The sequence below is a fragment of the Carettochelys insculpta genome, chromosome 11, assembly GCF_033958435.1.
Source record: "Carettochelys insculpta isolate YL-2023 chromosome 11, ASM3395843v1, whole genome shotgun sequence".
Classification (NCBI taxonomy): Eukaryota; Metazoa; Chordata; order Testudines; family Carettochelyidae; genus Carettochelys; species Carettochelys insculpta.
Window position 1 is genome coordinate 19,209,244 of NC_134147.1, and position 410,441 is coordinate 19,619,684.

Here is a 410,441-nt window from a genome sequence, read left to right on the forward strand (position 1 = left end):
AGAAGCCAGTGGAAGGAGTGGGGAGGAGCCTGGACAGAGACAGGACTCAGTGCTGCAGAATTACACTTGCAGGGGCCCAGTCTGGGAATCCAAAACTAGCCAAGGGGCCAGCTGCATCCAGCCCTTATGAGAAGACCTCGTAGGGGACGGCAGGAAAGCCTCTCCCTCTCTAGAAGGGAGGGAAGCAGATGATTCCCCGCCAGGGTACCCCTGATTCAGCACCATTGTGAGAGGCAGGTACAGAACAGCCAGGATGGGGTCTCCATCAAGCCTGATCTGCAGCCCTTAGGGCTCCCCATCAGAGGTGAAAGTAGACACTGGGCCTGTGTCCCTAGCAGGGTATGGGTAGAGGGGTGGCTCTGGGTTCCCAGAAGGGATGTGGCCTTGGGCAGAAAGGGCAGGGCTGGGGACAGACCTCTCTCTCAGCCAGTCTGTCATGGCTGGGAGCCCTGGGGCTGCAGCAGTGGAAGCTGGGGGCTCCAGTGTTGACTTGAGGGGCCTGGCCACTGCCTGAAAGCCCCAGGCCCTTTTCAATTGCTGGACCCCCAGGGCAGCTGCCCCCTTTGCTCCCGCTGTTGGTGACCCTGCTGGCAGGTTCTGGCAGCACTTCAGCATCCCTGCCCCTTTTGGGCCACGGTGTGAAATGCTGCAGCAGTCTAGTGCAGAATGAGGGAGTGGCATGGCAGAGTAGGAAGCCCCGTGGCACCTGTCAGATTAGGATGGGGAGACAAGGGCAGTGTCCTGGGGACTCATTGGGTGTGGAGAATCTCCCAGTATTGTGAGGTGGTGCTATGCTATGAGGGGCTGCCCCAGGCGGCCCATATTGGGCATAGGGTTGTGCCACCACTGTGATGGGCAGGTTGTGGGGTGGAACAGGGTTAGCCAGGGCTCCATGTTGGTGTGGGGCCCCCAGCACTGGGTTAGGGGAGTGTGCAGTGGGGCCCTGCCACTGGAATAGGGAGCCCGTGCAGTGGGGCCCGACACTGGAATACGGGGCTGTGCAGTGGGGCCCGGTGCTGGGACAGGGAGGCTGTGCAGTGGGGCCCTGGCACTGGGTTAGGGGCTGTGCAGTGGGGCCCTGGCACTGGGATAGGGGGCTGTGCAGTGGGGCCCGGCGCTGTCACGGAGCGGGGACCGGCTCTCTACCATTTCAGGCCGGGCAGTCCCCTGCCCAACTTCCCATCAGCGCTGCGGGTGGAACCATGAGCGCAACTGCCCTGACCCCCACTGGTTTGAGCGGTGTACGGGGGGTCGCCACAGCCGGGGCTGACGGGGGTGGGGGGCGGGCGGGCGGACACACAACCCAGCTTCCCCGCCCCCCACGGTGTGAACCTCGGCGTGCAGCCGGCAGCGCCTCCAATGCTTGGGCGGAGCAAATCAGCCCGTCACTCCGCCCACCGGAGTGACGTTCGGCACACGCGACCACCCCCAAGCCGCGCCCACTCAGACCACTTCCGGTCCGCGCCTTTTTCCGCCGTCACTTCCGATCCAGCCGCCATCTCGCCCGTGGAGGACCCGCTGTTGCCATGGCCGTGGCCCCGCTCTTCCGCGCGCTGCTCCGCCCGCGCCTCGCGCCGCCCGCGCGCGCCGTGCACTCGCACCCGCCCGAGAGCCCTGTGGGGCCGCTGGTGAGCGGGGCGGGAGGCCGAGCCGGGAGGGGGCGGCCGGGAGGGGGGAATCACGGGGTGGGGGGCGGGGCTCAGCTGTTGTAGCCTCACCCCGAGCTCTGCCTCCTCCCCCCGCCCCGCGCAGGAGACCGTCGTCAGCCTGGGCATCTTCTTCGTAGCCCTGCTGGGCCCGGCGGGCTGGATCGTGGCCCACCTGGATAGCTACAAGAAGCGCGACTGAGCGGCAGGATCCGATCCGCGCCCGGACCCCGCCCGGCTGGACTCCCCCTCTGCGGCCCTGGCGGGACCCGGCCCTACATTCCACTGTCGGCCCCCTGCTGGGCTGCTGACTTACTCCATGGCCCCAGGTGGAGCAGCCCCCTGGCTGCCACCTCGGGGTGACTTACAGCTGTTACAATAAACCCTGTTACAGACACGTAGCTTGTTTGAATCGCTGCCTCTTCTTCCCCAGGCCCTGAGCCTCTCCTGGGGTGTAGGCCCTGTGCCAGCCCTGCACATTTCCATTTGCTGTGCCCCCTTCTCTGGGAGAGCAGGATTGTACCCTTTGGTCTGTGCCTTACCAGTGCTTTACACCTAGGTGGAAAGGGGGAGTGGGGCAGTTGCCCCAGGATGTGCCTTGATTTTCGACTCCTGGTCCCTGTAGTGTTCTGCTGGGGCTTGTGCTGTCCTCTCTGGGTTAGGAGCCTTAAATCCAAAGTACCACCAGTGCTTTCTGGAGAAAGGCCAGGGTTTGCTATGAAAGTAGCCCTGAAACAGATCACAGGCTCCCTGGTGTGGAGCGAAGCCACCTGCCTGTTACAGACAGCAGCAGAATTCCAAGTAGTATGTGCTGCTGTGTGGTTAAAGGGTGGGCTTTGTGGCCTTCTTGGCTAGTGCTGCCCTTGGAATAGTCCTGTCCCCTGTATTTGCAATGTTGATGGTTTGGGGTGGTGGTTGGAGTCGGGAGTCAGACACACTATAGCTCCTATCTTCCCCTCTCTAGCTGGCTGAGAACAATGGTGGCTAGCAGCCTTCTTCAGCATCAAGCTGACTGCAATGACCTCTTTTAGTAGCAAATCCAAGGAGGAAAGGTGCAGATCAGATGAAAAGGGTTAGAAGTGAGGAATCCAGTGCCTGCAGCCCCAAGAAATGAGAAGGGTTTGGAGGAAAGATCCCCCTGACACTGCTTAGTTCTTCCAGGGCTGCTCTGCTTTGTTGCATGCCCCCCTTCTTCAGTCTGGGGCTAAGCATGTAGGGCTGTCATTTTAGGAAGCCCCAGGTTGGGGTACATTGGAATTATGGGACCTCCCAGCCTCTGCTATGGAGGCAATAGCAGTTTTACCATACCCTTCTTAGCCCCATTAGCAGAGACTCAACCTGAGGGCAAAATTTCTTTCCCTGATGCTGTTTCACTTGCATTCAGAGGATTTCCCTTTTGTGTGGAAGGGCAGCTCCTTGGCTCGTACACTGTGCTGTCAGAATGGCCCAGCAGTAACAAGGGTGGTACTGCTCAGCTAGGTGTCATGGCTTCCTAACACATGGGACTCCTGACTGGCAGGGAAGCTAAACATGCAGGAGCTCATGGGGTTGTCTGTTAATATAGGAGGCAGCAGCAGCTTTTCCTTCCACCTCTAGCTAAACAGGGCATTAGGCTGGGAAAGGCAGAAGTGCCAGCTGAGAACAGAGCTTGACTTCCAAACACCTAGCTCCCTGCAGGGGGTATGCCCAAGCCCTCTGTTATAGTACCTTCTCATGGGGAATGCACCCTGTTTGAATGCAGGAGGCCAGAATGCACTTACCTAGGTGCATGTGTGATTGTGTTTATAGGTTGCTATTGCAGTTGCACTGGCTAAGGGAAACATTTAACTTGCCTGGTAGGGAGTGCTGTGCTAGCTGTCCTTTTCCCATCAAGGAGAGATGGAGACTTTGAATGTAGTTCAGATTCCCATGATGGCAGGTTTCTTTGTTCTGTTCTTGAAGCCAGGCCCCACACCCCAGTGTTGCAACACTCCATCTCTCTGCAGCAGCTGTTTGCAATCATTGCAGCACTGACTCAGCTAGAATTGCCTTAGATGCAGGCAGTGTTCCTCTGTGCCTGGCAAAGGCTGTTAGAGGAGAACAGCCCAGAGATGATTGAAGGGCTGGAAACAGGGTAGATGAGACCCTGTAACTTGCAGCAGTGGGAAAGATTAAGTATTCAAATGGGGTGGTGCAATAGCTTCATCTTGCTCAGGACTACTTAGGGTGTACACTTGATTAGTGGCATGATGTGGGGCACATTCATCCTCGTGAGATGGGAGCCTATGTATTTGGGATCCTATGCACCTGGACCTGCCAGAGCAAACCTAATAGCCTTCATGTGGTTTTAATTTGAAGTCCCTCACACTGGGTCAGTTCTCACTGTTGTAACATAGGAAGCTGAGGCACATCACTGCTGCTCGCACAGGGGTGTTGAGTAGAGCAGAGCCAGAATTTGAATCCTGGAGCTAGAACTGCTTCACGCCTATTTTGCAGCTACTTGTATTTGGAGGCTGCAGTATTTGCTGATCAAGGCTTTCCACCTTGCTAAAGATCTCTCTCAAACATGCAGTCTGGGGCGAGGAGGTGGGACTGTTCACTTAGCTAGTGGATTTTACTTTCTACAGTGGAACCTGGAACAATTAATCAAGATCAAGGCCCCATTGTGTCCACAGCAATTGGCACACCGTGAAAGACAGTCCCTGTCCCAGTAAAAGGAGTGAGGGGGGAAGGGCCACCCAGCAGCTCAGTGGCGGAGCTGGGAATACAGCACACTTGTGTGAGTCCCTTTCCAACATCCTACTCACTAGAAGAGCAACAGAAACTCATCCAAAACTCAAACCATTTGGAAGAAGGTGACCTTGAGAGTCTGTGGGTTAATTTAAGAGGGATAAAAAACAAGGGTGATGTCCTGTTCGGAGTCTACTACACGCCACCTAACCAGGTGGAAGAGGTGGATGATGCTTTTTTTAAGCAACTAACAAAATCATCCAGAGCCCAGGATTTGGTGGTGATGGGGGACTTTAACTATCCAGATATATGCTGGGACACTAATACAGTGGGGCACAGACTATCCAATAAGTTCTTAGACTGCATTGGAGACAATTTTCTGTTCCAAAAAGTTGAAAAAGCCACCAGGGGAGAAACTGTTCTGGATTTGATTTTGACAAATAAGGAGGACTTGGTCGAGAATTTAAAGGTGGGAGGCTGCTTGGGTGAAAGTGATCATGAAATCATAGAATTCACAATTCTAAGGACTGGTAGGAGAGAAAATAGCAAAATAGAGATGATGGATTTCAGGAAGGCAGATTTTGGTAAACTCAGAGAGCTGGTAGGTAAGATCCCATGGGAGGAAAAACTGAGGGGAAAAACAACTGAGGAGAGTTGGCAGTTTTTCAGAGAGACGTTATTAAGGGCCCAAAAACAAGCTATTCCCCTATGTAGGAAAGATAGTAAATATGGGCAAAGACCGCCTTGGCTTAACAAGGAGATCCTGCATGATCTCAAACTAAAAAAGGAATCCTATAAAAAATGGAAACTGGGACAAATTACAAAGAATGAACACAGGCAAATAACACAGGAATGCAGGAGTAAAATTAGAAGGGCTAAGGCACAAAATGAGCTCCAACTAGCTACAGGCATAAAGGGTAACAAGAAGGCCTTTTACAAATATATTAGAAACAAGAGGAAGACCAAGGACAGGGTAGGGCCATTGCTCAGTGAGGAGGGAGAAACAGTAACGGGGAACTTGGAAATGGCAGAGATGCTTAATGACTTCTTTGTTTCGGTCTTCACAGAAGTCTGAAGGAATGCCTGACATAGAGAATGCTGGTGGAAAAGGGGTAGAGTTAGTTTTTGAAATAAAAAAAGAACAAGTTAAAAACCATTTGGAAAAATTAGATGTCTGCAAGTCACCAGGGCCTGATGAAATGCATCCTAGAATCCTCAAGGAGCTGATAGAAGAGGTAGCTGAGCCGTTAGCTCTCATTTTTGGAAAGTCATGGGAGACAGGAGAGATTCCAGAAGACTGGAAGAGGGCAAATATAGTGCCCATCTACAAAAAGGGGAATAAGAACAACCCAGGAAATTACAGGCCAGTCAGCTTAACTTCTGTGCCAGGAAAGATAATGGAGCAGGTAGTTAAGGAAGTCATCTGTAAGCACTTGGAAGGTAGTAAAGTGATAGGGAACAGCCAGCATGGTTTTGTAAAAAACAAATCATGTCAAACCAACCTGATAGCTTTTTTTGACACGATAACGAGACTCGTAGATGAGGGAGAAGCAGTGGATGTGGTATACCTAGACTTTAGTAAAGCATTTGATACGGTCTCGCATATCCTTATCCTTATCCTTATCGACAAACTAGGCAAGTCCAACTTAAATGGGGCTGCAATAAGGTGGGTGCATAGCTGGCTGGCTAATCGCACCCAGAGAGTAGTTGTTAATGGTGCTCAATCCTGCTGGAAAAGCATAATAAGTGGGGTTCCGCAGGGGTCTGTTTTGGGAGCAGTTCTGTTGAATATCTTCATTAATGATTTGGATATTGGCATAGAAAGTACGCTTATTAAGTTTGCAGATGATACCAAGCTGGGAGGGGTTGCAACTACCTTGGAGGATAGGGTCATAATTCAGAATGATCTAGATAAATTAGAGAAATGGTCTGAAGTAAACAGGATGAAGTTTAATAAAGATAAATGTAAGGTGCTGCACTTAGGAAGGAATCATCTGTTTCACACATACAGAATGGGAAAAGACTGACTAGGAAGGAGTACAGCAGAAAGGGACCTAGGGATTCTAGTAGATCACAAGTTAAATATGAGTCAACAGTGTGATGCTGTTGCAAAAAAAGCAAACATGATTCTGGGATGCATTAGCAGGTGTGTTGTGAACAAGACACGAGAAATCATTCTACCGCTCTACTCTGCGCTGGTTAGACCTCAGGTGGAATATTGTGTCCAGTTCTGGGCACCCCAATTCAAGAAAGATGTGGAGAAATTAGAGAAGGTCCAGAGAAGAGCAACTAGAATGATAAAAGGTCTGGAGAACATGACTTATGAAGAAAGGCTGAAAGAAATGGGCTTGTTTAGCTTGGAAAAAAGAAGATTGAGGGGGGACATGATAGTGGTTTTCAGATACCTTAAAGGGTGTCATAAGGAGGAGGGAGAAAACTTGTTCTTCTTGGCCTCTGAGGAGAGAACAAGAGGCAATGGACTTAAACTGCAGCAAGGGAAGTTTAGGTTGGACATTAGGAAAAAGCTCCTAACTGTCAGGGTGGTCAAGTACTGGAATAAGTTGCCAAGGGAGGTTGTGGAATCTCCCTCGCTGGAGATATTTAAGAACAGATTAGATAGATATCTATCAGGGATGGTGTAGATAGTGGTCGGTCCTGCCGTCGGGGGAGGGGACTGGACTCGATGGCCTCTCAAGGCCCCTTCCGGTCCTAGTGTTCTATGATTCTATGACCACCTGGCCCATGGTCTACACTGAGACCTAGGGATGTTCTAAATCCCGGATGTCCTCCATCTGCTTCCCCTGGAGGTGGAGTGAGAACTGAGCTAGGGGTCAACTGGGTGCATGGGCCTGTGGCCCCATAGGAAGCTTGTCCACTCCTATGTTAGGTTAGTGAGAGCAGCATTTCACTTCTGTGAAGCCCTAGCTATATTCCCCAGAAAACCAGGATTACTCCAAGCATCCCCCAGGGAAATCGGCATGAAATCACTTCATGCCCCCATTATCTATCTAATGTGGAATTGCCCTGCCAGACCCCTCCCTCCTGGGGGGCAGACCTAGTTGCCCGGTCAATGCTGTGTTGGGATAGCTGAGTGGCTCCTCAAATCCCTATTGACCAAAGGATGCCATCCTGACACTGATTGGCTGTATGGTTAGAGATATATAGGGGTGTGGTGGCAATGGGAGTTCGGAGGCTGACAAGAGGTAGGAAAGAGTCTGGTGCTTGTAAGGGGCTAGTAGTAAGTATGGTAGCACAGTGTTTCTCAAACTTAAAAGATTTCTGTACCTGTTTCAGGACTTTGGCCTTATCAGTGTGCCCCAGTCCAAGTGCTTGTCTCCTTTTCTTTCCACCATGTATCTCTTGAAATCCTTTTACATACCGCAAGTTGGGGAAACACTGCTGCAGCATATTGATTATGGGGCTTAGTGGGTTATTTGCACTTGTCTGTGGTAATTTGGTTTTGCAGCTCTCATTCAATGCAAGGAGGGGAATGTGTTTGTTGAAGTTTATTCACCAGCTCCTTGGTCTGCTTTGCAGGTACCCTGCTACTGCAAAAAGAGAGCCTAGCTAGCTTGGGGTGTAACACAGCCTCTCTTAAGGGCGAGCTAACAAAGCATTAGAAATGGCCTTACTTTGGGTTTTCTGTGCCACTGAAGGCTAGTCCCCTTTCCTTTCTGCATCATGTAGGATGCTCTGTGCCTGCTTAATGAAGTGCTTGGTGCTTCCATTCTGTGTGCTAGAGGAAGGTTCGGCTTGGGTGGCCTCACCTGCAAAGGGAGTGAGGAAGGCTGCACGCCCTGAGCTGTTTGTGCATGTGTGCTGTGCTCATGCTGTGTTGGTGGATTGGTGGGGAGCTATTCTGAAATCTCCTGGGTGGGCACCTTGTGGGCAGCTTGCAGTGCGTCTTGGCATAGCCTTTTGTGCCAGCTGGGTTGGCAGAACACAAGTGTGAGCTAAAGCCTCCTAGAGGACTCAAGGAGAGCAGTTTGGGGACTGTCTGACCACCTGCAAACCCTGATTCCCCTGTGTTCTCCTGGCCTAGCCTGTGCACTCCCACCAGCCTCCTGAGAAGCTTGATTCTCTTCCACAGCCTGTGTATCACTTTGCAAAGTTTGATACATTGGTGCTTGCTAATCAAGGCCTAGGACAGAGGTATCTCCTGCCCCAGTCTCCTCCTCCAACTTCTGAAAGTCAGTAGCTGCCCACCTTTGTGGTTCCTGGTATATGGGCTCCTAAAGCAAGGGCTCATATGCATTGTCTCAGGCCCAATGTACCACTGCAAGTGCTCAGTGGCTTGTGATAATTGGGTGGTGGTGGGTGTACGGTAGCCAACAGTCCCCACAGGCACACAGCTGGGCATGAGGTCATGGTGTTGTTCTAAACCCCATGTTGTATTCCAGTGGCTGGAGCTGCAGGGTTGTGACATAAGCTAACGTGGTGTTTCTCTTCCTAAAGCCAGTGGCAGCAACTGGGCAGAGGCTGCCAGCCAGGGGTCTTGGCTGCTGTGGGGAAATGGTAAGTTGCCCAGGGGGCTGTCCCTGGTGGGAGAGGCGGCTGATGGGTTGGTTGGTAAGCATGCTGGGACGGACAGTTGAGCTGGGCTGGTCCATGCAGTTCGCTACCCAAATGTGCAGCTGGGCTTTAGGAGTCTTGCAGGACAGCCCCCCCAGCAGGAGTGAGAGGAAATTGCTCTCCTTAATGCACAGCTGACCCAAGGTCACCAGAAATTCCATGAGCCTCCCTCTGAGTATCTCTGTTCCAGAACCAAGGCTCTGGGTTCTATCCCTGTACCTGATGCACTGCCTCAGGCTGTCCCATCGTGGCTGGCCCTGCACATGAATGGCTGGGCTCTGTGAACTGGGTCCCCTCTTGTTTTCCAGACCCACAGAGATGCTGCAACTCGCTGCAGCTTCCCCCTTTCCAGGATCTCGCTGCCGAAGGCCATGGCTGGCACTGGCAGCTTGTGGGATGATCCCGCCATCCCCATGGGAGCTGGCAAGCCAGGGGATGGGCCAGCGTCTCCCCAGAAGCCCCTGAGGAGCCAGGCAGAAAAGCAGAGCATTGCTGAGCGGCTGAGTCTCGGATTCATCTTGGTGCCCAGGAAATCTCCCCTGGGCTACTACATGGGTCAGCTTGTGCCCTCCAAGACCTCTTCCTTCCGCAGGAGCCAGCCCACAGAGGTCCACCCGGGTGCTGCCTGGCAGCTTGCAACGCACTCTCCCAGCACCATCCTCTCCCACAGGGCTCCTTTAGGGGCCTGGCTGGCAAGAGCCAGCCCCAACACTATCCCGAGAACAGGCCGTGCCACGGATCGGAACCAGCTTAGGGCAAACAAGATCCTCCTGCTGCCCCCCACCAGGCCAGCCCTTGATAGATGGAGACCAGTCTCCTTGCCTAGGGTGGTCAGGCTGTTCAAGCCACCCAGTCCTGCTTCCCAGGAGCCCAAACCCACCAGCAGGAGCAAGCTTGCTCCGAAAAAAGCGACCATCGATGCCAGGAGGTGAGTGGGGCTCTGCTTGTTTTGTACTCCCATGGTGCCAAGGCCCTTCATCTCAGCTCTGGTGGTGGGGTAACGCAGGGGAAGCAGGGTTCCACTTAGCAGCAGTCATGAGCGTTTTCCCCTGGGTCCTGGCCAGGGAAGCAGGTTTAGCAGCAAAGGGAACCCCTGGTATTTGCCCCAGCAGTGATGGCTTTGTCTTCCCATCTGCGCCCACTTTCTCCAAGAGCAGAGGAGTTCAGAGGGCCCCTGTAGACCTCCAACTTGCATAAGGGGAGCAGGTGCTGTTGGGAGCAGTCTAGAGCTTCAGCCTGTGTGGCAAAACCAGGGCTGCTGCAGGCCTCTCCAAAGCCATTTTGTGGTGCCATCAGCGAGATATTGGGGGTGGTGTTTTGCAGGGTGGTGTGTGTTGCTTAGCCTTGTGCTCTCTTCTTGAGGGTTGTTCCTCAAAAGGGAGTGGGGCTGGGGAGAGGTTTCACCATAACCATGTCCTTCCTGGATGCTGGGGAGCATCACAGGTGGCTACTCACCCATGGGCCTGTTCTGCCCCCAGGGCCCAGCGGGCAGACTGGCAAGCTGCCAAGGGCAAGGCAGTGAAGAAACACATTTTCGAAGAGCCCCCTGTCCCGTCTGAGACCACCATCCTGGACGAGAAGGAGGTGAGATCGGAGCTGGACTAAGCCAGTTTAGCAGTTCCAGAGCACCCCAGCCAAGCTGAGAGGGTAGCAGTTCCCTGCGTGGTTGGATGCCACTGGGGAGGAGCACCCTACAGGGGGATTTGGGGAGCAGTGGGGACCCAGGTGTCTGACTGCAGGATATACTGGAGCGCATTGGCGGGCTAGTCTCTGGCCGGAGAGTGTGTGTGCGCGCGCGTGCTAGATAGGGTGAGTGTAATGGTGGTCGTGAGCTGCCATGTGGGGTGCCATGTGTGCAGGGAGTGTACTAGGAGGAGGGCTGGGCTGTGCAAGGTCGGGGTGGGGCCTGTACTGTGCAGCTGGAGCTGTGGAGCGAGAGCTCTAAGGGGGCGAGAACCTGTGGCTGCTGGTGAGATGCCAGGGTGACACTAACCCTGCTCCCATCTCCCTTTATTCCCAAGGTGCCCCCAGGGCAGTGGCCCCAAGGTACCTGGTAACTCCAGGAGCCCAGAACTTGGCAGAGAACTGGGACCATCTCCAACAGCCTGGAGGGACTGCTGGCAACACCCCCTTGCTGGATGAGGGACTCCAGTGAGGCTCCTCTGGCTGCCACAGAACCCACCCCCTTAAAAAGCCCAACAATGCTGTGATCAGCTTGAAATTTGCAGCGCTGGTACGGAGTCCAAAGTAGACCCTGTGTCATGACTCTGGGCCGGCCTCTTGCTCATGGTGTTCCAGAGAATGGCTTAACCCCTGGACCCATGTCCATCTTTTCCTGTTCTGGAAGCTCTGGGCAACCACTGGGGGCTGAGTTTCCACCCAGCTTAACGCAGCCACTTCTCAGAGCCCACAGAAGAGGGTGGGAAATGCTATGAGACTCTATGGTTGTCCTGCCTAAACCTCTGAACCCACCCTCTCAATCTCTTCATCAGTAGATCTCAAAGCACTTCACAATGGCAATCATGGTCTTCTCCCCGCAAAAAGCCGTACAAATGGGGAGACTGAGGCATCAGAAGGCAAAGTTACAGGCGAAAGTTCCCTCAGCTACAGCAGAGCCATCGATACGTCCTGGGTTTCAGTCCAGTGCTCTAGCCACGAGGCTTCCCCCAGTATGGATGTAGAGTACACCTGCCAGGCAGTATAGCTGACTGTGTATAACTTACTACCATCCAGGAAGGGAAACAAGCACTGTATCCTGAATTAGCTGCATCTACTCTAGGAGTTGTCCCAGTACAATTATATTGGCTTTTTCTAAAACCTGCTACCTGAGCTGACAGCTGGCATAGAGCAGGCTGAAGCCAAGGGTTTTCCCCGTAAGTTCAGTGAAGGGTGGGCCTAACGTGTGTCCTTTCTCTCTCCAGCATCTGGCAGATAAGCAGGGTGGGTTGGTGAGCTCTGTGGGTAATGGCAAGAGGCTCCTGTAGATCTCTGGTAAGTGAGCCCGTGGCTGAGCTGGGGCCCGGGAGTGGGGCGTACTGAGTAGATCTGGGTTCTTCTGCCTCAGGGTCTGTGTTCCATTGTGGGTCTAGGTGTTGCTGCCTTATAATGCCTCACTGGGCTGAGGTGACTCACAGCCCCTTCCGGCCTGGGGATCTATGCTGTGGCTCCTGGCAAAGCCCGGAGGCCAAAGGAGGGTTGTGATGGGTTGGCTTTTGAGTAAGTGACTGGCCAAGCCAGGCCTGACCCATGTGCCTGGGTGGTGCCTTGGAATCAGTGGTGACCCCAGTGTGCCACTAAGTGGTTCTGTGCTGTAGGGAGCAGGCTGGGGGCTCACCCTGTAGGTGGGGGTGGGGGGATTCCTTGGCGGGGAATTGGTGAATGGATTCCTGGCATGCCCAGCGAGCTAGGTCTGGCTATAGTAAGGCCCAGCTCACTGTGGTGGGTCCCTCGTCAACATGGTCCATCTCTGAATAGGCTAAGGAGGCACCCTGAGGTTTTCTGGCAAGTGGTGAAGGCCGGCTGGGGTGTCAGGGGGCAGGGTGTAGGGTGACATGGCATCGTATTATAGTGACCATGCCAATAGTTGGGGCTTACTTGTGTATACCACTAATCTTCCCACCTCCCCAAGGGAAAGTGTCTCCCATTTTTCAAACCTTAATAGCTGGCCACCTAGCAGAGAGGGTCAGCACCTTGTCTCGTATGGGCTGCACATCTTGATGCTGGGAGGGGGGAGCAGTATATATAGGAGGCCCAGCCTGAGGGGTGGCTGCACCAGGCTTGGTGCAGGCTGAATTGATACCCTGATGGTGAAATTGTTCCTTTGTCTCTAGCACTGCAGGTCTGTGTGCGGAAGAGACCACCTCAAGCTGCCCTGCTCTGCCCTGCACTCTTCTTCCCTCACTGCAGATTGCAGATGCCATGGCCTGGGTATATCCTTTCCTGGCCTATATCCCTTGCCATCTTTGCTGATCTTTTCCTTCCCAAATGCTTGTCAGAAGACATCTCCATCCCGTCTGCCTTCATTAGCTTTCTGAGCTGTGTCTTGAGCCTCTCAGCTGTGTACAATCCCCAGCAAAGCACCACCTGATGTGGGCTATTTCCGATCCTAGCTCTTAAAGACCTTGTAGGGAATTCAAAACACTGGAACCCTAAAGAGATGTTCATGCCAGGGTAGGGGAGTGTAACTGAACTAGGATAGGCCCCAACCTCCAAAAGATCCATGGGTCTAAATGTCTATCGTCTCTTACATTTGGATCAGGGCTACAATCTTCCAGAGCCATCATTGTTGCTCCCTTCTAGCTTTTATATCTATTGTCTGTCACCATCGTGTCTGCAAATGCATGTTTTGTGTAACCTGCACTGAACTCCTAATAAAAGTCTTGATTAAAGGTGCTACTTTATGGTAGAACGTGTGCTAAGCTGGACTGGAGACGCATGATGTATTTAGCTCCGGAAAGAGGAGGCAAAGGCATGATTTGATAGAATCATAGAACACTAGAACTGAAAGGGACCTCAAGAGGCCAACAAGTCCAGTTGCCTGCCCTCACCACAGGACCAAGCACAATCAGACCATCCCTCATAGATGTCTGTCTAACCTGCTCTTAACTATCTCCATTGAGGGAGATTTGATCAGTCTAAAAGTACATCTTCTTGGGGAAGCAATGTAGAACTGAGCAAAATGTCCCAAATGAGGCCAAAAGGAAAAAAAATGGAATTTTTTTTTTAGGAAATACTTAAATGATCTTGTTGAATAGCTTCCTTTCGTCTTACAGGCAGTGTTTCTTAAAACTATTACAGTGTGGTGTTCCATGGTCTCAAAATTTATGTGGAACGCCTTTGAAAATTTTCTTTAAAAAAAACTTGTCAAAGAAACAAAAACAAACCAAACAGCACTATATACAGTACTGTACAGCAAAACCCAAATCAAGGAATTTAATCCAGTATGATACCACTGAGGGAGTAACATTGAATCTGGTTTTAATAACAGACAATATATATAATCTGTGTATGATATCAAAAAAGATGTCAGGTGCTCCTGGCATACCTCGAAGTTGTTCAGAGAATACCAGTGTTCTGCATAACATCATTTAAGAAACACTGTTATAAATAAGTTATATGATAGAGCCTCAGTTACACAAATGGTGGGAATGGCAGTTGTTCATAACACTGAACAAATGGTATGGTGCTTATTGCAAAAGTTCATTGACTTAATGCACCTTTGATGCTTTAAAAGGCAAGAGAAAAAGGCTGCATGTAATCGTCTTAATTTAAATGAAACCAGCACCAAACAGTTTCCTCGCTTCATGAGAAGCTTAAACTTTATCTAGCACCGTACTGGTTTTTGTGTCTGCTGCCTCGTTGTGTATTTTCTGGTTCCAAATGAGATGGGTGGTGAGGAGGGCAGAGAAGGTGGCTGCCGTGGGGCCTGGTGATTTAAAGAGCAGCAATGAGATCAGGCAGACCCCTGGGCCCTTTAAATTGCCATGAGCCCCAGGTGATACTGAAGGGTAGGTGGGTGAAGCTAACCCCCAGGCCTGCCCCTTTTACCTGAGTCCTTTTCCCTTTCCAGGGGCCTGGAGCTGCTAATGCCCCCTGCCCACCCTCTTGCCCAGGGCCTGGTGAAGTCAGTCAGACACCAGATGTCTGATCAGATTGTAACTCTGAGGTTCTGCTCTGTTTTCTAGGTCTAATACAAATTGATGTGACTGAAATTCTTCATTTTGGCCATTATCTGTTAGAGAAACTGGCGATATGTTAAGTGATTGGTGTCAGATTTTGTCAAATCAGTATTTTCCAGCAAAATAGTCCTTTGTTGGAGAACTTTTGGCCAGCCATGTTGCCAGATAGAGGTCTAACAACATCCAATGGTTGGAAGATGGAATATTTGTAGTGTGGCCAATTCAGACTGAAACAGAAGATGAAGATTTTAAAGAAGAAGGTAAATAACTGTTGAAACAGATCCCCAAAAGTGACTTCTCCATTAGAGGAAATGTGTGGATCTTTCTGAAAAGTCCTGTCCAGTTTAAGTAGGAATTAATTCAGATAAGTTGTATGGACTGTTATGGGGAGGTCAGACAACACGAGCAGTGGTCCCCTGCGGCCTTAAAGTCTTAGACCTGCAGTAGAGAAGAGGGGTGTGGAGAGCTGCATTGTCCCAGTTTGAAGTGAAAACTGACTAGTTGCTCATCGCTAGACCTGCTCTGAAGCCTGAAAATGCCATTTAACCAGAACTCCAACTCAAAGTGCAATTTCTTAATGCTTTGTTGATGGAGAACTATTGTTTTCTGGCAGATGGTGTCTTGGTTGGGGGTTGGGTAGCAATAGTTTGATCCTAGCCATAATCTTTTAGGAGAAAAGGGGTGGGGACTTAAATAATGAGCCTTTCGAAAAGGGTAAACCCCAAGAAGAGTTGTTTATAGTGGGTTTGAGTCCCTGTGCAGCCTCTTGTCCACAGCCATGCTGTCTAGAATCTTTGTTTTCATTTTTTAAAAATGGTAACAGACTCCCATGCAGCTGGGACATTAAGAAATAGCATGAGGATTTGGGCCACTGCAGTGATATTGTGGCACCTGGTTTTTATGGTGTGGTGGATTTTTTTTTTTCTTGGCTGGTAATACAAAAATTGTGACAGACTATGGTTTCCCCTTCTCCTCCCACAAGATCTACTCTAGTTGAACCAGAAGCTAATTTAAGGAGGTACTCTGGGCTGTACCTGGACCAGCCCAGGGTTGGCACTCATTGATGATAAGGTCTCTTCAGTCTGATAGATGAAGGTCTAACATGATTCTGGCAGGTGGAAGTCGAAGCTAGACAAATGCAGGCTGGCAATAAGGTGTTCATTTTTAATTGTCTAACTACTGCAATGACTTCTCAATGCCTTTGATGGCTTCTTCAACACTGGCAACTCTGAAATCCTGGTTGGATCTTTTCTAACCTGGAAGCAATTGTACACTGAGGACAATGCTTGTAGCCAATCCTATTATAAATTACCCAAAGATTTATTATACAGGAAGAGAAAATGAGAGTTATTTGCAAGGTTAAAGGAGCAAACCATAGACACACACAAGTGAGTTCCAGTCTTAAGGTTAAAAGAGGAAATATAAATGTCTACAATAAACAAGCTCTGTATGACCTTTAGGGCTAATCCAAGCTAAGCATTTGGCACCTTTTGCTTATGCTTAGTAATCCTTGCCCCTCAGAGTCCAGACACCATGAAAATCCAGTGCCCCCTTGCTAGGGTTTTATATTCTCCTCCCCCTCACCCCACCTGATTTAAGTTTTACACTCAGCTGATGGGAAGAATTTACTTGAAAGTCTCATCTTTGGGGGGAGGTGTGGGCAGGAGGGGATGAGAGTAAACACAAAGTCTGTGATCCCCTTTAATGATCCACTCTAGTTCAGCTGGTGTAGACAGGCTTTCCTTGTCAGACACTTTCTGTGGCTACCAGCATTTCACACTGGTTGATTAAATGTCTCTCTCCTCTCTGGTGATTTACACCATTACAGGGGCTTAAAATACAGATGTTTAAAGATTAGTTTACAGCGTGTGATACCGTAGCTCCCGGTGAGATTAATGCAAGCAGACCCTCACAAGCTTTCAGTGAAACCTAAACAGTCTTATAATTCTAATACCTATTTTAGCAGTGCTAACATACAGGGAGCCAGACCGATTCCAGCTATGTATTTCTCAGCGTTCGCTAGGGACCTGAGCTCTTAGCATGAGTTGGCACCTGGTCTGCCAGTGTCAGGGGTGTCATTTAGTCTTCCCTTTCCTTGAAGTTTGTATCCTGGCACCAGATAGAGCCTTTAACTGTAACACTGTAAATGTGTGTGGTATGTGATGAATTTGGAAGCTTGGAGCAGCACAGCTTTTACAGCAGGGAGTTTGTTTAGAAAGAGAGGCAGGTGACTGAGGCCGTGTCTCTATTACCCAGAAGATTGACTCACTCAGGGTCGATCTTCTGGGGTTTGATTTCATGTACAAGGTGGAGATGTGTGCAATTGACCTATCAGGAGTTGGCAGTTGACTCCCATAATCCTCACTATTGCGAGGAGTAAGGGAGGTTAATGAGAGAAAGTCTCCCATTGATCTTCCTTAGTGAGGATGGCTACATAAGTCGGTTGCAGATAAGTCGATTTGAACTGCACAATTGCTGTAGCTAGAATTGTGTATCTGCAATTGACTTACCTGCCTAGTGTGGACCAAGCATAAGATGATAAAAGTCTTGTCAATAAAGTAAACTAAGGATCACTAGATCCTTTCTTTAGGTGATCCTGACAGTATGGTCAGGTACTCCAGTCAAAAGATAGGAAACCAAGGGTGAGAATAAAGGGTGAAAAGAGATAGAAGTAACTAGTGAAGTCCCTCAGGGGTGTGATCTGGCACCAGGGCTGCTCAACATATTCATAAATGTTCAAGAAAAAAAGTAGGAAACAGTGAGTTGGTAAAATTTGCAGATGATAAGAAACTTACTCAAGACAGTTAAGTCCAAGGCGGACTGCAAAGAGTTATAAAGGGATTTCACAAAACTGGGAGACTGGGAAACACAGTGGCAGATGAAATTCAGTGTTGATAAATGCAAAATAATGTGCAATGGAAAACATAATCCCAAATATACATATGCAATGATGAGATCTCAATTAGCTGAACCCATCAGTTAGGAGCTCTTGGAGTCATTGTGGATTGTTGTCTGAAAATATCTGCTCCATGTCTAGTGGCAATCACAAAACCAAGAGCATATTGTGATTTGCTAGCAAAGAGATAGATAATAAGACAGAAAATATCATATTGCCTCTATGTAAAGCCATAGTATGCCCACAGATGGAGTACTGTGTGCAGATTTGGTTACTCTGTCTCAAAAGCATACAGTATATTGAATTTGGAAAATGTCCAGAGTAGGGCAACAGAAATTATTAGGAGTGCTGACTGCATTTCAGGTGAGGAGAAATTGAGTCAACTTTTCGGTTTGCAAAATAGATGATTAAGGGGGAGATATGACAGAGGTCTATAAAATCATGAAGGGTGTGGAAAAAATTGAATAAGAAAGTGCTGTTTACTCCTTCTCATAACACATGAACTAGGAGTAGCTGGGTTGTACATGTTAATTGTGGGTGATGACAGTGCTGGCATTTGTTCAGCTGGTGCTCATGGAATTGTCTCACTGGTTGGATCATTAGTTTCCCTGACTGCTCTCAGGTACTGATGGATGTCCTGATGAGAAGGCTGGTCTTTTGCCCTAACGAGGGTGAAGGGATGTCACACAGTGATGGAATGATGGGCTGATGGGAGAAGGATCTGATGTCACAAGGGCAGCGGGAGCTGGGGCTGGGTGACAGCATTCCCTTTAATATTTTCCATCCAGGGTAGAATAACTTCTGTTGTGTGCATCAAGCCATGTGTGGATGTGCCCCACCAATAGAAACACAGGCTGCTCCCTGTGTGTGGCTGTGGATGCTCTGCTAATCATCTGGGCAGCACATGAATCTCTCCTGAGCAGCTGTTCAAGGGCTCAGCTTACAGGGAACACTGCTGGGTGAGTCCATGACCTCATCGCATGCAATGACATCACAATGAGATGTGACAGGTCACGGGAGCCTGTTGTGATGCTGCAAAATGATGTGATGGGGGGTTGAAGCTAGACAGTCATGATGTCACATGATGATGGCCTGGCGAAGTTACAGAGTAAGGGTAGTGGATGCAAGGTGCTGTGGTGTCACACGATGTTATGGCCACACAGCCTGTTGAAGGTGGGTTTGTATTAAGCTATTGTAATGTTGAATGATGATGTCACAACGATGCAGGAATGGTGTTTTGATGCCAGGGTCCTTTAATGGCGTGAGGGTGGGCTGTCATAAGGTCCCTTATTATGATAGCATGTGATGCTATCACAAGGGCACAAGAATGGGGGAAGCAAAGTTACCGTTGTGTCACTTGAGGGTGTCATTGTGATGTGACATGTTTGATGGGGTGGATGTGCAGCTGCTGTGATGACATGGGAGGGTGTCATAGTACCAGGGGATGGAGGATTTGAGGTCCGCCGCCTGATGCTATATGATAATATCACAGGGTCACAGGAGTGAGAAGTTGCATGAGGTTGTTCTGGTGTCATGAGGATGACCAAATGCAACAGAAAAGTGGATTGAGCAGGGTGCTGTGATGTCACACAATGACATCACCAGCCATGCCTATGTTGCATGGGGTGGCAACTTGTTATCACCGTGTGCTCCGCCTCCTGCCATCCCCAACAGTGCGGCTCAGCCAGGTCCTCCGTTGCTGGGGGAGGGGCTAGTTGCCAAGGGGGGACGTTGCTAGGGGCGGTTGCTAGGGCTGGGAGGAAGAGCTTCCGTCCTGGGCCCTAAGTGCCCCGGAAGCGCTTGCTGGGTGCAGGCTGCAGCTCAAAGATGGCGGCGGAGGAGCCTCTGCAGAAGCCGGAGCCGCTGGGGGGGGACACGGATGGTAATGGCGGGAGGGGCAGCCGGGGAGCCCCACATAAGGCACTGCGGGGAGGGACGCCCCCCCGGAACCGGCAGTGCCCCAGCCAGCGACGAGGTCCTGCCGCGCCCTCCCGGGGAGGGACAGGGCCCCCGGCCGAATGCGCAGGGCAGGATGGTGCGGGGACCCCCTGTAGCGAGACCCCCGCCTCTGACTCCCTTCCCCCCCGAGAGACAAGTGCCTCGGCTCCACCTCTCCCCCGGGATCGGCTTCCCCTACCCAGGGTCAGGATCCCCCGGTCCCAGCCCCCCTCCACTGCAGTGACAAGGTTTGCCCCGATTCGGGCAGACTTCTGTCCCCAGAGCCCAGCCCCTTCCAGAAAAATCCTTCCTGCCCCCCGCTCCTGGCTCTGCCTTCCTTCCCCGGCTCCCAGCCCCGCTCTCCCCTCCCCAGAACTGCTTCCCCCTGGTTGCAGAGAAAAGGCTTCTTCCCCACACTCCCTCCTCTGCCCACTTCCCCTTCTCTTCTGCAGGAACCACATCTTCCCTCCCCCCATAGTTTTCCCCAAAGGACAGGACCCACCCCCACAGGAGCTGCTCCAAATCCCACACGTTCTTTTCCCCCGGGAGAGGATTGCGCTACTCCAAACTACAGATGTGCCTCCTCTTAGCAACTGCATGACCCAGTTCTCCAGATCTCACTCCTCCACTTACTCAGCATCTCAGAACTTTCACACACACATAGGATCTGCCTCCCCTCATCTCTATGGGCCATGATTCCCCTTCACCCCCAGGAAAGTGCTCTCTTCACCCCAAATGTGAGGCAATTTCCCCCTCCCGCAAGATCTGTTTCCTCTCTCGAAAGCTGCTTTCTGTCCCCATCCACCATCAGTAGGGACAGCAAAATCCTTCCCCAGATACCTGCTTCCCCCTCCTCTACATAATCCTCATGGAAAAATGTCATCCCCTTGCTTCCAACTTCCTTCCTCCTCTTCCAAGAATGCAGGGATTCCCTTACATCCCAAAGGGAGGATTCTCCAGAAAGTGCTGAGAGGCCTAATGGCCCCCTCCTCTCCCAACAAGCACCAGCCAATTCTGTCCTGCTCCTACAATGGTAGCAGTCAGCCTGCCCTACCACCCTGGGGAAGGATCCAGTCCCATATGTGCTTTATGGCCTAGAAGTGTGTTTGTCCAGGTGATGCAGGATTCCCCAGTCTCATTGCAATGCATGCCATAGTCTGGCCTGCACCATGCTTCTCCATCAGCAGGGGCCCTGGGGATAGGTTTCCTTGACAACCCTGTCCATGGGAGTCCCCGCCTCTCTCTTTTACACTTTAATATACCTGTTATATACATCCTACTCTTGTCATTCACTGACTGTATGCACCCCACCTCCTGCAGCACCTCTCTGAGAAACAGGACCTCCATCCTCACCACCACCCCTATTGCCCTACTGGGGACAATTCCCACCATCCATGCCTTGAAGCCCAGAGGGGTGGCCCTTCCACTCCAGCCTTGATGGAGTTCATGTCAATCCACCCCTCCTCTCCCCCATTGGCAGAGTTCGTGCCTGTCCCAGCCTTGACTTCCTGGGAGGCAGATTCCACCCTTTTCCCCCGACTACATTCCCTCTCCTTGCTTACACATCTCTTACTACCATGTAACAAGACTTTGGAAGCTGGAACAGCCAATTCACCTGTTGCAAGGGAGTCCTCAAACTCCCATTGCACGCTCTCCCCTTACCTAGCTCCCAGTGTCTTCCAGTTATTCCCCTCCCTTCTTGAAACCTAGCACCCTACATTCCCCCGCTCCTGTCAAGCATTCTAGCCAGTCTGGCTTAAAACCCTGCTTGGACCATCCCTGCCAGCAATACATAATGTATTATTTTAAAAGTGAAAGGGGGACTGTTAGAGAAAGTGATGTCTGCATAACAAGGGGCATCTAAGTTGCCTAGAAGTGAAACAAACAGATTGACCTCCTCCACAGCTGTGCCTCTTTTAAGTGCAGGCCCTGCCCCGGAGCGTTACCGACAGACACAGTTTAAATTCCATTTGTGTTGCAGCATAAAAGCTATTTTAGTTGAGGTGTCCCCAGTAGAGTCAGTCCTGGTTCACATCAGTAAGAAAAGTTGTAGACTTTGCTCCAGATGATTCTGTTGATAAAACAGGGCTCCGGTCTGGCTGGATCTGTTCTGGAGAAGATTCTAGTTGTGGTCTATCTATTCTGGTGGTTCTTCAGTGGGCTGAGGAAAATGGGTGTGCACACACCTCACATGGCTCTTTCCACCTTGTGTTATATGGCCTCTGCAGAGCAAGATGAAGAATCTGTACGGCCTTAGCAGGGATGCATGCCATGGGGCTGGGAGTCCCCGTGGATGCCTGTCTGCCGGTGATGTATGTAATGGAAGAGGTCCAGATTGCTTTCTCTTCTTCCTGCCAAGCTGGCAAAGCTCCTCTCTGTGTTTAAGCTAAGCTAAGCAACACTGAGAGGTGGACAGGAAGCAGTGATAACTTTGAGTGCTTAACATTCATTGGGAGACTTATTTGAGCTGATGCTCAGTAGGGTTCTTGAGTTCCAGCCTGGCTCAAAATTATGACCCCTCAGTTTCCCCATCTGTAAAGAAGGGGATGAAGTGTGCATTGCCGGATACACAGGTGGTTGAGGGAAGACAGGAGAAAAGGTTGAGTGGGCCAGATCCAGCTGGGCTACATTGTGATAGTGCTGGGGACTCAGGCTAAGCTAGGACCATTAACACAAGTTAAGTATCTGGCTCATTGAATTGATGTAATTTCAGCTATCATACTGCTGGTGTTTATTATTTGTAGACTTTCCAGGCCAGGAGAAGGGATCATTCACTTAAGACCCAGGGGCTTTAACCAACTTGGCCCCTGAATCCTCCTGCAGTGCCTATGATTTTTATAGTTACAATGTTTAGTCTGGCCACACAAGTAAGGGAGGACCTGGCTGCGCTCCATATATACACCGGGAGGTTAACCTCAGGGAGGGAGCAAAGTTGCTGAAGATAAAGGAAAGTGTTGGCACAGAATCAATGGGGTGAACTGGCCAGGAGTCAATGAAGGCTGGCAATGAGAACATTTTTGGCCCATCACGGGAAGGCGGGTCTGGAACAACCTCCCCATAGAAGTTGTGGGTGCCAAACAATCCAACTAGTTTGAAGATAGAGCTGGATAATTTTTCTGAATTGGATGGTGGGATGAGGCTGTGTGCGCTAGCACCGCCTGGACACCATGACCCAAGAAGTCCCTTTGAGTTCTCTGTCCAGGAATACATTATTCCAGCGTAAAGCACCTGTACACTAATTTAGCTGTCTCTATGCTTAGGGTTGTGCTGCTCTAGCTATACCGATGTGTTTAGTGATTCCATGCAAGACCTGAAGGGACCATGAGATCCTCTGGTGTGAACTCCTGTCTAGGAGGGGCCAAGACATTTCACCCACATTTTCCTGTATGGAGCTCAGTTTCTTATATTGGACTCAAGCCTCTTCCAGAAAGGCCTCCAGTTTATAGCTAACATGAATAATCCACCTTTGCTGGGGACTTTGTACCAATGGTTAATTACTGGGGCTTTTAAAAATTGGTGACTTTAGTTAAAGTGACACTGCTCTTGTGTGTCAAGACTGTTGGGAATCTTGGCTGTTACTTGTGCGAAACTCTTTTAGGCAGTAGCATGGCCATTTAAAGGCTGATGTTGCCACCTTAATATCGGTAATGCAGCGTGGATCACCTGGCGGCAAAAGAGCCACTTTATGTCCGTAGTGAGTTGTGCTCATAAGGACGTATTTTGACCTCTGTAGAGGCTATTTGCCAGAGTTGCGCACAGAGAGCTCCATTGCTTAGTTATGGCTCTGCATCTTACTGAATAAAAAGACTGTTATTTTGCAGAAGGAGTTTGTAAAGAAAGCCCTGTTTGACGTCCCGACTTCTGGGTCAGCACCGGCTTCCTTGCACTGGGGTGATTCTGTTTGCTCTACTGGGAGAATACTTGCTGTCAGAAATGTAAAATTAACCCTCAGAAGGAAATGGGTCATTTTGGCGATGCAGTGGACAAATTGATCTCTGACTTAGATCGAGGGCCCAGTTGTGCTGAGTGTTCACAGGCATCCCTGATCGAGACTAGGGGAGAAGCTCCTGCTGAACCTGGAGCTGGACAGAATCCCACCTTCACTTGTGACTGAGATCAGGGAAACCATCATGCCAGCTGCTGCAGATTTACCTTGTATGAGACAATCCCCAAAGAGCTCTCAGCCTACATAGCAAAGGAAGGCTCATTAGGTTGCTTTGCAGCCGGGGAAGATGCAGGCCCAGAGAGATTAACAGACTTGCTCGAAAGCTGTGTCAGAGCTGCAGGCTGAACCCACAGCTCCTGAGCCTCAGCCTGGTGATCTGATTTGAAGGACCAGCCTTCCCTCTCCAGCCATGCAGATGGAGTCCTGTCTTGATAATCTTTGGCAGTGTCTGTACCCCCAGCCAGGGAGAAGTGTGGCAGGAAAAATTAAAGCAAACATTAGTTGACTGGACCTTGGGGAGCCATCTTGATGGCAGGATGGTGCTCCTTAAGGTGTGTAGGGAGGGTGATGTTTGAGACTAGAACTCATGGGAGTAGATTGGAGGAGATATACTGATCTGGTGTGGCTGCGGCTGGCATGGGGTAAGCACAAAGAACTCATTCCATCTCTTCTTCTCTTCCAGGAGTTAACTGTCTGGCGTATGATGAAGCCATCATGGCTCAGCAGGATCGCATCCAGCAGGAGGTGAGGCTCCAGCTGGCCACTGTGTGCAGGGCAGTGTTCCCTCTTCAGTTTTTCTGTCTAATGGCTTTCGTTATCTGCATCAGTATGGAGGAGAGAGATCACGTAACGAAAGTCATTTTGCAGCTGCACAGTGCGTCGGGTGGCACTGAGGGGGCAGGGTGTGGCAAGGGGCTCATGCCTGGGCATAGGATCGGGTTGCAGGCTTCGTCTGGGGATGCAGGCTCTGAGGTGAGGCTGCCTTAGGGAGAGGGGACTACCCAGCCCCTCTCTCATTGCAGCAGCTTGGGATCAGCTGAGGCGCTTCTCCACAGCTGCCATAACTTTAGTGGGCGTAGCCGGGGGAGGGGTGTCTGTCCTTCAACTGGGACAGATCCAGGCTAGGCTGAGTGGGGGACACAGGGATGGGACATTTGTCCCCCAGGGGCAGCAGCCCTGGGTTGGATGCAGTGGCTGGGGAAGAGATGTGCTCTTCTGGCGCCAGCATGGAGCAGCCATGGCTGGGGAGAGGCGATCTCTCCCCCAGCCTCTGCACAGAGCAGCCACAGCTAGGAGGGAGAGGCTTCTCCCCACCAGCATGGAGCTGCTGCAGGCTTATTAGGCAGGTGGCCATGCAGCTCTGAGAGAGCCGTCCCCAGGAGGGGTCAGTGGGTGGCTCTCAGGGGCTTTTGTGTCCCTGGTTGCCCCCTTGTTCTTCACAGTTTCTGACAGTTTAACTTTCCATTTCCAGCCTCTGAGAGTCTGGGGTTTTGGTACCTGGCTGCTGCCCTCCCTGTGCTCATCGCTCAGATCTCTGCCACAGGGGTTGCATGTAGCCTTAGTCATGTTTCCCCTAACACACAGCTGCTCATCTGAGAGTAAACTGCTCCCACTACTAACCCATGAGATGTGAGAGCCGCTCTTCATCCCCAGCTCCATCCTTTGCCTCTGGAGGAAGCTGAGAGCATGGCTACAGGTGTCAGGGATCCAGACCAGTGGGAGGGCAGTAGGGGCTGGCTGGGACTCCAGAGGCAAACTTTGGCTTAGTGGGTTGTGGAGTAGATGAGGCTGAGGGTTGTCAGGGCCCAAAGGGGCAGAGAAGTGAGGAGGAGATGGGCCTGGAGGATAGTGGGCCCTAGGGGCTAGGAGACTCCTAGTCCAGGGCTGTTAGACAGCCTGGGGGTGTTGTGCACTGGGGTGAGGGTCGCATGAGCACTGATTGAAAAATTTTCATCAAAACTCTCCCACAAAAAATTGGGCTTCTGACAAAGCAGATTTTTCGGCAAAAAGCCTCAGCCGCTGCTTGGAGAGTCGGTCCCTGTTGCATTGCTTTGAGGGTTTACGCGCGTGCCCCACGCCCGGAGGTTTTGAAAGCAGTCGTGTCTATGGGTCTGTGCATGCACTCTGGCTTCACCGCAGGGTTCTGCCCCATGCAGTGAAGACCGCGGCAGACTGGTTGCATCTCAGGTTCCTTCTCATGATATAAGTCAGAGCTGCTAGTGTTCTGTTATTTCTGACACATGTAGAATTATATATAGTAACAGTGAGATAGCTGTGCTAGTCTATATACTATGAAAAAAAAAAGCAGTCCAGTAGCACTGTAAAGACTAACAAAATAATCACGGGCACATTCTCATGTTCCTCAACTAACATCATATATCCCATCATGTGCCAGCAATGCCCAGATGCTCTGTATATTGGACAGACTTCAAACTCTCTCAGACAAAGAATTAATGGCATAAAACAGACATAAAAACACTCCTGATTCACAAACCTGTCAGCCAGCACTTTAATGGAGTGGGTCATTCTGTTAATGGCCTGAAAGTCTGTGTTTTACTGAAAAGGAATTTTCACAGCCGTTTGGAAGGAGAGGCTGCTGAACTCTTTTATATTCAAATTCGACACATTAACACGTGGTTTGAACCGGAATGACAATTTTCTAGCTCATTATAGGGGCTCTTTTACATACTTTGTTTTATCTAATTCTTGATCCCCCTCCCTCTTCTGCCCCTCTGCTCTCTGATTTGCTCACCTTGATAATATTTTTCTGATTTGTCAACCTTGATTACTATTTTTGGTTCTCTGTGCCTTAAATATTGAGTCTGTTCTGGTCTGGCTATGGGCTGAAGAAGTGAGTCTGTCCACGAAAGCTCATCACCTAATAAATTATTTTGTTAGCCTTTAAGGTGCTACTGGATTGCTTTTTTGTTTTCAGAATTATACATAGTTTTATTACTGCTTTTGTTTTGTAGTTAAGTATTTAGTAGTAGTTTTTAGGAGATAACAGACTTTGGGGAGTCTGTTTATTAGGGAAGCTGAAGGTTAATTGGGGAGCATACTGGTAAGCATGAGGCCTACCAGGCTGCTTACAGTATGACCAGTTAACCAGCCCTGTTAACTCTGGCCGCGGCCAGCTGTGCTGGAGCTGTCTTGGCTGCAGAGGGACTGGATGCCACAGCTGCCGCAGGACCCCATGGCCGTGGAGGGGCCAGCAATGGAACTCGCAACTGCAGCACTGAATCCTTTTATCATTTCGGGTGAAACCATGAGGCGAAGGAAGGGTGAACATGTGAACCCACAGACATAAGTACTTTCAAAATCTCCAGCTCCAGACGAGTGATGCATGCAAAAACACTTGGTGGAATATAGATAGGGACCAGACTTCTCAGAGAACTTGCAGTGACACGTAAGTAACCTCCTCTTCTCTGGGAAAAACATGGGGGTGTTTTTTTTTTCCTCATGACAAAAATCCAAAGCTGAGTGTCTATAAACTGAAAGGTAACAGAGAGTAAGCCGTGCTAGTCTATACACTATCAAAACAAAAAGCAGTCAAGTAGCACTTTAAAGACTAGCAAAAATAGTTTATTAGGTGAGCTTTCGTGGGACAGACCCACTTCTTTAGACCATAGTCAGACCAGAACAGACTCAATATTTAAGACACAGAGAACCAAAAACAGTAAGCAAGGAGGACAAATCAGAAAAAGATAATCAAGGTGAGCAAATCAGAGAGTGGAGGGGTGGGGGGGGAAGGTCAAGAATTAGATTGAGTCAAGTATGCAGACGAGCCCCTATAGTGACTCAGAAATTTCCCATCACGATTTAAACCATGTGTTAATGTTCCGAATTTGAACATAAATGTCAGTTTGTCCACTTCTCTTTCTAAAACAGTGCGATAATTTCTCTTCAGTAACACACATACCTTGAGGTCATTGACAGAATGGCCCATTCCATTAAAATGTTGACTAACTGGTTTGTGGATCTGGAGTGTTTTGATGTCTGTTTTGTGCCCGTTGACCCTTTGTCTAAGGGAGTTAGAAGTCTGTCCAATATACAAAGCATCTGGGCATTGTTGGCACATGATGGCATATATGATGTTAGTAGAGGAGCAAGAGAAGGTGCCCGTGATTCTGTGAGTAACCTGGTTAGGTCCAGTGTTGGTATTTCCAGAGAAGATATGTGGACAAAGCTGGCAGCGGGCTTTGTTGCAGGGAAAGGTTCCAGGACTGGTGTTCCTGGGGTATAGGCTGTGGCTGTTAGTAAGGATCCTCATGAAGTTGGGAGGTTGTCTGTAGGAGAGAACAGGCATGTCACCCAGGGCCTTCTGGAGTGTAGCATCCTGATTAAGAATAGGTTGTAGGTCTTTAATAATTCGTTGCAGTGGTCTGAGTTGGGGGCTGTAAGTGATGACCAGTGGTGTTTTGTTCTTGGCTTTTTGGGCTGATCTTGGAGTAGCTGGTTTCTGGGTATGCGTCTGGCCCTGTCGATTTGTTTTTACTTCTCCTGGTGGGTAATTCAGGTTTATGAATATTTGGTAAAGTTCTTGTAGTTTTTGGTCTCTGTCAGTTGGATCAGAGCAAATGTGATTATACCTAAGAGCTTGACTGTAAACAATGGATCTAGTCACGTGTGCAGGATGGAAACTAGAAGGGTGTAGATAAGTATAGCGATCAGTAAGTTTTCGGTACAGTGTGGTACTGATCAGGCCATCCTTGATTAGTACTGTAGTGTCCAGGAAATGTATCTCTTGTATGTTGTAATCGAGGCATAAGTTGATGGTGGGGTGTAGATTGTTAAAGTCTCTGTGGAATTCTTCTAGAGCCTCTGTACCATGGGTCCAAATCATAAAGATGTCATCAATGTATCTTAAGTAGAGGAGTGGTAATAGGGGACGAGAGCTGAGGAATCGTTGTTCCAGGTCAGCCATACATATATTAGCATATTGTGGGGCCATGCGGGTGCCCATAGCAGTTCCACTAATCTGGAGGTATATGGAGGTATTTGGTGGTCCTTCATGAGGTGTGTGCGCCAACCAATCAGCCTGGCCTATATAGTGGAGGACAGGGGCACGAGGGAGAACGCAGTGCAGTGGTAGGAGGTGTAGTTCAGCAGGGCCTCTTGGCCTGGGAAGGAGAGCGGAGGCCTCTCGTGAGGCTCTGCAGTCAGCGCTAGGTCTCCGGGGCCTGCCGCAGGGTTTCTTTTAGCTCTGGGTGCCTCTGTAGTGAGATTGAGAAGCCCCAGCTGCTGCTTCTCCCACTCTAATCTCACAGTGCCTCTTGTCCTTCCAGATCGCCGTCCAGAACCCCCTAGTGTCAGACAGACTGGAGCTGTCGGTTCTGTACAAGGAGTACGCGGAGGACGATCACATCTATCAACAGAAGATCAAGGTAGGGCAGCCAGACACCCTCTCCTCTAGGACCTCCTCCCCCCTCCCATCTTAGCTCCTCCTTAGCCCCTCCGCCTGACACCCCAAGATCCCGTTCCTCCTGGCTCTCCCATCTCTTAATTCCAGGTGTCAACTTGCCTCCCCCGACAGACACTTGAATCCCAGCGCTTTCTCACATCATAATCCCCCAGCCGCCCCTTCAGCTCCTCCTCCCACACCCTCAGTCTCAGCCTCCCCACTTACCTGTTTCTTACTAGCTTCACCTCCCACTGAAAACCCTGGCCTTCCCTGCCAGTGTTCCCTGTTAGCTGAGCACTTGGGCGACCAACCAGAAGAGATTTGGGTGCCGCTCAGCTGACAGCAGGGCACCACAGCCTGTGTTTCTACTGCTGGCCCGCATTTGCACATGCCTCGGTGTACATATTATTCCACCCAGGGATGTTAAAAATTGGAGGGAACATTGTTCCCTGCGCATGCTGTCCTCCCTTCCCCACCTGTTAAACCCTGCCCCTTCTCAGAACCGTCCCTCAGACTTCCCTCCCTAAATTGCCATTTCCCACCCTCAGCCTTCTGGGCCTTCACCCCATGCATCCCCTCGGTCCCGCCAGGCTTTTGCAGGCACAACAGGTAAAACAGCGATTAGTATTTATGTGCTCGGTCGGCTGCTAACCTGTCAGCCCCTTTGCCTATGAGGGAATGATAGTGTCACCCTCTCGCTCTGCTCAGGACCTGCTGAAAAAGTACTCGTATATCCGGAAGACGCGGCCTGATGGCAACTGCTTCTACCGGGCATTTGGCTTCTCGCACCTGGAGGCCCTGCTGGAGGACAGCAAGGAGCTGCAACGGTAAGCTAGGCCCTGTGGGAGACCAGAGTTATACCCTCCCCCTAACGGGGGCAGTTTTGTGGGAGGGCAGCAGGGAGACACCGGCCTGCCTGTGATGGGGAAGCGGTGTGGCTTGGTGAGGGGAGAGGGCCTGATGGTGGAGACCTTCAGTTTATTTCCAGCTCTGGGGCTGGACGCCAGTGTGACCTTGGACAAATCCCTTCCCCGCCCTAGGCCTCAGTGTACCCCTCTGTAAAATGGGGATGATGATACAACCTTTGTAAAGCTCTGGGAGATTGACAGGGGACAGCGCCGTAGAAGACCTGGGGGGATTATTAGCTCAGCCTGCGCTGATCACTGCTTCTATCCTGGAGGCCAGGCTGGAAATTGGAAAGGTCCCAGCATGTGACTCCTGCCAAGTCTGAGGTCCAGCCACGTAGCATCTTCCTCAACTCAAGGATGCTCCTTACGGTGCGCCAATAGCTCGTCTGCCCATCCGAACTGTGGGGTTTGGAACGAGTGCTGATTGGTCAGCACTTAGTTACGGCACGGGGTTGGCACTCTCGGGTTTAGCTCCCAGTTCTTGGCATGATGCTCCCTGTAGGGGTCCCTGTCATGGGTGTGGATGTGCACCGCGTGCTCGAGCTGGGATTTCAGGGTGGGGTCCAGTGACCCCTGCCTGCATGGTGTGATGACCGTGTAGCAGGTTCAAGGCTTTAAGTGGCGGTGCAAGTTGATGGTGCCCCAGTTCCTTCTTATTGCTGCGCACCCAGATGGCAACCAACCCCTGTTCGTTGGTGCTCTTTGCTCCCAGAAAGAGCTGCTTCCTGTTTGTTGTATAGTACAAAGCTGTTACCTGGCACCAGCCTTTTAGTGCCATGAGCTGAAATTTCCAATCCTTCCCAATGCAAATTGTCGGTTGAGCAGCCGGGACTGGTACGCTGCCCAGGTTATGCAGTTCCACATTCTATGCTCGACTTTTATGGAGAAGAGGCAGAAGACAAATAAGCAAGCTGATATCGGGGATCTCTACAGACAACCAGCTTCCCGGGTGTGTCCTAGGATTGCTGGGGTGGGCAGTGGGGTCTGCTTCACCACTCAGTGTGTTCATCACACAGCTCCACTGCCACCCGCGTACATGTATCCATCAGCGGCTCTCCTTTGTGCGTGGCCTGCACTGCGGTTACGTTGTATGCCCCCTTCCTTCAAACTGGGTCCACTTCCATAGCTGGAATCTAGGCATTAGTCCGACAGCACCTTGATGACTGCCGGCAGTGGCAGGGGCTGGCTTGCTGACCCCAAGGGTCCCTTCCGCTTTGCGTCTTAAGTTCTTAAATCTCATGCTTCAGGGATTCCGCTGGGCTCCTCTAGGCGTCGGGAAGGGAATATTTTTTCACTTGCACATTCTGTTTCAGTTTGGTTTCATTTTGACTTTTTCCTCTGAAGCGCCAGAGGTGGCCTGAGCTGCAGGTAGGACACCTGGCAGTGCTGAGACTCTTCTTGAACTGCCTGGCTGCCACGGTCCAGCCACTGATTGGATTGTGGATCGGGAAGGGTTTTTCCTCAGGCCTGATAGGGCGCTGGGAGTTTTCACCCTCTTCTGCAACATCAGGGGTCACCTGGACTCATCAGAACAACCATACAGGGTCAGATCAAAGGTACATCTAGCCCAGTATCCTATTTTCCAGCAGTGCCCAATGCCAGGTGGGTGAGAACAGATAATCATCAAGCGATCCATCCTGGTGCTTATTCCCAGCTTCTCGCAAACACAGGCTAGGGATGGCATCCCTGCCTGTCTTGGTTAGTAGCCATGGATGAACCTATCCTCCAGGAATTTATCTACCTTTTTTACTCCTATTATACTCTTGACCTTCATGGCATCCTGTGACAAGAAATTCCACAGGCTGAGTGGGCATCATATAAAGAAATACTTCCTGTTGTTTGTTTTAAATCTATCAATTTCATTGTGTGACCCATAGTTCTTGTGTTATGAGGAGTAAATAACACGTGCTTATTTATTTTCTCCACACCATCACGATTTTATAGTCCTCTATGTTGTTCTATTTAGTCTTCTCTCTTCTGAGCCAAAAAGTCTCCATTTTATCAATCTCTCCTGCTATGGAAGCCGCTCTGTACCCCTAATAATTTTTGTTGCCCTGATCTGAACCTTTTCCATTTCCAATATATCCTTTTTGAGATGGGCAGACCACACCCGCGTGCAATATTGAAGATGCGGACGTATCATAGATTTTTGTAACAGCAATATGGCATTTTGTAATCTTAATATTTATTCCTTTCTTAATGAGTCCCTAAAATCTCTGTGTGTTTTTACTGTTGCTGCACATTGAGTGGATGTTTTCAGAGCACTATCCCCAATGACTCCAAGGTCTCTCTCTTGAGTGGTAACAGCTAATTTAGACCCAATCATTTTGTGGGGATTGTAGCGATTATATTTTCCAAAGTGCATTACTTTGCATGTATCAGCATTGGATTACAACTTCCATTTTGTTGACCCAGTCGCCTAGTTTTGTCAGATCCCTTTGTAATCCTGACGCCTGCTTTGGATTTAACTATTCTGAGTAATTTTGTATCATCGGCAAACTTTGCCACCTCACAGTTTACTTTTTTAGGTCATTTATGAATATGGGGAATTGGACTGGTCCCAGTACAGACCCCTGGGGGACACCACTATTTATATCTCTCCGTTCTGAAAACGGACTGTTCCTACCCTTTGTTTCCCATCTTTTAACCAGTTAACGGTCCATGAGTGGACCTTCCTTTCATCCCATGACAGTTTACTTTGCTTAAGAACCTTAGGAGGGGGACCTCGTCAAAGACTTTCTGAAAATATGAGTATACTGTATCTGCTGGATCTTCATTGCCCACATGCTTGGGTGACCCTCCTCAAATGATTCTAGTAGGTCGGTGAGGCATGATTTCCCTTTACAGAAACCACGTTGTCTCTTCCCCAGCAAATCATGTTCGTCCAAGTGTCTGACAGTTCTGTTCTGTACTACAGCTTCAACCATTTTTCCGAGTTCTGAAGTCAGGCTTATCAGCCTGTAATTCCACTGGAGCCTTTGTAAAAAATTGGCGTCACATTAGCTATCCTCCAGTCATCTGGCATAGAAGTTGATTTAAATGGTTACAAACTAGTGAGTAGTTCTGCAGTTTCACATATGAGTTCCTTCAGAACTCTTGGGTGAATGCCGTCTGGACCTGATGATGTATTACAGTTCAGTTTATCAATTTGTTTCCAAACCTCCTCTAATGAGATCTTAATCTGGGACAGTTCCTCAGTTTTGTCACTGAAGAAGGATGGCTCAGGTTTGGGGATTTTCATCACATCCTCAGCCGTGTGAAGACTGATGCAAAGAAATAATTTACTTTCTCTGCAATGGCTTTATTGTCTTTGAGTTCTCATTTAGAATCTCAATCATCCAGAGACCCCAGTGGTTGTTTTGCAGGCTTCTTGCTTCTGATGTGCTTAATTTTTTTCGTTATTACTTTTTGGCTGGCTACTCTTCAGATTCTTTCTGGCCTTCATACTGACAGTTTTACACTTCATTTGCCAGAGTTTGCACTTCTTTCTATGTTCCTCAGTAGGATTTAACGTCCAGGTTTTTAAAAATGGCTTTTTGCCTCTCTCTGGTTCTTTGACTTGGTTGTTTGCCCATAGTAGCATGTTTTTGGTTCTTTTACTGTATTTTTTAATTCAGGATATATGTTTGTTGAGCTTCTGTTAGGGTGTCTGCAGAAAGTTTCCTTTTTGGCCCTGGATATTTTCATTTCTCTTTAATTAGCTTTCTCGTTTTGTGGTGTTTCCTTTTGTGAAATTAAAAGACATGTTTCACTGCCTCAATTTTCTGCCATCCCAGAGGCCCATCAGTTTCTCTTGTTCTTTGCTTGGAGCTCATGACAGGTTAGACTCCTGAGGGGTGAAATTCTTTCCTCTTAATATTGGTGGTTGGGTTTAGCGTATGGGTGCCAGGTGGGGTTGATGGCCTGTGAAACAGAGGGGGTCTGATGAGATGGTCCCTTCTGGTCCTAAACTCTAGGACAGTGTTTCTTGCACTTTTTGGAACACCAAACAGTAATATTTTTGTGCAGAACACCTATGAAAATTTTCTTCAAAAAAACAAAACACACAAACAGCAACATATACAGCAAAAACAAAATGAAGGAATTTAATCAGGTATGGTACCAATGAAGAAGTAACATTGTATCTGGTTTTAGTAACAGAAAATATCTCCCATCATTGTATTTTTCCAAACACCGGTACACCTGCAAGTTGTTCATGGAACATCAGTGTTCTGCAGAACTTAGTTTAAGAAACACCATGCTAGGACTTTCCTCCCTGCCACCTATATCGTCTCATCTTGTCCTACCTCACACAGGTTCAAGGAGATCTCTGCCAAAAGCAAGGAGGACCTGGTATCCCAGGGCTTCACAGAGTTCACAATTGAGGATTTCCATAACACGGTGAGTGCCGTCCCCTCTGGGAGGGGATGGTTGGAGCAGATCGGGAGTTGTGATTCTTGAGTTTGATCCTTGGAGGCTTTGCAAGCTCCCCCACTGGCTTCCCTCGCGGCTCCCAAATTAGACCCTTAGTTTCCCTAGACTAAGGACACCAGCTCAACCACACACGCATGCTAGTGTAACTGGCCCAAGTCCGACCATTTATTCCGACTCTGAGAGTTTGCGCGTTGGGACGTGGAGCAAGGGGGCTGTCCCTGACACCCTCCCTCACGTGGCCTGCAGTTCATGGACCTGATAGAGCAAGTGGAAAAGCAGACCACCGTGTCTGAGCTCCTGGCCTCCTTCAACGACCAGAGCACCTCTGACTATCTGGTGGTGTACCTGCGACTGCTGACCTCCGGCTACCTGCAGCGGGAGAGCAAGTTCTTTGAGCACTTCATTGAGGGAGGCCGTAGCATCAAGGAATTCTGCCAGCAGGTAAGGACAGCTCGGAGGACCGTGGGGGTAGCAGGTTCCAATGGTAGAATTTGACCTCCCTGCCGTCTCTCAAACCTGTGTCGACGTGACACAGAAAAGTACGGAGGATCCATGGCATGGCTTTGTCCTGCCCTCCCCCGCGACTGATTTGGAGTGGGAGCTAGAGCCCAACTCCACCCTGTGTGGAGGGCATTGCTGAGTAGTGAGGCCGAGACCTGGCCGAACTGTGATCTGAGGAGATTTGATCGGGTGCTCAAACCCAGCTGCCTCATGAGCTCAGTAGTGTGCTCGGTTGGCTCCTGGGGCAGGAGATGGGCCAAGCCCTCTGTGCCCTGCCCTGGCACAGACCAGTGTGCAATCTCAGTAGGATTCATTGCTTGTTCCCTGGAGGGGGCAGAGGTGGGGAGTCCCCTGTCCAGAGGGAGAGGGCGCTGACACTCAGCTGCCTTGTGATCTCGGTCATATCTCCAGCTAGTTTCCCTGGGGCACCCCCAAAAAAGTGGGAGGTGGTGCAGAGCCCTGGCCAGCTGGTGTCTGCATAGGCAGCTGGATGTGGGGAGGTTTGTGACCCAGCCTAGGAGGGGCGGGCAGCCTGTTGAGCTCCGGCTGAGGCGGGATGTCATTAGTATCCATAGGGGAGTCCCAGGCTGTGTAGGGCTGGGAGAGGAACACAGAGCCTTCAGCCAGCACTGGGACTCCTTAACCCTCCCTGGGCTTGTTTTGCCTCCCCTTCGATCCCTTCCAGGAGGTGGAACCCATGTGCAAAGAGAGCGACCACATCCACATCATTGCCCTGGCTCAGGCCCTGAACGTCTCTATCCTGGTGGAGTACATGGACCGGGGCGAGGGCGGAGGCACCAACCCCCACGTCTTCCCAGAGGGCTCGGAGCCTAAGGTGTATCTACTGTACAGACCGGGACACTATGACATCCTGTATAAATAGGTGCCGGCCAGCTGCCTCCGCTCCCTCCCTGGTGATGTCCCACGGCCCCCTGCCGCACCGGCAGTCTCTGTGGTTGTAAATGGTAATCGCTCGTGCTGATCTCGCTCTCTTTGGTTTCCGTTGTTCCACGCGCCCTGCTGTGTTTTATTAAAGGGGATGCTGGTGACTGGAGCCCGCTTGTCTGGTGGATTTGTGCAGGTTGCAGTTGTCCCCTCTGCCCTGTCTACAGACCCCTGTGCTCTGTTGCCTTGTTTGCTCCGTGTCAGTGCCCATCATGAGCCCTTTCGGGGGACGGTGCCTGAGAACCCAGCTAAGAAGGTGCCAGCGGGACCCTGAGCCGAGGTGCAGCCCGACCGCAGCTGTGGCTGTTGCTCACCCAGGTTGCGTCTAGTCCTCTCTGAACACACCCCGGCTGGTTTTGCCTCTTGCCTGGGATCTTGTCAGCGGGCCCCAGAGGCTGAGTCAGCTCTGAAAAGGCCGCCTGAAGGAACCACCTTGTGAGTGCAAAGCTGAGTGCGTGGAAGTTAGCGGGTGCCAGCCATGCTACTGTCTTCTTCCTCCTCCTGTGGCGGTAGCGCCCAGGGTGGAGGGGGTGTGCTGGCTGGGGAGCTAGTCAGTCTGTTTGTCCTTTTCCGACCTGGGCCACCGGGATATTTGCTGCCCTTTCCTGACCCTGCAGCAGAGCTCTGGAGAAGTTGTGCTTAGGGTTTGAGAAGGTGCGATATACCTATTGGACAAGTGGAGAGAGGGGCTAGCTAGCCCGGGACCCAGAGGCCCAAGTTGGGTGGAGGCTCTTTGCTCAGCTTGACCAAGGCAGGGATGAAGCATCCCTGCATCCTGCCTGCAGAGCGCTGGTATGGAGGCAGGTGTGTCAGTGCAGACTGCCTGGGTTTGAATTGCCCTGTGGAAAGCCCTGATTGCAAATCAGTGATTTGCTATCAGCATTTCCAGGTGGACATCAGGTAGGGCAGAGCAGAGCCTTTGTGTGGGGCAGCATACGGCTCAGCAGAGGCGGTGTGCTCAGGGGCGAGGCTCAGGATTCAGATTTGTTTTAGGTTAGAAAACAGCAAAGGCTCAAGCAGCTTGAGGATGGTCCTTAGGGCAGAGCAAAGCCACCGGATGAAGCTTGACTTCAGAGTGTTGGGGTAAGGTTCCTGCAGTGTTATTTCTATGTGCCCCAGCTGTAGGCGTCAATGTGTGATGGCCTATCAATAAGGAATGCATGGGTTTGTGTGTCCCGGGGCGGAGGCTGGTCCCTTCTCCCCCCGGTGGAGCTCAGCAGGAATTTGCTCTCCCACAGGAGCAGCTGAGCCCACTCTACAATCGAGAATTGGAGGATCTACCCCTTCCTCATTCCTGTGCACCTGGGCAGAAGCCCCTCCCCTCATCAGTGAGTGACAGAAATAGCCAGGAGAGTTTCCTTTGTTCAGAAAAGGACAATTGCAGGAGCCCAGCTAGAAGGCCAAGCCGGACACAGTGAACGAGCAGAGCACGTCACACCACGATTTACCTAGAGACTGCCCCCACTGGACATGGGCTGCCCCATGCTGAGCCCAGCTGTTCCTGCTCCCTTAGGGATCCGTCTGAACAGCTGGGAAATGCTTTGGAACCTGCGAGCTGACACCAAACAGAGCTGCAAAGCTAGGCCCCCATTTAGCCCCGGGGCGCTAAAAAGGCCCTGCCCCACACACCTTATATTAAGGCCCTGTCAGCTCCGTGGCAGAAACCTCCAGTGCTTGGCTATATCGTCCCTTCTCTGCCGTATCTGCCAGGTTGCCAACTTCCCCCCACAGGCCCCAAAATCAAGCTGCTCCTGTTCCACAACAAGCCAATCCCTAAAAGAATCTGTGTGGCACCTTCTAGACTAACATATTTTGGAGCATGAGGATTCGTGGGCAAAGATCCACATCTGACGAAGCGGGTCTTTGCCCACAAGAGCCTATGTGCCAAAGTCTCTGTTAGCCTAGAAGGTGCCACAGGACTTCTTGGTGTGTTTTGAAGATACAGACTGACTCGGCTGCCCCTCTGAGAAAAGAAGCTCAGCACCCTGTGACTCATGCCCTCCTGCTCCCCTGTGCAATCTGGGATTGTGGTGGGCCTGCTGTGCCATCCTGAACTCAGCTCTTCCGCCACAGCCTGGTGTCCAGCTGCAGTGGCTCAGGCCTGGCTCCTCCACAGAGCCTGAGGGCCAAGCGTGAGAACACACCAGTCGCTCGCCTGAAGCCCACACGCTGCGAGGGAACGTGGTTTAACAGCCCTCGTTGGCTGCAGGGGGTCACGTGGGCTGTGAGCAGCACTTTTGTGTTTAATCCTGCTCCCGTCCCACCCCACTTCTACTTCTTGCACTTGCAGCCCCCTCCAACCTGCCACAGTTCCCCCAGATTGTTAAAACAATCCATTTATCGGCACAGAAATGGAGATCAGGTCATTGTTTTGTTATGCGTAGCTGACGAGGGTTTAGATTTCCTTGCTGTCACATCACGATGGGTCTTGGCCATGCATTTTTCTGTCAACTCCCACAGCACGCCTTTTGGGGGAGGAGGGGTAGGCTGCTGTCCTGGTCCATTCACAAGCTAGACTAGGTGATAACATCCAGGTCCTGGCAGGGGACATGTATGGCTGCTCAGCTCAGGTCCAGCCGTGGAGATCATAGGGGACTTCACTTTGAGTAAGGCGCACTTGAGTTCTCACACTGCTGGTACTAAAATATCCTTCATGCCTCTTAACAGTAGAAGATAAATTCCTAATGCCTTTAAAAAAAAGTGTTGCAGCTAGTAGGGGGTGGAATTCTTTATTACACCTTGTCCTAACAGAACAGAACAGAACAGAACAGCTACAGAACAATTAATTATTGGTAGTTTATACACAAGTGCTCCTAACTTGATCACATTTACAACATGCATGCGCACAGCAGGCCAGTTTCACAAAGCTGAGAATAATTTTAATTAAATCAGCTGGAAGGAAAGATTTCATCAGAAAGATATTAATTGGGAAAAAAACCTTATGAGATGCCCAGAGAGCCACAATACGCTACGTGTGGAAGACAGCTGGGTAGGCCCAGAGCATTTAGAGGAGGCAGTAATCAATAGATCATAACTGATGGAAGAAAGAGCAATATGATAGTAATGAAGGCAAGTGCAAAGTTAGGCAGTGTAGGAAGCTGATCAGGGAAGCCACAGGGAGAAAGCTACAGCTAACTGCTTGAAGGTGGTGTGTTAAAGCTCTCCCAGGAACAAAGAACCTTAAGGGTGTTGGTCCATTATTAGATGGACATGGCAGAATTTCCAATTGCGTATGAACAGTGGTGGTTCTGTTTGAGGGAGACGTGGGTGATTCGTCTCCTTAAGGTGAGAACACTTCCCTTGCACCTGAGATCTCTGGAGGTTGTTCAGACACTGCTGAAGTCAGACAGTTTTAAAAATCAGCAGATCCAGATCTCTTGGATGCAAGGGTTAGAACAGAGCTGGGTGAGGAGCTCTGGCAGTGTTAACTAAGCCTTGGAGCACGGGGGAAGTTTCAGGAGATTGGAAGAAAGCTAACGATGGGCCAGCTTTTAAAAAGGGTAGATGGGATGACAGGTGAATTATAGGCTTACCATTGATCCTGGACAAGGTAACAGAGCAGCTGAAAGGTGACTTGATTGATCAAGAGCTAAAGGAGGATAATGTAAATCAATATGGGTTCCTGGAAAATAGCTCCTGCCTCATTCCCTTTTCTCGAGAAGTTTGGTTGGTAAAGGGAACAGCATTGAGGTAGATGTCCTGGACGTATTTGCATCTATTCAAATGCAAACCATCTAGAGAGAGCATGGCACACATGCCGTAAATTAAAAACTAGCTCACCATGCAACACACTGACACGATCAGCAAATGAGTCTGTTTCCAGGGCAGGGTCTTGCAGGAATTGGTTCTTGGGCCTATGCTAACATTTTTATCCATGACATGGAAGAAAATCAGGAGTCAACCAAAGTCAGCTGTGACAAAGAAGGGGGAGTGGTAAAGAAGGGTCACACGTTCAGACCTAGTTGGATAATTTGATAACCTGCCCACAACCCAACTATGTAAACGAATACAACTAGAAGCGAAGAATATAGGCCACGCACACACAGCAGGGCACTCTCTCCTGGGAAGCAGTCACTGACAGGCTTGTGGGTCGCTGTCTGTAATCAACAGAACCCAAGCGCATTGTGGCCAAACGAGCTCATGTGATCCTGGGATGCTCAAAGTGGGGACTCCAGCGCAGGGCCATCCTTTACCTCTGCACTTGGCACAATGTCCTGGCATCCTGCCGTCTGCTCTACAGCCTACAATTGACGAAGGGTGTTTAGAAACTGGCTGGGTTCTGAGTAGAGTACCCAGAACAATGGCAGGATAGCAAAACAGGCCTGATGGTGAGAAGTATCAGAGAGGCAGTTGAGTTAGTCTTTTATCTTCAAAAACAACAAGAAGTCTTGTGGCACCTTATAGACTAACAGATATTTTGGAGCATAAGTTTTCATGGGCAAAGACCCGCTTCACCAGATGGATGAGTGGGGGGAGTTTCAGAGGAGGATTTAAAGAGTGAGTGTCAGTCAGTCAAGGGGAGGGACAGAGAGGCAAGGTCTATTCAGTCAGGGTGGATGTGGCCCATTATTGGCAGTTAATGTGGAGTTGTGCACATCAAGAGAGGAGAAATCAAGTCAGTTCAGTCAGGGGGGATGTGGCCCATTGTCGGTTGCTAATGTGATGTTGTGAACTTCAAGAGCAGAGAAACTGCTTTTGTAATGGGCCAGCCACTCCCAGTCTTTTGGTGAGAGACTCTAGCTGTTTAACTTTGCAAAGGAAAGGCTAAGGGGTGACTTGAACACAGGCGGTAAGTAGCTACAAGGGGAACAAATATTTAATGGGCACGACAGGCTAGGGCAGAAAGGTCCAACAATCCAAGGGCTGGTAAGTGAAGCTAGACGGACGGGCAGTAGTACACTTTGCCTTAGAGCGTGCACCTGAGTAGTTAACCAGGGGGACACTTTACTGAGATGAGGGTGACGTCTCCCTGGCTGACCACTCTCAAATCCCGGTTGGACAGATTTCTAAGGCGACATGCTCCGGAGTTACATTCAGGCAGTTCTCTGGTGCACCGTCATACTGGATGACAGGCAACAGGATTCTAAGGGTGCCTTTGTGCCATAGAATCTAGAACCTGTAAAATAGATGTCATAAAGGAGTTTTTAGAGTAAGGGCCAGGGAGAGCCAATGGGTGTGGAGGAGTGCGGGAGTCAGTTGGAGACATCCCCCCGGGGAGGCATTGTGAGGGGGGGGAAATTTGCTCTAGGAAAGAAGAGAGATGTTGATAAAATATAGGTAGGACTGAAAGCGAAATGGTCAAATAAAAGTTTCCTTGTACATCACGTGAAAGCTGATAGTAAATAGTGACCAATTTTGTAAGCAACAAGAAGTCCTGTGGCACCTTATAGACTAACATGTTTTGGAGCATGAGCTTTCGTGGGCAAAGACCCTGTTCATGAGATGCATGTCTTGTGAAGGTACAGACTACCTTGGCTACCCCTCTGATACTTGATTTTGTAAGTGCATCTATAAAGAGTCAGATGGCTGATATCCAGGATGGGAGAACTACAGCGCCTCATATGAAGTGAGGATCCAGCTGTAACAGACGTCACAGCAATGTGGAGAAAAGATAATTACTGGGACACTACTGCTAGAGTGGGAAAGTGACCCAGTAGGTTGTGCCAGTGAGGGAGTAGCATCGTGTTAATCAGCCTGACAAGGTGGTGGTCTTCAATCAAGCTGACCAGGGAATCGCTGTGTGTGGGATGTCCATGTTTGAAATACAAGAGTAAGAATCTAATCCTGTCCAGGAGGGCGAGGGGGTTGCATAATGCTTAGGCAAACGGGAGGCTTTACAAAATGGGACTTCAGCGGTCTTCCTACTGACTGCAAACACATCACCTTGGCATGGGAGACAGCAAGCCAATTTCTAGCTGCCATTTATGGCTGCTTCTTGCAACACCTTGTCTGGTGCCCCACAAGGGAAGAGGCAATTCTTGGTCCAATCCTGAATAGTGCATGGGCTCTGGTCCAAGAGATGACTACAGCTGACCTGCTTGGTACTCCTGAGCATGAGGTGATTGAATTAACATGGGAGTTGATTTTTTTGCTCTAAGAATCCCACCCCAGAAGCATCGAATGTCAGAAAAGGGGGCCCCTCACCAGTAAGCTAGTCAAATAGCAATTAAAAGGAACAGTCTCACAAACAGTGTCTGCAAACTGCATGGAATCTACTTAGAAACACCATCACAGAAGCTCAAACTGTAAGTGTCATCGTGGCCACCCAAAGCTGAACTCAGTAAGGTGTTAAAGCACAAGACTTTTCTGAGTTTAGGCGGCTAACATTCAGCTGTATTGCGTTCAATAAGGCAACAGATCAGCCAAGTGGACACGAGTAAAACCAGGTCCAGCAAGGCTGCTTGATGCAGCTAACTCTAGTTAATTTTATACCCTTACACAAACAAGCCCAGTGTCAGAGGCAATTAGTTAGAGAATCGTAAGTTGTTTCCAACGAGAAACCGTTATCAGCACGGATAAAACAGGTACAAGGGAGCTGGATCCCCAACTCCAAACAGTTCATTAACGCATTCCATAGAGCTCATCCTCCCCACCAGTCCCAAACAGGTCAAGGGAAGGACAGGCTCCCGGGTGCGTGCAGAAGTAAGGGGTGTGAAATGGGTTCTATACAAGATGGGCTTCCACCAAGGGATTCAAAAACGCCACCCTAGCGAAACAGCAGCGTAGGAGGCAGTTAGAGGAAAGAAGCTGCCTTTGAAAACTGGAAGTCAAAGCCAAGTGAGGAAAATAGAAAGGAACAAACTCTGGCAGGTCAAGAGTAAAAGTGTAATTCGGCAGGAGAGCGGCTAGGAAACGACCCAGCCAACAAATGCTAAAAAAGTTTTAAGCACCTCAGAAGCCGGAAGCCCGCCAACCCGCGAGGGCCTTGGAGGATCACGTTGCTAAAGGAGCCCGTGATGAAAATGAAGCTGTTGCGGAGAAGCTTAATGATGTCTTTGCTGCAGAGGATCTGAAGGACATTCCTACACCTGAGGCGTTCTGTTTCAGTAGCAAATAGGCAGACCTGCCCCACGTGGAGGTTTTTGATAGCTGCAAAGGAATGAACGTTGGAAAACAGCACCCCCAAGGAGACGTACAAAACGATGGCGTTGAAATTAGGTGTTACCACCCCAGAGATCTTGGTGATGTTTTTAAGAACAAGTCACAGCTGGTCAATGTGCAACAGTGGTAAAGAATGCTAATAATGTTAGGAACTGTTCCAAAAGAGACTGACGGTAAAAGTGTCATAGGCCGCCTACATAAATCCACACCTTGGACACTGCTAGCAGGTCTGGTCGCTCCAGCTCAAAAAGATATTAGAATTGGAACCAGTACGGAGAAAAGCAACAAAAGTTATCTGGGGCTGGAACGACTTCCATGGGAGGAGAAATCAAAAGACTGATGGTTCAGCTTAAAAAAATGACACCAAGGTGGATAGGCTGGAGGTCTGTAAACATCACAAGTGGTGCAGAGAAAGGGAAGAGGGGAACGCACTGGCTCAACCCTGGGCCAGCCAATTCCTCCCTTGGTAGACACTTCACTGGGCAGAAAAGGCTTTTACAGCTGGTCTCTGCCCCCGCCCCCACCTTCCCCTAGCCACTGGATCCCCCATTTCCAGAGTGTGCCGCTAGCTGGCTCCCTGCTGCAGGGAGCCCCACATCCAGACACCACTCCATCCCTACAGGTTTACTCTCACTCCTCGCTCAACCCACTGGTCCAACACAAGCTCCCCCCAATTTCACTGGTGTTCCTCACTCATTTCCAGTAGACCCTGCTTGGCCTCTACAGCACTGTCATGCCGCTCACGCCGAACCCACAGCTGCGCCCCTTCCTCCCTACTGTTCTCTCCTGACCCACAGCGCCCCCTCCCCTAGCTCAGCCCAGTCCAGGCATCTGTGATTGCTAACCGGGCTAATCTGTATGCTACCCAACAGCCTGCGCTGCTGCCTTTGTCTCCTGCTCCAGCCAGGTGTGACAGAGCAATGGGGCTGCAACCCCCCCCCCCCGCCCCAGGGAGCATGAAGGAAATTAATTAAAACAGCTGCACCACCAGCCTTGTGCCAGAGACAGTCATTTACCCCCCCCCCCACTGCCCTGAGAGCATGTCAGCACATCGGCTGCCGCCACCCCCGTCCACCCAGCGGGGGCACAGCTACACCTGGGGCAGCATTTAAGGGGAGCTGTGGGCTTTTACCAGGCCATGCAAGCCCCAGTGTAACACCCCCGCCCCCCTGCCCCGCTGGTGTCCAGCCAGGAATCCTGGTTTCCAGCCCACCATCCCCAGCTGCTAGATCCAGAACCCAGGCGTCCCGGTTGCTAACCAGGCTCCAGCCCCCTCTGAATTCCAGCCAACTGCCCCAGCAGTGAGACAGGCCCGCCGGGGTGGGGGTGGGGGTAAATACACCCACTGAGGAGGGACCAGCCAGCCCCTTCCTGGGCCGCTGGCGTCTTGGGGCCAGCTGGGCCCAGACCTGGTTCTAGCTGGCGACAAAGGGCTGGTGATTGGACCAGCAGGACGGACTCCTGTGGTCTGGGAACCCGGCATTACCAGCTAGCCACTTGCCAGCCCTTCCTAGCAGCCCAGCTCCCCGCGTCCCCCCGACCCCCGTCACGTCCTGCAGCCACAGCCTGTCAGCCTGCCTGGAGAAGCCTTTCAAAGACACCTGCTTCCCCCCCGCCCCCAATCTTCCACACCTGTGTGGCTGCATCTCACCTACCCGGGGTTGCGGGGGGGCTGGAAGTGGGGCCCAAGGACCCTGCCCCTCTAAACACCAAATGGTGCTGGTGCGAGGGCATTTAGTGCACACACCCCCCCCACACAAAACGAGGTGTTTTTGGGCTTGGGGGGGGGGAAGGCGTGTGCCCCTGAACTGTCCAACCCCTTCCCCCATGTTGTGGCTGACTCTGCTGCCCCCTGCTGGAGAGAACGAGCCTAGCTCTGCCCCTACGCCCCCTGCTGGACAGCATCAGAACCACCCATCCTGCTCCCCACTCCCTGGATGCACCCAGCCAGGGGCCATGGAACAGCCCCCCCCCCCGCCCCCACTACCCCACAAGGAAGCAGCAGCCATAGGGCAATTCAAATCTAAGGACTTTATTAGCTGGCAGGAGGTGAAGGGCAGTTCACATGGGCAGCCGGGGGCGGGGGGGGGCGTGGGGATTAAGGTACTTGTGTGTGTGTGTGTGCGCGCGCGCGCAGGGGAGGGTGTCTTTTGGCCCCCCATAGCCAATAATGTGGGGGTTGGGGGCAAATCAGCAGCGACGGGGGGGGGGGGCAGGCAGCATCTCTGGCCTCCTCCTTGCCTGGCAGGGCCACCTCAGGGCTGGGCTGCCAGCCCCTTGGCATCGTCTGTGGGGAAGAAAGATGCAGGGTCAGAGCAGTGCAGCCAGGGGTGTCGGGGCAACAGGCCAGGCGCAGGCATGCCGGAGGGCTAGCGCATGGGGGGGGCAGTACTTAAACCCCACCCCCACTGGCCATAGGACCAGTGCCTCAATTCCTCCAACCTGCAGCCCCCCCCCCCACTAGTCTGGCCCTGAGCGTCCTGTCCCAGCTCTGCTGGTGTCCCTCAGTCCCAACCCCAGCTTTGCTGCTGGCCCGCCCCTTATCACAGCTCTTCCTGTGCACCTTCCCCCCCCGCCCCCGTTATACTATCTCTGCCAGTACCCCCTCCCCCAATCCTGACCCATGCCGCCCCACCTTTTCCAGCTTGGTTAATGCCCCCGCCCCAGTCTCAAGGCATGGCCTCCCTACTAGCCCAGCTGTTGTGCTGGGGTTAGTGAGTGGGAGGGTCTGGGCTTAGAAGCGGCCCCTCTGCATCACGCAGGGCCTGCCCCCCCCCCACTGCACACGGTGCTGAGCTGTGCTTACCCATCAGGTCAGGATCACGCTAGAAAGGAGAAAAGGGAGAGGGTGAATCCAGGGCATTCCCCCCCCGCCTCCCAAATACATTCACTGCCCAGTGGGGTTGGGGGGAGAAAGGAGATCCTGGTCCCTGGGCAATGTGTGGGAGATGGGGCTGCACCCCAGGTATGGGCAGAGCATCAGGCAGAAGGGGGCGGGGCTGAGGGCAGCCAGTCCTCCATGCTGCCCCGATTGGGCTACAATGCCCCTCCTCAGCCCATACTGCTGCCTGGCACATTCTGATGGTGACTTAAGTGGCCAGGGGCTCCAGCTGCAACCTCTGCGGTGAGAGTGACCAGGAGCCCTGGGCCCCTTGCAATCACCAGGCCCCAGGGACAACTGACCTCTTTGTCCCATTTCCCGCCCCCCCCATTGGTGGTCTGCGCCCAGGATCCATCACTGTCTGTGAAGGGCAGGGGGCTGTTCCCATGGGAAGGGAAGGGCTCTGAGGCGGGGGTGGGGGGGGGGGCCTAGGGAAGAGCTTTGGGCTTGGGAGGGTGTTGGGGGGACTGAGGGGGCAGGCTCAGGAAAGGGGTTTGGGGCCCTGGGCAGCCAGGCGCAGGGTCCCTTGTGGGGGGGGGGGGCAGTGGTAAGCATGCAGGGCATAAACAGGAAGGGCCCCTGGTAACATGGAGATATAGAGCTGGAAGGGACCTTGAGCAGGCATCAGGTCACGTCTCCTGCCCTCATGGCAGGCCCTATCACCAGCCAGGAGAGACCTTTTTTTTTTTTTTTTTTCCCCCCCCCATCTCACCTGCCCCAGACCCTTGACAGCCCCTCCCCCCCCCTGCCCCAAAGGACTGAGCTCACAACCCTGGGGGTTACAAAGTCAATGCACTGAGGGAACAGTAACTGATTATAAGCTGGGACGCAATGGGCAGGAATCATTGATCACTTTTCACACCAGAGAGAGGAAATAGCAGGTTCCTGCCAGAGTCTGTGCGGGGACCAGGTTGGTCAGCACATTCCTGAATGATTAGGAGAAAGGGGTGACCAGTGAGGTGGCAAAAGCTGCAGGTGTCACAAAACGCCTCCAGACAGTTATGTCTCAAGCAGATGGTGAAGAGGTACAAAGGGAGCTGTCTCCCCTGCCCCCGCCAAAAGCCAGGCGCCTGGGTCACTCCGCCACAGGTGAAGGTCAGTGTTGACAAATGCAAAACAAGGCACATTGGAAACCATAATCCCCACACCCTGACGGGATCTAAAGAAACTGTCTGCACTCATTGTGGCTCGTTCCCTGGGTTCAGCTGCAGCAGCAGTCAAAGCGTGAACAGCATGCTGGGACTCGACAGGGAAGGGACAGAAGATAAGACAGAGAATATCACACAGAAGCGTAAGTGCTGTGTGCAGATCCAGCTGCCCCTGCTCCAAAAAGATACACGGGAATTGGAGAAAGCACAGAGAAGGGCAACAAAAATGATTGGGGGGGGCGGGGGGCGGGAACGGCTTCTGTATGAGACTAACAAGTCTGGGAATGTGCAGCTTGGAGAAGAGCTGAGCAAGGATGGGAAAGGACCAAGGTCTATAAAATCATGATGGAGGTAGAGAAACTGCATAAGGCAGGGTTATTTATCCCTCCCATTACACAACCACCAGGGCCCCTGGCGGAACAAACAGGCAGCTGGTTTAGAAGAAACCTTAGGAAGGGTTGCTTCACACCACACACAGTTGGCCTGAGGCAGGCGTTGCCAGGGGATGTTATGAAAGCCAAAAATCTCCCCGGGTTCCAAAAGAATGAGGTAAATCCACGTAGGACAGGCCCACCACTGGCTATTAGCCAAGCTGGTCCGTAACACGACCCCAGGCTCCGCCAGTCTTAAACCTTGCACTGTCAGAAGCTGGGCCTGGCCGACGGGAGGGAATCACTTGATCAATTACCTTGTTCTGTTCAGTCCCTCTGGACACCTGGCATTGGACACTGTCCCAGACAGGATCTGGTGCTAGATGGACCATTGCTCACTTAGCATGGCTGCCTTATGGGCTTAAGCTGGCTGAGAGGGGCCTGCAGGCTAAGGGGAGCCAAAGGAGAGCCCCAAAGGACTGGTGAGAAGACTGGGGGCAAGTGGGGGCAACTCTGGGGCAGAGGAGCTGCACCAATGGGGAGTAGAGAAGTGGGAGACTGGAGAGAGGCCTAGGGGTCAGAATCAGAGGGGTGAACCAATGGTGAAGTTGATGGGTTGGAGGCCAGGGGCTGGTAGGACTAAAGCAGGGAGGGTCTATGGGGAACATACAATGAGGATGTAGACAGGCGAGAGTTTTGGAGCGGGGATGGGGAAGCAGATGGACGGAAGTCTGCAGGCCTATACTAATGGGGAAGTGGGGGGGGTGGGGACCTGGGGGGGGGACCATACCAATGGGGAAGTAGAGGGGTGGGGATCTGGGGGTCCGTACCAATGGGGAAGGAGAGGGGTGGAGGTCTGGAGGGCCCTACCAAAGGGGAAGTAGAAGGGCAGCTTCTCCTTGTAAATCTCCTCATCCTTCTCCTGGAAGACACAGATCACCAGCCGGTCCACCTGCGGGTGTGAGCAGGGATGGGGGTCAGTGTGGGGGATGGACCCTGGCGTCTGGGGGCACGCGGGGGGAGCTCAAGGGTTGCAGAGTTGAGAACTGCAGGTCTGGGCACTTGGCTTAAAGAGCCAACTCTCCCTGTCATCACCCGCCCCCCCCCCCCCCCCCCCGCAGGTCACAATGGTGTGAGCACGGCCATGGCCATGCTCACAAACACCCACATGCACACTCACACACCCCGGTGTGACTGCTCCCACCCGTGCACAATGCGTCCGTGCCTTCACACCCACGTGGGCATAGAGCTGTTCCCCCCCCCGCGCCCCCCCCCCCCGTGCTCCCACCGGCAGCGAGGTGCTCGTGAACCTGCCCCACGCAGCAGGGGTGTCCAGGCATCCCCTCACCTTCTCCTTGTTCACCTCCAGCCACTCCCGCAGCGTCCTCAGGACAACCTCAGCCGCAGCATCGCTGGGGTAGCCTGGGGCAGAGCAGCAGGGATCAGAGCCAGGGCCTGGAGCCAGCCGGGCAGGCAGAGGGGCTCAGGGCCCAGCCCAGCCCCCATACTCACCGAACACACCCGTGGAGAGACAGGGAAAGGCCTGGGAAGAGAAATGGGGTGAGAGCGACGGCTGCCCCCACCCCCAGACCCTGTCCCCCATAGCAGCCCCCCCCCCCCACTGCCCGACCCACACAGCCCCCTCCCAACCTGCATCACCGCTCCCTGCCCCCTCTTCCCTTTTTGCAAACACCGCCTGTCCCTGCAGCAGCGCGACCCCCCCCCCACCGCCCCAGCAAACCCCGGCCCCGCTGAGCCCCCCCCCCCGGGGTCTCACCACTGTGCGGAGTTTGTTCTCCACGGCCAGTTTCAGGCTGTTCTTGTAGCAGTTCTCCAGCTCCTTCTCCTGGGCGGCGCTGGGCTCCCCCCGGGCAATGGGGCCCACGGTGTGAATGACGTCTGCGGGGGGGGGGGCCGGGATGAGAGCTGGCAAGGCCCCCTCGCCCTGCTCTGCGGCACAGCGCCCCCTAGAGCTGGACTGGGGGGGTGGACCAAGAGCGCCCCCTGTTGAGCCCTCTCCCTGCAGTACAGCACCGCCGAGGGCCCCACCGCTTGGGAGGGGAGAGGCCCCTGCTGAGCCCCGCAGCGCCTGGACGTTTTCCAGTCAGCCGCTGCCCTGGTGGCGGCTTTTGGGACTGAGCCCGATGCCCTGGAGCCAAGGGGCAGGGAGACCAGTGTGGAGACAGTGAAATCTGGGCCAGGCAAGGGATGGTTGTAAGGGGCTTTTCCAGGCTCCTCCCTGCATCCCGCCCCAGATGCCCCTCTATCCCTCCATCCCCATACAACCCCATCCTTCCCTCCTGCCATCCCTCTCTCCCCTCCTGCTTTCCCTACACCCCCCCGCCATTGATCCCTCCCTTCCTCCATCTCCGGCACCCTATCAATCCCTTCCTTCTTCTACATCCCCAACACCCCTATCTACCCTTTCCACCCCTCACGCCTCTCTGTCTGACCCGCTCTCTCTCTCTCCCCTATATGTCCCAGGTGTCTGGTTTTGGGGTGACCCCTCAGTCCCGGCCCCTTCTCCACCCGCCCTCAGCGAGCACCCAGTGTCACAGAGCTCCCTGGTCTCACACACAGCTGCCCAGTACCCCACCAGGGCAGACGTGAGCGCTGGGAGGAATGCTTCCTGCTGCTGGAAAGGCAGGTTTGGGAAGAGGGAATGGCCCCCCGAGCTCGTGGGGCTCTTGCCAGGCCCCGATGAAGCTGCGAGACCTGGGACTGCACTGCCTGGGGCCTTGGCAGCAGATGGCCCTTTCCAAGCAGTCGCACATGCAGGGCCAGATTCAGAAAGGTGCTGCTGCGTGGGATCCCCTGAGCCTGGGGTGCTGGGCTGCAGCCCCTACAGCCCCTGTGTGACGTGTTCCTGGCTGCCCCAGCCAACCTCCTGCCCTGAGCCTCCTCCCACACGCCAAATCCCTTGGCCCAGCCTGGAGCCTCCTGCACCCCAAATGCCTCATCTCCAGCCGCACCCCAGAGCCTGCATCTCCAGTCAGAGCCCTCACCCCCCAACACTCACTCACCCTCCAGCCCCCTCCCACACACTGGTTCCTTAAATTTTGACACCCCCCCCCCCCCAAGCCACGAAATCTCATGGCCCCCCAGAAGAGTTAATCAGGCCTGCGGATATGCTGCCACATGACGCCCCCGCTCAGCACTGCCAAGCGCCAGAGGGGAGAGGAACAAACCAGTTCCCCATTGGCTGAAATTTCCGCCAGTTTCAACTTCAGTTCAACCCAAAGCGCACATGAAGACTTTCTGGAACCGTCAGCAAAGCCTCTGCCGAGCTGCACCCCCCCCCCCCCAAACCGCCGCTGCCCTGTTCCCCCCAAGGGCAGGGCCCCACAGCTGCCGGCAGCCCTGCTGCACCCGCAGCCGTCCGGCCAGCCCATGCTGCCTGGCTTGGGGCAGGGGCGGTGGTCATTAATGACTCCCTTCAGGGGAACCTCCCAGGCCCGTCACATGCCTGTCACCTACTTCCACGGAGGACAAGGGTGGTGGGGCGCTGTTTGGGGCCGAGGGCAGGATCGGGACATTCACACACACTGCACTGCACACTGGGCATCAAGGCGCCGTCTCCCCACAGCCCAGCTGCTTCCGTCACTGATCACCCAGAGAGCCCTTCCCTGCAGCTAGCCCAGCCCTGGGCTCCCCCAGCTCTGTCACTGCCCCTCAGTCCCCACTCGCTAGGCCAGCCCTGAACGCTGACGACCAACCAACTGAACTGAACTACAACGCTGACAACAGGGCCCTGGCAGCGCAGTGCGTAAGTGCTGGGGGGGGGCTGGTTTGTTGCTGGGGTGCAGGAGGTGCTGGGGACTGGACCCCCCCCCCATTCTGTTTTATATTCATGACACATATGTTGCGACTACCGAGCCGGAACTCAGCAAAGGTCAGAGCTGTCCGTTCTCCCGCCGCGCTGCGCCCACCTGGCCCCCCGGATTCTTCAGCTCCGGGCTGGGTCCGGAAAGGGTTTGACAAGATTCCCCCTCCCCCACACTGCCAGACCCAGGCCAGAGCAATGACCCCCACCCGTTTCCCCCGCCGCTGCCTGCCCCAGGCTGGCTCTGCTCTCCTGGGTGTGGCAAGGGATGCAGGGCCCTGCCGAACATTTGCCCAGTCTGGGCAGAAGCCAGGAGTCCTGAATCCCAAACCCCCCCCCCCCAACTCTAACCATGAGACCCCCAATTCCCTCCTGCAGCCAGGCACAGAAGCCAGGAGTCCTGGCTCCCAGCCTCCCTCCCTGACAGGCCGCAGCACTTGTGAGCACTGGCGGTGACTCATATCTCATAGTGAGGGGCTGGCTCTGGTCTCAGCCCAGGCTGCCCAGTGGCTGGTCTCCTGCTGTGGCTCTGGGGCAGCAGACGAGGGGCCCAGTCCTGCTGCTTCGTAAACGCCAGTTGTTCCAATGCAAGTGCAGCCCCGTTGTGTGGGTGCTGCCCAGACCGTGACCGAGATCAGACCCCCTGTTGTGGCAGGTGCTGCCCAGACCCTGACCGAGCTCAGGGCCCCGTTATGCCGGGCACTGCCCAGACCCTGACAGTCCAGGGCCCCCTGGCAGCAGGGTTTATTGGGAGCTCTGCGGCTCAGCTGTTTTGCTATTGCAGGGTCTTTTGGGAACATGCTGCTGCGTCGGCTGTCCGAACCCCCCTGAAGTACGGCTCCTGCCCAGCCCAGCGCACTCAGGTAGGGAGTGAGGGTCACTCTGGGGTGAGGCATGGTGGCTGTTTGGCTGGGGATCCAGTCACCTGCAGCACAGCGCCCCCTAGTGTTGTGAGGCTGCAGCCAGCTCTGCAGCAAAGCCCCGGTCCCTGTCCTGGGCCCCACTGCCCCGTGGGCACAAAGCAAGGGCTCCTGGCTGTAGGCAGAGCCGGGCTGTGTGGGACATTCCATCCCATCCCATTCCAGGGAGAGGCTCGCCAGGCGGGCATTGCTAAGGGCTGTGAGGAGGGGGAGGTGCAGGGGCCAAAGGCCAGGGAACCAACCCCCTCACCAGGACAGGCAATATACTGCCAGGAGCTCTAACCACTACCCCACTCTTCTCTCACTGCTCAGGAGGGAAGAGAGCCAGGGCAGCCTGGAGGACCCTGTGACGCTGCATGTGAGGCAATGCCAGGAGGGCACAGAGCAGCAGTGGGGGTGGGGATGGCAGAGCCCTCTCCTTCCCCCCTGGCTGGGGGGAGGTCACACCCACCTTGAGTGATTTTCTGGCCCCATCAGGTTATTTGTGCATCTTATGGGACTTTGCTCTGGCTGTACCCACCCCTCACTGAAGGGAAACATATCACATAGAGCTGGAAGGGACCTTGGGAGTTCATTGAGTCCAGTCCCCTGCCCTCTTAGCCAGGCCTGTCACCATCCCTCACAGCATTATTTATTTTGGTTTAAAGCTTAAGCCCATACAAGACTTGAACTCACCACCCTGGATTTACAGGGCCCATATGCTAACCACTAAGGCATGCCTGCCAGGCCCAGGTCTAACCATGCCCTGCAGTACTCTGTGTGACAGCATGGGGTAGCTTCTGTGTCCTATCCCAAGTGGCAGGCTCTCTCCAGGAGCTGGTTTGAACAGAGAAAGAGAGAGAGAGATAGTGTGTGTGTGTGTGTGTGCGCGCGTGCGCGTGTGAGTGTGAGTGTGAGAGAGAGAGCAAGCAATCTTTGTGGTTGAGATCAGAGAGTGTGTGTGTGTGTGTCTGAGAGAGAGAGAGAGAGAACAGCAGGTGTGGTCAGTGTAAAATCTGTGTTTTAGGTTGGTGTGTGAGAGAAAGCAGTGTGCAAGTATGTGATCAGTATGGGCATGAAATCAGCATGTGATCAGTGTAGCTGTGTGCGAGTGATAGTGTGCATTTGTGCATGAGACCACTGCACATGGTGACCAGTGAGCTCGGGATGCATGATCAATGTGTGAGATCCTTGTTTTCTATGATAAAAAAGCCAAATATTTCTAATAAAAAAACACAGAAACCGGTGTTTTTCCACCATTAATTGAGACACAGAAGCTTCAGCTCCCCAGGTCACAGTACAGACAGGTATCAGTTAAACACAATGCTTGCTGGATACGCAGAAGAGCCCCACAGAGCTGAGCAGCCATTACTGGGGTCTGTGGATTTAACTGAACTGGTGGCAGAGGTGGCAGTGGTGGAAGCTGATGGGCAGTTGGAGCTGAGGCTGATGGGCACTCAACTCCAAGCAGCTGGGCTGAGGCTGATGTATGGTCAGGCCAGGATTGCCCCAGCTGGCTTGTGGTTCAGTTAATACAGAGAGCTGGACAAATGGGGTTCGACTGTACAGGGTTATATTTTTACACAAAAATAAAAACTAAAGATTCTCTGTAAAACTGAAAATTCTGAAATTCCCCCCAACAAACAGGTTTCTAGGATACCTGGTAATCAGAAAATAAAATCAGTGAGTGATCAGTATGTGTGAGAGCAGTGCATTTGTACAGATTAGATCAGTGTGTGAGTGTGAGATCAGTGTGTAAGATCACTGTGAGATCAGCATGCAAGATCACCAGGAGACCTGTGCGCATGTTAGATCAGCATTTAAGATCACTGTGAGATCAGTGTGCAAGATCGCCATGAGATCAGTGTGTATTTGATCAGCGTGTAAGATCACAGTGAGATCCGTGGGTGTGAGATCAGTGTGCAAGATCACCAGGAAACCTCTGTGTGTGTGAGAGAGAGAGAGCAGCATGCAAGATCACCGAGACCTCTGTGTGTGTGTGTGTGTGTGTGTGTGTGTGTTAGATCAGCACGTAAGATCACCGTAAGATCAGTGGGTGTGAGATCAGCATGCAAGAGCACCATGAAACCAGTGTGTGTGCGTGCATGAGAGAGATCAGCATGTAAGATCACAATGAGACCAGTGTATGTGTGTGAGATCAGCATGTAAGGTCACCGTGAGACCAGTGTGTGTGAGATCAGCATCTGAGTGTGAGCTCACAGCCCTACCACTCCCCTGTCCCTACCCTTTCCACAGCTGCCTGCCCCGCACCATGCTTCTCCCTGACAGCCTGGTCGATAGCACTTTGCATTTGTTGTCCATGTCTATAATATCAGCCTGATAAATGGAGTGCTGTCCGCCGCCCCCGCCCGTGTTATTGATAACCGAATGACCAGCAGCCAGGGGCCTGCATGACTGAGCTCCCCAGTGCTGCACATGGGCCGGGGGCTGTAAGGAGCTGCAGGGCACAGGTGGGGGCAGAGCAGGAGGTGCAGTCACTGTCAGTGCTGGCTTCTCTGCACCGGCAAGGTGCTAGGGGCATCTGTGCTGCAGGGAGCAGCCAGGGGGCATCTTCTCTCACTACCTGCCCCGAATAACCTTCCTGCTTCCAGTGCGCACAGGTGTGGGAGGGCGGGATGGGAAGAGGGGTGTGTGAGATCATACATGTAACATCCCGGTCAGGGTCTGTGCAGCGCCCAGTACAATGGGGGCCTGATCCCGGTCAGGGTCTGTGCAGCGCCCAGTACAATGGGGGCCTGATCCCGGTCAGGGTCTGTGCAGCGCCCAGTACAATGGGGGCCTGATCCCGGTCAGGGTCTGTGCAGCACCCAGTACAATGGGGGCCTGATCCCGGTCAGGGTCTGTGCAGCGCCCAGTACAATGGGGGCCTGATCCTGGTCACCAGTCCTTGTCCAGAAGACCTTGAAAGTGGCACTCAAAAGGGCTGGGACTGGCTGGGGAGGCAGAGCTGCACACTGGGACAGGGATTTGCCCAAGGTAAATGGCCACCGAACCCAGGCGTCCTGCCTCCCGGCCATGTGCCCCGCACTCTGGGCTGGGCTAGTGGGGTGGCTGCTCTCCCTGCTGCCCCCCGTTGCAATGGCCCTGCTGGGGAGCCCCGAGCGCCCGACGCTGCGCACGGCTGTCTCTCCAGGCACCAGTCGTGCCTCGTGCTGTGTTGCAGCTGATGAGATGTGGGGAGAGGAGCTGAGAACAACTCCCCTCCCCTGCCCCATTCCCAGGGCAGATCTTGTTCCCTGCCCTGCCATCCAGCAGGGTGGGGGGGGCCGCTCTGTGCCTCTGCTCTGGGGAGGACGTGCAGCTGTGGGGTGGGGGGTCACCAGCTAATGGGGGGGTCCTCTCTGTACAAAGGAGCTCTGATTGCAGTGAAGGGCAGCCCCCAGGGACACAGGATTGGGGGGCCAGCCCTGCTTTTTACACACAGGCACGCGCACACACATGCACACATAGACACACGCACACACACAGTCATGCACGCACACGCACACACAGTCACACAGGTGTGCACGCACACGCACAGTCACACAGGCATGCACGCACACGCACACACAGTCACACAGGTGTGCACGCACACGCACAGTCACACAGGCATGCACGCACACGCACACACACAGTCACACAGGCGTGCACACACACGCACACAGTCACACAGGCATGCGCGCACGCACACACACAGTCACACACGCATGCAGGCACACACGGTCACACAGGCATGCATGCACATGCACACACAGTCACACAGGTGTGCACGCACATGCACACACAGTCACACAGGCATGCATGCACACACACACACACAGTCACACAGGCGTGCACACACACGCACGCTTTGCACTTGCTGCTTTACGTGCACACAATAAGCTGTGGAACTACTTGCCACAAGATGTCACTGGAAGGCAGCAAATTCACAAGACCCACCAGGAAGGGCTTTAGAACAAGGAGCCAGGACTCCTGGGCTCAGGCCCAGCTCTGGGAAGGGAGTGGAGTCCAGTGGTTAGAGCAGGGGGCTGGGCGCTAGACTCCAGTGGTCACAGCAGCCCCCAGCTCCTAACCCAAGGGCCTGGGCAGGCATATGACTGGGCCCTGCCTTCCCCTGACGAGCAGAGCAGTTGGCTGGCTCACTGCAGTGCATCCCCGCGGGGCTGGGCCCCAAACACAGGAAAAGGATCGTGCTGCTTCTCACCGCCCCCCCCAGCAACTCCACCACCTGACCCCCCCGCCCGAGTCCCCAGTCCGACAGACCCACATGCAACCCCCCAGCCAACCTCACTCTGCTTCTCACACACACAAGACCCCCACTATTCACCCACAGCTGGATTTCCCAGCACGCCACCCCCATTCTGAGCTGGCATTCTGCCTGCCCCCTGCAGCCGGGGGCCCCGCTGGCCCAGCCCCCGCCCCACCGCCCGAGGGATGGCAGCCGGCAGCCCGGGCTTTGTTTGTGCCACAGCCCTCTGGGGCACCACGAGGCAATTCCCTGGAGGCAGCTTGTTTTCCACGTGCATTCCTGTTGGCATGCAGGTGATGAAACCCGGGCCAGGCGGGCGGGCATGCACGCCGGAGCCTGCGGACAGCGTGTGCGGGCACCTCTGGGATGGTGCGCCATGCCGGGGTGGCCATGCAGACAGAGGCGAGCGTCTATTTAGTCCGTGTCCCACCGCAGGGGTGGCAGCGTGCACGCACCCGCGTGTGCCCGTGTTTGCAGGGGTGGAGGTTGTACAAGCAGCCGGCTGACTCGTGGGACTCAAGTCTCCTGGCAGACACACTGCACAGCTCTGGGCATCGGTGCCCTGTTCCTGCTGCCATGTTTGCGCTCGGCAAAGTGCCATCAGGAGCCTCTCATCAGCTCAGCCCATGATCGCATGGAAGCAGGCCCCAATCCCCCTGTGTTAGGTACCTCCACCAGTGTGTCAGAGCACTGGAAGCCCATCTCTCCTCCACACCCCCACAGGAATTTGTGAGGCCAGGAAGTGCTGTCATCCTTCTCCCCTGGAGGGGAAACTGAGGCACAGACCGGCAAAGTGATTGGTCCAGGATCACCCAGGAAACCTGGAGGTAAGCAGGGACTCACACCTGGCTCTGCTAAGCCCCTGACTAGGCTTCAAACCATGGACCAGGCCTTCACTTCTAGGGACCACCTCTTCTGATTGTCTGGGGCGCTGAGCCCTGGACAGTGTATGCACAAAGCAGCAGGGCAGCCATGGCACCACCCACCCACAGTGCCACAGCCTGGCCTGCACAAGGCTGCAGCCTGGGGACACTCACATTTAGCAGGAAGCCGGTATCCACAGCTGAGCTTGGCTTCTCCTGTCTCACACCCACTCAGGGATCGGCATTCCTCCTTGAGCAGCTCCCCGGCAGCCCGGTGAATGCACCCGTCCACTGCAAGGCAAAGAGAGGCAACAGGTTATCCTGACATCAAGCCATACGGACATGGCCCGGACCACCTGTAATGCCACAGGTGGGCACAGCAGAGTGTAGTACCGCCTACTACCACTGGGGACTTCCTGAGCTGCTGCTGGCTTCCAGGTTGCAATACTGCCTGCTGCCTCTGGGGGGTGACCAACATAAATGGGTAACTATCCTACTACCGCCACCAATATATTGTTCTTAGCCTAAGAGATTTCAGGGCAGAAGGTCCCAGGTTATGATCCATGGAAGGTGAGCAGGTCCTTACAGATATTGCAGGTGAATTGAGAGGCTGCCCACTGAGATCGAGGCCTTGGTGGTGGTGCTGCACAGACACAGGGGGAGATGGTCTCTGCCCTTGAGCCCTCACAGTGTAAGTGGATAAAGGGTGGGAAAAGGAAATGCGCTGAGGAGAAGGGCATTGCCCTGGTATTGGTGTCATTGGTGGGAATGTAACCCGGGAGCTCTGGCTCCCAGCCCTTCCGCTCTAACCACTAGATCTCACTCCCCTCCAAGTAGAACCCAGGAGCATCCCTTTGTTGTACTGCCACAAAGAAGCCAGATACTAAATTCTTTGCTTAATAGGGATCATCCATGAACCCTCTACTAGAGGGTGAGGCCCCAGGCACCCCACCCCCCCCCGAGACAGCACTGGCTGGTTGAATGAACACAAGTATCCACCTCCACCATGACAGCTGGGGAGAGACCCTAACCCATCTGGCAGTCCCCTTCCAGGCCTCCTCCAGTCCTATCACGGGTCTCAGTCCATGAGAGCTAATGAACCCTGTCTCGGTCCCATTCCCTGCCCGCAGACTTCCCCCAGCTGGATGGATCATCAAAATACGCAGAAGCCGATTATAATTATTTTTTCAAAACAATCCCCCTTTCCAGCTTCACTGAGCAAGAGGGATTTACACACTGAGCTGGGGATTTGAGGCAATGGAGGTGCCAGCCACATGTCAGTCATTGCAGCTGTTCTAACCCACTAGCCCCCACGCTCCTCCCAGAGCCAGGAGTAGAGCCCCAGGCAGATGCAAAATGTGTATCTGCAACTACATCACAAAAATGATCCGCAGATAGCTACACCTGCAGAGGCCGACACCCGCAGGTACAAAGCGGATATCCGCTCCCACACCCGCAGAGGCCAACACCCGCAGGTACAAAGCGGATATCTGCTCCCACACCTGCAGAGGCCGACACCCGCAGGTACAAAGCGGATATCTGCTCCCACACCCGCAGAGGCCGACACCCGCAGGTGCCCAGCAGATAGCCACATTTGCAGGGTTCTAGATACACAATTTGTATCTGGATCTGTAGCCACACACAAGCCACAGCCACCCATGGATCTGCCGGGCTCTACCCTAGCGTTCTGGATCACAGCCCACCTCCTCTATCCCACCAACCACCACCTCATAGAAAGGCTCCCCCAGGAGTCTTGACTGTGCCCCCGCCCTGGCCTAGCCATTCAAGGTTCTCCCTCCGTGGGGTGGGGCAGGGCTGCCCAGGTGGGCTAGGGGGCTGTCCCCATGGTTAGCTCATGACCGTTCAATCCTGTGGCCCATAAAGCAATATTTCACCTTCCCTGCTCCCAGCCCCCTGGGGGGAGTGACACTGGGGTGGAGGACGAGGGGGATGAGTGCTGGCTGGCAGCCCGGGCAGCACCATGGCACAGATGGGTGCGGGACTGGGTGTGCTGGCACCGCCTGGATGTGTGCTTCCGGGTGGTGTCTAGTGGTCAGAGCACAGTGGGGGCATGGGGGTGCTGCTGGGGATAGCAGCGGGATGGAAGAAGCTGGGAGAAGGGGGATAGAGTCTGGTGCCAGCAGGGACTGGCTAATGGTGCAGCAAGAGAGAGCAGGGGCCGGGGACAGGTGACGCTGGCAGGGGGACACAGTGGAGGATGGACAGCAGCCATGGGCTCCCAGCGGGGCTTGGTGCCAGTAGGGGCAGCGAGGGATGAGGGCTGGGTGGCGGTTGGGCAGGGGACACTGGGGGGACGGGCAGGAGGGCTGGCTGCTGGCTGGATTGGGGCGCTGGGGGGTACAGGGTGGAAGAGCAGCAGGTGATGGAAGTGGGGGGATGCCAGCAGGGTCGGGGGGCCCTTGGGGGTGGCAGGGGATGGAGGATGATGCTTTGGAGCCCAACTGTGCCCACGCTCCCCGCAGCAGGCTGCCAGGCTCAGCACGGAGGGGCTATTTTCGGAAGCTCCTGGCCCCGGGGGAGGTGCCTGTCATTTCCACTCTGCACCACGGCGCTGAGTGCCCTGCTCCCTGCCTGAGTGTAATTGTTGCTGGAGTCAGAAATCCCTGGAGCAGCAGGCAGGGGAAAGCGGCCCAGCCCCCAGCTCTGCCAGGGTCTCCTGGAGCGACCCCCTTCCGCCCCTCTCTCGCTGGGAAACAGCTGGCTGGCTCACCAAGCTTAGTGCACCCCTGGCCCTGGGCCCACCCTAGGGCTGGCTTAGAGCCAGCGCCCCTAGAGGAGAGAGAGACGTTCTCCCTCAGCCTGCCCTGGGGACAAGCCCCGCTCCCTGCCCCACACTGGCCTGGGAGAAGACAGGAGGCGTCGGTGTGTGGGGGAGAGCTGTGTGGGCCATGCAAACCCCTTTCACGCCCTTCTGGGGTGCTCAGCCCTGCAAAGGCCATTCCTCCTGAGAGCCTCTGGCAGGAGGTGAGTGCAGGTGGCAGGATGCCCAGGGAACCCCAGAGCCTGGAGCAACCAGGGGTCAGAGCAATTGCAGGCACATTACAGGGCGTGTGTGTGTGTGTGTGTGTGTGTGCATGAGAGAGAGAGAGAGAGCTGGGGGGGGCACAGCATGCCTTGCAAAGCAGGGGTACAATCCTGCAGAAATATACTGCACCTGCCACTGAGATGCAGCCACCTCCAGGGCCGGTTGCACAGAGGACCTTGGGGGACAGTTACCCAGGCATGTCTCCAAGGCAGGTCTGGGGTCTAACACAGAGGCTGAATGACCACCATCAAGGCTCCCTTAAGGAGAGCCCAGGTGACCATGCTGCAAACAGCCCAGTGGTGGGACACCACCTCGGAGATTTGACTCCCAGCCCACCCTGCTCTAACCCACTGGCCCCTCTCCCTGCCCTGAGCTGGCACTGCAGCACCTGAGCCTGACTCCCAATCCCACAGCTCTAACCGCTGGACCCCACTGCCCTCCTGCCAGGCGTGCTCTTTGGGATCCCTTTGCCCTGGCTCCTTGGCGTGCCTGCCCCGCCCCCCCCGCCCCCCCCCGCAGAGCTGGCTGGAATGGGTCCCCCAGGGCAATGGGGAATGACAGCTGCCAGGAGCAGAGTGTGTGTGCAGGAGATCAGGAAATAAGCCTGCGCACGCAGCTCTCGGTTGGAGGGGTGGCTGACGCCTCGGGTGAGCAGCCGGAGAGATGCAGCCAGACACACAGCTCGAGCCCCCGGGGGCTGCCCCTTGGCAATGGTTTGCAAAGCCACAGGGGGTCGGGAGCAGCACCACACCCCCTTCCCTGCCTTGTGTGGGCCACATCCCAGCCCTGCCAATACTGTGGAGATGGGATGCTCAGCAGGGAGCCCTGGGGATGATTAAGATTCAGAGACTGGGGCTCAGGAGGGGGTGTTCTCCCTCCCTACCCAGCAGGAGCACAGACCCCAGTGCTTCACGGAGCAGAGAGGGGCTCAGTAGGGGCCACCATACCACGCTGACCAGTACTGAGGCCAGTGTGATAATCATTAGACCCCACAACCATCCCAGAAGTGGGACTAACACCTCCAGCTGGTACTGTTCTCATCCACCGCGCCTCACTGCCCTCCTGCAGCTGGAAAGGGAACCCAAGACACCTGGCATCCAGCCCCTCTGCTCTAACCACTGGGCATCACTGCCCTCCTGCGGCTTGGGAGGGAACCCAGGAGACCTGGCATCCAGCCCCCCTGCTCTAACCACTGCCCCCCCTCTTTTCCAGATGGCCAGTGCTGGGATGAACTGACTGGGCTTGGGCATTGTCGACAGTGTACTATGATCAGATCACAGTTTGCCCTAAAATTGTCCAGAATCCCCCTGGGAATGGCTCTTCCTCCAGCCCGGCACCCGCTAGAGCAGCCGTCCACCTACAGCTCAGCCAGGAGCATCTGATTAGGCCGCCTGCTCGGTATAATGAAGCCCCTAATCCCATCTGAAGGGCAGTGCAATGGGATAGCGTGGTAATCCACTTCTCCCCTTAGCCCTTACATAAGGGACTGGACGCCGGAGCCATCTGTCAGTGAGGGATTAATCCCACTGCAATCTCATCACAGACAATTAGGGCTCCTGTGCTCCGTGAAGCAGGGGTCTGGGCTGCCCAGAGCCAGGCATGTAACTGGGTGCTAGGCTGTGCCAGGGAGGGACAGACCCTTATGGGCCCATGCCCAGTGCCTCGCAACCACAGGCCCTGCAGCCGACCCTGCCTCTGGCTCCCCGCACCCCTCTGCTCTCCCTGAATGAAACCAGGAGTCCTGAGGCCCACATCTGCCCTAACCATTAGCTCTCACTCCCCTCCCAGGACTCTATTCCCCAGCCCCAATGTATTTCTTAGCTGCCAGGAGCCCAGGTCTTCATGGCACACGGTGATCTGCAGCACAGTGTCCCTGCTTGCTGGAGGGGGCGATAGCCTGGACTGTGAGGGGCGACTGCCCCCAGATGAGCCCTGACCCACTCCCTGCAACCCCTCAATTTGCACTGCTTAGCATGGAAAGGCCTGGGCCAGACCCTGCCCTCCACTGGGCCAGAATGGCGAAATATTTTAGGGACTGATCTCCAGCTGATGCAAATGGCCCAGTCTATCGATGTCAGTGGAGCCAGTTTACACCCGTTGGGGAGCTGGCCCCATGGTTGCCAATAGAACTTGGGCCAGTTTACACCTTCGGGAGTCTGGCACACTGGAATTGTCTCTGCTCACCCTGCCAGCCCAGGCTGCCTGGGCAGGTCCCCTTCCTGCCATAGCACCTCTCCTGGGGGGGCGGTTCCCGTCTCCGGTCCTTTGCCTAGGAGATGCCATTTCCAAAGGGGAAGCCAGGCCAGGGCGGAGCTGTGTGCAGAGAGGGGGCAGGCGGGAGGCAGCCAGAGATGGGCTACAAAGGGCAGTGAGCACGAAAGACTTGGGATGCAAAGTGGAATCAGCGCTGGCTCAGCAATTTGGGACTGAGGGTCCCGGGAGAGCATTCGGATCTGGGGAGGGGATCAGGGGCTTCCAGTGCTCCCTGTCGCCATGTCAGTTTCCCAGTTTTCAGGCGCTGGGGCAGGGCCTAAACATGAGGCTTGTAAGCTTGGGTTTGCTGGCTCTTGTGGCCTGATCGTCAACTGCTCTGTGCGGTGGGGCTCAGCAGGGGGCGCTGTGCTCTGGGAGCTCACTGAGGGAGTACTGTACAGTGCTGGGTGGCAGGGTGCTGTAGCATGTGGGGCTCAGCAGGGGGCGCTGTGCTCCGAGCTCACTGAGGGCGTACTGTACAGTGCTGGGTGGCAGGGTGCTGTAGCAGGTGGGGCTCAGCAGGGGGCGCTGTGCCCCGAGCTCACTGAGGGCGTACTGTACAGTGCTGGGTGGCAGGGTGCTGTAGCAGGTGGGGCTCAGCAGGGGGCGCTGTGCTCTAGCTCACTGAGGGAGTACATTGCTAGGTGGCAGGATGCTGTAGAGTGTGGGGCTCAGCAGGGGGCGCTCTGCCCTCTGGCCCAAGTCCGGTGACCATGTGTGGCAGTATTCCACGCTCCCTGCTATGGGGCAGGGATGGATCCCAGGAGTTCTGGCTCCCAGCTTCACTTCTCTAAAAGCTTGAAGTAGAGCCTTGGAGAAATCTTGATTCTCAGCCTCCTCTGCTCTAGCCCACAAGCCCCACCCAAGCCTGCTGCAGGGCTAGGAATAAGGTGTAATACTTGTAGGCAAAGTTCAATGCGTGTCAGTAACAATCAAAGAAAACATTCTCTTTTCCTCCACCATTTCCAGGGTGGTTGAGTTGCATTTTTTTTTTTTTTTGGTCTCCAATTAAAGCCCTTGTCAGAACTTGGAACTCTGGGAAGTTCCAACGTTTTTCCTGGGTCAGAACACGAACGTGGAAATGTAACATGCGGTGATGCTCTGGACAAACATTCTTCCTATATGGTCAAATGTTTCCTGTTCATAAAGGAGATTTTATCATGTCATGATCTGCAAAACGCTCATGGGAAAACAAAGCACTGATTTTTTCCACTGACAAATGTGAAGCAATTAATACTTTGGTATTTTCAGAATGAAAGTATGTACCACGAGAACCATTTCAATCAGATCTAGAGTTTATCATTTCCTTTTACTCCCCATTCTATCCAGCTGTTGTTCCTTGTCTCATGCTTAGATTGGAAAATAACTGGGCCAGGATCCCTCTGCTCTGTGTTTGTACAGTACCTAATGCAATGAGGCCTGGTGCACGCATGGCAGGGGCTTCTGGGTGTGACAGTGACACACACACTGATGTGATAAATAGAGACAGGCATAAGATGAAACTGCAGATCTTCAACAAAAACGTGAAGGGTGTGGTCTGGTACACATGCAAGACCTGGTGTACTAAAAAGTCTTCAGATCGCAAGCTACAGACTTTCATAAACAGATGCCCGAGGTATATCCTTCACATCCAATGGCAAGACTTGATCACAAACGAGGAGCTTTGGAAGAGAGCAGGACAAGAACCACTTGACACTCAAATCAAGAGAAGAATGTGGGGATGGCCACCATGGTCAGAAAACCATCACCCAGAACAGTCTGTCCAAATCTCACATGGAACCCACAAGGAAATTACAAAAGAGGATGACCTTGCCCAATGGGAAGAGGATCTAGCGAATTTGAAGGCCAACAACTGGGGTACTCTTGGGGTCAGCTAGAAGATGTCTCCCATGGCAGGGTGAAATGGAGGAGACCTGCAGATGACCTGTGCTCCATGTGGAGTGCAAGGGTTTAAGTCAAGTAAGCCATAAGATTCAAGGTTTCAGAAATTTATTTTTGATTTTTTCAACCAATTCCTGAAAATTTTCTGTGTAGAACATGGCTGAGAATCAGAGGGAAAGGTTGTTTCACCTGGGTAACACCCCAGCTCGCTTCCAATCTCGCTTTACCTCCCAGTTCTCTCTGGAGCTAGACTGGAGATGGGTGGGCCCACCATGTGGACCCTGGGAGATACCCCATTGGGTGCCATATTGAGCCCAGTGGCTCCCGCACCCTGGTGTCTGGGCTGTGCTCCTCTTACTACACATGTGGGGAGGTGAGCAGCAAGCAGGCTGGCATTCTGTGCCCTTTGGTGGCTTTGACATTTCTGCATTTACAGCAGAGGCTGGAGGGTTGGGCTGGGCTGATCTCACCTGCTTCGGAGCTTAAGAAATTGCACAGGGCTCAGTCCTCCACCAGCTCCATCCTTCCTCCGTCCCATTGTATGTAAGAACCCAGCCTCCCTCCCCTCCAGTCACTACACCACACTCCTCTTCCAGAGCCAGCTACCGAACCCAGGAGTCCTGGCTCCTAGAGTCCCCTGTTCCAACCACTGGACCCCACTCCCCTCTAACAGCCAGCTACAGAACCCAGCAGTCCTGGCTCCCAGGGCTACAAACTTTTTCCATGGAAGCTCGTTTGTTATTGTCATTATTACAGTTAAGCACGTGAGATTTATCATCCTGGATCCAACCAGAGATCCCCTCCCCGGCCACTCCAGTCAGACCAGTTGCCCAGCCAATTCGGTATCATTTGCTCCCAGCTCCCACTGAAGGGTCCATCTACCCAGAATTTGGCCCCTTGCAGCAAAAGGTACCAGCAAGTCACTATAGCAGCAGTTCCAGGGTGTTGTTTCTGGGACGTTAACATTGCTGCCTCCTGAGATCTGCCAGGAGAGGAGACCCCCAGCTGGATTCAACAGGACTGCAGATGCAGGGCAGGGAAATTCTCCAGCCAAGCCCAGAAGTTTGTATCTCCTAAGCCCTGGGCAGCTGCAGGCAAAATGCAATCAACTGTGGCCGCTCTCAGTGAGGGCCACTGGGAGGGGCAGCTAATTGCAGAGCCCATCTGCAGCACAGAGGGGCACTAATGAGCACGTCCAGTTAATTAAGTCTCGGAGGGCAAAGCCCTGTATGATTCTGGCAAATCTCCTGCTTACCTTCCCTCGTGGCTAATACATGAAAGGTGGGGGCGCCGGATGCTACAGGAGGGATCACGCGTTCTTTCGTAGCGGTGGGGTTGCCATGCTGAGGTTGTGGCACACGCCCTCCACAGTCACGCAAGTGGTGCGCACGTGGCAGGGGGTATGTCAGTGTGGTATTGCTGGAGGCCCACACACACAAGGCACCCCCCCCACATTCATATACACACCATTACGTCACCCATGGACATCTCACACATATGGGCTATGTCTACACGTGAAGCCTACATCGAAATAGCTTATTTCGATGTAGCAACATCGAAATAGGCTATTTCGATGAATAACGTCTACACGTCCTCCAGGGCTGGCAATGTCGATGTTCAACTTCGACGTTGCGCAGCACCACATCAAAATAGGCGCTGCGAGGGAACGTCTACATGCCAAAGTAGCACACATCGAAATAAGGGTGCCAGGCACAGCTGCAGACAGGGTCACAGGGCGGACTCAACAGCAAGCCGCTCCCTTAAAGGGCCCCTCCCAGACACAGTTGCACTATACAACACAAGACACACAGAGCCTACAACTGGTTGCAGACCCTGTGCCTGCAGCATGGATCCCCAGCTGCCGCAGCAGCAGCCAGAAGCCCTGGGCTAAGGGCTGCTGCCCACGGTGACCATAGAGCCCCGCAGGGGCTGGAGAGAGAGCATCTCTCAACCCCCCAGCTGATGGCCGCCATGGAGGACCCGGCAATTTCGACGTTGCGGGACGCGGATCGTCTACACGGTCCCTACTTCGACGTTGAACGTCGAAGTAGGGCGCTATTCCGATCCCCTCATGAGGTTAGCGACTTCGACGTCTTGCCGCCTAACGTCGAAGTTAACTTTGAAATAGCGCCCGACGCGTGTAGCCGTGACGGGCGCTATTTCGAAGTTAGTGCCGCTACTTCGAAGTAGCGTGCACGTGTAGACACAGCTATGCACAGATACACATAAACAGAGCTCTGGGAGGGCTGTGGGGTCTAGTGGTGAGAGTGGGAGGCTGGTGTTCTCCCCCAGCAAGGGGAGGGCAGTGGTTAGAGCTGCGAAGGAGCTCGCAGGGGATCAGCTCCTGGTGGGAGGGAGAGACCAGGGCTGCAGTTGTTCCAACGCACTCAGCTGTCCTAAAAAGCTCCTTGTGCTGGAGGGAAGTTTTGGGGGTTCTGTGTGGCAGTGACGGAGCTGAATAATGGATAGGACGGAGATTGTAAAGGGAGAGTGGGGAATAAATAATAGAGGCCCTGGGTTATGTAAGGAAACTAAATAATAGATAGTAATAATAGTCTATAAGCAATGCCGCTGCAGGATCCTGGGACGTGATGGGCCGTGGAAGGAAAGGGGGTGGCAGGATGGGGGTCATCAGACCCAGGGGGCTGGAAATGCAGAGTGGGTGCATAGGCTTGGGTGCATGAGTTGTAGGCGCTGGGTGCTGGCCACAGCACAGAAGTGCTACAACACAACAGGGGCTTTCTGTGTCCCACTCCCCTCCCCACACAATAGACAGACCCCAGGTGATCTGACTCCCAACCCTCCCTCCAGCTCTCACCACTGGACCCCACTCCCTTCCCAGCAATGGGGCCAGATCCCAGGAATCCTGGCTCCCTGCCCCTGCTCTAACCCATTAGACACCACTTCTCTGCCAGAGCTGAGCACAGAACCCCGAACCCCTGGGTCGGAATGTGTCAGCAGTGTGCTTTGTGATCCTTCAACAGGGTGGCTGAGCTCAGGTGTGGCTGGGGAGGAGGGGGACCCATCCCCGCACCCTGGCAGCTCAGTCCCCCTGGAGCCAGGCTGGGATGGGAGAGACATAAGAACGGCCATTCCTGGGTCAGACCAAAGGTCCATCTAGCCCAGTGTCTCATCTGCTGACAGTGGCCAGTGCCAGGTGCCACAGAGGGGGTGGACTGAAGACAACGATCAAGCGACTTGTCTCCTGCCATCTGTCTCCCGCCTCTGACAAAGAGAGCCCAGGGACACCATTCCTACCCCCTGGCTAATGGCCATTTATGGACCTAACCTCCAGGAATGTATCTAGCTCTTCTCTGAACTCTTTTATAGTCACAGCCGTCACAGCCTCCTCTGGCGAGGAGTTCCACAGGTTGGCTGTGCACTGTGTGAAAAAGAACTTTCTTTTATTAGTTTTAAACCTGCTGCCCATTAATTTCATTTGGTGTCCTCTAGCTCTTATCTTATGGGAACAAGTAAATAACTTTTCCTTCTTCTCCCTCTGCACACGGCTCAGGACTTTATACACCTCAATCACACCCCCTCTCAGTCTCCTCTTTTCAAAATTGAAAAGTCCCAGTCTCTTTGGCCTCTCCTCCTATGGGGCCCATTCAAACCCAAAATCATTTTAGTTGCCCTTTTCTGAACCTTTTCTGATGCCAAAATATCTTTTTCGAGGTGAGGAGACCACACCTGCGTGCAGACAGCCTCCCCTTGCTCTGCGGGGCCCACGGGCTGTGCTCCATCCATCCCTTTGGGCCCCTCTCACCAGTCTCCAGCTGTAAATAGGCTCCACGCTGCAGCTCCCTTTGTGTGGCACTGCTGGTGCCGTGCTCCTGGGGCGGCGGGGTGGGGGTAGGGCTGCGGTTTGGGAAGGGGAAGATCCCGCTGCAATCCCAAAGCTTGGGCTATCACCCTCCCAATTGCCCCTGCACTGACCACTGGGCATGGTTCTGACCCTTCCCAGATCCAGGGCTAGAAGGCGGGAGCTCTGACTGCCAGACCCCATTAGATCTCCCACCCCCCAGCTGGGCTGGGGAGAGACCCCTGGAGTCCTGACAGCCACGCATAGCCCGTTATAAACCCTGAACCTCCCCTCCCGCCCCCCAGCTGGGGAGAGGCCCCTGGAGTCCTGACAGCCACGCACAGCCCGTTATAAACCCTGAACCTCCCCTCCCGCCCCCCAGCTGGGGAGAGGCCCCTGGAGTCCTGACAGACACGCACAGCCCGTTATAAACCCTGAACCTCCCCTCCCGCCCCGCAGCTGGGGAGAGACCCCTGGAGTCCTGACTGCCACAGGTAGCCCATTATAAACCCTGAACCTCCCCTCCCGCCCCCCAGCTGGGGAGAGGTCCCGAGTCCTGATACACATTCCCTGGATTGTGCTCCCAGCAAGGATCCATGGACTGTTCCATGGACTGAGTTTGTTGGGTCTCTGTTTGGTTTCCTGGCCCAGCTGGGGGCATGAAAGGCCATGGGGACGGGGCTGGCCGCTTCGCCCTGGGGTGTCTCCTGCAGCAAGTGGCCCTGGGCCCACCTAATGCGACAGGTGATCTCTGTCCTCCCTTTGCTGTTCACCTCTGCTCCAGCAGGAGTCGCGGCGGGGCAGGCAGCGGAGTGGCACTGAGGCAGGCGTGGGCTGGGCGGCCCAGGAGGGTGCTTGCGGGAGAGGGGGAAGGTGGGCTGGGGCAGCGAGGGAGGAAGAGGGAGGGAAGAACTGCAATAAAGGTGGGGAGGGTTGGCAGAGAAGTGGGGCTCTAGCACAGGCCCGCAGCCCGCCCCCACCTCAGGGCTTCCTGGGCACTTCAGACCTCACTCAAGTGCCTCCCAGGTCTTTGCTTGTTAGCTCAGGCCAGGGGGGACTCATTATCTAAGCCTGACTTGAACTGGAGCTTGTTTACCTGTAGCCCAGGGCCCCCAAGGGGCTGGGGGAGATGGAGAGCCCTGGAAAACAACCCCATGCCCCATATGGCTCACAGCAGGGGCAGGGCAGTCAAGTGGTGGGGGGCAGGGCTGGATCCAGGATTCCTGGGTTCTACATTAGCAGAAACCCCTCCCAGCGCCCCCCTCAACAACAGAGCCCCCTTCTTTGCACCCCAGTTCCCTCCTCCACAGAGCCTGCCTGAATACAACCCCTGCCCAGTGAGCTCTGCGTTCCACAAAGCAACACAACAAAGGGCCCGCAATGCCAAATAGTTCACAATTTATCTCGCCCCCACCCCATGTCCTCCAGTACGTCCTGCTGACAACACTGATCACACCAATGCCTGAGTCAGCAGGGAGCCCAGGCCCTGCTCCGCTGGCTGCAAACAGCATCTTGGAAGGGTTCGCAGCAATCCCAGCTAGGCACCTCTCGGGACACTGACTGGCAACACCTGGCAACAACCGATTCCCTGGCCCTGGTCCGATCCAGGGCTCCATTTGTCTCGAGAATAATTTAGCCCCAAGATGCTCTTGTGGTTCTACATCCTGGGCTCTCTGATGGCTCTAAACCCTTGTGGCTGCTGAAGTTGTAATCTGGTCTCTATAGCTGTTCTAGAGCCATGAGCCAGACTCATGAGGTGGTATGCTAGACTCCAGTTCAAGTGGTTCCAGATAATAATATAGCTGGTGGTTCCGTCATCCTTGACAGCTCAGTGGTTCTAGACCCATGTCTGTTTTTCTAGACAACACATCTATCACGACTCTAGACTTTGTTACATGAGGTTATAGACTGACATTCTTAAAACTGCCTTAGTTCATTGCTGTGGGTGGTTTTAGGTAACTCGTTATGTCGTGACTAGATCCATGTTCCTATTGTTTCTATGATGGTTATACACCCAGTTTTGTATGGTCATTCCACACCTAGACTCCGGTGACTGTTCTAGATCCTGCCTCCAAAAGCAGCCTCATGGTCACATGATGGTTCTGGATAATGACCAATGTCAAGGGCAGACCTATACTCAGGTCTTGACTCCTGATGCAGTTCTAGATATATAGCAGACCTCCACTCATAAAGTAGATCCAGATTCAGACTCCTAGGATGGTTCTAAAACCAAGTTGCTCTTGTAGTTCTAGGCAGGAGTTGGCCTCATATGGTAGTTTTAGATACTTTCAACTCTGGGCACTAGGCCTGAGCTGCTGTAGTATTTCTAAGCCTTAGGGTATGTTTACATTTCAGGGAAGATCAACGCTGCTGGAGTTCGATTTAACATATCCAATGGGAATGTGTTAAATCAAACTCACAGGTCCCCCCTTCGTAGGAGTAATGGAAATTGATGGGAGTGTTTTCTCCCATAGACCTCCTGCAGTGGAGATGGCACGGAACCCCGAATTAACATAGGTTGACCCCAGCTATGTAATTAACGTAGCTGGAGTTGCATGCCTTAATTCGACCTTCCGCTTGAGTGTACACCTTCCCTGAGTTGTTCTAGAGGTTCTAGAGCTGACAGTCAACCGGTTAACTGGCCCTCGCCAGCAAACTGCACTGGCAGCCAGCTACGGTGAGCAGGGCTGGGCCAGAGGAGCGCTGGCTACAGATGGGCTGCTGGGCCAGGCAGTGGGATTGCATGGTCGTGGTAGGACCAGCAGCAGGAACCTGTGGTGGTGGGAACCCACGGCTATGGCGGGGCCGAGTAGCAGGCCGGGCGTCAGGCCCTGCGTAAAAATGGCGAACTAGTTAACCATTTTTACAGCCCTAGTTGATCTAGTGGTTTTGCACTGGCCGGTGCTGTTCAGGGTGATTAGTGCTGGGTGAAGCAGCGGAGGTTGGAGGTGGGGTTAGCAGATGATAGTCCAGTTCCCAAGCCAATCAGGCTGAATCCACAGAGAGTGAACGTTGGGAGAGCTCTGTGCATTCCAACAGATAGACCCTGCTTTACACCAGTGGGAGATCTGGCCCCAGTGACACCAGTAATGGAGACTAAGGCCCTTGAGCATGAAATGTATCATTGTGGAGAGCACTAATACTACAGCTTAGCATCACCTATGGCCGTAGGGATGCAGGAGTCCTGACTCCCAGCCCCACACCCTCTGTAGCCCACCAGTATCCGCAGAGGAGCTGCACCACTCCTGCTAAACAGCAACCAGACACCAGCGTCAGCTGATCCTATTAAAGCCATGTAACTGGTGTTCCACTGCCCTTTGCCCCTTCTCAGCCAAGCTGCTGGCAAATCCCAGTACTGGGGGCAGGGAGGAAGAGAGGCTCCATGCTGCTACTTCTGGTGTGTGGCACAACCTGATCTGTGCCTCTGATCTTGAGGCTCCCTCCACATCAAGGCAGCGGGGACAGACCCTGCGCACACCCACACAGCTGTGGGTAAGGAGGAGGGGACAGTGACCAAGGAGGCTAGGAGGGAGAATGTGCGAGGGGTGTCAGCTGTCATGGGGTAAGAGGGAAGCTCCACTCATGAACTGATAAGTGGTTAAAAGATAGGAAACAAAGGGTAAAAATAAATGACCTGTGTTCAGAATGCGGAAAGGTAACTAGTGGTGTCCCACAGGGATCCATACCGGGACCAACACTATTCAACCTAACTGATATTTTGGAGCATAAGCTTTCGTGGGCAAAGACCCACTTCATCAGATGCATGAGTGTGCATGAAAGCATTCACGCATCTGATGAAGGGGGTCTTTGCTCACAAAAGTTTATGCTCCAAAATATCTGTTAGTCCATAAGGTGCCACAAGACTTCTTGTTGTCATTGAAGCTACAGACTAACCCGGCTCCCTCTCCGATACTATTCAACCTGTTCATATATGATCTAGAGAAAGGGAAAGGGGTGCACAATGAGGTGGCAAAATTTGCGAACGATATAAAGCTGCTCAAGATCATTAAGTCCACCACAGGCAGTGAAGAGCTTGAAAAGGATCTCACCAAACGGGGTGACTGGGCAACAAAATGGCTGATGAATTATAATGTTTTCGTGTTCACGTTTAAGGTAACACACCCTGGAAAACATAATCCCACCTCAAATGATGGGGACTAAATTAGCTGTTACCACTCAAGGGATCTTGGGACTCACTGTGGATAGTTCTCGGAAAAACATGCTCTCAATGTGCAGCAGCAGTCAAAAAAAGCAAACAGGATGTTAGGAATCATTAAAGGATACAGAATAAGTCAGAGAATATCTTTTTGCCTCTACGTAAATCCAGGCTACGCCCACATCTTGAATACTGCGTGCAGATGTGGCCACCTCGCCTCGGAAAAAGCTATCTTTGCTCTGGAAAAAGTTCAGAAAATGGCAACAAAATGACTGGGGTACGGAACACCGGTCATATGAAGAACGATTAGTAAGACTGGGACTTTTCCGCTTGGAAAAGAGACCACTAAGGAGGGATAAGATAGAGAGCTATGAAATCATGACTGGTGTGAAAAAAGAGAATGAAGAGGAGTTATTTACTCCTTCCCATGGTGCAAGAACAAGGGGGCGCCCAAGGAGGTTAATAGGCAGCAGGTTTAAAACGAACAGAAGGAAGTATTTTTCCACACGGTGCCCAGTCAGGCTGTTGAACTCCCTGCTAGAGGATGTTGTGAAGTCCAAGACTATAACAAGGTTCCAAATAGAGCTAGATACATTCATGGCGGTAGGTCCATGGATGGCTATTATCCGGGTGAGCAGGAGTGGTGTCCATAGCCTCTGTTTGTCAGAACCTGGGAACGGGCGGCAGAGGAGGGATCACTTGATGATAACCTGTTCTGTTCATTCCCTCCGGGACACCTGGCATTGGGCACTGTCAGGGGACAGAATACTGGAGTAGGTGGACCTTTGGTCTGACCCAGTACGGCCATTCATATATTCCCTGATGTAAGCAGGAGCTGAAGGAATGCGTCCCTTACAGGTAGCTGTCTGGAAAGGGGAAGAAACCCTGGATGAGTCTATATGAATCCAGTTTGCTTCTGTTTTGCTTAGGCCTGGTCTACACTAGGGAACAAAGTCAGTCCCAGACAGGCAGTTCTACCTATGCTATTAGCATGGCTAGAATCGACGTTTCTAGATGAGCTTTGTTCCCTGGTGTAGATAGGGGTTCTTCGGGCTCATGCGACGTCCCTTACTCCACACTGTCGCCGGCAGCCAGGGCCAGAGAGATGAATTTTGCTGCATCTTCACTGACTCACTGAGCTCCGGCGGATTGGTCGCGGCGCATCGCAGACACGGTAAGTATAGACAAACCCTTAGATGTGTCAGCTGTTCAGCAGACGGAGTGGTATTTTGCTCATTCTAATCAACTTAACTATGACCCAGCACCAACCAGGCTTGTGTTAAACGCCGGGGTAGCATTGCCACATGGTTACCAATGTTTGTAATTTTGGGGCAACACAGAAAAGTAGGGCTGCACCAGCTACTTTGTTCCAAGGGAAAGGGCTCACGGTTAGCAGAAAGAACCATACTAAGACGGAACTGGACTTTCAGCTCTCAAGGGGTGGAGCGGTAAGGGAAGGTTGTTCTGGCTGGGAGCTGCACACCCTCTCTTACCCTTGTGTTGTCAGATGTCCTGCAGATGTCCCTGATTTCCATGACAAGTCCCGCATCCCACATTTACGCAAAATTGACCCACAGGGCTGCCGAGGCTCCCCGCTCCTGGGTCCTCAGCGATGGGGGGGACCTCAGCAGCCCTGCAGGACATTTTGATGTAAATGCAGGACGTGGTACTTGTCATGGAAATTTCACAGCCCTGGCCAGAGTTCCTGTGGCTGGGGCTGCTGGCAGGCTTGTGTCCCACATTAGTATTATGAAAATATGGCAACCCTATTGTACCTGGACTGGTTTGACCTGTTCCCTCCCACTGTTCAGAGAACAGAGCTAAATAGGTATAAGTAAAAGCTTCTTTCTTAGGTTAAATTTTGTTGGAGTTTGCGTTTCTTCTATCCGGCTTACTAGGTATACGGCTACACTACAGAGGCATTTTGAAATAAGATTTTTCAGAACAGCTGTTTTGAAATAGCTTCTTTCGAAATAACCCAGCTTCACACAAAATGCATTTCAAAATAGCATTTCTAGACACACAGCGCTATTCTGAAATAGTGCCATTGGGTGCCATTATGACTTATTTTGAAATAACGCCGTTCTGTGTCTTCATAATGCCAATTTTGCCAAGTGTCCCTGGGATGGAAGTTCACACCTCCACATTAGAATCTGACAATGGGCCACATCCCCCTGACTGATCTGACTTGTTTTTTCTCTTCTCTTGATCTATACTACTGATAATGGGCCACTTCCACCCTGACTGAATAGACCTTGTCAGCTCTGGCCCTCCCTTTTACTGAGACCCCACTCTTTAAATCCTCCTCTGAACCTCCCTCCTCCACTCGTGCATCTGACGAAATGGGTCTTTGCCCACGAAAGCTTCTGCTCTGAAATATCTGTTAGTCTAGAAGGGGCCACAGAACTTCTTGTTGTTCTCAATTTTGAAATATGCGTTATTCCTCCTGCAATGAGGGTTACCGATTTCAAAACACTGCACCTGCTATTTTGAATTTATTTTGAGTGTAGTGTAGACGCTGGCAAAATTATTTTGAAATAGCAGCTGTTATCTCAAAATAACTCTGTAGTGTAGACATAGCCTCTGAGGTGAAACCACTGGGAGCTGAAGTCACTTGAGACCGATGGGCGGAAGTCACAGCAAGGAGATGGATGGTTGTTGGGTGGTGTCTGGCAGCCAAAAGGGTGGTGATGGAGAGATGTGATGAGAGAGGAGCGGGGCAATGGCAGAGAGCAGCGAGTAGGCAGACGGTGTGCGGCCGATGGAGTGAGTGAGCTACCTCTTTATGTCCCCACACCCAGGACGGCAGGTGAACTCTGTGCCGGTACCTCCAAACTGTGGATCTGCTCTGACCAAGGGCAGCAACTGTGAGTGAGGTGCAGAGAAGGGCTGGGCATGTGATGGGTTGGGAATTTAGATTGCTGGACTTAAGAGCCTGAGAGACAAAGGACACTGCCAACCAGCTTGGGGGAGGACTTTTATTCCTGGTCGTTGGTTATGAACTCGGGGGGGGTTTCCCAAATTAACGCCAAGTCACTTCCCTCCCTTTTATTAAAAGGGTCTTTTCTACGCTCAGACTCCGTGCTTGCGCGTGGGGAAGCACTGCCTCTCCGAGGTGCCCGGCGGTGGTGTGTGACCCTGCCAGGTTACTGGGTGGGGGCTTGAGCCAGTTCTGTGTTGGATGGATGGAGAGAACCCCCTAGATCTTGAACCCAGCCCTGGCTGCTGCTGGCTGTTACACTTGCAAGGAACCGTCAGAGAATGGGAGGGGAACAGCTAGTGCAGTGTTTCCTAAACTAATTTGGCCAGGGGACACTTTGGGGCTTGGAATATATTGGTGGAACACATCCATGCTGGGCTGGAGAGGGCTGGGGGGTTGGAGGGTTTCACACTGAAAAACTGCCTCACAAAATGCCCCAGAGTTGATTTAAAAGAATCACAGAACCACAGAACACTAGGACTGGAAGGGACCTCGAGAGGCCGTAGAGTCCAGCCCCCTGCCCTCATGGCAGGACCGAGTACTGTCTAGACCATCCCAGATAGACATGTCCCAGATAGGCATCTATCTAACCTGCTCTTAAATATCTCCAGCGATGGAGATTCCACAATCTCCCTAGGCAATTTATTCCAGTGTTTGGCCACCTGGACAGTTACGAACTTTTTCCAAATGTCCAACCTAAACCTCCCTGGCTGCAGTTGAAGCCCATTGCTGCTTGTTCTATCCTCCGAGGCCAAGAAGAACTAGTTCTCCCCTTCCTCCTTATGACACCCTTTTCGATACCCAAAAACCGCTAAAAAGAGTTCATTCTTTTAGCTATCTTTTATTTTACAAAGAACCCAAAATAGGAGAAAATAATATGAGTGAACACCTAACGTTGTTCTGATAGGAGAGTTAGCAACCCAATAATTAAGCATTAAAAATTAAGTATAAACCCAAAACAAAACAGCAGTATAACAGCCAAAACCAACAATGACTAGTGTCGTTCTTTTGTACGAAAATAGAAAGGACAATATTGTCCAAAAAGGACAGTCTTTCCTTAAAGCTTAAAAAACATTTTTATGAAAAAAGCAACGCAAAACAAATTAGGTATGGAAAATATTTTTAAATGTTGTGGTTTTATAAATTTGTTACTTTTACAGAAGACTACTGAAAAATAAAAACAAGTACCATTTGACAGCTTTTTTAATGGGAAGAGGGTTTTTGTATCATTTGACCACATCCCACTTAATCAACGAGAAGTCCTGTGGCACCTTAGTCTATAAGGTGCCACAGGAATTCTCATTGTTTTTGTAGATACAGACTAACACAGTTACCCCGCTGATACTTTAAACCACTTAATATTAGGAATGATGCTGGAGAGGTGCATCCTCACATCAGGCGGTTTCTCTGAATATGACTCGTGCCGAAACAATCTGAATTGACTCTGACTGTTTTGGCATGAGTCGCATAATAAGTATACTATTAGGCATGTGTTATAAATATTAATATGCCTACAATCTAAATACTATTCAAATACCTCTGTGTTTTGATACAAGCAATTTTATATTTAATATTTTAGAAGGAAGAATATTGCCAGTATCACATTTTTTTCACAGGACACCTATTCACATCCCGTGGAACACCAGTGTTCTGCAGATCGCAGTTTGGGAAATGCGGAGCTAGCGTACGGGATGGGCACTCAGAGCCGTCCTCTGAGCAGACTGGGAGGTGGCGAGTAACCATCAGAGGTGTGATGGGCTGGAGGCAACAGGAGGCTGGGAGCTGGACTCTGACACTGAGGCGGGACCAGCTGCCCAGCACCACAAGGACCCTGTATCAGCACATCACTTGCCTGCCTGCCTCTTTTTTCTGCTGTGTCACATTAATGAAACCCCTTCTGAGGCGGACGCTGCCCTGCCTTGGATGCTCTGAGGGAAAAGGCTGTGAAGCCGGAGCCTTGGGGCAGCTTGGGCTAGGACCACTCAGAGCTTATGCTGAGAACAGCTGAGGCCTAGAACCATGCTGAAGGCTCTCCTAGGACCACGCTGGCAGGGCAGGCCCGGCACTGGGAACAGTAGATCTGCCAGCACAGCAGGCATGCACCTCTCGGGGCAGCAGTAACACAGCTGGGGGGCTTCCAGCAACTGCGCTGTCTCCGCTGCGGTTAGGCTGGTGCAGCTCGGTCTCTGAGGGCGTGGGTTGTTCACAGCCCTGCAAGATGTGGCTGTGCCCAGGAGAGTTCCCAGAACCAGCAAACTCTCAGGCCTTGAACAGCCACAGCCACTTTGGCCTACAACCGGTACAGCAAAGCCCCTTGCAGCTGGTGGCCTGGGAGAGCCCAGAGACCTCTGCAAAGCCAGGCTGAAGAACTGAGAGCTGGGGTGGAAATTCTCACCCGTAAGTGTAGTTCTGGGCATGCAGCGACCAGCTAGGGAGGGAGCCTGGGGCTGTTTCTCTAAAGCCCCTCCTTGGTGGAGTGCATCCCTGTATGGTTCTCAGGGGCAGCAGGCCAATGGAATTATTGGGGAGCAATTCGGATTTTGTCACCCCCTTACCCTGGATCCTAGGGTTTTAAAGAACAAAGCTAGGAGCCGGCAACTCTTCATGGATTGAGCCGTGACACTGAATGCTGTCTTGGTACAGAAGGGCAGCGCTTTAGGAGTGGGGAGGAGTGGGGAATAGTGGTTAGAGCAAAGTGGGGCTGAGCTCTACTACTGGCTCTGGGAGAGGAATGGGGTCTGGTGGCAGAGGTGGAAAAAGTACCCAAAAACTTACTTGAGCAAAAGTGCAGCTGCCAGGAGGCAGGAGTGTACTTAAGTACAAGTTACTGGTGACCACCTGCAAAACAGCTTGAGCAGAAGTACACAGACATGCACTCAACTATCCAGAAGTGAAAGCAGCTGTACTTTTACTCAAGTAACTTTTTGGGTATGTTCTCCACCTCTGTCTGGTGGTTCAATCAGGGGGCTGCGAGCCAGGACTCCTGAGTTCTATGCCTGGGAGAAGAATCCAGGAGGGCTTAGTATATATTAAATGGTGCATCATCCACTTTGCAACGGTGTGAGCACCAACCCAGGCTTTCTGTGCTGGAACTGGAAGCCATGGAGTTGCCATGTACACACATGCGTGTGCATGCAGGCGGGCCTGGCTTGGCATGGCCTCCACACCGAATTTCGAAGCCGGCATTTCCAAAGGCTGCCAAGCCAGCCCCCTGCCTGCAGAGAGCTCATTTCCAGACGCTATTAAAAGCTGGATGTAAACACAGCATTTGTATTAGTGACACAACGGAGGCTCCTGGGGCTGCTGAGCAAACACCGTGGGGGCTGGATTCTGCGCGTGCAGGCAGTGGTGTAAAGCCAGGGCGAGAGCTCTGCCACCGGCAGTTATCGGTCTGGATTGACACCAGAGGAGAGAAGGGAGAATCAGGTCCCAAAGTCTGACTCCTCATTCACACTGCAGCGAGGCGAGTGGAGCGACTCCTGATTTACACCGAGCTGGAGGAGGATCAGGCCTGTCGGTGGCAGCCCCGTGATCACAACCCAAACTATTCCTTCCCCTTCCACAGGGAGAAATGCTGCTGCCTTCTGCGGGGCTGGTTCCCAGAGAAAGCCTGAGACATTCTTGCCTCAGGGCTGGGGCTGTCCCAGGCCTTCCCAGAGCCAGTCCAGCCCGGCCACAGGCTGCACGAAACCACACAGATGGAGCACCTGACCGTGCAAACTGGTAGTGAGTTCAATGGAACTAATTTCAATGGGGATCTGGCCCACTGACGCCAGTAACACTCTGGCTGATTTACACCAGCTGGGGACCTGGCCCAATGACTCAGCACTCAAGCTGATTTACACCAGTGGTGGATCTGGCCCCACTGACTCCAATAGCACTCTGGCTGATTTACACCAACTGGGGATCTGGTCCCCCTGATTCCAGCAGCACTCTGGCTGATTTACACCACTTAGGGATCAGTGCTCCTGCATTAGCCACTGCACTGATGCTTCCCTCTCCTTGGTGCCAGCCTGGTGGGAGCTGCGCAGTTTTATTTTTTTTTTCCTTTAAGTAAATTATTAATGGGTGGGATGTTTGTTCATTTGTTTAGCATAAAGCGACATCTTCCCCCCTTGATTTGAATTTTATTTTATTATGGCATAAATTTCAATATTTAATCTTCCCTTCATGAATATTACAAGACCCTAAATATTTCCTAACCGATTGCTAACACGCCGTTTATTAAATCGGTCCCGCCGGAGCCGTCAAAAAGATGCGAACGTTTAAAATTCCTTCTGACTGAGGTGGGGATAGGCTGGGAGCTGGGGTTTTATTTATAAACAGGGCTGAGTAACCCAGCCTGCTTGCTATTTCCTTGATGTCATTCTGCATGTTATCCGTAGCACCAGCCCAGATCATGGCCCTGTTGTTCTGGGTGCTGCAAGGACCCCAGGCTGTGATGAGGGCCCTGTTGTTCTGGGTACTGCACAGACCCTGACTGAGATCAGGGCCTTGTTGTGCCCTGCGCTTCACAGGCACAGAGTCCGTGCCCTGAAGACCTGCCCAAGTAGCTAGACAAAGGCTGGGAGGGAAAACAGGTAAGTGCACTCCTCAGCCCCCCTCCCCAGCTCCAGCAAGGCATGTAGACACCATCAGAGGCAGCAGCACGTGGGCCTACGGCTGACCACACCAGGGAGAGGGTGTAGGCCGGGATTGTTCTCCCCTTGGAGAGAGCAACTCTGTGGAGGTGGTCGCCCCATGCAGACCTGCCTAAGGCCCAGTGCGGGGAAAAGACATGCCCCAGGTTGCTTGCCTGTGGCAGAGCTAGGAACTGAACCCAGGTGTCTCATGTCCCTGTCTGGCCCCCTAAGCTCCAGGTCGCCTTACCACGCAGACTGCTCCTCCCATATCAATGCACAAATACTTGTGCACACGTTGCCAGCTTTACGCGTGCGTACAAATTTGCACAGGCACGCATGCTTGCACTCACAGGCCATGTGCACACACGTTCACACCTTGGCTCTCATGCCCAGCAGAGCACGTGTGCAAGTAAACACGCCCACACACCCTCCAAAGGACAGTGGAAGCCATATATGCTCCCATACATCTGCACGCCCCCCTGAGTGTACACACCCCAAAGCACACACTACATGGGTGTCTGGTGCACATGCGTCTTCAGGAGTGTGCACACTCCCATGAAGTGTGCAAGCCCCTACACACTCCATGCCCACTCGTACAAGCACGCGCATATGCAGGCACCCAAACATGCTCACCTCCTCACATTCCTCCTCGCAGGCACATGAGCGCCCCCCTCCCCAGCGAGCTCAGTCATAGTGAACGTGATTGGGGTGTTACACACCCACACATGCTCTGCAGAGAGGCACACGCTTGTGTGGATACCTCTCACACAGAGAATGTTCTGGGAGCATCGCACACCCACTCTAACCAGTGCACATCCCCAAAGGTACAGTAAACCCTCCAGATACGCTCAACCAAGTTGCGTGTGTCTCAGGTTAATGCTCTGCTGCCCGACAGGAGCGGTTTGCTGCACTGGTGGGGAGCTTGGAACCAGGCGCCCGTGGCTCCTGGCTCCCCTCCGCTTGCAGAGCCAGGAAACTGAGCAGGGCAGCTGCCCTGGTTAGTGAACTGGCTCCAAGGAGTGGAGGGGATCTGGGGGTCAGGCTGCTACTGGTTCCCAGCTCCCCTTCACTGGCAGAGCCAGGAAACTGACCAAGGCTGATGCCCTGGTCAGTTTCCCCTCTCTGCAAGCAGAAGGGAGCCTGGAACCAGGCTGCTCCCTGGTTTCCAGCTCCCTGGAGCTTGTGGGACCTGGGAAATTGACCCACTGCCCACTGGCTGGGGATCTGGCCACAAGTGGCAAGCGGCTGGGAGACAGGAATCAGGCTGTGCCCTGGTTCCTGGATTCCTGCCTCTCTGAGAGCCAGGAAACTGACCAGCCCTTGTCAGCTGGTCAGTTCCCCTGCTCCTGGAAGCCCAGGGGAGCCAGGAACCAGGCTGCAGTGTCCTTCCGTCTCCCCTCCCCTTGCACAAAAATTTGAGTTATGCAGGGGTTGCGTTTCTGTACACCTCGAGGGTTTTCTGCAGTTGTAACTCAGTCAGAGTGAACTCAGTGTGCATGGACACACCCATCCCCACACTCAGTTCTCCCGTCAACCACCAGCCAAACGACCAAGCCCTCCCATTCCTCTGGCTCCGAAGAGGGAAAGAACCTGCCCCTCCTGTCCTGTCTCTCCCTGCTCAGAAGGAAGGAGTGGCCCTGGTGGCTAGTAACTCAAAGGCAGCCCCAGCGTGTCACTCTGCAGAGGTAAATGCAAAGCGCTTGTGCTTCATCACACCCCCAGAGCATCCCCCAGCTAATGGAAGGAGTAACTAGCCCCTATGAGCAGGGCCTGCAGCTGGCAGGCCATGAATCACCCCACCAGCCAGCCCAGCATACACCCGCCTGCCCTGCCCTATCCATGGCTTGGGCAGGAGCCAGGGCCTTAGCCTCCCAGTCCCTCCAAGCACCCAGGACAAGCCTGGCCTAGCAGGCAGCAGGGTCCAGGGAGACCACCTGGGGTCTCCTGCCAGCTGGGCCAGGAGCAGATGGGTGGGGATGATGCTGGGCCCAGGGCGGGGACAGGAGTGGCAACATTAGACTGTTTACGGGGCAGAGCACGCGGGTTTCTGCCTGTCCACAGCTCCCCTCGCTTCGCTCTGTGCGAGCTGCAATAGCAACCACGGGGAGGTTGACGCCGCGGGGTTCAGGCAGGGTCAGACGCCGGCACTGCAGGTTCCCTGTGATGGGGGAAGCCAAAGACAGCAGCACCGTGTGTAAGGACACGCAGCCGGTCGGGGGAGAAGGATGGAATCCAGGGGCTCGGCTCTAACCCCACGCCCTTCCCAGCGCTAGGGATGGGACCCAGGAGGCCTGGCTCCTGCCCTTCCCCGCTCTCACTGCTAGACCTCACTCCCTGCCTCCCCAGGGAGGGACCAAGGCCCAACTGTCCTGGCTCTTCGCCCTGACAACAGCATCTCTTCCCTCACGAACCACCGTGCCTACAACAGCCGGCAGGGAAGAGTGATCAGGGGCTGTTTGGAATCTGCTGCTCCCAGTTCAATACGGGGAGCCTTTGCTCCCCTCAATGGGCATTTGAAAGCACCGAGCGTCCATTATGTACACGAGGTGCCATTTATCACCTGCATTGGCTGCCTCGATTCCAGCTCCATGACAGCCCACAGCCAGCGGCCGGCCCCAACTCCCAGCACACGCAGACAGCCTCATTCGTTACAGTCCGGGGCTGGAGGAGGCAGGAACCTGGGCTGGCCCGAGTAACACCTGGCAGAGCTGAACTTGGCCTTGCTCTCTGGCAAGGGAGGGATGGGTAAGCCATGGGCCAGGCTGAGGGGAAATGTTAAGGCCCTCTGGCCCCTTGGGGGTCACCGCTGCTGGCTCAGTGCAGACGAAGTGACTCTCAGCAGAAATAATGCTGGAAGGATTTCAACCTGCAATTTGCTGCTCTAAGCATTGGACCCCACTCCTCTCCCAGAGAGGCAGCTCGAAGGCAAGAGTCTTGGCTCCCCACTCCCCCCACTAGACCCCCAACCACTACCATAGCTGGGGACAGAACTTATGGGTAAGTCTCCGTAGCAGTTAGACACCCGGGGCTGGCCTGGGTCAGCGGACTCGGGCTGGTGGGGCTGTGAAATAGCCGCGTCAATGCCGCACTTTAACCATGACACCCCACTCCCCTCTCGCAGCAGGGTACAGAGTCGAGAAGTCCTGACTCCCCATCAGAGCCTCAGAGCTGCTTGAAACTCACCCAAACCCCTTCCCTACCCGTCCCCCACACCAGCCTGGGGAGAGAAAATCCCACCCTCCCTCCCGGCTTCCAGCTGGCCTGGCTCATTCTGTTAGATCTGTAGATCAAAGAAAGGCAGCTCTGCAATGCACACCCCCTCCTGGCAACAGCCACAGCTGTCAGCACAGGGCCTGCCTATCATGCCCTTCTCCTCCAGGGCATGAGTCACAGCTCCTCTGGCCCAAACCCCGCTGGCCAGTGCACAGGCGGTGATGAGGCAGAGACGCAGATGTGCCTGAATCACTGGGTGTTCTGGCTGCTCCCTGCTTCCCAAGAACCGCAGGGGCAGGGGAACAGGTAGGACTCCACACACAAGGACTGGCCTGAGTTTCCAGGGCTCGTATTTACAGCAGGCAGCTGGGCTGAAGGACTCCTGAGATCTAGACCAGCCCCTCTGACAGGACCTTAGGTGAAGCCCCTGCCTCCATGCTTGGTCTAGCCAGATGGTGGCCTCCTCATGTCTGTGCCCAGCCCAGCAGGGCTCCATCCCAGTCAGGTCTGTACAGCAGCCACAGAGTGAGAACTCCGGTCCCACTTGGGGTCTGTGCAGTGCCTGGCACAACAGGGCTCTGATCTGAGCTGGTGTAATAGTGTAACCAATATCAGAGAGGGAGCCGGGTTAGTCTGTAGCTTCGAGAACAACAAGAAGTCTTGTGGCACCTTACAGACTAACAGACATTTTGGAGCATAAGATTTCGTGGGCAAAGACCCGCTTGATCAGATGCATGAGCGGGTTCTCTGGGTTTCTGTTATGGTAATGTACAGAAGCAGGTGGGTGAACACTTCAGTCTCCCTGGACACTCAGTGGCAGATTTAAGGGTGACCGTTCTGAAACAAAGAAATTTCAAAAATCAAATGGAGAGAGAAATCTCTGAGCTGCGATTCATTTGCAAATTTGACTCCATTAACCAAGGATTAAACAGAGACTGGGAGTGGCTCGCAGATTACAAAACCAGCTTCTCTGCCCTGGGTGTTGAGATCTCCCCATTAGACTCTGACAAAGGCTCACATCCCCCTGTCTGATCTGACTTGTTTTTCCTCTTTCAATAAGTACTGTTGCTACTGGGCCATTTCCACCTTGCTGAATAGACCTTGTCAGCTCTGCCCTCCCTTTTACTGGGACCCCACTCTTTGAATACCCCTCTGAAACCACCACCCTTCTACTCATGCATCTGTTGAAGCGGGTCTTTGCCTACGAAAGCTTCTGCTCCAAAATATCTGTTAGTCTATAGTGTAACCAATATGGTTTCTCCATAGCCATATTGAGAGGCCTAGAGCTTGTCTGCAGCCAGAATAAAGAGCAGCAGCCATTACCTGTGAAGCTACAGGTCACGTACTCACATTCCACCTACATTCCAGTACAATAGTGTCACATCAGGCTGCGAAAAAGACCACATCCTAATGTCACCCACTGTTAGCTGATAAAGAAACAGATCTCAAGATGGGTAAAGAAAACTTAGTGAGCAGCATTTCATGTGGCAAGCAATGACTTACCAATGGCTGAGGCTGTAGAATCACCATTCTAGGACGACAAGTATCAGAGAGGGAGCCGTGTTAGCCTGTATCTTCGAGAACAAGAATAACTCCTGTGGCACTTTATAGATTAACTGATACTTTGGAGCATAAGCTTTAGTGGGCAAAGACCTGCTTCATCAGATGATGAAGCAGGTCCTTGCCCACTAAAGCTTATGCTCCAAAATATGTTAGTCTATAAGGTGCCACAGGATTTCTTGTCTAGGATAACTGCCTTCACTTTGTTACTGTTCTCTATATAACCTCTGTCTGGTTTGTACTTGCTCCTGTCTCCTGTATAATTAATTTGGCTCGGTGTAAATCACTTAAGGTGGTGGGTTATGATTGGTTAGGTAGTTCTCTTACAGTATGTTATGACTGGTTAGTAAAATTATATTAAAATAATTGGCCAAGGTATAGCTAAGCAGGACTCAAGTTTCACTGCTTAAACTGGGGTCTAAGAAGGAAACAGCAGGAAGGAAAGAACATCAAGTAAGAAAGATGGAAGAAGGAACACTTAAGAAGGACTCACCCCCACCCCCCGCCCCAGAGGTGTAGCAACCAGCAACCAGAGACTGATTTGTCTGTCCCAACAGGGGAAGTCTGCCTGCCCTATTAGGATTTCTGAGCATGGCACCGAGTGCTTAACATGTATTCTGCTTGCTTGGTAATTGTAAACAAATAGAGAATATGAATATGACCGTGTGTGGCTTTTTCAGTGGCACAGATCCTGCAGACCGCAGGGAACTCTGCCCTCAGCCCTAGGAATTGGGTAAGGGTGGGAGTTTAAATTAACAGGGTCAAGCCTTGAGCCCTGCGGACTGGGTAAAGGTGTGTGCGTCTCTGAAGCATGGAAGGGTACGCTGGGGCTTGTGCAGTGCCCAGCACAGTGGGGCCCTGATCCTGTTTGCTGCTGCAATAACAATTTCAGACACTTCTTCCTTCTGACGGAGTGTAGTTCACATCCCTTTTTACACCGGCGGAAACTGGCAGGGAATTCAGCTGGGGCCGAAATAAATGTGTCTTTCACGCCTGTCTTTGCCAGCAGAGGGGTCGCCCAGAATGAATCCCAAACATTCCCCTCCCTGAGAGCCTGACATCCCAGCGGTGTCAGCTAAGGCAGCACAGGGCTCCCACTAGTTATACAAATCCCTACCTCTCCACCAGCCCTTTCCAACATAGATCTCATAGCATTGTACAGCGGGAGAAAGCAAAGCACAAAGCATTGATGGGACTTGGCCCAGGTCACCCAGCAGGCCAGGGGCAGTTCCAAAAATAGAACCCAGGCATCCGGAGACTCATGCCATTCCTTAGCCAATCCACTGCACTGCCTCCTGCTCAAAACCATTACCTGGAAAGTGACCTAACGAGCCCCTTGTTTCCCCGCTGCACTTTGGGGGTCAGTGCTAGGAGTAGCCTTTACAAAGGTCTGGCCAAGAGGGCAGGGGACTGGACTGGATGACCTCTCGAGGTCCCTTCCAGTTCTATGAGATATGTTTGTATATGTATATCAAAGCGAACCCCCTGGGGTTACGGAGTGAAGCAAAGCTCCTGCTGTGATGCAGGGACAGTGCTGGCGTGGGGGAATTTGCATGAAAGAAGCAGCCACAAGCAATCTCCGCTCCCCCTCCCCAGGAAGCGAGGGGATTAGTTCCCGAGGTTCATGCGTTGTTTATTAATCGGGCTCCACAAAAGTGGAGCCTTGTTGCTGTCCCTGCTAATCCACGCCGAATGATTTCCAAATCCATTGCGAAACCAATAATGGCTTAAGCGGGTTTACTGCTGATTGAGAGATAGGGCTCCCGCCCCCAGGATGAGAAGGATCAAGGGAAGCTCCAGATATGAAAAAGAGGGAGAAAGCTGCTGCCTAAATAAATATTGAAACCCCGGGATAATCCCATAAAACTCAGCAAACTCCCCCACCCCTCTGGTGCTGCCCCTCCAGGCTGGCAGAGACTGTTGCACTCAATGGATGGCTGCCCACAATGTGGAGTCTGAGTTGCCAGCTGTGGTGACTCTTCCCAAGGATGTTTGACATTTTCCCAAATTCTCCCTTTTCTCGTAGGTGCCAAACTGAGGTGAGAATCTCGGTGAGTAATACAGAAACACTCAGTAGAGTTCTACTGGCTGCCATCAATTAGGTCTTCACCCAATCACAGACCTGGTTTAAGCCAATACCAAGTCTCCTCCTGGGCTACATGGAAGGAGCAATTATGACCTTTGTATGTCGTGATACCAGGAAAAAGCAGAAGCCACCACCCAAGGCCAAGTGACAAGGCTGGGTAAGAACTGGAATAAGGACAATTAGGTCACACTTAAAAGTCAGGTCAACATAGCGATAATGCTTAGGAGTGTGAAACAGTCACAGTCCTGAGCACTGTAGGAGGCTAACCCAACCCTGAGCTTAGACATGACTATGTGAAGGAAGAATTCTTCTGTCAATCTCGCTACCACAATCTGGGGAGGTGGGTTTACCTACAACCGGTGGAAAAACCCATTCCATCACTTCTGGAACCATCTACGTGCTACATACGGTAGCTATGGCCTCAGACAAGTTTCCCTGGGGCTGGTTACAGGGGCTAAGAAATTGTTCTGCAATGGGCATCTGTGGTGAGGCCAGAGAAAGCCAACTGAGAGCAGCAGAAAGCGGTCGTGAGTCTGGCCCTGGCAGGGAGCAGAGAGCAGAAGCTCTTTGGACTCTGAGCTGGTCAGAAATTCTCCAGTGGGGGGAAAATTTTTTTTGTGGAAAGACAGATCTTCTGAGGGAACACATGCGGCTTTAGAAACTTGCCTGGTTTCTGGCTAGCTCACCCATGGCAAGGACTGCCTTGGGGTAGGATCTATTGCCTTCCAGGATGCCCCTGGGGACCAGTTAGACCAGGAGGCTGCTGGACCTGGTGGGGCTGCCCTGGAGCAGGAACTCTGGAAGTTCTGCCAACAGCTGGATGCAACTGACATCCTGTCAGTTTCAAAGCTGCTAGTGGGCCACTGAGAGACCTGAAACTGACAAGGATCAGGTCAAGCTCTGCCAGATCTCCAGGGGTACCCACTTCCTTTAGGAAAGGTCACATTTTGGTGCTCCCCAAGCAAAATAATGTAGGATTTTAGTTTGAGTTTTTGGGGTGAATTTTTTTCCCCAAAACTCAAAAATTACTGCAGAAGAGAAATTCAGTTTCCCAGCCCATTCTGCACACAGCAAAGAAGCTGCCGACTGGTGTTTGTTTCCACTGTGTGCAGGGAAAGAAGGCTGTGTGTACCTTCATTTTAAACAAACAGGGTTGTACAGAAAAATATACTTAACTCACATCTTCGATTTCTCCCCCTAATGGCAACAGCCTGGTGAGTCCCTGGACACTGGCAAGCCACTTGGCCAAAGGGGTAGCAGTAGTGGCCAGGAGCCCCAGGTGGCGGGTGACTTGCAGATGAAGAACCCCAAAGAGTAAAGCTTTAATTCTGCTGGATCTAGGATAGCAGTTCCTAACCTTTCCAGTAACACGGCACATTTCAGGGAGACAAACAATTCCATGGCACACCCACTTTTTTCAGTTGAATCGATTGCCCGTAAATGTCACCCCTCCTCGCCAGCCCTTGCAGCCAGGACGCACATTTAAACTGCATTCCAGCTCCAACAGGTTCCTGCCCTTCCTCCCTCCCACCATGCCACAGCAGGGATGGGGGGCAGGATCCCCACCAGCCTGTTCAGGCCAGGAAACAGCATTTTGGCTGCTTGCCAGCACAAACAGTGTCCTGGGAGGTCAGCATTTCCCTTCATGTGGCTCTGCAAAGGCCCTTGATGGGGGGAAACTGACCAGTCCCGCACCAGCTGGGACTCAGGCAACCTTGACGCTTGAGCCCCACCTGGCATGGGGTCATCAGTTTCTTGCATTGGTGGCTTTACACTGAGACGCAGCAAGAGGAAATTGATGAAATTTCACAGCACACAGGGACAGTTCTCACGGCACACCAGTGCGTCACAGCACACCAGCCCAGCGCCACTGATCTGGAGAGAAGACGTGACCTCCCAAGAGTTCAGAATCCAGGATAAGAATGACATTTATCACTGTTCAGAAACTCGTGATTTTTTTAGGCCAGTCTTGTGATTTTCAGAGGCCTGCTTGAGGGGAAATGGTGGTACTGGTGGAATCTGGGACAGGGTTCACTGGGTGTAAATGATCACTGTTCATTTACACCAGGTAAGGAGCAAACCTTAGGTGGAGAGCTGTGTATATGCATGGCGGGGCAGTACAGACTGCAAATGCCAGGCATCAGAGCACATTTAATGGCTAATATTTGTACAGCACCTGTTACAATGGAGCCCTGATTCTACTGGCACATGTCCATTTCATTTAAATTAAATTACAGCAGTGTTTAGGGGCTGCAATCAGTGTTAACCCCCTCTTGTGCTAGATCATGGTGCCACATTAACTCCAGCCACAACCGGGCCCCCTTTATGTAAGGCAATACAGTCATCTGAAAAAAGATATATTGGCATTAGAAAAGGTTCAGAAAAGGGCAACTAAAATGATTAGGGGGTTGGAATAGGTCCCCTATGGAGAGATTAAAGACAGTAGGACTTTTCAGCTTAGAAAAGAGGAGACTAAGATGGGATATGATAGAGGTGTATGAAATTATGAGTGATGTGGAGAAAGGGAACAAGGAAAAATTATTTACTTGTTCCCATAATATGAGAACTAGAGGACACCAAATGAAATTAATGGACAGCTGGTTTAAAACAAATAAAAGAAAATTCTTCACGCAGTGCACAGTCAACCTGTGGAACTCCTTGCCAGAGGAGGCTCTAACAGCTAGGACTATAACAGGGTTTTAAAAAAAGCTAGATGAATTCATGGCAGTTCGGTCCATTAATGGCTATTAGCCAGGATAGGTAAGGAATGGCATCCCTAGCCTCTGTTTGTCAGAGGCTGGAGAGGGATGGCAGGAGAGAGATCGTTACCTGTTCGGTTCATTCCCTCTGGGGTCTCTGGTATTTGCCATGGTCAGCAGACAGGATACTGGGCTGGATAGACCTATGGTCTGACCCAGTACAGCCGTTCTTATGTTCTTACGACGCTAACCGAGATCAGGGCTCCCATTGTCCTTCAGAGATCCCAGCAGAGCTTGTGAACCCCCTGTGCCAGACACTGCACAGAAGGAGAAACACCCCTTGGCCCTAGGCACTGTAAATTTAAATAGACAAAGTAGGCAGAGGGGAAACACAGGCACCAAACATGGACGGGATGTAGCCAGGAACCAGGCATGGAATCAAAACGCCCAATTCCTCAGCCCACGGACCACACCGCCAGACCGGTCTGCTGCATCAGCTGAGCTCAAGAGTGGCTTACCAAGGAGACTGGCTGCTTTAACACTCTGATGGCAGATGGGAGGAGACTTCTGGCGGGCCATAGGATGGAGAGGGGGGTGCATAAAAAAAAAACAAACCCCATCCAGTTGCAGCCCTGAATTAATCTGTCACTAAGCGTGCAGGCAGCGGCCCCGGCGCGTCCGTGATTTAGATGAATAATTGAAACGCTCCGATACATTTATTATCCCTTTAGTGCAAAAGTGGCAGAGAGAGACGAGTGGTAATTGAAAAATAGAACACAAATCTCTTGGTGAAAGCGCTGTTTCTTATCACAGAGTAAACATGTCAGGCCTAATAAACAAGAGCAAGCTGGGGTGTGGGGAGGGAGGTGTTTGTTGATTTAATTCCTGATTTAAAGCCCCGGACTCTATTTCTTCCCCACACAAAAAGACAAAAAGGGCTTTTCTTCCACCTCCCCTGGCCCCTTTATGGACTCGGGACAAAAGCAGTTTACAGCTGGACTGTCAAAGCAGAGAGCTCTGGACTCCTCACTGAATTGGCAGCTACTAGTGCCCAGCAGTGCCTGAGGCAGGGCTGGCACGGGGTAGGCCCTCTGGTGCCAGCCGGCTGGGCTGTGGCCTGGGAGCTAAAGTGGTGTCGTTAGCCGCTCAGGGGGCAGATGAGAGTGCAGGCGGTGACGTGGCCGAAAGGGGTCTCTGTGCTGCAGGGAGCAAGCCTGGGGGCTTGGCACAGGAGGGGCTCTCCTCGGCAGCTACTGCTGGCCCTAAGGAACCAGAGCTGCACCGAGTGATCAGGGCAGCGCAAGGTGTCTTCCCCATTGCTCTCAATGGCCCAGCTTGGTGCTAGGCCACGCTGTACTGCAGGGAGCAGGGCAGGGACCCGGATGGGGCACTCCCGCTTTGGCCCCAGTGCTTCCTCTCAGAAGCCTCTACGTACTATCACAGGGGTTGGCAAACCCTGGCACGCGTGCCCCTGATTTTGAGTGGCATGCCGGCGGGATCTCAGCCCTGCCACTCCTCCCCGCATGCAGCAGGGGAGGGGACCAGAGTCCCCGCTGGAACATGGGCTCAGCTCAGTGGGGTGCTTGGGGGTGCAGGGCCCTGCTTGGTGGCTGAGGGTCCACGGATGGTTACTGGCCAGGGGAGATGCTGGCTGACCTGTTTCCGCTTGTGCCCGCTGCCTCAGTCCTGTGACCTGCTGCTCTTGTGGGAGGGGTCACAGCAAGCCCCTCTGGAAAGGGCAGACCCGTCTCTGCACTGGGGATGGCGTGGGGAGCGGGCAGCACAGGGCTTTAGCCCCCAAGGAGTGTGGGGGTGGTGAAGGAGGGTGGGTCACCAGGGCAAAGCAAGAATCACACTAAGCGGTAAAGCTCTGCATCTTAATGAAGCTGTTTGTAAGTGGGACTAGTAGTGACTTTAAAAAGTGTCACCGGCCCTCAGCCCGTACACAGAGGTCAAAAGGTGAAAATTCGGCACACCGCCTCAGAAATGTCGCCAACCCCGGACAACGGTGATACACCTGTGAAATAATAACCATGCTGCCTCTCCTCTTCCTTTGCAAACCTGTGGAACTCCTCGCCACAAGAAGCCACCTGTGAGCACGGCTTAAAACAGGACTGAGCTTTACTGGCCCCCAGGCAGATGAGATTTCATCACATTCCAGCCCATCTGGAACTCTCAGATTATCTACTCCAGTGGGCCTCAAACTTTTTGGTCCGTGGACCACCCTGCTCAATGCTGATTTTCCCACAGCCCACCAGCCAGCCACCCACGAGGACAAAACACTTATCTCTAAATACCTTAAATACTAAATTACGCATATCAGATTACTGTAGCATAAAAACGTAAATATGCAGCTGTAATTTATGGGGTGTGTGTTTAGATCTGACTACGTATGTGACGTTAATTTACCCAACTTGGTTTGAAATCAAGTGAAATAGACGCCCCCAGTTGCGCCACAAAGATGTCTGCAAGAGAGACCTCAGAGAGGTAGACATCGAGCTGGACAACTGGGAAGAACTAGCAGACGACAGCAGCAGATGGAGGCAGGGGTTACACAAGGGCCTTCGGAAGGGCGAGATGATCAGACAGCTAGCAGAGGAGAAGCGAGTGCACAGAAAGCACAATAAGGACTTGCCAGACACCCACTACATCTGCAAGAGATGCAGGAAGGACTGTCACTCTCGTGTGGGTCTTTATAGTCACAATAGACGCTGTAAATGAAGTCCTCAATTGAAACTTTAAAGGGCACGATCCATAGTCTATGCAGACTGAAGGATGCCTACTACTACTACTACTATTGATTTATGTCCATAACGAAAGGTTTCAATGCTGTCTTTATTTACAGCGGGGCGGGGGACCTTTTTGGGGTTGGACGACACTGAGCCACAGAAAAAATCAGTCGGTGGCCACATAAAGATGAGAAGTGAAAAAAAAACCCCAAAGCAGCTGCTCCCCCCAAACCCTCATTCATGTGGCCCCCAACTGAGACCTCTCCTTCCCCTCGTGTTACAGCTCCCCGGGAGCAGCGGGGAGGGAGGACTGAGGTTCAGGGCTTCCCACACCCCAGATGAACTTTTCTAGGGCCCTGGGGCTAGTAGATTTTGTGAGCCCCCTAGGCTCTGGGCCAGGCCAAAAATGAGGGCTTCAGTGTGTGGGGGTGTTGGTGGGGAATGGGCTAGAGATGGGAGGTGGGGTGCAGCAGCAGGCTGAGGATGGGGGGCTGGGCAGGAGAGAGGGTGCAAGAGCCTGCTTGGGGGGGAGGGTGTAGGCAGGAGGGAAGGTTCAGAAGGGGGCAGGGAGTGGGGTCAGGCAAGGAGGTAGGGTGCATGAGGGGGTTGGTGGTGAAGCGATTGGGTGGGGGGGAGGTACAGGAGAGGGCAGAGGGTGGGGGGTCTGGGCCGGAGGTGGAGGGAGTGGGCTGGGCATGGGGTCTGTGTGGGAGGGAAGGTGCAGGAGGGGGCTGCGAGTCGGGGTTTGGGCATTAAGGGGTTGAGGAGGCGCTCATCCGGCTCCGTGCCCCCCTGTGGCAGGCGACCCACCCCGCCCGCCATGGATAAAAGTGAACCCCTCAGGTCCTGGCCAGTCTGAGCTGGGGGGAACTACTGACTTCAAATCTGGTTTTCATCTGGACTCTGAACAGCTCTGCAAGACCCACCAGCCAGGCTGACAGCAAGAGGTGTTGTGGCTAGCTCAGAACCTGGCCCGGCCCAGCCCAGCTGCTGTCCCATCTCCGGCGAAGGCCGATTCCTGATGTTTCAAAGGAAAACGGGGGGCAGAGGGCGGGAGGGAAGCCCTCCAACCAAACTAACTGAGAAGACACCCGGCAGCCTTGTCTCAGAGGAAAATTCTCTTCCAGATACTTGTGGGCAACCAGTTAAAGCCCTGAACCATGAGATGAGATTAGAGTCATTATCTAAATTCAGAGCTGCGTTAAGCCTTCTAGAAGGCAGATCAACTTTCATGCTTCAGGGCGTCTCTAACAGAGGATCAAGAAGATCCTTCCACCCCCAGGCAGCTTCTGCTAGCAGAACGGATCTTTAGAGCAATCGATCTTTTCCTCCTAAGGAACAAAATGGGAGTGACTCAGTGCTAAGCAGGGAGGTGAGAAACCAAGTCATTTTAACTCTGTCCCTCTCTCTGGGATCCTCTGTAGGGGAAGGACACTACGGTTGTCCAATGTTCCTCTGCAATGAGAGCAAGTGGCAAATGGAATGGCAAATGAAAATGACAAAATGGCAAATGAAATTTAATGTGGGTAAGTGTAAGGTAATGCACATTGGGAAAAATAACCCCAATTATACATACAATGGGATGGGGGAAAATTTAGATACAACAGATCAGGAGAGGGATCTTGGACTTATAGCGGATAGTTCTCTGAAAACATCCACGCAGTGTGCAGCGGCAGTCAGTAAAGCAAATAGGATGTTAGGAATAATTAAAAAAGGGATAGAGAATAAGACGAAGAATATCATACTTCCCCTATATAAAACTATGGTACGCCCACATCTTGAGTACTGTGTGCAGATGTGGTCTCCTCACCTCAAAAAAGATATACTGGCACTAGAAAAAGTTCAGAAAAGGGCAACTAAAATGATTAAGGGTTTGGAAAGGGTCCCATATGAGGAGAGGCTAGAGAGACTGGGACTTTTCAGTCTAGAAGAGAGGAGACTGAGGGGGTATATGACAGAGGTATATAAAATCATGAATGGTGCGGAGAAAGTGAATATTGAGAAGTTATTTACTTGTTCCCATAATATAAGAACTAGAGGACACCAAATGAAATTAATGGGTAGTAGGTTCAAACCTAATAAAAGACAATTTTTCTTCACACAGCGCACAGTCAACCTGTGGAACTCCTTGCCGGAGGAGGCTGTGAAGGCCAGCACTCTAACAGAGTTTAAAAAAGAGCTTGATAAATTTTTGGAGGTTAGGTCCATAAATGGCTATTAGCCAAGGGTAAAGTACGGTGCCCCTAGCCTTTAGTCAAAGGCTGGAGACAGATGGCAGGAGACAAATCACTTGATCATTGTCTTCAGTTCACCTTCTCTGGGGCACCTGGCACTGGCCACTGTCGGCAGACAGGATGCTGGGCTGGATGGACCTTTGGTCTGACCCAGTATGGCCGTTCTTATGTTCTTATGAGCCTGTCCCTGGAGTGGAGGAAAGGAGGGACTTCCCTTGCAGAGAGATGGCTGAGTCTCTCTCCCAGAAACCCACAGGGGAGAGCAATGGAAAAGGAGTTCTCAGGTAGCCACACATGGGCTGGAGGTCTAAAAGAAACCTAATGAACGATGCTGTGTCGGGAGCGACATGCAAGAGGACAGCTCAGGGTGAGCAGGACAATGGCCTGAGAGCCACATTCAATTCTTGGCATGACTGGGTGATGTTGGACAAGCCGGACAAGTCAGTTTCCCACCCAGTGTCTCTGCTTCCCCATCTGTAAAGTGAGGATAAAGATGCTCTGTAAAGTGCTTTGAGATCCGTGGGTGGACAGTGGCAAAGAGGCCGGGGTCTGTGAGCTGGAGAGCGGGTAGGGTTCCCACCACAGAGCTCAGGAGTCCCAGCGAACCATCACTTCTTCAGCATGGTGTGAATCCAGCTAAAGGCTAAACTCCTGGAGGAGATCAGGAAAATCCAGTGTCTAGAGGGGTCGGTACCACAGGACTTTCCTCTTGAAAATGCTTTACTGCAACCAGCCTCCTTGGTACCAATAAACCTCAACCGCAAACCCCTTCCAGTCCAAACGCCACCACTGACATCTCCAAATCCAGCCTCGCTGCTCTGCTGGAAGACGCTTCCGCCAAACACCAGATATTGGGTTCAATACAGGGGGAGCGTGTGAAACTTTGGGTGATCTAACAGGCCCCTCTGGCCTTAAACTCTATGAATCAGAGTTTTGACCTAAAAAAGGGAGAAGGAATCAGATACTCCATGAATCTCACTAGGGACTTTGCTGTTTGCTATTGATTTCACGTGAAAGGTGTTTAAACACTGACGGGGACAGGAAAAGATAGATAGATATGATATGATATGATATGATATGATATGATAGACAGGCAGACAGGCAGACAGACAGACAAACTCCTAGTCAAACTGGCCGTTGGAAAATAAAATGCACTTTAAAATCAGCTCTGAGAAAAGCCCCTCCCTGTGTGCCCATATAGACAAACACATGCATACTCACACGCACCGAAGCAGAGGAATGGGCCTTGTGCGGAGGGTGAGAAAGCGACTTGGCAGACACCTGGGCAGCAGCGTGGGTGGTCCATACAGCGGTGGCTGGCGGCAGGGTCAGGAGTGTAAGAGACGTGCTGTGTACATAGGCACTTAGCATGCGCCGTTGGGTGTGGGTGTGGAGGGGCAGCTGTGTGTGCAATGTGTGAGTGGAGGGGGTGTGTGTGTGTATGGTCATGGCCCTCCGCGCTGAGGACAGCACCAGGCCGAGAACCTCCTGCAGCTGCATCTGTCTGTCCCTCCCCTGCAGGGGCCAGGTATCAAGGCTGGGGGTTGTGTGCATGGGTGGAAGCTGTGTACATGTGGCAGGGCTCTCTGTGTGCAGCTGGTGTGTGCGCATGTGTGAGTCTGCATGTTGGCAGATGGGTGTGAATCTGTGCATGGCCGGTGCGTGTCCAGATCTATGTGCATAGGCATGTGTCGGGGTGTGTCTGCACGCGTGTCCATTACTCTGTGGGTCAATGGGGGTGTCTAGGTGTGTGTTGGGGTCTCTGTGTGCACAGATGTTGTGGGGTGTGTGCGTGTGTTTGCCTGTCTGTATCAGGAGGATCAACCAGTGCGAAACAGCTGAGCCAAATGGAAATCGATGGCGCCTGGGACAAAGGGTTAATAGCAATTCCTCCCTTGCTTGCTTTCCCTGCCTGCTGCCAGGGGTGGGGGAGGCGAGGGGTGGGTTTGGAAGCAGGGACACAACGGGGTCCTATTGTTTGGATTTCAACAGAAGCACCGGCCTGCATAAAATCCAGCCATTTGGCGGCTCCTGCCCCGCGGCCTCTGCTTGCTCCTTTGTCATGTCACCTCCTTTCAGCTCCACGGCTTCGCCCCAATGCCCAGCGAGGGAGGGACCGAGCCCTGCTTACCGCGATAGAGCCACGGCGCAGGCCGAACTCCGGACCCTGCCAGGCCTCCTGATGCCACTGGGGTTTGACCACAACACCCCCTACTGAGTTGCCATGCTGGACCAGCCCAGGGGCCATCCAGCTGGGTCTCCCACCCCCACCCCAGCAGCCAGCACCAGCTCCTTCCGATGCAGGGGCAGGAACCTGCAGTTATGGGGTAAAATGTCTTTTTTCCATTAAAGGGCCAGATCCCCACTGGTGTAAATCAGAACCATTCCACTGACGCCAGTGGAGCCATGTGAATTCAGCCTAGCTGGCGATTCAGCCACAGTGACTCCAATGCTGATTTACACCTCCTATGGATCTGGCCCCACTGATGCCAGTGGAACTATGGCTGATTTACACCAGCCACGGATCTGGTCCAGTGACTCTAATGTGGTGAGGCTGATTTACACTGCAGGGGATTTGGCCCCGCTGACTCCAGTGGTGCTCTGGCTAATTTACACCAGCTGTAGATCTGGCCCCATGGCACTTTGTCTGATTTACACCAGCAGGGGATCTGGGCCGATGACTCCAATGGGGCGATAGTCATTTGCTAGCTAATACTGGAGCATTTCCCCACAGGAATTTTGCCCCACATGCCAAACATGGGTGTCCTTGCCGGGAAGCACAATTAAGTGCCTTCACTCGGATTTTATTTCTTACCCTTTAAAGTTGTTTTGCAATCAAATTAAGGAGAGAGGACAAGGAGGGAGGAACGGGGCCCTTCCTCTAATGCACTCACACGCCACTAAGTGCCATAAATCTGAGCGGGTGTTAAAACACAGGACCTCAGAACTCTGCTGCTTTACAAAAAATCCCCATAAATCTCCTGCGAGAGTGGACGAATGTACAGCACAACAGAGTGACATGGGGAGAGGGCTCCATCGCAGCCCCCTGCCAGTGCCCATGTTCTCACCACCATATGGAGAAGAAGGGGCCAGCCCGAGCTCTGCCCAGGGGTAGTGGCAGTGTGGTAGGAAAGATCTCGACCCAGATCAAAGCCCCTATCATGCCAGGCGCTGCACAGACCCTGACTGAAATCAGAGACGCATTTTGCCCGGTGCTGCGCTGAGATCGGCGCCCCATTGTGCCGGGCGCTTTGCTGAACCCGGCCGAGATTAGAGCCCCATGTCACAGACGCACAGCAAGAGACAGTCTCTGCCCCAAAAAAACTATTAATACAGTAAAACCCTCGATTGAATGGACTAGTGGTGGGGAGGGAGGTTCGTTAATGCTGAAATTCCATTAAATCTGAATCTGCAGGACTGGAGGCACTTTGCAAGGCACACTAGGACCCAGACCTGGGAGGAACGTAGCGGGCTCACGAGAGAGAGCTCAGCAGCAGGCTCTTTGCACTGTTTACAGAGCAGAGCCTCTAGACTCGCCTATCACTTGCTGCTCATCACCCAAACAAGGGCGGGCACTCTTGGGGGAGCTAAGTTTCCCTCCTCCGGTCCTGGCAGCTCCAGTGGTGTCGGTGTTTCTGGCGAGTCGCGGGTATTTATGGGGTGGCGGGGGCTGGTGGACAGCGTCCATTATTTCCAAAGTCCATTAAAACAGGGTCGGATCAATCAAGGGTTTCCTGTGTGAATGGACAAAGATCTTTTTACCTCTTTTGTGCAGATGGGGAAACCGAGGTACCACACACACTGGGCCAGATTTACAAGTGCCTCGTGCCCTGCATTGGAGCTGGATTTCCCACCGATGATAACTCCTGTTTAGGCATCCAAACAAACCCCAAGCAGCCTCTTGCAGAGGCTTTGCCAATACAAGGCTGGGTAGACGCCGAGCAGCAGGCTACATCTACATGAGCAGTTTTTCCCAGCAAAACCGGGCTTTCGTCAGGAAACACTGCAGAGCGCCTACTGGCAAAATGTGCTTTGTCAGCCAACGGTCGACATCCACCGGCAGCATTAGACCTCTCCCCACGCAGGTCTAACATCTCTCTCGACAGCGTTCTGTCGACAAAACAGCCACGTAGATGCTCCAAGGCCCTTTTGTCAACGGACAGGGCGTCTGGTTCCCTGGGCAGCCCTGTTTGGCGAGCTTCCGGTCAGCCATTCTGTTGAGAGAGGGCCGGGCAGTCTGGCTGCTCTCCGCCAACAGAGCAGATTGCTCTTCTGATCTGCTTTTATGTGTAGACACAATCTGTAGACAGAAGTTTCGCCGGGAAATCCCTTCTGACAGCGACTTCTGTCGACAGAGGCTTCTTGTGTAGATGTGGCCCCAATGAATAACAATAAGAATTAGCTCTGAGGGATTTTGAAAAATTGCACTGGGTGCCTAGCTGTATCTTGAGACGGCTACTTACCGTTGTAAATCCTGTCCCTGCACGCCTCAGGGTACCAGTGTCCTGAGCATCTAAACACCTTAGTGGCCGAAACCCTATTTCCACAAGAAACTGAAATCCAGTTATCTCCCAATGGCTCTTAAATGCATGAATTCAGCTCTGAACCCAAACAGGGCAGAACGGGGTTTTCTTGTTCTCTGATAAGTTGAGAACTTGAGAGACTTTCCCCTGCCCCATACTGGGATGAAAATCAAAACCTTCACTAATTTTCCTGCAGCGTGGCCAGTACCAAGAAATTGGCGTTTTTTGCTACAAATCTTTTGTCAAAAATTCCATCTGCTCCACCCCCATGTGCCAATCAGTCCATGAAAAACACCAAAGAAAACCACTGGCTCCTAAGTCACTTGGACACTTCCCCAAAGCACCTAACTCCCTCTGGGTCTTTTTGAAAATCCCGGCCTGTATTAGACACACAGGCTGACTGCATGGCCAGGTGTTCCTGCTCTGTGTTACTACACAATGCACACACATGTCCCTACAGGGGAATTTATCCAAGTTATATTTAGCTCCGGGCAGAGGCAGGAGTCCTCTGAGTTGTCAGAGAGCCCATCTTGCTCCCATAAATCTGGCCTTGCGTCTAAGTGAGCCCTGTCGCTTCTCATTTACCAGGAGATGTGTGCACCTCCTTGCAGAGAGATCTACAGGATCTGTAGATGGATTTGTTCTTTGGCTATTTTGCTGAGTAGGGGTTAAAAGAATTCCCTCCAGTGGAACCCTTCTGGCTATTGCTGAGTCAATGCAAGAGAGCAGCATGCTGCGAGGTGGTGGTGGGCCAGGGGCTCAGGCCGCTGAGGGGTCTTTTCCTGGCAATATCACTGGCTCTTGGATGAGTCACTTAAGGTCATGTTTTCAAAAGTGACTATGCATTTTCAAAAGGGCATTTAGACCCAGAACCTCACAAATACATAGGCACCGAACTCTCTTGATGTGCCATGGGAGTTAGGTGCCTTAATGGTTGCTGAAAGTCAGCACGAGTCATGTTCGAAAATGAGATCTAGGCTCCAGATCAGGCTGAGCAAAGTGGGGGGCAGGCCTCCGCAGGGGATGTGAAATTTCATAGGAGGGGGTGCAGCATGATCAGCTGTTGGATCTCAGGCGCATCCAGCTCATTAAAAATGTTGAAATCTGTTCCTGATTTTATGTCTGTGTATTCACATTTATATAGAGATTCATGACGTCTTGACATCGTACAGACTTATTTTCTTACACGTGCCAAAAGTTTTTTTTTTTCATATGAAGATAACCGGAATTACCATCAGTTTGGATTTCCATGAGTTTGAGGTGGGAGAAGGATAGCTCAGGGGTTAGAGCACTGGCCTTGTAAACCCAGGTTTGTGAGCTTCCCAGGGTCTGGGGCAGATTAGATTTGGGAAAAAAAAATCATCAGGGATGGAGACAGGTCCTGCTGTGAGGGCAGGAGTCTGAACTCGATGGCCTTTCAAGGTCCCTTCCAGTTCTGCAGGACGTGTATCTCCATATTTAAAACAAAACCCACATTAGACAGGTTGGGAGGCTGCTAATCACAGGGCTGAGAAGTGGGGCCCGATGTTGAATATTTGCTCACCCCTGCCGTAGCTCATGTAAGGGCTTTTGAAAATGTTCCCCTTCCTCTACATCAGCAGTTCCCAGCCTCTTCCAGACAGCGCCCCATTCTGACAATTCAGTCAAACTTTGTGGCCCAGGGCAATTCAAAACCGGGGAGGGGGAGGATCTCCTCAGGAAATTTTTTTATAAATCATGATTTGTCCCCCTCTCCCTGCCCCCAGGCTTAAACCCCTCCCAGCCCCAAACTGCCCCTCCCACCTTAAAAAGCACTGCTGCTGCCACCTGCTGCTCCTTTGCTGAGCCAGCACCACATCCTCTATGTGGCTCCCTGTCAGCCCTTCCATGCCTTTCCTCCACCTGCAGCATGGGCAGTTCCCTGCCCCGCCCCACTGAAATAGGACTCGATTTATTGGTTTAATGGCTGATCCCTCCTGCCATTAAACCAATTAAACTGAGTTCCATTTCAGCACGGCAGGGCAGGGACTGGGAGCCGAAGAAGTGAGCGGTGGCAGAGGTAGGAGCCGCAAATGGCTCCTTTAAGAGCCACATGTGGCTCAGAGCCAGCCAGCTGGCAACTCTTAGACAATCTAATGGTGACCCCTGTTTGGGTCCTGACCCATAGGCTGGGAATCCCTGCGCTACATGTAATGTCACTGCCGAACTCCTCTAAGCACCACAACAATCGCACGTGCGCCGGTTTCATTTTGGAGGGACTCCAGTCTGCCATGTGCACAAACGGCATTTGAATCCACTCCCCCTTTCTATACAGCCTTATTTCCAAACGAATCTGAAAAGCCTTACAGTCTTTTAGGGACTAATTGCCGTTTCCGTTTCGCATCGGCACAACCCCACCAATGAAATGCAGCCACCTCTGGGGTGTGGTGCAGGGACTGGTGCTGAGAGGCAGCCCCCTCTGGGGCAAGGCACAGGCATGGATAAAAGCCACACGGCAAACATTGGACATCATTTGAGGATTAGAATTAAAGAGGCAGGTATGATGAAATGCACGAATGCAACTAGGAATTTACATGAACAATTACTTCCTTCCAGGAGTTAATGTACTAGCTAGCTGATGAGGGCATGTCCAGAGACACAGAAAGGTGTATGGGACAGACAGGTGCCTATCACCAGTGATCTGAGCCCACTGACCTCCCTTTTCTACTGTTGTGCTCTGCAGACTTGTCAATCCAGAAGGCCAGGTCCTGCTTCCCCTTCCCTCTCCCCGCTCCCGCCCCACCGCCCTCTGCTGCCATGGCAGGAGACTGAATGGTGTATCCGCTGTGGGTATTTGCAACGAGAGAGGTCACATGTTAATGGGGTGGTGGATAAATCCCGCCTAGAACAGTTTATCATCAAGTGACAACTCCAGGCCTTTTAAAAGTAGAAATAAAATGGGATCTCTGAGGTCAGGGATAAATAAGGGAGCCATTACAGCTGGCAGTGAAGAAGCCCGGGAGCGGGCAGGCCTGGGCGGGGGTTGGGAGGTTGTTTGTTTTCCCAGGCCATTAATTTCTCCTTCGTTCCGGCCTGTGCTTCAGGCTCCCAACGCCACCACCTTGGGCTGTGACTTTGGGAAGGGGCTGCTAAGCAGGGCTTACTGGGGACACGCCGTGGCTGGGTGACCGGCAGTGCCGGGGAGTGGAGAGGACTCACCGGGGGCGTGCTAAGCTTAGAGTCAGCCCAGGCTTTCATGCCCTCTCCTCACGGTCAGGCTGAGCCCCGAGGTGCTGGGGGCAGTGTGCTGAAGGGAGCGGGGCTCGGAAGCAAGCACTGAGACTCCATCAGTGCTCCTAGCAGCGTTCCCTGTTTGCTCCTGCGGCTGCTCAGGAGAGAGTCCAATGCCCAGCCGAGCAGCACAGCACCCACAGCGGGGTTTGTGGTGCACATTCACACACATCTCGGTGCACATAGGAAAAATGCGTTCCGTACACGGCTGGGAAAGAGTAATGGGGACACTGAAAGGGTGACCATCTGCCCCGTTTTCGGAGGGACGGTCCTGTATTCGGCTCCCGACTTATTTTATAACAGGGACTCATTGTCCCGTATTTGCTGCGCAGACGCAGCTGCCTGCCGGAGGGCAGGTCCTGTACAGCAGTATGTGCTCTCCGCAACAGAGGGAGCCGGCAGGTTAGTTACTTGCCCCTTCCCTGAGGCTTGGGGGATGGGTGGGGAGAGCCGCCGCATCCCATATGTGGCCCTGGGAGATATGGTCACCTTAGACACTGGCTGCCATTAGGGGAGCTATGTTGCAAACAGGGGGCCGGGGCCCTGAGGCTACAGCTACAGCGCAGCCCTATTTTGAAAGAGCTATTTTGAAATCTGTTTCCGAAGAAGACAGGCTGTGGCCACGCTAGCCCCGCCTTTCAGAAGGGCTATGCTAATGTGGCACTCTGGAATATGCTAATGAGGTGCTGTTATGAATATGCAGTGCCTTATTAGCATAATGGCGGCCACATGCACTTCGCAACTGCCAGTTTTGAAATGCACGCCATCTGCAGCCCCCTGATTTCAACAGCCCCTTCTTCCCATCTGGTTTCGGGAAGAAGGGGCTTTCGAAAGCAGGGAGGTGGTTTCGAAAGGCCCTCAGCCACACCATCGTGCGGCCTTTGGCTCTTTTTCGAAATAGACTCTACTGCCTGTAGACGCTGTATTTGGAAACAGCTGAGCCCTATACTGAAACACATTTTGTGCACAGCTGTGCTATTTTGGAATAAGCTACTGGGACTACCTCTTCTGAATAACGCCGCTTTGCAGCCACAGCCTTGCAGAGCTAGTGTTAGGCCAGGAGTCAACTTCAGTTCTCCCACCTGGAACTCCCACCACCACATTCAGTGGGCTACACAGCTTTTCTCTTCCAGGGCTGAGCTCTGGTGGGGCGGTGCTCTGCACTGCTAAGCACCCCCCCCCATCCTCCAAGTGTTAAATCTCAGCGGCGGGACAGAGTCTGGAGCACGGTGAGTATGTAAGAGAGACAGGCAGGCAGTGTGCGTGCGTGTTTGTGAGACGCATGTGTGAATAACCCACCCTAGCCTCCTCCACGCAACCTCTGGCTGCTGTGCAGGCAGGCGTGACCAGCTGAGCCGTGCTTGCCCAAGGAGAACCCCTTCCACATGTCCCGGCAGAGAGGGACTCTGCAGGCGCCGGGGCAGAGCCAGGTCTGCCTGTGGATAAGGGGGATGCAGGAAAGGCTTGGTGGCCTCGAGGGAGCCACGGGTCTGGGCAGGCTACACAGTGTGTGGAGGGGGGTGGAGCCGATCTTCTAAACAGGTCTTTTTTGAAGCCACTTTAATGGGACCAGAGCAGTGCTGGGCTGGAAGGGACCTCGAGAGGTCATTTGGTCCAGCCAATAAACCTCCACCCTCCCTCACGGGTGTTTGTCCAGCCAGTGCTTCAAACCCTCCTGTGCCAGGGAGTGGAGATGGGGTGAGCTCCCTGGGAAGCCTCTTCCACAGCTGAGCTCCCGTTGGTGATCAAAAGCTCTGACCTAACTCTCCCTTGCTGCAGATCATGCCGTTATGGCTGGCGCCGCCGTCAGCAGCTGTGAAGGGCGAAGTGTCCAAGAGCCCCCCACGACTCAGGGCCCTCACTGTGTGAGGTTCTATACACACACATAAGCACAGCTCAAACTCTGCCTGTCTAGAGAAAAGGCTGTGAGGGGTCCCCTGAGTGTGGACACAGTTACACTGAGGTAAGCATGATTTATACCTGTCAAGCTCTTCTCATCGGCAAGCTGTGCTAGTTCAGTAACAATCCCTAGCTCTCCTCTGGCACTGGCAGCAGCGGTCACTCTAGCCACTAGGCAACACTGCCACGAATGGCCCTTTTATGAGTGTAGACCTGCATGCAACCTTGTGTCGCTCTAAGTCGATTGGTGCCCTCACACCTGACAGGCTTCTGCCAGGACTGGGCACAGCAGCCCCCAGCCAGAGGCTTGTCACAGCAGGCGACAAAAATAAGAGAGGAAACTGATCCACCAAGTGGGTATGGACCTGGCCAGCAGCAAGCTCTGAGCCCAGGAATCTGAGGGCCCAGTGCAGGCCAAGAGCTGGCCGCTCTCCAGCTCTCTCTCTCCACACTCTTGGACATGCGTGTGGGGAAAAGTCAGTAATTCAAATAAATTCAATATTGATTTTTTTGGTCCTCCCCACACCAAAAAACTCCAGCGCAAAGGTTTAAATTTCACACTTACCGCCACCGCCTCCAAGCAGGGAGCTGTTAGCTGCAAAGAGACAGAGAAATCCCAAGTTAGTAAAAAGACATTGGCTAGAGAGACGTTAGCACACACGGCCACAGGCCTGGCACGGAGATTTCTGAGCACGTGCCCATGGCAGCCCTTTGTATGCCTGGGGGAAGGCCTTAAAGCCAATGAAACAGAGAGGCGGGCAGGAGTCAGGACTCCTGGGTTCTTCCCCCAGCTCTGAGAGAGGAGCAGGGGTTATAGGTTAGAGAGCAGACTGGCTTGGGGGCTGAGACCTCTGGGTTCCGGCTCTGGCAGGGTCGGGGGGGCTGACAGCCAGGACGCCTGGGTTCTCTGCGTGGCTTGCAGGGAGGTGAGGTGAGGAGGTCAGGGACTGGGAGTGCTTTAGATTTCCAAGATGCTTTACAAACACCATCCAATTAATCACTGGCACTTAGCGCTTGGCAGATTGGCTGATGCCTGCTCTGGGGCCACTTTGCATTCCAGGAGCCCATTTCCTATAAGGCGGGTGGAGACGGGGGATGGGGATGGGGCTGGCAGGGGGGAAAGACGCTCCTTCGCAACTCCAGCACACGGGATCCTTATCCCCTGGGAGCCCTTTTCCCTGCCAAGGTGCGGGGCAGGGGAAGTGCCCATGGCCCTGGGTGTGAGAACTGCCCTGTGCTAATCTGTCCCTAGCCCCTGTTCCCCTCCACCGGTGGTCGCACAGCATGGCACAGGTGCCAATGAAAGGTGAGAGGGCAGTGGTTTCTCCCACTGACAGATGGGGAAACTGAAGGACATAGAGAGGGAGGTGGCTGGGGACAGAACCCAGGAGTCCTAACTCTCAGCCCCTCCTGCTCTAACCTATCAGATCCTACTCTCTCCCTGCAGTAAGGACAGAACCCTAGCACCGCGCCCCCCCGTTCTAACTGCCAGACCCCACTGCCCTGCCCAACTCTTGCAGACATGCTCTGGGTCTCCTGGCTATAGCCATGGCACTGTGGAGCTCAGAAGCCAGACAGTTTTTCAGTGTGAGAGGGGGTGTTTCCAAGGTGACAGGAGTCTGATGCGATGCTCCTGTTGCCAAGGTAACTCCCCGGTAACAGGTGCTAAACCATCAGAAAATTGCCAGGGCATGAATGAAGAGCGGAAATCTATCTGCTTCGAACCCCAGTCTAGCTTTGATGGAGCCCCTCTAATGAAGCCTGGGCTCTGATCAGCTTTGCAAACAGCTCAACAATAGCAAGGCTGGCGCTGAGCTGAGGCTGCCTCTGGGGTTGGGGGCAGGGGGCTGTTTAGCTAGAGATGCCTTCTGTGCTGAGAAGCAGCTGTCTCTGGAGCAGGAGCTGTTTACATAGGGATACCTGGCCCCCACTGGCAGCCACATCTGGGGCAGGGTGCAGTGATTATTTACACAGGAGAGTCTCACTCCATACTAAGAAACAGGCACCTCTGGGCCAATGCCCCACATTCCACCTAAACTCATCCATTCGGGGTCTCTTCAGCTTTCTGACCCCTTTGGCTAATGCAGGGGTCTTGTTCTTCCCTCACCTACCCAGAGTGTAACTGCAGTCCCTGCCAAAGGGCCTGCTGATCCATACTGGGGGAACACAATCAAACCAGATGGAGGGACACCTCATTCCCACCAGTGAGAGCCAAACCGAGGGCAGTGAATTTACTCCAGATTCCCACCAGTATGGACAGAACTGAGTGCAGAGGGGTTGCTCCAGATTCCCACCAGTATGGACAGAACTGAGTGCGGAGGGGTTGCTCCAGATTCCCACCAGTACGGACAGAACTGAGTGCGGAGGGGTTACTCCAGATTCCCACCAGTACGGACAGAACTGAGTGCGGAGGGGTTACTCCAGATTTCCACCAGTACGGACAGAACTGAGTGCGGAGGGGTTACTCCAGATTCCCACCAGTATGGACAGAGCTGAGTGTGGAGGGGTTACTCCAGATTCCCACCATCCTGGCAACTACCAGCTGGCGACTGACACCGGGCTGCTGGAGAACAGGCCAGCTGTCCCAGGTGCCAGCACCCTGACCCCTCTGCCAGACAGCCTGTTTCCCAGGTGAGTTGGCCCCTGGTAGTTCCAAGGGCCAGCCTGCTCCCCGGCATTTCCTCTGTCAGCTCCCAAACCCAGCACTAGAAATGACCTCTTTCCCCAGGGAGCGAGCGAGAAGTCAATGGCAGTGTTCATCCCCACCACACATGGATGCATGGGGACCACTTTGCATAGAGCTCCAGAGTTCCCTCTCTGCATACAAAGGGGGGCGGGCAGGAGAGGGCTGCTCCAGGGCAGGTTCCCCTGTCTGCATTGGGATTCCTGACACTGGGCAATCGAATCCCCAGGGCCAGTGCTGACCCTGGCACAACTGATACTGGATTCTCCACTGCCTGTCTTAAATTGTTATATAACCCTCTTCAGTGACTCCTCACCCCAGAAGTGGCCGCATCTCAACACCAGGCAAAAGCTTTCTGTATAAATGGTTCTCACACCACTCTCCAGGGGTGGCTGCATCTCAGCCGCAGGTGAGGGATCCCTGTATAAACGGCCCCCAAACCTGCTCACATAAACAGCCTCGGTGCCCCTCTCCAGAAGCCAGCGATATGGAGAAATGCGGTGGCAGGAACTGGGATCAAAGGACAGAGGAAGAATCTGGTATTTCAGGTGTGACCCCAAGTCACCTCAGTGGGAATCTGAATGTTCTTACGTCTCACACCCCCCGCTCCTCCACCACCCCTGCTCCACTGGGCTGTGTCCCCCAATGAACTATATCGCAAGCTGCACTTCCAGGGGACAGCAAAAGAGCCACCAAGATTGCAGGAAAAGGTGGCTGTGCAGGCTCCCTCCTTGCCAACCCCCTGTGAGCAGCACAGTCAGACACTCCCAGGGCTGTGTGAGCCGACTGGCCAGGCTGACGGGTTTAAGCAGTGCTACGTCCCCCGCCCCTCCCCGGCTCCCTTTCTGGCTCCTGTGGGGCCCCAGGAGACGGGCGTGGTTTGCTAAGGGGTGCTGGAACTCATCTGCCTGGCCAGTTGGCCCACATGGCCCTGGGAGTGTCTGACTGTGCTGCTCGCAGGAGGGGGTGGATTTCAGGGGTGGGGCAGAATGGGTGTAAGTGTGAGTGGGTGTGCACGAGGGCATGGGCACGAGGGCAGTGAGAATAGGTGAGTGTATGAGAATTTAGGGACAGATGGGTAGGCAGGCAGATTGATCCGGCTGCAGGGAGCAGGATGGATTCCCGGGGAATAGAATTGAGGGGACTGGAGGATCCTGTACTGGGTCCTGGTATGGAGTGGGGCAATGGATCGGTCCCTGGCATTCCCGGCTGTGCCCAGGTCCCAGTGGCTTGCTGCAGGCTGGCGCAGGAGCTTTGCTCTGTATTTCTTTGGGCTCTGAGACTCAGCCCTGGAGGGACCTGCTATTGGCACCTGCTTCAGAGACTGCATTGATTCTGTTGTCACCCAAGCAGAGGAGGCCTCTCACTGAACAGACTCTGCATTGACCCAGGGTGGACCATTCTGCACAGTTCCTGAACAGGATAAATAGCTTCTCCCCGGCCCCGCCCCAGGGGTGGCTGCATCATGGCACCAGGTGAGGGATCTCTGTATAAACAGCCCTTGTGCCCTGCTCCACAGCTGGCTGGCTGCATGGGGACACTGGCAAAGGGATCCTGGCATAAACAGCCCCCAGACCCCAGCCTCTGGGCCCTGCCCTAGAGGCAGCTGCACCTCAGTGCTGGGCAGCTCAGAGAACAGCGAAAGATGCTCCCTCCCTCCCTCCCTCCTCACTCAGTCTCGTGCTCGGGGAGCAATTAATTCTGGTGCCACAAAGCAGGGCGAGCTGCCATTGAATTCGCCATGTTAATGCAAAGAACTAATGAAGACAGAAGGCCTGCAGGGATCCCCAAGCACAGACAACAAGGGGAGCAGAGAGGCTGCACCCCAATGTCCTCCCCAGCCCGCATTCCATCATGGTGGGGTGTCTCTGTGCAAATGTCGGGCAAAGCCCCGGGAGATGTAAGGGACCTTAACATCCTTCTACTCGTCCTCCTCTCCCCCTTCATTAATTAACACAGACACAGCTGAGCTGGCCGAGCTGCCGAGGCAGAGCTGGGCCACATGATCCAGCTGGGAACCAGCAGTGGCGGTGAAGCAAGTAAGGAGGTGCTGCCAGGTGGGCTGGGTTGGGTATCCCACATGGTCTGGCGCCTCCCTGTACCCTGTTCCTCATCCCTGTAACCTGTCTCCCCTGCCCTGCTGCTGCCACTTCCGGGGTGATGAGGGCCAAGTGCGCATTGCACTGACCCTACAGAGATCAGGGCCCCCCTCGAGCCGGCACTGCACAGATCGTCCCTCCAAGCCGAACAGCCCCAGGGCGGGAGGGGAAGTGGTTGCTCCTAGTCCCACAGCTGGTCCCGGCAGAGTGCTGAACAGAACCCAGGCATCCGGGGTGAATTGAGAACAGGTGGGGCCCTGGGACAACACAGTCACAAGGCCCTCCCCTCATATATTGCTATGTTAATGTAACTGTCATTTATGCTTTAACATCTATTGCCTAATCAAATGACACTTTTATTATTTTTAAAGTCAGAATGACATGGCACACTTCTCTCGTTCCATTACAGCCCATTGTTGAAACACAATGGAGCTATGGAGCCTCGGGGGCCCCTCATGCTGGGGGGCCTGGGGCAACTTCCCCTTTTGCCCTTATGTGAATCCTCCACTGCAGGAGTCCTGAGTCCCAGTTCAGTACCTTGATGGACCTTCTGGCTGGGGGTTTCGTTTGCACCAGTTGGAAGCAGGTGTGACACAGTCAGAGCAGTGGGCTGTCAGACACTCCCAGGGCCGTGTGGGCCAGCTGGCCCAGCTGACGGGTTCCAGGCACTGCTACTTTGCACAGGTGAGACCGTCTGCACGATGGGGAGAGCAATGGAGAACGGGGCTCACAGTGCAGACAAACGGCAAGTCCGGCTCACGAAGATGGAAGGATGAGAGGCCTGAGGGCTGGGAGGCAGGACACCTGGGTTCTCTCCTCAGGCTGGGTGCGGCCTGTGCGTGCGAGAGGGCCCTGAGGGTCAGGGTACGTTGGGCACCCAACACAATAGGGCACTGATCTCAGGCAGAGTCCGTGAGGCATCTGGTATGGGGGGGCCCTGACCTCCGGCAGATGTGACCACAACACAACCTAATAACGAGCAGCCCCTGGGCCTCACCAGAACAACAGTAGCTCACTGGCCCTGCCCAGACTATCATTCCTCTTGCCAGCTGAGGCTTCCCCAACACCGGCAAATGAAGGACCGACCCCTGGTGACGTGTTAGCCCCCGGTATTAACGTAAGGGAGCTAGAGGCTCTGGGTGTTTCAAAGAGAGAGGGGCACAGACACCTGGGTATTTCTAGGGTGTGGCTTGAATGGTAGAGCCAGGCTGCAGAGATGCCAGCCCAGCGCACAAAAATTTGGTGGTGGAGCCGGGGGCGAGTGACACTATATTAATCTGGGGGGTGTATCCCTGCACCCCACCCCTGCCCCTGAGACAGCTGCATCTCAATGCTGGGTGGGGTATTCCCATGTAAGCAGCTCCTGCGCCCCACCCCAGAGATGGCTGCATCCCAGCACTGGGTGAGGGTTTTCTGTGTCTCAGCACAAATTGGATTACAACTGCAAATTCCCAGCACCTGCCTGGGTCTGTGCATGAGGAGGAATTAAAAGAGAAGGAGGATGGCACTCTCACTCTGCAGCGCCCCAGGACATGGAATACCCCTGGCGCTAAGAGATATGTATTGAACTAATTCCTGCTGTAGCAGGCAGCCTGAGGGTACAATGGGCTGCCTACCACAGCATGGACAGGACCGCATGGCCCACTGGGCCCCCCAGCCCTGTGCCCAATGAGAAGGGCTCCGCTTCCGTCACAGAAGTTGGGGAAGTCGCATATTCCCAGACTTCTTGTGACTTCTGCAGCGGCTAATGTGGCCGACCCAGCGCTGGCTGCTCCTGCGGCCCCTGGGCTTAGCCACACAGACCCTTGCTGGAGCAGCTCAGGTGCCAGCCACACTGATTGCTGCTCTGGGGAGCCGGCCCTGGGGCAGTGTTGCCTGGAAGCTGAGCACTTGGGGGGCCACCCAGGGAAAATTCAGGTGCCGCCCAGCTGATTAGCAGAGCCCACACAGCCGGCAGCATGTGCTTCTACTGGTGGTGCGCATCCGCACATTCCTCAGTGCACATAAAATTTATTCTGCCCGTGGATATTAAAAAATAGCAGGAACCCTGCCCTGGGGAGTGCCGAGCAGTGGAAGCGGTTGTGGCTGCAGCTCGGTGGCTCCCAGGAGTGGTCCTGGGGCATCTGGAGCAGCCACTGGCCCCTGGGGTCTTCTCACCTCCCCCCAGGCAGTGGCTGGAGTTGCAGTGGCCCATCCAGCCTCATGCCAGCTGGTGCCCCGAGATCCCAGGATCCCCCAAGATTCAGTCGGGGTATTTGTTACAAGTCATGGACAGGTTGTTTGTTTCTTGACCCGCACCTGGCCATAACCTTTACGATGAACGCCCACGACTGAATGGCAGCCTTACCTAGGGTTGTGGGAACAGGCAGGGCTGTGCTCCCATGCCCTGAACCGCATGCCCACATCTGTACTAGTCCAAAATGGGCGTGAAACAGCTTCACCTCCTGCCCAGGCCTGGGAAAGGAACCCAGGAGTCCCAGCCCTCTCTGCTCTAACCACTAGCTCCCATTGCCCTCACAGAGCCAGGAGCCAGTTCCTTGCTCCCCTCACTCTGCTAGTCCTGGAGTCACCCACCTGCAAGAGCCTCCCCAGTCACTCGTGGGCTGCTCCTCCACCACCTTATAATGGCTGGGGGCTGCGCCTGATGCAGGCCAGGCTGGGGCCAGGGCAGCAGCTCTGAGCCTCATCCCCCTCATCCCTGCTGCTGCCTGGGCCCCAAGGAAGCCTTCATCTCATGTTCCCCAGGGGCTCTCACATCGTCACATGCTCCCATATCCCCAGTGCAGCAGGGCCCCCGACCTGGATGACACCCAGATCCCCAGTCCTAGGGGACACCTGGCCCCAGAGGACATCCCAGAACCCTGACCCTGGATCCCCACTACAAAGGGATACCCTGCCCCAGGTGATGCCCTAGGACCCTTGGCCCCAGTTAGCCAGCTGAAGGGGCCCCCCGCTCCAACCCCACCCCAGGACTCCGATCCCAGATTCCCAGTTCCAGGGGTCCCCCAAATACACATAACAGATGTGAATCACGTCACTTAGAGCCCCACCAGGAGGGGCTCAGGTGCCACAGTGATGGCCGCGGGGTGAGAATCCACCTGAGATACTCATGGTGCCAGTCCAGGCAGGGATCCTCAGGGACCCGGCCGCATGGCACCGCCTCTTGCATTGGTATTCCAAACCATCACCGTGCTGCCTCCAAACCCCAGCGCTGTGCGCCGGCTGTTCAAGGAAAACACCCGCCTTCCTCCGTCTCTTCCTTGGCATCAGGCGTTTCCGTTGCCAAGCAACAACCTCGAGAGGCTTTTCCTGCCACTGATCAATTCTGCCAGCCGGTGGCTGGGACGGCTGGGTCTGGGTGCCTGCTACCTGGGGCACTCCCAAATGCTGGGAGGGAAGGGAGTGATGCTTGCCCAAGACCCCGCCAAACCCACAGGCAGGCAGGCCCAGTAGGAAAACGCTGCAGAGCTGCTGCCAGTCATGGTGGGGGGGTAGGTGGATGAAACTGGGTCTGGAGGGGGCAGGTGCTGGGATTAGCCTCGGCCAGGCACCAAATGAAGCATGCACAAGGGAGGCACGCAAAGGGTGCCATGCACGGGGGGCGGCATGCAGGATGCCGGGAGGGGGGCGTGCATCACAGGGGGCACACGACGAGGGTGGCATTGGGCTGAAGCTGCAGCTGCAGGAAGCACTGCCCAAGTGTCCCTTCCCCCGTCACACCCCGGGCCTGAGTTTGGAACCTGGGAGCTTCCCTGGTCCTGGACTGTGGGAGAGAAAAAAAATCCACTGGAGACACATGGGTAACACTGAGCTAGCTATAAACACGTGCTTGGCTGCACTGCACAGACCCTGAATGCAACGGGGGCCCCACTGTGCCAGGAGCTGCACAGACCCTGGCTTAGCTCAGGGCCCTCTGGGCCAGGTGCTGCACGCACACCCTACTGCTTTAGTGCAGGTCATCTTCATCATCATCATCATCATCATCATCATCATCAATAACCGCGGGCTCAGCACGTGTTGGTGTCTGATGTCTCTCTCGCTGTTCCTTTCCGTCCTCCCCATCCCGTGCGGAGCGGCTTAGTTTTTGTAAACCAGCTCTGCACCAATCTACTAGATCACCTACCCATTCTCTGTGGGGTCTGCCACTCCTATTCGAACCGTCCGCTGTGCCGAATACCAGGGCCTTGATAGTTGGAGCTTCCGTTTTATAACGTTCTGCAGCAGGTTCTCTTTCGGCTGCATCTTCCTATAGAATTCCTCACTGGTGACCTTCTGCCCCCATCCTATTCTCAGGATCTTTCTATAACAACTCCTTTTGAATGCCAATATTCTTCTTTTCGAATCTTTCGTTATCACCCATGTCTCACATCCGTACAACATGCTGCTGAATACACACGTTTTCAAGACGCCCAGCTTCATTCCTAACTAATCGCTTTGCTTTTCCAGATCTTATCCATCGCCTTCAAACTCATGCTTGCTTTTGCTATTCTATTCGTTATTTCCTTCTTACAGTCTAGATCATACGTTATGTTGCTCCCCAGATCTGTGAACTTCTCTGCATTTTCTAGTTCAATACCATCCACACTGATCTTCCTTCCTATTTCCTTATCTCCAAACACCATTGGTTTTGTTTTACCGACGTTCATAATCAGTCTGTACCCCTTCCCTTAAACAACACTTAATTTGCGTCCCATGGGTGGGGGACTTCCAACCCCCATGTTGACTTTTATATTTAGCGTTCCAACTGTGGAGAACCCAGCTCCTGCTTGCAAAATCAGAGCCCTCCAACTCTTACTGCTGGCCTAGGCTGACGGAGAATCCCAATTGGTAGTATAGGGGTTATGACACACACACACCCACACACCCCAGCAGTTTGGTTTCAACCAGCAGAGGTCAGCAGGGAAGCACATAAACAGCTCTAATCCCCCCACTGCTGTGACCTGACGGTTGTAATTTGTAAGATCACACATACCAATCTCAGGAGCAGAGACCTCCAGGATGATCCTGCAGCATGAGCTATGAAAAGTTGGGTTCGGGGCACTTGGAGAGTAAGAAGCAGAGTGTCTACAAGACCACGCAACTGCTCGGATGGGGGGAGCCAAGGCAGGGAGGGGAGGGAGTTTAACAGCAAATCTGCAGCAATCTGGAAGCTTTATAGAGAAACACTAAAATACGGTATTAAGGAGGAATTATAGGAAAAGCATAAGGGTCCTTCATTAGTGGAGCAGAGCCGGGTGGATCAGGGGAAATACATGAACAGGAAAGGGAATAAATATGTATGTGGCTCTTCCTCATTGCTGGTGGATTCACTGGCCCAGCTTCGCAGGAGGAGTTTCCCTCTTTGTGCTGTGGGCCAGGAGTTACTTATCGTAACTTATAGCGCTTCATGTCCTGTTGCTGGATATTATTAACATTATGGTAGCTCCTAAAGGACCTGACTGAGATCAGGGCCCCATTATGCCGGGCACTGCACAGACCCTGATGAAGATCAGGGCCCCGTTGTGCCAGGAGCTGCATACACTGAAACCGAGATCAGGGCCCCGTTGTGCCAGGAGCTGCACAGACCCTGACCGAGATCAGGGCCACGCTGTGCCGGGTGCTGCACAGAATCCAACTCCTTTTCAACCTGCCAGGCTCCCAACACCTCCAGAGAAGAGATACTTAGGTGGGAAGAACAGTTGTGATTTCACCCAGCACCTGAGAGGCAGCTGCCTTCTGAGCAGGACACAGGAGCTGTTCACACAGGGATCCCCACTGCCTGACACTGTGATAAAGCTGCCTCTAGCGTGAGGAGCAGTTTAGCATTTGGTGCAGAAGTGAAGGGTCGAGTATCAAATGACATTACAGACAGATCAAGAAGATGTGGGCCCACTACAGTAAGGGCACACCCCGCAGCACAGAGCCCAAGAGCTGGGCTGGGGCCTTGGGGCCAGCACTGCAGAGCACCCCCTCTTGCAACTGGTCCTTACAGCAGCACCCCCATGCAGCACACGAGGGTGCCAGGAGCTGCACTGTCTGTGGGCAGAGGATGGTCACCCAGCCCTCCCGCCTGCTCCTTGCAGCACAGTGCCCCCTAGCACTGCCCCGGGGCATGCAGCCAGCACTGAGTGAGGACAGAGTACCCCTTCGTACCACGCACTGGGGTCAGCCCTGCAGGGGAGGGCAGGAGAGTGGGGGGGAACATGACCGGCTCTGGAGCACGGGTTGTGTATCTGTGCACCATTCTGCACAGGGACAAGAGCCATCGAGTGGGCTGGGGTCTCCATTAGTCTATGGCAGCCGGCCAGAGCCTGCCCGGCTGGTGTGACAGCTCAGAGCCAGGCCCCTCTGGCAATTGCCATCCATGGGAGAGGGGCTTTGGCCTGAGCTGAGACCCAACACAGTCATGTCATGCCAGGGCAAAGGAAGAGCCAGCTGACTGGAAGGCAGAGGGGGCACAACAGGCAGGAGGGAGCAGGGCACACAAGTGGGAAAGGTGAGAAGAGAACTCAGGAGCCCTGACTCTCAAGATCTGCCCCCACTGTAGCCACTACTGCCCTGGGGACAGAACCCAGAGCCCCTAACTACCCCTTGCACTACCCAGTAGGGCCCTCCACCTGCCCTGCCCAGGGACAGAACCCAGAGCCCCTAACTTCCCCCTGCACTACCCAGTAGGGCCTTCCACCTGCCCTGCCCAGGGACAGAACCCAGAGCCCCTAACTACCCCTTGCACTACCCAGTAGGGCCCTCCACCTGCCCTGCCCAGGGACAGAACCCAGAGCCCCTAACTTCCCCCTGAACTACCCACTAGGGCCTTCCACCTGCCCTGCCCAGGGACAGACCCTAGGACGGTCATTTTAGGATACTCGGGGGCGGGGGGATGGGGCAGCTGTACCAGGACACATGACTATCAGACCCCGCCCTGCGGGGTGGAATGATGGAGCATGCAAACTTCTGTGGGTTGGCACCTGCCCCACCTGACTCCCAGCCCCTCTGCTCTGACCCAGCGACACCCCACTCTGCTCCCAAAGGTGGGATAGAACCCAGAGCCCTCTGCTCTGACCCCCATCCCCACCCCGACCAGCTATCGCCCTTTGAGGTACGGCCTGAAAAGTGGGGAAAACACTCTGCGGGTCCCCTTTCTGCACCCCTCCCCCACCACAGCCCCAGAGGGAAGGGTTCACAGCCCAGGAGGGGGGCAGGCCAGTCAAGGGGCTTGAACAAACCAAACGTCCCCATTGACAAATTTCAGGGTCCTTCGTTTGCTGCCACTACTGCTTTAGGAAAGCCCAATGAGGCTAGATGTCCATCTGGTGTACACTGGCGTCAGTGGAGTGATGCTGATTTATTTACACTAGTGGGGCATCTGGCTCCATTATTTCCAATGAAGCAGTGCTGATTTACACCGGCTGGGGGGATCCAGCCCATTGACTCCAAAGGAGCGATGCTGATGTGCACCAGCTCAGGATCTGGCCCTATCGATTCCCAAGGACGGACGCTGATTTACACCACCTGGAGATCTGGCCCTTTGACTCTAATGCAGTGCCACTGACGGTGACGCTGACTTACACCCGCAGTGGCTGCAGCCCCATGGACTCCCATGGAACAATGCTGATTTACACCAGCTGGGGGATGTGGCCCCATTGACTCCCATGGAGTGACACTGATTTACATCAGCTGGGGATCGGGCCCCCGGGAAGCAATGCCGATTTACACCAGCTGGGAATCTAGTTCAGCCCAGCCCCCTCCCGGCTCTTGACAGCTGCCCTTTATGATGATACTGCATCATTAGCCCCACAGTCCCTTTTCTCGGCTCCAAAAGGCCCTGTGAACCATAAAACAGGCTTTGCTCTCTGGCCCCTCTGCCATTTTAGCTGCAGGGGGTGGGGGCGGGTGTGGGGGGGCCCCGCCGGAGGCCAGCGAGCAGGAAGAACCCAGGCTCTTCTTCCCGTTCCACTGAGTTGCATCGCCCTAGCTAGCACAAATGCACAGCGCGCACTAGATCTGCTCTGGCGCATCAGTGGCACAGCAAGCTCTCTTCGGCGCTCCCCGGCAGCAGCCAGCGTGTGTGTGTGTGTGTGTGCGCGTGTGTCTGCGGGCTGCTCTTATGCTCACACACACACGCGCACACACACCCCGTTCGCTCTGCTCCACACTTCGGCTCTTGGCTTTCGCTTGCTCCATGCCGCACGCGAGTCAGCCCTCCCCACCCGCTTTTTTAGCACACCCCCCCCCTTGACTATCTCCTAGTCTGAGTCTCCATCCTTCCTTTTTTGCCTCGTTACTGGAATAAACTGGCCGGCTGGCGTGATAAACTTTGCTGAGGGCGAGAGCAATTGGACACCAAACAGGTAAGCTTCCACCCCCAAATATATGTAGAGAGAGAGGTTTGTTCCTATTGAAAACCAGGAGGCCAAAACGCTCTTGCTTACAAAGCTGCTCCAGGATTTTCAAGGAGAGTGTGCTTAAAATGCCTGTGCTTCACCATACAGATCCACGGCTCTGGATCTGCCGAGCTTGCTAAGACTTTTCTGTGATTAAAACCCCATTATGTAGAGGTCTGTCTCTCAGCCGTCAGCTCCTCGAGCTTATTTACTCTTTCTGGAGAAACCGGGGTTTTTCAAAAGAAAAAAAAAAAAAACAGAATCCTGCAGCAAATCCCCACTGCCTCTGTTCTCAAGTTGGGTATGTTTTGTGTAATTGGAGAAAATGATGGAGATGGTTTTGGGCACTGATTTTAAGGCCAGTGAAGTGGGAGGCTGGTGTGGTTTGCTTTCTCTGCCTCCACTTGGGATGATTTCTTTCGTGAGGCGCGGGGGGAAGTGAGGAGAGTTCAGCAGACCCCCTCAACCCCCTCCAAAAAAAAGGGAAGGTGAGAATTGGCTAATGGGGCTGGGGGTTGCAAGCTGCTTTCCTGTGCAGGAATGAAATAGCTGTGAAGAGCCGGTTTTGCACCTGGAGAAGATGCAGGGGTGTACATGTGTGCGTCTTTCCTGCTAGCCCCCGGAGTGAAAATTTTTTTCTGTTCATTCACCTCTGCATGTGTGTCTCATGTTGCTTTTCGTGTGCCATTCCATTCATGCATACATGATCCCCATGCCCGTAGCTGAGTGCAGAAACAGGGAGATTTCAACCACTTCAGGAAACAAGGTACTCGGGCGAGCTTACACTTCAATAATCTTTCTGAGCCACGGCAAAAAATCTCTCCCCCTCACCCCCCAGACAGCTGGGTTGAAATGTGCTGTGAAGAAGGAGCCCACAATTTGGAGAATGTCTCTCAGTTGTATTTTTTCCAGAGCGGGCCAGAAAGACAAGCGATGCTCTGAAATTTGCAGCGGTGCCCAAGCCATATTCAGCATTTCATTTCCTAGCCGGATGGAAAATAATCCAAAACTCAACACTGAATGCCATGCCAGCATGGACATAAAACTGAGCTTTTAGGGTTTTTTAGACTGGATCTCGCTGTAAGGAGACATTCTCCCTAGGGGCTCTAATCTTTTGCAACTTCTCAACCCGGGCGAAAGGATTTGGAATTAACAGTTTCCAAATGGAGCGGGAAAGTTGGAAACTTTGGTTTAATTAATAACATTTGCAAGGTGCTTTGATTGTAGAGACTGTAGGTTATTTCAGCTCTTAATCCTGCAAGGATTTAAACAATTGCCCCCTTTTCTTCAAGGTTAATAAATTGAAGTAACAATTAACCCCGCTCTCCGAAAAGCCAATATTTCCCTCCTTCTTAAAGTACATTTCTAAGAAAGCAATGTGTGCAGCTTGTATTTGGTGCACCGGTTTCTGTCAAAACGGATGCACATATAGTGGTGGAACTCAATACATGACCTCTCTTTGGTTTGATTTTGCTTTGGATGGCGTGAGATTGATATTTTTAATAAGCTGTTTGCTAGCGACTTTTCCTGTCCCAGCCTATGTTGGAGAGAAAGAAGTGGCGTCTATATATCTGCATTAATTCTGGCGAGTCGGTCTGGGATTGTTTTGAGTTTGCTTTTGGGGATGGCTCCATGGCCTGCAATCACAGTTCTTCCACTGAAAGGTGTGTTATGACAACAAATATTTGATGCACTCTGTTCTATTTGGATCAATGTGTCTCTTCCTTTTCGGGTGGGAGGGAAAGAATGTCCCCCATATACTCCTGCACTGGTTTGGTATACGTCATCCACAAGGAAGCAAAAAGATTTCTCGCAGAATCAAGGCCAGATGCCCCAGGGCTGAATTTTGAGCCAGGATTTTAAACTAGAATGCTTTAAGACACCCCTTTCTATAACCTTTCTCTTTGTGCCCAGTTTGTAGAAAGAACTGACACCCAGGGGCCTGCAGCCGGAGAAATGATCCAGCAAAGTTTTTAAAAATGCAAATCCATTTTGTGGCCTTGAAAAGCGGGAATATTTTTCTGCTTTTGGGGATTTTGTGGATGCTATTCAAAACTGAATAAACCATATATTGAGTGTGGCCAGCAGAGTGGAGGCTAAAGTGTCAGCCAGGTCGCTGGATTTGTTAAGGAAATAACGGATTTAGAAGGAGAAATCGTGGCTGATGAAAGAGAAGAACTGGTTGTATGTGGCAAAGGAGGAAAATATTGGTGGCTGAAAATGATCAGCTGATTCTTGTCATGTGTTAGCCCAAACTTCTGGCTCTGCTGCACATTGAACAGGCTGGCAAATGGGAGCCCAGGGAGGATGGAAATCAAGAAATACATTTTTGGACCCTATATCTATATTTTCTTCCACCTGTGTCAACAACATGGAGGGCCCATCTTGAATCAGCGTGCAGCTCTTAACATGGGAAAGTCCCCGATCATGGCTCGATTTCCCCCATCCCTGGCTCATACAGGCAGAGGCCCCAGATTCACAAAATCCACAAACCAATCGTGGGAATAATTTCTTAGCAGTAGGGCAAGGTGCCCTGTATGATCCCTAGCTAGTTCACCACATTTCCGCCTTACATGTGAAATCTGCCCAGCTTCTCCCTTTCCTGGTTTGCAAAGGCAACCTGCAAGGGATGGGAGGATCAAGGGGTGGCATCACAAGGGAGTCAGGAGAGCTGGGTTCCATGCCTAGCCCTGGGAAAGGGGTAGGATTTAAGGGGTTAAAGTGAGGTTAGGGCCAGGAGCCAGGACTGGTAGGTTCCATTCCGAGTCATCCGCTGAAAATGGGGATCTATGGGGTTAGAATAGGGAGGCTGGAGGCCATGATTCCTGGGGGCCTTTTTCAGTTGTGGCCTGACGAGGTCCAGAAACCTCCGTGCCTCAGTTTCTCTGTCTGCAGTGCTGAGATAACGAGGGCGATGTAGCTAGCTGAAGAGCCAGAGACTGAGCTGCAACGTTGATTTAGCGATCAAATGTAAATGACCTGAAGTCCTAGTGCTCCTCGTCTGATTTTGAGAAGGCTCAGCGTGGAAGGGGTTGTGGAGCCGAATTCACAATGGGGGAGGATCCGTACTGTGCTTATGCCCAGGGCCCTGGTCACGGACATGTTCCCCCAGTGAGAGGTTCTGTACAGGCGCAGAGCAAACAGCTCAGTCCCAAGTGGGAAGTGTGTAAACCGGCAGGCCAGAGCAGTGGGTGTAGCCAGGGACTTGTGGCGACTGCCACACTCACAGGGCAGGCTGCGAGAGTCACTGTGCAGGGAGGGCTGGGCTTGGTGTGGGCGTTGGCTGGGCCGGTGTGAAGTGGCACCCACTGTCCATGAGGGAACTGTGGTGCACAAAAAGGAGCGCCGTCTAGTGGCTAGATCACCGGGCAGGGAGTCAGGACTCCTCCTTTCTATTACTGGCTCTGTCGCTGACCTGCTGGATGACCTTGAGCACGTCACAGCCCTGCTTTGTGCCTCAGTTTCCCCCACCTGTTGTTTGTTTGGACTATCACCCCCTGTGTCTGTGCAGCACCCTCTCCAACACAGGTCACTATAATTAACAATGAGAGGAAAGCCCCAGCGAGCACCAGGGCCCTGGCTTGCAGCTCCAGTCCTTCCAGTGCAGGCTTCACATTTAAGCCCAAAGATCCCTGGTTCCAGGCCCACTGCTGGCCCCACCCAGCCACCTCCTGGGCAGCTCATCACAGGACGCATCCTGCTTGTGGTTGGCTCTTCTGCACAGACCCACACAGTGCAAGTCACTGAGCAGTACGACACGCCAGGGCTAGATAGGAATACAGGCCACTATGCCGGCTGAGGTCTTGGACTACTGTGCAGAGGCCGCTGGCAGTGGACTCAGCTGCTATTTCAAGGGGCACAACTCCACTCCTATGCTACACCCACAGTGACAAGGTGCGCCGGCCGGGCCACGCCGGCTCTGCTAACAGCCCTGCCCCAGAGACACCCAGAGAGGAACAACTTAGAGTAATGTGGCTCCTGAGGAGGCAGCAGGACCCCTGGGTTCTAACCCCAGCCCTGGGAAGGGACAGGCATCTAGGGGGCATGTTCCTGCTCTTTGCCTCAGCTTCCCACTCTGTACAATGGGGTTAAGGATAGTGACCTCTGCTGGGCAGCGAGCTGTGAGATCGACAGCGTGGTGAAAAAGCCAGGGGTGAGTGTCTGCATATGTGTGCAGACATGAGTCTGCCCTGGGGTATCCGTGGCTGATGAAACAGTTGTAACGGGTGCCGTCACTCCATTAGAGCTGTTTGTCTCTCAGCTGCACTGCGCCTTGGGGAAGGCTGCATGCGCGTCTGTCTGTCGCAGGATGTATCTCTGTCGGGGTGGGGGGGATCAATTTTTACTGCTGTTTTTAAGGGGTTGCCTGGTGGTGCCACCCTCACCCCTACAACCCTCTGGATCCTGCCTTGCTCCCTGCCCCGGGGAACCCAGCCCAGTAGGATGGAAAGCTGCCCTTTTAATCAAGAAGTGCAGTGGTGGCAGGACCAGAGATGAACATGGCTTCTGCAGATCCCACTGTGCCCAGCCAGATCAGCCCCACTATGGGCAGCATGGGGTTGCCAGCCTCAACAACGGGGATCCACAGTACCACAAGCCCAGCACACACACTGTGTGATGGAGTTGTGTTACCTGCACTACAAACACTCACACAGAACTCAGTGTGTAGCTAACACTGCTACACACCCACAGCAAATCTAACAAACACTTTGCACACCTGGACACACATAGAACCCCACCTATACCTAAGAACACAACACACACGGTGCAGTGTATATCTATGTCTGGTGCATATCAAATAGCACTACACAAGCAGTGTGGCGTGTATCTAACAACACTGCTCGCACACACACGTGCATGCAGGCACATGGAGCATGGGAGATATCTAACACCATTACACACATGGTAGCACAATCAGCCCTGTTTCCGCTGCTAACTTACTCAGTCTGCAATTATTTCATTCCCTTAATGAGGAAACAAAATGCGCCTTTAATTAGACTGGACTGAACTCCCTTCCCTCCCCCCATGGCTGCCTGGGCTCCCTGTCTTAGGAGGAGGTGCACAGCAGGCCTGTGAGCTCCAGGTGGCGCTGTTAGGTTCTGGTGCTTGCCTAGGATTAAAGAGGCCCAGGGTGTGAGTCTGGGCTTTGCCACCCACTTGCTGTGTGACCTTGGGCATGTCGCTGGGTTGCGCCAAGAAGCTGCTCTCGCAATGGGATGATCCCTTTATTTGTCCACCAGGACGGGGAGCGCTTGAGGGCAGGACTTCGCAGCACCTGGCACAATGGGCCCCAGTCTGGGTGAGGGTGTGGGTGTGGTGATGCCCCGGTCTCGGCGGGGAGCTGTCTAGTGCCTATCACAATGTGGGGCCTGACTGGGATCAGCCCCCCTCCACTGTCCCATGCTGGGTGCTGCACAGACGTAGTGGGAGACAGGCTGTATCCAGCCCTCAGTCAAAAAAAGATTCTTCCCTCCACCAGCGTCAGCGGTAACTGTGCACGAGTGCATGGGCCCAACGGGGAGAATGCTCCCCACAAAGGGGCTGTTGTTGACCTCACTGGCCCTTTACCTTCTGGGAACTGGGCTCACAAGCGAGATGAGTTTCAAACACTCAGACAAGTCAACTTTTTGGTTCATGTCGCTAAACCCCGGCTGGTTTTTGTGACTCAGCTGGAGGCCCGGAACACCAGGAACAGGATGAGGGGCACCAGCCGAGCTGTGGGTGGGGAGTGCAGACCCCAGGGTGAGTTAATGGGGCTGCAGGCTGGGAGTGAGAGGCAGTGGCAGAGCTGAGGCGGGGGGGTGGTGCTGAGGGTTCAGACTGAAAGGCAGGGAGGGGAGCTGCCGGCACCGGTCCCAGCTCCAGCCATTGTCAGCACATTGTCAGCGGTTCCCCTTGCACTCCTCAGCATGAAACAGTTCCTCCAGATGTTGCTGAAGAGTGCAGGGGCGAAGCGCTGATAACGTGTAATGGCCCCGCTGACTGCAGCGACGGCAGGAACTGGTGACAGGAAGCACTCAGCGCCTCTGCTCACTCTGCTTGCCTGCCTGCCGCTCTGTGCCGACAAGCGGACCGGTGTGTTGGCAGAATCTGAGCCCGGGTCGCATCCGGAGCCCTGCACTTCTATCAGCTGCCCACTCGCCGCAGAACTGAACACTGCAGCTGCAGGGGCCCTGCCCGGGAAGTTTTAGCCTGGCCCCAGGAAAGAGGGGACAGAGACTCCTAATGTGCTTGGGCTTGGATTGAGATACAGCAGCAGAACTGGAGGAAGCTAGCAGGGGCTGGGGGTTGGGGATTGAGGGGCACAGGCAGAGCTCTTCTAGGGGGAGGCTGATACCTTCAAAGAAGCAACACCCATTTGACCAGCTGGGGACCAGGCCCCCTCCTGCTCCCATGGTGATTTGTCCAGCTCAGCCCGCATGCGATCCCGTCCCTCAGAGCACCCGGCCCAAGCTTCCCCAGCCCCGACCCTGGCTGCTAACGCAGAAGGGAAGCCTAGAGAGAACTGTACACCTGCAGGCTCAGGTCAGGAGCTAGTATCTTGCCATGGCCTTGCTAGGCTGTTCTCTGCTCCCTGCCTGGCTGTGCTGCTGAGGGCCGGGGCTTCCCTGGAGTGCCTCTGTGTCCTTTTATCACTGGGTGGGCGGATTGGGGTTTGTGGGGCCTGTCTGAGGGCTCCGGGGCAGACGGAGTGCGAGGAGAGCAGGGTGGGGGCTGGGAGTGTCACTTCTGCAGGGGCTGGGTTTGAGATCTGTCTGCTCATGCAAACTGGGAGGCTCAGTCCCATTACAATGTGTTGGGCAGCTGTGCCCGGCTGGTGCAGTACTGCCTGCTGCCACCAGGGGCACCAGAGCTGTAGCTCCACAGGCTGCAGTAGAGACTGCTGCCACTAGGGGGTGTGTGGAGAAGCTGCAGCACCCCCTGGCGGCCAAAGGGTGCAGAGCAGAGGGCCACTGTAGCCAGGGAGGTGTTTACAGCCATCAGTCTGTGGGGGTAGGCACCGCACAGACCCAGCAGGAGAGGCTCTCCGCCCCCAGTCTGAGTCCTGTGCTCCACAAGGAAATGAGACGGACCCCACTGCTTCGCTCAGAGTGTGAAAAGCCCATGTTCCCGCAGGATGGAGCTAAGCTGCCCTCAGTCCCCTTGCAGGCGGCTGCCACTGCTCGAGAAGCGGGGTTTGCTGCAGCCACAAGAGAATCCTGCCCATTGCTGCAGTGTGTACACTGAAGCTCCATTGGAGGTGTCGCCAGAGCCCACACCAAGGGCGAGAGGGGAAACCGGCACCACGGAGAGGAAAAAGCCCAGGCTCCTGGCTCCCAGCACCTTGCTCTGAGCGCTCGACCCCACCCCATTCCTGGAGCTGCGGCTAGGACTCAGGCAGGGCCTCTGTTCAGAGCTTTAGGGCTGAGTTTGTCCCAGACGGTGCAGGCAGGTCCTGGCAGCAGCTGGCGCTGTGAAATTTAGCAATGGCTGTGCTAGTAGAAGGCAGAAAGGACCCAGCTACTAGTCCACACCATGAGTGTGTGTCTTGTGCATGAGACTTAGCCCGCCATGGCTGCTGTTGTGCAAAGTGCCTCTCCCCAGGCCGTCCCAGGGACGATCAGCCACCTTTTGGTGCCAGGGGCTCTTGCATCCTCTCCTGCTGTTTCTCTAGCTCACCACCCCCTTGCACTGTTCTCACTGCAGCCTTGTGCCAGCCATGCCCCCCTGTGCCAAAGCCTTTTGGGCCACACACCACCATTTGTGTAAGCCGCCTCATGCCCTTCTCAGCCCCTCCAGCGCCCTTGCGCCATTCAGCAACCGACCCGCGGCTGAGCTGCGTAGCATGGCGGAATCCCAGACCCCTGCTGCAAATGGCTGATGGGTCCCCCACCCTGATGTCAGGCCAGCTCGGGAAGGGGGCAGTAGGTCAATGCCAGGGAGGAGATTGTCCCCTGCCAGCTAGGAAAAGTGGGTGATGGGCTCACCCGGCTGGAAGCATGAAAAGCCATGCTCTGCTCAGCAGCGCCGAGGGCAGTGGAGCTGACACAGCACTGGGCAACGTCTGTCTGTCCTTCCAGCTCCCCTGCAGTGAGCACGGCTCACCAGCCTCTGCCAGATGCACGTCCTCAGCCTGCCCTGTCCACAGACATGGAGACAAAGCAGCCTCCAGTCGCCACCCAACATACCCATCTCAGCACACACGTGGCTGCTCCCCCATACGCCCACATCGCACCACTGGCTCCAGCCAGGTGCTTTGCCCCAGGCTGAAGAGGGGATCACCTGAGTGCTGCCAGAATGTGAGGGAAGGGGTGTTTCCCAGTGAGGGGCTGGGAGGTAGGACTTCTGGGCTCGGTCGCCGACTGTGATAGGGGATTCCCCAGCTGCGCTTCTCTCTCTCCGCCCATGGATCTCCAGGCAGGATGGAGACCGTGGGGACATCAAACCCAGCCCCTGTGCCAGGAGAGATGGACAGCGCTGGGCAGGAGGAACAAGTGGGCATGAGACCAATAGGATCAGCCCCTCGGTGGCAGCTCTGCACCAAGACAGCCATCTCCATACACACCTAGCAGCGCCTGCACTTCCAGCTCCCCTCCGTCCCAGGGCCTGGGTTCGCCAGGGATTCGCTTGCTGCCAGGAGAAGCAGGGTCAAGTGACTCAAAACACATTTTCACTTAACTTCTAGGGTGGCTTCGGATCCCTGCCATTCCCGCAGCCGGTGGGGGGTGGAGCCAGGCTGTCCGGCTGCCTCCTAATGGCTGGGGAAGGGCCAGAGGGCTGGGAGTCAGGAGTCCTGGCCAGTGTTCTCTGTAAGCTGAGCACTTGGGTGGCCGCCCAGGAGAGATTAAGGTGCTGATCAGATGAGCACTCGCAGCCACCTCCCACCGGCAGACTGTGTTTCTCTTGGGGGTGTACATCTGCACAGGCCTCCGTGCACATAACAAAATTTCTTCTGCCCTGGACGGAAAGAAATCAGAGGGCGTGCAGCTCCTGGCCTCCGTTCCCAGAGCTGGCGGGAGCTAATGGTTAGTGCCGGGGGTGGGCCCTGGAAGTCAGGACTCCTGCCTGCATTCAATCCCCAGCTTCAAAAGCCATGGAATGTCGTGGGTTAAAGCAGGGGAGGAGCTGGGGGCCACAACTGCTGGGTTCTAGCCCCAGGTCTGCTATGTGACCTTGGGCGATGAGTCTCTTTCTCCTCCCAGCCTCTGTCTGCTCAGACTGTGAGCTCTGTGGAGTGGGGCCTTTACAGAGCCCAGCACTGGGGAACTCCTGAGTCTAGTCACTACTGCCAGAGCACAAGGGAACAGAAGCTCAGAGTCAGTTCAGCTGGTTTGGAGGTGGGGTGAGGCCACGTTCCCCCCTCCCCTATATGCAGGAGACACCTACACCAAGCTTTGTGGGGGCCTGGGCTGTGCCTGGCTGCAGTGCCAAGCCCTGGCTGATGGGATGCACTGTCCACTAGCCCAGGCACCCAGCCAGTCCACTGGAGCCTGTCTTCATGGCGGTGAGCAAACAGGCCAAATCTAAAACACCAGAATGGAAAGTGCTGAATTCACTAGCACGAAGAAATCTGGGGCAGCTGCTTATGGTCAGGAGCCAGGACTCTCAGGCCGTGTCTGCACTTAGTAAAAACTTCAAAATGGCCATGCTAAGAATACTAATGAGGTGCTGAAATGCATATTCAGCGCCTCATTAGCATGCCAGCGGCCGCAGCATTTCGGAATTGCCGCTTTTCACAGCTGCGCGCTTCCTCGACAGCGGGGTCCTTGTCAAAAGGACCCTGCCAATTTCGAAATCCCCTTAGTGCTTTGAGCTCATCCTAATAAGGGGATTTCGAAGTTGGCGGGTCCTTTCGAAACGGACCCCGGTGTAGAAGAGCCACGCGGCAGCAAAAGCAGCAATTTCGAAGCGCCCCGGCTGCTGTCATGCTAATGAGATGCTGAATATGCATTTCAGTGCCTCATTAGTATTCTCTGATCTGGCCATTAGCATGGCCATTTCAAAGTTTTTACTAAGTGCAGGCGTAGCCTTGGTGTCTACCCCAGGTCTGAGAAGGCAGTGGGATCTAGTGGTTAGATCAGAGGACTGGGAGCTAGGACGCTGGGGTTTCTAGCCCTAGCTCTTGGAGGGGAGTGGGGGTCTGGTGCGGGGGTGGGCAGCCCGTTGGGGTTCTAGGCGTGGTCCGCAGAAGGCTTTGCTTACTGTTGCCCATGCACAGGGAGGTTTTCATCCCCAGAGCTGTCGCCTGAGAAGTATTACAAAAGCGACAGGCAGGTAAAGCCAGGGCATGTGAAGGGAGGTGTGTGCAGGCTGCTGGCTCTGCATCCAATCAAAGCGCCGCTGGAGTTCAATCGGCACGCCCCACAGCTTCCAGGTATGCAAGCGCACTTAGCACATCTACCCTACCCCGGGAGACCCTCTTGGTCACAATCTTGTGCCTCTTTCTGAGGGAGGCCACTCATGCAGCTCGCTCACTAGCCTGGCTTGCCCCTCACTGGCCTAGTCCGGGGGTGTGCAAAACAGGGGGGGCAGGCCCCCTAGGGGGTGTGAAACGTCCTAAGGGGGGGCATAGCACTGTTGGCTGGTGGGTCTCAGGCTCATCCAGCTCATTAACAGTTTACACACGTGACTTTTGATGGGTGTGAATTCACGTTTATATCGCGATTCACGACGGGTCGACATTCTACAGACGTATTTTCTTACACGCACCGAAAGGGTTTTTTTCATATGAACATCACTGAAATTTTCATCGGTTTGGGATACGTTAGACAGGTTCGGGGCGGGGGGGGGGGGGGGGGGGGCTGCTAACTGCAGGGATGAAAAGTGGGGCCTGATGTAAAGAAGTTTGCTCACCCCTGGTCTAGGGTTTTAGAAAGGGGGGTGGGCAGCCAAGCTGCTCAGTTCTAGGCCAGGTTTAGCAGTGGATGGGGAGATAGGACCGCTGAGTTCTGGCCCCAACTCTGGAAGCGGAGTGGGGTCTCATGTGAGCTTCGGATAAGGGATACTGATGTAGTACCCAGAGGCACTGAGACCTCATCTGGGGTGAGTGAAGTGTCTGCTTGACAGCCAGCTGGCCTTGAGCTCATGTGGTAGAGTGCAGGGCTTTAGACTCCCTGCTCACAGGTTCTATCCCTGGGGCTGGCAACCTGGGTCTGTCAGCATTACACTCAAGGGCTGTGTCTACACATGCCCCAAACTTTGAAGTGACCATGCAAATGGCCATTTGAAGTTTACTAATGAAGTGCTGAAATGCATATTCAGCACTTCATTAGCATGCGGGCAGCAGCAGTGCTTTGAAATTGATGCACCTCGCCGCCATGTGGCTCGTCCAGACGGGGCTCCTTTTCAAAAGGACCCTGCCTACTTTGAAGTCCCCTTATTCCCATGAGCTCACCCGCATGCTAATGAAGCGCTGAATATGCATTTCAGCGCTTCATTAGTAAACTTCGAAATGGCCATTTTGAAGTTTGGGGCACGTGTAGACGTAGCCAAGAGGAGCTTCTAAGTACACGGAGAGGAACCTACCTCATGGAGCTGGAAGGCACCTTGAGAGGTCATTGAGTCCAGTCTGCTGCACTCACAGTGGGACCAAACGCCCTCCTTGCCAGGTCTCATTTTTAAATCTTTGTCGCAGCTCTCTAAATGGCCCCCTGAAGGACTGAGCTCACAACCCCAGGTTTAAGCAGGCCAATGTTCAAACCCCTGAACTATATCCCTCTGCCCCCTGTGTCCTGGTAGAAAATCTAAATATGACACAAGGGCTGATTTTTTAAAAAACATATACGTGAAAGCCAAGTGTGGCCAGGCCCTACCTGCTCTGACTTCCTGCTTCCTGTACTGCCTCAGTTGCCCTTCTCCCACATGGATTCTCCCAGCTTAAAACCCTGCTTTCCCCCTGGTGCCCGTTGCAGTGACTTTCAATGGGCTATGTCACGACACTTCGCCCAAGCCAGGGGTGAAAATAAACACCAAAGAGGAACCAACCCCTACAACTCTCCCTCAGTCATTGGGTCTGGCCCACGTCCAAATTACCAGGAGCCAGTTGGCTCCATTTCCAGCCCTCCTAGGTCCAACGCCCTTTGTCTGCCCCCTTGGTAGCAGTGGTAGCTGCCCCTCTCCCTGCTAGAGGCTGGCAGCATAGTGGGAACCATAAACAGCAAAGCTGGCGGCCTCCTTTATCTGTCCTGTCCCCTTTCCAAGGCTCCTTCCCATATATCCAGCTGCAGCCCTTCCCTGGCCCTTCTCCCACTTTCCCTCCTAGCTCCACTCTTCCCGGAGATCTTCACCTGCCTTGTTTTCCTCCCCCACATTCCCTACACCTGACAAGGCAGGGCTCAGACTAGCACAGGTGAGGCTGAATTCCTTTCCTGCCCTTAAAGGGCCAGCTGTCCTCGGGATGCTGCAAGTAAGCAGGACTCTGGATGCTGGGCCTGGAAGCCAAACATCATGGAGAGTTGGCAACACAGAGCAGAGCATGGAGCTTGAAAACCCTCATCCAGACTCTCCTTCCCACAGTTCTTTAGCATTAGCCCCAGGGAAGTCTCCGATGGGACGTTTTCCAGCCATTTTGCCACAATTCCGCGCGACCGTGACAATTCTGCCAACTTTTCATGGGGGAGGAGCACCGCGGAAACAGAGCCCTTGGAGTTTTCACGCCAAAGTCACTTGCAATTACCAAATGCCTTTTATTAGGGTTACCATATCTGAATGCTCAAAAAATAGGAACCCCCAGAGAGGGAGGGTATCCGTATCACTATCTACCAACACACACTGTATTACTGTAAACACGAAAAAGCCGTCATAGCCACTGAAGAAGCGGGTCTGTCCCACGAAAGCTCATCACCTCATAAACTATTCTGTTAGTCTTTAAAGTGCTACTTGACTGCTTTTTTGTTTTGATAGTGTACAGACTAGCCCGGCTCCCTCTCTGTATTAACGTACTAGATAAACCATGACACATTAATACGACCTGCATTAGTAGCTATTGATACAGATACATTCCCTCTCTGGGGTGTCCTCTTTTTTTATACGGTAACCCTAATTTTCTAAGTATCCATGTACTCGGCTCATCCTGAAATGGTCCACACTGAAACATTTGACCCCAAGGGAATTTTTAGTTCCAGAAGTTTGAAATTGGCCATTCGGTTCTGATTTGGAACACAAACAGATTTTGAAATCCTGGAGTTTTCCACGCCACAGAAATGCTCCTTCCTGCACACCTTCAATAACTCCTGTTGGTTATTATTTGCATGGCAGCAGTGCCCCGGAGCCTGGTCCTGGAGCCCAACCCTAGCGCGCAAGGTGCTGCACAGTCAGAACAATCATTGCTTTGCCCCTCCCCAAGCAGCACTTGATGAGAAACAGCAGATGGATAAGTAGTCTCGGAGGAGTACTCTGTAGCTTCACAGAAAGCCAAGCAGTCCTGTAGCACCTTAAAGATGAACAATTTGTGGGTAAAACCCATGAAAGCTCATTACCTAATAAATCAAATTGTTCGTCTTTAAGGTGCTACGGGACTACTTGGCTTTTTCAGATGGATAAGTGACAGCTGAGGAAGCCCCAGGGAACAATGAGGGAGTACAGGCTGAACCTCTCTAATCCGGAACTCTCGCGATCGGCAAACTCCATAATCCGGCATGATTGTAGTTACCTAGATGACCACTTGTCATGGGTGTGGCCAAGTTTAGCATGGTTCCATAAAGTTTGTTTGCAGCCACCAGTCCTAGCTCTCAGAGGTCTGTGCCGTTATTTAACTGTAATTTACCCGTCAATAATGTCTCCTAAGAACCCAGCAAGCAGAAGTGTTGGTAAAGCTGCTACGCAATACTGACCTCCCATGATCCAGCAAATTCTCTCATCCGGCACTAGTCAGGTCCCGAGGTTGCCGGATGAGAGAGGTTCAATCTGTATTGGCCAACATGATGGAAGGTGGTATCAGCACACCAGCGGGTAGGCTTCAGAACAAGGGAGGGGCTGGAAGGAGGCTATGGAGATGGCTCTGAGGGTGTTTTATGGGAAATTCCACTCAAGTGCCAGGGCAGCAGGGGAGACAGCAGAAATGTAACAAAGGGGAGACGGTGGCCGGATCCTGGCCTGATCTGGAGGGAACGTCAACAGTGTGACAGCAAAAGAGACGTTCTTGGCAGGGTGGGGACTGAGCGTGAAAAGGAGACGCACAGCATATGCTCTCAGCACTACAGAAGGGAAAGCCGGCGGAGGATCCCGAGAGAGCTGACCTGGTCAAGGCAGCAGTGCAGGGAAAGGAGCTTTCCAGCTGGATTTGGACCAGATGTGGGAAGAGCCAATCACAAGAGGGTTCAGGATGGTTTTCACTGGAAATGCTGTTGTGCCAAAATGCAGAGACCGTGGGCACCGGTCCATTTTGATGGGAAAAAGCCCAGACAAGAAGCGGAGGGTGGGGTGTATGGAGGGGGATAGATGGAGGGATGGAGGGCTATCCATGGGTGGGCATGGATGGATGGATGGATGTAGGGGTGCATGTAGAGGTTATGAATGGATGGAAGTATGTATGAGTGGGGGGATGCACAGAGGGGTTTACCTAGTGGAGATGGATGAATGGAGAGGTGTGGGTGATAGGTGGATGCAGGGGTGCGTGCAGGGGGAATGGATGGAGATACCTGGAGAGGATAAGTGGATGGATGCAGGGGTGTGAGGGAGGATGGGGGAGGCAGGGGGGATGGGTGTGTGGGGAGGAGGTACGTGGGGGAGGCAGAGAGGTGGGGGGATGGGTGTTTATAGGGACAGGGAATTGTTTGGACTTTTTCATTTTGATGACATTGAAACATTTCCCTCCCACTTCCTTGGCTGTGTTCATTTAATTCTGACCCGGCTCTTACGCTCCCATACTAGTGTGAAGATCACATCTACTCCACTCACTACGTTAGAACGGGGGAGAGGCTCAGAGTCACAGACTGATCAGCCGACCCCGCACTGTGCTGGGCATTACGCAACCAGGCGGCGGCAGAGGGAAGGAAAAACGCACGTACGGCACGGTTCTGTGTTAAACGCACACGACAAACCCAAGGGGGAAGCAGCGGTTTTATTCTGCCGAGTTAGGTTTCAAAGCCGGAGGTTCAGCTGTAAATGGAGGGCACATCTTCACTTCAGGGAAGGTGGACCCTGCTGCGGTTGAACTTCCAGAGTTCAATTTAGTGCACCTAGTAGGGCTAATGGAGCTGTGTCAGCACCGGCACTCCTGCCCCTTGTTAGGAGCGAAGGAAGTTGGCGGGCGCACACGCTCCCATCGACCTCTTCTAATGGAGAAGGCGCGGAAGCCCGAATTAAGATACGTCGACTCCAGCTATGTCATTAATGTAGCTAGAATCGCAGAGCTGAATTGCTCCTCCTGCTGGAGTGGTCACGGATGGCAGAACACAGAACAATGATCTTGAGTTGCGGTTGGGAAGGTCCAGGTTGAACATTAGGAAAAACTTTTTCACTAGGAGGGGGGTGAAGCATTGGAAGGGTCTACCAGGGAAGTAGCAGAGTCTCCATCCCTGGAGGTGTTTAAGTCTCACCTCGACAAATCCCTGGCTGGGCTGATCTGATGGTTTGGTGCTGCCTAGGGCAGGGGGCTAGACTTGATGGTTTTTTTAGGTCTCTTCCAGCTCTGTTGTTCTATGATTCTACGTAGATCTGCCCCTAGGAGAGAATCAGTTTTGTTTAGCATTACAAACAACCTCCGTTCCCCAGGGGTTCGTAAGGCTCTGTCTACACGAGCCAGGAAAATTGACCCGCTCAGGGTTGATCTTCTGGGGTTCAGTTTCATGCATCTGATAGGGAGGCGTGAAGCAGCCCCCTGTACTCCTTGCAAGATGAGAGGAGTGAGGGAGGGCGACGGGTGAAACTCTCCCTTCGACCTCCTTCGGTAGGGACGGCCGTGAAAGCCGAGCGCAGATACGTCGACTCTAGCTAGAATTATGTATCTGCAGTCGACTTACTTTGCCTAGTGTCCACGTAGCCGAAGTCTGAGGTCCCACTGAGCTGCCACGGTCAGAACGAATGGAGGCCGGACTCAAGGGGACCCTCTCTCCCTGGGCAGGACGCGGATCCGCAGTCCCACAATGACGCTTCTCTGAAGTTCCGATCCAGTGGGAAGTTTGGCTTTTTGTCCGGATTCGGAACTGCCTTTTCTCCTGACCCGCTCTGGACGGGCGTGGACGAGACGGCAGCAGTGGCGCCCGTAAGGGAGGAGGTTATGCAGCTAAGATGCAAGAAGGTTCTCAGCTCTATGGGGCAGGTGTTTTCTGAGTCCGTACAGCAGCTCGTTCAGCGAGTGCCGCACTAGACTGATACTCCACGAAATAACAACTCATCCGCGTTAAGCCCAGGCACCTCCCGCCTCTCTCTCTCTCTTCGGGACGTTCCACACGGGAGGTCAGGTTTACTTTCTCAGTCGTTTTGAGGCGGGACTTTAGCTCCTCCACATGCAGCAAGGAAGAGGCAGCGCAGAGTGTGACTGCAGTTCGTGAGCTGGGAAACGAGGAGGGGTTAAAAAAAAATTCCCCCAAGGACTAATTGTGCTTTCAGGAGCAATTTAGCAATCTCCGTGCTGCACAGATGTATTTCTGGGGATGTTGATTTCGCACTGAGGAGGTGCGGGAGCTGTGCAGGGAGGAAGGGAAGAGCTCAGAACCGAGGAGCTGGGTGACATTTCCCAGTCTGTGCTACGCAGGCGGTCAGGAGATGCTCCACTTCTCCCTTCTGGCCTTAACCTCCTGGAATAGGCCTCCCTCAAACATCTGTCAGGATTCCTGGGTGCTCCTCCAGCTCCAGGGGAAGTGGGTCCTAGTGGTTAGTGGGAAGGGGCAGGCTCCCTTGGTTCTGCTCCTGGCTCTGGGAGGGAGAGCGGAGCCTTCGCATGAGAGCGGGGTGAGGAGTGGGGAGTCAGGACTCCTAGGTTCTAGCCACAGCTCCCGGGGGGCAGCTGGCATCCCACCCAGCCCTCTAGGGAAGGATTTGTTGCTGCTGATGGGAGATGCCATATTTCCAAGCCCCGTCGAGATGCGATGTTGATCCCGAGCTTCAAGGCACTTGTGATGTCATGGGGAGAGTGACCCCGAAAAGTCAGATGTTCAACACAGTCTACACAATAATCCTCCACGCCAGCGCAGGGCTGGGTGCAAGAGAAGGGTGTTTGTGTGGGCCCAGATGGATGGATGCGTGTCGGGATAGATAGACAGATTCGGGCATGGCTGGACTGATGGAGGGAGAACCGTGGGTGGTGACCAATGGCTGGTTGAACGGAGGGATGGACAGGGTGCGTGGGGCTGAATGGGAAGAGGGGGTGAATGGAGACAGTGGGATGGGTGGAGGCGTTGGCTGTTGGGAGCAGTGTGTGTGTGTGTGTGTGTGTGTGTGTGTGTGGTTGGTGGATAAATGGAGGCCCCACATGCACAGCTGCAGCAGGCATGGGGGGAGGGACAGACAGACAGACAGATCGGTGGAAGTGCACGGGAGGGAGGCCTGGAAGAAGGGGTGAGCTTAAGGAGGAATGGATGGACAGAGGGCAGTACTGGGGGTGGATGGGTAGCTGGATGGAAGGTGTGTGCAGGGCAGGAGGGGTGGACAGACAGAGGGCAGGCTGGGGCTTAGCTGGCTGGCTGTGGTTGCTGGGCCTGGCAGCAGCAGTGAGACTGTGGCTGAGCTCAGCTGCAGGGCTTGGGCACTGGGCGGTGATGCAAGGGGCAGTGGCACAAAGGGTCTGGAGGGGAATGGATTCTGCAGGTGGGTGGCAAACCCGTGGGGTCCCTCTGCCTGGCTGAAATAGGCAACAGCCCAGGTGCCGGGGAGGGGATTTGACAGGTTTGCCTTTGGGGAAGCTTTTGCTGCAGCGGGATTTCCTAGCACTCACTGACCTCGAGCAGCTCAGCAGAGGGCAGCAGCCAAATCCCAGGCCTGCCTCCTGCTCCTTGCTGCCTGGAAAGATGGGCAGCGGGCTGGACTTCAGGACACTTGGGCTCCATTCCCAGCTCTGCCACTGACCTAGTACGTGGACTTAGTCAAATCCCCTCCGCTCAGGGAGCCTCAGGTTCCCCACCCTGCCTTTCACTGGGGCAGGGCGTGTCTCTCACTGTGGGGCCCAACTAGGTCTCTGGCCTCAGTCAGGGTCTGCGCTGCACCCACACAACAGGGCTCCAGTCTCAGTCAGGGTCTGTGCAGTGTCTGGCACAAGGGGGGCCCTGACCTCAGCTGCGGGCTGTGCAGTGTTGCAACGGACAGCAGCAAACGTGGATTTCACCATAAAGACGTGCGAGTGGCAATGGTGTACACCCCCTTTTGCACTAATGGCACACGTTGGTAGCCCGAGCCGTGCAGCTCCCCCCTCCCGTTTCTGGGTGTCACCCCAAACCAGAGCCGATCGAGGTGCCACGTGCTTTTTGCACCAGTGCAACAACTCTGCGCTAGTGCAGTTACATCTCTGCAAAACTCCAGGGGTTCACCAAAGCAGAGCAAGGCAAGGTCTCCCCACCCGCTGCAATACACCTTCCCTGTCACTACGGCCGTGCTCGAAGCCTGCCTGGTGGGCAGCGCCGGAGCGGAAACATGGGAAGCTCAGCAAGCTGGGGAAGCGTCCAGGCAGATTACTCCAGGTCCCTGCCGCCAGCCAAGGAGGGGGGTAGGAAGCAGGGCCCCTTTGTGCTTCCTCCCTGCATGTCTCGGCTGCTGCAGCTGGGCTGCTGTGGGAAAGGAAAAGCTCTTCCTTGGCAAAGGGGAGAGGGTCTATAATGGAATCTTGTCATCCTCCAGCTCAAAGGGGCCATTGTAGCAAGGAGCACAAGGGGCTTGGCTCTGACACATCTCATGGAGCTGGAAGGGGCCTTGGGAGGTCATCGAGTCTCTTCTTGCACTGCCCAGTCGTTCCCTCCCCGCAGCTTCCCCATCCTGGGGCTACCCAAAGGTCTCAGCCCCGCCCCGCCCCCAGAGCTGCCTGGCACACAGCTGGGCCTCTGGTCACCATGTCCTCAGCCTCTGGGGCGGGGAGGGGAGGGGTTGGTTCTGCTTCTTCAAAGCCAGCACCTCTGGGCTCGTTGGAGATAGGAGGGTCCCAGCTCTGACCGCTGAGACCCCACTCCCTTCCCAGAGCTGCGGATGGAACCCAGGAGTCCTGGTTCCCAGGCTGCACTGCTCTGACCCCGGGGCTCGACTTGATTAGCAGTAGTATGGGACTGCCTGGAGGGCCCACCTCCCCTTGGGGGCCCAGTATGGGATGCACAGTATTGTGACAGGACCCACAGAACCTGCCTGAGATCAGGGCCTGTTGGGTCAGAGGCTGCACAAGACACAGAGCAAGTGGCAGTCCCTGTCCCAGAGCTTTTGGCTTTTTGAACAGCTCTGCAGCTCGTTTCTGGGGTTTACAGCAGACGCTACTCTTAAAAATACAAGACTCAGCAGCCTTGCCAGACCGGTGGCCCCCAGCTCGCTGCCCCTCTTCCACAGAGGCTAGTCCCAGCTGCGCGGTTCTGGGGTAATCCCCTACTGCGCCCAGCTCTAGCTGCCCCCCTGCACCCTGCCTCTCTCCATTCACCCTGAACCCCATCTCTATTTGTCCCCCTGCATCCCACGTCTGTCTTCCCACACCCTGCCTTTATCTGTCCTGCCGCCTCTAACCATCACTATATCGTTCCTTCTATCTATCTACCTATCTATCCTCTCCCACCCCCTCTATCTCTCTATCTATCCTTCCATTCCTGCACCTTGTCTCTATCTCTCCCCTGCCTAGCCCCATTCTCCCCTCTTCTTCTCAATCTTTGTATCCCCCCACCTCTCACCTCCATCAGGCCCCACACGCACTCTCCTTCTCTGTACCCCCACTTGGCTCTCCCCACACACACTCCCCCAGCAGCAGCAGGACTCCTGCCTCCCTCACCGCTGCCGCACTAGGCAATGCTGCCAGCCCCCAGCTTTCCAGGGTCACGCCCGGACGCCCCAAGGAGTTAAAAGCCGCTGTCTTCTAACAGCCTGGCCAGGAGAAGCTCGGCTGGGTTCGTGGGACATGCCTGCCATGCTAATCGCCTGATCCCCGCTGTCTTCCTGCTGCTAATTAACCAGTTCAGCTCTCCCCGAGCCCTTTATTTATTTATTTTGGACTCCTTCCGATGTGTCGGTTTTCGCAAGGAGCTGCACAAGAGGCTCATTAGCAGCTTTGCTCTGCCCACCTGCAACCCCGGGAGAGGTGACGGTTGCACGATGGCACAGGGGGGCAGCCCGTGTCCCTGCAGGTGAGAAACAGCACCGCACAATGCAGCCAGAGAGCCGCTGCCAGGGCGGCCCGTGGGCCTAGCGGGGAGCGCCCCGGCCAGCTGTCAGGCCGCAGCGGGCCGCTGTGCCGAGCTGGCAGTCAGTGGCCCATGGGTTGCAAGGCCAGAACGGGCAATCTGATCATCTGGTCAGCGCCTGGAGAATGTCACCCCTGATGGCCGCGTGGAGCCCAGTCACCTTCCTCAGGGCAAAGCATTTTGGTCCTCAGGAGGTTAAACTGCTGTGGGCCCCAGGCAGGGACTGAGGGCCCCCCAGCACCCCACAGGGAATTCTGAGCTGAGCCCTGCCCAGCTGATCCCAGCAGGTGACCAGCACCCATGCCATAAAGGGAGGTGGCACCCCAAGCTCCCTGCGAAGCCAATTGGGGGAACTTCCTTTGCTGCCTCTGATCCAGCCATCAGCTGGACCCTGTGCATCTGGGCAGGGCCTACCTGCCTCACCACTAGAAAGAGGAGTCTCTGGACTAGCTCAGAGCCTGGCCCACCCCACCTGGCATCCCATCTCCCCCTGAAGCCAATCCCTGATGCTTCAGGGGGAAGTGGGAGGGAAAACCCCAGCCCAGGTGCAGCTGGCCAATCGGGCATTAGGGGCACCCTTCCTTCCTGACCCCCTGGCAGTAGCCCTGGAGCATGCGATTAGCTGGGAGTCCTTGCTCAAAGCTCTGCAGACGGAAGGCGGCAGGGCGCCTGTTGGTTGGTGCACTGGCGAGACGCAGAGCCTCAGCAGTGCTGCGAGCGAGTCACAGTGCCTGTGATTATTCCCCTTCTGTGTGTTTTTCAAGGGCTGGGTTTTTAAAACACTGTTTGCTCAAATTCCCAGCGTGCTGTGCATCTGCCTGGTGCTCCGGGAGGGCTGGTATTTCAAAAGCTCCCCACGGCTGCCGGGAGAGAGAGCGGCAAGGCCTGCCACTCCCGAGGGCTGGCTGGGAAGCAGCACGCGGCGCTTAGCACACACTGCTAATTACTGTGTGTATTACTAGGGCATCGGGAGGCCCCAGCCGAGCTGGAAGCTCTTTGTAGCAGGCCCTGCACAGACCCCAACTGAGGCTGGGGTTCCCGGGGCGCCAGGTGCTGTACAGCCTCCAACTGCATTGTCCCATGCTGTACACTTGCCTCCGGCGGCCTGACCTCGCCGTGCGACTGCAGCATCTGATCTCAGTCAGGGTCTGTGCAGCGCCTGGCGCTCCAGGCCCCGATCACAGGTCACGGCGGCCGTAATGTGACTAACGATGACACGCATCCAGCTTGGTATTTATTTCTCTCTCGTCGGCGCTGGTTGAGCCACAGCCCCCCCGCCCTTTCGTTACGCTTTGCACTCATTAAGCGCCGCGCAGCGAGCTGTTGTGCTTTATTACATGTTGTGTGCGTCTCGGGGGCAGGGCGGGCCGGGAGGGATCAGGCGAACAGCTGTCTACTGCAACTGAATGCACACTTCCTCTGACAGACGGCCCCGTTCCTGGGAACAAGGCTGCAATTTGGGTGTCAGGAGCCGAGCTGCTAACTGACAAGGTGGTTTGCGCAACACCTTCCTGCTCCACTCCGCACCACCGAGCATCCGGCCCCAGTTGGCAGCAGCTGACAGAGCCCTGGCTCTGCAGCAAGAGGGAAGGGATTCAGTTTTGCTGGGGCAATCACTTCAGGGGGATTCCCTTACGGTGCCCCCAGAGGCACCCACTGCCTGTGGTCTCTGGTTACAGCTGCAAAGTCCCTGCAAAGGTCAAGCGGTGCGCTGCTAAGGAGGGAGAGAGCTAGGAGCCGGCATCGCAAGCAGACTAGGACAGAGAGCGGCTGGGTTTGGGGGCACTGGCTGGGCTGGGAATACAGGAGGTCTGGGAGCTGCTCCCAGCTCTGCCGCTGCCTAATTATATGCTCTTCAGACAGACGCTGCATCTCTCTGTACCTCAGTTTCCCCCTATGTAAAATGGGGAGAACGTTCCTTCCTTTGTTTCCATATTATGAAAGCTCTTTGGGGCTGGGATTGCTTCTCATTGTATGTGTGTGCAGCGCCTGACACAACGGGGGTCTGATCTCGGTCAGGATCTGTGCAGCGCCTGACACAACAGGGGTCTGATCTCGGTCAGGATCTGTGCACTGCCTGACACAATGGGGGTCTGATCTCGGTCAGGGTCTGTGCACTGCCTGACACAATGGGGGTCTGACCTTGGACAGGGTCTGTGCACTGCCTGACACAACGGGGGTCTGATCTCGGTCAGGGTTTGTGCAGCTCCTGGCACAACGGGGTCTGATCTCGGTCAGGGTTTGTGCAGCGCCTGACACAACGAGGGTCTGATCTCGGTCAGGGTCTGTGCAGCACCTGACACAAAGAAGGCCATGGTCTCACTTGTACTGCACCAGAACCCCTGGCCACACGCAGTCCCTGACACACACCCCTCCCAAGAGACGGACGCCTTCCCTCTGGTTCACAGCAGGGAGCATTCCGGCTGGGAATTTTCCAAGGAGCTGAGTGAGTGGTGCCCAAGGGCGAGTGACTCACCAAGGAGACGGAGGCAGGGCGGGAGGGGAGGGTGCCTCTCCAGATACCCAGGCTGTACCCCAGGCACAAGCCCAGCTCCCTCACCGCCAGGGCCCTTCCCCCTGCTGAGCTCTGCTCCTGCACCCCTCCTGCTGCTCCTCTTTCTCCCAGCCTGGCTCCTCTGCAGCAGCCAAGCCAATGCATGCCTGGTGCAGACACCCCCCCACCTCCACAGGCTCCTGCCTCCCTGGCACGGTTCGAGCCTCTCATTTATACTCTACCTGCGACCAGGGCTCACCCGGAGCAAAACTCACAGAGCGGCAGCCGGCACATAATTAACAAAGCCACAAGCTGGCCACATCCCTGCTGGCAGAAGGTCACTAGGTGGGGCGGAAAAGCGGAGCCGTCGGCAGGCGCCCAGGAGAGGTAGCAAGGTCAGGGCACACCAGGAGAGGGACTGGAGTTACTGACATGGGCCTGGTGGGTAAAGTCAGGGGGTCAGGGAAACCTGGGATGGGCGGTCGAGAAGGGCGGGGTCAGAACAGGGCTGGGCATGGGGTGAGGGGTCAGTGGGTGGGAGGTGAGGAGGAAGGTCACAGCAGAGCTGGCGCTCCAGGGGTAAATCAAATGGAGAGTTGGCGCAGGGCTGGAGTGGGTGGTAGATGAGGGCTGGGGTGGGTGGAGGGGCAGTCAAAGCGAGGCCAGGATGTGGGGTGGTAGGTGAGGGGCTGGGGTGGGACTGGAAGGGGGGATGGTAGGTGAGGGGTGGGTGGGAGTGGGGATGAGATGGGGTGTTGGGGAGTGGGATGGGAGCTGGGCTGGGAGGGGGTGGGAGTGGGGCAGGGATGAGGGGTGGTAGGTGGGGGTGGGGCAGGAGTGGGGACAAAATGGGGTGTTGGGTAGGGGGATGGGAGCTGGGCTGGGAGGGGGTGGGAGTGGGGCAGGGATGAGGGGTGGTAGGTGGGGGTGGGGCAGGAGTGGGGATGAGATGGGGTGTTGGGTAGGGGGATGGCAGCAGGACTGGGACGGGGTGGGAGTGGGGCAGGGATGAGGGGTGGTAGGTGGGGGTGGGGCAGGAGTGGGGACGAGATGGGGTGCTGGATAGGGGGATGGCAGCAGGACTGGGACGGGGTGGGAGTGGGGCAGGGATGAGGGGTGGTAAGTGAGGCAGGGGGCAGAAGTGGGGACGAGATGGGGTGCTGGGTAGGGGGATGGCAGCAGGACTGGGAGGGGCGGGACTGGGGCAGGGATGAGAGGTGGTAGGTGAGGGGTGGGGGCAGGAGTGGGGACAAGATGGGGTGTTGGGTAGGGGAATGGGAGCAGGACTGGGAGGGGGCGGGAGTGGGACAGGCTTGAGGGGTGGTAGGTGAGGCAGGGGGTGGGAGCAGAGAAGGACGGGTTGGTGCAGGGTTTGAACATGACTGGGGAGCGACTGCCTGATTCTCTCTATGAAGTCCCGGCACTGAGCACTCAGCAAGTTTCTCGATTCACACTGACAGCCTGGGACCTTTCCTGCCTTCCATTAAATATTATCAAATCCCCCGCCTGGAGCAGGCCTGCCACAGCAAGCAGGGCTCTTCCGGGAGCAACTCCTTCACAGGCCACCAGTTGCTAATCGCCCCCACAGAGACTGGCCGCAGACACACACAGACGCACCCAAACCTACGTACGTACAGCGCTCGGATGCAGCTGCCTCTGGGGTGGGTCTGGGGGAAGAGATCATTTGAGATATGGTCCCCACAGGCAGTCACATCAGTGCTGGGCGAAAGAACCTTGTCTAACCGCTGACAACCAGGGCTCGGGGAGCCTATTCTCACCATGATGCTCAACTCAGCACTGAGTGAGCAGGGTCTGGCCGGGGCTGGGGACAGAGTGGGTTTGTCGTGGCGCTAAAGAATTGTAGAAACCCCTTTGAACTGCAGAGCAGCCCCAGTTGTTGATCTCCCCCAGCTACTGCATTAAGACAAAGTTTCTCCATGATCAGTTTCATCTTATCAGATGGCCCGGAGGATTAATGTCTCTAATCGGTTTAGCCTGCACCATTCTCCTGCCCCTGAGATGGACCTTGGATAAATTTAATTCAATTGCTGACCTGACCCGTCCCTTGGCTAATCCAAGCAATATGGTAGAATCAGTGGGCCCAGACTTCCAGATGGTGTAAATTGGCATCTCTCCACTGCAGTCAATGGGGCCAGATATTCTGCCATCAAGGGAGCAGTGAGGATTCACACCAGCTGAGGATCTGGCCCAGTGGAGTTATTCTGGGTTAACACCCGTTCTTATTCTCCCTCGTTCTGAGCTACGAGACAGCACTTTCAGACTGCACCCTGAGAGCAAGCGAACACCCCTACCCTGCCTGCAGAATCAGACCCCCTAAAATACGCAGGATCTAATGAAATCAGGCATCTGTTAAACATCGGAGTGACAAACTCAAGTGCTAATGAGATCAGCAGCTGCTCCTCGGGAGCTAATGATACAGGACAGAGTATTTGAGCACTAGGCACCTGTGCGGAAGGTGCAGGGACCGGAGGTTGCGTCTCTCCTTCTTGGAATGACATTGATGTGAATGATGGATTCTAGGAACGATGAATTGCGAAGAAGTGGGATAAAGGAATGACCAGAGTGGGTATGTTTGGAAGTGACAGATGGTGGGAGGAGGAAGGATGTGTATAGGATGGACAGACCAATTAGAGAGAAATTATGTTTGGGGATGGACGGATACTAATCTTCGGAGCGCTAGAAAAATTGATGTACCCGTGCCTCGGTTTCCCTACTTATAAAATGGAGCTAACAACCCTCCTTTTTCTATAAAACCTGTGAGTTCTTTGGGCCAGGGACAGTCTTCCATTGCCTGGCTCTGAAGTGCCCAGCGCAAGGGAACCACACTCCCAGGGGAGGTCTGTGTGGCACCAAGCCCAAGGGGACCGTGCTCCCACGTGGGCTCTGTGCCACTCCGAGGATGGTGGGGAGATCTGAATTTGGACCAGGATGATGCAAAGCCTAGGACTGATGTTCTGATCTTGGTATGATCTGTCTAGCAGCTGGCACACCTGGGACTGTGGTCTCAGTCTGGGTCTGTGCAATGCTTGGCACAGAGAGGACCTCATCTCCGCCAGGGTCTGTGCAGTACCTGGCCCAATAGGTCCCTGCTCTGAGTCGGGCACTACCGTCACACTAGAAGTGCATTCGCAGGGCTTCGTTCCATACTCTTCCACCTCATTGCTATTCACCCAAACATACAACTCGTCATGTGCCAGGTCTGGTGTGGAGAACACAGCATTCTCACTGGGCTCAGATTCCCTGGCAGGCTGATTGGAAGAGGCTCTCAGGTTCCCCAGTATAAACCCACTGGAGTTTCTCCTTGTCAGTTTCCCTACCTACCACCTCTGGCATTTCACAGCGCTTGCTCACACGGGGCGTGGGGGTCATTGACTTCGCCCCCCTCTAACTGGAAGTGCTGTCCGTTTGCAAGCCCCCAGAGCATGCCAGAGCAACTGGCTACTCATCTCTGGCAAAGGAGGCACCACAGCCCCCTCAGCTAGCGGGAGGGGCTGACCAGAGGGCCAGGCAAGGGGCGTATACAGAACTGGACCCCGAGCATGGGCTCTGGCTGTCAGGCCAGGGGAGAGAAGTACAGTATGGTGCTAGGGTTATTGCAGAAGGAATGATATTTACTGCAAAGCCCACGCTACACTCATCTGCCTCCTGATTGTTTCCATTAGGATTAAGCTGTGTCAACTCTGCTGACAGAAGCTGATGCCGCACCTAGGGAGCTCAGACAATGTGCACACGTGGGCTGGGAGGCTCTCTCTCTTGCCTCACGTGTTGGGCCTTATATTAGAAGTATCACGGCGCCATGCAGATCAGCAGCTGCTCCTTTTGCTATGGGCCTACGGGGCTTGGCACATTGTCTGTTGCCCCATTACACGGTCCTTTTATTATGGCTATTACTGTAGAGAGCAGAACCCACGCAGGCTGATGCCCTAATTGCTGCCCTAGCACGTCTGTCCTAATATTATGTGTATTATGGCAATGTCTAGGACCCCCTCCCCCATGCACACACTGCATGGTGTAGTCTTGTCTCCTTTTATTATCGGTATTATGGTAGTATCTAGCCCATCATCTATTGCTCTGACCCCAGGTCCTGTTAGTACCGTTGCACCTAGAAACCACGCTGGTTGGCACTGCGGTGCTTTTATTATGGCCATTATGGCAGGGTCTAGAACCCACACTGCTTGGCACTGGCTACTTCTCCAGCATACTGGTCCTTCACGACTGCCCCTCCCCCTCGGCTGATCCTTTTAATCTGGGAATTACGGTAGCGTCTGGGAGCCCTCCGCTGAGATCAGGCCCCACTGGGGTACAACAGGCGCAGTGTGAGATCCTGGCCCCCTTGAAATCAATGGGACTCCTGCCAGGAACTCAGCCAAGCCAACGTTTCACCCGCAGCAAGAGCGAGCGTCTTCCCTGAAGAGCCCGCCCTGTACACAGACAAGGGGTTAGAACGGGGGCGAAGTCAAGACCCCTGGGGTCTAGTCCCAGTTCTGGGAGGGGAGTGAGACCTAATGCTTACAGCAGGGTCCTGGGGGAGCCTATGGATGGACTAGCCGGGGGCTGTGCGGGGGGTCTGAGGGGCAGGGAGCCCAGGCCTGGAAGAGCAGGAGCAGCACCAGTACAGCTACAAAAGAGTGTCAGAGCGCCAGATTCCCACCCCCGCCCCCCGTGCTGCCCTCGTGGCTCCTGCCAAGTGGCAGCGCAGCATGAGCCTGTTCTCCTATGTCTTCGTGCCCTGCACTCACGTTCCTCCCACGGCAGGGACCCGAGGGCGAGACCTAAGTGCCAGCTCACCCAGCAACCACCACTCCCAAGGAACTGCAGTCATGCGCCACCGATGCAGCCTCCGGGGGCAGCTAGTTCCCGGTTCCTATGCCAGGGAGTGCAGAGCGGGGCACAGGGAAAAACTTGCTGCAAAGCCATGCCCCATACTTCCACTGGGGGGGCTCTGGCCCCACTCAGACCTGCCCCTTTTAAAAGTCAACCTGCCTTTAATGCCAGAGGGAAATTAGCTGCCCAAGGCCTAGGGTGGAAATCAACCATAGAACCCACTAGATCAGGGCTCCATTGTGCCAGGCACTGCACAGGCCCCCAAGGGGGGCCAGGTCCCCATTGTGCCAGTCACACAGCGCACTGTGGAGACAAAGAGCTCACAGCCTGAACAGGCAAAGGCTGGGAGGCAAAACAGAGGCACTGAAAGGGAGGTGACTTTTACAAGTCACGCAGGTGGTCAGTGGCACAGCTTCATACAGACCCTAGGAGTCTTGTCTCCCAGCCCACTGGGTTCTGCCCTCCACCCAGAACTGTGGCCAGGGTCCTGGTTCCCAGTGCCCTGTTTGTGCTCTAATCACTAGTCCCATCTGCCACTAACTCACGCAGCATCTCCCCCTCTCAGAGTGATTGTCTCAGGCTCTCTCCAGACTCAGGCAGGCACCTTGTGCAGGTTTACACTGTTAAGCTTTTTTCCGCAACTACTGGGGACAGAGTCATCTGCGTCATCTTATTATTTTTTAATGAAAGCTGAAATTCTGCTGTAATGAAATGACTCTGGGACCTGGGGTTCCACGGCCTCTGTGCCTTAATCCGTCCCTGTACTGAGGTACAGGCAGTCAAGGCAGGAAGCCACTCAGGATCAGAGGTGCCTGCTGTAAGTTTCAGGGGTTAACAGCTCCTGATGCTCACACCAGGATGGGACCCTTCTTAGAAAAAGATGTAATCTCCTCTCCCCTCCTAAGTGCCTAGCAAAGCCACACATCAGCCAATACACCTGACGCCTCTTTATCAGCCACCGAGCCAGGGAAGCTGACGCGTCCCTTAAGAGCCACTGCTCATCATGTTACAGACCCAGCTGCCAGCAGATGAATCCATATTGTGATCAGACCTCCCAGTTCCCTAGGAGGTAAATGGAACCATGGGGCCAAATTGCCTGCTGGGGTAAATCAGTCACAGTGCCACTGGAGTCACAGGGCCTGATCCCAGCTGGGGTAAATCAGCCATAGTTCCATTACAGTCAATGGGGCAAGATCTTCAGCTGGTGTAAATTGACTCCATTCGAGTGAAGGGGCCAGATCCCAGCTAGTGTAAATGCAATGATTCATTCCTGCTAGCACTGATCCTGGTGGGTTGTTTACAGCAGTGCAAAATGAGCGCTCTCCCCTTCTGGGTCACACGCTCACTCGGCAGTGATGTAAATGGCTGCCCCTGGGGCGAGGCGAAGGGAAACCGGGGTCTGGGTGTGGCTCCCTCACAAGCCAGGCCCTGTCTCTCCCCAAATACACACGAAATGCAGCACAGTGGCACACCATAACAGTGCCCAAATCAGAGGTGTCTCCCGCAGAAAGAGGTGGGTGAATCTGACACAACCGCTCCCTCCCAGCTTCGACTCTCCAAGGGTAATTCCCTGCTGCTGCCAGACTCCTGGTGCAGCTGCACAGAGTCTGCGTGAAACACAACTGTCCCGATCGCTTACAGCTGGCACCCACTTTCCACAGGCAAACAACAGTCACAGGTTGCAGGGGAGCCCGGGATGTGGACAATCTATTACAGTGCCCAAGTAGGTCTGTATGGAGCTAGCCAGCTGTCAGTCTGACTCCCCGCTGAGCTGCCCCCAGGGCAGTCTTTCCAGCCAGAGCCAGCAAGCTGCACCATCACGTGTGCTAGTCACTACTGCAGGGTCTCTCCCGACCGGCTCCGCTGCTGGGCCCCGTGCATGGTGCAACGGGCTGTATAATGTGGCCAGGGTGGGAGATGGACAGGGAGGAAGACTCAGTCGGAAGAATGTGTGTGTGTGACTGCCCCCTGCTGGAAACAATCAGCTGAGCTGCTTCTCCATGCGGGCGCTTGGGAATTGTTTCCTATTTAAAAGGCCCAGCACTCATGAGTCCCATGCTGTGCTTCCCTCCGCTTCCAGTAAACATCTTTCACTATTTATGCTGCCTGCATTAACCTCCCCGCTGGCTTATTATGGGAACAAATTGCCACTTAAGAGCCACGCTCACTCTGACCGAAGATCTGCCAGTCAGATCTATCCCTCCAGTCTATGCCCAGGCCCACCAGTGGGGGGAAGGGGAGAAGTTGCCTCGGGTCACTTTGAATTGTTGCGGTTGGGGGTGGCCAGCACTGAGGGCTGAATGCCTCTGGCCACACCCTTCCCATCCTTGGCCCCGCCCCTTCGAGGGAACAGAGCCGAGCCCCCCCGACCTTGTTTCGGGGCCTATGGCAGCTGTCAGTGCTGTTGCCAGTGCCTACCCTAATGGAGGAACACTGACACCAGTGACCCCTCAGTGGTTTGAGCAGTGGCCTGCTAAACCCAGGGTTGTGAGTTCAATCCTTGAGGTGTCCTGGTGCTTGGTCCTGCCAAGAGGGCAGGGGACTGGACTCAATGACCTCCTGCGGTCCCTTCCAGCTCTTCGAGATGTGAGTGTGTCTCTAGTTTGTTTCCGTCCATGTACAGAATAAATTTTGTGATGTGCACCATCAACAGAAACCCAGGCTGCTGGCTGTGGGGGGTCTGTGGTGTTCAGCTAATCAGCTGGGCAGCATTTCAATTTCTCATGGGTGGCTGCCCCTGGGCTCAGCTCAGAGGGAACACTGACCGACACCCATCTCCCCACCCCTAGTTCGTAACTCGCAGCTCAGGTTATGTCTATGCTACCCCAGAAGATCAACCACTAAGGATTGATCATTCAGGGTTTGATTTTGTGCATCTGCTAGGAACGTGAGAAATGGACCTATCAGGGGTCAGCAGTCAACCCTCATAAGGACGGCCAGGTAAGTCCATTGCAGATATGTCGAAGCTAGCTATGCAATTTTCATAGCTAGAATTGCATCTCTGCAATCGACTTATTTTCCTTAGTGTAGACATAGCCTCAGAAACACTACAGCCACGTGCTCAGAGCTGAGGACATTATCTTAAAGTCCCAGCTCCTGGAGTCAAGGGAATCTTGAAAAAACAAATATAGTCAAGCACCTCGCCCCCTAACACCATAGCATTTGGGCCCCTTGACACCCATGTTCTCTGTAAGCTGTGTGCTTGTGTGGCTGCTCAGGAGAGAGTCAAATACCGCCCAGCTGATTCGCAGAGTGCCCGCCATTTGTTTTTTTGTTTCTACTGGTGCTGCACATTCACACATGCCTCGGTGCACATAAAATTATTCCACACAGAGATGGAAGAAATCTGCACATGGATGAAAAAGCACAGAGGGATCATCGCTTGAATCCTTAAGGTACTTAGCCTTACCACCCTCCATTCAGCTGGGGACACCCAGGCTCAGATTGTCAAAGATATTCAGGCATCTAACCCCACTGAAGTCAAGTGACTTCTTGGGATTTGAAGCCTGGTGTCCAAGGTCCCAAGCCTGTATCCCAGCTGTGCATCTCGTCTCTCCCGCCACATGTGCGGAGGAGAGCTTGGCAACCTGATCCCTGGATGCTCAACAGAACAGAAGCGATTTAAAAATCCCAAATCAAAAGGATCTATTTTTAAAACAAACTCTCACCATTTTTCACACAAACTCAGGATTTTGCAGGGCCTGGATTCAGGACTTGAGGGCACAGAGGTTGCAAATGCTGCAGCTCCCCCTCTGATTGGCTGAAGCTCTCAGAAGTGTGTCACTCTCACGCTTTCTGAGATGCTGCTGATATTACGGCAGGACTCACAGGCACCCTCTGAGCTCGACGCTCCATTGGTGGTGGTAGTGGAGACTTCAGGGCCCACGCTGGTCCACAGACACAGCATCAGGACTGCCCAGGGCTGGATGCGCTGCAGCGGTAGCAGAGCCCCTGTGCAGACAGCTCCAGGCCCTTTTCATTTTGGGGCCTCCTCCCTCCTGGGCCCCCTGTACCTGTGTGATGCAAAGAGCAGAGTCCCCCTAATGGCAGCCAGCCCCGCGCACTGGCAGCATTCAGTGCTGCACCCTGCAGCGCTCCAGGTGAACCAGCGCCCGCTAGTGGCAGGAGGCAGTACAGCACCCTGCCGAACATCAGCCACGCTGCATGGCTGTGACATTGTCACAAGAGCCACTAAGGTAGCTGCCCCAAAGTCGCACCCATCCCCCCCCCCGGCTGTGTTTCCTGTAGCATGTGCCACGTGTGTCTCTTCCAAACCCCCCTCATGGGTCACCAGCAGGATCCAAAAGCTGCTCCTTCCATAATGCCATCAGCTGGCAACCACAGGTAGACGCTTATCCTGCCTGCAGGGGACGGGCACCAGGTTGGGATGGAACAAGGGCTGCATTGCAGAAAGGACAGAGGCCTGTCTTTTTGTTCGGTGTTTGTACAGCTCCTGGCACTACGGTCTGAGCTCTGGGGGATGTGAGCTCCTACTGCAATCCAAAACTACACAGAAATTAAATAAATCTCCTCCCAGAGGAGCAAGGAGTCAGGACAAAACAGCCACACACAGCAGGGTGTGACGAAAGAGACAGCAGGTTGACCCAGCAGAGCGGTGGGATCCCAGTACAAGAGTGAGCTACACTGGGAAGAACTGGCTGAGGGGACAGCAACTGGCAGACAGGAGGGATAAGTCGCTACCTCCCTTGCCCGGAAAGTATTGATTGTTATTTTAGCATCATATTAAAAATTCGATGCAACAAGCCTCTGAGAGTGGGGAACGGAAAACCCAACCACGTAGGAGCCAGGATTCCTGGGTTCCACTGCCAGCTCTGGGACAGGCGTGGGGTCCAGTGCATTAGAGCAGCAGGGTTAGAAGCCAGGTCTTCCCGAAGGGGAGTGGGATCTAGTGGGCAGAGCAGCTGGGATGGGAGTAAGACTCTCTCAGTTCTGGAAAAGAAGTCTGGCCAAGCACGTCTTCCTTTTCTTCAGCCAGTGTGAGCTACCTATCAGCCCTCCACTGCCTGGCCCCACTGGCCTACCCCACCCGCTCCCCCTGGGCTCCTCTTCCAATTGGCCAGTGATGTTATATAAGCAGATGCGCCCCTCTGTGGTTTCTCCTCGCTGCCTGGAAGCACCCACAACACGGCCTCGCTGCCTCCTTTGACGCCCTCCTTCAAACTCCCTTCTACCTTGATGGCTGAAAGGCCATGACAGTGGTGCGGCCGCTGGTGAGCCAAGTCGGATGTCTCATCATTTCCTTGTGGCCCTTCCCCTGTCTGGCAGTATCCAGCTGCCGTCTCTTGTCTTATTCTTAGATTGGCAGCTCTTGGGCCGGGGACAGGGACTGGGGGGGACAAGGACCATCTCCTTATGCTGTGTTTGTACAGAGCGTCGCATGATGGGGTCTCGACTAGGGCCACAGGGTGTTACTGCTGTATGGACATCAAGCAGGGATAATAAGCAGGAGTCAAGACCGCAGGGTTCTATCCTCAGCTTTGAGAGGGGAGTGGGGTCTAGTGGGTAGAGCAGAGTGGGGCTGGGCGTTGGGATGGAGAGGCTCTGGCAGAGCTGTGCATGGGGAGCACAGGCCAGGAAAGGAGGGCCGTGGGGCAGCACTGAGAAGCTTTGCCAGAGCCATGCAAGCCCAGAGCTGGGCTAACAGCTCTGCAATCAAAGGATGCGTTATTGCGCTGGGTCAATTTCAGTCGGAGGAGGGTTACTACTGGGCCCTTCCAAACCAGTCCCCCCCATGCACATTAGCTGTGGAGCATAGCCTGTATCCCAGCTGCTCTATTACCCTGTAGCTCGGGGGGTTCCTCTCTGTTCCCCACGGGGTGACTTACAGACCAATTAAAGTGCCAATAAAAAATTTAATCAAGTAATAATGCACCTTACTTTGTTTAATTAGTGTTCTGTCAAGTGAATGAATATTTAAGATGAACATTGCAGAGCTGGTGCCAAGCGCGGGCCCAGCGGGCAGACGGACGGGAAGCCACGCTGCCAAACCCCGTGGCCACATTTCAATTAAACTGACAGCTCCCCTCTACAAGGTACTATTGATCACGGGCTATTAGGTGGCTCCTCAGCATTGTGCCAGTGGAAGGTGCCTGCAGATGTGATGTTTCAGCTACACTAGGGGGAGAAGAGCTTTACTGGCTGCCGGTAGCATTGTGCTCTGAAGTGGACCAGTGCGTGGGACTTCCCAGTCCGCAGGATTAGCCGTGTGGGGAGGTGAACGTACCACCAGGCTGTCCTGCAGAGTCACCGCTTTCACTTAAAACAAATCACAACTCTCCAGCTGTTGCAGCTGTGAAGAGATGCCTCCAATCATAACCAATTGCTGGAGTCTGCAGAGAGCCTGAGCCAGTCGCTCTGGGAAGGAGCTGACCCAGGTATAACCAATGCGGTGACACTGCTGGAGTCTGCAGAGAGTCTGAGCCAGTCGCACCTCGGTGACAAACTGCCCTTTTCTTTTCCACAGTGGTTAACTCAGAGGCTCAGTGCTGCTACTTTATGCTGCTCTTGTTAACTATTTCACTGCCCATCCCAAGCTGGGAAGAGGGACGGTCAGCGTGCTCTGACGTCTCAGAGGGGAAGGCAGCACGGAGGATGCAACTAACCAGACCAAAAGCCTCCAGTTAAGAGGGCAGCGGGACAAGCAGGGAAATGGTCTGTCAGTAGTAAAATCTCCTGCTGTCTCTGCAATCACTGTGTCAACTACAACTATGTCAGGTGTAACATGCTCCAAGCCACCCCCTGGGCTATCATTTGTTACCCAGGCAGTTGTGCCATGACACAGCCTGGGGTGGGTGCTGTTATACCGATATAAAGGGGCCTTACACCTGAGCAGCCCATTCCCTTACATTTTATCCACAGTGGTAGAGAGGCACAAGTTTTGTCTACACCATGGGTGTCCAACCTTTTGGCTTGCCTGGGCCGCATTAAGTGAAGATAGTCTTGGGCCGCGTACAAAATATATAATATAGTTAATGTATATAAATCACATAAGCTGCGTCTACACGTGCACGCTACTTCGAAGTAGCGGCACCAACTTCGACGTTAGGCGGCAAGACGTCAAAGTCGCTAACCTCATGAGGAGATAGGAATAGCGCCCTACTTCGACGTTCAACGTCGAAGTAGGGACCGTGTAGACGATCCGCGTCCCGCAACGTCGAAATTGCTGGGTCCTCCATGGCGGCCATCAGCTGGGGGGTTGAGAGATGCTCTCTCTCCAGCCCCTGCGGGGCTCTATGGTCACCGTGGGCAGCAGCCCTTAGCCCAGGGCTTCTGGCTGCTTCTGCGGCAGCTGGGGATCTATGCTGCAGGCACAGGGTCTGCAACCAGTTGTCAGCTCTGTGGATCTTGTGTTGTTTAGTGCAACTGTGTCTGGGAGGGGCCCTTTAAGGGAGCGGCTGGCTGTTGAGTCCGCCCTGTGACCCTGTCTGCAGCTGTGCCTGGCATCCCTATTTCGATGTGTGCTACTTTGACGTGTAGACGTTCCCTCGCTGCGCCTATTTCGATGTTGGGCTGAGCAACGTCGAAGTTGAACATCGACATTGCCGGCCCTGGAGGACGTGTAGACGTTATTCATCGAAATAGACTATTTCGATGTCGCAACATCGAAATAAGCTATTTCGATGTTGGCTGCACGTGTAGACGTAGCCATAATAATGTTAAAAGTTTACGATCTTGTGGGGCCGCATTACTAGCTGTCCAGGGCCGCATGCGGCCTGTGGGCCGCAGGTTGGACATGCCTGGTCTACACGCTAGTCCATATTGATTGCAGTCCCTAGCTCTCACGGCAAGCCAGACCCCATGGCACAGAAGGGTAAGCAGCAGGGAAGATGCACGTCCACGTTCATTCCACAAACTGGGGGCAGAGCTGGCGACGGAACCCGCCCCCTTTGGAGTTGTGGCCCGGTGCTCTATCCACTAGGCTGCACTGCCTGATCACGCTGCTGGTGACGTAAATGGGTCCACGCAAGGGGCCTGGCTACAGGGGACGCTGTAGTTTCCTATTAAGAAAATTTCCAATTTAAGAAAAAGTCAATAAAGCTGGGACACGAATGCCCGTAAGTCACAGTGTCCTGTACCTCGGTGAGGCTGCTGTACTCAGAAGTAAAATGACCCTTCTTTGGTGTAGTTTTTGCTCTGAGGAAGGGGGATGGGGGGATGGATAGATAGATAGATAGATAGATAGATAGATAGATAGATAGAGGGGGTGGGAGGGGATAGATAGATAGATAGATAGATGGCGGGGGTGGGAGGGGATAGATAGATAGATAGATAGATGGTGGGGGTGGGAGGGGATAGATGGATAGATAGATAGATAGATAGATGTGCATGGGGAGAGAAGATGGATGGGGAAAGGCTGGGTAGGCCAGAACAGAGAAAAGAAAAAGTGACTCCCCTACCTGCTCCCCACCTTCTCCCCCACCCTCCCAAGCACCGGACCGTGGAAGGACTTTGATAATTATTTGTTTCACTTGAGCAGTTCTGCGGCCAGCCAAGGCCGAAGCCCTGTAATGAGTATGGATTTGCCAGTAAATAAGTCCCCTGCGTTCCCTGGGCCCTGTAATAAATGCATTCGGAGTAATCTGGCTATCACCTGCCGTAATTGCTAGCTGTCAGCCGAAATTGATGCCGCATACACTGACTTTGCTACTGCTTTGCCCTTCCTTCACGCTGATCTATCTCCTCCTCCGCGTGCCTCCTTGCTACCCCAGGAATGCTCATGTTCCATTTAGCCACCGAAGCAGATCCCCCTCCTTCACTATCCCACCTGGGCCTGCCCAGGGAAGAGAAATTCAATGCTAACGAGCACAAGGCTCTGTTTCTTCCTGGCACTGCAGCCAAGAGTTCTGCCTCCCAGCTTTGTCCTGGGTTCCTGTGCAAATGAGTCCTGGCAGCAACAGGGGGGACTCAGGTGGTATGAGAAAGGGCACAAGCCAGTCTGGAGAGAGCTAGAGGCATGCAAATTAGGGAAATCAGAAATGCAAATAAGGCACTGATTTACATATCTGGCACCTCGTTTGCATATTCTCCTTTTGCAAAAAAGCAGTGTAGACACACCTCTTTTGAAAGCAAACCGCATCTTTGAAAAGAACCCTTCTTCCTATTTCATTTCAGGAAGAAGGGTTTTTTCGAAGATGGGGTTTGCTTTTGAAAGACCTGCATCTACAGTCCTTTTTTTCCTTTGAAAGAAGCTCTTTTGAAAGGAGAATATGCAAATGAGGTGCCAGATATGTAAACCAGTGCCTTATGTGCATTTTTGATTTCCCTCACTCGCATGCCTTTTTCAAAAGAGGAATGCAAGTGTAGACACAGCTCTTTGCTTGACCAATTTCAGACACCCCAAGTCTGAGCTTGCTGCCTGCTTAGGAGAAGGCAATGCAAGTGTAGACACAGCTAAGCTGGTTTTTGGGTGCCAAAATGCAGCTTTGGGTCGACCGAAATGTTGTGGGGATTCCCAGTGATGTCACCCAATTGTTTCCATCAGAAAACGTCCCAGTAATTGAAGCATTTTTCAGTTCCCTAGCGCTGTTCTAAAATTTCCTTTCATTTTACTTAAAAAAAAAAATGGTTTACAAACATGAGAAACAAAACCTCTTGTTCGACTGGAAGCAGATTTCCCACCCCACTCTGATTTTCCAGAATTGCTAACAAACTGAAAAATCAGTTCTTCACCAGCGCTAGGTTCCCTGGCTGCTTTCTGAGAATTCTGCACGGTAAGAATTACCACACTCGTCTGTTTGTTCCCATAACCCATTTCCAAGAGTGGCCAATCGAAGAAGAATGCGTAAGCCCACCACAGGCAGAAGAGGGTTAATCTCTCCCACAAAAGGGCCAGTCTTAACCTTAACTGAAGCATAAGACTCCATCTCCCATCTGAAAGTTTTGGTAGCAGCCGCTGCTCTAGCTCTGGATATTCTTATTATCCATATAAACATCCCACCCCTCTTCGGAGCTGGCTTAAGTTCTTGACTCCAACAACAGTCAGCGCCAGTGAGTTGCACCTGCAATTCCGGATCAAGTGAACAAAGCACTTCCCTTGATCGGTTCAGACGTGACCCTCGTGGAGAGGACTCTTGTGAGATGGAGAGACCAGAAGTTCCCTTCTCCAGACGAGTCATTACTGTACATATTTGTCCCCTCTCCCAGGAAACTTGTCTCCTTTCTAAGCTGAACAGTCCAGTACTCTATGCTGGCAGCTGGATAAAGGGGTGTGCAGGATACAAGGGAGGGAGATCCCGGGGCACTTTCCCCAAGGTTTGTGGTGTTAAACTCCAATTTAAGCCCAGCTTTGGACATTTCTTAAACTCTCCCTGTTGTTTCAATTGGATACAAGATCTGTCTCTCATTCCACGCCAGGGGCAGCTGCATTTCAGCACCAGGCAAGGGATCTCTGTATAAACAGCTGTTAAAGCCCACCCCAATTTAGATACCAATGGAGTAACACCAATTTAACACCATAATGGCTCTTTTGCACGAGGGCCATGCTGGTGTACACCAGCTGGGGATCGGTTCCGTAATTCTACTATCATTAACAAACTGTTCCCAGTCCTAGAGATTAAACTAAACATAGAAGCCATTTTAAGTGACCTAGACAGAAGCCAGCCCTGCTTATACATAACTGAGGCCAGTTCAGTGACTCCCCCTGATTTACTCCGGTCACACCGGGAGCAGAATTTGGTGCACGAGAGCAGTGCTACCTCATTTAAGAATCTGAATGAAATCTCACAGCTGCACCTGCCTCCCAGAGTCCACTGTGACATTCACCATTCCTCCCTAAATCACCCTCTCTTGGAGTCACGTGATAAGAGGGTTGTGTTTTTCTAGCTCAGCAACGGCTGGGAAATTTGGAAACCCCTAAAAGGTTGCAGGAAATCCAGATGCTGAGTTACAATATACCCCAGCTCATGCTACACTTTTTATTAAAAGATCTCCCAATTTCCCCTGCCAGTCTCCTGAGTTCTCAAAGGCTTGAGGGTGACTCAGATGCACCCAGAGAGAAAGAAGCAAAACTCAATTTCTGCTCCAGCAGCGAGCAGAGCGCAGTCTGCCTTGCAGACTGGGAGAGGTGTCTTGGGCTGCTTCTGGCAGCGGTCAGAGGCGAGTATGTGCCAATTTCTCCCCTTCTCTGGGGGTGATACATCTTTCTGCTCACAGGGAGCAATTCCAGTGTTCCTTGTAAGCTGAGCACTTGGGCAACCGACCGTCCATAAGTAATTCAGTTGCCGGCCAGCTGATTAGCAGAACGCCTGCAGCCAGCAGCCTGTGTTTCTATTTGTGGTGCACATATGCACATCCGTGTAGCAAAATTTATTCCACCCATAGCTGGGAAAAATTAGAGGGAACATTTGTGGGCACCCGACTCAGCAGCTGACACCATCTCATTCTCCCACAGCTGTCGAGCCGGCTATCAGGTTTAATAAAGGCACAGGATTAGACAGCTGAGCGAGGAATCTCGTTGGCCTAACAATGGGATTATTACAGAACCTGCAGCCAGTCCCCACAACTCCTGGGCCCATCCCAGCCCCAAGACTGTGAGTTCAGCAAGACACGGAAAGGGGCTGACGGGGACAGGTGAGCGAGCTGTCAAACTGCATTTAGCAACCGTGTGAAGGAAGCTGCTCAGGATGCACTGAGCATGGCTGCCAATAGACCTGGTATATAAAATAAAGGCATGCGAGAGCATGCAGACAGAGACATGCCCAGACACCCGCAGGTGCAGGATCACGCAGATAAGTGTGCAAACCCACATACACACACTCTACTCTCACACACATTTACCAATGCATGAGCACGTGTGTGTAAATGCATGCATACACCTGTCTGCAAATACACACGTGTATGCACAGACACATGTCGGTGAATACTTACGTGTATGCAAAAACGTCTGCAGAGGCAGGCACGCGTGTAGGCACATGTCATACATCTGAAAGCACGCACAGACACACACAAAGAGGGCCCAGTTTTCACCCTTCCTCTCTGACATCCCTGCGACACACGTTTCTCTTGCTCTCGTCTTTGATTCACCCTAACCGCACTGCAGCCCTCTCCCAGCCTCACCCCTGAGACCACGACAGTCGGTCCTCTGTGGTTCCTCCCTCCCCCTACCCGGCATGGCAAATGAGTGCAGGACTCGAGAGCCCCCCAGCAGCCTGACTCAGGGCACTGGATACGCACCCAGTGGCTCTCTTCCATATCACACCAGATTGACAGGGCGGGTGGCAAGACCATAACCAAAAAAGCAGGCCAGGGAAAGGAGAAAACGCCCTTCCTGTGCTCTGCAAAGCCTCCATGCAGCTCCAAACAGTGCCTCCCCAGTGCCTGATGCAGCTGGTAATTGCCATGGCTCCTTGGCTGCCATCAGAAGCCAGCGGCTTGGGGCACCACTTACTCCTGCAGTGCACAACAGCCCCTAGCAGGGGCAGAGGGGGAAGCCAGCAGCAGGCTGAGTACAGCAGGCTGCTATAGACTGGGGGCCTGGTCCCTACCCCTCTAGGGGGTAGGGGGAGGAGGAAGTGTCACACTCATCACAAAGCACCTGCACTGTGAGGCCCCAGAAATGCCCTGAACAGGAGACCGGCAGGGAGGTCCTGGGTGGCACTGCTGGGGCGTGGGCAGGCAGCCCTGCCCTCTGAGCTCAACTACTCCTTTGAGAGCTGCACCCTTGGTCTGGGGCCTCCCCCCTCTGCTCCCGGCAGCCCTTGGGGGAGCTGGGGAGCTAGATGGTGTGTGTGGAGATACAGTAGAGACAATAGGACCAGTGTGCTGCAATAGGAGGGAAGTGGAGCCTGGGGGGGTTAGCGCAGCTGGAGTCAGAGTGGGACTCCTGGGTTCTGTTCCCAGCCCGGGGGGGGGCTGGTGGTTAGGAAGTGGGGGTGGGGACTCCAGGCTCCTGGGTTCTCTCCTGGGCGAGCCCCTGTCCCATGCTGTGCCTCAGCCTCCCATGCTAGGAAACCAGGAGGACAGATCTACCTTGTTAAGGCCTCTGAGGGTCAGCTTAACCCTTTCCTTCCCCCCCCCCCACCTCTACTTACCAGCCCAGATAGCATGTCCAGCTGAGCCTGGGGGACCCTCCCACATGGCCGGCTCAGCAGCCATCCCCCCAAGCTTACCCTCTCCCTGGAGCCAGGCTGTGTTGTGTCGCTGCCTCCTACCCTCTCACCTGCCAGGGACCTGCATGTCCCGAGCAAGACAAACACAGAGTCATACATCTGCCCCAGGGCTGCCTGGGGCCCTGGAGCACCCAGCCGCGTCACTGAGCTGAGGGCACACTTCAAATGGGGGCTATGACGCACTCCAATCTTTGCTTTAGCAAAGGGAGCTGGGGAATGTGCAGGCTCACAGTGCAGATGCCCTGTGTGCCCCATCCTACCCAGCCATTTATCCCCTTACCCACCCGGGCGGTCCCTGCACACCCCTAGCTGAGGCACGGCTGTGCATGGAGGGGGCCGGGCGAGGGACACGGCTGGCTGCTCAAGGTTGCTTGGCAGCTCCAGGCCCTTGCATCGTGGTCTGATGTTCATGCTCACAGACAGTACTGGAGCAGCTGGGCCCTGGCATCTCCCTGTGGGGCTGGGCCCCTGTCAGCACAGGGCTTGGAGAGCAGGCAGTCAGCTGTCAAGAGGCCGTGGCTGATGCAGAGGGCAGGCACTGCACAGATTCACAACAGCACACAGTGGGGTACAGTGGGTGTGCTAGCATCTGGAGGAGGGGGGCTGTCTGTGGGGATTGAGGGGCTCTGAGACGCCTGTCAGGAGAGGGGAGCTCCAGGCTTGGACCAGGCCTCAGAGGCTGAGGTCTGGAATGATTCTCAAATGAGTAGTTAAGCTACTGCATCACACAAGGGTTTCTGAAGGTGTACCGGCCATTTATCTGTATACATGTGGGTTGTAGAGCAGCCAGGACTCCTGGGGTCCATCTGGTGTTCCCTTCTGCAGCCGCCCAGGAGAGATCCAAATGCTGCCCAGGTGATTAGCACAGTGCCCCCAGACGGGCTTGGATTCTGACGAGTGGTGCCCATTCGCACGTGCCTCAGCACACATAAAAATGTGTCCCACACACGGAGGGAAAAGATGAGCGGGAAGGTTGGTTCTGTCCCCAGCTCTGGGGAGGACGGGGTCTAGTGGTTACAGCAAGAGAGGCTGAATCTCCTGTGATCACTCCTCACGCCCACATAGGACAGTGGCTCCCCTTAGCCCCCGCGTGGCTGCCTGGTGTGTGATTCAGCTGGCTTTACACACCCACACTGAGGTTGGCGGGAGCGGGGGGAGCACCCAGCACCTTTTAACTCTCTTGTATCTGCCCTCAGAACTGCTGTTGATTTCCCAGTGCTTGAACTCTGCCCAGCTGCTTCCAAATCAGATGAGAGGGAGCTGGCCCAGGCCCTCTCCCTTCCCCTCCTGGAGAGCAGAGCCCGGGAGCGCTGACTCTCAGCCCTCGGCCCCCGCTCCCCGCCAGGACCCAGCACCCCTTCAGGACAGCTCCCCTGATTTTAGGAGCTATTTCTAAGCCCTCACACCTTTTCTTCGAGCCCCACTGCTGGGGTCCCTGGGCTCCCCCTTGTTAAATGTCAGTGCTAGCGCCAGCCTGTCCCTACCCCCCCGGCACAGGCAGTCTTGGCCCGCTCAGAGCCTCAGCTGTTGGCTCCTTAGCTCATTCTCAGATCAATATCCTTGAGAAGAAGCTTTTCCATTCCCCAGGGGCAGCCGGCTCTGTGCTAACTGAATCTTGCCCTTCGTCCCTAATCCAGCTACAGGCCAGCAAGCAATTTGATGGGCTAATGGTCTGGTTTCCTCCAGGAGCGGCTACTCTTAGCATGGGAGGCTGCGGGAGCGACTGGGTTGCAAGTTAGGAACCAGCCTTATTGTCATCACGCTGAGCTAGCTGCTGTCATGCCAAGCGCTGCACAGACCCTGGAAGAGACCAGAAGCTCCATGTGCCGGATGCTGCTTAGAGCCTAACCTAAATCAGAGCCCCACCCCCCATCCCCGTGGTGCAGGGAGGGACTGAGGGGCGCAGGCATGACTGTGCCAGTTATTTCAAAGCACATATCTCCCATCTGCAGACTCCCATTGCAGAGGCGGCATAGGGGAACAGAGAGGCACGCATGTGCATCCCATCCCGGCACACGGAGAGATGGCACGCCGAACCTTTGCAGCAGGAGGAGGGGCAGGGCACGGAAACTAATTCCAATTACAATCCACATCGGGAGCCTGGCAATGCGCTTAATTTAAACCAACTCGCAATAAAAAGCTGCAAAACTGAACACGGTGGAGTCTTGGGGGATATTGAACAAATTGCCTGGCAGAGAAATGCATTAAAAATTACTCTGCCATCCGAGTTAGAACAAACTAAAAAGCTAAATTACAGGAAGCGGAATCCATATGCAAATGAGCAGCATTGGGAAGTGGGAGCAAGCCTATGTGGGTGGGAAGGGGAGGCAGGAGTCCTGTATTCCCTCCCCAGCTCTGGAACAGAAGTGGTGTCTAGTGGTTAGAGCAAAGAGGGGCTGTGAGTCAGGAGTCCTGGGTTCTGTCCCCAGCTCTTTAGAAGGTAGACATCTGTGATGCTGTGCCTGATGTCTCCTTAGTGCAGTTTGTGTACCGACAGTAGGAACTTTTAAAAAGAAAAGACCCCAGGAATCCCGTGACTTTAAGAAAAACGCAAAATACCATGAGATTCAGGACATAACCCTGAAGATTAGCAATGCTGTTCGGTTAATTAGACTCATTCCCTTCCCACAGGTAGGAACAGAACCAGAAGTCCAGGCTAGGCCTTGCCCTAACCACTAATCCATCTTTTCCAGCAACCAGTTACACCCAAGCAACCAGCCCCACCCTACAGACAAAATTCCCCCAAACAGCAGCCTCTGTCTGGTGCAGGAGTGGGTAAGGTAGGGCTGCTGTGCTCAGAGAAGCTGCGCATTGGTATGCATTTTGCCTCTGGCAAGACAAAATAGAGCCCAGGAGTAGGAAATCTTCATTCATCCTCATGCAATGAGCCTATTACAACCCCTACTGGCACGGCTAGGTGCGGAAATAGCTGCAGCTCCTATGATGCATGCAAAAACATTTGGGAAGTGTCTGGAGTATTAAGGGACCGGGCTGAGTAAGAGGCTGTGTTATGTACAAGGTCAAACTAGATGATCTAAAGGTCCTTAAAACCTATGGCTCTAAAATCTACGAATTCATGAGCGGAATGGGTCACGGGGGCAGTTTCCATCAGGAAATGTGGCACCCCAAGGCAATCCCAACGATATTTTCAATGGGAGAAAGTCATCATGGACTCTCTTGATTTTTCTCATTTTGCTGACGTTGAGGCATGTCCTGGGATCACAGCCAGGCAGGGTTGGAAGGGGCCGCAAGCAGAACGCCCTTATTTCCCCCACCCCGGGACAGACTGAATTGTGTTACATGATACACGATACGTCACCTTCCTATTGGTGCACATAACTACACTCCTCGGCGGGGGGGAGAGGGCAGGGGGTTCTGAGTGCGGACGGGGATGCAGGAGTGTGAGTGGTCCAGCTGGGGTACAGGCTCTGTGCTGGGGCTGATGATGAGGGGTTAGGGGCGAAGGAGGGTGCTTCAGGGCTACTGTGGGGAGAGAGGATCACCCCCAACTATCCTGGCAGCAGCACCTGGGAGCCCCTCCCTCACGACAGCTCCAGGGCTATGGGTACAGGTTAGATACCCCTCCGCTGCCCTGGCAGGTCTGAGCTGCAGCTGAATTCAAGCCAGGACGGGGAGCCCTGGCTGTGGTAGGTCTGGACTTCCCCAGCTGTGGGTGCATTCAGGTCTGGACGCGTTGCTTACAGGGAACTTAGGCTTCAAGATGCCATCTAGCCCAGGGGTTCTCAGCCCCTCCCCCCCTCCATTTGAGACGCTGATTTGTCTTGCGTACCCCCAAGTTTCACCGCCCTTAAAAACGACTCGCGCACTCGGTCAGACAAAGATAGGAGAGAGTCCCAGCACGCAGGTACTGAACGCTGCTTGCTTCGCATTTCCCCCAGATTACAATGACTTAAATCAGTGGGGATAGAAATACTGCACAGGCTGAACCTCTTTAATCCGGCACTCCCCCCGCTGGCAACGTCCGTAATCCAGCATGATTTTAGTTAACCAGACGACCATCTACCACGGGTGTGGCCAAGTTTTCTCTGGTCCCATAAAGTTTGTTTCCAGCCGCCGGTCCTGGCTCTCAGGGTTCTTTAGCTGTCATTTAGCCCCCTACATGTCTCCTAAGAGCTCAGTAAGCAGTGGAAGTGTTGGTAATGCTTAATAGAATATGCCGCTTATCCGAGTTCTAGGTAAGACTTCCTTTAGTCTGGCACCGGTCAGGTCCTGAGGGTACTAGAGTAGAGAGGTTCAACCTGTATTTGCCTTTCAGTGTGTAGTATATAGAGCAGTATAGACAAGTCATTGTTGGTATGAAATTTTAGTTTGTACCAACTTCGCTGGTGCTTTATATGTAGCCTGTTGCGAAACTAGATAACTCACTAGATGAGTTGATGGACCTCCTCCCCCTCCCACCCCCGGAAGACCTCTGAGTAGCCCCTGGGTACATGTACCCCAGTTGAGAATCACTGATATAGTCCACCCACAGGATGAATCTGTGTCCAGGTCTGGTTCCCAGAAGGCAAGAAAGATACTGATAAAATGGAGAGGGTTCAGAGAAGAGCTACAAGGAAGAGTAAAGAATTAGAAACCCTGTCTGATAGTGATACTCGCAAAGAGCTCTGTCTATTTCGTCTTAACAGAGAGAAGGTTAAGAGGTGACTTGATTAGCCTCTAACCCCTGGTCTGTGCTCAGAGTCAATTTTGAAATAAGGCCCCTTATTTCAAAATAACAATGAAGCGCCCACACTACCATGCCTGTTACAGGAAAAGCTTGATTATCCGGCATCCCTGGAGAAAGGGGATTGCTGGATAATCAAATTTCCTCGTCAGCTGCTGCTCAGCTGACCCTGCAGCGGGAGGGGTACAGCTTCTGTGGGTTGGAGAGGCCACCCAATTGCTGCTAACCCTGGCAGCACATCCAGCCCCGCTCAGCCGGCCCTGTGCCAGCTGGCTTAGGCTAGGAAGCCAGCAGCCCTCCAAAGCAGCTGGCCTCAGCCAAGGGAGCCACCCCAAGGCAGGCAGCCCCATCTGGGAAGCTGACCCCACTCAGCCAGACAGGGGCTGCATCACGGCTACTGGCCCAGACCGGAAAGCCAGACCTGCTCGTGGGCCCTGCCAAGGGGTGGCTCCATAGCAGTTGGTCCTGGCAGGGTAGCCGGCCCGAGCGCAGCTGCCCCCAGTGCTGGTTAATAGACTATGCCACTTTCCCGAGTTTCAGATAACTCAGCTTTTACTGTATTTTGAAATCACGGGGCCGCTTGTTTTAGAAACCAGTACTCCAGCTTCCCGTGATGAGTAATGGTTATTTCAAGATAGTTCTGCCTTATTTCAATGCTTCCCCATAGTGTGGACAGGCTATTTTGGTTTAGTTATTTCGGGAGTTACTAACTCCACTTTATTTACTTCAAAAGAGCTTCCTAGTGTAGACAGGGTGTAAGTATCGACACGGGGAACAAATCTAGCAGAGACAGGCCTAACATGAGCCAATAGCTGGAAATTGAAGCTAGGCAACTTCACACTAGAAATAAAGGGTTAATTTTTAATGGAGAGAGTCACCCAGGACAACGGGGGGTTCTCCATCACTGACCATTTTTAAATCAAGACTGGATGTTTTTCTGACAGATCTGTTCTGGGAATTACTCTTGGGAACTCCTATGGCTTACAGCACGCAATGGGTGATGAGATCACAAGCATGAAAAATGGAGATGGGGTGGGGTAATAGGTACCTTTATAAAACAAAGTCCCGACTGTCCCTGTAAAGTTGGGACATTTCGTCACCCTAAGAGTATGTCAGGCAAATTGATCACAGTCATCTCTTCTGGCCTTGGAATCTATGAATAAGTGGAAAATGTTTCATTTTGGTGTCACTGTTTTGATGTGTTTAGTTTCCTCTTTTTATGCTATTCAAATATTTTAAAAATATATAACATAGGTGTACATAGATGTGTATGTCTGATCCATTGAACAGTTTAACAATACAGAAAAGAAAATGAATCAAAGGGAAATGACCAATGTGTACCTTATCAAGAATATCCCACCATTTCATTTCAAAACAAAATGTTCCAGTGGTCCCTAATGGACATAATTTGACCCTTGATTTTTGTGGGAAACATCAACGTTTTGACTTTTCATTGATTTGGAAAGAAAAGAAAAATACTTCACAATGTTGGGATTTCCAGTGAAACAGAAAATGCATTTTCCCATCTGCTCTGAGAAGGAGTTTTACCTTCATCTGTGACAGCTATGATGCTCTTTCTATCCTTTTGCAAGGGCTTGTGAGGTACATCTAGGATCCAGACTTTTTGATCAGCGTGCATTTGTTAAGTCTTAACAAAGTGTTTAAAAACCAAGCCAGTTTGCTGAGGAGCATTTGCAGCAGTTGCCGCAAATTTAATTTGGTGGATTGAATTGAAAATAATAATAATAATAATAATAATAATAATATAATTTCTCTCACTTTTTCCTGCATCACTGGAAATTCGGAAATTAAGAATGGCAATTCGTGATTAGGTCAGACCTTATCTCAGCGCAGTTTTATGGCCTGTGTTACATAGAAGGTCAAACAAGTCAACCACGGTAGTCTCTGCTGGCCTTAGAGGCTGCGATTAAATGGATGCACCACTTTGGAATGGCTCTGCTGAGCCACAAGGAGGGCTACACAGAGGGGAAGTGTATTATGGTCTGGTCAGCATAAGTGCAACCATAGCAGATTTCCAGCTTTTAATTAAAAAATGCTCCAGCTGATGCAAAGTTTAGTGTCAGGAAGGGTGATTTGCATCGCTGAAGAGTCGCAAAGAAAGCCGGAGGGGATCTTGATTCACTGTTTTCAAGGCCAAAAGGGACCATTAGATCATCTGTTCTGACTTCCTCCTCTACAACACAGGCTGCACAATTTCACCCAATTACCTCTGCGTTTGATTAAAACAACTTCCAGGGAGGTATTGAGTCAGACAGAGAATCCATCCCTTCTCCTGGGAGTTTGTTCCAATGGATGATCGTCCTCCCAAGGAGAAACTGATGCCTTTGTTCTAACAGGAAGGCATCTGCCTTAATCTCCAGCCTTTGGTCCATGTTCTGCCTTCTGCATTGGGTTAAAGGGGTGGGGGAGCAAGACGTGAGAAGTATTATATCCAGTTCTGGGCACCACATTTCAAGAAAGATATGGAGAAATTGGAAAAGGTCCAGAGAAGAGCAACAAGAATGATGAAAGGTCTAGAGACATGAGTTCGGAGGGAACAATGAAAGAACTGGGCTTGTTTAGTTTGGAAAAGAGAGGACTGAGAGAAGACATAGCAGTTTTCAAGTACTTAAAAGAGTATTACAAAGAGGAGGAGAAAAATTGTTCTCCTTGGCCTCTGAGGACAGGACAAGAAGCAATGAAACAGCAGCAAGGGAGGTTTAGGTTGGACATTGGGGAAAAGCTTGTTGTCAGGATGGGTAAACCTGAATTAAGTGTGGCTTCTCCATCCCTGGAGATACTAAGAGCAGATTAGACAGACACCTTAGAGGGATGGTCTAGAAACTCCAGATGGTGCTTGGTCCTGCCATGAGGGCAGAGGACTGAATTAGACGATCTCTCAAGGTCCCTTCCCGTTCTAGTGTTCTATGAAAGGGCACTTTTAGCACTGATATATTTGCCCTGTGAAGGTACAAACGCTCCAGATCAAGCCAGCTTATGTGGGGAACTGGAATCAGCAGGGAGTCCTGTCACTTTTACTGGCTGTAAGGAGGAACAACAGGGGGAAGGAGGAGGCACAGAGGAGCGAGCAGGGACAGGATCTTGAGGGGAAGAGGTTGCATGTGGGTGTGGCTGTAGGGAACGGGGCTGTGAAAGCAGGGCCTCTGTGGAAACCGGCCTCTTGAGGGCAGAGGCACGGGTGACAAGGAAGCAGGGCCTCAGGGGATGGGACACAGCTGGGCCACTTTTAACGAGCTGCCGCTGCTCTTATTCTAACATCTCACACAGTCAGGGCATTTTCTCCAGCCGTCTCATCATTCCTGTGGCTGGTTCTCTGCACCCTCTTCAATTTTTCAGCCCTTTTTAGAAGGATTCATTCCTGAACATCTAAGACATTAGAAACAGCAAGAAGTTCTGTGGCACCTTACAGACTAACAGCTATTTTGGAGCATAAGCTTTCGTTGGCATAGACCCGTTTCATCAGATGCTTCGTCTTTGCCCACGAAAGCTCATGCTACAAAATAGCTGTTAGTCTATAAGGTGACACAGGACTTCTTGTTGTTTTTGAAGATACAAACTAACTTGGCTACCCCTCTGACACTTAAGACATCAGACTGGCTCAGGTGATGCAATTAGAAAATTTATAATCATATTACACAGCCAGGAATTAGTGGCAGCACTACGGACGGTGTCCCCACGCATTTGAAGATACGTTATGGTCTCATTTGCAGCAAGAGGGACATTCATAATTCCGGAGAAGGATTCCCAGCTGATGCAAACAGGCGTATTTATCTCAGCAGGGGACCTGGCCCACTGGTTCTAGTGGAGCAATGTCAATGTACATCAATGCAGGAGCTGGCTACGGATTCCAGTGAAACGATGCTGATTTACGTTATCTGGGGATGTGGCCACACTGACTCCAATGGAGTGATGCTTATTTATACCAGGTAGTAATCCATGAGGGCGACGGGGGCTCTGCACAAACCCCAACAGAGACTGGGGGCCCAGATGCAATCAGACAGTCTATAAAGAAGCAAAAGGTGGAGGGAAACTGAGGCAAAGAGAAGGGACACCTTTCATTATAAGTCACGCAGCAGAGACAGGAGTAAACGCCAGGCGGCCTCTATCTTAGCGCAGCCTCCCATCCACCAGACATTTTCAATCTGCTGATCTCTGGGCACCGCCAAACGAAATGACAGCAAGACCTCTCAAGTCGCTCTCACACAACCTCCCCCATGCGTCTGTGCCTTCCTCCCTTGCTGACCCCAAACCTGCCACAGATCTCCCTCCACAAATCCCTGGCAACAGTAGGATGGGGGCAAGGATAAAGAATGGGCAGCTCTGAGGAGAGGGGTCTTATTTACCCTATCCGCAAACAATCTCTAGCTTGTTTAAGAAGAAAAAAAAAGTGAATCTAAAATCTATACCCTTAGTATATTACAGCCATTGGGTGCAGGGAAAACACCATAACTAATGGGCAGTGAATGAGGGTGTTAACAATAGGAGGCTCAGGACAAACAAATAAAACACAATATGAAAATAATACACCCGTGCGCATACATCCCGTTCCACTGCAAATAAAAATAGATTTCTTATCCTAGGTGGAAATTGACTAACCGTTCTGGCATATGAGGCATGAAACATCCAATTGGGAAGGGCGAGAGATATAGATTGTGTTTTTTAAAAGGAACAGCTGTGCACCCAAGAGAAAGGCCAGGCCAAATTATCTCACTGGAAAGCAGGCTGAGCAAAACCCACACGAGTCTTGGCATGGAGATCACCAGCTCTTTAATGCTCACTTACTGCTTTACACAGATTCCTCACGTTCACGAGCCCCCCAGCAGCAGCAGTCTAAGGAAACGCAGGCAGCAGAGAAACCTGGGGTTTCTGACAAGGGACTGACTAGCTGAATCCTTTTAGTTTGTCTCTCACGTCCCTGGACTCCTGTGTTCGGATCCAGCACAGGAAGAGAGGGAGGCCTAGCGGTTTAGAGAGAGAGGTATGAGTTTTGTCTTTTGTTTTTGGAGGCGAGTGTGGTGCAGTAATTACAGCAGCGGTGCCCGACCTTTTCGAGATGGAGACCCATTCTGACAATTCAGGAAGACTTTGCGACCCAAGGCAATTCAAAACCGGAGGCGGCAGAGGAGGTTCTCCCATGGGAAAAACACCTGCCTCCACCCCTCAGGGTAAACCCCTTTCAGCTGGGTTTGCAAGATTTTTGGAAAACTTATGCGGGACAGGCAGCCCCACCTGTGGGATCCCCAGCCAGGGCTGCCTGTCTCTCATAACATTTCCCAAAAACTGGGGAGGGGACCTTGGCAGCCCTGCAGCTGGGAGCCAGCTGGGGCGCTGAGCCCTGACTGGCAGCACCAGCTGTGGAATCCCCAGAAGGGGTAGAGGGGAACCTCTGCAGCCCTGTGTCTTGAAGTCAGCTGGGGCACAGAGCCCTGGCCGGCAGTGCCAACTGCAGGATCCCCAGCCAGGGTGCAGGGGACCCCACAGCAGCGCAGTGAGAGCCAGCTGGGGTGTGGAGGCCTGACCAGCTCTTAGCCCCCTCTGCCACCCTGTCCACAGGCTTAAACCTATCTTAGCCCCCCAAGCTTTGTACCTACCTCACAGGAGAGTTCCAAGCTGCCACTGCTGACCCTCACTGCTCCTTCGCTGGGACACCTCCTTCTCTACCCAGATCCCCCCAGCCTTCCTACTCCCTTCCCCCACCTAGAGCAGGGCAATTCCCTGCCCCTGCAGGCTTAAATGGGACTCAATGTAATTGGTTTCAGGGCGGGATCCCTCCTGCCGGCTGTTAAACCAATTAAATCGAGTTCTATTTCAGCACTGCAGGCCAGGGGACTGGGAGCCAAGGAGGGGTCAAGTGACTGCAAATGGCTCCTTAAGAGGCCAGCCCCTGGCCCTTAGAAAATCTAATCACATGTTTGGGTCCCAACCCATAGGCTGGGAATCCCTGTATCAGAGGCAGGGGTGGTGGAATGGGAGTCAGGGCAGCTCTGGCCAACCCCAAAGGGGGTTGCGTTTCTCACACAAGTCCCTCCCACCAGACATACTCCTCTTCCTTCTGTCCGAGGGTCTATACTGCCACCTCAGGGAATGATCGTTGCTCAGTGGTACAGTTCAGGCCAGGACATCCCTTTCAGACCACCCTGTACTTTACAGGAATCCTGCCACCAGACTGGAACAATGGAGCCTCTACTCAGGTATGCTGTCTGCAAGAGAAGCTGCAATCAGCTATAAGAAACTCCTTAGTGGTCAATTGTGGAATACCCAGCCACTGGGAAGGTGTCTACGTTAACACCCCCATCAATAAGTAGCTAATTTAATCTGATCTCCAACCACTTAGTTCAGCCAAGAGAAGGATTTTCCAGCGGTTAGGGACACCAGCCCAGGTGCAAAGAAATGTGGGATCAATTCCCTGATCCATCACAGACACCGCTTCTCTGGCCCTCAGTTTTTCCTCCTGTAAAATGGGGAGAATAATCCTTCATTTGTCTATTTAGCTGGGGAGCTGTGTGGAGCGGGGACTGTGTCTCACTGTGTGCTGGGTAGTAGCTGATACAAAGGGGGTCCTGATCTCAGGCAGGGACTGCACAGTGTCCAGCACAACAGGGGCTGCCATCTCAGTCAGGTTCTAAGCAGTGACTGGCACAGTGTTATGTTGTGGATGCTGAGGGTTTTGAGGTGCTAATTAACAGGGTTCATCTAGGCCTGATAAATTGATCATGCTCCACTACCGATCAGGTGTCTGGTTCAGCTAAAATCAACTACTAATTGCTGCACTGTGTGAATGCGCCTCTCTCTCTCTCTCTCTCTCTCTCTTTGTTTTTCATGCTGGCTTTTATTTTTAAGCACAACCAAAAAAAAAAAAAAGTAATAATGAACCAATAGAAATGTCTCCTCTCCATTAACCCTAATACTTTGGAACAAGCCTATTGACACAGTCACAGGAGATTATGCCAGTCTGACTGGATTAAATTCAGCAGACTGGCACATCACATAAATAATCAGGCAGTTAAAGACACCGGGAAAATAATTTATTTCTGCAATGTGGGGCTGTTGTGTTCATACTAATGCAGCAAGGCATGCGGATGGCAGAGGTGGTTGGGGAGAGCTGTACAGCATAGAGGAGACAGGCAGTTTCTGTAGGCTGATTCCAATCCCATGCACACAGAAAAGAGAGGAGAATGAGTTAGCCCCTTGGATGTAGCCTCAAGGAATCCAGAGAGCCAAAGATTTGCCTAGAGCAGATTTCTATGCATGCACATCATTGGAGCTCGCTCTGCTCGCCAGAATTCTAAAGATGTGAGATGAGAAAGGAACTCGGCATTTATGGGCCATTCAGTGCTTAGCTCCTGTCTTTTCTTCTGTGTCTGTACAGCACCTTGCATAATGGGGTGCTGGCCCACAGCTAGGACTTCTGGGGTGCTGCCATCACACAAGCACTAAATAACTAGCAGCTGAATGGCCAGGCTGTCGCACAGATGGAGTTTGTGTCGTCGTGTACGAAGAAAAGCCAAACATGGCTGAGAACTTACAAACCGGACAACAGTAACAACCCGCAGATCCAAGAGATAATTGACTGTGGCGGCATTCTGAACAAAAAGAGCTCTTGGAGCTGCTTCTATCCTGCCACACTGACTTCACAATCCTGGAATCTTATTAGATTGCAGAGGATGTTAGCTGCCACGGTGTGATTTTAATGGGGTGATAATTTGCCCGCTGAGTCCCAGCCAACTCACTGCGTTTCCCACATCAGTCCTAGAAGGGAGGCATCTGGTCTGTGTTATACAGAAAGTCAAACAAGACGACCACAGCGGTCTCTTCTGGCCTTAGAAATTCGGATGAAATGGATGCACCACGTCGGAATGAGCTCTGAGGAATGTTGCAGTGGGATGGACAGGAGCTGGCACCCGCTAGAAGAGAAAGAACCTGTATCCATTTCCCCACCCCATGAGCCAGCTGGTCCCCTGCTAAGGTGAGTTTGCAACTCCATTATCCCAACTCTTCTCCAACTGCCTTTACAACCTGGCTGCTTAATGACAGCAACGGGAGGCTGGGAGCAGTGACAGTGGTAGGAGTTAAAGGGAGCAGCAAGCACTGCAGGGGCACTTAATTCACAGAATCCCAGCCACTGCCTCAGATGTGGTCCCTAAGGAGCAAGGGGGCCGGGCAAGTGCAAGCCTCATCCAGTCATGCAGTCGCCATCTTGTGGTTGCAGGGGGCCACCTACAGAAGTTGCTGAGTCTGCTGCAGTGGTAAATCTCTTCATTCTGGCTGCAGCGCCTAGGGCCCTTGTTAAGGGAGAGCCCTGGTTCCATCCCTGCTGCTCACGACAGCTGAGCACAGAATGGACAGTTTCAGCAAGTCAAAAAACTGGGGAAAAACCACCTTGATTTCCACCATTTTGGGACTTAACAAGAATAAATGAAATTTTGCAACACCAAGTCATTTTGAACTGAAAACTCAAACAACAAGAGGTGGTGTAGCTCAGTGGTTTGAGCACTGGCCTGCTAAACCCAGGGTTGTGAGCTCCATCTCTGAGAGGGCCATCTGGGGCAAACAGACTAAAAAAAAATCTATCAGGGAGGGTGCTTAGCCCAGGCAAGGGACTGGACTCCATGACCTCTGGAAGTCCCTTTAAGCTCTATGAGATGTGTATTTGACACTATATATATTTTTTTTGTTTGGTGGGGGGAGAGATCAAAATGAACAAGGTCACAATTCCACACACATCAAACACCAAATCTGCATTTATCACCCCAAAAATGTTTTGGCCAAAGCATGTCGCCCATCTCTCCTGCTAACTGCCCCGCCCGGGTGCCACGCCACACAGGCCAGGGAGCCACTGCTGCTTCTTACCCCAGCTTCCCTGCTTGCTCCAGCCCATGGCGGTTCATGAAAGGGGAAGATTAGGCTGGTGCTGTGGCTGCCAAGCCCCTGCGGGACACTCAGGAACAGAATGTGGCTTGCTCCAGGCATCCTCTCCTGCCTAACGAATCATGCAGATGAGATGCGAGGACAAGACTGGCTGATGTATTTTTCCCCGGCTGGTTTGAGGAGACGGGAAGTTCAGTCACTGCTTGGTTCATTACCCAAAAGAGCAATAGGATTCTGGCCCCAGAGCTCCCAGAGCCAGGGAGAAATAAATTCATCCAGGGACAGGAAGGCAAAGATTAGTGGGGGGGGGAAGTGACAGGCAGAGAGGCCGCAGAAGACAAGACCCGAATGCCCTAAGTCCTGGCTGACAGTCCCCCGGCCCCAGTGGAGCTGGGAATAGAATGCAGGAGCCCTGACCTCTGGTCTGCCTCCTTCTAAGCGTGTGACCTCAGCTCCCTCCCAGAGGTGGGAAGAGAAGCAAAAAGTCAAGGCTCTCAGCCCCTCCCTGCTCTAACCACTAGGCCAATCTTTGCTTCCATGGCAGCTCTGGGTGGGGAGTGGAGTCTAATGGTTAAAGGACTGGGGCCTCAGAGCCAGGCTTCCTGGGTTGTGCTCTCAGCTCTGGGAGGGGATGAGAGTGCTGAAAGTTGGCGTGGGAGCTGGCGCTCAGGGCTCCAGGAGGACTGGGAGTCGGGACACAGAGGAATTTATTACAGCCCCATGTGGGTGGATTAGACCCGGGGCTACTTTCCCAGCATATTAACACTCCAGGAAAGCTGCACACAGCAAATAAATAGAGAAGTAAGTAACTCGGGTGAATCTCTCTCTCTCCTACAGAGCAGGAGGCTGGTTTCTATAACTCCTACTCCTCTCCTGAGAGCTTTGCCCCATGATGCCTTAGATAAGAGACCAGAATAGCCTGGCTACATACAAATGGAAGGGACCATTCTCCTTGCAATAATAGCTCCCATACAAGCCTTGGTATGACAAGGTACATGCTTTACTGAGAACAAATGGGAACTGAACGGGGGCTGTCTCAAAGCAGCTCCACGGCTGTCAGACATCGGATGAGACATATAGGGGTTTCTCCCCTGCAGGGATTAAAAAGAAGGCAGCAGGGGAGTGGTGTGTAGCGGTTACTGGGGAGAGGGGAATCTGGAGGTCAGGACTCTTGGGTTCTGCCTGCAGCCTGGGGAGTGAAAGCTAGTGACTGAGGCTGGGGGAACTGGGAATCAGGACTCCTGGGTTCTCTTCCCAACTCTCTTTGGTGAGTCATTTGCTCACTCTGAAGCAGAAGGTGAACAAAGCCGCATGTGAATATCAAGGGGATTAATTAGCAAGTGTTTTTAATGAACCAAACTATTAATTGCTGTTGTTATTACTCCTGGAAAGTTTTCTGCCCTGATCTAAGCCACAGCCTCCTTTCCTCAGCTGCACAGTCCCTACTCTGGCTCTGTTCTGGGTCTGCAGGTGCTAGTCTCTGTTCTGGAAGGCTAGCAGAGTCTAGCGATTAGCTCCGGGGCAAACCGGGGTCCGGTCTGCTGGGTCCTATCCTCAGCTGTGGTAGGGACTGGGATCTAGTGGTTACAGCAGGGCAGGCTGGGAGTCACGACTCCATGACTCGTGTCTGATGAAGCGGGTTGTTGCCCACAAAATCTTCTGCTCCAAAATAGCTGTTAGTCTATAAGGTGCCACAGGACTTCTTGTTGTTCTCGAAGATCCAGACTAACACGGCTCCCTGTGATACTTGACTCCTGGGTTCTGTGCTCTGATCTGGAGGGGGAGTGGAGAACAGTAGGAACGAGTTGGGCGGAACCAGAACCCTGGCAAGAATGACACCAAGGAGTCCCCATCTTTGTCCAGTGCCGGCCCCTCCCACTGACACATAGCCATGCCCAGGCCTAGGAAACGGCCGTCAGCACCAGACCCCCATTGCCTGGGGCTTGACCTAACCCCCGCAGCCTGAGAGGGAACTGCTGCCGGGTGACACAAAATGGGGACTTCACTGAAAGAAAGAAGAGAGACTGCAGCTGCCGCCAGAGTAGGTTAGAGCTCCCAGTACTGGGGCAGAACCCAGGAGTTCTGACTCCCTACCCTAATTGTGAGAACACCCTCTCCTGTCAGAGCTGAGCTCAAACCTAGCAGCTCCCTGATCTTCCTTCTGACCCTGCATCCCTGAGCGCTTTCCAGCTGTAGGCTCCAAGGAGGCAGCATGGACGACCTGCATTAATTTCTCTCAGCTGCATAGTTAATCTGCTCCCATAAGATGCTCCCCCTGCCAGACTCCCTCCCCTCCTGGGTCCCTCCCTACTCTGGATTAGTCCTTGATGCCACCAGCCTGGCCACTGCAAATGGAGATTCCATGCCAGGAGGAGATGGAGCTGACCCCTCTGCCTTCCCCACCGCACCTGCATAGGCTCCTTGGCCTTCACTGGGGCACGTGCCCCTCTGTGTCAGCTGAATCAGCCAGCTCAGTGAGGGCGGGAAGTGAAGGGGCTGTTTTTTAACACAGTTGCTCCTCCCACCATGTCAGTCACCAGCTATTTCATGCAGAGACGCTTTGCAGGAGATGCCTACAGCATGGTTAGAACTAGAAGACGGGGAGGGAGGGTGGATGATTCACAGGCTGCAAAGGACCTTATGCTGTCGGGGAGGGGCGGGGGCTGAAGCTGCCTTGTGCGCGCACCAGGCTAGGGTTCAAGAGACTATGAAATTTCCCAGCGTTTAAGGCCAGAAAGGACTGATCATCTAGCTCAGGGGTCAACAACCCCCAGCACGGGTGCCAAGAGTGGCACGCGAGCCCATTTTCATCAGCACACAAGGCAGGAGCTCAGCCTCACCCATCCTCCCCCATGCAGCCGGGAGCTTGCTCAAAACCAGGCCGCCTGTGGATTAACAAAAGGCCAGTTCATGCCACCAACCGCCACCTAACCAGTAACATTTTGCATCTTGATTTATTTATTAATGAAGCTGTTGTAAGTGGGACTATTAGTGACTTTAAAAAGTATCACCGGCACTGGAACCGCACATAGAGATCAAAGGGTCAAATTTCAGCACTCCACCTGGGAAAGGTTGCTGGCCCCCGATCTTGTTTGATCACCTGTATACCACAGGCCATTCAGCTTCACTCCACCCCTGCTCCACATTCCCTCTGAGATCCAAACTTGAAAAAGACAAATCCTCCTGCATCTCTTCCTTCTGAGAATGTCCAATCCGCCCCTTTCAAGACGGTGAACCTCACCCCCGATCACAAGAAAGTCAAATGCAAATGCATCAAAAAGATTATGTGGAAATAAAAGGTTTCCTCCTTCTTAAAATGAAATGCTTCCTCAGGATCAAAAGAAAGCCATTCAGTAGGGCCAATTCCATCTCTGCGGGGAGATTTTTCTTCCCTGGAAACATTCTGCTTGGGAACAAATACACCTGGCAAAATGTCAGAATTCATAGCAAAGTCAAAACAAAACGAATCAAGACGCCCTAGTGGAAACAGAACCATTTACTGTCTCAGAACCAAATGAGAAAGTCAAAATGATGCAATCTGACTTCTTCCTGACAGTACCTTTGTCAGAACTGACACATTCCCACAACACGTCTCCATTTCACCAGACTGCAGTTTCCAACAGAAAACTGGTCTGTCTAAAAGCTTCCTATTACATCCCACCTCTCACGCTTCCCAGCTAGTGCTGAGCTACTGGGCTGAAGACTGGCCAGGCCAATACACAGCCCCCATGCACGGACCCTGATGGAAATCAAAGCCCCCACCATACGCAATACTGCGTGGAGAGGAAGTCAGTGCCCGAAGAGCTCACAGTCTGAGCAGACAAGAGCGACGGGAAACAGACCCAGAGAGAGGCAGGAATTTGCCCAAGTCTCTGGTGTCCAACACAGTAGCCACTAGTCGCAAGTGGCTAGTTGGCTTGAACAATAAATATATTTTTCAGAATAATATGGCTAGTTCGCTATAGCAGAAGCTACTGCTTCAGAACTGGTTGACCACCACGGGCTCCAGCCTAGGTCTCTTAGCAGGGCACTGCAAAAGCAGAAGTAGAGCCCAGGCATCACGCTAGACCACACTGCCCCTCGCTCTTTCCACCTGGCTGCCTCTGACAGCGTCCAGGGAATCTGAATGAGACCAAATCTCTAGCTGCTGGGCCTACTGCCATTTACATTTAAATAGACCTCTGTGCATCAAGGCAAGTCTGGCTGGGAAAGGAACATATATCTGCAGGTTGAGAGGATGGGAAGGGAGGGGGAGAAGGCAGCTAGCTAGGGGCTTGGCTGTTCATGCTTCCTCCAACTAAGCTGCATGTGTGGAGGAGCAAGGAGGAGGCACGGTCCTAGGGAGCGTTTGGGGAGGTGGCACACACAGTGTCTGCACAGTGGAGGGTTATGAAATCTGCATGACTCTCCTCCCAGGAAGGGCATCTTCTCTGGCAGAGCTGGGACAGAACCCAGGAGTCCTGAATCCCAGCCCCTACGTAGTAACGTCTCTCTGAACTAGGGATCCAGCTCTCAGCTATCCTGCTCTAACCCCTAGACCCGCAGCGTCCCATATGCTTTCTGTTCGCCACATGCGGCGGACTGGATATCGCAGTGTGGCGAAGTGGCTTGTCAGAGCTGCACAGGTGGAATGCCCTCTGGCCGCTCAATGCACACGCCCGACCACTGGGTGGGACAAGTGTCTGGAGGCAGTGGTGGAGGTGGTTCCTCCTGCCCATCCGGTGGCCCCGCGTGGCTCACAGCGCAGCTCCAGGCGTGGCCCCAGGTGCTGCAGCGGCTGCAGCCATGACACAGCTCCAGCTGCAGCAGCTCCGGTGAGTCAACGGCAATTTGGAGGCGGGGCGCCTGGCTCGGGGGTGGCGGGGAGCCTGTGGCGATTGTTAAATTTCTTTTGGACACCGCTAGCCCCTTCTCTCTTCCCAGAGGTGGGCATCGAGCCCAGGGCTCCGGACTCCCAGTCACAAAGGGGTGCCAGATCTATCCCACCCCAACCATCCCCCACAAGGCCTGGTCATAAACTCCTCTCTCTCCTGCCAGGCTTAGCCTAAAGAAGCTTAGGGAATTAAAACATTAAATACAGCTGGCGGCCGAGATGAAGGGGAACAAAATACATATATAAAGCCAAACGCAAACCAATCCAATTACATTGTGAAACAAGATGAATAGTTTAGGGTAATTCAGTTATTCCCACCCCTGCCTCCAGTTCTCAGCCCTGGTGGAATAAACGCCGATCAGCCACTCAAGTCCAATCCAGAAGCTGGCAAAGGGAATGGTGCCAGAGGAACAGCAGCAAGGAATGCTGGGGACCCACTTTTGTTCTCAGGGTGAAGGAGAAGGAAGGGGTGGTTGGTGCCGTGAGGACCTAGGCTGCTGTAGCTGCAGCCCAATGCCAGGGTCACACCTCAGGAACCAATGTTCCCTCCAATTTTTACCATCCACGTGCAGAATAAATGTTGTTGTGTGCACAGAAGCGTGAGCAGATGTACACCCCCATAGAAACACCTGGTGGCAACTCCGGGCACTCTGCTGCTCAGCTGGGCAACATTTGACTCTCTCCTGGGTTGGCCACCCAGGTGCACAGCTTATAGGGAACACTGTTGGGAGCTACTGTCGCAGGCCCTCTGCACACTCAGGAAGGCACCTATCAGGATCTCAGTGGAGTGCATGTAAGGCAATGGCTAGAGGAATATGGGGAGAGAAGGGGTGATGGATTGGCGGGTCGTGGGTGGACGGATACTAGGAATGGATGAGCAGTGTAGAAGTCTGCCTAGCATTTCCTTCTACCCACCGGTTCTGTGAAGGGCACCGCAAATAGCCCCAGCACTGGGCTGGTTCACGTCTTTGCTCTTCCCTGCGTTTTGGAGAACCCCAGACTGCCAGAGCTGTTGTTCCAATTATCCTTTCCCTGATGAGGGCCTGACTGAGCCGGGGGCTCTTGCAAGATTAACGAGGCAGCTCTGTTAAGTGTGAGCTCTGATCAGCAAGGGAGCTGTGGAAGCTATTTAGGACGTCTTTTCAGAGGGGCCAGGTGAGAGCACAGAGGCAAATCCCTCATTAAATATTTAAGCAGATGCAACCCACGGAGCCACAACACCTCATTTGCTGCAAAAGCTGCAGTCCGGGCCACCCCGGGACAGAGTCTAAGGCGGAGGAATAAGGATCTCTGTGGCAGGCTTCTGGCCAGGGGCTAAAAAAGGCCCTTGGAGGGCTGACTTGGAGGGCAGGGCAGCAGACGGGTGTCTAGGATGACGGTGTTTGATTCCTGGAATGTTCTAAAGCTCTTCACATGTCCCAATTGCTTAGGATGGGAAACGGGTTCCCGGATTTGTTCAAACACCCCAAGCGGTGCTGTGCCATGCCATCATTCCCCACCAGTGATCCTTCCTTTGTCTGTTTGGAGGACAAGCTCTGTGGGATAGAAGCTGTCTCTTAAAGTGTGTGCACGGCCCCCAGCCTGAGGGGGGCTTCAGGCTCAGCTGAGTTCTGTGCAGTACCTGCCGCCCAGCTTACTCAGTGTGGCCAAATCCTCAGCTGGTGTCAATCAGCATCATTCCCCTGGCGTCAACAGGTCAGATCAACCTCACTCCACAAGAGGCAGCAGAGCTCCTGCTGATTGACACCAGCTGAGGTTCTGTCCGGCACAAGAGAAGGCCTGAGGAGATGGTACAAGTTCCATCAATTGCAGGCACGCAGGCAAGCTCTGCTCTGTGCTGTGGGAGGGGTTCAGCTCGGAGTGCTGTTTCATTCATCTCTTCCTCCCTTCCCCCCAGACTCCCACTGTCTTGTTATTAATAGTTATTACTTAGCTAGCTCCTGACAGCGTTCGACTCACTGCGAAGGCAACGGGACAGACCCTTCCTGCTGTGGTTACGTGTGCGTTCCCAACCTCCGCTGGGAAGAGAACCCAGGAGTCTCAACTCCCACCCTCCAGAGCCTGTGAGAACCTGCTCCCTTCCACGAGCTGGGAAGAACCCAGGAGTCCTGGCTCTTGGCCCCCTGCCCTCTAGACTTCAGACCTCTCCCCGCCCAATCCAGTTCGGACTCCCAGCCCACACGCTAACCACTAGATCCTACTCCGCTCCCTGAGTGGGGAATGGACCCCAGCAGTCCTGACTCTCTGTCTCCCACCACCACCCTGCTCTAACCACTAGGCACCATTCCACTCCCAGAATCAGGTATAGAATCAAGGAGTCTTGACCCCAGTCCTGTGCTCTGCCCATGTGACTTCCTGACAAATTCTGTCCCATTCTGTTTCATACCACATGCCAGGCAAAGTCCACAATCCTGCCCCATTCTCTTAGTATCGGCCCCACACCCATTCCTGGCCTAAGTGGATGCTAAGGTGGGGGTGGGGGTGGCTCAAATGCTGTGAGCAAGAAAGCAATTAATCTTGGCCCAGGAGCATCCCAGCAGCACAGGCCCTGCCACCCAAATTAAATTTTAACTTGTCTCATAAATCTTCCCTTAAACTCCCCTCCATGCCACCAGCTGCTCTGCCAGACGGCAGGAAGACTGGAAATGTCCTTGAAGCCTAGGGGAATATGTGCTGGAAAAAACTCAGGTGCCTACGTGGAAGGGAGCAGAATCCTGGGTTGGTGAAATGGTGCCGCACGCTGCAGCAGAAGCTCAGGAGCCAGGGATCCGGGGGGAAGCAGCTGTACCGCTCCCCCACCACCATCATTAAAGAAATAGCCAGGGGCACGTGTGTGTGATCTGGCAACAATTTTACTTTCATTCCCAGGGCTCTGGTTAAAATCCAGCACAGTTAATGCCATTTCTCCAGTTGTTGGATACATCAGTCATCCTAAAATGTTGCTGGCAAAGGTAGACATGTTCCACCCCAGAGGGAGCTGCATTTCAGTGCCTGTCAAGAGAGTCCTGTGTCTGCCTCTCCATATCAAGTGATTCATTCCTGTATGAACAACAGCTCCACCCCAGAGGAAGCTGCATGGCAGCGCCTATCAAGGAATCCTGGAATAAATCAACACCCCGCCCAAGAGCTATCTGCACCTCAGTGCAGGTGTAGAAAACAACCCCTGCACTTCACCTCAAAGCTGGCTGCATCGCCGTCCCAGACAAGGGATCCCTGTGCAAACAGCTGTTATGGTGAGACACCCTGTAGAATGGGTACCTTCACAGAGCTGCTTCTTGCTCGATTCCCCTCAAAACCCACGGTCGGTACAGGCCCTTCCCGAAGGCTCTGACAGGCGGTAGGAGCAGCCCCAGCAAGCACCCCTAGCTGTGGGTGAGGGACAGGTTGGGAAGGGGCCGAGTAAGCTGGTTGTGCTGCTCTGTATTGAGGATACGGATGGACAGAGGGGCTCTGTGCCGCAGGTAAGGATAGAGATGGATGTTAGATGGGTGGTTGTGGATAGACGGCTACGCTACGCCTGAGACGTGCCGATTCGCCTGGGTTTACCCGTTCAGATGCTAGAAGGCTGTGCTCCCGTCCCTATCATCTGGGTCTCCAGTCCAGCACGTGGGGTCACCCCGTCTCCAAGTACAAATCCAAGTGAGCTGCTGCTGCAGGCACTTCCAGTCTCTCGTTCCATTCCTGGTGCCTGGGAACTTTTCCCAGGACCCCGGAGTTATTATTAGCAGCATTGGGGAAACGTCCAAACTGAGACTGGACCCCAGCTGAGACCTGCATCCACATTGTGCCAAGTGAGGCTGGGGCACTAACTAAGAATCAGGGCCCCATTGGGTCCAGGGCTGCACAAGCACATAGTAATAAGCCTTGAACGGAACAACTTGCAATCTAAAAAGACCAAGAGTGGGAGGGACAACAGTGGGGCCAGGAGGGGATGGGGCTTGATGCAGCAAAGCGAAGAGAAGAACCCAGGTGTCCTGTGGGCTGTGGCGGTGCGCTTATCACAATGCCTGTCTGCCTGATTGCACCGAGCCATGTTTGTTCTGCAGCAGCAGCGTGGAAAAAAATGGATCTACTCCGCTCCATGCAACATCTGGGGCCTGCCCCAGAGCGGTGTCACATTTAGATCCCTGCAAAGGGCAAGGAGGACAGCCAGAGGCAGGGAGCGGGAGCAGACGAGCCCTCTGGGCTGTTCCCATAAATATCTGAGATGGTCTGTGGTGGGGAGAGGCTGGGACTCCAGCTCCACTGGCACCCAGGAGCGAAAGATCCAGAGGGTCCTGCTGTACTTTCAACTCTTCCCCACACGCGAGCGCCCATCACGCCTGCCGAGCACGGCCCAGCGAGAACCGGGCGATGGTCTGCAACCCAAACGTTCACTAGCAAAAAAAGCAGCTCAGGTTCCTGCCTTTGCGTTGGTTTCACCAACCTGTTCATGGGGCAGGGAAGAACATGTTGAAAAAATTCAAAAGCTTTGGTTGTTTTTCATTGCAAAATTGCCTTTGATTTTCTTGTAGTTTAAAAACCTCTTTAAAAAGTCCCCAAAACAAAACACTGGTTTAGGCTTTTTGACTCGCTGAAAATTTTGAAGAGTTTTGTTTCTTGCTGACCCCAAACTCAATTGTCAGACTTGCCCTACAGTGACAAACCCATTATTTGCACCTCTCTGACTATGTCCCTCCTGTGCCACCCCCTGGGTAGGGCCCCTGGGCTAGAAGCCCCCAGCTCAAGTGGGAGCCGCTCAGATCTTTAGCTCTGCATGTCCTGAGCTCAGTACTTGATGTGTTGGGCAAGAGGGACCCCTCGCTCAGCTACAAATTACAGCCTGGCATGGAATTAGCATGATGGTGCTGGGCCTGGGTGCCAGGTTCACTCCAGTGCTATTGATTCAAAATACTGCTACACTACATGTTTGGTGCACTGCGAGGTTCAGTACCACCTGCTACCACTGGCAGCCTGGTGCAGCTGCTACCAAGGGAGGCTGTGGTAACAGCTGGTTGGCAGAAGGAGGAGGTATGGAGCAGAGGATGCAAGCAGCACTGGCTATTTTAGTTCAGAGTAATATGCACGCACTCCGTGTTTGCCTGAACTCTGTCTGCAAGTGAGTAATTGTATATAGTACATTGGGGCTGGAATATAATTTCTGTGGACCTCTGCACGGCGACAGCCTGCCACTCGATTTTCCACTTTACAATCGCATCGTTCTGATCACCCTCTTGGAATTCTTGCACGAGAAAGGGGAGTCGCTCCTGTGAGTCCTTCTGATTTTGACACTTGCTGTGTGGAGCAAAGTTCTGTGCATTCAGCAAAGGGAACAGTGACCTGATGATGGTGCTTCAGGAGCTATCAGCTACTAAGGATGTGGCAGCCACAAGGCAGTTTCCTCGGTGGACAATCAGTGACTGAAAGTGTGCAAAGGGCATGGCTGTCAGTGGCCTTGTGCTCTATGCAGTCATTTACCCTAGTGGAAATTGAATGTGAAATCCAAGGGATCTTGTTCTCTGTTTTTCTAAACCTTGTGCAATCCTTTACACTTAGGAGTGTAAAATGATAGTGTTCCCACCGGGTGGCATTCCAAGCGTGCGCTATTCTAGTGCAAATCACCACATGTGGGGCAGAGTGATGGAATATCAAGCCACTAGAGGTGCACAGTTACTTTTCACTGGTACAAATGACAGCATAGGGTCCAAGGCAATGGAGAATCAAGCCTCTAGTGTTTTACACTAACACTGCTAGTGCAAGAGACTGCACACATGTAAAGGACAAGCAGCCCTTTGTGGTTTCTGCTCACTTTAAACTAGTGCAAATGACAAAACACAAAGTGGGACGACAATAGGGTGAAATCCACAAAACTCATGTGACTCAGGGCAGGAAATCTGGTTCTGTCTCTACTGCCTGAGGTTGGATTTGACCCTGTGAATGAGAGGTGAAATCTCACAGTATGCTAGAGAAAAAAAGCAGTCAGGGAGCACTTTAAAGACTAATAAGATAACGTATAAGATCAGAGTTTCCCAAAGTGTGGTCCATGGCCCAGTACCAGTCCTTAGAAAATATACAAATTATCACGCACAATCCTATTAATTTGGTACAATTCATATTTTCCCGTATAATTAAGATAATAAGTTAGGCATGAAAGTATTTTATATCAAGATTTATATTATTATGAACTGCTATTATTATGAATAATAAAATTATAGAACACTAGAAGGGACCTCAAAAGGTCATCAAGTCCAGTTCCCTGCCCTCTTGGCAGGACCAAACACCATTTAGACCAACCCCAATAGGTGTCTAACCTGCTCTTCAATATCTCCAGTGATGGAGATTCCACAACCTCCCTAGGTAACTTATTCCAATGTTTAACCACCCTAACAGGTGGGAAGATTTTCCTAATATCTAATCTAAACCTCTCTTGCTGCAGTTTAAGCCCATTGGTCCTTGTCCTAATCTCAGAGGCCAAGGAGAACAATTTTTCTCCCTCCTTCTTGTAACCATCTTTGATGTACTTGAAAGCTGCTATCATGTCCCCTCTCAGTCTTCTCTTTTCTAAGCTAAACAAAGCCCAGTTCCTTCAGTCTTCCCTCCTAGCTCATGTTCTCTAGATCTTTTATCATTCTTGTTGCTCTTCTTTGGACCTTCTCCAATTTCTCCACATCTTTCTTGAAATGTGGTGCCCAGAACTGGACATGATACTCCAGCTGAGGCCTAATCAGCGCTGAGTACAGCAGATGAATAACTTCCTGTGTCTTGCTTACAACACCCCTGTTAATGGATCCCAGAATCATCTTTGACTTTTTTTTTCAACAGCATCACACTGTTGACTCATATTTACCTTGTGGTCCACTATGACCCCTAAATCCCTTTCCACAGTTCTCCTTCCTAGACAGTCACTTCTCATTCTATATATATGAAGCTGATTGTTCCTTCCTGAGTGGAGTACTTTGCATTTGGCCTTATTAAACTTCAGCCTGTTTACCTTGGACCATTTATCCAGTTTGTCCAGATCACGTTGAATTACAAGGCCATCCTTCAAAGCAGTTGCAACCCTCCCAGCTTGGCATCATCTGCAAACTTAATAAGTGTACTCTTCATGCCAATATCTAATCGTTGAGGAAGATATTGAATAGAACCAGTCCCAGAATAGATCCCTGTGGAACCCCACTTGTTATGCCCTTTCAGTGTGACTGTGAATCAGTAATAGCTATTCTTTGAGAACGTTCATCCAGCCAGTTATGCACCCACCTTATAGTGGACCCATCTAAGTTGTTTAGTTTATTGATAAGAAGATCAAGAGAGACCGTGTTAAATGCCTCACTGAAGTCTAGGTATACCACATCAACGACTTCTCCCTTATCCACAAGACTTGTTATCCTGTCAAAAAAAGCTATCAGATTGGCCTGGCAGGATTTGTTGTTTACAAGTCCACGCTGGCTGTACATATCACCTTGTTTTCTTCCAGATGTTTGCAGATGAATTCCTTAATTATGTGCTCCATTATCTTTCCTGGCACAGAAGTTAAACTGACTGGTCTGTAGTTTCCTGGGTTGTTCTTTTTTTCCTTTTTATAGATGGGCACTATGTTTGCCCTTTTCCAGTATTCTGGAATTTCTTCTGACTTCTGGGACTTTTCAAAGATGATAGCAAAAGGCTCAGAAACCTCCTCTATCAGCTCCTTTAGTATTCTAGGATGCGTTTCATCAGGCCCTGGTGACTTGCAGACATCTAATTTTTCTAAGTAATTTTAACATGTTCTTTTTGCATTTTATTCTCTAAACCTACCCACTTCCTACGAGCATGCCTTATGCAGGCATTTCTGTGTCAGCCTTCTTGGTGAAGACCGAAACAAAGAAGTCATTAAGCACCTCTCCCATTTCCAAAGGCATTTCTGTGTCAGCCTTCTTGGTGAAGACCGAAACAAAGAAGTCATTAAGCACCTCTCCCATTTCCAAGTTTCCTGATATTGTTTCTCCGTCCTCACTGAGTAGTGGGCCATCCTGTCCTTGGTCTTCCTCTTGCTTCTAATATATTTATAGAACGACTTCTTGTTATCCTTTATGTCTCTAGCTAGTTTAAGCTCGTTTTATGCCTGGGCCTTTCTAATTTTGCCCCTGCATATGTGTACTGTTTGCTTTTATTCATCTTTTGTAATTTCTCCTAATTTCCACTCTTTATATGACTCCTTTTTGATTTTGAGATCATGCAAGATCTCCTGGCTAAGCAAAGCAGTCTTTTACCGTACGTTCTACCTCTCCTCTGCAGCGGGGTAGTTTGCTTTTGGGGCCTTAATAATGTCCCTTTGAAAAACTGCCAACTTTCTTCAGTTGTTTTTTCTCTTAATCTTGCTTCCCATGGGACTTTACCTACCAGCTGAGTTTACCAAAATTTGCGTTCCTGAAATCCGTTGTCTCTTTTTTGCTGTTCTCCTTTTCACTATTTCTTAGAATCATGATCTCTATGGTTTCAAGTTCACTTTCTCCCAAACTACCTTCAAATTCTCGATGAGTTTCTCCCTATTTGTTAAAATCAAATCTAGAATTGCTTTGTCCCCATGGTAGCTTTTCCCAACTTCTGAAATAAAAAATTGTCATCCATGCAGTGCAAGAACTTTCTGGATAGTCTGTGCCTCGCTGGGTTAGTTTCCCAACATCCGTCTGGATAGCTGAAGTCCCCCATCACCACCCAATCCTGTGTTTTGGATACTTTTGTTAATTGTTTAGAGAAAGTCTTATCTACCTCTTCTACCTGGCGAGGTGGTCTGTATGAGACCCTTACTATGACATCACCCTTATTTTTTACCCCTTTTAATAAATAAATAATAAACAGTGAAAATGTATTCATTTTTCATTCTTTTTTTTTCATTTGTGTTTATATTTTTGGGCCGCAAAAAAAAGGTACTGAAAAAAAAAAACGGGTTTCAACTATATAAAGTTTGGGAAACCCCGTATTAGACGATGAGCTTTCGTGGGGCAGACCCACTTCTTCAGATGTGGAGAAAGTCCAGTACAGAACTATCTTCAGTCTGCAGAAGTGGGTCTGCCCCACAAAAGTTCATCACCTAATACATTATTTTGTTCATCTTTAAAGTGCTACAGGACTGCTGATTTGTTTTGTTAAGATACAGATTAACACGGCTACCTCTCTGTATAGAAGAGAAGCAGAGAAGGGACGGGATTCTGGACACCAGGGCTCTAACACTGAGAGATTTAAGAAGATCATTCTACATTCAACTAATCCTGTTTCCTAAAAGTCATTCCCTGTCTCCCAGCCGGGGCCATCCCTAGGCATATACAAGGTACACAGCTGCGCAGGACACCACTAAATTTAGAGGCCCTAGGCATCTGCATGGTGTGTATGTGAGACCCCACGTGTGGGGCTGGCAGCAGAGCCCCCGGTGGCAGCCAGGACCCTAGGCACAGGGCTGTTGGCAGAAGCCCAGGCAGCAGCCAGGATACCGTGCATGGGACTGCCAGCAGGAGGGAACCCACATAAAATGTGGGGGTGTTAAAGCTCCCCTAGTCTCCACACCTCTGGCTTCTTGCCCTGCTCCTTCTCCCTTGAAGCTCTGATCCCGGCCACTCCTCTGTCCCCCCCCCTCCACACACATGTAGGGCATCACAGACCATGAGGGTGGCCCTGCTGCCTGCAATGCATTCAGGGCTGCTGGAAGCCCAGGCCCCACAAAAGTCCTTTCTAAAGCTCCCTTTCAATTCTGCAATCACATTGCCAACCTACTGCAATAAGAAAAGCCCCAGCAACAAAATGCGCACCCTGCTTCGCTGCTGGATGCACTTCACATATGACTGCAAAAGGCTTGTGCTGTATTGTATAGGCCGCAGCAGAGAAATATTGCACACGGAGGCTTTCAAATGAACGACGAATGCTTTTAAATCACGGCATGCTTCACACTGAGGGCAAGGCAGCCCTTTTACCTTGATCCCTGGCTGTTAGAAAGCAGGGATTTTCACACAACCCAGCCCACTATACTGGGGCTGGGAGGTCGGGATGGGGCAATTTCTGCAGAGGGAACATTTAAAACAGCACTTGAATATTAGCAGTCATAACCAATTGTCTGGGCTGGGCTTTTTCTTAAGGACATTCTATTTCCAATTATCTTTTAAAATAAAGGGGCTGACGTGCACTTTTTTTCTATTCCATGCTGTTCTCTGCAGCCATACCACAGGCATGAATTTTGCATTGTCGAGGGCTAGAAAGTTACACATCTTTGGCCTGATTCTCATTGAGTCTGGGCCTGCCTTTGGGGGATTGAGGGCGGCTTCTGGCTCTATTACACCTGGACTTTCCCAATGTTCAGGGGCTGGTGTAAATTAGAGCAGCCTCAGGGAATGGAGTACAATAGAAGCTGGGAGTCCTAACACTGATGGCCTCCTATCATAACCAGTAGACTACACTTCTCCTAGAGCTGGGATTAGAACTGGGGAGTCCTGATTCCTGGGTCTTACATACACTGGCAACTTGCTACAATCAACAGTTATCAGCCACCCAGTATCAGCCCGGGCAAGCATCTGGAGTTGAGGGCTTAGCAGAGAAGGCACTGATCTCAGATTCAGAACAACTGAGTTCTAGTCCTGCCTCTACAACTGGTCTGGTGTGTTACTGTTACACAGATCGCACCACCTGGCTTGGTGCCTCAGTTTCCCCACCTGTAAAATGGGGATAATGATAATTGCTTTTGAGAAAGCTTTAAGAGCTGCTGATGAAAAATGCATGTGAATAGCAACTTGGCAGGTCTGCCCAGGGATGTGGAATCTTCCACGGCCCCTTCTCCCCACATAAAACTCTACATCAACACCCCCATTCATCCTCCTCCTTCACAGGCCATGAGGAGATGGAGATTGTCTTTCTTTGCCGCCGCATGCCCCTGGTACTCACAGCCCTGCAGAAAGACAACAGTTCTGGTCTAATCTGCCGCTTCTTAGCTCAGATGATCACCTGCTAGGGTCAGGAAGGGCATTTTCCCTAATGCATAACTTGGTCAGGTATTTTCTCAGGGTGGCTGGGTTATGTTTTGTGTTTTCCTTCCTACGAAGCATCAGGGGTTGGCTGCCGCTGAAGACAGGTCCCTGAACAGGCCGAGCTGGCCTCTGAGGAAGTGTGGAGGATATTCTTGTCCGAAAGACCGGCTGGTGGGTCCTGCTCATACGTGCAGGGTCAGGCTAGCCAGCATATTTGGGTCAGGAAGGAATTTTCCCAGGTCTGACTGGCGGCAGGGAGAGGGAGGGGTGTCACTTTTCTTGGCAGCTTGGGGCAGGGGTTGCCTCTTGGATCACGTGGACGTGTCTCACCAGATCAGTTCCCCGCCATCGCAGGGCAGAACCTGAGGCACTGGGGGCTTCTCAGTCTCTTCTGTTCTTTGCCTGGGGCTTACAACAGGGTAGTCTCATGGGTACCTCAGTCTGACTAAAGCCATTGGGCTCAGCGCAGAGGTAACAAGGTGAAAGTGAACAGCTTGTGATAGACAGGAAGTCAGACTGGATGATCTAATGGTGCCTTTGGGCCTTAAACCACACAATGCTATAAACACTCTCCAGTCAAGGGCAGGTAGTGCCTAAAACCAGCTAGGTTCCCCACCCAGTGACTGTGTCCTCCGTCAGAGGTAGGAAGCTGAAATGTGGAAGCACCCTGTCCCTGGCTGGCTGGAGCACAGCTGTTCAGCTGCTCCTCCGAGGGATTACAGCTCAACAGCAAAGCTTTTGGCTTTCAAATGAAGTGGTGAGTCAACGCAATTTGGATTCGACGTCACACTGGAACAATCAATCCGAAGCAATTGCCAGATGAAAGGGAAGCCAGGAAGATTGGAGGGCAGAGGAGGCGCCTGCTGTCAGGATTCCTGGGTTCCACTCCCAGCTGTGGGATGAGGATGCAATCTAATAATAAGGCCATTTTTAAAATATGTAAAATCTAGACGTCTGGCGGAGAAAAGAAAATCACTAGCTAATGAATAAAAGGCCAACCCAATCCACGAAGCTAATGAGACACTTGTGCTCCCAGCCACAGAACTGGAACCCAGGTGTCCTGCTTCCCAGCCCCCATTGCCGTAACCACTAGACCCCTTCCAGGGCAGTGAAGAGTTATGGCATTCTTCCCCACTCCAGCATCCCTATTCACCCCACTCCCACTCCTCACCACTCTCCAGTGTCAGGCAGAACTTACTGCTGTGGGTTTCTTTGTTGGGAAGCAATGTTACCGAGAAAGGTGTTTTTTGGACAGTTTACTTGCATCCTCCTCCACCAGCATAACGATTCCCAGCCTGACAGCACAAACGAGAGGTCGATAACAACTGTTTGCTCCCTAGCAGGGGTTGTAGTAAGATTCTTTCCATCACCCACCCCAGCCAGCAGCTCCTGGCCTTATGGTACCACTGAATCCGGCCCTGCCTGCAGACTCCCGTTGTGCTGACACTTAAGACTAGTGCAAGGTGAGGGCAATGCAGGTGCACTGATCTTCTCACTCAGGTGGCACCGGACAGCATCTTTTCCCATGGGTCAAGCAGGATACAGGGCTGGGAGGGCTGCAGTCCCGATGAAGCACTCAAACACATGCCATATGCATATTTACTTACACACACCATTATTATGATGACATTGGACACTTTTAACATGTGCATCAGTTTCCACAGCAGAACCCAGGAGCCCCGTTACCCATTCCCTGTTGTTCTAATGCACTAAACTCAACTTGCCTTCCAGAGCCAAGGATGGAATGCAGGAATACAGAGGCCCAGGCTCTCCTGCTTGTACCATGCAACCTCACTCCTCTCCCAGAGATGGGGACAGAACCCAAGAGAACTGGCCCCCCGCCCCCATCATTGATCACCAGACCCCCTTTCCATTCCCCAAAATTGGAATAAAATTCTGACTCCCAGCAGGCCCCTGCTCCAGCCACTAGACTCCTCTCCCTGCTCAGAGGCAGAGCTGAAACCCAGGAGTCCAGCCTCCCAGTCAAGTGCCCCTACAGGTCAGTTCACTCGGCAGCTTCTTTATGGATTTCTCTCTTTTGCACAAACAGCACCTGGATATTGATTTAACATTTGATCATCTGAGATAAAAGCAGCTTTTTCATTATTATTTAAAAAAAAGGAAGATGCTAATTTGCAAGCAGTGGGAAGATCAAAGAGCCGTGCCGCCCCGCCTGTAATTAACACTGCTCTCCCCCTTCGCAGCTCTGGTGACAATCTGTTACCACACTTGTGTGTGAGACGCTTTCATCTGCCAATGCTTGGAACCAGGGCTGCTGCCAAACCCCTCGCTGCCCTTGCAGGGAGAGGGTACAGCCAAAACACCCTGGGGCCAGATATATCACTGCAGATTCCCAGATTGGACCTGGTGCTGGTGAGATGCATTTGTAAATTTGCTCACAACCTCCTCCCCCCTCTCCCTCTCATACTTCCCCTTGCTTTAAGCATGGTCAGCCTCATGTTCAGAGCCTGGCCTGACTGGTCGCTTCTGGGGTTTGCTTCTAGCAAGAGGCAGGGAATGTCACAGAGTCACATTCACTCAGGCTCAGAGTGTGAAGGAACATGGTGAGAAAATGGAGAATTGCCCCTTGCTTTTAATGGGTGGGGGGCTATGACATCTGGTTCTCATTCCAATCTACGGCGGGGCAGCAGCATGAACATGCATTAGCTGCTTCATCCTTATCTGTATTACAGACGGAGATCAGAGCCTCATTAGAACATGTGCATTGTCCCACAGGAATTTCCAACCTATGGGTCGGGACCCAAACTTGGGTCGCCATTAGATTTTCTCAGGGTCACATGTGGCTCTTTAAGGAGCCATTTGCAGCTCCCACCACAGCAGCTGCTCCTCCTCCAAATCCCAGTCCCTGCCCTGCCGCACGGAAATGGAACTCAGTGTAATTGGTTTAATGGCTGGCAGGCAGGATCCGACCATTAAACTAATAAAATTGAATCCATTTCAGCATGGAAGGGCAGGGAACTGCCCACGCTGCAGGTGGGGAAAGAGAGTAGGAGAGCTGGGGTGAGCAGCGCGAAAGAGGTGCCAGTGGCCCGGTGAAGGAGTGGCGGGGCACAGCATTGGCGCTCGTGTGAGGTAGGTAGGGGGGCGTTTTGGGGCTGTGAGGTGTTTAGCCTGGGGGACAGGGCAGGTTTATAAACATTTCTTTCCGAGGGGAGAACGTCCCCATCCCAGGCCTGGTTTTGAATTGCCTTGGGTCACAAAGTCTTACTGAATTGTGAAAATGGCTCACCGTCTCAGACAGGCTGGGAACCGTTGGGTTAGCATTATGGCAGTGCCTCTACATTTGGAACGAGATCAGGGAGCCGTCCTGCTGTACGTCATTATTAGTATTACAGTAGCAACTAGCGATCCAACCAAGGTCAATGAGTCATTTTAGATTGTACATTATTATTAACATTACGGTAGCACCCGAAGGACCCAGTCCAGACTGAGTAGTCATTACAGGGAGCACATTACTGGTGTGACGGCAGTGCCAAGATCAGAGCCCAACTCTGGCATGTGCATTATTAGCAGTGTTCTGGTAGCAGCTTGATGCACAGATTACTTCCACCATAAGCTCTTTGGGGCAGGGACTGTACAGCACCGAGCACAACAGGGCCCTGGTCTGGGTCTGCTGCTAATAACAACACAGGCAGGTTTCCTTGCTGCTGGTGGGAGAGGGGACTGTGGGACAGCCAAGCCCGTCGGTCTAATATGGGTGGTGGAGAGAGACAGGAGAGTGGGTTAAGTGTCCTGATCCGGGGGCAGGGGGCGGGAAGAGAAAGCCAGGGAGGGAGGAGGGCACTGGTTTACACTAGTCGGGGATCTGGCTCTAATGAAGCAAACACCTTTTCAGACCTACAGGGGTCTGGCTCCATGACACTAATGAAGCTGGGTTATTTTCACCAGCCCAGCAACTGGGGACTGGAGTAATTGAAGGAAGAGACACAGGATTACTTGGCCAGGTGGCACTGCTGCTCCCAAGAGGCAGCAGGGCTAACGGAGCTGTAGCACGCACGATGCTGAATTGACTGCGCCCACGGGTCTGATCCACTCTGGGGTCTTTGTTAATCTTTACCACTGCACCTGGCTCTGGGGAGCTCTCACTGCACTTCTTTTCCTTACTCTTAATTGAACAGAAAGCACTTGTAATTACATCAAAGGGGATTTAAGCTTCACCTCTGAGCTTGGTGGAATAAGAGGGGAGTGGGGATTATCTGTAGCCATAACCCCACGGGGAGAATGGCTCAATGTTGCCTGCGCTCTATTGCAGAGTTCCCCCTTCCCCCCCGCAGCCCGTGCTTTCTGCATGGCCCTGTTCCTCCATTGAGACCCCCCAGAGCGCCTTTTATTACATGAGTTTCTTTCAGCGCTGGACTAAACCAGGAATGTCTCAGTAATAAGGAAGGGCTCTGAAGCGGCTGCAGAATGGGGCTGCGTGGTGCTTGCTTTGGAAGGCAAAGCACTGCTCGCGCTCAGCAGCAGCTTTGGCTTGCACTGCTGAACCATGTTTCCAGCTGGTGTAAAACAGCTTCCACTGGTGCCCAGAAACTGAAAGTGGCCCAGGTGGGAGGAGAGGGGAGGGGAGGGAAGGGGGAATTGGGAGTGGGCCATGGCCAGACAGCCCTATACTCCTGGGGGGTAGGGCGGGGTGGGGCTGTGTTGTCTCCCTTTGCACCAGCCTTGGAGTGCATCTAGTGCCCAAAAAGTCACGCCCTAGATGCAGCGAGTGGTATCGCGCCTTGCATCAGCCAGGCCAGGACCAGCTGGATTCTAATAACCAGCTGTTCCCAATGAGACTCATTTTAATTCAGTGAAGTGACACTGGTTTACAGTAGCTGGGGATCTGGCCCACTGGATCTTAACGAAGCAAACACCCCTGCAGACCAACAAGGGTCTGGCTCCTTGACACTAATGAAGCTGCATTATTTTCACCAGCCCAGCAGCTTGGGGAATGGAGGGGCTGAAGGACGAGACACAGGATTACATGGCCAGGTGAAAATTGCTTCTCCCAGAAGGCAGCACAGCTAATGGAGGTGTGGCGCTTAGGTCTCCAGGATATTAGAAGTATTGCAAGGAAGCTCAGGCTGGTGAGCATGTGGATGGCTTTAGCTACGCCTAGGCAGCCAAGCAAACCCCACGGCTGGCTGTGCCAGAAAACCAAGGCTCCCAGAGCTCAGGCAGTGGAGCTGTTTCATTGTTGTGTAGATTCCCAACCTTGGGCTACAGCCTCAAATTTCTCCAGCCCATACTCCATGGGACACTTCTGTTTGGCTTGTCAGCCGGATGTAAACTGAACTTTTGAGGGAGAAAATTCTGTTCTCACTTGTGGTGCTGCACCCCGGAAAACGTGGCCTCTGCGCCTGATTCTAAGGGGGAGGAAGTTGGAGCATAACGCCGCCATTCCTTTCCACCAAGAGCCCATGCGGTTTTGCTTGAAAAGAGAGGAAAAGGCGGAACAGAAAGTTAGAATGGAGGGGTCCAGAGAAGGGCTGTGAAAAATCCCATTTGCTGGGAATTAATTGGAGAAATCCACCCTGCAGGCTCCTGATTTCCATAACACAAGTTCCGGCAGCACCGATAATGCCCGGCGAACGATTCAGACTGTACCATGCAGCCTTGAAACTTTAAGCCAATTTGTCAACACCCCACGCTGGCAGAAATGGCTTAAAAAGCCACCAGACGTCAGACAGTTTTTCTTTTGCTTTTCCCCCACAGCTCCATCTTGAATTCATTTATCCGGTCATGCTTTCACTCAGTGCTTCTCCCCCTTCTGTTCTCTTCTCTCTCAGGAGCACCCGGTGGCTCATCTCTGAGCACAGTCCAAAAACATCAAGCGGGATGGGAGAATTTCTTCACTGTGCCCCTATCAGGCTAGGTCTGCATGGGTGAATGGAATTCCCACCCTCCCAGAACATTCAAACACACAGAAGTCTTCACTGACCAAGCCCCTTGTGCATACAACAGTGACTGAGCATAGATCATGTAATTTTGATTTCACTCCAGAATTTAAATTCTGATCTTCTGAGGTTTTGTTTCTCTGCATTACAAAGGCTCAGAGATTTTGGCTCCTCCAAAGGCAGCTTTTGCCAAAGTTCATCTGGTTTAGAACCATGAATTTACAAATTAAGATTTTTTTTCCCCTGAGCCAAAAGCCTTTTTTTTTTAAAAAAAAAAACAAACTTTCATGGAAAATCATTGGCATTAAAAAAAATCTTTCCTTTGATGAAAAGTTCCACAGAACTTTTGCCATCAGAAGCAACTTTCTGGAATATTTTGGTAAATAATAAAATGCTGATGGATGTTTGCAATCAAAATTTCAGTGGAAAGTATTTTGTGAAAGATGGTGGGGCGGGAAGAATGGAAAACAGACCCATCTTGAATTGCAAATAGTTCTGGAATTTCGAACAAGTTCAAACATCCATTTTGGTTGATGCATCCAAGTCTTACCACAACAACAAATTTTAAAAGGGAATTAATTGGGAGATGGTGCTTACTGGGTGACATTTTCAAAAGTCCTAATTTGAGAAGTCACATAAGCTTTAGGGGAACATCTTCAAAAATCTCTTAGTGATTTAGAAACTTAAAGCACAATTTTCATATGTAACTAGATGACCGAGGAGCCTAAATCTCTTTTCAAAAGTTGCTTAAATCCACATCTTCAAAGGTATTTAGGTGCCTAGTTTCCATGGGAGTTAGGAGCCTAAATAGCTTTGTCGATTTGGACCTTGGGAACCTAAATCACATTCAAAATCAATGGGACTTCAGCTCCAACATGCCTATGTCGCTTCTGAAAATGGGATTTTAAGAATCTAAGTCTAAGCTTTTGAGCTCACATTCTGTGGCCTGGTGGATAAAGCAGTGGATTAGCACTGAGGCAACCTGTCCTAGTGTCTGCTTGGCCACTGGCCTGCTGTGTGGCTTTGGGTAAGTCACTGTCCCGCTCTATGCCTCAGTTTCCCTACTTATGAAATGGAACTAATGACACTGCCCTCCTTTGTAAAGTGCTTTGAGGTTGACTGGTGGAAAGCATGATATTATTACTTAAATAATCCAGCCACAAAGAGTTCGCGCTTTCCAAAGCAACTCCTGATTTGGGGATGTTTTGTTCTTAGAGAGGGTTCTGAATACAGGCGCCTGGTGTACAGAAAGTGAAAACCTGGGAGTCTCCAGTCAGGCACCCCAAATGTCTAAGTCATTTTTCAGAAATGAAGGTTATTGAGCCAAATCCAGGAAATGAGCTAAGAGGCTTCTCAGGTTCTGAGTACCTAGAACTTGTCACCTACTTGCTCTAGTATGCCTGCAGCCTCTGTGGTGTGAACACAGGCTTGGCAATGAAGGATGGCACAATTATTTCTCTGAACTCGGAGCACTGAGATACAGACTCCATATGTGTTTGTATCCAAATGAAAAATTGTGCATTTGTGTTTGAAAGAGAGAAAGAAACCATGTGTGTGACCATATGTGTCTCTGGGTGTGTCAGGGCTGCATGTGACAGACTGTCCGTGTGAGTGTTTCTCTCTACTTGTGTTTCCATGCGCATCTCAGTCTCTACACACATCTGTGCATTAGTGTGTCTCTGTATGTCAGTCTCTACATGAGTCTGTTTATGTCGCGAGTCCTTTTCAATGCAACACTGTGCACGGGTACAGATGTGTGTGTCAACCAGTGTGTGTTGACCTGCGTGTAAGTGTGTGCATTCCTCTAATCTACTGGCAGTGTCAGATTACACACATACACCTCAATTGCTGTTAATTATTAGGCCAGCAACACTGCTGTTTCCTCCTTTGCAAATACCTGCTGCCTAATAACTCAGTCAATCATTTTTGCAGGGGAGAAGTTGCAATCTGGAGGGATAATAGCCTGCATTCCTCGCCACATGGGCTGATTTCACATCCAGCTTGTGATGGGAATGGATTTTCCCCTTCCTTTTCTTCTTTGAAAAGCTGTTCCACTCTTAAAGCAAAGCAGCAGAGCCTGCTCCCCCTTCGAAGCAAGCCGTGACAACTCAGCAGCGTATGTCAAGCGGATTGGAGGGGAGCTACCTCCACGGTTGAGTAACACAGCAATTCTGCCTCCACGGAACCGGTGTGAATACCAAACCCTCAGCTTGGTCACGCAAGAACACCCTGCTGCCCTGGGGCTTTGAGAAAGGATTGGGGTTTTTATCCTGTTTTAAGTAACTTTCTGGAAGAAAGGAGAAGGAATCAGACACCACGTCTCAGGGGGAAGAAATTGGAGCGGGGGAAGGAGGTTCTTTGGACAACCTGCAAGGAAATACAAATTCCTTTGGACTGCAAACTGATGCTGAAAAGGATGGATTTACAAAGAGCCATGCTGAATTGAAGTCTGCCACCCCCCCAAATGTGCATGGCTGCTGGGAAGGGCTAGCCAGATTATAGACCATAAAAGAAGTTAGGCTGAACTGATGCTCACCGTGGACATCCAGAGTTCCCCTGGAGTTTGTAAAGCTGAAGCCCTGTCCATGGAAGTAGGCATCTGAAGCCCAAGTGGATCTGAGAGGCAGGAGTAGCGCAGCAGAAAGGTAGGCTTAACACCTCGATCGGAGCAGGCACATCTGGAGCCTGGCTAAAGCCAGTCACACACATTCGCGGTCTCCTGCAGAGCCAAGGGGATGGTACTGCTCCATTAGCAGAAATGGGGAACGCTTGGGAGACCGCCTGAAATGCAGGGAGAAACCACCAGAAAGGGCTAGGTCCCAGGGGGACCCTGGGATCCAGAAGACAAGGTGGGGGATACTCTGCTTTGCTCATCAGGAAAGGAGAGCAGTGCAGGTCAGGTCCTATTCTCAGCTCCAGGAGGGGGACAGGGCTAGCAGGTTAAAGAGGGGGGCCAGAAGGGAAGATGTCTGGGTTCTACTTGTGGCTCTTGGGGGTGGGAGAGGGGAGCTAGCGAGAGCAGCTCCCGGAGCCTCAGGATGAGTTAGAATTACAGCTTCCATTTAGAGAGACTGTGAGGAGTATTTGGGGGGGCGGGGGGGGGCAGGAGGGAGAGAGACCAAAGGAAAATCCTGAAAACATGACCTGAGTGGCAGGGTCACCTGCCTCAGCCTGCAGACAGCCTGGGAGGTGTTCTCTTCCCTGTGCATCTTCACCCTCCCATCTGCCAGGCATGCCCAGGGGTCCCAGTGGTGCCGAGGGCCCTGGGGTGCCTGACGGTCTTGGATCCCAACTGCTCGAGGTAATGGATCTGTTCCTCATGCTGATGGGGACTAGCTGAGGTATGGTGCCTATCCTGGGAGTCAGTAATACTCCCTGCTCTTATCTAGTGCTTTCCAAAGCAGGGTCATTAGTCCCATTTTACAGCTGGGAAAAGGGAGGCACAGATGGACTGTAATTGTGCTCAAGGTAACCATCAAGGCCAAAACCAGAACCCAACTTGCCTATCTCCCAATTCAATGCTGATTCCATTTGGCCACACTGCCTCCCAATTTAGCTCCTGGCATCGGACCGGTGTGAGAATGTAAGGGCAGATATAACCAGTGTCCACCCAGACAAAGTCCATATGATTGTGCCACTGCCAAGCAGGAAGGTGAGCACACAGTGCTTGGCTTCTGCAAGATCTTGGGTCCATCCGCAAAGCCTGATCTGGAGCTCAGCTAAGGCATAAAGGCCCAGTTCCCATCTGGGTAACAACCCCTAAAACGCAGCAGCTGCATCTGTCACTTTGGATTCCTGCTGCTTTACCAGCTAAAGACAGCATGGGCCTGTGTGTGGGAAAGATTTGGACACAAGCTTTGCACCAAGGAATTTGTCACTAACCCACGTTTGTCCGAAAATAGAGTGTGAGACCCCAGTTCCTATTCCTTCTCTCACTCAGGCAGAGCAAGGATCTGACCCTGGGTCTCTTGCACCTGTGGGCAGTGCCCTGGCCACTGGAGTTAGCTGGCTATGCTGGGGGCATTCCAGGCCTTTTCAAAAAATCTCCTTTGTGAGTCAGTGCAGAACGAAAACAAACGTCAAAAGTTCAAAACTTCTGGCTGATGGGAATTCGTGTTCTCCAGCCCTCTGCCCACATGGCTTCGAGATGGGAGACGCCTGCAGGTGCAGAGAGACGCACCACGTGCACGCTCTCCCTGCTTGGCTAGCCCTGGGCCCTGCTCCGGGTGGGCATATCCGCAGAAGTTACCACTGGCAAGCTGGCTAAGCTTCTAATCTCATTAATGGGGCGAGCCATTAAAATGTGTACAAGGCCTGGGCAAAGGTTCACCCTTCGTCTACGGATAAACATCGTCATAACTCAGGTTAGCTAAAGAGCAGCGAAGGCAAGTCTTTTGCATGTGGAGTTAATGTCTACACAGACACTGTGCTAAGCTGACAGACCAGGGATAGACCCAGGGACTTCTAGCGCTCCAAGCAGAAGTGACTGCAGCTCCTGTTAAAAAGCCCATGCAACAGAGCAGGTGTTTATACCCCTCCTTTGCTCTGTGCCTTGGCAGAAAGGGGGCTTGGTGCACACACCCACCCGTGGGTTACAAATGCAGACATCCAAGCTGGCTGGAATCTACCTCTCTCGGGTGCCAACAACGAAGAAGCTGCAGCAGCACAGACTTTAGCATGGGCTTGCCCGGCCTGTGCTGCTCTGGCTCCACTATTTGTACCTGCACTAGCTTGTCGAAAGGTGGCTCAGATGGGCCTGTGTGTGCTGCAGTCCCTGCCCAGGACTGTAGCGCAGATATTGGTACTCCAGGAGGAAGCGGGCAGGGATTCAACTCTACCTGTTAACTCATGTGAAAGCTACCTGTTGCCACGTCTCCACTAGGGCTTTGGGGAGCATGAGTTTAGGACACCCCTTTTGCCCTAGTGAAGACACAGGGCCTTGGAGAATGGACATCTTTTAACTCCCTTTGTACTAAGCCCCATTAAAATCCTGTGGGAGATGAAGTAAGAATTCCCCTTCACTAAAATACTAGGTCATGTTAGAAGCTGACCTGAGGAGTCATGTTCGCTGACACAAGATTAAACACAGTTCTGCCTCCATTGCAAAGTTAACAGGACTATCGTCCCAAGCTCAGCTCCTTTCTACACACCACACCCCTTCCCTTGAACAGGGTTCTGCTTTGAGCTCAGGTTGGTTGGCCCCAGAGGGACATAGGCTAAAGCTCAAGTGAGCAGAATACGTCAGCTACAATATGACCGCTCTGTAGCGGGGATGCTCACAAACACAGCTTGAGTGCTGCTAGTCCTCCAATGCCTTCCCACAATGCTCTGGGTGCCCAGAAAACACATATTTCCACCATTCAATGGGAGAGAATTCGCAGAGTGGATCAGCTGGCTGTAGTGCTAAGGATGGTGGAATACACTCCTAGAAATCCCGTGAGTGAGCGCAGCACCCATGTGGCCCTGATTACCCGAGTGGAGGGTGGACGCACTCTCACTTGAGCTTGGCTAACTCCAGGTAACTCTGCAGTGAAGACAAACCTTCGCCCAGGCCTGGTTAAACCCCACTGAGACTAGAGGGTTAATCACATCGGTAACACTCCATTTGCCCTTCAAACACTGATGGCTAAGTAGCATTTAACAGCATGTGAGCGAACACGACCCTCTCCCAGGGCTGTATTCTTTTCTAGTGAAGACAAGGGACAAAATTTCCAAAGGGTGCTTAAGGGGCTTTGGAGCCCAAATCCTATCTTCAGAATGGATTTGGTGTAGATTTCCAAAGGAATTCAGGCGCCGCAAGATGAAGACAGGAGCCCCTAGGCACTCACAGCCAGATTTTCAAAGAGAACTAAAAGTGCGAAGTACAAGGACGCAGAAGTTAACCATGAGAACCAGTTTTGCCAGAGAAAACAGAAAGAGCTGTGTTTGTTTAGCCTAACCAAACAAGGCCGAGAGGGGATCTGCTTGCTGCCTCTACCTATACCAGGTGGTTATCCCCAGGGAGGGAGGGAGGGAGGAGGAGCTAGTGTCGCTAAAGGACAGTGTGGGCACAGGAATAAATAGGGATACACTGGCCAGGAATCAGTTGAGCTGGGAAATAAGAAGGTTTCTACCTAGGAGGTTCTGGAGCAGCCTCCTCGTCCCAGCAAGAGCACGGGGGTGTGGAGCAAACACCCAGATTCAGACCAAGATGGGCTCCATGACCCTTCCAGTCCTGTGTATCCAGACACTAGGGATTTGAAGCTGGCTCTGTCACATCCCACCCACCCCTAACCACCCGGGGAGAGAATCTCTGTCTGGCCAAATGAATGTTTAATGACTCCTGCAGCGCAGAATGGTTTTGCTGGGAGAAAGAGAGAGACTGACTATGATGCAGAGGTCAGAACATTCTACCGGGGTTGCGGGAGAGCCAGCTTGATGCCCACATCAGGCAGAGCGGGGGGGTTGCATGTGAGCCACCTGTATCCCAGAGAAGCATCTTGACCACTAGGACAGGCTCGGTTTGCTGCATCATCCTTCTCCCCAGTCAGAAATTCCTTCCTGGACCATTGAAACCCCTCTGTGGAAACTAGGCTGGGCAGTGATCTCAGCTCACTAGCTGCCTAATTGCTGTCAGGTTTAAATCCTCCAGTGAACCAAAGGAGGCCGTGAAAGTCAATTCATTACAAAGCCAGGATCGCAGAGTTTAAGATTAATAAGCTCTTGATTTATCACTGCGCCAGGCCCCTAAACATTACTCACTGCAAAACTCCAAGGGCTGGAGCATCCCTGGCTTGCACTAAGGCTGGCTGGACTTGGACTAGTGAGCACCAGCACCCTCCTGGATGGGCCCTAAATGCTTGGTTTGTTGAGGCATTAGCAGCTGTGTTACAAGCCACGGCTGTGAAAGATCCCCTGTGGACAGAATAATTATTATTGATTATAGAAGCAGATAAACCCAGCCAGGACACAGCCAGGGTGAAAGACAGTATAAACCTCCCAAGTGGCTTTCAGTGTTGCAGAGTTCCTACTTAATAATCATAGGGTTTATGCTACAGCAGGGAGCAGACTTCTACCGAGCTCAGGGCCCCCACTGTGCCAGGCACTGCCCAATTTCTGTCCAAGCGCCAAGCCCCTGTTGTGTCAGGCACTGCACAGATCCCACATGAAGAATGGTCTCCTCCCCAAGGAGTTTACATAGAGAAGGGTGGGAGGAGAAACAGACACTGAGAAGGGACGAGACTTACCCAAGGTCACACAGCAGAATAATAGACATGCCAGGACTTAAGTCCAGGGAAGCAGTGTTGTCCAGTAACTAGCACAGAGGGCTGGGGCTCAGAACACCTGGGTTCTGGTCTCAGCTCTGCCACTGACCTGCTGGGTGACCTTGGGCAAATCAACTCCATGCCTCAGTTTCCCTTCCCAGCCTTTGTCTATTTAGACTGTCTTGAGGGCAGGGACTATTTCTCAATATGTTTCTGTAGACCATCTGGTCCAATGGAGGCCCCCATCATGGCTGGGGTTTTCAGATAGTACAGGTAGAACCTCTCTCATCTGACACCCTTGGGACCTGACCAGTGCCAGATCAGAGAATTTGCTGGACCACGGGAAGTCAATATTGTCTAGCACATTATCAACACTTTCACTGCTTACTGGGCTCTTACGAGACACTTGGGTAAATTACAGCTAAATAACAGCACAAACACTGAGGCTGTGGCCACACTCGGCCAAAACTTCAAAATGGCCACTTCAAAGATTACTACTGAGGCGCTGAATTGAGTATTCAGCACCTCATTAGCATTGGGACTCTTCTGGCTGTGGCACTTGGAAAGCGCTGCTTTCGAACACACACGGCTCGGCATGGCTACACAGGGGTTCTTTTCGAAAGGACCCCACACATTTCGAAATCCCCTTATTCCCCTTAGCTGACCGTTTGCATGGCCATTTCGAAGTTTTGGCCGAGTGTGGCCACAGCCTGAGAGCCAGGTCTGGTGACTGTAAACAAACTTTATTGGACCATAGGAAACTTGGCCACACCCATGATAAGTGGTCGCCCAGATAACTAAAATAATGACAGATTACAGATGTTGCCAGATGAGAGAGTTCTGGATTAGAGAGGTTCAACCTGTACAATACAATAAAATCATCATACCATGATAAAACCTGGAGCATGTCATTTCTTTATCCTACACTGGACAGACTGTACCACTACTTTATTACTGCATGCAACATCCTACATTTTCACCTTCCATTTTCTAAATACATAGGAATGTATAATTAAATATCACCATGAACACCTGATAACAAAACAAAATGATCAAAATGACTCCCAGTATGGGAGATGGAATATGCATATCTCCTAATAAAGGGAAGCTCCAAATTACTCCTCTCCTTATTATACCATTTCCCCCCTAGAAAAATATTGTCATATCAGATCTTGCCATCAATATAATTAACCTCCCCAGACACAAATTTGAATTTTCTTTTCCCCACCCTGCTTCCAACGTGTATCATTTTCTATTAACTGGAGCAATTTTCATTTCTATTAGCCCTGGATACAATGCAACTGAGCAAACTTCTTTTAACAATCTCTTTTGAAAGGCATTTGCATACCTGTCTGCAATTACAGCCAAGATAAGGCTCGATGCATAATGCATGCAGCATGAAATTGGCAAAATAATTAACTGTAGGGTTGATTGTTTTTTTTTCTTAAGAAGCAGGCACGTTACAAGTTCTATAAAAAGAAATCCAGAGATAAACATCAGACAGAATCTCAGTGAAGTCAGTTTGTCCTGTTCTGAGATCGACTCTTTGCTTCGCACTGTGAGAGCATCTTGGGAACTAAAGAACAACTCATTTACAAACATCCCATGTGCTTGCCATTTAAAGAGGATCCAGATGGACTGGATTGGGATAGGGCACTCTTAGGAAGTACCTACAGGAGAGATGGTTTGGTATCAGATGGATCAATGGGGCTAGTATTTATAAGAAAGCGGTATTTAGTGGATAGTACCTGAGACTAGGATGCAGGACACCTGGGTTCTATTTCTGGCTCAGCCCATTGGCCTTGTCCATGACCATGGGCATGACCACCTGTGCCTCGGTTTCTCCCTCTGTAAAATGGAGACTGTACCAAAGGCCAGGGTGAGAGTAGGGCAGCTGTGGGAAGAGGCAGGGCCATCCCACAGGCTAGGAGTGGTTTGGGGAGGAGTCACATGGGGTGGTCACATGATTAGTGTCTCTCTTGTTTCCCTCCCCACTAGTTGCCACTGATGAGATGCCCCAACTTTATAGAGACAGTCCAGATATTCAGGGCTTTTTCTTATATAGGCACCTATTACCACCCTCACCTCCTACCCTGATTTTTCACAGTTTTTATTTGATCACCTTTGATTAGATAGTCAGAATGTTCCTTTACCGGCCTTTAAAATTTATTAAAGCAGGTAACTCTGAGTGTAGCCTCCGAGCCTGGAGCTATGGGGCTACGGCTGGAAGTTTTCCAATACAACGATCATCTGCTAATAAAAGCCAATTCGATTAAATCAAAATGTTTTCATGGGACCCTCTTGATTTCATCAGTGTTTTCAATGAAAATTTAGCAAAATATTTTGGTCAACTCTGTCATATTAACTATTAGATCATGTTCAGTAGACCTCTTTTTCGAGGCCTCAAATTGTTCCTTTCACAATTTTCAGAAACTTTTCCAATTTCTTCACACTCTCTTTTGAAGGGAGCACACCAGCACTGGACACGGCAGCCACATAATAGTATAAGCCGGGAACAGGGAAGTTGTGGGATAAAGTTTTTAAGAACAGGCTGGATAACCACTTCTCAGGGATGGTCTACATATACAGACGTCTCCAACTTACAAACAGGGTGTGTTCCAAATGTTCTTTTGCAAGTTTCATTTTCCCATAGAAACAGTGTTATCGGGGTGGTTAGGTTACCAGGCTAGCCCACAAAAGCCTATTTCACCCATAATGCCGCTGAAATACCATTTATCTGCAAAGCAAAAGTAGACTTTTTTTTTTTTTTTAATTTAACCTTGAATGCTGGTGCTTGTGGAAAGGCAGGTTTAATTAGAGGAGAATGAGGAGGGCGGTGGAGATTCTGAAAGGGACTTCTGAGCATCCCCTGGCCACCTCGCACTGGTTTTGTGCCGGCTCCTGCATCTAGCCCCATCCTGTGGTCGCTCCCGCCCCACATGGGCAGTGCGTGCCATGAGTGTGGGCCAGAGAACTCTAGAGAAGCAGGGGGCGGCCATGCAGTGGCTGGAGAGAAGCATTAATTTCCCCTTCAAAGGGCAGCTTCTCTCTAGCCAGTGGCTGCACAACCACATCCTGCTCCTCTGGAGTTCTCCAGACAGCTCTTGCACTGGTCACCACCAGCTGTGCCCTTTCCTGGTCCCCCGAGGGCCAGCAGCAGGTGAGCTTTTGTTTATATGTGTGGATGTTCCTAAGTCGGAGGGTTGTAACTCGGGGAGCATTTGTACTTGGTCCTGCCTTAGCCTGCAGGGGTGAAGTGAGGGACATCTTGAGGTCTCATCCTACCTTATCTTTCTATAATTCTGTATTATAACAAAAATTGAAGCGACAAAGTGCTTCAAAACGTCATTTCCATTTCCAAAACAAAACTGTTCACATCTTAAACAAAAACGAAAAACAACTGTTTATAAGTCAAGACCAAAGGAAATTCCAAAATGTTGGAAATTTCTGCAGAGTGGAAACCCCAAATTCTGATCACTTTCCAGCTGGATCAACTCACATCCTTACCCTCTGCACTCACTAAATCTGATGCTTACCCTGAGTTGGGGTATAAAGTGCAGTGCACAGGATACTCTAGGCTAACAGTCCTCCAACAGCCAACATTAACAGGAGTGCTGTGAGCAAGACACGAGAAGTCATTCTTCCGCTCCAGTCTGTGCGGTTTTAGCCCCAGATGGAATATTGTGTCCAGTTCTAGCTGCCGCATTTCAAGAAAGATGTGGAGAAATTGGAGAAGGTCCAGAGAAGAGCAACAAGAATGATGAAAGGTCTAGAGAACATGAGCTAGGACGGAAGATGGAAAGAACTGGGTTTGTTTAGTTTGGAAAAGAGAGGACCGAGAGGGGACATGATACCGGTTTCCAAGTTCCTGAAAGAGGGTTACAAAGAAGAGGGAGAAAAATTGCTCTTCTTAGCTTCTGAGGATAGGACAAGGAGCAATGGGCTTACACTGAAGCAAGCCAGGTTTAGGTTAGACATTGGGAAAAACTTCCTAACTTCCTGGTGAAACACTGGAATAAGTTATCTAGGGAGGTTGTGGAATCTCCATCACTGGAGATATTTAAGAGCAGGTTAGACAGACACCTACCGGGGCTGGTCTAGATGGTGTTTGGTCCTGCCGTGAGGGTGGGGAGCTGGACTCGCTGACCTCTTGAGGTCACTTCCTGTTCTAGTGTTCTATAATTCTATACGCTATAGTCTATTCTCTAATTCTATACTCTGTCCTTAGGGATGGAGGGCAGAGGAGGAAATAAGATTTGAATTTGCTTTTCAAATATTAAATCAATGACGTTTAATCAGCCATGTGGATGTCATAATAATTCCCCCTGTTTTATAGCTGGGGGAATGGGAGTTGAAAGAGGAGACAGAGGGCCCAAGGAATGGAGTTAAGGACAAGGATCTGGGTGCCCTGACTTCCAGGCCCCCTCTACTTTAACCACTAGTCACCTCTCCCTTCCCAGACCTGGAGACAGAACCCAGGAGTCTTGACTTCTGGCCCTACCCTCCCTGCCACTCCAACCACTAGACTCCCCTCCCCTCCCGACAGCTGGAAACAGGACCTAGGAGTAAGCAGCAGTTTGTCTTGTGCACGTGAGAGTGGGCTGTTTTAAACACATACTTCCATGTAAAGAGACAGTGGAACAGGCAGACAAAAGCTCATATTCCACGCGCACCTCCTCCTCCCAATTAATCCCTGCAGTATGACAAAATGGAATCGCATTTCACCCAGGGAACCTCCCCTCCTCCGCACCCAATGTTAGGTCAGCAAGATCTGGGCGGCTTTTAGCAGCATAGCACATACCCTCCCGCAACCCATGTTGTCCGTTGCTCCTGCTTCCCCCAACAAAACCCTCCACAGCACCACCTCCCAGTCTCCTGCATCTCCTTCCATGCTTCACATCCCCCCTTCTCTTGACTTGGCCTTTGCAAAAAAACACACACGAGACAGGCAGTGAGGTCTTGTCGCTTCTGTTCTGCCGTCTGTATGGATGCAGATGGGCCCCAGAGGGACAAAGTGAAGAGCAAGGAGCTGAGCACTGGGGGCAACTAAGTTTAAAGTACTGGGGTGTCAGAGAAATGCTAACAGAGCTCTTCAAACTCCCGTCGGCAAGTGCGTACATCTGTCAGAATCTTCAATTCAGGGAAGGGAGAAAACAGCTGGTTTTTATCCTTCTCCATCCTGAAAAAAAATGGATTAACAGCGGTTCTCAAATTGGGGTCTGTAAATTATGTCTAAGGACTCACAAAAAGTTCTCAGTTACCATAGAATAATGGGTTTTCAAGCTGGGTCTGCAGACTACATCTCAGATTTCCAAAGGGGTTCACAAGCAGCACCATTCCTAATTTTTAGGGGTCTATAAATGAAAAAAGGTAGAGTACCACTGGATTAAAGCACCACTCGCCATCCTTCTACCCCCTGCCTCCTCCCAGGGCCACATGCTTCAAAATAACCAATAGCCAAAAGAGAAATCCACCACGGCAAAGGAACAGGTAGCATCTCCCATGGTGTTAAGGCCCCCAACAACAGTGAGTAGCCATATGCAAAAATCATAGAATCATAGACTCCTTGGGCTGGAAGAGACCTCAGGAGGTCACCGAGTCCAGCCTCCTGCCCAAAGCAGGATCAACCCCAACTAAATCATCCCAGTCAGGGCTTTGTCAAGCCGGGACTTGGATGGAGATTCCACCACCTGCCTCAGTAACTCATTCCGCTGCTTCATCACCTTCCCGGTGAAATAGTTTTTCTTAATAACCAACCTACACCTCCCATTCTGTAACTTGAGATCACTGCTCCTTAGTCCGCCCTCCATCACTACCGAGAACCGCCTCTTTCCATCCTCTTTAGAGCCCCACTTTCAGAAGTTGATGGCTGCTATCAAATAGCCCCTCACTCTTCTCTTTTCAAACTAAATAAGCCCAAATCCCTCAGCCTCTCCTTGTAGGTCATGTGCTCCAGCAAGGCTGGGCAAGGGGTTTGCAATGGAAGAGAATGGATTGTTGTAAATGCAATAGGACAAATCTCCAGCTGATGTAAATCAGTATTGCTCCATTGGAGTCAATGGGACCAGATCCCCAGCTGGTGTAAGTCAGTGTTGCTCCATTTGAGTCAGTGGGGCCAGATCCCCAGCTGGTGTAAAATGGCCTTACTCCAGTCCAGTCCCCCATTGCCATAAATGACAGGCTGGTTTGCAAGGTTATTACTCCTCCCTGGCTGACTAACGCTGTCTGCAGAACAATGCAGGAGTATGGCTTGATGGGACATCAGGATGCACAGGCAGATGTTCATGTTTAAATGCCTTTCCTCGGGCAAAGAGGGCCTTGCAAGCCTCAGGCTGGGTTCAGCTGCTATACGAATTATTAGGCAGATTAAAGACTCTTGGAGGAATCCAAATGGTTTGTTTTGGTGGGTATCACAGGAAAGCTCAGGCATGTGGAAGCATTGCTTTGTGCTGATCACAGGGCTACACTCCCATCAGCCTTCAGCCCACTAGGGGCAGCTGCTGCAACGCTTTCCCAGGAGATGTGGGTGATCTCGTCTGAGATGTCTGTGTGGATTTTCACAGCACATGTTCAAAGCAGACTCCTCTTAAGGTGTCTTGAGTTAATCCCCAACCCGTATTCCCAGCAGACTTACGTTAACACCCAGGTCTCCTGACCTGCACTGTCAGCTCCACATGCCCTTGTCACTAGTCCATGCTGCCTCCTGGTACCTTGACTAACTGTACAAGACAAGCAGTGATGCCTAGTGGATAGGGCATAGCACTCAGGCCTAGCAGATGTGTGTTCTACAGCTGGCTCTGCCACTGGCCTGCTGAGTGACCCTGGACAAGTCACTTTAACCGCCTTGTGCCTTGGTTTCCCCATCTGTAAGAATGGGGATAATGATCCTTCCCTCCTGCGTAAAAGTGTTCTGCTGATTGAAGGTGTTACAGAAGAACAAGGGCTCATTATTAACTCTCTAGCCGTGTCTACACGTGCACGCTACTTCGAAATAGCGGCACTAACTTCGAAATAGCGCCCGTCACGGCTACACATGTTGGGCGCTATTTCGATATTAACATCGACGTTAGGCGGTGAGACGTCGAAGCCGCTAACCCCATGAGGGGATGGGAATAGCGCCCTACTTCGAAGTTGAACGTCGAAGTAGGGCACATGTAGACGATCCGCGTCCCGCACCATCGAAATAGTGGGGTCCGCCATGGTGGCCATCAGCTGAGGGGTTGAGAGACGCTCTCTCTCCAGCCCCTGCGGGGCTCTATGGTCACCGTGGGCAGCAGCCCTTAGCCCAGGGCTTCTGGCTGCTGCTGCGGCAGCTTGGGCTCCATGCTGCATGCACAGGGTCTGCAACCAGTTGTCGGCTCTGTGGATCTTGTGTTGTTTAGTGCAACTGTGTCTGGGAGGGGCCCTTTAAGGGAGCGGCTTGCTGTTGAGTCCGCCCTGTGACCCTATCTGCAGCTGTTCCTGGCATCCTTATTTCGATGTGTGCTACTGTGGCGTGTAGACGTTCCCTCGCTGCGCCTATTTCGATGTGGTGCTGCCCAACGTCGATGTTGAACGTCGACGTTGCCAGCCCTGGAGGACGTGTAGACGTTATTCATCGAAATAGCCTATTTCGATGTCGCTACATCGAAATAAACTACTTCGATGTAGGCTTCACGTGTAGACGTAGCTTCTGTGTGGTGCTGGTGAAGAGTTAGGCTGAGCTCGGGGCCACATAAAACTGATAAATTTAGCAAGATTCCAAAAGGAATGCTAGATGGGCAAAGCCTTCCAAAGACAGAAGTGACCTAAAACACCAGCCTCTGGAGCTGGAAACTGAACCCAAATCTCCTACATCACAGGCTTGCTTACTTGCCCCTGCACCAGCCTCCCCTCATCCAGTGCGGCTGCCTTATACATGTTCTGCAAGGGTGCAAGATCTTTGCACAAAATCAGAGCAAACTGTGATCACACCCAACGAACTGGTTCACTCACTGAACTGCGAGAGCATTAATAAAGCGTCTGCCTGTCCATCTATCTATTGGATGTACTTTTAGGAGCCCCTCAGGTGGAGGAACCATGGATTTTTCAGTTCACTGACAGTTTTGAAAAGTAAAAAATAAAAATCATTTTGGTTCAGGCCCAAAATGAAACTGTTGGAAATTGTCTGTGAACTGGAAAATCATGGGAAGTGGGAGGCAGGGAAATTGTTTCAGGTTGAACACAACACTTAATTTCAACACATTCAAAGCGTTCCATTTGGAACCTGAAGACTTGTAGCCCTTTTTGAACTTTAAAACAATGAAAAGAAGGGAAATTTTGAAGCTGACTCATCAGAACATTTCCCGTGGAAAATGCCAAAACTTTTGATTTTTTTCCCCGATCTTTTTAAGTTTCTTTGTGAAACAAAACAAGGGTGAAATCAATAAATTCATATTGATGTCTTCTGCTGGCCAAAAAGCTTGGTGCAAAATGTTTTCCCAGCTCTGTCCAGAGGTGCTCCAACAATTTATATAGTAGGGGTGCTGACAGCTGTTGAACCAAACTGGACACAACCTTGTAGCTAAGGGAAACCCCTTCAAGGCAGGGGATGCTGCAACATGGCCCCCTCCAACCCCCCCACCCCAGTTCAGCCCCAGACAAACAGGCCTATCCAGACCAGTATTCCCACTCCATGCTTGCTGTCTCAGATTAGGCCAATAGGCCAACCTATCCCCTACTTCCTCAGGTCAAACCAGTTGTCCGTCCATTAGCTGGAGTTGAGGCCTATATACGTAAGACCCGCAATATGGTCACGTTTCACCATGATATCTAAGCACCTCACAACCTTTTAATGCGTTTATCTTCTCAAGCCACCCATAAGGTGAGACAGTGTTGTTACCCACATTTTCCAGGTGGCAAAACTGAGGCACAGGGCACCTTGCCTTAGGTCTCCCTGGAAGTCTGCAGGGACCAGGAATTGAACCTGGGCCTTCACAGCCCAAAGCTAAAGCCACAAGCACTGCACTGCTGTTTGTAAAGCGCTACATGGGTTACTTCCAATGCATCAGCCTTCACAAGAAGTTCAGAAAAATTGTTCAAAGCAATTTTACAGGAGGAATAGCAAAAATATCCACCGCTTGTCTTCAAAGAAACAGCAGGGGCCAAAAGAGATTGGGAAATGAGACCCTTATTTGGCAGTGTGAGATATTGAGCCATAAAGAATTTTATGTCTCGTAATGGAGGAAATGGCCAAAACAAAGAGTGAGCTGGGGAAGAAAAGAGATGGGAAAGAAAAAAAAGAAATATAAAATTTATAGAAGAGCCAAATGCATAATGAACTCAAGCAAAGTGAGTGGTTCCTAGTGATTTAGCGGGCACGGGCCCAGCAGGAGACCTCGCTGGCTCAAACCTTCCTTGTAAAGGCCTTGTAAAAAATAATGTCAGATGGGGTTTAACTCAGCTGAGGTGAAAGAGCCTGCAGTGAGTCCCTGTAAAGCATAACCTCAGTGAACTCCCTGGCACTGTTCTCCGCCGGCTGCTTCACGCTGCAGCCACACTGGGGGACAGAGACAGCCACAGGGAGGGAAGAGAGGGAGGGAGGGGAGGGAGGAGAGGGACTGAGACAGACAGGAGCATGCAGGAGATGGATGGATAGAGAGAGGAGTGTGTCCAGGATGGGAGGGAGAGACAGAGAGCGCGTGCGCATGGGCAAGGAGGGGAAGTTAGAGGGGTGCATATGGGGATAGAGAGGGAGAGCTAAACTGTAAGAAAAAATTCATCACAGCCTGACCCTAGGGCAAAACCCACTGTTAAGGTGCATGGAAATGGGGGCAGGGTGTGGGCCCCTGGGTCTGAGCCATCAGAGGTGCTCCTGCATTGGGGATTACTTCCCTCCCCAGAGTGGGTAGTGTCTAGGCCAGCGCTCCCCGTGTTGTTTACTTGGTGCTTCCCTTATCCTGTCTGCTTGCCCAACCTGGAGCCCAGGAGCAGAGCTGTGGGGACAGGAAATGGGGAGGCTGACAGGGTACGAGGGCCAAGTCTGAGACCAGATCTGGAGGCGATACCGGGAGCAGAACCTTGGCTGGGAGCTATGTGGCATTCCCTCCCTGCTTCTTATGGGGGCTGGCCTGGGCCCCAGCCACATGCCCCAAACATTCCTCCCCATGCCCCAGGGAAGCACACCCACAGCTGGGGACTTCTGATCTAGGGACACACCTCCCGTTGCTTTACCACCATGCAACCCTCTGTCCCCAGCTACTCCACTGCATCCCTCTCCAGGCTACGCTGGGATCCAGGCAGACAAAACCCATCCATAAAACCAAGCGATTTACTGCACTTAATTTGATAGGCTACATAAACCATGAAATATAAACAACAGCACATAAAAGAGCAGCCAGAGGAGGCGGCCTTGCAACAAAGTGCCCTGTGGCCTGGACACTCTCTCCTCTGCAAAGATCTTTTGCCGAGCAGTTGTGAAAGTCGGCGGCTGGGTGCTAACACAGCAGGAAGGATTCTCAGGCAGGAAGATGAGTGGCTGCAATAGAAGCAGGAAGCAGGCGCGCTCTGGTCCGTGACTCCATAAATGGCACTGTTATCCATCACGCCACAGTGCAAGATACAATCTCGACTCTATTACAATCTTGAGCCAACCTAGGTGCTGTGCAAAGTGGTAATTACCTGGGATCTGCACACACATACAAGGTGACGTGCAGCTGTTGTTACACCCCCTCAAAAATTCAGCCCTCCCTGCAAAAGGCGCTACAGGGCTGCTCGTTTTTCAGGAACCTACATTCCTCTAGCTCGCCAGGAATTAGCAAGGGCTGTCCTATTGCTTGTCCCACCAGAGGTCAGAAGAGTTTATCACAGAGTCCCTTCTGGCCTTAGCATCTATAAGCTTCAGGATTTTGCACTTAACCTGCCTGCAGCCCCAGGCAAACCTCAGGGAGAACATGGGCTAATGGCTAAGGCCTCGTGCAGGCAAGCAGGACACCCAGATTTTATTTCCAGCCCAGAAAGTGGGGCAGAAGCTGTCTGCTACTTAAAACAAAAAAGCAGTCCCGTAGCAATTTAAAGACTAACAAAGTAATTTATTAGGGGAGGAGCTCTCGTGGGACAGACCCACTTCTTCAGCCCATAGCCGTAGCAGAGCAGACTCAATATTTAAGGCGCAGAGAACCAACAATAGTAATCAAGGTTGACAAATCAGAAAAATATTATCAAGGTGAGCAAATCAGAGAGCAGAGGGCCAGAAGGGGCACGGGGAGCGGGGGAGCGTTGTGTGTATGCTGGACCTAGCATAGCTGGGACCCAATCTTGGCTGTCCCATAGGCACTACTGTAATACACATGTCTGCTAATTATAGTGGTTAGAGCCATTGTCCCCTGTAAGGTGAGTGCTTGGGTGGCCGTCCAGGAGAGATTCAGCTGCCCCCCAGCTGATTATCAGTGTGTCCACACCCAACAGCCTGTGTTTCTGTCGGCAGTACAAATCCTTGCATGCCTTGGTGCGCATAACAAAATGTATCCCACCCATGGATGTGAACAATTAGAGGGAACACCAGCGTGGAGCAGCAGGGCTGGATGTCAGGACAGCCTGGTTCCAGCCCCAGCACTGAAAGGAGAGAGTGGCCTGGTGGTGACAGCGGGAGGGTGGGAGTCCAGACACTTGGGCTCCATTTCTATCTTTCCCATTATCTTGGTGCTTAGGAGTCTCAAGCATGAGCCAGGACGCCCCTGCACTAGGCTCCCCATAAAATGCCTTCATGCCAGCACTTATGGTGTAACACTATGTCAGCAGAAAGCCACCCCATGACCCATGCAATTGTACTGAGGCAAACACTGCTTGCACGGTAGGTCTTAGACTACAAGGTCTTCGGTGCAGGGCTGTCTCTAGTGGGGTCTGTGCAAAGCCTGGCACGGTGGGGCCCTGAGCTCAGTGAAGTCTGTGCAGTGCCAAAACTATCAATGTGACTGACAGATCTCAATCTTTGCACTACCAGAACACCCCTGTTAATGTGCAAATCTCAAATCCCTGGGAAGACACAAATCTCCCGTGCATTCATTTCTCTCTGGCTCCCTTTACGGAGAAGAATGATGGGACGAGTGGGTGGCTGAGCCACAAGGAGAGACAAATGCATGCAGGTAGCAGGAATGCGTGCGCGTCTCTGTTATCTGCCTCTAATGTATGCAGTGTTGTGGCTATATCTCTGAGGCAGCTGGAAGCTGGCGTGTCAGCATTGCCATTAGAAAGCTCTTATTAACATGGATTTATACATCTTCTGCAGCAGATTTTGCAGCCTGACGGATGCTGGGGGAAGATTTAGTGCTGGAAGCAAAGTTGGGTGTCGGGGGGGGGGAGCATTAGCAGTGTGGATATTTTAATTGATCGAAGACCTGCTTTTTAGAGTTGTAAAAGAAAAAACACCTGCCAGATTTCTGCTCGAGCCCGGAGAAGTTTTGTGGGGATTTTTCGCTGGGGATTTTAGCTGGGTGTGCCTATTGGATGGCGGCTACTTTGTTGTGAGGTGGTGTGATCTATCGGTCAAGGCACTAGTTGAGGACTCCAGACTCTGTCCTTGGCTCCGCCACTGACTTTCTGCGTGACCTTGGGCAAATCCCTGCTTCTCTGTTTCTCTTCACAACACTTTGTCTGTTTAGAGTCTAAAGTTTTCAGGGGTTGCCTTCTGTTGTGTGTCCATGAAGAGACTAGATAATGGGCCCCTGACCTTGGTGAGGAGGGTCTGTGCAATGCCTACCATCATAGATTGATTGATAGAAAGAACATCCCCATCCCCACGGGGCATCTCAGCCCCCATCCCCATGTTGCATGCCTATCCCTACTCTAATCTCCCATGTAGCTCCACCTGCATAACACAGGCTCCTCCCATTTCTCTCCCCTCTACAGGTCCCAGAGGTCTACCATCCCTGGGGCAATGACAACAGCATCCACGGTGACCTCTACGGTGGTGACCACCGCCTCAGCCATGGACCTGCGTGACTGGCTCTTGCTGTGCTATGGCCTCGTGGCCTTCCTGAGCGAGGTGATGGCCAGCGGAGCCTCCTGCCCCAGCGTGTGCCGCTGCGACAACGGCTTCATCTACTGCAACGACCGGGGCCTGACCTCCATCCCAGCCGACATCCCCGACGATGCCACGACCCTGTACCTACAGAACAACCAGATCAACAACGCCGGCATCCCCTCCAACCTCAAGTCCAAACTGAGCGTCCAGGTGATCTATCTCTATGAGAACGACCTGGATGAGTTCCCCATCAACCTGCCCCGCTCACTCCGGGAGCTGCACCTGCAGGACAACAATGTGCGCACCATTGCTCGGGACTCCCTGGCACGCATCCCTCTGCTGGAGAAGCTCCACCTGGACGACAACTCTGTCTCCACGGTCAGCATTGAGGATGACGCCTTTGCTGACAGCACCCGCCTCAAGCTGCTCTTCCTGTCCCGCAACCACCTCAGCAGCATCCCATCGGGTCTGCCTCGCACCTTGGAGGAGCTGCGGCTGGATGACAACCGCATCTCCACCATCCCACTGCACGCCTTTAAAGGGCTGAACAGCCTGCGCCGGCTGGTGCTGGATGGGAACCTGTTGGCCAACCAGCGCATCGCTGACGACACCTTCAGTCGGCTGCAGAACCTCAGCGAGCTGTCCCTGGTGCGCAACTCTCTGGCCGCCCCTCCACTCAATCTGCCCAGCTCCCACCTGCAAAAGCTGTACCTCCAGGATAATGCCATCAGCCACATCCCCTACAACACCCTCTCCAAAATGAGGGAGCTGGAGAGGCTGGACTTGTCCAACAACAACCTCACCACTCTGCCCAAGGGCCTGTTTGATGACCTGGAGAGCCTGACCCAGTTGCTGTTGAGGAACAATCCTTGGTTCTGTGGTTGCAACCTCATGTGGCTGAGGGACTGGGTCAAGGCCCGGGCCTCTGTGGTCAATGTGAGGGGGCTGATGTGTCAGGGGCCAGATAAAGTGAGAGGCATGGCCATCAAGGACATCACCAACGAGATGGATGAGTGCTTTGAGCCAGGTGCCCAGGGCAACGCAGTGGTGGCCAAGACCACCACCAGCCACGCTGCTGTCACCACGCCTCAGGGCTCCCTCTTCACTCTCAAGGCCAAGCGGCCTGGAATCCGCTTGCCAGACTCCAACATTGACTACCCGATGGTTACGGGGACTGGTACCAAGACCTTGGTTCTCAACGTTAAACCGCTGACGGCGGACACCATCCAGATTAGCTGGAAGGCCATGATGCCTGCTTCCTCCTTCCGGCTCAGCTGGCTGCGTCTGGGCCACAGCCCAGCAGTAGGATCCATCACTGAGACCCTGGTGCAAGGGGACAAGACGGAGTACTTGCTAACAGCCCTAGAGCCCAAATCCACCTACATCATCTGCATGGTCACCATGGAGACAGGCAGCACTTACGTACCAGATGAAACTCCGGTGTGCGCCAAAGCAGAGACAGCTGACAACTACAGCCCCACCACTACCCTCAACCGGGAGCAGAACATTGACCCAATGGCTGGGCTGCCTCTGGCAGGGATCATTGGTGGGGCGGTGGCTTTAGTCTTCCTCTTCCTGGTCATGGCAGCCATTTGCTGGTATGTCCACCGGACAGGCGAGCTGCTGACGCGGGAAAGGGCCTACATGAGGGGCAGCCGGAAGAAAGACGACTATGTTGAATCGGGTACCAAGAAGGACAACTCCATCCTGGAAATCCGAGGTCCTGGGCTACAGATGCTTCCCATCAACTCACACCGAGCCAAGGAGGAATACGTAATCCACACAATATTCCCATCCAACGGCACCAGCTTATACAAAAGCACCCATACCATCGGCTACGGCACAACCCGTGGGTACAGAGACGGCGGCATCCCAGACATAGATTACACCTATACATGATGGAGAACCACCATTCCCTCTCAACCCCAAAACCACCCCACGCCATTGCCTCTCGGTATCTTACAAATCAAGGAGAAACTCTTTTCCCTAACAGAAACGGCTTGAGTGGCAGGCATTGGGGTGGGGGGGGCGGGACTATTTTGTAAAAAAAAACAAGGAATGGTTAAAAAATTAAAAAAGACATAATTTATATTTAATATTCCAGATTTCAAATGAACAACACATGCTCATGGATCGAGGAGAAAAAGCTACCTGTTCATATCTGTCCTCTCGTGTAAATCTATTTTCATTTTCAGGAGTTAGGTTATAAAAAAGAAAATTCAACACCTGGCTGTCATTTCTGACTGCCAAACATTGACGGTTCAGCCATCCCTGCTTCAGGTGGGAGCGAAGGAGGATTTTCCACTGGTTTCAATGGGATTTTCCGCTGCTTCCAATCTGTTCTGGTTTTAGTCCCATAACTGGCTTCTTGGGTTTACTTTTTATGCCACCTTCATCGACTGTTTCATTTGGAGCGAATGGATTTGGATTCCTCCTCCCACTCCTTCCCAAAGCTGGAGGGGAGATGGGAAAATATTTCTATATGGCAGCATAGTACATGGGCATGGACAGTTTAATTGGACCCTTTGGTTAACTCCAGACATTTCAACTAGAAACATGATCTAATTCAATTCATAGCTTTGTACACACACACATACACACACACATGCTTCCTGATCATCATTTTCTTCCAGACAGCTGGGGTGATGGCCTCCAGGGGTTAAGATGCAGGATGCTGATGTCCAAAGGTATCTCAGGTTCCACTGGGTCACATATATCTGGGAGAAGAAGTGGATCAATTCAGATTCCAGCACAATAGGCTTTGGTGGAAGACTCTGCCTTTGGGGCCAGGTGTTGGGAGGCAGGCATGCACAGGGGGCCCATGGTGCTAGGAAAAAAAAAACAGTCTGGGTCACTGCTGGTTTGGGACAATCCTGCCGAAATGATTAGAATTGCTTGAAACAAAACCACAATGTTACTTTCCTTTTAGAGAGGAGGACCAGGCAGGTTTGCTGAGGAAGCCTCAAAGATATATAAGAAACCCCAATTAAGCTTCATCTTATCTGCCTCAGAAAACCCTGCCTGGACTTTTAGCTCTCATCTCCTTTTATTAACATTCAAAGGTTTTAACATTACACCCAGGTCTGAAATCAGAACAGGAGTGATCAGGGCCAATTCCATGGGCTTGGGCCTAAATATTTTAGGAAATGTACGACACCCAGGCTTGGGTAGAGAGGTGAAGCGCAAGGACCTCGATGCTACAGTCCAGCAGAGCTGGGGATAGAAGCCAGGAGTCCTAACTCCCAGGGTCCCCTCCTGTTCTAACCACTAGGCACCACTCCCTTAGGTGCACAGGCCTAGCACTGGGCTGGAGCACAGGCATAAGAAAACTGCTGCAGTGCCATTGTGCTCGTGAGAGGCTGTATCTCAGAGCAGGGTTTGCGGAAGGTGCATGGCGAAGCCCTGGTGCTAACTACAGCATGTGGAACTTTGACACGGGCAGTTCAAGTACTAAATGTCAGAGGCTCCCAAAGTCATCACAGACTGGACACGGGATCTGAAGTCCCAGGAAGAGGTTGGAAGGAATCAGTACGAAGGCTGCACCAGTCAGCCCAGGCATGCAAATTCATTCTCCCCAACACACACACGCAGGCACGCACACAGAGGACTTGTCTCTCTCTCTTTCATAGACTGAGGGCTGGAAGGGACCTTGCAAGGTCAGCTAGCCCATCCCCCAGTGCTGAGCCAGGATCAAGTCTACCCAGACTAGCCAATACAGGTGTCTGTCCAACCCATTCTGAAAACTCTCCAATGATAACTTCCCCTGGAAGCCTGTTCCAGTGTTTCACTATTCTTCTCCTTACAAAGCTTTTCCTAACATCAAACCTAAATCTTCCTTATTGCCAATTAATCCCGTTGCCTCTTGTCCTGCCTTCAGTGGACATGGAGAGCAATTGATCCCCATCCTCTTTATAACAGCCCTTTCCCCTACTGGAAGACTGTTATCCGGCTCCCTCTGCTCTCCCCCAGTCATGTTTTCTCCCAAGTAAACATAACCAGTTTTTTTAACCTTTCCTCACAGGTCAGGCTCACTAAAGCTCTCATCACGGTTGTTGCTCTCCTCTGGACTTTGTCCAAGTTTGTCCACAGCTTTCTGTAGTTCGGTGCCCAGAACTGTACACAGTTCTCCAGCTGAGCCTCACTAGCGCTAAGGAGAGCGCAACACTTACCTTCAGGATCTTATCTATGACACAGTGATTGACATTAGCCTTTTCTTCACGTGCATCACACAGTGGATTCATGCTCCGTTTGTGATCGCCTACAGCCCCCAGGTTCTTTTCAGCAGAACAACTCCCTAGACAGTTCTTCCCTGTTTTGCAGCTGTGCGTTTCATTTTTCCCTCCTAAACGTAATAGTTTGCGCTTGTCTTTAGCAAATTTAATCCAAGTGATTAAAATCAGTTCTTATGTCAAAGTCTTAAAAGTGCTTTCAACCCTTCGCAGCTCAGTGTCATCCACAAATTTTATAAGCATATTCTCCACTCTGCTAGCCAAATCATTAATGAACATATTGATCCAGAACAGATCCCTGCAGGACTGCAGTAGGTGCATCCTCCCAGTTTTACAGCATCCCCTTTAACTACTCTTTGAATAGAGCCTATCAGCAAGTTTTGCACCCACCTTAATTTCATGTAGATACATTAACCTAATTTGCTTATAAGAATGTCATGTGGGACTGCCTCAGAAGCTTAACATCAAGATATATCATGTCTTCTGCTTCCCTCCTATCCACTAGGTCAGTAATCCAATCAAAGCAGGAAATTAGGTGGGTTGGCATGACTTATTCTTGACAAATCCATGCTGGCTATTACTTAGTACCCACTTATCCCCTAGGTGCTGAAAACTGGTTGTATAATAATTTGTTATTATTTCAAACATACACACACAAATTTGATTCTGGAGAAGGGAATAAATATGGTTACCTGACAGATTGGAGAGCCAGCAATAATATCCATTTAGCAATATCTGTAAAAGGTGCTGTCTCCTTTGTGGTGGCTCTCCCAGATCTTTCATCCTTCAATAGTTAAAGCTATCACACATAAAACACTTTTTCCTGCTTATGACAAAACAACAGAAACTATAACTAAACAAACTCCAGAACCGATAACCTGCAAGGAAACAGACTAAAACTCCCTGACTTCCAGCCCCAAGAAAGGGAAATAATTCCAAGTGAGGGAAGTGGCTATAAGATTTGATTCTGTGTTGTCCTGGGTCTTGTTTTGTCACTTATTCCAGTGCAAAGTGAGCTGCTTTTTGGATGACGGTGGCACTTCACACCCACTTTGCATGAACATAAGGACGACACAAGACCAGGGCTTCTAAATTTAAACCCAATTGGCAGAGCACTAGAGCACGTGGTAGACAAGCCCTGTTGGGTGCGTTTTCATTATGAAAAAAAGGTGTGTTAGTTAACATGAGATAATATCCCAGTGACGACAAAGCAGTCTGTAGTTTTAACACAGCTTAGTAGGTTGAGATAAAAACTAGTGGGGAGCCCGGACCAAAATCAAGGCTCCGTCATCCTGGGCATTGCAGAGATAGGTAACCAAAGACCGCACCTGCCCCAAAGAGCTTTCATCTAAACAGACGAAGTGTGGGAGGGGAAACAAGCAGAGAGAGTGGATGTGATTTGCCCAAAGTGACACAGCAGATCAGTGGCAGAAATGGGGATAATATCGGCTGTCCTAAACCTAATCCTTTGCTCTAGCCATTAGAACACCTGGCCTTCCTAGAAACAAGCCACTTTCGGTCTTATACGAACAGTTGAGTTAAACTGGAGTGAACTGTATGAACACAATTACATCTGTTTCAAACTCGTTTACACCGGTTTAACTTGTGCCTATATGTCATTGTATATATAGGAAGGTTGCATTAGCATAACCGAAGAGTGGACATTCTTATTTCGATCTGAATCTGGTTTATACCAACCCTATCTACCATGTTGACGAGACCAATACCGGATTACTGCATCCAGTTCAGAAGGCCATATTTTAAAAGGGATATTTACACACTGGAGAGGGTGCAGATGAAACCCACAAAAATGGTCCCAGGAGCAGTGAGAGGCTTTATAAGCACAAACTGTTTAGCTTCTCCAAAAGATCAGGAGGGGACTTGATTACAAGTAAACGTGTACTTTCATGGGGAGAAAAATCACAGGTTCTAAAGGGCATTTAATTAAGGGAGAGCAAGACCCAGTGCCTGGAAGTTAAAGTTTGACTCCTTCCGATCAGAAATAAGACACGAGTCTTTCACACTGCAAGTGATTAACCATTGGGACACACTCTCTTGGTGTCTCCAAGTCCAGAAGATGCTTTAGCCAATCAGCAAAACTACTGGGCTCAGTACAGAGGGAATTGGGTGAAATATTACGGCCTGTGTTATTCAGTATGTCAGACTAAGGGCTTGTCTACACTTGCCCCCAGCTTCGAAGGGGACATGCTAATCAGAGCGACGGGAGATTACTAATGAAGTGCTGTGATGAATATGCAGCAATTTATTAGGCTACTTCTCCCCTGCAGCAACGTCGAAGTGTCAAAATCCCCTTTGAGGTGTAAAGGCACTTCAAAGTAATGCAGGCACTTCAAAATGTCCATGGCTACATGCATGCCGACACTTCGAAGTTGCCACAGGGAAGAATTAGCCTAATGAAGTGCTGCATATTCATCACAGCACTTCATTAGTAATCTCCCATCACCCTGATTAATATGCCCCCTTTGAAGTTGGGGCAAGTGTAGACAAGCCCTAAATGATCCAATTACCCCTTCTGGCATCAGGCCAATGGAGTAGAGCCCATTTAATCAAACCAGTTTCACACCTTTAGCTAAATCAGTGCAACTTTTGTAGACAGTCAAGCTCGACATAAATCAACACAATCAAAATCCATGCGAGACAGGTTTAAAGTGATACGAGGACATATTCCCAGACTTTTGCACTGGTCTGTCTGAAGACAAGGTCTAACTTCTTGTTTATAATCAAAATTGTGCTAACCTGTTCTCATCTCATCTGCAGCCAGAGTAGCAATAATTATTACTATGTGTTACTTGTGTTATCGTAGCACCTGGGAGCCCCATTCATGAACCAGAACCCCAGGATGCCAGGAACTATACAAACAGACAAAGACTCAAGTCCCTGCTTTAAAGAACTCTCAGTTTAAGTTTAAGATAAGAAACTTGGATTCAGTCAGAGCAGTAAAGAGTATGGTGATTTTAACCTGAGTCAGTAACAATCTCTAGCACTTACATAACCCTTTTCAACAGTCGCAAACTGCTTCCCAAAGGATAAATAGCATTATCCCCTTTTTACAGCCCTGCAAACCAAGGCACACAGGGGTCAACTGATTAATCTAAGTTCACCCAGCAGGTCAGTGGCAGACCCAGGAATAGACACCAGGTCCTCTCAATGCCACTGGAATGCTTCGTCCACAAGACCACTCTGTCTGTCAAGATGTAAGCAAGCATTCAAAATCAAGTTAAAAAAAAAAACCTGCAGGGTTCTTTATATTTGTCTTCCAGATTCCTGTTGTCAAGTTCTTCTCTATAACTAGGAGAGCTGGTGACATTTTGATCATGAGAGTTAGCAGTCATGAGAATCCAGGAGCTAGGGATTTACGAAAAGTAACTAATGCTGTGAGAATCACAGTTAAGTCACCGGAACTGGCAATGCTGCGGTTAAGGAGCAACTTCTTTTGGTCTGATTTAAACTGATTCCCAACTGAGTAAAACTACAAATGAAACAAGCCTGGTGTACTTAACTGTCATCCATCTTTCCAGGGAAACACAGGCCCTGCTTGAACTCTGATCTCACTTTAGTAACAGGCACAAGGTTTTAACGTTACTTCCCCTAGGTCTGAACTCAGGGCAGACATTACTGGGTGCAACTCCCTGGGCTTGAGCAAAGTTTTGGTTGAATTTAGCGCTATGCTTTTTAGGAAATCTACTTGACACCTATCCTTATGCAAAATAAACCAGCACAATGGCTAGGCACCACCTAAGATCTGACAGAGCTGGGGAAAGAATGCGGGAATCCTGATTCCGGGCAGCCCTGTATTATAACTACTAGACCCTACCATCATCTGAGAGCTTACAATAGAACCCAGCAGTCCAGACTTACAGCCATCCGTCTCTGCTCTGACCCATTAGACCCCACTCCCCTCCCACAGCTCATGATAGAACTGAGGAGCCTGACTTCTAGCTCCCACTCAGCACAGAACACAGAGCTGGGAATAAAACCCAGGAGTTCTGACTTCCAACACCCTCCAGCCTCAATTTAACTAGTTTAAAGCAGCTCATTCAGTTCAACTTGCATTATAGACAAATCCCCAGATCTCCCCTTGTGCCCAAATCTGCTTTTACACTTCATCCCTTGCAAACTGCAGCTGCAATTCCAGCAAAGCCTTGCCTTGATGTTCCTTGGAAAACACAGTTTCCCTAGTTGATTATGCCACTGCTCTATCCCTATGCAAATTTATGCTGCTAATTAGCCACTTGCCAGAACAACCAAGGGGTGGGGTGGAGGGGTATTTATTCGCAAAGCACAAAAGAATGTCATTTTAAAGTAGGAAAAGTCATTCTGCTCTTCCTTTCCATTCACAGTCATGGAAAAGGAAAAGACGACGAAAGGCATAGAGCAGAGCTTATGTTTATATGATTAACACTGCATGAAAGGATCCAGCCCTCAGTTCTGGCATTCCACCTCCCACGAAGTGTAATTTTATTAAGTGTTTAACTCTACACACAGCACTTAACAAACGGAGCTAATTTGAACCGGCACTCCAAGAGGACACGTTTAGCACAATGCAAGCCTGGCACTCATTAATTCAGGTGATTCAAACATGTTTGGCTTATGTGTTCCCCTCCATGCACCTGGAATTTACAGTTACAATTTACAGCTCAGCTTGCAAAGTTGCCATAATTTAAGACCAAGCCATTTAAACAGGTTTAAAAAAAAAAAAAAAAAAGGAAAAATGCAAATGATTTACCTTTATTTATCGCAACAAAATTCAGCAGCTAAACTCATTAGTTGGAACTAAGCCACTTAAAGGTGACACCAAATATGGATTTTTTTAATGTCTGCCAAGGGTTGGCTCTTTCTGAATAAGATGACAAGGATCTCAGCTCTCAGGGGCTCAAGTGACAGATGTCCCAATTTTACAGGGACAGCCGCAATATTCGGGGCTTTGTCTGACATAGGCGGTTATCACCCCCCACTATCCCATTTTGATTTTGCATACTTGCTATCTGGTCACCTGACAGGGGTGCAATTTTTCAATGCCAAGTGCAAAGCCAGGCACGAGATGACGCAAAATGTTGCACATTCCGTTGGCACTAGTACAAATGAACGAGAGTCAAGCCCTGTGGCTTCCACCATCAATTTCTGATCCAGGTGGACTCTTGAGCCTAAAAACAAGCACAAAATTCCCTGAGGAAGCAGGCTCATCCACATCCGTACCTTACAATCTATCCTCCCTGCTAGACTTCACTCCCCACAACACACACATCGAGCTATCTGTTCTACTCACTTATGCCATCCAGCTTGATAGCTGCCTAGGGCTGTTACGTTCAGTAACAGCAGTTACTGTTCTTTGAATAGCACATAATCATTTGGCCTGAATTCTCCACTGGCTTCTTAAATTTTCTTGTCCTTCCCTTGCATTTTGCAGGGCCTAGTTTTTGCAATCCAAGAATCTGGAGCAATTTATCTCATCCCTCCCTCGTCCCTGGGAGGTTAAAGGGTAAAATTTTCAAATGTGCCTAAGTGACTAAGGAGCCAAAGAGCCATATTTAAAAGTGGTGTGTGGAGGCTAGGTGTCCCTGAAAGTTATTTAGTGGTTAGGCTCCAAAGGAATTTAACCAAGCTGAGCAAAAATTATCATATGAAAGAATTTTCCATTAGAAATGGCCGACTGGATTAAATCCAAACTTTTTGCTGGATTTTATCAGAAATTATCCAAAATGTTTTGTTTCAAAAAGGGTGGAAGGTTTGGTTTTGATGTTGCCTTTTTATATTCTAGGATCATATGGTCTAAAAGTCTAACCAAGACATTTTGACCGTATCAAACCAAAATATTTTTGAATTGTTCACAGAATGGATACTTCATGTTTGGCCAGCTCTAGCCAAAATGCACCTAAAGATACAGACGGCTGCCTAATCGGATTTTAGTATGCCTAAATCTTATTGTCTTTCAATGGGAATTAGGAGCCTAACCTACTTAAAGCCTTTTGAAAATCTCATTAGGCACCTACCTCCATCTCTAGGTGCCTAAATATCTTGGCAAAGCTGAACCTAAGTCACTTTTGCAACAGAAATTTGGGCTTGCAGGCCACACAGGTGTTTTTAAGAGGTCTCTCACTAATACTTTTCCCCTCCCTTAGAATAAGCTTAGTTGCTTTATTCTTTCTACAGCAGATCATTGGGCATGATCTATTGATTAGGGTTAGAGGGATGGGACTGGGAGCCAAGACTCCTAGATTATATTATTATCACTTGAAGGTGAGTGTGGGTTAGCGGTTAGAAAAAATGGGCTGGGACACAGGACCTCTGGATTCTACTCCCAGCTCTGTGGCTGACTAACTGCATGAGGCTGGGCAAACCACTCACCCCCTGTGCGCCTCAGTTTCCCCAAGTGTAAAACAGGTATTGTGAGACTAATGCTTGTAAATTGCTTCTTGCCGGGAAGTGCAAAGCATCATTATTTTTAATAAGCTGTGGGACCAGAGATGTCCCTACTCTTTGATCTCCAAAGCAAAGACAATCTGGTGGAACCATGGCCCACTGAAATGAAATTGAAGGCCAGAACTCTGTATTTATCTCAACTGTTTGTGACACAGTGTTCCCAAACGCTTTCAAATACCTCCCGAACATAGAAATCAAAAGACTAAATCAGACTCATGGGTCATGTAGTCCAGTACCCTGGCCAGATGTTTCAGGAGTATTCTTGCATCAGGCAGATGTGGGATAATCTGTCATCTACAATCCCAAGCAGAGATCAATTTAAGCCTCGAATCATAAATTTTAATATCCTTTCCAATGTTCATTTTGTTAGCATTAACTGTTTTAACTCTGGATCTTCCTGTTATCCACAGAAACATCCAACCTCTCTTTGCATATTGCAGAGATTCAAATCGTCAGACCTGATCTTTTAAAAAACAAGGCTTTAGTGTGAGAGTTGCTTTTTGAACTAATGACTTCCTTAATTGGGCAGCTGAATGCAAAGCATCACACGCCCTGTTCTGATGGTTATACAGAGTAGTAGAAATACCCTTGGCCTTGATTTGAATGCCATCCATTTGACAGCAAGGTAACCCCCAGTTTGAAACTGGTGTGAAGCCTCAAATTTGAAACCAGTGTGGCTCTTCGCTTGGAATGGCGTGACTCCCAACTTGAAAACAACATAACTCCCAGTTTGACACGTGGGACTTGCTGACAGCAACAGAAATTAATCCTGATTTAAGCTGGTGTAACTCTGATCCGAATCAGGGCTCTTATGCTCTCAATCAGCGATGCAATCTTTACAGTTTCTTTCCTCGTTGAGGAATCCTAGTCCTCAGTCATCCTCAGTGTGACAGACAGAAACTTAGAGCAGAGGAGACATTTATTTTCATTCCTTAAGAGTCTTGCTGAGATACTGTCTGGGGTCTCAGTTGACTGGACACTTGTGTAATCATTTGCACCACTGCAAAGTGAAAATGTAAATACTGTCCATTCTAAGTAGGCAGCACTTTGTATGATATTCAGGGAGACAAGAAATGGGCAGCTTTGCCCTGGCTGGATGAGCGTTGGTATCAGAACTGGTGGCATCAGAACATAGTTGGCAGGGCATCTGGCTTTTTGGCACTGCACTCACAATCCCCGGGGGGGAGAGGGGGGCTGGATGGATTTTCACACATGACTAGTAATCAAAGAACACCATTGGCCGGGGAATGAAAGGCAAAAACAAATTTAGCTAATAAGCTATCTGTTCCAGCACTTGTTTGGCCTGTGTTTAAATACATCAATTTCCACTGCAGAATTTACAATACACTGGAGCCTCTGCATAATTACATCTGGGGGCACTATCTACACAGCACCCCCTCCTCACCCTACTGCTCTAAATCTTAGAAACCTAAAAGCTTTGGGGCAGTGAGCTCCAAGCAGTAATAAAGCAGCATGAGGTAAAGGTCAAAGAGAAAGAAAGCAGCAGAGTTAAGCTTGGGTGGTGAGAGTGAGGTACACATTAACACACCTCTGTCCATCTCCAAAAACCCCCTTCTCTAGCTAACCAACCCCAACCCACCCTTCTCTCCATCTATCTGCGTACACATCTTTCTATTGATCTATCCATTCATTCATCCATCCCTCTTTCCCCACATGTATTTCCTTGGGTTTGGAGGTTTAAGTTTGGATGTTCTTAATGGAAGTTTACCCACACTGCACATACTGGAAGGGCACACAGCAGCAGTGGCCAATAGTAAGTCTGGCTGAACCAAGTTTTGGGGTAGTTAATAGACATGGAAAGCCTTTCCTAGAGCAAGGCATATGGCTAATATTGTAGCAGTCATCTTCTTGGCTGTCAGTTGTTATGCAAACCAGTCCCCCAAAGGAGTAGCTAGCTTTACATTCCCAACATAATCCAGATCAGAACTGGACTCAGGCACAGCTCAATGGATATTCAAAAGCTCAACACAGCTGCAAAAGAAGCCGGCCTCTTGCAAACCACCCCCTGTGTAGCCTCCTTAAAAGATTCCTTACAAACTGGACCTCGCGTAGTACCACCCAACAGACTCAGTTCAGTCACTCGCAAACTGCAAGGGCCCCGTCGGACCTCACACAGCATCATCAAACAGACTCAGTTCTGCATTCGGTTCAAGCTCGGTGTCTTCACATCGGTGGGACCACAATGCCCGCACTCACCCTTCCCTTCTCTTGCTCTGTGCATCTGCTGAGCCATGCCCAGACAGAGGCCAGCCTGGCTATCCCATCTCTTCACCACCAAAATAAGGGTTCTTTTCCGAGAAACCAAAGTGCATTCATTGCGCGCCCTTTGGCCTCTTTCCTTTAGGTGCCTTGAAATTTTCAACGTCTGAGATGAATGTGTTCCTTTGTCCCCCCTTTTTTTCATATAAAAATAAAAAACAAAACAAAATGGACAAAAACTGTACGAATTTAAAAGAAAAAAAAACCTTTCCTTGTCCTTTCTTGAAATAAAATAGGAAGATTTAACTTTTACGGTGATTTGGGTCATTCTCTCCTCACCCGTTGTGGTGGGGCTGTGGGTGCAACTGCAAAATTAAAATCAAGGCAGCGTCATGTAGAGGGATAAAAATGGATTGGTGCTAAAGCAGGCTTGGAGAGTGAATGGGAGAAGGGCTAGCCAGGGCATCATATGTTGCTTTTAATCTCCAAAGCACTGCGCAGCGGCCCTTGGGACAGGTAAGCATTTCCATCCCCTAGGCCATAGCGATGTTAGTATATACATATTAAAGCAGCTCCATAACCAACCTCTGTCTGAATCCATACATATTCTTCTTTCTGTTCTTCCATATCTGTACACATCCCTCTATCCCCATATCACCCTTCTACCCATCCCCATAAATACCCCTCTGCATATTGCTGTACACACCACTCCATATCTGTCTGTCTGTCCATCCATCCATTTAATTAATCTACAGACATATCTGTCCATCTTTGGCCACCTCTACCTCTCTGGATGCCAGGCAAAAAAACTCCAGGGCCTGTAGCAGATCAGGGGACAGGAATTAGGCCACAACGTGAAGGGGGACAATGGAGGAAGGGCATTTGGCCACGGAGAGGGGGGAATTTCAGAGAAAGTGTGTCCGGCCACAGTGTAAAGGGTGTGCCATGAGGCGAAGGGCATTTGGCCATGGTGTGCAGGGTGCCTGTGAAGCAAGGGACGTTCAGCACAGTACGAGGGGGGGCATGTTGAGAAGGGCATTCGGCCACGGTGTGCAAGGGCACTGACAAGGCAAAGGGCATTTGATCATGGTGGGCAGGGGGGACCAGGGAGGCGAAGGGCCTTTGGCCACAGTGCAGGGGGGAACACAAGGGGAAGTGCCTTTGGCCACAGCGCGAGGGGGGGACACAAGGGGAAGGGCCTTGGCCACAGTGCAGGGGGGACGTTAGGGGAAGAGCCTTTGGCCACAGTGTGACGGGGGGATGTGAGGGGAAGGGCCTTTGGCCACAGTGTGAGGGGGAGACACGAGGGGAAGGGCCTTTGGCCACAGTGCAGGGGAGGACGTGAGGGGAAGGGCCTTTGGCCACAGTGCAGGGGAGGACGTGAGGGGAAGGGCCTTTGGCCATGGTGTGAGAGGAGAGGAATTAGGCAGAGACCCAACTCCTAACAAGTCTCCACGGTTTCCTCACATACTCAAAATTTCCACTTCAGCTCTCATTGCTCAGAGAGGAGAATGTGGAGCTGCAGGCCCACAGGAAGGGAACACACACCATAAGGAATCACAATCTCTGAAGGTTGCCCGCCTGACCCAGAGGGAGGGAGGGACAGAGAGCAGCATGGATGACAGGTGCAGAGTTCTTTAGCTGAAATGACTTTTTCTCTGGTCAGCTCGTCATGCTAGAAGGCATCTGAAGACAGTAATGTGGAGGCAGAGGTAAAGGGCTGGGATTTACCGATTGCATTTGCTTGTTTTCTAGCTGTCACGAGGACTAGCAACTGACTCCCCCCGCTACCCAACCCTGCCCCCAGCTTGGCAACCCACCACATCCCCACCCCCACATCTACCTCTCAAACACTCCAGAAAAAAATTATAGAATAACTGGGGTCTTTTTTTCCCTAGATTTAACTTAGAATCTAAGCTCACTGCTTCCACATAAGACCTGATTTCATGTCTAGTTACAAGTTAATGGATTTTTCCTCCTTACGGCATTTCATTGGATTGCCACTTCCCAGCCTGGGAACACACTTCAGTGGCAGTTTTCGTGCATCAAAGGCAGGCTGGAGTTTAAAGACTGGGGAAATGATCACACCCGCAGAGACACTCCAGCAACCTGCATGCTACTCTGTGCCCAGTCCAACCACAAGCTATAATGTTCCATGCAAGAATGGTGGGATGGTATTCTCTGGCCTGTGCTTACGCCGTCGGTCACAGTGATTCTCTAGGCTTTAAAATCTGTTACCTCAGCTGTCAGCTCAACCATTACAGTAACCACTGCACTCCCACTGCCTGCTGGTGTAAATCAGCATCACTTCGTTGTCGTCATGGAGCTGCTCCTAGACTAGGGGTGAGGAAAGCAAAAATGTTTTTCCCCTGCTCAGGAAAACACCTGCAGCCGGTCCTGCATATCCCCTCCCTGTCCCAGACCTTGCAAAAGAAATGGGGGCAATGAGGTGACACCTGAATTAAAGAGACAGACCAAGAGGCTGGAGAAGAAAATGCAGGCTAAAAAGCTGTGACAAGGCAGGGACATGGCCACTCCACTGGGGACCCTGCTGGCCACCTAGGTTCTGAGAGCAGAACCAACCCTGACCACAGCCCAGAAGGAAACATTTTAGCCTGAGTAAGTGAGGCCCAGAAAAGGCCACACACCCAGCCCAGGACTGAACTGACCAGCTCTGGAGCTTAGAACCAGAGGTTAAACCAGCCAGAAAACAGAAGCATTAACATCCTTTTCCAAACTGAAGAAATGCAGTTTCCTAACAGGCATCATTTGTAACACAACAACACTCAGAGCACTGAAGTGTGATGGGGGATCCATTGCCCCAGCCAGCACAAACAGGCCCGACAGCAGGGCAAGGCGAGCAAGGTGGTTGCCTTGGGCCCTTCACCCACCATCCCAGCCCCTCTGTCCACACACTGCCTTGGGCCTGCCCACAGCATAAAGATCCCCAGTGAGATCCAGGCTCCCACTGTGCTGGGAGTAGCGCAGACAGAGTAAGAGAAAATCACTGCTCTAAAGTTTACAATCTAAACAGCCAAAAGGCAGGAGGAGAAACTGAGTCCTGGAGCTGGGACGTGATTTGCCCAAAGTCAATGGCAGGTCAGGAACAGCACCCCTGTGTCCTGACGGTCAGCCCGTTCACCACCTCACCCACTAGGCCAATGGTTCTCAAACTTTTTGGCCCAGGGCCCAACCTGCCCAATGCAAACCTTTCTGCAGACCACTGGCGAATCACCATGAGGACAAAATGCATTCTCTTATCTCTAAATACCTTAAATACTAACCTATTCCTATTAGTCTACTGGGGCATAAAAATGCAGATATGTCACTTTAATATCAGGGGGGTGCATGCGGGGTGGGACCGAAAGACCAGGCTCCCTGATGCAGGGAAGCGGGGAAGGGCAAGTCCCCCTACAAGATTATTGAGGACCACTAGGATCATACTTTGAGAACCATTGTACTAGACCAAAGCACCACTGACAATCCTACCATTTCATTTAGAGACGAGCGAGACACTGAGAATCAGAATGGCCCAGCAATAAGTCTGGCACTGGGACTGAGGTTCATTTCCAACTCCACTGCCATCTCCTTAGGTGAGTCTGTTCCCACATTGGGCCTCAGCTTTCCCATATTTAAATTGGAGATAATAATTTCTCTCTTCGGCAGTTCCCAACCTATTCCAGACACTGACCCATTTGGACAATTCAGTAAGACTTTGTGACCCAAGGGAATTCAAAACGGGGAGAGTGTTTCTTCCACGGGAATTTTTTTTTTTAACTCTTGACTTCTTGTCCCCACCCCCACTGGACCCAGGCTTGAACCCCTCACAGCCCCAAACCGGCCCCAAGCTTAAACCCCTCGCAGCCCCAAACCGGCCCCAGGCTTAAACCCCTCACAGCCCCAAACCAGCCCCAGGCTTGAACCCCTCACAGCCCCAAACCGGCCCCAGGCTTGAACCCCTCGCAGCCCCAAACCCACCCCAGGCTTAAACCCCTCACAGCCCCAAAACACCCTCCCACCTACCACACACGACCACCACTGCTGCCCCTTGCTGCTCCTTTATCAGATCACCACCACCACCCTCACCTCTTTTGTGCAATTCCCACCAACCTGCCTACTCCCCTCCCCCACCTGCAGCACAGGCAGTTCCCTGCCCTGATGCACTGAAATGGGACTCCGTTTAATTGGTTTAATGGCCGGATCCCTCCTGCCAGCCATTAAACCAATTTAGACTGAGTTCTAGCACGGCAAGGCAGGGACTGGGAGCTGGAGGAGTGAGCGGTGGCAGAGGTGGGAGCTGCAGATGACACCTTAGTGAGCTATGTGTGGCTCAGGGACACCCAGCTGGTGAGCCTTAGAAAATCTAATGGTGACCCATGTTTGGGTCCTGACGCATAGGTTGGGAACCCCACGTAGACTGTAAGAGCTCTGGGTCAAGGACTGTCTCTCACCGTATGTCTATGCAGCACCCAGCACAATGCTCTCAGGTGGGATGGTCAATGGGAAGCTGAACTCTTTTGCAAAATCTAACTTCTACTGTGAGGACTAAGGGACATCTGTCCTTCAGGGGAAACCCTCTCCCACGACCACAGCAGATGTTCAGCACAATCTGATGCCTCCCTAATGGGCAAGCACACCTACCTGCGTGGTGCCCCATGGCATCATTTAAACTAAGGCCAATGACGCCTAGATCATTTCATGCCTATCCAGCAGCACTGCATGAGGTTGTTCTGAATCCAGAATCTCTTGGCTGCGGGGGGGGGATTGGCAGGGACGATACTGCAGAAGCCGCTGGGGTGGCCGTCAGATCAGAGAATCGAGAAGTAGGATTTTAAACAGGGTGAAGAACGTTCCTTGACAGCTTCGTCCTGAGCGGCACCCACCCCGAACCAAAGCACCCCCTGGTGCAGGGCGTGCTTCCAAACGCCTGTTGAGGAGGTGTCAGTGGGGAATATAAAAGCATCTTAAATCCTCTTTTATTTACTTGGAGCCGTGGGCATCTAACCTCCTCTTCAAATCCAGCCCTGGCTGGTACAGAGGAAAGGAAATACCGAAATACTTTACCTGGCTCTTTCCTGGAGCTCCAGCAAACGGATTCATTGTGGGAGAAAGGATCTGGCTTCTTCTGGAGTTGCTGCAAAAGGGGGAGAGGGAACCTAACAGTGCATCTGCTAGAATATCCAGGTGAGGGCACGGGGGAAGGACCTGCCTGTTGCCAAGACTCCCACAAGACTCTGTGTTCTTAATCCAGTGGTGTAAATGACTTTGTCTGTACTCGGGGGGGGGGGGGGGGGGGGGGGGCTGCATTAATGCAAAACCTGGTGCTGATGTCTTGCACTGTGCAAAGTAGGACCTGCAGCACAGCAAGCTCCAGTGTGAAAGTAACTCGCCCTAGTGCTAATCCCTTGTGCGGGCAGGTAGTACTGGTGTGAGTGATGACTTGCACAGTGAAAGACCCTAGTGCAGATTTATCACCCCAGTGTAGAAAGTGATTCACTCATTTGAAACGAAGGGATCTTGCTCCAGCTCACTCTTTGGCCCTACTGCAATGGCCCTGCCAAGGCGGGATGCCACAATACAGCTACAGCAGTACAAACACCCTCCCACCAAAATCTCAGGATTTTAAAGACATTCTCAGGATTTTTACAGGGTGTTTGAATGCTTCAGATGGATGGGGCCGGGAGAGTTGGAGAAAAGAGCCAGGAAAACTGGCAGCTGAGGTAGCAGCATGATTGAGGAACTCTGAGCTGGCCAGCCAACCAGATTGCAGCCCTATTTAAGCATCCCTTTGGATCAAAAGCACCTGAGTGTGAAGGTAAAAGTCTAAGCTGCTTCCCTCTGCAGAGGAAGGAACAGCAGGACTCCAGCTCCTTTATCTCACAGTTCCATGTCTCTCCCAGCACCCCCTGCAGCCAGCTTTGGTCTTGGAAAGCATCGCTGTGAAAGAGACAGGGCCCTGATCAAGGGTGGGAATGGTAACTGGCATTTCACGTTTTGCAGGGAGTATTTTGCACAGAGAAGCTGCGGGGGGGGAAGCAGAGTGCAGAGGACGGCATGAAGTGGGTAGTGATTGGCAAGGCTTTGCTGCAGTGCTGGGATAACAAGCACGCTGACAGGGCCTGAGGGATTGGAAGCATGGTTGCCCCAAAAGAGTCTGCGCACACAAAGGCTTCGTCCTAACTGCAATCTAATCTGGACACAGGCACTCAGCACTCTCTCTCTCTCTCTCTCTCAACAAACCTTGATACACCCACTCCCGCGCGCACATGTACCAAATGGGATTCAGAGACGGGGAGACCAGAAAGGACCCCCATGATTATCCAGTCTCACCTCCTGCACTGCACAAAGAATGTCACCCCTGATTTCTCCCACCAACCTGAAGCTGGTGCTGAGCAACAGCCTACCTTTTTAAGAACTATCCCACTGTGACCTAAAGACCACAAGTGATGGAGAATCCATCCCATCCCTAGCTACTCCAATGGTTAATTCTCCTCCCCGTGAAAAACAAGTGCCTCTTATTTCCAGGCCGAATTTGTCTAGCTATGGCTCCCAGCTGTTTATTCTCACTTTGCCTTTGTCTGCAAGATGAAAGAGCCCTGTGCTGTCAGAAATCTCCTCCCCAGGTAGGTGCACCTACAGCATGATCAAGCCGCCTTCGCTCCAGTCAGTGGAAAGGACAGGCAAATGCAGCTCCAAATCCACCACACACAACCAACACAGCTGACATAGCAAAAATTCCCCCTGGATATTGCTTAATAGGCTTCCTCTGGGGGCTCCCGACCCCCACCCTCTGCCGCACACCAACTGAACCCAGCACAACTGCAGTTGGCAGTCTGCCGGCCTGCCATGTGCTAAATGTTCCCAGATTGCAGGTGATGATGGGACAAGCCTACAAACTGCCTGCTTAACCTTTCACTGTCTCCATTCCTAAGGCAGGGGAAGCGGGAAGTGAAATAATGCAATCCGTTACACAGCTGATAAGAGAGTCATTAGCAACAGGAATATGGTACATCTTATCTCCACATCACAGCAGGAGATGGGAGCAGATGAGAGATATGAGGAAGGGCTGTAAGGTTATTACTATTTGTGTTACAGGAGAACTCGCAGGCCTCACACTGAGAGCAGTGCATACCCCAGTCAAGATCAGGGCCGGGCGCTGCACAGACCCTGACCCAGATCAGGGCCCCGCTGTGCCAGGCGCTGCTCAGACCCTGACCAAGATCAGGGGCCCGTTGTGCCAGGCACTGCACAGACCTTGGCCGAGATCAGGGTCCCGTTGTGCCAGGCGCTGCACAGACCTTGGCCGAGATCAGGGTCCCGTTGTGTCGGGCGCTGCACAGACCTTGGCCAAGACCAGGGCCCCGTTGTGCTGGGCGCTGCACAGATCTTGGCCAAGGTCAGGGCCGCGTTGTGCCGGGCGTTGCACAGACCCTGACTGAGATCAGTGCCCCGTTGTGCCGGCCACTGCGCAAACCTTGGCTGAGATCAGGGCCCTGTTGTGCCAGGCACTGCACAGACCCTGACCGAGATCAGGGTCCCGTTGTGCCAGGCGCTGCACAGACCTTGGCCGAGATCAGGGTCCCGTTTTGCCGGGCGCTGCACAGACCCTGACCGAGATCAAGGTCCCGTTGTGCCAGGCGCTGCACAGACCTTGGCCAAGATCAGGGCCCCGTTGTGCTGGGCTCCGTGCAGACTCTGACCAATAGCAAGCAAATACCAAGCCTCCTTGGTGTCTGCTTATGATCTATGCAGCACCCTACATGATGACAGACGCCAATATCATTTAACGTCTGTGCAGAGCACAACAGCCATTCAGATCTTGGTCAGACAACTTTGGGCAATTCTCCTTTGTGCCCTTCCTATAACGGGATCACGACACCAACCTCCTTCATGAGATCTCTGATGAAAAGCTCTAACCACACATTGTGAGTTGTTATTATGCATTACTAGCAGGGCACGCCCTTCTGTGGCGGCTATGAATTAGTCATTTGCATAGGAGCTGTGGGTGGCCTTGGGCAGGGAGCCCGGGTGGCCAGGGGAGCAGAGCTGCTGCAGACCCTGGGCAGGAAGCCACCACCGGCTTGGCAAGGGGGCAGCAAAAACCCTGCAGAGAGCCTGCTGAAGGGACAACCGTGGGGATTTTAGAAAAAGGAACCAGCCTGCTCTGGGTTGGTTCGTCAACCAACGAACCATTTATTTACAAGATTCCAGGCAGATTAGACCTGTAAATAAACAAGATTCCAGGCAGATTAGACCTGACTCACATTTCTGCTTTTCCATCCATGCCCAGGTGCCCCCAACTACTCCCAAACAAGGCCCAGAACATGGACTGAGTGCTCAGGCAATAGGGACAACAGTATACACAGCTGGGTAGCATCCATCTGGGGGACCCGATAAGCACACAGATCTCCCGATTATCAAGTCCCGGCCACAGGTGCTGGGACAATTTGTACAGGGGCTGCTGAGAGCCACTGACCCAAAGGGTAAATCTTACTTATAATGGAAACCACTTCAAGCCGGGGGTGGTGCAACACTCACCCCCCACACCTGTACTCCCAGCGCCGATGGTCCCATCACACCATTCCCTAACAGCTAGAGACTATCTCCTTGCCCTTTTACTGCAAACCACACAACCTCATTCTCATGTCAAGGCCTTGTTAGCACCAGGCCCCCAGATGTGGCAGCTACAAGCCTGTTGCAAAGCCCTTTGTCAAGCGTGCTTTGAGGGCGTTAAGCAGAAGCATGTGTGACAAGCGGTTAATGTTGCTTGAACCTCCCTTGGCTACTTTCCCCAACTGCTGTCGGAGCAACGAACGGTGCCAGCCAACGCATGGGATTGTATTGAAACAGCTGCCAATGACCGCAGCCAGTAATGGGGCTCTGAGACCAGAGAAAAGGGTGAGGGGCTCAAGATCAGAGAGGCAACTACAGGGAGCTGAGCCACAGCTGGTGTCAATCTCAAAACGTGCAGGTTTGGGGGACCCATGGTATCGTGTGCTGCACAGACCCTGACCAAATTCAGGGCCCCCAGTGCTTCCACCATCTTTCTGTCAGTGTTACTTTGCAAGCCACACACCTCTCCAAGGAGTCTGGCTCAGAGGAGGCTGCAACTGGAGTCATGGGAGCTAAGGGCACACACAGAGGTGACTCAGGAAGGAGAGCATTCAAGATGCAGCTGCAATTTTAATAAACCACAATCGATGCACAGGGCAGCAAAGGGGTTCCTTTCCCCGGTCCTTTTCATGCCTGTTCCACTTGAGATACCAGGCAGCAGCCGCCTTCACATCTAAAGCACCACTGGAAGCAGCGGGGGTCCTTTATAGCAGGGCAGTCATGCCACACGGATCTCCCCTCTCCCCTTTTATAAGCCAGCTGTGAAATGTGAAAGGTCACCAGGTGATGGGTTTTAATTAAAACAGCTTTAAGGATGAGGGGACAGCTGCACTTTGCATGGGTGATTTTGCTGAGGGGAGGCGAGAGATGTCTTTGGTCACAGTGAATCCTTGGGAGGCCAAGACTAAACTAAAATGTGTGAGCGGGTAGCCAGAGTCAGCGAATGTTAATCTTTGCATTCTTGTGTCCAGCGTGCAAACCTGTGCGCGTACAAACTTTTCACAAGCCTGCAGTGTCGGCACATACAGCTCCCAGCTTGCTGGGGCCCTGGTCTCATCTAGATCTGTGCACCACCTGGCTTGCTGGGGACCCCAACCTCAGTCAGGGACTGTGCAGCACCTGACACAAGGGCCCTGACCTAAGTCAGTATCTCAAGTATCTCTCATAGTACAAACAGCATCAATTTGGACGCTGACCTATCCTTTCCTCCGTACAGGTGGAGCAGATGGGCCTGCATTTGGACAGCAACCTGCCATTTCTAGGGCTGCTAATCCAGCCCGAGTTCCCCCATGGTGGGAGGTAAAAGGGGAGGTGGAATTCCCATCTGCGGGATAATTGCAGTAGGTGAGGGGCGCTGCCATAGGAAGTCAGCCAGCTCAGCCCTTCAATTTAGGCTCCAGATCCCAACTACTCCGCTGCATGATGGTGAAAGATACCCAAGATGGGTGTATGACTCATACTTTTATTGCACAGCCTTGATCAAGTACTAATTAGGAAGAGCCAAGAAAGTGGGATGCGAGGCGGGGGAGGGGCTGCTGGGGCTGGAGTGGGATGGATGATTTGAAGCTGAAAGGATCTCTGAAGCTGTCTCATCAAAAAGGCCGTCGCAGCCAGCAAGTGACCCTCCCCAAAGGGGGCAGCTGCAGTCAAGGAGCGTAGGAATGAGTGCAACAAGGAGCTAAAACCACGCAAGAGCCATGACCTGTGCAGCATCCACCTGAACATCTCAGCTGGGGTCTGTAGGGCACTCACACCAAGGTGAAAGAGGGCCTCAATCTCATTGGCGGGCTGCACAGCACCTGGCACAACAGAAGCCCCAGTCTCAGGTTCTGGGCAGTGCCTGATACGAAAGAGGGGCCTGATCTCAGGCAGGGTCTGTGCAGCACCCAGCCCAGGGTGGGGGGCCCTGTTCTTCATCAGGCTCTGGGCACCCCCGGTGGTCTAAGCTGAGATCCTCCAATTGCTCCCATCCCACCAATAAGAAACCTGATCTGTTAGCAGGGTGGTTCTACAGAGCATGAGTCCCCCAGCAGCTCCTAAACTGAGGGTTGAACCGATGAGTGGTTCCCGTCAATTCTAAGCCATTTGCTTGGCAGCTGTTCAAAAGCCACTCACTCCCAGCAAAGCCTCAGAAAAGAGGGGATGGCAGCTCACTGCAGCGAAAACCTGACTGTGCAATACAGCCCGACGGCTACGATCAAGACAGGGACAAACAGGCTCTGCTGGGGCATTGTACAGATCTCATGTTCCCAGCTCCCTGGCAAGGACGCCCCGTTTGGACACAAGTCAGGGAGGGGTATGTGTGCAAGGACTGCTGGGTTCCATTCCCCGCTCTGTGGCGGGAGTGAAGTCGAGTGGATGAGAGAAGAAGGGAGCTCAACACCAGGACACTTGGGTTCTGTTTCGGGGAGTGGGGTCTAAGGGATTAGTTCAAAGAGGGGATGGAATGGACATTTAAATCCTGCAGCCCTAGCCCCAGCTCTGTAAGGGGAGCCAGGCTTGGGATTAGAGCAGGGGGCTCCAGTGTTGGGGGAGAGCTCCTGGACTGTACTTACATCACTGCCGCCACCCCCAAGCCCAGTCTCTCTTTGTCATGTGGTTCTGCACATCTCGTACCCAATGCATAACCATGATAGGCCATTTGCAGGCTGTGGACGGACAGCTAATACAAATAGACTCGAGAGGAACGTTAACATGCAGCGTGTGCTTTCCGAGCCGGGCTGGAATCTGTGATCAGTGAGACTGCTCTGTAGCAGTGGGGAAAAAAAACCGCGCTTTTGAGATAACAGTCATTAATATTCTTACAGGCCAGATAGCTGCCCAGCCAGAGGATGGTGGGGGGGAAGGAGGAGACAAGCATGTGAAGGTGAGTTCTCTAGGCTGGGCTTTCAGGGCAAACATCGTCCATCAAAGCTCTTTATTGATTTTAATTAACTATAGGCGGTTCTCCGTGTACTACAGAGTGGAGCCAGGGGAAACCGAGGCACGGAGAGTCAGGGATTTGCTCAACATCCTCAACATGAGAGGCTCATGCCCTGCATCTCAGGGACTCAGTTCTGAGCTGCTGGCTTAAAGCAGCATGTTGTAGTTGCCCGGTTTTTGACAAATTCAGGTTTCAGGCTTCTCGAGGTCAGAGCAAAGGACTGAGGCCAAGGATCATCATGTTCTGTTTGCAAAGTGTCTGTCATGAGAGGGGGCCTGCAATATAAATAATAATGCAATATCTGCAACATCACTGCAATATAAATAATAATGGGCCTTTATGGCCTTAAAATCTGTGCCCCACACAGCTGGGCTGGAGGAGTGGCCCACATCACCAGGGCACAGGAGGGAGCAGCAGCCTTCCTTCCCTCGCTTTACACGGAGCACAGCACCAGGCAAAGGCAACCACTGACCCTCAAACTACTGAAGGTCAAAGCAGCATTTTAACCCCACAGCCAGCCCTCATCTCCCCAGCCCTCTGTGTCTCCCAGCCAGTTCCACCTTGCAATTGATCTCTGCCTCAGAGAAGCAGGCAGCGAGCAGCCCCACTGCACTAACCAGAGAAAACAATTGGCTAGCAAGGCTGGGGGGAGATAAATATTTAAAGACGTAGTTTGATGAGTGACAGGGCCAGGAACCACTTGCCCCGAGCCCTGATTCACGCCAGCTGTCAGCACAAGGCTGTATCCAGGGACGAGTTTCCAGTGCTGATAGCCAAGCATTAATGCCAGAGGCCAAGGCGCTGGGAAGCCCTCAGTGGGAAGGCAGGAAGCAGATCTGGTCCCCCCATGGTCAGGAAGGAGGAAGGCAGACTAGCCTGGGGCAGAGACAGGCCTCAGGCTGGCCAGGGGAGAGGAGAACTGGTCTGGTGGGAGGAGCCTGAGCCAGCAGGGCTTATTTAGCTGTCTGGGCAAAGGCTGAGAGGGGATCCTCCTGTGTCTGTATGAATGGATGGCAGGAGCCCTGCGGAGGACTACTGAAGCCAAGGGACTGCATTGGCCCAAGAACAAATGGAGGTACACTGGGAAGGAACTGAGGCTGCAGATGATATCTACCCATCAGATGAGGGAGTTCAGGAGAGGCCTCCACATAGGAGCAATGGTGGAAGCAGCTGGGACCGAGCTAGCTCAAAGACAGAGGTGGATAAACTGGAGATTAAACGGTGGAGCAGCCTGTGGCAGTAAGGACTGGACACACAGTGAGGAGGCCTCACAAACTAGCTCTGTGATTGGCTCCCAGCCATGAGCTCTGCTCACCAGGAAGCAGATGCTGCAACGGGTGCAGGGAAATGCAGGGAGGGATGGCAGCAAGAGGTGTAGAGGGCACCTGAGCAAATCCCCACCTTTCCCAGTCACAGAGACCACATGCATCACTGCATCCGGGCGGCGCTCCTCAGGGAGCCAGATGCCGCAAGGGAGGACCAAACAGGGAGCGTGGAGCAGGACGATGCTGGCGTCAGAGCAGAGGAGGCGGGGGAAGGAAGGGGAGCTGGGGGCAGGAGCACGGAGGAGTCTGTAAGTAAGTAGTAAGTAAGGCTGTTAGGGAGGTTAATGGAGAGGGATTTGCACGCAGTGAGTCCAGGAGTGTTTTTAAAAGCAAACAGTCTCAGTCCTGAGAAAGACGCTCGTGCAAAGTACATAGAGAATGACAAGCCTAGTTCGCACAAGCGGCTCAGCAGTGACAGGACCGGCAAATCCGGTTAATCCCTTGCTCTCTATAGCACTTCTACTCAGTAACTCTCACAGCAATTTACAAAGGAGAGCAGCAGCACGATCCCCAGTCTGCAGCTGGGGGACACCGAGGCACAGAGCAGGGCAGTGACTTATCCATGGTCATCCAGTCTGGGACTAGAGCCAGGTCTCCTGAGTCCCAGTCCAGTGCTCTGTGAAAGTGTGTGCATATGTAAGCCAGGCAGGCAGGGCACCAGAGGCAGGTCCATGCTCAGCTCTACCACTGACCTCTGTCATTCCCCGGCTACCTCTTGTGTAGTGAGATGTTCAGCTCTTCAGGGCAGAGGCTTTTTCTTACTGAATAGCTGCCTGGGACCACAAATCTCAGGAAGGGCTTGTGAAGCACCTGGCACACACTGGGGGCCCTCATCTTGGTCAGGCTCTGTGTAACATCTGCCGCAATAGGACCTGGGCACCCTGACCCCAAGCCACTCTCTGCTTTAACCACAAGGCACTTCCCCACACCACGGCATAAGAAATCACTATCGCCATAGGCCCAGAAAAATGAACCTCTGCAAAAGCACGGCCACAGGATCCAGGATCATTCTGATTTGCTAAGGACAAGTTAGGGAAGTGCAGCGTTCCAAGGCTGCTGGTCCCCTCCAAAGATACAGCAGGGGCACACAAATTGCAAAGCATTGCAGGCCTATTGTTCCCAGAACACCAAAGCCAAAAAGCGAGTGTGCACAGCCCTCGGTGTGGTAAATCAATTGCCATGCATGCTTAGCTGGAGCGACACTACAAGCCCACAAAGTATATTCAGTGTGAGCCAGCGTAAAACTATATTTAAATGTGCTGATCTCATATTCCATGCATTCCCCAGCACACAATTGCCCAGTCGTGAAATCCAAGAGCACATAAACCAAGCTCTGGCATACACGATTAGCGAGGGATGCGTGCATGGAGAAGGGATTTGCTTCTAGTTGTGCTACGTACTTTGCTCGCATTTTTTTTTTTTTTTGCAAAAGAGCCTTTGCCTGGCAATCTAGCCCCAAGTGGCCAATCCTGGGGCCAATGAACAGCATACATCAGTGGGTGCACGGTGACCCAGCAGCTTTGGGCCCTTGGCCCGGTTTGCACTTTGGGGTGCATGCAGGAAGCTGAAGACAAAAGTCCCATTGTTTTATTCACAAAGCCAGAGAGCCACTTAAACTGATTTTATGCAATAAAGAGAAAAATAAAAGCTGTCTATTAAACTCAATACCAGAGCCTGACTTAAGCAATCAGTCTGGCACTTTATAATGTCTCTTTCAATGCAACCCAGTGAGTTTCTGAATCAGGAATCGCTCCAAGGAGGCAGGCAGGGAGAGTCTAGACAAAGGAGGATGCTAGCAAGCTGGGTTAACAGTGGCTGCTGGGCATGAGCATGGGCTAGTTAATCAAGAATCAGTCACTCCCAGAGAGGAAATGGCTCTGGGGAACTCCTCAGTGGATGGCCTGGCTTGGGTGAGCAATGACTTATCTGCATGAGCAATAGCAGCAGCTCTTAGCTCATGCATAAGACACTGTGTTAGGACTCAGGACCGCTCAGAAAGCAGCACAGTGCTGCTATCCCACTGTACAGATGGGAAAACTGAGTCAGAGGGAAGTTAAGGATTTTTACAGTTATTCAGGCCCGTGGTGTAATTCACTGGGCTGGAAAATCACCCAAGGCCATAGAGGAAGTCTGTGGCAGAGCAGTGACCTGAACCCATGTCCCAGGCTACTGTACTAACCCAGGTCAGCCTTCCTCTGCCCTCCTTCTGCTTCTCAGAAATCTTCTCCCCTGGGCAAACACTCACAAAATATGATCTAACTGCTCTCCCACTGGCTTTGCCACCAGTGGGTACATCTCCATCTGCTGTCTCTTTTCTTCTGGTAAGGGTTCAGCTATGCTGTGGTATAGTGGGGCGGGGTAACTACGGCTCACATAGACAGACCAGAGCTGGATCGAGTACAAGTTGAACCTCTCTCATTTGGCACCCTTTGGACCTGATCTGACCGGACGAGAGAATTTGCCAGATGACAGAAGGTCAATATTGTCTAACGCATTACCAACACTTGCACGGCTTCCTGGGCTCCTAGAAAACACTTAGGGGTAAATTACAGCTAAATGACAGCGCAGAACACAGAGAGCCAGGACTGGTGGCTGAAAACAAACTTTATGGGACCACAGGAAACTTGGCCACACCCGTGATAAGTAGTCGTCCGGCGAACTAAAATTATGCCAGATTACGGAGTTTGCTGGCTGAGAGAGTTCCAGATTAAAGAGGGTCAACCTGTATCACAGCAGGGATGCATCAGCAGCATGGACTTCCGCGTAGGCTGGGCTGGCCACCTGAGCCCCACAGTGATTGCTCAGGTACTAGCCAATGCTAAGCCCTATGCTGAGGTTTTCCAGCACCAATACCCAAGATAGTTAGGTCACAATGAGCTCAGGTATATCTACACAAGGGGCAGTCATGCCCTGTGAGTGCCGCGGAGCCGCTCCCCTTGACTGTCAGCTCTTTGGGGAGGGGAGCATCTTTTTGTTCTGCCTGTGCAGCACCTAGCACAACAGCGTCTTGGTCCATGACTGGGGCTCCTCCCACCACCCAACTAACAAAGTCACCTCTGTGTCTGCTCCATATTATGCATCCACCTCCCTCAGTCCTCCCATCTGTAGCCCTGGCATCTGCCTTTTCCAAGGGGTCCCAAGGCTTCATTAGCGATGTAAAAAGGGAAGGCTGATAGAAACACAATAGCAGAGGCTCTCTCTGTGCAACACCAGGATTACTACTTACTGTAGAGAGTACAGGTAAGTTCCTTTGCCCTAGTTACTGCCTCTTTATTCTGTGTCTGTATAATGCCTAGCACAATGGGCTGGTCTATGAGCAGGGCTCCTGGTGGTACCCTACCATTAATCAATAACAGTGATGCACAAGGCCAAGCCAAGACCCCAGCTACGCCTCTAACCACTTTGCGACTCTTCCTCTCACTTCCATGCTGTCCTACCAAATCCTGCTGATGAAATCTGCAACTCATGAAGCAACCGGCAAGGAGACTGAATCTGCCCCAAGGTCTGTACAGCTGCCCCTGCTGCCGCTTGCTCTAAAGCCAGGAGTCTGGAGTGTTGCTGTGGCACTGGAGCTTCAGGAAAGTTTTTAACCAAAAACTATTTTTTTTTTTTTTTTTTGCAGGGGGGAAAAATGCAGTTGCAAGAACCCCACAACATCCCACAATCTCACGCTGCTTTCCCAGAGCTGTTGAGGCAGGAAAACAAGCAAGAAAGTCATTCTGGGGGAAAAAAAGCCACATTTTTGGCTTGAAATTACTTTTTGGTTCAAAATGTCTTTTACTATGAAACCCCCTTCACAGCAGTTGGGAAAGCAGCACGATCACAATCGACATATCAGGAAGGCAGCTGAAACTTCTCGTTTCAGTTTTTTTTTTTTTTGTTTAAATAATTTTCTAACTTTTCTGTTTACTGAATGTTCAGGTGGGACACCAAAAAATTTGTTTTTTCCAATGCTTCAGATGTCCCAAAAACCTCCTAAAAATCCACCCTTCACCCTGGCCTCTAGCCAGGCTGGATCCTCCCTCAAAGTAGTGCTGTCTCCCCATCTACAAGTTCCCCAAAGCCATGAAGTTGGCTCTGCCCAGCACCGTCCCTGCATCTCTGTCAACTGATTTCCCCGAGGGATGGCAAACAGCAGAGAGCGACAGAGCTGAAGTGACAGATAAAACGATTTACACTGACACTTCAGCACTGCAATATCTGCCTGGAGTTTGTCTCCAGCTCTTCGCAGTCCCAGAGCCATTGTATTAGAAGGCAGTGATTCATAACAGAAGGGACTTCGTACTGGCTCAATCCATCCATAGAGAGCTAGAATGAGGAAGGGCCATAACCTGCTTAACAGAACCAGGGCAAGACTAGGGGAGTTGCTGTTCAGCCTAATTCCGTCGCCAGGCAACCAGAGAAAAGGCAATTGATCTATCTATGGTACATTTATGGGTCCCCCTCTCCCACCTCAGAGCCTTTAATGCCGGGATCTTCAATCTGCAGGTTATGACCCAAATCTGGGTCACCAGAACACATCAAACGATCACAGGGCTGGCTGGGCTCAGCTTCCGCTGACGGACACTGCGACCTATGGGATCGCTGCTCAGTTTCATCCCTCTGGCACGATACGGGGCCAGCGGGGCCACCTTTGAGTGAACAGCCCTGCAATCCTACAGGCCAGATTGCAAAGCCAAACCCACAAACTTGGCCTGGCTAGAACCTGTCATCCCATCAGAGGGGTGGCAGGGCCGAACCGGAGCACGACTGCTGGGAAGGCAGCGCTAACACCCAGAGCAGTAAGCCCAGTGTAGCCAACCTCATGCCACAAGAACCAAGAGGAGCACTTGATGTCATGGCCTCTTGACAAGTACAGTCCGGACACCTGTAAGCCTAGGAACCTCCAAAGCCAGTTGACAAGACACTCCCTGGTACGTACTAGTAAATCTCAGCTGGCCTGACCTGTTTAACACACCTTGCACACCGTTGCCATGGTATTTATCCAAACGGCATCTCATAATACCCTGGCCCCAAAAGTCATTGTGGGTACACACACAGGGTGTACACTAAGAGTTATGTGCTGGAAATGTGTTGGGCAAGCAGGGCCCAGACTGCCCTAGACAAGGGAAAGTGTATTTGCTTGTCTGACAAGCCTGGTTGTCGGGCAGAGACAAGGAAGGACCATTTACAGAAGGTAAATAAAGGCATCAAGCAGGGGAGAAGACAGCTTAGCAAGGGGTGAGCAAAGCCAGGGGTGGACCCCCACCCCCCGGGGAGAGGCATGGTATTTCAGAAGGGGGAAGCAGCACAATTGGCTGCTGGGTTTCAGGCACATCCATCTCATTAAGAACACTGAAATAGGTCCCTGGTTTTCTGTGTGTGTATTCACATTTATAGACTGATTAGTAAAGCTATTATGTTCTACAGACTGCTTCTCTTACATGTGCCAAAAGCTTTTTTTTTTTTCCTATGAACATAACCGAAATTTCCCTTGGTTTGGACGCCATTAGACAGGTGGCGGGGGCTGCTAATTGCAGGGATGAAAAGTGGGGCCAAACGTAAAAAGTTTGCTCCCCCCAGCGTAGCATCTACACCCCAGCCAGAGAGACAGAAGCCGAGCCTGGGCTCCCTTGACATGGACCACATTTCAACGGGTCAGTGGATTATAAAAGAAGTGGGAGAATGCCCCTATTTTATCTTTCACCTAGAGAGACTCTAACACACTTTGTCTCTAATACATTTTTCCCCAACAAGACAAAGAACCCACTCAGCCTGAGCTCAATGAGAGTTCGAGCTGAAAAACTGGGCAGCTCTGCTGGAGAAAAAACAGGAGAGAAAAACTTCTAAAAAAAAGGTCTCTAGTTTGTACAGTGAGCCCAGCACTTCGAGGAGTTTCTTACGTGGGTTTGTTTGTCGCCATTCCTTGCTCTTTAGGCATTGTACTCTACGTATTAAAGCCGGCTCCTTTTGAGAATAAACTTGTTTTACTCGTATTGCAAACCAGCTCAGTGCTTGGATGGATGTGGAGGGTTTGTGAACCTCTGTCTGGCAAAATGTAGCAGCAGCTGGCTTCTGTGGAGCAGCAGCAGACTGATAAGGTTTTGAGGGTGCTGCAGTGCAGGGGTCTGAGCACTGCAGGGAAAGACGGCTTTGTGGCACTGGGGACTGCACTGCGTAGCCCACAATGCCAGGTTGCTAGTGGGCGATACCTTATAACATGTGTCCTCCTTCAAAACAAAAAAGCAGTCATGTACCACTTTAAAGGCTAACAAAATAATGTATCAGGTGATGAGCTTTCATGGGATCAGACCCACTTCTTCAGATCTACAGCCCTACCAGAACAGACTCCATACAGAAAGCACAGATGTGCAAAAATTGTTATCATGGTTGACAAATCAGAAAAATTGTTATCAAGGCTGGCAAATCAGAAGAGCAGAGGGGCGTGGGGATGGGGAAGTTAAGAGTTAAGTCAGACATTAAAGTATGTAAAAGAGTCCTTATAAGGGGTCAGGTAATTGCTGTCCCTGTTCAAAGCATGTGTTAATGTGCCAAATTTGAATATGAATGTTAGTTCAGAACATTCTCTCCTGAAGACAGTAACAGAGAAAGCCCTGCTAGTCTATATACTATCAAAACAAAAAAGCAGTCCAGTAGCACTTGAAAGACTAACAAAATAATTTATTAGGTGGTGAACTTTCATGGGACAGACCCACTTCTTCAGATCGTAGCCAGACCAGAACAGACTCAATATTTAAGGCATGGAGAACCAAAAATAGTAATCAAGGCTGACAAATCAGAAAAATTATTGTCAAGGTGAGCAAATCAGAGAGCAGGGGGGCAGAAGGAGCAGGGGGAAGTCAAGAATTAGATAAAGCGAAGTAAAAAAGTATGTTCATGTATGTAAAAAAGTATGTTCATGAGGAATGATGGGGCAAGGCTGGTCTTCTGTCACTTACCACCAGGTCTTCAGGGAAGGGTGCAAGTGTACTAGGCTGAGTAGTTCTTTATCATAGAAATGTTACAAGGAGTCCTAGAATTGTATTGTCTTGCAATCCTGTGTTCCAGCACATCTGTTATTTCATTTACTTTAATAAGGGTTTCAGTGATTTAGTATTGTCCTCAGCTGAAGTGTCCTTGCCATGTAACCCATGAGTTCTCTTCTGAGGCAGAGCTCCCTGTGTTCCCTCACTCTGTAGCCTGAAGTGGGACAAGAACCTCAATATCTTCTGGTGAGAGGCAGCCAGCGGCAAGCCACAGTCCCTAGCCCATAAATCTAGGTCAACAACTGTGAGGTGAGCTTTGGGTTGGCCGAGCTCTGCAGAGTTTGCTGGCATGGCAGCCAGGCCTCCGTGTCAGGGAGCTGGCACACCATTGGCACCAGGAGAGCTCTCACTTGCCGAGGCAGAGAGGTAACATGGCGGCTCACAGCTCTGGGAAGCCCAGCAGAGTGTCACGGTCTCTGCTGCTCCCCAAGCATTCAACGTCCTGTCTTCCCCATCCCCGCTCCTGCCCCACAGCCTGGGCCCCTTGGTGCACGCCTCCCCCACAACTAGGCAACTCCCATCATCCCACCCACCCTGGACCTGAGCTCCACACTTACCACTACACTCCCGGCTCCTGCTCCAGCCCCACCATATTACCCCAGAACCCCAAGTTCTTCCCAGGCTTTTACCCTATGCACCCTACGTGGTGGGGTCCATTTGATTTTTGACAGCTGGCAGCTCCCCTGGGCTCTAGATCCTTCTCTCGGCTCCCTCCCAATTTCTTCCCCAGACCATGCAACTCCTTCTCCACCTTATTACCTGGCTCCCTGCACTTGCCCTCCAGGCCCCTAAATCCTCCCTGCACTCATACTCTCTGCCTCCCTATGGGCCGGGGTTTTTGAGGGGGGGTGTCTCATTTTGCTGCCCCTCCCTACTATTGCCAGCAGGGAGCACCCCTCTCACTGTAGCATCTGGAATCTTAGCCAGAGCCTTCCCTCACACAGTGACGCCCTGCACAGTCTCAGGGTCACAACAAGCCATCACAGTTTACAGGTGGGCCCTGAATCCAAACCGGCTGAGGGAAACCCCCCAATCCCCGCATCCCCAGTGCTATTATCCCCAGTGTCCAGACAGGGACACAGGACACAGACACAATGACTTGCCCAAAGCCTTATAGGAAGCCTGTGAAAGAGCAGGGCCTTGACAAGGTCTCCCAAGGTTGCCGGGCTTATTAATTCCCAACATGCAAAGCAGTGCGGTCCACACCGACTGGGTAAATTAACTCAGGACTCCTGGCCTCTGATGTGGGTAAGTTTCTTCCCCAGTACCTCAGTTTCCCTGCACCTTTATCTGTTTAGCCTCTGAACTCTTTCAGGCAAGGACTGTCTCTCTCTTGGCATCTGTGCAGTAAATAGCATATGGGGGAGGGGAACCTCACTGAATATGGGTGCCTTGAAGCCTGGCCCAGAGATTTAGCTACAAGGCCAACGTGTCTCTGCAGAGGCTAAACCGCTAGTGGGGTCTACAGAAAACAGGCCAGTTCTAGGTGCTCAGATACTCATTTCGGAGCCAAACATTAGCAACCCAATTCTAAAAATACTGTCCCTGGGTTCTGTAAGATGAGTGGCCATAATCACGTCTCTCTTCATTATTATCTCAACTACACAGAGCAACTAGCAATCAGAACACAGGGGAACAGGAGCCAAGACTCCTGGGTTCTATTTGCACATTTGCCACCGCTTTGCTGTACAGCCTTGGGGTAGTTATCTTCCCTGTCCATGCGTCACATTTTCCATCTATGAAAGAACAGCCAGCCCCACGTTCCTAGACCGAGGAGCTGGGATGCTTTGTTAAGATCCTCACTGTTCTCTGAGATCAAACTATGATGACATCAGAGGGTCCTCAGGCCAGATCCCCAGCTGGTATAAATCAGCCATCATGCCGTTAGAATCAGCGGACCCAGCTTCCCAGCTGCTGTAAACTGGCCATCGCTCTATTGTCACCCACAGAGCTGGGTCAGCGTACACCAGCCAAGGATGTTCCCTGCCCTGTCCTGTCGAATGAACTGGAACCTTTCAGATTTTCAATCAAGGAGCCATGTGTACCTAGCTCTGTGCTGCAAGCGTCCAGGGGAGCAGTGTCCTGGCAAGAACACTCCATTCCATGCAGGAAAAGCGTGGACCAGGCCCCTCTCCCCAGAAGCAGTGACTTACAAAGGAGGACACTGTGCTCCCCCCAGCCCCCCCACCATCCCGGAAACAACCCTCACATCCACACACGCCCCCGTTAGTACAGACGAGCCGCCAGCTCAAATGCATTTCTCTTGCTGCTGTGCAATGCTGATCAGGCAATTACTCATGGCTAATGATGATTATCAGGTCGCACAGAATTTAATGGACAGGTATTATATTCCTGCTTGTGACTTTACATATGAATTAACCACATATGGGTTTCATGAGGCACAGAAGCAGGATTTATGAAGCACTGACAAAGCCCCTTGTTAGTTAAGACTTTTATTCTCCTAATAAACAGGTTGATTTATCGGGGAGGAAATTAATAAGCAGCACTTTGGAAAGCTGAGACATCAGCGCCCTCTGCTGCCCAGCTGCAGGCTGGGCGAGAGAACACATCAATGAAGAATCATCTGGGTCAGTCTTGGATGGGCTGTGTCTGTCTGCCAGGGTAGGGAGTCAAGTGCGACTGGCGGCCCCACTGTGCTGCACAGACAGAGTCTCAATACAGAGTTACGCCAAGATAACCTGAGAGGTGATTTCACACCAAGTCCATGATGTCGACACATTGTTGCACGTGGTGTCCTTTCATCAATTTCAACCCAGCTTATATCAATTTGATCCCATGCGGTTAATTTGCAGGCACCAACTAAAACGATTAAGTCATTTTAAGCGTATACAAATATCTACAGGATGGCACAGACTTCACGAACCCCATTCCACAATGGATTTCAGTCGCCGATGTACATTCTATAGAGAGCAACCCCCAAATCTGGCAAATCAGACAAAGGGAAGGATGGGAAAGATGGGGCTCTCCTCCCAGCTCTGCCATTGGCCTTGAGTAACCCTTTTCCCTCCCACTGTGTCCAGCTCCCCATGTGCCCCTCTATTCAGAGTGTGAGCTCTGTAGGGCAGGGGCTGTCTCTCCCTGCATTGTGCGGCTCTGTTCAGACCAGGGCCCTAATTTTGGTCAGGATCTTTGCAGAGCCGAGCATGACGGAAGTCCCAGTCTTATTCTAGGAGGCTCTAAACCTGAGAGCGTGAATCTCTATTTCTTGTTAAACACATTTACTCAGACCAAAAACATCCAAAAGTAAGGTACAAATAAACACAACAGTTGCTTTCTTTCATGTGGTGTCATTCAAATAGCCAGGGGTTATTTGAATTTTAAGCAGCTTGGAGCAAGAACCTGGCGCTTTGGGACTCCCAGAAGCTACGATAATAAACATATTAGTAGAGGCCAAGTTTTTGTCTTATAGCTAGAAGTGGTTTAAATGATTTTTCTGCCGCTCAGAATTCCATCTTGCCATCAGTTTTCTCCAAATGTGCTGTCACAGCCTCTGCTACTTCATTACAGCCTCCGCGTTCCCATTTCCAGCCAAGAGGCCAAGGTTCCATTTTAGAAATGGCTCTGGTAGTCCCCAAAGCACTCAGCCACCGTAATTTCTCACTCCTTGCAATCCAAGAGAGTGCTTCTGCTCCCCAGCCACCTGCTCATTCACCCTCAGCCGCTCTGAACTTGGCTTGGCTACTGTCCTTCAAACAGCTGTCCTTCCTGTGCCTGGAAACAGACACCTCCTCACATCCTTCCCTAAGCCTCCTACCATGGGCATATGGCCGGCTTCTCACCCTGACTATGTCACCTCCTGCAGCACCCCAGGTTTTGCTACAAACATGAACCCCCACCATTAGTGCCAAAGTGAGTCCGAGGGAAATTTTCTCAACAAAACATAATTTCAACCAGAAACACTCTTAGGTAAAAAACTAAAAACTCCACAAACTAACAATTTTAGGGGAAAAAACTCATTTGCAACCTCCCCATTCAACTGTGAGTCTGTACAGCACCCAGAAGAACAGGAGCCTCCTGATTTCAAGCAGGGCCTGTAGCCACCCAGTACAAAACAGCCATCCAATGACTTTGAACCTGCAGGGCTCACTACAGCAAACGGGGATATTTCTGTTCCCCACCACATAACACAAGACCCAGAGCGTGGTCGCTGCAAAGGGGTGTGTGGCCAACTCTGAAATGATCAAGGGAAATACTTTGTTACCTATCACATTATTAGCCAGCAGAACTCTCTGCCACTGGATGCTGTTGAAATCAAAACCTTAGCAAGATCCAAAGGGGTGCTGGATGTTTACATGACTAACCAAAATGGCCAGAGCCAGAACAGGTGATTTATAGATTATAAAGCCAGGAGGGCCCACTGCAATTATCTAGTCTGACCTCCAGCACAACGCATACCCCGCAGGCCAGCCCTGAATTAATTCGTCATTGAACCAGAGCAGATCTTTTAGTAAAACATTCAATCTGGATTTAAAACACAGACAGTGATGGAGAACATATCACTCCCCTTGGGAAGTTGCTCCAGTGCTTAATCACCCTCTTTGGTACAAATCTGTGCTTTGCTTTCCAGGTAAAATTTGTCTCATTTTGTCTTCCAGCCATTGCATCTTATTGGATCTTTGTGTGCTCAGCTGATGAGATGTTTACCATCAAATTTCTGTTCCCCATGTAGGCTCCTATAGACTATAACCAGCTTACATCTTAACCTTCAGTAAGCTAAACAGACACAGCTCCTGGAATCTCACACTATATGGATTTGTTTCCAATCCCTTAATCATTCTTGGAGCTATAATCTGAACCTTCTCCAACCTAGTAACATCACCTGGATTTGTGGAACCCAAAGTCGGACAGTTTTCCAGTACTAGTCACATAAGCGCCCGAGGCCAAGGTAACAACCTCCTTACAAAGATTCTGGATGGGAGTTAAGCCCTCACGATTCAAGGCTTAGGCTGATCTTTAGTAGGGGTTAGGATCAGGCATCCAGGGAAAGTCGATTACGCAACATCTGCCCACCGCAGGGCCTCACAACTTCCTCTGAAGCATCTGGTACTGGCCACTGTCAGATGTGGGATACAGGGATGGATGGACCAGGCTTGTAACTCTGATGGTGCAGACAGTTGTCAGAAAGCAGCCAACTCCAAGCAGAGCCCTTTCCCCAGCAGCACCCACCATGATGAACGCAAGCAGGGAACATATGGCTAGAGCTTATCTGCCAGCAGCTTGAGAGGTGTGTGCTGACTGGGTTGACAGGCTCCTTAGCTGGATGTCAGAGATAAATGGCACCAGAGCCATCTCTCGGGGGGACTCTGGGATCAGATTCAATTGCTTACAGAATGGAGAGTTTGCGCTGAGGGAACAGGGCACTAGGGAAGGCTCCATCATTCAGATTTAGCACACGCCAGTTCCGAGACCACAGGGAGAGAAGGTGAATCAGCATCTGACAGGGTCTCATCTTTCAGTGATGTCATTTGAGTAAAGCATCTCACACATACACACCCCATCTCATTGTTCGCAGAGTTCCTGGTCACAGAATGCTTCCTAGAAAAGGAAGGAGAGACAGTGCCTTTCCCTCTGGGGCCACCCACTTCAAGCTGGCCTATGAGTGTCAGGTTCTGGTGATGGGAAATGAGAGGCAGGAGCCCAAGGCAGGGGAGTGGCAAGGAACAGACACGGAATCTGTCATCTCAGGTCCATGATTACACCTGCCAGCTCTCACAGTTCTTTTGAGAGGCTCCTGGTACTTGACATTTCTCTCAAAAGCCCTGCTCCTGGAGTCACGGAATGATGCATGAGTCTCAGCTTCCACTTGAAAGGAACAAAGAGAGGGTCAAGCCAAAAAGCTGGAAAACTTGGTCTCAAGTGTGACTGCTACAGCAATACCTGCCCCAGACTGCAGAGATCCTGAGCCAAGCACACTGAGGAGGGGGAGCTGCCCCTAGCACAACCACTGCCTGCATCTGCAGCGAGCCTGAGCCAACCACTCTCAGAAGACAGCACTGCCCTGAGGAACTGACAATGACACTCGCCTGAGTCTGCCGACAGGCTGGGACACAAGAAGAGATGTTTCACTAGTGTGTAAGCCTGAAGATGCTGCACTGGACGGCCTCCCCCACACCCTACTTAGCCATTGTACAACAGAGGAGTATTCAGCTGTATCATGGAATCCAAACAGCCCCCAACCTGCCCACCCTTGAGTTTGGTTCAGCCCATTTCCTGATAGGTGGCAGGGCTGGTGCCCTACAGCCATCCAAAGCTCGGGCAGGGTTAGCTCACCGAGCTCCATTTCCAGCAACATTCTGACTCCCACCCCAAACCAAGCCCACAGATGGACAGCAGCAAAAATGGGGACAGTGCGCCATGAAACCTGCCTCCCCCCAGTTCAATCAGACACACCCCAGCTTGGCTTCACTAACGGGGCAGGGGAGTTTTGCTCTGGACAAAGGCCTAAAAAAAAAAAATATCAGATAAATCCACAGCAGCCAACCAGCTCCAAGCCCCAGCCACCTCACAGAGATGACTCACTACGCAGCATGGTGAAACGCAGCCCGGGGAAACAAGTGGCAACAGATCCAGCCACCCCGCACAGCCAACCAAAATCCTAAACATGCACCATGATCTTTAGGCTGGCAAACAACCAACCCTATAGAGCAGCTGGAAAAGGGCTAGACCCTACACACACAGCAGGTTCTTTAGGGGGACGATCAACAGACTCTACAACACAACTGGGATGAGGTTATTCCTACACAACTAATGGGTTCTGGGGGGACAACAGAAGTGGCTGTGCAGAAATGGCACAGGTTGCATGCTCTCTGAGCAGGCGGGAGCCCTGCACTTTAGAACTGGCACCCAGCCAGTAGCTCTTGGGGGCTGCCCAGCACCTACACCACAGAACCCGCTCTCCCTACTCAGGGCACAGCCTGACTGGCAGCTGGTGCTCCTGCCAGTCCCAGAGGTGGATTGGGAGGATGTTTTCTCCCAACCAAACCTCTTCCTCCATATATTCACCGTGGGGTATGAGCCTCCTGTGCCAGGAAGCACTTACCCTCAGCCAGCAACATGCAGAGCGGGGGAGCTGCAGGTAACAGATCAGCACAGGTCCTGGTCAGCAGAGGGGATCTGTGATCCACTCACCAGCATTGACAATTGCGTCGACCTCCAGTCTGGTGATATCCTGGCGCACAAGTGAGATCTTCTCATTCAGGTGATTGTCCTTGGGGAACTTGACCTCCTCAGGCTGCTTCAGTCGGGCATCTAGAAACAAGGGGCCATGGTTAGGGGTTTCTCTGCCCCATTGGAGAAGAGTCCAGCCATACCCTCCTTCACAGAACTGGGAATGTGGAACAGAAAGGGCAGGGCAGTGCCAGGCCCCATACCATTTTAGGGATGAGTCACAGAATACTACAACTGGAAGGGACCGCAAGAGGTCATCAAATCCAGTTTCTTGCCCTCCTGGCAGGACCAAGCCCCATCTATATCCCTGTTAGATATTTACCTAGTCTGTTCCTAAATATCTCCAATGCTGGCAGGTATTGAACTAGGAGGGAGAGCTGACCCAAAATCAGGGAGCCCTCCGCCCCACTATTCACAGTGGGATTTGGGTTTGAACATTCAGGGGGCTGTACTGGAAGACCACTGCAGTACCCCTCAATCCGCCCCCAGTCCCCTGCTATCCCACACCCAGGAGCCCTTACAACAGCTCTATCAGTGCCCCTCAACCCTGACCTGCAATGAAAATCTACCACCCGCTAAAAAAGGGGTTTTAAAACCCCCAGACTCACTTTTAGCCATTTTTTTCCAGGTATCGACGTCCTTCAGTGCGATAAAGTCCTTGGTGAAGTAATGCTCCCGTCTTTGCTTCTGATTCAGACCTTTCAGGTATGCTGCAGAAGAGGGACAAGGCCCACCGAAGTGTTACTAGGGTAACGAGAATCAGGTGCCCCTATAATCGCCCCCAGCATTTCTGAAGCACTTCTCATACAGCTCAGGATTGCACACCCCCAGGGAGCAAAACCCGGAGGCAAACACCCCCCCCCCAGATTTTTTTTTTTTTGCCTTTGTATTGTGATGATTGAACTCCCCAGACCGTGCCCAGCGTGTGTGAGGAAGTCGGGGTGGGAGGGGGGCCATTATTGCTGCCCATTCTCCCACTGTATCAGGTAAGGTGACATGGGCCCCTGCCTCCGGAGCTCTACCCCCGATCTGCCCCCCACACCCAGTCAAAACTGTCCCCCTGTCATGTCTGCCCTCCTTTTCCGCACCCCCCATTTACTCTAGCCCAGCCCAGCCTCACTTTCTGGGCTCTTCTCACCATGCTCCCTGGCCTATCTGGAGAGGGAGTCCCCGCCCTTTTCAGGCCTGGGGGGGCAGTTCTAGGGGGCGCTTCCCCTTCCCACTGCCTAACCCCCTCGCTGCCAGGGAGGGAGGGAGAAGAGCCGCTCACCTCCCTCAGATATCCCCCCTCTCTGAGGCTTCAGGGTTCTGAGGGGCACTTCCAACAGCCACCTGGATTGGCCCTGGAGGTGGGCAAGTGGGGCAGGCAGCCAATCAGAGGGGGTTGCCCCAGACAGGGTGGTCTGTCCTGCCCCCAGCCCAGCTGAAATTCTGCCACAGCAACAAAAGTGCGGGAGCAGAGCCTGTGCAGCTGTTTGAGGGAGGGTTCTTGCCTGAGGTGGCCCTGCAGAGGAGGATGGACCCAAGCGCTGGTGTGACACACTCTGAGCCTGAGCCCCTCAAAGTGGCACAATCCTGCCTGCCCTGCTGGGGGAGTATCATGCCACAGCTTGCTGGCAGAACCCCGACACTGGGGCCTTCTGCCCTGCACCAGGGAGGGGAAATCAGCCCCTGCAGCAAGTGCCCTGGGGCAGGTCTAGGACTGCCACCTTTGTAATGCAACCCCACCCCACCCCCAAAAAAAAGAAACCAGCTGACCACCCCCCACAAGAAATCCTTCCACAACCCACCCTCCCCCTGCCCTGGATACAGCCACTTTCACTACACAGGAGATTTGCATTACGCTTGCAAGAGCTATCCCAGTATGTTGCAACCGTAAAGCAATCTTTAGATTCACATTAAAATAAACCCAGCAGATGACATTTTTCTGGCACCAGGCAAAGGCGAATCCATAAAAACCTGGCCAGGATGGTCAAATACGGGCCAGGTGGTAACTCTAGGGGGATCCCCAATGTCCCTCTCACAGTCACTTTCACCGGGCTTGGGCCTAGCTCTGCCCCAATGGCTTGGGCTCCAGGAGAAAGCCAGGTGGGTGGGGGGAACCTCTCACCTGTGCAATGTAGGAGGGCAGACTACCCCAGCTACCCTTCCAGCCCCAGGATCCATGGAGCTATGATAGATAGCCCTGAACCCTTATCAAACCAGCCGACCAAGGGTCCCACCACAGCTCAGATATTAAGTAAAGGTGATTTTCTGAGATTACAATTCCAACAGAGCTGGGAAACCAACCAAGGATTCCTGCCACCTGGCTCTCCTTACAGTCTCCACTACCCTCCAGCGTGCAAACACAGTTTTCTCAGGGGAATTCAAACAAGGCTTTTCTGCACCACCTGAATGCAGCCAGCCGCCAACTTTGGAAAAGCATTGACCTGGTCTCCTCAAGAGTCTGGGGCACTCAGGGGTGAAAATACCTAAATTTTCTTACTGGCACTGTCCTGTTACAACCTGGGTCCCTGCCAGATCTTTAAGTAGCTTCCTGCTGGTTTTTGCCTCAGCTCAGTGGGTTCCTCCTGGAGCTGTAAGCCAGGGCACACAAGCTTACTTTCACCACTAACTGGCACTCTCTTACATAAGGCCATTAGAAAAGTCTCCATTCTCCACCACTTCCTGCATAGCACAGGCCAGAGAAGTTCACCCAGCTTCCCTGCGCTGAGCCCATCCAGTCTTGTGTTTGACTAAAGCATCTGGCCTGCGGGGATTTGGAGACATCAGAAGATGGAGAACCCATCATTCCTGCTGGGAACCGTTCCTACTGTTAATCACCTGCACTGTTAATTGAAATGTCTCTCTCTCTCTCTCACACACACACACACACACACACACACACACACACGCACGCCTATAATAAGGTCACCTTCCTGAGAAGCTGCCCAGACTGAGCTCCCCAGGCTTCTGATTCTCAGGCACCTTCTGCCACCCTCAGGTCACTTCTGTGGCTCTTTTCTGCAGCCTCTCCACATTTTCATCATTGATTGTGAAATGTGGCCCCCGCAACAAGATGTTCCCTTCCAGCAGGGGTCTTGCTGGTGCTGTATTCAGAGCTAAACTCATGACTCTGCTCCGGCTCACTCCCTCCCTCTTCTGACAGGACACATAAGGATCACACCGGTCCTTTGTACCCTAGTGTGGGAGTTTGAGCTGAATTGTCTGTCCATTATGACCCCCAATTCCTATTCTGAGTCGCCACTTCCCAGGATACTCTCCTCGCACAGGGAAGGGCATCCCTAAGTGCTTCTCTACCACATGCTCTCATGTTTGGCTGTGTAAAGCACGCTTTGTTAGAAGGGCCCAGCTTACCTATCTATCTGGATTGCTGGAGGACTCTCCTCATCACCCTGCTTCAAACATCTCTGAGTCATCCCTGTATTTGAGCTGTGGTGATTTTATATTTACTTCCAAAGCATTGGTGGAAACATTAACTAGCATCAGGCCTAGTACTTATCCTTACAGAACTTCCCTATGGATACCCTGGAAGGCAGATGCCACCCTACACGCCTCTGTGTGGCCAGGTACAGCACTACAGACACACCCTGCCTTAATTTCCCCAACCAGGAAGCTTAGCAAGGCTTTTTGAAGGTCTCATTCATTCACACAAAACACAAGAACATCACCTGCGTTCCCTGTAAGCCGAGCGCTTGTACAGCCGCCCAGAAGAGATTCAAATGCCGCCCAGATGATTAGCAGAGCGCCCACAGCCGGCAGCATGTGTTTCTACCAGTGGTGCGCCTCTGCACATGCCTCAATGCATATAACAAAATTTATTCCACACACAGGTGGACAAAAATTAGAAGGAATGCTAAGCCTCATCCAGGCTTCTTAGCAAGGACACAGACTCCATCTGTGTTTATCAGTCCCGGGCCCTGTAGCCAAGTGGCACTCAGGTATGATTTTTGCCTGGAGCCAGAGCTCTCCAGCTGACTGCAGCTTTTCTCCTGGATCTCCTGTAGCTATCCAGGCTCCTCCTTAAACTCCTGTTCCTGGAAGTTCTCCCGTCCTGGACCACTGCAGCTGCTGCCTTTGAGAACCTACTCAATGGGGATTCACCACTGACATCTACTTTTTGAGATCTGTTAACCTGTTCTTAATCCAGGTAATGTGCTCTACTGGCATGATATAGTGTTGTCTTACAGAAGTCTAGGTGTATTGCATCTACGCGGTAACCTTCATCAAACAATCTCCTCAAAGAGAGAATTCAGATTTGTTTGACAAAGCCTATTTCCCATCAAACCATGCTGATGGACTTAATTATAGGCCCGTTAGTTCTAGATCAGCTGAATCCTGTATCAGTTCTTCCATTATTTTGCCTGGGTCTGATGTCAGGCTAACCAGCCTACAGTCACCTGAATCATCCCACTTGCCCGTTTCGAAGGCTGGCATAACGTCTGCACTTTGCCAGTCTTCTGAAATTCCACCCTCCCCCGCTTTCAAGATTTATTAAAAATGACCATCACGCAAGCCAGAGATTTCCTCAGACAGCTCCTTTAGGACTCTTGAGATTTAGGGGGCCCTACGCAGTACTATTAAATGGGTGCTCCTATGCTTGATGGCAGCCCTCGGGGTGTGGGTGACGATGAATTTTTAGACATGTAATTTTACAATCTTCATCGAGGCACTAGTGAAATACTCTTAAAACACATTTTTAATGAAAGTCCTGTCCACGAACACAGGAAATTCACACAACAAAAAAGCAGTCTTGTAGCACTTTAACAGAATGGAGCCAATTTCCATATCTGTTCACACAGGGGAAGGTTTACGACAGCGTTTCTCCCTTCAACCTTCCTTGCTCCTTGCCTCATGCAAGGAGCACAGAGGTCGACTTTGACCCCTGAGAATGTCATTTTGTGTGTGCACAAAATCAAACCCTGGAAGATCGACCCTGAGTGGGTCAATCTTCCATGGTAGCATAGATTAGCCTAAGGTACTTAAACTCCCTATATTCCTGGACTCTGCCAGAAATGCATTTTTCCTTAAAGCTTTCATCTCTCCTTATCAGTTCTCTGGATTTTCTAGCTTCTAATTTAGCTCAATTGCTGTCTATTACCCCTCTCTTGCATTTGTTTTATATTACTTTCTTTTTAATGTCTAACTGCTGCCTTCACTTTGCCCCTGAGCCTCACTGGGCTTTTGGCCAAAACTGTCATTTCTCTTGATTGTGGAATTGTGGCTTTTTGGCCATCTAATAAACTCTTCCTAAAGAACTCCCAATTCTCCAGTCTCGGCATGGTTCTTCAAGGCCCGTGGCACAGCATTTCATACAACAACAATGCCAAGGGCCTAGGAAATCCTGGGCCTTGAAGAAGATAATCCTGTAGATAGGGACTGAATAACCTCTTAAGCCTAGAGCACAGGACTCGGGTGAGGCTATGTGGATGCTGAATCTCATTATAAATTGAAAGAGGCCCTGGAAGAGGGCTGCAGTGTAGGGTTTTTTGGTAACAAGCCAGCCCCACCAGGGGTGCAATGATTAAATGCAGAGTTGCCAGTCAATATGAGCCCCGGCTTTACCACCGACCCCATCTTTCAGTGGGGCAGATTCTGCCTCTTACTCTGGCTTTGTATGATGCCTGGCACAACAGGGCTCTGTTCAAAGCTGATTCCTGGCACGACCCTAATGAAGAGGATTAATAACCCAAGGGAAACAGGACCAGCTGCACAACATGGATGCTTGTGCGCCTTCTGCCACTAGTAAGCAGGTAGGCCAGTGAGTTCCTCACGTCCAAGGCAGCTCTCATGGTGAGGTCAGTGCTGGCTCAGCACAGCTTGAGGCATGGGGCAGTGCAGTGCCACTAGCAGTTGGAGGAGAGCATTCTGGTCCCATGGTTTGGTTCTGGCAAGCCAGTCCCATGCGGAACAGTGACACAGCTCTCGTGCCCTGCCTTTTCTCTCCTTGCAGCACCTGGGATGGGACACGCTGCCTCCCTTCAACCAACCTGGGAATGGTGCAGCTGCCAGTTGAGTTCTGGGATACGATGCAAGTGATGCTGGGAGCCTGGACGCACACATGCACTCCCACCCACCCTGAAGGGGATCCCACAAATCACCTGATGTATTGAGGCATCATGAAGTACCGCTGCGGCACAGCTAGGTGCTGATGTTAGAGGAGCGGCATCAGTTTTTAAACAAACCCAAGGCACTGTGGCACCAGGTCCCAGCTGTTCCATACCTGGGGTGGGACTTCCACTGTGGCACACAGCTTCTCTGCAAAGCTGCCCGCTGCCCAGGGAAGGAACGAATGCCCTTGGCGGTGGAAATAAGGCAGCGTAAGTGGCCCTACGTGAGGCATGGTGCAAACGGCTGTACAATGCCCAGCGAAAGGGGCACATGGACGAGGGAAGAGGGACGCTGGGCATGGAGCACACACGCACACACCCTCACACTTACTTTTTGCCTCTTTCCAGTCAGTGCACGTGGTCAGATCCACCTTAGCCGCCATGCCTAGCGGGGGAGCAGCCGCCCAGCTCCGGAAGACTCTTGACACCAACTGGACTGTGCCAGGGGGCAGGCTGCTAGCGCGTGGGTCCCTGCCGCTCCACGTGCCCCTGCTGACACCACCCAGCGCCCTGGGGAGCCTGCCTTTGCCCCAGCCCCCCAGAAGCTGCCCTAAGGCTCCAGACAGTCTCCTGCCTGGCAGGGTCATGAGAAGCCTTGGCATGGTCGCGCAGAAGGGAAGGCACTGGGGCTCCCTGCCCAGCCTTCCTGGTTGGTCACCGAGCAGCCGAGAGAAATTCTTCTCCCTTATTTACTGCCCCTGGTATTTGGCTGGGAAGGGGGGAGGGAAAGGGACAGACTTGCCGCTGCGCTGTTCTCGCCTGCCACTCACCCAGGGCTTTGCACTTACAGACACGCCCATCTCTGTGCAAGGGGTGCTGGGAAATGTAGTCTCTCCCCCATCCAAGCGCTTAGAGGGCTCCCCTCTCTCGCCAGTAAAGGGCTCTCATGCAGCGAAAAAGGGCAGGGAGCTGAGCAGGGCCTGTGGCTGCGGGTGGCAGCTAAGGGGACTGATCCTGGGCCAGCAGCGGCCTACCCCGGCTGTTAGCTGGTTTCACTCCATTATTACTCTGCCGGCCCTGGATTGCATGGTTGAAGCACAGCCAGCTTTGCCCCTGTTGTTCTGGGTGCTGTACCATGCCCAGCTGAGACTTGAGCTCTATCCCACCAGGTTCTGCACCAGTGTGCAATGACAGGCAGTTAGCTTTCCCCTGCCCCCCCGAAAAGCTGGCAGTCCAATAAGACAAAAGGTGAGTGGGGAAATAGAGGCACACAGCAGACCTCGGACTAGAACCCCAGACTTCTGAGCTGCTTTCCTGCACTGTGGACTATTCTGTCCCTCATAAATCACATTCATTGTAGTATCGTAATCCAGCAATAGAAGCAGCCATAGGGTTGGGTGTCATGATACATGGCTTCTGTTGCCAGCTGTGGGAGAGAATTGCAGTCTGATAAGTTATAACAGAGGTGGGCTGGAAATCAGGATTTCTGGGTTTTATCCCCAGCTCTATCAGTGACTAGCTATTTGACTTTTGGCAAGCCTCTTTTCTCCTCTATACTTCAAGTCTTCATAAATAAACTGGCAATAACATCACATATCACCCAAGATCTCATGGTGGATTAATACATCCATGTCAGTAAAGCCCTGAGCACAAACATAAAACAAGAATTCATCCACATTTTCCCCTTGGTCTCTCCTGGGACTGCTAGGCTTAACTTTGAAACCAGGGAGACCGAAAACTTTGGAGCCAGCTTTGCAAACTACTGTTCCCAGAATCCTAGGCAAAACAAGCTATAATTTAACTTCAGTGACTTGCTCTCAACTTGCCTCTAAGCTACTTGTGGGCAGGAAACATCTGCTACTTTTAAAACGCAATCATTTATTTGCCAAGGGAATACACACACTCACAGAGGCTATTTAAACAGCACAGTATGGTAGCTTCCTCACTATAAATAGATCTTTACCTCCAGACTTTGCAGGGTGCCTTGACAACCCTACTAAATTTAGCAGTGCTAGTCACACCAGAAGATATAGATACTGCTTGCTGGGAGATGTGGCCTTTTGCTAGTCTCCAGGGCAGTTGCTTTAGATCCATGCTATCCAACTAGGAGGGCACCCTCTTTTTTGTCTTAAAATCCTTATTTAAGAAGATTCATAGGTCTTAGAGCAAACTTTTAAGGTTCAGTTTTATCACACTATATGGTTGCTTGAGTCTGTATTTGGAGAATTAAAATTACAAAGCACTTCACAGCTACCCATAGTTTTGCAAACTTCTTGGGGATAAGTCAGTGTTATCCTCCGAAATGAGACACAGAGCAACAAAATGACTTGTCCAAGGTCACTGTGATTTTGAAATAAATTTGCTAGCATCTAGATTATGGACACACTATTTTGAAATAAAATCAAAATGGTGGGTGTGTTATTTCAAAATCGGTAGCCTTCCATGCAGGAGGAATAATGCCTATTTTGAAATTGCTGTTTCAAAAGAGGCACTATTAAGATACAGAATAGCACTATTTCAAAATAAGCTATGAGTTCCAACACTATTTGGAAATAGCAATATGAGTCTGGAAATGCTATTTTAATAACTGTTTAAAATAAATAATAAATAGCTATTTAATAATAAATAATAAAATAATATTTTAATTTGAAACATTTTTCCTTCATCTACATGGACCGTTCCTTTTCGATAGGGCATGATATGAAAATTCAGCACCTCATTTGCATAATAGCAGCCACTCACTCGAAGTGCTGTTTTCAAATGCAAAATAGCTGTGTAGATGGGGTTCCTTCCAAAGGAAGCGCCACTTTTGAAAGCACCCTTCTTCCTAATACACCCAGACAGACATTCTGCCTGAAGGTTGGTCCTTGGGCTGTTTTCACTCCCAGGATGAGTCTTTTCACAAGTACAATCACACAGGTACAATCACACAGTCTTTTCACAAGTACAATCTCAGCAAAGTACTTTTTAAGGACCACCCCACCCCACCCATTCTCCAAAAAAAAAAAAAAAGCCAAAATACTAAAGACTAAAATAATAGAAGTTCATAGTAGTAACCCACACACCTATTGGGTGTGGTTCACTATGCTGTACAGGGACACCTAGAGCACTTACAGAGAGAAGGAATGTCTCCTCTACTGACTTAGCTGTAATTTTCTAGTCTTTGGAAAACCCAGGCCAAACCAGTTTTGTTCTTGAAGCAGCTGTGATACCTCACGAGTTGCATACAATCCCTGACACAAAATAATAATCATTCATGAAGTTAATTCGATACAGTATCCAAAACCACTGCAGGTGGTTAAACAGCTGTCACACCATGATGTACAAATGGCATACAGCCTGTACCAGGGGACACTTGTCTAATCCTAGCATGCCCTCCTGCATTTCTAATCACTCATGCAAACAATGATAGTTCCAGGCTAGAATAGTTGCTCTAGACTGTGGAACCCACACCCCACTGTACATGCAAAATACAGACGCACAAGAGTCCAGGCTCGGTGCAAAATCCCAAGAGAACGCAAGTGAAATACACACTTTGATTGGGGAAGGTGCCACAACTCAACAGAAGCTATTCCCCTTCCTCAGGCGTGCAAGTTACTCACACACACACACACACACACACACACACAACTCTCCAACTAAGGGTGTGCAAGGCACGTGTAAAAGACGCAGAAGCATTAAGGTCCACGGAATGCACACATGCCAAAAATTCTGCGCGCGTGGCCACCAGCCACCGACCCGCCCCCAAGAACTCTGCCTCAGCCAGGCAGCAAGCCCTAACCCGCCCAGCCCGCTTAAACTCTTGGAGTCGCCCAATAAGGCCATGACAATGACGCAAAGCTGCTCGGCCCAATCAGAACGCCGCGCCCCTCGCGTCGTCACTTTGCTCCTCAGACCCAATGAAAAAGATGGAAAATTCCAGAAACGTCTCTAACCAATAGGCAAGGCCGTTAGAAGCGAGGGGGATCTCCAGACCAATGGACTTTGAGAATTCCTGACGCAATTGGCGATGCTGGCCAATCAGAGGGGCAGACTGAGGGGCACGGTCGTAGGTTGATAGACAATCAAAGGGAGGGCGAGTAGATGGCTAGGCTCTCCGCGGGATATTGATTGGCAAGCCTTCAGACTAATGAGATGCCGGGCAGGCCGGGCTAGTTGCAGCTTGACGTCTGTTAACACCTATCACTATGCTTATCTCAATGATTCCGCCCCATGGTAGCTACGGAGGCGGATCATAGGCAGGGCCCGGCCCGTGAGCGACACACCTTCCAATCTACCGGGGAATGCGGAGGGCGGGCCCTGCGCGCGGACCTACCAATGGGGCGGCGAGGGCGGCGCAGGAGGCTTCTAGCAGGTTCCAGAAGGCGGCGTGAGAAGGGGTAGGCCGGGCAGGAGGAGGCTTAGCCGGCAGTGTCCCGGAGAGCTGGTCCGCGCGCTGGAGTCATGGAGAAGGTGGGGGGAGCTGGAGCAGCGCGGGGGTGGGAGTCTGGGAGGTGGGGGCTGCAGCGGGCAGGGCGGGGGTAGGCAGCTTCTGCGGGGGTGTCTCTCGGGTGGGGGCGGGAGCAGCCGTGGGTAGCGGAGGGCTCTGGGATAGGGCGACAGGCCTGAAATGGACCAATCAGAGGGGCAGGCTGGGTGGCGTTGTGAAGGACCTAGTGTAGACGGGGCTGGTGAACCCTCCCCCGCCCATGTGTGTACCCGCTGACACGTGTCAGAGCCCACGAGTTTGCCGGCGTGGTTTGAAGATCCCTTCAAGTCTAGTCTTGATTGGCCCTGTAAGAGAGGGACACGGTAGGGGGGGAGCCTGTGAGCCGGGGTGGCGGCACTCGGGAGGCGGCGGCTGCGGCGGGGCAGAGCAGCAGTTGTGAGAGGTGGCCAAGAGTCCTGGAGGTTGGTGGTGGCGGGGTTTCTGGTAAGCCGGAATGTGGGAGGAAATAGAGCGGTTTGGGCACAGCTAACGGAGCAGGGGGGTTCCGGGGAGCCCTAAAGGGGGAGCGTGGAAAGATCTATGCCATTAAAAAGCCGGTAGCGCGGGGAGTCTGAATTGGATGTGAACGAAATGTGTATGATGGAGGAGAAGGGTTTGGAGGTGTGCAGGTGGGATGGAAATACAGGTGCCCCATTTTCAGCCTCACTTCTGCATATGCATACACAGTCCTGTCTTATTGCCCAACCGTATCAGACATATCCAGGTCAGAGTAACTGTTCTTTTTGGGTACCTGTGAAGGTCTCCAAGCAACAGTAAAGCATTTGTGGTGAGAGGTGAACTATTCATTGCATTCCCATGCTGCTGCTTAAACGAGGCCTGTTAACGTGCAGTAAGAGACCCTGGAGTGTCTTCATTGGAGGAGCATGTGGAGCAGGTGTATATCTGGCATAATAAATCTTGTCACCAGACTTGCTCTCTTGTCTGTTCCATTGGAAGACACACGGGTGAAATGTTCTTTCTTGGTTTTTCCACTAACTTCTGGCTGCCTAGCTGGCTTTACTTTTTGGAGAGGAGCAAATCGCTGACCTGAGGGAGCTGCTCTATTTTGGAGTAAGGCGGTTGTGTTTAGCTTCACATCTTGGTTTAAAATTCAAGTTGTGGAAAAAGTGAGATGGGAGCAGTTGTGCTTATTAGAACCTCAGTACGATGTGGGTGAGGGTAAGGTGAGCCTCTTACACAAGCACAGAATTGCCAGTGCCCCACAGCCCTGACCTCCAGGGTCCCAACCACTATTCCCATCCTTGGTTTTTTTTTTTTTGCCTACAGCTTTGCTGATGCCCCTTCATCCTGACTGCAGCCTCCTACTATGCCAGCCCTGTCCCACCCTCCTCATAGCTTTGCCTAATGCCTGTCAATTCCACCTTTTTCCTCACTCCGCTAAAGGAATTTCTCCTGTCCCTGCCCCTGCCGACATAGTTCCGAATTGATTTCAGTGCCAGTCTGCATTTCCCATCTTGGTATTATATACTGGCTTTTTATCTTGCATACAAACATCCACTGGGAACTGAAGGAGACCTATCAGAACTCTTTGCTTATATAGTCTGTTTCTGATGGCAAATCCGGCTCTAAAATGAGAACCAAGTTCTTAATTTGTACCACCAGCTGTCAGTCCCTGACACTAGAAACTTTGTCAGTTTAGTCAAATATCTAAAAATCAGGCAGGTTAAACAGTAAACATGAGGTTAAATAACGCTTGCCATTTATCTCCAGTGGTAGTCAGTCGCACCATGTTGGAGCCCAGAACCACAGCAGAGCCCCCCAATGAGGCCTAGGTTAAAGCAGTTAAATGCTATTGTTTCAACTGGTTAACTGATCTAATATTCCTCTTGAAAGTTAAATTAGAATGTCAAATTGTCTTTTTTAAAATTTGATTATTCCTGCTTCTCCAAATAATAAGGCTGTTAAGCTGTCATCCAATGTGGAGTGAGCATTCTAAAGCTTTTAGAGGTAGTAATTATTTTGCCATCCATGACGTGTAATTTAAAGCTCCATTATTGCTTGGGCCCCATCAGCACTGAAAAGGGAGTCAACATTGGCACATAGTTTATAAAAGCAACCTTAATGCCCCTTGTGGAAGGGAGACTTTGGATGTAACTGGAACATGTTTCCGTTCGTACTGGCAGAGTTTATGGTATAGAGTACTTGGAGACTGTAAGTAACAGGCTGAGAAAAAGGCAGATATATGCAGTCTTCCTAGGGAGCTCATTAGAGTGTTCCTACCTGATGTGCTGTTGAAGTGACTCATCAATGATTGCCTTCCTTTGGCTAAGGCCTCTTACCAGCAGTTGCTGGGTTTTTGTGAAGTGCTGCCTCCCCATTAGTTCACACTTGTAGGGAAGTCATTCCTGTAGACTTTACCTGCGTGGTGACTTCTGGGTCTCTGGAGTATTTGAGCTAGGTGATTATGTCATAGCTAAGTGTCTTGACTCTGGATGGACTGATTGGTCTAAGCTGCATCTTCCTAGAAACAGGTGGCATTTTTTGGCCCCAATTATGAAACTGCTTGAATCGGTCATGTTGTAGTATTCCACTCTTGAGGGGTCTCCAAAGGGGAGAAGTAGCTGCCTGGGTGAGACTTGCCAGAGGGATAGACTTGACGATGTGTGATTTGGGGTATTCACAGACTTCTTTCTGAGAAATTTGGAGTCCTCTGTTACACAACCTCCATAGAACAGCAGTGTCGGTAGCCAAGTACTTATTGAGCAGCCATGCTGTCAGTCTTTCTCTTGTGTTCTCCTTTTTGGGACTGTTTCCCGTCAAGCAGGTATTGAGTCAAAGAGGTGTCTAGTGAAAGGTTATTCTACCTGCATTCAGCGCTTGAGAAGAACCCTAGAGATGACAAAGGTCAATCTTTAAAATTATTTTCCTGCCTGAGGTACTGAGAGTTGGGAAAGATAATTCCAAAGCAAGAGGATTGCTCCAGGACTTATACCGTAGCTGATTATGCCAATCCATTGCTTACTCTTGCTCTTCTTCCAACAGGTGAACGAGTTGAAGGAAAAAGGTAACAAAGCCTTGAGCGCAGGCAACATTGCAGAAGCCATTAAGCACTATTCGGAAGCAATAAAACTAGATTCCAAGAACCATGTGCTCTACAGCAACAGGTCTGCAGCTTACGCCAAGAAAGGGGAGTACCAGAAAGCACTAGAGGATGCCTGTAAAACTGTTGAGCTGAAGCCAGAGTGGGGCAAGGTGAGGGTCCCTTTCGAGGTTCTCTCTGGAGTTTTCGGCTGTTTTGTCTTGCCTGTAGACTGAATGTTAGGGCTGATATTATGAAGGTCAGACTGGTCACAGTAGTGATTTTGGTACTTTAAAATCTTCATCATTGGAGAGTAATATTTTTCATAGATGCCAGTTGGAGTTAACGTGGTTTCCGCCAGGTTCTTCTGAGCTACAGGTGGCATGAAGAACTGTATTGCCACACAATGTAATCATGTTGTTGCAGTTTAAACGGTAAATAAGTGTCATTATCAGTGCTTTGAAAACTTGTAAAGAAGAATCCCTTTGATTTTTGTCAAATCTTCAAAAGAGCTGGAGTTGGGTGACTAAATATCTTAACTCTTGGGAAAATCCCAGCCTGCTACTTATTTCACGTACTTGTATGGTTTTTGTTACTGTAGTGTGGTCTTTAGGGTCATTTTCCCCCCAACCCTACTGTGAGCCAAGGCAGTGCCGTTAACCTTGTTTTACAGATGGGGAATGGAGGCTCAGAGACTGACTTGCCCAGCATTGCATACAGTTTGCTGGAGTGGAATCTTGAACCCAAGTGTCTTGAGTTTGACCCTGTAGAATTCTCTTCAAAGAGAATGGTTTCCAGCTTCTGGCAGTAACGTGTGTGGCTGTTATTCTGTGTATTGGCCACCATGTTGATTGTCACTGGGGATTGAATCCTGGACCCTCAGTCACTGTCATTTGAGCTACAAGGTTAGGCTCTATCTGGGGCTCATGATAGACTCGTGAGTTCTGTGCATAGATGCTAACCTGTAGCACAGTAGTGGCTTACAAAAATTTGCTTGTCAAAACTTCTGTCCTCCAGTGGTGTCTTTTCTTGCACAAGTAATAAGAGATTCTGGTCTCTGCCATACAGGAGACGTAGTCCTAAGTGTTGCAGAGACAAGCTGCTGTGCTCAAATTCCAAGCTGCCCCAGCTTGTCCTGGGGTGTTAGATGGAATGATGCTGAAATTCCACGAATGTGTAGAGACTCTGACCCTCTGTTAGCAGTTGTCTGTATCCCATAACCTCTCACCCTGTTGTATCCTTCTTGCACTTTTCCAGGGCTACTCCCGCAAGGCAGCCGCCCTGGAATTCTTGAATCGTTTTGAGGAAGCCAAGAAGACATATGAGGAGGGTCTGAAACATGAGCCAGGGAACTCTCAACTGAAAGAGGGCCTCCAGAACATGGAAGCTAGGCTGGCGGGTAAGGGAATGAACTGGGGGAGTAGGCATTGCAGTCAGAGATCTCAATTTAATGAGTACTGCCTTCTTCTAAGCCTCTCTGCTTAGGTGCTCGGCAGTAAGAAGTTGCAGAGAGCTGTCTTCTGCAGCTACAGTTAATGCCCAACAGGGGATGTGCTCTGCTCTTGGTGAGCAGAAGGAACATTGAAAAAAAAGTTCCATAGCGTTAGGACTAGGGCTGCATTCTCTCTGCCAGTCAACAGGGCTTCAGCTGCCCTTTTCAGCCCTGAGCTGGCACTGACAGCCCCGTTTCTGATCAAGGGGTACGCATCACTCAGCAGTGATGAGTTGTTGCTACCTGCACGAATAACACAGCTTCCTTGTGGCAGCTGAAAAGTCATGCCCTGTGTCAGAGCCAAATATCCTCTTGGGGTTACCTGGTTACTGAAATGACCAATGTGTGCTTCTGTTCCTGCCTCCCACCTCACAGAGAGGAAGCTCATGAACCCCTTTAACATGCCGAACCTCTACCAGAAGCTGGAGAGTGACCCCCGCACAAGAGCCTTGCTAAGTGACCCCAGCTACAAAGACCTGATTGAGCAGCTCCGGAACAAGCCTTCTGACCTGGGGACGTAAGTCAGACCAGCCCTAACTCTGCAGTGGTGCAATGTTGGTAGGAGTTAAGGTTTATCCTTTTCGAGAGTCTTTTGTCCTGAGCCTCAGACATGGTGTCTCCTTGCTCTGCAAACTGCAGCCATTCTGCTTCCATGCTCCTTGCCCCACAGTCTACACCATGTCATCCTACGGTATGTGTGATTCATGATGCCCAGTCAGCATAACCTGTTGAGCCAAAAGGCAGAGTGTAGACAGCTCACTATCACCATGCTCACTGCCCTTCAGGTGCAGGGGGTGGGCGTGTCCTTGCCTCTGAGGGTCTCTGAATTGGCGTGCTAGAGGAGAGCAGCTGAACAGCTTGGCGATAAGGGTTTGAAATAGGCATTGGGGCAGCAGCAGCATAGCTGGGAGAGAGACAGTGATGAGTGAAGTAAGAGCAGGATGCAGGTGAAGCTCAAACTGTGCAAGTAACAGAAGTCCTGTAAATGGGAATAGAAGGCTGATAGTTAGTTCCCAGGATGATATCCAGGCTATAGCAGGGACAGTCCAGCTCCTAGTTTGAAACTCCAACTCCATCTTCCATTACCCTGGCCAATGGATATGTAGGGCTTGTCTGAATGTTCTTTACTACTCACACCTCCACCTTGCCTCTCAGGAAGCTTCAGGACCCCCGAGTGATGACCACGCTGAGCGTGCTCTTGGGAGTTGACCTTGGCAGTGGGGATGATGAGGATGAAGCTATGTCTCCCCCTCCACCCCCTCCACCCAAAAAGGAGCCTAAGCCAGAGCCCATGGAAGAAGATCTCCCAGAGAACAAGAAGCAGGTACCATCAGCTGAAGCCCTGGTCCTGTTGTGCTGAACGCTCCCTGTCGTGTGCAAGGAGCTGGGTTTTGGTGCCAGGGAGTGCCCTTTAGAAGGGGATGGGTAGGGCTGCAAAACATCTTAATAAAGAAGAACTGGGCAGATACTTCCCTAGCTTTATCCTCCCAGTTGCTGGCAAGGCAGTAGGTCAGCTGATCAGCTCAGGTTGGCCCTGGCACAGGAACCTTGGTACAGAGCCTTCTCTCGAGGCGGACTCACCTTGTTTCTTCTGTGTTGAGGAGGTTAGCCGGCTATCAGTAAGGTGTTCCTGTTGCCTCTGTCAAGGCCATAGACCAAGACTGTAGGCCAGGTTTCAGCTCATGGCTTGGACTCCAGAGTGAGGTTGTAAGGCCTAAAGGAGCTGAAGGGCTTGATACAGTGGCAACTGGAGGTGCTTTTTCCCCTGCCCCCACTTTTAGGCTCTGAAGGAAAAGGAGCTGGGAAATGAGGCCTACAAGAAGAAAGACTTTGATGCAGCACTAAAGCACTATGACAAAGCTAAAGAGCTGGATCCCACCAACATGACGTACATCAGTAACCAAGCAGGTGAGTGGTAATTCCAGTCTGATCTGGAAGGTGCTGCTTCCAAAGTCTAGCTCTAAAAGAGATCCCTCTGCACTGAGATTTAGGTACCTCTGGGGTGAAATGAGACAGCTGTGGGTCAATGCCCAAAGTACTAGTTTAAGGCAGGTGGTAAGGGAGCAGTTTATAAACATTGACGCCACAGTGAGGCAGATTGAAATCATCTGAGCTGGAACGCACCTGAGTCCCCAGAGTTACTGAAAGGGCTGTAGCGCGTGTGTTTGTTCGCAGGCGCAGGGTCTCTTACCACAGCCGTGTTCCTTCACCCCATGTTGAGGTCGATGGAGTGGGTGGTTTGCTTTCATGCGTGGTTTCTTGGATCCACATGCTGATCTGGCCCAACCTGCCCTGATTGTGTGCTCAGCTCTGTGGGACCACTGGTCAGCTGGGAGACTGAGGGTAAATCATTCCAAGGAAAGCTGAGGGGTTGTGAAATCTAACAAGTGGAGGGTGGTTTGTTTCTGGGCAGGAGGCTGAGAACAGGAGTACGTAATACCTGTTCAGTGGAGCTCACCCAGCTAACAAGCTTTGCCTTCGCAAAGAGAAATTTTGAGATTCTGTGCCATAGTTGTAATGGGCCCTGAGGGATGTGTACTGTGCACAGGAGCAGAGCGAGTATCTGTGCTCCAGATGTATTGGGTCATCCCTTGGACAGCAAGGTTAAGGTTGCTTGGCCATATCTTCATTTTGTATTCCCTTGTTTTCACAAATGAGTTTTGCTGAACAAGGTGTCCCAGGAGGGCACAAGGTACCACCAGGTGACTGGATCAGGCTCTGTGGCTACTGTGTGTCCTGTGAGCCATCCAGCTGCATGTGAAAACTGACAGGCTAAAAATCCTCTTGGCTACTTTGTCCTCACATCCAGTGTTACCCATTTAGAAAGGTGTATGCCTACTGCTCAGGAATACCATTGTCAGGGGTGCTAGCGTGTCAGGGATCTGATGTACCAGCTGGAGTAAATGTCAAATGATTGAGGACTTTGGGCAGGGTCAGAGCATACTGATGCTTATGTCTGTGCAAAAAGATAGGTAAAAACTGCCAGCCTTAAGAAATGCTGGTTTTTTGGGCGGAGTGGGGGGGCGGGTTTGGAGGGGAGAGGTTGGCTCTCAGGAGCTCTATGCTCAAATGAGCTGTCTTATACTTGGATAACTAATTGTATTCTGTGCTTCCATGAACAAGGAGTCGTGAAATAAGCCCAATACTTTATTTCCCCCAGACAGCAAGGAGGCAGACTCAGGTGTCTGTGGCAGTTTCATGTTCAGTTTGACTTGCAAGCATGTAGCAGTGTTACGTCAGAGCAGCATTTTGTAGGGGTGTAGGACATGTCTGGTTTTGTGCAAGGCACAGGAACTGCTGTTGCTTAGAACACAAGAACTGCACCAACCAGGGTGTGGTGCATGCAGATTGGTGCTCTTAGTTCCCTGTGAGACTCAAGCTGCTCGGTGCCTAGTAGTGGTGGTGGTGGCTACCGCACCTCACGTAAAACTAGCTACTGAGACTGCCTGTGTTCTGCTATGAGCTGTAGGGAGGCAGAAGAACATGTCATAGAATGCTAGGACCGGAAGGGACCTCGAGAGGCCATCGAGTCCAGCCCCCTGCCCTAATGGCAAGACCAAGTACTGTCTAAACCATCCCTGACAGACATGTATCAAACCTGTTCTTAAATATCTCTAGCGATGGAGATTCCACAACCTCCCTTTGCAATTTATTCCACTGTTTGTCTACCCTGACAGTTAGGAACTTTTTCCTAATATCCAACCTAAACCTCCCTTGCTGCAGTTTAAGTCCATTGCCTCTTGTTCTATCCTCAGAGGCCAAGAAAAACAAGTTTTCTCCCTGGAGAAATGGTCTGAGGTAAACGGGATGAAGTTTAATAAGGACAAATGCAAAGTGCTCCGCTTGAGAAGGAGCCATGAGTTTCTCACACACAGAATGGGGAGGGACTGTCTAGGAATGACTACAGCAGAAAGGGATCTTGGGGTTATAGTGGGCCACAAGCTAAATATGAGTCAACGGTGTGATGCTGTTGCAAAAAAAGCAAACATGATTTTGGGACGCATTAGCGGGAGTGTTGTGAACAAGACACGAGAAGTCATTCTTCCGCTCTACTCTGCGCTGGTTAGGCCTCAGCTGGAGTATTGTGTCCAGTTCTGGGCACCGCAGTTCAAGAAGGATGTAGAGAAATTAGAGAGGGTCCAGAAAAGAGTGAGAAGAATGATTAAAGGTCTAGAGAATGCGACCTATGAAGAAAGGCTGAAAGAATCGGGCTTGTTTAGTTTGGAAAAGAGAAGATTGAGGGGAGACATGATAGTAGTTTTCAAGTATCTAAAAGGGTGTCATCCATGTGCCTCAGTTTCCTTATCAGTGTGGCTAGGAGTACATATTCCAAGGGTGGTGGCACAGGCTGCTTTGGCTCACATAAAATGGTCTGCCCCATTCCCGCCTCACCCTACAAACTGCTGCTTTGACATGACGCTGCTGCACATGAAGAGTGGCACCAAGCATGAAGTGGATATGTGCAGGTGCCCACTTCCACCTTCTGGTGGAAAAACATCACGGTAGTTCAGGGAAACTCAGCGAGTGGCTTTATACAGAGGTGTACAGAAGTGGCCATTAGCCGCTGCTTTCTGCGCATATCTGTTGAAAATGGCTACTTTCTCCTGGACACTGGTGTTAATCTAAAATACTCCAGGTTCTCTACCATGAACCACACTACATTTCAAAGCAACATGAGCAGCATGTGGATTTTAAGCACACAGAAGTATCCACCTTTAAACAGAGTGCCAGCCCTTAACTTCATTGGCATTGGGCTCTGCTAGAACAGAGCAGATGGTGTGCTCGGAGGTTGTGGTAAGAAGTGGTCTCATGTATTTTCCCCTTGCAGCGGTGTACTTTGAGAAAGGTGACTACAACAAGTGCCGGGAGCTGTGTGAGCAGGCCATTGAGGTGGGACGTGAGAACAGGGAGGACTACCGGCAGATTGCCAAGTGAGTGCATCCAGCTTGAGACTGGGGCTTACAAAAGCAAGCTTCTTTGCCACCTGTCATTCTCCTTGCGTTCCTGTAGTACCATCATCAGCGGTGTGTCCAAGTGGTGTCTAGTCATAGACTCATAGAATACTAGAACTGGAAGGGACCCCAAGAGGACATCAAATCCAGTTTCCTCCCCTCACAGCAGGACCAATCCCTATCTGTATCGTCCCTGTTAGGTATTGATCTGAGCTGTTCTTAAATATCTCCAATAATTGGCATTCTACAGCCACCCTAAGCGATTTATTTCAGTAGTTAACCACCCTGACCATAAGGAAATATTTCCTAATCTCCAATCTAAACTTTCCTTGCTGCAATTTAAGATCATTGCATGAATAAAATTTGTCACCTCCAGGTTGCTAGTTCGTATCCAGCCAAGGTCAAAACTATTGGCATTAGCCAGTGGTTTCAAATGAGTCTTGAAAGTTGACACTACCATATTTGATCACTGTGCCCCACCCTCCCTCCAATGTGCCAGAGACACAGAACTCTTCTCTACAGGTGCCATCCAGGTTATGGAGAAACCCATAGATAAGGAGGATTGTGCAGGGAGATGCTGTATTTCTGTTCCCTATTGCCCTTACCTGTATGCTGGCTTCTTTCTCCACTTCTAGAGCTTATGCAAGGATTGGCAATTCCTACTTCAAGGAGGAGAGGTATAAAGAAGCCATCCAGTTCTATAACAAGTCTCTGACTGAGCACCGGACTCCAGATGTGCTGAAGAAGTGTCAGCAAGTGAGTGTGGGGTCATATCCCCCAGTGAATGAGTGGCCCGCGGTAGGGGGTGCACCTGCTTATACAGCATTCCCTAGCTAGTAGAACAGACACATCATCCTGCCATTCAGATGCCGCTACTCTAAAATTCAAGCCTCATAGCGTGTTCGTAGTTAGAGGGCTTCTAGGGCTCCATGGGTTACTGGAAATGTGATTTTTAAATTTGTGTGTCCCCGTTATCGTGGCTATGAGCCTCAACACCTTTGTTAATGCTTTGAGTCCTCATCTTGCAGGCAATACGTGCCACCCACTAAAATAGGAACCGTGCAGTATATCCCTCTGAGCTATTATTTCAAGCTGTCTGAAGACTTGGGTAGACATTGGCAATGGTTAAACATAGGTCATGAAGTTTTCACTGCACGAAGAAAGGCTGCAAGTATAATCATTTTGAACAAAGGGGGAGGTTTTGATGCATTGAGGTAGCGCACTGCAAGACTGGGCCTTAACTAGCGCGTCAACTGCTGTGAGATTGTGGGTATGTGTGAGAGCAGCCAGTCCTAGTGAAAACAAACGAATGTAGTGACTCCACCTGATCTTTGTCTGGCACTGACTCACAGTATGGCCGCTCTGTTTTAGCGCTCCATGGGGAGCCTGCTGGGCTGGGTGGCTTTGTTTTTTGCGGTGGCGAACCCACTGGAGTTCCCTGTACCATTTGCCAGGGTACAGCATTCTCAGGCCCCATCTTCTCCCTGCATCTTGGCCATTTGATGCCTACTGCAGCGTGGCTGCAAGAAGCAGGGAGCAAGCAGTCTGTAGTGAGAGGAATGTTTTTGCCAGGGAGGCGGGGTGGGAGATACTTCTGAGAGGGGCAGACTCTGTTACATCATACCATGTTTGTATTTCCTCCCTAGGCTGAGAAGATCTTGAAAGAGCAGGAGAGACTGGCATACATCAACCCCGATCTGGCTCTGGAGGAGAAAAACAAAGGCAACGAGTGTTTCCAGAAAGGTGAGAGCTCGCAAAGCTTGATTGGGGGTCAGCGAATAGCCCTGCATTGTAGCCAGTCTCTTCAGTGGCCATGAAGGAGCGGTTGCCTGTGCCTCGTGTTCTTTTCCTTGCTGTTGGGGTGAGACTGAATCTAGCCCTTTCTGTAGCATCAGGCAGGGATGCTGTCAGCCCAGACTCACAGCTGGATTTGAGTATGCGGAAGCAGGTAGCCTGATCTCTAGATACAGCTGAAGCCATTAGGAACTGCAGGTTCCTGGGTTGTCTGGCAAAGGAGGAAAAAGTTAAGCCATGCTCTGGTGACTGGGTTAATGTGGTGTTTGAGTTAGTGTGGGGGTTCCTGGGTCCCTGTGGCTTACCACTTCCCTCTTCTCCTCTTAGGAGACTATCCCCAAGCAATGAAACACTACACGGAAGCCATCAAACGCAACCCCAATGATGCCAAACTCTACAGCAACAGAGCTGCTTGTTACACCAAACTCCTGGAATTCCAGCTAGCGTTAAAGGTTAGCACCAGAGCCGCTTGTCTACAAGCCCATCCTCCACCTGCATTAGTAATGCTCTGGGCCAGCAGTGAGCTGAGGGGTTGTTTGTTTCTGGGGAGGAGGCTGAGAACAGGAATAAGTAACACCTGTTCAGCAGAGCTCACCCAACTAACAAGAAGCAGTCCTGGGGCACCTTATAGCCTGACAGATATTTGGAGCATAAGCTTTCGTGGGCAAAGACCCGCTTCATCGGATGCATGAGTCAGGCCTTTGCCCACAAACGCTTATGCTCCAAAATATCTGTTAGTCTGTTCGGTGCCACAGGACGACCTGTTGCATTTGAAGATACAGACTAACACAGCTACCCCTCTGATACCAACTAACAAGCTTTGCCTGCACAGTGAGAGGTTTAGATTCTCTGCCATAGTTGTACTGGGCCCTGAGGGATGTGTCATCCTTGCAAGAAATCTGGGTGGCATCTTGCCCTCCTCAGAGATGATGATGATGATTTCTTTGTATTACTGTAGATGCCCCAGTTGTAGGCTGGCACTCTGATGTTCTAAGTGCTGTGCAAAGACAGAATAGTCCCTGCCCCCAGGAGCTGACAATGCATGCCTAGAACTGTCTTCAGTTGTGCAATCGCTTGTTGATGTGCCCTAACCCAGGGGTGGGCCAACCCCACCACAGCCCTGAGCAGTGCTTTCCAAAGCATCTAATCCTTCAAAAGCTGCATGCTCACAGGCCTTTCCTTGACTAGCCTGGCAGGCTGTGAAAATGGCATCGTTTCCTGCTCAGAGCAGTTAAATAGGTGCTCATACTTATTTAACTGCCCTGAGCAGGAAATGGAGTCTCTGTTCCTCCTTCCCCAGTGCAGGTGGGTGAGGAGATTAGACCAGAGTACCCAGTGGAGCTACAGCCCAGGAACTGGGACCCATAATAAATTAATCCAGCCCTATGATGCCGAGCTTTTCCCTCCTGTTTTGGTGGTGGAGGTGCTTGAGCTTTGGAGGACTCACGGAGTTGGGTGCGAAGCAGACCAGATGTCTTGTTAGTGAAATGACAAGGCTGGAGAGAACTTACTGTGATGTCTTTCCCTCTCCATCTCTCTTTTTCCTCTCTCCCCCACCCCCTTTTAGGACTGTGAAGAATGTATCCGGCTAGAACCTACCTTTAGTAAGTAAACTGTGTTTGACTGGGGGTTGAGTTTCACAGTTCACCTTGGCCGGCCGAGCTTCTCATGGGGCACTGTGAAATAGTGGTACTGGGGCTGGGGAGAGCCTGCACTGATACGCTATAAAGGCCTGTGGAATAATGCAGGCTGGACATACCTTAAGTTCACCCTGTTGGACCAGCATTTCTGTTTCCTAAATGGTGTTTCACATACGCTGCTGACCTGGCTGCTAAAGGGGACCTGCGCTGGGGAGCACAGGAGGGGAACGAGTGTTAAGCAAGCATAAATCTCAAGCAGCTGATTCTGGGGCCTTGGGCTTGTGTTGTGTTTACAGTCAAGGGTTACACTCGGAAAGCTGCCGCGCTGGAAGCCATGAAAGACTATACTAAAGCCATGGATGTCTACCAGAAAGCTCTCGACCTGGATTCCAGCTGCAAGGTGAGCACCTGGTGCCTAGTAGCACTGTACTGCCAGCAGCTAGCGGGTGTTGGAGGGCTGAAGAAGTAACTTGATCCTGGCTGATGAGTAACTCCAGGGAGAAACAACTCATGAGAGCAGAGGGCTTTTTAAGGTAGAAAACACAGGATGAAGTTGTGACTGGAAATAAAGTTAAAGTGGCTCTTCAACAAGGAGCATGATTAACTGCTGATGGATTCTCTGTTGCTAAAGCAGGCCTGGGCGTGCCACTCTAACAGAGCTGTGCTAGTTTAAATGTCAGACTGCTTCAGGAGAGAGGGCTGAATTCTAGGCTTAATTATGGTCTGTGGGCTGTGATACAAGTGCCCAGCAGGATCCTTGTTGGAGTTAATGAGACTTGTACAAAGATCAGGAGATAGGACCATTATAGTAACAGCTACCTTTGTAGCTCACTCATTGCCCCTGTGACTCATTGCTAACTGGGGAAATAGGCTTTTATGTAGGCTCTGCACTTTTTTCCTCCATTTCTCCTTTTGGATTGTGAGCCTCCTCCATACTTCCTTTCCACACCTCACCATTCTAAACAGAGTATCACTTGCCTTCCATTCACTACAGCTAGGTAGCTGTGATATGAGCTGGGCTCTCAAGTTGACATTTCATTCAGGTTACGAGGGGGTAGCAGAACTGGTCCCTCTCGGTCACTTTCAGGCTCTCCTTAGACTCAGGCAGAAGAGATTTTGGGAGACAGTTTGCAGACATGAGAGCCAGAAACTTCTCTTTAAGCAGAAGTTGAGAACCTGCAGTCACACAAGCCATGTAAGCAGGACCCCATTTTCAATCATTGGGCCCTGTGGCTGGCTGAAAGTACTAAGCAGAAGATGAGGCTAGGTGATGACAGTGGTCCCAGACGTTACAACTGTTTGTGGGTGTGGGAGCAGGCTTGTTTGTGCTGAACTGAACTGAACTGACTAGACAGACAGCCCCTTCCCTGGGTAGGCTGTACTGAAATGTATTGCAAAGGTTCCCTGGCAGGGATTGGTGCGTACTATGTTCCCTGGAAGCCCCGGTTGCAAGGATTAATGACTGAGAAGGTCTCTAGGGCCTGTGTCCTGTCACCAAACCAATCACTGCCGTTACCCATCACCGAAATTTCCCTGTAAATTTGTTTGGTCATGCAGCTGCCTATTTACCACCACCCATGCACTCAGTGACCCTGCCCAGGGACCCCATCAGCGAGGGGAGAGACATCTCCTCCCAGGCCCCAACCTCCAGACTGCCCTGGCCAGGGGAAGGACATTGAACCTGGCACCTCCCTCTGGCCCTAGAGCCCCTGCTGTGGCCCTGGCCAGAGCCCTCACACTCTTCCACCCTAACCTTCTGCCCAGGTCCCCTCCCACACTGAGTACCCCTTGGCCCCACTTCCACCACATGAATTGTGTGCGCCCCGGTGTTAAGGTGATGTGTGTCATGTCACTTTCATAGTGCTGCGCATGACAAAATTCACTGCTGAGGGGTGGGAAAAAATCGGTGGGAAGGCTGCCCCTCACACGCCCGTGAACAGCGGCTGGCTCTGACAGAGCCTCTCATGCTGCCCCTGCTGTTCTTCATTTCAGGAAGCGGCCGATGGCTACCAGCGCTGCCTCATGGCCCAGTACAATCGCAACGACAACCCAGAGGAGGTCAAGAAGCGTGCTATGGCTGATCCCGAGGTGCAGCAGATCATGAGTGACCCAGCAATGCGGCTGATTCTGGAGCAGATGCAGAAGGACCCACAGGCACTGAGCGAGTGAGTGAAGCTGTCTGACTAGAGCTTGGGTCTGCTGTAGGCGTCACTGAGTTGTACAATAGAGATGTCTCCATCGATCACAGGGAGGTCTGCTGAGGAGCCCCAAGGGGTATGTCATAAGGAACCTATAGCACTGTCAGGTCCAAAGCCATTATCCCATGCGGGTCGTGTAGCAGGGGACCTTGTCCACATCAGAGAGCCCATAGCATTTTCCCCAGGAGTTAATGTCTACCCCACTGTTCCACCTTGGCTGAATAGCCCCATTCAGGGAAGTCTGGATTCCTTGCAGTTCATCCATTTCAATCATGCAAAGATGTTCCTCCAGCCCCTTGAGGAGAGTTGTGTGACACCAGCCACCTCCCAGGCTTGCATCCTACCCCAGAGGTGGCAGTGTCACAAGCAGAGAATCCCTTCCTAAAAAGCCACTGGGCCCCAGCCTGGAGGCTGCTGCATCTTGCAGGTGATGAAAGTGTCAACCTCATGTACTTTGGAGTGATAGTACTTCTTCCTCCCTGCAGACACTTGAAGAACCCAGTAATAGCCCAGAAGATCCAGAAGCTGATGGATGTTGGTTTGATTGCAATTCGGTGATGACTTCGCCGCCCTGCCCTGCCCCTTTGCCTGTTGATAGGGAAGCTGGGACATTGGACACTGGCAGTACAACGCTATCCCAAGAGGAGATAAAGACTTGTACAGTATTGTGCCCTCCACCGGACCTGCTGCCCACACCACCCTTGCCAGTGCAGGGCCACCTAGTCACGTTCTCTCCAGTTCCTGTGTTTCCAAGCAGCTTGTTTCGTTGTTGAGCCGCCCCTCCCTTCTGTGCTTCTTTCTCTGTGTTGCCAGAGGCCTGGGAGGCGGTGACTCCTAACTGTTCGTTGTCTGGTTCTTCTGGCTGTGAGACTGCATTGCCGTGCCGCACTCCTAATAAAAGAGCAAAGCAGTCAGCAGTGCTTCTGTGTCCCTCACGCCTCCCCAGCAGACAGCCAAGGGAAGGTCTTTAAATACCCCAGAGCGTCCATGTATCCTTTGGAAAAGTCTGGGTTCTCTTCCCAGCCAGAGTGCTCTGCCGTTGATCATCCCAGAGGGGGCACTAGAAGGCATCTGGCTTCATCTAGTCAGTGGCTGCATCTGTCTCATGCTGGTTAAGTGAAACAAGAAATGTTTCCCGGGCGAGCCACAGCGTGCAGCCCGACAGGCAGGAGCTGGATCCCCTGCTGGCGTCGCGAGCTGAGAGGGTTATGCCAGCACCAGCCCAATGCCTGGCCGGCAGCCTTTAAGGTTATGCAGAGGTGATAGAGACTCTGGTCTGTACTGTTGCAAGAGCAGGGTGCTTGGGTTCCTCCTTGGAGTCCCAGTCTGGAGGGGAGAAGACGAAGGGGTTGATGTGAAGGCTTACTCAGGAGAGATGACGGACAGCATGGTAGCAGAGCTCACTGCACAAGCAGAGTGTGAAGCTGCCATTAGGGGACCAGCTGCCCTGCCCTCTTGCCCTGTTATGCACTTATAACCTTGCAGGAGGTCATGTGGACTGTGGAGGGAGGGAGTTGTTGTGCTTCCCTGTCCCTGCTAGCAGAGGGAGTTGTGGCACTGGGTGCAATCCACCCACCCCAACACCTAGAAGAGCTGCGCTCTGTAGCCCCAGTGCAGCCAGCCAATCCCAGTTGCACCTGCCTTCTTCCCCAGAGTGTCTTTGCTGCTGTGTTTCCATCCCCCTTGCCCAGAGGCCGTGCACAGGCATAGAGGCCTCTGCTGCTATAAATACAGCACCCACAGAGGCAGGAAGGGGGCCGTGCCGCAGAACAGGAACTAGCACTATGACACAGGCTTAGCTGCTTGGAACCTAGTGTGATGCCTCAGCGCAGTGTCCCTGGTGTGTGGTGTTCTCATGCACTGATCTTTCCATGGCCTGGCCAAATCTAAACCCTTCTGTAAGGTGAGTAGTGGAGGAACGAGCAGGTGGGAACTTAATGCCTCTCAAATCCCCACAGCCAGCTCAAACTTGCCCTCCAGAGCTTATCCCAACAGCTTCCCCCATGCTAAGTGTGAGCTGCTACGTCCCCTCTTCCTCTGCAGCCAGTTCTGCCCACGCCTCTGTCCTGCGTGTTCACAGTCATTATGGCTTTTTTTCTTTGCTCCTGGAGCTGTGCAGGTAGATGGCCAGTCAGTGCTGTCCTGTGCTGTCCAGCTAAGCCTTGAGGATTGCAGTTTGGTTTAGGAGGACAGTGGGGTCTAGTGACTGCAGCAGAACTGAGGCTGGGCTCCTGGGCTTCTCTCCATAAAAATGGGATCCAGTGGCTTATAGTTGGGACTGCGGCATTCTCTACGTGCTGTTCTTATGCATTCATCTGGCTAGGGCTTGGCCAAATCTAGGCACCCTGGAAGAGCTAGGCGTAATTAAAGGAGCAAAGCCCCCTGGGTTCCAGGTTGGGAAAAGAGACAAGCCTTCTCCCCCTCCAGCTATGCACAGATGGATGCTTCTCTGCAATACCCCAAATTCCAGTGGTCAGCAACAGTGTGGGAACATAAGAATTGCAAGACCTGATCCATTCATATTCCTGCGCTTCCACCAATGTGATACATGCCAGCGCTTGCTAGCAACGCTCCTCTGCCCCGTGCATTGGACAAACTGGACAATCCCTCTGCCAAAGAATGAATGGACACAAACCAGGCGTTAGGGATCTCAATACACATGCACCTGTAAGTGACTAACAACAGAATTTATTAGGCGATGAGCTTTTGTGGGACAGACCCACTTCTTCAGATCTGGAGCTGTGAAGTGGGTCTGTCCCCTGAACGCTCATCGCCTAATAAACCATTTTGTTAGTCTTCAAAGTGCCGCAGGACCTGCTGTGTTGTTCTGTGAAGTTACAGACTAACACAGCTACCTCTCTGTGACTATTCACCTGTTAAATGAGCATTTAAATTTAGCAGGTCATAGTATTCAAAACTGCAACACCAGATTACAAAGGGAGACATCTGAATTGGAATTTATTCTGAGTAGTGTCCCCCCGGGTGCTCCACTCTGGGTGTTGAAGTGTCCTTGTACTGGCACTCAGTCTTCGTTTGCCCTGGTTTCTCCTGTCATGCGTGTGCAGGAACATCTGGCCCGCATGTGGGGTGGGATGACAGTTCCTTTTCTACTTTCCTCAGCTGTAGAGGGAACTTCGTCTTCGCCTGGGGGGGACCCAAGCTAGTTCTTCCTTAGCCTTCCTATCCCAGTTACTCCCCCAGTGAAAGTTTCAAGGTTAGATAGTTCAAAAAAAAAGTAGCACAATTTTTGCTGTCACTGCTATGCCAGGTGTCCTGGGTTTTAAGCAGTGCACAAAGTGCAGGGGAGTAATGCTGGTCTCTGATGGCCATGCTTCCTGCATTAAATGCCTGGGTGAAGGCCATCAGACACAGGCCTGCACCCACTGTCCCAGCCTTATGGTGAGGGCTAGAAAGGACCAAGCCAACGGGCTCAAAACGCTCAGATTTCAATGGCACAATCCAGGGCATCTGGGGATCATCCCCAGAGGCTTCAACATCAGCCCTGAGGACTCCTTGTCAGAGGGCAGACAGGAATCCCCTTTGAACCCCTGGCGACATCTTCCTGTCTCCATCTGTTGATGCAGGTCTCATTTCTAGCGGTCATGTCAGCCAGGACAGTTGGGGAGCTGCCACCCTCCAAACTGCAACTACTGCTTTATTGTCACCCAGCGTGGAGCCCCCCACAGGCCCACTACTCAGTGTTCCGTACCTTGTGTAGTAACAGTGGTTCTTCCAGATGTGTCCCCCCATGGGTGCTCCTCTTCCCTCCCTCCCTCCTTCCCCTGCTTTGGAGCATCCTGCTCGAATTGTCAGGTAGAGAAAGAACGGAGGAGTTCTGTGCGTGTGCACCAAATAGCACACAGAGGTGCTACCGCGTATACGTGGCAAGCCACGGCTGTAGAAGAATCTCCAAGCACCAGCTGGAGGATGGACAGACACCCAGAATGCAGCACCTACAGAGACGCATCTCAGAACCATCATTGCTGCACAGGGCGAGTCACTTCTCAAGTTTGATACTCGTGGCCTCAGAATCAACAAAGATACCAATTACCTTACAGGTTACAGGGATAATATCCCCACCTTTCATGTTCACAGTGACCCCAGGCAGATCATTTAACTTAACAGACACTTACAGAAGCGCTTTCTCTTCCCCCTGTTCTCCCTGCCTTCCTGGTGTCCTATCTAGCTGATTCATGAGTTATTTCATTTTTTTCCTATCTTTTAAATTCTCTTTGTTGTTAGGATTCTCCAGATCTGAAGAAGTGGGTCTGTCCCACGAAAGCTCATCACCTAATAAATTATATAGTGTTAGTCTTTAAGGTGCTCCAGGACCGCTTTTTTGTTTTCTGATCAGCCCAGTGCATCCCCCGGGCCCTGAGTTGAGCCTGTCCCCTGAGACCCCATCCATGACTCCTGCTTCAGAAGAAGCTTCAAGTTACACTGGGGTGCTGGTGATGGGGCACCTTCCCTGACTCTCAGTGCTATGCATCTGTTCATTCCCGATACATACTTCCCACCTGCTTGATTAACCTGAGTGAATTGGAATCCTTTCTTAATCTTTCATCTGTAATGGGATCATGTGGCCATGAGTTCCACTGGCTAAGTCATGTCTTTCCTCCCTGTGCTGATGGGTGAAGCAAAGGAAAATACATAGGATGTCTCCCTTTCCCTTTGGTGCTCCAACAGCTGCCCTCTGTGCCTGTGCAGATGAATCAAGGGAGGTCCTAGCCCCCTCTTAGGCCCCTTGGAGTTGAGCAAGGTGCCCTGTTCTGGGTGTGGCCACATGCTAACTTGAGCTCGGGGTCCCCACGGTCTTAGACACTTCAAAGCAAGAACGGTCCTGCCTGTGAAGGGCCTGTGTGCTGCCCACAGCCGTGGGCGTTACTCTGAGCAATCCCAGGGACGCTGCAGGTGCCTGAGCTGCTGCCATTGGGCTCTGGTGCGAAAGACTTCCTGTGCAGGGCAAACAATGTGAGCTGTGCAGCTGTTGAGCAAACAGTGCTGGGCGGGCTGAGAGGAAGTAATGCGGGGGGGTGAGGGGGGGGGAGTGGGAAGGAAACGCCCTGGGCTAGAGCAACGGGCTGGAGTGATTTGATAGAGGCACGTTGGAGCGGGAGACAGAGCTGGGGCTGGATCCCCAGCGGAGCCGTCGGTGCCCGGAGTTTTGGACAGAGCCCACGGCGGGAACGGTAAGGGCTGCCTGCGGGGTGGTGACTGCGGGGGGGGAGAAGCTTCAAAGTGCCTTGGCGAGCTCCACTCCATCCATCCCCCACTGCTTTGCCACGTGCCCTTATGCCCAATCCCCCACTGCGGTGGAAGCCAGGACCCCAGCTCAGGTGAGGGCTGGGGACGGGCTGCAGGGCAGCGTGAGCAAGTTAGCTGTGTGGCATTTCCTACCGGCTATGGGAAATGGGGGTGGGGGCCTGTCCCGTCCCTGAGACCAGGCCTCACTCCGTGGGTGTCTGGTTCTATATCCTACCTCTGGCATTGTGGCATTTCCGCAGGGGCTGGTCTGCATCAGCCCTTGGGGGAGCGACGGCTCAGAGTATCCACCCCAGGGGGCTGGTTCTGGGGTTTTGCTCCCAGCTCTGGGTGGGGAGTGAGAACTGATGGGTGGGGTGGCCCCTCACCACACTGTGGTCAGTAATGGCATGGGGAGTCCTGACTCCCAAATAGCTCTGCTCTACCCCCTAGACACCACTTCCCTCACGGTGCTGAGAGAACCCATGAGCCTGGCCTGAATTCCAGGGAAGCCAGGGTCCTCTTACCATTTGTGGGACAGACTCCCTGGTAGCCACCCACTACCACCTCCCTCCAGCTGGGGCTGGGATTCCCTTGGTCCCATCCTGCCTATGATCCTGGCCCCTGCAGCCCAGAGCACAGCACTTGACTGGCCCAGTGCTGGCATATGGGAACGGTGATCCAGTTGGTTCTGTCTTTGCCTTCCCCCAAGGCATGGGGAACCGGCGGAAACTCCCTGGAATGGGCAGGGTGGAATGTGGACCTGTGGTCTCATTCTCACCTCTCCATCCACCCACAGAAGTACAGAGAGGGGATGGACAAGCTCCCCCCCAGCCCTTGCTATGCTGAGGCTTGAAACTGGAGATAGAACCCAGGAGTCCTGGCTGCCACCCCCCGTGTTCTAAGCCCCAGGGCCCTGCTCCTGTTCCAGAGGCAGCCCCAGAACTCCTTTGTCCCGTCTCCCTCCTACCCCGTGCTGCATTCCTTGCAGGGCTCGCCATGGCTGGGTTGAAGACGGCGAGTGGGGATTACATTGACGCCTCCTGGGAGCTGCGCGTGACCGTGGATGAGCTGGGGCCAGAGGCTGAGCCCCTCACCCTGCGAGTCACTGGGGACATACACATTGGGGGCGTCATGCTGCAGATTGTGGATAAGATTGGTGAGTGCGGGGTCTCCCCTGCTGCTGTGGGTGCATGGAGGAGTCTCCGCTCCCCTTGAATCCCCTCCCCGCATCATATAGCACTCTCCACAATGGGTGACCACCGCATGGCTGGTTTGGTTCTGTCCCTTTAAATGTCCTGCTGCACTTCCCTTCTCCAGCAGCCACCAACTTGCTGTGGGATTCCCATCACCATCCACCTTAGCATCAGAGAAGGGTTCCCTAACCCAGGGCACCTCATTGCTCTAGCCCAGACCTCGGATTGCAAATGGTGAATCCTGACTCCCACTGTTCTAGCCACTAGACCCCACTCCCTGCTCTTCCTGTCAGTTTCACATGATGCAGGCTGAGTCATGGCCCTGAGGCAAGGAAGTGACTCCAGATCTCACCCAGTTTTAGCACCCTCAGTTCCTGTCTCTCCCCTCCTACTCCCTGACGGATCGGGAGCTGGCTGGGGCACTGCCCCCGCCCACTGACTCCCCCCAGAATACCCTCTGCACCAGGGAGAACAGCACCTGCCACCTGTGAGTGTGGGGGTCACCCAGGGGTTGGACCAGCCCTGGAAGGCCTGGCTGGGCGCTGGTCTGGCCAGCTGTCTGTCCTTTAGGTATTAGAGATCATCCATTCATCCCACCTCCCTCTCCAAGCATGTATCTGTCCTGCCCATACCTCCCTCTGCCCTGCACTCCCCTGCAGCGTCTGCCTCCTGCCACCATCTCCCCACATCCCTAGATGCCAGTGAGGGAAGGACCTGGTGAGAGAGGGCACCCAGGGACCAATCCAATAGGACGTGACTTTTTATCTGCCCTGGACACAAGGTGGGCCTGTGCCAGGCCTTGCTGTGGTCAGTCTGTGTGGTTAGGGGCCCTTCCCTGGCAGTGACTGATAACAGCAGTAGCTGCAGCTGCTGGAGACTGGAGTGAAGGAGCCAGCCGGCCAGAGCCTCTGCCTATAAGGAGCCTCCAGGGCTTGGGATTCCAGGGCCAGGCGGGGGGCAGGTGGTGGGTAAGAGGAGAGTGGGCTGGGAATCAGGACACCTGGGTTCTCTCCCAACTCCTGGGGGAAAGGGGGCCTAGTGGTCCCCCTATAGAATCATAGAACACTAGAGCCGGAAAGGACCTCAAGAGGCCATTGTGTCCAGTCCCCTGCCCTCTTGGCAGGACCAAGCACCATCTAGAGCATCCCCGATAGCTCTGACTTGCTCTGAAATATCTCCAGGGATGGAGATTCCACAGCCTCCCGAGGCAAATTATTCCTGTGTTTAACTGCCCTGACAGGTAGGAAGATTTTCCTAATGTCTAACCTCACCCTCCCTCGTTGCAGTTTAAGCCCATTGCTTCTTGTCCTATCCTCAGAGGCCGAGGGGAACAATTTTTCTCCCTCCTCCTTATAACCCTATTTGAGGTTCTTGAAAGCCGCTATCATGTCCCCTCTGTCTTCTCTTTTCCAAACTAAACAAGCCCAGTTCCTTCAGCCTTCCCTCCTAGCTCAAAGCATGGGGAAGCCAGGACCCTGCCCCAGTAACCAGGGCTGTGGTTTAGCTGTCTGTAGTTGTAGTGTGTGTAGCTTGCCCAGTTCAGCGCCTGAGGCTGCTGCGTCCTCCCCATCCTGGGAGCTACCTTCCGCCTCCCCTCCACCCCGAGACGTCGCTGGCTGCACCTCAGCTAGGTCAAGGGAACCCCAGGCAAACCATTGTGCTCTGTCCCCAGAGGTGAAGCAGGACTGGTCAGACCACGCGCTCTGGTGGGAGCAGAAGAAACTCTGGCTGCTCAAGACCAACTGGACGCTGGATAAGTACGGGCTGCAGGCAGACGCCCGACTTCGGTACACCCCTCAGCACAAGCCTGTGCAGCTGCAGCTGCCCAACCGGCGGATGATCCGCGTCCGGGCCAGCTTCTCCGAGCCTGTCTTCCGTGCCGTGGCTGGCATCTGCCGGGTGCTGAGTGAGTGGAATGGGCATAGGTGGGCCAGGTGGAGAAGGAAGCAGGCTGAGCACCCGGGGCAGGGAGGGGAGGTACAGGGAACCAGGCAGCAGCGCTTAAAGGGGTCTGGAAAACGTGGATGAGGAGTCATCGCATTTTAGTGAGCGCACATTGGACTGGGGCTCTTCTCTGCACTCTGCCCTGCTCTGGCTGGGGAGTAGGGGCTGGCGAAGGGGTGAGGAGGCCACCAGGGAGTGGTGAAGGGAGGGGCAGAGGTCAGGGCAGGTGTGCAAGGGGTACAAGGGCAGGGGTGGGGAGCCAGGAGAAGTGGAGAGGAAAGCCTGCGTGGGCACAGGGAAGGGGATGGAGCTTTTGGACGTGAGGGGCAGGGGGCCCTGGCCGATGGAGTGAGGGGGCAGGAGCCTTCCCCAGTTTCCTGTAGCCCCCTCACTGGGCCGTTCCCCCAGGTATCCGGCACGCGGAGGAGCTGTCACTGCTGCGGGCACCTGAGCAGAAGGAGAAGAAGAAGCGGAAGGGGCCGGTGCGGGGGACGGAGGATGAGTTTGACCTGAGCGGGGTGGTGCTGCCAGCCAGTGAGTGCAAACGAGGGGGGAGGGCCGGGGTGTGAGTGTGCACTCGCACGAGTGCAGAGGTGGGTGGGTGTGGTAGTGCATTAGTGCACCGTCGGGTGCTCGTGCAAGAAGCTGCGTGTGCCCCTGCCTCGGGTGCCCCGGCACCGCTTCCCCCCTTGCGCACAGCGCCGAAGCTCTCCCTTCCCCCGCAGGCGCGGAGCAGCAGCCGTTCCGGGGGATGCCAGCCCATTTCTCAGACAGCCCGGCCACTGAGGCCTGTTACCGGATGCTGTCAGTCAGCTGGACCGGCCTGAGCCTGGAGCATGTGCTGAAGATGCCTCGGCCAAGCAACCTTGTGGAGAAGGCCCAGATCAACAGCCGGTGAGACTTGGGGGATTGAGGGGCACCGGCGTGGCTGGCAGGGAGGGGTCAGAGCTGCTCCTGCTGACCTTGTGCCCCGGGGGCTGCACCGCAACCAGGTCCCATCATGGATTTCCTGGGTACTCTGTACCCCGTCTTTAAACCGACACCTCTAACAGCAGCTGGGCAGGCCGGGCCCTGGGTTAGGGTGAGCCCTGCGACTACAGCCAGCCCAAGCATGGCCATGCCTCCAGCCCCCCTGTGCCTGTGTCTCTCCCCGCAGCAGAGCTCTGTTGTGACCAGGTGCAGCCTGTTCAGAGCAAGCTGGTGTTTACTAGCCTTGGGACCCTGCCTCATGGGTCCATCCCTCAGCCCGGAAAGCCGGGCTCCATCTGGAGGCCAGGCTGGCAGCCACCTGCCCCATTCCTCAGGCTTCTGCCGGCCTCCCATCATCTGCCCAGGGGAGCCGCTCCTAGACTGGGCTGCAGTGTTATCTGCAGTGTCCTAGAGAAGCCACCCTCCCTCCGGTGCTGTCCGCATGGCTGCTGAGCCCGGGGTGGGGAGGGGAGGGCGCCCCACGCTGAGCCGACCTTCCACCTTACAGACATGGGACATAGGGAAAGCCTACCCTGCTGGGTGGGCAGCCCAGTTCCTAGCCCAGCAGGAGTGGTAGAGTCCTGGCACCCCCTGCCAGGGGCTGGAGCTAGTACCTGCATGGGAGTGTCTGCCAGCAGAGCTCCCCCAGCCAGGGCAGCCAAAGCCTGGCCATGCTGGTATCACAGCCTCTGCATGAGGGCTCGTTCTCCGCAGGCTGCTACCCCCTCCCTTCCTGCAGCCTGGTGCAGCGTGCGCCAGGCTAAAGCTGCCTCCTGATCTCCAGCTGCCCTGGTGCTGGTAGCACATGGCTCCAGGTGGCCCTGCCTAGGGACGCTGTTTGGTGGTGCAGTCCTCCAGCTAGAGAAACCCACAGTTGTCCCATCTCCCCTGCCCTCACTGGGGAAGTGACCCCTTCCCACCCAGAGGGGAAATCCCAGTGGGGGAGTTAGTCAGACCTGCTCTTACAGGTACGACCATTCTGTGCCCCCCAGGTGGCTGAGCTCCTCACGGTCGCTCATGCAGCAGGACGTGCTGGAAAATGAGCAGCTCTGGCTGAGGTTCAAATATTACAGCTTCTTTGACCTGGAGCCAAAGGTGGGACCCCTCCCTACGCCCCAACCGTCCTCCCTAGGGCTCCTCCTGTCCCTCCCGTACTCCCCAGACACACCCACTCTGCCCTGGGCTACCCTGTCACTCCCCCACCAATCCCCAGACACACCCGTCTGCCATAGAATCTTGGGGCTGGACGGGACCTCAGGAGGTCAAGTCCAGCCCCCTGCTTCGAGGAGGATCAACCCCAGCTAAGTCATCCCAGCCAGCACCTTGCCAAGCTGGGACTTAAGAACCTCTAGGAATGGAGATTCCACCACCTCTGTGGCAACGCATCCCAGTGCTTCACCACCCGCCTGGTGAAGTAGTTTTTCCTAATATGAAACCTCCTCCTCTCCTCCTGTAACTTCAGACCATTGCTCCTTGCTCTGCCATCTGTCACCACTGAGAACAGTTTCTCTCCATCTTCTTTAGAGCCCCCTTTCAGGTATTTGATGACTGCAATTAAATCACTCCTCAGTCTTCTCTTCTGTAAACTAAATAAGTCCAAATCCCTCAGTCTCTCCTCACAGGTCATGTGCTCCAGCCCCTTAAACATTTTTGTTGCCCTCTGCTGAACCTGCTCCAGCACATCCACATCCTTCCTATACTGGGGGCTCTAAAACTGAACACTATATTCCAGATGTGGCCTCACCAGTGCCGAACAGAGGGGAACGACTTCTCTAGACCTGCTTGCAATGCTCCTCCTAATGCACCCCACTATGCCGTTAGCCTTCTCAGCTACGAGGGCACACTGTTTACTCATATCCATCCTTTCATCCACCATAACCCCTCAGTCCCTTTCCGCTTTACTGATGCTTAGCCCATCTGTCTCCAGCCTATAACAATGCCTGGGATTCTTCTGTCCCAAGTGCAGGACTCTACACTTTTCCTTGTTGAACTGCATCAGATTTCTTTTGGCCCAGCCCTCCATTTTATCCAGGTCACTCTAGATCCTGTCTCTACCCTCCAACGTATCTACCTCTCCTGCTAGCTTAGTGTTGTCTGCAAACTTGCTGAGGGTGCAATCCAGTCCTTCATCCAGGATATGAATAAAGATGTTGAACAACACTGGCCCCCAAACCGAGCCTTGGGGCACTCGGCTTGAAACCAACCACCATCCAGATATTGAGCCACTGACCACTACCCACTGGGCCCGACCATCAAGCCAGCTTTCCATCCATCTTATAGTCCAAGGATCCAATCCATACTTCCTCAACTTATGGGCAAGAATGTTGTGGGAGATCAAAAAAGCTTTGCTGAAGTCAAGGTATATCACATACACTGACTTCCCCATGTCCACAAAGCCTGTTACCTCATCACAGAAGCTAATCAGATTGGTCAGGCAGGACTTGCCCTTGGTGAATCCATGTTGACTACTCTTGGTCACTTTCCCCTCTTCCAAGTGCTCCAGAATGGATTCCTTGAGGATCCCCTCCATTATTTTCCCAGAGATTGCGGTAAGGTTGACTGGTCTGTCGTCCTCTGGATTGTCCTCTCCTTTTTTTTAAAGATGGGCACTCCATTTACCTTTTTCCAGTCATCCAGGATCTCTCCTGATTTCCAAGAGTCTTCAAAGATAATGGCCAAAGGCTCGGCAATGACGTTTGCCAATTCCCTTAATACCCTTGGGTACATTAAATCCAGACCCATGGATATGTGTACATTTTAGTTTTTCTAGGTAGCTCTTAACTCGTTCCTTCCCCACCAATGGCTGCCCTCCACCTTCCCATAATGCAATGTCTGGCACTATAGTGTGGGAGCTGTCCTTGTCTGTGAGGACTCAGGCAAAAAAATCATTGAGTGCTCCAGCTTTTCGTACATCATCTGCCACGAGGTTACCTCCCTCAGCCAGTAACGGCCGCACATCTTCCCTCATAACTCTTCTTGTTAACATGCCTGTAGAAACCCTTCCTGTTACCCTACTCCGGGGTCCCCTGTTCCCCCATCTTCCCAGACACGCCCGGCCTGCTCTGGGCTTGGCTCTCACCACCCCCACTCTCCCCAAACCTATCCTGACTTTTCAGATCTGGGGCCCAGGACCCCTCTCCCCAGCCTGACTCCCTCCAGACTACTGTACCTTCCCCTCCCGGCTCCTCCCTCTTCATTTCTCTCGCCTGACCCCTAACCCCACCCTGCTTCCCTGTCCCCACGCTGCAGTATGACGCCGTGCGCATCAACCAGCTGTATGAGCAGGCGCGCTGGGCTGTGCTGCTGGAGGAGACCGACTGCACCGAGGAGGAGATGATGGTCTTTGCTGCCCTGCAGGTACGAGATCCTCAGCCGGGCCAGGATCCGTCCCCTCCCCCATGCACAGGCAGCACGCGCAACGAGGCAGAATCCATCTCCTCCTCCACCCTGGGGCAACCCCACCTGCCTACCCCTGCAACCCCTTGCCCCCTTGAGCCCAGTCTGGCTGGGGGGAGGGCACTCTTTCCCAGGGCTCACCTGCACGGCCACCTCCGGAGCCCTTCTGCCCAGCTGCGATCCAGCCGTTCCCCTCACAGGGTACCCGATCCTGCCCAGGATATTTCCGCTCCTCGCCCTCGGCTGGGCTTGGGACTGCCTTCCTGGCCCCACGGGGGGGAGATCTGGGGAAGGGAGTGCCAAGCCCAGCTGGGGGTGGGGGTGGAAATACACTGGGGAGGTCAGGGTGCCCTGCGGGAGCTGGGTCCCCACTGGGTGAGGGGAGGGGGCATCTCAGAGGGGCAGGAGGGCTCCGGACATGGTGGTTACTCCTGGGGGAAATCTGGGGACTTGAATGCCCCTGAAGCTCCCTAGCCCAGGTGGACAAGGATCCATCGCCCCAGGTCAAGCCAAGGAGCCAGTCTCACATAGGAGCACTCAGCACAGGTGGGGTGACTCTCTCTCCCTCTGCCCACACCCCAACTAACCTGCCTCCTCCTGCCCTCCAGTATCACATCAACAAGCTGTCCCTGAGTGCCGACCCCACGGAGCCAGCCAAGGAGCAAGGCCTGGATGATCTGGACTTAGCCCTGTCCAACCTCCAGGTGAAGCTGGAGGGGGGGACGTCTACATCAGACATGCTGGTAAGCAGGGGGCTGAGGGGCAGAGGGCTGGAACATCAGCAGGATTGAGGGGCATCTGGAAGAGCTGGAGGTGGGAGGGAGCTGGAGTAGCAGAAGATGACTCTGCCTTGGTCTCCTGGCAGGAAAACCTCACCACCATCCCTGAACTGAAGGGTTATCTCCGGATATTCAGGTGAAGTGAGCCCCCGAGTCTCACCCTCCCTGTGGGGGCTGGGGCTGGGGCTGGGGCTGGGAGTCCCGGCTCCTGGGTTCCAGTCCCCACGCGGGGGCTGTTTGTGGAACTGCTTACAGTTCCACAAACAGGCCTGCCCCCTTCCCAAGCTGGCCTCTTGCCCCCCACCCCTTGTCGCAGCTCGGGGCCCAAGGGGAGCTGCGCAGGCCTCCAAGGCAGGGGGGTGCCTGACTGTGCCCCTTCACCTTGGCACTGATGCTCCCTTCCGCAGGCCCCGCAGACTGACCCTCAAGGGCTACAAGCAGTACTGGGTGATGTTCAAAGAGACATGCATCTCCTACTACAAGAGCCGTGAGGAGGCGCTGGGTGAGCCTGTGCAGCAACTCAGCCTCAAGGGTGAGTACTGCGTCCCCTCCCCACCAGACCAGAGCGCTGGGCTCATCCCATCACTGTCCCAGCTCCCACAAAGCCGCTTCAGAGAACTGAGTGTAAACCTTCCCGCAACGCTGAACAATGCCGGGCTGGCTTCCACCCACGTGCGTTCTGCCGCCAGCACTCAGGCTGCAGGCAACATCCCTTTCCCGAGAGACATCACACCCTCTGTTCCAGCCTTCTGGGCCCTTTGTACTCCAGGAGCAGGGAATTCCACAGTGAAGCAAAGAGCCCTCTAACCATCCCCTCCACCAAACGGGGACCCAGACTTCACCCCAGGGCACCTTTCTTCCCCCAGCCACATGCAGCCAATCAACCGTCTCCGGCATCAACGATAGGATCTTATTTCCCTAAGGTCTTGGACTCCCTGTGGCAAGTAGTTCCATAGATTAACACAGAGGCAAGAGATTGTTCCCCCATCCCTATAAGATTTTGAGGTCTTGCAGCCACCATAAAGCATTTTAATCAGCAGATATGGTGCATTCTCCTCCCTCTCCCCTGGCCCCAATTCCAGGCTGTGAGGTGGTACCGGATGTCAACATCTCAGGCCAAAAGTTCTGTATCAAGCTGCTGGTGCCATCTCCGGAGGGGATGAGTGAGGTGCACCTGCGCTGCGACGATGTGAGTAGGGGGGTAGCAGTAGGATCAGGCTGTGGAGGGGGCGGGTTCAGTGGGATTGGGCCGTGGCGGGGATGGAGTTGAGTTGTACCATGCAGATGGGGTTGCAGAGTGTGGGGGGTGAACTGGGCAAACTGATTATGCCATAGAGGGCTGCAGAGGGACCACACTGGGGAGTGGGGTAGAGACAGGTGGGAGAACAGGACTGTCCTCTAATGCGGCAGGTGCTGCCTCATGGGGGCCGAGTTATGAAGGTGCACGGCAGGCCGGGGAGCAGAGTCTCAGCTGTGAGCCTTGGGTGCCTCCTCCTCCTTTAACCCTCCCCTCCCACTCTGCAGGAGCAGCAGTATGCCCGCTGGATGGCTGGGTGCCGGCTGGCAGCCAAGGGCCGGACCATGGCAGATAGCACCTATCAGTCTGAGGTGCAGAACATCCTCTCCTTCCTGCAGCTGCAGAAAGCCAATCCCGATGCGCCCACGGCCCCCGATGCCGAGGCCATGAGCACCCAGTGGCTGGTGTCCCCCCGCTATCAGAAGAAATTCAAACCCAAACAGGTAGGTGTGGGGGTGGGGCCAGCGTTCCTGCTCATTTTTCCCATCTGTGGGTGGAATAATTTTTTGCTACATGCACCACGGCACATAGGGACGTGTGCCACCACTGGACATGCGCTGCTGGCTGGAGGCGCTCTGCTAATTAGCCAGTGGGCACCTGAATCTCTCCTGGGCAGCTGCTCAAGCGCTCAGCTTACAGGGAATACTGGCCGGGGCACAACCCCTCCTGACCTTCCTGCCCCATGACACCCCCCAGCTCGGGGGTGAGGCCCTCACTGTCTGCAAGGGGAGAGCACCTTCTATGGAGCCTCTCTCCAGCACAGTGCCCCCTACTGCTGCACCTGGGTAATGGGGCCAGCACTGAGCCAGAGCGCCCCCCCATGGCACAGTGCCCCCTACTGCTGCACCTGGGTAATGGGGCCAGCACTGAGCCAGAGCGCCCCCCCACGGCACAGTGCCCCCTACTGCTGCACCTGGGTAATGGGGCCAGCACTGAGCCAGAGCGCCCCCCCACGGCACAGTGCCCCCTACTGCTGCACCTGGGTAATGGGGCCAGCACTGGCTGAGCTCAGTGCGTCTCCTACTGACCCCTGTGAGGCACAGCGCCCTCTAGTGCTGGACCTGGCTAATAGGGCCGGCCCTGTGAGACCAGCGTGGCCCCCTGCCTTGCTGCCAACAGCCCAGAACCCCCTGCTGCTGCACTGAGATAACGGGGCAATGAACAACTGAGGGGAGCACGTCCCCCATCCAAGCAGTGATCAGGCCTGGCCCTGTTTTCTGTGGAATACTGACCCAAGTCTCCTGCCCACAGTTAACCCCGCGCATCCTGGAGGCTCATCAGAACGTGGCCCAGCTCTCTCTCACCGAAGCCAAGATGAGGTTTATCCAGGCCTGGCAGTCACTGCCTGATTTTGGCATCTCCTACTTTGTGGTCAGGTGAGGCACCCCTCCCCACAGAGCAAAGGGTAGAACCCGGGAGCCCTGGCTCCCCCCAGCTCTAACCCCTAAACCCCACTTGGCTCCCCCACAGCCAGGGATAGAGCCCAAAAGTCCTGACACCCAGCCCTTCATTCACCCCAACCCACTCAACCTCACTCCCCTCCACATGGATTTGGGATGGACACCAGGAGTCCTGACCCCCCCCACCCTAACCAGGACAGCGCTGCCCCCACACTCCAGTATAACCCAGGAGGGCTGAGCCCCGGCTCTTTACGCACCACAGGTTCAAGGGCAGCAGGAAGGATGAGATCCTTGGCATCGCCAATAATCGTCTGATCCGAATCGACCTGGCGGTGGGAGACATGGTGAAGACCTGGCGGTACAACAACATGCGCCAGTGGAATGTCAACTGGGACATCCGTCAGGTCAGTGCAGGGAAGAGGAGGCTGGTGCCTATCGGCAGCAATGCCCAGCCTGCACACTCTGGCACAGGAAGGGGGCGTTGGGGAGACAACTATACTGAGTCTGATGTCCCAGCAGGGTGGAGGCAAGGCTCCAGGACTCCTGGCATCTCTTGCCCACATTTGGGAGGAGAATGGTATCTACACAATGCCAGAAATATAAGGCTGGAAGGGACCTTGGAAGGTCATCAAGTCCTGTCCCCTGTGCTAAAGCAGAACCAATAACCCTCCACCATCCCTGATAATTGTTTGTCCAATCTGTCCATAAAATCCCTCAGTGATGGGGATTCTACAACCTCCCTTGGAAGCATGTTCCAGAGCTTAGCTACCCTTAGAGTGGAAAGCTTGTCCCCAGTAGCTGACCTGATTGTCACCCGATCACTGTTCCCTTCACAGCAGTCCTTAAGTCTACTGGAAGACTGTTCCCTCCAGTCATCTTTTCTCAAGACTAAACAAGCCCTTCTCCTAGGTTCTGCTCTGCTCTGGCTTCTCTCCCATTTGTTCACATTTCCTACGGCGTGCTACCCCAAACTGGGCACGTACTGCAGCTGAGGGCTCACCACGGTTAAGTAGAGCAAGACAGTTATTTCCCATATGTTACGTGAAATGCTCTTACAACACCCCAGAAAATCGGCCATTTTTGCAGCTGTGCCACGTTGTTGACTCACATTCAATTTGTAATCCATTGTAACCCTTGGATCTTTTTCAGCAATATTGCCACCAAGTCACTTCTTCCTCATTTTGTAGTTTGGTGCATTTCATTTTTTAAGATGCTAGTACATTGCATTTGCCCTTCTTCTGGAATTTCATCCCGGCAATCTCAGACCAAATTCTCTAAGCGATTTTTAACATTAACTCTGTGCCCCAAATTATTTGCATCCCTGCCCAGCTCACTGTCACCTGTAAATTTTCTAAGTAGGCTTTCCAGACCATTATCCCGTGTCATTAATTCTTGTGAGTTTTGGTGTCTTTAGCAATTTGCTTCTCAAATTCTTTGTCTCATTAGAGTTGTGCATTTTACTTGCCCAAGTTGGTGCACCTCACGCATTATTACTGTGGTTTCTGGTGATGCAGCCTCTACAACCTCCGTTAGCCTTTCACAATCATTGTCACATTCCTTGTCAGTAGTATATTCCTCCTGCTACCCTTCTCTTATTCTAGTGTAGAATTGCTACCCACAGAAACGTTAGGGAAGTTGGAGTCATTTAAGATTTTGACCTTAGAATTGTCACCCCGCAGCAGCATGAGCTGCTGTCATTCCTCTACGTTTCGTATGCCGGGGCCGGCAATTAGCCATATTGGAACGACTATTTATACCACTACCCTCTTTTAATGTCAGGTTCTCTAGTTCACCCATCTTAGTAATTAGACTTCTAGCCTTTGTCCATAAGCCCTTGTATATTTTATCAACACAGTAGACCCCCAACTTACATGGGGGTTGCATTCTTGTTAAGTCAAATTTCACATGCAACTTTGGGGGGAGCCAGGAAAATGACAAGGGCAGCAGCCCCGGTCTGTTTCCTCACTCCAGGGAGTGGAGGAGAACTGGAAACCAGAAGCAGCCTGGCTCTCGGCTCCCCTCCGCTTGCAGAGCTGGGAAACCCGACCAGGGCAGCTGCCCTCATCAGTTTCCCCACTCCTGTCAGTGGTGGCAGCTGGTAGCCTGACTCTCAGCTACTGCCACTGACAGGAGCAGAGAAACCTGAGTGGCATTAAGCCGAGATGCGCAACTCAAGTGCTTGTATTTTCGGGCTCTACTGTGCTTAACTACTTGCCATCATGGGTTATAATTAAATGACAGGTTTGTCTGACCGGTCCTTACTAGCTTCTGTTTTGTACTTCACCAGCTTCTCTCCACGTTAGGATGAGTTTGCCTGTGAATAAATTCATCCCTAAGAGATGGCTCCAACCACGGCCAAGTTTACACTAAACCAAAAAGTCAATCTCAGATATGCAATTCCAGCTGCAACAATTGCAGAGCTGGAATCAATGTATCCTTGATTGACTCTCCCCTCCCGCCCAGCCACACTGTACACACAAAGGGAGGTTGACAGGAGAGACTTTCCCCTCGACCTCCTTACTCCTCTGGACAATGAGTACCAGGGCTGCGGGTAGAGCCCTGATGGTTCAAGGTATTGCATCCTCTCCCCCCACCCCCCAGGCATGCTAAATTGAACCCTGGAAGATCGATCTTGAACAAGTTGATCTTCTGGTAAGTGTAGACAGAGCCTAAGTCACGTGCTCCTCCGCACCTGCTGGCTTGGCTCCAGTCCTTGGTTTAAAAACTCCTCCACCATCTTTAACTTTCCATGCCAGCCGTTTGCCTCCTACCACGTTATAGGTTAGTGCGTCCCCAGTTCCTAATCACTGAAACGGGGGAGGGAGCTGGGCACTGGGCGTCAGACTTGAATGGCTTTTTCCCCTAACCAGCCCCCACTCCTGCCCTCTCTCCTAGGTGGCGATTGAGTTTGATGAGCACATCAACGTGGCATTCAGCTGCGTGTCAGCTGCGTGTAACATCGTGCACGAGTACATCGGCGGCTACATCTTCCTGTCCACCCGCAACGTCGACAAGGGCCGGGCCCTCGACGAGGAGCTTTTCTACAAGCTGACGGGGGGTCACGAGGCCCTGTGAGCACTCAGCACTGCCCTGTCCCCTGCTGGGTAGCAAGGAGGAGGGAGAACTGGGGCTAGCATTGGCGCCACGCAAAGGCAGGGAGCAGACCTCTGCCACATGGACTCCCCCCCATCCATCACAAGGTCCTACTCCCCACTACAGCCTCCTCCCCCTGCAGAACTCAACCAGCCCGCCCATCCCTACACCCGGCCAGCAAACCAATCCAGCCACACATCTGCCCTCCTCAAACACCCCACCCAAGCCACTTGTAATCCACCTATCCCTTCGTATAACTCTCACTAGCTCAGCACACCTGGATGTGCTCCAGTCAGGGGAGGGGGGTTCCTCCAGCCCGCATGCCCTATCCCAGGGGTGGGGCGAGGGGCATGTGCAGCAAATCTAGCACAGAAATGGTTAAAGACGCTGTAGCAAATGGAAGAATGGGGTTGTTATTTCACACTGCTCTCCCCCACGCCATGGCCCCGGACTCGGCCCCACGTGGGTCACGTGAGGGGCAGCAGACGCCCTGCAAGAGAGGAGGTGGATTCAGGAAGATGTTGCCAGGAGCTGATTTCCCCACAGCCCACTTGCTGTCGCCAGCTATGCCACAGAACAACTGGAACGTCCACTCGACATCAGCCCATGGACTCTTCTTGGCCGCTCCAGGAGCAAAGCTCCACCCACTTGGATTCTGCCACAGGCTACCAGCCAGGAAAGCGGCTGGGACCACAAACACAGAGTAATAAACCAAGGTCTCACCATGGCAGGCAGGTCTGTGACTCTGTGGAAGGTGGGGAATTGCTCCCCGGACCCAGCTCAGCAAGGGGTTAGAGTGGGGGACTCGGGGCCGCTGGAGTCTACTGCCTGCTTGCTACATGACCTTGGCAAGCCCCTGCCCTTCTGCAAGGTTTGCAGAGGTTAGAGAACTCAGACTGTCCAACCCCAGGTCAGAGAGAGGGTTGGGGGAGACCCTTACTGTCAGGCTGGAGCTGCAGGACTTTCTGGAAGTACTGGGGAGGCAGGAGACCTTCAGCGTCACCTGGTGTGAGGATGACGCCATTAGCTGACCGATAGAACAGGATCCCATCTGCAGGAGAAAGCAACACACAGGCAGAGAGCCACAGGAAGCAGGACACCTAGCCTCCAATGGGGAGGGGGAACCAGGTTAAGGCGGTGGGGGGCAGCGGCTTGGAGCCAGAACTGCTGGGTTCTGCTGCCGACGTCGCCTCTCAGTTGGAAGGATTGCAGAAACTTCTTGATTTCCATCCTTAAGGGCCCCTGCCCCTTACTCACCCTCCAGTGCCTTGGGACCATTAATCACAATAGCCACTTCACAGTCCTTCCTCATCCCTGTTGATCAATAGCCCGAGAGGTGGTCAGAAGTCAGCTCTGGGCAGCTCCCAAATCCAACCGCATCCCCCTAGCTGCCTGGGCTTTGTACACAGAACCAACAGGGTCCCTGGGAACCTCAGCCCCGCGCTCCCCTCTGCTGCGCCAGAGACAAGGGTGCAGGGTGCCTGGGTTCCCTCCCTGGCTTTGGGAGGCCAGTGGGGTTTAGTGAATTCGAGTGGAGCGCCTCAGAGCCGTGAGTCCTAGGCTCTCCCCCCACGAGGAGGGTGCACACTCACCGCTGAGGACATGCCCGTCCCCGGGCAGCCCAGGGGCTAGATGGATATGGTTGCGTCCCATGCGGGAAAGGCCTCCCTGGCAGATGGCTGGCCAGTGCCGCAGGTAGGTGCCATGGGCCATGGTCTGGGGCAGGTCCGTGGGCTCCAGCAGTGGGGTCAGGTCTAGCTCTGCCACCTGCTGAGAAAGGGATGGATCATGGAGGAATAATGCAATGGAGCATCGGGCCTAGAGTCCCTTTCTGTGCTTCCCTTGGTGCCGCTGTACACCAACCCCCATTCTCTTGCCCCCCCATATGTGCCAGGTCCCCTGCCCCCATCCCTCGAGGTAAGGATCCTGTCCGTGTCTCTGACTCCCCTTGGGAGACCGTGGATCCTAGTCTGACCCACCCCCCACACTGGGGGCCCAGGACATGGGTTGCCCCTGCCCAGTGCCAGCAGCCCTCTCTGCTGCCCACCAGCCCTCTCCCCAGCACCTGCAGCGAGTGCCCCTGGTTGGCCCGGATCTGCAGGCGCCCATCAGTAGGGTGGGGGCGGAGGGCAAAGCGGCGCTTCTCATTGGTCTCCACCACGCGCTGCAGGTCGGCCACAGACACACCCCTGAAGCGGGGCAGGCTCAGCAGGGAGGCCACGTCCACAAAGCCATCTGGAGAGGGGACCTAGATGAGATGGCCTGGTCCGAGACCTGGCCCCCACCCCACACACTGAGGGGCTAGGCCCAGACCTGCCCCCCCACACTGATGGGCTAGGCCCAGACCTGCCCCTCCACACACACACTGATGGTCTAGGCCCAGACCTGAGTGTCTCTCCCTGCCCTGACACTTGTCTCCTACACTCCCTACCCCCCGCCACAACTGCTAGGCCAAGACTTATTCTCCCCGCTCCCCTTGCTTCAGCTTGTCCCATCCTCCCCTTCCCACAACGAGCAAAGGTGAGCCCTTCTCAACACACCACCCTTCTCCTCCACTCCCACCCACCCCACACAGCTAGGCCAAGACCCCAGCTGTCCTCACGCAACCTCACCCACCCCACAAACAGCGAGGGTGAGCCCTGCCTCCTCCACGCCTCATCCCATCCTCCGCCCAAGCAGAGCGGGTAAGATATGCCCCCCTCACATGCCCTGCCCATTCCTCACAACTGCCTTAGGCCAAGACCTGTCCTTCAACTAGCCAGGCCAAAAGCTAAACCCCCTCTGCACCCTCAGTTTGGGGGCCTGAGACCTGACGTTCGCCTTGCAGCTCCTGCTCATCCCTGCACCCTCTGCAGGTCAGGCCTAGTATCTAACCATGTCTCACCCATTCTACCCTTCCCTTCCCTGACTGGCAAAGCCAAGAACTGATCTACCCTCTCTCTTGCCACAGGCCGTCACACCCCACCATCTTCCCGGCAGCCCGCTGGGGGTGCCTGAGGAAGGAGGCCAGCTAGGCCTTAACATAATGCCCTATGCCTTCCTCACAGGCCATTAAGAAGAACACAGAGATCTAGGAGAAGTGCCCATGTCTGGCCCTCCAGCAGAGAGCAGCCCAGTCCATTGCAGCGCAACCCAGTCTCCAAAAAGTGGGGGGGGGACACAGACACGGTCTCAGAAGCAGGGGATGGGCTGTTCATGTTCGGTGCAGTGAGTCTGTGGGTCTCCCCCCCACTACCTCCCTACTGCCCTCCCTGGAGGGAGCAGTACCTCCCAGGGACCCGACACACACCAATACCAAATGCCCTCCTGATGACCCTCCTGACTTTTCAGGACCAATGAGCAGGTCAGTAACAGCCCATGGATCCCCTGTTTTGGCTTAGGGGGTTCTAAGCAGAGTTCCCCATTTCTGGCCCTTCTGCTGGGGTTCAGTAGCTCTCTCTCCACGGGAGAGGTGCTGTCCTGAAGCTGGCCTGTAGGGCTAGGGGGAGCAGACGTGTGGGGGCACTTACCCGCACCCATCTCCAAGCCCAGCTGGGCTGCTCCATGACGAAGGACATAGGACAGGGCTTTGGACAGATGGACATCTGGGTTCTGAAAGAGAGATTGGGGATAGAGAACAAATGGAGTGCGGGGGAAGAGTCATCCCAGAGGGAGCCCTACATACCCCTACCCCAACCAGCAACCACAGCAGAAAGGCCTAAATGAATCACTGGGTGTTACCTGGGTTCTATTCCTAGCTCTGAGAGGAGAGGGGTCTGAGAGGATAGAGCTGGGGGCCAGGTCTGCTTAGTTCTATTCCCAACTGACCCTTAAAGAAGGGGGTCTCCCAGCTCTTGCCCCCAGCCAACCAAGCAAGAAATGGAGTGGGGAACCCTGTAAGAAGCCTGTTGATGGAGGCAGGCGTCACCAGATCAACCATGGGGTTTAGAGTCAGGGCATGGGCGGTTGCTACTTTCTCTAACCTGGTCCTGGTGTCTCTTTTGTCTCCCAGGCTTCCGGCCCCTTCTCCCAAGAGCCCTGGAGAGGGGCTGCTGAGATTCTGGCCCCTCCGGATCCATGCTAGTTGTTGTTATCCTGCTCCTGGACTCTGTGCACCATCCGTCTGCCTAGAACACATTCAGGTCAGTTACCCCTGTTCCTAGAGCCCCCTCCCCCACCAATCCCACTCTCCTGCCCCAGAGCCCCCTCCCCACCAATCCTACTCCCCTGGCCTGGAGCCCCCTCCCCACCAGCTGCACCAGTCTGACGCCCCTGCCCAGACTCCCCTTTCCCTGCTCCCCCTTGCCTGGTGTCAGCCCAGAGTGCCACTACCACACCCAGCAACCACAGCTGCCCTAACCAAACTGCTCTAATCCCACCCACCGGACAAGAGGCATCTCGGGCCAAACACGTGGCCTGGAGGGCCTGCTCTTGCGCCGCAAAGGCCTCTGGGTGTTGTAGTCTTCCCGGTAGAGCTGGCCGCCGTGGAAGCCCATCCAGCCGGGTATCCCAGCTCCTATGGGGGCCGGCGGCTCTCGCGGCGGGAGGGAGGGGGCACCCCGCTACTGGGCACGCGTGGGCTATTCTGCCCAGCGGCCGTGGGGGAGCTCTGGAAGCAGGGGTCATCTTCCATCCCTGCCCAGGTCCGCCCACCCGAGCCAGACAGGGCGGGGAGCAATAGCTTCCCCTACTGAAACTGACCAGCCTCCCAGCGCCATGGGGCTCCACCCTCCCCGGGCCCTACCGCGCTGCCTCTGCGCTGGGCTGGGTCCGGCAGTGCTTCCCGGCCACGCATGGTGGCGCCCCGCACCCGCTTGGCAGGCAGCTGCGCTCCGGCTGCCAGGTCTCCTGTTTGCAAAGGGGGTGTGAAGGGCCATGCCCCCCTGCAGAGGGAAGCAGCCCAGATGCCAGCCCCCCCTAAGCAGGCCGGGGTGGGAGGGCAAGAAAAGGAATGTCACGGGGTAAAGCAGGGAAACAACAAGGATGAAGTGGACAGGTAAACTGAGGCTGAGGTAGCCCAGAGCCTGCAATCCACTCAGGACTCTGGGCAGGCAGTGAGTCTAAGGGTTAAAGGGCTGGGAGGCAGAGAGCTGAGAACAGGGCCGCCCTGGCCAACAGGAAGTGACTCAGGGAGCTGTCAGGCCCCCCCCCGCTTGTGCTCCCAGAGTCACCTTTCACCTCCTTGCCGCAGCACCACGCAGTGATAAGGGCAGCTGGGGTGGGGTGTGGGGAGGCCCTGACTCAAACACCCTTGGCCTAGATCATTCCACCAGCCAAGGCAGTTGTAAAGAACATTATAAGTAAGTTTAAGGTTAGTCTGGGTCGGGAGGGAATCCTAATGCTTATGGCAGCAGGCTGGGGCAGGGGTTCTATGCCTGACCTTTATCATCTCACCATCAGGCCTAGAACATTTTGGGGTAAAAGCAGAGAGGACTCAAGACAGATGGGGTTTAGGGGGAAGGATCTGTGCATACTCCGTGGGCTCCCACGGGGGGTTGCCTAGGCCAGGATAGCGTGAGAGGCCACATTTCAAGGCTTTAGCTGGAAACCTCTCCCCCACGCTGATTATCCAGCTTATTGGCAGCTTGAACACAATTAACAAACCAGGATTCCAGACCCACCACCAAACTAGCCTTTCACCCCTCCTTGAGCCGATTAGGGGCTGAGCTGCCCTCAGGCTGGCCAAGATCAGGATTAGTATCTCCTGCATCCCAGGACACCTGACTGACAGCTCCAGCCTGAATGGGGTAGGGCCATCCCCACCTACTGGGACAAGATCCTGCCCAGATCTAACCAGTAGAACCCACTCCCCTCCACACCAGGGACTGAATCTGAGAGGTGTGTGTGGTCCAGTGATGAGAGCCAGGGCCTGGGGGTCAGGACTCCAGGTTTCTCTCCCTGGCTCTGGGAGACAAGATTAGGCAGAAGCCTGTGTATTATCAGCATGAGCAACCAGTGCTAAGGGGCAGGAGGCAGACAGCTGAATTGGTGGCCCAGTTTAGGTTGCTGCATGACAAGACAATACTCTGCAGGCCAGAGAACTAGGGGAACCCAGTGTCTCCCACCCCCCTTAGCACAGGCTCAGCAGTGTCCCATGGATGCACTAGCCCTGCTCAGGGGCATGGAGATTCCCCCTGAGCTTATGTAGCCCTTGCAGAAGGGACCAAAGCGGAGAAAGGCCACATCCTCTCACAGCCAGCACCTCATATAGGGTAAAGGCACCAGATCCCACTCCACCCTCCACTAAGCCAGCCAGTCCCCCTCCTCCAAAAACACTCCCCTCCTGGGAGCAGCTGCCTGTGATCATCCAGCTAGGGGAAGGTGTGGGAAGGTGCTGCTGCCTTCTTCCAGGTTGGACCAGCCCAGTACATTGTGGGAAATGGGATCCTACCAGAGGCTTAGCATCCACCATTGTGTCAAAGAAGTTCTTTATTGGGAGATGGGTTCTTCACAGCAGCGGCTAAAACAGACAGAATTGGGCCCTGCCCCTGGAGAGGAGAGTCTGGTCCTGCAGCGATCCCCTTCCTTCTGGCTCCACAACACAGGGCTGGCGTTTGCTGGGTCTGTTGATGCCATTTGGCATACAGCAGCTCCCATACTGCCCTGGGAGAGGGGAGGGGGGTCAGTCCTCTTCGTGTCACTGCCCCCCACCCTGCAGCAGCGTGTAGAGTCTGACAGCCCCCTTGGCAGACGGACAAAGCTCCCTCCACATCCCTCCAGTCTGCTCCAGAGTCAGGATGTCCTGCAGGGAAAGCACAGGGACACCACAGGGTCAGTGCCAGGAAGTCAAGGGGATAGGGTACCTGCTGACACATCCTGAGCTCAGCATTGCCTTTATGGATCAGGGGAGCTGGGAGAGCAAGAACTCCCCCAGGACCAATTCCCAGAGCTAGGAGGGGAGCAGGATCCAGCAGGTACTGGGACTCAGGACTCCTGGGTTCCGTTCCGCATCTGCCAGGCTGTGCCCTCCCCTTACCTCTCTCTTGATAAAGATGATGTCAGTGGATTCCTGTGCTTCAGGTCCCCCAATCTCATACCTCTGCTTCACCTGCTCTGAGGTCAGGCTGCACCTGGGACATGAGGCAGCTCCATTAGCAGAACAGAGACAACTGGGCCTGAGGCCCAAGGGCAGCTGCACCTCTTCATTCTCTAACCCTATAGGCTGCAGGATGGAAGTGTGGGCCTTGGGGTAACAGCACAGGACACCTGGGTTCTATTCCCAGCTCTGCACGACCATGTGCGAGCTGCAGCCCTGATATGTGCCTCAGTTTCCCCATCTGTAAAAGGGGGACAACAATCCTTCTTTTGTCCAGGTGGGCTGTGAGCTCCTCAGGTCAGGGACTCTCACTGCGTCTGTGCAGCACCTGGCATGACAGGACCTCCAATCTCAGGGGCTGTTCAGTGTCTGGCTCAATGGGAGACCCCACTCTCGGCACTGTGCTACTATATTTTGGCTGTGGGGGGGGGAGGATGTGGTAGAGGAAGTTAGGATGTGGTGGGGGTTTGCACGCTGTTGCCGACTGGATCCATCCCATCAATCACTGATTTCAGGGCTCTTCTAGCAGCTTCTACAGCCCAAGAGCCAGGACACGGTTCAAACCGGAAGTTGATTCAACGGTGCCTGAACCAAATCCATCAAACTGGACCTCTGCCTCCTGAGCTGTCCCAGGCCCCTGGGCACCCCCCACCCGCCCCTGGGCCCTGAATCAGCCCCATTACCTGACATAGAACTCGGCACTCGCCCGACCGGCACTGGTTTGGTTGCGAGCAATGCCCAGCAGCACTGGCTGGCTGAGGGTGGGCAGCGGCAGGTTGACCTATGGAGCAGGGTGCAGGTTAGCAAGGAGCAGCAGAGCACAGAGACCCCACCAGCCAATGCACAGTCCCTCTCACCTCATCTCGGATCTCCCGCAGGACGGAGGAGAAGATCTCCTTGACGACCAGCTGTCTGGGGAGATCCTGCAGTCGGATGGATTCTTCTGGGACATCCCCCATCAGAGCCTGCAGCAGAGGAAGGAGCACCAGGTCAGCAAATAAAGCCACCTCTGGGGTGGGACACAGCAAGGGGGGCAGATGCCAAGGAGAAAACCCTCCTGTGCTAACAGGGAGCCCAGGGGAGGCGCAATAGGAGCAGGAACTGGGGGTTAAGGTTTCCCATGGTGGAGGGATCTGGCTCGCTCACAGGGTGGGGACTAGGATCTGGGGCCTCTCCATTCTAGGGGTGCTGTGTGGGACCCACCTGTGGCTCAGGATGCCCACCAGGGATGTCTATGAGGCCAGGTGCTTCGCCCACCCTGAGGCTGCGCCGCAGGAAGACAAAGCAGTCATCAGTGGTATGCACCATGGCACCCACACCCAGCGGCTCTGCTAGGTAGGCCTGGCTGTCTCCAAAGTCCTGCTGCCCCTGCTGCTGAAGGTGCCTGGCTATGCCATCCAGGTTGGTGCCCAGGAAGTCCTTGTAGCAGGTAAGGCCCAGACGAAAGGTCAGGGAGCCACCATCCAGCTGGGCTGAGTGCAGCCGGAATTTGGAGCCATTGAAAAGCCAGGGGTTGTGGTGGCACCGTGTCTCCCAGACAGCGTCGATCCAGGCCTGGCTTGAGGGCAGCTGGCGTCGGTCATAGGCTGGGGAGAGCTCAGCTCGCACCTCTGTCTCTGCCAGGCCCTCAGGAGACGGGCACTGCAGCATGATGAAGATCTCAGGGTCCATGTTGCTTCCGAGCACCTGCCTCTCCCAACAGAGCCTCAGGCCATCTGGGAGGAATTAAAAGAGAGGGATCACTCAGCTTCTATACCAGGCTAACGCCCCCTCCCACCCCACCATGGAGAGCTGGCTCCAGGACACCATGGCCCCCATGCTGTGCTGGAGTGCTGGCTCCACAGGAAATATGCACCCCTCCCACAGCTACCCTAAAAAGCTGTTCCCCTGTGCCCCCCCACCCCATTGCTCTAGAGCATGGAACCTCTAGGCACCACATGTCCCCAACTGCCACATGGACACTATCTCCCCACACTGCTCTAGAGAATCGGCCCCACGGGCACTGCATGCCCCCTTACTATCCCAGAGATCCAGACCCATGGACAGTACACACACATTGTCAGAGGGAATTGGCCCCAGGGGCGCCGAGCTTCCCCCACAGCCTCAAAGATCTGGCTCTGAGTGCCCCAAGAGGCAGCCTCTTGCCCCCTCTCTCCCCACCCCCCGAGATCTGGCCACAGGTGCCCCACACACCATTTGCCACTGCCCAGAGAGCTGGCTGCATGGGCACCACACACGTCCTCCATCCCACTGAGAGCCCCCTGCTGCCAGGACCCATGTGCCGCAAGGCTGCTGGTGCATGGAGGGTCAGGCGGGGACTGGGCTTCATCCACTTCGGAGAGGAGCAGAACTGTAGGCTGTAACCAGGCAAGGGGCCCCTGGCAGTGGGGGGGTGGGAGGATCATTGGGGCCAGACTCCAAATCTGCCAGTGAAACACACACACAGAACTCCGGGGCTGTACTGATGGCGGGGGCGAGGGGGGGGCTGCCAGCTGGGACCCCTCCCCGGGTTCTATCCCAGCTCCGGCAGGGGAGTGGTGTCTAGTGGTTAGAGCTACAGCGCAGGGGGCCATGTGCCCTCGTCTCCATTCTCGCAGTCGCCCATAAACCGGCCTCCCTGCAGCCCCCGTCTCCCCGGCCAAGGAGCCGATCGCCGCCCTGCACCCCACGGGCAGCCCGAGCGCTCCATGCCGCAGCCCCGCGCCGGAGTCGCTACCTCCAGCTCCGCGCCGGCCGGGCCGTAGCTTCCCGGAAGTCAGCTGCTGCCTCCGGCTGCGCTGATTGGCTCAGAGCGGCTCTCGCTCCCTGTCTGCTGGGCTTCTCATCCTGCTAGGCGGCTCTAGCTCCAGGATCTGCCTGGGCGGCTGCAGCTCCTCCCCGGCTCTGTCCCTGCCGCCACACGGCGTAGTGATCCATCCCAGCGGCTCTAGCTGCATGCCAGCTGTGCTGTCCCACGGCTCTAGCTCTCTGACCACTGTGCCCGCCCCCCCGAGGTTCTGGGACCCAGCTAGCTGGCTCTGGTTCCTTGCTGGCTGTGCTAGCCCGTGGCTCTAGATCTCTGCCCAACATGCCTCCCATAGCTCTAGTATGTAGCTGGGTGTCTCTAGCTCCCTGTTAGCTGTGCCACCCCCATGGCTCTGATAGCCAGATAGAGGGCTCTGGGTCCCTGCTGGCTGTGCCACCTTATGGCTCCAGTATGCAGCTGAGTGGCCCTAGCTCCCTGCTGGCTGTGCTGTACCAGGAGTCTGGATGGATGGCTCTAGCTCCGTGCCAGCTGTGTTGCCTGAAGGCTTTGCTGCCTGGCTCCCATGGGTTACCATCCCATCACTCAAGCTGCAACTGGGTGTTTGTGCTCCCTGCTCGTTCTGGCATTCTGTGTCTGCAGCATCTGGCTAGGTAGCTCAAGCTCTCAGGGCGCTCTTCCCACACTGCTTTATGAGCAACATTTCAGTCACATGGGGCTTCCAAAGGGCAGGGGTGACCAAAATATGCAGCGTGTGTGTGTGTCACACACACACGGGTGGGGTTGTGCTCAGTCCCTGGCAGAAATCAGAGGCACGTAGGCTTGTCATACCTGGTTGACAATGCTTGTCAGCCAATGGCGCACTGCTGGTGTGAATGAACAACGTGAGTGGAGCAGGGTCTAATGGGTTACAAGAGAGGAGTCAGGGCACCTGGATTTTATCCCCAGCTCTGGGAGAAGAGGGGTGGCGGGAGCCAGAACTTGCCAAACCTCTCCCGCTCTATTCCGCTCGTTAGTAGCTTCCTTCCGTCCCCCACCCCAGCCAAGGTCCCTGGTCTGTGTTTCCCACTGTGATTAACGCTAATTAGTACCAATTACAAATCAGATTAGACACGGCTTCTCCGAGGCAGCTCTCTGATGAATGGAGCCATTGCAAATGGACTTGCACGTGCACACGCATGCGCAAACGTACACCCTCCTCTGGTGGGCGGAGCCAAGAGTTCTCTCTCCCATGGCAAGACAACCCAGGAGCTCTGTTCTCAGCCCTCCTGCTCTAACCACTGACCTCCCGGACCCGGGGAGTGGAACCCAGGGAACCCTGACGGGGCAGGTCCTGGGAGAGTAAAGCAGCCAATAGAAGTGGGATGGTGGGACCAGGACTCCATGGTTGCAGCCCAGACTGTGGGCCAGGGGGCTGGGGCAGGGAAGTGGGGGGTCAGGGCCCCTGGATTTTGTCCTCACACTGCGTTGGAGGGGGCTTTTGAGTCATGCTGCACTCCGGGCATGTTTCTGCCCCCTTCTTGCCATGGGGCCACAGAGGCTAGAACTTTGAAATCCTGCCCCAAATGTCCCATGTGGGGTGGGGAAGTGGGACTTTGCCCCATTTAAGGCCATTGCCTGGTCTTCCTACTCCCTCACCCCCCGCCACCTCTTTTGGAGTGGGGACACATAACCATGAGATCTAAATCCTCTGGCCCCACCCCTCCATATGCAGCTGGACTCCTGGGTTCTAATCCTGGCTTTGCCAGCAAATCTGGGGAAGTGGTTCCCCTCCAGGGATAACTCTCCCTCCACGTGCATGTGCACACCCAGCAGGGTGGATCATCATGAGCCTTTCAAAGCTCCCAGATGGCTAAAAGCCCCAGCTCTCTCCTTCCTCTGCGTATGCTAATCTTCCAGTCACGTTGTGGGGGCCAGCTCTCCCAGTCACCCCACCACTCCATGGAGCATAGCTGCCCCACACCCATGGCAACGGGGTTCCCACGCCGTCACTTCCGCTTGCCAGCCCTGACTGGGCTTATTGTTGGGGAGCCCCTGGCCAAGGAACACGGGGGGCATTGTCCCCCAGGACAGGATGAGGTCATCAGAGACGTGCTGACAAAAGGAGGATTGTTGCCAGCAGCCTTGTCCCACCCCCCATCCTCATTCACACAACACCATTGAAGCTGACAAAGAGCCCCAGATCTCCTTTGCGGCTGCCTCCCCCTTCAGAGTCCCTGTGCAGGCTTTGAGCTGCTTTCCCTGGGCATTTTGCCTCGTGTCAGCCCCTGAATGGGCACACACTGGGCATGGCAGGTCCCCTGGGAACTCAGAGCAGGCCCTTCACATCCATTGAATCAGTTACCTACACAGCCTCTGCAGGGACTGTGTGTGGCGAAGGTGCTGCCTTGGGGTATAGGACATTTGGGCTTCATGTCCATCTCTGCTATAAACTGTGTGACCCAGACAAATCATTTTGCTCAAGAGCCTCAAAGGGATGCCTCCCTCCATAGGTGCCTCTAACTGCCTCCATAGTGTCTACAGTCAACATTTTTGTGCCACTGACGTTCCCCCAAACCGCCACTCAGCTGCCCCCTAACTCCATAGACAGCCCCTAAGTCTTTACGTCACTGCACAGCTACTGAGCTCCCCGGAGCCCTTGTTCATTCCTAACTTGAGTTGGGATGCTCAGACTTTCCTGGCCATCCCCTGAGCAGGAGGATCCCATCCAGCAGCAGGTGTGGTCAGAGCAGAGCTACCAGGCAGAGCATGTGTGAAATAGCCAGTCACTCAGTGGTCAGTACGCTTGTCTGGGCTGTGGGACACGAAGATTCAGCTCAGTCTCCCACAACCCAGCCTATCACCCTAACCACTGAGCAACAGTAACAGAGAGAACAACAAGAAGTCGTGTGGCAAGTTATGGACTAACAGATATTTTGGAGTATAAGCTTGCATGCACATCTGATGAAGTGGGTCTTTGCCCACAAAAGCTTATGGTTCAAAATATCTGTTAGTCAATAAGTTGCCACAAGACTTATTATTGTTCTCGAAGCTACAGACTAACCCGGCTACCTCTCTGATACTTGTCACCACGCAAGTAACAGGGAGGTTGCCGTGTTAGTCTGTATTCTAACAAAACAAACCAGCACTCATGTAGTACTTCAAAGACTAACAAAATGATTTATTTGGTGATGAGCTTTCGTGGGACAGACCCACTTCATCACCACTACTGATCTGATGAAGTGGGTCTGTCCCACGAAAGCTCATCACCGAATAAATCATTTTATTAGTCTCTAAAGTGCTATGTTTCTGCTGTTTTGTTTCACTGAGCAACAGGGAGGCTGGGAAGGACTACATTGTGATGTAAATTATTGCTAGTGGTCAATTTCACCAACACACATAAACTGAGGAGAAAATATTTCTATTGAGAATAACTGCAAGGTACAGCCAGACAATGTAAAAGACATGCTGCTTCAGAACTTAGTAGAGTTTGATTTAACAAGATTTACTTGGTATATTTGTCAGAGAGGGAGCCGTGTTAGTCTGTGTTTTCGAAAACAACAACAACAAGTCCTGTGGCACCTTATAGACTAATAGATATTTTGGAGCATAAGCTTTCATGGGCAAAGACCCGCACCATCAGATGCACCTGATGAATGCATCTGATGAAGCAGGTCTTTGCCCATGAAAGCTTATGCTCCAAAATATCTATTAGTCTATAAGGTGCCACAGGACTTCTTGTTGGTATATTTGGATAGGTGATGTTGACAATTTGTGTTTTAAGGATTATAAAGCTTTCAGTTTTTGAATCTCGACGTCTGATGCCATTAATTATTGTCTAAAAGTCCCCATTTGATCCCCACCCATAATTTCCTGCAACTGTGAACATTTACACTGATTTTTGAAAAGCTTACAAATAAACACAGATATTATCTGTCAAAATTACATAGGAGTTAGGCAGCAGATATTAGACGAAGTATATATACATCCATGCAAATATCAGCCCTACTTCTATGGAACTCTTCAGCATCCCCTTCTGCTGGAGCTCTTTCACTTTGAATAGAAGAATAAATATTTATTGGAGCCAGGATCCAAGCCTGCTTCCTCCCAAGGGAGTGCCCTAACCACTGGAGCTCTTCAGTATGATGGAGTTTTGTGGTTTTCTACTAAGAAGGAATATCCAAGGTTAGACATCTGGCTCCAGCCCAGGAGCAGATTCACAGCTGAGAATCCCAAGCAGAAGGAGGTGCATAAAGGCCCAGCTCAATGGGAGTTAGGTGCCTAAGCATCTTTGTGCATCTGGTCCCTATGCTCTCCCTTGGTCTGTACATTTCATTCCTGGCTGAGATAGATCCCTGCCAGTGTTCCCTCTAATTTTTCCCATCCATGTGCAGAATAAATTTTATGATGTGCACCACCAGTAGAAATGCACACTGCCTTTTGTGGGTGCTCTGCTAATTATCTGGGCGGTACCTGAATCTCTCCTGAGAGGCCATCCAAGCAATCAGCTTACGGAGAACACTGGCTCCAGTTCATCATGCTAGCTTCTGAAAATTCCTGTCCTTGCTGCTTAACTCTTGCCATACAGAGATGGGAGCTTGGACATCCATCTCAAGGCTCAGGATGCCACTAAGCAGCAGAACACTTAGGAGTTAGGCATTGCAACACACATCAAAGTAATACATATGTCACTTTCCGGGTCTAGCCCTTGCATTGCTCTATGCCTCCATTTTTCCATCTGTAAAATGGGACAGTAACTCTTCCTTTGGGCTATATATACTGTAAGCTCTTTGGGGCAGGAACAGACTCTTGCTGTGTGCCTGTGCAGTGCTGGCCAGAATCAGGCACCAGTCTTGTTTTGGATATATGCAGCACAACGAGGGTCCTGATCTCAATCAGGTTCTGCGCAGCAATCACAAGGCCCTGGTTTCTGCTGGGGCCTCCAGCTGCTATAAACAGAGAAGCAGTAACAAAGATGTTTAGTTCTAAATTGAAGGCAAGAACTCCAAAGAGCAAAGGGACATTTGCAGAGCTGACCGTGACCTCCAGAGTTTGGGGAGAAAAACCCTCATGTGTCAGAGGTTAAGCCAGTCTCTGTTAAGGGTTGGCTCAAACCTCACGAGGGCAGATTATTCTGTATCTGCCCACTGTGGGATTCTCATGCCTTGCTCTGAATCACATGGTTTTGGTCGTCCTCAGGCACAGGACATTGGACGTAGGTGGGTCTTGCCTCTGATCCAGTCTGGCAATTCCTATGTTTCCCATCGTTACACATTAGGTCAAAGATTGTTCAAACTAGAGGGGTGTAACCATGGCCCCTCGGTTAGGACAAACGTAAAAACAGTTACACTCCTTTTTGATGGCACAAGAAGGACTTTCACCCCCAGTGACATTTGGCCTGGTGGGTTCTAGGTTTGCTCAGATTTTTCACCTTCCTCTGAAGGCTCAGAACCTGGAGGCTGGCCAGGTTCTGAGGTGGTTCATAATCCAGTTACTCCTGTCCAGGGTGCCCCAAAGATTGGTCAGACCCTTTGGCAAAGGGTGTATGTGTGGTGGTCCTGCACTCCCAGAAGGGGTGGAGCCCCAGGGAAAGGGCGAGGCTTGAGCAGTGGGAGCTCTCAGCACCACTTGGAGCATACCATGCTGCTCCCAGTCTGTCCCCAGTGTGGTGCTTAAGCAGCAATTTAAAGGGGCCAGGGCTCTGGTTGCTGCTGCTCTTGCAGCAGTAGCAGCAGCAGCAGCTACCAGCCTCAGGCCCTTTTGAATTGCTGGGCCCCAAGGCAACTGCTCCCTTTTAGCTGCTCACTGTTAGTCGGCCTGCTCCTGTCCAGCTGACTGACTGCTTGTTCGGGGTCCAGCTGAGCATCAGATCTGGCATCAAGGAGAAATTTTCCCCAAGTCAGATTAGCAAGGACAAGGGTCAGCAACCTGCAGCTCCAGAGCCACTTGCGGCTGTTTGAGAACTTCTTTGTAGCTCCCAATGCTAGAGGTGCAAAGTAAAAAAACAAAAACAAAGCAAACGAAAACAAAAACAAAACAAAAAAAACCCACTGTCCTGATTATTTCCAATAAATGCCAACTGTCTAAAAGCCCAACAATGAACAACTCCTATCTAACTAGCCAACGATGTGTGATCTCGAAACGGTGGAGAACTTCCCCTTTAATATGTGCAGTGCATTGTGGGATATGATACTGCATCTGTGTTTTGATCGTGTTGCTAGTAAAGTCTTGATTTTGAAAAGGAAAAGGAAGCTTGCAACATTCCTGCTGTGAAGGGCAACACGCATTTTAATAAAGAAAGCTGAAATTAAATGTGAAGTAAAATTGGCATACTTAAAGTGGGGTTGTGAGTGAAAATCAGGGAGACAGTGGTAGAAACACACACGTAAAGTGTGAGGAAATAGAATATGTAAAAAGTCCATGAATGTCCTGCAGTGACCATGAATCTCATTACAAATCATTGTGTGCACGCTGTTTTTATAATAGGGTTACAAAAAGTCTGGTTTGATGCTATTTATTAAGGACCGTCTCATATTCACGTGCATTGGGGCTCTTAATTATTGAGTTTTTTACCGAATTTGAAAAAAAATGGATCTGCTTGTTATTTTGGTTGCCTTTTGAGTTTTTTCACCTTTCTCTGCAGCTCGGGGCATGGGTCACCAAAGGATCATCTGTCTGACCTCATCAATTCCCTGCCATCAGAGGGGCCTCAGGCATGGAGGGGGCTTTTGGTTTCTCCTCTTCTTTACCTGCAGCACCCTACAGTTTAGTTTCCTGAGAACTCAAATGACTTGATCTAATTAACATCATTGGGCTCAATGGTAAGTGAGCAAAACTGAGGGGTCTGTGCTGTACAGAAGAATTAACGATAGCCTCTTGTTGCCATCATCATCAACAGCCACAGGCCCAGCGCCCATTGGTGTCTGATGCCTCTCTCACTATTTCTTTCCATCCTTCCCTGTCCAGTGCAGAGTGGCTTAGTTTCTGCAGACTAGCTCTGCACCAATCTACTACATCACCTACCCATTCTCTGTGGGGTCTGCCTCTCCTATTCAAACCTTCCATTATGCCACATACCAGGGTCTTGACTTTTCATTCATCACTCATTTTGCAGATATGCCCGAATAGCTGTAACTTGCATTGTATAACCTTCTGCACTAGGTTCTCTTTTGGTTGTATCTCCCTATGTAATTCCTCATTGCTGACCTTCTGTACCCATCCTATTCTCAGGATCTTTCTACAACAACTCCTTTCGAATGCCAATATCCTTCTCTTTGAATCTTTCATTATCACCCGTGTCTCACTTCCATACAACAGGCTGCTGAATACACACGTTTTCAAGACACTCAGCTTCATTCCTCTGCTTTGTTCCTGAGCTTTACTTTTCCAGACCTTATTCATGGCCTTCAAACTCACTCTTGCTTTCACTAGTCTACTCAGTGTTTCCTTCTTACAGTCTAGATCACATATATTGCTTCCCAGATAACTGGACTTCTGTACGTTTTCTAGTTTGATCCCATCTACACTGATTTTCCTTCCCATTTCCTTATTTCCAAATACCATTGTTTTCATTGTATCGATGTTCATAATCAGTCTGTACCACTTCCCTTCCTCGTTTAGCACATGCACTGTCTTCTCCTTAATGTTATATGAAACAATAGGGGCCTTTACCCCAATCACAGGCATACGTCACTGCCCAAAACAAGTTGCATGTAGGCAGAGGCGTTTGACAAATATAATTTTATGATGAGAAGGAAAAGCTGAGGATCAGAAAGCCCAGGGAACAGCCTAGACAAGGAGGGAGAAAAAAGCCATAGGTGAGTAGAGTTTTTGGGGGTAAGTGCTACCTGAAAGAAGCTTGGGACTGGGGAAAAACAAAGTATCCCCAATCTAATTCCTTCTGCGGTCAGGGAAGTAGAACTCTTTGTGGACTGGAGATATCTGACCCCACTATCCCTTTCTTCTCCAGACTAGAGATAGACAAACAATTGATGCTCCGGTTTGCTGGTCATTCTAAAAAACTGAAGAAAACTAGTTGACCTAAATGGAAAGTTTTTCAAATTTGTCAGTGAATCAATTATCCTGTTTCTAATCAAACTATGTAGTTTCCAAACTTTTTCACATTTTCTCTGAATGTTGATAAAATAAAATCAAGTACATTTTGAAAGGACGAGTCTTTTGAATTGGAAATACTGAAATCTTTCCTTTAGAAAATTATGAAATACTTTGTATTTGCTAAAAAACAAATCAATCTGGCAAATTTGGCACAAATTCACAAAACTTTTCAGTCAACCCAAATCAGCATTGTTTGTGCCAAGAAACGTTGCCAGGCTTCAGTCCTGCCTGAAATTACCCTGAACTGTAGTTAAGTGGTGGGGGGGAGAGTTAGATAGGAGTAATACATTACCCTCTACACACACAAGTAGGTAGCTGAAATTCTGCTGCCAGCTGGTGGCCTACCACTGAGGCCAGGGCAGGGCAGGGGAACAAAGAGGTGCTCAGCTGCCCAGTGAAGGGTAATAGTGGAAGGCAGCAGCCAAGCAGTAAGGGGGCCTGGTCAGGAAACAGGTTGGTTTGATGGCTGTTAGCATTAGTGTCTGTTCTGCTCTGGGGATCCTGACTGGGGGTGGAACTAGTTACTGTAAAGGAGAGGAAGGACTGGAAAAGGACTAGGGCAGGGGTGAGCAAATTGTTTACATCAGGCTCCACTTTTTGACCCTGTAATTAGCAGGGCCAGCCAACCTGCCGAACAAAATCCAAACCAACAGAAACTTTAATTATGTTAAGAAAAAAAATTGGTACATATAAGAAAATAAGTCTGTAGAATGTAAACCTTTTATTAATCAGTATATAAATTTATTTGCCCAGGAAAGCTTATGCTCCAAATATCTGTTAGTCTATAAGGTGTCACAGGACTTGTCGGTTTTGCAGATACAGACTGACTTCGCTACCCCTCTGATCTATAGAAATGTGAATACCAGCACAGAAAAAGTAACAGATTTCAGCACTTTAATGAGCGGGATGAGCCTGAGACCCAGCAGCTGATTCTGCTGCGACCCCCTTATGAAATTTCGCTCGTCCCCCCGCTTTGACCCCAGCAGGCTAAGGCAGTGCTGGGGCTCCTGGGAACCTCACGTGTCAGCGGAGGCAGGGAGTTCACCTCTGCGAGGCAGTGGTGGACTGGGGGAGAGAACCCAGGCGTCCTGGGCCCCCAGCCACGCTCTGCTGCACACCCCACTATCCTTTCCCCCGAACTGGGAGAGAACCCAGGCGTCCTGTCCGCCCCCCCCACTGGCGCCCGGCAGCGGTTTGACTCCACCCGCGTCCCGCTGTCCCGGCTCAGTGCCGCCCCTTCGCTCCGCCCAGTAGCGGTGGCTGGGGGCGGTACCCGCCTGTCGCCCCGCCCCTCTCCCCAGCGGGCGGGGCCGAGAGGCTGCAGGAGGAGGCTGGAAAATGGCGGCCCGGGCCCAAAGTGTGAGTCTCTATGGCAACCGCCCTCCCCCCACGCCGGACAGGCCCTGCCCCCCGGCGCTCCTCGACCCCCCCGTTCCTTCTGGGGCTCGCCCCTTTTATCCCGGGTAGCCCCCACTGTTGCCCCCCCCCGGCAGCGTGTGACCCCCCCCATTAACTACCGCCCCCCGCAGAACCTGCCCCTCCCGCGTGCCACCCGCATCCCCGCCCCCAGGCTCTGCCCCTCCCCTCCTGCCTCACGGCCCCCCACTCCTGCGCCGACCCCACCCTCACAGGCGCGGCCCTGCTGGGACGGGCTCCCGGGCTGCGGTTCGTCCGCCGTTCCCCCCGAAGCCCCGAGTGGGTTAAAGGACGGGGCGCCCAGCTGGACACCCCCGGGGGGCTGGGTTCGGGCCTCAGTCCGGGGGTGCTCAGCACCCTGGGCTCCTCCACCCGCTTTGAGATCGGCTCTTTAATTTCCTTCTGACCGTGTGTTGTTGTGGGCGTTATTAGTGCCTGGAGGCCGCAGCTGGTTGTGCTGGGCGGAAATCAGGGGCGCAGATGCCCCCAGGTACCGTGCGGACCTGACTGAGGCAGGGCTGTCGCCGTGCTTGGTGCCGCACTGACCCTGAGCAAGAGCAGGACCCCTCTGCACACGCACTGTGCTGAGTGTTGCACAGACGCGCAGGGAAATCCAGCCCTTGACTCAAGGTGGGTGTCATCTCAACAGACGGGAAAGATCATCCCCACTTTTATCGACAGGGAAAGGAAGGACCAGAGAGGTTGAATTACTTGCCCACCCAGAGAGTCAATGGCAGAGCCAGGAATTAAGACCAGATCTCCTGGGTCACAGTCCAGTGCTTCAACCTTGCACGGCATTGAGCAAGTCATTTACCTGTTTGGTGCCTCAGTTTCCCCATTTGTAAAATATGATGATGATGCTGAACTCTTTTGTAAAGCGCTTTGAGAACTATCACTGAAAAGTTCTAGATATGTCCAAGGGATTATTATTTAACCACAGACCATCCAGTGTTTAAATGGTTTGTATCTTTCCTTCAACAGTTTTTTATCTTATAAATTATTTGGATTGTGGCCTGAATCAGACCCTTGCGAACAGCATTTGTTCACATGGGCAGAAGACTGATCGGGGTGTGTGGATATTTACTCAGATAATCTGTGTTAGGGGTTTTTAATGTCTCAAATACATTTCTGACTGGGTTTTATGATTTTGTTTTAAATATATAGCAGTCTGAATTGGGGCCTTAAACACGGAGAACATTATGTTAAATCCAGGTGTGCAGCTGCATTTGTCATTGGATTTGGTTATGCTGCATGCAGAGAAGGGCTCCTAGGCTGATCAGGGGAGTGGTGAGCTGATTTTATGAGAGTAGATTGAAAGATCTGTGCTTTGTTTAACCTGGTCTGGTGCAGACCAAGAGGGGATCTGGTTGCTCTCTAAAAATAAAACCATGTGGGAGGGGATCCCAGGGCAGAAGAGCCATTGAAGCGAAAAGGGCAATATTAACATAAAAAGACACCAGGGTAAATTAAAGCAGCAGAAATGTAGCACTTTAAAGACTATCAAAATGATTTATTCGGTGATGAGTTTTCATGGGACAGACCCACTTTATCAGATCAATTCAATTTCCAACACAGACTGACATTTATAAGTACAGACAATTTTTATTGCAATTGTTTCCTTTTTTTCTTTTTTGGTCCTCTGTACTTATAAATGTTAGTCTGTGTTGAAAATTGAATTGATCTGATGAAGTGGGTCTGTCCCACGAAAGCTCATAACTAAATAAACCATTTTGTTAGTCTTTAAAGTGCTGCATTTCTGCTGCTTTGGTTTGTTGGAGTACAGATTAACATGGCTACCTTTCTGTTACTGTTCAGGGTAAATTTAGGTAGGAATAACTTTTAGCTGGAAATGAGAAGAAAATCTCTGCCCATCAGGGGAGGGCTTTCTGGACAGCCTCCCCCTAAGAGCAGTGGGGGGAAAACAAGCCAGCTGGTTTGAAGATGAAACTTGATAAAATTTATGCCCGGGATTATATGATGGTGTTGCCTGTAGTAGTTTGGACTGTGCTCATTAATCCCACAGGTCTCTTCTGGGACTAGGTCCTATTTGCAATTGACTGATTCTGCTTTTGTTGGTCCAGATGAAGGACTAATAATCAGGGTTTGTGTTTATTTTTAAAAGAAGCTTTATAATGCTAATAGGGTTCCTGCTAGGATATTCAAATCAGCCTAGGTGGGGAAATTGAGAGTTAGCGTAGAGTCTTCCAGTGTGTTAGTTAACACTTTGTGATGCCATCCTTCTTGCCCTAGTCCAGACTAGGCCTTGGATTCAGGGATTCCACAAGGACAATGTGATCGAGTGGAAAAATCACTGGATTGGGATTTGAAAGACTAGTGTTCCAGTCCCCATTTGGGTAAATCTCTACTTCTCCATGCCTCAGTTTCTCCATCTGTAAAATTCTGAGAATTGTACTGACCTTTTGTACAGCACCTTGAGCTCTATGAAGAGCTAGGGATTATTAGCAGTATTGGCAATTCTGTATAAAGCAATACACCTGGGCCTGGAGCTACCTTGTATGGCAGTTTCTTGTTTCATCTATAACCTGATAACTTTGCTGGAGCTGCGCCTGTTTACATCAGCTGATGATCTGGCCTTTTGGGAGTGGGCTCTGAGGGCATTTCTGAGTAAGGGGCATCCAAAGCCCATTCACACAACCATGCCACAAGTGGGAGTTTTTTCATTTAACCAACAGTTTGAACGCATTTTTAAGGGCCCTCACAAAATATCTCTGATGAAAAGTATTACTGTTTGTGTGAATGATACCAGTAGAGAATGATATTTCTTTTGACAGTAACTCTCCTCATGTGAAAGCCATTAAAGCTCTGCTCTTTTCATATTTGAAAGAAATTACACTTTCTTTTACAAGTGGGGGTTGATAAAGAAAATATACCAGTTGTGGCTTGCCTAAAACTCAGCTGAAAGGAATGTGGGGGAAAGGAAATCTATACTATAGAGCGACTGGGCATTAAAGGCCAAAGCCTGTGAAGCACTGAACACTCTCAGCTTCCTAAGTCATAAGTAGGAATTCAGCATCTTCCAGCATGTTGTACAGACACGGGAGTAAGGAATAGAAGTAGAGAAGTGAATTTTATCTCTGAATATGGGATTAGTGAGACCCATAATGAGTCAACTTTTAGTGTCTACATTTAAAACGGGAGAAACTGGAAACATTAACTGACAGAGACTTAAAGAACTCAATGTGTTTTTCAAAGAGGAGATTGCAAGGTGACTTAATTACAGTGTGTGTTTGCGGTGAGTACTAAAGGGTCCTTTAGGAGAGGGAGACAGAGCAAGAACTAATAGCTAGACATTAAAAACTAGACACAATAGGAATTCAAAGATCTCCACACTTGTGGTTAGTATCAGAGGAGTAGCTGAGTTAGTCTGTATTTTCAAAAAGAACAAGAAATCCTGTGGCACCTTATAGACTAACAGATATTTTGGAGCATAAACTTGCGTGGTTCTCTGTGCCTTAAATATTGAGTCTGTTCTGGTATGGCTATGATCTGAAGAAGTGGGTCTGTCCCACGAAAGCTCATCGCCTAATAAATTATTTTGTTTGTCTTTAAAGTGCTACTGGACTCCTTTTTTCTTTCTGTGTCCTGGTTTCCAGTCCTTGGAGGTATTTCAGGGCTGCTTGCTTTTAGCAGCTGTGCATTATGTTGCTTTTTGGTGTGAATTTTTGCTGCCTCAGCTCCCTCTCCTCTAAATTCTGCTCAGCTGTGGCCATTCTCTTTGGGCTGCAACTAGCAAGGTCCAGGCAAGCAACGCTTTGATAGAGCACTCAGTAAATTATAAGATTACTGAGAAAACAAATGAACTTGTGTTTCCCCACTGCTTTGTCTGCGTGTTAAAAAATAGCTAGAACACTGAATTCAGAGCTGGATTGAGTCTTGTGAGGGAGTTTTGGCTGAAAGAGGTCAGGGTTTCAAAATCAGCTCTGAACTCAAATACTAGCATTGTAATATTATCTCTTACTGCTACCACAGTAGTTCATAGAGTCCCCAGCTGAGATCATGGCCCCATTGGGTTAGGGTTGCATAAGGGCTTGTCTACGTGCACAAGCTGCAGCATTTTCATGATCCCTGTCTAGCTGAAGTGATCTAAGACCCCTTGAGTGGATGGAGCTCTCTTTGTGCTGATTTCCTTAAGGGAAGGGGAGTAAACTGTACTGGTGTAAGGCACCTTTATGTAAATATGCATCCATCCTAGGGACTGGGTCAGTATCAATGTATCCATAAGGAAATTACTGCCTTAACCACACTGCCTTGGTGGAGAATCAATGTGTAGGTCAGGAGATCCTGACTTTGATTTAGACCCCATTGTTCTGGGTACTGCATATACACCTATCAAGATCCTTTTTAGATGAGACATTTGCTCCAATTATACTTAAGTTAGGATGTTAAACCATAGCAATTATTCACATTGGCCCTTTTCTTATTGGTTTAAAATAGGTATATTTTGGTTTAGTGTAGGGGTACCATTTTCAAGAATGTTTAAGTCCCTTTTTCAAAAGTGACTTAGGAGACAAAGTCCCACTGAAAGTCACTGAAGACTTATTTTCCTGGGGAAATTGACCTTTGTACCTCTACAGAGCACTAGACAGAACTCCTTGTGAGGACGGTTTTCTGCAATAAAATCCCTTTTATTCCAGAACAGAGTGTCCACATGGGGGAGTTCTTCTGGCATAACTACTATAGTGAAATAATTAGTCTTGGAACTATTCTGGGCTATTTGCTTGTGGAGCTACAACCTTAATACCTGCATAGGGAGAAAATCCTGCTACAAAAAGGCTTTTTAACCTCGCAGAGAAAGGTAGAACAAGACCCAGTGACTGGAAGTTAAAACCATACACATTGCAATTACCAATAAGACACCAGTGTTTCACAATGTGAGTGATTAACCACTGTAATAAACTTGCAAGGGAAGTGGTAAGATCTCCATTTTTTGATGTCTGAGTGTCCAGACTGGCTGTCTTTCTGGAAGATGTTTGTTTAGTCAACACAGATTATTGGGCTCAATAGAGGGATAACGTGATGAAATTGTCTGGGGGTAAGATTGGATTATTTGGGTATTTTATGGCCTTAAAAACTATTACTCTTTTATTCTCCCCATCCTCAATTTGTTGGGAATTCTGGTCCAAAATGGGAATACAGCTGTATAGGAAGCTTGAGGGGGATGTAAAGAAGTACTTTATCCCACCTTTGCGACAAAGGGGTTAGCCTGTGCGCCTATACCTTGCCGCATGACCTTCACCCTCCTGGTGTATACATGCATGAAACATGTGTCTCCAGACCTTAAAGTATGAGCTACTACCCCTTGAGCTGAAGAGCTAAAGCTCTGTTGCTGACATTGTAATACGCTCGTGGATTACACAAGTGTCTGTGTCCCAGCTGTGGACAGGGAGCAGCAGTCTTTTTGTTAGCCTTCCTTCCACCTGCTTTGCAGGGGCTTTGGTGAATCAGATTTTTAAAATAATTGATTTTTATCCACCCTGGGCCCCAATTTTGAGAACAAAGTCTTTCCCCAGCTCTCCCCTTACTTGCGGTTTGCCCTGGTTTGAGATGCTTCTTATAGTGCAAGTCTTGAATTCGTATCCCACGTGCGTGAAAAATGGCTAATACAGATCTAGCCTCAAGAAGCAGTGTTGTCTAGAAGGTAAGTTACTGAACTGGGTCTTGGAGACTTTGGGTCTGTTCTCACGCTGCCATTGGTCTGCTGGGTGTCCTTGGACAAGTCACATCCTTGCTCTGTGTCTCAGTTTCCTCATGTATAGGATGAGGATAATGATGCTGCTCTCCTTTATAAAGGATTTGAGATTTGCTGATGAAAAGCATTAGAGCAGCACAATGGTCTATTGTCATCCCCCAAAGCCATGAATGAAAGCTGGGACAGTACTCTGAGGTCCTTGAATAGAAGTTACTACTAAGGACTATTTGAAATGGGTTGAATCCAGGCTCGTACTAGAGTAGTTCCAGTGGCACTTCGTTCTTACAATGTGTGCAATCTCAGAAATTTGGCCGCAACAGCACATGAGAGTTCTTGGTGCGGTGACATGACTGTCTGAAGAGCTGAAGAATTAACCTTGTGAATGTAGCAACAAACCGAATCTGTTTACCCCCAGCTTTGGTTACCTTCAGCAGCAGAGCTGTCCATGTGCTAGGGTGATAGGAATAGCCCCAGCATATTGGACAGGGATTTGTCTTGCAGTAGCCAGTACCGGAATCTTCAGAGGAAGATATGAGAAGCTGAGAAAAATTCCACGACCCAACTCTAAGAAAATTCCTTCCTCACCCTTGTCAGCTTGTGACTGAAATGTGAAAATGGGAAGGTTATTTTTTTGTGGGCTGAGATTCAGGAGCTCTGCCACTGGCTACCCATGTGAACAAGAGCATATCATATCATGGGTCTGTTCCTCAGTCTCCACATCTGCAAAACGGGGTGAATGACCCTGATTTCCTTGGTAAAGCACTTAGATAATGCACCTGTAACTCTCAAAGACATTGGCGGTATGAGCGTTTCCAAAGGAACGGCGGCTTTCTGAAGTGGAGTAGCACTTAGAACACCTGGATTTTCTTCCTGAATCCGTGCCCCCCCAAATCTCACAGGCCAGGGGGAGTTGTTTGTGAGTGACTGTGAGATGCCCAGATATGATGGTGAAGGGCCCATGTAAGTAGGTGGATAGAACCTGAGGGGAATGCCAGGTAACTGTCCTTATTGTTTTTTATAATGTGTATTATGGTTGTGCCATAGGTCAGTACCTCATTGCACTAGGCACTGTACAGACCGATCAAAAAGCCTCATGCCTCCTTTCTTTCCAATAGGTCTAGTAGCAGTCATCAGGCTCTTTACATGAGTGGGCTGTGACGTCTTAAAGTCACAAGTACCTGCCCTTTAGAAACTTTGTGTCTGGCATCTTCCCTCTGTTTGCTTTTGACACAGCTAATGGTGCAGAATGATTTAGTGGTCTCTGTGCTGTAACCAGCCAGATGGTGTTTTTGCTAACTGCACAAATAAACACGTCAGGCAGGCGAGTAGGCAAAAAGGGTAGGACACCCCCCCTCGACATTTACCCAAAGGCTTGATCGCAGGCTCAACACTTCAGCAAACACGTCAGGAAACAAATGCCAAGTACAGGTGTTCTGCCAGCCATGCAGCAAGAGGCAGGTTTGATGTTGCCTGCTGGAGGGGACAGGGGATGGTTATCACATGAAAGGTACTTGGTGTTTTCCAGGAGGAGTCACAAATACATCATGCGGTTATTTACAGCAGGACATAGCAGGGTGTAAATCATTACCTGTTCAGCCTGGGAGCTTTTCTTGCTCCAATTTCTTTGGGTGTATCCACACAGCAATTAAACACCAACGACTGTCTTGGGTCAGCTCGCAAGGCCCAGAGTGCAGGTCTGTAAAACTGCTGTGTTGATGTTCATGGTGGAATGTGAGCTCTGGGACCTTGTGAGGGGAGGAAGGTCCCAAAGCCTAGCCTCCAGCCAAACCTGAATGTCTACACTGCAGTTTTGATCATGGAAAGTCAAATCAGCTGAGCTGGGCCAGCCATGGCCAGTATTCTGGGTCTTCTGTCCTAGGGGAAATGTACCCCTAGATTCCAATATCAGGCAGGCTCATGATGATCAGCTGGTCTGACCTCCTGTAAAACACAACCCATAGGATTAATTCCTGTTTGAACTGCAGCACAGCGTGAAGCAGTGTTCAGTGTGCATGCAGGGTATTGTTTCTGCCCTCAAGAGATGGCGTTGCAAAGAAGCAAAGTCAGACAGATGGTGGGAGAAAGGGAGAGAACATGCAGAGTGACTGGGAGGATCATCATGGCCTGCAGTCTGTTAGTTATGGTAAACCCCGATGTGCGCGATTTCAATTTGCGCTTTACTCGCATTAATGCGAGGTAAGTGCAAATTGAAAGCACTGCAGGCCCTGGCTCCCCCAGCTGGGAGTAGGAGGAGAGAAGCTCCACCGCAGTTGCTGTCTTCCCGCCAGGCTCCCCCAGCTGGGAGAAACTGCACCACTTCGTCTATCTGCCTGCCCGGTTCCCCAGCTGGGGGAGCTGGGCGGGCAGACAGTTGCAGTGGCATGGCTTCTCCCCAGCTACCCCCAGATAGGGAGCTGGGGAGAAGCTGTGCCTGGATCCCATGAGCTGGGAGCCAGGCTGCCACCTGCCTCCTGCCCCCCCCGCCCCCCGACTTAAGCAAAATTTGAGTTATGTGAGGGTGCGCAGGAACGCAACCCTCGCATAACTCCAGGACCTACTGTATTATGGATATTTAAGCAACATCTAAGGGTTCTGCCTGAAATCAGGGCTCCTGTTGTGTCAGGCACTGCACAGAGATCCCTGGCTGCTATTGGAACCTCCTCATCATGCTGACTGTTATACTGATCCCTCCAGCCAAGCATGGGGGCCTTGTTATATTGGGCGCTGCATCAACCCCCTTTAATTATTTGAGCTGTTATGTTTATCCTTGTGAAAAAATGGTACATTAAGCTTTTTCTGTTTTTCTGAAACTTCCCTAGTGCTCCTAGACTTACAGAAAATCAACATTAATGGTCCAACAGTCTTCTGAGCCAGCTCTTTTAAAACCCTTGGATGCAAATTAGCTGGTTCTGCTGATTTAAAAATGTGTAATGTCTGTGAACATTCACTAGAGATACTTGTGGAATGGGAAGAGTATTATCAGCATGTGATAAGACTGTACCATCTGTTTTATCCACCAAATACAAAACAGAAATATTTATTGGTCACTTTTGCCTTTTCTGTGTTGTTATTTATGATGCTATAATTTCTACATTGTCAAGATTATTTTTGTTCCTAATATATTTAAAAAAAACCTCCTCCTTATTGTCCATAACTGCTGGCCATAGATTCCTCTATGTGCCCCTTTGTTTCCGTTACCAATTTTTTACAGTTCTTAACTTCTGATTTATATTTATTACTATCATCTTCCACTTTCTTCCATTTGTTGTATATTATTTTATTTTCTATAGCTGCCTTCATTTCCCCCTGTAACAGGTTGGTTTTCCAACACCATATTCTACCTCAGCTGTGAGTTTGTGGCTTTTGAGGCATTGAGTAGGGCATCATTAAATAATTCCCAGTTATCATTTATATTTTTAATTGCATTTTCTACTCAGGTGTTTTGGATCATAATAGTTTTCAGCTTTGTGACATTAGTCCTGTTAAAACATCAAGTATATATATTACTGGTGTGGACTTTGTTCTTCTTGCACATTATAAGAACATAAGAACATAAGAATGGCCATACTGGGTCAGACCAAAGGTCCATCAAGCCCAGCATCCCATCTGCCGACGGTGGCCAATGCCAGGTGCCCCAGAGAAGGAGAACAGAAGACAAGTGATTTATCTCCTGCCATCCATCTCCTGCCCTTGTTATGAAGGCTAGGGCACCATACTTTATCCCTGGCTAATAGCCATTTATGGACCTGACCTGCAAAAATTTATCAAGCTCTTTTTTAAACCCTAATAGAGTCCTGGCCTTCACAGCCTCCTCGGGCAAGGAGTTCCACAGGTTGACTGTGCGCTGTGTGAAGAAAAATTTCCTTTTATTAGTTTTGAACCTACTACCCATCAATTTCATTTGGTGTCCCCTAGTTCTTGTATTATGGGAAAAGGTAAATAATTTTTCTATATTCACTTTCTCCACACCATTCATGATTTTATATACCTCTATCATATCGCCCCTCAATCGCCTTTTTTCCAAACTGAAAAGTCCCAGTCTCTCTAGCCTCTCCCCATATGGGACCCTTTCCAAGCCCCTAATCATCTTAGTCGCCCTTTTCTGAACCTTTTCTAATGCCAATATATCTTTTTTGAGGTGATCAAATATAAATGTGATCAAGTCATGATCATTTGTACCTAAGCTACCATTTGTTTTTATTTCTGTGACCAGTTAATGTTTGTGTGTCAGGACAAGGTCTAATAAGAATTCCCTCATGTTGGCTGCAACACTTTTTATGTTAAGAAACTGTCCTCTATAATGTGTAGAAGTACTGAGGATGTTTTAGTGTTGGTAACATGAGACCTTCAGCACGTGAGTCAAACTGAAGTCCACCATGATCCTGCAAGAATTTGATTACATGTTGTCGATTAGTGTATAACGATGCAGGCACACTGTTCCCTAGTCCATTTTGGTGCCTGTTGCAAACATCAGCCACTGTCCATCTTGTGCTTTATCTGTTAGGGCATTCAAAGCATTAAGCATTCAAAGTAATTTTCTTCCGTGTTCTCAGTGACTCAGAAACAGGTAATGCCATTTGTGACACAGAGGGCCGATAACGTGACTGGATTTTTAAATTGAATATGAAAGCCATTTCTGTCACCATTGTATATAGTGGCACTGAACCTTGTGTCAAGTGGGCCAGGTGAGGTGTCTAATGAAAGCTGGTACCGCCCTGGATCTGTGTATGTTGCTTGTATGTCTGTGCCATGTTTGTTTGTGAAGTTGTATGTGAACAGGGTGTCGGGCTAAACAAAGGAACAGATTCACAGATGTCAGATACACGTCTCAGGAATTTGGGACTGTCGCTTGGAAGGCACCCAATGGCAGAGTGCCACAGCAGCCTACCTGAGTCAGGTGATCCTGACTCTCCAAGTACCTGATGGGAAGGAGAAAGAACTTTTCCCTCCACTGGGAAAAAAAAAAAAAAAAACTACAAGAGGGGCCCTGGCAGGGTCCATCTTGGGTTCTTTTCATCCCGCATGATTGAAGCCTTTCTGGACTGGGGGCCCATCCCCCAAAAGGATGCTTGCAAAGACTTTCAAGAATCAGTATATAACGTCGCTGACCTGCATCAATATCTGTAATTGATGTATGCAATGTACCACTTCAACAATTTTTCTGTCAGTCTGTTCTTTCTTGCTTTGTTTATAAACCTTTAGATTTTAGATTCTAAAGGATTGGCATCACAGTGTGTTCTTTTGGGTAAGATCCAAGTGTATATTGACCCGGGACTGTGGCTGGACCTGGCAGAATCTATGTGGAGTTAGTGAAATAGGTGTTAAGAACTTTTCACCTGAGTAGGGGGCTGTTGGTCTGGGCTGGTATAGCAGCTGGGAAATCTGTGGGTTTGTTTGTGTAGCTTCTGGCTGGCCAGTGGGGCTGGCAGAGGTACTTTTGTGGCTAGTTGGGTTTACCTTAGTGAGAAGGAAATCCCAGGTTGAGGCTATAAGTGGCCCGGTTTTAAGCAAAGATACCCTGGATTGATCTCCTTAGCTGTGCCCAGAAACCATACCTTCTCCTCCTCTGCCCACTCGATCCTTCTTAAAGATATTATAGCCATTGATTTTAATATTCCGATCATGTGAGTCATCGCATCAGGTTTCAGTAATAGCAACTAGATCGAATTTATGCCCATGAATGAGCCGTTCCAGTTCTTTGTTACCTGGGCTCTTAGCTTTGCTGTGCAGGCAATTCAAGAATTTATTCCCTGTGTACTTTGGTTCCTTGATTTAGTTTGTTTTCCACATCACAATTTTGTGGCAGGACTTTATCTCTTCCCTCTTTCTGTTACTAGTACAACCCTCTCCCAACTGTTCAAGCCAGCATGTCCTAGAAGAGATTGGTCCTCCTTTTACTGGGGTGGAGGTATGCAAACTATAGAGCATGGGTGTCCAACCTTTTGGCTTGCCTGGGCCGCATTGAGTGAAGAGGAATTGTCTTGGGCCGCATATAAAATACATAATATAGTTAATGTATATAAATCACATAATAATGTTAAAAGTTTACGATCTTGTGGGGCCGCATTACTAGCTGTCCAGGGCCGCATGCGGCCTGCGGGCCGCAGGTTGGACACACCTGCTATAGAGCCTATTCTCTGATAACAGTTCGACCAATGTTCAACAAACTACATCCCCCCATACCATTACCTAGCCAGTGGTTCACTTCCAGATCCTTTGCCTTCTTTTGGTCATGGGAAGGAAGGATCTCGGAGAAGATAGCTTGGCTTTTTGTCAACACACTGTTTAGTTTCCTGAAGTTGTCTGCTATGGCCAATGGATCTTTGCCCTTCAATTTCAGAAGCCTCTCCTGTCATCAAAGAAGGCAGCACAGTGTCTGATTGTCTGCCTGTCCCTTGCAGCACATTCTGTCAGTTCCTTTGAAAGAAGATGGAGGTTTGGGAGGCGGGAGCCTCATGCCAGATACCACACAGACTGCTCTCCCATGGGGAGATAACCCACCATCATTATCCAGTGTTCTGCACAGAAACAGATAATGTGTAATCTAAACACGCAAAGGGCGTGGGGGAAACTGAGGAACAGAGCAGGGAAGAGACTTGCCCAAGGTTACCCAGTAGGTCAGCGTCAGAGTAAAGAATAGAAACTAGGTGTTCTGAGTCCCAGTTCAGGTTCAACCATTCTCTCTTCTCCCCTGCTTTCCCGAGGAAGACTCTGTTCTCACAATCACATGTCTCATGTAGGAATTATAATTGAACAGCTTGGGACTTCTTTCCTGGGGCACAGGACTAGCCTGAGCTCTGCTTGTTACAGGAAGGGGCTTGTTGGGGATGTGCCTACCTATTAGACTGGGAGTGAAAAATTCTTCTATGCCTAGGGATAGCAGCAGTTTAGGGATCATTTCCTAAGGCAGAGCCCTGCAGAAGTGCAAAGAGGGTAAGGGGCTATTTGCCGGAGGTCTATTTTGATTGGCATTCACAGGAGATCAAGGCTACATCTACTTGTGAAGCCAACATCGAAATAGCTTATTTCGATGTAGCAACATCGAAATAGGCTATTTCGATTAATAACGTCTACACGTCCTCCAGGGCTGGCAACGTCGACGTTCACCTTCGACGTTGCGCGGCACCACATCGAAATAGGCGCTGCGAGGGTACGTCTACACGCCAAAGTAGCACACATCAAAATAAGGGTGCCAGGCACAGCTGCAGACAGAGTCACAGGGCAGACTCAACAGCAAGCCGCTCCCTTAAAGGGCCCCTCCCAGACACAGTTGCACTAAACAACACAAGATCCACAGAGCCGACAACTGGTTGCAGACCCTGTGCCTGCAGCATGGATCCCCAGCTGCGGCAGCAGCAGCCAGAAGCCCTGGGCTAAGGGCTGCTGCCCATGGTGACCATAGAGCCCCGCAGGGGATGGAGAGAGAGCATCTCTCAACCCCCCAGCTGATGGCCACCATGGAGGACCCGGCAAGTTCGACGTTGCGGGACGCGGATTGTCTACACGGTCCCTACTTCGACGTTGAACGTCGAAGTAGGGCGCTATTCCCATCCCCTCATGAGGTTAGCGACTTCGACGTCTCACCGCCTAACGTTGAAGTTAACTTCGAAATAGCGCCTGACGCATGTAGCCGTGACGGGCGCTATTTCGAAGTTAGTGCCGCTACTTCGAAGTAGCGTGCACGTGTAGACACAGCTCTAGTCTGACAGTTTATGGGCAGCTGAGGTTTAGAACCCATTATCCCAGATGGCACGAGCCATCAGGATTTATGCAGTGTTGTGTGCAAGAATCCTTTCAAATAGTTCTTGAACCCTCTAGTGGCACTCATTGCCTTGCGTCTCAGAACCCAGCCAGAGCAGCAGTGTGTCTAGGCGTTGTGTATCATATGTGAGCAAATGTGGTCACTCTGCTCGAGCCCCTGCTTCCAGTACCCCAGCTGCTCTCCTTATAAACTTTCCCTCCCACCCTCTCAACTCCCAGGCTTAATGCTGAATATCACTTTGCAGCATTCCACATCCTTAGCTGATCCCCTTCCCCTTGTCCAAAGGAAGCAGGTGAGGACAAAAGGGAAACATCAGTGCTGTGTTGGCAAACCGCAGCTGTTTCCTGGTGCTGTCACTTTCTGATGTCCTGTCTAAATTCCCCTCTTGTCTTTCCGGAGCTGTTAGTGTCCCACTTCTCACTGAAGTTATTTTTAACTTCACAAGACTTAGAATTTTGAAATTCCAGCTGTTGGGGCTGCCTCAGCCTTGAGGGGTGGAAATGTGTGTGGTTAGAGCCTGAGTGACTCTAAAGAGCTTTGGAAAGTCAAACAGACGGCAGCTCTGCTTTTATCTGTAATGGCAAAAAAATGATGCCATTCATAACCTCCTTGACAGGCGGGTCTCAGACTGTGCCATCCATACTCCTAGCTGGAGGTTCTGTGTTTGTTTGGTTTAGTAATGCATCTGCCACAATAAGACAGGCAGATAAGTTTGTGTTTCGTGCTAATTTACTGTCCATCCAACAAGCAGTTACAGCTAACTGGCCTGTATTCAAAGCGGGAAAATCATTACACACACACACACACAAGGCTGGAAAGCATTGATTCCTTTCAGAGTTGGATGTATGATGAGAAAGGATCCTGGCTCAGTTGCCATGGCAATGAATTTAACTGTTTAAGGGAAATGTAAATTGCACATCAAATTATTATTATTATGGTCGTGTTGCACAGGTCCCACAGCTGCGGTCATGTTGTGCCAGGTGCTCTGCAGGGCCCTGGATGAGGGTGACTTGTTACGTGTTGGGCACTGGCCAGGTCTGGGGGCCTGTGTCATGCCAGGTGCTGCACAGACCCACTGACAGATTGAGGCCCCCATCACACTGGGTGCAACACAGCACAGGACACAGTCCCTGCCCCATAGGGCAAAGAAAGGATTGAAAGAAGATTGTTCACTTTGTTGCTTCTGTTGTCTGAGCTGATAGCATGCATTAAAAGCTGCTTGCCTTTCTCCATTCCAATCACCCTATGTGCCCCCACTTCTTATCCCCCTCTATTGGCCCCCCATCTCCCTCCATCCCTTCACTCTTGCCACAGACTCTGTCCCCTTTCACTCTTCCTCTGTGCCAAGGAATCTGTGTGCTCTGCCTTCTCTCCTCCAGGATTATTTCTTTTCTTTTTTTTCTGAGAGGTAGGTCGTTCAGACTGTCAATATTTTAAACATAGTCGGCAACATGGGCACAGCTGAGGTGTAATTACAGATCTGGGTGAAGCTGCTGGGTCTGCTCAACAGATGATAGGCTCTGAGATCTCCCACTTTCCCTGATAGTTTTGTCATTGTCATCAAAATCCATAACTTTCTGGCAGTCGATGCCTAGAGCATTCCATGATGTTTAGCAATTGATCTGACGCGGCATTTAAAAGTTGTGTTACAGCCAAATCCATGTTCAGTGCGGTGTCATCCTCATTTTACTGATGGAGAAACTGCGGCCCAGCCAATGTTAGGACTGAGGGGGATCTGTTATAAATCTGTGAACTGAACCCATATCTCCTGAGCATTCTTCTTTCTCGGATGCAAAGACTGCACATCATTTCAGTTCTGCTGAGAGGGATTCAGTGGTGCACAGGCCACACGCTGGGCTTTTGCACAAGGGTAAGTTTTACCCAAAGGGCATGCTGGGACATGGCTGTAGTTCCACAGCTGGAGTCTGCTGCATGGATCAGCCTATGTGCTGCAGTGGGGGGCTCTGGGGGTCAGACCTAGCTAGGTGGGAAGCAAACAATCAGCTGTGTTGAGTTCTCACGCAGAGGCTGCTTGAAAGCAAACTGGATTCCCCAGAGCTAGCACGAAGGATACATTCGCAAATCATAAGTCCAGAAGGGACCACTGTGACCACCTGGTATGATCTTCTGTATAATACAGGCCAGATGCCAGCCCTGAATTAATTCCTGAGCAGATCTACAGAAAAATATCCCATTTTGAATAGAAAATTGCCAGTGCTGGAGAATCCACCCAGCCTCTGGAAAGTTGTTCCAGTAGTTAATGACTAGCTATTAAAAATGTGTGCCCTGTTTCCATCTTGAATTTGTCAAGCTACTACTTCCTGCCCTTTGGTCTTGCTAGACCTCTCGCTGCTCAGCTGAAGAGACCTTCATCCAATTTCTGTTCCACACCTCTAAACTTACAGACTTGAGAGCTCTTAGACCCTTTACTTATTCTCCTTCTCCAGCCTGGTGGTCAGTGGAGGGTTAACATAAGCAAAACAGCACTGAAACTGTTTGAGCCCAGGAAAGCCGCTGATCCCTCATTTCACAAAGCCCAACTCCCTCATTTGAAACATTTCACAATTCTTCTCCATGTGCTGCTAGCGCGGGGTGATTAACAGGGTTTTTTATTGAATACTGGGTGGCCGGCCTTGTTTTGTTGAACAGCCGGCTGGGGTGGGGTGGGGTGGAGAGCTATGCTTGTAGCCTTTCAGACATCCAAGAAAGCCAGATTCTGTGGGGGAGAGTCACTGCACTACATCGCTGCCCCAAATCGTAATCTGGGGTTCTCACACTCTTGCCATTTACAGAGAAGTTTTATTTATTAGGTAAGGTCCACACGGACATTAGGGCCCTGTTCTACCAGGCGCTGCGCCCCCCACTTCTTCCATCCATCCTGACGGACGGCAATATGGTGATGTTGCACAGATCCTTCCAAACTTGACTCCCAGCGCTACTGCCCTAGCCCAGTAGACACCACTCCTCTCCCAGAGCTGGAGATAGAAGCCAGGAGTCCTGATTCTACATCCTGGAGTCCTTCCTTGGACTGCCAGGTCCCTACTAAGTTGGGTTCACAGGTAGTTTGCCTGGGAGTGGGAGGGGTGTCACTGCTGGACAGGGTCGCCAGGACATGTGGAGGGATTAACAGGATGGCACAAGCTGTCCCCCCCACTGCATCCTTCCAGCAGCTGCTGCGCGAGGGTCTGGAATGTGACCATCGTGTTATTCTTGGCCACTTGTGATCTAAATGCCTGCTTGTTTGTTGTGATTGGCAGATTTGGCTTAACAAGAGCCTCACTGCCCTGCACTCTTCGTGCTCTGAACACTGATCCCCCTGTACACTCCACACTCTCACCCCCATTTTCCCCAGCTCCGTACACTCATACATTAGCTCAGTGGCTCTTTGCTCTGTCAGGGCATGCAGGCTCTGACATCTGCATCATGCAAGTCTTACTGGGTGGAGTCTGTCCTGGGGATAGAGCCAGTTTACAGAGGAGGGAAGTGACTTTCAGAAGGTCACTGAGGTGGGGAAAAGACCCAGGTGTCCTGATTCACAGGCCTCTGCTCTCTCTCTCGTTAGATCCCATTTCTGCCTCAGAGCTGGGAAAGGGGCCCTGGAGCCCAGGCCACTGTGGAACACCCCAAGAGTCTGCACCGTAAAGGCATTTTTTAAAACCATTGCCATGATTGCGAAGTCAGTCTTGTGAGTTTTGGAGCCTGGTTCACTATCTTTGGACTGCTCAGTGTTGGAGACACTCTGAAGGCAGGTGTTTGGATGCAGCCCAAGGATCAGTGCCCAGGCTGCGCACCAGTTTGGCAAGCGAGAGTGGCTTGTCCGGTGAACGACGTGTTTCCCAGCCTCATTTCTGCGTGGCTGTGACAGGAAGCGGGTGCTGACGGGAAGCAAGGCTGTTCCCTCGGGGGGTGCATGTGGTCTCTGGGTTCCATGAGAATTGTTTTAATCTATTGTTGTTTGTTGTTGCTTCTATTTTAGAATCTTTTCTTCAGTTTATTCAGGTGGGGCAGCTGGGGTTCCTAGATTTCATAAAGGTCAAGCCCAGAAGGGATTGTGTAGTCTGACCTTTTGTGTAGTCCAAGCCGTTAACTTTCATCCAGGTACTCCTGTATTGAGCCCACTGACTTTGGAAGAACAAAGTGGGTCACTCCTTATGAGACTGTGTGCCCCAGGCAGAGACTAAAGTGCCTCCACTACCTGAGGCCCCTGCACTGGCAGGGAATTTCTCAGGTGAGCCGTACCCAGATGATCTCAGTAGGTGACCCAGGCCTCCTGCTGCAGAGGAAGGTGAACTGCTCCTGCCAAGGTCCCTGCCAATCTGTCCTGGGGTCAGGTTAAGAATTTCCCTCAGATCTGACAATCAGTTGAGCCCCAAGCATGGGATCAGAACACACCAGCCAGGCCTCTGAGGCAGAGGGTTCCCTGACCCACCTCAGAGGGTTGGTCCATCCCAGTAAAGATCCCATCTCTAGTTTTGCCTGTCTCTGATCCTTCAGCAGAGCAATGTACCAACCCAGAAGACAGCTGAACATCAGGGGTAAGACTAACCTCTGTAGGTGACCAGATGAAGCCCTGAAGCATGAGGTTAGATCTGAGTCATTGTCTTAATGCAGAGCTGTGATTGTTAGAAGCATGTTGAGGGTGGTGTGTGTGAGGAGGGGGTGTTGTACGTCTGATTCTGCAGTGGGTAAAAATCCCTGCTTGATATCACTGGGAGTTTTGTCTGGGTAAATTCCCTAGCAGTGTCTGTCTACAAGACTCTCTTTCTTTCTGTATTTAAAACATGGGCTGTGAAGCAGGAGATTTGCATTCAGTTCCCAGCTCTTCCCTGGGCAAGTTATTGCCTCAGTTTCCCCATCCGTAAAATGGGAGAGGGTGACCCTTTTTTGTGTCATGATGGTTCCTGATTTTGATTGGGGGTGTGTGAGGGGGTTGGTGCAATAACAAATGAAGAGTGACGTGGACAGTTTTACTTGCACCTTTTTGATAGAAAATTTGGGGGCTTTATTAAAAATGTTTCCTGAAAAGCATCTGCCTCCAGTCAAAATAGCAGATGCTTAAAAGCCAAAATATTTAAGTATGGCCCTGGTGCGTCCTAGGGGAGGTAGTCTCACTAGGAAGCCCCACGTATAGAGAATGGGAACACAAGGAACCTGAAATATAAATGCCATGAAGCAGTGTAACAGCGCAGCAAAACCATGGTGCATTATAGCTTCAGCTGGTCACCGACAGCATCTCAGCAAGACCATGCACCTCAGGCATCAGGGTTTCATCTTTTCACCTACAGAAGCTCAGCAAGACCGTGGTGCATTATGGGAGATGTAGTGTGATCCGGGAGCCCAGTGAGGCCGAGTGCACATTGTCAGTGAAGTAGAGAGTTAGCACAAAGCTCCCTACTGAAGAGCCCTGGTCCTGCTTAACTTATGTAAGTGCTTAACTTTACTCCATCATGTAAACCCAGGACATGCATAAGTGTATGGAGGATTTGGGCCCCACTAAGCAGGGCTTAGTTGGTGCCTAACTTCATATTTGTCTCTCTTGGAAGTTTATCGTAGGCTGGTAACTGACCAATGGCTCACTTCATCAGTTGTTTTCCATATGCTTTTCCAACAGCTGTCTCTCTCTCCCCACCCTTGCAGATCTGAATCTCTTCCAGCTTTCTGCATGCTGCTCCTGGGCTCTGAAAATGCTTCTGTCCACCTCCCTCCTGGTCTGCAAGTGCTGCTTTCAGTACAGAAGTGCCACACGACGGGGATTTTTTACCATGCTGTCATGCAGGTGAGAGAGTATAATGTGGTATTGGGACACCAGAACACTATCTCCTATTGTGTCTGCCTTTCAGTATCTCTTTCTTGGGCTTTGCCTTTTTGCTCTTCTTTTGGTGATCAGATGAAAGCTACGTAACACTCAGCATCACGCAAGTCCTTCCCTGGGGCTGCACCTGTTTAACTAAAACCTGATTGGCTTGCAAAGGCACAAGCTAAACTAACAAGATTTATGCCCCAAACAAAAGGGCAATGGGAGAAGACAGTAAAAACATCAGTGTTTCATCCCCCTTCCTGGCCCATGCAACTAACAACGGAAAGGGGCTTGCATCTGCAAGTTTATGGAGATTACATATACACAGCTGGGAAATGTTAGCCACACACGCACACATGACTTATCCAGCATGTTATTAACAAATCTCCTCATCTAGAGAGACAGAAAGAGACTTGCAACACACTTGGTTTTTTGCTCACACTCTTTCTGTCTTGCACGTTCACAATGGGTTCCTGATAAAGCTCTCCTTCAGGGAGAACCAGCAGATTCATTCTCTTACACGCGTTCTTGCTAGCTCACACTATTTCACGCTCACTTGTTCAGTTTCTTACTTTCACACCCTTCCTCTTGTGCATACCCACACAGGCATTTGCTCACTCAGACGCACTCACTCGCTTGTACATATTCCCCCCCACACTTTCACACATGGATTCACTCTCTTGCATTTGTTGTCCTTGCACACTTGTTTACTCGCTCTGACACGTGAAATAATTTCCTTACACACAGAGAGGCACTAACCACTGGTTATTAATAAATCTCCAGCCTCTGAAGAAGAACTGGGGTACAGACACGCAGACACACAAACACACACTCTGTCTCTCTCTCTTTTTTAAATAGCATGCTCCAGTGCATTCAGATTCAAGCACACCTTGGTTACGTCTACACGTGAACGCTACATCGAAATAGGCTATTTCGATGAATAACGTCTACACATCCTCCAGGGCTGGCAACGTCGACGTTCACCTTCGACGTTGCGCAGCACCACATTGAAATAGGCGCTGCGAGGGAACGTCTACACGCCACAGTAGCACACATCGAAATAAGGGTGCCAGGCACAGCTGCAGACAGGGTCACAGGGCGGACTCAACAGCAAGCCGCTCCCTTAAAGGGCCCCTCCCAGACACAGTTGCACTAAACAACACAAGATCCACAGAGCCGACAACTGGTTGCAGACCCTGTGCCTGCAGCATGGATTCCCAGCTGCGGCAGCAGCAGCCAGAAGCCCTGGGCTAAGGGCTGCTGCACACGGAGACCATAGAGCCCCGCAGGGGCTGGAGAGAGAGCGTCTCTCAACCCCTCAGCTGATGGCCGCCATGGAGGACCCCGCAATTTCGATGTTGCGGGACGCGCAATGACTACACGGTCCCTACTTCGACGTTGAACGTCGAAGTAGGGCACTATTCCTATCCCCTCATGGGGTTAGCGGCTTCGACGTCTCGCCGCTTAACGTCGATGTTAACATCGAAATAGCACCCAACATGTGTAGCCGTGACGGGCGCTATTTCGAAGTTAGTGCCGCTACTTCGAAGTAGCGTGCACGTGTAGACACGGCTCTTGACTCCTTGGAATGATTTTGGTCAGTTCTTGTCATTTTGGAAATCTCAGAGCTGTATTTCTTTCTCAGCCTAATATCAACTCTATCGGTAAAGACCTCACACTAGTAGCCATGACTCTATCTGCCAGCCTAGCAAACAAATAACCCTGGCGCTTTCTGGGAGAAGACACGCCACTCACTCTCACATGGCTGTGCCCTGGGTAGCAGTGATGTGAAGAATGTGGCAGGGTGTTCCAAGACCCACAGCAGCATGCAGCTTAGTCAGGGCGCTGGTGGGGAGGGGCTATACATATGGGCTAGGGTTTATGTACCTCTGCAGATACATGGATGTCAGGTGTCTGATTCCCATAGGTTCCCTAGTATTGTTGGCAGGCCAGAGCTCAGCCCTGCTGGCTAAAGGGATTCCTGGGTTGCAAACACAGGCACTGGGAGATCAGTTGCAGGCTTTGTGTGTCAGAGACTGGTAGCCAGGGGCAACTGTCTTGAATGGGAGCCTGAGAGGGAGCAGAGAGACAGAGCCCACAGGAGGGGCAGATGTGGGCATTCTGGCTTAAGGAATCAATTGGCTCTTGAGTGTTTCTGCTGCATTCACGGAAAGAGGACTTTGTGCCCTTTTTTGCAAATAAGCAGGATTGTATCAATAATGATAATAAATCTCTCACTCTTACTGACCACTTTCCATCTGTTCATCTCAAAGTGCTTTGCAAAAGAGTTCAGCATCATCACCACCGTTTTACAGAGGCACCGAGAATGGAAGGGACCTGCTCAAGGTCACTCAGCAGGCCTGGGGAAGAGCTGGGAGTAGGTCCCAGGGGTCCCGAGTTTCCCTTCCAGTACTCTGTCCACTAGAACACACTGTCTCAGTTCTCTAGAAGAGACTGCACTCATAGAAGTGACTTTGCCTCCATACAGAAACAGCCCTGTAGGGCCCTGGCGATTGGAGAGGCACTCATACTGTAGGGGCAAGAGCATCCATTTTTACTGCCCCATCACCAGTGTTCTGGGAGGTCTTGGTCAAGACCCATGGACTCTTGACTCCCCTTTCCTCCCTATAGAGCCCATCCACCACAGAGGTACTAGGGCTCAGAGAAGTTTTGCATTCCACTATCCCTGTGCCCCGGAGCTGTCAGTCCAGCCTCTGTGGCAGGTTGCGGTCTGGATCCTACATCCTGCTTTAGCTGAACGGGAAAGGAACTGGAACTGGCTCACTGATACAGCCGCTGAGGTTCAGAAAATGATTGTACCTGTACCTTCTTTCCCCTAGGGCTGGCCACAGCAATTACTATGACCTTCTGGGAATCAAGCAAGATGCCACCATAGAAGAGATCAAACAAGCCTTCTTCGCCAAGTCAAAGAAGGTATGGGAATGTGGCTCTTGCTACTCCAGTGTTTGTCATCGTGGGCCTGGCCTGGATAATGGGGTGAGAGCTGACAAAGGCTGGGGAACTGCATCCTGGCACAGTGTGTACCTGTGCTAGTGTTCAAGCTTCAGGCCAGGGAGTCAGGATCCGTGGTTGATGTTTTACAAGGGGAATGTGGGGAGTTCTGGAAGTAATAAAACCTTACGTAACACTTCTAATCAGTAGATCAGGGCTTGAAGTCAGAACTCCTGGGTTCTCTTCCCGGCTTTAGGAGGGGCGAGGGGCTAATATTTGTTACAGGAAGATCGCGGCCAGTTAAAAAATGAGGTATGGTGCTTTCCTGTTTTTCCATCCTTCCTCTAGCCCTTGGTATCTCTGTGTCCCGTGCTCATTGGCCTCCAGGGCAAGTACGTGATGATTGATTCTGCTTGGGATATTTGACCTTCTGTGACCTCCGCTTCCACTACTGATGGGGCCCCTGGGTTACACAAGCAGCAAATGGTACGGGAATGCGGGCGCCTGTGCGGAGTTGGGGGAGGATCTCGGCTCACCAGGGCAATTGTCAACACCACATCTGTTTGGAAATCACATGGCCTTTCCTAGCAAAAGCAAAAGCTTGCCTCCTACAATTAACGCTTTGTATCCTGACGCCTTTGAACATTAGCTACATTTTGCCATTTCTCTTCCTCCCTGAAGAGGGCACTGCTGGGCAGGAAGTGTTCGGAGCAGGTGGGGGACCCTGTACTGCATTCCCAAAGGGAAGAGGCAACATTTTAATGGAGTTTTCCAACCTGGTGCAGGGAGAGAGTGTATGTGTGTGTGTGAGAGAGAAATGGAGGGAGAGGTGCAGAGTAAGACTGGAATTAAGATGTAAATTTTTGCCAGTGAGGGAAGTTAACCGTTGGAACAAGTTCCCGAGGGCTAGGTGGATTCTCCATTGCTGGCAGTATGTAAATCAAGATTGATGTTTTTTTCTAAATTACCAGTTCTAGTCCAGCCACCTCTTAATTCAGGGATGTCCTGTGTGGTCTGTGTTGTACAGGAGGTCAGATTAGAAGATCACAATGGTACCTTCTGGCCTTAAAAATCCATGAGTTTACCACTTACCATGGAAGTTAATTCTAATGGTTTGTAACCCTCCCTGTTAAAAAATTCTGGCTTTCTAATTGGAACGTGTGTAGGTCTAACTTCCATCCAATGGTTCTTGGTCTGCCTCTTTGTTAAGGAACCCTGTAGTACCCAGGATTTCCTCCCCTTAGAGGTCTTTCTATGCTGTAATCAAGTCTAGGCTTGATCTTTTTGATAAGCTAACAAAGGAATCTCCTGAAGTCTTTCATGGAACAATTTTTTCCTATCCTCTAATCACTTGTGGCTCTTCTCCTCCACCCTGCTCTGACATCAGCCTAGTTCTTTGTTAAGCCCCTCAAAGTGCCTCTGACCTTTCCCGTTAGAGAAGACCCAAACACTGCCCCAAAATATCCTGCTTGGGCACCAGCTATGGCTTTAGCATTTAATGCCCACTCCACTGCTCCCAGTTGGCAGAGGAATTTCCCCCTTCGCTATCATCCCTACGCACACCTCGTGCTGTGGACCCAGTTGATAATGTGTCACCATCAGAGGAAATCTGGCTGAGCCTTGTCACAGCTGCTTGGATGCATTGTGTATCTAGATGTCTTTAACAGTGGGTGTGCAAACATCCGGTTGTTTTGGAGGGCCAGCTGTATCTTGACTGCATGTTACCTTGAAAGTGTAGGCGCCAGCCCTCAAGCAGGTATACATAGAGAGTCTGATTGGTATCCCTCTCTATCTGCGATGCTTACCTGGCCCTCATTCCCATAGTGTCTGAGCACCTCCTAATCATTAATGCATCTCTCCCTGCCTGCCCTGTGAGGCAGAGCAGTGCTAATATCTCCACTGTACAGTTAGGAAACCAAGGCAGAGAGAGGCTAAGTGACTTGCTCAGGATAGGCCAGGGAGTCTGTGGAAGAGCAAGAATTTCATGGAAGTCTCTTGAGTCCTAAAGCAGCAGCTTAACCACTGGGCCATCCTTCTTATGCTTGCTGCTTGAAGGGATTTAGACCTCGGTCCTACACAATACTCAGAACTTTGGGCTCAGTCCCATGCAGAACTTAAGCATGTGCTTGACTTTAAGTCCTGTTGGCATCCAGTGGACCCACTGGTATGGTTGAAGTTGAGATGTTGGTGTGGAAGCTCTCTGGGATTGGAGCTGTCTGTGTTCTGTGTTGGAAAAGTGGCATCTTGGTCCATGACTGGGGCTCCTGAGGAATCTCATTTAATTGAACTTCTGCTCCTAAATCAATTAGTTGGTTTCATATATCCCACCCCTGGGGCTTAACAGAAGGGCAGAATGTGCCTGCTTTCTTATTTCTATCAAAGTAGCCCCTGGTGGAGCTCAGGACGCACAATATATCAGGAGTTCCATGGATCCCCAGCCGAGATCAGGACCCCAGTCATATTGGGCACTGGATGGATTCCCAGCTGAGATCAGGACCCCAGTCATGCTGGGCAATGCATGGATCCCCAGCTGGGATCAGGAGTCGCATTTTGCTGGGTGCTGCATGGATTGAGAGTCAGGATCAGGGCCCCCAGAGAACCAGACACTACATGGTTCTCTGGCTGAGATCAGAGCCCTCTTCTGCTGCGTTGTGCACAGACCCTCAACCAAGATTTGGGCCCCACTCTCGTCTGGAGCTGTGCAGACACAGAGTGAGCCAGTCCGTGTCGCAGGGCATTTACCATCTAACAATACAAGCCAAAGGATGGGGAGATGGGAGGACTGGGCTACATGAAGAGAGCAGCAGAACTGGGATAACCACCGATCTTCTCCAAAACCCCGTTGCTTTAGAATTGCAGCCACCTCTGTGGTAGCACACAACAGCTACTGAGCAGCACCACTCCACAACAGCTGAGAACAGGAAGCTGGTAATTCTGCATGGTCTACCTGGCAAGTCCAGAAGGGTGGAATCTTATTTAGAGGAGGACGAGGAGATTGGTTTGTTTCATGTGACATAACTGGGAAATGTTAAGAAACAATGATATGTAGCCATGCTCCTGCAGAACTGTGCTCTGCTTTGCCTCAGGCTGGGGGCCTAGTGTGTTATCATCAGAGCTGTTTTAATTGGTTGGTTAAGACTATTTCCCACCCCCAACTAAACTTTTCCCAAAACAGAAAGTTACAAATCTATAAAAGAGAGCAACTGTGAGCTAAGCAAACCCGGATGAGCTTCGCATTACATCCAGTCTCTTGCCAAGCTGTTAGGATGAGGGGAGAGGAGGCAGCTCTCCAGGAAGCAACTTTACAAGGTTTTGATGTCCCAGTCACTGTTGGTAAAGACAAGAAGTGACATGCATTTTTTTTCCTTTTTCAGCTCCCCAGTGTAAGGCATCTGAGAGATAAGCTGGTTATCTAAATAAGGCTGAGAACTGGAGATCTGAAGTTGAGACCCTTTAAATGTGGGGCAGAGTCCATCCCTTTGCTCAATGTCTGTACAGCACCTCGCACAGGGACCTGCCTGTGGGGTTTGAGTCCTGGGGGCTGAATTTTCACTTGTGTTCCTAAGTTAATTAGGTGATTTTTAAAAATCATACCATGTTGTGCAGGAGCTACTTTGATACAAATAAATGAGAGAAAAGGTAGGTTATGGCCCTTCTGCCAAACCCCTGGATAGGACTTTTGAAATCAAATAACTGACTTAAGAGTGTTAACCCCATAGAGAATCAGCATGCAGGAATCCCAGTCATGGGCTGTGACCATTAGAAAATTGTGCGCTAGGAAATCTTGAACTTACTATTTAACACGTTGCAAATGTGTTGCTAAGTATATTACAGTAGGAATTTCAGGCCTCAAGCACTGCACAGACTCTTGAGGGAGATCAGGGCACCTGTTATGCCAGGTGATCCACAGGCCCCAGCTGAGATTGGAGCCCTATTGTGCCAAACATGGCAGAGACCCCTTGACAAAGATCAGGATCCCTGTTGTGTCGGGTGCAGCACAGGTACAGAGCAAGAGACCATCTGTGTCCCAAACTGCTTGCAGTCTAAGTAGACACAGGGCCAGAGGGGAAATAGAGGCACAAAGCCGAGAAGAGACTTGCCCAGGGTCAGTGGGAGATTTGGGGATTCAGGTGTCTGAATCCTGGGCCATGTGTGTGCCATAAATACCAAAAACACAAAACAACTGTATTCAAGGTATTACAGTTATTGTTTGCTTGTATTATCCTACTGCCCAAGAGCCCAGCCGTGGGCCAGCCCAGGACCCATGTGTTAGTCTCTGCACAACAGATCAAAAAGACCATCCCTGCCCAAAGAGCCGACAGTCCATGTAGCGCTTTACACACAAACAAAGGAATCTAGCTCGATATCTCCTTATCTTAGCACCATGATGGGTGGCTGGCAGACAAGAAGCAGGTCAATTCAGGGTGCTGCTCTATAGAAAAATCAGTGGCATGGCAAGGGACTTTTTGGTCTGGTTCTGCCTGATGCCACAGCAGAGACCCTTGTGTCATAAGCATATATTTGAAGTCAAGGGCTTTATCTGTTTGGCGTTTCCGAAGTTCGAGAGGTGACTCCTCTGAGACTATGTTGTATGTAAGTGTTTTCATGTGCAGAATATGCCAGGTACCAAAGGGTCTTTAATCTAGAACAGAAAAGCCGGAGGAAGAAGAACCCATGGCTGAGAATTTCAGGCACATTCCAATAAGCCACACATTTTTAACAGCAAGTCTGGTTAACTACTGTAACAAATTGTCAGAAGAAATGGTGGATTCTTTCTAGTAGCTTCAAATCCAGATTTATGCATTTTTTTTAAGTGGCTTTAGTCACACACAAGTGATTGGCTTGATGATAGGGGAACGGGGGGGAAGTTCTCTGGCCTGTGCTATGCAGAGGTCAGGCTAGGTGCTTTAATGGTTCCTTCCAGTGTTTGAACCCATGTGTCAATGCAGGCCCTCTGATGTGGCTGGAAGATGTTCCCCAGGCCAGTTTCTAATCCCTTTGTTATTTCCTCCTGGGAATTTCTGTGTTAACAAACCAGGATGATCCTGTCCCCACCAGTGCGGGGGACATGTGTCCATTTTTAGGGGAGAGTGGGCTGTGGTGATGGCTTCTACAGCAAAATACTTGTTTTAAGACTCTCTAAGATTAAAAAATATCAAGTCAAGGCTAGAGAGTCCCCCCCGGCAAGCTAGCTGCCAGCCCAGAGACTCTGCTTCAGCTAGAGCATCACTTAGAAAGAGATGCCCAACCTTGATTTCAGGACTGTACTAGAGGGGGCCATCCCTGTGTCCTTGGTACTGGTGTTGCTTGGCAGAAGGAGTAATATGTATAGCTTTGCTGGCATGTTCCCAATATGGGCAGAATCAGATTTTGTAAAATAATGAAGTGCCTCCTCTAGGACTCTAATGTCAATCAATATGGGTTATGGAAAATAGATCCTGTCAAACTTGTAATCTCATCAGGAAAAGACACCAAGTTTGATTGATAAAGGGCACAGTGCTTTTGTAATAGACTTCTCTGTGGCATGTGACTTGGTCTGGCATCACATTTTGATTAAAAAGCTCAAATGATACAAAATCAACATGGCACATATTAAAGGGATGGCTAACTGGTACGTCATACGTAACTGTAAATAGAGAATCTCATGGAATGGTAGCATTTCTCATAGGGTCCCACAAGGATCGTTTCTTGGCCCTCTGCTAGTTACCATTTGTCAACGACCTAGAAGAAAACATAAAATCATCAGTGGTAAAGTTGGCCGAGGACTCAGAAATTGGAGAGTAGTAAATAGTGAAGATCGTGGACTGGTCACTGAGGGTATGTCTACACAGCAAAGTTATTTCAAAATAGTACTTGCTATTTCGAAATAACTACGCAAGCATTTGCACAATGCAGCCACTATTTCAGAATAATTTCAAAATAGCGGATGCCTTATTTCGAAATTGGTAAATCTCACTGCATGAGGAATAGCACCTATTTCGAAATAGGGGTTATGTAGACAGGAAATAGAGCCTGTTTTGAAATGTCATAGTGTGTCCAATGGTTGTATTTTGAAATAGGCTTATTCTATTGTGTGTAGGTACTGTATTTCAAAATAGCTGAGCACTATTTCAAAATGCATTCTGCAGGTAGCTGCACTATTTTGGAATAATCTGTTCCAGAATCCCTCTTCCAAAGTAGCTTATTCAGGAATAACGCTGCTGTGTAGACATAACCTGATAGTGTAACCTGGATCACTTGCTAAGCAAAAGCTTGATAAACTGAGTGCTAACAAACAACTTGTGTTTTAATGTGCCCAATATAAAGTTATCCCTCAAGAAACAAAGAATGTAGGTCATTAACAGGATTCAGAACACTGCCCTGGGAAGGAGTAATTGGAAAAGATTTGGGAGTTATGGTTTATAATCTGCTAAACAGGAGCTCTCAGTAGGGTGCGGTGCCAAAGGAGCTAATGCAGTCCTGGAATATATAAAACTGTAGAATTTCAAATAGGAGTAGGGAGGTTGTCTTTGCTCTGTTGCTGGCACTGGAGCAAGTGCTGCTGGAAATTTGTGTCTGGTTTTGGTGCCCACAATGCAAGGAGGATGTTTATTAACTGGAGGAGTTAAGAGGAGAGCTACAAGCATGATTAAAAAGGTTGGGACCCATGCCTTATATTGATTGACTCAAGAACCTCAGCCTGTTTCACTTAACAGAGGCAGTTGTAGGGTAACTTGATCAGTCTGTAAGTACCAATAAGGGGGACAGAAATGTGAAAATAAAGGGTTCTTCAATCTAGCAGGCAAAAGTCCAATGAAATCCAGTGGCTGAAAGCTGAAGCTTAGACAAATTCAAACAAGAAATGAGGTCAGTTTTTGTACCAGTGAGAATAATTAATCATTGGAACAGTTTAATTTACAATTTTTAAATTAAGGATGGGCATTTTTTCTAAAAGATCTCCTCTGGTTTAACGAGGAAGAAATTCAGAGCCTCTTGTTCTATGCAGGAGTTCATATTTAGATGATTGCAGTTGTCCCTTCTGGCCTTATTGAAAATGAAGCTATGAATCAGATATTTCCTTAGTGTATTTACAAGGAATGTCCACAAAGTCTTGTTTCCCTGAATATGGTGGAAATAAACAGTAGGAGGCAATTTCCAAGCCTACCATCCCAGCCAGTCTGGTGCCTAAAAGAAGCACTCTCTCTTGGCTTCTTCCCAGAGACATAAGAACAGCCCTACTGGGTAAGACCAGTGACCATCCAGTCGATTATCCTGTCTGCTGATAGTCGCCCGTGCCTGATGCTTCAGAGGAAATTAACAGAACATGACAATTGATCAAGTGATCCACCCCCTGTCATCCAGTCCCAGCTTCTGACAAGCAGAGCATGAGGTTGTGTCACTGACCTGCTTGATTAATAGCCATTGATGGGCTGGCCTGTCCTCCATGAACTTACCGAATTCTTTTTTGAACCCAGGTAGATTTTTGGTCTTCACAATATCCCCTGGCAACAAGTGCCTCAAGCTGACTCTGTATTGTGTGAAGAAATGCTTTCGTATGTTGATGCTAAATTTATGGCCTGTTAAGGTCATTGAGTGTCCCTCGTTGTTCCTTATTCAGTTTCTCCACATCATTCATGATTTTATAGATCTCTGTTATTCCCCCTTTGGCTATGTCTAGAGTAGAGTGATTCATCAACAGATTTGTCAAACTTCTATTAACAGATGATGTCCAAACTGCCAAGCAGATTTCAAGAGCGATCTGTTCTGTCGACAGAGAGTGGTCAGACTGCCCGGCTGCTCTATCAGCAAAACAGCCAACTGGAAGCACAGCAGACAGGGTTGCCCAGTGTTCTGGAAGCCCCTTCTGTCAACAGAAGGCCCACTGAAACATCCAGATCGTCTTTTTGTCGACAGAGGCATTCTTTCTTGTGGTAAACGGGGTGCAGCTGTCAACAAAAGTATTGTCTTCTGTTGACTTACAGTCAACAGAATGTCCTTCGGAGTCTGGATGCACCATGGGTTTTGTTGGTAAAATGGCTGTTTTGCAAACAAAATCCTCTAATCTAAGCATAGCCAATGTCATCTCTTTTTCTAGGTGAACAGATCTAGTCTTTTTGATCTTTCCCCATAGGTAAACTGTCCCGTACCCTAATCATTTTTGTTGCCCTTCTCTGTACTTCTCCAATCTGTTATAATTTTTTTGAAGATACATTGTATTTATATAGTGGCATTTTTATATTTTTTTGTTTTATTATTTCTCTCTTTCGCCATGGTTCCTCACATTGTTAGTTTTTTGATTGCTGTGGCACATTCAGCAGATATTTTCAGAGAGCTCTCCATGGTGACTCCAAGATCTCTTTTTTGAGTGGCAATCAGTTTAGACCTCATCATTGTGTAGGTATAACTGGGGTTATTTTTTTCCAGCATACATTCTTGCATTTATCAACATTAAATTTAATCTGCCACTTTGTAGCCAAGTTTTGTGAGATCCCTTTTTAATTCTTCAGAGTCCAGAACAAGTTTGTTATCTCCCTGAAATAATTTTACCAAATTGGTGAGTTGTTATTTCCCTTTACTAAAGACAGGTTGACTCTTCTCCAACACATCATGTTCACCTACTGTCTCTGATAATTCTGTTCTTCAGGATAATTTTGACCAGTTTGCCTGGCATTGAAGTTAGGCTCACTGACTGTAGTTGGCAGGATGACCTCTGGAGCCTTTTTTAAAAATTGGTGTCACATTAGCTATCCATCAGTTGTCTGGTACAGAGCCTGTTTTAAGTAATAGGTAACATGCGATCTTTTGCAGTACTTCAGTTTCCTATTCAAGTTCCTTCAGAACTCTTGGGTGAATACTGTCTGGTCCTGGTGACTGATTACTGTTTAATTTGTCAGTTTGTTCCAAAACTTCCTCCACTGTCATCTCAGTCTGGGATAAGTCCTTAGATTTGTCACTTAAAAACAAGGGCTGAGGTAGGTGAATTTCCTTGACATTCTCTGCAGTGAATTCATTTAGCTTCTCTGCACTGTCTGTATCTTCCTTGAGTGCTCTTTCAGCACCTTGATAATCCAGTGATAGTCCCACTGATTGTTTGGCAGACTTCCTACTTCTGATATACTTACACAAATGTTTGTTAAATAGTAACAGAGAGGAAGCTGTGCTAGTCTATACACTAACAAAACAAAAAGCAGTCAAGTAGCACTTTAAAGACTAGCAAAATAGTTTATTCGGTGAGCTTTCGTGGGACAGACCCACGTCTTCAGACCATAGCCAGACCAGAACAGTCTGTCCTTCAGACCATAGCCAGACCAGTCTGTTCTGGTCTGGCTATGGTCTGAAGAAGTGGGTCTGTCCCACGAAAGCTCACCTAATAAACTATTTTGCTAGTCTTTAAAGTGCTACTTGACTGCTTTTTGTTTTGAAAATGTTTGTTAGCTTGCTAGTTGCTCTTCAGATTCTTTGTTGGTCTGCCTAATTATGCTTTTACACTTGACTTGCCAGCAATTATGTTCTTTTCCAATTTACTTGGTAAGATTTTTAAAAGATGTCTTTAAATGTCTCTCTTAATCTGTTGTTTAGCCATCATGGCAGGTTTTTTGCACTTCTTGCGGTTGCATACAAGCACTTAACTAAATACTGACCAATTTTATGTTACATGATGTAATTGAATGGAACTGTTTTTTCATTTGATTGTGTGTCTTCATTTCCTCCCTGTACTTCATCAATTTCTATCTTCTCTTCTCTTTTTTAGGGTATAAAGTATCCTCTTTAATTAAACCTTCCTTAAGAGATGTGTTTGTCTGAATTGTGTGCTCCTCTGCAGCTGTCAGGTTTTCCCCAGCTCATAGTTTAAAAGCTCTTATGTAGCCTTTTTAATTGTATATGCCAGAAATTTGATTCCTTTTTGGTTTATTTGGAGTCCATCATTCCTGTATAGGCTCCTCCTTACCCAAAAGATTCCCTAGTTCTTAATAAGCCTAAATCCCTCTTCTGAACACCGTTCTCTCACCCCTGCATTGAGACTCTGCAGTTCTACCTGTCTAAAGGGCCCTGCATGTGGAACTGGAAGCGTGTCAGAGAATGCTACCATGTGCTTCTCTCTCCTTCTTGTTTTCTGATTCCTTTCCCACAAAGAGCTGTAACCAAACCAAGGCTCCAGCACGCTGCTTGCAGTCAGTCTCCAGGGAAACCCCTTAAGTCACCTGGCTTCTTCCCTGGCCTGGCCATGGTCGTTCATGCCTTGGGCAGCGGCTTCCATTGTTTCAGCTATAAGTATACAAAGGGTCATTTACCTGCTCCCTCCTTTAGTTTTAGTGAAAGGTGCTGGAAGGCCCATCAGCTTTACCAGGACCTGTGAATGTGCAGAAATCAATCACACGTTTGCTGGCAGCCACTAGCACCCTCTGTGCTAACAGTACATCTCTGCAGTGGTTAATCCCTCGCTCTGTTAAAAAAGATTTTCACCAGTCTGAATTTGTCCCACTTCAGCTCCCAGCCCTTGGGTTTCCTCCTTCGTCTCTCTGCGGGATTGAAGAGCTCTCTGCTCCCAGAAGGCTCCTGTCCTGTCCATGGAGTTGCTTATAGACCAGGGTCAACTTTTCTCTTCAACCAGCTATATTAACTCCCTCAGCTTCACTGCAAGACAGGTTCTCCAGACCTGGAATCATTTGTACCTGTTTGTTCATGCCTGAAGGACCTATGGGGATGGTTTTAAAGCATTGCACCAGAGCAGGAGTCTGGTTCAGATGTTTTAGCACAAGGGAGACCTGGGTTCAAGCAATGCCCAAGGTCATACATGGAGCCTGTGACTGAGCCAAGTCACTTAGCCGCTTTGTGCCTTAGTTTTTCCCATCTGTAAAATGGGCTCAATGATCCTCCCTTTGTCTTTTTAGACAATGAGCTCTTCAGGGCAGAGATTATCTCACAGTGCGTGTCTGTGCAGTACCTGGCATTGCTGGGGGCCTCTCTCTAGGCAGCAATCTACATGCTGCCTGGCGTGGTGGCATGCACTGTTCTGGTTAGTGTATCTCGTGCAGCAGCTGGTGCCATGTGGGGCCCCAGTCCCAGTTGTCAATGCACTGCCTGCCATGAAGAGAGCCTTCTGAGGATTACAAGAATAAATATATTAAAAACTGAGAAACATTCAGATATACACCAATGGGGTCATATAAATAGCTGTGATGATGCAGTCAGAATTGCGAGTGGGCTTCCCTGCCTGGCATGTGTCAGGTTCTGCCAATGAGGGGAGACTCACAGAGCCTCAGGCAGTGCTTCCTATGGGTGGGCTGGCTGCAGCCTCGGTGGAAGCTAGTCTACATTTGGAAGGAGGAGATTCCTGCGTGGGATAGCTCAGTGGTTAGAGCATTGCCCTTGTAAACCCAGGGGTGCGAGTTCAGCCCTTGAGGGGGCCTTCCACAGGTCTGGGGCAGGTTAGAATAAAAAAAGAATCTGCCAGGGATGGAGATAGGTCCTGCTGTGAGGGCAGGAGACTGGACTCGATGACCTCTCGAGGTCCCTTCCAGCTCTATGAGATATATATGTGTCCCATGTTTCACCTGGCTTTTCACCCAGGAGCTTCTTCCTGCCCCAGTCATTCACATCTTTCTCAGCGCAGCCTTGATGGGACTCCCAGGTGAGAGGTCTGGGAGACAGCAGGGCAGTGGGCATGGCCAGGGACACTGGGGTGAGATTGCTGAATGTGTGGTTCAAAATGCACCCTGGGAAGTCTCTCTGTGCAAAACAGGGGAGAAGTGGGCTTGTGAGTGAAGCATTGGACGGGGGCTTAGAACACCTGGGTTCAGTTGCCAGCTCTGCCACAGACTCCCTGAGTGATCTCACTTCATCTCCCTGTGAATCAGCTTCTCCATGTGTAAAGTTGGGATAAATGTTCTTCCTTTGTCTTGGTTGTGACCTCTTTGGAGATGGGATCGTGTCACCGGATGGCTGCACAGTGCCTGACACAATGGGGCCTGCACCCCAGTGGAGATCTGTACAGCGCCTGGCACAATGGGGCCTGCACCCCAGTGGAGATCTGTACAGCGCCTGGCACAGTAGGGTTCTTGACAAGCCCACTGACTGCAGGGGGCAAAGGGGGCAGTTGCCCCATGGTCTGTTGTTTCAGAGGGTCCTGTAGCTCCAGCCACTGCCTCTGGCACTTTGGCAGCAGCAGCAGCTGGTGCTCCAGACCGCTGTGAACTGCCACAGCAGTGCTGCTCCCCAGCTCCACGCAGTCCATGGGAGGGCAGTGTCAGGGTCCGGGCGGAGCTAAGGTCTAACTGCCCCAGGCCCCACCCCTTCTGCCTTAGGCCTCGCGCCTTTCGGGGTTATAGAGCTGGGCTGCCCTTCCAACTTAGCAGGGTTCATGGTGGCTGTTGGCCCTGCTGGTTCCTGATCTCAGTCAGGGTCTGTGCAGCAGCAGGGACTTTGATTTTATTGGCCGTCTGTGCAGTGCCTGGAGTGGCGAGGCCCTGATTTCAGTCTGGCCTCTGCTACTGGAATCGTAACTCTCAGTGGCTACGTCTACACGAGCCCCAGACTTCGAAGTGGCCACGCAAATGGCCATTTCGAAGTTTGCTAATGAAGTGCTGAAATGCATATTCAGTGCTTCATTAGCACGCGGGCGGCCGCGGCACTTCGAAATTGACACGTCTCGCCGCCGTGTGGCTCGTCCCGAGGGGGCTCCTTTTCGAAAGGACCCTGGCTACTTTGAAGTCCCCTTATTCCCATCTGCTCACAGGAATAAGGGGACTTCGAAGTAGGTGGGGTCCTTTTGAAAAGGAGCCCCGTTGGGACGAGCTGCGCGGCGGCGAGCCACATCAATTTCGAAGCGCTGTGGCTGCCCGCATGCTAATGAAGCGCTGAATATGCATTTCAGCGCTTCATTAGTAAACTTCGAAATGGCCATTTGCGTGGCCATTTCGAAGTTTGGGGCTCGTGTAGACACGGCCACTGTGTTTAGCAAAGTATCCCAGTGGAGCAGAGTGATATCCTCAGTCAGTGTCGCCCACGTCAAAGGCGCACACACACTGAAACGCCCCCAGCCATCTGCATGCAGCTGTTTCTGTCCCCTCCACTTGCACAGGAAGCAAGAGCTTGACACTGGGGCCCCACTCTTTAAAACACGCTTCCAAGCAGCACATATCTCTCTAGCCAGCAGTCAGTCAGAAGACGCTCCCAGCTTCTGGGCAGGGCTAGGAGCAGCAGCCATCGGGTCTGTAGAAGACCTGCAAGCTAGGGACATGGTTTCAGGGCTCAACTCCCTCTCCATGTGGGGAACTTATGGGACGAGGGAGGCCAAAATACTGGCTTGGAAACGTGGGGGCTGCTCCTCAGCTGGGGTCAGTCTTTAGAATTCCAGTTGAGGATCTGTCCTAAATGCTGTTGGATCCTTCTTTCCCCCTGCACACAAATCCAGCTGACCTGCACCTAGCAGTGATATCCGCTCCAGCAGCTGCGGGTTTGCAGGAAACTGTTGCAGCTTAGAATGTCAAACGCATCCTCTAATTCTGCCCATTTTCAGGCAAAATAAACATGAAGGGAATTTTTGGTGGCCATTTTCCAATGTGGAAACAAGCTAATCTGCGCTGGGCGTGATTTGAGCACGACCACCAAGGACTGTCTCATTATTATTTGTATGAAAGCATTGTTTAGAGGCTCTGGCTGAAACTGGGCCCACTGTTGGACCAGGCACCTCACAGACCCCAGCTAAGATGAGGATCCACATTGTGCTGGGCCTGTCCAGAAATCCAGTGAAGGAGTTTCCCTGCTCCAGAGGGCTCCCAGTGTAAATGCACAAAGGATTAGTCTACCTATTTTCCAAGTGGGGAAACTAAGGCACAGAGGTGCCATGATTTATCCAGGGCCACAGGGAGTCTGCAGCAGAGCTGTAATTAAACCCCAATCTCTAGGCTCAGTGTCTTCCCCTCAAGGTCTTTCCCATTCCTTCTGTGTTTCGTGTCTTTAATCTCTGCTTCGCTAGTGACTGACGTTGCATGGGCCTCCGGGACAGGCCCCACTCCTCTGGGTGGTGCCTGTAGGGTAGAGCTGCTCTTAGCTCAGCCATTCCTGATCAAGGCGGTACTGACTTCTTCACTCCCAGTGGAAAACCAAAGCAGCCTCTGCCCAGTCCCCAGCACAGCTGGACGAGGGAATCTTTTCAGGGCAGCGGCCTTCCAAGGGTCAAATTGTGAAAGGTTGATCTCAAAAAAATGTGCCTCCCCTTCCTAAGTTTGCCAGGCTGGAATGCTGTGTGTATGTGCATGGGGTAGGGGGAAGGTAAAGGACAGGAATGCCAGCAGGTGGGGGAGGCATCCACAGCAGATTGCCTTGGCACAGGCATTAGTTGATGGCAGCCCCAGTCTCTGATGAAAACTCTGGGCATTACAGTAATCTCTGTTAGGGTTTTCTCCTGATGCCCGTTGGCATATATCTGGGAGCTTCCACCTAAAATCAGTTGTGGTGGGAATAACGCTACTAACCCCACATCTTCTCTCGCCTTCTAGGAACAGCCATGTGCTATCCAGGAGGGATACTTGTGTGGCCAGTTCCTGCCAATTCCATTTCTGGCCTCTGGGGCCAGGCCTGGGCCGTTGTTTGCAGTTGCTGAGAGTTTGGCTGGCCGGCAGGGCCATGCGCCTGGAGTGTTCTCCCTCCAGCCAAGCAGGGCTCTGTCTGCTTGTTGCTCTGCCGCCTGGGGAGGGGCGTGTGTCATAAACTGGCGAGCAGGACCAGAGCGATGTGGAAATGTCTCTGGAGACGGCCAGCCTTTGATCAATCTTTAACTGAGCCCTTACCCGCTCCCTGTTTGGCTTGGCCAGCTTGGCCCGAGGAGATGGTTAACATCCCGTTAGTTATTGGGGGCACATTCCTTTGCTCTATTAGCGGCCTCTCTCTGACCCCGGCTGGGTGCCGCGCAGGCGACCTGTACCAGCTTGCGGACTCATGCGTGCACACTCGCCCTCAGGAACTCCCACATGGGCAGCTCATATCCTTGCACACACTCACCTAGTCATCCTCACGCGTGCTCCCATGGGCACCTTGCACAGGCATCCTCATGCACGCGCATTCACAGCCCACTCTCTGCAGCACAGCACCCCCTAAAGCTGTACTGTGTCATGGGGGCCAGCTCTGGCTACAGAGAGAGAGCTCTTTACCTCGTTAGAGGTTATTTAATGCAGGAAATCTCCCTGAGCCAGATGGGGAGCAACACTTCGTAATGTTCTGCTGAGCCCCTTTGGCCTGAGTATCTGTCCCCATTGTGCCCACACACCTGTGGTGCCGTTGCGAATCACTGCGTATTCAGTAATCAGCTGCCTGGGAGGCAGGGAAACACCATCTTCATTTGATAGGTCGGGAAATCTGAGGCATGGCTTTTCAGAGGAGCTGCCACAGAGGCCCGATAGAGGAAGAAGCACTGTGAGGGGCTGAGGGCCCCTGGAGATCTGGGCCTTGTTTAGGTGCCAACCTTGAAAAACTTGGGCCTATTTGTAGGTGCTAAACCACTGGAAATCCTCCTCCAGAAATGCCAGCCCCTAGCCCAGCTACTGCAGCAGCCTGGGCACAACCAGTTGTTGGAGGGGGTGGTGAAGCTGGGTGTCCGAGATGCACGCATGACAGTTCATTCTCGGTGGAGGCTGAATCAGGGAAAGGCCCCCCGGACCTGCTGCTCCCAGGTAGCGCCCTGCCAGCAGACTGTGTGGTGGTTGCTCGCATGCTCTGTCCTAGGCAGGGGAATCTGGGATTTAACCTGCAGCTCAGGAAGTGGCACTTTTACAACCTTGTGTGTAATAACAGGGAGGTGAGTCTGGAGCTTGGCAGCTTGGCCCCTGCGGGCAGCCGTCACAGTGCCAGACTGCAAGGTGCCCCCTGGACCTTCCAGTTGGGCTTTGGGGGCAACCTCCTGAGACCCAGGCTGTGGGAGGCCTGTTCCAAAGGGTTCCTTCGCAAGGCTTCCAGAGCCCCACCTCTGATGTTAACCCCAAGAGGGCACTGGAGCTGGGTTGCCATGGAGATGTGAGCCAGGATGGCAATGGCTTTGTATTTGCTGCTTATTTCTCTTCAGCTGGCTCAGGACTCCTGGGTCCTTTTACTGACTTTGGAAGGGTAGTGACTGGCTGGGGCTCAGGAGTCCAGGGTTCTAGTCCCAGCTCTGTCACTGACTTCCTGTGTGACTGGGGGAAGTCACTTGCTACTCTAGGCTTCACTTTGTCTGTGGATTAGTGCTCTCCCTCCCTGCAAGCACTGAGACCACTTCAGTGGAGTGAGAGCCCCCTAACTGCTGTTTCTCTGCCGCTGTCTGGGGAGGCCCTGGGTGGGAGCAGTAGAACGTGCCAGGGACCAGTCTGTGGCAGCTCAGATGCAGGCAAAAGGGGAAGAGCTGGAAGCAAAGGGGAGGAGAAGGGCTGACACCAGCAAAGCAGGGGAAGGTTCAGCTGCAGGCACTCAAGAACTCATGCTGCCCTGGCCCAGCTGCCAGCGGGATGCCCCGCTGGCACGGACAAGCCAGGTGCCAGGCACCTGACAGTCATATAGGGCATCGCATGCTGGGAGTTTTTCTGTTAGAGACAGGATCACTGTTGAACTCTGGAGCTGCACCAGGACCCCAGGTCAGGTCCTTGGGCCAGCCACCCTGCTCCCCTCTGTGAGCCAAGTTGCCTTGACAGCTAGCAGAGGGTGCTTCAGACAAGCCCAGCTCCAGATTGCTATGCCAGGGTGGATTACAGGCAGTGTTCCCTATAAACTGAGCGCGTGGGCGGCCACCCAGGAGAGATTTAGGTGCTGCCCAGATGATTAGCAGAGCACCCAGAGCCACCCACAGTGGGCAGCGGGTGTTTCCGTTGGTGGTGCATGTAACAAAATTTATTCTGCCCATGTGTGGGAAAAAATAGAGGAAACTGTCTGGAGCTCCCTATTAGCCAGAGATGTGAGCATAGAATAGCTTCAGAGAACTCAGGCAGGCTCTGTCTGTTTCTGCGGCACAAGGGAATGGAGCCCCAGCGCCACTCATAGAATTACCTCTACAGCACACTTTCACCAGGAGTCTGGCTCTATGCCTTTGCTTGCACTGTGCAAAGTGCTCCTGCTCTGACTGGGGTCTGGGTCACACCTAACGCAAACCTGTGCAAACAATTGTGTGAGGTGCTGGTGCGTCAGGTTTTTCAGTGCAAAGATGCCACCCTGCTGCGAAATGCAGCTGGTGCTGGGGAGAGTGAGTTGGTCCTCGAGGAGTTTGTGCTGGTATAAAAATGGAATTTAGAACAGAGGCATCATATCGGTGTGCACATGTGAATGCCTTGAGTGTGCAAGTGCAGCTGCAGTGTGATTGCTCGTGCAGTGGGGGTGTCTAGTGTGTGTGCACGTTCTGCGTGCAGTGTGTAAACAATGAGCGTGCAGTGTGTTTATGGCGTACAGGATCCCCTCCCAGCTCACTCCCCGGGGTTGCGTTGCGAAATGTTCTCGTGACCATTGTGGATGGCTCTCGTGGGGACACAGCGCATAGAATGATTGTGCAGCACTGGCTGAGAGAGTTTGGAGGGAGCACAGGAGAGGAGAAGGCTCCAAACACCAAAGAATCAAAGCTGCTTTCCAGTACCAGCTGGATCAGGAGAAATCAGCTCGGCCTCTGCTGATGGAGCTGAATGTGAGCAGGCTCCAAATGTGGCACATTGAGAGGGAGCTGCCCACTCCCTCCCTCCCTGCTTGGGACAGTTAATGAGATGGGAAAGTCCATCTGTCAGCTCTGACCTGTCGCTTTGAAACAACAACCTCAGGGCCCCATGTCTTGCGTCAAATCGTTTAACTAGCGAAAAACCCCTTAATGAGGATTTATGGGTTTGTCAGGCGCACGGTGCATCTTAACCCCTTAGCGTCTGCCAGGTCTTTCCTCTTCCAGGCTGAAGGTGAGACCCCTTGCAACCACTGGGATTGGGGTGTGGTTGAGATGCCCTGAGATCCCACAATCAGCCAGCAGATCCGTCCCTTCTGTCACCTGGGCATCCCAGTGAGGATAAAGCAAAATGCAGAAGATGCCTGGGCTTTGTTCCCAGCTGTCTAGGAGAGGAGTGGGGTCTGGTGCTTACTGCAGCAGGCCTGATAGTCCGGACTCTTGGACTGGAGGGGAGTAAGTCTAATGGTTATGAAGTGGAGTGGGATGGGGACTCCTGGCTTCTGTCTCTGGGAGTGGCGGTAATGTCCAGTGATTACAGTAGTGGGGGCTGGAAGTCAGGGTTCCTTGGTTCTGTTCTGGTTTATGTGGGGTGGGGGGTTGTTCTATTAGGAAACTGATGACAAAAATTGGTGGGAAGGTGAAGTTTCATGCCTTTCTGTGCCAGGTTCTTCAAAGAGGGCTGAGGAGTTAGAGATGCCCACCTGCCACAACAAGGGGCACTGCTTGTTCATGGAGATGCTGCCAATGAAACCATAGGAGCAAGGCATTGAGATAAAGCCCTGACCACGGTAATATTTTTGTGCCTGCAGCGTGTCTGTGGCCCGTTTCTAGACCTGTTCTCCAGAGCGATGCTGGTGTCACTGAAGGGCTCAGGCAAAGATGTTCCAGGGTGAAAAGGGACTGGGAATTGATGCCATTATATTTTTCCTTTAGAAAGAAAAGCTTCTGTTCATTTCAACTGCAATAGAAATAGAAAAGAATTTCTATTGCAAAGAGTAGAAATGGGCAAAGAATGTGTTTGCCCATAGGGTTGGGCAAAGAATGTGTTTGCTGGGCTGGGCAAAGAATGTGTTTGCTTTCTGTTTGGGATCGGATTCCCATCTTCACCAGTTTGTTCTTTATTCCTGATTGCCCTTGCACCTGCAGAGGGGTTCAGGGAGAAGACCCTGGACAGACTATTCCATAATGTTCTACTTTATTACAGTAGTGTCTACAGGGCCACAGAGGTCAGCATCCTGTGGTCCTAGGCACTGCACAGTCACATAGTGAGACAAAATCATCAACAGGCAAGGGGAAATAGAGGACAGAAGCAGAGCCTATCAGACAGGGAGTTGATGGCTGAGTCAAGGATTAAAACCAGGAGCCGATTCCAAGCCATCCTGCTCTAACTACTAGATCCCACTCCCTTCCCAGAACCCGGAGTAGAGCCAGGCCCAGGAATCCTGACTCCCTGCTCTAACCACTAGACTCCACTCCTCTAACCAGAGCTGGGACTAGAACACAGGTGTCCTGCTCCTGCACTGTCACTCATAACAAGCTTGCAGTGTTGTGGTGCTTAAAGGATCGGGTGGGCCCTGTGAAGAACATCATTCCAGCTTTGGTATTTTTGGAAGGTAAGCTGGCAACCCCTGTTTTATTTGTGGTGTTCTCCCTTCTACAACAGCTTCTTGGCAAAGCATCCCTTCTGGAACATTAAGAATCTGGCTAGAATACCAATAGCAGGTGAGACACACACCAACCAAAGGGATAAGCACATTGAATCCTAGAAATGCAGGGCAGCAAGTGACCTCAAGAGGTCACCTAACCCATCTCCTCATGTGGGGGCAGGCGCAAGCAAACCTAGATAATTACTGTGTTCCTGTTTTTTAAAGCCTCCAGGGACAGAACTTGTCTAGGGCTACGTCTACACTACCAGACAAATCTGATTTTATTACATTTGATTTTATAATGCTGGGTTTTAGAAATTCATTTTTCAGCATCCTCACTTCCCACAAAGTCCACACAAAGTTGAGTTAATGCTGCCATAGAGTGGCCAAATATCGACTGTTGCAGCAGTGCATTGTGGGAATCTATCCCACAGTTTTCCTTCAGTCCCACATTCTGCACCCTCCCCCCGTCCAGCTCTGCTGCACCCCCACCGTGGGCAGCGCTCACCCTGCTGCCTGGTTTCTGGGTCCCCACAGCTTGGGGGAGCTGTGAAACTGACCAGTGCTGCTGTGCCTGGTGTGCGGGAGCCCCAAGCCAGGTGCTGCACTGGTCAGTTTCCCAGCTCCCCAGCACTGGTGGGAGCCAAGAAACTGACCAGGGCTGCTGCACTGGGCAGTTTCCTGTCTCCTCCAAGTGGCAGACAATCAGGAGCCAGGTGCAACAGCACTAGTCAGCCTCTGGAGGCTAATGAATTCGATTCAAAGACATGGCGCTTCCACACTATCCTGCATTTGAACTCGATGCTACACGCACCCAATTCTGATAATATATCAATATTAATGCTCCCTAAATCAAGTTAATGGTATTTACAGTGAAGACAGTCACTAGATACAATTGAGCTAACTGCCTTAAATTCAAATTTGTCTTGTAGTGTAGACGTAGCCGTTGTAACCAGTGCTTAACTAGGGAAACATCGGCGGGGGAGCCATGTTAGTCTGTATCCACAAAAACAACGAGAAGTTCTGTGTCACCTTATAGATTAACAGATATATTGGAGTATAAGCTTTTGTGGGCAAAGCATCTGACGAAGCGAGTCTTTGCCCAAAAGAGCTTACGCTCTAATATATGCTAGTCTATAAGGTGCCACAGGGCTTCTCGTTTTTAACTAGAGAAAGTTTCTCCTCATATCTCCCTTGCTGCGAGCTGAGCTGATTCTTTCTTGTCGTGCCCTTGGTGGATATGGATAACCGTTGATTCCCCATGCTCTGTGCAATAAACTTCCATGTATTTGAAGACTGTTCCCATGTGCCCCCTCAGCCTTCTCTTTTCTAAGCTGGACGTGCCCAGTTCTCTCAAACATTCCTTGTCTATAGCTCAGGCTCTCTAAACTGTTGCTCGTTTTACCTGCTCTGCCCTGGACATTCTGCAGTTGTTTTATGTCTTTCTGAAAGTGCAATGCTGGCCACATTACTTCAGCCTGGGCCTCACCTGTGGGGAGTAACACAGTTGTCTCTCATGTCTTACATGTGACACTCATGTTGGTAGAGCCCAAAATGACATTTGCCTTTTTCACAGCAACGTCAGATTGTCGACTCATTCAGTAGGTGACCCACTAGAGCCCCCAGACCCCTTGCTGCCATACTATGGCCTAGCCAGTTATTCCCCCTTTCGTACTTGGTCGTTTGAGTCTCCCTTCCCAAATGTAGTACTTTGCAGTTGTCTTTGTTGAACATGGTCTCTTGGCTTCAGACCTATTCTCCAATTTATGAATCAGGATCTGGGTCCCCTTCTTGGTTGTTGTTTGTGCGACACTCAGCACAATGACCCTGATCTCAGTCTGGGTCTCTGCAGCGCCTCGTGCAACGTGGCCCCTGTGTCAGCCAGAGTCTGTGCAGCCTGTGTGTAATGAGGGGCTTGATCTCAGCCAGCATCTGTGCAGCATCCAGCATGAGAGTGCCATGGTGGTTAGGGTCTGTGCAGCAGGGGACCCAGTGGGACCTGATTTCGCTAGGGGTCCGTAGCACCCAATACGTTGTGCCTGGCACACTGGGGGCCCTGACGTTGGTTGGGGCCTGTGGGGCATGCAGCGTGTGGGGGACCAGTTTCAGCTGAGATCTGTGCAGTGCCTAGCACAGCGTATTACCCATAATTGTTCTGGAGTCTGTCTGCAAACGCTGCCTCTGCTGGATCTCACTGATTTGAGTCACCCAGCCTGAGGTGCAGGGGGCCAGGAGCCTCCTCTGGCCAGCCCTATGGAGCAGCCAGGAAACTCTCTGTAGTCCCAGAGACTGTTCCCCAGCAGCGAGGAGGCTCACCTCATTTCTCTCCCCCATTTTCCACAAGGCTGGCTCTTGACACACGGTGAGTGGAGCTGGGCAGCCTGGCTGAGCCCTGACCCACCCATTCTTCTGGATTGCAGCCCTGTTTATGGCGTCTCATTAATCACCCATCCCGGGACTGGGCTGGCTCTGAGCTTCTGAGCCAAAGTGGAGAGCAGGAGCCCAGTGAGTCAGCAGGAACCAGAGCCCAACATCTGTGCCCCAGCTGCCGGAGGCAGGATCCTGCAGGGAAGGGTCCCTGCAGTTCCAGTTATCTGCAGCCTGGGGCAGCTCGGGGGGAGCCTGTCTAAGCCACACCCTGCTGACGCTTTGCAGAGGGGCATTTGGGGATGGAGCCAGCTGAGCCTATGACTCTGCAGGCCAGACCCTGCCCCCGTCTGTGGGAGCATGCTGCAGCTCGCCTTTGCTGCCCCGCTGCTTGAGCACGCAGGGGAGCATTCTGCACTGGGTCCTGCTGAGTCGTCTCTCTCTGTGCTGGGCAGAGGAGTGGTGTGTAGGAGACAGTCCTGCCTGGGGGGCGTCATTGCTATTGCTGCTGCTGAGGTGTCGGTCTCTGACCGCCCATGACCCTGGGATAAGTATTGAATTCAGCTCCCCATGAGAGGAATCTGCCTTTAGGGGAGAGCCCTATAGAGCTCACACAGGACTGGGAGCTTCTGTCTGCAGTAGTCCCAGACAGGGGTGCTCACTTTTCCTGTTCAGCCCCAGGGCTGGCTCCCAACCCCTAGGAAAAAAGTTCTGCTTCTTTGTTGAATTGCATCAGATCCTACAAGAGCCTCTTGGCTTCACCCACAAGGGTTTTTCCATTGGCGGCTTGGAGCTGCTCTTCCCTGTGCTTTGAGTACCCCTCCGAGGGGGGGATATCAGTGGTGTCTGCCCCCCTTTTTAAAAAGGGTGTGGACATGTGAGCATTCCAGCCCGAGCGCTGTCAGAGCAATGAGCCAGGTGGGGAGTGGCATCAGAACCCCCCCCCGCAATCGAGCAATGGATCTGTCCGGAGACAGCCATTCAAAAGGAGGTTGAGGGGAGCTCTGTCTGATTTGAAGCAGGTCCTGAACCTCTGCCTCCCACATCCCAGCTGAGTGCCCTAGGGTGCAGCAGCAGAACAGCCCGCAGCTGTGATCTTGCCTAGGGAAATGAGCCCTGCTGGTGCACATCTCTCATTAAGCCAAGAAATCCCATCCAGAACCAGGGAACTCTTCCTGACTGAGGTTCCTCAGAACTGATGCCTTCTCACAAAATAGCCTGGTTTTGGTGGTTTTCCAGAGAAAAATTCCTGAGCAGCTCAACAACCTAAAGCATTTGAAGGGGTCGTGAGTGGCGAGGGAGTTTGCATGTTGGGATTCTTGGGAAACACCCTCACTCTGGATTTCTGCATCTTGTGCCTGGGAGACTTTCCTATTGCTTAACTCTATGGCCAAGAGGAGTGATATAAGTGAGGTTTGGCTAGGCCTGAGATGCATCAGCCTGGAGTGAAGATTATTACTTGTCTGTGTGAGGTGATAAAGCCTCCTCCAAGGCTTTGGCTAGCCCTGTCCATTCCATTCTCCCTCCCCAACACTTCGCAAAAGCTCTGGCCGCAAAGCTGAGTTAACCCTATGCCAGGCAGCTGACTTGGGCGTGGAAGACATCTAGGAGGGAAAAGTTAATATCTCTTCCTTGAGTCAAAAGAGCAATGACTTTGGAGGACTTCTCCCAAGAGATATGGGTTAACTGAGTTATTTCCAGGATGGCTCTGCTGGGAAAGGGTGGAGAAATGGAATTAACACAGTGAATACATGTTCAGAGCTCCCAAATACAAAATGAGGAATAAGTAGCCAGGCTGATGTAAGGTGGCAAAGGATCTGGGGGTTATCATCAACATCATCAATGACCGTGGGCTCAGCGCCGGTTGGTGTCTGATGCCTCTCCCACTATTTCCTTCCATCTTTCCCCATCCAGTGCGGAGCAGCTTAGTTGGTGCAGAGCTAGTCTACAGAAATCTATGACATCATCAACCCATTCTCTGTGGGGTCTGCATCTCCTATTTGAACCATCCACTATTCCAAATACCAGGTTATGGCAGATCACAAATTGACTATGAGTTGGCAATTTGAGGCTGTTGTGGCAAAAGGCAAATACCGTTCTGGTGTATTGTGACTGAGGGTCCAGGGCTAGCACTTGAGTTTGCATGCTGGTTATTGTTAGTACTAATTAGGTTCCCCTGAAAAAGGCTTAATTGGACAAAAGTGTATCTGACTTCATTGGCAAATTGAGGCTGTGAGTAAATATGTTGATTAACCCACCGTCTGGGAACCTGTCACTGGAAGGCATACATACTCAAGGGGTGGGGAGAAAAACAGAAGCTAGGGGAACCTGGCAAGGAAAGTCATCTTCTTTGAACTGTGTCCAGATGGGTACTCCACTTCCAGGGCACTTTAACCCCTTGACTTTCAGTCGGAAGTTGGCTCAGTGTCTGTCCTATATTCCCTTATGCCCTGTTTGGAGACCATATAGGGTGAATATTGGGGAATTGCCCTCAGATCCTGCTCAACCATCTTGGCCTGAGATGGAGCAGTCACTTAGCTGTGTTACCCTTTTTCAGTTGGTTCTTTTTACCTTAGTTAATTTGTTTACTTTTTATTGAAGGATTCAGAGAGTTCCTTTTAATCCTCTTCCCTTTGGGAAGGGAAATCTTCCCCTACTACATACTGTTGCCCTGAGGTATGCCACCCTCTTAGGTTTCAGGTGGTATGTCTCTTGCCAGGAGGCCCTCCTGGTCAGTGCCAGGTATTCCCTTTGTATCTGTTGCTTGGGAAAGCCTTATATCCTGCAAAACTTTCCATCTGTGCCACTTTTAATGGCAGGGTTATTAAAAATCAGGATCTAAAACTGAGACTTAATGAGGAGCCTACCTTCCAACCAGCCTCAGAGTCCCACCAGGAGACCCCTTCAGATATAGGTGCTGAGTGAACACGGTGCCCAGTCGACTTTGGCACATTCAGCTGGGTCTGCCCAAGGAGGATGCATGGAGAAGACCACAGAAAGCATACACCTCAAATAGACATTGCTCCCCATAGGGCAAGACTGCTGCAGAGATTCTCATCCTACCCTGACCATGACGGAGGCACCAGACTCTGAATTAATCCTGTGCCCTGGACTCTAGGCTCAGGAGGAAAAAAGTTAGCAAGCCTGCCTTGGTACTGAAACCTTTGGTGCTGCAGAAGGACGCTGCGTCATTGACGCAGGCTACCTCTGAGAGAAGGTAACTACAGTTCTTTTGGTACTGTCAACATCTAAGGTGGCTACTAGGACAAGTGTCAGTACTAGAAAAATGCCATGTCCCTTGTTGCTCAGTACTGAGAGATTATCAATACTGAGATGAGTGCAGTTACCGAGGTGGAGTCTTTCTCCTTGGCTCTTTCCCTTGACTCTGCAGCACTTTCAGAGAGTATGGGAATGGGGGGGAAGGCACTTCTCTTCTCCACTTCTTCCTCCTCCATTACTTCAGGCATAAACATCATTTGAGGAACTGGAAGCCTGGGCAGATGAATAGGTTACTCCTCAGATATTTCTTCATCTTTCCCAGATGAAGTGGTTATGCCTGGCCCACTGACTGTGACCAATGACATCTGACACTCCCAATAGTTAATGAAGCAGGCTATGGATTCCCTCCAAATTTCTTTGGAAATGATCAGGGGGGTCACACCTACTTAGCTGCCCTGCCCATTAACGAGGCCCTGTTGGACCCTGCAAAATCCAGTTAGAGCCCTTTGACAACTCTGCCAATGTGTAGAAAGACCCGTCTAAGAACTATTACATACCTGCTAAAGACGGTTTTCACCCGTCCAACACCAAACTCCCTGGCTGTGGAGGCAGTAAACAAACATGGCAGACAACATCATGTGAAGGCCACACCATATATAAGGACCAAAAATGTCTTGATCTATTCAGCAGAAAGACCTTTTCATCCTCCACACTTCAGTTTAGAATCTCAAACTATCAAGTTCTCATGGCTAAACACAATCATTCAAATTATGTCAAAGTCACCACTTTTGTTGAGCATCCTCCAGCTAATCAGTGTGAGCAGTCACCTGGTAGGTAGACATTGGTCTGCTTAAGAGACATAACTACACGTCAGCCTCTTGAACCTGAGGACAGTCAGGACTCTCTGAAACCACTTCCTGTGTCCAACCAGGAACAAGTCCTTAAAGATTCTCACAGACAGTATAGCTTGCATGTTCTATATCAGCCAGGTGGGAGGAGCCATGAACTCTTCCCTTCGTGCCAAAGTGGTGACGTTCTGACATTAGTACATAGCCAGTTCCACCCTTACTTTATCAATTTGTCTTAGGTTTGGTGATTTCCATCCAGAGAGTCACCAGGTGGATCTCTTGCTGTATCATATTGCGCTGTAAGTCTAAAGATATATAGCCTCCTCTTAAGATCTCTCTGTCTGCTTCTACGACATTATGCAAGAATGCCCCTGTTCTGGATCATTTGTAAGGCTACCACTTGCTCTTCCATACATACCTTCTCCAAGCATTATGCAGTGGTCCAGTTTTCTAGCTCACATGCTGCCATTGAAAATGTTGTGTTGTCTTCAGCCTTGGTCTGGCTCCAAAGACCCACCTGCAGCTGAATTTGCTGCTCAGTAGTCACGTGAAGGTGGGCACGCATAGATACATTCCAAGGAGAGGTTACTCACTGTGTGTAGTAAGTGGCGTTCTTTGAGTCGTGTGCCCTTGGGGGCCTTGGCCTCCTTCCCTCTGCTTCGAAGTGCGTTCTGAGGACTTTGTTATAGAAAAGGAACTGAGGGCAGATTGTCAACATAGTCCTGTGTAACACTGGAGTGGACACAAGAAAGAATATGGCATGTGTGAGCCCAATGGGGATTACTACCAAAATACTCAGACTAAAGGCAAGGGGGCCCACATCTCAGAGAATTCCAGCTACTGCACAAGACGAGTAAACCCTCCTTCTGAGCAGTGTTACCTCACGCCCGGTTTTAGAGAAGGGGACAGAAGGTTGATATACAGTGTGTAAATGTGCAGAGACACTGTTGTGTATTGGTGTAGGAATTAAAACACTGCAGTATATTACACGGTTTACAAGCAAAAGGGTCTCAGAGGGGCCTGTGTTTGTGTATTAATAAGAGTGTTACATGTATGATTGGGAGGTAGTTGTCCCACTCCACTTGGCACGCAAGAGGCCTCAGCTGCTGTGCTATGTCCTGTTCTGGGTACTGCACTTAAAGAAAGTTTCAGACAAACTGAGGAGAGTTCCAGAGGAGAGCAAGAAAAGTGTTGAGCAGTTTAGAAAGCCTGACCTATGCATGAAGGTTGAAAGAGTTGGGCATATCTGGTCTGAAGGAGGGAAGGCTGGCAAAGCACATGTCTTCAGCTGTGTGCAAGGTTGCTATAAAGAGAATGGGGTTCAACTATTCTTCATGTTCTCCAAGGGCAGGACAAGAAAGAATCATCTCAGTTTGCAGCAAGGGAGATTTAGCTTTGAACAATGGGAAACTTTCTAACACTCCTGCTAGTTAAGGTCTGGAACATGCTACTTCAGGAGATTGTGGAGTCTCCTCCCTTGGAAATTCTTAAGAACAGGTTAGACAGACACCTGCCAGGGATAGTCTAGATATACTCAATTCTGCCTCAGCCCAGAGGGATGCACTAAATGGCTCCTGAGATATCTTCCTTTTGATTACCTCTCTGTTCTCACCAGCCTGCAAGGGGCAGCCGGGTCAAAGCAGACTTATGGAGAGAAAGCAGCAAGAGGGGAATCATGGGCTGGAGATCAGGGAAGCTCCTGAGATCCAGAAGTCCCACTGCACTGTATGTTGCACAGGGCTGGCCTTGTGCAGACCCCTGACCAAGACTGGGATTCCCTGTTGTGCCAAATCTCAGATCAAGCTCAGGCCCCACTTTCAAGCAGGCCACTGGACAGATGCCAGACCTGGTTCAGGATCCCCTGACACATCCAGACCCATGACCAAGATCAGGGGCCCCTTCATGTTCCGGGCTACACAGATCCAGGCCAAGATCCAGCTCTTTGTTGTTGTGGGTGCTGCACAAATCCAAGATGAAGATCAGGACCCTCTGTCTTGCTGGGTATTGTACAGACCCCAAACCAAAACTGAGGCCCCTAGTCATGCCAGTTGCTTCACCTTCTGATAGCAAGAGACAGTCCATGCCGTGTAGGGCTGTCAGCCTAAGCAAACAAAAGATAGGAGAGGAAGCGACCTGCCCAAAGTCAATGGTGGAATCGGGAATAACAGCTGGGTCTCCTGGGTCTCAGTCTAATGCCCTAACCACTCAACCCTGGTGTCGTGGTGCAAACATCCCTCATGGGAGACTCCCTAAGCACTGGAGTTCCTACTTGTGCTACGCTGGAAGGGCTCTGGGTTAATGCACAGCAGGGGCCGTCAGGCCTGGATTCTGCTGTTTGTGGAGCTACCAGTTGGTCTCAGTCTGTCCTCAGGAATTGCACTAGGATCCAGGGTCTCTTTGAAAGAGGCTGTCAGCTACTCGCCATGTCTAGTGCTGTTGACACATTGTCTGAGGCCAGGTTGGAGGTAAAGACCCTTCTTGATTTGGGGCTGCAGGGCTGGTGGTGAGGGAGAAGGCTGGTGGATTTACAACCGAAATGAAGAAGTTCACACCAAGAGTTGGTAGGAAATCACAGTTTCCATTCTGTGGGGAAAAATCAGTGCCAAATTGTAACGAAAAGACAAAATTTCCAAACCAATGTGTTAACTGGGACTCCACAAAGTGTTTTGTTTCAAGAAGATTAATACTTTTGGTTCGGCTTTTCTAAACAAACAAATAAATAAACATAACTGATAAAGCAACGTGAGTGTTTTGACCTCTGGCTGCACAGAGCCTGGGTTTTAGCTTGGAGGAGTGGGCATTAGCGGCCGTGGCTGGGCCTCTACGCATCTGGATGCAGTCTTTGCTCAACTACCAACTTACAGTGTAATATTGGGACGGACCGTGTGTCTCAGTTGAGGCACATTTGAGAGGCTGGAGTCCTTGTGCTCTGAGCTCTTTGCATGCAGACAACCAAACCCAGAGAGGTTAACCCAGGGACCCCAGATCATTGGCACACTCCTGGGGTCATCCTGGTCTGGCTGCTTGTACAGGGCAGGGCCAAATCACAGCTCCCAGAGCAGGCTCCTGACAAGCAGTATAGCCACCTGGATCTTTTGCGCCTTCTCCAGGTGAAGCCAGCTGCTCTGATGAGCAGAGCCTTCAAGCCCAACCAGCTGCTAGCAGGGCGCTGCGCACCTGGGGATGGAGGAGTCTGCAGGGACAGCGAAGGCATCATCCACTGGGGACAGAAATCATTGGCGGTTCACTTAGGAAGCATCTGATGCTCTTTTCCATCCAGATGAAGGCAGTTGCAGCCTGAACCAGGCCAATGGGGCCTGTGGGTCAGGAGTGAGTGTCTCTGTGCTTGGGCAGTGAGCCCAGAGGAAGGACGTTCAGAGATGTTTGGACTCGGCTGGGAGCCGAGCTAGAGCAATTAAGGTGAAAGCTCAGGTGCCAGTTTGTACCAGTGAAGTAATTAACCAATGGAACAGCTACCCAGGGACTGGGTAGAGTCTCCATCAGAGCAGGGTTACATCTGCTCTAGTTTAACCAGGGATTAGTTCAGATCATGCTGTAGCCTATGTGAGATGCAGGTGTCAGACTAGCTTCCAGGGCCCTCAAGTCCAGGCCCTGCTGTCTGAGCCAAGCGGGCACATTAAGCTGGTTGCTCGTGCACATACGGGCACCCATAGCTATACATACCTCTACACGCGCCCTTCTGCACAGGTGTGACCATGCTGTTCTGTTAACGGCTGTATTTCCCCCCCCGGCCTAGCAAGATACCTGTGGGGAGAAGTAGGCCTGAGAGGCAGGGCACCTGGGTTTTGTGCGTGGCTGAGGAAGGGACTCTTTCTCACAGCCAGTAACAGAACTCAGGTGTCCTGATACCCACATCAGTGCCCTGGGCACTAGACCAGGCTGTCACACACGCCTTCCTCCTGACTAAGCCAGTAGCGCCTGAGACAGCCAGTGAAACTCACGTCACCAAACAACTGCCCCTGCAGTTTGCTCCTGGAGAAGTGGACCAAACCGGGTACATCACCTTCTCCTGGCCCCCGGGAGCGGACTTCCCATGTCACATGTAACCAGCACAGAAGCCTGGCTCATTTATGTGAGCTCCTGGCAGCATAGCCCTCAGGGTACTTGCGTCAAGCGGGCCCAGTGCAGGATCTGAGAGCGAGTGGTGGGGTCTTAGCAGGGAGCCTGTTTACATTCCTGGGGGATTTACACCCCATAAATGTGAGCCCTGCTTTCTCCTGAGCCTGCTGGCCTGAGCCCTGGGGCTGAGTAGGGGCATGTGTTGTGCGGAAATGGGACAAGTGCATGTGAGCGGGGAGGTGCCTGCCTGTGTGGAGGGGGCATGGGTGTGCAAAGGTGTCAGGCAGGCCTGCACTAGCCCGGCTTTGTCAGTGTGGCTGCTCTGGTGCCCGAGGGCTTCTGCCCATGAAGCTAGCGGACAGGAAGTGTGGCTGCTGTGCTGGGTCTTCCCATCAGGCTGGCCAGGCACTCGCTTGCTGCGTAAGCCCTTCTGCTGGCTCCCCGGGGCTGGGAGATCCTCACTCACTCAGGGCATTGCTGGAGCCCAGGCCTTTACCATTGCCCTGTGTCTGTGTCCCCCAGCTGCACCCCGACAGCGACCCCAGCAACCCCAACCTGCACAGTCAGTTCATCCAGCTGAACGAGGCCTACCGGGTGCTGAGCAAGGAGGGCAGCCGGAGGCTCTACGACAGCCAGCAGGCCTGGCGCGAAGCCTGGCCCACCATGGACAGCAGCCCCAAGCACGGCCCCTTTGACTTCACAGAGCCAGGCTCCAGGGCCAGTGCCAGGTAAGGGCACCGGGGCACAGAGGTGATGCTGGGGTGAGTGACTGGAGCCTGGTATCCGCTGCCGGCCAGAATGAATCAGACCAGTGTGGGGTGATCGGCTGCTCTCTACCCTCAGTCCTTGTGACCCCGCTGCTCTCCACCGTGTCCCTTCCCCTGGCGAGCCACTGCAGCTCCAAGCCCAGGCTGTGCTGACCCTCTGCTAGTGCAGTGCGGGTCTGAGTGGGGAAGAGCTGGTGCAGAGGTGCTGGGAGCTGCGGCTGAAACGTGAGCACCTGCTTCTGACAAGTGGTCAGAAAGCTGCCAAAGAGGAAAAGGCCCCATGGCTCATCCCCTGGCTGCCCCCGCGCTCAGGAAGAGCTGGGCCCTGGGACTTGCTCCATCTGGACCGCTGTCGCCATCGCACGCTGCCCACCGGCCCCTCCGCTCCCTGGCAAAGACTGGTTCGAAATCGGATAGCCCACTGTCCTCCCAGTGCTGGTTCAGACCAGGGGCCCCTCCAGCCCCACAACCCCCGTTCTTCAGCATCAGACCAGGAGGTCTTCCAGCCCCATAACCCCATCCCCCTCCAGTACCATAACCCCCATCTCCCCATATCCGATTGGAGTGGCCCATCCATCCCCATAGTCCCCATCCCTCTCCAGCCCCATAATGACCATCCACCAGCATCAGACTAGGGGTCCCTCCAGCCCCATTACCCCCACCCCCCACATCAGACCCAGGGGGCCCTCCAGCCCCATAACCACCATCCCCCCACATCAGACCCAGGGACCTCTCCAGCCCCATAACCACCATCTCCCCACATCAGACCCAGGGGCCCCTCCAGACTAGTATCCTGCCTGCAACGCTGGATCAGACTCAGTGGTTCCTCTAGCTATGTACCACCCGCACCCAGAAGGGGTGGTGCGGTCTGTGGACTGCCAGGCTTGGTTGGCTGCATTGGCAGCTGAGTCCTGTCGCCGGGGCAGAGCCATGCCCACAGCTTGCATGCCATCACCTAGCACTGATGAGAGGAGGTGCCGGTGGTGAGTGAGTGAGACCACAGCAGATGTGCCCTAAGGTGATGCTCCCAGCTGTTGACAGAGTCCCCAGGCTGGGACATCCCTCCCTGCACCATCCCAGCCCTGGGAAGAGACCATTCAACTGGGGCTGCTTGTACTGGGACAGAGCCGTTCTCTGGGGCTGCCCAGAACACCCTGGGCCCATGGAACTGCAGGGAGGGGCAGGACAGCTCTGCTGAGTCTCAGCAGTCGCCAGAGCAAGGCAGCCCTATCGGCACGAGAAAGTGTATGTGGCCCTGAAACTCTGGGACTTTCCTAAGTGACTGGTCCTAGGGGCAGATAGAAGCTAGGAGCCCTCCCTCCGGGCCCTCTCCCCCGATCCTGCAGCCCTCTCCTCAACCCTCGGAGAGACCCCAGGAGTCCTGTCCAGTGACAGCCGTCCCCTGGGGCCAGACCTTTCCCCCAGCACAGTCCCTTTGTCTCCCAGCAGCTGGGGGCCCGACGAGAACAGGCGCTACTGGGAGCAGTTCCACGCTCACCGCGCCGAGGCCTTCTCAAGTGCCCAGGCCAAGCAGAGGCAGCAATGGAACCGGCGGCTCTTCGGCTACTGCCTCCTCCTCATGCTAGGCAGCATGGCCATCCACTATGTGGCCTACAGGTAGGACGGGCAAGGGGTTGGTGGGGTGCTGCGTACCACCTGCTGGGGAGTGGGCGACGGGCCTTCAGGAGGCAATCCCCTGCCCCAGGGCGGGGTCATCCCCTATCCGGTCAGCTCCCCCATCGGCAGCCTGAGGGCAGAGTCAGCGGTGACAGATGACTGAATGGGGAGCGAAGGTTGGAGCGGGGAAGGTCTAGGTTGGAGATTAGGAAAGAGGGTGGGGAAGCGCTGGAATGGGCGACCTAGGGAGGTGGTGGAGTCACCACCCCTAGAAGGTTTTAAGTCCTGGCTTGACCAAGCCCTGGCTGGGATGATTTAGTTGGGACCGGGCCTCCTTTGAGCAGGGGGTTGAACTTGACGACCTCGTGAGGTCTCGTCTAACCCTAGGAAAGAGTCCCTCTGTTTCCCTATCCGTAGAATGGGGAGTAACACCCCTTGGCACTGCCACCCGAACCCTGGCACGGCAGATCAGCACCAGCGTGCAGCCTCAGGGTCCTGGCACTGACAGGGCTATAAGAAACTGGGTGGGGGTGGGTGTTGCCCTGGCCCCCACTCTGATTGTGGGGTGTAGTGTTGGTCTCATTGCCTTTCCTAGAAGCCAGCTGGTGCTGTCCTGCTTGGCCCCTGGCCTTCTCTCTGGGGTCCCCAGCATGCCTCTGCAGGCAGATCTGGGCTCATACTGTCAGGAGCTGACCTGAGTTGTGGTGTGGTTGGGGGGTCTCCAGGCCATTCCTGCGATTGCGTCCCTGCGTCACTCCCACCAGTCCAACCCCCTGCCACCCACAGTTTCTCCCTGTCCACACCCACTAGCCGTGATCTCATCCTCTCATGTGGCTGAGCTTCCTGCTCACACAGCCTCGTGCCCGGTGCCTCCCGCCGTGATCTCAGGCTGCCACTCAGCCAGGGTCACTGTGCATCTTCAGCCCACCTCTCACGTACACCCCCGTCTCAGCAGGACCCTGGCAGCCCCTCAGCCCAGCTTCCATGGCCTAGCACAGCTGGGCACACATCTGTAAGGCAGCACACTTCTGAGTGCCTGTGGCAGCACCGCGAGCCAAAGGATGGAGCAGCCAGCAACACGGGTTTTCATAACCCAGACACCAGCCTTTTGTTTCTTATTAACGTTTTAGCACTTTAATGATTCCAGTAACCAAGAGCCCACAGCTGCCAGGCTGGGATGTAAGGCCTGGATGGGCACATTGAGGGAGCTGGCTCATTGTGTGTAGAGGAGAGAGGGCGTCTGGATCCAGATCACATCACTGGAGTGGGGCCAGTCCAAGAGTCTAGATCGGTGCTTTGCAGGCTGCGGGCCGCATGTGGCCCGGTTAGGACAGAGCTGCAGTCCAGCTGTGTGCTACAGACATTCAGAATTTGCTGCACTAGTCAGGCAAGCAGGGGCTCTGGCTCTGGCTGTGGCTCTGGCTGTGGCTCTGGCTCTGGGGAGAGAGAGTGAGGTCTCCTGAAGGAGCGCTGCCGCCAGCAGGAGGCTGAGTGCCACAGGGGGCAGGAGAGTGTCTCTGTGGGTAGGTTGCGGGGGGGTCTGGGCTTTGAAGAGATAGGTGGCTCTAGGGTTGAGCTTTGCTGGGTTGCTGCAGCACCCCCAGGTTTTAGGTGAGGCTCCACTCCAGAGGTTGGGGCTGGTTGGCCAGTCCTATGTGGTGCTCTGGGTCCAGCTGTCTGCCCCTTTGCAGTGGGGTCTAGGTCCAGTTGCTGGCCATGTAGTCCCACACAGTGGTGTCCCCAGGGTCTGGTCACTGGCCTGTGCATGGCTGGGTTTCAGAATAGGGCTCCGGCTGCCAGCCACCCAGCCCCATGCACTGGGGTGTCCTGTGGTCCAACTTCATGGGGGGTCTGGCCCCACTCCAGGGTGCAGCTGCCGAGTCCAACCAATTATGGTGGGATCTTTCAAGTGTGGGTGGGTGGGTGGCAGGAGCAGGGGTCTGGTTATACATAACTTTGCAGTTACACAGTGATAGATAAGCTGAGAACCACTGGTCTAGACCACAGCACTGACAGCGGCCAGTCTGAATCTTGACTGCAGTGCTGGAGAAGGTATGACTCTGGCAATCAAGATCCCAGCACTGGGGGGCGTCCCAGCTAGGGAATGTAGATCACAGTGCTGGAGGGGGTGCCAGTCTTGGGTGGTGTATGTCACAGTACTGCAGGGGGTACCAATCTGGGGTTCAGATTGCAGCACAAGAGGCAGTACCAACCTTGGGGTCTAGATCACAATGTGGAACAAAGTGCCAGTCTGAGAGGGTCTAGATGGCTGAATTAGAGGGGGTGTCAGTCTTGGGGAGTCTAGATCACAGCCCTGGAGGGGGTGTAGGTCTAGATCACTGTTACTCACAGCCGCCACAATCAGCACCCTTACTCAAGACAGGGCCTTACTGGTGGGCGTGAGTTAAGTGCTGGTAGGAAGATGCCCAGACTTGTGGCTTGTGAGTGCAGAGGACAGCAGCTGCAGCATCAGCTTCTCAGCCCTCCGCACAGCCCTTCTTGGGTGTGGCTAAAGTGGGGTTCAGCCTCCTCAGGTCCTGATCTCTGGATTCACAGCAGGCAGTGTGGGGAACCAGAGCCTGATATGGAAGCTGCTCAGACCTGACTCTCACTTGGTAGACTGGAAAGGACTCAGGTTGCAGTGGATGGGAGCCCATACCCAGATAGCAACACAGACACAGACTTGTATTTTCTATCTGCGCCAGGTGCATGCCCTAGTGACTTCCTAGTCTCAGGCCTCACGCTGCAGGGGGCATATTAGCATCAAAGTGCTCTTGGGGAGTGGCAGCTGAGCCCCTTGTGCATGGCAGACTCCCTGGCTTCCTGATTTCCAGCCCCGCCCATGCAGTAAGTCCCTACTTCCCTTGCAGAGCTAGAAACAGAACCCAGGCATCCTGACTCCAACCACGGGGCACCAGAGAGACGTAGACAGGAAGGAAGCTTGAGAGGCAAATACTAACCTCCATTGAGGCAGGATCGAGTAAACACTAGCCACGCTGACAACTGGTGTCCAACCAGTTCCTAAAACTTCCGAAGACGGGGATCCTAAACCTCCCACGGACACCTGTTCTACCTTAACTGCCCTGAGAGCTCTCAAGTTCTTCCTAGTGTCTATTCTAAATCTCCCTGGCTGCAGATTAAGCCCATTACTCTGTGTCCTATCTCCAGTGGGCATGGAGAACAAATGATCCCCAACCTCTTCCAAGCAGCCCTTAACACATGCGAAGACTCTTAGCAGGTTCTGCTCAGTCTTCTCTTCTCATGACTAAACAAACCCAGTGGTTTTAACCTTTCTCACAGGTCAGGGTTTCTAACCCTTTGATCATTTTCACTGCTCTGCTCTGGACTCGCTCCAGTTTGTCAACATCTTCCTGAAGCGCTGCCCAGCACTGGACACAGTTCTTCAGCCAAGGCCTTCCCGAGCAGAGCAGAGCAGAGCAGTCCCCCCTCCAGTAGCTTCCAGCTTGGCTGTTCACACACCCCAAAGTGATATTCGCCTTTTTTGCAATGTTGACTCATGTTCAGTTTGTGATCCACTGCCAACCCCGGTTCCTTTTCTGCAGTCTCATCACCAGCCAGTGTGTTCCCATTCATATTTGTGCCTTTGCTGTTTCCTTCCTAAGTGCAGTGCTTTGCACTTCATAGAATCACAGAATACTGGGACTGGAAGGGACCTCGAGAGGCCATTGAGTCCAGCCCCCTGCCCCAATGGCAGGACCAAGTACTGCCTAAACCATCCCTGGTAGACATCTATCTAACCTGTTCTTAAATATCTCCAGCAATGGAGATTCCACAACCTCGCTTGGCAATTTATTCCACTGTTTGACCACCTTGACAGTTAGGAACTTTTTCCTAATGTCCAACCTAAACCTCCCTGGCTGCAGTTTAAGTCCATTGCCTCTTGTTCTATCCTCAGAGGCCAAAATGAATAAGTTTTCTCCCTCCTCCTTGTGACACCCTTTTAGATACCTGAAAACTGCTGTCATGTCACCCCTCAGTCTTCTCTTTTCCAAACTAAACAAGCCCGATTCTTTCAGCCTTTCTTCATAGGTCACAGTCTCTAGACCTTTAATCATTCTTGTCGCTCTTTTCTGGACCCTCTCTAATTTCTCCACATTTTTCTTGAACTGCGGTGCCCAGAACTGGACACAATACTCCAGCTGAGGCCTAACCAGTGCAGAGTAGAGCGGAAGAATGACTTCTCATGTCTTGTTCACAACACACCTGTTAATGCATCCCAGAATCAGGTTTGCTTTTTTTGCAACACTGTTGACTCATATTTAGCTTGTGGCCCACTATAACCCCTAGATCCCTTTCTGCTGTAGTCACTCCTAGACAGTCTCTCCCCATTCTGTGTGTGTGAAAGTGATTGTTCCTTCCCAAGTGGAGCACTTTGCATTTGTCCTTATTAAAACAAAAAGCAGTCAAGTAGCACTTTAAAGACTAGCAAAATAGTTTATTAGGTGAGCTTTCGTGGGACAGACCCACTTCTTCAGACCATAGCCAGACCAGAAGAGTTGTTCTGCTGGTCTGGTCTGGCTATGGTCTGAAGGAGTGGGTTTGTCCCACGAAAGCTCACCTAATAAACTATTTTGCTAGTCGTTAAAGTGCTACTTGACTGCTTTTTGTTTTGATAGTGTATAGACTAGCACGGCTTCCTCTCTGTTACTGTCCTTATTAAACTTCATCCTGTTTACCTCAGACCATTTCTCCAATTTATCCAGATCATTTTGAATTACTTGTCTTGAGTGTGTTTCGTTCTGCTGGCTTCAGACCAATTCTCCAACATATCAATGTTGTTTCGAATTCTAATCCCCCTTCCAGCTTGGGGCCATCCGCACATTTTATAAGCACGCTGCCCACTCTGCTAAGCAGGTCCTCACTCACCTCCCCGAGCCAGGATTGGAACCCGAGAGTCCAGACTCCCAGCTCTCCCTGCTGTAACCTTCTAGACCCCACTCCTCTCCCAGAGCCAAGGTGCTGGCTCCCAGCCCTACGTTCCTCCCTGCAGCCCCTGCTGCTGAGGAACCGGGCGTGAGCAGGGATGTGTAAATCACTGAAGTGCCCTCCAGGTGCCAAGGCCTTTTGGACCTAAGCGAGTGTATTCTATTGAATTAGGCCTGATTAGGTGTTCACCCTTCCCTTGGCAATGGGGATCAGAATGGGAGGAGGCTGCACCGGCAGTATCAGAGCTACTCCAGTGAGCAGCAGCGGTGCCCAGGCTGGAAACTGTCCCAGCCATGCACCACTGGATAGCAGTAGGCAGCAGACAAGCAAGGTCCCCCAGGCAAGGAGACAGACGTGGCTCTGTCAGGGAGGGAGAATTAGGGATATGAATACATACTGGGGCACTCCAGCACTCACTTACATACTTGTGACCCCAACCACTCCGGCTTCCCAGCTGAATTCTCCTTGGACAGAGACCCCTACCGGGAGCGTGCTGGGTCTAATGGTTAGAGCAGGGAGGCTGATTCACAGAACTCCTGGGCTCTGTGCCAGCTCTCTCTCTGGCCCAGAGCACACCCTTTCTAGCTCGTCTGTGGGCCTGTTGGTTCTGCTGACCCCAACGGTGGCTCTGCACTGTCACCCATGTTTTACTGTGTGTTCGCCTGTGCATGCCTGGAATCAGTCTCTGGAGCTCTGCCGGTGGGAGGGAGGCGCAGTTTTCCTGGGCCTGCCTGTGCTCTGTCCTGCCAGGCCACCGTTGCTCCATGTCACTGCGTCAAACACCCGCCGCCCGTCTATTCTGACATGTGCTCCTGCAGCAGAGTGTGAATGAAATACCACAAAAGAGAGCCCAGCCGCAGGATCAGATCCCGAGAGACCAGGAGATGGAGAATCCCTCTCTGCAGACCCTCACCCCTGCGTCTCACTGCCCGAGAGCTTCAGGCAGGACTGATCCCTGCAGCAGCTTTGCCAGGCTTGCTCTAGTCTGATCCTCTCATTCTGGAGCCTGGACTCCCACGGGTGATGGAGGTGAGGGCTGAATGCACTTCCAGCACCAAGGGACAGAGCCCCGGGTGTTTGCAGGAGAGCCAGGGAAGGAGCTGCATGATCAGCAGCTGGAGCATCCCCCACCCCTATTTCCCTGTGATTCCGTGCGCCCAGCGAACAAGATCTGGGTCCATTTGTTAGGGAAATGGCACACAAGGCAGGGGACCCCTCAGCCTTTCCCTGCTGTGGGAACTCACCCAGCAATCAGCGCAGTGACGTGCAGGCTTGATACAATCCCCCAGCCTCTGTGCAGGGCTCTGGGACATGCTGTGCATGCCAAGTGAGCAGGAGCGGGGGTGGCGCAGGAAGGGAACTGGCAGGAGTTGTGTCCGGGTACCACAGGGCTGTGACAAGCCTTCAAATGGCTCATTGGAATGGGTCTGGCAAAACCCGGCTCTGTCAAATGGGAGCGGCACAGTCCTGCAGATAAGGAGCAGAACTGGGGTTCCCTTCCTTCTCTGCCACTGACTCCTGGGTAACCTTGGGCTGGTCACTTCCCACCTCTGAGCCACAGTTTCCACGTCTGTAGAACGGGGACAATGATCTTTCCTTCGTTTGGACGGTGAGTTCCAGAGGACAGGGGCTGTCCATCACTGCAGCTCAACCGCGCCTGCCACAGTGGGAGTTGGGTCTTAGCCTGAGTCTGTGCAGCAACTGGCACAGTGGGGCCCTGGTCTCGACTGGGGTCTGAACAGCGCCTGGCACAGTGCGTCCCTGCTGTAAGTACTGTGATGCAGAGGGAATTACCAGAGGGCGAAAAGGAGGCTCACACTCGAAGGCCCCAGCTGAAATCAGGCACTTCTTGTGTCAGGAGCTAACGGGAGATCAGCGCCCTGCTAGGCTGGGTATTGCCCAGACACACCGTAGACAGTCCCTGCTCCAGACATCTCACAGTCTAAACAGCCAAAGGCGGGGGCACGGGGGAGGCACCAAGACGTTGCAGAGGCCCATTGTGGCAGGTGCTGTTCAGACCCCATTTGAGGTCAGGGCCCCATTGTGCCAGTTGCTGCGTAGACCCAGACTGAGGCCAGGGTCCCATTGCTCCAGAGCCAGGAATGGAACTCAGGAGTTGGGACTCAGCCCCTTCCCCCTCCCTCCACCCCCTTTTAGGCTATAAACTCTCCGAAGTGTCCTGTGACGGGGCAAGGAGTCTCTTAAACAAGATTCCGTGTGGCACTGCCCTCGTAACACACCTGGGTCACAGTGGGACACACTGTCCTGAACTCCATCCTTCAGCATCTCCGCACAACGACCAAGAGGCCCCTGCGTGATGCTGTGTAAGTTCCTTCACAGACAGGAGCTCCAGCTCTTCCACTCAGCAGACTTAGGCCTGTTGGGAACCAATGGACGGAAGTTAGGTTCCTCCTCAAGTTGATGCAGCCATGTGTTTCACACAGGTGTGCGTGCACCAAGCGCACCAGAGCTGGAGAGTTTTGCTTAGCAGAACCCATGGGGCAGCGTTCATACCTTGTGGTTGAGGGCCTGAGTCTGGTTGTATGAGGTTCTGCTGCCCTGAGGCCCCCCCAGATCCTTCTCAGAGCCCGTGGCTGGCGTTGCAGTACTGTGTGCTTATCACTGGATGTTTTCTAGCTTATGTGTCTGTTCGTTTTCTCTTTAGGTGTATAGCTGTGAGTTAGGAGTATCCTACATTGTATTAGTTACGTGAAAGTTACACTACTTACTGTCCTGTGGGTGCCCTCATCAGGGTCTCAACTCCATCCGTGGTAGGGACAGAGGGATGATTCCCAACGGTGATCCCCGCACAAGGTGCTTGTTGTGATTAGGCAAGGGACACACACCGGAGAGTGCTCTTTTGTCAGCTGATTATCAGAAGAACCCCGCTAGCTTGTGACTTGTATCTGAAGCAGCCGCTCCTCGAGCAGGCCAGGAGGCCTGTTTTAGCATCAAGGCCCACGTGTGATGATGGTGAAGGAGACCACACCACATTCCAGTGCTGGTGTCTCCCCAAGGAGGAGCCATTTGCCCTCTTGAGTGGTGCAGAGGAATAATCCCAGAAAGCTGATAGGGACAATCCCAGGGTTTGTGGAGATTCTTCCTCCTCCTTTAAAAACCAGAACATATTAACTCTGCTGCTTCCGGCACGTGGGGTGGAGCAGATCCATCAGATCACTCTCCAATCTCCTGCTGAGACCACCAAGTCAGTAGCATTAAAGCTGGTTCCACCCCAGAGGCATCTCCTAAGTCTGGTGCCAACATCAACCCCAGCACAGACCCTCTTCGTGTTGCTGGCATACCAGGGGGCAGCAGGTTTACTCTCCCTGTCTGTTCTGGGCTCCTCTCATCCAGTCCTTTGCCACAGCCAGGGCCTACCTGGATGTTGGTGCTGTCTGGTCATGTGGCAGAAACACAATGTCCACAGACCCAGCAGCCTGGTCCTTCTGTATCGCAGACTGCAGAGTTGAGGCTGGTGCCAACCAAGCACAACTCCACGGAGCACTGCAGCACTCCTCAGCGTCAGTATTGTTTTGTCAGCAGATCCTGCTTTCTCCATCAGTCTGTGTGGTGCCCTCAGGACCGATCCCTTCCCCAGCACTGGGGCTGTGTGCCACATATCTCTCACGCCTGCTTTCTCATTGGGCTACGGATGAGTCTAACGTTGTCTGCTGTCACTGGACACCAGGGACTCCTCAGGATCCATGGTGGGCGACTTCTCCCAGTCTTCACTGCTTGATGGAGACCAGAGACTGTCCTTGGAGCAGTGTCGGTACTGAGGTCCTCACTTTGTGCACAGTTAGAACAGGAGCTTCTGGCTGGAGCTTCTGGGCCACCAGTGCCGTAAGTGGCCAAATGGAAGTAGTTTTTGATGTGATTGTTGGCCTGCAGAGCTCAGCCAGAGGCTGCTGGTATACAGGACATCTTGGAGTATTTGTTATGTCTTTAGTTGTCAGGTCTTCTACTTAGCTCATTGAGGGTGCATCTGGCTGTGATTTCGGCCTTTCATCCATCCAGCCATGGGAGGCTGGTATTTTCTAATACCATGGTAACTAGGTTCTTGAAAAGCTCCTTTGTCTCTGCTCACCATTGAGAGAACCATTTCCTTTGCAGGACCTTAATATGGTGTTAGTGGCACCAATGGGATATCCATTCATGCCTCTGGCACCATCATCTTTTCTCTTGTATGTCCAAACCCTGCGTTCTTCCTGAAGGCAATAGCATGTGCAAAGAGAGTGTAAAATCTGCAGCCTTTGCGGGGAGAGTCTTCTTACACAGTCCTCCAAAGACAATGACCTGCTGTGCGCACCCTAAGGTTTTGTCGAACAAGGTTTCTCAATTTCATTTGAAGCAGGTGGTGTAGTTCCCTGTGTTTATGTCCCTTTAAACCGTGGCAGAGCAGCATCTTCCCACAGATGTCAGGCAACGTCTAGCATTTTGCCTGGACAGACTAACTCTTTCCGGAGTTTACCTCACCTGTTTGTATTGTATGCAGACAGAAGGGGCAGGCGGTCACTTCGCAAGTGATCTCTAGGGGACAACATCCTGTATCAGGACAACATACGGCCACCGCCGAGCTCATTCAACCAGAGCGCAGGCTGGGATGGTGGCGTGCAGTGACATTTCAGTGCGGGTCACCTGAAGGGCTGCCCCTTGGTCGTCTGTACCTGTGCCTGCAAATCAGTGTGTCATTACCACAGCACCCAGAGGAGATACGAGCTTTAGGAAAGCAGTTCTGCTCCCCTTGTTTATGACACAGTCCCAGCCCCACCTCCTGCAAGTGTTGTTTGAGGGTCATCTGCTTGGACGACATGGTGGCACCTTCTCCAAGAAGAACACATGATTAAGTATCTTTGTTGTGACTGTTCCAGATGTGATGCAGATGTGTGTTCCACAGCCCACCCTCTGTCCCCTCTGCCTTGAACCCTCTGCTCCTGACAGTCAACGTGAAGGAGCTGAGGAGGATCAGGGTGGCAGAGCCTTATACAGCCAGAGGAGGGCTTACAACACTGGAGTGCAAGCACTCCCTGTAGGCATGGCTGCTCAAAGTTCTCCAGCTCCAGTGCGTACCCCTGTGGAGTACACATCCGCATCGCATCTCCAAGAACCACAGTCACAACACAAGTAAGCAGCAGTTTCGTCCTCCTGGGCCACCAGCTGAACATGAGCTCCAGATGTGCTGCTGTAGCCAGAAGGCTGCGTAAACAGGAGAGTAGTGAGTAGGAGCAGGGAGGTGATCGATGGCGTTGCTGGGACCCATCGTGGAAAGACGTATCCAGCCCTGGGGCGTGCAGTGTGAAAGCGATGTTGAAAAGCCAGAGAGGGTGCCGAAGAGAGGCAGAGAACTGATCAGACAGACGCTCAGTCTGCAGAGACACAAACCACGCACCAAGACTCAGACAAATCTATCCCTCCATCCCCAGACGTGCTTCAGACTCCCCATCCCCACACATCCATCCCTCCAGCCCTCGTTCAGATGGGTGCAGGCCGAGATGAGTAACCCACACCCCTCTTCTCTGCAGGAAGCTGGAGGAGGTGCACAACAGCTTCATGGACAAGAAGGACAAGCTCATTACCAGCATCTACAATGAATCCAAGGAGCGGGCCAGGTTTGTATAGCTCCCTCAGCCCTACCTCACGTCCCCTTCCCACACCCTGCGGACAAGGGTCTCTGCTCCCAGAGACTTTAGCCCATGTTTGGCGATCCCCAGCAGTGTAAAGTGCTGCTGCCGGGCCCCCTCTGCACTGGGAGCCCCTGTTCTCTGGGGGCCTTCCCCCTATGTTGCCCCCTGACTTTCAGGAGGTCTTCCTCCCAGTTTACCCCATACTGCCCCTCATCCTCGGAGGAATCCCTTTACCCTACATGGGGGTCCTCTGCCCTCTGGAAAACCCTCCCCTCTCTTCGCCCCAGGCTGCCCCCTAGCTTCAGGGGATCCCTCCCACCAGCTTACCCCTTGCCAGCACCCACCAGCCTCTGGGGAGGAATCTCTCCCTCCATTCACTGCATGCTGGGCCCCCAGTCCCCTCCCTGCTGCCCAACATGTTCCCCAGCCATCACAAGGGGAGGGCTGAGCCACTGGCCAGGAGCCATCAGCAGTGGGAAGGCATGCATGTGTGCATGTGTTCAGGCGCAGATTGCAGAGAGTGGATGAACGTGTGTTAGTGGCCAACACCCAGTTTACTAGTGTGCGAGTGTCTGTGTGGGCTAGAAGAGGCACAGATACCCTAGTGCGCTTGTGCACGAGCCTGGATGGAGTGTGCGTGTGCCCTGGGGCATTTCAACTGATGTGTTAGAGCCCTGGAGCATGTGTTAGTGGGAATGAACACTCATATGTATATCTCTCCACTAGCTTGTGCCCCCATGCGTTAGCACGCCAGTGTGTGCTTCATGCACTAGCACGTTACTAGTAACGGAGATAGCCGTGCTAGTCTATGTACTATCGAAACAAAAAAGCAGTCAAGTAGCCCTTTAAAGACTAACAAAATAATTTATTAGGGGATGAGCTTTCGTGGGACAGACCCACTTCTTCAGCCCATAGCCAGACCAGAACAGACTCAATATTTAAGGCACGAAGAACCAAAAAAGTAATCAAGGTTGACAAATCAGAAAAAAATGATCAAGGTGAGCAAATCAGAGAGCAGGGGGGCAGAAGGGAGGGGGGAGTCAAGAATTAGATTAAGCCAAGTATGCAAAAGAGCCCCTATCATGACCCAGAAAATTCACATGCCGGTTCAAACCACGTGTTAATGTGTGGAATTTAAATATGAGAGAGAGTTCAGTGGCCTCTCTTTCAAGACTGTTGTGAAAATTCCTCTTCAGTAAAATGCAAACTTTTAAGTCATTAACAGAATGGCCCACTCCATGAAAATGCTGGCTGACAGGTTTGGGGATCAGGGGTGTTTTTATGTCTGTTTTGTGCCCATTAACTCTTTGTCTAAGAGAGTTTGAAGGCTGGCCAATGTACAAAGCATCTGGGCATTGCTGGCACGTGGTGGGATATATGATGTTAGTTGAGGAACATGAGAATGTGCCCGTGATTCTGTGACTAACCTGGTTAGGTGCAGTGATGGTATTTCCAGAATAGATACGTGGACAAAGCTGGCATCAGGCATTGTTGCAAGGCAAAGTTCCAGGATACTGTGTTAGAGCATGTGTCCCCAGGCAGTAGTGCGTTCACACTTGCGTCCTGGGAGCTAGCGTGTTAGCATCCTAGTGCCTGCACATCCCCACACGTGAGTGCTGCCTGAGCCTGCCTTAACGTGTAATGTTTGAGTATGTGCACTTGTATGTTATTGCGTGATGCTGAGCATCTCTGACCCCTGGCCCAGTGTGACCTGGCCCCTTTGCCTCCTCCCACAGGGCCAATGGCTTCCAGAAGCAGCAGGAGATCCTGCGCCAGAAACACGCCGAGTTCATGCAGCGCTACCGCATCCGGCACAGCGGGGACGGCAGGCAGAAGTGACAGGCGCTGCAGACCCTGGGGTGGACAGGGGACTGGGTGCCACAAACATCGTATGGGCAACATGTCGCACACACAGTTCTCCGGCCCTTCAATAAATCACTGTCCGTGGGCCAGCGCCGTCAGGCTTCCTGCATGGCTCCCGCCACCGCTCTGGGGAGGGCACATGGGAACGGTCTGGGACTCGGAGCAGAGATGAGCCCTGGGACCCTCTGCTGTCCCCAGCACCCTTCCCTGGGGAAGTAGGAGCTCTGAACCACCCAGGATCCCAGTGCTTCTTCACGCTTCTGTGGTGGCATCCAGGGGGATTCTGGTCCTGAGAGCTTCCTGGCTGCACCGCCTGCCCAGCACGCCATCCCTGCCGTTTGGGGCAGAGCATTCACCGGGTTACGGAGATTGTGGCACATGTCCAGCCCCCACTGGCAGAAGGAGCAGAGACCGGAGAGGCCAATGCCGCCAGGATGGAGGTCAGAAATTTGGGTGAGAGCCCCGCCCCCCAGCAGAGGCTTGGCCAGGCCTCTCCACAGCCAGAGCTCTGGGCTGACTCCCCACATCGGAGTGGGTGACGAGGCCCAGCGATGCCTAGAACCGCACCCTCCCACTGAAGAGGTCATCCCTGGGCTTGATGGCCATGTACACCCTAAATAACATACTGCCAGGTGGGAGCTGTACTGGGTAGGGTGGAGACACCAGCATCTGGGGGCAGGTGAGCCACCCCATTTAGCACTGGAGTAGCAATGGTTCCACACTCTGCTCTCCCCTTGCTGGGAAACAGCCAACCCCCAGGGCAGCCCAGAGCCCCAGTGATGGGACAGCAGCTTTCAGAGTGCCCCCGGGCTCCCATGCATCCCTGAGTTCCCTACTTCACCCTGCTGTGTGTTCTTACAGCCATCCATCCCCAGTGCAGCCCTCCCTGCCTCTGGCCACACACAGCCCCCGGCTTTCCCCCATCACTGTGGCTGCTGCTTAGTGTGTCCGTCCAGCCACGCGCCCCATCGCCTCTCCTTGCTCTTTCCAGTGCCCCAGTTGCAGCACGACACACACCCCAGTCCCTGTGCAAAGTGCATGCAAAGGGAGGGATGGTTTGGGGGGACAACCCCCCCAACCCCCATGCTGGGCAACAGCAGATGGGGAATGTGGCTCTGGGGCCTGCATGTGAAGGATTAACCCTGGCATTTCACGCATAGTTCCCATTGCAGCATGTACCGCTAATCCCCAGCCCGCGTCACAGCCTCCCCTTCCACAGCCCCCTCTGTGCCTGCTGGGAGTAGGCTGCTGTGTGGAGCTCCCTGGGGGGAGGGAGAGCCCCTTGGCACTGTGAACTTCCCCTCAGTAGAGCCCCTCTACCACCCCAGTGCCATGAGCTTCTACAGTGCCCAGCCAGGGATTGCAGTGTCGTCAGCTTCCCCGCAGCAGTGCCCAGCCAGGGATTACAGTGTCGTCAGCTTCCCCGCAGCAGTGCCCAGCCAGGGATTGCAGTGCTGTCAGCTTCCACGCAGCAGTGCCCAGCTAGGGGTTGCAGTGTCATCAGCTTCCACGCAGCAGTGCCCAGCTAGGGGTTGCAGTGCTGTCAGCTTCCACGCAGCAGTGCCCAGCTAGGGGTTGCAGTGTCATCAGCTTCCACGCAGCAGTGCCCAGCTAGGGATTGCAGTGTCGTCAGCTTCCCCGCATCAGTGCCCAGCCAGGGATTGCAGTGCTGTCAGCTTCCCCGCAGCAGTGCCCAGCTAGGGATTGCAGTGCTGTCAGCTTCCCCGCAGCAGTGCCCAGCTAGGGGTTGCAGTGCTGTTAGCTTCCCTGCAGCAGTGCCCAGCTAGGGGTTGCGGTGCTGTCAGCTTCCCCACAGCAGTGCCCAGCTTGGGGTTGCAGTGCTGTCAGCTTCCCCGCAGCAGTGCCCAGCTTGGGGTTGCAGTGCTGTCAGCTTCCCTGCAGCAGTGCCCAGCCAGGGGTTGCAGTGCTGTCAGCTTCCCCGCAGCAGTGCCCAGCTAGGGGTTGCGGTGCTGTCAGCTTCCCTGCAGCAGTGCCCAGCTAGGGGTTGCAGTGCTGTCAGCTTCCACGCAGCAGTGCCCAGCTAGGGATTGCAGTGTCGTCAGCTTCCCCGCAGCAGTGCCCAGCCAGGGATTGCAGTGTCGTCAGCTTCCCCGCAGCAGTGCCCAGCCAGGGATTGCAGTGCTGTCAGCTTCCCCGCAGCAGTGCCCAGCTAGGGGTTGCGGTGCTGTCAGCTTCCCCGCAGCAGTGCCCAGCTAGGGGTTGCGGTGCTGTCAGCTTCCCCGCAGCAGTGCCCAGCTTGGGGTTGCAGTGCTGTCAGCTTCCCTGCAGCAGTGCCCAGCCAGGGGTTGCGGTGCTGTCAGCTTCCCCGCAGCAGTGCCCAGCTAGGGGTTGCGGTGCTGTCAGCTTCCCCGCAGCAGTGCCCAGCTAGGGGTTGCGGTGCTGTCAGCTTCCCCGCAGCAGTGCCCAGCTAGGGGTTGCGGTGCTGTCAGCTTCCCCGCAGCAGTGCCCAGCCAGGGATTGCAGTGCTGTCAGCTTCCCCGCAGCAGTGCCCAGCTAGGGGTTGCGGTGCTGTCAGCTTCCCCGCAGCAGTGCCCAGCTAGGGGTTGCGGTGCTGTCAGCTTCCCCGCAGCAGTGCCCAGCCGAGATCTAGGAATTAGCAGGGAATTAGCTCCTCCTGGGTACAGTAAGTGCCCATTCCTGGCCCCCTGTCCAGCCCCCTGCCTAGGCTGGAGCCGGCATCAGATCAGCTTCCCCTATAGGTGTGCAGCTGGGTTGTTCAGCATTGGTGGTGCCAGGGGCCAGAGCCTGAGGAGGGAGAGGCACTGATGGCACTTTCCAGGTCCCCTTCCCCTCCTCCAATCCTGGCAAGTCCATCCCGTGGGAGTGGGGCATGGAAACTCGTCTAACCCATCCCAGGCTGCCCCTCACTTACCCCAGGTCAGATTCCTGAGCTGCCCCCTCCCTCCCACCCCCATGAACCAGGTCCCAGCAGCATGTGCTGGTTTCCCTCGTGGCTGGCGTAGGGACACCTCGCTGCCCAGTTCAACTCCTGCTCCGCTGGCCGGGGTGGAGCTTTCAGTGAGCCTCAGCTAGGTGGGATGAGTCCCTGAGCAAGTTCCCTATGGCCAGGTGCTTCTGCACCTGCTACTGACAACCAGGGGGAGTGTTCCCAGGTGGGTCCACCAGCATTTGCCAACCCAGCACCCCGAGCTGCCCCCTGCATAGCCCTGGGCATGGGCACGTGGGCCCCAGCTCAGCAACTGCTCAGTCCTCCACCCCCACACACCAGTCCCCTGTTGCCCTTATATCCACCCCATTCCCCTCTGTCCATGCATCCATCCCCATCCTTCCCTGTCCCCTTCCCTCACATCCACCCCACCCCTCACATCCCTCCCAAACCCCTGCCCCACCCCTTCCCCTCACCTCCATCCCTCCCCCACCCCCCCCTCACATCCCTCCCAATCCCCTGCCCCACCCCTTCCCCTCACATCCATCCCTCCCCCACCCCCCTCACATCCCTCCCAATCCCCTGCCCCACCCCCTCCCCTCCCCTCCCCTCCCATCCATCCCAACCCCTCCCCCTCCCTTTCCTTCACATCCACCCTCTCCCCTTCCCTCTGGCCCCATGTACCCTCCCTCCTTACATCCAGCTCCACCAACGCGCCCCCCACCCCTCCACGTCTGCCCCGTCCCCACCCACGGCCCCGCTGTCTCCCCAAGGGCTCTCCGGGGGGCTGCCAGGTGCCCTCCTCCCCCCTCCGCGCCCGGCCCCCCTCTGCTGCTCCGCCCTGTGCCGCCCCCCCCCCCCCGCTGCTGCCGCCTCCCCCGGGGCCGGGCTGGGCCGGGCCGGGCCGTCACTCACTCCCCGGAGCCAGCCCCGCTCCCTCTCCCGCGCCGCCCGCCGCCGCCGGGCTCACTCCGAGCCGCTCGCTGCTGCGGCGCGCTGCCCCCGGGGGCTCGGATGCACCTGTAGCCGCCGCCCCCGGGCGGGGCCCGATCCTTGCAGTGCCCGGGCTGCGGAGCGGGGCCCCTGCGCTGCCTCCGGGCGCCCCAGCCGGGACCGCGGGCTCCGCGCCTCGCAGCTCCCCCGCCCCCCCGCCCGAGGGACCATGCCCGTGCCCCGGCCTGCGGGCGCTGCCGCGGGGAGGGGGCAGCCGCCTGCCAGGCGGGCCGGGCACCAGCGCTAGGGGATCCCCGCGCGCCGGCTCGGCACCATGAGAGCCCCCCGGGAGGCGCTGCACCTCCTGCTGGCGGCAGCCCTGCAGCTGCTCGGCTGCGCGGCCAAGGTAGGAGCCTGCGGGGAGCGGGGAGCCGGGCACTGGGGGGAGCCAGGTGTTGCTGGGGGAGCTAGACACGGGCCACTGGGGGAGCTGGCAGTGAGCACTGGGGGGAGCTGGCAGTGGGCACTGGGGGGAACTGGCAGTGGGCACTGGGGAGTTGGCAGTGGGTACTGCAGGGAGCTGGCACTGGGGAGCTGTCAGTGGGCACTGGGAGCTGGCAGTGGGCACCGGGGAGTTGGCAGTGGGTACTGTGGGGAGCTGGCACTGGGGAACTGGCAGTGGGCACTGGGAGCTGGCAGTGGGGAGCTGGCAGTGAGCACTGGGGGGAACTGGCAGTGGGTACTGCGGGGAGCTGGCACTGGGGAGCCGGCAGTGGGCACTATGGGAGCTGGCAGTGGGCACTGTTGGAACTGGCCAGGGAAGGAGCTGCACTGCAGACAGGACCTAACCCACTCCCCCGGTGCTAGTGGGACATATCCCAGCATGATCAGGGCCTGGCGAGAGGGTGGCTGGAGCCAACCTGCCGGCTGGGGATGGGTAGCTTGGGGGTGGGGGCACCAAGCCAGTGTCTGGGATAGGACCAAAGACAAGCCTCCTGCCCGCCCAGGATACCCCTCTTAGGGGGATCTCCCCAACCCCTCCTGTTCCTGCCAGGATCCACCCCCAGTGCTCAGCCCCTGCTACCCTGACTTAGGGAGCTGCAGCTCCAAGCATCCCTGTCCCACCATGCCCCTCCCCACACCTGAGCACCGTGGGGAAGGGCTGAGAGCCAGGACAACTGGGTTCTATTCCTGCTGCCAATGACCCCTGTGAGGTTGTGGGGTGGGGGTCACCTATGGCAGGACAGGACAGTGGCTAGGCATCATCCAGCACAGGATTGTTCCACTGCTCCTGAGCCTCCCCATACCCCAGGGGGAGGTGTCCCAGCTCCTTCCCCAACTGCCGGTTTGTTATTGTAGGGTCTCTTGGGTGTACAGCCTGACTGCCTGCAGGTCAGTGACCCCCTCTGGGCATGGGAGGGGTGACAGAAAGGAGGGGGGAGTCCCTGAGGCTGAGGTGTAATGAAGTGGGAGGAAGGGGGAGTGGCTGGGGGCTCCCCCAGAGCTTGACAGGTGGGGGGCTTAAAAAGGCCTCGGGAGGCAGTGTCCGCTCCCCCCCGCCCTCCCTCCCCCCTTCTGGGCTGCTGAGCCTGATTGCCTCCCGCTTGGCCTTTCCAGACACCACAGCCCCAGACGCAGGGCACCCACCCGCCGGGGGAAGGTAAGAGATGGGTAAGGGGGCAGTTGGGGGGCTGCTGCCATGAGGCAGGGGGACAGCTTTGAAGTAGCAGTGCTGAGTGGGCACGTGTGGGGGGTCATTGGGGCTACACACACCTCACCCCAGAGGTGGTCACGTCTCAGTACCAGGAGAAGGAATCAGCCCTCATGCTCCCCCCCAGAGCTGGCTGCATTGCTGTGTCTGGGAGGGTGTCAGTGGGCACCCTGGGGGAGATGGTGTGCCTTGGCATTGCCAGGGCACCTGACCCCTCACACCAGCTCCTTCTGCCCCCCGGCCAGTGATGCAGTGGATGGAGGTTTATAACCGCAGCTTCTGCCAGCCAAAGGAGATGCTGGTGCCTGTGAGCGAGGAGCACCCGACCGAGGTGGAGCACCTGCTGGCACCCTCCTGCGTGCCCCTGCGGCGCTGCGCCGGGTGCTGTGCCGACGAGGGGCTGCGGTGCGTGCCCACCCGCATGCATGTGGTGGTGATGGAGGTAATGGGAGGGAGGCCAGGGGAGAGGGGTTAAGAGCCAGGTGCTAGGCATAGGGAAATGCCATGGGTGGGCAGACAGCTGTTGGGGGGGCAGCCAGGCACTGTGGGACAGGCAATGCATTGGGGAGGGAGCTGGGCATCAGGGATAGGGAAATGCCATGGGCAGGCTGGGAGCCAGGCACTGGGAAGTGGGGAGGCCAGGGGCAGGCGGGGGCTGGGCACCAGGTAGGAAGGGAATGCTGGGGGGTGAAATGTAGAGGTGGGAGGAGCTGGTGATTGGAGGCTGGGGAGTGGAGGAGCTGGGGGGGCGAGGGGGACCACCATAGGAGAGGGGGGCTGAGGGAGGGGTAAGCTGGGGAGTTGGGCTTTGGCATCACCCCTGATCCCTTGGCACTTGATGCCTCCCTCCCTCACCTCCTCTCTGCCCCCCAGGTGATGAAAACCCGCTACCCGCACAGCCACCTGGGCCAGCTGGCCTTCGTGGAGCACAGCGCCTGCGAGTGCAGGTGAGGGGGTGCTGTAGGGGGGGCATTGTGGGGGGTCCCACAGGGCTCAGTCTCCCCCCCAGCTTGTGACCTCTGGCTTCAAGCTCAGCCAAAGCCTGAGCACCCCACTGCAGCCTGTGACCCCACCTCAGGCAGGCGGCCCCATAGAGACACATGTGGGGCTCTGAGCCCCCTGGTTCCTGGGGTGATTGCTGAGGTCTCTTGTCCTGGACACTACACCCCCCACATTTCAGAGGGTAGCGCTTTCACGCCCATGGCATTGCTCTGCCCAGCGTGGATTGATCCCCTTGGGGGGCCAGTTCTCAGCAGACCCTCTTTTCCCCATTCACCTGGCATCACCTCTTCTCTTTTGCAGACCAAAGACAAATAGCAACATCCATCCAGAGAGGTAAGGACCCTGACTCCCTGCGCCCCTGCTGGGTGAGGCTGGGGCTGGCACAGACCAGAGCTCCCCTTACAGCTGGCGCTCCGACTCCACTCCCCACAGCGCCCCCTGCTGGCTGAGGCTGGGGCTGGCACAGACCAGAGCTACCCCAACAACTGGTGCTCCGACTCCACTCCCCACAGCGCCCCCTGCTGGCTGAGGCTGGGGCTGGCACAGACCAGAGCTCCCCTTACAGCTGGCGCTCCGACTCCACTCCCCACAGCGCCCCCTGCTGGCTGAGGCTGGGGCTGGCACAGACCAGAGCTCCCCTTACAGCTGGCGCTCCGACTCCACTCCCCACAGCGCCCCCTGCTGGCTGAGGCTGGGGCTGGCACAGACCAGAGCTACCCCAACAACTGGCGCTGCAACTCCACTCCCCACAGCGCCCCCTGCTGGCTGAGGCTGGGGCTGGCACAGACCAGAGCTCCCCCCTACAGCTGGCGGTCTGACTCCACTCCCCACAGCGCCCCCTGCTGGCTGAGAGTGGAGCTCAGTTCTGACTCTCTCCACAGGCCTGAGTGGCCCAGGGGGACAAACAGCATGGGATGCAAACCCAAAAGGAAGAGACCCCCTGAACGGGACTCCCCCCAGCTGTATGTCCAAGGCCCGTCCCACAGCCTCCCGTCCCTGCATGCCCCCCACTTCCTTACTAACTCTGCTTGCACTGGGGGCAACGACTTGGGGTGAGCCGGGGGTCAGTGCTCCCCACACCATATGGAGGTTCACGTCTAACTGGGGTAGCCCTGTACCCCCCACTCCCTGCATAGGGGATCAAAGCAGCGGTGGACTGCCCACCCCAGCAGTGTCATGGCCCCTCCAGCACCAGGAGAGCTAGGGGTTCCCCCCTCCTATGCCGGTGACCCCCTTGAACTGGGGTAGAAGGGGGAGTTCTCTATTCACCCTAAAGGGTGGCCAAAGGCCCCTGGTTATAGGGCAGGCAGAGCAGGGATCCCCAGAGGTTCTCGGGGGACAGGAAAAGGAGACTCCGTAATGGGGAGGTGAGAGTGGGGGGGGGTCCCAGCACCACACCCCCGGGGGCTGAGATCATTTGGATATTTACACCCCGCAGGCCCTCGTGCCCCCCCTGCCCAGACAAACGGAGACGCCAGGATCCCCAGACGTGCCGGTGCCGCTGCCGTCGCAGGCCCCAGCACTGCCGGGAGCGGGGCTTGGAGCTCAATGAGCACTCATGCAGGTGAGACCCCCTGACTGCCCCAACCTCCCTCCAGGCCGGAGACACCCTCAGAAGCTCTCATGGGCCAGGCAGACCCCTTGAGGTCCCCCTGGACCAGAGACCCAACCAAACTCCTTCAGGGACCAGGCAGAGCCCCAGCAACATCTCCTCATGGGCCAGAGGCAGCCGTGACCCCCGCAGGCAGACAGAGAGACCCCCATGGGCTGGAGAAAGGCCCTGAATTCCCCTCAGAACCAGCCAGACCCTCCCCTACCAATGCTGCAGGGCAGAAGCCCCCAAACCGACACCTCCCATCAGGCTTCAGGCTGAGGGAGGTGCTTCTGGGCCCCGGGGGTTGCTGGCTGACCCTGCCCTGAGCCGCTCTGTTCTCTCCCCCAGGTGTGAGAAGCTGCGCAGATGATCTGATGGGGGTGGAGGTGACCTGGGACCAGTCTGTTCCCCCCACCCCTGAAGTCTAGCTTTGCATTAGGACCAGGACAAGACTGGGGCCCTGAGCGCCCCTGCTGGAGAGGAGCCCAAGGAAGATGGGCAAGGCCACTGGGGAATGGACCTGAGGAGAGGGCTCCCAGGACCACCTGGGAGGCCAGAGCCCCGTGCACACTGCCTGGCCAGGACCTCTCAAGAGGGGCTGTGTGTTGCACCACCTCTTGTGGACTGGGGCAGCTGAATCATGGTGCCGCTCCAGGACGAAGGGAGCCGGACCTCGGGGCACCTCCAGGACTCGGGCCCCCAGATTCCACCAGCGCCCCCTGAGGCCAGCCCAGCTCTGCTGGCCAGATTCCCTCATCGTTATTTAAAGTCCCACATCGCCCCCGTCACTGCCCGGCTCGTCCCCAAACCTCTCTAATTTAATACTCGCCCTCCCCCTCCTCTCCATCCCCGGACCAAAGCCCGTCTCCCTGCCGGCGCCGAGGGCAGACTGGACACCAGCTCCAGCACCCTCCTGGGCATGTCGTGCTGCTGTACGTGCCCACTTGTGGGTATCCGGCTAGCGAGCTATTAAATGGATGAGACAGGAGGGCCGGCAGAGCTGTGCGTGTACCACCCAGCAGACCCCGCCGGGGCCAGGGAGCCTGTCCCACTCTCAGCGCTCACCAGGGCTTCTGTTGAGGGGAGGGGGCTTCACCACAGAGGCCCCTGGGGTGGGGCAGCGGGGGGCATCCTTCGGGATTACTGCAGCTGGCATCTTTATGTGTGCTCCAAAAAGCGCGGCTGCTGTTACGCCCTCCAGCTCTGTCCCCAGGGCTGGGGGCTCCTCCGTGCTCCGTGTGTATGGAAAAATTACCACCCCGTCCTGGAGGCGGCTGCTCCTCAGCCCAGATGAGCGATCTTTTGGCAAAGACCCCCCGGTGCCCCAGGCCCGAGGTCGTCGCAGGGCGGGGGATTCTGGTCCATACAATTGCCATCTCTTGGAACACGTTGGGAACATAAGTGCAGAAAAGCAAGGGAGGCCTCTGGTGTTCTCTGTGGGGCTGCAGGAAAAACAGGTGGGCTGGGCTGGCGGGAGGCTATAGGTCAGGACTGAGGGGCACTGTGAAGGTGGCTGGGGGAGCCCATGGCCAGGCTGGTGGGGGGCTGTAGGTCAGGACTGAGGGGCACTGTGAAGGTGGCTGGGGGAGCCCATGGCCGGGCTGGTGGGGGGCTGTAGGTTAGGACTGAGGGGCACTGTGAAGGTGGCTGGGGGAGCCCATGGCCAGGCTGGTGGGGGGCTGTAGGTCAGGACTGAGGGGCACTGTGAAGGTGGCTGGGGGAGCCCATGGCCAGGCTGGTGGGGGGCTGTAGGTCAGGACTGAGGGGCACTGGGAAGGTGGCTGGGGGAGCCCATGGCCAGGCTGGTGGGGGGCTGTAGGTCAGGACTGAGGGGCACTGTGAAGGTGGCTGGGGGAGCCCATGACCGGGCTGGTGGGGGGCTGTAGGTCAGGACTGAGGGGCACTGTGAAGGTGGCTGGGGGAGCCCATGGCCAGGCTGGTGGGGGGCTGTAGGTCAGGACTGAGGGGCACTGTGAAGGTGGCTGGGGGAGCCCATGGCCGGGCTGGTGGGGGGCTGTAGGTCAGGACTGAGACCCACCACAGGACTGGGTGGAGGAACTATGTGGTGGATTCCCTGCGTGGCTCTGCCCCCTCCCTCGGACGCATGTGGAGTGTCACTCTGGTTCCCAGCCCTGGCACTGCCCCCAGAGCCGTGCTGCATGCCAGGATCAGGCTGTAGCCCTGGGAGAAGGCAGGGCCAGCCCCGGCCTAGGGAAGCCACATGTAACACAGGGACACAGGGCAGCTGAGGGACGAGCCCAGCTCCACTGCTCCCCTCTCAGCTTGGGCCCACGAGCCGCCTTCCTCGGCTCCCGGAGGAGGGGCAGGGATCAGGAGGCGTCATGTGCCCGCAGGTGGGCGAATGCAATGGAGAGCCACTCCCAGGCTCTGTTCTGGCTCTGGGAGGGGAGTGAGGCCTAGTGATTAGAGCAATGATGGGGGGTGGGGGGCTAGGAGTCAGACCAGGTTCGCAGCTCTGCCTGTGCCACCTCGGCCTGTCCTCCCCCGTATGCGGCACTCGCTCAGCCTGGCTCATCTGCACCCGAGCTTCTCTAAGGGCTGAAATGGCTCCTGTTTCCATGAGATATGGGACTAGGCCTGATTACTACAGCCTGGCCCAGAGGAAACGGAGGGACCCAGCCGGGGGCAGGATGGGCCAAAGTCTCACTCAGAGCTAGGGGTGGAATTGAGGTGTTCTGACTCCCGGGTCCCCTGCGCGAACCACCCAACCCCGCACTGCGGCTCTGAGCTCTCGATTCCAGCTGGAACAGCTCCCAGGATTCAATGGTCGGGAAGGAGGAGGGCATCCGAGGGCAAGCCTCCGCCATCCCCCGCAGGCCATGGCCTCTGGGAGCCTGGGGGAGCTGGGGCAAGGCCTCTGGCCGATATGGAGCCTGGCAGAGGGCCTGTAGCTGAGTGCTCGCTGCCAGTCCCTTATCAGGCCCCAGCTGTAGCCGCCTGCTCTGGGGCATGTTAACTGGTAGGCTGGGAAGTGGGGCCATAGGCTGCAGGGGTTGCAGGAGGAGCTGGGCTCCCAAGGCCAGGGGTCCTCAGCAGGTGGGCACTGCCACAAGCGGCTGTGCAGCCTGAATGCCGGCTCCCAGGGCAAGGGCCAGGGCCTGGGTGCCAGGTCTCACACCAGCTGGAGGGGTGCCGCTGCCAAGCAGGGGGCAGTGCAGCCAGGATGGCAGGCGCCCAGGGCAGAAGGGGAAGGCATGAGGCAGCTGCAGAGCGCAAGGGGAGGCAGGGCTGCTTGTTTGGCTGCACCTGCTTGTTTGGCCTGCCCCTGCGGCCTCCAGACTTTGCCCCCACCCAGAAGCTCCAGGAAATGGCAGGGGGAGGGGTGAAGGGGCGACTTTGACCCCAGAGGCACTAGGTACAACCTGAGACATAAACATCCCCCCGCCACCCCGCCCCTTCCCCCGGGATCCCAGGCGCAAGAGAGCAGCTAGCAAGGTAACACCACACCCCCTGAGTGGCCTGGGCACCTGCGTTTCAACCCGAGTCTGCGAGAGGAGGGGAGTTTAGTGGTTGGCGAGCCAGGACTCCTGGGTTCTAGCCAGGGCTCTGGGAGGGGTTGGTCTGTCAGGGCACTGCCCCCTCTCCCCCGGCCCTGCCCCCAGCTCCAGCCCCGCTGATTTCCATTCTGGCTGCACTTTGGTCCCTGCCACAGGCCTGAGGAGAGTCAATATTTGGAGAGTCGTGTGGGGGGCTTGACTGGCTCCCCAGGAAGCCTCCCCGAGAGGCAGACCCCCCTCTCCCAGTCTCCTGGCCAAGGCCAGTGGGGAAATGAGCCAGGGCCAAGGCCCTGGCCCTGCTTCAGAGCGTACTCCACGCTGGGTGCTGTGGGGGGAGCAGGGGGCACACAGCGGGCAGGTCAGCGATATAGTGCCCTTTCCATCCCAGCTGTGTGGGTGATTCTCAGTCCTGGCCAGCAGCCCCCTGCTAACCCATCCCTGGGCTTCCCCACCTACACATCACTTGTCTCATGATGCGAGACCCTGGGGGGAGGGGATGGGGCTCCAGAGCCTTGGAATCCAAAAACGGGGCTGGGGCAGCAGCCCTGGGAAAATGGAAGAAGCCTCAAAACAAAGCAGCACGGATCCCAGTGGCTGAAGCCTGGATGTCAGTGGGGGCGTGATGGCCCTGATGTCAGGGGCCAAAGCCAGGACAGTGGTATTGTGCCCCAGACCCCAGGGTCTGAATCCAAGTTGGATTTGGTACAACCCAGATAGTGGGGTTCCCAGCAATAGCTGGGGCCAAGGAAGGACTGTGTTCGGCTGACTTCAGCTGTAATTACCACTACCCTGTTTTGCAAGTGGCACAGAGCCACAGCCGGAGCCCCAGCGCTCATCTGATCACCCCCATCTTTTGGACAGATGCCTCCTGGGATACTGGAAGGGAGCAGCACAGCCCTGCGGGCACCAGCGGTCAGGGTCAGAGCTGGATGGTGACATTAACCCCTTTACACCAGGCACCACTGAAATAACGGGACTCCTCACAAACACCCCTTGCCCTTATCTTGCCATCCCAGCTAGCCAACCCTCATTGCCTGCGCACTGAGTGAATGGAGCCACTCCTCCCAGCCAGGGCCAGAACCTGATCCAGCCCCAACACATTGTACCCCAGCAAGCCAGGTGGGTATGGCCACTGGGAAGGGAGGGCAACAGAGGTGTAAAAAGTACCAAAAGTTACTTTTGTAAAAGTGCAGCTGGATCCTTGATGTGACGTGTGAGAGAGAGAGAGAGAGAGAGAGAGAGAGAGAGAGAACATCCCTGCTTAGCTACTGTACTTTTACTGAAGTGACTTTTGGGGTACTTTTTCCACCTCTGGAGGCCAGCCCGCCCTGCCACGCAGGGTGCTCCCTCCAGGGCTGCCATGGGGCACTGGCGCCCCCTAGTGGGGATAATGGGCATGGCCCGGTGGGGAAGGTGCCCTTTCTCCCCTGGCCCAGAGACAGATGGGGAGAAGCCCCTAGTGTGTGGGGGCGGGGAGGGGCCCGTGGGGGTCACGAGAGCTGGGCAGAGGCTGGCTGGCACTGAGGGGTGCAGGGTCAATGGAGATGGGCACAGAGGGGCGGGGCTGGGCCCAGGCAGGGGGTGGGTGGGGCTGGGGATCAGCATGGGGGTGCTGGGGGCCACAGACAGGCACTGGGGGGATCACATGGGGTCAGAGGTCACAAAGGGGTCATAGAGACATAACGGATAGGCTGAGGTCCTAAAGCGCGTCACTGAGGCTTAACCCCGCCCACAGCAGAAAACCCCGCCCCCTGGACGCCATTTTGCGTCGCTAGCAGTCAGATGGGAAGTGCTCGTGCCCCTGGTCACGTGACAGGAAGCTGCGCTGTTCACGTGACGGAGAACATGGCGGCCCCCGGGGCGGCTTCCGGGCCTGGCCAATGACGAAGTGGCAGCTGCCGGCGCCTGCGCAGAGGGGTTTGGAGCGGGGTCTGGCGAGGAGGTGAGAGCGGGGGGATGGGGGGCCCCGAGGGAGCCCAGGGGCGGGGGGCCCCCGCAGGCGACGTGGGGCCCCAGGAGAGCGGGGGTCCGCCGAGGGGCGGCCCAGCCCAGGGGGAGGCCGGGGCCGTGGGGAGCCAGGCGCCTGGGGGCACGGGGAGCGGGGAGCCGCAGGGGCCGGGGGGAGCCGCAGGGGCCGAGCGGGGGGCTGTGGGGAGCCGGGAGCCCGGCGGGTCCAAGCGGGACCCACTCCTGAGGACTAGGCAGCAGAGGGGCCTGGTGGGCGGTGGCCATGACCAGGGGGAGGCGATCTGGATCCATAGGGAGTGGAAGCAGGCGGCCCAGGCGGGGGCGCAGAGCCCCGTGGAGGTCTGGGTGCCTCGCCGGCATATCAAGAGCTTCCCAGCGGCTGGGGTGCCCCCCTGGGGCGCTCAGGGTAGGTTGGTATCCAGGGGAAGCCGTGGGGGAGGAGTGGCGCGCCCCACAGATCTTGATCAAGTGTGGATCCCCAGGGAGAAGTCAGCTCCTGCTGTGGGAGCTGGGGACATCTGGGTGCACAAGGCAAGGGACCCTGCAGGAGCTGGGGAGATGTGGGTTTGGGCCTGGGAGGATATGCGGGGTGAGGAGAACCAAGGGGAAGCCAGGGTGTGGACTCTCCAGAAAGCAAAGGATAGGAGAGTTGAGCCGGGAGAGGGGAGGCACAAGGTACCCTAGGTGGGCACAGGCAATGTGCATCACATGGGGCCTGATATTGGGGGGAACTGCAGAGACGTACTGGTAGGGGAATAAATATTACTGGGGGGGTGGGAATGGGGGGCATAGACAAGGAAACTCCTGCTAAGGCACACTGGGTGGGTGGGAGGGAGTGCGGGGTACAGACAGGGAGACCCCACTGAGGTGCACTGGGTGGGTGGGAATGGGGATCCAGATGAGGAAATCATGTTGAGGTGAGCTAGACTAGAGAGAGAAGTTGGGGAGTCTCAGTGGACTTAGGGAAACCCCACCATCCACAAGAGTCTCTGGCTGGCAAACCAGAGAGCAGTGGTGTCTGGTGCTACTAGGGCAGGGAGTGGAGGAGAGGCTTCATCAGCTGGAAGAGAGGTAAGTGGGCCTCCAGAGGCTCCCAGGCCAGAAAGGGGGGATCCGGACAGACAGACTTATGTGTCGCTGCATGCCTCGGGTAGACTCTGGATGGGTGGGTAGCAGTATGAAGGGCCAGTGGAGGGCTTAAAATACTTACAGCATGTCACTGAGTGTCTGAGTTTTGGGGAGGCGCATGGGGTGTGCAGGAGTTGGTTCAGGCTCCGGGAACGGGATGACAATAGTTACCTCTCTAGGGGGCACCGGCTCTGAGTTGGCCTTGAGGGAGGGAATATGAATGGGTGCTTTCCTCTGTATGGGGGCTGGCTCTCATCCAGCTCCAAGGAGAGTGACGGGCTGGGACTGCGGGTGGGTGATCTCTTGGGTTCTCTCTGCTAACTGGCTTCTCTTTGCATGGCCTTCCAGGATGCAGTTGAGCTGGGCCACAGCGCTGCTCACGCTCTGCCTGTGGGCGCTCTACCAGCCAGCGCTGGGCAACGAGGGCAAGAGGAAGCTGCAGATCGGCGTCAAGAAGCGAGTGGAGAACTGCCCTATCAAATCCCGCAAAGGAGATGTGCTGCACATGCATTACACCGTGAGTCCTGCCCGGGGCCGGGGAGGGGCTGGGGGGGCAGTCTGTGCCCTTGCAGCTTAGCAGGCACCAGCTCTCCAGAACCTGAGGTTCTGGGGCCAGGGAAAGACCCAGCCAGCCAAGGTCCTTGGTTACCCATTAGTGCAGGTATTTGCCAGTAGCTCCTGGGGGTAACGTTTGTATGTTGTGAGCCTCTGGCTGGGGGCAGCCCCCCGATCTCACCCCCCTGCTTTTCTCCAGGGCAAGCTAGAAGATGGGACCGAGTTTGACAGCAGCATCCCACGCGATCAGCCCTTCATCTTCTCGCTGGGGACGGGCCAGGTCATCAAGGGCTGGGACCAAGGCCTGCTTGGGTAAAGTCCTGCCCTGTGAGTTGGAGCGGAGCTGTTCAAAGACCAGTCCCCAGAGTGGAGGGATCCAGGTTGTGGCCCAACCCCCATCAGCTTTTCTTAATATGTCACCTGGCCTCCCCCTGCTCTGCATCCCTGGCGGGGGGTTTGCTATCACGCTTATTATAATCGCTCCGAGGATCCTCTGCTGCTCTAGGCGTTGCACAGGCAGGACTGGCTGCAGCCTTGCCCTCCCCCACCAAGGTCACACTCCACCAGCAGAGGGGACGAATGGCTCCCACCCTGTGCCATAGCGTGGATTTGCAGAGCGATCTATGGCCTGGCCTTCGTACAGCCTTGGAGCATCCACTGCATTGTGCTATGGCTAGAACCGGCCCTGGGGCTGCAGCTCCCCCCTTTCTGTTTGTGGCTCCCCAGCTACTGTCTGGTGGACACTTCAGCCCTTCAGAGAATGGTGCAGCCGCCAGGGCTTTGCAGTGACCCGGTACAGACTTTTCAGGACAGGATGGTGTGTGTTGGTCACTTGGCCCGCCGAGGCGGCCTGGGAGTGGAAACAAAGCTTCCATCTGAGCCCAACCCTGGAGACGCTCTGTCTCCCTACATCCACTGTTGGCAGCTGACCTCAGTTTCTTGGCACCCCAGAGTAACCCTGCTCTGTCTGGGTCTCCTCTCTTGGCGGGCAGTAGTGGCCAGCCAGCAGGGCTCTCTGCCTAGGCACAATTTGATGCATCTGCCCCCATCTAGAGAGACCCCTGGCTGTCTGGTCTCCCCTGCCCTAGAAGGGAAAGTAACCCCTTCCTGCCCAGGCATGGCAAGCCCAAGTGGGTGGGGAAACTGAGTTGCACCGAGTGTTCAGCCTGATATGACCACAATTCCCATATTACACGTGGTTCTTAACCCTTAATTAATTCAAACTTGGCTCCACCTATCCTGTCTGCAGTGATCTTTCTGGTGCTGCCAAGCAGCCGTGGATTTTGGGGCCGTCTATTCTGTGTGATGTCAGAGCAAAGAGATGAACCGTTTCCTCTCTTTGAGCTGGATGCACTGAGTCCCACTCTTGGTTGGGGCAGAGCTGTAATTAATGCAGGAGTCCCAGCTCCCAGCCTCCTCTGCTGTAACCCGCCAGACCCCAGTCCCCTCCCAGAGCTGGGGATAAAACCCAGGAGTCCTGGCTCCCAGCCTCCTCTGCTCTAACCACTAGGCACATTGAATATTAAGCTGTGCTGCTCCAGTAACGTTGTTCAGCTGTCAGAGGCTGTAGGCCAGCTAGTACCACATGTTCTTCCGCCTCTAGTAGGGGTTACTGGGGGACACCTGGACTTTTTTCCTCAGGGGAGTGGATACACCGCACAGCCAGGCTCTGCTGACACTTCTCTCTTGGCCTCTGTGACTGTCTCCTCTGCTGTTCTCCCGCTGGTTAATCTTGGGCTGTCAGCCTCCTGTTGTCGTGGTTTGGGCTGTCCTGTTTCGTTAGGAGTTGAGCTGGGTGTCTGAGCGTCTACCCAAGAGCTGACTGAGGAGTTTCAGCCAACAGAAAATGGATTCTCATGCATGTCAGCCTGTCTGGGCCAAGCACCAGGGTGTTGGGGGCAGTTTCAAACGCAGGAGATGGGCAGGTGCCCCGGAAGGTCTCCAGTGGGTGGAGGGGAGGTGCGGTGGTTAGAGAGCTTAGATGGCAGGCGCTCGGAATGGGGCTGCCTACTGGGTACTGCTGTAAAAGAAACCGGGCCCAAGGCTAGTGTTCCAGGGCCCTGGGCAGCTCCCTCGGTTTCTCAGGTGAGGATAACAGCTCTGCCCTGCGCCAGACCTGTGCTAAAGACTGAGGCACCCAGCCCCAGGGAGGAGGGGGACAGAGCCCCCTGAGAACGGTGGGTCCAGAACTGACTCTTCCCCGCGCAGTCGCCCATCCAAGGGCTCTGCCTGGGCAGCCTGACCTCCTGCCCCAGGCCACGGGGCTGATCCCAGCTGTCAGGATGCCGTCTGGTCTTGGTTTCCCAGTTGCTGTGCGGAGAGCCCTCCACAGCCTTGCGAGATGAGTCTGGGCGTGGGGAATTGGAGCCGGTGCAGAGGCCGGAGTGCAGCCCTTACCCCAGCCAGCAATTGTCTGGAGCTTCCAGCCCCTTTGCTGGAGGCCCCTCGTGTTTGAGAGCCGGCAGAGGGGGTTGAACGCATGCGCACTGGGAATGCGCCGCACAATACCCACGTGTTGCGCAAAAGGCCTTGCGCCAGCTCGCTGTGCCCGTGGAGGGTTCTCTCGCTGGCTGTCTCGCCCGGGACAGGCCCTGCGCCGGCAGCTAGGCAGTCCCCTGACAGTTTTGGACTCGGACATTAGGAATCGGCGGTGTCGGCTCTGCACGATGGGCAGCAGAGGCACCCCGAGCTCGTTGCCTCTGTGAAGTGGGGCTGTCTGCCGTCTTACTGGGTGGGGAGGGTGTCCCCAGGATCCATAGGGTGAGTGGAATTCGGGTGGCCTGCCTCCGAGCCCCCTGTGTGAGCCCACGAGACCTGCTCCCCTCCCACGGCCAGGGCTAGAAGCCAGCAGTCCTGACTTTCCTTTCCACCTCCCCCTAACTCTGCTGCAGCCCACTAGGCCCCACTCCCATCCCTGAGCAGGAGGGAGCAGCCAGGAGTCCTGGCTCCCAGCCTTTGCCCCGTGGGAAGGCTGGAAGCGGCAGGGTGATGCTGGCTGCTCCTGTCCTTGCTTCGTTAAAGGGGCTTGGGGTGGGGGGGGCGACACCGAGTGGTCTGGTGCCATTGAATCTGGGAGTCTCATTGCCATCTCTTTTCAGGATGTGTGAGGGTGAGAAGAGGAAACTGGTGATCCCCTCGGAGCTGGGTAGGTGGCCAGGGACTGGGCTGAGCCACCCTGCAGTGGGGACAGGGTACCAGGCCTTGCTCCTCTCGAGGGCACCAGCTCTGCGCCGGTCCTAGCAGGCAGTGATCGGGGATCCCAGTTGGGGGTCTCTGCAGTTGCCATGTTGTACTAAAGTCACCTGCCTGGAGCCACCGCTAGAGGGGGCTGCAGGCTGGGATGGAGGGCACTCGAGAGCTGTGAGGTAGGAGCCTGGGGGTGGGATTGAGGGGCTGGTGGAGCTGTAGGGCAGGAGGCCAGGGCTGGGCTGGCCAGGGGACTGTGGGGGGGACTAAGGGGCTGGCAGAGCTGGAGGGCAGGAGGCCAGGGCTGGGCTGGGCTGGCAGGGGGGCGTGGGGGGGATTGAGGGGCTGGCGGAGCTGTAGGGCGGGGGCCAGGGCTGGGCTGGCAGGGGGCTCTGGGGGGGATTGAGGGGCTGGTGGAGCTGTAGGGCAGGGGCCAGGGCTGGGGTGGCAGAGGGCCGGGGGGGGCATGGATTGAGGGGCTGGTGGAGCTGTAGGGCAGGAGGCCAGGGCTGGGGTGGCAGAGGGCCGGGGGGGGTGGATTGAGGGGCTGGTGGAGCTGTAGGGCAGGAGGCCAGGGCTGGGGTGGCAGAGGGCCGGGGGGAGTGGATTGAGGGGCTGGTGGAGCTGTAGGGTGGGGGCCAGGGATGGGCTGGCAGGGGGCTGTGGGAGGGATTGAGGGGCTGGTGGAGCTGTAGGGCAGGAGGCCAGGGTGGCAGGCGGCCGTGGATCAGCACTGGGTGGCATGGGGCTGCCAGCCCCCTGTGCAAGGCGAAGGGGGTTGGGGGGCCCCGCTTTGGGTGCCCAGCCGATGCACTTTGGGAAGGCTGCTCTTCATGCCAGTCTTGCCTCCTTCCCACTGCTCAGGTGCTGCCCAAACCTCCCACTCCCCCTCTGGGCTGGGTGGGAGGAGGGCGGAGTTCCTCGCTGTAATTTCTCTCTGTTTCCCCCCAAGGCTATGGGGACCGAGGGGCTCCGCCCAAGATCCCAGGTAAGGCTGCTGTGCCCCACCCCATGTGCTTAGGCCCCGCCAGCCATGTGACCCTCCAGCCCGTCTCCGGGGCCCCCCTCCCAGGCGGCAGAGTCCCTATGCCCCTGCTGCAAACAGGGCGGGGGGGAGCCCCACCTCCCTCCATCCAACTGGCTGAGGTTCTCCCCTCCAACCCCGCCAGCAACATAGGGCCCCACTGTGCAGCGTGGCTTTGGGTTCCTCCTCGGTTTGCCTGGACCCTGGGACGCCCCGCCCGGGCAGGGGAGGAGAGGGACGGGACTGCCGTGGTGACCCCTTGATTGTGCCCTGCCCCCCCTCCAGGTGGCGCCACGCTGGTCTTCGAGGTGGAACTGCTGAAGATCGAGCGGCGGCCAGAGCTGTAGGCAGGCAGGGCTGGAGGGGCCCGGCTCGGTGGGGGGTGCGGGCACACGGGGGGCGCAGGCAGGGAGGCATTTACAAAGATCCTGGATGATGGAAAAATAAAAGCAGAGAGTGGAGCTGCCCTGTGTGTGGCCAGGGGGGGGGAGTGCTGGGCAGGAAGGGGGTTCCTGGCCACTGGGTGGGGGCTGAGCAAGCCCCGAGCAAAGCTGCTTGGGTGCAGGTTCTGAGGGCTGCTCGTCCGGGCTCCTGGGTGGTCTGCCTCTTCCCACCTGCCTTGGCCACGAGGTGGTGCCTGGCAGGAGTAGGCTGTGTGGCTGGCAGTTCCCCCCCTCACCCCCAGGCAGAGAGGGGAGTCGCTGTGCCTGGGACAGCCTGGGCGGGGCAGCAGGGCACCCGCGTCCGGCTGGGAAGAGGAGCTGAGCTGGGGGCAGGCCCCTTTCAAAGGCGGAGCAGGCGGCATGGGGGATTCAGCTGCAGTGACTCAGTCTGCTCCCAGATCCACCCTGTGAGACAGCAGCCGCACCCTGTGCTCATGAGGGCCCAGGGGATGGATGGCAGTGGGTGCCGGTCAGAAGTGAGGGGCACCAGCCCAGCTGGGGTCATCGGGGGACGTAGGGGTGGAAGGCACCAGGCCAGCTGGGGGCATGGGGTGTCTGGGAGGCGCTGTGGGTCAGGAGGGAAGGGCAGGGGCCCAGCTGGGGGTGGGGGGCAGAGGGCTGGTTAGCAGGGTTGTGGGTCAGGAGGGAGGGGCACGGGCAGAGCTGGGCGGAAGGGGTCCCTGGGGTGCGCTGGGGGGGCGGCAGACCTGTGGGTGCCCAGGGAAAGGAGGGAGGGGTAGACCCCCCGTGCACCCGGCCCGGCCCCGCCCAGTGACCTCAGGCCGGAAGCAGGACGTGCGGCTGCTGCCCGATTCGTTCCAGGAGCCAGCCGCATTCTTTCCGTGCTGAGCTCAGCGCTGCCCCGAGCGGGGGAGGGGAGGCGCTCAGCGGGGCCGGGATGGGGCCGAGCGGGGCTCCCGGGGCATGGATGACACAGGGCCGGGCTGTCTCCCTCCCCAGCACAGCCTGTTGCCAGCTCTGGGACCCAGCTCGCCAACCCTGTTGCCACAGCAGCTGCCTCCGGCGGGGGGGAGAGGGCCTGGGGAGCCTGGCGCTGGCAGCACCTGTGTGCCCAGGAGAAGGGGGTTGGACTGGCTGGGCCTGAGAGCAGTTCACACTCCAGCCGTCTCCCCTGCTGGGCTCAGGGGCCCAGGCTGGGCCTGTCCCCATTCCCTGCGTCCGGGGGGGTGTCAATGAAAGATGCCTGAGAAGCAGGGAAAGGAGCTGCAGTCTCCCCAGCTGGAAGTTCTGCTGCTTCCCTGCCACCCTCACAACGCAGTACCCCCATTGGCTATCCCTGTCCACAGTGGGGTGTCCCACATGTGCCACGCCTCCCTTATACCAGTGGGTATCCTCTGATCCCCATCACCTGTACCCCTGTTCCCTATTGGTCCTGCACCCCCCATCGCTCACCTGGCCCTACCGTTAGTAACCCCCACTTCAGAGAGCAGCCCCCCATCTCAAACCATCTTTTATTAAATTCATATAAAAACACAACAGAAAAATCATTTAATAATTAAAAAAACTCAAAAAAAAAATCCTAAAAGCCCAAATCATAGGCCCCCCCCACCCCTCTCACTCCAAAAACCAGAGGAGGCTCACGTGGGGGTATTGCTAAGAAACTGTCCCGCTGGCTAGTGATTATCAATGCGGTGGGGGCTGGAGGGGGGGCCCCCTCTCCTTCTACACCCCCAGACTTCAGAGAAGGGATTTCCCTTCCCCCACCCCAGCCTGGTGTCACTGGTTGTTTGCCCCCCTCCCCCAACAGCTGGGGAGGTGGGTCTAAGGAGTGGGGGGGGGGTCACTTCTTCTGGGGGGTGCTGAGCTTCTGCATGCCCCGGATCTTGTCCAGCAGGTCGCCCACGAAAGCCTGGTGTGGGAGAAGAGACCGGTCATGAGAGGGCCCTACTGCGAGTAGCCAGGAGTCCTGCCACCACACCCCCGGGACCCACTCCCAGACAGGGCCTGTCCCCAGCTCTGCCGGAGCCTCTAAGGATCCAGCCACTACCCAGCAGCAGGGATCAGAACCCAGCTCTGGAGAGGCAGCTTCCCCTCCCCCCAAGACAGGTGTCTGGGAACTGGCTGGGAAAGAGCAGCTGCTGAACCTCTCCCCTGCCCCCTCCCGCCACCCCGGAGATTGAGTGGGACAACTGCTGAGAGCCACCCGGCCCTCCCCTTCCCACTGGTGGGGACAGGCTGTGGCAGGGAGGGAGGGCGAGCTGGTACTCACCTCCGTGGGTTTGTAACAGTCAACCAGGAGCTCCTGGGGGAGGGAGAGAGAGGGGGTCAGAACTGGGAAGGGGCCCTGCGTCTGCTGCATGCACCCTTCCCCCACCTGGGCCCAGGGGAATAGCCCGTGCAGTGCAGCTCGCCAGTCCCCTACCCCAGCTTAGTGCAACGTGGGATCTCCTCCCCTTGCATCCCCGTCCCAGCTTCCTCCCTCGGCGGGGCCCCTGCCTCACAGCTTCCAGCACCTCCACCACCACATCTGCTTGGGTTCCTTGCTCCTGCACCCCAGTCGCTACCCTCAAGCTGGCAGGCACCCCCCCACCCCCCTCAGGTGGCTGCTACTGGGCCTGGCCTGCACACAGCTGGGTGCTGCCACAGCTTCTACCCCCATATGCTGGCTACTGTGTCCCCCAGCCTGGTGCTCTGCTGTCCCAACCCCCACTTCTAGCCTTGCTGTCCCTTCTCACCCCCCCATCATCCCAGCACCTCACTAGTGTCCACCCCACCCTGCACTGCTCCTGGACTCCCAGCTCAGCCCCACACCCAGCCCTGGGGAGTGACAGTGTAATGGGGGGTGCCACACCCCCTACCTTCACCCTGGCTCCCCGGGCATCATCGCTGCCCATGTCCAGTAGCTCATCTACATCGATCTCCAGCTCTGGGATCTCCTCTTCCTGGAGAAGGGGGAAATAATGTGAGGGGGGGTTAGTGCACTGGGGCCGTGCTCCCCCGTAGTCACCTGCCCACCCCCTCCCTCGCTGCAAGGACTTCGCGGGCTCCCACCTTGGCAGTGCATGCTGGGAACAGTTGCACCCCGCCCTCCCCGCCCTCCAAATAGTCTGGGAACAATGCGGGGGGGGGGTGCGGAGGGGAATTAGCAGTTGAGTTTTAACAGCACAACAGGAGCAGCCTAATCAGGTCACCCCCCACTCCAGAAGCCAGGCTCTGCCCCACCTCCCTGGCTAATTAACACCCGGCCATGGGCTTTCTCCCGCGGGGCGGGGGCGGGAGAGGGGGATGGCAGGCACCAGTCTGAGCCCCAAACACCTCCAGCGCCTTTTGGCTCCCGTTAACCCTCCGGGAGCCAAGCCGCAGATGGCGCGTCTGGCCCTGTGTACACAGGCCCGGCGCCGCCCCCCAGAGGTGGCTGCATCTTTCTCTGGCCTGGGAGGGATCTGGAGCGAGCCAAATCCAGAGGGAGCGTTGGAAACAGGAAGCTTAGTCAGCGGGAACCCGGGACGAGCCAGGCGCCCTTCCCTCCCCTCCCCGCCCCACCCTACCCGTCCTCGGAGGGGCGGGCGCCCGCGTAGCCTGTGCCCCCCGGGGGGGGGATTCCCCTGCTAACATCAACAGCTGATTAACTTCAACTCCTCCCCAACGCCCCGGACCTTAACCGGGCGGGTGTAACCCCCCCCACCCCATAGGCAATTTCGGAATTAACCCTTTCGGTTCCATCCGGCCCCAGGCTGGAGCTGGGGGCGGGGCAGCAGGTCTCCCCCTTCCCCCCCTCCAACCGGATAGAGACTTTAACGCGATTACAGCCAGCAAAGGAAATCCCTGGACCTAAGCAGCGTGAGAAACTTGAAGTCCCCCCCCGCCCCCTCCTCTGCAGCCTGTGGATGTGTGGGGGCGGGGGGGTCCCCGCCAGTGGGCGCGTGGTTAGCAGCTGGCCGGACCTGCCCCACCTCCACCGGCTGCAGAGCCAACTGGGGCGGGCAGTTTAGGGGGGCTGGGCTCCCAGCTGGGGGTGGGGGAGAGAGGGAGCAGAGTCATGTGACCGGGCGAGTTCCTCGAGCACGCGGCGTTGGGGGTGGGGTGCCCCTAGCCTGGCTGTGGAGCTGCGCGGGGGGGTGACGGGGCAATGGGGGGGCCCCGGCAGGCGGAAGGGCCCGGGGTACCTGGCAGTCGTACAGCTGCGTGAGCTGCTCCAGGATCCACTCCTCCAGGTTGAGCCGCTTACGAAGCTCCTTGCGATCGTATTTCACTGTGACCTTCCCCTGGCGCCGGCCCGGCCCGTCCTCCTCCTCCTGGCCCGGGTCCCCTGGGGGGCTCTGGAAATACACCCGGGGGCCTGTGGCCCCCGCCGGGCCGCTCTCCGGGCTACAAGGCGCTGCCATCCGCCGGGCCGCAGACCCGAACCGGGTCAGAACCGGCTCCTGCTGCCGCCCCGAACCGACCCCACGTGGGATCAGAGCCTCCTGTTAGCACCGGGCCTGGCTCGCGGCTGGAACCGGCTGGTACCGCTTCTGCCCAGCCCAGAGCCCGGCCCCCGTGGGTCCAGGACCGAAGCTGCCTGCTGATGCCGATACCGGGCTGGAACCAGGTCCGAATCGGATCCTCCTCCTGCTGCTTCTGTTAGGGGCGCGGGCCTCCGCCACCGAGGAAGCGGGGCCACGTGCGGTCTGGGCTAGATCCTCTCCTCGTCCGCAACCGGAACCAGATCCGCCTGCAGCCGAGTAGTGGGTGCCGGATCGAGATTCACTTCTTGCCGGCACCGAATCGGGACCAGCCCACCTCCGTCCTGCCTGTTTGCGGGCCACGTGCAAACCGAACCGAACCGGGCCGGGCCGCTTCTCGGGACCCGAATTCTCTTCTTGCCTGAGTCCAGTGGGATCGGAACCGGGTCGTGGTGCTGCTTGGGGTGGAAATGGGGCCCGCTCGGTCCGAACCGGGGCCGGGATCAGAACCAGAAGCTGGAAAAGCTCCGTCTTCTCCCGCCGGTACCAGATGCCGGATCCGCCTCCTGGTGCTGCCGCGACCGGGTCTCCCCAGCCCCAGCCCCAGCCCCTAGTACCGGCTCCGGCCGGCGCTGTCCTGGGTGCTGGTGCCGTGGCCTCCGGTCCTGACTCGCCCCGGCCGCCGCAGCCGGCGGTACCGCTTGCTCCCGGCTCCGATTCGGTTCCGAGCCGCTCCCCCCGACGGCCCCTTTGTCCCGCTGCTGCCGCTATCGCTCGTTCCTCGCCTCCCTCCCCCGCCCCCTCCCCGCCCCCTTAAAGGGGCCGTCTGTCTGTCTGTCCGTCCCCTCCCCCCGGCCCTCCACACCCGCCTCACGAGCAGGGAAGGGAGGTCGAGGCTGCGTCCTCGACCCACTCCGGCATCTGTCCGTCCGTCTCCCTTCCCGACCCCCGTCGGTCCGTCCCAGGCCCCCGGGGTGGGAGCGAGGTCAGGCTGTTTCCCCGCAGGTCAGCGACTGTCCGTCCCACGCAGGGTCAGTCTGCTCCCCACCCCCATGTGTCCCTCTGCCAGTGCCCCGCTCCCCCCCGGCCCAGGGGCGTTGGCCTATCCCACCTGCAAACCCAGAGTGGGTCGGCCTGTCCCACCCCCCACGTCTGTCTGTCCATCCCTCCCCTGCGCTTCCTTCCCCCATGCCCGGGGGTTGGCTGTCCCCTCCCCCTGGGGGACTGGCAGTCTGACTGACACGCATGGGGCAGGCTGCCCTTCCCCCCCGTGCAAAGCACGCACGCTGCCCTTCCACTCCACAGGGCTTGGATTCAGTGCCCCGCCCGTCCGTCTGTCCGTCTGTCCATGCATCCAACCTCCGTCCCCTCCCCAGCACGTCTGCCCCTCCCCGCGCAAGCACGCCCCCGTTTGGCCTCCTGTTTCACTGCGGGGAAGGGGGAGTGTCTGTCTGTCCCTAACAAAGGGGGGAGGGTGTCAATTTGCCCCTGTCCCCTCCGGACTGTCCCCACCCTCAGCGGATCTGCCCCGTCCTATCTGTCTCCATCCCTTCTGTTCCCCTGTGCCAGGGCAGCGGCGCCGGGGCAGGAGGAGCCAGGGAGATGGCAAGGGAGAACGCCCCCCCCCCCCGCACACATCTGGCTCACTGAAGTTTGAGGCCGGGGCTCTGAGCGGGATTATGTGGAGCAGGGCTGTGGCACAGCCCGCGGGATCTGGGGGAGGGGGCTGGGAACGCGAACGGGCGCAGGGGTTGTGTAGCGAAGCATCCCTCCCTCCGACCCTCCTGAGATGCAG

The 410,441-nt window shown here is 52.7% G+C and overlaps 12 protein-coding genes and 1 long non-coding RNA gene across 29 annotated transcripts; 9 read left to right on the forward strand and 4 right to left on the reverse strand.

Annotated features, from left to right (window-relative positions):
- Positions 1 to 1,355: 1,355 nt before the first annotated feature.
- Positions 1,356 to 2,047, forward strand: LOC142019215 (uncharacterized). Its single transcript, XR_012647025.1, has 2 exons — positions 1,356 to 1,628; positions 1,753 to 2,047. It is a non-coding gene; the product is annotated as an uncharacterized LOC142019215 (long non-coding RNA).
- A 5,259-nt stretch (positions 2,048 to 7,306) lies between these two features.
- LOC142019005 (uncharacterized) lies at positions 7,307 to 14,840 on the forward strand. Of its 4 annotated transcripts, none has more exons than XR_012646972.1 (6): positions 7,307 to 8,870; positions 9,236 to 9,855; positions 10,406 to 10,511; positions 11,849 to 11,918; positions 12,758 to 12,854; positions 14,612 to 14,840. XR_012646972.1 is itself a non-coding variant. In XM_075005319.1 (5 exons), the coding sequence occupies exons 1-4, from the start codon at positions 8,868 to 8,870 to the stop codon at positions 11,909 to 11,911; spliced, it is 792 nt and encodes a 263-aa protein (XP_074861420.1). In that variant the 5' UTR covers positions 7,307 to 8,867; the 3' UTR covers positions 11,912 to 11,918; positions 12,758 to 13,315. The 4 variants fall into 4 exon arrangements, 1 of the variants encoding a protein (XP_074861420.1); XR_012646974.1 differs by lacking the exon at positions 14,612 to 14,840 and adding an exon at positions 10,949 to 11,160 and having other exon boundaries at positions 12,758 to 13,315; XR_012646973.1 differs by lacking the exon at positions 14,612 to 14,840 and having other exon boundaries at positions 10,949 to 11,918; positions 12,758 to 13,315.
- A 4,463-nt stretch (positions 14,841 to 19,303) lies between these two features.
- Positions 19,304 to 35,662, forward strand: OTUB1 (OTU deubiquitinase, ubiquitin aldehyde binding 1). Its single transcript, XM_075005940.1, has 7 exons — positions 19,304 to 19,383; positions 24,068 to 24,129; positions 28,671 to 28,769; positions 29,495 to 29,613; positions 33,990 to 34,074; positions 34,354 to 34,548; positions 35,294 to 35,662. The coding sequence occupies exons 1-7, from the start codon at positions 19,329 to 19,331 to the stop codon at positions 35,489 to 35,491; spliced, it is 813 nt and encodes a 270-aa protein (XP_074862041.1). The 5' UTR covers positions 19,304 to 19,328; the 3' UTR covers positions 35,492 to 35,662.
- Positions 35,663 to 44,716: 9,054 nt separating this feature from the next.
- Positions 44,717 to 260,071, reverse strand: MACROD1 (mono-ADP ribosylhydrolase 1). Of its 2 annotated transcripts, none has more exons than XM_075005194.1 (11): positions 259,652 to 260,071; positions 253,819 to 253,920; positions 253,172 to 253,291; positions 104,386 to 104,415; positions 57,063 to 57,179; positions 48,832 to 48,953; positions 48,567 to 48,597; positions 48,403 to 48,476; positions 47,885 to 48,006; positions 45,461 to 45,479; positions 44,717 to 44,941 (listed from the first exon to the last, which is right to left on the reverse strand). In XM_075005194.1, the coding sequence occupies exons 1-10, from the start codon at positions 259,920 to 259,922 to the stop codon at positions 45,464 to 45,466; spliced, it is 1,005 nt and encodes a 334-aa protein (XP_074861295.1). In that variant the 5' UTR covers positions 259,923 to 260,071; the 3' UTR covers positions 44,717 to 44,941; positions 45,461 to 45,463. The 2 variants fall into 2 exon arrangements, with proteins under 2 accessions (XP_074861295.1, XP_074861296.1); XM_075005195.1 differs by having other exon boundaries at positions 44,720 to 44,941; positions 47,925 to 48,006; positions 259,652 to 260,069.
- FLRT1 (fibronectin leucine rich transmembrane protein 1) lies at positions 195,156 to 215,268 on the forward strand. The gene is made up of 2 exons (XM_075005388.1): positions 195,156 to 195,668; positions 213,132 to 215,268. The coding sequence occupies exon 2, from the start codon at positions 213,160 to 213,162 to the stop codon at positions 215,143 to 215,145; it is 1,986 nt and encodes a 661-aa protein (XP_074861489.1). The 5' UTR covers positions 195,156 to 195,668; positions 213,132 to 213,159; the 3' UTR covers positions 215,146 to 215,268.
- Positions 260,072 to 263,578: 3,507 nt separating the features above from the next.
- STIP1 (stress induced phosphoprotein 1) lies at positions 263,579 to 279,759 on the forward strand. The gene is made up of 14 exons (XM_075004859.1): positions 263,579 to 263,712; positions 266,732 to 266,941; positions 268,026 to 268,167; positions 268,636 to 268,777; positions 269,416 to 269,584; positions 270,042 to 270,168; positions 273,089 to 273,191; positions 273,848 to 273,968; positions 274,859 to 274,955; positions 275,334 to 275,458; positions 276,574 to 276,610; positions 276,943 to 277,046; positions 278,639 to 278,811; positions 279,330 to 279,759. The coding sequence occupies exons 1-14, from the start codon at positions 263,704 to 263,706 to the stop codon at positions 279,400 to 279,402; spliced, it is 1,632 nt and encodes a 543-aa protein (XP_074860960.1). The 5' UTR covers positions 263,579 to 263,703; the 3' UTR covers positions 279,403 to 279,759.
- Positions 279,760 to 283,918: 4,159 nt separating this feature from the next.
- Positions 283,919 to 298,886, forward strand: FERMT3 (FERM domain containing kindlin 3). The gene is made up of 15 exons (XM_075004858.1): positions 283,919 to 284,033; positions 285,077 to 285,244; positions 286,954 to 287,187; positions 287,634 to 287,759; positions 287,951 to 288,119; positions 289,187 to 289,289; positions 291,444 to 291,551; positions 292,199 to 292,333; positions 292,456 to 292,505; positions 292,777 to 292,901; positions 293,452 to 293,558; positions 293,894 to 294,109; positions 294,918 to 295,042; positions 295,329 to 295,470; positions 297,962 to 298,886. The coding sequence occupies exons 2-15, from the start codon at positions 285,085 to 285,087 to the stop codon at positions 298,139 to 298,141; spliced, it is 1,980 nt and encodes a 659-aa protein (XP_074860959.1). The 5' UTR covers positions 283,919 to 284,033; positions 285,077 to 285,084; the 3' UTR covers positions 298,142 to 298,886.
- On the reverse strand, positions 298,553 to 304,643 carry TRPT1 (tRNA phosphotransferase 1). Of its 6 annotated transcripts, none has more exons than XM_075004865.1 (8): positions 304,530 to 304,643; positions 302,122 to 302,265; positions 301,669 to 301,750; positions 300,225 to 300,394; positions 299,752 to 299,929; positions 299,417 to 299,473; positions 299,100 to 299,210; positions 298,553 to 298,649 (listed from the first exon to the last, which is right to left on the reverse strand). In XM_075004865.1, exons 1-8 carry the CDS (start codon positions 304,548 to 304,550, stop codon positions 298,627 to 298,629), a joined length of 786 nt encoding a protein of 261 aa, XP_074860966.1. In that variant the 5' UTR covers positions 304,551 to 304,643; the 3' UTR covers positions 298,553 to 298,626. The 6 variants fall into 6 exon arrangements, with proteins under 6 accessions (XP_074860966.1, XP_074860969.1, XP_074860964.1 ...); XM_075004868.1 differs by lacking the exon at positions 304,530 to 304,643 and adding an exon at positions 302,522 to 302,829 and having other exon boundaries at positions 302,122 to 302,261; XM_075004863.1 differs by lacking the exon at positions 304,530 to 304,643 and adding an exon at positions 302,522 to 302,829.
- A 99-nt stretch (positions 304,644 to 304,742) lies between these two features.
- On the reverse strand, positions 304,743 to 307,927 carry NUDT22 (nudix hydrolase 22). 2 transcript variants are annotated; one of them, XM_075004862.1, is made up of 6 exons: positions 307,891 to 307,927; positions 306,378 to 306,889; positions 306,032 to 306,139; positions 305,858 to 305,955; positions 305,115 to 305,208; positions 304,743 to 304,880 (listed from the first exon to the last, which is right to left on the reverse strand). In XM_075004862.1, exons 2-6 carry the CDS (start codon positions 306,843 to 306,845, stop codon positions 304,776 to 304,778), a joined length of 873 nt encoding a protein of 290 aa, XP_074860963.1. In that variant the 5' UTR covers positions 306,846 to 306,889; positions 307,891 to 307,927; the 3' UTR covers positions 304,743 to 304,775. The 2 variants fall into 2 exon arrangements, with proteins under 2 accessions (XP_074860963.1, XP_074860961.1); XM_075004860.1 differs by lacking the exon at positions 307,891 to 307,927 and adding an exon at positions 307,368 to 307,589.
- A 9,355-nt stretch (positions 307,928 to 317,282) lies between these two features.
- Positions 317,283 to 384,289, forward strand: DNAJC4 (DnaJ heat shock protein family (Hsp40) member C4). The gene is made up of 7 exons (XM_075005668.1): positions 317,283 to 317,370; positions 336,537 to 336,675; positions 339,537 to 339,630; positions 369,975 to 370,180; positions 371,666 to 371,836; positions 382,306 to 382,392; positions 384,144 to 384,289. The coding sequence occupies exons 2-7, from the start codon at positions 336,584 to 336,586 to the stop codon at positions 384,244 to 384,246; spliced, it is 753 nt and encodes a 250-aa protein (XP_074861769.1). The 5' UTR covers positions 317,283 to 317,370; positions 336,537 to 336,583; the 3' UTR covers positions 384,247 to 384,289.
- A 305-nt stretch (positions 384,290 to 384,594) lies between these two features.
- Positions 384,595 to 393,406, forward strand: VEGFB (vascular endothelial growth factor B). Of its 6 annotated transcripts, XM_075005669.1 has the most exons (9): positions 387,959 to 388,517; positions 389,471 to 389,503; positions 389,729 to 389,771; positions 390,068 to 390,264; positions 390,696 to 390,769; positions 391,125 to 391,157; positions 391,706 to 391,786; positions 392,263 to 392,388; positions 392,767 to 393,406. In XM_075005669.1, exons 1-9 carry the CDS (start codon positions 388,446 to 388,448, stop codon positions 392,786 to 392,788), a joined length of 681 nt encoding a protein of 226 aa, XP_074861770.1. In that variant the 5' UTR covers positions 387,959 to 388,445; the 3' UTR covers positions 392,789 to 393,406. The 6 variants fall into 6 exon arrangements, with proteins under 6 accessions (XP_074861773.1, XP_074861774.1, XP_074861770.1 ...); XM_075005672.1 differs by lacking the exons at positions 387,959 to 388,517; positions 389,471 to 389,503 and adding an exon at positions 384,595 to 384,710; XM_075005670.1 differs by lacking the exon at positions 389,471 to 389,503 and having other exon boundaries at positions 387,998 to 388,517.
- A 4,318-nt stretch (positions 393,407 to 397,724) lies between these two features.
- Positions 397,725 to 404,261, forward strand: FKBP2 (FKBP prolyl isomerase 2). 2 transcript variants are annotated; one of them, XM_075005116.1, is made up of 6 exons: positions 397,725 to 397,878; positions 399,381 to 399,549; positions 399,787 to 399,899; positions 402,686 to 402,732; positions 403,726 to 403,761; positions 404,083 to 404,261. In XM_075005116.1, the coding sequence occupies exons 1-6, from the start codon at positions 397,817 to 397,819 to the stop codon at positions 404,142 to 404,144; spliced, it is 489 nt and encodes a 162-aa protein (XP_074861217.1). In that variant the 5' UTR covers positions 397,725 to 397,816; the 3' UTR covers positions 404,145 to 404,261. The 2 variants fall into 2 exon arrangements, with proteins under 2 accessions (XP_074861217.1, XP_074861218.1); XM_075005117.1 differs by lacking the exon at positions 397,725 to 397,878 and adding an exon at positions 398,794 to 398,975 and having other exon boundaries at positions 404,083 to 404,260.
- Positions 404,262 to 404,934: 673 nt separating this feature from the next.
- Positions 404,935 to 409,028, reverse strand: PPP1R14B (protein phosphatase 1 regulatory inhibitor subunit 14B). The gene is made up of 4 exons (XM_075006074.1): positions 408,368 to 409,028; positions 407,060 to 407,143; positions 406,471 to 406,503; positions 404,935 to 406,110 (listed from the first exon to the last, which is right to left on the reverse strand). Exons 1-4 carry the CDS (start codon positions 408,584 to 408,586, stop codon positions 406,042 to 406,044), a joined length of 405 nt encoding a protein of 134 aa, XP_074862175.1. The 5' UTR covers positions 408,587 to 409,028; the 3' UTR covers positions 404,935 to 406,041.
- Between the last annotated feature and the right edge of the window lie 1,413 nt (positions 409,029 to 410,441).

What these genes read in the sequence shown, in the direction of transcription:
- LOC142019005 (XM_075005319.1), top strand. An exon ending in GCGACCATCGATGCCAGGAG is followed by an intron (nt 9,856 to 10,405) that starts GTGAGTGGGGCT and finishes TTCTGCCCCCAG; the next exon opens with GGCCCAGCGGGCAGACTGGC. An exon ending in CCATCCTGGACGAGAAGGAG is followed by an intron (nt 10,512 to 11,848) that starts GTGAGATCGGAG and finishes TTCTCTCTCCAG; the next exon opens with CATCTGGCAGATAAGCAGGG.
- OTUB1 (XM_075005940.1), top strand. Translation starts at nt 19,329, where the DNA reads ATGGCGGCGGAGGAGCCTCTGCAGAAGCCGGAGCCGCTGGGGGGGGAC. An exon ending in TCTATCAACAGAAGATCAAG is followed by an intron (nt 28,770 to 29,494) that starts GTAGGGCAGCCA and finishes CGCTCTGCTCAG; the next exon opens with GACCTGCTGAAAAAGTACTC. An exon ending in TTGAGGATTTCCATAACACG is followed by an intron (nt 34,075 to 34,353) that starts GTGAGTGCCGTC and finishes CGTGGCCTGCAG; the next exon opens with TTCATGGACCTGATAGAGCA.
- FLRT1 (XM_075005388.1), top strand. Translation starts at nt 213,160, where the DNA reads ATGACAACAGCATCCACGGTGACCTCTACGGTGGTGACCACCGCCTCA.
- MACROD1 (XM_075005194.1), bottom strand. Translation starts at nt 259,922, where the DNA reads ATGCCAAGGCTTCTCATGACCCTGCCAGGCAGGAGACTGTCTGGAGCC. An exon ending in ATACCGGCTTCCTGCTAAAT is followed by an intron (nt 48,954 to 57,062) that starts GTGAGTGTCCCC and finishes CCCCCCCCGCAG; the next exon opens with ACGTCATTCACACCGTGGGC. An exon ending in TGGAGGTGAACAAGGAGAAG is followed by an intron (nt 48,007 to 48,402) that starts GTGAGGGGATGC and finishes TCACACCCGCAG; the next exon opens with GTGGACCGGCTGGTGATCTG.
- STIP1 (XM_075004859.1), top strand. An exon ending in TGAAGCCAGAGTGGGGCAAG is followed by an intron (nt 266,942 to 268,025) that starts GTGAGGGTCCCT and finishes GCACTTTTCCAG; the next exon opens with GGCTACTCCCGCAAGGCAGC. An exon ending in ACCTGGATTCCAGCTGCAAG is followed by an intron (nt 277,047 to 278,638) that starts GTGAGCACCTGG and finishes TCTTCATTTCAG; the next exon opens with GAAGCGGCCGATGGCTACCA.
- FERMT3 (XM_075004858.1), top strand. Translation starts at nt 285,085, where the DNA reads ATGGCTGGGTTGAAGACGGCGAGTGGGGATTACATTGACGCCTCCTGG. An exon ending in TCTTTGACCTGGAGCCAAAG is followed by an intron (nt 289,290 to 291,443) that starts GTGGGACCCCTC and finishes CCCACGCTGCAG; the next exon opens with TATGACGCCGTGCGCATCAA. An exon ending in TCAACTGGGACATCCGTCAG is followed by an intron (nt 295,471 to 297,961) that starts GTCAGTGCAGGG and finishes CCTCTCTCCTAG; the next exon opens with GTGGCGATTGAGTTTGATGA.
- TRPT1 (XM_075004863.1), bottom strand. Translation starts at nt 302,764, where the DNA reads ATGACCCCTGCTTCCAGAGCTCCCCCACGGCCGCTGGGCAGAATAGCC. An exon ending in TGGTCCCAAGGCACTGGAGG is followed by an intron (nt 299,211 to 299,416) that starts GTGAGTAAGGGG and finishes TTTCTCCTGCAG; the next exon opens with ATGGGATCCTGTTCTATCGG. An exon ending in CCTGCAGCTCCAGCCTGACA is followed by an intron (nt 298,650 to 299,099) that starts GTAAGGGTCTCC and finishes CCTCTCTTGCAG; the next exon opens with GGCGTCTGCTGCCCCTCACG.
- NUDT22 (XM_075004860.1), bottom strand. Translation starts at nt 307,503, where the DNA reads ATGAAGCCCAGTCCCCGCCTGACCCTCCATGCACCAGCAGCCTTGCGG. An exon ending in GTGGGCATCCTGAGCCACAG is followed by an intron (nt 306,140 to 306,377) that starts GTGGGTCCCACA and finishes CCTCTGCTGCAG; the next exon opens with GCTCTGATGGGGGATGTCCC. An exon ending in TGCGGGAGATCCGAGATGAG is followed by an intron (nt 305,956 to 306,031) that starts GTGAGAGGGACT and finishes CCTGCTCCATAG; the next exon opens with GTCAACCTGCCGCTGCCCAC.
- DNAJC4 (XM_075005668.1), top strand. Translation starts at nt 336,584, where the DNA reads ATGCTTCTGTCCACCTCCCTCCTGGTCTGCAAGTGCTGCTTTCAGTAC. An exon ending in TCTTCGCCAAGTCAAAGAAG is followed by an intron (nt 339,631 to 369,974) that starts GTATGGGAATGT and finishes TGTGTCCCCCAG; the next exon opens with CTGCACCCCGACAGCGACCC. An exon ending in GGCTCCAGGGCCAGTGCCAG is followed by an intron (nt 370,181 to 371,665) that starts GTAAGGGCACCG and finishes TTTGTCTCCCAG; the next exon opens with CAGCTGGGGGCCCGACGAGA.
- VEGFB (XM_075005669.1), top strand. Translation starts at nt 388,446, where the DNA reads ATGAGAGCCCCCCGGGAGGCGCTGCACCTCCTGCTGGCGGCAGCCCTG. An exon ending in CACAGCGCCTGCGAGTGCAG is followed by an intron (nt 390,770 to 391,124) that starts GTGAGGGGGTGC and finishes TCTCTTTTGCAG; the next exon opens with ACCAAAGACAAATAGCAACA. An exon ending in AGCAACATCCATCCAGAGAG is followed by an intron (nt 391,158 to 391,705) that starts GTAAGGACCCTG and finishes CTCTCTCCACAG; the next exon opens with GCCTGAGTGGCCCAGGGGGA.
- FKBP2 (XM_075005116.1), top strand. Translation starts at nt 397,817, where the DNA reads ATGACGAAGTGGCAGCTGCCGGCGCCTGCGCAGAGGGGTTTGGAGCGG. An exon ending in TGGGACCAAGGCCTGCTTGG is followed by an intron (nt 399,900 to 402,685) that starts GTAAAGTCCTGC and finishes ATCTCTTTTCAG; the next exon opens with GATGTGTGAGGGTGAGAAGA. An exon ending in GGCTCCGCCCAAGATCCCAG is followed by an intron (nt 403,762 to 404,082) that starts GTAAGGCTGCTG and finishes CCCCCCCTCCAG; the next exon opens with GTGGCGCCACGCTGGTCTTC.
- PPP1R14B (XM_075006074.1), bottom strand. Translation starts at nt 408,586, where the DNA reads ATGGCAGCGCCTTGTAGCCCGGAGAGCGGCCCGGCGGGGGCCACAGGC. An exon ending in CGCAGCTGTACGACTGCCAG is followed by an intron (nt 407,144 to 408,367) that starts GTACCCCGGGCC and finishes CCCCTTCTCCAG; the next exon opens with GAAGAGGAGATCCCAGAGCT. An exon ending in CCCGGGGAGCCAGGGTGAAG is followed by an intron (nt 406,504 to 407,059) that starts GTAGGGGGTGTG and finishes TCCCTCCCCCAG; the next exon opens with GAGCTCCTGGTTGACTGTTA.